The 537952-nt window shown below is 40.0% G+C and overlaps 2 protein-coding genes, 1 non-coding gene and 1 pseudogene across 3 annotated transcripts; all 4 read left to right on the top strand.

Moving 5' to 3' along the window:
* The first annotated feature begins 106882 nt into the window (after nt 1-106882).
* Nucleotides 106883-410718, top strand: GPR158 (G protein-coupled receptor 158). Its single transcript, XM_040248562.1, has 11 exons — nt 106883-108414; nt 139483-139588; nt 250957-251059; nt 272941-273164; nt 321318-321386; nt 367942-368051; nt 383627-383865; nt 395626-395764; nt 399751-399856; nt 405356-405502; nt 406259-410718. The coding sequence occupies exons 1-11, from the start codon at nt 107513-107515 to the stop codon at nt 407735-407737; spliced, it is 3624 nt and encodes a 1207-aa protein (XP_040104496.1). The 5' UTR covers nt 106883-107512; the 3' UTR covers nt 407738-410718.
* TRNAY-AUA lies at nt 233250-233321 on the top strand. Its single transcript has one exon. It is a non-coding gene; the product is annotated as a tRNA-Tyr (tRNA).
* LOC120868614 (protein argonaute-1-like) lies at nt 407842-426712 on the top strand. The gene is given in 5 exon segments (XM_040247327.1): nt 407842-408078; nt 409076-409205; nt 410470-410493; nt 425566-426063; nt 426066-426712. Coding segments are annotated over 5 exon segments (1536 nt in total).
* Nucleotides 426713-426909: 197 nt separating this feature from the next.
* On the top strand, nt 426910-427936 carry LOC120869299 (annotated as a pseudogene).
* Nucleotides 427937-537952: the final 110016 nt, after the last annotated feature.

Genomic DNA, 537952 nt, shown 5'->3' with positions numbered 1-537952 from the left:
AATATCCTTTGAAATATGCAGGTCATTCTTGTCAAAGAGGGAAAAATCACATGTAGGTGATTTGTAATTTGTAAAATGATTACAAATTGTTTGATTTTTCCCAAGGCCTCAGAAAGGGAGAGAGTGCCTGATGGTGGTCTCCAGAGTGAGAGGTCCAGAAGCTAAATTTTGTTCATGTACACAAAGTTGCACAGATTTAGAGATTTTATCTTCTACTAATCACACATATAAGAGTTAATATAAACTAAAATGTACATTTATTGATTTATAATTGTTGATGCGTTTTTCCAGTGACCACAGATTTGGTCTTTTCTACCCAAGATTCTTCATCCCTTACATGAAGATATCTAGGAGACTGTAGTTCATTTGGCAAATATGAAGTCAAACCACAGAGAGAAGGATAGTTTTCAGGGATATTTCACTCACAATTATCTGATTTATCCAACAACATAGAATACCTCTTGAGTAAACAATATTCTTCCCTGTTTGACTCAAGGTGATTCTTCTCTGAACAGTGCTAATATATACTGCCAACTTTTGATCTTTGGATCATTACTCTGCAAGATCACACACTTTGGGTGAATATGCACCTTTTTCAGATTTGTTACAAAGCAAAAAATTCAGAGTCTCAATCCCTGAGAAGCTTACGGAGAACTTAGGTAAGTAATTCAACTTACTACCAGAGCATACAGTAAATACAATCATCAGGACCAGACAGAAACATGGTGTACCCTGAGAAGGCTAAGATATTTGGTTAGATATTTGGTTCCCATTCAAATTGATGTTCTCTAAGTATGTGTTGCTGAAGCTGAAACTCCAGTACTTTGGCCACCTCATGCGAAGAGTTGACTCATTGGAAAAGACTCTGATGCTGGGAGGGATTGGTGGCAGGAGGAGAAGGGGACAACAGAGGATGAGATGGCTGGATGGCATCTCTGACTCAATGGACATGAGTCTCAGTGAACTCCAAGAGTTGGTGATGGACAGGGAGGCCTGGCACACTGTGATTCATGGGGTCGCAAAGAGTCGGACACGACTGAGTGACTGAACTGAACTGAACTGAAGTATGTGTTGCACTTTTCTTTTGTAATATGACTACATTTTCTCACCCCCCCACACAAGCACACTGTGGGGAAGGACAGAGGGACACCTTCTGGCAGAGGTCTCCTGTGCTGTCCTAAGCAGCTCAGCTCTGGCAAAGAGAAGTGAGTGAAAGCTGTTCAGTTGTGTCCAACTCTTTGCAACCCCATGGACAAACCTTACTAGCAAAACAAAAACATGGAAAATAACCAAACTCATCCTCTTTGAAAGGCAGTTTAGAAACCCTTTATTGCTATTCAAGCATATTCTTGGGTCTTCTCACCTAATTCCTAGAAGCTTGTTGCAGTAATCCTAAGCGCCAATGGTACTGAGAAACACTATCTTCTCTACCTGCAATATTCCTGTGTGTGTATGTGCTCAGTCATGTCTAACTCCTTGCAACCCCAGGGACTGTAGCCCACCAGGCTCCTCTGCCCATGAGATTTCTCAGGCAAGAATACTAGGGTGGGTTGCCGTTTCCTTCTCCAGGGATCTTCCAATCCAGGAATTGAACCCTTGTCTCTTGTGTCTCCTGCATTGCACGTGGACTCTTTACTGCTGAGTCACCGAGGAAGCCCTGCAGTGTTCCTAACAACAGGTAAATCTTTTTGAAGACTGTTGCCCTGGACCACTGGCTGGCTCCTCCCTAATCCATTTCAGGCCTTGGTCATGTTTTAGACCTGGGGCTATGGGATGGAAGCGAAAAAGACATAGAGATCAGACTGAGGGATCAAAGAAGGCATTCTAGAGGAGAGGCTCACATGTGAGTCCAAGTTTAAAGGTTAGGTGGAGGCTCAAACATGAGTCAAAGTTTAAAGTTTAGGTGACAGTTGACATAGGTGGATTGGGTGGGGAGTGCTGGATGTATCACTCAACTTTCCTGGAACAAAATGTATGTATGGGTTTGTGAAGATGAAGCTAGAAAATCAGGCATGATCCATGAGTTTTCATGTATCTGAAAGCTAAGAGATATCACTATGGTAACATAAGTTTATGTGCCATAAACTTACGGTAAGTAGAATACCATAATCAACACTTGATTTAGAAACATGGTGCTGGCAATTGCATGGGGTGAATAGAAGGGATTAGACTCACAGACCTAAGACTCATTAGGAGGCCCGAGCATGGACTGCAGTGGTGGAACCTAAAGAAGTGAGCAGTTTCCAGAAATACTTAGGACATTGCTTCATAGGATTTGATGACAGATTAAAGGAGGGGGTATGGAGAAGGATTAGGGTTTATAAGCTAGTTGGATGGTTTTAGTATTCACAGAAATCAAGAATTTCTGTGCAGAATTGGTGATGAATAGAGTGGAGAGTAGCTGGTATGGTTTTCCTCATCTCACTGGACATTTAATTTTCACTCTATTATTCCATCACATCTTAGTCTCCAAATCCTCATTAAAGAAGAGAAAATAAGCTAACTCACTTACTAATGGAAGCATGTGGAGATTTGAAGTTTACCTCCAAACAAATGCATCTCTATTTCTCCCCTGACTCCCAAACCTGTCTTGCTCTTCTTTCCTCCTATCTTTTCTTTTCATGTTCTACTAAAAACATTCCTAAATCCTACCCATCTGTTTGTTAGCATTTTCAACTTGCAAATCAGAATTTATTTCATTTAAATTATCCCCTGAGCAACCACCATTCTTGTTCATTTTAGCCTTAGCATTTATATGTTCTGTAGTTAACTCACTAAAATACTGTCTTGCTTTATTATAAACATTTATCATTTGAAAATTTAATTATAAATTTCTTTACAAGTTTAAATTCTTTGATATCTGATAGAGTATCAGTACATTACTGTCTAAAGGATGAAGTCTTAGTTAATTGAATTCTTGGTATACTTCATTCACCTCATTCTGATAATGGACAATGAAACAGATACCACAATAAATGATTGAATTCTAAGCTTGTTGGGCAGCCTTTTTCATGTAATGTAACATTTTGTCTTGTAGTCATTTCCTAAGGTACATAGCATTATAGGATATTTCAGTTTCTTTGTGGGTACCATTTTTTTAAATCTCTAATTTTATTTTATTATTATTATTATTATTTTTTTTTTTTGGTGGCACCATGTGGCATGCAGGATCTTAGCTCCCAGACCAGGGATCAAACTCATGCCCTGGCACTGGAAGTGCTGAGTCCTAACCACTGGACCACCAGGGAAGTCCCTGAGGGTACCATTTTTGTTTAATATCTACTCACAAATTTTTTGTTTGTTTCCTAGGGTAGAGTGTCACAGGAAATGATTTCCCTTTAAAAGGAGTTATCTTAGCGTTTTGGTTATCACAAAAGATGACAGAAATCTAATAGATAGCTGAAAGGTTCCCATGAAATTTGTACTCTAAATGGACACAGGACAGAGCCGTGCCTCTACTTCCCGGTGTCTTAGTGCTGCCTATGCTCACATGTCGTGACCTCCACTTCCAGTAGTAAGAGAACTAGGCATTAGACATTTGTTTACCTCTTAGGGTACTTAAGCTTACATTTGAAAGATATTCTTACTAGAATATCAGTGAGTACTTTTCTCATCTGTACAGGCATCTCTTTTTAAATCTATTTCTTAATCTCTTAATCTTAAAATTGGTATATATTTGTTACAGCGATCTAATAAAATGATGTGTGAGATTTTTTTAAGGTATACATTATTCTTAGAGTGCCATTTTTTAAAAAAAGATATCAAAAATAGGAACTTCCCTGGTGGTCCAGGGTTAGGACTCTGAGCTTTCATTGCCGTGGGCCTGGCTTCAATCCCTGGTCCAAGAACTAGGACCCCAGAAGCTGTGTGGTGTGCTTATAAAAACCAAAAACAACTCTTAGGGTGCTATTACTGATACTGTCTTAAAGTTTGAGATAACTAAGAAAAATACTGATTTTTTTTTCAGTAGTAGTTTTCTTTCCTGAGAATGATTTAATGTATTCATGAAGAATCCCTGCAATCCTTTTAGGTTGATTTCTGAAATGAATGCCAGTTTTTGACACTGAATTAGAAAAGGACAAGATGATCTTAATGCACACTTTTGTTTCAAACTGTTTGTTTGTTTGTTGTCCCAAATAGTTCCTGAATGGTATCTGTGTCTCATGATATCAGTGATGTGGTATGACCTGGACATTAGATCCAGAAATTGTTTCAATCAATCTTTGGTTTGATTTAGCACTGATTAAGACTTAAAAGATGCTTGCTCCTTGGAAGAAAAGCTATGACAAACCTAGACAGCATATTAAAAAGCAGAGACATTACTTTGCTGACAAAGGTCCAGCTAGTCAAAGCTATGGTTTTTCCAGTAGTCATGTCTGGATGTGAGAGTTGGACCATAATGAAAGCTGAGCACCAAAGAATTGATGCTTTTGAACTGTGGTATTGGAGAAGACTCTTGAGAGTCCCTTGGTCTGCAAGGAAATCAAACCAGTCCATCCTAAGGGAAATCAGTCCTGAATATTCATTGGAAGGACTGATGCTAAAGCTGAAGCTCCAATACTTTGGCCACCTGATGTGAAGAACTGACTTATTGGAAAAGACCCTGATGCTGGGAAAGATTGAAGGCAGAAGAAGGGGACAACAGAGGATGAGATGGTTGGAGGGCATCACCGACTCAATGGACACTAGTTTGAGCAAGCTCTGAGAGTTGGTGATGGACAAGGAAGCCTGGCGTACAGAAGTCCATGGGGTTGCAAAGAGTCAGACATGACTGAGCAACTTAACTGAACTGAACATCTCAAATGGGCTTCCCAGGTGGCTTAGTGGTGAAGAATCCACCTGCCCATGCCGGAGATGCAGGAGACATGGGTTCAGTCTCTGGGTCGGGAAGATCCCCTGGAGAAGGAAATGGCAACTCACTCCAGTACTCTTGCCTGGAAAATCCCACGGACAGAGGAGCCTGATGGGCTAGAGTCCAGTGGGTTGCAAAGAGTTGGGCACAACTGAACAACATGCATCTTCTCGGCTTCCTTTTTGTTAAGAGTTAAAGAAATGAAAAAAAAAAAAAATTGCAAGAGGACGTGGAGAAGTGCTTTACCAATGCTATGGAGGGGGATTTATTAATTATAATGATTTGATTCATCTCTTTTCTCTCCTTCAATGGGGAAATGAGAGATCTCCTGGTGGGACGACCAGAATGATACACTTTGCTATTTCTTTGCAAAGCCAAAATGATCTATTAAAAGCCGAGGTATGTTGTATCAAGTCCAGAATTAACCTCACTGACAAAAAAAGGGGAATCCACAATCAATAGAATCATAGGCTTTTGATGAGAGCGTTATGTCAATCATTAGAACTATCACCTCCATTTTCTTGTGTGGCTGCTGCTGCTGCTAAGTCACTTCAGTCGTGTCCGACTCTGTGCGACCCCATAGACGGCAGCCCACCAGGCTCTCCCATCCCTGGGATTCTCCAGGCAAGAACACTGGAGTGGGTTGCCATTTCCTTCTCCAATGCATGAAAGTGAAAAGTGAAAGTGAAGTCGCTCAGTCGTATCTGACTCTCAGCGACCCCACGGACTGCAGCCTACCAGGCTCCTCCGTCCATAGGATTTTCCAGGCAAGAGTACTGGAGTGGGGCGCCATTGCCTTCTCCTCTTGTGTGGCTGGTAAGCTCTAATTCCATAATTTAAAGGTTTACTTACATCTTACCATCTTTATAATATCCCAGAGGTGGAAAACCTTTCCATACGTTTTATAGAGGCGGTTCTGGAACTAGATCACCTGTATCCAGGCCCTGGTTCCAATACCAGCTATAAGATCCTGGGAAAGTTACTCTATATTTCTGTGCCTTGGCTTCTTATCTGGAACATATGGATTAAATACCTGTCTGGTTGGGTTGTGAAAACAATACGCAACAGTCTTACAAAAGTGAAAAGTTGCTCAGTAGTGTCTGACTTTTTGCAACCCCATGGACTATGCAGTCCATGGAATTCTCCAGGCCATAATACTGGAGTGAGTAGCCTTTCGCTTCTCCAGGGATCTCTCCAATGTTTAAGTAGAAGCTTTTATTTAGGTGGGGGGAAAAAATGACAATTTGTCATTTGCAAGTCTGGGCCAAAACAGTAGACTCTCACTTTCCTTTTCACCAACTAAAATTAGTTTTTGGCAACGAGATTCAGGGTTATTGACTCTGAAGCTGCTGGCATTTAAGTTTTTAATCTATCCAAATTCTTACAGTTCAGAGAACAGAAAAACCCAGTTTCTCCTCTTATAAACTTAATCCAATGTGAACACAAGCTTTCAAGGTTCGTTCAGGGATGCTAATTATTTTTGTGTTCAGTTTTTCCATTATGAGGCCCTTCTTGGATGTCAGTGAGCAGGATTAAACCCCAGGAGCATGTGAGGCCACCCTAAAACGCCTCATTGTCTTTCAGCCTTTCTGGGTCACTCAGTATTTGATTATCCAGACTAACTGTGGGCAAGGAAAGCGTGAATAATCAAATTGTACAGACAAGCATTTGTACTTTATTTTGGCTGACGACTTCATCTTTCTTCTCAAAACTTTTTTTCCAAAAGAGCTAAGAAGGAAAGTAGAAGCTTTGTTTCCTGTCTTTGCTCTATTTCCTCTGCCCTTTCAAAGAAGTATTGACAAATGACAAGTTGTCTTCCTCCCAAAAGTCCCCTTCCTTTTGCCGTAAAGAAGTGGTATCAACAATCTATCTAGGTAGTCATTCCCTGAGAAGGTAAACTTGCCTGTTTCTAGAACTTTCTGGTATAAAAAAGGAAGACAGAACTTGAGCCTGAACTCAGCTTCTGGCTTTTTCTTGATCATTTTCCAATAATCTTAAAGGCTATTTTCTTTTTTCCATTACAGGATTTTTGGTACCTCAGAAGTAATAATGGAAACAAACATTTAACAGATGGTCCCAGCAGCTTCCCTGACATACACGCATAGCACAAAAGGGAAGCATGTATAATAGAGTTGATTAGATCTTATTTTAATTTATTTTATTTCTTATAGGATATTCTCCTGGTCACATTTTCCTCTTTTTTTGGATATGCCTTTTATTACTGTGGTCCCTTACACACAATTTCTGAATTGTTTCTCAAGGTCAAGACCCTGTACCTCCCTCAGCCGCCTTCTGCACCACAGAGAAATGTCTACCTTAGTGTCAGCACAAATGGCTTCCCCCCAGCAACTCTGCAGAGGTTCTGCAGGAAAACTTAGGAAGTACTCCCTAAACTGCATCAGGTTCATAACCCCTGGTTATGAAACCAGGGGTAACAGGGTGGAAGTAAGCCAAGGAAATATTAGCAACAAGGGGAAGAAAAAAAAAGAATTGAAAGACTATATTAAGTATTTTCCACTGATAAGTGAGGTGGGGAACCCCTAGGGTAAAAATGTCAGCCTCAGGTTAGAGGGATGGCAAATAGTCCTGGTTGAACCCATCTGTGTTTTCATATTCACACAAAACTCTGTGGGGCCCTTTCCTGAAAGTTGGGGAGAGATCACTAATCTGTTTAATGAACAGAGCAGAAGCAGGGGTCTTGAGGGGCTGAGAACAAACCCAGCTCACTTTTCTGCTTAAAGATCTGTCCTGGCAACCCTCTGAGTGAAATGAAGTCGCTCAGTCGTGTCCGACTTTTTGCGACCCATGGACTGTAGCCTACCAGGCTCCTCCATCCCTGGGATTTTCCAGGCAAGAATACTGGAGTGGGTTGCCATTTCCTTCTCCAGGAGATCTTCCCGATCCAGGGATTGAACCCAATCTCCCGCCTTGTAGGCAGACGCTTTACCGTCTGAGCCACCAAGGAAGTCCCTCTGAGAGGAGTCTGTAATTCACCATTGCGACACCTAGTGGCTGGCAACATGTCTGCATCAGCAACATACACATTTATAAAATGTTATTTTTGATGTTTTAAAATGGAAAAAACTTACCTTGAGCTGCAAGATCACAGTTTAACCACTGGAGAACAGAGCAAAAAGCCAGTTGTATTTAATCATTGACTTGAAAGTTACATTCCTTAGGATTCTTATATAAGATGTGCAGAAGCAGGTAAACAGAAATATCAAATCCTTGGCAAGGTCCATTACAATATAATATCAGTCATATGGGCTAGTGAAATAAGTGAGAAACTGTCCCCTTACTTTCACAACTTGATAAGAGGAAGGAAACAGAAAGTCAACCCAAATCAAACCTTCTCATCTGGAAAGTAAAGAGGCAAGTGTGCTAAAGAAAGGCTAAGTTTTGTAGATCTTGATAGTGGTGACCTTGCTTGGGCCTTTCAGATTTTTCCTTCAACTCTCTTTGTTTAAGTGTTAAATATTCTTACATGTTATGGGATGATGTGCAATACTGACTGAACATTTCTAACTCACTCATCTAGTGAATACATTTAGACCTATCATAGGCTTAATACAATACTGGAGAAAATGAAGAGGAATCAAATTTTCAATCAGGTGCGAGTTTTCTATCATCTTCCACTCTCAACGGTAGAGGCAGCGGCTCGTTCAGTGAAACGAGGTAATTTAGCATTCATAGGATGCTCACAACAATATTAATATTATCCTCCCTTTTTTACTGTGCCATAATTTATTAAACCAATTTTCTTTTGTTGGACATTTAGTATGCATATTTGGCCACAGCTAGCAGCATGTGGGATCTTAGTTCCCTGCCCAGGTTCGCACCCATGCCCCTGTAGTAGAAGCACAAAGTGTTAGCCACTGGACTACTGGGGAAGTGCCCCAGTTTAAAATATTCTGACTATTGCAAATAACCCTTTAATAAGCTTCTTTGTGCATAATCCTTTGTACCCAGCACTGATACTTTGTTTAAAAAATTATAATGAAATATTTAAAGCATATAAAATGCACAGATCATTTTAAAAAATACCTGTGTACCCACAATTTGATCTTTACCAATACAGGTGGAGCCTCCATGCATTCCTCTCCATCCTGTCTCTTTTCTTAGCCCAATGTAACCTTGTCTTGATGTCAATGTGTAACACTCTTCCATATTCTTTTATGCTTTCCCTACATAGTATGTATCTCTAAGCTACACATATATTAACTAGTTAATATAACCTTCTCTGATTGCAAATTTAATATACTCTCAGTGTGGAAAGGTTGGCAAGATAATGAGGTGTAAAGAGAAGTATAAATAAGAATTCAAGCAAAATTGTTGCCCTAAACACAACATTATAAATACCATTGTTAGTATTCTGATCCATTTTGCTCCTCTTATTACATACTTCACAAAATCAACTGGGTCCAAAACAATTGCTTTAAAATGAATGGAGCTTCCCTGGTGGTCCAGTGGTTAAGACCGCTCTTCTACTACAGTGGGTACAGGCTCAATTCCTGGTCAGGGAACTAAGATTCTCCTTGCCGTTCAGTGTGGCATAAATAAAAATAAAATAAAATAAAATTGATGTGGCTGTTTCATTTACAAGGTGCTTTTGTTTCCCATGGGCTTCCCTTGCGGCTCAGCTGGTAAAGAATCCGCCTGCCATGCGGGAGATCTGGGCTGATCCCTGGGTTGGGAAGATCCCCTGGAGAAGGGAAAGGCTACCCATTCAGTATTCTGGCCTGGAGAATTCCGTGGACTGCATAGTCCATGGGGTCGCCAAGAGTCGGACACGACGGAGCGACTTTCACTTTCACTTTGTTTCCCATCTCACTCATTGACTTCCCTGTGAGGTCAGTGATGTATTTTCATCTCCATTTTTGAGATGAGGAACAGAGGTCCTGAGAGATGAGTCAGTATTTCAAGATCTCTCAGCTCTCAAGTGAAGGAATCAGGACTCATATCTGGATCTGGATTCAGAGTCCAGTGGCTTTTCTGTTGAAATATCCTAGGGTCACCACCATTCTCCCTAACTGAAGTCCCCAAAAGTACGTGGTGGCCCTTCCTTCTCATTCTGTCTCCTTGCCTTCTCACTACCTCTTTTCAATTTAAGTGCCAGCTGGCATCTTTATTTTAAATCGATTTTGCCTGTGTGTAAAAGTTGACTGGGGAGAAGAAACACAGTGTCATTTACCTTAGAGGCCACATTTTTAAAAAAAATTATTTTTAACTGAAGAACAATTGCTTTACAATATTGCATTGGCTTCTGCCACACATCAACATGAGTCAGCCATAGGTATACCTAAGTCCTCTCCCTCTTGAACCTCCCTTCCACCTCCCACCCCTCTAGGTTGTTACAGAGCCCTGGTTTGAGTCACACAGCAAATTAGAGGTGACATCTTTAAGAAATGGCCCTGGTTTTCAGCTGTTGCTGCTCTGACTCACCTTTCTTCCAAGCTAAAGCCTGTATCCTGAGTAGAGGCATGGCTTTAACTTGATGTTGTCACAAAGGTCCACGCTTCCAAATGTGCTTAAACTGTTCCTGTGTAGCAGAATCTCTCTCCATGGACATGAGCTTCTGGGAGCAAATAAATTGGCAAAAAAAGTAGGGGGGTGGGGAGGGAGGTGGCAATTTCCATTAAGATGACTCTAGATTTGGCCTAAGTTGGAATGTTAATTTTGTCAGAAGTTTCCACAGAAATACTGATGATCAAAACATTATCTTTTTTTTTTTTGCTGTGTGGTGGTTTAGTCATTAAGTTGTGTCCAATCCTTGCAACTCCATGGACTAGACTGCCAGACTCCTCTGTCCCTGGGATTCTCAAGGCAAGAATACTAGAGTGGATTGCCATTTCCTTCTCCAGCGAATCTTCCCGACCCAGGAATCAAACCTGGATCTCCTGCATTGCAGGCAGATTCTTTACTGACTGAACTATATTCTTTTTGAGTGGTTAACAAAAGGACGCAGTGAAGCTCTTTTATGTATCTTTTCAGCTGCTCTTCTTTTTACTTTCATTGAGGATGTCTGCAAACATTATGATTCATCTGTCTATTCCTGCAGCACTGCCAACCTTCTCTTTTACTAGAGAAATTCTAGCCACCAACTAGAGCATCTCTAGCATGGGTGGTGTGAGGAAGACTTTGGAAATTCTTAACTGTTTTCTGGTGGTGTCTGTTTTATTACATTGCTCATGCACAGAAGCTGAAGATGTTACATCATCACCCATCATCGTCATTATAACACGGTCAGACAGTACAGTGTAACTACCATATTCCTGGTACTGTCTTTTGCAGGTGAGGAAACTGAGGCTCAGGGTGGTTAATCAAGTAGCTTGAGTTCACCTTGTTAGTAAGAGACAGAATCAGATTTTGAATGCAGGTCTGTCTGAAATCAAAGTCTGAGTTCTTTAAGAGCGGTTTGCTTGTGGAACTTCTCTAGTAGTCCACTGGTTAAGACTCTGCAATTCCAATGCAGGGTCTTGGGTTCAGTCCCTGGTCAGGGAACTAAGATCCCGCATGCCACACAGCACAGCCAAAAAAAAAAAAAGTGGTCCATTCATGGAGAGCTTCTGTCACTTATGTACTATGTACTCTTAAGTTATGCAGAGGTGACAACACCCGCCTGTTACCCCAGGAGTTTCCAGTTCAATGGAAAGGAAAAAGACTCACACAGAAACAATTGTAGTGCAAACCCAGCATGTGAACTGCTATTAAGAAGGAATAGCAATACATCGTGTGAGCCTAGGGGAAGATTAACTCATATTGAAGGAAAGATGAACTCATTTGGGGGAAATGAGGGATTAGAGGAGGGTCTTGAAAAGATATAACTTCATCAGGTGTCACTACAGAGTAGTTCCCATGAAGACAACGTTACAAATGTAAGTCTAATGTTGTAAGAGTGTGTCATTGGGATTTGCTAATTATTAAGTGGCTACTGCTAGCCCCTTGGTCTGTCCTATATCATTCAGCTTTAAATACAGCAGGGATTGGTTCTCACCTTCGATCAAATCCTACTGTGATTAGAAACAAGAGAGCCGACTAAGGACATCGAAGGCAGCCAGCAGGAAAGCTGTGTCTGGCAGCTTGAGGGAGGTGGGGGCACATGGCGGGACTACTGAGGCTTATCGCACCCCAGCTGCTCTGAGAAGCCCCTGCCACTCCCTCCCCACAGCCAGGCTTCCATTGCTGGCTTCCTCTTTGTCACTTATTTTTCTATTTAAAAGGACACTTGATTGACGTTCATGTTATCCTGGTTTAACTGTAGAAAATATAAAAGAAAATGTATATAGCAAATATCATCTTCACTGTATCACCTCCACAGTCTGGACCAGAGCCTGGCACACAATGCTTGGTGAAAAAAATGTCAAGGGACACTTACTGCATGAAGGTCCGTTTGGTGGGAATGGAAGGATGTGCTGGCCAGTGTTGACATAAGGAGAGATGGAAAAGTCTTGGATGAATTGGATGTGTTTCACCGTCTTGCCTAGGGCAGCCTGGTGTGAGTTATTTGTAGGGATGGAAATGTCAGACCCTGTATCAATACCTAGCTGTCCCAGGGGAGTGGGCATCTCATATACAGAACCCTTTCATCTGCCCAGGCCTCTCTGCTTCAGAAGGTTAGGCATCCGGAAGGCCTACCTGTCTGTCCAAGGAGAAACCAAGGTTCTAGAATGCTGCTGAGTTTAATGCAAAATGATACCAAGAAGAGAACTTAAGGTGACTCAGAGTCTAAAATTGTATTGTGCAATCAGCCAGGGTGCCAGGCTCCCAGGTAAGCTGGCTGGACTGGGAAAGACTAGGGTTGAGGAATGCTGGCCTCTACTCTCCACACACTCTCCAACCGAAGGCCAGAGTAAACCTCCACCAGAAATGGGCCCAGGCTGCTCTCATTTCCAAACAGATCGTCGGCAGAAACACAGTGCTCATCTTCAACGAGGTCTACCGAGGAGACATAACACTGAAAGCCTCTGTGTACTGAAGGAACTGAAGAACTATCTCCTCCCCATGAACGCACTCACCACACTGAAACCATGGGCCATCTTCCCAGAAGGAGCTCCTCCAATTTTTGTGGTCCTAAGTCACGAAGCTTGGGTGGCAGCTGAACCTGAACTGAATGGTAGGCAGTTCACCATGTTGGCTCAGGAGACAGCATCCCCGGGGTATGAGGATGTGATGCAATGATTATGTCAAATGCCACCCACCCCCCCACCATCTCCATGTTTCTTTCAATGAGGCAAGGGGTCTCTTGGGTCTCCTGATGGGCTTGCCTGCCCAGATGCAAAATCTTTGAGCCCAGGACTTTTGAGCCCCGTCTGTCCCGGGGCACCACCTCCAGCCACCTGCTCCATGGTGACTGGGTGCCCCGGGGAAGCTCACGGGTGCCTGAGCCTGTTTGTGACTGTGTGGTGGACACTGCCAGACACTCCCAGCTGAGGAACATAAGGCACAGCCCTGAGAACCAGGTCAGGGCTCCTCATCCTCCAGCCACCTTCCCTGTCGCCGGCGGCGCCTTCTCTGTACCTGGACTCTGGCAGAAGGAACACGGTCACTCCTAGCAGGAGCAGGCGCCCCGTTTCTCCTTCTGTTCCTCCCTGTCAGGCTAGTCTCGCGTTTCCCATTCGTTTCTGGCTTCACACAGGAGAGGAAAAAGCTCTGGGCAAGCTCTCCTTCGGCCTTTTTACTCTTTCCTCACATTCCCGTGAGGGTCCTTGGTGAAGGGACAAGACAGGTAATCAAGCCAGTTTTTTTAATAGCTGTTCTGGGATCATTTGAGGAAAACCTTGGGCTTTGCATGGCTGCTCCCTGTCTGGGAAGTCTCAGGTCAGAGTCTCTTGAAGATTTTTCTCCTTCTATTTTTGTTTTCTATTTCCTTTTCTATTTTTTTCCTCCTATTTTTCCTCCCGTGGCGCCCAGCCCGGCCAATCCCCGCCCCCGAGGGCACTGTCCTGTTTTAGGAGGCAGGAATCTGTCTGCAGGCAAGGTCGGGGAGGTGACAGCGCCTCTGGCAGGTGGTGGCACAGCGGGCCTGGCCTCGTCTGTTACTGTTGACCCTTGGTCCAGAGGCGCACGTTAGGAACAGCACTCCCCTCCAGCAGGCTGCTCTTGGGCGTGGGCAGAGATGACAGGCAGTGACTCACAATGCGGCGGGAGAGACCCAGTCACTGGGGCTGCAGGGAAGCAACATGGAAGGACAGGCCGGGAAAGGAGGGCGTCTCTCGCCTCATCCCCCAGGTCCCCACCACCCCCAACCTCCACCCCACCCCAGTCTGTCCCTGAAACAGGCTCGCAATTCCCACCTCCTCATAGGCTCTGGCCTGTGGGAGATGTGTCTTTCTCTTTATTTATTTTATTTCTTTGTCCTGTGAATGTCCTCACAAATTTATTGTTTGTCTAAAAAGTATAAAGACTGTCTGCTTTGGTCAATTCTTTGATCCCACTTCTATGAGAGACTGCCATGTACAAGAATTAAAGTGGCTTCCTTTTTCTTTGTTAACCTGTCTTGTGTCGATTTTACTATGAGCCCAGACACAAGCACTCAAGGAGTGGAGGGGGAAATTTCCTCCTCCCCAGCAGATGCTTCAAAATGGAAGCTCTCAGACTCTTAAGGGTTGAAAGGCCCATGTGTAGGGCATCTTGCCCGATCACCCATCTGGTACAGGAATCCCCTCTTTAGCATCCTTGCCAGGAAGCACCCAGCCGTGGCCAAACATTACCAAGAATATGGAAATCAGGGTGCTTGATGTCACTGTCGGGCACCCCAAAGACCAGACAATTTCTGTCTTCATTTTGAATCTGATTTGAAATGAGATGAAATTAGAGAAAAGTTCTTTACTTTATGGTGATATTTTTGCCCTCCAAAACAAGTCTATCTTAGGCGGCCCTTACTCTAGGAAAGGGGGAGGGCCATATTCCTCTTGAAATTACACCCCAAATCATGTGTCTATATGCTCTTTTACTGTTTTTCTGGGAATGGGAACCAGAGGTATTATGGGATTCTGTCAGGCCAAGAGTCTCACAAGGCTCTGTGCCATTTGTGAAGTGCTGTGTTGAGTTGATTTTTTCGTATACCCGAGGAAGACAGACGGGTTCTTGCTCTGATCTCACACACCAATATCCCAGCCTGGCTGGCTTGTTGCAGGGGTGCCAGAGCCCAGAGACCATGCCGCTACCTCAAGGCCAACCACGCAGAGACACAATGCCATTGGAGCCTTCGTTTCAGCTCATGCTTTCAGTTTTCAGGTGTGTCAGCCTCTCTGCCTTGACTTCACATCTACAAGGCCCAATTCTGGAAAAGGCGTGAGGAATATGGGTCATGTTTGCAGAGCTGGAGGGCGTCATGAGGGTTTTCAGACAAAGGGGTACAGAGGCTCATGTGTTCCTAAGTCACCATCCGCACACCTGATCAGGAAAAGGAAATGACTGGGAGCCTCGTCACTCAGAGCATGTCTCTGCTTGTCCTCAATGCACACACGCACACACACATACAAAGGGACCCTTTTCTCTACTGTTTTTAGCAGCAAGCCCTCTCTAGGGGTTATGTTGTCTCTATTTTGATTATTTTATAAAAACATTCTGGTGTAATCTACATCCTAAGAGTAGTGAGGAAATAGCTGAAGTGTCTTAATCAGGCATCCACATTCCAAAGGTGGTTAGTTAGCATCTGAAATGTACTAATTAGAGATTGACACTTCAGAGTGTGGGGAGTGACTTGGCATCAAATATAATTACTGACGTCTACACCACACAGAGTGTGTTCATGAGCAGAATGCATGTTAGGAGTAAAATTTTCAGTGGTGGAATGGATGGTATTTAAGTCATGCAAATTGGCAGTACAAGGTTTCAAATAAAAATAAACAAACTAAAGCCTCCACATGTAAATATTCTCTTTTTTCCCCCTGTCCAGTGTGGATCCTTCAAGAGGTTTCATAGCTACGGGATTAAATCCAAAATATTTAATTTAGCATCTTTGCATGGCTTGGCTGCAGATTCAGACACACAGTCCCACCTACGAGGCTCACACAGGCAGCTTGTTTCCCTTCTTAAGACCTTCTCATATGCTGTTTTCTTGGTGGGAAGCTCTCTGCTACTTGCTGTGTGAACTTGCTTAAGACACTTATATTTCTAAGCTTCCACTTCTCCGGAGAAGGCAATGGCACCCCACTCCAGTACTCTTGCCTGGAAAATCCCATGGACGGAGGAGCCTGGTAGGCTGCAGTCCATGGGGTCACTAAAAGTTGGACACGACTGAGCGACTTCACGTTCAATTTTCACTTTCATGCACTGGAGAAGGAAATGGCAACCCACTCCAGTGTTCTTGCCTGGAGAATCCCAGGGACAGGGGAGCCTGGTGGGCTGCCGTCTATGGGGTTGCATAGAGTCGGACATGACTAAAGTGACTTAGCAGCTTAGCAGCCACTTTCTCATCTATAAGATGGGAGAGAAAAACCACTCTCTACAATATTACCAAGGATGAGATTACATCTATAAGAAGTTCAGCTCAGGGCCTGGCATACGGAAAATGGTTTTTTATTAGTTACCTAGCTAACTCCAACCTGATGAAAACTCATCTCAGGTGAGTTCTTTTCTAAGGGTTTTTCTGGTCAGTTCAGTTCAGTTCAGTCGCTCAGTCGCATCCGACTCTTTGCGACCCCATGAATCGCAGCACGCCAGGCCTCCCTGTCCATCACCATCTCCCGGAGTTCACTCAGACTCACGTCCATCGAGTCCATGATGCCATCCAGCCATCTCATCCTGGGTCGTCCCCTTCTCCTCCTGCCCCCAATCTCTCCCAGCAACAGAGTCTTTTCCAATGAGGTGGAATGAGTCTTTTTGCATGAGGTGGCCAAAGTACTGGAGCTTCAGCTTTAGCATCATTCCTTCCAAAGAAATCCCAGGGTTGATCTCCTTCAGAATGGACTGGTTGGATCTCCTTGCAGTCCAAGGGACTCTCAAGAGTCTTCTCCAACACCACAGTTCAAACGCATCAATTCTTCGGCGCTCAGCCTTCTTCACAGTCCAACTCTCACATCCATACATGACCACAGGAAAAACCATAGCCTTAACTAGACGGACCTTAGTCGGCAAAGTAATGTCTCTGCTTTTGAATATGCTACCTAGGTTGGTCATAACTTTTCTTCCAAGGAGTAAGCGTCTTTTAATTTCATGGCTGCAGTCACCATCTGCAGTGATTTTGGAGCCCCCCCAAATAAAGTCTGACACTGTTTTCACTGTTTCCCCATCTATTTCCCATGAAGTGATGGGACCAGATGCCATGATCTTTGTTTTCTGAATGTTGAGCTTTAAGCCAACTTTTTCACTCTCCTCTTTCACTTTCATCAAGAGGCTTTTTAGCTTCTCTTCACTTTCTGCCATAAGGGTGGTGTCATCTGCATATCTGAGGTTATTGATATTTCTCCCGGCAATCTGGATTCCAGCTTGTGCTTCTTCCAGCCCAGCATTTCTCATGATGTACTCTGCATATAGGTTAAATAAGCAGAGTGACAATATACAGTCTGGACGTACTCCTTTTCCTATTTGGAATCAGTCTGTTGTTCCATGTCCAGTTCTAACTGTTGCTTCCTGACCTGCATACAGATTTCTCAAGAGGCAGGTTAGGTGGTCTGGTATTCCCATCTCTTTCAGAATTTTCCACAGTTTATTGCGTCACCCACCCATAAATCAAGATAATATATCTCTGCTCTAGGCTTTCACAAAGCCTGGTTGACATCTGTGTGTGTACACACCATACTTGATAGTAAATTTCTTTGTATGTGTCTATCTCTACGTAAAAACCATTGGCTCTGTTAGGGCTTTTTTTTTTTAGTGTCTCCAGTACCTGGTATCTAATAGATACTCAATAAATATTCAATCAACGAATGAACAAGGGCATGAGCTAATTAGAGATGTGTGACTCTCCTAGAGACATCTGGGAGAGAGCTGTGAGGATTAGCATTCAATGGTGGGACGGGAGTCATGTGGAATGAAGAGGAGTAAACCAAGCTTGACTTGGACACTGTAGTAGAATTTAGCTCAATATATGGAAGTACTCCTGTGACTTGAAAAAATGGAAGGAGCTGCCTTAGTGGTAGTTCTTTTCCAAAGTGATTTCAACAGAGGCTAATAAAAAGGCAAACTAAATTTACCTACGGGATAAAGATTTGCCTGTAAGGTGCTGCCTAACATTTACCTGATATTCTACGACAATTCCATGTGAGAAATAAAACATTTTTTTTATTTTGTGAAACATTCCCAAAGGAATATTTAGGCTTTATTGCATGTTGATCCTATATCTTAATATCCTTAAATTTTCTCCTAAGTAAACTTTTTAGTTTTCAAATGATCTGTATTTCTGCTTGATCAGTTCGATTATTATAGACTTCCCAGGTGGCACTAGTGGTAAAGAACCCAACTGCCAGTGAAGAGACGTAAGAGTTTAATCTTATTTTAATAAATGCGGGTTCAGTCCCTGGGACGATGAAGATCTCCCGGAGGAAGACATGGCAACCCACTCCAGTATTCTTGCCTATAGAATCTCATGGATAGAGGAGCCTGGTATGGTCCATAGGGTCACAAAGAGTTCAGCACGACTAAAGAGACTTAGCACATTATTATAGAATATAATGCTTATACATGTACTTATCCTATATATAGCTAATATCAAAGCCAGTCTTATTGATAGGATGATATATTCTGTGAGACTTTTGCTCGATTTGGGGGAAAACCAGGTAGAATTGTAAATTATTAGTATCAAATTGTTGGGTTTTAGGTCCACTTACTGAAAGCACAGGAGCGGCTGAAAGAGGCCATTTTGGCTTTAAAACCAGAATGACTTTAAACCAACAAGGGCTGTAAAGCCAAAAATCAAGTAAATCTCGAGCTGAACTAAACCTCTAAATTCATAGTATTATTAAATGTCAAATTTTTTTTTAATTTCCAGAGAATAATCAAATTTCAGATAAATCCAAAGCCTGAGCTACTTTATTCAATTTGCAGTAACCAATCAATCCTTGAATGGGGAATATTCAAGCTATAGCTTGTGTACAGACTTCACGTAACCAGGAAATTCCCATGTTGCCTCTGGAGCAGGTCTTTCTTTAGAAGGTATCCACTAAGTAGACACTTTGTGAATAGGTTAAAAAAAAAAAAAGATCTAATCTAGCCATCTAGAATGAGCTTTTTTTTTTTGGCAACACGGGCTAAATATTTGTCAATTTTTTCTGGGCTTTTTTGGAAAAGCAGAGACATTCATATCACTTTATGAAAGAACCAGATTACTTCAACTATTTATGCTTTGTGATTGTGCTTAGTCACTCAGTTGTGTCCGAGTCTTTTGCAACCCTATGGACTGTAGCCCTCCAGGCTCTTCTGCTGTTGGGATTTCCCAGGTAAGAATACTGGAGTGAGTTGCCATTTCCCTCTCCAGGGAATCTTCCCAACCCAGGGATTGAACCTGTGTCTCCTCCATCTCTTGCACTGGCAGGTGGATTCTTTACCACTGAGCCACCTGGAAACCCATTTGTATCTTAGAAGCATTTTTTCTTCATTATTTAACACTTTTTTCTCTGCATCCATTGGGCAAGTGTCTAGAATAGGATAAAAGCTATGCCTTTAAGACTAAGATGGTTCTTTTCACCACCAAGTAGAATAAAGACCACAGCAAGCAGCTAAAATGTGATGCTTCCTGTAAAATAGGTTTGAATAGATTTGAGAATTATTTGGCTCCCTATTTTGGTCAGAGGAACAGAACATTGGTTATATATTGACTCTACTTGTGGTCATGTTGAGGGGGTTTATTTACGTTTATTCTAAAGAATTTTCCTTGACTTTAGCAAAATGAAAGTATGCTGTGGGCTTTCCTGGTGGTCCAGTGGTTAAGACTTCCTATGCAGGGGGCATGGGTTTGACCCCTGGTTGGGGAACTAAGATCCCAAATGCATGGTGCAGCCAAAAAACAAAAACAAAAACAACTCACTGAAAACAAAATGCAAATATGCTATCGTTCCTTTGATGAATGTGACAGTTGGTCATGCCTTTTAAGAAGACTAAACTTCCTGGCAAAAGCCCATGAATTACTAAGCGGCATCACAGCCACAGACAAAAATAAGTCATTACAAGTTTTCTGCAGGTATTTCATTATTTGAGAATATGCACCATACAGTGCTTAGTTCACTGTATTTCCTAAAAGATTTCATGTTGTATAAAGCTGGTAAGATAATAACAGTCTCAATCTCATTATATTGAGATTTCATAATATGCCATTTCAAGAATAAAGTGAATAAAATGGTAGCAAACATCTCAACAGCTGGATGGTGAAATTAATTTTATAAGGGTGCCTCACTAACAACTATATGTCATTATGATTGTTTCATAAAATAATTTTAAGGAATCCCAAAGGATTGTCAGGCTCACAATGTTTTTAATCAAGGAAACAGTATGGACTTCAGAAAATTCCCACTGTATTTTATCAATTCTCTCCTTTTTGGCATTGGAAACAGAATTTCATTTCTTGTTTAAAAGATTCCATGCTTATAAAGCAGGAGGAGGAGAATTGCCAACAGTCAAAGTCTGGCTGAAAATTAACCTTAAAATCCTATAATTCTATATGAGTCATAATGTTTTGTTTCTGAATTTATAACAACTTCCCTAGAGGTAATGTTTAAGAGGCTAGAATTTTCTTAGATTAAGCAATCTTGGGAGAATTCTAAAATACTGGCAGCTGTGAGAAAGTCAAGTCTCTCAATTACTTACCATGTCCCCTAAATACTGAAATCAAAATAGCCTTGAGCTTAAAGAAGATATTCAGAAACCATGCCCCATAGGATTAACAGAGGCTGATGACTAGCAGAAATACTTGAGCCTGTTTTACAGAACAACAGATAAATGAACAGCTTGTTAAAAACCCTTCTACTTGTAAACTCCCTTCACTAATTAAGCTTGCTTTAGTTCTTTATTTTTTTCCCCCTCTCTTTACTTGCATATCCTCCAAGCTTCACACAGCCTACCTAATGCATCACAAGACTCCTTAACCATTCCTATAGGTAATACCTCTAACATATGGGTTTCTGTGGTAACAAGAGCTTACACTGCTTTTTAGTAACCTGGATTCAGCTCTTATCCAGTGCAGGCTGGCTAAGACTGGTTGGAACCACCAGCTTTAAAATAGGACATGTCAATAAATGACCTTCTGACATCAAAAGGCCAAAAACTCCACTGTCAGGTCACATTGAGGGCTTCCATTTTTGAATATGCATACCATGAAGAAGCGTGTAACCCAAGTACACTTGCATGGAACGCTGATGACCTCACCTTTTCCCTACCTCCAAGGACCTTTCTCCACACCCAAGACCACCCTGCTTCTTTATTCCATATACCTCCAGCCCCTTACCTTCAGGGAGGCAGATCTGAGACTTGTTCTCCCATATCCTTGTTTGGTTGCTTTGTGAATAAACTCCTTCTTTGCTGCAAACCTCAGTATTTTAGTGTCTGGCTTGCTGTGCAACTAACAAATGAGTCTGGTTCAGTAATAGTTCTTTTTTAAAAATTATTTTACTTTATTTTACTTTACAATACTGTATTGGTTTTGCCATACATCGACATGAATCCGCCAAGGGTGTACACGTGTTCCCAATCCTGAACCCCACTCCCTCCTCCCTCCCTGTACCATCCTTCTGGGTCATCCCAGTGCCCCAGCCCCAAGCATCCTGTATCCTGCATCGAACCTAGCCTGGCCATTCATTTCTTATGTGATATTATACATGTTTCAATGCCATTCTCCCAAATCATCCCACCCTCTCCCTCTCCCACAGAGTCCAAAAGACTGTTCTATACATCTGTGTCTCTTTTGCTGTCTCGCATACAGGGTTATCGTTATCATCTTTCTAAATTCCATATATATGCATTAGTATACTGTATTGGTGTTTTTCTTTCCGGCTTACTTCACTCTGTATAATTGGCTCCAGTTTCATCCACCTCATTAGAACTGATTCAAATGTATTCATTTTAATGGCTGAGTAATACTCCATTGTGTATATGTACCACAGCTTTCTTAGCCATTCATCTGCTGATGGACATCTAGGTTGCTTCCACGTCCTGGCTATTATAAACAGTGTGGTGATGAACATTGGGGTACACGTGTCTCTTTCAATTCTGGTTTCCTCGGTGTGTATGCCCAGCAGTGGGATTGCTGGGTCATTAGGCAGTTCTATTTCCAGTTTTTAAAGGAATCTCCACACTGTTCTCCATAGTGGTTGTACTAGTTTGCATTCCCACCAGCAGTGTAAGAGGGTTCCCTTTTCTCCACACCTTCTCCAGCATTTATTGCTTGTAGACTTTTGGATCACAGCCATTCTGACTGGTGTGAAATGGTACCTCATTGTGGTCTTGATTTGCATTTCTCTGATAATGAGTGATGTTGAGCATCTTTTCATGTGCTTGTTAGCCATCTGTCTGTCTTCTTTGAAGAAATGCCTATTTAGTTCTTTGGCCCATTTTTTGATTGGGTCGTTTATTTTTCTGGAATTGAGCTACAGGAGTTGCTTGTATATTTTTGAGATTAGTTGTTCATCAGTTGCTTCATTTGCTATTATTTTCTCCCATTTCGAAGGCTGTCTTTTCACCTTGCTTATAGTTTCCTTTGTTGTGCAGAAGCTTTTAATTTTAATTAGATCCCATTTGTTTATTTTCACTTTTATTTCCAGTATTCTGGGAGGTGGGTCATAGAGGATCCTGCTGTGATTTATGTCGGAGAGTGTTTTGCCTATGTCCTCCTCTAGGAGTTTTATAGTTTCTGGTCTTACGTTTAGATCTTTAATCCATTTTGAGTTTATTTTTGTGTATGGTGTTAGAAAGTGTTCTAGTTTCATTCTTTTATAAGCAATTGACCAGTTTTCCCAGCACCACTTGTTAAAGGGATTGTCTTTAATCCGTTGTATATTCTTGCCTCCTAGTAATAGTTCTATATAGTGCAACATTTGGGGAAAAATATATCAGTGTATCTATAAGCAGAGACATATGCAAAATGAATCAGCTCTGGGCACCATTCTATAAGGTATGATTTAAATACTCTGCCCACTCAGGACACTCTGAGGGTCATTACATATGCCCTCTAGGCCCTACCCCAGTTATTTACTGTTCCTCATAAATACCTTCAGGTGAATCCTGGAACCTCACCCCACTGCTGAGAAGCCTCTGTGGTGATTCTCTGTGTTCTACTGCCATGTCCATGGGCTTCCCAGCTAGCTCTAGTGGTAAAGAACCTGGGTTCGATCCCTGGGTTGGGAAGATCCCCTGAAGGCGAGCATGGCAACCCACTGCATTATTCTTCTCTGGAGAATCTCATGGACAGAGGAGCCTGGCAGGCTACAGTCCATAGGGTTGCAAAGAGTCAGACACGACTGAAGGGACTTAGCATGCAAGCTTGTACCATGTCTATAGTCCCTTTACTTTTCATTGTTTCTCAAATATATTTATTTATCTTGAGGTAGTGTCATAATATTTAAAGTAGAAATCTCATTAATTTCTTTCCATGGAATCATTTCCTCCCTAAAACTAGAAACATTTGTCAAGCTAAGGAAAGTATAAGTTAACATGTCTCTGTAGTTGAAGAAAACCATAATGGCCTCTTATGTTTCTTGCACGGCTTTATGCTTTAAATAGAGTTGGGAAGAAGAAGGTTGGAATGGGGAATCTTTGAAAATGGCATGGCAACTTCCACTTGTTATAGCCACGCATTCTGGGAAACAAACTCACTCAGAAGGACAATGCAGATAGTGGAGTGCAGTTTATTACACCGGTGGGTCCAAGGCAGAGTCTCCTCTTACCCCAGGACCCCGGCCAGCATTTGTGAAAATCTTTTATACCCCATGTGCATGTGTCTGAACCCACCACCCCAAATTCCTTGAGACTTACATAAACCAAGGAAAATACAATCCCAATAACCCCATCATTCACGTGCTATGTGCTCATGTGCTCAAACAGTCAAACAATTAGCCAATAATCAATAAGCCCGAGGTTACACTCTGATAGATACCGAAAAATTTATGGCCTATCTGGAGGAAAGGGTGATTAGTGTATGTTTTCTCTTAGGCGATGAGTAACCTAGATACAATCTTCAAGGTTCCCCTGTCTGGATGGGGTCTTATCCTTCCGTGGTTGTTTTTCACAGGCATTAAACACAGAGTTCAGAGTCCACTGGAAAAGTGGCCAAGCACAAAAAGCATGAACAGGCCTAAGAGGGAGTCCAGGCCCTGTGAATTCCTTCTTCACACTGACTCTGGGACCTCTGGGTACACACAAGCAAGCTACTGTTCCATATAAGACACAATGCCTAGAAAGTTAGCTTAGAATGGCAATATTCAGTGCATTTTATTGAATTTTTTTACCCCAAATATCTGAGTGATTTTTCAGTTTTTCTGGGTAAGAAAGCAAAAAAATATGAGGGGAAATCACTTTAGGCTGAGATTTTTTAAATGCTTTTTTACAATGGTACCCACAGTGATTAAGTGCAAGGTAATTTTTTTCATTTTAATGAAAGAACTGGAGGTATTTCCTTTGGCAGAAAAATGAAGATCTGAAAGATGCTATGACCTGAATCAAATCCCTTATGATTATACAGTGGAAGTGACAAATAGATTCAAGGGATTAGATCTGATAGAGTGCCTGAAGAACTATGGACAGAGGTTCATGACATTGTACAGGAGGCAGTGATCAAAACCATCCCCAAGAAAAATAAATACAAAAAGGCAAAATGATTGTCTCAGGAGGCCTTACAAATAGCTGAGAAAAGAAGAGAAGCGAAAGGCAAAGGAGAAAAGGAAAGATACACCCATTTGAATGCAGAGTTCCAAAGAATAGCAAGGAGAGATAAGAAAGCCACCTTCAGCGATCAATGCAAAGAAATAGAAGAAAACAATAGGACAGGAAAGACTAGAGATCTCTTCAAGAAAATTAGAGATACCAAGGGAATATTTCATGCAGAGATGGGCACAATAAAGGACAGAAATGGTATGGACCTAACAGAAGCAGAAGATATTAAGAAGAGGTGGCAAGAATACACAGAAGAACTATACAAAAAAAGTTATTCATGACTCAGATAATCATGATGGTGTGATCACTCACCTAGAGCCAGACATCTTGGAATGCAAACTCAAGTGGGCCTTAGGAAGCATCACTACGAACAAAGCTAGTGGAGGTGATGGAATTCCAGTTGAGCTCTTTCAAATGCTAAAAGATGATGCTGTGAAAGTGCTGCACTCAATGTGCCAGCAAATCTGGAAAACTCAGCAGTGGCCACAGGACTGGAAAAGGTCAGTTTTCATTCCAATCCCAAAGAAAGGCAATGCCAAAGAATATTCAAACTACCACACAATTGTACTCATCTCACATGCTAGTAAAGTAATGCTCAAAATTCTCCAAGCCAGGCTTCAACAGTATGTGAACTGTGAACTTCCAGATGTTCAAGATGGATTTAGAAAAGGCAGAGGAACCAAAGATCAAATTGCCAACATCCGCTGGATCATGGAAAGAGCAAGAGAGTTCCAGAAAAACATCTACTTCTGCTTTATTGACTATGCCAAAGCCTTTGACTGTGTGGATCACAACAAATTCTGAAATTCGGAAAATTCTGAAAGAGCTGGAAATACCAGACCACTTAACCTGTCTCCTGAGAAATCTGTATGCAGGTCAGGAAGCAACTGGACATGGACATGGAGCAAAAGACTGGTTCCAAATAGGAAAAGGAGTATGTCAAGGCTGTATATTGTCACCCTGCTTATTTATTATGTGCAGAGTACATCATGAGAAACGCTGGGCTGGATGAAGCACAAGCTGGAATCAAGATTGCCAGGAGAAATATCAATAACCTCAGATATGCAGATGACACCACCCTTATGACAGAAAGTGAAGAACTAAAGAGCCTCTTGATGAAAGTGAAAGAGGAGAGTTAAAAAGTTGGCTTAAAACTCAACATTCATAAAAAATAAGATCATGGTATCCAGTCACATCACTTCATGGCAAATAGATGGGGAAACAATGGAAACAGTGACAGACTGTTTTTTTGGGCTCCAAAATCACTGCAGATGGTGGCTGCAGCCATGAAATTAAAAGACACTTGCTCCTTGGAAGAAAAGTTACGACCAATCGAGACGGCATATTAAAAAAGCAGAGACATCATTTTGCCAACAAAGGTCCATCTAGTCAAAGCTATGGTTTTTCCAGTGGTCATGTATGATGTGAGAGTTGGACCATAAAGAAAGCTGAGCACCAAAAAAATGATGCTTTTGAACTGTGGTGTTGAAGACTCTTGAGAGTCCCTTGGAGTGCAAGGAGATCCAACCAGTCAATCCTAAAGGAAATCAGTCCTGAATATTCATTGGAAGGACTGATGCTGAAGCTGAAACTCCAATTCTTGGGGCCCCTGCTGTGAAGAACTGACACATTTGAAAAGACCCTGATACTGGGAAAGATTGAAGGCAGGAGGAGAAGGGGACGACAGAGGATGAGATGGTTGGATGCCATCACAACTCGTTGGACATGAGTTTGAGTAAGCTCAGGAGTTGGGATGGACAGGGAAGCCTGTCGTGCCGCAGTCCATGGGGTCACAACTGAGCAACTGAACTGAAGTGAAGGATGGTGAGGAGAGTATAGAAGGGACCCTGATGGATGTGTTAAATAGGAAATGTCTGTCCCATGACAGAGATTTGACACCCCTTCAAGGATATAGGGATGTTAAGGGCAGAGTGAGAACCAATGAGTAGACGTCATCATAGTGGGAAATATTTTAGCTCAAAATATGGACAAACTTTCTACCAACTTTCTACCATTCAATCTGAAGTTGATGGAATGGTTACTTTATAAGAACTCTGAAAGGAGAATTTATGCATGGAGCTGACCGCTAAGATTTCTTCCAACCATGATGTTGGAGGATCCTATTATTCTAGATAACACTTGCTCTCTGCTGAATTTCCCTCTGAACTAATTTCTTTGGAAACCTGGGCCAGAGACCAATTACATGGCTCTTAGAAGAGTAGCTTCCTAGAAGAGTTGCTTTTTCTTCAGCACAAAAAATAGAAAAAAACTATGGACTAATTTGTGTTTTGACTACAGGAGTGACTACAGGATACTTAAAAACATTCACTAGGGGGAAAAAAGTCAGCTAAATTGTTGTTTGTTATCATATAGTCTTAAAAAGAGAAAATATAGAATTGTTTTCTCGCTTTTTCCAAATGACTGTGCTGTGAATGATATCAGTGGTACACTACAGACAGGGCATGTTCACATTTTAGGTCTTGGCACTTTGGTTGGCCAATTTCTGAGTTGGAAGACTAAATAGAGGTTATTTGGGTTGAGTCTCCTGTTGCCTTTCACGCTTTTGGCTTATGGATCCTGGTGCTCAGATTAAAGGTACAATTCTCTCCAGTCTGTGTGCTAAGCCTGTGTGAGAAAGGATCAGCAATGTGGCTGGCTCTGCCAACAACGCAGATAAATCAACACTTGGCCTCTGGGAAGTCCTAATGTCCCCTCATTGATTCAATGATTCTTTCATTCCAGGATGGATAGAAATGTACTTTCCAACATGAAATTTGAATATCACCCAGTCCCTGGGAAAAGCTGACACATCTATCCTTGGAGGGTTGGTAAAACTTTGTTAACAAAAAGCGAGATCTACAGGGGACTTGCAGCTTGTGGAAGTGTGTCCAGAGCCTTTTTCTGGTGTGCTCTCTTGAGCTGAGTCTTTGTTTCTCTTCCTATAAAACAGGGTCAATGAGACTCCACCTATGAAAGCTCCTGATAAGTTCAAGAGACATACTATGTTAGGTGTTGGTACAATTACTGGATTTTCCATGGATGGGCATCATTTGACAATTCTCATCAGATACATATTGTTGAAAAATTATCTTCTAAATCAGTAATAATCCCCAATTATCAAGCCTTTACTATGTATTTTAATGAGCTTAGCCAGGTTCAGTTCAGTTCAGTTCACTTGCTCAGTCGTGTCTGACTCTTTGTGACCCCATGGACTGCAGAGCTTGTTCAAACTCATGTCCATCAAGTCGGTGATGCCATCCAACCATCTCATCCTCTGTCGTCCCCTTCTCCACCTGCCTTCAATCTTTGCCAGCATTGGGGTTTTTTCAAATGAGTCAGTTCTTCGCATCAGGTGGCCAAAGTATTGGAACTTCAGCTTCAGCATCAGTCCTTTCAATGAATATTCAGAACTGATTTCATTTAGGATGGACTGGCTGGATCTCCTTGCAGTCCAAGGGACTCTCGAGTCTTCTCCAACACCACAGTTCAAAAGCATCAATTTTTTGGCTCTCAGCTTTCTTTATGGTCCAACTCTCACATCCATACATGACTACTGGAAAAACCATAGCTTTAACTAGACAGACCTTTGTCATTAAAGTAATGTCTCTACTTTTTTAATATGCTGTCTAGGTTGGTCATAGCTTTTCTTCCAATAAGCAAGTGTCTCTTAATTTCATGGCTATTACTGAGTATTAAAATACAAGGTCTTGTTTAATAATTACCCCACCACTAAGGTAGTATTATTATCTCTAATAGCAAATGTATTTATATTTATTATTAATTTTTAAATGAGAAAACTGAGGTTTAGACAAAATGAATAATCTGCTCCATGCTTGAAAGTGTTAGTAGGCATTTGGTCCATATTTGTCTGATTCATGACATGAGAATTCTACTATTGATTAATCTCCTGCACTTCCAAAAAAGAGGGACTTTCATTCTGGTGAGGTGGGAATGGATGTGAGTGAATGTCCATAGAACTTCCTATCACATTCAGCCACTGCTCTGTCCAGCTGAGGTCCAGCTCTGATGCTCACTTGGTATAGTGGATGCTGTGGGTGCCCCATTCGTGCCCTCATTACCAGCCAGGGCAGCCACACTGAAGCTGGTCTCCAGCTAAGACGAGATTCTTGCTTAGCTTCCCCCTCCACTCCCAGGCCCACTCTTTCCCCTTATCCCCCCTGTCCTGAGAGCATAAACCAAGAAGTCACTAGAGCAAAAAGTCCCCATTTTAGGCTCTGTTTCTATGAAACCTGAGCTAAGACAGTTGGGCACGGTTGAGTTTTTTCTAAGCTATTTCCTCTAAGTCACAGAATTCCATGATTTTAAAGCCTACATTTAAATACATTTTCTCCCTGAGCTTATTTAGGTGATTATTATTGTTGTTTGGAACTAATCCTGATTCCTTCATTTTCATCTGGGCCGATAAGGGAGTGGACCGTCTTACAGTGAGGGTGTGACATCATGAATGATTGAGATGAAGGGGTCCCTGGGGAGTAGTTGTTTCTGAGATCTAATTACTGACATAGCAAATCACTTAATACCATTTATTCGGGCCCCTGATTCTTGTCATATGTTTACAAGATTGTTGAGATTCTCTTCTCAGACAAGCTGTCAGACAGTGCCTGTTTGGTGCACATGACCACTACAGCACCAAGTCCCTGGGGTTGCCAGACTTGTAAAGGACAGTTGTCTTTTTCTCTCTCACAGTGTCCGAAATGTCTTTTTCTTCCCTCTGGGAAAGTATCTTCTCATGACTATCTCTCTGCCTTCACTGTGTGCTGATTCCTCAGTCAGACTCCAAAGGAGACTGGTGACTACGCTGAGACAGGAGGACTAGGCTCTTATGTGTTTCCCTAAAACAACAGCACAACACTTCTTTGAGCTGAAGAAACAAGTAAATACAATAAAAATGCAATTTTCAGAGGGACCAATCTTATAAGGAGAAGGAAAAGATTTTCTGATAAAAAGGCATGGTATTGGCTATAGAGGGAAAGTATCTGGGGAAACTGCCAAAAGGATTAGACATTTCTACCAGTTAATGATTGGCAATGATAAGACTAGGCAGATCAATAAGATTCACTGCAAAGAGATAAGAAAGCTGGAGAACAGCAGAGGACCATTTATTACAAGTTCAAAGTCTACAGGGTAGTCTATGCGGCCAGTGTGATCAATTTCATGGTTCCATTTCCCCTCCACGCCCAATGTGGGCGATGGACTGAAGGCAGAATGAGGACCACAGGAAGACGATTTCAGACTCATCAGTGGATGGCACCAAGTTCTCACTACACAGCCCGGCCTTCTGACAGTTGGGACACAACTCTGTCTGCTTTAACTTTCTCTGTGTTTTTTTCACTCATTACTTACAATCTTTGATTACTTAGCTTGTTTAATTTCACAAGTCTTTCCATTGGTAAAGCCTTTATTTTTCTTTACTGGCTGCCCCACAAAGAGTGTGGGATCTTAGTTTCCCAATTAGGGATGGAACTCAGGCCGCTGGCAGTAGAAGCACAGAGTCTGATGTATGCAGAGTACATCATGAGAAATGCTGGGCTGGATGAAGCACAAGCTGGAATCAAGATTACCAGGAGAAATATCAATAACCTCAGCTATGCAGATGACACCACCCTTATGGCAGGGAGTGAAGAAGAACTAAAGAGCCTCTTGATGAAAGTGAAAGAGGAGAGTTAAAAAGTTGGCTTAAAACTCAACATTCAGAAAACGAAGATCATGACATCTGCCCCCATCATTTCATGGCAAATAGATGGGGAAATGGTGGAAACAGTGACAGACTATTTTTGGTGGCTCCAAAATCACTGCAGATGGTGACTACAGCCATGAAATTAAAGACGCTTGCTCCTTGGAAGAAAAGCTATGACCAACTGAGACAGCATATTAAAAAACAGAGACATTACTTTGCCAACAAAGGTCCGTCTAGTCACGGCTATGGTTTTTCCAGTGGTCATGTATGGATGTGAGAGTTGGACTATAAGGAAAGCTGAGCACCGAAGAATTGATGCTTTTGAGCTGTGGTGTTGAAGAGGACTCTTGAGAGTCCCTTGCACTGCAAGAAGATCCAACCAGTCCATCCTGAAGGAAATCAGTCTGGAATATTCATTGGAAGGACTGATGCTGAAGCTAAAACTCCATTATTTTGGCCACCTGATGCGAAGAACTGGCTCATTTGAAAAGACCCTGATGCTGGGAACGACTGAAGGCAGGAGGAGAAGGCGACAACAGAGGATGAGATGGTTGGATGGCATCACTGACTCAATGAACATGACTTTGAGTAAACTATGTGAGTTGGTGATAGACAGGCAGGTGTGGCATGCTGCAGTCCATGGGATCGCAAAGAGTCGGACACGTCTCAGTGACTGAAATGAACTGAACTGAACTGAATCATAGACACCTGCAAATGACCAGATGAATTCCATGAAGGACAGAACGTCATTTAGAGCTTATTAAATATTATTTGGGTCATTCATAATCAATGTGAATTGAGCTGAGCAGAGCAAAAATAAAACTTTAAATGGTAACTGATTTTTCTGTTCTCTCTGCCTTGCGAAGCCACCAAAATAAAGATCTCAAAGTCTATGTATTCATCTGTCTGCTATTGAGAGGTTTTGTTTTCCTTAGGCAACGTTTTCAACAATGTCTTTGTGTTTTGCCTGATTTTTGACTCTGGATAACAGTGATTAGCTGGGCCCGGTGCTGCTCTCCTATTACAGAGGCAGGTGAAATGAGGCCTTAATGACACAAGGTGGTAGTCGGAAAAAAAATTGTTTCTCAATCTTCCCTTCCTGCCCTTTACCCACTCTCTACCACCTCCCCACAGGTGTAATCCTGTCAATTATCCCTAGCTCTTGTTAGCTGTTAAAGCTCCCTTTTTCTTTTGACAAAAATTTAGCTATCACCTTTCTCAGGAATAATGGCATACAAAAAACTCTTTCTGATTATAAAATTAATATTCACTTTTACAGGTTTGGTGGGAAAATATAAAAGTAAAACAAAATGTAAGTCCATTTGTAATTCTACCTTTTAGAGATATTAGTCTCAGGATTTTGGTGTCTTTGGTTTTTTAATTAAAAAATAGAGATAATTTTTTATATTAGACCTCCAGCATGCTGTTTTTCAACTAACACTATTTGGTGATCATTTCTCATCTTATTAAAATTATAATATGATTTTAAAGTTGTCTTCACTCTTGCCTGGAAAATCCCATGGATGGAGGAGCCTGGTGGGCTGCAGTCCATGAAGTCGCTAGGAATCAGACACGACTGAGCGACTTCACGTTCACTTTTCACTTTCATGCATTGGAGAAGGAAATGGCAACCCACTCCAGTATTCTTGCCTAGAGAAACCCAGGGACGGGGAGGCCTGGTGGGCTGCTGCCTATGGGGTCGCACAGAGTCGGACACGACTGGGGCAACTTAGCAGCAGCAGCAGCATATTACATCCTGTGGCTTCATCATAGTTTATTCTATAAATACTGTTCCCCTGGTTCAGAGCATCTAGTCTCTTTCCCATTTTGCTAATTGTTTTTGGCTGTGCCACGCAGCAATGTAGGATCTAGTTCCCTGACCAGGGATTGAACCTGTACCCTCTGCACTGGAAGTGCAGAGTGAGCCACTGGACCTCCAGGGAAGTCCCCAGCTTTGCTACTGTTTTTAACAAATAATATTATACCATACTCTCCCTGCACATGTCATTGATGTTTTAATAGGGGATTCCTGAAGACTCCAAGTGAACCAGTGAAGTTGCTTAGTCGTGTCCCTCTGTGATCCCATGGACTGTAGCTTACCAGGCTCCTTCATCCATGGAATTTTCCAGACAAGAGTACTGTAGTGGGTTGCCATTTCCTTCTCCAGAGAATCTTTCCGACCCAGGGATCGAGCCCAGGTCTCCCTTATTGCAGGCAGACGCTTTACCGTCTGAGCCATCAGGGAAGCCCAAAGACTCCAAGAGATGTGTCTTTAACATAAAACTACAGAAATAGGTTAGAGGAAGGAGTTATCATTTTGAAGGAAAAAAGGGGCTTTTGCTTAATTTTCTTGCTAAAAGGATTAACTATCTTTGCATGTGGCTGAAGTCAGAGAGAGATGAAGCAACTGCTATTGACTCCTTAGGAAGGATGAAAGTGGGGTGAAAGTTGACCGGTTTTCAACTAGTAAACTGAGATCACAGGCTTCCCAGCTTCTGCTTTCCATGTTAGTTAGCTAGTTGCTCAGTCGTGTCCTGAATCTTTGCAACCTCATGGGCCATAGCCCTCCAGGCTCCTCTGTTTATGGAATTCTCCAGGCAAGAATACTGGAGTGGGTTGCCATTTCCTCCTTCAGGGGATTTTCCCGACCCAAGGATCGAACATGTGTCTCCTATATTACAGGCAGATTCTTTACCACCTGAGCCACTAGGAAAGCCCAATACATGATTCCAAAATGGAAGACAGGCTGGTGCTTCCATGTGTGGTGATGTCCACTGTTCCCATGGCCTACTTTAGACACGTATCATCAGTTCAGTTCAGTCACTCAGTCGTGTCCGACTCTTTGCGACCCCATGAATCGCAGCACGCCAGGCCTCCCTGTCCATCACCATCTCCCAGAGTTCACTCAGACTCACGTCCATCGAGTCGGTGATACCATCCAGCCATCTCATCCTCTGTCGTTCCCTTCTCCTCCTTCCCCCAATTCCTCCCAGCATCTGAGTCTTTTCCAATGAGTCAACTCTTTGCATGAGGTGGCCAAAGTACTGGAGCTTCAGCTTTAGCATCATTCCTTCCAAAGAACACCCAGGGCTGATCTCCCTCAGAATGGACTGGTTGGATCTCCTTGCAGTCCAAGGGACTCTCAAGAGTCTTCTCTAACACCACAGTTCAAAACTATCAATTCTTTGGCACTCAGCTTTCTTCGCAGTCCAACTCTTGCATCCATACATGACCACAGGAAAAACCATAGCCTTGACTAGATGGACCTTTGTTGGCAAAGTAATGTCTCTGCTTTTGAATATGCTATCTAGGTTGGTCATAACTTTTCTTCCAAGGAGTAAGTGTCTTTTAATTTCATGGCTGCAGTCACCATCTGCAGTGATTTTGGAGCCCCCAAAAATAAAGTCTGACACTGTTTCCACTGTTTCCCCATCTATTTCCCATGAAGTGATGGGACCAGACACCATGATCTTTGTTTTCTGAATGCTGAGCTTTAAGCCAACTTTTTAACTCTCCTCTTTCACTTTCATCAAGAGGCTCTTTAGTTCTTTGCTTTCTGCCATAAGGGTGGTGTCATCTGCATATCTGAGGTTATTAATATTTCTCCCGGCAATCTTGATTCCAGCTTGTGTTTCTTCCAGTCCAGCATTTCTCATGATGTACTCTGCATATAAATTAAATAAGCACGGTGACAATAAACAGCCTTGACGTACTCCTTGTCCTATTTGGAACCAGTCTGTTGTTCCATGTCCAGTTCTAACTGTTGCTTCCTGACCTGAATATAGGTTTCTCAAGAGGCAGGTTAGGTGGTTTGGTATTCCCATCTCTTTCAGAATTTTCCACAGTTTGTTGTGATCCACACAGTCAAAGGCTTTGGCATAGTCAATAAAGCAGAAATAGATGTTTTTCTGGAACTCTCTTGCTTTTTCCATGATCCAGCAGATGTTGGCAATTTGATCTCTGGTTCCTTTGCCTTTTCTAAAACCAGCTTGAATATCTGGAAGTTCACGGTTCAGGTATTGCTGAAGCCTGGCTTGGAGAATTTTGAGCATTACTTTACTAGCATGTGAGATGAGTACAATTGTGCAGTAGTTTGAGCATTCTTTGGCATTGCCTTTCTTTGGCATTGGAATGAAAAGTGACCTTTTCCAGTTCTGGAGTGACCTTTTCTCAGCCACTGCTGAGTTTTCCAAATTTGCTGGCATATTGAGTGCAGCACTTTCACAGCATCATCTTTCAGGATTTGAAATAGCTCAACTGGAATTCCATCACCTCCGCTAGCTTTGTTCGTAGTGATGCTTTCTAAGGCCCACTTGACTTCACATTCCAGGATGTCTGGCTCTAGGTGAGTGATCACACCATCGTGATTATCTTGGTTGTGAAGATCTTTTTTGTACAGTTCTTCTGTGTATTCTTGCCACCTCTTCTTATTATCTTCTGCTTCTGTTAGGTCCATACCATTTCTGTCCTTCATCGAGCCCATCTTTGCATGAAATGTTCCCTTGGTATCTCTAGTTTTCTTGAAGAGATCTCTAGTCTTTCCCATTCTATTGTTTTCCTCGATTTCTTTGCATTGATTGCTGAGGAAGGCTTTCTTATCTCGCCTTGCTATTCTTTGGAACTCTGTATTCAGATGTTTATATCTTTCCTTTTCTCTTTTGCTTTTCACTTCTCTTCTTTTCACAGCTATTTGTAAGGCCTCCCCAGACAGCCATTTTGCTTTTTTGCATTTCTTTTCAATGGGATGGTCTTGATCCCTGTCTCCTGTACAATGTCACGAACCTCAGTCCATAGTTCATCAGGCACTCTGTCAGATCTAGTCCCTTAAATCTATTTCTCACTTCCACTGTATAATCATAAGGGATTTGATTTATGTCATACCTGAATGGTCAAGTGGTTTTCCCTACTTTCTTCAATTTAAGTCTGAATTTGGTAATAAGGAGCTCATGATCTGAGCCACAGTCAGCTCCTGGTCTTGTTTTTGCTGACTGTGTAGAGCTTCTCCATCTTTGGCTACAAAGAATATAATCAATTTGATTTTGGTATTGGCCATGTGGTGATGTCCATGTGTAGAGTCTTCTCTTGTGTTGTTGAAAGAGGGTGTTTGCTATGACCGATGTGTTCTCTTGGCAAAACTCTGTTAGCCTTTGCCCTGCTTCATTCCGTATTCCAAGGCCAAATTTGCCTGTTACTCCAGGTGTTTCTTGCCTTGCTACTTTTGCATTCCAGTCCCCTATAATGAAAAGGACATCTTTTTGGGGTGTTAGTTCTAAAAGGTCTTGTAGGTCTTCATAAAACCGTTCAACTTCAATTTCTTCAGCGTTACTGGTTGGGGCATAGACTTGGATTACTGTGATATTGAATGGTTTGCCTTGGAAATGAACAGAGATCATTCTGTCGTTTTTGAGATTGCATCCAAGTACTGCATTTAGGACTCTTTTGTTGACCATGATGGCTACTCCATTTCTTCTAAGGGATTCCTGCCTGCAATAGTAATGGTCATCTGAATTAAATTCACCCATTCCAGTCCATTTTAGTTCGCTGATTCCTAGAATGTCAACGTTACTCTTGCCATCTCCTGTTTGACCACTTCCAATTTGCCTTGATTCATGGACCTAACATTCCAGGTTCCTATGCAATATTGCTCTTTACAACATTGGACCTTGTTTCTATCACCAGTCACATCACAACTGGGTATTGTTTTTGCTTTGGCTCCATCCCTTCATTCTTTCTGGAGTTATTTCTCCACTGATCTCCAGTAGCATATTGGTCACCTAATGACCTGGGGAGTTCCTCTTTCAGTATCCTATCATTTTGCCTTTTCATACTGTTCATACTGACACGTATCGTATAGCCCCTCAATGACTGTTGAGAGAAGAGCTAAATCCTTGAATTGAGCTTTCTTCAAACTGAGGTATGTCCATGGCGAAAGAGACACCCTCCTCCTTTCCCAGCTTCCATCATTCTGTTTGTATTTCAGGTGATCGCCTTTTGGGGAGTTCCTTCCTGTAGAAATCCACAGAAGGCTGCTGCCTCCCCCTAGTGGATGTCAGCACTAGGCAAACAGGCTGATTCTTTCCTGCAAGGTCCAGAAGCCAAGAACTGGTGTCCTTAAATGCCCTCCTTAAATAATGGAAGCTGTGTTTCTGAAGGAGACTCTTCCCACTGCATGGAAGCTTTTGTCTTTAACAGGCCATCTGTGTCTACTGCTGCCACAAGACAAGACATCAGGGGAGGTTTTTTTTTTTCTTCAGGGCAGTATCCTGGCCTCTTTTTTTTTCTTTTAATTAATTCAACAATCTACTGGGTTGTGCTTCTTTCTCACCAGTTATTACATCCAGATCCACTTTATGCTGTGCTAGAGGTGTTGCTAATATGAACAGAACCCAAAATAAAGCAGCCAGGAACCTGAGAATATTCAGACAAACTACTGGAAAAATGTCATAAAAGCACTTCCTTTTGCCTTCTTGTAAATGTAAAAATTTAGGAACATTGAGAAAAACAGAAGAGAATATTACAAGAGCTACTGGCAAATCACTTATTTTTATGAGGGTTATGTCTGAAGACTCTGTGATGTTCTTTTTCAGAGTTTAGCCAATCACCTTAGATAGGCATGCTGCTATTTTAAGAGTGAATTGAGAAGCTTTCACACATAAATTGTCTAAATCCCTTATTGATCTCTTCATGAGCTTATAAAGAAATCTAGCTATGGCCAGAGGAGGTGGACTGGTGCCTCCTGTTTGCCTGGTAAACAGCCTACCTACCTACTCATCACCTCTCTCCCTCCTTGCCTGCTACCTATACTGCCTTTCTTTCTGCCTGCCTACCTACAGCAAGCTGCCTGAAAGCTCTGGATCTATATTTTCTTATTTGTAAAATTAGAGGATGGAATTAGATGAGATGTGAGCAGCTCTTCCAGTTATAACCAGCATGAAAAACCAGCACTTAGCCTCTTCTTAGACAGCAATCTACGAGAAGGTTTCTTCCCTCTGTCCACCGCCATTATTTTTGGCTGATGATCTAAGGCGAGTTCCAACAACAAAGCAGGAACTATTTCCTTTTTCTAATTCCCGGCTCAAGTGTCCCCTTGACACTTGAGTCTGTAGCTGCTCTGAGCAGGGCTTCTGAGCATCTGCATCCATTGATGAGCAGGCAGTCTCTAGGACACCACGTGCAGTTGTGGTGGGTGAAGAAAACCTTCCTCGATGCTGTACTCGAATTCTTTCCTGCTTATTTAAACTGAGATCAGAATGAACACTACAGCCCTGACCTGTGCAAATACAATAAACACTTCAGCCCAGAAACAGTTTTACCTCTTTTATTAGATTGGGCTTTCAGTTTGTGTTTGAAGAGGAGCTATTTATGGGCTTGCAAACAAAGTGCTGGAGGAAAGGAATTTAAAGGATGTCCTTGAGTGAGTTCTGGGGGTTTTATTTCACAAGGCTAAGCTGCATATTAATCCTTCATCTCCTGGTGCACATGACCCCCACGCTGCTCCCCATGTCTGGGAGGGATGAGTGGTCAGGCGGCCTTGAGAAAGTCATTTCCTCAGTGTGCTGGAGGGCTGACGGTGACCTCCTGACCACAGGGAAGGAAGAGAACCTCAAGATGCACATGTCCGCTGAGGGGAAGGTAGGTCCTGGGAATGGTGATTTGTTTATTTGGCTCCTTCGTGACTTGGTGTTTCCAAACTTTAGTCATGGCTGCTGCTGCTGCTGCTGCTGCTAAGTCGATTCAGTCGTGTCTGACTCTGTTGAAAGAATGCACGAACTTAAAAAAAAATAAAGTAGCCTACTACTGCTTTGGTGTGCCCAAAGTAAAGTAAGATTATAGCTGCAAATTTTATAAAATCAACCTGTTGTTGGACAAAAGATTTCCCAACAGGGTAGCGTTAACTTGAACCCTTGCAGACCACTCCTCTGCCTCTTTCAGTTCAGTTCAGTCGCTCAGTCGTGTCCCACTCTTTGCCACCCCATGGACTGCAGCACGCCAGGCCTCCCTGTCCATCACCAACTCCCGGAGTTTACTCAAACTCATGTCCATTGAGTCAGTGATGCCATCCAACCATCTCATCCTCTGTTGTCCCCTTCTCCTCCTGCCTTCAATCTTTCCCAGCATCAGGGTCTTTTCATAGACAATGGACACTGTGATTTCACCATGTCATTTTGTTTTCAGTCTTTTCTTCTGTGACCATAGCTTGTCATTTGACATCTCTTACATCTTAGTCAGAGAAACTAAGAAAATAAATTTTTTTTTTAATTACTTGGTTATCTTTTTAAAAGTGATGGGGGAGGCAGTTGAATCTCCTGTTAGAACAGGGCAGTACTGCGATTCCGAAAATACTTGCATGTGACGTTAATAGAGGAGACTCCAGAAAAAGGATTTGTGCTCAGATGAATTGAGTTAGCATTTCTCAGAGTGAACAAAGCAGTTCCTGTTCTCACTGGAACCTCGGTTGACCCTGCTGCTGTGTCATCCCATGACTAGTGAGAGAAGGAATGAGAGCATCCTTATACCCCTTGGCACTTGGACTTGGTTGAAGTAAAGTGGTTGGTCAGTTGCTAGGGAGTATGTGTTTTCTGGTCAAATGACTAGACCCCAGTGCTGAAAGAAAAATGGCTGCATTCAGAATTGCAGGCACCCCATTAAACATCATCCCCTGCATCTCCCAGGCTGCCTGGTATACCTTCTGCTGCTGCCAAGTAGCACCGGATAAGACAGCCCTGTCCTGGGCCCCGTGTTTAAGAAGACCCTGCCCTGGCTCTCTTCCAAAGGGCCAAAGAAGCTACACCCACCCAGAGCCCACGGCCCATCTTCCTTCTGGACCTGTGGCTCTCAGATCTCAGTCTCCAAAAGGGCAGCATCACATCATCTAGGAATTTGTTAGAAATGCAGATTTTCAGATCCTAATCAGAGCCATTGCATCAGAAACTCTGAAGGATGGGACTAGCAGTCAGTCCCACCTTTTAACAGCCCTCTTGGTGATTCTGCCTGTTCTAATCTAAACCAGACTCTGGGATCTCATACCCAGAGATTCCCCGATCAGATGGCTCTGGGCCCCCTCCAGGGCCTGCAGAGGGGTTTTGAGGACAGATGTGGCTCCAGTGGCCAAAAGCAGATTTTGGAGGAAGACTGGGAGACAGAATCTGAATTCTGTGGGTTGGGTTGTTCACAGTCATACCAAGTGTCTAAGTGATTATGAAAGTACATTTTTCAAAGTATAAGGATAACACACACTTTATTTAATGGTCAGTTTGATTTGTAACTTTTAAATATTTAGATATATGGTAGATAGGGCTCCATTTTTTTACTCTTATCCTAGACTGTGCAAATGCCAGGGTTAATCCTGCTGCTAAAAGTCTGTTCTTTCATTTACCTGTTCATTGATTCATTTATATATGAACTCATTTAATAACTCTATTGATGCTCTTTGATGTGACAGTTATCATCATACCTTTCTTAACTTCTTTAGTCATAGTTTCCTTTCCTTCATTGAAGGATTTATAACGGCTACTTTGAAGTCTTTTTCTGTTAATTCTACCATCTGCTTGCTCTCACAGGCTGTCACTGTCGCCTGCCCAGGATCTGGGTCATACTTTCCTTTGTCTTTGCATGTCTTGGAATTTTTTGTTGGAAACTGGACATATTGTTGCAACTCTGGTACTTTCCTCATCCCACTTCCCAGGGCTTGTTATTTGCCAATTTAGTTTTTTAGTGATTGGCCAGATTGTTTTAATGAAGTTTCCTGCCCCCCCCCCACCCCGCGCCACCCCCCACCCAACACACACACAGTGTTGAACCTCAGATTTTGCTCCTTAAGGACCTACAGCTTTGGGTGGGGGGCAGTCACACTGGGAAGAAGTGGGTTGGATAGAGCTTTAGTCTTCTCTTTTCCTGACCACACCCAGCTGTTAGGCTCCACTATTGCTGGCTGATTAATCGCTCTATTATTTTCCAAAATACCCCAGAGGCATAAATTGCTCTGAAGACAAATCCAATCACATTCAGTTTTCTTAAAGGAAAAGTTCCCTGATCACTGGTATTTGTTCTGACCCTAGAAGGGAGTCCACCCCGGTCACCTCTGACTTGAGCTCTTCTGAAAAGTAGCCAGCCTCTTCCCTATCCTGCCCCGCCCTGATCCCACTGCAATATTTACTGTCCATGAGAGCTCCTAGGCTTGAACTTCTCTATAAATTTGTTGCAAAAAGAAGCGAATTCCTCCCAAAAGAGTTGAGGATCTATCAGTTGCAGGATCTTTTGCTCCCTCCAGGCACAATTTCTGAGGCAGGGCTCTGGGGCTAGGAGCAGGGGCAATGGCACCCCTTCCTCTGCATGACTCCCCATCCTAGGAGTTGACCTTTGCCACTTCTAACAGGAACCACTGCCTGCCAAGCTGGACCAGTAGTGATGGGGGCCCCAGGATTTTCATCAGTACTGCACCCAGGGTAAAGCCTACCTTCCATCAGTGGGCCTTAAAGGAACCCCTACCTCTCCAAGACACTTGCCCACAACTTAACCTCAGCAACAGGGAGCTGAAGCTGGATGAAAATGCTGATGTCCCGCTCCTCCTGGGAAGACAGTCCTCTAACAGGAGCTGGGGGGAGGTGGGGGGGTTGGGGGGTGGGGGAGGGGGTTGGAAGGAGGAGGCGCTGTGATCTTGGCTCCACCAGCTTAGAGGGGCGTCTCTGCCTCACGGTACCCAGAAGGCCAGGAAGCGAATGGCTCAAATACCAGTGATTCCTTTTTCTTACTGAATTTTCATAAATCTTCTTTCTCTTTCTTTTGGCTGCACTACATGTGGGATCTTAGTTCCCTGACCAGGTCCTCAAACCTGAGCCCCGCTGCAGTGGAAGCACAGTCTTAACCATTGGACCACCAGGGAAGTCCCTAGATTTTCTTGAATAGATTCCCCCCCGCTTTACCGTATGCCCTTCAAACCATTTCTAGGGGTTTTAAATGGGTGATTTAAAAAATAATTTTCAGCAATTTCACTGGGAAACAAGTCTGCAGAGCCCCTCATGCTGTCATGTTAGAAAATGATCTTTGTTAAAATTTATTTGGACATTTCGTATTTTAAATCTTTTGGAGCACATTTTTGAGTCTGTTTTTGAGTCAGATTTACGAATGATAAAATAACTAGCTCATTGTTAGATTTCACATATAGTGGAAGTGTAGTTGAAGTCATACTCATATTTTTAGTCAAAACAGTACTCTTTGTATATTAGTCTGGCAACCTTGGGCTTTGTATCAGTTTGAATGAGGAGAATGTCCAACACTAAAAAAAGAAAAGGGAAAAATGTTTCATTTCATAGACTGAATTAATTTTCCCATCAAATAAAAATAATTTAAAAAAAAATTTATTTGGACATTCTATTGAGCACCTACAGTGTGCCACGTACTATATCATGTATTGGGAGTACAGTAGTGAACAAAAAGGACACAGTCTTTTAGTTCATGATCCAGTCAAGTGCTTGGCATATGGAGGGATGTCAATAAATATTTGTCAAATAAATGTATGGCTGACAGAAGTGTTTCTTTGTTGAGGCAGTCTGAACTCAGGTTGGAAAAGAATTTCCAGACACAGAGCATTTCAGAGGGAGTGAGTTTACTAAGAATGAAAAGCAGAGATAACGTGGGCACTGCAAGCGTAGCGGGCTGACCTCCTGACAGGCCAAGGAGAGCTGACGCTTTTCGTGGGTTAGTAGCCAATTTTTTATGGCCTCCAGACAAAGAAAATTCCTGCTGGAAGGTTGGCATTAGGTGATTGCTTAGGGCACTATAGCAACTACCGGGGTGGGCGAAAGTGAAAGTTGCTCAGTGGTGTCCAGCTCTTTGCAACCCCATGGACTATACAGTCCATGGAATTCTCCAGGCCAGAATACTGGAGTGGGTAGCCTATCCCTTCTCCAGGGACTCTTCTGGACCCAGGAATCGAACCAGGGTCTCTGGCATTGCAGGCAGATTCTTTACCAACTAAGATATTTGCCTAACTGGGAGTCAGGAAGCCTGCTGGTGATGATCAGGGGGACTTTTGGCAACAGTTACAAAAGGGTTCAGTCAGTTTCAGAGGTGATCTTGGTTCTGGGCTCCGCTTCTGTGGCCTTGATGCTAAGCCTTGCACCTGTGGCCTTGGGGCCAGATTCCATGTTTTTCTCTGATTTTGTTTTGTTTGCTATTTATAGGAGATCTGGGAAATTTCTGGAACATCTTGCTACCTGGGTTTCTGGACATTTAGAGGCACTGGGAGTGTAATGAGGACAAGAACCTTGTTATGTCATGGAGTTTGCACAATCTTCTAGTCCCAACTTGATGAAAGAACGTCATCTGGCAGTTACTGTTATTATTCTTTGCTACTTTCTTCCCTCTGTCTTTGGGGACATTCACTGAGGGTTTAATGTGTGCCCTTACCACATGGCCTGGCATCTTCTTGGCATGGTCCTGCCAGGAAAAGCCCTATGTGGGGTTGTGCAATCTCGGAAGACCAGCCTGTACTCATGTCCTCAGAATCCTCCAATTCACATTTTCTTCCAGTACCTGATTACGTGCTTTCCAATGACCCGCGATGCTGCGTCTTCCTAATTCTTAAAGACCACTCAGGGAAACATGACAGAAATACAGAGGCTGAGCTGTAGTAAGAGGAAAAGTGGAGTGTCCAGTCCCAGAAAACACTTGCTGTCATGCTCTGACCCTCGTACTTCATGAGTAGAGGGGACAGTCTGATCAGCTGTCCAGGTGGGTTCTGTTTAGAAGGGTGAAGCTGAGCACATATTAGAGAAACTGGGAAGCTTCATCAGAATATCTGTAGGTCTTGTGTAGGCTGAAAAAGCTCTTCCCAGAAACAGAGATGTATCATCATGGACAGTTATGCTGTCCCTAGAAGCTTGCAGATCAAGACTGTTTTCAGCAAATTCCCAAATGATCAGGTCCTGTCTCCAGCTCATTGTGTTTCTACTTCTGCTTTGAACCGAGGTGCAACTAGACCCAGTGATAAGTAAGTTATTTTAGAGCCTGTAAGTAGTGCTAACTAAGCAACTCCCCAGAATAAAATCCTCCACGCACAAAATGGGGCAATGCGTACCTTCCAGGGATTTGAGAAAGCAAGGCTTGCAAACTTTTCCCAGGATGACCAGGGTGATCACATGTTCATATGACTTTGTTTTTACAAAGAAGCAGTTCTTTGGATGTGGATATGTCCATAAATGGATGATATGTAATTTTACTTTGACATTTCTAAGAATATATACTTAAATTATAACAACTTCTTTCTGGGACTTTCCTGGTGGTCAATAGTTGGGACTCTGCTTCTACTACAGGGGGCATGGGTTTGATCCCTGGTGGGAGAACTGAGATCCTGCATGCCTTGTGTCATAGTCATAAATAAAATAAAAATTCAGTGGAAATATATTCAAATAATTCAGTTCAGAAAAGGATGACTTAAAAAAAAATCTGCTCTGTCATTCAGATACTTAATTCACTCAGCAAGCACTCATTAAGGGTTAACCATGTGCCAGATACTGTTCTAAGCACTAATGAAGATCCAGTCTCTGACCTCAGGAATTCCCATCTAAAAGGTTAATGGAGCCACAGGCATATTACTATTTGAGAACATACAAGGAATGATAAAAAAAAAAAAAAAAAAAAAAAACAACACAACATCTTTGGGAATATAGAAGGGGTGGATCTACTTCTGACTGGGTGAAATGTTTTCAAGGAGGCTTCCTAGGGGAGGTGAAATAGATTGAGTCTTTAAAGATGAGTAGGAATCAACCAGAGAATAGAGGGTTGGGTAAAGGGTTAGGGGCATAAGGTCAACCTATACACAGACACAGGTGAGTAGCCTCAGAAGGGGTTCAAAGAACTACAAGAGCTGGGTTTCTTAGATCAGTAAGAGCAAGAGGAAGAAAAAGAAATGCATGTGCCAACATGGAGATTCTAGGTATGGCTCGTTAAGGAGCTTGAACCTTTCTTTCTAGGCAAAAAGAAGCTACTGGAGCATCTTATACAGTGAGAGGCATGATTTGATTGTTGGCCTTGGGTAGAATGGATGGGGGATTTGACGATGGAGAAACCAGAAGGCAGTTATTAATAAATGGATAGTAAGGGTTTGATTTGAGAAACAGTTTGGAGTTAAAGTCTAGGAGAACTGGAGACTGCACGTGGGGTTGTGGGAAAGGGAAGAATCAGTGCTGGTCAGATCAAGGGTCCCACTGTCAGCCTCACCCCTCATCACAGCCTCAGCACTGTGATGAGCTAGCTATCCGTGTTCCTTCCTCCTGCCCCATATAACTTAGACTACAAACTATGGTGCCTGGAAACTTATCTTTTTGCATCTTCATGTCTTAAAGTTTCTTCTTCTCCAAAAACTCCCAAACAAAATGTAAAAATGAATAAGAAGCAAATACCTTTAAAACCTGCTAATGTAGTAGCTAAAAAAAATTGTTCAAGTTGATGAACTGAGACTTTATAATTATGATTAGACTACATAAGAGTATAGTTTGGGGACATTTTTCTTCCCTTGGGGACTTTTCACACCTGAACTTCTAAAAGATCTTTTTTTTGTACCTTTTTTGAGGGGAGTAGATGAAGATGGAAAAGCAAAGGTATGTTGCCCTTAGCAATGTGACTTGAGCTATCATAGCATCACTGAGTAAAAAGAGTGACTTAATTAAAGAATTTGGACCTGTAGCCGAAGGCCCACCCACTCTGGCATCAAGGCCCATCCATTGGTCAAAAGACCGGAATAGAAATTGGCCTTAAGTGTAGGTTATCTAATTAATTGATTGATCCAATGAATGTTGTTTAAGCACCTTCTGTATACAGTACAAAGACAAATACAGTGTCGGTTCTCCTGAGAACATATTCTAGTTGGAGGCCTGAGAGAGAGAAAGAGAAGAGAATGGGGAGGAGGGGGGGAAGGGAGGATTTCAGATCGTGCAAAATGCTATAAAGAAAGGAAAACAAGACAAATGAGCAGAGAAGGACTAGCAAGTGAATGGTATGGACAGAGCTGGTCTGCAGTGGGTGCATCACTTATATAATATGATTTTAGTGGCCTGGATTTTCCCAATAGCATTATTGGCTTGACATCTGAAATGGATCCTATTTTAACAACCACCTCTTCTATACAACAAAACTATTTTCAGTAATAATTGTAAAATTAGAAGAATAGCATCCAGAAAAGAAATCTAGTAGAATTTTTCTTTTCTTGTTACCAATGCTACTGCTGCTGCTGCTAAGTCACTTCAGTCGTGTCTGACTCTGTGCGACCCCAGAGACGACAGCCCACCAGGCTCCCCAGTCCCTGGGATTCTCCAGGCAGAAACACTTGTTACCAGTACTCAACAATAAACTGCAACGCTTGCTTACAGCTTAGACCAGGTAAAGATTTTGGGGAGAGTGGGAGAGGTATTTTATCAATGACATTGTTTAAACTTGCTGGAGAAAATGGTAATAAAAAGTAAACCAATTTTGGTCAAATTTCTTATTGCTTTTAAATTCTCTACCACCTTATTAGGCTTCTCTGGTGGCTCAGATGGTAAAGAATCTGCCAGCAATGTGGGAGACCTGGATTCAGTCCCTGGGTTAGGAAGATCCGCTGGAAAAGGGATGGCTACCCACTCCACTCCAGTATTCTTGCCTGGAGATTTCCAAGGACAGACGAGCCTGGTGGACTACAGTTCATGGGGTCGCAAGAGATTTGGACATGACTCAGCAACTAACACACACACACACACACACACACACACACACACACACTACCTTATTGTTGCACCCTGAGCTTGAAGAGTTCCCTAACTGGTCATTGAGTTTTCCTCAAACCCTCCTTGCTCCCATTGACCTGGTGTTAAAATTCTCCAATACCTTTCACTAGGTTGGTGAAAGATTTTCAGAATGCAAATATTCTGGAGTAGTACTGCTTGATATAGTACTCATGTAATTTTCACTTTAATTTGGGTTTACCAGAGCCAGTCCTGGGAGTTTAGTCAATCATTCATTTATTCAACATGTTTAATCATCCCACAATATGCACCAATGACTGTGGTGGGGCTGTGTCCTCAGGGCGCGCAGGGCCTTGTGGGAGAGACAGATGCCTGGAGCAATAATTGACATGCAGCACGATCAGGGTTGGGTATCTGCTAGGCTCTGCACAGAGAAGCCACAGCTTTGCGAGGGGCTGATGGAAGCGGGTGTTAGTAGATGAGAAACACCCCCAGGGAGGCGAGGAGTTGAGGCTGCCTAGCAGCATCCTCAGAGCCCACGTTTGCAGCCAGAGGCACTGTGTGACTGTCGGCTGGGCCTCCCTGCAGAGCTGGGTTCTGCAGGCGCTGACTGTTCTGAAAAGACTCATTTCCGCTGCCGTGGGAGACAACGGGGAGGAAAGTGTCTCATTAGTGTGGGGAGGAGGGACAGAGAGATTGTACGATGCTCTGGAGGAAAGGCAGGGCCACTTTTTCCTTCACAAACACCCCCAACCTGCTCAACACCATGACTCTCGAGAGACTTGGGCTTCCTGAGGAGTGCTTTGAACTGATAAGTGGCATGAACCTCCTTCACACGAATTTCCCATTAATTAACACACTACTTCCTCTGCAGAGACAGCTGGCAAGAGTAGCCATGAACTGAGGTAACTGAACTCCTGCCAAACTGCCCATCCTGTGCCTGCTTTGCATAAAGTGTGCCTTGTCTGAGGCTGGAAGTCATCGGTAGAGAAATGCGTTCTGGGACGCCCTCCCCCAGGAGGGAGCCTGAGCAAACTCCTGTGGGGTGAGGGGAAGCCTGGAGCTGGAGGGAGGCTAGCCTGCCTGGTTTTATGAATTCTTTGGGGGATGGTCAGGGGTGATGCAGAGGAAACGGTTTAAATCAGAAAAGCCTAGAGAAGTTATGCGACCAGTCATTCAAGGCCAGTGCTGCGCTGGACTCCGTGACCAGAAAGTGGCCAGGAGGGAGTGGGCCAGGTCCACTAGCATCTGAAAGCAGGGGTGGGGGACTTGTCAAAAGCCAGGCTCCCCACAGCTTCCAGAGTCTGGACGAAGAAGCAGAGAAAGACGGTCAGACCTGCCCCCTCCTCCTCACCATCATAAACCAAAAGGGAGCCGCCTACTTGATAGGGGCCAGTGGAGAGGGATGAGGTGGGTGACGTGGAGAGGGGGACATTTTTCTGGGCCTTGGTTTCCTCCTCTGAAATACGCGTTGGTCTTTTGGATCCCTAAGGTCTCTCCTGTTCTGCCCCAGGGTGGGTGGAGGGCAGAGGGGCTTGTGGGCGAAAGAAGAGGTTGCTCAAGTCCAGAGCCGTCTCATCTCCTCGAGTTCTGATGAGCAGAGAAGCACTGCACTCAGGGAGCCGGGGAAATGACTTGATTGTCATTTTGCTCACAGACGTCTTCTTCTTACACAGAGGTGATCACATATTGGGGCTTTAAAAAGGACAATGCATAGCCCTGGCTCTCCAGGAGTTCTAACTGTGGAAACAAGACAGGTTCCTATGACAAATGGAAAATTGGTCCAGACTGCAACGCAGCTTCCAAGCACTCGTCGGAAGCATCGAGTGCCAGCTGAGTGTTCAGAGGAACAGGCTCTCTCAGAACGCACAGAGGAACTGATTACAGCGCACTGATTCACGACTCAGGAAGCAGCCACCAGGTAACGTTAACAGAGCTTTTTGAGGGAAAACAGAAGAAGCAGAAGCTGGAAACTAAACAAATGAGGTCAAGGTCATGGAAGCCATATCTTCTAACAAGGATTTTAAAAATGTTCCTCAGCCACACAGTGGGCCCTCTGTTGGGCCCAAGGCAGGGTAAGAGAGGGTAGGGGAACATGCCAGGACCTGCTCCTCTATGAATGGAATGAAACTGCAAAGGTTGCCAGTTCAGTGCCAACCTCCTGGCCCTACAGGCCTGCTCACAGGATCGGCTTCCACCCCCCACAGCAGTGTCTGCACTGGCTCCTTAAAGGGCCCTGGTCCATATCAAAGGACATTCAATCCAGTCCATATCAAAGGACCCTGTGGGGGGAAGTACAGCCAGGTTCCGCTGGGGCTGAACAAATCAGGACCTGAAGTGGTCCTCTCATCTCTGCACGACACTTGGACAATCTCTTATTTCTGCTTCCCTCTTGGAATCTGATTTCTTCTGCCCTTTTCCCATAGCCAGACATTCTCTGTTTGTCAAGGTGCACCTAGTTGGAAACCAGGTCTTTTCGTTTCTCAGCCACACTGTCTGGGATGATGGTCTTTGGGTTACGATTCTAATTCTCAGGGCAAAACATCTCTTAGCTCATCTTGGGTCCTGTATCTAGGTCTGACCCCATCAGCTGTGGTCAGAGGACACCCTATCCCTTCACCAGGGCCTGTGGGGAGCAGCTGGTTTCCAGAGAAGGGAGTGTTGACAGGGCCTTTTCTCTAAGAAGCAAGATCAGGGCTGGACTCCTCTTCATAATTACCCACAGGCAGAACAGCCTCCTCTTTGGCTAAGCTGTCATAGATAAATTTCTAAAGCCAAAAACCCCATCTGAGAGTCTTATGTGCAGTCCCAATGCCTACAACCAGGCCTGAGATGTGAAACATGGAACATATGAGATATTCTACAAATTGTGTAAATGGCGGCAGGGAATGAATGGTCACTCAGTCACCTGGCTAATGAAGATGACAAGGAAGTCAGCACAGAGGGTGATGTGCCTCTGGGCTTTATTCCTAATCCTCCTAATCCAATGTCCCCCACCCAACCCTGGAGAAGATCAAAATCCTCTGGCTTTAGAGCTGAGAGGCATTTGCTGTGATGTTTGTTTTCTTTATGCACATTTCCTATTAATCAACACAATTCCTCCTCAGCACAGAAGCTGGCAGGGACCTGCCTGATCAGAGCACTCTGAATACAGCCAGACTGTATCCTGTGGCGCCCTGGCGTGACGGTCCACGTGTGAGCGCCTGCCATTCAGCCCGGCTGCCGACGAAGGGACTCTTGGTTTCTGCTTTGAGGGGAATCTCTTCACCTTTACTATTCTTTCGCCATCACTGAGTTTACTCTCGGCCCTTCCCAAAGTTCAGGACCAATTTGCACTCAGGACTGAGCTTGTCATATGGGGAAGGGGTTATCTTTTGAAGCTGGATCCTGTCACCTTCGCCCCCTGCTATGGGTGGGTGAGGGAAGTGTTAACCACTAATCATTTAAGAGAAACTCCATTTCTGTTGATTTCTGTTCCAAGAAACACCCAACCCCAAATTCACTGGAGCCTCCATTTACAGAAGGTCATCTTGTCCTTGTCATGGAGTAGACGTTGGGGCCTAACCTCAGACCAGTCTGAATAACTGGAGTCTTCCTTCTCACCCTTTTGGCGAGTTGGGCTTTCCAATTGCACAGATCTGTTTTGCTCTGAGGGAAAACTCATTGTCTTGGGCATAATGCTGAATGTAGTTCATATGATTGAAGTCTGGGTTACATGAAGGGAGAAGGTGGTGACTGGGTAGATTGCAAACCCAATGTTCCTCTTCTCTTAAAAAAAATCAAAGAAGTCCAAACTTAAAGACATTGTCCTCAGTCCCATTCCTTTTGAAATAAAGCCTCTCGAGGAGGGTTCACATGGGACACTCAGTTCATCCTCCTGGAGAATGTCCTGGTTTGTGGCATTTAAGGGAGGCGAGGTCATGGTGAGGTGCAGAGATTTGCAGGGGCTGTAGGGGAGGCATATGGTGACTTTTGAGTGTATTTGGCTCTGATTGCAAACGCATTTTAAAATCTCCATTTAAAAAACACAACTTTTCATATTTATAATCAATCGGAGAAGGCAATGGCACCCCACTCCAGTACTCTTGCCTGGAAAATCCCGACTGAGCGACTTCACTTTCCCTTTTCACTTTCATGCATTGGAGAAGGAAATGGCAACCCACTCCAGTGTTCTTGCCTGGAGAATCCCAGGGACGGGGGAGCCTGGTGGGCTGCCGTCTATGGGGTCGCACAGAGTCGCACACGACTGAAGCAACTTAGCAGCAGCAGCATGAAACACAAGATAGTGCTTTTATGGATGTGTCGTGGATGTTTTGAAATTGTCAGAGTTCTCATAATTGTTGGCTGTAAAAATGTGCACGGACATGTGTTCTTTATTAAGACATAACCTCACACATCATTCATTCATAACACATTACTGACTCCGCTCCCTCTATTAGCAGCCGGGAAAAGAAACGGAAAGTTGAATTGGAAATGAATTTATATGCTCATTTAGCTTGGTTAATTACCTGCTGAAATAATGTCCCCAATTCTTAATGGGTGCTCCTCTTGTTAGATAAGGCAGCTGCCTGAGATGAGGTGACGGCTCCAAAAGGCACCTGGCTCATGATAATATTTGTCAAAAACATGACAGGAAAAAGCAGGTTGGAATGTTCTATCTGCCAACAGCCTAGATACTGCCAAGCCTGGAGGCAGTTGACTGACAGCCTGTTGAAACTGAGGCTGCTTACATAATAATAGGACCATTTTGTGTTCTTGATAATGCTAATGTATGCAAATTTACAGTAATATATTCCCGGAGAGTACCCTGGATGGACAGTATAGGAGGGAAGCTGAGAGCTTTGCAATGATGGACTCAAGTTCTCTGAGGGACTGGGCAGGATGCTTACATGCAATTAAAAAAAATTTAAGTTATCCACATGTGCTTTCAGTTCTATTGATTGACATCCCCACTGTCACCTCTAGTATGCATTGGTCTTTTTTTTTCTTTTTAATGAAGAGCTTATCAAAATGGTATAGTATGCATTTCTGGTCTTTAAAAGCCTGCCCCAAATTGGTTCAGAGCATCTCCATTGTCATTTTCTCAAACAGTCCAAAGTTCCTGAAGTTCATTTTACTAAGCTGAAATCATTTACCTTCAAGATTGCTGGGAAGTTTGCTGAAGGGAGACAGTGTCCTCCCTATTTTGAAGAGGGAATGGATTTGGGGTGCAGAAAAGTTATGACTTCTACCCAGTTGGTAAAGGAGCAACAGGAAGAAGCTGCTTCTCTGATTTCTGGTTAATGTACTTTTTAGAACCCCCTCATTCATTGCTGTTGTTCAGTTGCAAAGTCCCGTCCAACCCCATGGACTGCGGCACTCCAGGCTTCCCTGTCCTTCAACATCTCCTGGAGTTTGATCAGATTCATGTTCATTGAGTCCGTGAAGCCATCCAGCCATCTTATCCTCTGCTGCCCGCTTCTCCTGTGCTCCATCTTTCCCAGCATCACTGTCTTTTCCAATGAGTTGGCTTTTTGCATCAGGTAGCCAAAGAATTGGAGCTTCAGCTTCAGCACCAGTCCTTCCAATGAATATTCCGGGTTGATTTCCCTCAGGATTGACTGGTTTGATCTCCTTGCTGTCCAAGGGGTTCTCAAGAATCTTCTCCAGCACCAAAATTCAAGCATCAGTTCTTTGGCGCTCAGCCTTCTTTTTTCACATCTGTATGTGACTACTGGAAAGACGATAGCCTTGACTATATGGACCTTTGTAGGCAAAGTGATGTCTCTGCTTTTTAACACATTGTTTAGGTTTGTCATAGCTTTTCTTCCAAGGAGCAAGAGTCTTTTAATTTCATGGTTGCAGTTACCATCTGCAACGATTTTGGAGCCCAAGAAAAGAAAATCTCTCACTGTTCTCACTTCTCCATCTATTTGCCATGAAGTGATGGGATTGGATACCATGATCTTACCAGTTTTTTGAATGGTGAGTTTTAAGCCAGTTTTTCACTCTCCTCTTTCAACCTCATCAGGAGGCTCTTTAGTTCTTCTTTGCTTCCTGCCATAAGCGTGGTGTCATCTGCATATCCCCTCACTAGTAATGCCTAATCAGACCATGTGAACTGGGAACCCAGAAATGGAGTCAGCCATAGGAGCTGAAGGAGGGATGTAGACGGCTGCTTCAGATGAGGTCCAGGAAGGGCTGACTCAGCTCCACCACGCCACGCAATGCTATCTGCTCCCCTTTCTTCCCATTCTTTCTTTTCATCAGTCACCAGACAACTGTGTTTGCTAAGCTCCTGATGAGAGTTCCACCTTACCCGGCCAGCTGCTATTCTCTGAACACAACAGAATGTTAGAGTTGACAATTACCTCGAAGAACAGCCAGCTCTAAACTTTTTAGTATGAGGAACTGGACCCAGAGCGTTTAAGTAATTTGCCTGGAGAGGCTGCAATTCTCATATCTAGTTAGTACCCGTACCTAGGCCGCGACCCATCTTGAATTTTCATCTCTCCTTGTTTCCTAGTGATGGTTACTGTTACTGCTGGCTTTGGTTGAGCACCTACTATGTGACATGCACTACACATGCTTTTAGACCCCACTATGATCCTTTAAATGGGACACATTATCTATCCTTAGGGCCAGTGTAGTCCAAAAAGGAATGAAAAACTACTGGTCCACATCGAGGTTTTTATAAATTATCATAAAAGAGAGCAGACAAATAATCACAATAATTTATGTGCCTAGCACACAATTACAACAGCAAGAACAACAATAATAATAACACCCAGCGCTTATGATGTGTCCGGTTCTATTCTAAGGGCTTTATACATGTTAAGTCATTCAGTCATCTGGGTCACGCTATTTGGTAGTTACTATATATTACCCCTGATTTACAAATTAGAAAACAAAAGCACAGAGAGGTGAAGTCATTTTCCAAAGGTCCCAGAGCTGGTAATGGATGAAGATGGGATTTGATTCTGGGCTGTCTGGCACCTGAGCCCATGTGTCCTAACAACTATATTTCTTCAAGTGATCATTATATGTTAACTATAAATAATGAGTAACAACTCTGACTCAGTCTCGGCTCGGAAACTGAGGGCCAGTGAGTCAATCCACAAGGTCAGCCCTAGGGTCTGAGCCAGCCCTGCAGCTTGACCTCCAGTCCCCTTACCAGCCTGTGGACCAGGAGATGGGAAGAAAACCTCATTCTGTTTTCAGAGAGGTTCCAGTGTTTCCTCTGGAAACCAGCAAGAAACCCAATGCTCAGTGTCCATACAAGTTGTGCCTGTTATCCTACTCCAGAAACTAATTAGGGAGAACATTTGACAATGGATAGTGACTTTTCTTGAAAATTCAGTGTGGCCTCTGCCTGGCAAGCATTCCATCCTTCCCCCCTATTGTCTGGCAGAGGTGAGGCACGTGGCCTCTGGTCCAACCAATTTGGTGCGCCCATTCGCACTGGGGAAGGGAGAAGGAACTTTTTTCTACAGTCTTCCCATCACCTTTCAGGACTTTGCTTTCCAGGTGGCGAGGGCTCTCTGCAGCTCATGGCACAAACCTTTACCACTAGGGGGCGCCTAGACATCTCAGAGAGCGCCCGGGCAAGGGGCCCTTTCAGGACACGAGCAGACTCTCTGACAGAGTGGATTCCTGGTTATGAACTCGACGTTATGGCTGTAGCTATGCTAAGCATAAGCATGGGGGAAATGTTTCTGTAGGATTAAATGAGGTCAGCTTGAGTCATTCCAAGAGACTCAGCAACTCCGGGAGCAACCTCATACTCTCTCCCTGCTCCTGATCCAGCCGTCCCTCCCAACCCACAATCACAGCTCCCTTCTACAGGGTCTGCTCTCTAAGCAGGGAGTGGGGTGGGTGGTGCTGGGGGTCCTGACACCACCCCTTGCACCGTTGACTGGACCGCCCCTGGGGGCAGCCATGTTAGGGCATCACACTTGGGATCACTCACTGCAGGTGGCTTGACAGATGTCTGGTGACTAATTAGTTGACTGACTAACTTTTTTATTTCTCTCACCTATTTGGCCATGTCCTTTCCTGTTCCTGCAGAAACGATGACAGTAAACCCAAGGAGCCAGCCTTAGGAGGAAACCAGCAGGACCATTTGGCAGGGCTGAAACTATGGTGAGGCAAGCGAGGCACCCAGGCAGCCCTTTGCTTGCCTGAGACAGAGAGAAAATGCCTCCTTTCGTTTTATGCCCCAGCAACTCTCCTGCCTTCCTGGTCCCAGTCCAGAACTGCCACTGTGGGAGATACCCAGCTGCACAGAAAACCAGCCAGCTCTTTGCTTTTGGCTGCTCTTCTCGCCCCTTACCCCACTTCTCCTCACCTCCAGCCTCCTAAACCTATGGCTCTTCCTGCTCTGGTTCGGATGTTGGCTGATAAGGATTAGTGAGAACTTCCCAGGCAAGGGACTCTACAAGAAAAGTTGCTAAGTTATTCAGTGCTTTCTGTGTCCCAGAAATGCTTCTAAATGCTTTACAGATGTTGGGTCACTTAATTCTCTCAACAGTATTGTGATGAAGGTGTCCATTTTACAGATAAACTAACTGAGGCACAGAGAGGGGAAGATATTTCCTCAAAGACACAGTAGATGACACAGGGCTTCCCTGGTGGCTCAGAGGGTAAAGTGTCTGCCTGCAATGTGGGAGACCTGGTTTTGATCCCTGGGTTGAGAAGATCCACTAGAGAAGGAAATGGCAACCTACTCCAGGACTCTTGCCTGGAAAATTCTATGGACGGAGGATCCTGGTAGGTTGCAGTCCATCAGGTTGCAAAGAGTCGCACACGACTGAGTAACTTCACTTCTTCATGGTAGATGATGGTGGAGCCATATTTTGAATCCAGAGAATCTTTACCCCAGAGCCTGTACTCAGACGTTATACCTGCTCCAGATACTGAAAACCTTCAAAGATGCAAAATGCTGGATTTTTAATTTCCCGGGGAGTTCCAAGGGGAGGGGTTGTGGTTTGCCATTTTAGACTGGGAACCCCTAAAATCACAAGTGAGGTCTCCTTGGCAGACTGGCCAAGCCTGAGACCTCCTGCCTTTGGCTTATGTTTGAACAGATTGCTGTTTTTCTGAACAAAAGGTTTGGCTTCTTTGATGGTGGTTTGTTACAACTCTAAAGACTGACTTCACTTATATCTTTCTTACTTCTATTCTCATCTGTTTCCCAATAGATGGCTGTGAACTTGAGAAGGGAAGAATCTTTTTACTTATCTTTGTGTTTCCATCGTCTCCAGTCCTTGGGCTTAGTAGGTGTTCACTAAATGTTGGTCCATTGCAATTAAATCCCTGTAGTGTGTATTAACCACCTTGAATCCTGGGCCATGGTAAAGGTGCCCCTCTGGGACTGGCAGATACACCTGTCCTGCCTGTCACTGATCTTTTACTCCCTACCTTTGCACAGAAGCATTAATTTTTTTCTTTATTCAGATTTAATGTGTGTTGGGGGGTTGGTTCTCTATGATAACTGTGACACAGAACATCATGCATTCTTGATTACTCTACATCTTTTGAATGTATATGAGTAGAAAGGACTAGAAAATCTACCCTCTATTGCTAACTGCTTGCTTTCAGTTTAAACCCTATTATTTTAGCTCAACCTATCTTATCTATCATTTCAGATGCTTTCCTCTGCCATATCCTTCATTTTTTCCCCTGTTTTTTTCTATGAGTGTTGAAGCTCATTCATTTTGTTTCTCAATTTCTGGTCTCCACCTTTTTGAGAAACTTAATATGCACCCAAATCTGAATTTAAAGGTTGAGACACATTGACCAAACTCTAATCCCAGGCATCTTCAGAAGGCTATCTCCTGAACAAACTTATCTTTGAGAGACCCTGGAATGGGGCAGATCCTGTTTACAGAAAGGAGATTCAGTGGTACTCAGAAGAGTAGGCTGACCTGGAGAAGACAGGGACCTCAATCCCAAGGTTGATTCTGAGCAGATCTGAGCCTTTGCAGATTTGTGGATAAAGTGGACTCACCTGCTGCCTGTGGCCATTCCAGCCCTTGCCTGCTATGGACAGCCTCACTGTCTTCAGACCTCTCTGCCAACAGGTTTCTAACACTTTCAAAAGAAAATTCCTAAATCTGATGTGACCATATCTAATCAACCTCAAAGATCACTGAGTCTTCCTTTATTCTGTATCCCTTCATCATCTAAATCCTAAAAATTAATTAAGGGTTTTTCAGACCTCTTCCAAAGAACTGGAATATCTTTAGAGTCTTTTCTGAAAGATGGATTTGTGAGGATCTAGAAGTCATATATAAGCTTTCCTACAGTGACAGACTTCCCTCGTGGCTCAGACGGTAAAGCGTCTGCATACAATGCAGAAGACCCGGATTCAATCCCTGGGTCGGGAAGGTTCTCTGGAGAAGGAAATGGCAATCCACTCCAGTACTCTTGCCTCGAAAATCCCATGGATGGAGGAGCATGGTAGGCTACAGTCCATGGGGTCGCAAAGAGTCAGACACGACTGAGCAACTTCACTCACAGTTGGCTTCTATATTTGTATTGATACCTGTGAATCTGTTGCTTACTAAAAGCCCTCCAGACTCTCTGAGTGCGATGCTTTTCTTTCCAAAGGCACGGACCTAGGCTTCTTCATGTCGTCCTTCTGTGTATGACTGTGCTCAGCTGATGATGATCAGCAGCCTGCCCAGGGCAACAGTCTCCCCAAAAGGGACCCTGAAAGTTTATCCACCTTTTAAGAGGCTCCTACAGTGAAAGGGATCAGTCCTGCAGCTCTGCAAATTAACCTTCTCCAGGCCTCATTCTGGGGGCGTGGGACCTGAAAGTCTTTCTGTGCTGGATTTCCGTAGCCTTTCTTGTGCACACACACTGTAGCCTCTGCAACTTCCCTTTCCCCCGTGCTAGGATTTTAGGACCTAGGAATTTTCCATGCTGTCCTTTCACAGGCTTTTCATCAGCAGATCTGTGCTGGCGTGTCACACAAGACTGGCTCCTACAGCCGGCCCTGTCTCTGCCTCTTAAAGGTATTGTTTGTGCTGCTCTGCAAATGTTGCCATTGACTAAACTGAATCTGGCCAGCACAAATGCTAGAGGGCTGATTCAATGCCTGGGAGTATTTCATAAATACTGCATCTGAAAGTGATAGTTTTTCTGATCTTCTCATGACAATGAATAACTTCTCTGAATGTTTCTTCATGCCTGTGATTAGCTTACTGAAATGGATTGAACATATTTATATCCATGTTCTCAGTTCTCATGTTAGAGTTCTTTTTAGTTTGTTATGGAACAAACTAAACTTGTTATGGAAACTAAAATACGGTAACTGAAATTGGGAAAGGTAGCTTTAAAAAAATTTCCAATAATCAAAGCATAATCAATTGGGAAATTTTTTTGAATTATTTTTCTTGTGAGAAGCATGAGAAATAATAGGAAAGGGAAAGTGGGGAGTGCCACTCATCCAAAAAAAAAATGTTTTAAGAAATGTGCTGGCTTCTATTTCAGGAAGGTCTGCATCGACACTGCTAACACAGACAAATGAAGGAAAAGGAAATGTGGCTCATTAGTTGGTATTTTTCAGAAAGGCTGATTGATAATATTTTCTTGTATTTGAGATAATCAAGGACAGAAAGCAATGTCACCGGATGTGAGTGACTGGCCATGACGGTCGGGAATGCAGCTGGTATATGGGTGTCTATTTTCCGTCTGCAGTAGAATGTCTGTGAGTCCCTCCCACCCTGTATCCTTGGTCTTTCTTCCTCTGGCCCTTTCCCATGACTTTGACTCCTTATTGGTAGGGCCTTTTCCTAGGATTCCTTTGCAGATAATCCAGTTCATGCTGTTGTCACACAAAGGCGAGTGCTGGAAATAGGCACGTCAGGCTATGACGCAGCCCTCCTCCTCCTTTGTGGGGGTAATGACCTTATTCAAGACGCTTTTGTTAGGTCTTAGTACTTCCATGCAAGTCACCAGGGGTCAGTCTTCCTTTTACAGATTCTAGAGGACGAGTGGAAAAGTCGTTTCATTTCACACAACAATGCTGCCACTTCCAATCTGGGTGGCTCTCCCAAGCCTTGTCAACCCTGTTTTATATGGAAGTGGCAAGGGAGGAAGTTGGGCAATGAACTGTCATAGCCTGGCTGATATATCATTTTGCTTTAAAAAAAAAAAAAAAACAACAAACCCTAAATATTATTATCTTTTGTCTGGCTATAAAAGTAGTCATTCTGACTGTAGAAAATACAGGGAAAACATAAAGAATAAAATTAAAACCCCACACAATATCACTGTATTTGGTATTTTTCCAACTATAGCTTATTTTCTGAAAACCAAAAATATAAATACTTGATGAAGTTTTACTGTATGTATATATGTGATTTCTATTACAAGACTGGAACCATATTCTACATATAATTTTGTATCCTGCTTCTTTTCACTTGGCATTACAAGGTGGCAGAGGCTGCTGTCTTTAAATATGCCTCAGTGATGTAATTTTTAATAGATGTACAATAGTCCACCATATATGACTGGACCAAGGTTTATTTTTTATTTTTTTATTTTTTTTGGACCAAGGTTTATTTAAGTGCTCTCCTACTGTCAACAATTTAGTGGTTTTATCGTTTCTACTGTGACAAAGCAATGATAAATAGCCTTTAGGTAAATCTTAGGTAATGAACCTCATTCCCTGGGGTAGATTTTTAGAAGGATAAATCCCAGGTCAAGTGGTAGGAGCGCTTTTGGATATACATACTGGGTAGGCCAAAAAGTTCATTTAGGTTTTCCATAAGATGGTACCAAAATACTGAAGAGACTTTTTGGCCAATCCAGTATAACCCTGCCCAGTTTCCTTTGAGAACAGCAGTTGCAATTTAAAAATCCCACTGGCTGTGCATGAAAGGTCCAGGGCCATGACAACTTCATTAGCATTGTTAGTTTGTGTGTGTGTATGTGTGTGTGTGCGTGTAAACATACCTCTGCAAATACATAAAATGATATAGATAATAAGATATGGTCTGTTTTTGAAATTAACGGAATTTTAAACTTGGCTTTATTGAGATATAGCTGACATATAACTGATAGTGCCTGACTTTAACTTGCATTAAAAAAAATTATCCCTTATCATTTTATTTTTTTCAAATTTTATATTATTTATTTATTTAATTTTTGGCCACAGAGCATGTGGGATCTTGGTTCCCTGACCAGGATCAAACCTGTGCCTCCTGCAGTGAAACCTCAGAGTCCTAATCACTGAACATCCAGAGAAGTCCCTTAATTTGCATATTTTTAAACTAGTAAGGTTGAGTATTTTTATTTTGATATTTACATACATTAAATGATCAGCTATGAACCTGAATTATATTCATTTTCCTAGCAGATTTGTAAGGATGTTAAAATAAGATTTGTATATATATATATATATATCATTTTTCTTTAGGTTCCTTTTTATAGCAGCAGATAGTAACATAAAACTTGCTTTGCCCATTCAGGAGTGGGTACTCTATATGTATGTTGAGATGAAATGAAACCACAGAATTATTGTGGTATTTAGGAACTAATCAGGCCATACAAGCAAAGCACACAGTGGCATGGGAGGGAGGGCCTAAAACTGATAAGGAAATAATGAAATTGTTCAAAGACTTGATACTAAATGACAAATGTGAGAAGAAAATTAATAATTTTTCCCTCAATTTCATTTTTATTATCCTGTCCCAAAGGATCCAGGTGCCATCATGAGGCAGATCACTTCTCTATTCATAACCACCTGGGCAGCTCAAAGAAGAGTAATTAAAGGTATCAGCTTTGCATTGGGGTTGGCTTTGGACCAGGTATTTTCTACTTATTTCCAGGATGCCCAACTGCTCTTTGCCTCAATTCCATCAACGGCCAAATGGGCACAATAATGCCTACTTTACTATGTTGTTGGGGAGATAAAAGAATTTATGTCAGCCCTTAGCATAGGGTCTGATACATAGTAAGAACCTGATAAATAGTAGCTGTCACTGTGATCACTGACAAGTATAAAATGTCATCTGCCCCCAACATCTTGTACTAAGGTCATTGCACAGTATCTGTAATTATTTGACAGCAAAATTATGGTGAAATAAGTCTAATTTCTTCTGATTAATGCAAATTTAGGCATGTGGCCTGTTAACTGGTTTGATTCACCACCCACCCCCATCATGTTTCATGTGATGTTGCTTTTCTGAAACCAGAAGGCAATGAAAATGATCCAATGAGAGAAAATGCAATAAAAATCAATCACCCAGAAAAATACCAGTATACACCTATTAGAATGGCTAAAATCTGAAAAGACTGACTGTACCAAGTGTTGGGAAGGAGGTGGAAAAAATGGAACTCACATATACTCTTTAAAAAAATTAATTTATTTTTTATTGAAGGATAATTGCTTTACAGAATTTTGCTGTTTTTGGTCAAAGTTCAACATGAATCAGCCATAGGTATACATATAACTCGCTCCCACATCCCTCCCCATCCCACCCCTCTAGGTTGATTCAGAGCCCCTGTTTGAGTTTCCTGAGCCATACAGCAAATTCTCCTTGGCTATCTATTTTATATATGGTAATCTAAGTTTTCTTCAGCGATCAATGCAAAGAAATAGAGGAAAAGAACAGAATGGGAAAGACTAGAGATCTCTTCAAGAAAATTAAAGATACCAAGGGAACATTTCATGCAAAGATGGGCTCAATAAAGGACAGAAATGGTCTGGACCTAACAGAAGCAGAAGATATTAAGAAGAGGTGGCAAGAATACACGGAAGAACAGTACAAAAAATATCTTCACGACCCGGATAATCATGATGATGTGATCACTCATCTAGAGCCAGACATCCTGGAATGTGAAGTCAAGTGGGCCTTAGAAAGCATTACTACAAACAAAGCTAGTGGAGGTGATGGAATTCCAGTTGAGCTATTTCAAATCCTGAAAGATGATGCTGTGAAAGTGCTGCACTCAATATGCCAGCAAATTTGGAAAATTCAGCAGTGGCTACAGGACTGGAAAAGGTCAGTTTTCATGCCAATGCCAAAGAAAGGCAATGCCAAAGAATGCTCAAACTACCACACAATTGCATTCATCTCACATGCTAGTAAAGTAATGCTCAAAATTCTCCAAGCCAGGCTTCAGCAATACGTGAACCGTGAACTCCCTGATGTTCAAGTTGGTTTTAGAAAAGGCAGAGGAACCAGAGATCCAATTGCAAACATCCGCTGGATCATGGGAAAAGCAAGAGAGTTCCAGAAAAGCATCTATTTCTGCTTTATTGACTATGCCAAAGCCTTTGACTGTGTGGATCACAATAAACTGTGGAAAATTCTGAAAGAGATGGGAATACCAGACCATCTGACCTGCCTCTTGAGAAATCTGTATGCAGGTCAGGATGCAACAGTTAGAACTGGACATGGAACAACAGACTGGTTCCAAATAGGACAAGGAGTATGTCAAGGCTGTATACTGTCACCCTGCTTATTTAACTTCTATGCAGAGTACATCATGAGAAACGCTGGGCTGGAAGAAGCACAAGCTGGAGTCAAGATTGCCGGGAGAAATATCAATAACCTCAGATATGCAGATGACACCACCCTTATGGCAGAAAGTGAAGAGGAGCTTAAAAGCCTCTTGATGAAAGTGAAAGAGGAGAGTGAAAAAGTTGGCTTAAAGCTCAACATTCAGAAAATGAAGATCATGGCATCTGGTCCCATCACTTCATGGGAAATAGATGGGGAAACAGTGGAAACAGTGTCAGACTTTATTTTGGGGGGCTCCAAAATCACTGCAGATGGTGACTGCAGCCAAGAAATTAAAAGACGCTTACTCCCTGGAAGAAAAGTTATGACCAACCTAGATAGCATATTCAAAAGCAGAGACATTACTTTGCTGACTAAGGTCCGTCTAGTCAAGGCTATGGTTTTTCCTGTGGTCATGTATGGATGTGAGAGTTGGCTGTGAAGAAGCCTGAGCGCCGAAGAATTGATGGTTTTGAACTGTGGTGTTGGAAAAGACTCTTGAGGGTCCCTTGGACTGCAAGGAGATCCAACCGGTCCATTCTGAAGGAGATCAGTCCTGGGTGTTCTTTGGAAGGAATGATGCTAAAGCTGAAGCTCCAGTACTTTGGCCACCTCGTGCGAAGAGTTGACTCATTGGAAAAGTCTCTGATGCTGGGAGGGATTGGGAGCAGGAGAAGAAGGGGATGACCCAGGATGAGATGGCTGGATGGCATCATGGACTTGATGGACGTGAGTCTGAGTGAACTCCGGGAGATGGTGATAAACAGAGAGGGCTGGCGTGCTGCGATTCATGGGGTCGCGAAGAGTCGGACACGGCTGAGCGACTGAACTGAACTGAATGTAAGTTTCCATGTTACATTTTCCATACATCTCACCCCCTCCTCCCCTCTCCCCATGTCCATAAGTCTATTCTCTATGTCTGTTTCTCCACTGTTGCCTGGTAAATAAATTCATCAGTACCATTTTTCTAGATTCCATTTATATGCATTAGAATATGATATTTATCTTTCTCTTTCTGACTGACTTCACTTTGTATAATAGGTTCTAGGTTCATCCACCTCATTAGAACTGAATCAAATGCATTCATTTTTATGGCTGAGTAATATTCCATTGTGTATATATACCACAACTTCTTTATCCCTTCATCTGTTGATGGACATCTTGGTTGCTTCCATGTTCTAGCTATTGTAAATAGTGCTGCAGTGAACAATGGGATACATGTCTCTCTTTCACTTTTGGTTTCCTCAGGATATATGCCTAGGAGTGAGATTGCTGGGTCATATTACTTTGCCGACTAAGGTCCGTCTAGTCAAGGCTATGGTTTTTCCAGTAGTCATGTATGGATGTGAGAGTTGGACTGTGAAGGAGGCTGAGCATCAAAGAATTGATGCTTTTGAACTGTGTTGTTGGAGAGGACTCTTGAGAGTCCCTTGGACTGCAAGGAGATCCAACCAGTCCATTCTGAAGGAGATCAACCCTGGGATTTCTTTGGAAGGAATGATGCTAAAGCTGAAACTCTAGTACTTTGGCCACCTAATGCAAAGAGTTGACTCATTGGAAAAGACTCTGATGCTGGGAGGGATTGGGGGCAGGAGGAGAAGGGGACGACAGAGGATGAGATGGCTGGATGGCATCACTGACTCGATGGACATGAGTCTGAGTGAACTCCGGGAGTTGGTGACGGACAGGGAGGCCTGGCGTGCTGCGATTCATGGGGTCGCAAAGAGTCGGACACAACTGAGCGACTGAACTGAACTGAACTGATGGTGGTTTTATTCCTAGTTTTAAAAAATCTCCATACTGTCTTCCATAGTGGCTGTATCAATTTACATCCCCACCAACAGTGCAAGAGTGTTCCTTTTCCTCTATACCCTTTCCAGCATTTATAGTTTGTAGACCTCTTGATGAGCGCCATTCTGACCAGTGTGAGGTGATTTCTCATTGTACTTTTGATTTGCATTTCTCTAGTAATGAAAGATGTTGAGCATCTTTTCATGTGTTTGTTAGCCATCTGCATGTCTTCTTTGGAGAAATGTCTACTTTGGTCTTTTTCCTACTTTTTGATTGGGTTGTTTGTTTTTCTGGTATTGAATTGTATTAGCTGCTTGTATATTTTGGAAATTAATCCTTCGTTGGTTGTTTCATTTGCTATTATTTTCTCCCACTCTAAGGGTTGTCTTTTCACCTTGCTTATAGTTTCCTTTGCTGTGCAAAAACTATTAAGTTTAATCAGGTCCCACTTGTTTACTTTTGCTTTTCTTTCCATTACTCTAGGAGGTGGGTCATAGAGGATCTTGCTTTGATTTATGTCATCAAGTGTTCTGCCTATGTTTTCCTCTAAGAGTTTTATAGTTTCTGATCTTACATTTAGGTCTTTAATCCATTTTGAGTTTATCTTTGTGTATGGTGTTAGGAAGTGTTCTAATTTCATTCTTTTCCATGTAGGTCTCCAGTTTTCCCAGCACCATTTATTGAAGAAGCTGTCTTTGCCCCATTATATATTCTTGCCTCCTTTGTCAAAAATAAGGTACTCATAGGGGCATGGGTTTATTTCTGGGCTTTCTATCTTGTTCCATTGGTCTATATTTCTGTTTTTGTGCCCTACTGTAGGGTACTGACAGTACCCTACTGTCTTGATGTCTGTAGCTTTGTAGTATAACCTGAAGTCAAGAAGCTTGATTCCTCCAGCTCCATTTTTCTTTCTCAAGACTGCTTTGGCTTTCAGGTTCTTTTGTGTTTCCATATGAATTGTGAAATTTTTTGTTCTAGTTATGTGAAAAATGCCATTGGTAATTTGATAGGGATTGTGTTAAATCTGTAGATTGCATTTGGTAGTATAGTCATTTTCACAATACTGATTCTTCCTACTCAGGAACATGGAATATCTCTCCATCTGTTTCTGTTATCTTTGATTTCTTTTATTAGTGTCTTATAATCTTCTATATACAGTTCTTTTGTCTCCATAAGTAAGTTTATTCCTAGATATTTGATTCTTTTTGTTGCAATGGTGAATGAGATTGATTCCTTAATTGCTCTTTCTGATTTTTCATTGTTAGGAACTCACATATGCTCTTGATGGTATAATCATTTTGGGAAGCAATTTCTGAAAAAGTTAAACACACATGTACCATAGGGTTACCTCCTCCCCTCAAAGAAAGGAAATATATGTTCACACAAAGACTTGTACACAAATGTTTGGCAGCTCTATGAGTAAGAATCCCAAACTAGACATTGAAAAAAAGTATGAAAGTGTTAGTTGCTCAGTTGTGTCCAACTCTTTACAACCCCATGGACTGTAGCCTGCCAGGCTCCTTTATCCATGGAACTCTCCAGATAAGAACACTGGAGTGGGTAGCCATTCCTTCTCCGTGGGATCATTCCAACCTGGGGGAGAGGGGTTGAACCTGAGTCTCTCATATTGCAGGCAGATTCTTTACTGTCTGAGCCACTAGGGAACAATGTAAATGTCCACCAACAGATGTGTGGATAAACAAATTTCAGCATATCCACACAACGGAATATACTCAGCATTAAAATGGAATGAAGTATTGGTACACAAAACAACATGGATGAATGTTAACATCATTATACTGAACAAAGTAAATCGGACTGAAAAAAGTACATACTGTCTGATTCCATTTATATAAAACTTTAGAAAATCCAAATTAATCTATACTGACAAATGCTAAATCAGGGATTGCTTAGGTATAGAATGGGGTGGGGGGACAGGAAAAGATAGGAAGAAGAAATTACAAAGAGGTATGAGGAGACTTGAACATATTGATTTGATTGCACTGATGGTTTCAAGAGGGTATACACATGTCAGAACTTATCAAATGATACACTTTAAATTGTATGTCAATTATACCTCAATACAGCTATCTTTAAAAAGGCCAGTCAATTATACACTGGTGTGATTTATTCACCTTTCACTCTTTAGTCTCTGGATTTGACTAGTAGTTATGATAATAAACAGGCATGCAGACCCTCACCTCTCTGACTTCAACAAAGGTCATGCTTTAATTGGGTCACATATTTCTTGTTTTCAATAGCATTTTGACTCTTGAACTCATGCCTTTTGGCTCCTAAAACAGTACAGTTTTATTATTTCTATTAATTTTTCATTTCTTTCATAGTTCTGGTGAATTTTAAATCATGTAAATCACACACACGTGTAAATTGAATTTTAATATGTGAACCTACTAGAACCTGTTCTTGTTGTTCAGTTGCTAAGTAGTGTCTGATTCCTTGTGACCTCCTTGCAGTACACCAGTCTTCCCTGTCCTTCACTATCTCCTGGAATTTGCTCAAACTCATGTCCATTGAGTCAGTGATGCTCTCCAACCATCTCATCCTCTGTTGCCCCTTCTCCTCCTGCTCTCAACCTTTCCCAGCATCAGGGTCTTTTCCAGGATCTGTTCTATTCTACAACAACTCCCAGTTCCCAAGAAGCAAACCCCACCTATTTGAATATTAGGTTTTAATTAGTTGATGGGTATACCCAAGGAAACTCAAGCACTGAGATCAAAATAAGGAAATTCAATTCAAACTGCAATTCAGATGCTTCTCAAAAACAAAGTCACTGCTGAGATGGAGAGCAACCATCCACCTGTTTTCTTTAGCTGTTCCTTTCGGCCCTTCTACTTCATCAGTACTGTCCTGTCATGGAAGAGAGCCAGTACCTGGTTCATCCTTACAGATGCTCTGGAAAGGGCTGGGCTCCCAAGGATGCCTCTGATCTAAGACAGACGCTACCCACACAGCCCGAGAGGAGTCCAGAGCTGCACTGGCAAGAGCAGGCTCCTCTGCAGCTCTCTGGCTTTGCCACTCTCCTTCCTTCATGGTTTGGTGGGCAAGGAATCCGGTTGCCACAGCAACTAACCAGCATCCATTTCAGGCTGGAGGGAACATTCCCTAAGGCTCCTCTCCATCTGTGTTCCTTGGTGATCTCTCTGCCTTGGTGAAGTAGGTGGGGAACCCCTTCCTCCAGGGATCTCCCCCAGCACAGGGATGGTCTAAATGGGCAGGGGAACTGCGTTGCCATGGCAGCAACTCCTCTACTTCTTCCATTCAAAGATAGTCTGGCTCAAGGGATCTGCCTGGTGCTCCCAGTGGCAAAGTCAGCAAGGAAGGAACTGCATTATCTTAATGGTTTCCACGCAGCCTTTCCAAGAGAGGGGTTGGCTTTGTGGGTTGGATCCTGGGGGATGATGGGCAGGAAGTTTGGCTGAAGATGCCTGGTCCCAGGGCCCTCGATGCCATGGTTACATCCCCAGCAGCAGAGACTGGGCAGGTCTATCACCAGTGAAGCCCTGATAGCACCTTTCAGATCTGTTCTTGCTCTTCTCTGCTCTGTTTTCTCTTTTTCATATACCCTCTCCCCTCCAAGGATTCTGCTGGCTTCTCCTCTCTGGATTCTTGAGATCACTATGATTATGCCTTTCTTCTGCCCAAGACTAGTTTCAAGGTAGGCTGCAGTCTTCGTGTACTGTTACCTTCTCTGCTGTACATCAGGATTACACACACACACACACACACACACAGATCTTTTGAAAAAAGGCAGTTTTGTATGCAAGATAATGGGGATAGAGGAAATCACAAAAATAATAGTCATGGGAAAGCTGAACCAATTCTGTTAGTTGTAACTGTGTTCATTCGGGTGAGGGCAGCTTTTCTCCCAGAAGACTATCTTCCTTCTCTTAGTCTTGGAGCCCTTGGTGGGAACAAAAATAGCTTTGGTGCCCAAACATTTGGGTTGGAATCTTGTTTCAAGCGATTCTGACCAGTTGAGAAGTCACAGGTGAGTCATATACCCTTTCTGGTTGTCCATTTTCTTATCTGCTGAAGAAGAAAGCAAAATGTCTTACTTGGAGAATTGTGGTGAGAACCAGGAGAGGTCATCTATGTATATCAGTACTTTGTCCATACTCAGACATTTTACAAATCTTCATAATTTTGGTAATTTCTGTTCTCATGGAGCATTCTTTTCTGGTCACCTACGGAGGCTTGTGCTCATCATCGGGACCTGTGGGGAGCCAGACCTATGGTAGGGGTTGAGATGTCTGGAGCACTTGGATGTCCATGGGCAAGTTGGAAGTGTCTGCAGGCATAGTACTGCAAGCTGCTGGTGTGCAAGCCTCCTGATGGAGTCTGAGAGCAATTTGTAGGGTCTGCAGCCCTTTGTTGTATTTCTAAGCCCTGGCTGGTGTGAGTCCTTATGACTTCCAGTGTCATCCTGCCAGCCATCAGCCATGCTGACTCCCTGGTCATTCTCAGTGAAATGGGAATGCAGTGAGCCTCTTGGGCAATGTCCTCCACCTCTGGGGTTATGGAGCATTCTTGATTGATTGTTCAATCAATTATTCCTTCAATGAATGGATTAGGGAGCGCATTCTAATACCTCGTTTAAGGCAGGTTATGTAACCTCCAGGAGGGTTACTGTCTTCATCTGTACAATGGGATAAGCACAGTCTCAAAGTATGATTTTTGAAGATTAACTGAAGTACTGACTAGTAACTGTGTTCAGCAGTGCCGGGCAGGATACCTGCTCAGTTCATAATTACTCTTATCGATTGCCACCACGCACTCTTCTGGTTTCTCCTTGGAAGTACTGAGTCATGCTGCTGTGACTCAGGTCTGCTTGTGATGCTCTCCAGCACTTGGAAAGACTGAGAATTGGCAAAGAAGGGTGGGGCTGTGAAGTTCCACCTGCAGACGATGCCAGGACCAGGGATTTTTGAAATAACAAGAGAAGCTATAAAACTCCTTGATGCCCTTTCTATTCAGTGGAGGGGCAGCACATTTGGCCCTGAACCATGTTGCAGGCAGACCGCTTTGAGAGAACTTCTCTTCGGTTGCCTCCTCTTCCGTTCTTTGAGGCTTTCTGTCCACGTGGCTCAACAGTCAAAACCATCATGCTCATCCCCCAGGGACTCTCATGCACTCTGACCTTCCTCACGTGGCGCCTCCAGCTTGCAACCTTCTCTAGGTCCTTCCTCCCTCCAAGCTCACCTGACTCACTGTCGGCTAGTCCTCTCAAGTATTAATACACCTCAGTGTTCAGTGGTCTAATCAATAATTTACGGATAAGACATTAAAAAGTAATGAACACTTAAAACACTGCCCCTCCCAGAAAGCAGTTTTTGTAGTTTGACTAGGGCTTTCAAACGCTTCACTCCTAACCCCTTCGTGAAAGCTTTCATAGCTACATCAGCCTGCGGTGACTGGGTTCTCCCCTCCCTGAACTACCACTCAACTCAGGGTATTTCAGATTCCATTGCGCTTTAACGATCTCATGTGCTAGTCTGTTCTCCCCAGTGAGATTATAATTTCTTGAGGGCAGGACATTTTTAAAAACACTTCTTGGTACATTCTTCTCTGACCAATAGCGTGGAGCATAATGTAGACTTTCAGTGGAAAAAAAAAAAAAAAGAGAGCAATTAGGGACTTCCCTAGTGGTCAAGTGGTAAAGAGTTCACTTTGCAGTGCAGGGGATGTGCGTTCAACCTCTGGTTGGGGAACTAAGATCCCATAGGCTGAGTACCTAGGCCCGTGTGCCACAACTAAACAGTCTGTGCTCTGCAACAAAAGATCTCGCATAACACAACTAAGATGAATGAGGATTCCATGTGCTGCAACTAAGACCCTACACACCAAATAAATATATAAATTTCCTATTTTTAAACAAAAGTGCAATTGATTTATAACAGTGAGAATTTCCTCAGCCAAGAATATGTCTTCTCACACACTGGAGTTACATTTGGAAAGCTGAATTCACTTAAACTTCTGACAGATTCTAGACCATTTTGGGGTTCTGTCTTTACATCCTTTCCCCTGAACAATCTTGATAGGATAATTCTATTTAAGTGAGAATGTCATTTCAAGTGGAGTGATTTTACCAGCATTCTTTTGATGGCTTTGTATGAATTTATATCCCAAGAGGCAGTTGTGGACCTGCAAATATACTTTATTCAAATTGTCTAATTATTTCTGATAAATCACTGGCTATCCTAGTTCCAGGAAGTCCAGGTTTAAAATAGGACCTATTAAAGGAAGTGATGCATAATGGAATTGCATCTTCTTTATTGATTAGATATTTTTAAGATGTGCCTTTCACTCAAAACCAAAGGACAGAAATAGAAGAAAAGTATACTCTAAAACAGTTAAATGAGAGAAAAACAGTGGAGTAAAGGAAAATAAATGAATGTTAAAATTAGCTACATTGCTTCAGTTTGTAAGGAAAGCTTTTTTTCTTTTACTTTCAGCCAAAGGCAAGTAAGAGTTCCTCAGACATAGGGTCCCTCTAGAAAAAGGCTGTGGGCTTCTGGTTCCCCTAGGTATAAATTAAGGAAATGTTAATAATATCACACAAGGGGACTGTTGCAAGAATAAACACGGGTAGAGCTTATCTCAAAGGTAACACTGAACACATCAAATTCTTTTTTTTTCTGGGGGGATAAATTAAAATGCCCTTTATTTATTTTTATTTTTTATTTTTTTTTATTATTTTTTTTCTTTTTCCTTTATTATTTTTTTAAATTTATTTATTTATTTTTAATTTTTACTTTACAATTCTGTATTGGTTTTGCCATACATTGACATGAATCCACCACAGGTGTACACGCGTTCCCAAACATGAACCCCCCTCCCACCCCCCTCCCCACAACATCTCTCTGGAGTGCTCACAGGGTTAGAGTAATATCCTCTGTACTATTAAGGAGCCTGATTGCCTCTGAGGGCTGTTTGCATAATTGAGTTATGGTCAGTCATACCATCCATGAAAGCTAGGCAAGGGGGACTCCAGCATTAGTTTTCCCTTCAGGAAATCACTAGATGGAAAGTAGGAGGCATCCATCCTATAGGGCCAGAGACTGGGAAGGGAAAGGTGTTCCCTTTCCCTGGCAGGGAAAGACTCGCTGCCCTGGTCCCCATACTTAGAGGATGTGGGTACAGGGCATGCAGTGGGTATCACTGCTGCTACTCAGACCCCTGAGTCCTGCTTCAGGATGGAGGCATTCTGTCCCTGGTTTCCAGGGGTGTTGGCTGTTTGGAAGTTGAGTGCTGTGTCCTTATCAGGCAACTGCCAACAGCTTGAGAGCACTGTCTTACCTAGGTCAGGCCCTCTTTCTGAGGGAAGCTGCACCTCGTGCCTTGCTCAAACCCAGACCCTCCCCACCTCAGCACAGGCCCTGGAGGTCCATCCATCTCCACTGTTCCCTGCCTGATGACAGTGAGGCCTGTATCAACTTTGTGAAGCAGGACCTTCCCTGGTGGTCCAGTGATAACGACTCAGCGCTTTAACCGGCAAAGGCCCAGGTTCAATACCTGGTTGAGGAACTAAGATCCCACATGCCCTGCAATGCAGCCAAAAAAAAAAAATTACTAAAAAAACTGCCTCCCAGTTCAATCCGTCCATCTCCCAAACCTACTTCTTGTCTCCCCTCAGGAGTGTTGATCTTGCAAGGGGTCCCCACAAAATCCCTACTCGGATCTCTGTATATCGGGGTGCTAGAACTACAGTAGAGCACCTTTTTCAATCTTGAACTAGAATGGAGACTCTTCTACCAGGGAAGTTTATCGTAAAAACCTAGGCTCTTAAAACGTGATAGGGCAATGTTAGTTAATTTTACAGGAGGAGCTGAGACCCAGAAAGATAAAAGGACTGAGGTCCCACAAGAGATATCACACTGTGGCCAGGCCCTGACCCCAGCTTCGAAGACTCCCAAACCAGGGTTTTTATCCATGTCGTGTGGCCGCTGTGGAATCTCCCCCATGCAGGTGGCAACTGAAACTGACTTGCTCCCTTCAGAGAAGAGAGCCACATGAGATACTGAACCAGGAAGGGCCCTGTGCCCATGCCTGGTAAGGTGTTTAGATTTGTGTTGAGAAGGGGCCAGAAGGAGGTATATTGGTTCCATTGCCACTGATCTTCCCCCAGTTGATTTTTTTTCCTTTTGATGTTGAGGGGGCTATGTTATGATGTAGGTAATAAACGTCGCTGAGATGAAGGAGGCACTAAAGTACCCTCCAGGCTTCTATAGCTCAGCTGGTCCCATAATAACCATTTTGACAAGGAGGGCTTGCTGCCAGAGTAACAGCAGTAAAGTCATCCTGAGCTCAGGCAATCTGCAGAGTTACTGTGTGTACAGAGCAGCCCCGTGATTACACTCGTCTTGTTTAGTGGCTCATTCTCACTAAATGCTTTACAGGGACTGATTCATTTCCCCAGATATCACTTACCATATTACTGCCTTCTTTTAGTGAATGAGTCTGAATTTTTCCAGTTTTGGAGGGTCTACCTGTTGTGTGAGCTGATGCTCTCCTTTCTGGCAAAATGTCCCCCTTCCTGCTTCCTAACACATCGTTAGGGGGTAGGTAGGCAGGACTGACTCTTGACCGCCCCAACCCTCAACCAAAGCAGGGAGATCCTGACTAACCTGAACCAGTCAACATACTCATCCTTATTGCCATGGTTGCCTAGAGATTACTTTATTTCTAAACCTATGCCAGTCAGCCCCTGACACTGCTCTATTCTTAGTGATTAGTTCCAAGGGGTATAAGAACTAAGATGGACCCAGGAGAGAGGAAGACTTTGGTGGCTGGAGAAATAAAAGCTCCCTTTTCCTCCAAAGTGGTGCCATGTGGAAACTGGAGGCCTGGGACTGATGTATCCATTGATCCATCCTGTCTTAAAGGAGTCCAGCCTAAGACTGAAGATAACACACAGAGGAAGATAGAGTGGAGACCGCTACCAAGGCTGTGCTGGAGTCCTGATTAAACAGCCTCTGAATTTCACTCTATCTTTGAACTTTTCAACAGCACATGCAATTTATTTCTTCATTTCCTGTACAGTTTGAGTTGGGTTCTCTGTTTCTTGCAACCAAACACATGCCACTTGTCATGCTTTCTGCAGAGGCTGCTTTTTCTACATGGGTCCCTCTTCTATGCAGTCCTAATCTGGACCTTCTTGGGGAAGAGCAGTTTCAGATGGGAAATAAAACTCTTGCCAAGAGGAAGTTGAAGGAGCTCAACAAGCATCCATCAGTGGATTTTATCCCAATAGTTTTGGTTCAATTTAACCTGGTGCTCAAGGCCTCAAGCTGTGGGTCATGTATTTTGACCTGTCCAAATATTGGTCTTTCCTAAGTAGTCTGTAGTATCTGTGAGGACAGGGCCAATGTATTATATGACCTGAATGTAATCCTGCCATACTGAAAAAATATTTTGACCATATAGGTGCTTAGAAAATGAGAGTTGAACACAAGCAAATTCAGCTCCTGTCACTGCCATCAGTACATCTTCTGGAAGTTTGGGGATAAAGGACACTCCCCACAATACCATCAACTTTTGGGATATAAAGTAAGCTCCCTTGGCCAGACTCCTCCCTGTTACATCAGCAGTAACTAGCACAGGGTATGACCCAGAGAAGGTAGTCAAATATTTGTTGAATAAATCCACTTTGACTTTGTAACCACAAAACTTGTGTGGTCACTTAACAGTTTTGAACTACTTCGAGATGTCATGAATTAGGTCTCTTTAAAGTCCAATGCAAAGAAATAGAGGAAAAGAACAGAATGGGAAAGACTAGAGATATCTTCAAGAAAATTAGATACCAAGGGAACATTTCATGCAAAGATGGGCTCAATAAAGGACAGAAATGGTCTGGACCTAACAGAAGAAGAAGATATTAAGAAGAGGTGGCAAGAATACACAGAAGAACTGTACAAAAAATATCTTCATGACCAGGATAATCATGATGGTGATTATCTAGAGCCAGACATCCTGGAATGTGAAGTCAAGTGGGCCTTAGAAAGCATCACTATGAACAAAGCTAGTGGAGGTGATGGCATTCCAGTGGAGCTCTTTCAAACCCTGAAAGATGATGCTGTGAAAGTGCTGCACTCAATATGCCAGCAAATTTGGAAAACTCAGCAGTGGCTACAGGACTGGAAAAGGTCAGTTTTCATTCCAATTCCAAAGAAAGGCAATGCAAAAGAATGCTCAAACTACCGCACAATTGCACTCATCTCACATGCTAGTAAAGTGATGCTCAAAATTCTCCAAGCCAAGCTTCAGCAATACGTGAACCGTGAACTCCCTGATGTTCAAGCTGGTTTTAGAAAAGGCAAAGGAACCAGAGATCAAATTGCCAACATCCGCTGGATCATGGGAAAAGCAAGAGAGTTCCAGAAAAACATCTATTTCTGCTTTATTGACTATGCCAAAGCCTTTGACTGTGTGGATCACAATAAACTGTGGAAAATTCTGAAAGAGATGGGAATACCAGATCATCTGACCTGCCTCTTGATAAATCTGTATGCAGGTCAGGAAGCAACAGTTAGAACTGGACATGGAACAACAGACTGGTTCCAAATAGGAAAAGGAGTGCGTCAAGGCTGTATATTGTCACCCTGCTTATTTAACTTGTATGCAGAGTACATCATGAGAAACACTGGACTGGAAGAAACACAAGCTGGAATCAAGATTGCCAGGAGAAATATCAATAACCTCAGATATGCAGATGACACCACCCTTATGGCAGAAACTGAAGAGGAACTAAAAAGCCTCTTGATGAAAGTGAAAGAGGAGAGTGAAAAAGTTGGCTTTTTAAAGCTCAACATTCAGAAAATGAAGATTATGGCATCCGGTCCCATCACTTCATGGGAAATAGATGGGGAAACAGTGGAAACAGTGTCAGACTTTATTTTTTGGTGACTGCAGCCATGAAATTAAAAGACGCTTACTCCTTGGAAGAAAAGTTATGACCAACCTAGATAGTATATTCAAAAGCAGAGATGTTACTTTGCCGACTAAGGTCCATCTAGTCAAGGCTATGGTTTTTCCTTTGGTCATGTATGGATGTGAGGGTTGGACTGTGAAGAAGGCTGAGCGCCAAAGAATTGATGCTTTTGAACTGTGGTGTTGGAGAAGACTCTTGAGAGTCCCTTGGACTGCAAGGAGATCCAACCAGTCCATTCTGAAGGAGATCAACCCTGGGATTTCTTTGGAAGGAATGATGCTAAAGCTGAAACTCTAGTACTTTGGCCACCTCATGCGAAGAGTTGACTCATTGGAAAAGACTCTGATGCTGGGAGGGACTAAGGGCAGGAGGAGAAGGGGACGACAGAGGATGAGATGGCTGGATGGCATCACTGACTCGATGGACCTGAGTCTGAGTGAAGTCCGGGAGTTGGTGATGGACAGGGAGGCCTGGCGTGCTGCAATTTATGGGGTTGCAAAGAGTTGTACACGACTGAGCAACTGAACTGAACTGAACTGAAGTGAAAGTCCAAGTTGGTTTGTGTTTGGATTTGACTGACCTTGCTTTCTGTCCACCAGCTGTGTTACTCTGTCATTGCACTCCAAAGACCAAGTGTAATACATTTATGTAAAGTGAAAGTGAAAGTCATTCAGTTGTGTCCAACTCTTTGCAACCCCAGTCCATGGAATTCTGTAGGCCAGAATACTGGAGTGGGTAGCCTATCCCTTCTCCAGGGGATCTTCCCTATCCAGGAATTGAACTTGGGTCTCCAGAATTGCAGATGGATCCTTTACCAACTGAGCTATCAGGGAAGCCCTCATACAGGCCATGGAATTCTCCAGGCCAGAATACTGGAGTGGGTAGCCTTTCCTTTCTCCAGGGGATCTTCCCAATCCAGGGATCAAACCCAGATCTCCCACACTGCAGGTGAATTCTTTATGGCGGTGGCGGGGGGTTGATAAATAAACCTTTCTTGAAGGAAGGAAGGATTTGTGAGAAGTATCGGTGATCGTGATGGGGATAGTGGGGAGTTTTGGTGGGGCTATCTGCCTGCAAGCAATATTCCACAGAAATGCCCTTTATTGATTGTTATGCAGAAAGGGAAAATGTATACAAGAAATGCCTAGTGGGCTGTAGGAGGTGATATTTCTCTAAGAAGTTCATAAAATAACTGTCATGATTAATAGTGAGTTGGGCAAGCTGTTTTATTAAGTAATAATCCTCTTCTCTGGTATAATCTTATCTTGGCAGAGAACTGCCATAGCTAAGCAAGAAGAAGAGTAGTTTCTCATCTTCACCAGGCTGAATAGCAGAATAACAAGGTTTCAGGGAAGGTTCCTTACCCAAGTGTACGTGTGTGCTAAGTTGCTTCAGTCATGTTCAACTCTGCGAATCTATGGACTGTAGCCCACCAGGCTCCTCTGTCCATGGGATTTTTCAAATTTTTTTCAAAAACAAGAAGAGAATTGTCTGTAGAAAAGTGCACCATGATTGGCCAGCTAGGAGCGTTCTGAGTCTGATGTTGATGTGCACTGGCCAGCTTGTCTTCAGGAGATTGGGCATGGAGATGTCTTTGTGTGAATCCTTTCAAAACATGCACAAAGCTGTGGCTGCCCCTTGTTGGGACTACATCCCCAATAAGCTAGAGCGGCTAACCAGGTTGGGGCAGAGTTTGTCTAATTTGGTTAAGAGTATCTATCTGAATTCATTAAAATGTAAACAGGATATATCTTCCTGTTTAAACAACATCAGAGTTTGTCTTTGATCTGATGCCCAGAAAAGAATCTACCTTGGATGCACCTTGGATTCTCTGAGCTCTCCTCTTTCATCTGTGCATTCCATGATTACATTCTTCATCTTGTCTGCTTAACTGCTAGCTCTCGTAGGGCACGTCTTGCCTAATTTATCATTGCATCCTCCATAGCTCATAGTGCAAGGGTTTTTGGATACAAAAATTAATAGTAATGCTAATAATACTTAACATTTATTGATCCCATACACTGTGGTCATGTGCCAGTTTCTATGAGTTATTTCTATTAACTTATTTCTCCCAACAACTTCTTGAGATATGTACTATTAAAATTCCTGTTATATGATGAATTAGCTAAGGCATAGAACTGCTCAATAACTTTCCAGGGTTCATACAGCAAGCATTTGACTAGGCCATTGACCCTAGAACCTGTGATCTTAACCTCTATACTGTATAATAGATGAATAAATGTATGTTGGGAATTTGGTACCTATGCTCTTGAGTGAAGAAGGCTATTTGACTTGAGATCACAACAAACTTGGAGGATTCCTCTGGGTTTCTTACCAATTTTGAGCATTATTTAATCTGGAAGATTTCTAGGAGATCAAGTTAGGATGAACCTTGATGCTTATTCATTCATTCATTGAAATATGAATATTCAGGTAGTCATCCATTTATTCAGTAGGTATTTATTGAACATAAAATATGGGCCAGGCACTGGCTAGGTATGGGAATATGATAGTGAATAAAAAGAAATGTTGTCTTGGTGCTGGTACAGCTTACCTTCAAGTGGGAATGATGGTGACAAGATGGTTATATTAACAGATATGTGAATTGTTACAAATTGGGAGCATCTCTGAAAGAAGAAGATACGAAGACTGCACACAACAGAGGAACCAGACCAGGGCTGGGTATCAGGAAAGGCTTCTAGAAAAGAAGGCATCTTTTAACTGTCTTCTGAAGAATGATCAGAGGGAGAGGAAGACAGAATGGGTGGGGAAAGCATTCTAGGTAACTAGTCAGAGAAAGCAGCATGAGGGCCGGGAGTTCTGGGCCAAGAGACATATTGTCACATCAGGACCTGTACAGTAACCCTGGCCAAAGTGAGTGAGCTCACTCTTTAAAATAACATTAACTGCAAATCTACGTGTATATATAAACCGTCTTACTTTTGAATATGGGCTTCTCAGGTGGCTCAGTGATGAAGAATTCACCTGCCAGTGTAGGAGATGTGAGCTCGATCCCTGAGTCGGAAAGATCCCCTGGAGAAGGAAATGGCTACCCACTCCAGTATCTTGCCTGGAGAATCCCATGGACAGAGGGGTCTGGTGGGCTATAGTCCATGGGGTCACAAAAGAATCAGACATGACTTAGCGACTAAACAACAACTTTTTAATATGCATGTATAATATGACAAGAGTTGGAATCACATGTAATATTGTTCTATAAAGTGCTTTATAAATTTAAGTTAGAATGTGAACATTCTTCATGTATATATTTCTTATGATTTTTAATTGCCCCCATAATTTATTTAAAAAACCCTTTAGGTATATAACCAACAGTGGAATTGCTAGATCATATGACCAATCTATTTTTAATTCTTTGAGGAACCTCCATAGTGTTTTCCATAGTGGCTGAAGGCAATTGACATATCCACCAACAGAAAACAAGGGCCCCCTTTTCTCCACATGCTTGTCAACACTTGTTATCTTCTGTCTTCTTGATGCTAGTCATTCTAACAGGTGAGAGGGGACATCTCACAGTGGTTTTGACTTAATTATTGCTACAGTTGCAGTCATATTGCAATATAGAAATGGATCAAATGAACATGTTTTCACTTTAAATTTACACAGTGTTATATGCCAAATATTCTTCTATAATAAATAAATAAAATCCTAGATAAAAAATAATTTTTTAATGTTGCATATTTTCTATATTTTTTCACTATTAAAAAACACTGAATAAATACCTTTGTATAAAATTACTCTGGCATATTTGTGATTTCTTTCTTTATGTAAGCTTTTGTGGGCTTTGGATATACATTGTCCAGTCTCCCAAAAATGGTTATACCAATTTATAATTCCATAAATAGTATATGATTATCTATTTTACTCCATCATCACAAATCTTGGTACTTTTCTCTTTTTGATTTTAAGTTTTCAGTAATACAAAATTTTTTTTAAAAGCATGTATTTTTGTTGTTTTTTTTCTCTCTTGATTACAAATGAGATTGACTTTTTATTCCACAGAATTATCAGTCATGTGTGAATTAGCATTTCAATATTTTGAGAATAGTCTTTCCAGGCTGACAAAGCCCAACCTCCCAGGGCCTTCTATACAGATGATGAATCAGGTTTTGACCAATTTTTATATGACCCTGAAAAGATATAATATCAAAACTTTTCTATTAAAAGAGGAATATGGCCATATTTGGTATTGAGCTTCTGCTTGTAACAATTTCCTCCATCATCTCTCTCCCTTGTCCTGAGACAGTTTGACCTTGCTAAAGGTCACTGCCTCGAGTATGGTGAGTCCCATGGGGGTTGGCAGAGTAAGGCACCCCAGTCAAAGGTCCACGTCTAAGCTGAAGACAGTAAAGGAAGTGAAGGAGGTGGGGGAGGAGATTAGGAAGGACATGGGAAAGGAGGAAGGAAAGCAGTGAGCAAAGAAAGAAACAAATTGCTGAAAATACAACCCTGTTTGCCTCCAGTGTCTACTTCTCCTGCCCTGCTGGTGGAAGGGCTCCCATTCTACGTAATTCCTTCCTAGACACAGCCTATTGCCCCATTTAGGGTTATCCTTCTCAGCCTAGACTCCAAAATGCCTTTCTTTTGCCTTGACTTCGTAAAGTGTTCCTCACACAGGATCTATTCTCTCTTCCCATTTCCCTTTCTGACACCTTTTAAATACTCTCTTGCCTAAAGTCAGCTCTTTAGTTTTCCACTTGAGAAAGTTTCTTTTCATCTATTTTTCCTGAACGGCATTGTTCAGAAAGCTCACGCTTGAGCAACCCTCAGTGTTAAGCAAAGCAAAGCTTGCGGGGAGGTGGGGTGGGGTTGAGGGGGATGGGGAGGGAGTCCCTCCAGAAAACAGGATCCTCCTATGCACACTGCGTGGCTGGCTGACTTGGTTTGGCTGGAATGCTGCTGGTTCTTTGTAATGGCTTGTGTATCCTCTACTTCTGACAATTTTTTTTCTCATGTTCAATTTCCAAATACATGCTCAGGGAGTCCCCAGCAGTGATTTCCCTGAGTCGTTTCCTTCTTTAATTGTCACGTTTCTCTTTGTTCACGAGATCATCCATTACTATGTGCTCCCCACGCACCCTCTATCCATCCTTGCCCATCTCTTTCTCCTCATTCTGTCGGTCAGGGGTGTGAGCAATGGCTCACGTCATCCCTGGTCCCTCCGGTCCCTCATGCCATCGTGGCCTCTGATGCATCGCTTTAATGACACTGCTGACACCTACACAGTTCTAAAATTCCTCCATTAGTCATTCCTTTGGTCAGGGTTCTTAAGGTCTTTTCAAAATTCATAAATGCTCCCTGGGAAAGTGGCACATTTAGCCACATTTTAGTTATTAGTTTTCTCATAGAGTAGGTTCAGAGAATGGGGCCATAAGGTGATCTTTAATAAAGAGGTTTGGGAGGTACTAAGCAGTACTTGGGAAGAGATGCTTCAGCAGAGGACTGAGCAGCCCCGAGGTGGTTCCAGAAGGAAATAGGAGGTGCTGACAGAAGGGAAGAGAGACTCCAAAGCCAAAGGCCAAAGAAGATGCATGTGTGGGAACAATCACTTCATGGTTGTCCTTCATTTCTTCAGACTGACTTCTTTTGGCAAGGTAGGTTCTAGGTGACCACATAACCTGTTGTCCAAACTAGGACACACTGGGGGCTTCCCAGGTGGCTCAGTGGTAAAAAATCCTCCTGCCAGTTCAGGAGACACAAGAGATGTGGGTTTGCTTCCTGGGTCAGGAAAATCCCTGGAGGAGGAAATGGCAACCCACACCAGTACTCTTTCCTGGGAAATCCTATGGACAGAGGACCCTGGCAGGCTACAGTCCATGGGGTTGCAAAGAGTCGAACATGACTTAGGGACTAAACAAAGAACGCTTTTGTGGGTGAAATGGGGGGAGGTTGCTCCTAAAGATTATACAGAATCAACAGTTGTAAACAAGATTATCCTGGGCAAATGAGGACACACAATCCCTCTAATTACAGAAAGTACTGGTAAGGAACCTCTTTGCAAGGTTTAATAGGGATTTTTGCATTTTTCCCAGAAGTCAAATTAAGAAAAAAAAAAAACAACATGACAAGCCCAAACCTGCTTCCTCCTCCCAGGTCCACACAGAGTCACAAGACAAATATTCATTTGAATTTTTAAAATGCACTGATTCTTATTTAATGTATTCTTGGTTCAAAGTAAAAGGTGAAATATGAAAACAGAGGTAGGTTGGGGGCAAGCTGTGAAGGGCCTTGAATGCTGAGCTGAGGAATCTCAACCCTGTCTGCAAAAAGGAACTATTAGGGGAAGGGAGCAAAATGACAGAGGGTTTACAAATCCCACCCTGGTGTAGAGAATGGATGGGTACAGTAAACACATCAGAGAAGAGACGCTTTGGACAGGGCATGCAGGTGTGAGTGAGAACAGGAGAGGTGGGCACACAGAGAGGAGGCTTCTCTGAGAGCCTATGGGGCCAAGAATCAGTAGCACTTGGTGAGTCACTGGATGTGTGGAATGGCAAAGAAGAAGGAGACAAAGATGACTCAGGTTTCCAGAAAGACCGACTAGATGAAGGGCGAGGTTATATTAGCCCAGATCAGGGATGCAGGAAGAGGAATAAGGTTGAGGACAAAACAAGTTTCATTTTTTTATCTAATGTATAAATAACATGGGGAACTCCCTGGAGGTCCAGTGGGTAGGACTCTGTGCTTTCACTGCCTATAGTGTGGGTTTGATCCCTGGTTGGGGAACTAAGATCCCGCATCTGTGCCACATACCCAAAGACCAAAATAGAAAAAAGAGAGAGTGAAAAAGCAAGCTATGGATGGAGCAGGCAAAGGTATTTGCAATACATATAACCAACAAAAGTTGCACGCCAAATTACACAAATGACTTCAACAAATTAGTATAAAAAAGATAATTAAAAAATAGATAAAGAAAAAAAAAAAAAAACACCAACCCATCAACAGCAAAAGAAAATGTACTATGTGCCAGGGCTTTGCAGGTACGTTACATACCATCTTGCTTAATCTTCTCAATAGCCTTCAGAAGGAAGTCTTAGCATTATTCCTCTACATGAGTGTGTGCTAAGTTGCTTCAGTCATGTCTGACTCTTTGTGATCCTGACTGTACCCTGCCAGGGTCCTCTGTCCATGGGATTCTCCAGGAAAGAATATTGGAGTGGGTTGCCATGCTCTCCTCCAGGGGATGTTTCGGACCCAGGGATCAAACCCGCATCTCCTGTGGCTACTGTCTTGCAGATGGATTCTTTACCGCTGAGCCACCAGGGAAGCCCCCGTTAATCCCATGCAAAGGAAGGAAAGAAGGCACACCAGAGGTTGAGAGGCTTGCTGTGGACAGCCAGCTAATGTGTAGCGGAGATGCAGGTGCAAGAGCTCTCTCTTTAAAACTGTGATCACCTCTATGAGATAAACTTGCAGTATGTTAGGTGGTGGTGATCTGGGGCTATTGTTGGTATACATTTGGCAGATAAAAATCTATTTCCTCTTATCATTTTTCTTTTCCTTCTATTTAGGTATGAGTATTATCAAGGCTTGGCACGGAGTCCCATACACTTTCCTTTCTAGCTTATATCTGCTTTCATGTCACATCCACGGAATGACACCAAAGCACTGATCTCAATCTTTGACAAACATTTGTGTATCTGCAGCCATCTGCTAACCTTTCTAATTGTGTGACTATTGCCATATAAATATTTAAGCCCTGACTGAGGATCTGTAACTAACTAGCTGCATTAACCTGAAACAGTCTTACATCTTTTCAGAGCTTCCGATTTTCCATGGCTGACAAGAGGCAGTTTGAAGTGAATACTTATAGTACAAGACTTTAAGGCTAGGAGAAGCCTTAACTATCTAATTGCTGATAAAACCTCTGCTTCTGCATAGCATTCCTATAACTTGTACTGTCCAGTATAGTTAAACTTAGAATATATACATAGCAATTCCCTGATCTCACTAGCCACTTTAAATGCTCAGTTGTCACATGTGACTAGTGGCTACCATAATGGACAATGCTGATAGAGAACATTTTTATCACTGCAGACTGTTATACTGGATGGCACTATAGATTTACCAACCATCATGTCTAAAGCCAAAATTATTTTCCTCTCCACTAGCTCAAACGTCATAGTTCCTTTGTATGACAGTAGCGCATAACACTGTTGTTATGGACTGAAGTGCGTCCCCTCCCCACCCTGTGCCCCCGGTTCACCTGATGAAGCTCTAAACCCCCTGCCCCCATGGGAAACCCGTAGGGTGATAATTACGGTTAAATGAGATCATAGTGTGACCCTAATCCAATAGGCCTGGTGACCTTGTAAGAAGAGGAAAAGATCTCTCTCTTAGCACGTGCACAGTTGAAGGACCATGTGAGGACTCAGTGAGAAGGCAGCTGCCCTTCAGCCAGGGACAAAGGCCTCACCATATGCTTCCTGGGTTGCCACCTTGATTATGAACTTTTGGATTTCAGAACTGTGAGAAAATAAGTGTCTGTTGCTTAAGCCAACCAGTCTGGTTTTCTTTCTGTTCATTTGTCCATGCAGTTTGGCTTGCAGGAGCTGACTTCCCTGAGCAGAGATTGAACCCATGCCCCCTCCAGTGGGCAGAGTCTTAACCACTGGGCTGCCATGGAATTACCTGGTTTTCTCTTATGGAAGCTCAAGCAGACTAGTAGAGACATTCTCTAAGAAACTTGACCTTGAGATCCAAATATGAAGAAAAGAGATGCCTACTTCCATCCACGACTTTATATCTTAACCTAACACCCTTTTCCTCTTTTTTGAATTGATTCTTCTCTTTTGAATATTTCCTTAATGTTCTCCTTCCTTTCAATTTCCACTACTAACCTTGTATCATCTCATATCTGAGGTACTAGGCTACCCAGCATCATTTTTCCTACTACTGCTCTCAATTTGTAAATTAGTCTTACTAAAAGATTGTTTCCATTTATGTTATTTTTTTTGTCACAAATTTTCAGAAATTCTGGATAACACTGAGCAAAACCCAAACTTTCTATCCCAAGATTCACAGTGTGGCCACTATTTACTCTTTAAAAAAAATTTAGATATAATTGACATATAACATTATATTGGTTTCAAGTACACAACATAATGACTTAATATGTGTGAGAGGGTAACAGGCAGGAAGGCCAGGGTTCTCCAAATGGAGAAAATAGCCTGCAAATGTCGACATTTTTATCTCTCTTAAGCGGCAAGCGGCAGGAGGAAACAAACTAGCGATATTTTTTCCTTCTCTACACAAATTTAAAAGGAGGTTTCTCTTAAAATTCTGTGTTGCCATAATGACACCTGGTTTCACTTGAAGTTAACCATTGCCTTTTTCTTATGGAAATATTTATCTTAAGCTATGCTAACGTACTATGCATTTACCCTGAACTCTGTCTTCAAGTCGGTTCGCCTTTTGGGCTCAGAACCTACTTGATGAACCAGTATGTTATACTCCGATATTGTTCCTCTAATCTATGTAAATGGAACTACTTGTGTGGTGCTCTGCCCTTCTTCAAGATTCAAGTTAATCCTTTTATGGCCCAAGATGAACCATTTGGAGCCAAGATTATCCCAAAATACATCCTATGGGTGAGGGGCCTGGTGCCATTCTAAGTTTTGAGACATTCCTTTCTTTCATTAACAGACTGCTGGTGACTATATAACATCCAGCTAAAGACTAGCAGGGGGGTACTCTTTCTGCCCCCTTCTGATGCCTATGTCAGAAGCTTTCTCTATCTCCTTTATACTTTAATAAAACTTTATTACACAAAAGCTCTGAGCGATCAAGCCTCGTCTCTGGCCCCGGATTGAATTCTTCTCCTCCGGGGGCCAAGAATCCCGGCGTCGTAATTCAACAACAACCTTTCATGTGTATACATTATAAAATGATTGTCATTATAAGTCTAGTTAGTATCTTTTCTTTCATCATACCTGGTTACGAAAAACATTTTTTTTTACTGTCCACTCTTAATGTCTCCCCCTGAAGCTGTACACACTCTAAACAAACTGATCTTCTGACTCACTTCCACACTTTAACAATCACCAACCTTGCTCCTTGTACCTGTACCCTGGCCCAGGATGAAGGTGAATCCTGCTCTATATTTTGACCCTTCCAGCTGCTCAATGTCTATCATCCATCATCTCCAACACAACCCACAACTCCTTTTTCTCTTCTAAACTTCATTCATTATCAGCAACAAAATTACAACAGACATTACAATAACAACACTTTACTGAGTGGTTACCACGAGCCAGCAACTGTGCTTAGGAGTTTAGACTATTTTATACAAGTTTCATAAAACACTATGCAACTAATATCACTGTCACCATTTATAAGTGGAAAAACTGAGGGTCATATTGCTCAGGTTAAGGCAAACCTTAGCTTATCCCTCTTCATTACACTCTCCTGAACACTGATTTGGTGCTGAGTGCCAGAATATTTCTCTCTTCAAGCTTGGATCTTGTTTTCACTCTTAGCCTGGAAACTTTCCAAAGGCAAGTCCCATGTCTAACACACTCTATTTAGGCATCAAAGCAGATCTCAAACTGTACTGATTTTCATTCTGCTTACCTTTCTGAATTGCATCCATTGAATGCTGGCATTCCTCAAATATCAGCCTGAGGCCCTCTGCTCTTCTTGCTCTAAATGCCCTGCATTGTAATTTCAAGAGCCTTGGCTCCATCTCCAGCTGTGTTTGTGGCAGACCGTCTGGCTGACTCTTGTGGTTAGAGAATACCTGTATGGAGAGAAAGGCTGAATCCATCAAGAACACTGGAACACTTGTGATGTCTGGTAGGGCCAAGGCTAGGAGGACACCCCAGGAGAACCCTAGGGTGCAAAATCTAAGGAGATGCTCACTCCTTAGCAAGGATGGTGGACTTGCTGACCCTACACTTTCATGACTCTGAGAACAAGTCCTGGCGTGACCTCTGGGGTTGGCTTAAGTGAACATACTTAGGACACCAACAGTGTTGGGTAGCCCCAGAGCCCTTTAACATTTATTATTATATAATATGGGCCTCCCTGGTGGTTCAGACAGTAAACAATCTGCCTGTAATGCAGGAGACCCAGGTTTGATCCATGGGTCAGGAAGATCTCCTAGAGAAGGGAATGGTTACCCACTCCAGTATGCTTGCCTAGCGTATTCCATGGACAGAGGAGCCTGGTGGGCTCCAGTCCATGGGGTCGCCAGAGTCGGACAGGACTAAGCGACTAAGTGTGCGCACACACACACACACACACACACACGCACGCACACATTTTCCCTTGTAGTATTGTTAGTACTATGTCAGATATTCCCTTTATTAGATATTAAGTTTCTTGAGAACAGAGACTTATTTCCCTCTCTAATTCCTCCCCATCAGTGCTTCATAACACCCCAGCCATTCAAAAAAATGGCTGTGATGTTTAACTGTATCTCCAATTTTTGGCCAGTCCCCACTGTGGAACCTTGAGTGAGCACTCCCATTCCCCACCCCACCCCCCACATGCCCTCCGAGTTTCATCCTGGACCAGCAGAGATAAAATCTATAAGATATGTAGGGACTAAAGAGAGTCAGTAGAGGAACAGGAAGAGGAGGTAGCCATCAAGGGACCAGAGCCAGAGCAGTGGTTCTCCAAGTGTGGTCCCTGGATCCACAACCTTATCTGGGAACCTGTTAGAAATGCACATTCCCAGGTCCCACTCCAGACTTACTGAGTCAAAAACTCTGGGAGTGGGGCCTAGAGGGCTATGCTTTTTATAAGCCCTGGGGTGATTCTAAGCTGCAGAATAATCAAGCAGTGAGTCAACCTTAGGGCAGGAAAGGATTTATTGGAGCTAGCCAGAGGGAAGAAACTGTAACCTTAGAATATCAGTCTTGTTCAGTAGCAGAGCTGAGTAAGCCTGACCTTGGGGAATGCGGTTCTATTAAAGAAAAAAATTGAAATCTGTGATGCTTTTGACATTAGAGATGAGGGTTGAGTTTATAGAGAGTTTCAATCTGTTAAATAAAAACTTAAAGAACGAAAAGGATCCTGAAGAGACTGGAGTATCAGGGGACACTCAAGATGAGACAACCCTGCTCAGAGAAGTGAAGTGAAGTGAAGTGAAGTCGCTCAGTCGTGTCCGACTCTTTGCGACCCTGTGGACTGTAGCCTGCCAGGCTCCTCTGTCCATGAGATTCTCCAGGCAAGAATACTGGAGTGGGTTACCATTTCCTCCTCCAGGGGATCTTCCCGACCCAGGGACTGAACCCAGGTCTCCCGCATTGGAGGCAGACGCTTTAACCTCTGAGCCACCAGGGAAGCTTGTGAGTTTCAGAAAGAAAAGAGAAATTTACATGGCAGGCTTCACTTAGGACCAGGAGTGCAGTGAAGCCAGCGACATTCATGCTAGGCTCATCCAGGTGGGAGAACCGACTTCTCCCAGATATTAGACCTTGTATTAGTCAGGCTATTTCAGAAAATAAAAAGGAATGTTGGGGGTGGGGATTGGGGGAGGTGCAGGGGGGATGAGAGAGACAGAGGTAGAGATTTTAAGGAACTGGTTCACATGATTGCAAGGGGCTTTATGAGCCCAAAATCTGATGGAGTAGGTTGGCAGGCTGGAGACTCGGGGAAGAGTTGCACTTCTAGTCTAAAGGCAGTATCCTGGCAGAATTCCTTCTTGCTGAGGGAGGGAGACATGGGGTGGTGGTGGGGTTGTCTGTTGTGGTTCTACCAAGACCTTTAACTGATTAGATGAGGCCCACCCACATTGTGGAGAGCAATCTGCTTTGCTCAAGGCCCATCAGTTAAATACTAATCTTATTCAAAAAACACCCTCACGGGAACCTCCAGAACAATATTTGACCAAATATCTGGACTCCATGGCCTAGCCAAGCTGACAAAGAAGACTAAATGATGGTAGGGGTGCCAATGGTATGGTATACTGCTACTGAGCATTGATAAGTCAGAAAAGCAGAGATCTGACAGGGAGCTACTAACTAAAGGTCTACCCTACTTTATTTGTGTTCAACTAATTTCCATTTATCAGCTATATGTGTATAATATTCTACTTAGAGAAAAGGAGTGAATTTATAAATTTCCACAAATAAATCAAGTAAAAATAATTCGTTAACAGTTTGAGACACCATATCTGAAATCAAATTTATCTTCCCTACCATTCTCTTACTCAAGGCTGTCCTAATTTCTAGATCCTCTGCTTTAGCATAATTTGATTGATTGCTTTTCAGGCACTTCCTGATTACTCTTCATCTGTTTTGACCCTATTTTCCTTTCCTTATTTATCTCTTTATTGTCTAACAAGTGTTTGGACTATTCTAATTTTTTGTTATTATGAATGATATCACTATGAACATTTATGTATAAATGTTTTGATGTGCATTTCCACTCATTTCTTCGGGGACATTCCCAAGTGACATACCTGCGCATGCTCAATTTTATTAGACTACATAATGTAAGTCTCCTTAGGCTGTGTCTGAGAATTCCAGGTGCTCCACATTTTCAACAACATTTGGTAATATCATTCTCACTCTGATAAGTTTGAGATGACTATTTTACAGTGGTTTTATTTTGCATTTTCCTGAGTACTAATAAGTTTGAGTTCCTTTCTATATGTTTGCTGACCATTTTGATATTTTGCAGGGGAGAGGGGAAGTACCTATTCAAATCTCTTGCCTATTTGCTATTGGGTTGTCCAGCTTCTTATTGATTTTTTGGTCTTTATTCATATATTTTGTGTATAAGCCCTTTGTAGCTTATAGGTATTGTGTATATCTTCTCCTATGCTATGGCTTGTCATTTTTACTCTAAGTGGTATCCTTTGATAAACAGAAGGTCTTAATTTTAATGTGATCCAGTTTATCAGTCTTTTTCTTCATGGTTAGTGCTTTTGTGTCCTATTTAAGAATCTTAACTCCAAAGTAGTATAGGGTCTGTTATGTTAGAAACTCAAAAAAGCTTTATGCTTTACTTTTCATGTTTAGATATATACAATCAACTGGAATTAATTGTATGTAAAGTATGTGTCAAGGATAATTTTTTTTTCCAATGTGCTCCAAGTTGAGTTCCCTGGGAAACAGAATCTGGTACATTGAGATTTGTGTGCAGGAGTTTTATTGGGGTAAACCCTATCAAGTACAACCTGAGAGGAAGCAGAAGAAGCAGGATTGAGTGGAAGGAGACTCAAGCTGTGGGAATACAGGTGCATTAGTGACCTAAGCGAGGGTTCCCAACTTTTGGCACTAGGGACTGGCTTCATGGAGATGAGTTTTCCTTCGACAGGGAGTTGGGGGGGGTGGTTTTGGGATTCAAGTGCATTACATTTACTGTGTACTTTTATCTACTGCCACTGCTGATCTGATCTGATGACCCAGAGGTTGGGGACATCTGGGATGCTCTCGAACTGCAGTGATGCTTCAGAGACCACTCTAAGCACCAGGACTTTGCATCCTTATATCAACCAGTCATTGGGTGTGTGTACCCTCAGGGAGAGATAAATATTGGGTGAAGCAGCTTTCTTTGGCTAAGGAAACTTTTCAGAGAGATGCAGCTCTGAATAGTGAGTAGCCACCTAAGTTTCCCAGGAACTGGGAGAAGTTGAGTGCCTCTATCCTAAAGGTGCATCTGAGTAAGCCAGATGATACAGGACCATTTATTGCCAAGATCTCCCTATACCCACTGTTCTGCAGTGCCACCTTTGCCATAGATCAAGTGACCAAGTGTGTGGGTCTGGTTTTGAAATCTATTCTGTTCTATTGGTCTCTTTGCCAATCCTTGAGGCAATATATACAACACTTTTAATTACTGCAGCTTTATCTTAAGTTTGATACCTGGGATATTTTGCTTCTCAAGGTTGTCTTGGCTATTCTTGGTCCTTTGCTTTTATATTGAAGCCCTCAAAATAGTTCAGTTATCACACATACAAAATGTCTGCTGGGTTTTTGATTTGGTTTACACTGAATCTACTAGGTTCAATAGAAGAATTGGCATTTAAAAAATACTGATTCTTGTAATTCACTAATGTGATCTCCCTCTTTCCTTATTTTGGTCTTTAATTTCGTTAAGTATTTTATAATTTTCTGTGTGGTTCAGTTCAGTTGCTCAGTTGTGTCTGACTCTTTGCGACCCCATGGACTGCAGCATGCCAGGCTTCCCTGTCTGTCACCAACTCCCAGAGCTTACTCAGACTCATGTCCATTGAGTGGCCATCCAACCATCTCATCCTCTGTCGTCCCCTTCTCCTCCTGCCTTCAATCTTTTCCAGCATCAGGCTCTTTTCAAATGAGTCAGTTCTTCACATTAGGTGGCCAAAGTATTAGAGCTTTGGCATCACTCTTACTGATTTCCTTTAGGCTTGACCAATTTGATTTCCTTGCAGTTAAGGGACACTCAAGAGTCTTCTCCAACACCTAGAGTCCTTGAAAATATTTTCCCTTCCTTTTTTTTTTTGATGCTGCTATAAATTAAGAAATTCTTTTCATTTTAAAACTGTTCATTTTGGTATAAAAAGTACAACAGACTCTTTTATATTCCCTTGTATCTGGCAATTTTGTTAAATTTATTGACTAATTCAAATAATTTATAGATGATCTTGGATTTTATAATGCATAATTATGTTGTCATTGGAAAATGACAGTTTTATATCTTCTTTTCCACAACTTATACCTTTTAACTTCTCTTCCTTACTTTAGGAACTCTGAAATAATGAGGATTAGAATATCAGGTTTAATAGTCATAGCAGATAATTATAGCACAACTTACTTAATCAATATTTGATTGAAGGACATTTAAATCAGTCCTCTTTCTCATAAATAATGTTGTAATGAGCATCTTTTTACACACATTTTGTGCAGTTGTCTCATTCATTCCTTAGAATGTATTCTAGATTTCTTGGAATAGTATAATATATATAAATATATTTTAAATATTTTTAAAACAAGTATATGTGGTTATCAGACAACCATGCATTTTCTTAGTAACGTCTGTTTTGAGTTACAATGGGATCACACTTTTCTGGAAAAAAGTCTAGGGTCTTGAAACGTAAATTTAGAATAAGGATTTTTGTGAGATGTGAGCATACCTGCTCTTTTGTATCTGTGTTTTAAGGTCCTCTGACTTCCTGGGCTTCATAGTCTTACTGTATTTTCATAAATCTCTTTCAGACTGTAAGAACTGCCTGATCCCTTGACCTAAATAAAAATGCATTTTCCCAACATTTTCCTTTGATATTGTAAAAAGAAAGAGAGAGGAGGAAGAAAAAGAGAAAGAACAAAGGAGATAAACAATGTGAGACCTTAATTCCTGCCTTGCCCCCAGCCTTCTGCTTCAAGGTAGCACACTAATTCACTGCCTCAGGGCAGGTATGTGGCAGGTGGAAAGCAGAACCATCTGGAGGATGTTCCCATCTTTGTTTCCAAAAGTTTAATCACTTTGAGAACAATAATTCCCCAGAGAAACAGTCCCCCCTGGTCTAGTATTAAAAGAGGTTCAGGCCCTGTTTATAGAAGATGCTTCAGGGAGGTGGGAAGATCTCAGAGAAGAATACTGGCCAGGGGATCATAGTAGAATTCTCAGATAAAATACAAGACCTCCAGTTAAACTTGAAATTCACATAGACAGCAATTTTTTTTTTTTTTTGGTATAAATATGTTCCAAATATTGCATGGAACACACTTACACTAAGGATTAATTTGTTGTTTACCTGAAATTCAAATTTAACTGGATGTTCTCTTTTTTTGTTGTTTATATGTTTCTTCCTGTGGATATGGCAACCTCAGATCACAGGTGCTTCAGAGCTCAGCTGTGCTTGGCACAGAGATTTCTGAGGTCCATGTATGGTCTGGAATGCATCAGAGGGTGGCCAAGTCTGGATTTATACAACTAGGGATAGAGGCCATTTTGGTAGTAAGTGGTGATTAAACAGATGACTGAGGACCCGGCCCCTGCCTCCTGTCACTGCATGAAATCTTGGGACCCAGTCTGGTATGGGAGAGGTAGATCTTTTCAGAGTTTTTGATGCTGAGTTTTTTTCTGATTTTGCTTACTGAGATGAAATATTCAAGTGACAATTAATTTGTTGCCCAGAATATTAAAAAGCCATGTTCCATGCACACCTGTGTCTGTAAACCATGAATCTTTCTTTGGGATGATACAAAAACAAGGAACAGAGAAGTCTGGAGTTTCAGAATCTGGGTGATTAGTATCTTGACCCTTGTTTCCCAATGGTCAGAGATCAAGAAAAGGCTTTGAGAAGGTCAGGAGTGGAGTAAAGGATTCTGGGTGACTTGTGGTGACTGCTGCCTATTCCTGTATCTGAATACGTCCTCGTATGGTGCCTCTGTTTTTCCTGAGCTGCCTCTGAATTGCAGAGTACAGGGTACGAGGCAGAGGTCCATCCAGCTCGGGCCGCAGGGCCTGCCTCTGGCTCACCCTGCTTAGTCATAGGCAGTGCTTCCACTCATCACTGCAGAGCTGCATGATGGTGGTGGGAGGTATTAGTCAGTGTTGGTCACAGAGAATGTGACCAGGATCTGCAAACTCAGCCCAAATGCATGAGATACCTCAAGGAGCTCTGTGTGGAGGGAGAACCACCCCCAGGTCATATGTGTTGTTTATTACTACAGAACTTTGGCTCCAACTTGCATGGGGCTCTTCTGATCCTGGTGAGTTCAGCTGAACCTGAGCTATTGTGAAGAGTCCTTCTGTCCTCATGACTTAGAAGCCCAGTCTGAAGGCAGCCAGGCTGTTTTTCTTGGCCCTTTTTCTCTTGGCTCACTCCCTACATTTTAATGCTTTGCCACTTCCATGGTAAGGAAAAAAAAAAAAAAGGAAAACAAAACATAGAAGTCAAACATAACTAGGAAAAGATAGCTTATGAGAAATAACGTAGAGGTCTGAGAAAGTTCTCTCGTGGCCACGCTCATCTGCCCGCTCACTGCTACTTCCTACCTCCCCTCTGATTTCCTCTTGACCTTTGACTGGAGGCTATTTTCATTGATTTCTTCTGGCAAGGATGTGTGGGGAGAGGAAGTGCTTCTCTCACTCGGGGGATTCTGGGCCCATATTTTCACTTCAGCTGCTCACATGACAAGTTTAAATAAAGCTAAAGAATCCAAAAGAGGAATTTGGGTGGTACATTATGCAGATGAGATTTTTTTTAATATCCAATTCACTCTTCACGCCTCAAATATCTACCCATTAGCACTTTGGCTCAGTATTCTCCTGGTCCTGTCCCAAACCTGTCCCCATTTTAGGAAGGAGTGGTGCGAGGGTGGGGCAAACCCACTTTCCTCAATAGACTTTATAACACAAAGCCAGTAAACTGGAGGCGAAAACCACTTCATCATAATTTGCAGGAAGCTCTGTCCCGGTTTTTAGGAATTCACCAATTCTAAACTCATTTAGCAGCATAGAGACCTATATCTGGGTTTTGTTTTTGTTTTTTTTGAGAGCTACTCTTTCCATAATGTCCAGGTCAATTTTAGAGACAAATTTATTGATGATCAAGGAACTGAGTATGAAGTCTAAAAATCCTCTGCCTGTATTTAAGAGGTATCCTGACCTTTCTCATCTCCATTCCTAATGTGCTTGGAATGAGTTAAATAGTAAAAAGCTTAACTTTATGAAAATACCTGGAGTTGAAGGTTGTTATGTTGCACTGAAAAATATGACTATTCTTCTAGCTCGCTTATATATCTAGCTGCCCTTTCCAGCAACTTTCACTAAATAGCAGCTTGTTTCTAACTTCCTGATGTTTGAAAAAAGCCCCACCCTCTCCACCCACCTTCCCAGGTAGGGCTTCTCTCTGAGGTTATCAGAGAGAGATCTGACCTGATACCTTTGACTTCTGAATGAACACTGAAATTGACCTCTCCGGGGATACTTTGCTGTTTTCTTCTTTCAGGTACTGTGGGACACCCTGAAACCTTTTCAGATGAGGAGGACTGGAGCCTGTGCCTTGCTGGCAGGAGAGAAGCTCATACACTTTGTCTTTCCTCTTTCCCATCTTTTGTCTGAGGGAATCTCAGATATAGCTATGATGGTAAAATATGTGAATGGCTTACTATTTATATCTGGTGTTTTAGATGCCATAATGATCATAATATGCATCATCAAATATGTCCAATTAAATTGGTGGTAAATCTTACTTCGATGTTACTGCTTGTATTTAAAAACCCAGGAGTTTCATCTGGAACCAGGCTGTTCTGTCACTGATCAGAATTGGTTTTCTGGAGAATTATGTTGTGCCTCTGTGTGATCGTGCTGTGCACCCCATGCTGGAAGCTTCGCTCCCCTCCCAGTAGGAGTGCAGCTTCTCATTTCCTCAGCCTTCTGTTCATGATTTATGGATCAGATAGAGGATAATGTTGGCTCCATCTGAAAAGTGGGTCAGCCAGTCTTTGAGGAGACTCACTGGAGGCCTTGAAATAGTGCTCTGGATACAGACTCCAAGAGGAGAGAGACTGATAGGGAAGAGAAGAAAGGGCTGGACACCCAGGAAGTGAAATCAAATTTCTCCTCAAGTGGATTTCGTCAAAGATGGAGGCTAAGCACAGTGTTATTCCCACAAAGATCTAGTTGAAGACAGGCACTGAAAACCCTTCCTGATCTCTAATGCCTCTCCAGGAGGGTTATCTAAGCACTGAGCTTTCCACAGGTAGACTTCTGGCCATTGGGCTAAATCAGTTGGAAAAGCTGACTCTGTTACCCAGGAAAAGTATTATGTTGGCACCCACTGGAACAGTTATATCCTTTCTTTGCCAAATTTGTCAGCCCAGTGAATTGCAAAATGTGAGGGATACCCTATCCCATTCTCACACCTCTCCCAACCCATGAAGGTCAGCCACCTCCCTGAACCCTGTGTTCAAAATTTCCTTGCTTTCATTTTCTTCCGTGTGAGAATAAACACAGTTCATCCATCTGTTCTCCTGTGGATAGGAATTTAGATCTTTCCAGGTTTGTGCTTTTTAAACAGTTGATATGGTTCACATTCTTACACATATCATGGGGTATACATGTGCCAGAGTTGTTTTTTTTTTTTTTTTTTTTGGTGCATCTATCAAGAGTGAAAGTGCTAGATCAGACAGTAGGTGAATATTGGACATTACTACATAATCCAAAATTATTTTCTGAAATGATCATAATAATTTACATTTCTACTAGCAGAGCACAAGAGATTTTGTAAATCCACATCTTCTCTGTCTTCTCCCCATCCAGTACCAACAACTTGGCATTATTAGACTTTTTAATTTTTGCTAATCATATAGATTTAGTTTGTTTGTCTCATGTTTTAATTTGTATTTCCACACTCACTAATGAGGTTGAACATTTATGTATTTACTGGCCATGTATATTTCTTCTGTTTTGAAATTTTTGCTCATGTCTTCTGCTCATTTTTCAATTGGGATATAAGTACTTTAAACTGATACATAGGAACAGTGGTTTTTCTAAAGAATAAAAATAATTTTATTCTAAACTCAGGATTCTACTCCCAAATGGAGTTGGCATACATTATGTTATATATTAAAATTATTCTTACTCTCAGAAAATCTTATTTGCATCTGCAATTCAATGGGTATGTATGGGCAGCCACATTCCCAATCTTTGGAAAATGACAATCTTGAATTCAACAATTTTCAACCATCTCAACCATCATCATCCTGGTTTCCCCATCCACTTGGAGTCCAAACCACCTTCATCTCTCACTTTGACTAATGCAACTGCTTTCTAACTAGTCTCTGCTTCTACCCTCGCTCTCTTCTGTCCATCTACACAGCAGCTGACATGATTTTGTTACTGCTGCCCAAAGCCTCCCATGACTTTCAATTGCCCTTGTAGTAAAACCAAAACTCATTGCCACAGAGCAAAAAACTCTATGTGATTTGATTGTTACCTTCTCTCTCCTTCCATCATTCCTTGACCCCAGTTCACATAGAAATGTTTGCTGCTTCTGGGACAGACCAAGTCTGATACTCTTTCAGGGGTTTTATGATCATTATTTTCTGTGGGGAAAGCTGTCTCCTGTGTCTCCCATGTATCCCTCTTTCCCACCATTCACTTGTCTGCTCAATGCCACTGAACTGGAGGTACTTTCCATGACCTCCGATCTCTGCATATCTTTTTTTCTCACTATTTACTTCTTTGGCTGTGCCAGGTCTTAGTTGTGACGCAGGAAATCTTCCATCTTTGTTGCACCATGCGAACTTTGGTTGTGGCACGTGGGATCTAGTTCCCTGACTAGGTGTTGAACTCAGGCCCGTGCCTTGGGAGCATGGAGTATTACCCACTGGACCACCACGGAAGTCCTTTCTATATATCTTCTTATCTCACTTTATTTTTCCTCACAGTACTTATTACACCTGAATGTAAGCACCATGATGGCAGAAACTTGACTTGTTTACTGCTGTATCACTTTTATCGAGAACAGTGTCTTGCAAATAGTGGACCCCCATAGGTATTTATTTGTTAAATAAGGTAATAACAGTATATATGAGAATGCAACCCAACACTTCTTCAATTGTCTACCTAGCAGTTCACAGATAGCATTAAATCAGCATATGTGAATCATACCGTGTAGAATGGAATCTAGGATGGCTCTGAAAGTTGTGAAAAAGTGAAAGCATTAGTTGCTCAGGTGCGACCGACTCTTTTTGACCTCATGGACTGTAGCCTGCCAGGCTCCTCTGTCCATGGAATTCTCTAGGCAAGAATACTGGAATGGATTCCCATTGCTTTCTCTGGGGGATCTTCTGGACCCAGGGATCAAACCCAGGCCTCCTGCATTGCAGGCAGATTCTTCACTGTCTGAGCCACCAGAGAAGCCCCTAGACAGAGTCAAAGGCTAATTCTAGAAATCAAGTCAATTGTGGAGAATGCCTAGAGTTGGTAGATTTTTTTTTTTAATTTAAACAAACTTTATTGAAGTACATTTTACATAGCACCCATTTCTAGTGCAAAATTCAATGATTTTAAATAACTTAATGAGTGGTACAGCTACCATCATCAGCTTTAGAACATTCTCATCCCCTTTCAGTAAGATCCCTCAAGCCTTTTTAAAGCTGATTCTTATTCCCGTTTCCAGCCTCAGGCAACCACTAATCTCCCTTTTGTCTTCATACATTTGCCTTCTCTGGACATTTCATCTAAATACAATATGTGGTCTCTGTGTCCAGCTTCTTCTACTTAGCATAATGTTTTATCTGTGACATATCACAAGTGTTGGCAATTTGTTTATTGTTTTGGTTGAACAGGATTCTACTACCTGGCTGTACCACACTGTGTCTATCCATTCTCCAGTTGGTGGATCTTTCAGTGCTTTCTGGACTTCGGCTATTATGAGTAATGCAGCTGTGAACAATGTGCATGTCTTTGTATGAACATAATGCTTTCACTTTTCTTGGGCAAATGCCTAGGAGTAGAATTGCTGGGTCACATGACAGTTTATACTCGACTCATCTGAGAAACTGCTAATCTGTTTTCCAAAGTGACTGTGCACTTTACACTCTCACCAGAAGTATACAAAGGCTCTTAGATTTCTACATCCTCACCAACATATGTTATTGTCTGTCTTATGTATTATAGTCCTTCTAGTGGGTGGGCTTCCCTGGTAGCTCAGATGGTAAAGAATCTGCCTGCAATGCAGGAGAGACCTGGGTTTGGTGCCTGGGTTGGGAAGATCCCTGGAGAAGTGAATGGCAACCTACTCCAGTATTCTTGCCTGGAGAATCCCATGGACAGAGGAGCCTGGGGGGCTACAGTCCATGGGGTCACAAACAGTCAGACACAACTAAGAGACTGAGCACTCTTTGTCTGCCTAGGCAGAATGAAACAGAACTCATTTCTAATACATGGATACAATTTCTACTGGAGATCACTAATTATTCTTCAAGAAAAGATATTTGCTTCTGCTTTTGGTTAATTCATTTTAATGAAAAACAACCTTGACATTCAGAAAAGCTTTCTTATTTCTTTCTTGACTTTTAATTACATTTTAAGTTTTTATTCTAAAATATCTGATTTGAGATATAAAAATGAACAGTTGAGACAGCTACTTTTCATCACTCAGGATACTGCAGAGCCTTGAAAACTGTTTCTCTTTTTAGCCTCTGTTCCCTAGTCTACTTTTTCTATGCTCACCAAGAGCCCATTCCTCCCTTGACGCTATGATAAATGATGGCCATATAGACTGGAAGTCAGCCCCAATCACCCAAGAACATTCACTAACACAGTGAACGAAAGGAATTGAAAGCTTCTTGTGCCAAAACTTCTCTAGAATTCTTCTGTGTCTGAATAGGGAGCTGTTGGTAAAGACTAGGCAGAAATTTCCCTGAAACTATTGATTCCCAAGAGTCCCTCCAAAGGACAAGTTGAAATGATTCATATATGGCACAGGTCTCGGGCTTCTGCCTTAGACCTGCTTAATGCTAGCACTGAACGTAATCAAAAGAAGATGCTTCTAAGTAAACCTCAATAAGGTATGGACGTTCTTTCTTCCCTTATCCTGGGACAATCCAGACTTTCAGTTACTTTTTCATAGAGCACTTGATGTCTGTAAAGGGAGGAGAAAGAAAAGGAAGGGGAGGAGAGACCAGCTGACCAGAGATTAGATAGGAATTCTTAAATTTCTTTGCCTTCATTTTTTTTTTTTTCCCCTTTAGGGATAGCAGAGGTCTGGAGAAAACTTTTTTTTTTAACTAGGCATATATAAATTACTGTTAAAATAAAACCACAGCTTTGTAAAACTGTTTTGTACCTGGACTCATACTTAGATTTGTCATTTTCTCAGCCTGAAGGTATTTCTGAAACATGTGCAGTGACCATATTCTTTTCCTACATTTTGTTGGCATGTATTTCCATGCTATGTTTCTTTGTTTTCCTTTCCATTTAATCCCGGCATGAAGATGATGTCTGAAATTTCAACAATATCAATGTTACTGGATTGATTGCCCTTAAGTTTTTAAAAGCTGCAGCAAAAATTTTACTAGCAGTTTACTACTCTAAACTGTTCTTTATAAGTTTCTCTGGATTTACAATGTCTGCTCTTTCAGTTCAGTTCAGTTGCTCAGTCGTGTCCGACTCTTTGCGACCCCATGAATTGCAGCACGCCAGGCCTCTCTGTTCATCACCATCTCCCGGAGTTCACTCAGACTCATGTCCATCGAGTCAGTGATGCCATCCAGCCATCTCATCCTCTGTCGTCCCCTTCTCCTCCTGCCCTTAGTCCCTCCCAGCATCAGAGTCTTTTCCAATGAGTCAACTCTTCGCATGAGGTGGCCAAAGTACTGGAGTTTCAGCTTTAGCATCATTCTTTCCAAAGAAATCCCAGGGTTGATCTCCTTCAGAATGGACTGGTTGGATCTCCTTGCAGTCCAAGGGACTCTCAAGAGTCTTCTCCAACACCACAGTTCAAAAGCATCAATTCTTCGGCAGTCAGCCTTTGTCACAGTCCAACTCTCACATCCATACATGACCACAGGAAAAACCATAGCCTTGACTAGATGGACCTTTGTTGGCAAAGTTATGTCTCTACTTTTGAATATGCTATCTAGGTTGGTCATCACTTTTCTTCCAAGGAGTAAGCGTCTTTTAATTTCATGGCTGCAGTCACCATCTGCAGTGATTCTGAAGCCCCCCAAAATAAAGTCTGACACTGTTTCCACTGTTTCCCCATCTATTTCCCATGAAGTGACGGGACTGGATGCCATGATCTTCGTTTTCTGAATGTTGAGCTTTAGGCCAACTTTTTCTCTCTCCTCTTTCACTTTCATCAAGAGGCTTTTTAGCTCCTTTTCACTTTCTGCCATAAGGGTGGTGTCATCTGCATATCTGAGGTTATTGATATTTCTCCTGGCAATCTTGATTCCAGCTTGTGTTTCTTCCAGTCCAGCGTTTCTCATGATGTACTCTGCATATAAGTTAAATAAGCAGGGTGACAATATACAGCCTTGAAAGTGAAAGTGAAAGTGAAGTCGCTCAGTCATGTCCGACTCTTTGTGACCCCATGGGCTGTAGCCTACCAGGCTCCTCTGTCCATGGGATTTTCTAGGCAATAGTCCTGGAGTGGATTGCCATTTCCTTCTCCAGGGGATCTTCCCAACCCAGGGATCGAACCCGGGTGTCCTGCATTGTAGACAGACGCTTTACTGTCTGAGCCACTAGGGAAGTATTTGGAACCAGTCTGTTGTTCCATGTCCAGTTCTAACTGTTGCTTCCTGACCTGCATACAGATTTCTCAAGAGGGAGGTCAGATGGTCTGGTATTCCCATCTCTTTCAGAATTTTCCACAGTTTATTGTGAGCCACACAGTCAAAGGCTTTGGCATAGTCAATAAAGCAGAAATAGATGTTTTTCTGGAACTCTCTTGCTTTTTCCATGATCCAGGGGATGTTGGCAATTTGATCTCTGGTTCCTCTGCCTTTTCTAAAACCAGCTTGAACATCAAGGAGTTCACAGTTCATGTATTGCTGAAGCCTGGCTTGGAGAATTTTGAGCATTACTTTACTAGCATGTGAGATGAGTGCAATTGTGCGGTAGTTTGAATATTCTTTGGCATTGCCTTTCTTTGGAATTGGAATGAAAACTGACCTTTTCCAGTCCTGTCTGCTCTTTATCAATGAGAAATTGTCATTAATTAGTGTCTCCTATTTCTGCGTGATTCTGGGCATTTGAAGATCCCAGCTTTTAAAAGCTCCTGCATTCAGACTGAGAGTCAAGTCCTAAACTGATCATAAAGTAAACCCCCATTATGCACAAAGTAATATGCTGATGAAGGCTACATCATGAATTATAACAACATACAGGTATATATGGTGTGAGGGGCTTGCCTCCAGCAAGGGAAGCAGACAAAGTTGAGCAAAGACAAAATAATCAATTTCCCATCTTTTGCTATCCACAAAATCCATTTATCAGTAAACCTGGCTTCAAGTTTTTGTTCTTATTCCTTAGTAAGAAAGAGAGCTGATCCTTGTGTTGAGTGGAGTTGGACTTTGAATAATTTGGATGATTTTTTTTTTTGGGTGAAGGTAATATATTAATCCTTTCCTGCACTGCTGCATATAGGGTCAGCATCATGGGAAGTTGTTTGAGGGAAATACTTGGCCTCAGCACACTTAGGATTTTCCTTCATAAATGCAATTTCCTGGTATTCTCTTCCCTTGTGGTCAGGAAGTTCATCAGGTGTGTTTACTTTGCAGAACCATTTTGTGTGCATAGCGGCAGGAGGATTAAGGGAAACTAGCAACGTGGATCAAAGCCCTAGTGACTCTAGATGGTACTATGCTTAGTGGTATTAAAAATGCACTTCACTGGGAATGCAAGAACAGTCCAAGTCATGACTTCTCAGTGAAAAACAGAGATGACTCTGGAAAGGGAAGGAGTGTTAGAAGTGATGCTGACAGGCAGTAAGAGTTTTAAGGGTAAACCGGAGGCAGATGAGAATAAACTGCTAAGTAAAAAACATAAACATCTTGAGTAAGCTTTCTAAGTTAGAAATAGAAAACTGCTGAGTTTTTTTTTTTTTTTTTCTGAGTAGATTTCAGGCATCTTTTCATCCCTTGATGTTGACTTTCTCCTTTTTCCATATAAAATGGATGGGAAAGTGTTACCAAAAAGCAAGATTATAATGGTGAAAAGCACTGCTCAGAGCAGTGGTTCTCAAAGTGTGATCCTCGTGAGGCAGGAGATAGATGAGCCCCAGGCAAATCAAAACCCTGACAAACAGTCAGAGTTTGTTCTCTGTGGACCGATACTCCAAGATGAAAATGGCAGGACAATTGAAAGAGAGAAGGCTAAGCCCTCCCCAGATAAATGAAAAGAGACCACGTATTACTCATTCTCAAAGTCAGGAGACTTTGCTGACTACACATGCACAGAAAGACTCCTTGGAGATCAAAAGGGGAGTGATGCTGCTGCTGCTAAATTGCCTCAGTCGTGTCGGACTCTGTGCAACCCCGTAGAAGGCAGCCCACCAGGCTCCGCCATCCCTGGGATTTTCCAGGCAAGAACACTGGAGTGGGTTGCCATTTCCTTTGCCAATGGATGAAAGTGAAAAGTGAAAGTGAAGTTGCTCAGTCGCGACCGACTCTTAGCGACTCCATGGACTGCAGCCTACCAGGCTCCTCCGGCCACGGGATTTTCCAGGCAAGAGTACCGGAGTGGGTTGCCATTGCCTTCTCTGGGAGTGACGCTAAGTGACAGTAAATACTCATAGGCCTCTTCAGTAGAATTCATCTTGGCCAAGACATGTGTGCAGATATATGGAAGGATCCTGGGATATACCAAATATAGACTCTGAACCAGGCAAACCAAAATGATTGGCCAAAGGAAACCTGAAGAAACATCTCATAAAGGCAACTGAAACTACCACGAGAGTGTGACTCTCTGAGTCTGCCTTTGTGTCTATCACAAGGTACTGTTCTCTTTTTTCCTCCTAATACTTTACTAGTTTCACTGCTTTCCATCTTTGTGGAATTCTTTTTCTGCAAAACTGAAGAGCCAGGGCCTTGTCACTGACCAGTCATTGAGTGGCTAGGATTTGGTGCTCTCATTGCCATGATCTGACCTCAATCTCTGACTGGGAGCTGAAGTACTGCTTCAAGCCACTGTAGGCCAAGGCTACCTGGGATCACTTGAACCAGCAGTATCAGCAGCACCTGCGAATTTTTTCTCAGGCCCTATTCTAGACCTACTGAGTCAGCAGTTTGGGGGCTTAGGGCACTAATTTGTGCTTTGATGAAAGCTCTCCAGGTAAACCTAGTGGGTATCAACATTTGAGAACCACTGGTATAGTGATTAAGGGTATGACATCTGGAGCCAGATGGCTGTATTTCTTAGGGCAATTCATTTGCTTGTTTCACATCTGTAAAATGGTAGCTGTACCAGACTCCCAGTGTGGTAATGAAGACTACATGAGCTAAAACCTTAGAATAATGCTTGGCCACTCTAAGTGCTGTGTAAACATTTAGTTGATCATGACGATGATGATGATCCTCTTTATAGGTATTATTTTCATTTTTTCCACCCACAGGCTATGTTTCACAATTTATACCATGGCTTTGTGTTTATCAGGAGATGTCTTCTAATATATTAGAGTTATTTTCCATGGCTCAAGGCAGTATTTCTCAGCATGTGCTCCATGGACCATTTGCATCAAGATCACCTATGGTGCTTATTAAAATGCAGATTTTTAACTTCTCCCCAAACTTAGAGCGATGATCAGAATTCTCTAGTGACAATTCTGCATCCAGAAATTTCAAAACCACTGCTCTTGGATAACAAAGACTATGATCTTCATTTTGCAAATGGGCACAGGAGGCACAGGGGTAGCATATGCTCAGGGAAATCCAGAACCTCAGGAAGACTGGGAATAAGAACTGGATTTCTGATTTTGTGTTATATTGACATATTATGCTGCTTCTTTGTGGCTTTATTTGCTTTATTAAGAATTTTATTTGGGTTATGTAATTTTGTTTACTGAGACCTAGCATTATTGAACCTAAAAATAACATTTACCTTATAAAGCTAGAACTATCAAGGATGATGAGTTCCTGGAAAATATACCTGGACTATTATCCATGACTCAGCTAAAACTGTTTCAGTTGTGGCTGTATCTAATACATCGCTCTTGTGTTACAGATGAAGCAAAAGGGCTCAAAGAGGTTGAGAAAAATTGTCAAAAATCATATGACCAGATATCAGCAAAGTGGAAAGTAGAGCCAACTGCCAGTCCAGTGTCCTCTCACCAAATCACACTGTCCTAGTTCTTGCTGATTTAAATGATTTAAAGCAGCACTTAAAATTTTAAGACTGCTCACATAAAATATGGTCTCAGCAGGTTTTTTTTTTTTACTTTTATTTCATTTAAACATACGCTAATATCACATCTTCCTTTTAATTACAGTGATAAATTGATAATATCCTGACAACTAATAACTCAAAGCTCCATTGTATATTGCTTTTTCATCAGTTCGAAATGGACTGTTCTAAAGCAATTAGATTGACTTTTCAAACTGTGATGAAATGGCTTTTTCACACAGGGCATACAGGTCATGCATACATTCTCTGTTTATAGTCAAGTTCCCACACAGTATTAATATGTATTTAGATAACTTAGCTCTTAATTTGAGGCCATGCATGGATATTTATCTTCTCTACAAATCATGTTCATGTAATTGGTGGTAGGACAGAAGTGCTATTCATGCCAGGATCACTTGATTAACTTACCAAACAACTTTCTCTTTGTCTCCATTATTTGAACTTTTTATATTATATATGAACTTCATCTTAATGTAGTCATCTTTTCCCATTTCTCTTTCCTGCTAAGTTTCTTTTCATCATACCCTCAGCTGGTTCACTACTATCTACTACCTAGTTAATTACTCCTCATTTGTTATATCTCAGCTCAATTGTTACCTCCTCATAGAAGTCTTTTTTTCCTTTATCTCTTTATATAAGAATATCCTTAACCCCATATCCTTCACTCTTTATAAATTTACAGTATTTATTTCTTCATGGCACTTAACGACAGTATGTAATTTAAAATTTTGCTTATTATCTCTCTTTAAACACACCTGACTGTGAGGTCCATGTGTCTCTCATGCAGATGTTTGCCCCAGTACTAAGCACAATGTCTGATACATAGTGGAGACTCAATCAACATTTGTTGAATGAGTATGTCTTTGAGTTGGTGTGGCATTCCATAGTCTGCTTAGAGGGCCTACGAGCTTGTGTTGTAGCTTACTGAAGTGAAGTGAACTCGCTCAGTCGTGTCTGACTCTTTGCGACCCCATGGACTGTAGGCTACCAGGCTCCTCCCTTCAAGGGATTCTCCCTCCATGGGATTTTCCAGGCAAGAGTACTGGAGTGGGTTGCCATTTCCTTCTCCAGGGCATCTTCCTGACCCAGGGGTTGAACCCGGATCTCCCACATTCCAGGCAAACGCTTAACCTCTGAGCCACCAGGGAAGCCCTTGGTCCTTATAAAAAACTTCTTTTGGCTGATCTCCTTCAGTGATGGATAATAACACAGACATAGGGTGGTCTACCTAGTTAGTTAGCCACTTTCACTCTAGACTTGTAAATGGACCAGATCTCCTAGACCATTTGGACCATAGCACCTTATTGTGAGTGAACCTAGGTTTTCTAGATCATTCTAGACCATAATGTGCTATCTTCCAGAGCCTGCATTCTGTGGTAGCCTCTGGCCACACGTGGCTATTGAGCACTTGACATGTAGCTAGTATGAAGGGCCATATGCTGAGAGTATAAAATACACATTGTATTTTGAGGATTTAGTACAAAAATGTAGACTACCTCATTAATAACTGCTATATTGTTTACTTATTGAAATAAAATTTGGATATACTGGAATAAACAAAATATATTATTACATGTTATTTCACCCTTTTCTTTTAAAATGTGCTATTGGAACATTTCAGATGATATATGTTGATCTGTGACAGGCATTATATTTCTATTGGACGGTGCTATTCTAAACCTAACTAGTTCACCTCTGTTGTTTGGCAGTGTAGATGGAAAGTGATCCCCTAAAGGTTATGACAAAATTGCAGGCACCTCTCATAGCTTGCTCCAATCTTGTTAGACATGCACTGAGAGAAGGACTAGCACTCCTGGAGAGGGGCTCAGGTGCAATTTTGGTACTCTTTCAATGTCCAAGCATGAGGCTCACATACAACTTATGTTCCAAGACACAGGAACTTTAAATATCTTGCTAGTTGCCATATATATTGCTTAAAATAATACTGGGATCAGAACCCAGCTCTTTCGATTACACCGAGTCACTGAATTACTTATAGAGGGACCTATTAATAAAATTATACCTTCCTTTTCAAATGTAATACTAGCAAATTTTAAAGAATTGTTAATAAATTATATAGGTTCTATAAAAAATCAATTAATGAGGAAATGACACTGCAGTCTTCAAATAGAAAATCATATTGTATATTCTAATAAATTAAACAGAAAATCACATTATTATTGCCATATGCCCTATATCAGAGGATTAAGCTGGATGACCTTTATTTAGCAAAGGAATATACTTTGCAAAGCAAAATCAAAACAAGTCAGATATGAACATGAACTCTACTTGTGAATGAACACAAATCTCATAACCATTCTCTGCAAAGCTACAAAAGCTCTCTTGGAGACCCAACACTGCAGTTTCAAAAACTGGTTGCTATGTCTTATTCCAAAAGCCACCAGCACTGACATATCAGGCACACATCTCTTCTTAGAGAAGGAGACAGATTTAAAAATAATTAGCTTCCTCATCATGATCTTATGGTTCATTCATTAGTTTACCAATTAGCACCAGGTATCTGTGTATTCTAGGTGGTCAAGATACTACAGTGACCAATGCAGGCAAACTTTTGCTCTTTGGAACTTAAATTTGCATCCTTCAATATTTTCTCAATAAGGAGAATGAAATGATAAAGGAAGTCTAAGCCATGCTATCTTAGAATGCCATAGGTTGCTTTTTTAAAAGTTGGGAATTGAAATAATTTTGAGACTTTCTATATTGTGTCTTTCTTGGGAAATTTGAAAATGGAGGTGTATATGGAAGATGGAGGTGCCATAAGACACTACACATCCAGTACTAAATAGTATTTTTGAATGAAAATGTCAGAAGACCTGGTTAAAGCTGTAAATAAAACCATTCGACTGTGTTAAGGGAATTTCCAATATGTATATTTTGGGGGGGTGGGGGTGGGGTCCTAGCATAGTTATTCTGCTCTTCTTTCTTCAGCTGGGACATCCCAATCTACGGTGAATCAGATGTCTTAGTTCTTCCCTTCATTAATTTCAAGAACTCCCAGTCAGAATGGCTCTCCTTCCCACTCACCACAGACTGACTCATCCTCATTCTCTCACAGTCTGCGTCCTGCCCCTATCTTCGCCCTTTGGCACATTCTCTGTTTACATTTCCACAGGTTCCCCTTCATCCCTTTCAAGCAAACGTTCCTTAGATGGCATTTTTTCCCTTAAAGTTCAGCCAGTAGATGTCTCCATTACTCCCTTATAGCCAAGACCTTGGCAAGTAGGGTTTAATAATTTCTTTAACCGACAACAAGGAGGCGGATTTGATCATTTGCCTAAAATGAGCAGATGCTCGGGAGGACACGTCTTCATCCTACATCCCTCCCTCCGATATATGTCACAAATGAAAACTTTTCCCCTCTTTTCCAGGCAAAAGAAAAGACTGATTTAACGAAGCATGCAAGACGCCAACACCCTCCTCCTCAGTACGTCCAAGTTTCCTTCTCTCTGAGCCACCCAAGCTCTGCTTCTCCCTTTACTCCAGGCCACCCACCCCCAACCCTTCACGCTCTCGAGTCATCATCAGGGAACGCGAGTGGGTGAAAGGACTGCTGCATCCCGCGCCGCTGCCTCCTCCGTGCCGCCTCGGGTTCAGCACTGGACAGCTCCCGCCCCAGCCGAACAAATGGTACTCGGCTGATTGACAGAGGAGCCGACCAAACAGAGAACAAGACGAATTGAAGCCGCCCTACAAGAGCTGGTTGCAGCCAAGCTGCCTCTTTAAACCGGCTTTCCTCCCGAGAGCAGGGAGAGGCAGGAGTGTGGTTTGTGGCCAAACCTAAAGACTCCAATTAACCAGCTGCCTAACCCTCTTGCGTCTGGAGAGACAAACGTCTTAAACCCTAGCTCTCTGGGACTCGCCCCTGCGCTCGCGGTGCCGGTCTGTGCGCGCGCGCTCCGCGTCTCCGGGCGAAGCGAACGAGGAGGAGCCAGAGCCAGGAGGCGGGAACGACCTGCCACGGGTGAGATGATGGAGCAGCGTCTTCGGCGGCCGCCGCGGCAGCAGCAGCAGCTCTTGAACACACCTCAATGAGAGCGGCGGTGGAAGGAAAGACGTAAGCAGGCTAACTATAGCTGCCGGCTGCAAAAGGGGATGTAACCTGTTCGGTTCAAGGCTGCGAGGTGCGTAATCCTGAGCCGACCCATTGTGGAGCGGGAGCAGCCGGCGTTGCCACAGGTGATTTGATTTCCTGTGACGGTAGCTTAGTCAGCCGGGCATATTTCGGAACATCCCTATTTTAAAGTCATTTTGGACTGGACGCCTGCTGGAGAAGGGGGAAGACCCCCAGCAAAAGTCTTACTGCTGACAGACTGACGACTACAATTTAAAAAGTGACTCCTCCCGTTACCTCCTCTCCGCTCTGCGAGGCAGATGGGAGTCATGGCTTACCCCTTCCTTTTCTGCCTTCTGCTTGTTCATTTCGGATTGGGAGCTATTGGCGCCAGCCGCGAAGCTCCAAGTCGGCCGGATTCCCCTCGAGAGAGGACCCTGAGGGCGAAGCAGCACGCCCAGCAGCCGGCTCGAGCCTCTGCCTCAGACCCCTCTGCTCCCTGGAGCCGCTCCACCGACGGCACCATCTTGGCGCAGAAACTCGCCGAGGAGGTGCCCATGGACGTGGCCTCTTACCTCTACACCGGGGACTCCCACAAGCTGAAGCGAGCCAACTGCTCCAGCCGCTACGAGTTGGCGGGCCTGCCGGGGAAGTCGCCTGCCCTAGCCAGTTCCCATCCCTCACTGCACGGGGCGCTGGACACGCTGACACACGCCACCAACTTCCTCAACATGATGCTGCAGAGCAATAAGTCGCGGGAGCAGAACTTGCAGGACGACTTGGAGTGGTATCAAGCGCTAGTGCGGAGCCTCCTGGAGGGTGAACCCAGCATCTCCCGGGCGGCCATCACCTTCAGCACCGAGTCGCTGTCCGCCCCGGCCCCGCAGGTCTTCCTCCAGGCCACGCGCGAGGAGAGCCGCATCCTGCTCCAGGATCTGTCCTCCTCAGCACACCACCTGGCCAACGCCACGCTGGAGACCGAGTGGTTCCACGGCCTCCGGCGCAAGTGGAGGACTCCCTTACACCGTCGCGGCTCCAATCAGGGGCTACGGGGCCTGGGCCATAGCTGGCGGCGCAGGGACGGGCTGAGCGGGGACAAGAGCCATGTCAAGTGGTCTCCGCCTTATCTGGAGTGCGAGAATGGCAGTTACAAGCCTGGGTGGTTGGTCACTCTCTCCGCTGCTTTCTACGGGTTGCAGCCTAACCTGGTCCCGGAATTCAGGTAGGGCGGGGTAAAAAGATAAAAGGCAAAACCTTCCTTCCGGTTTCGCGGGTGGCTGTGAGTGTGGAGAAGGAACACTTGGCTGTGAGCCTTACGCCTCCCACCCTCAAAGCCCAGACCTGGGCTGAGGGACACCCCAGCAGCCGCAAATGCTTAGGGACAAGAAGCGCCCCGCGTTTGTCAGCTTCAGACGCTCAACGAAAGCTTTTCTCTCAAATCAGTTTCCCTGCAAGGAGAGATGCCCTGTTTCTCTCTAACCCCCGGGAGAGCAGGGAGGGGGGCTCCCCTTTAGGGGTGATGCACAGAAACCTGGCGAGCTCAGGGCATGCTAGCCAGGCACAGACTGGTGAACGTCTAATGAGACTAGAGAAGGGAGCAGGAAGAGAGTTCGTTTTTTCTGCAACTTCGGGATAGCCTCCGCCTGCTTCCTCCTACGTGTGCAGTTTGGGGCGTCAGTCTGTTGTTAGTCAGTTACCAGAGCGCATGATGAAAACAGTCAATCCCGCCGGCAGTTCTGTACCCTCAGCAGTGAGTCAGTTTCAGCAGCATAGCTGTCTCCCAGATCCAGACTTTGCGATTTGCTCTGTGTGCTCCTTCTACTCATCTCCCTCCTTCCCCCAATCCATCTCCGATTCCCTGGTCCGCTCTTCCTCTTGTTTAGGCACAACTAAGGGTTCTCTTGGAGAAGGAAATGGCAACCCACTCCAGTATTCTTGCCTGGAAAATCCCATGGACGGAGAAGCCTGGTAGGCTACAGTCCATGGGATCGCAAAGAGTCGGACACGACTGAGCAACTTCAAGGGTTCTCTGGCTCTTCAGGTGCTCACCCTTTATAAATGAACCTGATTGAATTAGCCTAGGAAGGGAGGGATCAGTTCTCATTGAATTCAGTCAGGGAACTCAGAGGAGACTTAATAGTTCTGTAGTTCTGCATTTGTGGGAAAATGAGAATGTGCAAATTAGCAGGGGGTAATTTGTGCCCTGGGATGTGCCTGATCTTTGGGGTGAAGAACTTTTAGAAGTAGCCCTTAAGAGTGAACGTGAGGATTCCAAAGAGGGGCTGGGAGAGGGCCATAGATTAACTGGGACCCTTCCCCATTCCCAATGGGAAGAAGGTTTTGGGGGTAAAGGTTGCTTCTGTACTTTTTGGGAAACTGGGCAAAAGTGAGGCACTTGTATGTATTTTAATGCCCTGCTGGCACATAAAAGAATGATAACCTGGTGAAAGATACCAGGGGAAGTACTGGGTGGGTGAATGGGAGGAGTCAGAACACTTACTTGTCTTGGCATTGTCATTTACTGCTGAATGACCTCAAGAAATCTGCTTGATCTCTTTGGCCCTCAGCTACTTATTGATTAAGTAAGGGAGGTAAACTAGCGATAGATAGTCTCTAGGGAGACACCCAGTTATAAAATTCTGTAGCTGTTAATGCTGGCAACACTTGAGATGACATGGATGAAAAATAACCCCTTTTTCTCTGACATTGTATGACCACATTAAATGTTTTTTTGTGTTTCTCTCTTTCAAGGATCTTGTCTTAAACCAGCATAACTCTTTCCTACTTTAAGGATAATCTTATTTCCTCCTAATTTCTGCAGGATCCTATTAGTCAGAGCTGATACCAGGTTTGAGTATTTGCTATATTGCTTGCTCAGAAGAGGAAAGATCAGTAGATGCCATTCACTGCCAAAAAATTGCTTTTGGCCTTCACATAAGCCTTTTCAGGGAGTTCTAGCTCCCAGGATTGAAAGATCCATCTATGTATTCATGTATCTATCTATATTATCCATCTATCCACCTATCTTACTAATATATACTTTATACTAGGCTCTGTGCTCTGCTTTGTATTATCTTGATTAATCCTCACAACAACCCTAAGAGTTAGGTTTTATTAGTTTCCCAATTTTACAAAAACAGAACCTGAAGCTTCTTTCCCAAGATCATGCAGCAGTTAAATAGTAGCAGAGGCAGGATGTGAGCTCATTTCATACTTTTAATCACTATGCTAAACTCTGTCTCATGAAGGTGTCCTAGGAGTGCCATGTATATTGTAGCTGATGCAGAAAAATACATGTATTTTCAAGGATCAGATGTGGGACTGGGGATGAGTCCATTTATTCTCAGAACTGTTTCTCATAAGGCTCAGAAAGCATACATTGTCTAAATGAACTCAGGCCTTTCTGCCAGTCAAGATAAAAGGCTGAGGACACAAGGGGTCTGAGGTCGTCAGGGTTCACATGACCCTACCGAGTTTTTGGACTATGTTCAGAAAATAGTTTGTTTCCTCTGGCTGAGTCTCTTTAAGTGCCTTCATAGTCACTGATGGTGTTCTTCAGCCAAGGCACAAAGCCAGGCCATTTAGTGTCTGGCTCTCTACAGAATCTGGCTCCTCCTAGCAGCATGCATGAAGAACAGAGTAAGTGCTCTCCTGTGAGTACTTTTGCCACATGTCCTGTGCCACTCAGGTACCATATCGAGGATTCACACAGCTTATAGAAACTGGAAGAAATCTTGGAGAGATCAGATGGTCCCTCCTGTTTCATAAAGAAACAGATAAGAAAGGTGAAGTAACTTGTCCAAAAATCACACATCAAGTTTTTTACAACAGCAGAAACAGGATCTAGGCCTTCTTGCCTCTGGTTCACACTATGCTTGCTACATATGTATATGTATGCCTAATGTACAAGCCACTCCAGTGTTTTTGCCTGGAGAATCCCAGGGATGGGGGAGCCTGGTGGGCTGCCATCTATGGGGTTGCACAGAGTCGGACACGACTGAAGTGACTTAGCAGCAGCAGCAGCAGCATGCCTAAAGTATATGGACCTCTCTGGACTTCTGCACACAACTTATATTGAGGAACATAGTTTATTCTCTGTCACCTTTTAGAACCAAAAATTTAGCCCATATAACACAGCTCTTGATTAAAAAAAAAATCACAGTATTTTGCACATTTCAGAAAATTTCAATGGGCCTTTTCTGTCTCTTCTTACTAATAAAAGGCAAAAGTTTTTGATGCTATTGATGTTTTATCATCTAAGATGTGTATTCTAAAATTTTATAAGTGAATAATATTGTACAGGTATGGTAACAGGATAAACACCAAATGAATTTTTGGGAAACCATGACTGGGAGCTCTAATCATTATTTTAAATATATTTTGAACCTATAGAGTGTTATTGGGTTGGCCAAACTGTTTGTTTGGGGTTTTCCATACAATGTTAATGAACTTTTTGGCCAACCCAATATGTGCAAAATGCCTTCTCTATAACCACCACAACAAAAAGATCTACTGATAACGCTTTCCTCATGGAAGAGAAGAGGAGAAACTTTGCAGTTAAGGTTTTCATTTAATTTCAGTTAATATTTCCCCAGGTCTTGCTTTTAAGACTCAAGCATTTAAATTATACATTATTTATAGAGAATGTAAATCTGAAACATGAAATTCAAAAGCACTGTGGAGAACATGGTCAACTATCTTCTTATATTAATGCCTATCACTGTAAAACACCTCTCAGAATAAATTTTATTCCCCTCTGCTTCAGAATGACACAAATTTCTTAAATTTTAAGGTCTAGCATAAGACTCACATGGGAAGAGAATTTTATTGCTCTTCCTTTTCTCTTGCCCCCAAAATGACATTAGTTGCTTTACCTAAATGGGTCCTGAGTCTATCATTATAGGCTTATAGTATCAACGCTTAAGTTCTCATCTTCTATCCCAGCAAAGAAAAAAAAGAAAAAAAAAGAGTAACAACTTAAGATATACCCTAAATTGTATTTATTTATCACATAGGTTTGTGATGTCCTTGTAGAATTTTCTTTAAAGATAAGTCCTTTGGTTCTGTGTAGTAATTTTTCCATATGGAACTTAAAAGTACTATGGAGTTGGATCCCAAATCTTTGAGATCACAGAAACATTGCCAAGGATGAATATAAGGTACCTAGTGTTGGCTGAATTTAAATTAAGGTAAAGGAAGCTTTGGGAATTAATTCATACTTGATGAGTTGTAAGGGATTTTGGAATTCATTTGCTTTTTCCCCCCTCTTCTCATTGTACAATGGAGGAAACTGAGACCCAAAGGGATAAAGGAATTTGTTAAGAGTGGTACAGCTCTTTTAGGGTGAGTTAGAATGACTGGGAACCAATATATCGAGCATCTACTATGGATCAGATGCTTTATAAATATCCTACTGCACTTAATTCTTAATATTCTCAGGTAGGCTTCTCTGATGGCTCAGAGGTAAAGAGCCTGCCTACCAATGCAGGAGATGCAGGTTCAGTCTCTGGCTCGGGAAGATCCCCTGGAGAAGGAGATGGTATTCTTGCCTGGGAAATCCCATGGAGAGAGCCACCCTGCTGGGCTACAGTCCATGGAATTACAGAGCTGGACATGACTTAGTGACTAAACAACAATATTCTTGTAGTTACAACTTCAGAAAAGCTGAGCAACTTACCAAGGCAGCCAGTTAGTAAATTAAAGAGGTTAAGTCAAACTTGGATCTATCTAGCTATGAGGCTTGTATTGTCTTTCTACTACCCTAGGCTCTTGATCACCAATTTTGCTTTCAACTTGCTGTTAATAATATGATATTGGCTTGAAATAATTAATATATTTGGTCAAAGACACGACAGACACTTGTTCTTTTGGCCAACTGTATAGTCAAGTATGTTGCATAGGGAGAAGAGGATTAGACTTGAGTGAGAACTTTGCCTCAAGTCCCAGCTTTGTCTCAGACTGGCTGTATTACCTGTCTGGAAGTCAGTTTCTGCACAGCTAAATGCGGAAACAGACTTGATAACATCCGTATACCTTTGTAACTCCTTGTCCTGTGAATTCTGAAACCACCTATCCAACGCGTAATGAGGCTTTGGAAACAGGGTTCATACATGTAAATGCAGTACCCTGTGGAAATGATGACTGATGGGGGGAGTGGTATGCAGAAGAGGACACCAAGTGAATGTTAGATCTGAATTTTTCCACAGTAGTGTGGAAATGCCATTTGAACATTGTTGTCACTGAGTCACTGACTCCTGAGGGGTTACTTTACTTTCTCTCCTTCACAAACATATGCCCACACAGCTCCATGAGAGATTTGGGTACAGATCTCTGCTTGGAACAAAAGAGAGCAAGAGAAATGACCATCTTGCTCTAGGCCACACATATCCTGTCTCCTTTCTGGGTCCTGATAGTGGTGAAAAGAATAACCTACAGGAACAGCATAGAGCTGTCTACCTCAGCAGTAGATCAAAGAGTTTTTAGATGGACTTCTGTTATTGAGGCTTTTGTGTTTCAATCTTTAAACTGTGAATAGTGAAGTGTATCTCCTTTGGGATTCTGTAAAGACTAAATGAAGAACTGTTATCCCACAGGAAGTTCAGTAAACATTTTGTATCATAGCTTCTGTATTCCTAAATACTGTCCTCAGCTGAACACTTTCTTATTTTAGGTGTATTAAACTCACATGATTTACAGTAATATATAATTATATAATGGTTTAGTTTTATTCCTAATTATTGTGAAGGCTTGTAATTACAGTGGATCATGGTGGAAATACTGACCTTGGAGACAGGAGATATTGGCCCTAGGAAAGGACCACATCCCTGACTATTGTATTACTATGGGCAGGGGTTGTCTTTTCTTTTTAAAAATTTTATTGTAGTGGATTTACAATGTTATGTTAGTTTCAGGTGTACAGCAAAGTGAACCAGTTATACATATACATACATCCAGTCTCTCTTCGATTCCCTTCCCATATATACCATTACTGAGTACTGAGTGAGCTCCCTGTGCTATACTGTAGGTCCTTATTAGTTATCAGCAGTTGCCTTTCTAATTGATTCTTCTTCTGTAAATTAAACGGGGCTGTACTAGCTGACTTGTTGGGTTCCTTATAATCTAGAGATCTGCGACTGTATATAGATTAAATATGTCACTTTAACTCTTGAAGTTTTGATTGTAATACTGAAACCAGTTATTGTATGCTCATTTAAATGCAGATCATGTTCAAATATGTTCAGTGTTTGACTTTATCATGGTGATTTGCTAATAGGATATTTAAAGAAAGCCCTCTCATTGTACACTGAATTAAATATATATATATGTTAAGGGAAATGAAAATTCCATTCAAAATAAGAATAAATATGATCTGAGTTTCTAGATGTTGAAAGATCCCCTGAAATTTACTTAAAGTCAACAAGAAGCTGTTGCACAGATTTCTAAACCAAGGGGCTCAGTATACGTGGGTAATTTCTCTCCAAGTAATCAATGTTGAGGCATCCTGAAGCTCCTTACTTACTTTAAAAAACAACCTGTCTTTGATTTTCCCTTTGTAGTTGGTGTTAAAACTTCAAAGAAGGCTATTTAGATTTGTTCAGCATTATCGTGCCATTATAATGCCTTCAGCATTTGGTAGCAGAAGTGGGATTTCCAAGACTTAAATAAATGACAAGAGTTTAGGCCTACCTTCTGGGGAGAGAACTAATGCTCTCACAAGACTGATTTTATGGCCTCAAATGCTAGATAGGTCAAATTTTACTTTCAACTTCATGAAAGCATCAGTTTGTTGATCACCATTCAGGGTTTTAAGCCTACCCTTTTCTGACACACACTGTTTTATGATTATACTGTAATGCACTGGGATGTCAAGAAGTATATTGTTGGTGTTATTTCGTACTTGGTTGGTACAGAAGCACTAGGGCCTTGTTTGTTTTCTCTATTCAGTTCTGGATTGATGTTCAGAGTTATTTAAACAGAATTACTAAAATCAGTTCAGTTCAGTACAGTTGCTCAGTCGTGTCTGACTCTTTTTGACCCCATGGACTGTAGCATACCAGGCTTCCCTGTCCATCACCAACTCCCAGATCTTGTTCAAACTCATGTCCATCAGGTTGGTGATGCCATCCAACCATCTCATCCTCTGTCATCCCCTTCTCCCCTCTCCTTCAATCTTTCCCAGCACCAGGGCCTTTTCCAATGAGTCAGTTCTTTGCATCAGGTAGTATTGGAGAAACTCCAAAGTACTGGAGTTTCTGCTGCAGCATCAGTCCTTCTAATGAATATTCAGGACTGATTTCCTTTAGGATGGAATGGTTGGATCTCCTTGCAGACCAAGGGACTCTCAAGAGTCTTCTTCAACACCACAGTTCAAAAGCATCAATTCTTCGGTGGTCAGCTTTCTTTATAGTCCAACTCTCACATCCATACATGACTACTGGAAAAACCATAGCCTTGACTAGACGGACCTTTGTTGGCAAAGTGATATCTCTGCTTTTTAATATGCTGTCTAGGTTGGTCATGGCTTTTCTTCCAACGAGCAAGCATCTTTTAATTTCATGGCTGCATTCACCATCTGCAGTGATTTTGGAGCCCCCCAAAATAAAGTCTCTCACTGTTTCCATTGTTTCCCCATTTATCTGCCATGAAGTGATGGGACCAGATGCCATGATTTTAGTTTTCTGAATGCTGAGTATTAAGCCAACTTTTTCCACTCTCCTCTTTGAACTGTGGTGTTGGAGAAGACTCTTGAGAGTCCCTTGGACCGCAAGGAGATCCAACCAATCCATTCTAAAGGAGATCAGTCCTGGGCGTTCATTGGAAGGACTGATGCTAAAGCTAAAACTCCAATACTTTGGCCACCTCATGTGAAGAGGTGACTCATTGGAAAAGACTCTGATGCTGGGAGGGGTTGGGGGCAGGAGGAGAAGGGGATGACAGAGGATGAGATGGCTGGATGGCATCACCAACTCGATGGACGTGAGTATGAGTGAAGTCTGGGAGTTGGTGATGGACAGGGAGGCCTGGTGTGCTCCAATTCATGGGGTCGCAAAGAGTCAGACACGACTGAGTGACTGAACTGAACTGAACTTTTACTTTCATCAAGAGGCTCTTTAGTTCTTTGCTTTCTGCCATAAGGGTGGTGTCCTCTACGTATCTGAGCTTATTGGTATTTCTCATGACAATCTTGATTCCAGCTTGTGCTTTATCCAGCCCAGCATTTCTCATGATGTACTCTGCATATACGTTAAATAAGCAAGGTGACAATATACAGCCTTGATGTACTCCTTTCCTGATTTGGAACCAGTCTGTTGTTCCATGTCCAGTTCTAACTGTTACTTCTTGGCTGGCATACAGATTTCTCAGAAGGTAGGTCAGGTGATCTGGTATTCCCATCTCTTGAAGAATTTTCCACAGTTTGTTGTGATCCAAACAGTGAAAGGCTTTGGTGTAGTCCATAAAGCAAAAGTAGATGTTTTTCTGGACCTCTCTTGCTTTTTCAATGATCCAGCAGATGTTGGCAATGTGATATCTGGTTCCTCTGCCTTTTCTAAATCCATCTTGAACATCTGGAAGTTCGCGGTTTACATACTGTTGAAGTCTGGCTTGGAGAATTTTGAGCATTACTTTGCTAGCGTGAGACGAGTGCAATTGTGTGGTAGTTTGAACATTGTTTAGCATTGCCTTTCTTTGGGATTGGAATGAAAACTGACCTTTTCCAGTCCTGTGGCCAGTGCTGAGTTTTCCAGATTTGCTGACATATTGAGTGCAGCACTTTCACAGCATCATCTTTTAGGGTTTGAAACAGCTCAACTGGAATTCCATTACCTCCACTAGCTTTGTTTGTAGTGATGCTTCCTAAGGCCCACTTGAGTTTGCATTCCAGGATGTCTGGCTCTAGGTGAGTGATCACACAATCATGGTTATCTGGGTCATGAAGATCTTTTTTGTATAGTTCTTCTGTGTATTCTTGCCATCTCATCTTAACATCTTCTGCTTCTGTTAGGTCCATACCATTTCTGCCCTTTATTGTGCTCCTCTTTGTATGAAGTGTTCCCTTGGTATCTCTAATTTTCTTGAAGAGATCTCTAGTCTTTCCCATTCTATTGTTTTCCTCTATTTCTCTGCATTGATCACTGACAAAGGTTTTCTTACCTCTCCCTGTGTTCTTTGGAACTCTGCATTCAAAGAGGTATATCTTTCCTTTTCTCCTTTGCCTTTTGCTTCTCTTCTTTTCTCAGCTATTTGTAAAGCTTTGTCAAACAACCATTTTTCCTTTTTGCATTTCTTTTTCTTGGGGATGGTCTTGATCACTGCCACCTGTACGATGTCACGGACCTCCGCCATAGTTCTTCAGGCACTCTATCTATCAGATCTAATCCCTTCAATCTATTTGTCACTGCCACTGTATAATCATAAGGGATTTGATTTAGGTCATACCTGAATGGTCTAGTGGTTTTCCCTACTTTCTTCATTTTAAGTCTGAATTTGGCAATAAGGAGTTCATGATCTGAGCCACAGTCAGCTCCTGGTCTTGTTTTTGTTGACTGTATAGAGCTTCTCCGTCTTTGGCTGCAGAGAATATAACCAATCTGATTTCAATGTTGGCCATCTGGTGATGTCCCTCTGTACAGTCTTCTCTTGTGTTTTTGGAAGCGGGTGTTTGCTATGACCAGTGCATTCCCTTGTCAAAACTCTGTTAGCCTTTGACCTGCTTCGTTTTGTACTCCAAGGCCAAATTTGCCTGGTACTACAGGTATGTCTTGTCTTCCTTCCTACTTTTGCATCCCAGTCCCTTATAATGAAGAGGGCATCTTTTTTTTTGGGTGTTAGTTCTAGAAGGTCTTGTAGGTCTTCATAGAACTATTCAACTTCAGCTTCTTTAGCATTACTGGTCAGGACATAGACTTGGATTACTGTGACATTGAATGGTTTGCCTTGGAAACGAACAGAGATCATTCTATTGTTTTTGAGATTGCATCCAAGTACTGCATTTCGGACTCTTTTGTTAATTATGATAGTTACTCCATTTCTTCTAAGGGATTCCTGCCCACAATAGTAGAAATAATGGTCATCTGAGTTAAATTCACCTATTGTAGTCCATTTTAGTTCACTGATTCCTAAGATGTTGATGTTCACTCTTGCTATCTCCTGTTTGACCTGCCTTGATTCATGGACCTAACATTCCAGGTTCCTATGCAAATTGCTCTTTATAGCATTGGACTTTACTTCCATCACCTGTCACATCCACAACTGGGTGTTGGTTTTGCTTTGGCTCCATCTCTTCATTCTTTCTGGAGTTATTTCTCCACTGGTCTCCAGTAGCATATTGGGCACCTACTGTCCTGGGGAGTTCATCTTTAAGTGTCATACTTTTTTGCCTTTTCATACTGTTCATGTTCATGGGGTTCTCAAGGCAAGAATATTGGGGTGGTTTGCCATTCCCTTCTCCAGTGGACCACATTTTGTCAGAAATCTCCACCATGACCATCCATCTTGGGAGGCTCTACACGGCATGGCTCATAGTTTCACTGAACTAGGCAAGGCTGTGGTCCTATTCCTCCGCCATCTTAAGTAATTGCAATTACTAAAATAATACATTGGAATTTTGATAGCTTTGGCAGCTTGATGGCCACTACATGCAAACAGGTAGTTCACCGGTCTTGGGGCTATTCTTGGGAGACTGTGCAGCTAATAGCATCATTAGGCCCTTGCCCAGCACAGCTATGGCATATACATTGGCTTGTTTTGCTGGTCTTTTAGCCTTAAATCTTATTTTTCAGCTTTTAGCAAGGATCCTTTTCTAGGTATTTCTATTTTGACTGGGCAGTTACTCATCTGGTCAGTCATTCTTCCTAACACTTGACCTATGAAAAGATTTAGGTGGATAGGCTGTTCTATAAAATACTTCCTTAGTTTAGGAAAAATTAATGTTCTTGACCAAAAGTCTTTCTCAGGCACCCCCTTGCTCAGCCCACCCCATTTTCTACAACACTAAACTTAATATAGGAACCATGACTGACCAAAGAAGGTTACACTGCCTCAAAGCAATCACAGGGTTCATTTAGTTTTATTACCTTCATTATAGGTAGAATTTAGAGAAAACAGAGATTAGCTTAAATGTGATCTGACCCCAAGATCATTTTTCCCAAAAATCCCTATTTCCTTTTAATTAAAGAAGGCAGTCTCTATTACAGTTAATTGATAGTTACAATTAACTGACATCCAGTTAATTTTTATTGTAAAATGTTATAACTTTACCCCATTTATATCTAGAAATCTTATTCAATTAGCAAAGTTCCCAGTTTGCTTATAACCTAAAAGGGAACTTAGAATTATGTAAGATTTTACTTTCTTACCCTAGTTTTCTCACCATTTATGTGTTTTATCCATTGTGTATATGCCTTATTGCATTACTGTGGAAAGATTTCTTAAGCTAACACAACACATGGCTTTTCTCTCAGAAAGAGGAAAAGGTACTGTAGCATAATGTATTTTCGTCAAGTCTAAGATGTACCTTTTCTACATTCTGATGTCACACAAATTGTGATGTGTCTTATGATTGAGGGCATGGGCATGTTATTTTCCATTGACAGAAACTTTCTTTTTAGTGGTACAGAATTTAATAATGCATCTTATGATCAATGGCATCTTATATTTGATGAACTGGGATATTAGAAAATGGGAAATGAAACTCCATTGTCTCTCCAACTACAAAGTTCTATTATCATCTATAAGTTATCAAGATGCAGCAAAATATGCCTATGAAGAAACAAAAAAAATCTAAACCTTACTTCTGCATATCAATTAGATTGCTATTTGTCTTCATAATAATTTTGTTAAACAAGACAAGCTATACTAAAACATGTAATATATGTGAAATATACAAAACAAGGGGCCAGAAGCTGCAGAAACTTTTATTTTCAGAATAGGTGTGGTAAGGATTATCAAAATCTTTCCTACACCATCTGGCAAAGTATTTCACTCATACTGTGGGGAAATGCCTAGGACAGCGAGAATAAAAAGCCACTTATAAACTGAGAATAGATCTGTCTTTCCATTCTAAAGTGCTTAGAGGTTTCAGGGTGGAAAGAAAAACTTTGTGGTGTAGCCATATAACCAGTTTGGTTAAAGAGATTTAAATGGAATTATGGAGCTGTGTTTTTTCTCTTCCTGTTCTAATCAGTTGCATAGAATGGAATGAAGAATTTGGCTTTCCCCTTCTTTGAAGCATTAGACCACTATATAGAGCAGGGTTTCTCAGCCTCAGAACTATTGACACCTGGGGCCAGATAATCCTTCATTGTAGGGGCTGTCTTGTTCAGCAGTATCCTGACTCTACCCACAAGATGCCAGTAGCAACCTCCCTGCCCAGTGTGACAATCAAAAATGCCTACAAACATTGCCAAGTATTACATTAAGGGGTAAAAATGCCTCTGGCTGAAAGTTGCTGGTGTAGAGAGAACACATATAAAAATGCTATTTTGTGGCTATCCTTATTTCAGGAGTTCTATATGTATTTGTGTGTGTGCGTGCATGTATGAGTTTGTCAGATCACATTTCTATTTGTTTGGAACATAAGATCATTGCATATATAGAAAATGGTATGACTAAGAAATGGAAAATTTTGATGAATCAATGGAATATTAATTTATATTTAAATGTCATTAAGGCTCAAAAAGAACGTCTGGCCAAATTATCTGCAGATTTTGTTGCTACGCATAGTTTTGCTACTTATATAGTTAAATGTCTTATGTTTGAGATCTCTCATTAAAGGATGCATTTTGAAAAGAAAATATGTGTGTGTGTGTGTATGTGTATGAATCTGGGGGGACCAAGAGAAGAGAGAGAGAAAAAGTAGGGGATGGAGAGGAGTGGGGACATGGAACAAATGGAGATGAAAGAAATGATGAAAAACAATTAACAATCTATGATGCTGTGGAAGTGTTTTACTTTATCATGAAGCTGTTTATTACGGAGCACTTTCACAGTTCTGATAAAACTGAATTATTCTTTTCTAGCAAGTAGTGAGAAATCAAATACCAGAAGATTTAATCATTATAAAAAAGGTTGATTGTGATTGCATTTTAGAGCTTTATCTCAAGAAGTCAAAGCTATAATTGGGCTGATGCAGAGCTTATCCCATTAAAGGAATATGAATAGCTTACAATATATATATTTTAAATGCTCTGTTTTTTCTTTTTTAATGATTTTTTGGTTTGGTTTTTGGCTACATTGCATGGTTTGCAGAATCTTAGTGCTCCGATCAGGGAGTGAACCCAGGCACTCTGCAGTGGAAGCTTGGAGCCCTAAAACTGGATCCCCAAGGAATTCTCTAAAATGCTCTTTTCTGCTTTAACTTTATTGATTCAACTAGAGTTGAATTTGAAATTATTATAAATGAAATTTCCTAGAATAATAAGTGACATATAGACATTATATAAGATGGTAACATGTTTAAAGATGCAGTTTTTAACATTATTAATGTCTAGACCTGATGCTGGGAAACACTGAGGACAGGAGAAAGGGTGACAGAGGATGAAGTGTGGATGACATCACATCCATGATTCAAAGGACATGTGTTTGAGCAAACTCCGAGAGATAGCGAAGGACAGGGAAGTCTGACCTGCTGCAGTCCATGGGGTCGCAAAGAATCGGACACAACTTAGTGACTGAACACCACCACGACCTAGAATCTTATCAAAAGAGACCTTAAAAAATAACAACGACCACATGATAGAAAAGAATGTTGAGGCTTTACCGTGCAAAGTACCGTAGCACAAACTGATGCCTGACTACTTCCTCCTGTGCTATCAATAAACATGTAATACATGTGAGCTGCAAGGGCAAGGAATGAGCAGATGGCAGCTGTATATCATGCTGATTACAGAGAAATGACAATGAATGATGTGAATGTTCAGAGATGAGTCCAAGGCTCATGAAAAGAAAGACGAATATTATTATTTTTCTGGATGAGGCAAACTTTTGAGAAAGCTGTTTCAGGCACTGACTTAATAATTAGTTTTGTGGGAAGGCTCTCATAATGCTGCCCTCTGAAAGTTATTTAGAAATCTGTCTTTCCACTTTTTTGAGAAAGAGGCAAATAACAATTGGAGCATTCTTTAAGGAAACAATGTTTTAGTAAATATCTTGGGAAAGCTCCTTTTTGAATAATTAGACTTGTAGAAGTAAAAAGGATTTTGTTGTTTAGTTGTTAAGTCGTGTCTAACTCTTTTGAGACCCTATGGACTGGAGCCCACCAGACTCCTCTGTCCATGGGATTTCCCAGGCAAGAATACTGGAGTGGGTTGCCATTCCCTTCTCCAAGGGATATTCCTGACTCAGGGATGGAACCAGTGTCTCCTGCATTGCAGGCGGATTCTTTACCACTGAGTCATCTGAAAAGTCCCAAAAAGGATTTTAGAGATCACGTAATCTGACTTATTTTTACTTTTACACATGAGGATATTGAAACCCAAGAAAGTGGTGACAATCACTTGTGTTAGCTGTGGCTACAGTAAACTTGTAGTTTAGATAACAGGCACAGACAAAAAGGCCCTGAGTCCTCAAGTAAATGCTAACTTCCATCCATTATTCACTGATTCCAAACTTGGCTGGGTATCATGATCACTTGAAAAGACTGATAATACCTTCCCACTGCTACTGCTAAGTCACTTCAGTCGTGTCCGACTCTGTTCGACCCCATAGACAGCAGCCCACCAGGCTCCCCTGTCCCTGGGATTCTCCAGGCAAGAACACTGGAGTGGGTTGTCATTTCATTCTCCAATGCATGAAAGTGAAAAGTGAAAGTGAAGTCACTCGGTGGTGTCTGACTCTTAGCAACCCCATGGGCTGCAGCCTACCAGGCTCCTCCACCCATGGGATTTTCCAGGCAAGAGTACTGGAGTGGGGTGCCATTGCCTTCTCCAGGCCCTCCCCAAACCCTGTGCAGGAGATAAATCTATATCAAAAACAAAATCCTCACAATTCAGAATCAGATGGTACTTAAACACAAACTTGGGAAAACGTAAACAGAATTTGATAAGGTTGAAGCATATAATTCCTTTTATAAGATTTTAAGAATAAGAACTGAAAGTTGTAAATGCTTGGCAACTTTAGTTTTAGTGGTTCACAAAACCTGGCTGCTGGCTATGCTGGGTACCTGAAGCTTTCCAATATTGTGGATGACCCTCCTGGGAGGGGTAGGATGACTAGCAGGTCATGAAGGCAGGGAAATTACAGGTACTGAGCACTAGGCTGTATCCTGGTTCTCTGTCCCTTTATTGTGAGTTATTCTTTGTTTTCTCACCTTTAAAACAGGGACTATCATGAGAGCAGCTGCCTTTTGTTGTAATTGGTCTCTTTATGTAAACATTCTATTTCCTCAAACAGTTCTACTGGTCTTTCAAATGTAAGGACCATAATTCATAACTTCCCATATTCACTACCATTTGAAAGTGCCTTGCATATTTCAGGAAGTATGGAATAGTTGGGCTTTCCAACTTCTCTGATAGGATTTCAACCAAAGAATAAGCTATCTATAGTTGTTCCATTCTTGGCTGTGAATGAATAAACTGAAATAACTGACCAGTAATGGAGGCTGAAGAATGAAAATCTAGAACTTCTTGTAAAAACCAGCTGGGTGCTTTTCTTGCTCCCTGGCTTAAAATTGTACAGTGAGACCCTCTGTAAACACAGACAGCAGAAGAACTCAGGGGCAAAGCATTTTTTTTTTTCCTTCAACAGCATGCCTGGGAAGATATCCTGTGGGTCTCCCCCTCTCTCAAGCTCGTGGCTGGCAGGTCTTGTCATTTGGTGTTTCCTGACTTACTTTGTTATCTTTTATTTTTTTTTGTTGTGTTTAGTCCCTAAGTTGTGTCCAACTCCTTGCAACCCCATGGACTGCAGCATGTCAGGCTCTTCTGTCCTTCATTATCTCCTAGAGTTTGCTCGGATTCATGTCCATTGAGTCGGTGTTGCTATCTAACCATTTCACCCTCTGCTACCCGCCTTCTCCTTTTGCCTTCAATCTTTTTCAGCATCAGGGTCTTTTCCAATGAGCTGGCTCTTTGCATCAGGTGGCCAAAGTAATGGAGCTTCTCTATCAGTCCTTCCAATGAATATTCAGGGTTGATTTCCTTTAGGATTGACTGGGTTTATCTCCTTGCAGTCCAAGGAGCTCTCAAAAGTCTTCTCCAGAAACACGACTTGAAAGCATCAATTCTTCTGTGCTTAGCCTTCTTTATGGTCCAACTTTCATATTCGTACATGACTACTGGAAAAACCATAGCTTTGATTATATGGACCTTTGTCAGCAAAGTGATGTCTCTGCTTTTTAATACACTGTCTAGGTTTGTCATAGTTTTCCTTCTAAGGAGCAGGTGACTTTTAATTTCATCACTGCAGTAACCATCCACAGTGATTTTGGAGCCCAAGAAAATAAAATTTGTCACTTCTTCCACTTTTCCCCTTCTATTTGCCATGAAGTGATGGGACCAGATGCCATGACCTTCATTTTTTTAATGTTGAGCTTTTAAGCCAGTTTTTTCACTCTTCTTTCACCATCATCAAGAGGCTCTTTAGTTCCTCTGCACTTTCTGCCATTTGAGTAGTTATCATCTGTATATCTGAGGCTGTTGCTACTTCTCCTGGCAATCTTGATTCCAGCTTGTGATTCATCAAGCCTGGCATTTCACATGATGCACTCTGCATATAAGTTAAAAAAGCAGGGTGACAATATTGTCTTTTACGTCAGTACTGCCTTTCATGGTGAGGGTTAAGATGTCAGGTCAGGGGCTGCCTCAGAAACTGCCAGTGAGAGGCACAACATACAGAAGTAGGATTGGAAAAGCCAGAGGAGACAGCATAAACATTTGGACACAAATTTGAAGGAGGAAGGATTTGCATCATAGGTAAGGACGTAGAGGTAGAAGTGCATCTCTAATGAAGAGCACTATCAGTGGAAAACTGGGGTTATGAATTTTGGGAAATAAAATCATCATTAGCTTTTCTGATATGACAAATGTGGGATTCAGCTTCTTTGTATTGCATTTTCTTCTTACTGTACTCTATTGTATTATTAATTATATTTAAAAATTTTCCCTTGGTTATTTTGATTTTTCTATCCATAAATTTTAAATAGTATTTTCTATTGTTTTCTTTTTTACCCTCTTGATCCTATTGCAACATTTTTAGATAATTCAAGATGATCACATTTTCAGTCTGTCACAGCAGTAAAAACAAACAAACAAAAAAACAAAACATGCTTTGTCCATTAATGGCTTCTAAGAGTTGAAATGTGAATATACGAATCTATGCCATTTTTAGAATGTTCCAATTTCAAGGAACAATGGATTTTCTCTCCCTTTTTTAGATCAGTTGTGCAAAATCATGTTATCTTTAGTTTGGGCACATATGCATGGAAACTTTTCATCTATTTTCTTTCCATGCAGTTGCCAATGCTCTCCTTTTCATGTTAAAGAAACAAAAAGGAGTCCTATGCTTTCTGCTTCTAAAATCATCCAACTTCTTAATCAATCATTGTTTGTTAAAGAAAATTTACATTGCTTTTGTTACAATGTTGAAGACATTCTTCTTGGAGACCCATTCAGTTCAGTTCAGTTCAGTCGCTCAGTCGTGTCTGACTCTTTGCGACCCCATGAATCGCAGCACGCCAGGCCTCCCTGTCCATCACCAACTCCCGGAGTTCACTCAGATTCACGTCCATTGAGTCACTGATGCCATCCAGCCATCTCATCCTCTGTCGTCCCCTTCTCCTCCTGCCCCCAATCCCTCCCAGCATCAGAGTCTTTTCCAATGAGTCAACTCTTTGCATGAGGTGGCCAAAGTACTGGAGTTTCAGCTTTAGCATCATTCCTTCCAAAGAAATCCCAGGGCTGATCTCCTTCGGAATGGACTGGTTGGATCTCCTTGCAGTCCAAGGGACTCTCAAGAGTCTTCTCCAACACCACAGTTCAAATGCATCAATTCTTCGGCACTCAGCCTTCTTCACAGTCCAACCCTCACATCCATACATGACTACTGGAAAAACCATAGCCTTGACTAGACAGACCTTCGTCGGCAAAGTAATGTCTCTGCTTTTGAATATGGTATCTAGGTTGGTCATAACTTTTCTTCCAAGGAGTAAGAATTTGTACCAATTGTTCTAGGCCTTCTACAGAATAACTATCATGGAAATATTTTCAAATTATTGAAATTTTGGATTCAACTATGTGTTGGATGCTAGTCCTCTTATTTCAATAATTCTTTTCTTCCCACCCCTTAATGCCCAATTTCAAATACTTTTTCAGAAAGAATCTGTGTAAGATAAAATTTCTAAGCCTTCCCATGTCTGAAAGTGTCTTTGTCTTCATGCATGATTGATAGTCTGAATACAGAATTATAGGTTCAAAGTCATTTTGCTCTCAGAATTTTAAAGATCTGGTTATATTTTTTTAGCATTCATTGTTGCTGGTGAAAAACTTGATGTTAACCTGATTTATTATATCTTTGTAAGTAATCTTTTTTTCTCTTCATGGAAACTTTTAAGATCTTCTCTTTTTTCTTGGGGTTCTGAATATTCATGATGATGTGTTTAGATGTGATTCTTTTTATTCATCAACCTCACCACTTAGTTGGCCATTCTAGACTTTTCCACTCAGTAATTTTCTTTTATAATGGCTTAAAACTACTTTTTGCTATCCATTTTCTCTTTCTGGAACTTCTATAGTTAGGTATTCATCTTTCTTTTACTTTCACTTTCATTCATCTTTCTGGATTGATCCCTGTATTTCTTTACTTTTCTCTCATCTTCCATCTCTTTTTAACTTTATAGTCTAGAAGATTTTTTTTTTAACCTTTTGGAAAAATTAGTTTTCATTTGGCAGTCTCTTACTTTCTATGAACTCTTTCTTGCTCTGATTGTTTCTTTTTTCATAATTGTATGTTTATTTTCTTAACTCTCTTTGAGAATATTAATTAAAATATCTATTGATTATATTCTGTTCTGTGAACTATTGATATTTGTTATAGGTTCAGTTATTTTGCTTGTTCATACCAGTTCTTCTCCTTTATACTACCAATTCATCTCAAATATGATCCTTGTCAGTCATAGTTTTATGACCAAGGGACTAGGTTAACATACATAGGTATATGGCATGGATTCCTGTGGCAGGTGTATAGGACAGGTTCCTCAGTATACCTCCCCTTGACTGTCAGTCTTTCAACATTTACTTTTGGATGCCTGAGAAGGAAGCGCACAGTCTCTGGGTCACTGCAGATCTTTACTCTGGGAGAACTAATAACCATTTAGAAGTTTTAGTTCTTTCTAGGCATTTCTTTCAAGCTCTTTATAGAACAGATCTTTGTTTTTAGCTTGAGAATAAGTGTCATTACCGCACATAAGGAGAGGATATGCCAACTTGAAATCCTTCATCACCTTGATATCTGCTTCATTTTCTACTTTCACTCTTGAAACCTATTGACTTTGAGCTTAAAACCTTTCTGGAAGTTCCACTTAAAGAGCAGTTTCCGCCTCTGTTCCAGCCTTCTCCTGAGCATATCCTGGGCTTGGCTGCCACCACTCCAGCTGATCATCAGTAGGATCCCAGAGAATATTGTCAAATCTTTGGTTTACTACTTCTCATTCCATCTTGTATTTATTTACTGCCATTACAGTTGGATGTGGAGGGATGAGGTAGAGAAACATGCTCAATTCACCAACTTGAATGAGAACTCAAACTTAGGTCTTCTGATTGGTTTTATTACCTTTATACCTAAAGATATGGACATCATATTCAGTTCTTTTGCTTATTTGGTTTGTGTCTTAGATATACTATTTCACCTCTTTGTGTCCCAAATTTCTCAACCATTATTTAGGGAGAATGATAGTGACCATATATAGTTGTAATAAAATTAGGGAGAATAGTATCAGTCATATAACAAGTTCAATGAGGATGTTTTGAGTGTGTATAGATAATATATAATACACAATAAGCACCCAATAAATAATAACTAAAAACACATGATTCAAAGCATATAAGTAAGTCCTATATTTAGTTCATAGTTGGGCATCTAACCACCAAAGTACTTTATTTAAATTCCAACGGGAATATTTTAAATGTACTTTATAGGCTTACTTAGTTATTATTTCTAAATCAAACGAATTGGCACATGCTATCTTTTTCTGAAAAATTACTATCAATGACTGGCTTGTACCTTTTGTATAACATTATAAATTATAAAATAGTAGGATCTTGAAAAAAGTCATTCAGAATAAAAAACTGCACATTATTAGATGGACAATTTGACTTGAGCTATATGAGTAAGAACTAAGAGAAAAAAGAAATTTAATGACTTAAAAAATTACTAACAGAAAAGAACATTTTCACTTAGATAGTGTAGCCAAGCACTAACATAAATGACTTGTTTAATGAAGGCACCAGGAAACTCAAGGTATAACATTATTATTATATATTTTAAGGTAGATTAGTGTTCACATTTATTTTCTCTGACAGAATACACTTTGTTCTTAATTTTTCCTCCCTAGCAATTAAAAAAAGTGTCTTTGGACATATTATATAACTTTTCTGAACTCTATTTTCCTCATCTATAAATGAATAAAAATATTTGTTCTTTTATAGAATTGTTATTTGAATAATGGGTCAATACAGGTGATCTCTTTGTACTGGTTTTCTTGACAAGGGAGTTTCTTCCCCATTTAGAATGGCCATATTCAAAGAGGTCATATAAGGAAGACTGGATGTGTTTGAAAAATAAACTGTCCTCTTGTCATTTAAAATTGAAACAATGTATCTCAAAATTATTCCAGTAAAGGAAAACTGTAAAAGAAGACATTAGTCAGCTACTTTTGGGAAAGCAGCAAACTCAAAATATATTTTTCAGGAGGACAATCATCTATTATCAAACTCTTAAACCCTAGCACTTTTAAGATGTGTGCTGGACTTAACTTTGAAAAAGGATCATCTTCAAGAGCCCCAAAATACAAAGACTGTATACTTGTGGGTGAAGAACTCACATTCTGATTGACCTTACTTCATTTTATATTTATTGGTTCTTTCTCTTTTTTTTAAAACAAAACTTATTTTCTCCACAAAAAATATACAGATCTTCTCAAGGAAGGTGTGACCTGATTACCAAAAAGCCTTCCAAGAACAAGAAGCCAGACAGATGGAAGACATTTGTCACTATATAAGTTTTGGCAAGCTTCTCTGGACATGTCAGCTGCAAAGTAGTGTGGGGGAGGAGAACATTTTCTTGCTTTGAGACAGACTGTCGTCAAGTTCTTCAAGATACTCTAGAGGTGATCAGACTGTGTTCTTGATTCTCTTGTACTTCTTGTAATGGTGGGTTTGAGCTAAAGGATTAGAGATCATTGGGTGGGCATTTCTGAGGACAAGAAGCCCCAGATGAGGAAGTTACCCAAAGATGATTGAAAGATGAATCTAAAGTCTTCTACAGTTATATGGAAACAGAAAGGAAATTGCTCTTTGTCCCCTTTAAAAGTCTCTTTTCCTTGATCCTACCCCATTAGCAATGAACCTGTGACATGTGCTCTTCCTTTCATGTACTATTTATGCATAAGTCATTTTAGTTAAATGATTTCTATATTTCTCATTATTTTGCTTTTTATTTATACAATTCTGTTTTAAAAATCTCTTCCTGCTGCTATGTATACAACCAGTTTATTTCCCTACTGCTGCCTAGTACTCTATTGCTGCATAGTGACAGTGAAGTCGCTCAGTCGTGTCCAACTCTTTGCAACCCCATGGGCTGTAGCCTACCAGACTCCTCTGTCCATGGGATTTTCCAGGCAATACTCCTGGAGTGGATTGCTATTTCCTTCTCCAGGGGATCTTCCCAACCCAGGGATCGAACCTGGGTCTCCCATTGTAGACAGACGCTTTACCGTCTGAGCCACCAGGGAACTGGTATATTGCTGTATAGTATGTAGAAATTGTCCAGTTCCAGGGATGGACAGATTGTCTTCGGTTCCTTGCCATTACAGTGACATTGTGGTAAGCTTATATGCCCCATTAGGGACCTGTGTGAGAATTTCCTTGAGAGATAAACTGAAGTGCAGGATTTCTGGGTCACAAGGAGGGGTAAATGTAATTTTACAAAATATTGCAAGATTGCTCACTAGACAAGCTGCATCAGTCTACATATCCAATAGCAAGGCATAAGGGCTCCTATAGCCTAATATTCCTGCCAATATTTGGCATTATACAGCTTTCTAAGTTTTTGTTAGTTTAATGAATGTAAAGTGACAGCTTACTATTGTTTTAGTTTGCATTTCTCTGATTACTGATTAGCTTAAGTATCATTTCATGTACTTGTAAACTTGCTGGGCTTGCTCTTTATTGAACTGCTTGCTTATAGCCTTTGCCTGTTTCCTACTGTGATTTCTATATTTTTGTTGTATTTCAAGAGGTTCTAGATATTATTTCCTTGCCAACTTTAGACAGTTCAATATAGCCCAATCTGTTATCTTTCAGGTAACTTTGACCATAATATTTCCCCTTGAGGGGAATTTTTTAACATTTTTGATGTTATTTACTTAATCAAAATTTTACCTTACAGTTTATAGTTCTTGGTTTTATTTATGAGGTCTTTCAAAGCCTTGCCTCAAAATTATTCTCTTATAATCAACTAATACGCTAAAGTTTTACCTTTTACAACTGGATCTTTAACACTGGGAGTTCACCTTTGCACATGGTATTTGCTAGGGATCCAGTTATTTTTATCTATTTAGTGATCCAGGTTTCTACTCCTATCAGCCTTTATCATACATACAAGTGTCTTATGTGCATATGTATGTCTCTGAGTTCTCTATTTTGTTTTTTCACTGCTTCCCCTGTGTTTTGTCTGTCCCTAGTCAGTACTATTATGTTTTATTTCCATGGTTAGGTAGTACGTCTCAATATTTGCTTTGGCAAAGCCTAAAGCCTCCCTCTTTCCCCTTTTCACAGCTTCTATTTTTCTACTTAAAGAAAGCTGTCAAGTTTCTAAAAAAAAAAATCTATATGGAATTTTGATTGGTTCTGCATAAAATTTATAGCTCCATTTGATGGGAATTGACATTTTTAATACAGTAACTTATTCCCTGAGAGCATGTGATATCTTTCCATTACTCAGATCATCTATTTTGTCCTTCATTAGAGTTTCAAATTTTCTCCATAAAAGTTTTGTGTATTCTTGATTAAGTTAACTACTAACATAATGGGTTCTGTCCTATTTTAAATGGAATATCTTTAGTTATAACTTTTTGCTGGAAATTGTTGGTGTATATACAGATTTTTGAACACTGATCTGGTATCTACCAACTTTACTGAACTTTCTTATTGTTCTCATATTTGTCTGTTGATTTTACTGCTAACTAAAGGATCATATTATCTACAAATAATGACAGTTTACTCTTTCCTCTTCAGATCTTTACATCTCATTTTTTGCCTAGAATTCTTGAATTGGTTGTGACTTTCACTAACTATGTTAAACAGCATCAGTGATAACAAACATTTTTGATTTCAAGAGAACATCTTAAAAGAAAAAGTTTTTCCTTCAAAGTATAGAGTTGATTGAAGTAAATTTTACTAAGTTAAGCATTTCCTTCAATTTCTAGTATACCACTAAAAAAATATAGGGTGTTAGAACTTTTAACTGTCATCTTTCAGGTAACTTTTAGAAAATAATTAATGTTGTTGTTTAGTCACTCAGTTGTGTCCGACTCTTTGTGGCCCCATGGACTGCAGCACACCAGGCTTCCCTGTCCTTCACCATCTCCTGGAGTTTGCTCAAACTTATGTCCACTGAGTTGGTGATGCCATCCAATTATCTCATTCTCTGTCGTCCCCTTCTCCTGCCTTCGTTCTTTCCCAGCATCAAGGTATTTTCCAATGAGTAGGCTTTTTGCATCAGATGGCCAAAGTACTGAACTTCAGCTTCAGCATCAGTCCGTCCAGTGAATATTCTAGGTTGATTTTCTTTAGGATTGACTGGTTTGGTCTTGCAATCCAAGGGATGCAAGAGTTTTCCCCAACACCACAGTTTGAAAGCATCAGTTCTTTAGCACTTCTTTAAGATCCAACTCTCACATCCATACGTGACTACTGGAAAAACCATAGTTTTGACTAGATGGACCTCTGTTGGCAAAGAAATGTCTTTGCTTTTCAATATGTTGGCTACGTTTGTCATAGCTTTTCTTCCAAGGAGCAAGCGTCTTTTAATTTCATGGCTGCAGTCACCATCTGCAGTGATTTTGGAGCCCCCCAAAGTCTGTCAGTGTTTCCATTGTTTTCCTATTTGCCATGAAGTGATGGGACCAGATGCCATGATCTTTGTTTTTTGAATGTTGAGTTTTAAGCCAGCTTTTCTACTCTCCTCTTTTACCTTCATCAAGAGGCTCATTAGTTCCTCTTCGCTTTCAGCCATAAAGGTGGTTTCATCTGCATATCTAAGGTTATTGATATTTCTTCCGCCAATCTTGATTCCAGCTTGTATTTCATCCAGGCTGGCATTTTGCATGATGTTCTCTGCATATAAGTTAAATAAGCAGGGTGATAATGTACAGCTTTGATGTATTCCTTTCCCAATTTTGAACCAGTCCATTGTTCCATGTCCAGTTCTAACTGTTGCTTCTTGATCTGCATACTGGTTTCTCAGGAGGCAAGTAAGGTGGTCTGGTATTTCCATCTATTAAAGAATTTTTCTCAGTTTGTTGTGATCCACACAAAGTCTTTAAGGTAGTTTTTTTTTTTTTTTTTAATTCCTTTGTATCCATTCTGCATTTATTTGCATATTTCCTGTTTGCATATTTTTTCTTTAATTCTTGAGTCTTCATTTATTTTCTCAAAGAAATTTAGTTTTTTATAACTAAAATTTTTTACTATTTTGAAATATTTTTAGACTTTCAGAAGATTAGCAAAGATAATAAAGTTTCCACTACCTTACCTAGGTGAATACGCTTCACCAAACTTCTTATAACATTAACATCTTCCATGAAATGATCAAAATTAAGAAACTCATATTAGTACAACACTATTACCTAAGTTACAGATTCTATTTGATTTCCTCAGTTTTTCCACTAATGTTCTATTTCTCTTCCAGGATCCAAATAGGTTATCATATCTTATAAACTGAATTATGTTTCCCCAAAATTCACACATGGAAATCCTAACCCTCAGCACCTCAGAATGTGACTGTATTTTGAGACAAGATCTTAAAAGAGATAATTAGGTTAAAATGAGCTTGTTAGGATGGGCCCTAATCCAAGGTGTCTGTGTCTTCATAAGAAGAAATTAGGACACAAGAACACACAAAGATCATATGAAGACACAGAGAGATGACAGCCATCTACAAGTCAAGGAGAGAGGCCTCAAAAGAAACCAACTGACCCCTTGCTCCTGGACTTTTAGATTCCAGAATTATAAAAAATAAATTTCTGTTGTTTAAGCCATCCAGTCTGGGTACTTTGTTATGGCAGCCCTTGCAAACTAATGTATCACTTGCTTTTCATATTTCCTTAATCTTCTCCAATCTGTGAATTTCTCAGTCATTTCTTGCCTTTAAACCATATTCTCTTACGTTATCAACTACCAATTGACACTTCTGAAGTGTGCTGGTAAAGTATTTTGTTGAATATCCCTTAATTTGAACTTGTCTAATGGTTTCTCTTAAGACTGAGGTTAGGGGCATTTGGGAAGAAAACTACAGAGGGAAAATGCCCTTCTCACTGCATTATACCACAGAGTACATAGTATCAATATGTCTTTTTACTGGTGATGTTAACCTTGGTCACTTAGATAGTGTGGTGTTTCTCAGGTTTGTCCATTCTAAAGTTACTATTTTTTGTTTTGCATACTTTATTCTAAATGAATCACTAAGTTAAGCTCACACTGAAGGGGAGGTGAATTCCCTTGTTTAATGGATTCAGAATTGCAGTTCTGCAAGATGAAAAGAGTTCTGGAGATTGTCTGCAGAACAATATGACATACTTAATACTTCTAAACTGTGGGCTTCCCTGGTGGCTCAGAATCTGTGGCAAATGAATCTTTACTGGTAAAGAATCTGTCTACAATGTGGGAAGCCTGGGTTTGATTCCTGGTTTGGGAAGATCCTCTGGAGGAGGGAACAGTTACCCAGTCCAGTATTCTTGCCTGGAGAATTCCACGAACAGAGAAGCCTGGTAGGCTGCAGTCCATGGGGTCACAAAGAATTGGACATGACTGAGTGACTGACAGTTTCACTACTAAACTACATTTATACATGGTTATGATGGTATGTTTTATTATATTTATTTCACCACAATTAAAAAAAATTAAAAAGCAAAAAACAAAAACAAAAAACAAGCAGCCCTTCTTTAGCTCATGCGTTTCTCCTTGCATTCCATCACAGTCAGCTGGAAAAAGCCAGATAGTACTCTCTGCATTTTACTTATAACATTCCTTGGCCATATCTACAAGTTCATTTGCTCACAGGTAACAGCTTTGCCAAACTGCCAACTGTTATACAACAAAGGTTGCTTTTTTTTCCCCTGTCTCCAGTATCACTTCTACATTGTCCTTTAAGACTCACCATGTTCTGGCTTTTATTAACCATTTCTTTTAAGGCCTTTCCAGCTTCTGCCTCTGCCTGGACCCAAAGCCAGTGCCATAAGTTTTAAGTTTTTGTCAACCCTTATTCTGATCATCTATTGTTTGGAGAAAACCACTGAGGCAGCTGGTCTACCAGCATCTGTTTTTTTTTTAATCAACTCTTTAATTTTGACTGAACTTCTGCCCTGATTCCCCTTCAATGTTGACTAATGGGATGTTACTGTCAATTTTTGTAGTGATGGAAAAGGAAAAATATTGCCCAAGGTGACATGGTGAAGAAACAAAAGCAGAATTTCAAAACTTTCTGTCAACCTCTCCAGTTTTTCTTTCCATTCATTAGCCCATAGCAGTACATGATGGTTTTCTGTTTGCTTGGGTTTTCACTCTCTCTCTCCCTTTTTGGTCATGGTTTTTTAAGCTACTAGTTGCATCTCTCTAGCATCTGCCATTTTCCAGGGTTAAGTTTTGGGGTGGGCTGATTTAGGGGCTGAGGGAAAATATTAAAAAGACACAGACAATGGAAATTTTGCCCATGGGAAAAACAATCATTAAAAACCAAATATTATAATAGAGAGTACTAATGGTATGAAAAAGGTAAGCATAGTATATCATGCGGAGAATAGAGAAGTAGTTTCTAAATGAGACTTGTAGTTTATGAAAGGTTTTAGAAAAGAGCCAGATAGAGGCTACAATAAGAGCACAGCTTAGGCAAAAGGACTTCAGGTATAAAGGTATCTATAAAAGAATGATTTTCTGAGATAACATGAATTATTTAGGACCTCTCAGACTAATTCTGAATTGTCTAGAACAAAGAATGTATGTGAGTGAGTGAATGGAGAAGTCAGAAACAAGAGGGGCCTGGATATAATGTTATACCAAGGAACTTGGATTTCATTCTTCAGGAGAGTGGGAAATACTGATTTTAAGCAGGTAACTGTGAGGATCATATTTACATATTTTAAAGATTAAATAGCAGCATTTGATGCTTAAGCTTTAGGGCCCCCTGCTTGCATGGGGAACTTTCTAAGGTCTTGGATCAAGCACTAACAATGAATTTTGTGGTCAACTTTTTTTTTTTTGTAAAATTTGCAAAAGGAAGATATAACTAAATGGTCTCTTTCTACTATAATTTTCCCTCCATTACATTTTCCCTGGGCTGTGGGCATTTTTGGAAATTGGTTAAGCAGAAGTTCTGAATTATTTAACAATACATACTAAATTAGTTTGTAGTCACGTCTAAGTTATCGCTAGCCATCCTGGTATAGAAAAGCCTTCTAGTAATGAAATTACTACCCATTCAGCAGTAGTCACACAAACAGGTAAGGCCAAAGGGTCATATTGTGATAAAAGTAAATATTAATGATTTTGTACTTGGTTCTTAAAGAAGGACGCTAAACCTTTCTTAAAGAAGGGCCTACAAATCGAGACCTTCATTGGAGCAATGCCACTCAGGACCAAATAAGTAAACTATTACATAAATTTTTTAGCTCCATGAGAGATGAAGAAGGTCTGAATGAGGCAGGATTAGCAGAAATGGAGGGGAAGGGTCAAGGTACCTGAAGGGAGTAGAATTTAAGGAACTTGACAAATTGTTTTGATTTGGGGGACGAGTTTCATAACAAACAAGTTATCTACCAGGTAACTGTAAGGACGGAAGCCCATACACAGATAGAGAACGTTAGGCAAATTCCAAACCTGGTTGGCGGATGAATCTTGTTTTAGCCTTGAGGCCTTTTAGAAGTCAAAGAAACAAGGAGAGAAAAATGCTAGTCTGCAGGTCAGCTAAGCACCCAAAGATTTGGGAACGTTATCTGCTATATTTTCCATTCTCTGGAGACCACTTACCAGTCTCTTTTTGGCCCTCGTCTTCCAGTCTTCAACCCACCAAACACCAGCCACTTCCGGGCCCTCAGCGCCTCCCAGTGGTGCCGGCTCACCGGATGTGGTAGCGGCACTTCCACCTCAGGAGAGAGTGCTCAGGAGAGCGGCGTGGGCTTGGTGTGGGTCTTCCCAGGCCCAAGCCCTGCCAGTGTGCATGCGTGAGGCTTTTAGTTTTTGAGCGTCTGCTTTGCACTTGGCTGCACGATTTTCGCCACTTGGAGAGCTTTCTCTTCCAACTCAGTCTCGCAGACTTCCACTTCCCCTGCAGGAAGTGTCGGTGCCTTCCCCAGGGCTTTGTAGCTCCCCAGGCGCCAAGGCCCAGGTACTAATGAAGATGAGTCAGCATTGATTTCCCAGCTGGTAAGCGCATGGCTCATTACCTTTGGTGGTTTTGCACTGAGCCCTGGGAGCATTGTGAACTTGGTTCCAAGTCTGCGGTGACTTTTTGGTTGTCGTGTAGGAATGTGGAATTAAAAAAAAGAAAAGGCGGAAAACTCTAGCCCTTAAGATACCAGTTTCTTAAACCAGATTTCTCAGGGAAGGGACCAGAGGTAATTGCATCCTTCTGGAATCCCTAATTAGCCCTTGTTCCTAAGCCAGCTCTGGAGGGTTTTGAGATCTTCACTATCTTGCGACTAAAGTGTAGCGGTTAGTGGAAGAAAACTTGTGGAGTAGAAATGTATATTTTTATTGGTTTGCTACTTACATTCCTAAGCTGTTCAAGAATATAAAAATGTAGCGGACACAGTTCAGTGGGAAATTTTATGTCATAGAAGAAGATGACTGGTAACTTAGTATGTGGATTCAAAACTGCCCGTAATTGTACCTTAACCAGCGAATTAGAAATCTTACTTCAGTGAGGCCTATCCTGACCACCCTTTGAAAAAATCTTAACCTTCTCTGTACTCCCATTCATCCCCCTTACCTACTTGAAGGTGGTTTTTTCCCTCCATCTCACTTTTTAGTTTGTATTACTAAGTGTAATTTACTTGTTTATTATGTGTGTGCTCATTTATGCTCTTTGCCACCCCATGTACTGCAGCCCATCCGGCTCCTCTATTCATGAAATTTTCTGAGGAAGAATACTTATTTATTATAGCCATGGTTTATTATTTGTCTGACTAGAGTTAAACTTTGTGAAGGCAGGAACTTTTTTTTTTCAGTTTAGTAATGTCAGAGGCCAAGAATAATTTTGGCCCATAGTAGATGCTTGATAAGTAATTTATTAAATGAATGAAAAGCTGAATATATTATTTTCAAAAGACCTAAGTAGAGCCTGGAGTGGGCTTGCCTGATTGGCATGAATATGTGGAATACAATTTTATGTGAAGTCCTGATTGGTGAAGACAGCAAGTCAACCAGTGTTTATAGAATGCCTGTTGTACCCCAAGTGTTAACTTTCCACATTCCCCAGAATTTAGCATCCATTCTCTATGAAATATTCCAATAGTTTTAAAGACATTTTAAACCTTTGGGGTTTCTTGGGAGATACCGTGGCTTCTCTTATCTTGATATGTATATATACCAGACAATAAATATGTGTTGAAAGAGCAAATGGTTTTAAGGTGTTAGGAGAAGAGAAAGTCTACCCACTCCAGTATTCTGGCCTGGAGAATTCCATGGACTGTACAGTCCATGGGTCTCAAGGAGTCGGACACAACTGAGTGACTCACTTTTACTACTTGGAAATTTAGCTTTTTATTGCATGAATAGTATTTGTTTTATGGGATTATAGTCCACAGCGGTAGTATTTTGCAAACTGGAGCTATTGCTCTTAAGTTTTTTATGATAAATTTTTGCATCTTCCTTTGAGTGATCCTCTGAAAACTGAACTTACACATATTCTGGGTTGTCTGGATAACTAAATGTTGATATCAGGTTTTGCTGTGCCTCTGTTTTTAAGCATGGTAGTACTAGGTAGTGTAGTATATACTTTGTCACAGGTTAATATGAAAAGAATGGAAACAGCCTTAAAAAGTAAATGATTTCTTCACTCTAGATGAAGCCCAAAAGACATTAACCAACTCTGTCGGAAAATTTCACAGTAGTTTAAAAGGAGAAAACAGATGAGAAAAATGAGTCGTAACGTGGTATTAGGCTTCCTGAATTAGCTGTTGTACCATATTCCTTTTCTGAGAGGTGATTTAGTTTGGCATAATGTAATCACTGATGTTTTTGAATTAATATTTTAGATGTAAAAATTGTTGGCTGTATAGCTTTTACATTTGTTTTGTTATTTTATGTGTGTGTGTTTTGTAGCTAGAAGAACTATAATACAAGGAATTTGAGGAAAGAGATGCTTTTTTTTCTGACCCTATCTTCCCCTCTTAACTTATTCCCTCCTGCTCCCTTGCCCCAAACTTCCCATTCCTGGCCCTGCACTGGGGAGTAGGGGTAGAAAGAAATGAGATAAGGGCTTTACAAAAATTTTATTTTGCCAAAAGAGGTATTGGGAGCAAGTATTATTTCAGAGTCAACTTTGCTCCAGAGTAATTCTGTCTGGAGGTCAGCCAATCAACAAATACTTATTGAACAGCTACTGTGTGCCAGGCATTATACAGAGAGCTGAAACAGAGAACAGTACAGAGCCCGCCTTTGGTGCTTACACAGAACTAATAACTTGCTGTTTCTGTTCTATTGTCTCTACCTACACTGGCACACTTTAGATGAGTATGAGTGGGCAATTTGGAGAATTTTAGTGCATTCTTGTGCTGATTTGTCTGATTTTTAGGTTAGAACACAGAATTAGAAATTGTAAAGACTCAGATTAATTTGTTCTTCTTGTCTTTCTCTGTTTTAAGGGGTGTCATGAAAGTAGACATAAATCTTCAGAAGGTGGACATTGACCAATGTTCAAGTGACGGCTGGTTTTCAGGAACTCACAAATGTCACCTTAATAATTCAGAGGTAAGAAAATGGAGATACAGTTCTCAAATCAGAAGCTAAGAAACATATTACTTCTGAGTAGATTGTATTTGTGTGTGTAAGTGAACAAGAAATATCTTACTGGGGAAAAAAAAATCTGTTATGCAGGCCTGACTGTTGCCAAATGAACTGAAAAAGTAGTAGACAATGAAATTTGTGCAGAATAACTATTCACTTGGGGACTAAGAGAAGGCTGAAACTAAAATTATGTCTGAAGTTTGGCTTTAGCCAAAGTCACCCTATTGTTCAAAATGAGCTGGAAATTAAAATAGCCATGAAGTGAGAAACTATCCCAATAGGGGTCAACCAAATTATGCACATTTTATGGAATATGATGGTTTTTGAAACATTGATGTTATTTGTTCAGACACCCTGCCATCTGTCAGAAAAGCAATAGAGAAAGTATAGCCAGGAGATACTGAGAAGAAGGAGAAAACTGTTCACAGGAAACTGGAAAGGAGATGTGTGTATTTGGTGTGTTTTTTGCAATGTTCAATTCCTGTCCATACTTAATTTCATGGAATTCCAGTTGGCAAGGGACAGGCAGAGAAATCATACGTCTGGAAATAAGACTGTCACTTGTCTTTAAAAAAAATTTTTTTTTAATTTGAAAGAGTCTTTAAATTCTGTAGTGCATTACAATGGTCAAATAACACAGATGATTTCATATAATCCCATAATAACCCTTTTATCCTCTGCCCCCATATATGCCTCTTCCCTCATTCCCTCTCCTCACTGATAATCACTAGTTTGTTCTCTGAATCTGTGAGTTTGCTTCTTTTTTTTTTATTTTTACTATAATCACTAGTTTGTTGCATTTTTTAGATTCTACATTTAAATAATATAGAGTATTTGTCTTTCTCTGACTTACTACACTTAGCATAATGCCCTCCAAGTCCATCCATGTTGCTGCAGATGGCAACGGTTCATTCTTTTTATGGCTGAGTAGTCCATTGTGTGCTTGGGTGTGCTCAGTCACTTCAGTTATTTCCTACTTTTTGCAACCCTGTGGACTATAGCCCACCAGGCTCCTCTGTCCATGGGATCCTCCAGGCGGGAATACTGGAGTGGGATGCTGTGCCCTCCTCCAGGGGATTCTTTACTGTTTGAACCATCGAGGAAGCCTGTATATACATGTATATAATATATGCCACGCCTTCTTTGTCCATTCATTTGTGGATGGACACTTAGGTTGTTTCCATATCTTGGCTATTGTAAATAATGCTGCTATGAGTATTTGGGTGCTTGTGTCCTTTTTAGTTAGCATCAACTGATATTCTGTAATTTCAGAGGTGACGTGATAACATCCTCATTTTATTTTTAGTAATATTATTTCTCAAGTCCCCAAATGCTCTAAAACAAATGTACACTAAAACTCCTGACCTTAAATACTTCAGCTGTCTCTATTTTGAGTCCATGAATTTATGAGGAAAGTCAGCATGATTTATTGAAAATAGGGGATATTCCTATAAATGTAGTAATCTACATCTTCAATTTGAATTTTTGCCACATTTCCCTGTAGCCCACCATGACCCAAATAATCTTCCACAGTTCCATCCCCACATCCCCCCTACATTCCACACACCTTCATCTGCCCTCCGTTCTTCCCGCCGCAATATCCCTCAACCCTCTCACCCCCTAATCTCCCTAGGAACCCGAATAGTCCCTTATATCTCTCTAAGCCCATCACATAGTCCCACCATGTCCCCACGACCCCCACTTCATCAGTAACCCACACACCCTGACTCCCACATCTCAATATACTTCCGAATAGCCCACCCTCCACCCCACCCTCATTGCCTTCGTTGTTCCCTTCTTCCCAATTGGGACCTTATTATGTAAATGAAGTATTTCTGTCTTGTCAAGTCACAGAGATCAAGATGCTCTTTTCACCTCCGCTCACTATTTTTCTTATGGATTTGAACTTTTCTGAGTTCCCACTTCCTTTGGATGGTTCTGGCATTTCTAAACATATGAATTTCAGTCAGTGATTTGGTAAATATCTTTAGCCTGATTATTGTCTCCATGCCAGTGGCATAGAGCTTCCTAGCTTTGTCTTTTAGCCAGGGTGGAATTTTTTTCTGCATGAGCGTCAGATTGTGGATATTGATCTGTGTGTGCTCACTTCTGTATAGCCTTGTTTCAGTGGTGTTCCTGGGTGGTTCAATCAGCAGTCTGTCCAGAAACAAGGAGATATTTGCTTATCAGTCTGTTATAGTTGTTGCTTGCCTCTAATAATCTTGGTGTAGTTTTCTTTTTCCTTATAGCACATCTGTTTATTTGACTAGGTGGTCTTATTGGATGGCTTTTTAGAAGATTGATTTATTTTCATTACATCAGGCTTATCAATTTTCTGTGGGTTGTGTCTTTTTAAAGCTGTCAAATAAACTAAACTACTTCAAGATAAAATATTATCCTCTGTTCTGGTAAACAGAGATTAGGGTGAAATGTGTAACTTTTGGCTTTATATATGGCAGCATTGTATTTATTCAATTCCTATAGGAAAAAAAATGAAAAACTCACCCTGTAAGACAACCAACAGTTCAGTGAATCTCATTTGACAATGTTGTACAAAGGTTCAGTGATCAAAAAATAACATCAACAAACACTAAATCTACAAAGTGCCTGTTTGACTTAAACTCCGGATCCCTTGAGCCCCTCACTTGCCGAGGTCCTGGTGTTGGGAGTAGGAGATCTTGGTGTCCTAGGTTTGCAGCCTCTGGTGCATAGTCTGATGGACACAGGGCTGGACTGGAACTCTTCACGTCTTTCTGTGGGGCTTCTGTCAGGTTCTGGAGTTGGTGCTGGTCACTGTAGGCACTGCTGCTGGTCTACACCGCATTCTCGGACTCAGGAGTAACGATAGTCTTTTAGGTCCTTCTCTGTAGTGATGTGAATTGGAGACTAGGAACTGGCTTCTACTGATGTTTTTACTGCTTGGTAAAACCGAAACAAAGCTCGTGTTCAGGGTGTTTTTCATCTGCACTGGCTCTCTTTCGTTCCATGTCACAAATCTGTTACAGACCCCAAGGAGCATTGTGTAAACTGACTTGTTTTGGGACGTACTTGACATGATTGGTATTTGTAAGAGGTATGGGTCCATCTGGGCTGCCCAGATGACTCAGTGGTAAAGAACTTGCCTGCAGTGCAGGAGACATAAGAGATGTGGGTTTGATTCCTGGGTCAGGAGGATCCCCTGCAGAAGGAAATGGTAACCATTCCAGTATTTTTGCCTGGGAAATCCCATGGACAGAGGAGCCTGGTGGGCTACAGTCATGGGGTCACAAAGAGTTGGACGTGATTTTAATGACTAAACAACAAAACAGGGGCCTGTTTATGAAAATCCACATCATTAGAAACAGAGACTTGCCTCATGTTTACTGTGGGTTTTATTTTTACCAATGTTTAACATTCTTCTCTTGTAAATACCACAGGGAGTAACAAACTTCTAAGTTTTAATGGAGGCAAGCTTTTCACTTAAAAAAAATTTTTTTTTCCACTGTGTTGACTTTTCAGCCTCTGAGGTATCTTAAACTAAATACAGAGTCTGATATTGGAAACAAATAAGTAGTAAGTAACCAGTGACAGAAGCTTCAAGAGCATTTTAGAAAGGCATGGGATGGTTTGTGAGGAAAATAATTTCTCAACAAGTTTGGGTTGTTACTGAGTTTAGGAGGCCAATAAGTGCTTTTTGAAGGGCATAGTAAAATGAGATCTCAGTTGACACTGGGAGTTAAACCAGATTCCAGGATTATTTTGGCCATTTTTATAACTCATCCAGATCACTGCTACCTGGACTCGATCATGTTTCCCATGGCCATTTAAATAATTCTTGACCTATTTCATATCATTGTTTTATTTGGGTACACAGAATCCTCTCTTACAGAATAGTTTATTAAAAACATTCACATAAATTGCTATTTTTGTTTTAAAGGTTTTCTTTTGCTTGTTTCCTTTAGAGGATTATTTGAAGTATGGAACAGTGACCTTGAAACTTTTTGATTATATTCTATTAGTAAAAATGCTTTAAGCATTCACAAATAGTATTTGTATGTTTTTTAATCTGTAAAGTATATGCATCTTTTGTAATATATTTTGTATAAGAAAACTTAATTGGGTTGAGATAAAAATGAAACATTGTTTTAATGTAGATTATATTTTATAATAATAAATATTGTTGTTAGTCACAGTTGTGTCCAACTCTTTGTGACCCCATGAACTGTAGCCCACCAGGCTCCTCTGTCCATGGGGATTCTCTGGGCAAGAAGACTGGAGTGGGTTACCATTTCCTTCTCCAAATATATCTGGTTACAATTTTTGAAAAATTTTCAGTGATAGTGTTGTGATTTATTATGCTTCACCATTTAAAATTTTAAAAAGTCTTAGTTTAATACTTAGCAGTGCAATGATTCAGAGGTCTCTAAGTTCAGTTTATTTTTATACTTAGTTTTAATGTCTGTCATAGTTGAAAATATGCCTCAGAAGGATATGTCAGTCCACATTGAAGAAGTAAATTGTTGACTGTATTTGCTAAATAACAGTGTTCATTTTTCAGTTTCCAAGCTAGCAGTTTTTCATTTTACCTGATGTCAATCAGTTCCTGAGAAACTAATTGGAAATCTGGGCATTTTAAGTATTTTAAAAGAATAGGTTAAGGATCCACTCAGACTTTCATGGGGAATATTTTCAAACAGATTAGGAAATTTTATTTCCAAGTTTAAACTGTATGGCTATGTGAGTATTTATAGTTTTTGACAACAAAAACCACATAACACTGAAAACATTTCCAAATCCATTTTCAAAATGCTCACTTCAAAAGGCTTTCTCACGGATTATTAAAATGTCACATTTACTTTGAAGGAAGAGCTTATATATTTAAAAAATACCTGCTGCATAACACACTACTGACATCCACTTGTCATCATTGAGCAGGACAGCAAATTTAGAACACTTGCCTTTTTTTGTGAAGAGTGATGAATAACTAATCTTTGAGTTCAGAAATAAGTAGTTCACTTTGAGACAATCAGAAAATCTTTGTGAGGGAAAAGTTTTTCCAGGTCGCACACCATCTTACTGATATTATGAAGAATTGTAAATATTTTGCAATTTAAAATAATATACTCTGTAAATCCCCCTGGATGGTCAAATACAAAAGGTAATACTTTCTTTAGAAAAGTTCTGTGTTATGAGTTATAATGACACTCATTATCATTCACCTGTCTCTAGAATTGTCCTGTTCAATATGATAGCCACGAGCTTCATATGCCTATATTGAAAATCACTAAATAAAATTAAGAATTCAGGTGCTTGGCCTCATTATCCTGATTTGAAAGATAAAATAGCCACATGCAACTACTGGACACTGGACAGTGTAGTGGACAAGCCAGGCTTTTGACTATGGCCTAGCTTACAGTGTAGTCAAACCACACAAATCGTTGAAACCTTTCAAATCCCTGAATTTCATTATGTGGGTGAATCATTTTCCTTAAATTCACTAAGGGACATTTAAGGACAAATTTGAAATGAATTTTGGCCAATGTAATCAGCCATATAATCTGCTGTATTAACTTAATTGAAAATTAATAATGAGAAATCAGCCAACTATTTTTAATGCCATTATTTTACACTGAAAACTGTAAAAAGTCTTCCAGGAAATGGAAAAAAGTAAATGCTGATAATCTTCTAGATATTTATATTTCCATTGTGTTTGTAATACCAATTCTGTTTTTTTTGATTACCAATACAAAATGTGATGACGTGAAATCCTACTCTTCTCCTTGGATGTAGGGTAGTGATCAGCTGCTCACTGGTGCCCAGCACAGTGCCTGGCACATTTATTGAGTTAATAGAGGCTGCCCACTCTGTGTGTAGATGGCCTCCTTATAGAGTTACTGCTTTTGGTTTCTCCCCATGGAATTGCTCAAAATAAAGTTAAACTTTTTTTTCTTCATAACAAACACACAAATATTTGAAGACTGCTGTCAGTGTGCTTCTAAGTCTTTCTTTTAGGCTAGATGTCTTCTGATTCAGGCAAGTATGGTTGTTTTACTAGGTTTAATCAAAAGAGGCCATACCACTACTGTATAACACTCCATTTCTTTTTTGAAGTTGTTTGAAGACCTAACTTGTTTGATTTCGTTATATAGTCTTTTCTAAAATTAATAGGAAACTGATTATATTTTCAGAGTTTTCACTATGTTCCTGAGAGTTATTTGGACTAGATATTCTGTATTGTTCCAAAACTAGGGGTAGGAAATATTATTTCAAAATATCTGTACTGAGATGCTTAACAAGTCAGTTAAAGGAAAACCGGGTCTGTCTTTTTTTATTTTATTTTTTAACTTTTTACTTTATCTTGGAGTATAGTTGATTAACAATATTGTGCTAGTTTCAGGTGTACAGTACAGTGATTCAGTTATACATATACATGTATCTATCCTTTTTCAAATTCTTGTTCAGAGCTGGTTCTCTTGTTCAGAGAAAGATGTTTCCAACAACAGAGCAAGGGGTCACCAGTGGCTGTTGCCATCTTGTGGCTAGTGGGAAGAGGGGGTAGAGAGAGGGAAGGAGGGAGGAATTTTGCAGGGCTCATAAAAATTTCATGCACCATTAGCTATATAGTAGAAGTAGGTGCCTCTTAAGTATCCTTGCAGCCCTAAGATTTTATACTGTAAAGGAAACCACTAAAAGATATTTCCATCCAAAAGCAAAGCTCTGCCTACCCTTGCATTGGAAATACCTTGAATTCTCACACCACATGTGATCGTGCATGCCAAACTCCAGATTTTCTTATTTTGCTCTGTGATAATAATAAAGCAAATGGTTGTTCATTATTGTCACCTTCATTCAAGCTAGCTTATGGGATTTGATTTCTACTTACTCATTAAGCACTTTGGTAATGGTTATGCCCGACTAATACATTCTGATTGAAGTGAGACGGAAAAGCCAAATCATGTTTAGTTGACTTTAGATTGTGAATCTGGCATAATGTGAGCCAGAAAGGAGGCATAAGAGGAGTATTATTTTTTCCTCTAAATTGCTTCTTTTTCTTATGAAGGAATCAGATACTAGATACCATAGACTAGAAGATAAATCCATTTTTCCACAATGATAAGGTCATGATATTCAATATCTGCTTCTGAATAACGCTCTTTTTATATATTCCGTGTCACTGGATTGCATTACCAATCTTTTTGAACTTGATCTAATGTTGGGACCTTTGAAGTATCTGCTTTAGAATTTACAAAGAGGGAGCACATCCTGTCTGTTTTAAGGTGAACAGACTCTTTCTCTCGATATATCTCTTTATCTGTCTACTTGAGCTATAAAAACATTAAATCTTGATCTATAGCTTTCTACTTTATCAACTTTATGGACTACCTAAAATTAAAAAAAAACTGTTAACAAGATCTTATTCGTAAGATCTCTTATGAGTAATAGTGTAGGTAAAGGCACTTTTCATAATATTTGCTGGTAATTAAATTTTCTTCAGCTCAAGTCTGAAGAGTTTATTAGACACCAGAAGTGAAGCATTCCTTTGATACAAGTTTGTTTTTCAATCTCTGTGTAAGAAGATAATTATTTAAAAATAAAAAATAAGACATCCATTTCATACTTACTTTTTATGTGAGTTGCCTATTACTGTTATTTCTGTTTTCTTTTTTTTTAATTCCTGTTTTCTAGATGAGAAAATTAAGACTTAGAGTGGGTTAAGTAACTTGACTAGGGTCATAAAACTAGTAAGTGTTATTTTAGAAAGTTAAACTCTAGGAAGGTACTGTGGGTGACATATGGTTGTTTGGAAAGAGAATCACTGAGTGGTAATGGCCCATGGGCTGATACTGTTAGTCTTGTGGTGTTACCCATGGGGGTTCAGCCAAGAGGCATGATAGAATTTGCATAACTAATTGGTTAGAAGTATTTCAATCAAGAGGAAGTGATCTAGCTCTCAGGTAGCCAAAACAGATTTCTGAGAGGGTATGGCAGGCTCACATGGAAATTTGGATTGGGATCCATACACAAGGCTTTCCATCTTGTGAGTGGCAGTAGCATAAGTTTCTTTCCGGGGTGGTATTGTTTCAGTGTATGGCAGTGACTTGCAGTGGTAGGAATGTCCAATTTGAAATTGAACTCAAGGGATAAGATCCATCTCCATAGATATAGATATAAAGGGTTTACCTGGTGGCTCAGATGGTAAAGAGTCTGCCTGCAATGTGGGAGACCTGGGTTCAATCCCTGGGTTGGGAAGATCCCCTGGAAAAGGAAATGGCAACCGACTCCAGTATTCTAACCTGGAAAATTCCATGGACAGAGGAGCCTGGCAGGCTACAGTCCATGGGGTTGTAAAGAGTTGGACATGACTGAGTGACTTCATTTTCTTCTTTCCTTTGATATTAAGTTGGTAAAGACTGTACACATTGTCTGGACATCAATTAAGAGGGCAGATGTGAAGGAAAGGGACCCTCTTCTTCCTAGCAGGGAATCAGAATACCAATCAGAATGTAGAAATGAAACAAGTGTGAATATGAAGGATTGCAACTCACTGGGTACTGGGATGCCAAAGAGATCATTATATATAAGTAAACTCTATTGCTGAAGATAAACACTTAAAATACTCCCAGAGTTCTCTGTGATCAGAGGTTAGAGTGGGACTGAACTTAAAGGTAGGCACATATATATGCAGCATATGCAACTTGGCTAGAATAGGCTGGGGCAAGGAGATTGTCTTACATACAGCAATAGATATGAGCTCAAAGGACTAGATTTCTTGATCTTTTCAATGTGGTGAGAGAACATCTGATGAAATATGAACAGATTTGGAGTATGTAGCTAAATTTATAATGAGTCAATCAGAGAAAAAAATATCTCAACCTATTAAACCTTTGCTTTTGTCATTTCCAGTAGCAGAAAAATTGCTACTTGTCCAATTCTAGATATGAGAGGCAATCAGAATATACAGTGAGTGCCTGGGGGGTGTGTGTGTGACTTTTTAGGGGTTAAATATAGCTTTGCATCATTAGCTTATGAGGAAAAAAATCCCATCATGACAGCAAATCAGATCTAATCTGGCACTCCCTGTGCTACAATTATATAAAATATGGTGGAAACTTGTCAAAGCTTTCAGTGAGAAATGAGGCTACTGATGCTTGGCAGCCCCCTTTTTTGAGCACAGTGAAGAATCATGTTGCTTAGCTACAATCCTTGGTTGATTTAGAAAGCTTTAACTGACTATATTATTATACAAGAGTTAAACTCTCTTCCTTGATTTTTTTTCTAAAAGAGAAAACCCTCTTTATCATCTTTTTATTTTGGGGTGTCTTTACCAAGTCACTTATATTTATTCACCCAGGACGAGTTTCGATTTAGCATTGTTTTCCCAAACCCAGGGTTTATAGATTGCAAGAGAACAAGTGGGTGGTTGATGATACAAGCAGAACATAAAGTATTGAAATAGCTTAAATGCTTTTTCCGGCAAAGTAATGTGCAAGTGTCTATTTCAGTTTTTTTTTTTTTTTTGGGTCATTTGAAACTATTGTGTTTCCCTTCTTTTTCAGTTTATTCATAGTTTGAGTTCAGTTATCTTTATAATGCACAATAATGTACAACATTTAATTATATTTTTGAATTTCAAAATGTAAACTGACTTACAGGTGTATGGAAAAATACAGGGAACAGTGAATGAAACTGATGAAGCAATAGGTGTAGGGGCTGGAATTGGAACCAAAACACTGTGAAAACAGAAGGATTAAGGAAAAAACAAAGAAGAACTGTCAGTGGAGAGGTTTACATCAGTTATTTGTTCATGAAGTAGAAAAGTGTGTAAAGGGGGAAATGTCAGATGTGTCAGAGACCATTTCAATGGGATAAAAATACTCAAGGACTCTTAAGTCTAGAAAGGAATATTTTTTTATACTGTCCTAAATATGTAGATATCCACTTTATTTTTATAGCTCTTCAGGAAAGAGAGCTGACCCTTAGCAATGCTTTCTAGCATCTTACCATAATTATTGTAATGAAGTAGAGCTGTGTCCTAATTTCAATTATGTAACTATTCAACAGATTTTACTATTGACTTGTCTGTATAATCTGTTTTACAGTTGCAGAGGTACTTGTTTCCATCCTTATAGTTCCATGATCCCTGGAGAAAAGTCTAAATAGAGTTGATTCTGTATTTACATTCAATAATAGGATGTTGGTTAATTGTCTCTGTAAGTCTTGAAAGTGAAAGTGCTAGTTGCTCAGTCATATCTGACTCTTTGCAATCCCATTGACTGTAGCCCGCCAGACTCCTCTGTCCATGGAATTTTCCAGGCAAGAATACTGGAGTGGGTAGCCATTCCCTTCTCCAGGGGATCTTCCCCACCCAGGAATAGAACTCAGGTCTCCTTCACTGCAGGCAGATTCTTTACTGTCTGAGCCACCAGGGAAGCCCATTTTAATTCTAATTCTATTGAAGCCCAGATTTCATAGACTTAGAAGCTAAACCACTTGGTTTATGGACTTTGTTTTTATGGTTGTCTGCAAATCACCTTCATTTGCCACCTTTTAAAATATGTTTGTGTAATATCATCATTTTCAAAGTGTGGTTCTGGAACCCCTCAAAGTGGGGAGCCGTTGGGATCCTGAAGACCCTGTTAAGGAAGTCTGTGAAGTTAAACCTTTACATAATAATTTTCATAATAACATGATTTGCCTTTTGAACTCTTATTTGTGTTGTGGGTGTACAGAGGATTCATAAGGTATGATATAGAAACAGATTAAATGCAGAAAGAAATATGACAATCTAGTTGTCTTCTAATAAGCCTTTTAAGGAGACTTTCAAGGAGATTTGCAGAAATACAAAACAATGATACTCTTCTTGCTAAGTTCTTTTTTTAATTTTTGGAAGACTGCTTTTTTCATAAACACATTATGTTAGCATGTTATGAAATTATTTTAAAAATGAATTTATACATATTTAAATTTTTTCTTCATTTAATATTCAAGATGGTAAATATCAGTTAATAAAACCAGTATAAATAAAAGCTTTTTGATATTCTCAACAATTTTCAGGAGTGAAAAGGGTCCCAAGATCGAAAAGTTTGAAGGATCTAATTTAGCACATTTTTCAGCTCCTGCATGATTCTGACCTTGACCTTCTCTTACTTCCTTCGATGATTCTACCTACTATTTCTCACTTTGGCCACGGGACAGTTTCTGCATATTCTCGGAGTCCTAGGTTTTGCTCCTTTGTGCCCCCTTGGGAACTTGTTCCCACTTCAGGCAGAGCAAGTTGTCTTCTGTATGTCACTATAAGGTTTCCTTGGTGGCTCAGATAGTAAAGAATCTGCCTGCAATGTGGGAGATCTTAGTTTGATCCCTGAGTTGGGAAGATTCCCTGGAGAAGGGAATGGCAACGCATTCCCGTATTCTTGTCTGGAGGATTCCATGGACTGAAGAGCCTGGCAGGTTCCTGGCTATGGGGTCACCATGGGTCACAAGCAGTCAGACAAGATTGAGCAACTAACATTGATAGTATATTGTACATATTGTTTTAATACCTACAATGCTATGTTAAAATGACTTGGTTACTCTTGAATTAAAATTGCTACTTTTATCAGATGCCTGCCCTATTATTGTGTCCTGTATATATGTGTATATATATGTATATATAAAGGTGAATGTAATCCTCAAAACAGTCTTAGAAAATACCTATTATTGCAGTTTTACAGATGAGGAAACTGAGGCTTAGCTACTTAAAAAACAATATAGATTACATCTTAATTAAGAATTTGAACTAATCAGTTGCTGATGAAATTTATGAGCCTTTGAGACAACGGCTGTGGCCTTCTCATACATCTTATTGGTATGGCTGCTCCTGTAGTTTAAGTTCATGTATAATATTATTTACCATTTGAGCCACCAGGGATATTTATTTTTTTAGAGTATCTCTTACGGTAACTGTTTTCATCACTGTGTTACACCCATAAGATTTACATTAATTCTATCATGACTTGGCAGGTAGTCCATCTTCTTTAGGAATGGAAGATTCTATGTACAGCCTGATTACTCAGGATATTCTTCCTGGTATCTGAAAACCTTTTTGGGTATTTAGATTGTAGGTCTAACTTTAATTTGTTTTACATTTTACTTCATTTATTTCATTTACTCATTGCAAGCAGTTCTAATTAAAAATGAATAAGGGTTCAATTAAAATGGATGGTTTTAGTTCTTAATAGAGAACATCTATTTTCACAAATACTATAATTAGCTACTATTATTTTTAGAATCAAAGACTCTGTACATGTCACAATGACTTAGTTATGTGCTTTAGTTTCTATTGTTTTTCATTTATGATAGATGCATTTTATAAAAAGGGTATACAGAATTCAGAGTAGGTGGTTCAACAAATTGACTAGTGATTATTCTCAATTCACCATTGTCAAGTATTTTTGTAGCTTATCTAGATTTGACAGAATGAATGAATACATGATGCTTTTAAAAACTACATTGCTTTCTTTTTGACATAAAAATAGAGAGCTCTACAAATACTATTCAGCTGCTGCTGCTGCTGCTAAGTCGCTTCAGTCGTGTCCGACTCTATGCAGCCCCATAGATGGCAGCCCACCAGGCTCCGCCGTCCCTGGGATTCTCCAGGCAAGAACACTGGAGTGGGTTGCCATTTCCTTCTCCAATGCATGAAAGGAAAAAGTGAAAGTGAAGTCTCTCAGTCGTGTCCGACTCTTTGTGACCCCATGGACTGTAGCCTACCAGGCTCCTCTGTCCATGGGATTTTCCAGGCAAGAGTACTGGAGTGGGGTGCCATTGCCTTCTCCGACTAAATCCATATAAATCCTCCTTCACAATAAAAGTTAGATTGTTTTCTTGGTAGGTTTTTCAGTCTGTGTAAATGTATAATTGGAACTCTGTCAAATTTTAGCCTTCCTTCTTATCTCTCCCACCGTTTCTGTCTTTTATTTGCCTGGCTTTCCTTAGTTTCTTTATCTCTTCTGTGCTTTCCTTTTTCCTGTCCTATACTGTCTTCCTTTCCCCCTTTCCTATATCTTGTCTTTCTTTTTCTTTAAAAAAAACAACACACCTTAACTCCTAGAAAGAGAAATTAAAGCTAGAAGTTTTAATTTCCAGTAAACGTTGGGCTAAGAAATAGCACAACTTTGTCTGAAGCATTCCTAGAACCATGACCACATATCTTTCAAAATACGCTCATACTTTTAGTGTCTGTTAATTGAGAAAAGCACAAACAATTCAGATAAACATAAATAAGATATTCTAATCACTTATTAAAATAGCCTTGTATACATTTGAAAAATAAGATACAGATGGTTAAACTATGTTTTTAATTTAAATTAGAATGACTACTTGTTATGGTCTCTTGAGTTTTTGAGCCTCTTGAGATGATTTTATGACTCCACAGAGGTATATGAGTTGCAGATTCTATAGTACTTTGATTTGAAAATCAGCCTATTAATAGTATTGCCACACTTGATTGCATAATTGAATATTTTATTTTTATAAAATTCTTCCAAAATTATAAAACAAAATACCTATTTGTTATAATCATGCAAACAATACAAAGGCTCAAAAAAAGAAAACAATTACCTCCTGCATTTCTTCCTTTCACCAGTTTCGAATTTCACCCTTTTACATACCCTTTCTATTATTAGACAATAGTTTTTTGTCAATTAAGTAAAAAATATGTACTTATTGTTGCTTCATTTATATTTCCTTAGTAACTAATAAGGTTAAATGTATGTATGTGTATATACATACATTTAAAGAAGCAATTATGTGAATATAATGAAAATATTACAACATATGTATATTTCATATATATCATATATCATATCATATCTGGGGAGTTGGGCCATAATAAATATTTTTTGAATATTTCCCAATTATGCTATAAGACTAAAAATTAATCTGGAAAAGGAGAGTTAAAAATGTGACATTTCACTAGTAAAATATTAACTGAGTTGTGCTTCTGTTCATTAGTCATATTTTCATTGTCCTTTTATCTGAAGCTAAGAGAGACTTGTGTTTTTTATTGGTGAGCCCCCCAAGTTGACTCTTTTCTGTCAGAGGTGGAAGTCAAGAGATTTAAATGTTTTATATATTCTTTGTACCAGTTATCAATTTATTTTCTCACTCCAAATCCATCCTTTTTTGCCCCACTTTTGTGATACTGAATCTTAGCCCTATAACCATTTCCCTTTGGCCATCTGGGATAATATTAAGCTTTTCAGTAGTTGGTGTTGGAGAGACACTGTGTGAAGACACTTTCTGGTTCCAGATGCTTTTTCCCTGCTCTCATGGTGAGCTGCAGCCAGTGGCATGCAAGGTACCCAGGGTCACATGCATGTTCTCCTGTGAGTTTTAATGGTACTACAGGCAGCCAGAGGGACTTGCTCCCTCAAGTGTGTAGATATCCATGCAAGGTCGCCAGAAACACACAAAAAAACGAAGAAACATGACAACACTAAAGAAACACAGTCACTTTCAGTGAGAAACTCCAAAGAAATGGAGAGCTACAAGTTACTTGAAAAAGAATTCATAATAATTATTTTAAGGAAGTTCAGTGAGATTCAAGGGAATACAGATAATTTGATGAGCTCAGGAAAACAATGTGTGAACAAAGAGAGAAGTTCATCAGAGGGGTAGGAATCATAATAAAAGGACTAAACAGAAGTTCTGGAGCTGATAAATACAACAAATTAAAGAAGAATGCAATAGAGAGCTTCAACATTGGGCTCAATCATGCAGAACAAAGAAGCTGTGAACTTGAAGACAAATCTCTGGATAATCTCCAGTCATAAGAGAAAAAGGAAAAGGAAGAAAAGGCATGAAGAAAACCTGTGTGAATTGTGGGATACCATAAAGCAAAGCAATGTTCGCATTACTGATATCCCAGAAAGAGAAGAGAGAGAAAGGGATTGAAAAGTTATTTAACGAAACAGTGGCTGAAAACATCCCAAATCTGGGGAGGATGGCTGTCCAAGGATATGAAGCTCAAATGTGACCAGACAGTTTCGACCCAAGGATATCTTCACTGAGACACATCACAATCCAACTCTTCAAAACTAAAGACAGAATTTTGAAAGCAGCAAGAGAAAAATGAGCCATTACATAAAAGGGAACTCAGCAGATTTCTCAGCAGAAACGTTGTAGGCCAGGAGAGAGGGGATGATATATTCAAAATGGTCAAAGAAAAAAACCAACCTGCCAAACAAGAATACTTAACCCAGAAAAGTTGTCCCTCAGAAATTAAGGAGAGAGAGATTTTTCCAAACAAACAAAAGCTGAGGAAATTTATTACCACTAGACTTGCCTTACAAGAGATGCTAGAGGGATTTTTCAAGCTGAAGTGAAAGGGTGCTCATTAGTAACATGAAAACATGAAAGTAGAAAAGTTACTAGTAAAGGCAAATATATAGTCAGATTCAAAGTACTCTAATGGTATAAATCACTAAATTCTGGCATAAATTAGAAGACAAAAGAGTTTTAAAAATAACTATAGCTATAATATTTTGTTAACTAGTAAACAGTATGAAATGAGTAAATTGAAACATCAACAAAAAAAATGTGGAATCAGGTAACTACAACTTTTTTATGCAGTTGAATTTAACTTGTTATAAGCCTAAAACAGACTATTATAGCTTCTGTAAGATAATACAAAGTCTCATGGTAATCACAAAGTAAAGGTCTAAAACAGATAAACAAATGATAAAGAAGAATTAAAGCATATCAATACAAAAAAGTCATCAGTTTATAAGAAAAACAGCAAGAGAGGAAAGTGGAGTTTAGTTCTATGTGCATCCTCAGTCGTGTCCAACTCTTTGCTGCTGTTTGGACTGCAGCCCGCCAGGCTCTTCTGTCCGTGGGTTTTTCCAGGCAAGAATACTGGAGTGGGTGGTCAGTTCCTCCTCCGGGCAGGTTCTTTACGGTCTGAGCCACCAGGGAAACCCAAGAAAACTGTTGAGTTTAGTAGTTATAAAACCATACATTTGCACGATAAGATTGTAGAAAGCATAAAGATTCCATTCTTGATATTTCCAAATAGTTGTCTCAAGCTAACTTAATTAGCACTTAGTTTGCTTTCCAATGGAAGGATAATGTATGCCTGAATTTAAGAGCTTTGGCTATCATGTGTCATTCACTTACAGATCATTATAAAGAACTTTGGTGGCTAAGAACTAAGGAACAAAGGGTTTTTGAAAAGTTTATATTACCAACTGTCCTTTGGGCTTTTTGTTTGTAGTATTTATAAAATATTTAATGAAACCAAAGCTGCCTATCCATTTTTTTTTTCTTTTTTCCATAGAACCATCCACAGAGATGCCTTGAAAAATGTGTTTTTCTTCATGGTAAAACAAGACAAATTGATTTACAAAACCATCTGAGCCTATATGGCTTCTAAAAATGGATTTATAACAAAACACTGTACGATGTAGCAGATCCTGAAGATAAGCTTCTTAACTGCTTTAGTTTAAAATTATATTGTTATTGAAGAATTCTGGTTTGCCTATTTAAAAAATGGCTTAAGATTTTCTTTAAATTTTTTAGCAAAGTCACTGAATCAGGAGGTTCTGAAAAGCTCGTAAAAGAAGGAATTCACTAAATTATAAAATAATAAATAATTCAGAAGTGAAAAAATAAATTCTGCTTCCAGTACTCTTACTGCATTGATATAATCATGTTGAATTATATACGAGAAAACAAAGAATGTAAAGAATGGTTACAGAAAGGGAAACAGATTTTAAAGATTCTGTTTCAGAATACCTTGGTATTCTTGTTAGAGCAAAGTTGAGTATGTGATTGTTTGGGGACTAAAAATGGATTTGAAAGGTTATTGGTATAATGTGTTTGTTTACTGGTTGTTTCTAAAGCTGTTGGCAAATTAACTTTCTCCCTTTAAAAATATCCATCTACTAGATACATTGAAAACAGCTTTTTCAAGAGAACTGGCTAATCTGGACACTCAGCTACTTGAATACTTAGCCTTGGAATCAACATAGAAGGTCTTAGGTCTAGTCCTGTTGCATCTGATTGTTGCTGTTTAGTTGCTCAGTTGTGTCTGACACGTTTGTGACTCTATGGACTATAGCCAGTCAGGCTCCTCTGTCTGTGGGATTTTACAGGCAAGAATATTGGAGTGAGTTCCTATTCCCTTCTCCAGGGGATCTTCCTGACCCAGGAATCAAACCCACATCTCCTGCATTGGCAGGCAGGTTCTTTACCACGGAGCCACCAGCCTTGGAGGGAACTGGAAATCATTCAGCACAGGAAGCACAGAGAGGTCACAGATGAGTAGGAGAAGGTGGGCTAGAAGTCCTCTAAGACTGTTCTCAGGAGTCTGAGCCTTCTTCCAAAGGCAGTGGGAAGCCAGAAAACTGTTTTAGGTCAGGGAATGCAGCAATCAGCTTTCTATTTCAGTAGGATCCCTCTGCTATGGAGGCAGGTCAGAGCTGGAAGCGGGCAGGCAGGGAGCCTGGGACACTGGTTAGGAAGCCTGGTCTGTGATTCATCACCACAGTGCCACTCACCTGAGCTCAGGGAGTAGCAGCGGGACCTAGAATGTAGATGCAATAGAACTTTGACAGGAGGGAGCAAGAGAGAGAGGGGTCAAGATGGAAGGCTGGGTTTTGACTGGGTGGTTGTTGTTGTTTAGTGGCTAAGTCATGTCCAACTCTTTTGTGACCCCATGGATTGTAGCCTTCTAGGCTCCTCTGTCCATGGGATTTCCTAGGTGAGAATACTGGAGTGGATTGCCATTTCCTTCTCCAGGGGATCTTCCTGACCTGGGAATTGAACCTGTCTCTCCTGCATTATAGTGAGATTTTTACAACTGAGCCACCTGGGAAGACTGCTGTGTCTGATACTTCCTGGAAATTCTTGCTTTATAATGACATCAAGTGTTCGATCGATCTGGAATCCCTGCTTTTCCTGGATACTGTTTTTGTCAGCTTGTCTAGTTATATAAATTATTTGTATTCATTCTGTCCCCTGCCCCCAGTCTCTTTCTGTCCCTCTCTCAGTGTCTTTCTCTTGTTTCTGTCTCTTTCTGCAAATAGCTCTTTTATTGAGAGCAAAACTAACAGTACTGCTCCCAGTAGATAATTTTAGCAATGATAGTTGAGTTTTGTTTTTCTCTGAGTTCATTACAGCTTTCAATATATTTCAGTTCAGCTTTATACATCAAGTCACCAGGTACCTTGTTTGATGGCAGTACTAGAATGACTGTCTTATTTCCTATATTCTGTATTAATTTTTTATTGCTGTATAACAGATTACTGAACAAAGTTAAAACAAAAATCTGTTATCTCACAGATTTTATAGGTTAAAACTCTAGGTACAGTCTTACTGGGTCCTCTGCTCAGGGTTTCGCCAGGTCTCTAGGTGTCATCTGGGACTGTTCTTATTGAGAGCATGGGATCTTCTAAGCTCACTCAAGTTAGCAGAATTTACTTGCATGTGTTGTAGGACTGATATTCCTATTTTCTTGCTGGTTGTAAGCCGGAGGTCACTCTCAGCTCTTAGAGGAGTGGAGTGGCTCTCTCACAACACAAAGGCTTACTTCTCCAAACCCAGCAGGATAATCTCTTTTACTTCAAACCTCAGTCCCTTTTGGTAACTCTTGCTTGATTAAGTCAGGCTCTTCCAGGAGAGTCTCCCTTTTGACTCTCTCATTCTGTGTCAGCAAAATTCTTTTGTTTCTGTCATGTAAAGTAACTTAATTATAGAAATAAAATCTGTCATATTTACAGACCTATCCATTCTCAAGGGCATTGGATTATAAATAATGTGAGCAAAAGGGGATGGGAATTTTGAGGACCATCTTAGTACAATGACTACTGCATATGCCATTGGTTCAGGATCAAAGTGTGCTGAGGTCTTAGGATATCAGTAAGTGCTGTGACTAACGGCCTTTTGAGTCCACAGCTGCAATAGCCTTGTGTTTACCATCTGCGTTCATTACCAGTAGCCCTTACTTTGAGTACCTCTTGTGTGTGCTCCGTCACTTCAGTCATCTCCGACTGTTTTCAACCCTGCAGACTGTAGGCCACCAGGCTCCTCTGTCCATGGAATTCTCCAGGCAAGAATACTGGAGTGGATTAGCATGCCCTCCTCCGGGGGATCTTTCTAACCTAGGGATCGAATCTGTGTGTCCTGTGTCTCCTGCATTGCAGGCAGATTCTTTACTGCTGAGCCTTCATGGGAGCCTAATGAGTACCTTAGGTTTTTTTTTAATACCCTATTTTTAGCAGCTAAGTGTTAAATACCTTCTTTAATTACCATTGTAACCTGAAAATATTACGAAGTTGTTTAGAAGAAGAAGATGGGTTTTTATTTAGAGATGACATTCAAGAATCTGTCGGAATTCAGTGTACCTTATGTGTTCCACATGAAGAATCTGATCTTTAAAAGTAGTGTGCTTTAATTGTCATCCTCGGTTGTCCTATTTCATGCCCCAGTTAAACATAGAGATATGCTCAGCAAATCTGCAGATGAAACAAAGCTAATAGCATTAGTAAATGTCTTACAGTTACAGAACTGAGATCCAAAAATATTCTAACAGAATAAAAACAATTGGCTGAAATTAGCAAGATAAATTTTGAAAGAGATAAATATAAAGCCCTGTATTGCTGTTTTCTCTAAATAAAAAAACATTGTCTCAGGTATGATGGTGAATAGATGGCTTAGCCTACCTCTTAAGTGTGAAGAAAACTTGTGGATTTTGGTTAACACTGGCATTCCATGTGAGCCAATAGTAATATATGGCTGCCAGAGAAAGCCGATAATTCTATTTCGAAATAAGGGAGGTAATAATAATGCTCTATCTTCTAGTCAACAGAGTAAGTAAACTACATCTGCTGCCTTCTTTTTTCCTGTTTATTTATCCAAAATAATTTCTCAAGGTTTAAAAACATTTTGACACCTATTTGTATATTCTCATTTTGTTTATTCTGCTTATTAAATATAAATTACTTTGTATTCATATTGTATCATTTGTATTAATGGTTATTTTTGAATGACCTTTGATTTTTGGCAAAATATGGAAGTTATTTAGGTCCACTTTGACAAGAGTATATCTTCTTACACAGTTAAGCTTGTTCTACAAGTTTCTTGTCCTTGGATCAGCATCATTTCCTTTCTTATATGCTTTCTTATTCTTTGGTATGTTAACGCTTTTCTTCTACAAAATAAGAATAAAATGTAGCTTTACCAGCTGATTCCAAGGCTATGTATTATTAAGAAATAAAAATAGCCCCTTGGAAAGTGTTTCTGTGAGATATTTTTAACTACTAGAGAATTTCACCTGGTGCCTGGAGCCAAATGCCTAGCTTAAATGTTCTAAGGCATTTAAGATAAAAGACTTCAAGTAGGTTTTTAAACTAGGCGTAAGGAACTGCTCATTCAGGGTTCTAGATCACCCCTGCATAAAGCAGGCATCCCTGGTGTCTCAGACAGTAAAGAGTCTGCTTGTAATTCAGGAGACCTGGGTTAGATCCCTGGGTTGGGAAGATCCCCTGGAGAAGAGAATGGCAACCCACTCCCGTATTCTTGCTTGGAGAATTCCATGGACAGAGGAGCCTGGTGGGCTATAGTCTATGGGGTTGCAAAGAGTTGGACACAACTGAGTGACTCGAACTTTCACATAAAGTAGGCATGCATACATGTGCTTATTCATTTTATTCCTTTATGCATTCAAAATAGACTTAATTGCATTATAGGTACTGTAATAATTCCTGTATCTTAATTTTTCTATCTTTAAAATGCTTTAGTAGAGTTTGTGTCCATTGAACCAGAGGCTTCTTTTAGCCTTTAAAAATGGCTGCTAGACTGGCTGACTCCTTCCCTGCTTCCCTCTCTTTTTCTCTCCTTTCTTGCCTTTCTTCTTGTTTTATTATGAAATATATGAGGCGTACAAGGCTTCCTTGATGGCTCGGTGGGAAGATATCCCTTGGAGAAAGAAATGGCAACCAATTCCAGTGTTTTGGCCTGCAAAATCCCATGGACAGAAGAGCCTGACAGACTACAGTCCATGGGATCTGAAAGTTGGATGTTGACTCTCATGAGTCGGACATGACTTCAGGACTAAACAACAACAATACCATGCATACAAATGAATGTATATAATGCATATTGATAGGGTTGTTAATAACAGTAATAATTATACTAGGATTCATGTAAATACTGTTCCGTTTCTAAAATAAATGTTGGAAGCCTCCTGGGAGTTTCTCTCCAAATGCATCTTCCTGCTGCTATCTACCAATGAAAGAACTCTTTTTTTTTTTCGAGAGTTTAAAAATTTTAAAAAATACCTTTCTTTGCTATTTTTCATAGTTTTACTTTATACATATGTATCTCCAAACAGTAACATTTTTATTTTTACTTTTTAGTTTTTTAAAAATTTATTTATTTTTTATTGAAGGATTTAAGGATTCTATTGTTTTCTGTCAAACCTCAACATGAATCAACCATAGGTACATACATAGCCCCTCCCTTCTGAACTTCCCTGCCACCTCCCTTTGTATCACCCCTCCAGGCTTATACAGCCCCTGTTTGAGTTTCCTGAGCCATACAGCAAATTCCCATTGGCTATCTATTTTATATATGGTAATGTAAGTTTCCATGTTACTCTTACCATGCATCTCACCCTCTCCTCTCCCTCCCCATGTCCGTAAGTCTATTCTGTATATCTGTTTATCCATTGCTGCCTTGTAAGTAAAATTCTTCAGTACCATTTTTCTAAATTCTGTACATATGCATTAAAATATATTTTATCTTTCTCTTTCTGACTCACTTCACTCTGTATAATAGGTTCTAGGTTCATCCACCTCATCAGAACTGACTCAAAGGCATTCCTTTTTATGGCTGAGTAATATTCCATTATGTATGTGTACCACAACTTCTTCATCCATTCATCTGTCAATGGACATCTAAGTGGCTTCCATGTTCTAGCTATTGTAAATAGTGCTGCAATGAACAATGGGATACATGTGTCTCTTTCACTTTTGGTTTCCTCAGGGTATATGCTTAGGAGTGGGATTGCTGGGTCATATGGTGGTTTTATTCCTAGTTTTTTACGGAATCTCCATACTGTCTTCCATAGTGGCTGTATCAATTTACCTCCCCACCAACAGTGCAAGAGTGTTCCTTTTCCTCTATACCCTTTCCAGCATTTATAGTTTGTAGACCTTTTGATGATGGCCATTCTGACCAATGTAAAGTGATATCTCACTGTGGTTTTGATTTGCATTTCTCTAATAATGAGTGATGTTGAGCATCTTTTCATGTGTTTGTTAGCCATCTGTATGTCTTCTTTGGAGAAATGTCTGCTTAGCTCTTTTTTCCCACTTTTTTTGATTGGGTTTGTTTTTCTGGTATTGAATTGTATGAACTGCTTGTATATTTTGGAAATTAATCCTTTGTCAGTTGTTTCATTTGCTATTATTTTCTCCCATTCTAAGGGTTATCTTTCCACCTTGCTTATAGTTTCCTTAGCTGTGCAGAAGCTTTTTAAGTTTAATCAGGTCCCACTTGTTTACTTTTGTTTTTCTTTCCATTACTCTAGGAGGTGGGTCACAGAGGATCTTGCTTTGATTAATGTCATCAAGTGTTCTACCTATGTTTTCCTCTAAGGATTTTACAGTTTCTGGTCTTAAATTTACATTTTACATTTTCTTACATTCCTTTTCATTTTGAGTTTGTCTTTGTCCACGGTGTTAGGAAGTGTTCTAATTTCATTCTTTGCCATGTAGCTATCCAGTTTTCCCAGCACCATTTATTAAAGAGGCTATCTTTGCCCCATTATGTATTCTTGACTCTTTTGTCAAAAATAAGGTACTCATAGGTGCATGGGTTTATTTCTGGGCTTTCTATCTTGTTCCATTGGTCTATATTTCTGTTTTTGTGCCAGTACCATACTGTCTTGATGATTGTAGCTTTGTAGTATAATCTGAAATCAGGAAGGTTGATTCTTCTTTCTCAAGACTGCTTTGGCTAATTTGGGGTCTTTTGTGTTTCCATATGAATTGTGAACTTTTTTGTCCTAGTTCTGTGAAAAATGTCATTGGTGATTTGATAGGGATCACATTGAATCTGTAGATTGCATTTGGTAGGATAGCCATTTTCATAATATTGATTTTTCCTACCCAGGAACATGGAATATCTCTTCCATCTGTTTATGTTATCTTCGATTTCTTTCATTAGTGCCTTATAATTTTCTGTGTACAGTTCTTCTGTCCTCTTAGGTAAGTTTATTCATAGATATTTAATTCTTTTTGTTGTGATGGTGAATGGGATTGATTCCTTAATTTCTCTTTCTGATTATAGAAATGCAAATGATTTCTTTGTATTGATTTTATATCCTGAAACTTTGCTAAATTCACTACTTAGCTCTAGTAATTTTCTGATACTATCTTTAGGGTTTTCTGTGTACAGTATCATGTCATCTACAAACAATGAGAGCTTAACTTCTTTTCCAATCTGGATTCCTTTTATTTATTCTTCTTCTCTGATTGCTGTAGCTAGGACTTCCAGAAGTATGTTGAAAAATAGTGGTGAAAGTGGACACCCTTGTCTTGTTCCTGATCTTAGGGAGAATGCTTTCAGTTTTTCACCATTGAGAATAATGTTTGCTGTAGGCTTATCATATGTGGCCTTTACTATGTTGAGGTAGGTTCCTTCTATGCCCATTTTTTGAAAAGTTTTAATCATAAATTGGTGCTGAATTTTGTGAAAGCCTTTTTTTTTTTGCATCTATTGAGATGATCGCATGTTTTTTATCTTTCAGTTTGTTAGTATGGTATATGACACTGATTGATTTGTATATATTGAAGACTCCTTGCATCCCTGGAATAAACCCAACTTGATCATGGTATATGTGCTTTTTGATGTGTTGCTGAATTCTGCTTGCTAAAATTTTGTTGAGAACTTTTCCATCTATGTTCATCAGTGATACTGATTGGCCTGTAGTTTTGTTTTTTTGTATTGCCTTTGTCTGGTTTTGGTATCAGGGTGATGGTGGCCTCATAGAATGAGTTTGGAAGTGTTCCTTCCTCTGCAATTTTTTGAAAGAGTTTTAGAAAGATAGGCATTAGCTCCTCTCTAAATGTTTGATAAAATTCTCCTGTGAAGTCATCTGCTCCTGAGCTTTTGTTTTTTGGGAGATTTTTGATCACAGCTTCAGTTTCAGTGCTTGTAATTGGGTTGTTCATAATTTCTACTTCTTCCTGGTTCAGTCTTGGAAGATTGAGCTTTTCTAAGAATCTGTCCATTTCTTCCAGGTTATCCAGTTTATTGCCTTATAGTTGTTCATAATTGTCTCTTATAATACTTTGTATTTCTGCATTGTCTGATGTAACCTGTCCTTTTTCATTTCTAATTGTATTGATTTGATTCTTCTCTTTTTTTCCTTGATGAGTCTGGCTAAAGGTTTGTCAATTTTGTTTATCTTCTGAAAGAACTAGCTTTTAGTTTTATTAATCTTTACTGTTATTTCTTTCATTTCTTTTTCATTTCTGCTTGGATCTTTATGATTTCTTTCCTTCTACTAATTTTTTTTTGTTGTTGTTGTTCTTTTCCCAGTTGTTTTAGCTGTAAAGTTAGGTTGTCTATTCGATGTTTTTCTTTTTTCTTGAGGTAGGATTTTATTGCTATAAACTTCCCTCTTAGAACTGCTTTTGCCACATCCCATAGGTTTTGAGTTGTTGTGTGTTCATTGTCATTTTTTTCTAGAAATTTTTTGATTTCCCTTTTGATTTCTTCAGTAACCTGTTGGTTATTTAGAAACATATTGTTTAGTCTCCATGTGTTTGTGTTTCTTACAGTTTTTTCCTTGTAATTGATATCTAATCTCATTGTGGTCGAAGATGATGTTTGATGCAATTTCAGTTTTCTTAAATTTACTGAGGTTTGATTTGTGACCCAAGATGTGGTCTATCCTAGAGAATGTTCCACAGTAACATTTTTATTTTTGATATTTGAAATAATTTATAAATGCAATTTATCCTTATTTTGCATCATATAAAGTTTTTTCTTGTTGTATGGGGTTTTTTTGCCCTACTGCACAGCATGTGGGATCTTACTTCCCCACCTAGGGATTGACGCCATACTCCCTGCATTGGAAGCACAGTCTTAACCACTGGACTACCAGGGAAGTTCCAATAAAAAGTTTTTGATATTATTCTTACAGATGTGTGTAGCTCTGTTCCTTCATTCAGTTTTAATATTTTGTACTATTGCTACTGTATGAATATACCATACTTTATTCATCCATTCTGTGGTTCAGTGAACATTTATGTTTTCAGTTGTTTCTTTTTCTAACAGAACAGTGCTTAAGTTAGCATTCTTAGTCACATCTCCTGGTGCATGCATTCAAGAATTCCTCTAAGGAATGGAATTGCTGGGTCACAGACATGTGACCATGTATATAATTGCACCTTATCTGTAATGCTGAATTGTTTCCTGAAGTGGCTGTTGCTGGTTTGTATTCCATCAGTATCACTAAAGCGTTCCATTGTTCTGCCAGATCCCTGGCCCTTGGTATTGTCTGATTCTTTAATTTTGGTTTATCTGGAGGATTTGACATGACATCTCATTGTAGTTTCAGTTTTCATTTCTCTGCCTACTGTTGAAGTAAACTTTTTATTTTGTTATGTTAATTATATTAATGTGTGTGTATGTGTCAGTCTCTCTACTGTGTCCAACTGTTTGCAACCTCATGGACTGTAGCCTGCCAGACTCCTCTGTCCATGGAATTCTATAGGCAAGAATAATGAAGTGGGTTGCCATTTCCTTCTCCAGGAGATCTTCCCTACTCAGGGATCAAACCTGGGTCTTCTGCATTGCAGGCAGATTCTTTACCATCTGAGCTACTGCTGCTGCTGCTAAGTTGCTTCAGTCGTGTCCAACTCTGTGCGACCCCATAGACGGCAGCCCACCAGGCTCCCCCGTCCTTGGGATTCTCCAGGCAAGAACACTGGAGTGGGTTGCCATTTCCTTCTCCAATGCATGAAAGTGAAAAGTGAAAGTGAAGTTGCTCAGTCGTATCTGACTCTCAGCGACCCCATGGACTGCAGCCTACCAGGCTCCTCTGTCCATGGGATTTTCCAGGCAAGAGTACTGGAGTGGGTTGCCACTGCCTTCTCCTAGGGAAGCCCAATTATAATAATAGATTATGTTAATCAGTCCTTCATGTGTCAACTACCTAGTGAAATGACTCTTGTTTTCTTAATATTTCTATCTGACTTTTACATTGCTAATATTACAGAATTGTAGGATTTGATTATGTATTGTATATATTAATCCTTTTGTGACTTAATGTGATTCAGTATCTTATCTCTGGTTGTGGGTTTTTGTTGCCTCTTTGAGAAACCAAAGTTAATTTTTAAAAATCCTTTAAAATTTTTGCTTTTCATATATTTTAAAATCTTCCCTTATCCCTTAATCATAGAAATATTTTTCTATAATTTTTACTATGAGTCTTAAAGTTTTTCCTTTCCCATTTACATTCTTTTTGTAGTTGGACTTGATTTCTGTTTGGTAGAAGGTAGGAATTCATTCTAATTTTTTAATACTAGCAATCACTGATCAGCACACTTTCCTGTAAAGGACAGAAGAGTAGATATTTTAGGCTTCTCATCTATATGGTCCCTATTGTAATACATAACTTTGTCATTGTATCACAGAAGCAGCCAAAGACAAGTTGTAAATGGATGAGCATGCTTGTGTCCCCATAAATTTTTATTTACAAAAAGCAGGAGGCTTGTTGGATTTGGCCTGTGAACTGTAGTTGCCACCACCTGATATGGATAACTAATTGTCTGAGAAAATTTTTTGTCTTCCTTTTTCCACTGATGTCCAGTGTCTTCTCTGTTGTATCATGTTTCCATATATGTGTGAGTCTGTTTCTGGGCTTTCCATTTTTAAAAAATAGAAAAAGTACTTAAAAAAATCATTTTACTAGGCCATCCCTGTGCTTATATCCCACTTTCTAATTGCTACAGCTTTATTGTAAGGTTTGGTATTTGGTAGGAGAAATCTCTCCTGATTCTTTTCTAGATGTGCTTTGACCTTTCTTGGCTTTCCCTCTTTTCCGTAAATCTTAAAAATCAACTTGTCAAGTTCCACAAAATCTCTATTTAGAATTTGATTGAATCATATTACATCCATTTGGGGAGAACTGAGATTAGAATATTGTATGCCTGTTTTTGAGCACATTATCTCTCTCTTTTTATTTGAGTCACCTTTAATGTCTTAAAGTAAATTTTGTAATATTCTCTAAGCCTTTCTTGCATAGGACTTTTTAGATTTATTCCTAGCTTCCTTGTTTTTGTGTCACTGTAGTAAATGGCCTCTCTTTAAAAATTGCATTTTCCAATTCCTTATTGTTGATGTGTAGAATTTAAGTAAAAAGTTATATGCTTATCTTACATACATTTACCTGGCTAAACTTTCTTAATAATTTTAGTATTTTCTTTGGGATTTATTGTCTATATACAATAATAGTCCCCCCCCGCCGCCCTTTTCCACTGCTCATATTTTTTTATCTTGTTTTATTCCACTGACTGCAACCTCTAGTAAAATGTTGAATAGAAGTAACGAGAGTGTGAATCCTTGTGTTTTCCCTGCTTTTTAAGAATTGTTTAACTACATAGTGATACCTTCTGACAGATTTCTTAAGTTCAGTTAATTTTTGGCTGTGCTAGGTCCTCACTGCCGTGTGGGCTTTTCTCTGGTGCAGTGCACAGGCTTCTCGTTGCAGTGGCTGCCAGTGTTGTGGAGCTTGGGCTCTAGGACTCTACGGCTTCTGTGGTTGCAGCACGTGGGTTCAGTAGCTGCAGCTCCCAGACTCTACAGCACAGGCACAGACTCTACAGATGGGCTTAGTGGCCCTGAGGCCTGTGGGCTCTTCTGAGACCAGGGTCAGAACCCACGTCTCCTGTGTTAGCAGCCAGGTTCTTTATCACTGAGCCACCAGGGAAGCCCCTGTGGTAGAGTTTTTGTTTATTTGCAAGACATATTTTATTAGATGAAGGAATTTGCTTTATTTTCCCGTTTATACCTGATCATTACAGTTTTGGATTTGATTCTTGACCTTTTTTTTCTTCCTTATGGCTCCTCTTCCTTATGGCTCTCAGAGGGACTTATATTTTCACATATTGCAAGGCCTTATTTCTCAGGACATCATGTGAAGACATTTTGCAGGCCAGGATTGAAGTGTGTTCTTCCAGACAGACATGAAGTCTGTTTCTGCTAGTGTGGTCACCACTATCTCAGGACCTATTTAACTAAATTTTTGGCTTGTGACTTTTTAGGCCACACAATTAACATGAATTCCTATGCAGGGCAGACTTCTTCCTTTTCTTCTGAAGAATCTAGAATTAAGGCTAAGAATCACTTGTATTATTATTTTGGTGGGATTGGTGTTTTTGGCTTTGTCCCCCATCTTTCATGTTCTGAGGATGTCACCCTTTGAAGGCATCAGGTTTAAGGGAGCATCTGTAATCGGACCACTCTAAAAGGGCCCTTGGCTTGGTCTTCTGTTATCCACATATAGCTTATTAAATCTCAGGATCTCGATTAACAAGAATTGCCATAGTCTCCAAAACAGCTGCCAGTCCCTGTCCTACTGATTTGTGAGGATTTATGCGTTCTTTTCATTCTGGCCTTTGAAAATTTCTCTTAATTTCTTGTCAGGTGGACAATACGTTAGAAAAAATGTCTTAAAACATTTTATCTAGGATTTTCGTAGTGCTATACCATGAGAGGGTTCTGTGAAAATGTCTTCTACTATATTGCCAAAGCCAGGATTTGCTCTTAGCCCCGACCTATGATGGCAGCCTTCTGTCCTGAACCATATCCCTTCTGACCATGACTGACATCTAAATCAGTGGTCCTCCAGTCTCAGTGCTGCACATTGAGAAGCTTGTGAAAATCCTGATGATCAGGCCACACTCCAGATAAATTACATTAGAATACCTGAGACATTAGTGACTTTTAAATCTCCCACAGGGTTCCATGGTGTAGTCAAGGTTAAGAACAGCTCTTGAAAATCTAGCTGCTCATTTTGATTCATGTCTGTCTCTTCCTCTTCACCTGCCTTTTTCCTTTCCTCAGGCAAATAGTTTACTTTGGAGGCCAGGTGACCACATTCACATAAAACACCAGCTTTCTAACACTCCTAATCCTCTTCAAATCAATATGTTTTTGGTATAACTAAATCTACTCTACCTGTGGTCAACTGAATAGGAAGCTGTTCAGCTTGTTTTATTTTTCTTTACAACATTCTATTTTTTTTTAACCTCTTTCACAAGATGCTGATGCCATTTTGTTTTCCTCTGCTGAGAAATTTTTAGTGCAAAGTCTCTTAATTTGCTAATTAATTCTGATAGACTAGTTTCACAGCCTCAGCAAATCGGTGTGTGATATGCTTGGATTATGAATAGCTTAGCACAGAAAATGATGTAATTTCAATGGAATAAATTAGAGTCAATTAACAAGACAGACTCAGTTATCTTTTTTAATAATGCAGATTTGTTCAGAAAAGCACTCTGCTTTATTTGTAAAATGATCCATGCTTTTAACCATTTTGACTGCCATAGTCCTTTTCCCTTTGAAGCTAATAAAAAAAAAAAATGGAGACGATAAATGACAGGAATAGCAAGGCCAGATGTAGCCAAACAGAGAAGTAGTGTTGTCACTATACTTTGTTCTAGGTCAAAGTATGTTAATTGACCATAGCTTGTTATTAAAATGCTGTGTTTTATGGCTGTCTTTAATATAATACTAGGACATGTAAAAATGTGATACAGGTATAAGTTTATAATTATTTCTTCTGGAGAAGTAATAATGACGTTTCCTGCAAGTCAAGCAAGTTGGAGCTTTCTTATATAGCTTTATTTACATATCTTTAGAGTTAGGGCTTGGGACCAAGTAGAGTAAATAGAGATTCAGCAACAGTATTAGCAAATGATTAGTTTAGCACATTAATTTTAGCATCTGCAAGATAAAAGATATCTTCCCAAGTGAACAGATGGCTTCACCAGGAATGGCAGACTTCTTACGATTTAATGGTGAGAGCTGAGGTCTGGAAAGCTTTAGAGAAAAATCACATTCTTTGGGTATGCACTTGGGCAAGTTGGTCTTTAGAAGCCTGCTATTGCTTTCCATAATACTGGATAATTATCATTATTTTCCTCGGGGGAACATTGTGTGGAATAACTAATTAATGATTGCAATGCACTTTGGAAGACATTCTGAGTAACTTTTAAAGTATTTTGCATTTGAGTATCAGGAGAAAACGAGCATGAACAAAGAAAACCTGGAAGTAAGGTTTTATTTCTAGATTGTGAAATGCTTTTTCTGACATTTTACTATGTTAATAGTTTCAATTTCTTTTCAAAAATGCTGTTATAATTTTGTTTCATTCTACAGCTTTTTTTGGGTGGGGAGGGGCATACAAACTTGTGGGATTTCAGTTCCCTCACCAGGGATTAAACTTGGGCCATGGTATTGAAAACATGAAATCCTAATCACTAGGCCACCAGAGAACTCCTTTATTTCATGTTTAAAGATGCTACTTGTTAGTGTTTTTAAAGATTCTGGTGCTGTGTGATATTTGTATGTGCCTAGAAGTGGCTGTAAGGTCCAATACACAAGAAATTTTATACAATGTATTCTGTTAGTTAATGCCATCTTTTAGTATATGGAGACCTGAATTTTCACCTTATTGGATATATCACAGGTTTGTTTTCAAGAAATAGAATATTACTTAGCTATTAAAAAGAACACATTTGAATCAATTCTAATGAGGTGGATGAAACTGGAGCCTATTATACAGAGTGAAGTAAGTCAGAAAGAAAAACATCAATACAGTATGAAAGTGAAAGTGAAAGTTGCTCAGTGGTATCCGACTCTTTGCAACCCCATGGACTGTATAGGGTCAGAATACTGGAGTGTATAGCTGTTCCCTTTTCCAGGGGATCTTCCCAACCTAGGGATAGAACCCAGGTCTCCCACATTGCAGGTGGATTCTTTACCAGCTGAACCACAAAGGAAGACCAAGAATACTGGAGTGGGTAGCCTGTTCCTTCTTCAGGGGGTCTTCCTGACCCAGGAATCAAAATGGGGTCTCCTGCATTGCAGGCAGATTCTTTACCAACTGAGCTATTGGGGAAGCCCCCATATATATGGAATTTAGAAAGATGGAAGCAATGACCCTATATGCAAGACAGCAAAAGGGACACAGATATAAATATCAGACTTTTGGACTCTGTGGAAGAAGGCAAGGATGGGATGATTTGAGAGAATAGCATTGAAATATATATACTACCATATGTGAAATAGATGACCAGTCCGAGTTTGATGCATGAAACAGGGCACCCAAAGCCAGTGCACTGGGACCACTAGAGGGATGGGATGGGGAGGGACGTGGGAGGGGGGTTTGGGATGGGGGACACATGTACACCCATGGCTGATTCATGTCAATGTATGGCAAAAACCACCACAATATTGTAATGGAATTAGCTTCTAATTAAAATAAATAAATTAGTATATAAAAAAAAGAAAGTCAGTCCTAAGTGTCACCTGTTAGGTATTTTTGACTCTGGCTCTTATTTCTCAAGCCAGTATTGTGGCAGCTAGTTTCCAAAGTTCCCTGACCCCCAGTAAACACCCCTTGTGTCTATGTCTTTGTCTATCGTTCACACACTGAAACTGAGCTGGCTCTTTGTAACCAAATTGATGCTGCATGTATTCCAAAGACAGGTCACAAAAAGCCCTGTAGCTTCCACCTGGATTTCCTGGAATGCATGCTGTAGGGGAAGCCAGCTGCCATGGAAGAATTGCAATTAACTTTGAGATTTCCATGCTACAAGGTTACTCAAGTGAAGCATTTGAAAAGGTCATGTGGAAATATATATATATACGTGTGTGTATTATATATATATATATGCACATTTGGCCATTCCACAGCTATTGTATCCATCCTATTTGAAATGCCAGATATGTGACTGTAAAAGTATTTTAGGTGTCCAGACCAGCCTTCATATGACTATAGGATCAGTTGTCATCGATTGCAGCTGCAATAGCCAAAAAAAAAAAAAAAAAAAGAAAGAGAGAAATAATCCAAATTAGAAATGGGCAAATGATCTGAACAGACACTTTTTCAAAGAAGAATATGAATAGCCAGCCGGTACATGAAAAGTTGTTCAACATCAGTGATCATTAGGGAATGCAAATTAAAATCCCAAGAGATATCACCTCATACCTGTCTTAATGACCATCATCAAAAAGATAAGCGATAACAAATGCAGGTGAAGATGTGGAAGAAAGGGAACCATATGTGTTGGTGGGATTGTAAATTGATAAAACTACTGTGAAAAGCAATATGGAGAATCCTCAAAAAATTAAACATAGAACTACCATATGATCCAGATTTCACTCCTGGGTGTATATCCAAAGGAAATGAAGACACTGTGTTGAAGAGAGATCTGTGCCCCTCTTACTTGCGGCAGCATTATTTACAGTAGCCAAGACATGGAAGCAACCTGTGTGTCCATCAACAGATGAATGGATCAAGAATATGTGGTGTGTGTATGTGTCTTTCTGTATATGAGTTTGTGTGTGTGCATACACAACGGAATGTTCAGTTCATTCAGTCACTCAGTCGTGTCCGACTCTTTGCGACCCCATGAATCGCAGCATTCCAGGCCTCCCTGTCCATCACCAACTCCTGGAGTTCACTCAGACTCACGTCCATCGAGTCCGTGATGCCATCCAGCCATCTCATCCTTTGTCGTCCCCTTCTCCTCCTGCCCCCAATCCCTCCCAGCATCAGAGTCTTTTCCAGTGAGTCAACTCTTCACATGAGGTGGCCAAAGTACTGGAGTTTCAGCTTTAGCATCATTCCTTCCAAAGAAATTCCAGGGCTGATCTCCTTCAAAATGGACTGGTTGGATCTCCTTGCAGTCCAAGGGACTCTCAGGAGTCTTCTCCAACACCACACTTCAAAAGCATCAGTTCTTTGGTGCTCAGCCTTCTTCACAGTCCAACTCTCACATCCATACACGACCACAGGAAAAACCATAGCCTTGACTAGACGGACCTTAGTTGGCAAAGTAATGTCTCTGCTTTTGAATATACTATCTAGGTTGGTCATAACTTTTCTTCCAAGGAGTAAGTATCTTTTAATTTCATGGCTGCAATCACCACCTGCAGTGATTTTGTGTTATTCAGCCTTAAAAATGAGGATATCCTGCTATTGGAGGCAACATGGATGGACCTTGAGTGCTTTACTGCTAAGTGAAATAAGTCAGGCAGAAAGACAAACACTTTATGATTTCAATTGTGTGTAATCTAAAAAGAAGAAAAGGGCAGACTCCAAACTCAGATAAACAGAGCACACTGTGGTTACCAGAGGCTGGAGGTGGGAAGGGGAGGGGGAATTGGGGGAAGGTGAGCAGCCCAGCTCACATACTTCTTGTCATCAAAGAACTTGGAGGGTAGCTGACTGAAATTTATATGAACAGTAATGAGTGAGGGCTTCTGACACTCAGAGGGCAAAAGAAGCATTTCTGAACTACAGAATAATACAGCCACTTAGTTCAATGATACTAATTAATTTAGTGTTATTGCTAAACAATTTGTTAAATATGCTTGACTTTTCTAAATTCTTGCTAAACTTCTGAAGTAGTATTTTTATTAATATATTAATATTATTTGATTTTTTGATTCTCTTGTCACATTTTCTTAACAGGAAAATTTTGAATTGGTGCTTACTCAGATAATACAGATGGCATTAATGTGTCACTGCTGTGGCAGGTGATTTATTTCCCAATTTTCTGCTTCCTTTCTTTTGCTTTTCTTTCCTCCTTCACTCTCCTCTCTCTAACCCTTTTCTCTTTATCCTGTTTCAAGACCCAATCTCTTATTTACGTGTTTTCATACTCAAATCAGTCCATAAATACAGACAGAAATATGTACAAATGTCAGCTTTCTGTCTTGAGTGGAAATCACCTTCCCAGAATGTTTATAAAAATGGATTACTTCCCTCAGGAGATTCATTCATCAAGACTGAAGTTGGTCCTCCTGTACAAAATGGAGTGGAAATAGAAACAGTCAAAATACACTAGGATAAACACAGCAATCAGAGATAGGATGAGGAGGGGAAGCCTCATTTGGAGGAAAAATGTTGGCTGCTTGTGAGGCTGAGAAATAGAACAGCAAATGTTCCTTCAAATTGCAGCATGAGAGGAAGGTTATCCAGGGATGTACTAGACTAAAAATTTTATCCAGGACTGTTTTGAACCAAGGCTGAGCTCCTAGAATTATGGGTAAGATCAACGCATATGTCAATATCATAATTTCATAGGATTCTAGGACAGAAAAGCTGGAGGACTCTGTAAGACAAGAAAGGTGTGTCTTAGCCAAAGTCACACAACAGGTCATAACTGGGACTGAGATTCACATATTCTGATTTCCAGGTCATTTTAAAATTTCACTGCTTATAAGCACTGTTACTGTTTTTTGGTTCCTGGAGATATACTCCTTACATCACCTGGCTTCTTCTGTATCCTCTCTGGTTTGCTCTATGTGATGTAATCATCAGGCACCATTTCAAACACACTTCCTACACTGGCAGGATATTGTCAATAGCAGTATCTCTTAACTTCAAGGGAAGTGACAGTCCAGCTAGAGAATCCTCCCTTTCACACAGAGAGAAGTAGTTTGACAAATGGGCTATGGTTGAGAATCTGTTCTATGACTATTCAAAGTCTATTAAAAAATTTTTTATTGGGGTATAGTTGATTTACAAGGTTGTGTTAGTTTCAGGTGTACAGCAAAGTGAATCTGTTATACATATATCCACTCTTTTTATATTGTTTTCCCATATAGGCTATTACAGATTATTAAGTAGAGTTCCTTGTACTAACAGTAGGTCCTTATTAGGTATCTGTTTTATACGTCATGTTGTATATGTGTCAATCCCAATCTCCAAGGCCATCCCACCCACCTTGGTGTCCATACGTTTGTTCTCTACATCTGTGTCTCTCTTTCTGTTTTGCAAATAAGTTAATCTGTACTGTTTTTCTAGATTCCACATATATGTTAGTATATGATATGTATTTTTCTCTTTCACTCAGTGTGGTAGTCTTTAGGTCCATCCACATCTCTACAAATGACCCAGTTTCATATTCAAGGACTTTCTTAAGGGAATCTTAACTTTTTTGGTACTAACATAAAGATTTCCATTATGTGTAGAAAATAGCACTCCCTTTGCTTGAAACATATTTTGCAGGTAAAAAGGTGAGTTATTCATTCCTACTATGACTAAAGTATTTGAAGAAGTCTAGCTTGGCAAGTCTAGCATGAAAGTGAAAGTGAAAGTCGTTCAGTCGTGTCTGACTCTTTGTGGCCCCATGGACTGTGTCCATGGAATTCTCCACACCAGAATACTGGAGTGGATAGCCTTTCCCTTCTCCAGGGGATCTTCCCAAACCAGGGATCGAACCCAGGTCTTCCACATTGCAGGCAGATTCTTTACCAGCTGAGCCACAAGGGAAGCAGTCTAGCATGGGCTTTAGCTAATTAGAGGGAAAGCATTTCTTAGCTTCCAATTAATTCTCTCTTCTGTACCTTCTTTATGCGTCGGAGAAAGTGGTTTTTTCCTCAACATGAGTCTTCTCTGGTTTATGTGGTTTAGAAAAAGATGCAAGTTGGTAGTGCACCCCTTCCTCTGTAAGTGTCCTTTTACAGTTGGCGTATTTTTCTCTCCACTGAGCCCATTTATTATTCTGCCTTTGAAGTCAACATTTTTATGAAAGTTATTTACACAACATTCAAGATTGTTTTGATTTCATTATTGAACTATTTCTAAACCTTTTTTTTCTTTAGGAGATACTTATTTTCCTCCTGTCTTCAAAAAAACATATGTACATGTTCACACTTCATGTGGTCACGTGCATGCGTGTATGCTCAGTCGTGTCTGACTTTTGCAACCTCATGGACTGTAGCCTGCCAGTCTCCTCTCTCCATGGGTTTATCCCAGCATCAGTTCAGTTCAGGTCAGTCACTCAGTTGTGTCCGATTCTTTGGGACCCCATGAATCACAGCGCACCAGGCCTCCCTGTCCATCACCAACTCCCGGAGTTTACCTAAATTCATGTCCATCAACTCGGTGATGCCATCCAGCCATCTCATCCTCTGTCGTCCCCTTCTCCTCCTGCCCCCAATCCCTCCCAGCATCAGGGTCTTTTCCAATGAGTCAACTCTTTGCATAAGATGGCCAAAGTACTGGAGTTTCAGCCTCTGCATCAGTCCTTCCAATGAACACCCAGGACTGATCTCCTTTAGGATGGACTGGTTGGATCTCCTTTCAGTCCAAGGGACTCTCAAGAGTCTTCTCCAACACCACAGTTCAAAAGCATCAATTCTTCGGTGCTCAGCCTTCTTCACAGTCCAACTCTCACATCCATACATGACCACAGGAAAAACCATAGCCTTGACTAGATGGACCTTAGTTGGCAAAGTAATGTCTCTGCTTTTGAATATGCTATCTAGGTTGGTCATAACTTTTCTTCCAAGGAGTAAGTGTCTTTTAATTTCATGGCTGCAGTCACCATCTGCAGTGATTTTGGAGCCCCCCAAAATAAAGTCTGACACTGTTTCTACTGTTTCCCCATCTATTTCCCATGAAGTGATGGGACCGGATGCCATGAGCTTCGTTTTCTGAATGTTGAGCTTTAAGCCAACTTTTTAACTCTCCACTTCCACTTTCATCAAGAGGCTTTTTAGCTCCTCTTCACTTTCTGCCATAAGGGTGGTGTCATCTGCATATCTGAGGTTATTGATATTTCTCCCGGCAATCTTGATTCCAGCCTGTGTTTCTCCCAGTCCAGCGTTTCTCATGATGTACTCTGCATAGAAGTTAAATAAGCAGGGTGACAATATACAGCCTTGACGTACTCCTTGTCCTATTTGGAACCAGTCTGTTGTTCCATGTCCAGTTCTAACTGTTGCTTCCTGACCTGCATACAGATTTCTCAAGAGGTAGATTAGGTGGTCTGGTATTCCCATCTCTTTCAGAATTTTCCACAGTTTATTGTGATCCACACAGTCAAAGGCTTTGGCATAGTCAATAAAGCAGAAATAGATGTTTTTCTGGAACTCTCTTGCTTTTTCCATGATCCAGCAGATGTTGGCAATTTGATCTCTGGTTCCTCTGCCTTTTCTAAAAAACATCTTGAACATCAGGGAGTTCACGGTTCATGTATTGCTGAAGCCTGGCTTGGAGAATTTTGAGGATTACTTTACCAGCATGTGAGATGAGTGCAGTTGTGCAGTAGTTTGAGCATTCTTTTGCATTGCCTTTCTTTGTAATTAGAATGAAAACTGACCTTTTCCAGTCCTGTGGCCACTGCTGAGTTTTCCAAATTTGCTGGCATATTGAGTGCAGCAGTTTGACAGCATCATCTTTCAGGATTTGAAAGAGCTCAACTGGAATGCCATCACCTCCACTAGCTTTGTTCGTAGTGATGCTTCCTAAGGCCCACTTGACTTCACATTCCAAGGTGTCTGGCTCTAGATTAGTGATCACATCATCATGATTATCTGGGTTGTGAAGATCTTTTTTGTACAGTTCTTCTGTGTATTCTTGCCATCTCTTCTTAATATCTTCTGCTTCTGTTAGGTCCAGACCATTTCTGTCCTTTATCGAGCCCATCTTTGCATGAAATGTTCCTTGGTATCTCTAATTTTCTTGAAGAGATCTCTAGTCTTTCCCATTCTATTCTTTTCCTCTATTTCTTTGCATTGATCGCCGAAGAAGGCTTTCTTATCTCTTCTTGCTATTCTTTGGAACTCTGCATTCAGATGCTTATATCTTTCCTTTTCTCCTTTGCTTTTTGCCTCTTTTCTTTTCACAGCTATTTGGAAGGCCTCCCCAGACAACCATTTTGCTTTTTTGCATTTCTTTTCCATGGGGATGGTCTTGATCCCTGTCTTCTATACAATGTCACGAACCTCATTCCATAGTTCATCAGGCACTCTATCTATCAGATCTAGGCCCTTAAATCTATTTCTCACTTCCACTGTATAATCATAAGGGATTTGATTTAGGTCATACCTGAATGGTCTAGCGGTTTTCCCTACTTTCTTCAATTTGAGTCTGAATTTGGTAATAAGGAGTTCATGATCTGAGCCACAGTCAGCTCCTGGTCTTGTTTTTGCTGACTGTATAGAGCTTCTCCATCTTTGGCTGCAAAGAATATAATCAGTCTGATTTTGGTGTTGACCATCTGGTGATGTTCATGTGTAGAGTCTTCTCTTGTGTTTTTGGAAGAGGGTGTTTGCTATGGCCAGTGCATTTTCTTGGCAAAACTCTATTAGTCTTTGCCCTGCTTCATTCCGCATTCCACGGCCAAATTTGCCTGTTACTTCAGATGTTTCTTGCCTTCCTACTTTTGCATTCCAGTCCCCTGTAATGAAAAGGACATCTTTTTTGGGTGTTAGTTCTAAAAGGTCTTGTAGGTCTTCATAAATCCGTTCAAATTCAGCTTCTTCAGTGTTACTGGTTGGGGCATAGACTTGGATAACTGTGACATTGAATGGTTTGCCTTGAAAACGAACAGAGATCATTCTGTCATTTTTGAGATTGCATCCAAGTACTGCATTTTGGACTCTTTTATTGACCATGATGGCTACTCCATTTCTTCTAAGGGATTCCTGTCTGCAGTAGTAGATATAATGGTCATCTGAGTTAAATTCACCCATTCCAGTCCATTTTAGTTCACTGATTCCTAGAATGTCGACGTTCACCCTTGCCATCTCTTGTTTGACCACTTCCAATTTTCCTTGATTCATGGACCTGACATTCCAGGTTCCTATGCAATGTTGCTTTTTACAGCATCAGATTTTGCTTCTGTCACCAGTGACATCCACAACTGGGTATTGTTTTTGCTTTGGCTCCATCCCTTCATTCTTTCTGGAGTTATTTCTCCACTGATCTCCAGTAGCATATTGTGCACCTAATGACTTGGGGAGTTCCTCTTTTGGTATCCTATCATTTTGCCTTTTCATACTGTTCATGGGGTTCTCAAGGCAGGAATACTGAAGTGGCTTGCCATTCCCTTCTCCAGTAGACCACATTCTGTCATCCCACAATAGGTATGCACCAGTTAACAACGCCGGTGATTGTCTCTGACTTTGTAAAACGACTTACTCCTCAGTGTTTACTGCATATAGACCAGCATAAGAAATTGGTGACAGCTGAAAAGCAAATTATCAAATTCCAGGCTAGATGAATATATATTTCTGGGGTCAGAATGTAACCCACTCTTCTGATATATCTAAAAGCCCATTAATGCAGATGTTTTAAAAATTAATTTTGCTCTGTGCCACGAAACCGTCAAAGTCATATTACCATTTAGATAGGCACTGCAGAGAGATTATGAAGTATTTTTAATCTACCAGGTGTTAAAGAAATGAAATAAATTACCTTTATTATGTTTTTCAGTGTAATATAATCAATTAAATAAATTCCTCATTGTAAATATAGAGTCTTCATTTTCTGTATCCTAAATTCTGATGTTTGTTATGCTAAGTGAAACTTTATAAAAGCAGAGTTATGCTGACAAAGAAAAAGGAATTAAATTATCAGGAAAACAATATTGCTAGAATTATAGAAATTTATTCTTGTTTGAAAAAATGGTTGGGAACCATTTGTTTAGGAAAAATTATATTAGAATATGCTAATTTAATCACAGTGTTGTTCTAGAATCCTGCTTATAGCCTCTTGGTATTAAAGGATTATGTATTTGGATTTTGTTTAAATCATCTTAAAGTTTCCATAAAGTTAAGCTCTGTTTCACACATAAAGTTAGGCACTGTTTCACAGTTCCGTAACAAATTTTACAATTTGAGCTTTGTTGAGAGAAGTGTTTTTAAAATATAGCCCAAGACTGTCTTCTTTGGAATCATCAGGGCTGCCTGTCAGAAACACAGATTTTTGAGGCCCTTCTCAAGCTCACCATATTCTTGACTTAAGAATCCCAGGTGATTTTATTATATACTAAACATTGAGAACCATCACTTTATTAAGTAGTAAGCCTTTTATAGACCTCCTCACCCTGAATTCCCTCTGTCTCTTTTTTCTTTTTTGCCACGCTACACTGCATGTGGGATCTCTTAGGTCCTCACCAAGGGATCGAACCTGCATCCCCTGCATTGGAAGTGGAGTCAACCACTGGACTACTAGGGAAGTCACCACCCTGAACTCTTGAAACATCTCTGGTCCTCTATCTTACACCCTCAGTAACAACTAAAACAATATCAGAAGAGATAAATGACTTTCATTCCAATAATACTGTTTAACACCCTTCCTTCACATGTTTCCAGAAAGAGAGAAACTAGGGCAGTTTTCAAAAGGAAAACTAAGAAGTCGATGCTTGCTACTTAAATGCTTCCAGGCCTCTTTATCCATCTTTTATTGCCCCAGTTCAGACTTGCTACCAAAGAACTGTCATGACAGTGACCTTCATTTATATAGACCTTCTTCTTGTGAAAAAGAAGGTACACATTAAAAAATTCATATGGCTTGCATCTAGAAGGAAACTTAGATCATTTTGCTCAGTTCTGTCATTTTACTGGTGAAGAAAATGATATCCAGAGAAGTTGTGTGATTTTTTTTCAAGGTCATACTCCTAATTGTTGGCAGAACTAGCATAGAGATCTAGGTATCTTGACTCCCAGACCATTGATATTTTTAGGGCATGTTTTTATAAAAATACTGTAGGGACTTCTCTGGTCATCCAGTGGTTAAGACTTCTTGCTGCTAATGCAGGGGGTGTGTGTTTGATCCCTGGTAAGGGAACTAGATCCCATGTGCTGCAACCAAGACCCAGTGCAACCAAATAAATATTGTATTTTTTTTTAAGTTAAAAAATATTGTATATTGCCCTTGTTTACTTAAATATTGTATTTTTTTTAAGTTAAAAAATATTGTATATTGCCCTTGTTTACTTGAAGAGGAGCTTGTTTTGTGGCTAGAACAATCATTACTTACTGTTTGTTTTTTTTTTTTTTTTACACTTACTGTTTTTAATAGTCTCACTGCTTCCCCAGGTCTGTTTCTATTTATTGTATGTTGTGGGAAAACAGCTAAAAACACATTTCTTATTGAGTGAGCTTTGGTGCAAATTGTGGCTTTCAAAGGAATTAGATTCCTTTTGCTTGAGGTTGAATTTGTTAACACTTTATTTTTGGTGTCAAGGCATGATATGTTTAATTAGCATTCACTGTAATAACACTGATCAGTGTGAATTCTGTTGATTAAAACCTGGATGGTTGTATTACAGTACTTTGAGCAGAATCCACCCACATGCTGTTATATTCACTGGACTCTTCTCTCTCTTGCTCTGTTTTAATTTAGAAAAAACAAAACAAAACAAAACCCGAACACACAAGAAATCAAAAAATAAAATAGCTTCTGTTTCATCATTTAATTGATGGTTGTTGGATATATTCAAAGTATCTAGTTGGCAGGGACACAGTAACGAGGTCTTTTGCACTTTCTGATTATGTGACAACTCAATTGGGTTATTATTTAAATTTGGATATGGGGCATTTTACTTATTATAGTGATAAAATTATTCTGCTCTGAAAATCTAGACAAAGAGCTAAGAAACAGAACATTAGTCCAAACCTATCAGTAGGAATTCTTGTAATTGGACCTTGTCTGTAAAGATAAGGCAAGAGGAATACTTTAACTTGAGTGAGAGAAGAGTCGCTTTTTTTTTGCATGAGAAATGGTAGTTCTGAGGAATAGAATCTGCTGAGCCCAAAGGCCATTTTGAGTCAAGAAAAATGTTTTTTCCTATTACAAACATAAGCAGGAAACTCGCCTGAATTAATTTCAGATTTTGAATCAAGAAAGGTGAAGGCAAGTTGAGTGATTAGGGAACAGAAGCAGTAAAAGCATCAAAATCTATATCCTAGAGCTTTTGCCCCCACACCCAGGGTATTAAAAGCATCCATCTATTAATTTGATTTTAATTGAAGCTTCTCAAAGAAAACTAAAAGTAACAGTGGTTTCTGAGCAGAGTTATAATAAGTAGGATTTTACTGTCAGCTCTGACAGAGAGAAAAGTCAATAAAAGACTACTACTTCTGACAGAGTGATAAATACGATATTTAAAACATCTGGATAAAATAAAGTAAATGTAATTTTAACTGAATATCTAACTTAGTAAAAAAGTAAGGGGAAATCTCCAAATGCCAAAAATGAAATTTTAGAAGCAAAATCAAAGTAAAATTCAAACCTCAAGCAATTATGGAGTTGAAACCAGACAGATAAGCAAGTTTGGGAACTTGGGTTGCAGAGGAAACAAATGCTGGTATGAAGAAACTTGTCTTGGGAATTAATAGCTTCTGGTGGAGACTTGTATGGAAACCTGAATTGAGGCCATCAAAAAGTGGCTAAACCTGGGCCCTCAAAGGGATAGCAGTCTTCAGGGAAAGGAGCCTACAAGAAGCCTATTTGGCTGGCACATTGAACAAAATGATCTGATACCTTGATGACTCTGGTTTGGAGATGTGGAATTGCTTTCCTGAGAATTTACAACTATAGATCTCAAGCCTATCCTCATCTGGATCTGAAGCTTGAATTTAAGTTATATGCATAGTAGGACAAATCTTAGCCAAGATGTTATTTTAAAGTAATCCTTGTTTGGAATCTTTCCAGTGATACCCAGCAGAAGCAAATACAAAGCTTCCCTGAAGATCCACCTGCCACCGTAGACTCAGAATTACCAGATATGGCATTTAGTCAAATCTTATGTGATTAAAAAGGGATAGCCACATTAGGAAACCATGAAAAATTTAATGAAAATGACAGACTGCAGATTTAGATTTCTAAATACTTGAGATATTGGCATTATCAGCAAAGTAATATATTTAACACATAAAATAGAAAGATACCAAAAAAAGAGCTGTACATGAGAGAGTATCAAATGTGGCATACAGATTTAAAGACATTCTTCTAGAAATAAAAATATATTTAATAACTTTGAAGTTAATAACTTAAACTTATTAGACTTAGGTGAAGAGAGAATTGGTGAACTGAAAGTTTGATATAAAATTAGCCAGAAAGCAAAATATAGAGAAACACGTGGAAAATATGAAAGTTAAATGGAGAATTAAATGAGTACTAATATATGGCTATCCAGATGAATAGATTTAGAAAAGTAGAATAAGGAAGAAATAATGCCTTAGAAGTTTCCAGAACTGATGAAAGATAAAAATTCTTAGATTTGGAAAAGCCCAGTATCTCTCAGCAACAGTAAATAAAAAGGAAAGCCATATTGAGACATATCATAGTAGAACTGTAAAATAATTTCAAAACATGTAAGAAACGAATCACTAGTCTAGGTTCGATACAGGATACAGGATGCTTGGGGGCTGCTGCACTGGGATGACCCAGAGAGATGATATGGGGAGGGTGGTGGAGGGGGGTTCAGGGTTGGGAACTCATGTACACCTGTGGTGGATTCATGTCAATGTATGGCAAAACCAATACAGTATTGTAAAGTAAAAAAAAAAAAAAAGTATTAGTGAAAAGTAGCTAGTACAAAGGAATAATAGAAATTTAATATCTTCAAAATGCTAAAGAAAAAACAGTCTATCTAAAACTGAATGCCCACCAAGTCTATATTTCAAGAATGAGGACTAACTGAATATCCAGCTGAGAGCACTTACCATTAGCAGGCCAAAGGAGTGTCTAAAGTGTGTACTTAAGGAAAAAAATCCCAGAAAGATTAAAAAAAGAAGAATGGTAAGCAAACAAAATAGTATATATGTGGGAAATAAACTTTATGTTGAAAATAATAATGCATGATATTAGGAAGTATTATATAATTAAAATGCTGAACACAAATATGTAAGCTAGGAGGGAGTTATGTCTAAGCTCATTGTGCTTTGGAAGAGAGTGATTGGTAATAGAATACCCCTACTAGCTTCTGTGAATTTAGGGCTTGTGATATACCAGCCATCTTCTGATTGCTATATGTATATTTACCCATCTTAGGGTGCACAATAACCCTATGGGGTTAGTGATTATTATTTGCATTTTATGGATGGTAAAATTGACAACCTGAAGCCACAGAAGTGAGACAGGATTTGAAATCCAGATGATCTGACTTGAGTCCATGGTCCTAACCACCAGGTTTTCCTACTACTGATTAATTTGAAACTTTTATGAATGGTAACAATTTAAAGTTAAGCCACTAAAAGAAAAACTAGTGTACAGTTACTTATGCACTAGAGAACAAAAATGGAATAAGTGGGAAAAATTGTTAGCAATCCCACATAAGCTTAGAAAAATCAGGCCAGATAAAAAAGCACAAAATAACATGGTATAATCAAATCAAAAGATTTCAGTAATACATAAATGTACACAGAAGTTTCTTATTAAAGGAGGTTGAGATGGAATTAAAAATAGAAAATCCAGCTATATTCTGTTTAGACAAAACAGTCAGAACACAAGGATGCAAATAGTTTGACAGAATAAGGATGAAAAAAGATATGCCAGACAAATACTAACTGAAAGAAAGGTGAGCTAGCTGTCTTAATGTCGGGTAAAATAGACTTGAAAGCAAAAAACATTTGGTTATAAAGATAGTCACTATATAGTAAGCAAAGATTCACCACACCAAGAAAGAGATAAAGAACATTTTAAAATTATATGCCCATAATAAAATAGTTTTAAATTGTATTTAAAATTGATAGAACTGCTTGGAGAAATTGACAAAGCTACTGTAAGGGTGGGAGATATCAGAAACTTCTGGGTGAAGCAGTTAGTAAGGAAATAGAAGGTTAACCACACAGTCAGAAACTTTCATTTAATGCACATACACCAGACTTTTAACTTCCAAACTAAGGACTGTATTATTTTTCTCAGTCATTTACAAAAAGAAAACATTTACAAAAATTGACTAGGAAACCATAAGTCACCTTCATCAACTTTAAAGAGCAGTATTATACTGACCATATCACATGCATTGCCCTATGGTAAAATTAGTCATCAGTTAAAAAATAAAGCCAATCCCCTCTCTGTCTTTTTATTTAAATTGTTTAAAATAACTCATGGATAAAAGAAATTAAAATGGAAATAAAAAATACTTAAAATTGAACAATAGTGAAAATAATATATATCAAAATTGGGGGATTAAGTAAAAGTGGCACTTGGAAATGACTGTATAGTCTTAAGTGCTTGTAGAAGAGAAAAAAAAAAGACAATATTAACGAGGTAAGTGTCTAACACAAGAAGTTAGGAAAAAGAATAATAATCTCAAAGAAAGTAGAAGGAAGAAAATAAAGAGCAGAAATTAATGAAATAGAAGGCAATATAGAGGATCAGTACTACCTAAAGTTAAATGAATAGACATAAACAGTTGGACAGTCCTGTCCAACTCTTTGGGACCCCATGAGCTGTAGTCCATGGAATTCTCCAGGCCAGAATACTGGAGGGGGTAGCCTTTCCCTTCTCCAGGGAATCTTCCCAACCTAGGGATTGAACCTAGGTCTCCTACATTGTAGGCAGATTCTTTGCAAGCTGAGCCACAAGGGACGCCATAGAGTACTGGAGTGGGTAGTCTATCCCTTCTCCAGGGGATCTTCCCGACCCAGGAATTGAACCGGGGTCACCTGCATTGCCAAAGAATGCTCAAACGACTGCACAATTGCACTCATCTCACACGCTAGTAAACTAATGCTCAAAATTCTCCAAGCCAGGCTTCAACAATATGTGAACTGTGAACTTCTAGATCTTCAACTGGTTTTAGAAAAGGCAGAGGAACCAGAGATCAAATTGCCAATATCCACTGGATCATGGAAAAAGCAAGAGAGTTCCAGAAAAACATCTGTTTCTACTTTATTGACTATGCCAAAGCCTTTGACTGTGTGGATCACAATAAACTGTGGAAAATTCTGCAAGAAATGGGAATACCAGACCACCTGACTGCCTCTTGAGAAACCTGTATGCAGGTCAGGAAGCAACAGTTAGAACTAGACATGGAACAACAGACTGGTTCCAAATAGGACAAGGAGTACATCAAGGCTGTATATTGTTACCCTGCTTATTTAACATATGCAGAGTACATCATGAGAAATGCTGGGCTGGAAGAAGCACAAGCTGGAATCAAGATTGCCAGGAGAAATATCAATAACCTCAGATATGCAGATGACATCACCCTTATGGCAGAAAGTGAAGAGGAGCTAAAAAGCCTCTTGATGAAAGTGAAAGAGGGGAGCAAAAAAGTTGGCTTAAAGCTCAACATTCAGAAAACGAAGATCATGGCATCTGTTCCCATCACTTCATGGGAAATAGATGGGGAAACAGTAGAAACAGTGTCAGACTTTATTTTTGGGGGCTCCAAAATGACTGCAGATGGTGATTGCAGCCATGAAATTAAAAGACACTTACTCTGTGGAAAGAAAGTTATGACCAACCTAGATAGCATATTCAAAAGCAGAGACATTACTTTGCCAACAAAGTCTAGTCAAGGCTATGGTTTTTCCAGTGGTCATGTATGGATGTGAGAGTTGGACTGTGAAGAAAGCTGAGTGCCAAAGAATTGATGTTTTTGAACTGTGGTGTTGGAGAAGACTCTTGAGAGTCCCTTGGACTGAAAGGTGTTTCAACCAGTCCATCCTAAAGGAAACCAGTCCTGGGTGTTCGTTGGAAGGACTGGTGCTGAGGCTGAAACTCCAATACTTTGGCCACTTGATGTGAAGAGCTGACTCACTGGAAAAGACCCTGATGCTGGGAGGGATTGAGGGCAGGAGGAAAAGGGGACGACAGAGGATGAGATGGCTGGATGGCATCACTGACTCGATGGACGTGAGTTTGGGTGAACTCCAGGAGTTGGTGATGGACAGGGAGGCCTGCCGTGCTGAGATTCATGGGGTCGCAAAGAGTCGGACACGACTGAGTAACTGAACTGAACTGAACTCCTGCATTGCAGGCAGATTCTTTACCAACTGAGCCATCAAGAAAGCTCAAAAGTTAAATGAATAAAATTGCCAAATTTCTGGTGACATTTCTCAACTAAATTTAAAATGTGAAGAGACCCATCACAAGGATACCAGTGTAGATATAGAAATACAGTCCAGATAAGAACAACTTTACTTTTTTTCTTCTATAAATTTAAACTTTATTTTTAAATTTACATAAATGACAATTATTTTTTAGTATATATGAGTTTGATAAATTTATAGAATATCTACTATCATAATCAAGTTATAGAACAGATCACTCTCCCCAAATTTCTTTCTCTTGTGTCTTTTTCGACAACTACTCAGTCACCCAAAACTTCTGGCAATTGGTGATTCTGTTATTGTTCAGTTGCTAAGTTGTGTCCAACTCTGCAACCCTATGGACTGCAAAATGCCAGGCTTCCTTGTCTTTGATTATCTCCCAGACTTTGCTCAAACTCATGTCCATCGAGTCAGTGATGCCATCCAACCATCTCATCCTCTGTTGCCCCCTTCTCCTCCTGCCCTCAGTCTTTCCCAACATCAGGGTCTTTTCCAGTGAGTTGGCTATCTACATCAGGTGACCAACATATTGGAGCTCCAGCTTCAGCATCAGTCCTTCCAATGAATATTCAGAGTTGATTTCCTTTAGGATTGATTTCCTTTAGGTGATTCTGATACCTGTCCCTAAAATTTTGTTTCTGCCAGAAAGTCATGTAAATGGAATTGTGCAGTATTTAACCCTTTGTGTTTGGTTTCTCTCATTCAACATATTTGATAAATGTTCATTAGTCAGTTCAGTCGCTCAGTCATGTCAGACTCTTTGCGACCCCATGAATCGCAGCATTCCAGGCCTCCCTGTCCATCACCAACTCCTGGAGTTCACTCAGACTCACGTCCATCGAGTCCGTGATGCCATCCAGCCATCTCATCCTCTGTCATCCCCTTCTCCTCCTGCCCCCAATCCCTCCCAGCATCTGAGTCTTTTCCAGTGAGTCAACTCTTCACATGTGGCCAAAGTACTAGAGTTTCAGCTTTAGCATCATTCTTTCCAAAGAAATCCCAGGGCTGATCTCCTTCGGAATGGACTGGTTGGATCTCCTTGCAGTCCAAGGGACTCTCAAGAGTCTTCTCCAATACCACAGTTCAAAAGCATCAATTCTTCAGTGCTCAGCTTTCTTCACAGTCCAACTCTCATATCCATACATGACTACTGGAAAAAAATGTAGCCTTGACTAGATGGACCTTTGTTGGCAAAGTAATGTCTCTGCTTTTGAATATGCTATCTAGGTTGGTCATAACTTTCCTTCCAAGGAGTAAGCGTCTTTTAATTTCATGGCTGCAGTCACCATCTGCAGTGGTTTTGGAGCTCCCCAAAAGAAAGTCTGACACTGTTTCCACTGTTTCCCCATGTATTTCCTATGAAATGATGGGACCAGATGCCATGGTTTTCGTTTTCTGAATGTTGAGCTTTAAGCCAACTTTTTCGTTCTCCACTTTCACTTTCATCAAGAGGCTTTTTAGTTCCTCTTCACTTTCTGCCATAAGGGTGGTGTCATCTGCATATCTGAAGTTATTGATATTTCTCCTGGCAATCTTGATTCCAGCTTGTGCTTCTTCTAGCCCAGCGTTTCTCATGATGTACTCTGCATAGAAGTTAAATAAGCAGGGTGACAATATACAGCCTTGATGTACTCCTTGTCCTATTTGGAGCCAGTCTGTTGTTCCATGTCCAGTTCTAACTGTTGCTTCCTGACCTGCATACAGATTTCTCAAGACGTTCATAAGTGTCAGTAGTTTTTTTTTTTTTTTAAGGAATGTTCCCTTGTATGATTATACCACAGTTTGTGCATTCTTGGTTGAATGCTTTAGTTTTCAGCCCATTCACTAGTTGAAAAACGTTTGAGAAGTTTCCAGTTTTTAACAATTATGTATAAAGCTGCTATAAATATTCATGTACAGGTTTTTTTTATTCACAGAAGTTTTTACTTCTCTTGGTAAGTCCTAGGAGTGAGATTGGCATATGGTAAATGCATTTCAAGCCTTATTTTTCAAAAAAGACATATTGTTTTCTAAAGTAGCTCTATCATTTTGCTTTCACACCAGGAATATCTGAGGATTCCATTTGTTTTGCTTCTTCACCAGCACTTGCAATTTGCAGTTTTTTAAAAAATGTTTGGTAGTCTTAATAAGTATATATTGGTGTATACTTGTGGTTTTAATTTGCGTTTCCCTACTTGGAAGGAAAGTTATGACCTACCTAGATAGCATATTCAAAAGCAGAGACATTACTTTGCCAACAAAGGTCCATCTATTCAAGGCTGTGGTTTTTTCCAGTTGTCATGTATGGATGTGAGAGTTGGACTGTGAAGAAAGCTGAGGGCCAAAACTGATGCTTTTGAACTGTGGTGTTGGAGAAGACTCTTGAGAGTCCCTTGGACTGCAAGGAGATCCAACCAGTCCATTCTAAAGGAGATCAGTCCTGGGTGTTCTTTGGAAGGACTGATGCTAAAGCTGCAGCTCCAGTACTTTGGCCACCTCATGTGACCAGTTGACTCATTGGAAAGGACTCTGAAGCTGGCAGGGATTGAGGGTAGGAAGAGAAGGGGATGACAGAGGATGAGATGGCTGGATGGCATCACCAACTTGATGGACATGGGTTTGAGTGAACTCTGGCAGTTGGTAATGGACAGGGAGGCCTGGAGTACTGTGATTCATGGGGTTGAAAGGAGTTGAACACAACTGAGCGACTGAACTGAACTGAACTGAATGACTAATGATGTTGAACTTATTTACCATCTATTAACATATGTCTTCTTGATGAAGTTTCTGATTATTTTTTGTTGTTGGCTCATTTTCTAATTGGGTGGTTTATTTTCTTCATTTGAATTTTCAGAGTTCTTAATATTATATATTCTGGATATCCTTGTTTGTGATGTATTATCCTTCTTTTATATTGCAAAATTTTATTTTCTAATACTCTGTTGAGAATTTTTCTGTCTATGATAACAAGAGGTATCCATCTCTAGTTTTGTTGTTATGTTTGGTTTTAGCATCAGAGCAGTACTGGCTTCTTAGTATGATCTGGGATGTATTTCATTATCTTGTGTTTTCTGGGAGAGTTACTGTAGAGTTGATATTGTTTTCTTCCTTAAATGTTTCATAGAATTCACCAGTAAAGGCATCTTTATCTAAAGTCTGCCTCTCTCCCTAACTTCCTCTCTTTCTTTGCAATGATTTTTGGTAAAAATTAATATATTTTTAATGTATGACATCATGCATATTTAAAGTGTGCAGTGTGTTACCTTGATACATTTATATATTTTTATTCTTTAATTTCTGAAGGAACCTCCATATTATTTTCCATAGTGGTTGTACCAATTTAAAATTTCACCAACAGTATGTAAGAGTTCCCTTTTCTCCACGTTCTCACTGACACGTGTTTTTGATATCTTGTATTCTTGATGATAGCTGTTCTAATAAGTGTGAGGTGATATCTAATTGTGGTTTTGATTTGCATTTCTCTGATGATTAGTGATATTGGGTATCTCTTCATGTATATGCTGGTCTTTTGGGTGTTTTCTTTGGAAAAAATGTCTATTCAGTTTGTCTGCCCATTAAAAAATCTGATTGTTTTCTTGTTATTGAGTTGTATGAATTTTATATACTTTAGATGTTAATCCCTTATCCAGTACATGGTTTGTAAAATTTTTTTCCCATTCTGTGGGTTTCCTTTTCACTTTGATGGTTGTTTCTTTTGCCGTGTGGAAGCTTTAAGCTCGGTTTGGTTCTGTTTATTGAGTTTTGGCTTTTCTTGCTTGTGTGTTTGGTGTTATATCTAGAATATCATTGCTAAGAGCAGTGTTGAGGAGCTCTTCGTTAAGCTGACTGCTGTGACTTATGGTATTGGGGCTTAGTTTTAAGGATTCATCTATTTAGAGTTAATTTTTGTAAGACATTGGGGTCCCATTTCATTATTGTGCATGTGCTTATATAGCTTTTCCAACACCATTTGTTGAAGAGTGGTTTTCTTTTGGAAGACTTATCTAAAATTGAATTTCTTTAGTAGATACAGCATTCTTCAGGTTATTTATTTCTTCTTGAATGGTTTGTGTCTCTTGTCTAAGCTGTCCCCTCTTGCTTCCCCCTAGTTTTAGTGGATTTTGATTAGTGCCTTCTCCCCATATTGGAAGGCGTTTGTTACATAGGGGGGAAAAGTAGAGATCTGAGTGGGCGCTTGTGTGTTCTTTTTTTGTGTGTGTTCTTTCTTTTTTTTGAAGTGGCTGTTGTTACCTTCCTCCATGCCTACATCACGAAGAATGCTTTCTCAAGACTCTCACTAATCATTTTTTAATTAAGCAGTAGGTCAGGGCAGTGGAGAAGAGCCTGAAATTCTCTGGCTTCCTCTTACGTGTATGTTTCCCCAAGACTTTTACTTATGTGCTAGTCCACGTTTACCGATTTATTAGATATTTTGACTGAATTCTTACTTGCCTCTGATAATGTGTGTGCCAGCTAAGCAAGTGCTCACATTCCTGTTTCTTCTTGCGGGTACCTGTTTTCCCCTAGGTTTTAGGTTAGAGTCTGCTGCCCTACCACTTCAGCTTTCTAATGAGTTGACAAAAAGTTGAGAGTTTTCAAATTATCCAGAGTTTTCTTGGTTATTTTTATTGTGTTAAGGTGGGAACAATGTTCTTTCCAACGTTTTATGTCTCAAAATCTGGCAGTACCCATCCATTATGTTTTAATGAGAAAATATGAAAATATGGAGTTTATTGATATATATTCATGGAATGTATTCGCAAATTACCAAGGCCTTGTGTTTAGATAGATCAAGTATAAAACCCATTATAACATACTTTGTGCATTCTTATATTTACCTTTTCACCATTGATAAAAGTTGGCATGATAATATAATAATGGCTAAAGTATACATCAGCTCAGTTCATTTCAGTCGCTCAATCATGTTCGAGTTTTTGTGACTGCATGAACCGCAGCACACCAGGCCTCCTTGTCCATCACCAACTCCCAGAGTCCACCCAAACCCATGTCCACTGAGCCGGTGATGCCATCCAACCATCTCATCTTCTGTTGTCCCCTTTTCCTCCTGCCCTCAATCTTTCCCAGCGTCAGGGTCTTTTCAAATGAGTCAGTTCTTCACATCAGGTGGCCAAAATATTGGAGTTTCAGCTTCAACATCAGTCCTACCAATGGACACCCAGGACTGATCTCCTTTAGGATGGACTGGTTGGATCTCCTTGCAGTCCAAGGGACTCTCAAGAGTCTTCTCCAACACCACAGTTCAAAAGCATTAATTCTTGGGCACTCAGCTTTCTTTATAGTCCAACTCTCACATCCATACATGACCACAGGAAAAACCATAGCCTTGACTAAATGGACCTTTATTGACATAGTAATGTCTCTGCTTTTCAATATGCTGTCTAGGTTGGTCATAACTTTTCTTCCAAGGAGTAAGTGTCTTTTAATTTCATGGCTGCAGTCACCATCTGTAGTAATTTTGGAGCCCAGAAAAATAAAGTCAGCCACTGTTTCTACTGTTTCCACATCTATTTGCCATGAAGTGATGGGACCGGATGCCATGATCTTAGTCTTCTGAATGTTGAGCCTTAAGCCAACTCTTTCACTCTCCTCTTTCACTTTCATCAAGAGGCTTTTTAGTTCCTCTTCACTTTCTGCCATAAGGGTGGTGTCATCTGCATATCTGAGGTTATTGATATTTCTCCTGGCAATCTTGATTCCAACTTGTGCTTCTTCCAGCCCAGCATTTCTCATGATGTACCCTGCATATAAGTTAAATAAGCAGGATGACAATATACAGCCTTGATGTACTCCTTGTCCTATTTGGAACCAGTTTGTTGTTCCATGTCCAGTTCTAACTGTTGCTTCCTGACCTGTATACAGGTTTCTCAAGAGACAGGTCAGGTGGTCTGGTATTCGCATCTCTTTCAGAATTTCCACAGTTTATTCTGATCCACATAGTCAAAGGCTTTGGCATAGTGAATAAAGCAGACATAGATGTTTTTTCTGGAACTCTCTTGCTTTTTTGATGATCCATTGGATGTTGGCAATTTGATCTCTGGTTCCTCTGGCAACCCACTGCAGTATTCTTGCCTAGAGAATCCCATGGATGGAGAGGCTTGGTGGGCTACAGTCCATGGGTTGCAAACAGTTGGACACGACTGAGCGATTTCACTTTCTTTCACTTTCACTGTCCTCTGCCTTTCCTAAAACCAGCTTGAACATCTGGAAGTTCACGATTCACATATTGCTGAAATACATACATAGTGCATACTATATGCCAAACACTATTTTAATCATGTTCCACATATTTATTTACTTAATCTTCACAACAGCTTTTATTTTGCTGATAAATTGAGGCACAGTGAAATTAAGTTACTTGCTTAAGATAGCATGCCTTCTTAGTAGTAAATTTGGGGTTTGTACCTATGTTTTCAATCATTAAGCTCTATTTCTTCTCAAGAAAAAAGTATAAAATTATGGATGACAGATCAGGGTAATTTAGAATTTTGAAGAGCATTTAGTCCTGCTCTTTCATTTTACAAATGAAATCATAAACAGATGAATTAAAGAACTTATCAAGGGCTAGATACACAGTTTGTGGCTGATTTAATATAGAGTCAGGATCTTCCATTTCTCATCCTATTTTTATTTAATAACATTTAAATACAAATGGCAATACAGTTCCAGTGTTCCTGGAACTTATTTAAATATACCAATTTGATTTCCTTTCAATTTATTTTATTGGGAAGAAATGCAGTCATTTGATTTTCTTTTATTTTGCTGGGAGGAAATGTACTCAAATATAGAAACTTAACCCTTCTAGATTTTCTAGACTTACAGATTGTTTTTTTTTTAGTTATTTTTCATTTAGATTCATTTATTTATAGGTTCAGCACAAAAGATGGAGGTGAAGGTAATTTTCAGATTGTCTTTTAATTATATCACATCCACTTATATGTGCCAAGAACAGAACACATACAAAGTTAAAATAGCCATCTTGTTCAGACAGGAAAAAGTAAATACTCATAGATGGGTGTCTTCTGTCAGAAGTTCTTTCCCTCTTGATGTTTGTTAACTAATATATTTGATGCATAGAAGCCATTTATTCCACTCAAGCTTTTTTCATAGTAACTATCTCTTATTAGTCTTCTGAATGAATGAATCTTAGTATTTTTGAGCTTCTGTTTTCTCACCTTCACCTCATGGTACATGAGGATCAAATTAGACACCTGTGTTTATTCACCCATAAGCACTTAGTGAACTTCTGTTATATGCAAGATACAGTGATGGGCACTGGGGCCACAAAGCTTTATAGGACGTAGCTGCTGCTTCCTAGTGAGTTTATGTTCCAATCTGGCGACTGACATGCAAATAATTATGAAATGAAACCAGATATATGAGTTTAATATAGAAAAGTCATGTATGAGAGTCAAAAGATTCACAGGGGTTGAATTTAAAATGTGAATAAAAGTCCACCAACCAGATGAGGAGAGAGCGTTCCAGGCAAAGGGAAGAACAATTAAGTGTTTCTTTTTTTTAAAAAAAAGTATTATTTATTTATTTATTTTTGGTTTACTGAGTCAGTTGCAGCAAGTCGAGGGCTCTTCTCTAGTTGCGCTGTGTGGGTTTCTCACTTGTGGTGGAGCACAGGTTCTAGGGTGCGCAGCCTTATAGTTGTGACATATGGGCTCAGTAGTTGCGACTCCCAGGCTCTAGAGCACAGGCTCAGTAGTTGTGGTGCATGGAGTTGGTTGCTCTGCACCATGTGGGATCTTCTCCACCTAGAGATCAAACCTGTGTCTCCTGCATTGGCAGGTGGATCCTTTGCCACCGAGCCACCAGGGAAGCTCTAAATGTTTTCTAACTGTGCATCAGGAAAAGGTACAGGCCCACAAATGTCATTATTTTAAAGAGCTATATGTCAAAGAATTAGGAAAATTGTAATTTGAATTTTGAAAACCATCCTTTTATGGTGTTTATAGTAAGCTTAGAGAAATGCTAGTTTTAAATTCATGAATAGGATATGGAGATGAAATGACAAATCAAGACTGTAATTAGTTATAAGAAATTGGATCCTCTAAGTCTTCATCATCATAAGCCATGTTAATTAACATTTCATTAATTACCCTGACAATGAAATAATCACACAACTAGAGACCCTGTGAGCTCATAAAACATAGCAAACACAAGGTACATTCTTAGAATGTCAAGGTTAAGTAACTGAATTTTGGGATTGGCTGGCATTAAGGTCAAAACCCACACAACGCAGAAAAGAGCAAGAAATAGAAAACCTAACTCAGATTCAGTATGGCTCTTTTTATCCAATATGTCAAAGACATTTCATAACATTGACTTCTAGAGAATATTCCATATACTACCTCTCAGATTTTCTAACATAACTGAATTCCTATTACTACTACCCTCTTGAATAATATAATTTGTCATACTCTGGGCAAATTTTGTCTTCAGAGGTTAGAATTTAAGAAGAAAAGTACAAGGCAAGATAGTTAATAATGTATATAGTCCAGTTTTTAAAGATTTAGTAACAGTCTACAAAATCCCTTGGTAAAGCTTAAAAGCAAAAGAGGATAATTCATATGATGATAAAACCTTAAATTGTCAGTGCAGGGAAAAAGAAAACGTGATTTCAAAAGAAAAGGGAAAGACAGTAGAAAGCATTCAAGGGAGAAATAGATCAATAGATAAAATGATAGAGAATTTTTTTGTCTATAGCAACAGAAATATGCTAGATAATCAACTGGCAATGACTTCGTAGCAGAGAGGTGTTCATTTGTATAAGGCAAGGCAATTCATGGAGTATTTTCTTCTATTTGTCTTACTATGTATGTCTCTCACTTTGAACCTAAGTAGGATAATTTTTATTTAGTTCTTCAATATAACTATTATACAAATAAAATTTCCTTTTGAAATGTTTAAATAAAGCTCAGTCTTAATTGAACAAAAATACTACATTTCTTTGGTTCTTTAGGGGCACCAAAGTACTGCATATTACAGATAAAATTCTACTGTAATAAAAATTTAACCAAAATATGTGAAAATTTAACAGATTATGTCATAATTAGAAAAAATAAAAATGCTTGCAATACTAACACCATCACACAGTTATCTCACTATTTGTGCATTGTCTTCTCCATGTGGCCATGTCTTTAATATAATTGCAGTCATAATATGTATCATTATATTATAATTTTTGTATTGTGAATTGCCACCTCTCTCACTTTGTGTAAAAAAAGTTCAAGTTAGCTTACGAAGATATGCACAGCAGAACAAGATAACATTAAATATAAAACAGTAGGCAAAGAAAAATTCAAGAGAATTACAGAGAAAGGTGGGAGAAATAAGAAATGTGCGAAGTAGAGTACAAAACATATGCCATTAGATTTTAAGTTTAGGCCACAAATTTATCTTTGAGCAGCCTCTCTAACACAGAGAGGGAAGTGGGATCAATTCCTGATTTATAGTGAACTGAAGGTCAGGCTACGACGGTGCAGGAGTGGCCGAGAGGGAACTTCCAGATGTTCAAGCTGGTTTTAGAAAAGGCAGAGGAACCAGAGATCAAATTGTCAACATGGATCATTGAAAAAGCAAGAGAGTTCCAGAACAACATCTATGTCTGTTTTATTGACTATCCCAAAGCCTTTGACTGTGTGGATCACAATAAACTGTGGATAATTCTGAAAGAGATGGGAATATCAGACCACCTGACCTGCCTCTTGAGAAACCTATATGCAGGTCAGGAAGCAACAGTTGGAACTGGACAAAGTGGTTCCAAATAGGACAAGGAGTACATTAAGGCTGTATATTGTCACCCTGCTTATTTAACTTCTGTGCAGAGTACATCATGAGAAACGCTGGGGCGGAAGAAGCACAAGCTGGAATCAAGATTGCCAGGAGAAATATCAATAACCTCAGATATGCATATGACACCACCCTCATGGCAGAAAGTGAAGAGGAACTAAAAAACCTCTTGATGAAAGTGAAAGAGGAGAGTTAAAAAGTTGGCTTAAGGTTCAACATTCAGAAAATGAAGATCATGGCATCTGGTCCCATTACTTCATGGGAAATACATGGGGAAACAGTGGAAACAATGTCAGACTTTATTTTTCTGGGCTCCAAAATGACTGCAGATGGTGATTGCAGCCATGAAATTAAAAGATGCTTACTCCTTGGAAGGAAAGTTATGACTAACCTAGATAGCATATTCAAAAGCAGAGACATTACTTTGCCAACAAATGTCCATCTAGTCAAGGTTGTGTTTTTTCCAGTGGTCATGTATGTATGTGAGAGTTGGACTGTGAAGAAAGCTGAGTGCCAAAGAATTGATGCTTTTGAACTGTGGTGTTGGAGAAGACTCTTGAGAGTCCCTTGGACTGCAAGGAGATCCAACCAGTCCATTCTAAAAGAGATCAGTCCTGGATGTTCGTTGGATGGACTGATGCTGAAGCTGAAACTCCAATACTTCAGCCACCTCATGCGAAAAGTTGACTCATTGGAAAAGATCCTGATGCTGGGAGGGATTGGGGGCAGGAGGAGAAGGGGACGACAGAAGATGAGATGGCTGGATGGCATCACTGACTCAATGGACATGAGTTTGGGTAAACTCCAGGAGTTGGTGATAGACAGGGAGGCCTGGTGTGCTGAGATTCATGGGGTCACAAAGAGTCGGACGTGACTGAGCGACTGAACTGAACTGAACTGAGTGAACTGAAGATTTAAAAAGACAGGTTGTTTAGGAGAAGTAAGACATATTCTTAATCCTGAAGCCATATAGAAATATTTTTGTTTGTCATAAAAATGATACAGTGACTTCAGTATCACTCTGGTATCAAATATGCAACTCATATGTTGCACGGGGCTGTTTATAATAATACATTTTAGAGTTCGGAAATACTATAGAACCAAAGTTACCATACAATAAGGCATTTTAAGGAGCCATTTAAATTAATGATTCTGTTTGCTTTGAGAATTTAAAAAGTATGTTTGGAATAACCTGGCTGTTGCTTTTCTCTTAAAAAATCTTTCAAGGTTACTTTGAATGGACATTTTGTTTTCTTTTGGATAATCTCTCCCATGATAAGCCTACAATTTAAAGCATTTCCTTGACTTATGATCTATTTGTGCTTTTCAGTGTAACCTTCCTACATTTCCTTTTCATGGCTAGTTTATTAGCACTATATAACAGCATCATTGAATGAGGGAGTAAAAGATTCAACAATGAGAAATAGAGTGAGTTCAGTATAATGACCTATAAAAATGAGAACAAAATTTGAGGCCAGTAAATGAAATAATGGATTCGCAAGATGTTAACCTAATGCATGCAAATTTGAGCCAAATTCTACAGAGTTGTTTTTCTCCCTCTTGCCACACATATGTATGGCAAGAAGAAGAAATTTATTTTCTGTACAAAATTCAGTGTTTTCCTGGTTATACTGATTTATTTTCTCCAAAAATTACTGTCTTTTGCTATATAAGACACTTCTCTGTCTAGAATTATGTGGTTCATTAAGAAAGTAAACAATGATGAATGATGAAAAATAACAAAAGAGTTTTAAGGAGAAATCAGTCACAGTGAGTTGTATGTGATTTTCCCATTAGGAAATGTTTGAGAGATATGATAAATTCGAAAGACAGTATGCAAAAGTTATCTTTTGCTATTAGTGGAAAATAATGTCTTTTACCATTTCTGACAAAGGATATAAGCTCACTGATTTCTAAATGACCCTTTGAGGTTCAACTATGAAAGATGCATCCTTCATAGTTACACTACAGCTTCATGAGTGTTCTTTTTCTAATAGAGAACCATGGGATTTGCTCAGTTATTCATTCTCTACTTTTATCTTTTTTTTAATGAAGAAAAATCTATATTATAACATGGGCTTCTGTATGAAGTCAGGGAAGATATCTGACCATGAAACTAAGCCTCCCACTTTAAGTAGTATGTAAAATCTTCCAAGGATGAGTAAATTTATTTTTACTTTTTTATTGGAGAGTAAATTTTAAATAAAGGGGGATAATCTTCAGAATGTCTTAGTGCTTATTTAGAAGTCACAATAAGACACTGTATACCCAGCACAGTAACTAGTAAATACTAGTCTCTCAAAAAGTTGGTAGCCATATTATTATTGCCACTGGTATAATTTTTTTGATGCAGATTGGCAAGAGTAGTGACCAAATTTCTTGCAAGGTCCCTGTAGGCACCATGCTTCTCTAGATAAGTGTTTAGGTTTAGAGGGAGAATATTAGACATAAGTTCTTCATAGTATAATTTCTTCTTGCTTCTATGGATCATCTGGTTTCCTTGGTTCTGGTTTGGGGATTAAAAATTTTCTTTAAACTTATAACTTCTCATATTTTAAATATGTAGGTTTACTAACAGATCAATTAATTTTCTTTTATCCTGTCTTCTTTGCATTGACTACGTTTATATTGCTGTTGTGTGATCAATCAGCTAATGAAAAATGAATGGAATTCTAGTTATATGAACCAAGGGGAGGATAGCTGACTATAAGTAAGCAAACAAAACATCTTTAGTGGGAGGACTGTGGGAGAAACTTTGTGAGTTATTAGACTTTAATGAAATTTTTAATCAATATTAAAATCGTGTTTTAATCTTAATACTCTCATAATTAAAAACAGGAGTGGAAATCCCTCTTTCAAGCAGCTTAGTTTGCTCAGCAAGATAATCTCAGTTAATGTTCTTGCTGAATTTTCTGAGCTGTGCTTGTGAGTCACTGGGCTAGCTTTGAGGATGGTGAGTCATTTCAGATTTTCTGTAATAAGGCTACCTGACTATCATTGCTTTATCTTTGGTTTGCAATGAGTTGAGAAAGTGCCCCATCACAGGTGACAGAGGAGATAAAAAGAGGAATATGGAAAGAAAAGCCAGCCCCTGTGATTTGGGTATAATCTCATCTATCAGCTAAAGGACCAGTGATTTGTGTATTAAAAGAGAGTCTAAGCCAGCAGGTTATCTAATATGGCCAAGAATTTTCCTCTTTGCATCCTAACTAGGAACATGGAAGCAAAATTTTTCATAGGCAACAACATTCTTCCTGCCTTTTGATTTTAATTTATTTTTTCAAATTAATTTTTCTTGGAGTAGAGTTGATCTACAGTGTTGTTAGTTTCCCTTGTACAGCAAAATGAATCAGTCGTACATATATATATATATCCCCTCCTTTTTTAGACTTCCATCCCATTCAGGTCACTGCAGGAGCAAAGTGAAATTGCATAAGACCAAATAAATGAAGAGGAAATAGGTAATTACCTGAAAAAGATGCAGTCCCTGCCTTTTTAAAACATAAGTTTGCACTGGGGCAAGATGCCCTGAGAGTCATAGAATGTCTAGCTTGTCAGGTGAGCCTCTAGGTGTATAAAATGCATAGAAGTTGAAAGTAAAAATGAGAAGACATTAACTTCTGATAAAATTATAACCTCTGTTGATTTAATATTTTAAAAAGAGGGAATAGACGTTGACTGTTTGTCAGTATTTCATTTGGAGATTTTTTTTTTTTTACTATCTTTTTTTCAATCTACTTCTTTCCCATCTTCCCCATGTCAGTACCTCCCGAGGTCACCCACCTGTGGTCAAAATCCTAAGAATCATGCTCAACTCTTGCTTCTGATTACCTTAATCAGTTCTTTTATCAACTTCTCTGTCTTCAAAATACATCCTAAATCTGTGTACCTTTCATTATTTTCACTGTTAAGTCCATAGTCCAAACCTTGTGATATATAATGTAGGTCTTCTCTAGTGGTTTCCTGACTGAAAGACCTACTTACACTCTTGCCCTCTCTAAAGTCTATTCACCCAGCAGCCAATAACTAATTTAAAAAACAAAACAGCTCTTCTCTTTCAGCGTAAAATCTCCCAATGGTTTTGCTTTCCTTCCCTTTGCCGTTCAGCCTTCAAATAAAACTTGGAAATACTCCTCACGATCTTACTGTACCCATGAGCCTGACCTTGCTTGGTTCCTTCCAGACTGAGGTGCTTGCTTTGCCAAGCAAACTCATCTTCCTTGTAATATACTCTTTTCAAAGCTCTGCTCTTTTGGTCTCTGCTCCAATATCAGAAGAGCCTTCCCTGACCCTGTTTTAAAGAATAACATATTTTTTAAGGTCAGTGATGTTAGAAGCAGAGCCTATAATAGGGATTCTTGAGAAAGTCATTTGTTGACGGAATGCCCTCAGGAGAGAGGGCATGAGAGGAATATTATAGGGCAGGGAAAAAGCTAAACAAACATGATGGGGACTTGCTTTAGTTTGGTTGCATTGGGAGTATTGGAGCACAAATCTTATCAAAGCCTCAGTCCCAGCTGGAGGCAAAGAGGCTGGCCAGTTGTCAAACTTGTCAGTCAGTCATTGGCTGCTCCTGGGATGATGGTGTTGGGATGCTGTTGCCTGGATGAGGCAACTCCCATTCAGTGGAGGGCAGTTCTCCAGGGAAGGAGGAAGCCATGAACCCTTAGCATCCAGAACCGACTGAAGCTGAGGATGGGTACATCCCCTGCTGAGAGGGGATCTGAGTGAGTCACCAACAGCATGCCCTCCGGGTAACCTCCCCAATTATGTACCCCGCTTAATTTTATATTATCTAAATATGTGTGTGTGTGTCTGCTGTCTATCAATCTTTTTTTTTTTTTTGAGAATTAAAATGAAAGATTCATGAGGAAAGGGATTTTGTCTTGCTGCTGTATTTCTATTACCGAAATAAGTACTCAATTCATTGTTGTTTAGTCACTAAGTTGTGTCGGGCTCTTTTGAACCTGTGGACTGTAGCCCACCAGGCTCCTCTGTCCATGGGATTTCCCAGGCAAGGATACTGGAGTGGGTTGCCATTTCCTCCTCCAAAGGATCTTCCTGACCCAGAGATTGAACCCGTGTCTACTGCTTGGCAGGTAGATTCTTTACCACTGAGTCACCAGGGAAGCCCACCCAGTACATTAGAAATATAAAATAAAATAATCATGACGAACATGTATTGAGTACTTACAGCATGCTAGGTATTAATTTAATTATCATAACAATCTTGTAAGAAATTTACTATTACTGTCTCCATTTTACAGGTGAGGAAGGTGACACAGAGACAGAGTGACTTGCTCACAGTTACATATTTAGGAAGTGCTGTGTTTAGGATTCAACTCCATGCTATTTTCTATAAATATTTGTTGAGTATTAAAACAGTTGAGTTCAAATCATTGAACATTTTCTAGGTAGTTTCTATCTTTCTACCTGAGCACACACTCAGATAGCAAAAGGCTGGCACTTGACCCACTCTACTCATTGCTGATGGCCTGTGTTTTAATTAACTCTTTGTGACTCAACTTGCTTATTGTATGTTGTACTCCATAGTGTAAGAACTTTGCCAGAAGTTTAAAAATAGGATTCTACTTCTAGATCTGACATTGCTATCTTTGTGAACCGGGGCAGCTTTGTCAATCTCTGTGGCCTGTTTCTGTTTGTAAAGTGATATCTTTTTTTTTAATTTCTAAAATTTTTATTGGAGTCTGTGTTGGCATTTCAGATACAATAAACTGTGAAAAATGAGTCCTGTCTGACTCTTAACTTCACCACTTTAACAATATCAGGGGGAAAAGAGAAATCCAGTGCATTGATCATCAAAATACCAAAGTGATATGTTTTTTGCCAGATAAATCCATTTATCTGAGGCATAGTAAAGCTTCATACTGGTCTTCAGTGGGTATTGTTTGAATGAATAAGTAGATGAGTAAATGAACATGGTAAGCATCATTTGAGATTCCAGAGAATTGTTTTGTGTTGTTTTAACTGATTAGGCCAGAAGGCATAGGAAGATACGGACTTCACCAGAAGCACAAGCATTTCTCATCTGTTCTCCTTAGCACATGCTACCTATTTCAGTCCTATCACCTGGGTATCATCATTTCAGAAAACAGGAAATATATTCTGTTTTACCTCTTAACTCCCACCTTCCTTTAGATTAATATTATCAAATCTCAGACGAAGGTACAAAATTCTCAGCGTCTGTCAATATAATGATCAGACAACATAGGTATCAGTGGTGTATAGACCATAATCTTAGCAAGAATACTAGATTCAGGGGCAAGAGACGTAGATTTAAATTTCTGTTTCTGTCAGTAGCTGTGTATTTGTGACCCTTCCTGTTGAGCTGGAATGTGAACTGTAAGAACAAAGAAATCTGAGGTTTTAATATAATATTTGCTGTGTTGTACATTGGGAAGAGCACGCATAGACTTGGGAACCAGTCTTGTGAGGTTAAAATTCCAAGTCTGTTCCTTAATAGCCAAGCATCTTGGCCATTCCTGAATCTCAGGTTCCATCTGTAGAAAATAAGTTAATGAGGGTAAGGATTATGGCTAGCAGAGTTGCCTGTTGAGATTCATGGATACTCCATAAATTCAAGCTTTAATTATCATTGTTATGAAAACTTTATTTTTATTATTGTTATAAAGAAGGTTGAGTGCCAAAGAATTGATGCTTTCAAACTGTGTTGCTGGAGAAGACTCTTGAGAGTCCCTTGAACAGCAAGGAGATCAAACCAGTCATTCCTAAAGGAAATCAACCCTGAATATTCAGTGTTCACTGGAAGGACTGATGTAAAGCTGAAACTCCAGTACTTTGGCCACCTGATGTGAAGAGCTGACTCATTGGAAAATACGCTGATGCTGGGAAGGATTGAGGTCAACAGAGGATGAGATGGTTGTAAAGCATCACTGACTCAATGGACATGAGTTTGAGCAAACTTCAGAAGATAGTGAAGGACAGGGAGGCCTGGCATGCTGTAGTGCCTGTGTCGCAAAGAGTCAGACACGACTGAGCGACTGGACAATTATTATTTAGATTCAGTTCAGTTTAGTCACTTAGTCATGTCCGACTCTTTGCGACCCCATGAACTACAGCACATTATTTAGATTATGTTCTGTAATATTAATAGGTTCCTTCTTCTTGTACACTGTTCTTATACTTTGGCTATGCTCTATAGTAAGGCTAACTCCAAGGTTCCACATAATAGAATTTAGCTGCTTTAATTCTAATTTTCCTATCTTGTTTTATTATAAATATTTGTTTAACTTAGCAAACTTTTGACCTTATAAAGTATTACCCAACAAAATAAATAATTCTCAGAGCATGATTTTGAAACAGGTTATTCTTTGTTAAAAATCTTTGAATTGATATTATTATTCTATAAACAATGGATTTTGCCATTAAATTAATGAAATGCCTGTTTTTAAATCTGTTTCATTAAAAGAGGATAATTGCAAATTAATATATCAATATGTATTTTAAGTTTAACAATGTACCGTCTAATTCTCTTAAGGGTGCAATACAAGTTTGTTCTCAATTTTAAGCCGTGTAAGGTACATTTTTATCTTTCTCATTAATTTTTTACTTTTTCCTTTATCAGCTTAGCCAGAATCTTGGCTTTGACTTAAAAGGTGGGTTGTTGAAATCTTTGAATGAATCATAATCTCAAACATCCTTGCCTGTGTATTTCACAGCAGTTTTGCTTCTTTTTATTTTTTCTTAAAAAAAGTTTTTTAAAAAGAAAAAATAAAAGAAAGAGAAAAATTTTTTTTTTCTTTCTTAGTAACAAGTCTTCCATTTTTTCCTGCCTGGACTTTTGAGCTAATTTAAAAAATATTTTAGTTTGTTTCCATTGCTCTGCTTTTAGAGAGCTTAGTAAGATTGCCAGCAAGATAAAATCTCCATGTTTGTTTATTTATTTAAATCAGAAGAAGAAGAAGGTTTTCACTTTACCTTTATGGTTCATTTTTCAACTTAGTTTCTTTAGCTGAAGCTAAATATAACTTGATGTATATAGAGTACTTGTTTATTTTCTAAACTGTTCAGTCAGCAATGATTTGAGATTGTGGTTAGCATAATTAAAATGGTTTCTTTCAGATTTAGTTTGTAAAAGAGCTATATCCTTCACTTGGGAATAGTTTGAACATGTTTTCAGTGCAAATTTTGAATGAAGAGTTTAATTCATATTATGACATGTTATAAGCATTTTGTATCAGTTTTCAATAGAAAACTTCTGTAACAGTGTACCCACATTCATTGGCTTAAAAATAATAACATAAATATATTATTCTACACTTTTTACACTTTTAGTAGATTTTGGCCCAGTGATTTAGTCTCACTGGGCTAAAATCAAGGTTCCAACCCCTTTGTGGAAGCTGGAAGGGAGAACCTGTTCACTGGAACTTGTTCCCTGTTCCTATTATTGTAACACTGTATTGGGCATGAAATTGGACTGATCACTTGACACTTGGACTACAGTTTTGCCTTCCAGATTTTATCATTCTCTGTTTTTCTTCTTGTTAGTCTGTAATATCCCTACCATTTCCCTAAAATGCCATTTTTAGGAGGTCATTTCCCTGATCAAGGATGTACAATGAATCCTATTGTCCACTCCATATATTACTTCCATTTGATTTCTTAGTTGGCTTTTAAGAACCTCCATAATTTGGTTCTATTGGACTCCTCAAAGCTTATTTTTTGCTTGGTACTACATATTGCTTATTGAGTTTCAGCTGTAGTCAGATTGGCTTTTACTATTATTTTTATTATTATATTATCATTCATTGTTCCCTAAATGCTTGTTGAGGCCACAGGGATACAACTGAAAGCAAAAGAGATGTGGTATCTGTTGTCATGATGCAGAGAGTCCAGAGGAAAAGACAAGTATTGATAGAAATTAAAAAATATGAAAACATAAATTAGTCTTTTCCTACTTTTTTGCAGTAAGTATGCACGCATGCATGTGCACACACATACACACACACACACTTTTGTTTTTATATCCTATCTTTACTGTTTGCTGTATCTGTTAGCACCCAGAATTATTTTCTTCGTTTCCTGCATTTGTACATATACTGTAAGTCTTTTAGAACTATACTAAATTGTACATCCATAGTTAAGTTCATGTTGAGTTGAAGGTACTGCATTGGTCTGCAAAATCCAGTTTTGAAAAACTGTTCACTAGGGATTTAGACTTATCAATACTTTCCAAAAAGCTGAAATTTAAGACTTTAAATTGACTCTCAAATAGCAGTGCTCCATGAACACAACCACCTCTGATAATGATGGGCAAGTTAGAGGCACTCTGGACCATCTTTTATTTATGAAAGTAACATGGAGGCACATTATATAAAATTTTCATCACTGCCTACTTGGGAAAGGTTTCAATTATGTATTTTGGAATGGTACCAGTTGAAGTTGAACAAAAAGGATTTATACTCTTTTTGACAGTTTCACTTTGAAACCACAGGAAGGCATTTTGTCATTTGAAGAAGACAGTATTTGAAAAAAAAATAATGTGAAGAATGTGTATCTAATCCAGGGTGGCCGATATCAGAGGAAGCAATGGGAAGTTGGAGCATTGTTTTTCTTGAAGTGGCATTTAGGATGAATCCCATGGCATTTAAAATGGTGGTTAGCTATTTTTCATTTTATAGTGGAAATGAGCAACCAGTGCATGTCTGAAATATATGTAAAACTCTTCCTTCTCTCCTTCATTCCCTCCGCCATCCTCTTGCATGCTTATGTTAGTCTACTCACCACTTTTCTGTCTAGGTAATCACCATTTTCTGTCTAGGTTCCTCTTGGCCTTAGTTCCTGGATCCATTTTCTGGAAACTTCTGTTTTCTCCTATTATTATTTAACTTTTCTATGCTCTTACTCCCCTACACAGACTGATTGATCTATAGAACTGATACGAACTTTATTTTCATGAGTACCTTCATCTTTCTTACCCTGTGGACCTTTGAGTGAACCCACAGAACTTCCTTACACCAGTCACAGAAGTACTTCAGCCTCCACACAATGGAAGTTTCATGCTGCTAGAGCAGCTAATCTAATAATAGAAATGTCCATTTATGATATCTCTGAAGTCTCAAACATCCATTTCAAACTTTTTCCTTTCTTCTCCAACCATTAACCCAGCCTCCACTTTCCTCACTCTCAGAGGGTGACTTATCTTCTATCCATGTTCTCAAATGTAAGCCATTTATATAGATATACATGCTTGTCATCTTTCCATAGGAAATTGCACAGGATCAGATATTTTGCTTAGTAAAGGATAAATCTACTTCTGCTTTATTGACTACACCAAAGCCTTTGAGTGTGTGGATCACAACAAACTGTGGAAAATTCTTCAAGAGATGGGAATACCAGACCACCTGACCTACTTCCTGAGAAATCTGTATGCAGGTCAAGAAGCAACAGATGGAACTGGACATGGAACAATAGACTGGTTCCAAATAGAGAAAGGAGTATATTTGTATATTGTCACCCTGTTTATTTAATTTATATGCAGAGTACATCATGAGAAATGCTGGGCTGGATGAAGCACAAGCTGGAATCAAGATTGCCAGGAGAAATATCAATAACCTCAGATATGCAGATGACACCACCCTCATGGCAGAAAGTGAAGAGGAACTAAAAAGCCTCTTGATGAAAGTGAAAGAGGAGAGTGAAAAAGTTGGCTTAAAGCTCAACATTCAGAAAACGAAGATCATAGCATCTGGTCCCATCACTTCATGGCAAATAGATGTGGAAACAATGGAAACAGTGACAGACTATTTTTTTGGGCTCCGAAATCACTGCAGATGGTGATTGCAGCCATGAAATTAAAAGACGCTTGCTCCTTGGAAGTAAAGCTATGACAAACTTAGCATATAAAAAAACAGAGACATTACTTTACCAACAAATGTCCATCTAGTCAAAGCTATAGTTTTTCCATTAGTTGTGTATGGATGTGAGAGTTGGACTATAAAGAAAGCTGAACACCAAAGAATTGATGCTTTTGAACTGTGGTGTTGGAGAAGACTCTTGAGAGTCCCTTGGACAGCAAGGAGATCAAACCAGTCCATCCTAAAGGAAATCAGTCCTGAATATTCATTGGAAGGACTGATGCTGAAGCTGAAACTCCAATACTTTGGCTACCTGATGTGAAGAACCGACTCATTGGAAAAGACCCTGATGCTGGGAAAGATTGAAGGTGGGAGGGGAAGGGGATGACAGAGGATGAGATGGTTGGATGGCATTACCTATGCAATGGACATGAGTTTGAGTAGGCTCTGGGAGTTGGTGATGGGCAGGGAAGCCTGGTGTGCTGCAGTCGAAGGGCTTGCAAGTAGTCAGACACGACTGATCAACTGAACTGAACTGAAAGGATAAATCTGCCCATCTCTGACCAGCCCTTGCTCTTTTGGATATCACCTCTCTTCAGCTTATGCTTCTCCACTGCTACTTCTACTTAGTCTAGAAATATGACCAGTCCTAAAACCAACCAAACATCATTGCCTACCTGCAAGTTCTTTTCTAACTGTCTTCCTATTTGTCCCCTATCCCTACCCCCATCCAGGCAACTTAAAAGAGTAGTTTGCACTCTTCCTCTGTTACACTTTCTAATTTACTCAATAAAGATTAAAATTGAAAAATCATTGCCAATTCCAGTGGATGTGGTTCAGGTCTTATGTTAAGGTGTCTGGCATTGTTGCTCTGCCTTGAAACTTGAGAGACTCCTGGTTCTTTCTCTGTGTCAGGCTGTTCCTTTTAACAGAGAGTTTGAATATCTCAAACTCTCTTAAGTTAAAACTTAGCTCTTTATTTTCCACACCCATGTTAACACTGGAGCTTCTCCTGAACTACCTTTATCATCTGGTCATGGGTCATGCAGGCCTGAATACTGAGCCATCCTCAAGTTTTTCTTCTTTATCCTTCAGATCCAATCAAGCATAAAACTCTCCTTTTTATCTTTATTTCCTTAAACCTACATCCTTTCCCACAAAATTTTCATTAACCATTCAATACCTCATCTTGTTTTATGTGTGTTTCTGTTTAAAGACACCTTATTTAGCATATTTGTAGTAACTCACTAACATTGAACTCATGGCCAACAGCACTATGCCTCATGCCTGAACTAAGGTTATCTGACACACACATTTCCTCCATAAGGCACATTATATCATAACCTTCTTGAGCTTAGGAACACTAGAAGGCACTTCAGCACTATGCTTGGGACATAAAATCACCAACAGAAAGCTCAAAAATGTGAAAAACATGGCACTTCATAAGCCACAAAAAGGACACTTGTCTATAATACGAGAACTGAAGAAGTTAGAGTGAATATTTATATCTGTTTCTGTGTTCAGTCTGTTGCACTGTTTTTTCTGGTTGAGCTGCATGAAGATTATCTGACTTCATACAGGTATATAGTTGGAAAACAAAGAAAATCTTAGTAACATTTTCAGAGAATCGTAGATAGTCTCCTTTATACTCCAAAACATGATTGTGGTAACTGCTTAATGCTATTTCTAACATGGAGTCTAAAACCGTTTCAGTGTACTTTTATGATATATTACATTAAAAACCCATTACTGTGTCTTGCAGTTTGAATGAATCTTATAGCCATGCAAACTTCCCTGGTAGCTCAGATGGTAAAACATCTGCCTACAATGTGGGAGACCTGGGTTTGATCCCTGGGTTGGGAAGATCTCCTGGAGAAGGAAATGGCAGCCCACTCCAGTACTCTTGCCTGGAAAATCCCATGGATGGAGGAGCCTGGTAGGCTACAGTCCATGGGATCTCAAAGAGTCAGACATGACTGAGCAACTTCACTTTCACTTTTATAGCCATGCATGACCTTGTTACATATGTAGTAGAGATATTGTTTCATTAATTTATGCAAATATTCTAAATGTTAATGCTTTTCATTAGAAAATATTAAAGTATCACATTTGTTAAAATTACCAACTGTCTCATCAGAAAAGGCTTTAATTATTGGGAAGCTGTTAAACTCATGGTGGTAAATATAAGATTTCTAAAACTTAAATTTTGTCATTGGCAGCAAATCTTGCCAGTTGTTTTCCTTGAAGTTCACTGTATGCACTTTTCTAAAAAATGTCAGCCAGATATCCAATCTGAATAACTATAATTTATCTGTCAGTTTTTCTTTCAAGGGAAATGGTGTTCCATGAAATAAGTGCTAATTCAGCTCACAACTGAAACAATTGTACAACTGATTTTACTTGAGACAAATGTTATAATTTGGTGTGCAGCATAAATACTTCATGCATACTTTCCTCATCACACTGAATATTAAAAAGAAGTGTACTCAAGGATTGAGACTTAATAATATTAATATTTCTTATCACTTGATTAAGGACATTCTTAAGTGAAATTGAAATTTTTTTTCTTCTAGTGCCTGACAGTAAAGAAAACAGTAACTAGTAGTAAAGTTTGGTGCCTTTACCTTGATTCATGCTAAGATGCCAGCAGTTTTAACATCTGTGCTTTTGCACCATCAGTTCCAGTATCAGTACAGTAGAAAAAGCTAGTAACGTCTTACGATTATTGGAGGAAAAGCTTTGTCATCGCCAGCCCTCTTGAAAGAGTCCTGGGAATCACCTATGGTTTTTAGACCACACTGTAAGAACCACTGATCTAATAGATTTTTCTTTTCTAATTGCTTTTATTATTGCTTCCACTACAGTATTAAATAGTAGCAGAGAAAGTGAGTGCCTGTATCTTGCTCCTAATCTTTAAGAGAAATATCTTTTGTGTTTTTCTGTTAAGATACTGGTTTTAAGACCAAGATTTATATGTTTTATTATGTTGAAAAGTATGTATCAGTTCCTGTTTTCCTGGGTGTTTTTAAAATCAGAACCAGACATTAAATTTTGCCAAAATATTTTATTTTTTCTTTTGTGATCTAAAGCAGTAAGTCAGTAATTTTCTCCTCAGATGCTTTATTATGTAGTATTATATTAATGGACTCTTTAATTCATTAATATATTTCTTGGAATAAATCTCCCTTGATCATGATGTGTAATATCTTAATGTAGCATTAGATTGTTGGATTTAGTTTGTTAGTATTTTATTTTTATAATGATACTGATGTGATATTGATCTGTAATTTTTTGTACTTGTATTTATAGATTTAGATTGTAATGTTATACTTGCTTTACATAAAGAATTTGAAAGATTCATTTCATATTTTGTGCTTTGGAATAACTTATGTGGCATGGGGATGATCTGGTCTTTTAAAGTTTGATAGAATTCTCCAATGAAACCATCAGGGCCTGGAGCTATTTAGTTGGGAATTTTCTTAAAATTTTCTTTATTTATGAGTTATAACTGTCTTTTAAAACATTGTAGTACTAATTGGATAAAACTTTTGAACTGTGTTTTCTTTGGAAATTATTCATTTCATGTAAGTTTTCAAATTTATCATAATAAAAATTTGCATCTATGTGTTTTATTTTTCAATTTTGAATGCTGTTTTCTTCTTCTTCTTTGTTGTGTTTCATGTTTGCCTTCTCCTCCCACTTTTTAAAAGTATTTTTTTCACTTGTTCAAGGAACCAGTGTTTTGATTTATTATTTAGATCAATGTTTTTCTTTTTTCCACCTCATTGATTTTTGTGCTTATCTGTATTATTTCCCTCACTTTGCTTCTGGTTTAGTTGTTTGTTTTCTGGCATTTATAGCACATTTATTTGTATTCTTTTGTTCTCATTAACAAAAGTGCTTAAAACTGTAAGTTTTCCACTCAGTATTTTAAGTGTATTTGATAATGCATAGTATTTTTATTAACATTATCTTTAGAAATTCTCAAATTGCTATTTTTTTCTCTTCCATCCAAGAGTTATTTAGTAAAGGATTTTTTTTTCTCCTTAATATTCAGAAGGTAGGGCTTTTTATATTTTATTATTAATGTCTATTTTACTGTGTTTTTCCCAGAAAATGAAAACATTTGTTTTTAATACTTCTATTTTATGAAATGTACTCAAGCTTTCAGTATGACTCATATATGGTAAACGTGATCATTTCACATAATCTTAAGATAAAGGATTTGTGTTTATTTCTTAGTGCTATTATAACAAAGTGTCATAAACTGCATGGCTTAAAACAACACAAATTTATTCTGTCACAGTTCTGGAAGCTGAAAGTTCATAATCAAGGTGATGGAAAGGCAGTGATCCCTCTGAAATCTATAGTGATGCTTCCTTCCTTGCCTCTTCCTAGTTTCTTATGGTTTTATAGCAGTCTTTGATGTTTCTTGGATGGTGGCTACCACACTTCAATCTTTGCCTCTGTCTTCACATACTGTTCTTCTTCCTGTGTCTCTGTTTCCTCTCCTCCTCTTATAAGGATACCAGTTATATTGGATAAGTTCTACCTTGACTCTGTATGACCTCATCTTAACTTGATAACACCACAAAGACCCTTTTTCCAAATAGGGATATATTCATAAGTACTGATGATGAGGATTTCCATATATCTTTCTTGGGGACACAGTTCAACCCCTAACAGTTTATCTTATGGCCACCCTAAATTCATATACTTTCTATATGTATAATATGTTCACCTAATCACACTGTCCCCCAAAGTCATAGCTCATTTTAGCCTTAACTTGAAGTCCAAAATGTCATCTTAAGTATCATCAATGCAAAGAGTCTCAAATATCATCACCTAAATCATCTGAATCAGTTATGAGGAGACTCAGAGTATGAATTCCTTTTTATGGAAAATGAGTTTTCTACTTCCAGAATGCAGTGGTAGAACATCCGTAAGATAAACACTTCTATTCCAAAAAGAGGGCAATTAGAAAGAATAAAAGAATAGCAGGTTCCAAGCAAGAGGATAACTCAGTAGGGCAAGTTGAGTTTCAGGGCCATAAAATAATCACATGTGACTGGATTCCCTGTCCTCTGGGATGGCTGGAATGGTAGGCTTGCTCTGGACCCATCCGTGTAGGGGTCTTATTCCCTTGGGTCTACCATTGACTCCAGGCCTCTGCATCCGTGGCTCTACCCTCAAAGTCATTCTTCTTCACCAAGATAGGGCTAATTTCTATATACTTTTTATATATTTTCTTCCACTCTTCTCTACATTTTCCATAGATAAGCTCATACAATAGAGAAAAAAAGCAGAAAGAAAGGAGAATAGGAAAAAGGAGAAAGAATTAGGGAATAAAACCTGTGATTGGAATTCAGCATGTATTATTCATTCAAAGGTGTGGAAAGAAGAAAACCTTGACTGAAGTACATGCAGAACCATTCTACTTTATGTCTGTGGGTGCATACCATATATACACACAATATGTATAAAAGAGGTAACTAATGAGAGCCTGCTGTACAGCACAAGTAAGTCTGTTAATGTTCTGTGTGAAATCCAAAAAAGAGGGTCTATATGTATCAGTAGAGTTGATTCACTTCGTTGTACAGAAGAATGCAACTGTACCCCAATTTAAGAAAAAGATCTTAAGAACCACCCCCCCCAACAAAAGCCCAGTATCCTGAAGCCTTGATTCAGAGTCACCCAGATAACCTGATTTTATTGACTTCTTCAGTTTTTCTATAGCCTTAAGTATTTGCTAGCATAATGCCACACAAACAGCTAATATATTGCTGTGCTAGGCAGCATTTCTGCTGTCAGCAGTGTACCAACAAATGAAGTGCCTCATGAGGGAACTGTTGAATTAAATGGTACACACTGGACTGGCTTGGTTCTCTCTCATTTTGGAATGACTTCACCTTCTCCATTCCCAAGCGAGAAAAAAACTCTTTTCCATCTGTGCTAGACTTGCATTCTGAAGGGATTTGGGGATTTATGATTCTTAGACGTGGAGGACAGGAGCACTGAGGCACTAGCTGAATGTAAATTACCACACTGACTTTTAGAAGTTACTATTGACTGGGGAGTTAATTGCCTGTGTACTTCATTTTTAACTATTGGGCTTAACTGGAAACTGAAAAGTTGACAAAACTACACTAAAGCTAGAAGAGAATAAAAGAAAAGGGTGAAGAAAAGAGATTGTAATTCAGAATGCATTTTCAGAATTTCTTGAACCAAAGATTTAAAAAATGACAGTGTTGGTAGTGTGTCGTATCGGTAATGCTAAAGTGTATATAATTTTTCCTTATAATTTGGTTAGGGTATTGGGTCTGAGAGTTAATTCATTTGAAATGTTCCTAAATGAGAAGGCACTGGTTCTTGTCTTGATAATAAAGGAAGAGAAATACATGCAGACAGATGTTGGATACCAGGGAATCGTCACAATTTTTATTCTAAAACCAACCTGTGGCAACATTTGGAACTATGGTTCTAATCTCAGATTTAGAGAGACTAGGGCCTGTTGATAATCTTTATTTATTTTAGTAGGAAATTGTTGGGATATATCAATAATAGTACCTTATTAAATATATGTTCCACTTTGTAAATATTTGCTACCTAATGTTTGTTGGAATATTTCCTTAGTCTCTGGAAACCTTGACAAATATATTGATAGCATTACATAATCTTTAATGACTTATAAGCTAGTATGTCTAGTAAACCAATAAAAGCTATTATATTTTTTCAGAAATGAAGCAATTAATGTAGCATACTAAAGAAAAGTGTAAATGATATTTCATTCATCTTAATTTAGTAATAATTGCATACATGACTTCTTTCTCTTTGCTATTCCCTAGCTCACTGGAAATGTTAGGATCATTCTACTTTGCACTTGGTTGGAAATGCTTATGAATTAGTTTTGCTTTGTCGTAATAATATGGCTACTAAGGTGCATTCTATTTCCTTTACTCAGCCTGCTGTGCAGATATTCAGTGGTTTTCAAACTTTAAGATTTGAACTTGTTAATCCAGCTCCTGGGTCCCACTGTGTCTCTTACTGTGTGTCTCTTCTAAAGTACAGCCCTAGAGGACGGGCATCATCCAGCCTGCTCTTTTCTCACAGATACAGAATGGTCTAGCATCTGTGTTTATTCCCTTTAACTTTTAAAAACCTTTCTCTTCTTGCTGAGCTATTCTTTCACTTCTCATTTCTATTCCAGACACTTCCCCTCTTTTTATAGTTGTCCCCTATAGTACTGACTCACATTTATTAAAACTAGAGTTTTTATGGTTGCTAAAAAAGCACAGAAGCAAAGCTATGTATCCTGGAATTTAGCATAAGACAAGTCATGTTTGGGAGGGCATCTCAATGTTTCTTTCTGCTCCTTGGACAGTACTGATGGCTATATAAGAGAGATGGATCAAAATCAAAGAGCACCAGCCTGCCTGAGGGATATCATACGGGATTTTTAGTCTAGTGAGAGTGATCCTACTGTATCTCTGATAAGATGATGCTTAGAAATTAGATCCTGGGAATGTTCAGAAAACAGTTAATGGCCTGTGCTGTTGGGGTTGAGTTTTACTTTCTGATGTCCTTCTTTCCTTCATAGATGAAGCCAGGTTGACTCAATGCTAAGTTGTTGAGTTTGACTAATTGATGTCTGAATAGTTAAGACCTTAACCTAGCTTTTGGGAAAACATCATTCTTTTAATTACCAAAGATAATCAAGTAGAGTAGAATGGTGTCAAGCATTCTACATCATACTGGAAGGACATCATACAGTCACATTCCCTGTTTGGTCCTTTACTGAATGCCCAAATTATGATAAATAATAATATAATAATAACTTAAAAAATTTTTACAACAGGACCTTCTCTCTACTGGGCAAAGACTGCTTCCAGGTCTGCCACAGAAAAGAAGACCCTCTTTTCTTAGGGTTTAGCATGACACATTTAGCTATATTTTCAGTAACTTTTTTTCTTTACTGACTTATTTCTTGTTCAAATTAATTAGACAAATATCACACATTTCTACCAACTAGTGTTGTTTGGTGTGATCTACTGGCTTGGATCTTAATTACAGGTGAAGATGAACAAGAGAATTCCATTTATGAATCCATTGCAGAAAAGCAGACTGATTTAAACAGTAATACAAGAGGTGCGATAGCACATTAAAACATGTAGGAAATAGCATGAACCCTGTTGTTGATTAGTTGCTCAATTGTGTCCCACTCTTTTGAGACCTCATGGACTATAGCCTATCAGGTTCCTCTGTCCATGGGGATTTCCCAGGCAAAATTAATTGAGTGAGTTGCCATTTCTTTCTTCAGGGGATCTTCCCAACCCAGGGAATTAACCTTCATCTCCTGCATTGGCAGGTGGATTCTTTACCACTGAGCCACCAGGGAAGCAACATGAACCTTAAGAAAGACTAAAAGCAATGATTGAAGAGAAATTGCCATCACTGTCTATGGTTTTTGTTAGTATTTCTAGCCTGTTTCATTCCAGGCTCTGCACTCCACGTTAGAGATGTGGGTCATACAGGCTGCGTGTTCTCCATAGTTTAGAATGTGACATGATTTTGAGAAGAACCCGTTTTTATCAAGGTTCAAAAAAGATCATTTGCTCTCTCTGGGATTTGGTTCAAGATAATGTGTGGAAGTGGCAGAATAGAAAAAATGACTGGCAATAAATTGAATTTTGAAAGTTACATGCTGCTGCTACGTTGCTTCAGTTGAAATACTCTCTATTAAAAAAGTAATATGAAAACAAAATATAGAATCTAAAAAATTATTAAAAAAAGGAAAAAGTCTTTTGTTTGTCTTTTTTGGCCGTGTCACTTGGCTTGTGGGATCTTAGTTCCCTGACCAGGGATTAAACTCAGGCACTTGGTAGTGAAAGTGCCGAGTCCTAACCACTGGATCACCGGGGAACTCCCCGAAAAAGTCCTTTGTTAACATAGGTGTCCAAGGATAAGAAGTATGTATTAATACATATAGTTCTGTGGTTTTAAACTGAAAGAGATTCATAGATTGCCTCTATCAGAATCATCTGGGGCTCCTCTCTAGAGATTCTGATTCAATAGACCTGGGAAGGGAAACAATTTTCTGGGATTCTGATCTGCTGACGTGTTTGGGAACCGCTGCCATTGTTAACTGGCTAGATTATGCCATGAAACTCATTTGGAAAAAAAACAGAGTTTGATGAAGATATAAAAAATATAGAAAATGGTAACATTGGTGAAGTTGACACAGCACTTTTTCAGAGTTGACAGTCTCTGGTGCTGGTTTCTTTGGAATGAGATCTAGTGAGAATTCATAGAACATTAGAGCTGAAATCTTACTTAGATATCTCTTGTCCAGTCTCTTTACTTTATAGACCAAAATTATTGTCATTCAGTTCATTTTATTTTTTTTTTATGAGTAAACAGTGTGGGCAAGAAGGAACACATTAGAATTTTTACCTTTCCTTATTAGGGATTTAGTCATTGTCTTAATGCAGAATGGTTTGAATGCTCAAACTTGTGTATATAGTCTTTCTCTAGGTTGGTTTTTTCAGGTGTATCAGTGTTTCTCAAGTTTAATATGTAAAACTCATGTACACCCGTGGATGATTCATGTCAATGTATGGCAAAACCAATACAGTATTGTAAAGCAAAATAAATTAAAAATTAAAATTAAAAAAAGAATAAAAAGAATTATTATACAAAGTAATATATACATACCTATATAATGTATTTAAGGCAGATTTAAAGAGTTTTCTTAATTTTAATTATGTAACATTTGACTACAGGTCATTATAGAGCTCATCCCCAAGCTCTCTGTAAGATGTGAGTGCTATAGAAAAATACCTGTCTCAATATAACTAGGGCTTCCCAGGTGGCTCAGTATTAAAGAACCCACCTGTCAAGGTAGGAGATGTAGGTTTGATCCCTAGGTTGGGAGGCTCATCTGGAGAAGGAAATGGCAACCCACTCCAGTATTCTTGTCTAGGAAATCCTACAGGTGGAAGGAACTTGATGGGCTGCAGTCCATGGGGTCACAAAAGAGTCGGACGTGGCTTACCAATTAAACAATAACACTATAATTAAGAGATTGGTCATGATACAGTGGGGTAAGGAGAGTAACTGAAAATTAATAGTCCTTCAAGAAGAAAAGGATAATTACTTCCTAGTTTCTAAATTCCTTCTAAAATGAAAAGAGTCCAAAGACATATTAACTCAGCATAGAAGCAGAAGTTATATATTTTGCTCTCAAAGGACATGGTGGTGGTTCTATTTTGCTAAGAGAGGGTAGTGCTAACCATCTAATTGTAGGGCAGTTTCCTGGAACTTTGACAGAAAGAAAATGACTGGACAGAGCTGCTGCTTCTGCTGCTGCTGCTGCTGCATCGCTTCAGTCGTGTCCGACTCTGTACGACTCCAGAGATGGCAGCCCACCAGGCTCCCCCATCCCTGGGATTCTCCAGGCAAGAACACTGGAGTGGGTTGCCATTTCCTTCTCCAATGCATGAAAGTGAAAAGTGAAAGGGAAGTCGCTCAGCTGTGTCCAACTCTTCATGACCCCATGGACTGCAGCCTACCAGGCTCCTCCGTAGGGATTTTCCAGGCAAGAGTACTGGAGTGGGTTGCCATTGCCTTCTCTGGGACAGAGCTTCTTACTTGACATCATTTGGGTTTAGTGTTACCCTGATCCAAGTGCAGACAGCCCATACACAGCCTCCTCCCTGTATGCCTGACAGTGTTGCTCAGGTGTTGCTTTACTTTTTAAACCTCTACATTACAGTTCAAATACAATATGATTCCTATGGAGGAAATGTGTTAGTTTCACTTATAAAAACATTTCAAGAGAGTGATTTCCTACTAGAAATCCAAGGGAGTAATTTACCTCTAAAAAGCTAAAATGGCAATTACTGAAAGGACGGTAGGCAACTTGTATAAAATGACAACTAGAAGTGACAGTGGATTTATGTCAAGTTTTGGCAAATAAAAATAATACCCCTGAAGTTTAGGTATTCAACTAGTCACTTTGTAGCTAGCTAAATGTTTCTATAAATTTAAACAGAGTATATTATGAGTAGAATTTGGAAGAAGAATTAGAATAAGAACCAAAAATTAAATTCACTGTGAACTTGTTCTGTTATTGCCATTTACCCCAAATCTATAATGATCAATTTTCACCTACTAGAAACACAGCCTCTTCTACTTTGTTCTGTCTCCTATCATGGTGAAGCTCCAGTGCATCTGACAAAAGAATTGGCAGCTGGATATACAAAAACTGCCATAACAGGTCAGTTTCAGTTTTAGATAAACAGTGCGGTTTCTTTTGTACTGTGTAACCAGAGCCAGAATGTACAGTATCTGAAAGAAGCAAGATCTGTATGAGAAGAACTTGAGCCTTGAGTCAGGCCTGGGTTCCAGTTCTGTAGAGCTGGGTTACCTCAGGCCTTTGGCTTCTGTGAGACCAGTTCTTCTTACAAAGTGATGTGACTCTTTCAATTCTAGTTTCCTCGGTGTGTATGTCCAGCAGTGCAATTGCTGGGTCATAAGGCAGTTCTATTTCCAGTTTTTTAAGGAATCTCCACACTGTTCTCCATAGTGGCTGTACTAGTTTGCATTCCCACCAACAGTGTAAGAGGGTTCCCTTTTCTCCACACCCTCTCCAGCATTTCTTGCTTGTAGACTTTTGGATAGCAGCCATTCTGACTGGCGTGAAATGGTACCTCATTGTGGTTTTGATTTGCATTTCTCTGATAATGAGTGATGTTGAGCATCTTTTCATGTGTTTGTTAGCCATCTGTATGTCTTCTTTGGAGAAATGTCTGTTTAGTTCTTTGGCCCATTTTTTGATTGGGTCGTTTATTTTTCTGGAATTGAGCTACAGGAGTTGCTTGTATATTTTTGAGATTAGTTCTTTGTCAGTTGCTTCATTTGCTATTATTTTCTTCCATTCTGAAGGCTGTCTTTTCACCTTGCTTATAGTTTCCTTTGTTGTGCAGAAGCTTTTAATTTTAATTAGATCCCATTTGTTTATTTTTGCTTTTATTTCCAGAATTCTGGGAGGTGGGTCATAGAGGATCCTGCTGTGATTTATATTTATTTATGAGAGTGTTTTGCCTATGTTCTCCTCTAAGAGTTTTATAGTTTCTGGTCTTAGGTTTAGATCTTTCATCCATTTTGAGTTTATTTTTGTGTATGGTGTTAGAAAGTGTTTTAGTTTCATTCTTTTACAAGTGGTTGACCAGTTTTCCCAGCACCACTTGTTAAAGAGATTGTCTTTTCTCCATTGTGTATTCTTGCCTCCTTTGTCAAAGATAAGGTGTCCATAGGTGCATGGATTTATCTCTGGGCTTTCTATTTTGTTCCATTGATCTATATTTCTGTCTTTGTGCCAGTACCATACTGTCTTGATGACTGTGGCTTTGTAGTAGAACCTGAAGTCAGGCAGGTTTATTCCTCCAGTTCCATTCTTCTTTCTCAAGGTTGCTTTGGTTATTTGAGGTTTTTTGTATTTCCATACAAATTGTGAAATTATTTATTCTAGCTCTGTGAAAAATACCGTTAGTAGCTTGATAGGGATTGCATTGAATCTATAGATTGCTTTGGGTAGTATACTCATTTTCACTATATTGATTCTTCTGATCCAAGCACATGGTATATTTCTCCATCTATTAGTGTCCTCTTTGATTGCTTTCATCAGTGTTTTATAGTTTTCTATATATAGGTCTTTAATTTCTTTAGGTAGATATATTCACTGAGGAAACCAGAATTGAAAGAGACACGTGTACCCCAATGTTCATCTTAGCACTGTTTATAATAGCCAGGACATGGAAGCAACCTAGATGTCCATCAGCAGATGAATGGATAAGAAAGCTGTGGTACATATACACAATGGAGTATTACTCAACCATTAAAAAGAATACATTTGAATCAGTTCTAATGAGGTGGATGAAACTGGAGCCTATTATACAGAGTGAAGTAAGCCAGAAAGAAAAACACCAATACAGTATACTAATGCATATATATGGAATTTAGAAAGATGATAACGATAACCCTGTATGCAAGACAGCAAAAGAGACACAGATGTATAGAAGTCTTTTGGACTCTGTGGGAGAGGGAGAGGGTGGGATGATTTGGGGGAATGTCATGGAAACATGTATAATATCATATAAGGAATGAATTGCCAGTCCAGGCTTGATACAGGATCTCTGGGGCTGGTGCACTGGGATGACCCAGAGGGATGGTATGGGGAGGGAGGTGGGAGGGGGGTTCAGGATGGAGAACATGTGTACACCCGTGGTGGATTCATGTTGATATATGGCAGAATCAATACAATATTGTAAAGTAATTAGCCTCCAATTAAAATAAATAAATTTAAATTAAAAAAACCCAAAGTGATGTGAATATTACCTTCTTTACTACCACATAAAGCTCTTGTGAGTTCCCCTGTGCTATACAGTAGAACTCTATTCAGTGCACTGTGGTGATCTAAATGGGAAAGAAATCCAACAAAAAGGGGACACACATACACACACAGAGCTGATTCACCTTGCTATACAGTAGAAACACAATATTGTAAAGCAATTATACTCCAATAAAAATTAAAAAATAAATTCAAGGGGGCTTCCCTGGTGGTCCAGTGGTTAAGAATCCACCTGCCATTGCAGGGGGCACGGTATTGCTCCCAGCAAGATCCCACAAGAGCAAGAGCCCCTGAGTCACAACTGCTGAGCCTGCACACCTAGATCCCATGCTCCGACTGCATCAAGAGAAGCCACTGAAATGAGAAACCAGTGCACTGAAATGAAGAGTAGCCCCCACTTGCCACAACTAGAGAAAGCCCACCTGAAGCAAAACAACAACAACAACAACAACAAAACCAGTGCAACATTAATTTAAAATTAAAAAAATAAATTCAAGCAGAAAAAAAAGTTCTTGTGAGGATAACATGGGATACTGGATACAAAATGGAAAGTACAAGAGTAATATGAAACGAGATTTTTGACTCACTGCTTTTATGTATTTGACTTTTCCATCCTCAGCATCTTTTTTTTTTTTTTCAAAAAATTTAAAAAGTTAAAATCCTGTCATATGTATCTTCTTCCCAGATATGCAAGTTGGGGAATGGGCAGGAATTGGTGTGAAGTGGAGGAAAGGCCAGCCTTGGAAGAGCTGTCCCGTGGTGAACAGCTGGCTAGATAGAAAAGGCAAATCTTTTATTTTTAAAATAATCTTTCTTCATATTATTTTTAGAGGGAATTCTGGACAAATATCTAGGAATACTGGGAAATTTGTTCAAGTAATACAGGTAATTTGCTTATTCAGGATATAAGTGCAGTCTACAGATTTTGGCAATCTTTTGTTTCTAGAATAATCCAACATACACTTTTGAGTTAGTACCTAACAGAGAGAAGAAACTAGTGCTATACTTGGTTTTTTTTTGGCATAAATATGTGATTTACTAATGGCTGAAACTTGGTTAGATGCCAAAGAAGGAACTACATTCTTACTATTAATATTTCATTAGTCACTAATAGATATTTTGCATAGAAATAGCAGTTCCTAGTGTTATGAGATGACGTAATAACAGTTCCTTTTGTTAATGTTATAAATGATGGAATATTATTTTTATAAATAGCTTAACTTTTAAATTTTATTCATGAATCTGACCTGAAGCATCCCAATATGGTAACTAAACTATTTCCTAGCCCATATATTATATTAAATGTTCCACTAATACTGCTTTATGGTCCTGTGGAATTTTTCTAAACACAGGAGTATGTTTCTAAACACAGAAGTGTAGCCTGGTTATGGTGTTTTGTCCAGTAGCTAAGACCTTCTCTCTAGATAATCCTTTGCCTCCCTGTTGGGGAGTTGCAGAGTCTGAAGAAAGGCTATTCTATTAAGCTCTTCTCTTGAAGCTTCTAGAGCCATATTATCATTTTCTTTAAAGTCTACTGATAACTCAATACCTTGGTTGTATCAAGTTTGCTTCTCTGAGACTAAGTCATTGTAGTGTTTAAAAAATCTTGATATGCATCAAGAATTAATTTACTATATTGAGTGCCTTTAATATTTTAAAATTTCCAGTCACAAATAAGGCTAAATGACTCCACCATTTACTAGTTATGTGACCTTGGGAAGTTTAAAGAACTTTTCTGTGATTCTATTCCATTGTTGGTAAAAAAAAAGAAAAAAGGAAATAACAGTACTACCTAAAAGATTTGTTGGGAAGATTTAATGAGTTCCTTACATTTAAGTGCTGAGCACAGCACAGATTAAGCACTTGATAAAAATTAGCTGTCATTGTTACTATTATCATATGTGAAGATCAGTTATCATGGTACTGTTATTATAAAAGATATGGATATTGGAGCTATATTTATATTTCCTCAAATATTGAATGGGCATATGTTTTGAAAAGTGAATCATTGTATTTATCTTGTTTACCCATCTCATAAAAATAAGATTCAAAATGTGGATAAGCCATCTCTACTTGAATTTTTATATTTGAACTCTATAATTCTGTATACTTTGTTTTGTAAGACAAAAAAAATCCACAGATAATGCAATCAGAGAGAACATTTTAAAATTAGTAGCACTGCAGACACTTCAAATGACGCCAAAGAACCGTTTATGTTGTTCTTCCTTAATTGTGACGCAGTCAGCTATTATAGTAGATGATTTTGGTTGCCACCCCAACAACCATCCATCTTCCCCTCTTCCTCTTCCTTGTTAGCACAGTTCTAATGCTCTTCAGGTATCTGCTTGTCTCTGAGTGACTCAGAGTTAGATACTGATAGAACTTATCCAATTTAGTGTACCCTCCTAGTCCCCTTGCCGGTAATTGATTTAAGCAACAGAGTGTTGTAAGGCTGTAACTAATGAAAGGGAGAAAAAGTCTGCTGGAGGGATTCTGAGAAATGTTTTATTTGCTCTAAAAGGAGAAAGCTCTCCTCTCCTGTTTCTGGGCACTGTGATGCTTGGAACTGTCGTAGGCATCCTGTGATCATGAGGTCATAAGCTTCAAGACAAAATTGATACGTGAAGATGGCAAGGCAGTAAGATGAAGCTAAACTTGGGTCCTTGAAGATGATTTTAAAGTATTGAATTAACCAACATTGGAATTGCCAACCTCTTGAGTTCTTTGGTAAGGTAATAAATTCCCTCTTGGTGTCATTTAGTTGACTCAGGGTTTTCCGATAAAAGCTAAAAGCATCCTAAATAATAAAAGCATCCTAAATAACATTAGCTAAAAGCTTCCTAAATAATATTACTCATTGTATATTTTTATTTTTTTGTAATGCCATGTAAAAATTATGTAAATGGAAAATATAAGTAATTTATAACTATGTGGAATTCTGTGGATGCTAAAATTCTCATACAGAATATTTTCTGAAAATATAGCAGCATATGACATCTTTCTCAAATATAAGTAGAAACACTTCCTATAGTGCTTATCAGTAACAATGCTTGACAATATTTTTTAACTTAAAAATTTATGTTAAATTTTTTAACTTTGAAATTTTATTCTCTTATTTTTTAAAATTGTTATTTATTTGTTTTTGGCTGTTCTAGGTTTTCATTGCTGAGTATGGGCTTTCTCTAGTTGCCATGTGTGGGCTTCTCATTGAGATGGCTTCTCTGGCTGCAGAGCATGGGCTCTAGTGTACACGGACTTCAGTAGCAGCGGCTCGTGGGCTCAGTAGTTGCAGCTCCCAGGCTCTAGAACACAGGCTCAGTAATTGTGGCGTACGGGTCCAGGTGCTCTGTGGAGGATCCGTGGGATCCTCTTAGACCAGGGATCAAACCCCTATGTCTTGCATTGGCAAGCAGATTCTTTTCCACTGAGCCACCAGGGAAACCCCCAAATTCATTTTTTAAGTTTAAAGGTTCTTTTACTATATATGCTATATGTACAGTGAACTGCATAAATCTTAGTTGGCACTCAGTTTTTATGAAATTTTTAAAAATGTTTTTGTAAAGTGAACATACCCTTGTAAACCATCACCCAGATCAAGATATAGACTGTTACTGGCTCCCCAGAAATCTTCCCTGTGCTCTCCTAAGTCAGCATTGACCCTCATTCCAGGGGTAACCACTTTTCTAACACCATAGAAAAAATTTGCCTGTTTTGAGAGGTATATTTGTCAGATGATATGAACCCTGACTTTTTTTGCTTAACAATTTGGAATGAGATTTATTTACACTAAGCACAGCAATAGCAGTTTATTTTAGTTTCTACTTAGTATCCTGTTGTATGAATATACCATAATCTATCCATTTTGTATTATGATATACGGTGGTTTTTTGGCTACTACGAATGATGAAGCAATGAATACTCTAATACATGTTTTTCATTGTATGTATATCCATACATTCCTATTGTATGTATAATTAGGGGTGGGTTTGCTGAGTCATAGGATAGGCAAATGTCCTTCTTTAGTAGGTGTTGTCAAAGGTATTTTCTAAAGTGATTATATCAACATGCACTTCTACCAGCCTTATATGAATGTAAATTTGCTCTACATGCTTGCCAGCATATTATATTGTAAATTTTAATTTAGCTTGTCTGGTGTTGTATCATGCTATCTCATGGTTTTAATTTTCATTTTAATTACCATTTTCCTGATAAATAGTGAGGTTGAGTGCCTCAGTCTTTTAGAGTTCCTTTGATTCTTTCGAGTTCCTATGTAAACAGTTTTGTGATCTCTGAATAATATGTTTATTTCTTCCTTTCTGATTCTCACCCCTTCAATTTATTTTTCTTCCTCACTACACTGGTTAGGAGCTCAAGTACAATATTGAATAAAAGTAGTCATTTAAAGGTAGCAAACATTCTTGTTCTCATTTTAGTGGGAAAGCCTTCAATATTTCATCTTTAAATATTACATTTGCTCAAGGTTTTGTGCAGATAAACTTATCATGTTAAGGAAGTTTCCTTCTCTTTGCTAAGCTTTTTTTCAGAAAGTAGTTGAATTTTATCAAATACTTTTCTGGATTTGGTGCACTACTGGAATTATCATATATGTTTTATAGTAGCTTCTGTTAACACGGTGAACTATACTGAATGACTCTTAATATTAACTGATCTTGTATCTCTAGAATAAACTCAGTGTTCTGTTTGCTTCACATGGGTACAGCTTAAAAATCAGAAGTGCCTTTGGGAAAAGTGTGATCTTACTTTGTTTTATTTCTTCTACTCCTGTGTCTTAGGTCCTTAAGTTCTGCCTGCTTTAGTGGCATGGAACTCGGAACTCCAATTTTTGTCACCCTAGGTTTAGTAAGACAGGATTTTTGTTTGTTTGTTTTTATTTAGGTCTTAGAGTTGGCCTGAGCAAGAGGGTTCTTTTGAAACAAGTTGCAATTTAATGGCTAGAAGTAGGATTTCCACAGTATCTTTTAAAAGGCTCTGTGCCTATCTTTTGCAGTGTTTATCTAAAGTTCAGTCCATACTTAATATTGGGTTGGCCAAAAAGTTCATTTGAGTTTTTTCATACGATATGCTGGAAAACCTCAACAAACTTTTCAGCCAATGAAATATATATTCTGAAAAAAAAAGAAAAAGAAAAAGTCCCACCCAAACAAATTAAAACCTAAACATATGAAGGACCCACTTTCAGATCCCCCTTCCTCTTAGATGCCTCCACTTCTCTCTCCATAACCAGGTATAATTGTATTAACAAAGTTCCTGATACTTAGTTGTTCTTGAATTATTTCTCTCCTCACATCTTTGATGGTAAAAATATACGATACCTCCATGTCTTATTGAAAATTGATAAAATATAGCATACCTATCTGTCCAAGTATAATTTATTTTATTTCTTGGGTAATAATAGCCCTCTAAAATAGGGTGGTAAATTACTTATGAAGTTCGTGTTTCTTCCACTTTATTTTCTTTGTTAAGCCTTGAGGTATGTACCATCTCTGGTCCTTTAAGAGTACTTTAAGAGTATTTATTTAAAGAAACATTTAAAAATATAGAGGCCTGCAATGACCCTCTGTGTTTGTTATTAGTCTTTCCTGTTTCTTTTTCCTTTTTTCAAAGATTTTTTAAAAATGTGGACCATTTTTAAAGTCTTTATTGAATTAGTTATAATATTGCTTCTGTTTTATGTTTTGGTTTTTTGATGAGGCCTGTGGGATCTTAGCTCCCCTTGCAGGGATCAAACCCACACCCCTTCATTTGGAAGGCAAAGTCTTAACCACTGGACCACCAGGGAAGTCCCTCATCACTCCTGTTTCTTATTGTTGTTTTTTCAGATCTATAGTCTCTGGTCTTCTCTGGATCCTAATACCTGATATTCTTTTCCTCTATTCAGTCACAGAGATGTAGATGTGATTTTCTAAATAACTATCTTTGCAAGTTTTACATTTTACAACTTCTTTTGTAAGTAATTTAACTTTGTTGTAAAATTTTGGAAGGCCTAGAAAATTGCAACAAAGAAAACAAAAAGCATCTGAATCTTACCATCCTAAGTGAATCTCTGTTAAAATCTGGATATCTCTTCTTCAAGGAAGAGTGTAATACTTTCTGTTGTTTCAGACAATTATTCTGTCTCTGAAATCTATCCTTTTTTTTTTTCCCCACTGATGGTTGTTCATGATAGTCGCTCATTTGTGTCCAATTCTTTGCAACCCCTTAGACTGTAGCCCATCCTGCTCTTTCATCCATGAATTCTCTAGACAAGAATACTGGAGTGGGTAGCCATTCGCTTCTCCAGGGGAATCTTCCAGACTCAAGGATTGAACCTCAGTCTCTTGCTTTGCAGATAGATTCTTTATCATCTGAGTCACCAGGACAGATAGAGATTACTACCCTTTTGCCCTGCCAAGATTTGTTGTGTATAAATTGTAGTGTACGAATGAGGTCTGCATTCTTAATTTTCTCAAATAACATATTATCTTCCACAGGGCTCATGATTTTTCATACTTGTATTAATGTGATCACAGAAACTCAATATCTCTAGTTAAGTTTCTATTGCCAGCCTCAACCTCATGGAATAGGAGAGTCTCTAGCTCTCTTCACCTAAGGAAAGAATTGCATCTTGTCAGGTCTGCTGCTAGATGGATAAAATACTCATCAAGTCAAGTAAAGCATCAATGAAAGTCTCTGTTTGAGCAAAATGGAATTTGTTCAGACAACTAGCAAACTTCCTGATTTCTGGGAGAATGATGTTTAGATGTTGGTCTTGTGGAGGTAAGTTTAGGAGGCCCAAGTATGGGCTGGAAGAAGCACAAGCTGGAATCAAGATTGCCAGGAGAAACATCAATAACCTCAGATATGCAATGAAGAGGAACTAAAAAGCCTCTTGATGAAAGTGAAAGAGGAGAGTGAAAAAGATGGCTTAAAGCTCAACATTCAGAAAACGAAGATCATGGCATCCGGTCCCATCACTTCATGGCAAATAGATGGGGAAACAGTGGAAACAGTGTCAGACTTTATTTTTGGGGGCTCCAAAATCACTGCAGAGAGTGATTGCAGCCATGAAATTTAAAGACGCTTACTCCTTGGAAGGAAAGTTATGACCAACCTAGATAGTATATTCAAAAGCAGAGACATTACTTTGCCAACAGAGGTCTGTCTAGTCAAGGCTATGGTTTTTCCAGTGGTCATGTATGGATGTGAGAGTTGGACTGTGAAGAAAGCTGAACACTGAAGAATTGATGCTTTTGAAGTGTGGTGTTGGAGAAGACTCTTGAGAGTCCCTTGGACTGCAAGGAGATCCAACCAGTCCATCCTAAAGAAGATCAGTCCTGGGTGTTCATTGGAAGGACTGATACTGAAGCTGAAACTCCAATACTTTGGCCACCTCATGTGAAGAGTTGACTCATTGGAAAAGACTCTGATGCTGGGAGGGATTGGGGGCAGGAGGAGAAGGGGACGACCGAGGATGAAATGGCTGGATGGCATCACTGACTCGATGGATGTGAGTTTGAGTGAATTCCGGGAGTCAGTGATGGACAGGGAGGCCTGGTGAGCTGTGATTCATGGGGTCGCAAAGAGTCGGACACGACTGAGTGACTGAACTGGACTGAACTGAGCTGGGTAGCCCCTTTTAATCTGCTCAGGTATTAGAAATGAACATTGCTTGCCTCTAAGCAATCATTGAATATCTAGAGTTTCTGAAATGTGATGTTCAGGCATCTTAAGAGGTAAAAGAAATCATGACTCATGTTTCTAAATTTTGACTTAATTGGAAGAGAAAAGAGTAAGCAGATGAATAAGACCTGATAAGGTTCTTGATTCATATAATTTTGTTCAACCCTCTTAAAATTGAATATAAGAAACCTGTTTTTTAAGTTTATCTGTTACTATCTATATGTTCTTATGAAGATATTAAATTGCCTGAATCTACTAGCATAAGCCACTTATTCTGCTTACAGAGATAATACTAATTTCACATGACATGACTCATTTAGTGTATGGCTCTATGTCTAGTTTGGTCATAAAATCCTAGAGTTGGAATGTTTACAAGTCATCTTTGATTTAGCAAAATCTTTTTCTGTAGTTTCTAAACTTTAGAATACATAAAGATCACGTGTGGTGTTTTTGAATAGTTCAGATTCCTGGATTTGGTTCACAAAATATTTTGAACAAATAGATCTGTTTTTTATTGGAGTATAATTGGTTTACAATGTTGTGTTAGTTTCTACTGTACAAAGAATGAATCAGCTATATGTATACATATACCCCCTCCTTCTTGGACCTCCCTTCTACTGCCTCCCCCATCCCACCCATCTAGATCTAAATGAGTCTCAGAAAGTTTGATAAGCACTCCTGACAATTATTAGGCTGGTGGTCCATAGACCATTTTTTGAAATCATTTTTTGTATAACTTATGTGACTCCTGCTACTGCTGCTGCTAAGTCGCTTCAGTCCTGTCCGACTCTGCGCGACTCCATAGACGGCAGCCCACCAGGCTCCCCCGTCCCTGAGATTCTCCAGGCAAGAACACTGGAGTGGGTTGCCATTTCCTTCTCCAATGCATGAAAGTGAAAAGTGAAAGTGAAGTCACTTAGTCGTGTCCAACTCTTCATGACCCTGTGGACTGTAGCCCACCAGGCTCCTCCATCCATGGGATTTTCCAGGCAAGAGTACTGGAGTGGGGTGCCGTCGGCTTCTCCTTGTGTGACTCCTAGCAGGTAGTTATTTATCTTGATAGATGATACACACTGTGGATCCTGGGTTTTTGAAAACTGTTAGTACATTTCCAAGAAACAAAAACAATGCCATCATTTCACAAGAGGGAGTAACTATTAAATTAGATATTTACTTAAGATCATTATCCATATCAAAGATAATGGGTATAGAGTGTCTAGAGTATAACTCAGAAATCTTACACCCATCTGAAGGTACTGGGTCACCTTTGTTATCATTGGTATCTGAGATTTTGTTATTGCTTTGTGCTTGACATTCTTCTCAGAAGAGACATTCATCAAGATTCGCTGCCTTAAAGGTTCAACCAGCCAGAAACATGCTTTATATTGTGCAGCATTAAATTCAAAATAGATCTCAAAATATAAAGATGTGGAGAATTCACTGGTGGTATTTTTTGTGTTACTTTGTTTGGGGCTGGAGATCAAATTAAGATTAATTACCTTGATTTTTTTAAAGAAGAGTTGCAGAATCTCAGACCCCACCCTGCTTTATGGTTTGATTCATTCATGGACAAAACATTCCAAATGCTTTATATTAAAAAATTAAATGTCTAAACATGAAGCATATATACCATGATTAAGGATAGGAATGCTGGTTTTATGCATAGTTATTATATTTGAGTAATGTAACTGCTTTCTTAAATGAATGCCATTTGCTATGCTTGACCTTGTCTTGAGACAGAAGCTGGTACCCATGTGACAGGTAACTGAGGATAGACCCCATTTGTCCTGTGTTGCCAGAGCATGACATACTGTCTCTCAGTGGTCCCATCAAGTAATATTTTGCAGACAGAGATAAAAAGGACCCTCCTGCTGGCTGACCAGTGGGAGTTCTGCTAAGCTTCTTTCAGATGAAGGTCTTTCTCTTGCCCATTTTACTGTGTGGCAAGGCTCTTGACAAGATTTCTGACTTCTGTCATAGAACAAAAGTTAAAGACATCTTTGTAGTACTTTGATCTCTTCTGAAATCAGGCAGCAGGAATACCCCATGTGATTTGTCTGGAAAATATCCTTCCTTATTTCTAATACTCCTGCAGTGTAGTGATGTGTATTTTTTTTAATATAAATAAAGCATTTAAACATAAGCCAGATTTAAATATTACAAAGGAAGTAAAAGATTTGTCTATTAAACCTGGAGAGATATCAACTCTATTTTCATAACCCTTATAATTTATAGTCATTAATCAGATATACAATGATGATATAAGCCTGCTTATTCACGTTATCTAAATTCCTTTTGTGAAAGTTGAAGTTGGTTGCCTCATGTTGGTTTTTTCACCATAGTGTGTATTTCAATTACATAAAGTGTCTTGAGAGGCTTTAAATTTTTTTAAAAAATTGTTTTAATTGGAGTATAATTGTTTTACAATGTTCTGTTAGATTCTGCTGCACAATGAAGTGAATCAGCTCTAAGTATGCATATATCATACCTCCCTCTTGATCCTCCCTTCCACTCCCCCCTGCCCCCCGCCCAGTCTCACCACTCTAGGTCATCACAGAGCATTGAGCTAAGTTCCTGGTGTTATACAGCAGGTTCCCACTGACTAGTTGTTTTACACATGGTAATGTATATATGTCAGTGCTACGAGGAGAAACTTGTCTTACTCTATGCATAGGGAAATCAAAGCAGAGATAGCCTGGATAACTCATGGTATCCCAGAAAGCCCTCGGATGAGGTATTGGGTATTAAAATTCATTTTGGCAGTGCTAAGGCATTTGGCAGCAAGATCTTAGTATGGAGGTATGTGTAGGGGGAAGGCACGTGATATGATTCCTAGAAAAGTGTCCTTTGCTTCACCTTTTCTAGGACTCATCTGCCTTTCTTTCCTTGTCCTCCTATACAAAATAAGTATAAATGTTTTTATATACACATGCTCATCATAGTATTTTTGTTTCCTGAACTTCAGTTTCTTTTATTTATTCATTTGTTCATTCATTCGTTAATTCACACAACAAATATTTGATTTCCAGGTACTGCCAGCCAGAAGACTGTAGATAAATGATTTAAAATGAGTATCATGACATTTACAAAAATTGACTAGGAAGCCATAAGTCATCTTCAATCAGCTTTAAAGAGCAGCATTCTACGGACTGGGCTTCCCTGGTTGCTCAGTGGTAAAGAATCTGCCTGCCAATGCAGGAGATGTGGGTTCGAGCCCTGGGTTCAGAAGATTTCCTGGAGAAGGAAATGGCAACACACTCTAGTATTCTTACCTGGGAAATCCCATGGATAGAGGAGCCTGGCAGGCTACAGTCCATGGGGTCACAAAGAGTGGACACAATTTAGTGACTAAACAACGTTATAAGATTTATAATAGAAATGCAATCAAAATACTAAGAGAAAATAGTCACCCCCTGATGAGATGGGCACTCTTTCACAGAAGAGTCTAGGAGCCTGAGCAGGTGTTTGCTTGCAGAGAAAGCGGGCATCCTGCCTGTGTTCTCACTCTTAATCTCTCCTAGGTAAATGATATTTCTGTGAAGAGAATGTATTCTTGGCATTCTGTTTAAAGCTTTCTTTTCTTTGTTGCAAGTATGGTATCTAGCATTTGAAATTAAAATGTGACCCCTTTAAAAAGTCTCCCCCTGAGACCGAGTGAGGAAAGGAGGGTTAATCCAGTCTGTGTGCAGCTTCAGCAGAAGGCAGTGGGTGGCAGCGCTAGCAAGTAAACAACTTTATTTTCAGGTTAAACTATCCCGGGGCTCCAGGGTATCAATAACTGTCCTGGTGGATGATCAGTTCTTCAGTCATGTCTGACTTTTTGAGACCCCATGGAATGTAGTCTGCCAGGCTCTTCTGTCCATGGGATTTCCCAGGCAAGAATACTGGAGTGGGTTGCCATTTCCTTCTCCAGGGTCTCTACCCAACCCAGGGATCAAACCCACATCTCTTGAGTCTTCTGCATTAGTGGGTGGATTCTTCACAACTAGCACTGCCTGAAAATCCTGACTGGCCTGGTGCAAATGGTAAAACCTCAATGTCAGGCAATATAGGATTATGAAGACTTGGGAGAGGCAGGAGTTGGGGTAGGTTCAGGCTTCTAGAATTGGATTAAATGGTGTCAGATAATAAAAGGACATGGAACACAGGAATAAAGGTAGCTACTTCTCCTTTTATTTGAATTTCCATTTTTCTTTTGAATCAGGTGGGGACTTGCTTCAGTTTAGGCTGACACCCTGGCCTGAGAGAGGAAAGCTGACGTAACAGTAGTTTTTTTGTTTCTTTGCTTTGTTTGTTGTTGTTGTATTTAAATAGTGGGTAAATAGCCGTTTTTCCGAACCACGCAGATACCTACTTCACCCCACGCCCAGTCCTGGCTCCCTGGTCTGAAACCTCTGGACGTCTCTAACTAAAAGAGAAGCCCTGGATCTGCAGGGACCTCCAGAGCCATGCTCTAGTCCCATGGCCAGGAACTGTTCTGATTGTTTTGTCTGCCATCCTGTCATTAAATATTTTGCATATCTGTACAGGGAGATCCACAGTGATAAAGTTAAGGCTGTCAGTTTAGTAAATGAAAAATAAACACTGCCAGCTTCACAGAAAGCTCAGCCTGTATCCTACAAAACTGTGTATGGCAGTCCTTGAATTGAGTCTGATTTTTTTTTTAAAGGAATATTAGAGATAGCAATTAAAATTAAACAGAAATTCCTGCAAAACTTTAGACTGTTTCTTGGCATTCATTTTTGCTTTAAAAATGGTATCTCAATTTTTAGAACCTTTCTAAAGTGCATAAACTTTTTCTATATGTTTATGTTAATATAGGACTTCCCTGGTGGCTCAGATGGTAAAGCGTCTGCCTATAATGCAGGAGACCCTGGTTCAATCCCTGGGTCGGGAAGATCTCTTGGAACAGGAAATGGCACCCACTCCAGTATTCTTGCCTAGAAAATCCTGTGGATGGAGGAACGTGGTAGTCCATGGATGTGGTAGTCCATGGGATTGCAAAGAGTTAGAGTCAATGGAGCGAATAAGTGAACGTCACTCAGTCATGTCTGACTCTTTGCAACCCCATGGACTATACAGTCTGTGGAATTCTCCAGGTCAGAATACTAGAGTGGATAGACTTTCCCTTCTCTAGGGGAATCTTCCCAACCCAGGGATAGAACCCAGGTCTCCCACATTGCAGGCGGATTCTTTACCAGCTGAGCCACAAGGGAAGCCCAGGAATACTGGAGTGGGTAGCCTATCCCTTCTCCAGCAGATCTTCTCGACCCAGGAATTGAACCAAGTTCTTCTGCATTGCAGGCAGATTCTTTACTAACTGAGCTATCATGGAAGCCAATAGCTAATATAATTTTATATATAATTTTAAGAAGCATATAATATTAAGAAATAAAAGACAAGTATGGCTTTGCTGATTGGTTGCTTCTGGCTTTCCAACTTTCAGAGCCTACCTGAATATCAAAACCTCAGATGATACATCCTTATAATCCTTCCCACCTTTAGACAAGTAAAAAATGTTTGTCCCAGGTTAATGGCACCGGTTCTAGAGATTGCTTTCATTTCTAAAAGAATAAAGCTGCCTAATGAGATGATTTCACAGTGTGTTACAAGCCACTGAATTTTGTTTATTGGTATCTGATGTATCTGACACATGTTTTAGATATCTAAGGAAACAGAATATGCATTGAATGGCTGTTTTGTATGTTACTTTCCTGATTTTTCCTGAAGTTTCTTAGTTTTGAACATGGCCGTTGTAATGATCTCAGATGGCCTCGTCCTGTGCAACTTGAAGCAGGGCTTCATCCAGCCAGAGATGAGGTTGGGTCCTGGCGGTGAGAGCAGCAAATCCTAGCCACTCGACCAGTGGTCAGTGACAAGGCCCTGGCCCTGCAGAAGACAATTCCCATGAAGATGAAAAGTAGTGAAACAAGTAAAGTATTTATTAGGAAGAAAAGGAATACCGTACTAGTGGATAGACACATGGGTAGGCTCCGAGAGAAAGACAGAGAGAAAGACTGAGTCACACCCTCAAGGCAATTTGAATTACTTTTATGGGTCAATTCTTCTAGTTTTCCTTTGGCCGATCATTTTGATTTGCCTGGATCAAAGTCCATATTTGGTGTAATATCTCAGAATTCTCCCATTTGTATACATGCATCTCTCAGCCAAGATGGATACTACCACAAAGACCTAGGGGTAGTCTGGCTTTAAGTTAGCATCACTCTCATTTGACTTCCAGGGAACTTTTCTGTACATATGTTTTAGGGGAGGTCTCCAGACTTCGAGAATGAGAAATACATGGTTTGGGCTAGGCCCAGCCTCCTCTGTTAATTGTCCTGCTATTCTTGTTTTGGAGGTCTGTCCATAGTAAATGAACCTCCTATCTCTTCACCCTGGAAGGGCCTATCTACCTCCTGCCTCAGATAAGAATGTAAGAGAATTCAATATATGCTCAAAGAAATAGATGAAAATATAAACCAGATGACATATACTGTGCTAGAAAGAAATCTGGGCTAGTCGTTTCTAAACTGATACTCTGCAGCTTCGTTCATATTTCTTCCTGTCCTGAGTATTACAATACTGCTGTGATAGTATCTATTACATCTTCAGTTAAACAGCCTTGTTAAACTTCTGCAAGAGCAGTTAATGACTACAACTATCTGCAACTTAGGGGAAATAGATTTCTACTGTTGATTACATCATTCTTCAGGAAAATCTATTTTTTTTAACTTAACAGTTAATTTTTGTAGTACTTAAATTTATTATTTAACACTTTTGTAGCGCTTGCTGTTTAAAAAGTCCTTTACCGTGATTAATTATTACCTGTTCCTCACTTGTCTAAGGTAGATTCCACCTAATTAGAGCTGTTGAATCTAGTATGAAACTGAAGCCAAGTTTTATGCTTTAAATCATTAAAGGTTTCCATTACTGATTTTTTAATAATAAAAGTTGGGCCCATAGCCTAAAAAATGAAGCAAAATTTAGAGCTTTGAATGTCTGCCTCCTTGGGCACATTTATGCTCGCTGTATCTTATTGTAAGATTGGAAGTGGATCTTCCCCTCACTACCAAATCACAGACTTTTCTTATGCAGGAAGGGTCCAAAGTATTACAGTGGTGGTTTACCAGTGTTGAGTCGATCTTTTCAGGTCTACGAGATAGATTTTAATTCAATAATGAAGTGGTCTCATTTGTGAAATCCTTGAATATCTTGCTTCAGTTACCATGGTGACTTAGGCTCTGTCTAGGAAACATGGTATATGTTTTCATGTAAATAGCTATTTTATTCCGGAGAAGGCAATGGCACCCCACTCCAGTACTCTTGCCTGGAAAATCCCATGGACGGAGGAGCCTGGTAGGCTGCAGTCCATGGGGTCGCTAAGAGTCAGACACGACTGAGTGACTTCACTTTCACTTTCATGCATTGGAGAAGGAAATGGCAACCCACTCCAGTGTTCTTGCCTGGAGAATCCCAGGGACAGGGGAGCCTGGTGAGCTGCCGTCTATGGGGTCACACAGAGTCGGACACGACTGAAGTGGCTTAGCAGCAGCAGCTGTTTTATTCATCTTGCTATTCCCATCTTAAATATATAGAGAATACTTAATTATTTTATTAAAAAGTGATAATCATGATCAGCTTTGCTTCCTATTCCTAAACCTAATCAGAAATGTTCTTATCTATGAAAAAAATGATTTAACTAGCATTTGTGGGTGATCATTTATTTAATAGGTTCACAGAACTTCTTTACTGTTACCAAATGTAATTCTTACCTGTTACCACTGAAACCCCAATACTAGTTTTGTGTTAACATATTGTTAGAAATCACCAATACATTTTCTTCTTGAAATTTAGCATTATTTATAGCAACTTGTAATAAAAAATGATGAATTATACATTTTTTTCTGGGATAAGACTCAGGAAATCCTTATTTTTCAGATATTAAATTTTCCTCATTTTCCAATAAGAAATCAAAATGTTGACTACAGTTAAATTGAATTACTTGAATGTATTAGGGAAATAACCAATCCATACTTGTAAAATATTTTGGTCATGAATTATTTTCTACAATTTGCAAATCAGATTGAGGCTATACCAATGTTCTATGGACGTTTGGAACGTTTCCAACGTTTGGAATGTTCTATACCAACGTTCCAAACCATTTATCTAGTTTCTGTTTGGCTTTTTTTTTTAGAGAGTCTTTGGTAAATGCTTACCCTCCAAAGTGTATTTCTAAGGGACAGAGAACTGACTGCATATTTGTATCTGACCATCTTTTACTATTAGCTTTTTAAAAATTTGAGCCAAAATATGGTTTTAATCAAGAGAAATAACCCCTTTGTGGTGAGTTGAAGGATTTGGGGACAGATCAAAGAAGAAAACATGATGTGATGTGGCAGGAACACAGAATGACTTTTTAGGGTGAATCTTGAACAGTTACCTGAGAGGGGAAGTTCCATGTGGCAGACATCTCAGAGTCAGTGGGACAGAGTCCTCTTTTTAAAAGGGAAAGAAGTCAAAAGAACTCCTGGGAGAGCAGGGAATTGGAGAGAGGCCTTATGTGTCCAGGTAAGGTGTAACTTCATTCTTTTGCATGTCAGCATCCAGTTATCACCAAGCTATTTATTTTTTCCACCATTAAATTATATTGACAGACTAATAAAAAATCAAAAAAAGAAAAAAAAAGAAAGTGAAGTCGCTCAGTTGTGTCAGACTCTTTGCGATCCCATGGACTGTAGCCCACCAGGCTCCTCCGTCCATGGAATTTTCCAGGCCAGAATACTGGAGTGGGTTGCCATTTCCTTCTCCAGGGGATCTTCCTGACCCAGGGATCAAACCCCAGTCTCCCACGTTGCGGGCAGATGCTTTACCTTCTGAGCTGCCGGGGAAGCTCATATTAAAAAAAAGAAATCAGTTGACTGCAAATGTAATGCTTTATTTTTTGACTCTTCAGTGCTATTCCATTGTTCTATTTGTCTACATCTTGTACCGCAAGAAAGTACCATACTATTCTTGATTACTTTAGCTTTGTAGTAAGTTTGAAATCAGGTAGTGTGAGTCTTCCAGCTTTGTTCTTTTCCAAAATTGTTTTGGCTATTCTGAGTCCCTTTCATTTCCCTGTGAATTTGGGGATTAGCTTGTCTAGTTTCTTCTCTTTTCTTTGTCTTGGTCTGTCTAGCTAATGATTTGTCAACTTTGTTGATCTTCCAAAAGAACGAACTTTTTAGTTTTAATTTTTAAAAATTAAAATAAAATTGTTTTATGTATTTTTCAGTCTGATATTTATTTCATCCGTTTCATTTGTTTTTCATAGGATTTCTTCTTTTCTAGTTTCTTAAGTTAGAAGTCTAGGTTAACTTAAAATCTTCATTTTTAACATGGGCATTTACAACTATAAATGTTCCTTTATTACACTGCTCTAGATATATCCATTTATTTTGGTGTGCTGTATTTTCACTTTTATTCATCTAAAAGTGTCTATCTGTTATACTTTATTTGACTCATTAGTGAACTGCGTTATTTCCACATATTTGTGAATTTCCAAATTACCTTGTATTATTGATTTTTAAATTTCATTCCATTTTGGTCAAAGAACATGTTTTGTATAATATAAGTCCTCTTAAATTTACTGAGACTTGTTTTTGGTCCAGCATATGGTTATGCTGGACATTGTTCCATGTGTACTTGAAAAGAGTGTATATTCTGCTATTGTTGGGTTGAGTGTTTCCTGATAGATGTCCATTAAAACTGGTTGATTTATAATGTTCAAGTCCTTTACTTTCCTATTGATTTTCTACCTAGTATTCTTTACTGAAGGTAGGGTACTGAAGTGTCCTATTCTTGTTGAAACTTCTATTTCTTCCTTCAGTTTTGTCAGTTTTTTGTTTCATGTGTTTTAGGGATCTGTTTTTAGATGCATGCTGCTGCTACTGCTAGTCACTCAGTTGAGTCCGACTGCTTGTGACCCCATGGACTGTAGCCTGCCAGGCTCCTCTGTCCATGGGGATTCTCCAGGCAGGAATACTGGAGTGGGTTGCCATGCCCTCCTCTGGTCAGGATCGAACCTGTATCTCTTACATCTCTTGCATTGACAGGCAGGTTTTTTTGTTTTACCCCTAGCACCACCTGGGAAGCCCTTTTAGGTACATACATATTGACAATTGTTATGTCTTCTTAATGAATTGACCTGTTTATCCTTAAAGATTGTCCTTCTTTGTCTCTAGTATCAACTTTTATTTTAAATTGTATGGTATCTGATATTAATACAGCCATACCAGTTCTCTTTTCTTGCTGATTTCATGGTATACTTTTTTTCTGTCCTTTTGCTTTCAGTCTATTTGTGTTTGAATATGAAGTGTGCCTCTGGTATACCACAGATAGTGAGTCATGGGTTTTTTGTAGGGAGAGGACCATTCCTGTTTAGAGCTCTTCAATTTGGCTATAGTCTCTTTAAACTGAGGTTCTAAATGTTGAAATCAATAATCTATCTGTGAATGGTTGTTTATTCTAGATTACTTTATTGCCATTAATGCAAAGACTGTTTTAGTGTTTTGGGGGCAGTCATGTCATAATTTGGCAATTTATGTGGCTGATTTTTGTGAATTCAGTTACAGTACCCTGTATTTTTTATTAAATTTTATTTTGTTCCAGTTAACCTATTGTCCTTTCAGTTTCTGCTTTTATCAGCTTATATGTTCAATGTCATACCAGTGACAGTGATTGGGATAAGTGCTAACATTTAGTGAGTATGACTGGGCATCCTCTTTATCTGATATAAACTCCACTCTTGTCACTTGTTAGATGTGTGACCTGAGAGAGGTTGCTTAGTCTCTTCATCTATAAAATTGGGATGCTGATAATCATTCATATCTAGCTCACTGAGTTGCTATGAGGATGAAATGTATTAAAGTGTTTTAAAAACATCGACTGCTGCTGCTGAGTCGCTTCAGTTGTGTCCAACTCTGTGCGCTCCTATAGACAGCAGCCCACCAGGCTCCGCCGACCCAGGATTCTCCCAGCAAGAGTACTGGAGTAGGTTGCCATTTCCTTCTCCAATGCATGAAAGTGAAAAGTGAAAGTGAAGTCACTCAGTTGTGTCCCACTCTTCGACACCCCATGGACCGCAGCCTACCAGGCTCCTCCATCCATGGGATTTTCCAAGCAAGAGTACTGGAGTGGGTTGCCATTGCCCTCTCCAAAAACATTTATTTTACAAGTGCTTGTATAGTATTTACTCCATCTAGCATATAGTAAATACTATACAAGCACTTGTAAAATAAAATTATCAACTCTACAACATAAGAAGTATTGTTACTCTCGTAGGTAAGGAAGATAGGATTTCATGAGACTGAATAATTTGCCATCTTCCATTGCAAGTTTCCATTGCTATTAAGCGGTTAATCTGGAACTTGAACTAGAGTGTGTCACACTCCAAAGTCCATGTTCTTGACCACTTACTCTTAAATATCATCCTCTCAATGCTTCAGTGAAGCTATCATTAAACACGTTAAGGAGCGTCAAGAGCAGATGCCTGGGAATTCACGGCCACAAATTTCCCTCTATTAATCAGAGCCCTTTTATGATTATTCAGTAATGTTTTCAAATCTTTTATCCATTTCTCCATGAGAATAAGAAACTTTAAGAAAAAGTCATGAGAAATGCTTTGATGAAGTCTGTGTATATGCCTTGTATGTACATGTATTTTATTGGCATTGCAGACACCCTCAAAAAGGAAATGAGTGTATTAAAAAATTTTTAAGCTTAGTGCAAATGCTTATTCAGTTCAGTTCAGTCGCTTTCTTGAATATGTTTCTTTTCTGAATTTTTATGTATGTTTTATTGGAAAAATTTTTCTTCTGTTTTAAAAAATCTGTTTTCCTAAAATCTAGGATGCATGTCAGTTTTAGATGACATTCCTAGTCATAGGTATCAGGAATGCTAAAATTACGTAGCTACTTTATATTTTCATCCCAATTTTTTGTTGGTCAGATTAGAATCTCAGGTAAGGCAAAGCATACTAAAGTTCTATGACTAGAAAGAGCGTGTGCAAGTTTTTTAATGTTATGGCATAGAGATTATTTAGAGGGGGTTGTTTTGATGATAAAGTTTATAACCAGTATTTTTACTGTTTATTTAAAAATGTATATTCCTAAAATACTTGGAAACATTTTTGATGTTAAATATTTACTTAAAATGTGTCCAGTTTTTAAAAAACTTTTTTGTGGTTCAGTGATGAGCTAAGGACATTTGTGCATCTTGAATTTTTTTCTAGAATTAGATATATTGTTATATTTTGCATGTTTTTTCAGCTGAGAATGATAGCAATTATACCAATTAAAATGATTTTCTTTGTGAATGATAAATAATATTTTATTTTTCTCCATAATAAAAGAAAAGCTCAGTGCCATTTGAGAATATAACATTTAGTTTTGATTTAGCATTTAATAGGCGGTATAGTTCCTGGCTTTTGGTTTAGCCCTGTGCCCTTTATTCTTTAGCTGATTTGCTAATTACTATTGAAAAACCCTCTAAAATTTCACTGGGGAAATGCAGATGTACATTCAGATTCTAAATACTTGAGAGGCAGCCAAGAACTGAGTGCATGCAAACACATTCAGAGTTTTACATAATTTTTTATATAATTACTTTTAATTTCCAGAAACTTCCTCCTTCAATATCAGTACATAGATCCCTTCTCGATCAGCAAAAATGGAATGGATAAAATGTTATGATTCTTTCAAATAAATCAGAATAATGAAATACAGAATTTATATGATAGGTGAATGAGAAGGGGACATAAAAGATGGAGGGGAAAATGGGATAATATTTACTGTACAATTTTTATTGAAATGAAAAACATTGCATAGAGGTACAGAATCATAAGTATACAGCACAACAAATCATCGCAAAGGGAACACACCCGTATAAGTACCTGTATAAGTACAACTCAGGTCAAGAGAACAAGAATCACCAGACTCTGGAATGTCTTCACATGCCTCAACGCATCACCTTCTCCCAACTGTTCTCCTAAACTAACAGATACCCTGATTTCTAACACTTCATATGTCACTTTCTTGTTGTAAACATTATAAAGTAGAGTGATGCAGTGCACATGACTTATTTTTTCACTATTGTTTGAGAGATTGAGAAATTCATCCATGTTGTTGTACATATGGTGGTTCAGTCACTAAGTTGTGTCCCTCTCTTTTGACCCCGGGGACTGTAGCCTGCCAAGCTCCTCTGTCCATGGGATTCTCCAGGCAAGAATACTGGAGTGGGTTGCCATTTCCTTCTCCAGTTGTTATATAGAGCATTGGTTTATTTTCTTTGTTGTACAGTATTCTGTTGTATGAGCTTCCCTGGTGGCTCAGATGGTAATGAATTCACCTGCAATGTGGGGTCCTGGGTTCTATCCCCGGTTTGGGAAGATCCCCTGGAGAACAGAATGGCTACCCATGCCAGTAGAATTGCCTGGAGAATAATATTAGATAAATACAATTTATTTCTCCATTCCACTTTAGATAAACATTTGGCTTCTTAACAGTTTGGGATTAGTGCAAACAGTTCAGCTGTTTTTGCGTGTCTATTAGAGCATGTTTGCGTATTTTTCAATTGAGTATACACCTAGGATTGAAATATCTAGGTAACAGGATATATTTATTATGTTCAAATTTAGTAGGTAGTGCCAAGTTCATTTACAAAGAGATTGTATTAATCTGTGCGTCTGTCAGCACTATATGAGGATTCTACTTATTCCATATCCTCACTAACACTAAAATTGTCAGTTGTTAAAATTTTAGCCATCTTGATAGGTATGTATTCGTTATCTTAAATTTGCTTTTCTCTGATAACTAATAAAGTTGGAAACTTTTCTTATATTTATTAACTGCTCTGACATTCTTTTCATACCTTTGCTCAGTTTTAAATTGGAATGCTTATCGTTTTATTATTGAGGTATAAAAGTTTTTTATATTTGGTATTTGAACTCTTTTATTATTTCTATTAATAATTGTCTGAACATTCTTTGGCATTGCCTTTCTTTCATATTGAAATGAAAACTGACCTTTTCCAGTCCTATGGCCATTGCTGAGTTCCCCAAATTTGCTGGCATACTGAGGACAGCACTTTAACCACATCATCTTTTAAGATTTGAAATAGCTCAGCTGGAATTCCATCATCTCCACTAACTTTGTTCGTAGGATGCTTCCTAAGGCCCACTTGACTTCACTCTGCAGGATGTCCAGCTCTAGGTCACACCATCATGGTTACCCCAATCATTAAGACCTTTTTTGTACAATTCTGCTGTGTATTCTTGTCACCTCTTCTTAATCTCTTCTGCTTCTGTTAGGTCCATACTGTTTCTGTCCTTTATTGTGCTCACCTTTGCATGAAATGTTCCCTTGGTATCTCTAATTTTCTTGAAGAGATCTCTAGTCTTTCCCATTCTATGGTTTTCCTCTGTTTCTTTGCATTGTTCACTTAAGAAGGCTTTCTTACCTCTCCTTCTTATTCTTTGGAACTCTGCATTCAGATGGGTATATCTTTCATTTTATCCTTTGCCTTTTTCTTCCCTTCTTTCCTCAGCTATTTGTAAGTTCTCCTCAGACAACCATGTTGCCTTGCTGCATTTCTTTTTCTTGGGGTTGGTTTTGATCACCACCTTCTGTACAATGTTACGAACCTCTGTCCCTAGCTCTGTCCATAGCACCATAGAGCAACTTCGAGTTTGCTTTTCTGCTTGTGGATTGTATCTTCTCTGTGAACTAGACCATGATTTTGTCCCTCTTTGTTGTTGTAGCAAAGTGCATACAATGGGGCTCAGTAAGCAAGAGGTAAATAAAGTCAACAATGAGAAGAAAGTTACCACTGCTTATGATCTGTGACCACAGGAAACACAGAGAGTCAAAAGTAGTAGTGAGTTTGTGGTTTAGTGAAGCTTGTATTTATCAAGCCTTTGGGTCTTTTTTTTCTGTAAAAAGATCTAAAAAAAAAACTGGCTTGCTTACTCAGTGAGATAAAATCCTAACATTTTTCTGAGTCACTTTCAACCCCCACAACCCCCACTAAAGCATCTTGCCATGTGTCAGTGTGAAGTCTGTAGACTTTTAAGGTGTCTGCTCCAGACGCTGCATTGGAAACCTTTAGCCCCCGTGTAGTGGGAGTGGGCTCCACTGACTATAACAAGAATGTTTCAAAAATTAATAATAGAAAATAGTTTCTTTTAAAATTTTAACTGTATCGTAAAAGAAAACATCCCTCCACCACTCACCCCAACCCCCTCCTCTAGTCCATCAAGCTTTTTAAACTAGGTTCTCTGGCAGCTAATGAATAATAGAGACAAAATGTAGTTCTTTTCCTCCCTGGTGGAATACTGCATTATTTGTTATTCATGAGTTCCTGATTTCCTGGAAGATTGTTTGATGAAATAGGTGGGTGATGTACTCTGTCATTGCCTGGAGGCCTTTTAGATTTCCCGTTTGAGTATTTTCCTTTTGTTTTAATAAACTGCTGATAGTTGTAGAGATGAATCACTGGATGTTAGGATAATTAGTGTGTTTTAGTACCAAGTCCCCTCAATCCCAGTTGCAAATGACCAGATTCAACATTTTACAGTATTTCTTCACAAGTTTCATAGAAGGAGTGAAATACAAATAAATGTTGCTGGCTTTTTGAAATAATCTAGAAAACCCAGGTGGCGCTAGTGGTAAAGAACCCACCTGCCAATGAAAGAGATTTAAGAGATTCAGGTTCCATCCCTGGGTTGGGAAGATCCCCTGGAGGAGGGCATGGCAACCCACTCCGGTATTCTTGCCTGGAGAATCCCCACGGACAGAGGAGCCTGGGGGACAACAGTCCACAGGGTCACACAGAGTCGGACACGACTGAAGCAACTTAGCACACATACATAGAAAACCCAGTTACTATATCGCCTTGCCAGGGTCAAGCCTTTCATCTTTCTTTATGCTTCTCTGGTCTTGCCCTCTACTTTTTCAGTAAGGCTCAGGTGGAGCTAGTGGTAAAGAATCTGCCTGCCAGTCCAAGAGACATAGGTTTGATCCCTGGGTTGGAAAGAGCCACTGAAGTAGGAAATGCAGCCCACTCCAGTATTCTTGCCTAGAAAAGCCTATGCCCATGGAGCATGGAAGGCTACAATCCATCGGGCTGCAGAGAGCTGGACATGGCTGAGTACAGTAAATTCGTTATAGCAGGAACCCTTTTGGGAATTAGACGTCTTCTGTCAAAGCAGAGTAGAACCATGTTTTTATCACTAAAGAGAAAGAAGTGACAATCTGGACTTTTGTAAACTCCCTGGCTTCCATTGCTTGGCTTGCTGGGTTTAGTTTGGGACAAAGCACCTGTGAACTGATCTGATGATTCTCTTTAGACCCAGACCTATTTTCAGGAATTTGAGTAGAGAAGAGTTACGCTACTTATATGCCCTGAGATGAAGATTTGTTTTCTAAGATCTGAGCTTTGGGGACTCTGCTTTGGGAAGGGAAAGGCGTATTTTTTTTTTTTTTTGGTAACAGGTGTAGGAATTAACCAAATTTCTTAAGATACATTTAGTATAAGCATTTAAAAATTAATAATTTTCACAGACTTGAAACTTAATGATTCAGCAAACTGATCCATTTTGAATGTTGCTTGAAACCAAGAAGAATGGAAAAATAAAGTTATTGAAGTGAATTCCAAAGTGTTTGGACACTAGCATCCATTCCTGTTCATGGGAGAGTAGTTATTATTTTCTTTGGAGCCAAGCTTCTGGGGTTGAATCCTGGCTGTGCCGGTTAAAGCTTTGGGCATTACCTTAGCAGTCATTGCCTTAATTTTCTCATTGTTAAAATGGAGATAATGATGTAGGGTTAAATGTGTTAATACTTATACATTGCTTAGAACAGGACCTGGAGTAAATATAAAGTATTTACTATTATTTACTCTCACTTTGTTATGTGTTATCTCCTGTACTCTTGGCTTTCTGTGTTTGATCTAGTTTCCAGGTATACAGGCAATTAAAACATAATATAGGAGGGAAAAGACACTTCTAGAAGTATCTCTGTATTTTACAATTAAAATATGATAACAAAATTAAGAAGGAAAAAGAAAATATAAAAACTAAGCAAAAGAACTCAAATAGTACAGCAATCTGGGCTATTTAGTATATGAGAAAATAGCCATAAACCTTTAATAGCTCCAGAGGGCATTAGTGTATTTCAGCATAGTTCAGTACCTATTGTTCAAAGTTATGATTCTGACTCATGAAGGAAATGTTAAATTCTGTTCATGATGTTCAGTTCAGAGAAGCCAGAAAGTGTTTCACATTTTAGGAAGGTTCTAAAACAAAACAAATTAAAAGGTATTTAAAGATTTCTAGAGGATTTTGAATTATATAAATTTTATTGTATTTGCATTTTTTGCCTCCTTCTTTCAGTCCAAATTAATCTTCAGAATGATATGTAAATGGGATCCTTAGGCACAAGCATTGTTTCCATTAAATGCCAAACAGTACTTCCCCTGTATACATCTAATTTTAGCCTTCATTTTAGCCATTTCCCTGCTCGTTGGTACCTCCATACAAAATCTTCATGACTGTCAAGCTGGCCAGGTTTTGCTCTGCAATTATGTTTAACCAGGTGTTTAGGTGAATTATATTGTTTGTTTGGTCGCTAAGTTGTGTCCACCTCTTTTGAAACACTGTGGACTGAGGCCTGCAAGGCTCTGGAGTGGGTTTCCATTTCTTTCTCCATAGATGGATTATATGTCATGGCAATTATGGGTTGTAGTATGCCCTGCAGTCTTTACATACTTGTTGTTGAGGGAGAAAAGACTGTTTTGCTCTAAACGCCTAAAAAACATTTTTTTTAATTGTGGTAAAAATACATAGGGGCTTCCCTGGTATCTCAGCTGGTAAAGAATCTGCCTGCAGTGCAGGAGACCCCAGTTCGATTCCTGAATCTGGCAGATCTCCTAGAGAAGGGATAGACTACCCACTCCAGTATTCCTGGGCTTCCCTGGAGGCTCAGATGGTAAAGAAGCCACCTGCAATGCCCATTCAATAGCTTCTTATTTTTCTCTTCCTTTAGTCCCTGGAAACCACCGTTCCACTTTATTTTTCTGTTAATTTAATTACTTTAGGTACCACATAGAAGCATATAGTATTTGTGTTTTCTGTGACTGGAATAAAGTACTCAAGTTTCATTCATGTTGTAGCACGTGACAGGATTTTCTTTATTTTAAAGACTAAATAATAATTCCGTTGCCTGTATACCCACATTTTATTTACTTATCCATTAATGAACATTTGAGTTGCTTCCACCTCTTGACAGCAGTGAATAATGCTCCAGTGAATATAGGTGTTTGAATATCTTTTCAAGACTCTGCTTTCAGTCTTTTAGATATATACCAAGAAGTGGGATTATTGAGTCATATGGCAATTTGTTGTTTTTTTTCTTTTTTGGTTATTGAGTTTTCTATATCAACCCCTCATTGGATAAATGATTTATAGATATCATCTCCCATTTAGTAGGTTGCATTTTAATTTTGATGAGTTTCCTTTTCTGTACAGAAACCTTTTAATTTGATGTAGATTCATTTGTTTATTTTTACTTTTTTTTCCCTTGCTTTTGGAGTCAGATCCACAAAAATGTTATAGATGTCCAGGAGATTGCCACATATGTTTTGTTTTATGAGTTTCTGATTTCAGATATTACATTCAATTCTTTAAACCATTTGAATTAATTTTTGTAAAAGTGGTGTAGGATAGTGGTCTAGTTTCATTCTTTTGTGTGGTAGCAGTCTAGCTTTCCTGATACCATTTACTCATTGTATCTTCTGATTTCTTTGTCATAAATTAGTTGACCAAAATATGTGTGGGTTTATGTCTGTGCTTTCTATTTTGTTTCATTGATTTTTGTGTCTGTTTTTATGTCAATACCATACTATTTTGATTACTATAGTTTTGTGGTATAGTATCATGTTATCTGCAGGTAGTTTTATAATTTCCCTTACAATTTTGATGCATCTTATTTATTTTTCTCAGCTAATTGCTGTGGCTGGAAATTCTAATACTATGTTGATTAAAGTGGGGAGAGTGGATATCCTGCCTTGTTCATGATCTGAAAGGAAATTTTTCCTATTCACCATTGAGTGTGATATTAGCTGTGTATTTGTTGTTTGTCATATGTGACCTTTATTATGTTGAGATATATTCCTTCTACACCTATTTTGTTGAGTCTTTTTTTATCATAAGTGGATGTTGAATTTTGTCAAATGCATTTTCTGCATTTATTGAGATGATCATATGATTTTATTTTTTTTGTTAATGTGAATCATGCTGATTGATTTGCAGATGTTGAATCACTCTTGCATTTGTGGAATCAGTTCCACTGATCATGATGTGTGATCCTTTTAATGTATTATTGAATTTAGTTTGCTAATATTTTTTTTGAGAATTTTTGGATATGTATTCATGAGATATTGGCCTATATTTTCTTTTGTTGTATTATCCCTGTCTGGTTTTGGTATCAGTGTAATTCTGGCTTCATAAAAAGAGTTTTGGAGTGTTCCTTTCTCTCCAGTTTTTTGCATAGATTATTAGATCTTCTTTAAAACTTTGGTAGAATTCACCAGTGAAGCTGTCTTGTCCTATACTTTTGCTTGTGGGGAGGTTTTTGATTATTGATTAAGTGTCCTTGCTGGTAGTAAGTGTGTGCCACCATCTTAGACCCCCTTTCCACTGGATATCATTTCCTTTTTGTTTTTTTTTTGTCTTTTTCTATTTCTTTCAGCAGTATTTTTCAGTTTATAGATTTTTTACCTCTTTGGTTATTTAAAGTGCATTTAAAGTACACTAAATATATTCAGTTATTTTGTTGTTTTTCAGTTGCTCAATTGTTCCCTATTCTTTGCTACCCCATAGACTGTAGCATGCCAGGCTTCTCTGTCTTTTACCAACTCCTGGAGTTTGCTCAAACTCAGGTCCACTGAGTTGGTGATGCCATTCCATCATCTTGTCCTCTGTTGCCCGCTTCTCCTCCTGCCCTCAATCTTTCCCAGCATCAGGGTCTTTTCCAATGAGTCGGCTCTTCGCATCAGGTGGCCAAAGTATTGGAGCTTCAGCTTCAGCATCAGTCCTTTCAATGAATATTCAAGGTTGATTTCCTTTAGGATTGACGGGTTTGACCTCCTTGCAGTCCAAGGGACTCTCAAAAGTCTTCTCCGAAACCACAGTTCAAAAGCATCAATTTTTCAGCACTCAGCCTTCTTTATGGTCCAACTCTCACATCTATACATGAATACTGGAAAAGCCATAGCTTTGACTATACAGACCTTTGTTGGCAAAGAATATATATATGCACCACTATATTCTTGGTATCTAAGGCTTTGTTTACCTGGATATATCTTGGTTGGATGAATGTTTAATAAATGTAACTCACAAATTCCATGTTAGTTACACACTTAGTTTCACAATCTACTTAGCTAAATAATGATACCTCACCAAATTGGTTTTCTTGGTGTCCTTTGCTTTTTCCTTTCTGCCTAACATTGTAACCTTAGAATGTCCTGAGTCTCATTTCTTTGAATCCACTTCCTTCACTGCCCATAGGACCTCATGGCTTTGTCTATCATCTTTATGCAAATGATCATAAATTATACAGCCCAGACATCTCTCTTAAACTCCATACTACTTCATCAGACTGCTTATTTGATACGGAGAATTAAATTTCAAGTAGACATTTCACACTTGACATTTGCAAAAGTGAGCTTTGTGCTCTCTTCTCCATATTGATTCTACCTGTAGCCTTTCCTAGCTCCTTGATGACAGCCCCATTCTTCAGGTTGCTCAAGACCCAAACCTGGGAGTCATTCATTGTTCTCTTCCTCTTTCCCCATATTTCAGCTATTAAGACATCTTGGTAGTTCTGCCTTCTTAAAACTGTACCTGAATTTGACTCAGTGATTGTTCTTACAAGTTAAAAAAATAAGGCTCAGAGAAATTAAGAGAACAGCTCCAAATTCACATAACTAGTAAGTCAGAATTCAAATATATATTTTCTGGCTGACCACAAATAATAGATTCTCTTCTTCTACTGTACTTCTCCTAAGTAAATGTTATAATAAAATTCAAAACTAGGGTCTGATCTGCTCTATCACTGGATCTGTATAAGTAAGATGTATTATTTCACTTAGGTCCTGGAGGAATCCTCTACACACAGGATAGTTCTTTCATAAATACTTGCCAAAACAGTTGAATTGACTGATGCTTACCTGTCCTTGTATTTTGCTCTGGGTTAAGAACTGTGTTTTCAGTTATAAGCTATAATTGGATCTAAGTATGTGTTGGATGAAAAAGAAAGGGTAATAATGAGATAAAACAGTCAAGTTATTTTAGAAAGCTGTTTTCCCAAAGATTTTTCTTGCTATAACCTGTGAATTTAGAGCATATATTAGCTCTTGCTACCTTACTGACTGTTCGTTAAGAGTTTTCAAGATATGCAGTATTGATTTTGTTACTAACTATTAGGGCTTAGACTGAGGGATTATAATTTTGATAATTTGAAATTTTCTCTCAAGGACCTCTGTATTAGAGGGACACTTTATAATTTTAAAATTTACTAAATTCTGAGCTCCTCTAATAGATTATGATTGGCAGGAAGGCAAAGGGTTGGGATATAGGTAGAGAGATACCAGAGAAGAAATTTCAGTGTTGATAAAATTCTAGAAACACCTGTTTTACTGGTAAATTGTATTTTAATAGAGGCGATTCTCTCCTTATGTACTTGAATGTAGCATAAGTGAAATGTATTAAACTGAATTTTGGTAGGGTTCAGTGATGCCTTTGAAAGAAGCCAATATTAAGCTTTTGGGAGATATCTGTTATGTCCCCTGGTGTGACATATTTGGAAAGCCAATCATTATTTTTTGTCACGTTTAGTACACGTTGAACGTTTGTCTGTGAAATAGATTTTAGGTAAAGAGTGCTTCAGATTATTAATTTATCCTTTTTTCCTCTTCTAAATTGCACTTTAAAGTTTATTGATTTGTTAGTCCATCAGTTTGTACTTTTTTTCCCAAGGAAGAAGTTTGATGAATATTTAATTCATAAAGGCAGCTTCCACATCTTAAATTCTGTATATCTGTCTGTCCATCTACCTACCTTTGCGTTGGTGGAAATATGTGGCATGGAATCGCTTAAAAAATATTCTTACAGGCTTAGGAAATATCTCTTAAAGCAATAAAATGAGATGTGAGGTATTAAAAAAATTATGTGTATATTACTTCCTCTGGCAACCGAATGAGTTAAAGATATATGGCAACTGCAGCTGTAATGGCATATATTCAGAAAGAAAACTCAGTTTGCTACTTCTAAAAAAATGCCTGTTGGCAAACAAACCTAAAATAAAAGTTCAAAAGTGAGATTTTATTTCAGGAAAATGTGATCATTTTGTTACCATTTGCAATGATGGATATCTGTGGGTCTTTATACAGTTAAATAACCTATGATCAACGGTACTGCTGTCTTTTCTTCTTCATAGTGTATGCCGATTAAAGGCCTAGGATTCGTGCTTGGAGCTTATCAGTGTATTTGCAAAGCAGGATTCTATCATCCTCGAGACTTCTCATTCAACAACTTTCAGAGTAAGTGCTCTTTGGTCCTATTCATATATGTACATACACATAATATCTGTCATTATTAATTACTCTAATTTTCTTTTAACCTTGTTGAAGTTAGATGATTAAATTCCCACTTGTTTGGCCTTCTTTCATCACTTAAGGAGTTTTTGCTTTAGTTTGTCATCTCTAATCCTCTGGCATATCACCAAAAATGTGTTTGTTTTAGGTGTATTTTCAATACATTTTAAATGCCTGAAAACACTGTTGCTGCTCGGTGAGACCAGTTAGAATTCAGTTATTGTGAGCTGTTGCTGCAGAAAGTTCCTAAAACTAATTTTGCTAGTTTGCTTAATTTATTTATCAATTTGTTTATATGTTAGGTCTCTCTGCCACATGAAGAATTACCACAGAGTTAATAACTTAAGGCAACACAATCTTATTATCACACAGTTTTAATTGGGTAGCTTTTCATTCAGGGATTAAGTGGTTCCTCTGCCCAGGGAATCACTGAGCCAAAATCAAGGTGTCACCTGTAATGTGATCTGATCTGAGGCTCAGAGACTTCTTCCAGTTTCATTCAGTTCACTGGCAGAATTCGGTTCCTAGCACCTGTGTGTATGAGGTCCCTATTTCATTGCTAAATGCCAGTCTGGGCTTACTCTCAGCTTCTAGAAGCCTCCTCAAGGTCATCATGTGGCCCTTACTTTTCAAAGCTACTAAGAAAACCTCCCCAGTTCCTAGTCCTGTTCATATGGAATCTCATACAGTGTAATCATTCTGTAAGTCCTGGGAGTGTTATCCTGTCTATCTGCCATGTAATGTAAACCTGATCAAAGGAAAGACTATCCCATCATATTTACAGGTCCACCTGCATTCAAGGGGAGGTGATGATACAGGGCATATACAGGCAGACCTCATTTTATTGTGCTTTGCTGTATCACACATCTAGGATACTGTGCCTTTTTTTTTTTTTTTTTACCAGTTAAGATTTGTGGCAACCCTGTGTTGTCAGGTGATGGTTAGCACTTTTTAAGCAATAAAGCATTTTTTTTTTAATTAAAGGGTGTATTTGTAGGCATAATGCTATTGTATACTTAATAGACTGCAAAATGGTCTAAACATGACTTTTACATGTACTGGGAAACCAAAAAGATTGGTGCAACCCCCTTTGTTGTGATTTTACTGTGTTGCAGTGGTCTAGAACCAAACTCATAATATCTTTGAGGTATGCAGGTACTTTAGAATCAAAATTCGCTTACCTGGTTGTTTTCATCTTACTCTAGAAGATGTCAAAGTTGCTATTTGAACATTGATTTTTTTTTTTTTACATTGGCATGTAGCCAGCTATTGGGTATAATAATTAACAAAGAGTGTATGGAAAAATGAGGTGGTTTTATGGGAAGTTAGGATTTGGAGTTACTAGAACCGAGATATAGGAATAGTTTAGATAGTCATCCATAAATCTTTGTCAGCCTCATTATTGGTCTGAATAGGAATTTGTATCTCTACTGGGCATAGTTCAAAGGATACATGAGATTCAAACCTGAGTGTCTTCCTCTCTGAAACTTGGCAGACGTTTATAGATTTTTTTTTTCTTGGTTTTTCTCTTGGAAAGTATTGTTCTTCATCTTGAGACAGCTTCCACTAAACTTCTAGGTTCTGGAAGTGAGTAACATTTTGCTCTCTCCTAATTCATATGATTTACATGGTTCAGCCTGTGTTCTGAGTAATGGTTGCTGTAGGCATAATTCTAAGATGGCCTCCAAAATTCTGTTCCCACACGTGTTGTACAGTCCCCTCCCCTTAAGTGTGGGTGGCACCTGTGAATATAAAATGGACTCACCCCCTTGCTAGGCAGTGTTATGTAGTAAAAGTCATGGTACAGTTGCTCAAGTGTCTGCTGCTGCTGCTGCTAAGTCACTTCAGTTGTGTCCAACTCTGTGTGACCCCATAGACAGCAGCCCAACAGGCTCCACTGTCCCTGAGATTCTCCAGGCAAGAACACTGGAGTGGGTTGCCATTTCCTTATCCAATGCATGAAAGGGAAAAGTGAAAGTGAAAGTGAAGTTGTATCTGACTCTTAGCGACCCCATGGACTGCAGCCTATCAGGCACCTCCACCCATGGAATTTTCCAGGCAAGAGTACTGGAGTGGGGTGCCATTGCCTTCTCCGGCTCAGGTGTCTACATTGCATTAAATAAGACTCCTTCCCATAGGAGCAGACTAGAGAGAGAGTCTAGTGCCAGCTTTGAAGAAGTAAACTGGCTTGTGAGAGGACCATGTGGCTAGCACCCTAGGGTGACTGCTAAGAGCTCAGGCAGCCAGCAAGAATACAAGGACATCAGTTCTATAAATGCAAGGATCTGTAAATTCTTCCAACAGCCTGGATACTTTTGAAAAGAGGACCTGGAGCTACACATGAGAATATAGCCTGGCTCAAACCTTGATTTCAGTCTAGTGAGACCCCAAGCAGAGAGCCCAGCTTCACTGGGTCAGACTTCTGATCAACGGAAACGGGTAAGTGATTGAATAGGTGTTCTCAGCTGTAGATTTCCAGTAAGTCATTACACAACAATAGAAAACTAATACAGTAATAGTGATGATAATATATTTTCAGCATGAATGTGCTTTTCCTCGTGTGTGTGTGTGTGCGCGCGCATGTGTGTGTACAAGACCATGGCAATAGCCCAGATACTTTGGCATTCTTCACATTTATGGTCCAGACAGAACATATGATTCAACACTGAAGGATTAAGGGAATAGGTTTTAGCTTATGTTCTGTGAAGGTATTTTGTATCTGGTTTACCCACATTTGTTCTCAGCTCCCACTATGTGACTGAAATAAAACATCTAAATATTGTAGAACTAGAGAAATGACTGTGCCATTTGCTTATAACACCACCAGGAGAAACTAGTTAACCTTTAACAACTTATCTTTATTTAATTTGCACACTCCTACTTTCTTCCTTATTTTAAAAGCCAGTGTTTTTTACTGACCTACTCTAAGAGGAGGCTGCTTCTCTTCATAAGCCTAAATAACTCCAATGTTGTACACACAACAGCCAGGAAAAGAGGCCACAGTTTTCAGAAAGATGAGCTATATTTGGGTATAGCTGTGATTCAGCTTTGACCTCAGCACATATTTAACTAGAACTGGCCTGCCTCAGTGACAGAACAGAAAGATATCTACAAGTTATAATTTGAGGTCAGTAAAGTGCTCTTTGACCAAAAATATCTTTCCTGATGGCCTTGCCATCAAGTTGCATGAAAATCTAACATTATTCATTCCTTGGCCCAAGGAATGCAAGTTATAACTCACTAAGGTATCTACCAAGGACTATCCAAACTTCTAAAAAATATTTTTGATTTTTTATTATAATTCTACTACATCTCTTTATTTTAATATGTTAAGTTTTTAAGTATAACATCCAAGCAGTTCGTATGGTTAGTTTTCATATAGTCTTAAGGAGGTTACAATGAAGTAAGGAATGACCAGATGAATCCCTTGGGCCAAAGGTAAAGAAGATATTGAAGACCCTCAAAATGAGATAATGTATGTAAAACAGCTAGCACAGGACATGACATATAATAAGGGTTCTTAATAAGTACGTGGCATATAATAAGTGTGCATGCTCAGTTGTTCAGTCTTGTCTGACTCTTTGCAACCCCATGGACTGTAGCCCACTAGGCCCCTCTGTCCATGGAATTTTAGATGTTCATAAATGTAGTTAAATAAGTGAATAAGCAAACAAACAAATATACGGACATATATAAACACACATCAGTGATCCATGTAAATAGAGAATCCTTAAGTATCCTTGGTATTTAGTACTTTGTCTCTTTATATTTCAATAGTTCAGTTCAAGTTCAGTTCAGTCGCTCAGTCGTGTCCGACTCTTTGCTACTCCATGAATCACTGCACACCAGGCCTCCCTGTCCATCACCAACTCCCAGAGTTCACTCAAACTCATGTCCATTGAGTTGGTTATTTGGATAACCAATTTTAAAATCTAGAATTCTTGGAAAATGAATTCTACATGGATCAGAAGGAAGATGGCACAGCAAAAATCTGTAACACCCAGTGCTCCATTGAGAAGGGCAATAGGAAGGAGATTTAGAAATTAAAGGTAACAGGAGGAAATCAGTTGCTTGATAGGGGAAATGGGATGTAGGAAACAGAGAGGCCCCTGAAAGATAAAATTGATTTAATTTATAGCTGTGAATCTAGGGAAAAGATCTGAAATTCCCACCTATAGTCTTGTATCCCATTTAGAGAGCGGAACTAAGATGTGGTTTTGATCTGTGAGAAAATGTCAGTGTGGCTGTTAAAAATCCTGTTAAAATATGAAGTGATTTAAAAATCTTCATTTAGACATAGGGCCACAGTAAACAAAGGGCTTATAAAGACCAACAAAGGTATGTTCAGATGACTTGATTTAAAACTGTGCTGACAGCCCAGAGACTGTGTTCCTAGCATCTCTGTTTAGATTGGTGGTCATAGGAGAGCTAATATGGTCTGACATCTGGATAGTAGCAGGATTTCAGAATCGACAAATACTGATGTGTAACTGTCTCTTCAAATCCAGGCTGTTCACTTCCAGGTTGATGAGATACAAGCTTATGACAAGCTCATCTTCCTGAAATCCATCTGTCACAGTATGAACTGTCTTCAGTACAATCTCATTTCTCTTTCTTGTGGACACATTACTAGCCTCTCAGTTTTAACTTCTCTTGCCTTTTGGATTGACTTCAGCTCACATACATTTCCAGATAAACCCAACTTACAAATGACCCACATCTGAAAGTGACAGCCCCTTCTTTGCACATGCTGGCGGCTGATGGCTGTTGACTCCCCCAAATCAGAGATTTTAAAAATACATAGTCTTGGAAGAAAAAACATGGGAAACTCTTTGAAAGCAGGTACAATATAGAGATGCTGAGCTCTCAGCAAACTGCTAAGCAAGGCTAAGCTGTCTGTGGGGTGTGAATCTTTTTGCTGCACTTGGGTCTCACATTCCCTGTCCGTCTTCTGTTTCATGACTGGGGAAGCTGGAGATATTTGGCTTTTCGCAGACTAAGTCCAGCAGCAGTCTCTAGTCCAGTCCCAAACGTGAAACAGTTGAAGAGAGCCTGAACATCGTATTCTCACAATCAGCATCGTTACTTTCGCTGTTGGTCTTACTTAACCTTGTGATCTGGTTCTAATCACTTTACTCCAGTCGTAGTGGCAAAATTCTCTAACTGCCTTGGCTTATGCTTTTGTCAGTCATTTGCCGAATTTTCAGTTTTTAATATCTTCTTTCATGAATCAATCCTCTTTATAGGGATTGAAATCTAGTCACTAAATGTCTGGCAGATAAGGTTATTTGTTAGTGGGAGAGTTCCAGTGCCACCAATCTTCTTAGACTATTAACTGTCACATTTACCTTGTTGGTCTTTGATTCTTCTCAATTATTAGAGCATACCGTGTTGGATTTCCCTCATTTCAGAGCTGAATTTCTATCATAGTTTAATACAGTAATTAAGAGCATGGTCTTTGGGATAAGTCTAATTTAGGTGTGAATCCTAGTTCTATTACTTATTTGTACTGTGCTTAATTATTTAAGTAGCCTAAACTTCACCTATGCCATATATAAACTTGTGATAGTGCTATCTGCTTTATAGATTAAATAAGGAATTAAATGATGTAATGAATGTAAAATTCTGATGATAGCAGTTGACACATATTAAATGCTAAAAATGTTACTCTGTTTATGATTATTATTTGAAAGCTTGGGTTTATTCTACTTACCCCTTTCCTCAGACATTTTGCCCATTTTCATCCCTTCCAACTGATATCTGCTTTACTTCCCAGCAGAATAACATATTTTCATGTCCCAGATATTTTTCAGTTTTTATCCTTAAAATGGGCCCTGCTAAGATATATAATACTCAGTCCTCCAGAAAACTTCCTTCTCCCCTACTAGATAAAATTTTTATTACATGTCTTAATTTATTTTACTATTTTTGTTTATATGATTTTACATTTTTAGACTGCTAATGGAAATTCACTTATGTTAACAATCAGCTACCCTCAAATTAAAAAAAAAAAAACCTCTGGTCAGTCATTCATACATTAGCTCATTGTCGTGAGTAGAATAGCACCCCCCAAACCTCCAAAGATGTGCATGTTCAAGCTTTCACAATCTGTGAAAATGCTGCTTCACATGGCAAAAAAGGGACTTTTCAGATGTGATTAAATTGCAGATATTGAGATGGGAGATTATCCAGGTAGATCCAGTCTAATCACATGAGTCCTGAAAAGCAGAGAACCGTTCCCAGGTATGGTCAGAAAGAGAAGTGAGAACACAGAAAGTGGCGGAGGAATGATACATTGCCGTTGTTGATGATGGAAAAAAGGGGTCTGCAAGCCAAGGAATGGAGTGGCTTCAGGAAGAGGAAGAGGCAAGGAAATGGAATGTCTCCTGGACCCTCCAGAAGAAAATGTAGCCCTGCTCACCGATCAATTATATAGCCCTGTGAGATCCATATCAGACTTCCAAGCTACAGAAATAAAAGAATTGATATAACTATAGGTGACTCTTTAACTACAAAGAGTTAGGGGCACTGGCCCCTGTGAAGCTGAAAAATCCATGTATAATTGTACAGTCAGCCCTCCTTCTCACACATGGATTTAGCCAACTATTGGTCATGCAGTACTATCGGGCATTTCCCAGAGTTTCTGTGTGGAAAAATCCACATGTACGTGAACCTGCACAGTTCAAACCTGTGTTGTTCAAGGGTCAACTGTATATTTCATATGATAGGCAATGTAAATTTGTTGTTTTAAGATACCAAGTTTTTGATGATTTGTTATAGCAGTTATAGAAAGCTAGTACACTTAGTAAACAGGTTTCTTAAGGGCTCAGTGGTAAAGAATCCGCCTGCCAATGCAGGAGACACAGGTTCAATCCCTGGATTGGGAAGATTCCCTGGAGTAGGAAGTGGCAACCCACTCCAGTATTCTTGCCTGGAAAATTCCATGGACAGAGGAGCTTGACAGGCTCCAGTCCATGTGGTCCCAGAGTCAGACACGACTGAATGACTGAGCATGCATGCACACTTTGTGTGTTTCCCATTGAGCATTCATCCCAGTATTCATGGTACCCCATGGTGTTCTTTCTAGAGGAAACTGTTCACAATTCCAAATAATTGCCAATTTAGGCAATTCATAATCTAGTGGGATCTTTGTATGAGGATACCCTTTGAGTCAGGCAGATGGATTTGACTTTTATCTCTATTTACTCACAGGAGACTTGGGAAGTTTCTCATATATTCTGAGATTCTCCTCTTATTCATACATATATCAGGAATAGTAAAGTCTATTCTTGGCAGTTATGAGGAATAATTGGGATAACATGATATCCTCTGATTATAGTTATTATTATATTAAAATGAATATGAAGAATTTAATCTTTTTATTATGTATTAGGTGTTCTGGGGATTGAATGAATAAATTGTCTAGAGGCAAAATAATCCACTCATGTTTAATGATTTTATAATTCAGATCAGAATTATTCCAAGATCTATCTAAGGTGGTGTTTTTATCCAAAGAAAAAGATCACTAAAGTCATTTACAAGAAATAAAAATCCAGGAGACAATAGAAAAGTGAATATAAGATATATATGTAACCTTATAGGGACAGATGTGACTATATTCATAGTGAGGAAATAATAAATTTTTGCACTGGGCTTCATTTTGAGCTTATTGTTACAGCTAGCCATTCTTGATATAAGTACATGAATATATAGTACCTAATCCTGATTTTAGGATATGCAAATATGTATTCATGTCCCAACAGTAGCAGTCTTTATGGATGGCAGTGTAAGCATCACGACGGTTGGGCAACTGTTCTCTCCTTGTGAATGTTATAAATATTGAACCAAATATACACAGACAACTTCTGAATTTGCTACTCATGTGCATGTACCTATTTCCACTTAATTTTTTGATTTTATCAAGCTGGAGACTAGAGGCAGATTACTGCATCATCCTAAACATATGAAATAACGAACAACAAATATATCTTCCCATGTGAGCTCATGGCAGCATGTTAACTCCAAACATTGATTGATGAATATGTTCCCTCCAGTTCTAATGAAAAATCAAATATGTGTATGGAAAGGAAGATGTTTACCCTAATAATGATTTCAGATGAGCATTATTTGTAGGAGAGCTAATGCTGAACCCTTAATGTCTAGCTTGATTCTTTGTTACTACCAGCTGGGTTCTGTTCATTATCTGTGACTCATCTTTTTAACTGGTGCCTGTGGAATGGAAAGAAGAAGGGGTCTGTGACATATAGCACATGTAGCTGGTCTTGCAAAGGTCCCAACTATAATCTTCTGCTATGACCAGTTCCTAGCACTGAGGACCACAACACCTCTGAGAAGTGAGGTCTGATCAATTCATTTGTTGATTGATTTAAGTGTCTGAAAATCCATCTGTCAAAAAATATTACTGGACACTGACCCTGTGCCAGATATTGTTTAGAACTGGACAAAAGAAGAAATGAGTGAAAAAGTGAGGTATCTAAGTTTTTAGGATAGACCCACATCTTCCCAGAACATATTGCAGTACCCACAAGCAACAAATGAGGGCCATCTTGAATAGCATACGCTCACTGTCCAGTATTAGAGAAACAATTCAAAGTGTTAGTTGCTCAGTCGTGTCCAGCTCTTTGCGACCCCATGGACTGAAGCCCGCCAAGCTTCTCTATCCATGGAATTCTCCAGGCAAGAATACTGGAGTGGGTAGCCATTCCCTTCCCTGAGGGGATCTTCCCAACCTAGGGGAGCTCCCCAGTATTGGTAAACTAAGGTCAAAGGTAAGAGCTTTAAGATTTAACAGGACTTCGTGGGTAGGCATGATTTCTATCCAGATAATCAAATGTCCGAAAGTTGTGTTTTTGCTCTTGAGAAAACACAGTTTTATACTACTGGCACTTAAGAGTCCTAATCAGCAGAACCTTAGTGACGTTTCTTTTTAGTGTTTATACTGTGAAAACCTGAAATTTTTAACTGCTGCTTCAATCCACCCTCCTCCCTTGAACTCATGCCTCATTCTTTTCTAAATCAGAAACTAAGTGCTTTTCTTTTATAGGAAGAAAACTTTCTGGGGTACATTTTGTGTATGTGTTAGTCACTCAGTCATGTCTGACTCTTTGTGACCCCATGGACTGTAGCCTGCCTGGCTCCTCTATCCATGGAATTCTCCAGGCAAAATACTGGAGTGGGTAGCAGTTGCCTTCTCAAGGGGATCTTCCCAACCCAGGGATCAAAGTTGGATCTCCTGCATTGGAGGCAGATGCTTTACTCTCTTAACTACAAGGGATGCCCTGGGGTATATTTTGAAATATATCAAAATTAAAAGCTATGAAAATAGAATACCTTCAGAATTTCAGAAGTTTAGAAGTTTTCAGTAATTGTAGCATTGGCGGGCTAATTAGTTCTTTGGGATTTGGAGCAAAAATCCTCTTTGTTGCTCATTGCTATCCAGAGGATCCTTGTTTTGAATATTTATGTTTTATCACCAGTATTGCACACACAGTAAAAAGAAGCTTTGGAATGTATGGAAAAGTAGAATTTAAAAAGTTGTTTGAAAATCTATTGTTAATTCTTTAAGTTTATAGTTTTTATACAAATGTCTCTCTATATATGATCTTTTAAAAACTTGGTATATTATATTCATTTGAAATAGTATATACAGTTTTCTTGAACACAGTTTGTTACAGAGAATTCCATTGAGTAAATGTACTATGGTTTACTTACCCATCTGAAGTTTATATTTTTACTAGTTTATGTAAATATAAATTTTACTGATATAAACAAAAATGTCTACCGTTTTGTGTTGTTCTGATGTCAGTGTAAAAGAATTAAGTAAGCAGATAGATTAACACAGTGTTTGCCAATTGTCACAATTTCTCTAAATGGGCCCATGTTTACAGGTGAATATTTTAGACTCACCAGTGTTCCTTGGTGCTACTGTAACCTTATCTTAGTATCCTCTGTACTTTTGCTCAAGGCAGCCTATTTGATCACCCATCTGCTGCTGCTGCTGCTGCTGCTGCTGCTACTGCTGCTGCTGCTGCTGCTGCTGCTACTGCTGCTGCTGCTAAGTTGATTCAGTCGTGTCCAACTCTGTGCGACCCCAGAGACGGCAGCTCACCAGGCAAGAACACTGGAGTGGGTTGCCATTTCCTTCTCCAATGCATGAAAGTGAAAAGTGAAAGTGAAGTTGCTCAGTCATGTCCAACTCCTAGTGACCCCATAGACTGCAGCCTTCCAGGCTCCTCCATCCATGGGATTTTCCAGGCAAGAGTACTGGAGTGGGGTGCGATCACACATCTAATGAATTGAAAAGCCGCTATTGCCAAAGCTCTTCATAATTGCTGTTTGTCTTCAGTTAGTATTTCTTTCATCTGAAAGTTCTGAGTATCATCTTTGTTTTTAAGCTTTAGCAAAGCAGAATGGGATTCTGCTTTCCTGAAGATATCCGCAAGAAAAAGAAATGCAAAAAGGCAAATTGGTTGTCCAAGGAGGCCTTACAAATAGCTGTGAAAAGAAGACAAGCGAAAGGCAAAGGAAAAAAGGAAAGATATACCCATTTGAACGAAGAGTTCCAAAGTTTAGCAAGGAGAGGTAAGAAAGGCTTCCTCAGTGACCAGTGCAAAGAAGCAGAGGAAAACAATAGAATGGGAAAGACTAAAGATCTCTTCAAGAAAATTAGAGATACCAAGGGAACATTTCATGCAAAGATGGGCTCAATAAAGGATGGAAATGGTATGGACCTAACAGAAGCAGAAGATATTAAGAAGAGGTGGCAAGAATACACAGAAGAACTATACAAAAAAGATCTTCACAACGCAGAGAACCACGATGGTGTGATCACTCACCTAGAGCAGACATCTTGGAATATGAAGTCAAGTGGGCCTTAAGAAGCATCACTACGAACAAAGCTAGTGGAGGTGATGGAATTCCAGTTGAGCTATTTCAAATCCTCAAACGTGATGCATGAAAGTGCCTCACTCAATATGCCAGCAAATTTGGAAAGCTCAGCAGTCACCACAGAACTGGAAAAGGTCAGTTTTTATTCCAATCCCAAAGAACGGCAATGCCAAAGAATGCTCAAGCTACTGCACAATTGCACTCATCTCACACACTAGTACGGAGAAGGCAATGGCACCCCACTCCACTACTCTCGCCTGGAATATCCCATGGTAGAGGAGCCTGGTAGGCTGCAGTCCATGGGGTCACAAAGAGTCAGACAGGACTGAGCGACTTCACTTTCACTTTTCACTTTCATACATTGGAGAAGGAAATGGCAACCCACTCCAGTGTTCTTGCCTGGAGAATCCCAGGGACGGGGGAGCCTGGTAGGCTGCTGTCTATGGGGTTGCACAGAGTCGGACATGACTGAAGCGACTTAGCAGCAGCAGCAGCAGCAGCAGCATACGCTAGTAAAGTAATGCTCAAAATTCTCCAAGCCAGGTTTCAACAGTACGTGAACTGTGAAATTCCAGATGTTCAAGCTGGTTTTAGGAAAGACAGAGGAACCAGAGATCAAATTGCCAACATCCGTTGGATCATCGAAAAAGCAAGAGAGTTCCAGAAAAACATCTATTTCTGCTTAATGACTATGCCAAAGCTTTTGACTGTGTGGATCACATCAAACTGTGGAAAATTCTTAAAGAGATAGAAATACCAGACCACCTGACCTCCCTCCTGAGAAATCTGTATGCAGGTCAAGAAGCAGCAGTTAGAACTGGACATGGAACAACAGACTGGTTCCAAATCAAGAAAGGAATATGTAAAGGTTGTATATAGTCACCATGCTTATTTAGCTTATATGCAGAGTACATCATGAGAAACGCTGGGCTGGATGAAGCATAAGCTGAAATCAAGATTGCTGAGGGAAATACCAGTAACCTCAGATATGCAGATGACACCAACCTTAGGACAGAAAACAAAGAAGAACTAAAGAGCCTCTTAATGAAAGTGAAAGAGGAGAGTGGAAAAAGTTGGCTTAAAACTCAACATTCAGAAAATGAAGATCATGGCATCTGGTCCCATCACTTCATGGGAAATAGATGGGGAAACAGTGGAAACAGTGACAGACTTTATTTCTCTGGGCTCCAAAATCACTGCAGATGGTGATTGCAGCCATGAAATTAAAAGACGCTTGCTTCTTGGAAGAAAAGTTATGATCAACCTAGACAACATATTAAAAAGCAGAGACATTACTTTGCCAACAAAAGTCCATCTAGTCAAAGCTATGGTTTTTCCAGTAGTCATGTATGAATGTGAGAGTTGGACTATAAAGAAAGCTGAGTGCTGAATGAAGAATTGATGCGTATGAACTGTGGTGTTGGAGAAGACTCTTGAGAGTTCCTTGGACAGCAAGGGGATCAAACTAGTCCATCCTAAAGGAAATCAGTCCTGAATATGCATTGGAAGGACTGATGCTGAAGCTGAAACTCCAGTCCTTCGGCCACCTGATGCAAAGCACTGACTCCTTGGAAAAGACCCTAATGCTGGGAAAGATTGAAGGCGGGAGGAGAAGGGGACGACAGAGGATTAGATGGTTGGATGGCATCACCAACTCAATGGACATGAGTTTGAGTAAACTCCAGGAGTTGGTAACGGACAGGGAAGCCTAATGTACTGCAGTCCATGGGGTCGCAAATGTTGGACAGGACTGAAGGACTGACGTCGTCATCATTGAGATTCTATGCATGGAGAATATTTCAAGTTGCTCAGAATCAAGTTATCATCCAAGTGGATTTCTAAAAGTCAATAAGTAATAGCTTATATTCTTAACATATCTTTCTAGTTTATGTCTGCTGCTGCTGCTAAGTCGCTTCAGTCATGTCCAACTCTGTGCGACCCCATAGAGGGCAGCCTACCAGGCTCCCCTGTCCCTGGGATTCTCCTGGCAAAAACACTGGAGGAGGTTGCCATTGCCTTCTCCAATGCATGAAAATGAAAAGTGAAAATGAAGTCGCTCATTCGTGTCTGACTCTTTGCAACCGCATGGACTGCAGCCCACCAGGCTCCTCCGTCCATGGGACTTTCCAGGCAAGAGTACTGGAGTAGGGTGCCATTGCCTTCTCCGAGTTTATGTCTAGCATCTTGAAAAATATAATTTTGAATACATTTTTATGCATAAATGAGTTGAGAACACGAAGATTTATTGAGTTGAATGTATTTTCAACTAAACATTTGTATTACAGATCAGTTAATTTATTCTTTTGAGAGATCACTTTGATCATTGCCATTTATTTCCTAACTATCCAGTATGTGTAAATTACTGTGTTTGGTGCTGAGTATATAAAGAGGTATATAATTCATGTTCCTGTTCTCTAGGAACTTAACATTTTAAACCATCATAAACTTAAGGTGCCATTCAGTAGATGAACAATAAGCCCATTATTATTATCTATAGTAGTATGATTTCTACTAGCTGCATATATTCTCTTGTCCTAGATAGAGAACTTCAACATAAATTAATGAAATATTTTTGGAACCAGGTTACTTAATCATGCTTTGCATCCTACAAGAAACACTTAAAAGTAAAAAGCTGTATTCTTAATTTTAGTTTTTTTTGAGCTTCAGAAATCAAGGATCTTACTTTCAATTTTGCTTTCTCTCCATTTTAACACTTTGTGCCCCTTATGGCATGTCATGATTTCATAGTCCATATGTAAAGTGAAGGCAATTATTAAAAAGAAGTTTCTCATGACAGCACTTCACCGTTTGGCATTTGTGAGTTGATCTTGTGATTATTTTGAGTACAAATAATAAAATGATATCATAATTTATCTTCAAAGAAATTTCTTTTTCTCCATGAATACTGAAACACTCATTTAACCAATGTAGTATTACCTTATATCAGGAAATATAGAATTATTTGGAGTTATGTCAATTTCCAACCCTGTATCTAACTGCTATTATTTTAGTAGGCATAATACCTGCTAGCTATTATTTTAGTCCTACTTGGCTTCCCTAGTGGTTCAGTTGGTAAAGAATCTGCCTGCAATGCAGGAGTGTCTGATTTGATCTGTGGGTAGGGGAGATCTCCCGGAGAAGGAAATGGCAACCCACTCCAGTATTCTGGCCTGCAGAATCCCATGGACAGAGGAGCTGGGCAGGCTACAGTCCATGGGATCACAAAGAATCAGACACAACTGAGCAACTTAACTTTCACTTTGATTATTTTAGTCCTACTTGAGGAAAGAATCCTACTTGAGGAAAGAATCCTACTTAATGGATTGTATGGGCTTCTCTGTGATGTTTCCTGTACTCATGATGATATTTTATAGCCCAGTATACACTGGGTGTTTTGTCATTTTAATCTAGGTTTGAAAATAATATAAAACCATAGTCTTATTTTACAGAGTTTTCAGTTTATTTGGGAGCATATGGATCTCCAAAACTCTAGCAGTGAACACGGCAGAGGAACACAGGCAATTAAAGAGAGTCATAAGGGCTTGGGGCATGAGGGAGAGACGCAAACAGAGGCAGGGTGGGTCTGGATGAACCATTCTCTGTGTTCCTATGGGTCTCGAGGTAATAGGTTGGTAAAGACAATAATGGGGCAGGGTAATTGACATTTGGACACCAGAAATGGACTTTGTGATAGGACCATCTGAGATTCTTGTTTTCCTGAATTCTCCCTCATGTTCTCTGTTTCAACACGGTGAATCTAAACAAGTAGCAGTCTCTCTGGTAAACTAGGAGTGGAGGACATTGTGATCACTGTGAAAGAACCTTGATTTATGAGCAACAAAATAGATGAATGTAAAGGGGACCATAATTAGGAAAAAGATGTGCAACAAAATTGGGTCAGTGAAAGAAATGTCTGTCTTTCTCTCATATGCAGATGGTATGTAAGTCTGATTTAGAAATAAGATTTTCTAGTAAAAGAAAGAATGAAAGAAGAAAGCCTACTTTATATACATAGATATAATATAATTTAATTATGAGCATTTTTGTTGTGGTGGTTCAGTTTCTCAGTCATCTCCGACTCTTTGTGACCGCACGGACTGCAGCATGCCAGGCTTCCCTGTCCTTCACCATCTCCTGGAGCTTGCTCAAACTTATGTCCATTGAGTTGGTCATGGCATCTAATGAAAGTGAAAGTTGCTCAGTTGTGTTCAACTCTTTGTGATCCCATGGGCTGTAGCCTGCCAGGCTCCTCTGTCCATGGAATTCTCCAGGCCAGAATATTGGAGTGGGTAGCCTTTCCCTTCTCCAGGGGATCTTCCCAACCTGGGGATCGAACCCAGGTCTCCCTCATTGCGTGTGGATTCTTAACTGTCTGAATCACTAGGGAACCCCAAAAGTAGTGGAGTGGGTAGCCTATCCCTTCTCCAGGGGATCTTCCCGACTCAGGAATTGAACCAGGGTCTTCTGTATTGCAGGCGGATTCTTCACCAGCTGAAGTACCAGGGAATCCTGGCATCTAAGACACACAAAAATAAATTTCACAGAGAACATACTCCATTTTTAATTGCTGGAAAAATATTTTTTCTTAACCTTTGGGTATGTCTTACCAAAAGGAAACAAATAACTGATTTAAACCCAAAAGTTTAGAGTGTTGCAGAATGCCTTATGTGTCTTTTGACAATACACTAAAAATATCAGTGGTTGAATTTAGGAAAATGTGAAAAGAAAAACTGTTCTGCCTTTTATTTTTCCTTAACATGAAATTAAGGTTTTTTCCCTTTGGTGATGGTTTAAGCTCATTGAGCCTCCGATTTGGGTAGTTTGATCAACCCAGATTATTAGAGTGTCTCGCTATAGTGTGATTCGGCTTCAGTCTGCATAATCAAATGCGAGCTGGAGAGGGTTCCACTCTTTAAATGCTATAGTTTAAACTGGGAGAAATTCATTGTATTATCTTTAATAAATGGATTGAGATGCAGTATTATAAAGGAAAAGACCACAGGCAAGAATAAACTGCTTCTGCAAAGTAATTCACGTTGTAAACATCTAGGAACGTGTTTAACAACGTAATTAGAGTTGTCTGTGAGGCCTACCAGTCCTAGGCTTGCTTTTCTCTCTCAGTCCAGCTTCTGGTCAGCATGGTCTTCAAATAGAGGGGACACCATTCAAATTGTATTCTATTTGAGTTTGTAACTTAGAAGCCATTTTGTGTGTGCGTGCATGCAGACACGTGTACACACCCTTACAACCCTGTATTACATACCCTTGATGTACCTCAGATGTTAGCTACTATGATAATTAGGGGGCGTGCTGCCAGGATCTCACTGCCAAGTGTGTCCAGAATTTCTTTTCTGCCTCAGGGCTTCCACTGAAGCCCTCTAAGCTTGCCCAGCACTTGTCTAAGAGTGTGTGCATACTGAAGTCCTCTGGGAACAGCTGTCAACCAGTGGGACTGGGATTGGTAGTTGCTGCCTAAATGCTCCCGCCTCCATCCTTTGCAGAGACAAATCTGAGGAGCATTATATGCACTTTTTAGAGCACTCCTGCAAAGATGGAGCCCACAATACCTACACTGACATCCAACTTAATAATGACTTTTTAAAAAATCAATTTTTAAAAACTTTTTATTTTTTGTTGGAGTATAGGTGATTAACAGTGTCTGGTTTCATGCGTACAGCAAAGTGATTCAGTTATACATATCCATGTTTCTGTTCTTTTTCAAATTATTTTCCCTTTTAGGTTATTGCAATATACTGAGCAGAGTTCCCTGTGCTCTACAGTTGGTCCTTGTCGGTTATCCATTTTAAATATGGCAGTGTGTACATGCTGCTGCTGCTGCTCCTGCTGCTGCTGCCGCCGCCGCCGCTGCTCCCAAGTCGCTTCAGTCGTGTCCGACTCTGTGCGACCCCATAGACGGCAGCCCACCGGGCTCCCCCATCCCTGGGATTCTCCAGGCAAGAACACTGGAGTGGGTTGCCGTTTCCTTCTCCAATGCATGAAAGTGAAAAGTGAAAGTGAAGTCACTCAGTCCTGTCCAACTCTTTGCAGCCCCATGGACTGCAGCCTACCAGGCTCCTCATCCATGGGATTTTCCAGGCAAGAGTGCTGGAGTGGGGTGCCATTGCCTTCTCCAAGTATGTACATGTCAGTCCCAAATTCTCTAACTATGCCTTCCTCCACCCTCCCCTCCATAAGCAAGTAGCCATAAGTTTGTTTTCTAAGTCTGTGAGTCCGTTTTCTGTCTTGTAAATAAGTTCATTTGTATCATTGTTTAGATTGTGCTTATGAGTGATATCATACAATATTTGTATTTCTCTGTCTGACTTACTTCACTCAGTATGACAATATCTGGGTCCATCTATGTTGCTGCAAACGGCATTATTTCATTATTTTTAATGGCTGAGTAACATTCTATTGTATATATATACCACATCTTTATTTGTTAATGGACACTTAGGTTGCTTCCATGTCTTGGCTATTGTAAACAGTGCTGCTATGAACATTGGGGTGCATGTATCCTTTTGGACCATGTTTTCTTCAGGGTATATGCCCAGGAGTGGGATTGCAGGGTCATATGGTAAATCACCTCCCAAATAAGTTATCTGTATCCAGATCATTGTTTCAGGCTCAGCTTTAGGAAGACCCAAACCAGGACCGCAGCTTTAGCTCTTTTGGCAGTGGAAGGTCATATTTAAATCCAGAGAAAATATTTATTGGTTGGTTGGTTGCTTGCTTTTCTGTTGAAGCTTTTTATGTTTGCAGTTGTGGAGAGAAATAATACAGTGCCCTTTAAAAATATGAGTCACAACCCAGGACAGTTTTCTGTGATTAAGGATTTTGTGTGGCAATAACACTGGCATGTCCTGGGAGACTTCCCTGTCTGCATTCCTTCTCTTGGCTCTAAACACTGTCTAAATTCCCATGACCTTTGTATCTTTATCTTCCTTCTAGACCTTTCTTCCAAATTCCAAACCCAATATAGCAAGATATGTACTTACCATTATCACTTGGGTCTCTAGTAGATATTTTCATGCTGAAATGTCAAGTTTGAATTTGCAGTCTTCTCCAAAGACTGGCCCACAACCATTCTTCTCCATGTTGGTTGGTAGCAACTTCCTCCATCCACTGGTTCATACCAGACCCCTGGGAATCACTCCAGATTCTTTTCTTTCCCCTTCATTCCATAGCCAGCTCATCAGAAAATTTTGTTGATTCCACCTTCAAAATGCATTTGAATCCAGCTAGCTGCAGTCCATGGGGTCGCTAAGAGTTGGACACTAATGAGCGACTTCACTTTCACTTTTCACTTTTATGCATTGGAGAAGGAAATGCCAACCCACTCCAGTGTTCTTGCCTGGAGAATCCCAGAGACGGGGGAGCCTGGTGGGCTGCCGTCTGTGGGGTCGCACAGAGTCGGACATGACTGAAGCGACTTAGCAGCAGCAGCAGCAGCTTTTACTGTTGCACTGTGGCCCCAGCAGCTGTCAAATTTCACCTGGATTATTCTCAACTGCTGCTGCTAAGTCGCTATAAAAGTGAAAAGTGAAAGTGAAGTCACTCATTCGTGTCTGACTCTTAGCGACCCCATGGACTGCAGCCTACCAGGCTCCTCCATCCATGGGATTTGCCAGGCAAGAGTACTGGAGTGAGTTGCCATTGCCTTCTCTGGGATTATTCTCAACAGCTTCTTACAAATCTCCCTACTTCTACCCTTACCTGCTGCAGTATATTCTTCTTAATCAAAGTAATCCTTTAATAATACAAGGCATATCATGTCACTTACCCACTCAGAACCCTGCCGTGGCTCTCTCTTTTACTGAGGGAAGAATCCGGGCCTTTACAGTGGCCCAGGGAGCCATGTATGATCTGGACCTGCTACTTCTCTGACTTTGCCTTCCACAACTCTGCCCTGCACTCAATCTACTTCAGTGACACTAGACTGTTTGTACTTCCTTCTATGTGCCAAGTATGTACCCCCTCAGGATCTTTGTACTAGCTACAGGTCAGAGTAGCTAACTCCCTTACCTCTTTCACATCTTTGCTCAGATATCACCAATAGAATGAGGTCTATCCTAACCACTTAATTTAAAATTGTAATTCTCACTCTGGCATGTCTGATTGCCCTGACCTTGTTCTACTCATTTTTTCTTTCTGTACTTCTCACTTGGTGTGGGTGTGTGTGTTTTAATATTATTCAAACTGTATTTATTTATTTAAATAGAAGTATAGTTGCTGTCCAATATTATATATTACAGGTGTATAAAATAGTGATTTGCAATTTTTTAAGATTATGTTCTGTTTATAGTTATTATAAAATATTGGCTCTATCGGCACCACTCAGTTTTAACAGACTAAATTACTTACTTGTTTTGTTGATTGCTTGTGTCTGTTTGCTCTGCAAGACCAAGTTATTATTTTTTATTCAATGGAACATTTATTGAAACTATATTCTATTTTTATCATATATTTATCCTTTCGGCTCTGACAACCTAATTTCAATCTCTGCCACTGTCTGGAAACTACTGTCTTAAAGGTCAGTGAAGGATGCAGTAATCATTAAACTTCATAGTCTTTCCTCAGGTGTCCTCTCTGATCACATTCCAGCATTTTCCAGTAAGTCCATTTTCTTCTATGACATTGTGAAAACTTCTAGATGTTTAGATTCTTCCTCTTTGAAATCCTTAATAAATAGTTTGTCTACTCCCAGAGCTCTCTGTGGGTTCTTTCACTGATATTGATTCTTCTCCCAGACTCTAGTCTTGCATTATTTCTCACTTCTTGTTGTATATTTCTCCTGAACAATGAGTTGGGCATCAAATTTAACTTTTCTGCAATGGGACTTATTCCCACTGACTCCCTCCATATCTCAGTTCTTTCTTGTAACCTGCTTGTTTTTGAGCAGTAATGCCTTTCTTTAAAATACCAATGGATTCCTAATTTCTCTTTGCATCTCCCAGATTTGGAGAAGAAGAGAAAGCCAGGCATTGTGATTTACATACATTATTGCATTTAATCCCACTGAGCAATTCATATTTCATACAGAAATAAGTTAAGACCCAAAGTGGTCAGCTGAGTTGCCTAATGTCTCAGAGCTGTCTAGGAACGGGAGCCTTATCTGCTGGACACTGAAATTCATACACTTTTCACTGTGTAACAGAATGAAGAGTTTTAAGCAGTAATATATCCTGCACCAACAAAAAAAAATATTCACTTATGTCTGCTATTGTGTTTATTAAGGAAGAAATGAAGATAAAAATATATTTTATAAAGAATGTGAACCTTCAGCAGGAGTCCAGTGGTCATGTATGGATGTGAGAGTTGGACCATAAAGAAAGCTAAGCCCCGAAAAATTGATCCTTTTGAACTGTGTTATTGGAGAAGACTCTTGAGAGTCCCTTGGACTACAAGGAGATCAAACCAGTCCATCCTAAAGGAAATCAGTCCTGAATATTCATTGGAAGGACTGATGCTAAAGCTCTAATACTTTGACCACCCTACGTGAAGAACTGATTCATTTGAAAAGACCTTGATTGTGGGAATGATTGATGGCAGGAGGAGAAGAGGACAACAGAGGATGAGATGGTTGGATGGCATCACTGACTTGATGGACATGAGTTTGAGCAAGCTCCAGGAGTTGGTAATGGACAGGGAAGCCTGGTCTGCTTCAGTCCATGGGGTTGCAAAGAGACACAACTGAGTGACTGATCTGAACTGAACAGGAGTTGAAAGTAATAAAGATTTTCTGTTAAACTTTGTGTTTTTTAAATACTGTTAACCAGAACAAATTTTGCAAATTCCTCCATCAGTCAAAGTCGTGTTAGATACTGAGCTGTGTGGTTGTGTTATATACTAAACTGAATACATATTCATGTCTTTCATGTTGAAGTCAAGATTGGAAACAGGTTTGAGAATTTTTAAGTCTATATTATTAACTGCATATTTGTCAGTGCTAAATGGTGGCTCAGTGGGTAAAGAATCCACCTGCAGCACAGGAGACCCAAGAGACATGGGTTCATTCCCTGAGTTGGGAAGACCCCCTGGAGGAGGGCATGGAAATCCATTTCAGTATTCTTGCCTGGAGAATCCCATGGACAGAGGAACCTGGAGGACTATAGTCTATGGGGTCACAAAGAGTTGGCCATGACTGAAGTGATGGAGCATGCAAACTCAACATTTAAAGAGAATTCTTACTTTGGGGCTTCAGGGCTAAGTTAAGTTTGATAACCAAGACACAAGAATCCAAAATTAAAGGCAGATCAGTAACAGCAGTTAGTTAATAGTGTGGAAATGTCCTATGGGTATGCAGAGTGGGAAATTACATGATAGCCTGTAAGTATGGATTGTCCTCTGGGCAGAGGATGCACCATCATTAGGCAATTGCACACTGAACAACTGTTGATTAAGTACCATTTTATCCAATTTAGACCTAATGAACTTGGTGGATGAAATCCCTGCTGGATTAAAGAGCAATCAAAGCCTCATTTCAGATTCTGTGCCATCTAGGTCAAGAGGTTCCAAAAGTGTTGTGTATATTTACTTGGTACAGGAATGACACAACTTTCTCATCCTTTTTTTTTTAGCAAATATTTATAGAATATGCTTTGTGACCGTAGGGAATTTCCATTAGGGAGTGGAAGATAGTGAAATAAAAGACAGAAAACTGTTCCCTCCCTCTGAGGAGTTTAATTCCATTTTTGCTAATTTTCCTCAATTGCTCTAAATGACATTTCTTTTTTTAATCAAAAGGATGAAAAGAATTCTGTTTGAGTCTAAAGGCAAAGTAACTCTCTCTCTGAGCAAGAAGGTTGAAGAAAGGTTTTTAGTTAGAGGGAAAATGAATGAAGAAGTGAGGATGTGTTTTGACTCTGTCTCACCTACCTCCAAGGTGCAGTGACACTGGTTTTATTTGGAATTTTCAGGAAGGGGTCCGGATCACCATTTTATAGAAAGTGCCAAGGATGTGTCAGAAGAAGTCCACATCTGCCTGCCATGCAGCGAGGGCTGCCCCTACTGTGCTGATGACAGCCCCTGCTTTGTCCAGGAAGATAAGTACTTGCGACTGGCTATCATCTCCTTTCAAGCCCTGTGTATGCTGCTGGACTTCGTGAGCATGCTGGTGGTCTACCGTTTTCGCAAAGCCAAGGTAAACCCAGGTACCCTGGTTATGATCTTCCTTTTTACTATGAACCAACCTCATCTTAGGCAAATAGAATTGTTCCAAATCCTAATTGCTTCTCTATTAAGCCGAAGTCTTTCTATAATATGACTAGAGTATGAAAGTTATATTCCTTAGCTTCTCAGGAGAAACAGGAATTGAAAATATGAAACTTTGTTATAACAATTTCTTCTGCAGAATGTTTCTCCCTGTTTAGCCTGAAGCTCAAAAACCTCAAAAGATCTTTTTATATCATCTCTTTGGCTTCTTGAAGAATATCTTTAGCCAGTTCCCAACATCGCATTAATTTTTTTGTGTGTATAGAAAGCTTTGTGATATTTATTGCTTTTCACGTATAAGTGTGCAGGCTCTAAAACTAGATTATTTAGTCTCGTTATGAGTATCTTAAGTTCAATGAGGTTTGCTCATGCCTAACATATCAATTCTATAGTTGGTAGGTACCAGCAATCATTGGTCAAAGGTTATTTAACATTGTATCATTTTAAACACAAACTAGATTCTGCTATGTTTTTGGTTGAGGCTGATGATACAATACCACAGAATAAATTAAATTTCTGTGGACAAACATTTAAGGAAATAATTACATGCATTTGTTCTGGGTTAAAGAATAAATCTGTCAATAAACTGTGAGTGATTTTGAGCTCAGCAAGTTCTTCTAAAGCAGTGGCAATTTTTAACATAGTATTTTAAATATCCTGAATATTAAATATTTAGAAATTATCTTTTCTTTTATTACCAAATATTATGACAAGTCACATCTTTTCCTATTAGCTATTCTGAAGAGAGAGCATAGCTTCTTACAGCTTAATAATGTGAAGTGTTAGTACAATTTATTTTTGAGTGAAAATTTCTAAGAAAGAAGGTATACCGGAAGGTACAACAGCTTATTCCACTTCTGAAAATAATGTTTTGCTTGATTTATTCTTAGTACTATTTTAACATGTTTTGTTTGAGCTCAGTGGTTTGGAAAAAATAGTGATAGTCATTTTTTAAAGGGAACATACTACAGTTTATATTTTCCCTTCCAGTCCTGTAATAATTTCTTTTTTTAAATTAGAAATTAATTGACAAGTGATTTTATAAGTGCTCATTTTTGGTTTGGAAAATTAGATGTTTTAATGCAGATTGTGGCTGAATTTCTGCTAGGCTAATTATGATGTTCTAATGCCTATTTTGGTGAGAAAAGGAGAGCTATATTATTTTTTATTGTAAAATACACATAACATAAAATTTACCATCTTTAACTGTACAATTAAGTGGCATTAAATACATTTACATCACTGTGCAGTCATCACCACTATTCACTTCCAGAACCTTTGCATCATCCCAAACCAAACTCTGTAACCATTAAAAAACTCCCTGTTCTCCTAATCCCTGGTAACCTTTGTTCTACTTTCTGTCTCTATAAATGTCTTTTCAAAGTACCTCATATAAGTGGACTTTTACACCATTGGTCTTTTTGTATTTGGCTTATATCACCTACCATATTTATCTATGTTGTAGCGTGTATCAGAACTTCATTTCTTTTGGTGGTTCAGTTGCTAAGTCATGTCCGACTCTTGTGACCCCATCGACTGTAGCCCACCAGGCTCCTCTGTCCATGGAATTTTCCAGTCAAGAATACTGGAGTGGGTTGCCATTTCTTTCTCCAGGGGATCTTCCCTGACCCAGGGATTGAACCCACATCTCCTGCATTGCAGGCAGATTCTTTACTGACTGAGCCACCTGGTGCTCATTTCTTTTCACTGATGAGTAATATTCGGAAACACCCTGATGCTGGGAAAGATTGAGGGCAAAAGGAGAAGGGGGCAGCAGAGGATGAGATGGTTAGTTAGCATCATTGACTCAATGGACATGAATTTGAGCAAACTCCAGTAGATAGTGGAGGACAGAGGAGCCTGGTGTGTTACAGTCCACACCAGGGGTTGGAACTATTTTCCACAGAGGCCAGACAACTTGATATTTTCACCAACATTTCATGAGGGTTCCAGTTCCTTTGCATCCTCACCAGCACTCACTATTTTCTGGGTTTTTTTCCTGTTTGTTTGTTTTATAAGAACCATCCTAATCAATTTGAAGTGAATTCTCATTGTAGTTTCGATTTGCATTTTCCTACAGGTTACTGGCAGTCTAGCATTTTTTCATGTGCTTTTTGGTATATCTTCTTGGCAGAAATGTCTATTCGAGTCTTCTGTTCACTTTTGAATTGGTTGGTTGTTCATTGCTGAGTTGTAGGAGTTCTTCATGTATTCTGAATATTACACTTATCACATAGGTGCCTTGCAAACATTTTCTTCCATCCCATGGGTTATCTTTTAACTCTCCTTTGATGCCTTAAAGTTTTAAGCTCTAATGGACTGCAATTACCTATGTTTTCTTTGATTGCCTGTACTTTTGGTGTCATATCTGAGAAATCATTCCCAAAGCTAATGTCATGAGGCTTACCTGCTGTGTTTTCTTGGAATTTTATCACTTTAGGCCTTACATTTAGATTTCAATCCAGATTTAGTTAATTTTTGTACTTGTTGTAAGTTAAGGGCCCAACTTCCTTCTTTTGCATTTGAATACCTAATTTTCTCAGCACTGTTTGTTGAAGAGAATATCTTTTCCTCATTGTGCAGTCCTGGCACTTTGATGAAAGATCACTTGACCATACACATGTGAGTTTATTTCTGGACTCGAGTCTGTTCCATTTGATCTATGCCTTTATGTAAGGACTATACTATTTTGATTACTGTAACTTTGTAGTAAGTTTTGAAATTAAGATCTATAAAGCCTCCAAATTTGTTCTTTTCAAGGTCATTTTTGAGTCTCATGAGATTCCATCTGAATTTTAGGATATGTTTTTCTGTTAAAATGTTACTGAAATCTTTTAATAGGGAGTGCATTGAATCTGTAAATTCCTTTGGCTAGGTTGTCATCTTAACTGTATTAAGTCTTTCAATCCATGAGCACAGGATGTCTTTATACTTATTGATGTATTCTTTCATTTCTTTCAGCAGTGTTTTGTAGTTTTCAAACTTTCGTCTCCCTTATGATATATCACCTTTTACAAATTGATTTTATGATTCATATTGTCTTTCAATTATATGGATACTCTCATATATTATCTTTTATAATCTGAATTAATAACAAGTCTGTGGTTTTCCTTTTATGCTTAGCTCTTTCATGTATTTCATTTTCCCTGACATCTATGGAAGGGAGGTGTAGCATAATACATGAAAAAGAATAGAATGGTTCAAAATTAAGAACTAGTATCTTCAGTGCAGCTGTCTATAGGGGTTTTATAGAAGTTCCACAGTTTTCTGAAAACTTCTATAAATTTTTCAGAAAAAAATTTATAAAAATTTACAAAATTTTCTTCTGAAACTTTGTTCTAATACTGGCCAACTGTTACACTGAACATAAGATGATGTTATGTATTTTCGTTGGTTTATGATAGGTAATATTTCCTTCCGTTTCTGTTTTCCTGAGGTCTACAATGTTGAGCTTGACTCTTACCAGACATTTTAATTCTGTTGAACTCTTAAAATATCACACAATATCACAACATTTATTTTCACTCTCCTTTATTGAATATAAATGAGAAATTTGGTTCTTTTATTTTTCACTCCACTTTTCTGAATGTAAATGAGAAATTTGGCACTTTTATTTTTCCTCATTTCCCCCATCCCATTTTACTACATCTAATCTATAATTCATTTCAGTCAATTTTCAATAAAAGCCATCATTAATTTCAAAGGGAAAGCAGTTCTTTAATATAGTTTGGCTCTCACTGCATTTAGATTTATGATTTAGACTTCTTCCAAGTGTCTATTTTGTTTAGTAGCTCATCATAAGACCTTTCAAAACGTGATTTTTTTGCTGTTGAGTTCTAACTTTGACTCATCTTTTATCATTATTAAATATCTGTATCTTCAAGTTTATCAGAAAAGGGTAACTTTGTACCTATGTTATATCTGACCCACCCACAAACTGTGGCTTTTACATGACAACACCTTGGTTAGGGGAAGAACTTGGGGATTATATATTTTTCAGAGTTCCATTATTGCTGCTTCATGTATCTTTTAGAACTGAATATTTTTGACAGTTTCTAGGATTGCCCACTTTTTGTCTTTTATGGAACAAAATCTCCCATCTGAATGCTTGTTGACTTCTTTCTTTACTTTTACCATCATAATATGGTTCTTCTTCACTGAGTTTGCAAAAAATATGATCCTTACTCTCAGATTTCATACTGAGCTTTCTTCTGATATTGGGAAATCTCTTCTATGTTAATTCTTATATTATCTCTGCTGCTCTAGTTCTTCTAGGCTTCTCTTTTAGGACTTCCTGTTAAGTATAAGTTGGGTCTCCAGGCTTTTTTTTCTTTTTCACATTCTCACTGTATTATCTTTTAAATATTTCCTTGTGTTTTAAGAAGCTTCTAAGTTTGTCTTCTGCTTCACTCTTTCAGATTTCAGCACTGTCAAAGCTGCTGCCCTTACCTTCATGTTGTTCTAAAATCCAGCAACTGTTTTTAATCTCTGTAAAGTTGTTCCTTATGTTTTATCTCCCTTTTTATATTGCAAAGGTTTTGAGTCCAAAAGTTTGAGTTAAAATCCTAGTGCTTTCATTTTCTAGTTGTGTAACCCTAAGGTTACATGTTATGTACCTAATCAGCAATCATTCTCTCTAAATGGCTTTTATCTCATGTAAAATGGGGACACTCAAAGAGTTTGGAAAACAACAGCAATAATGTATATACTCTAAAATCTAGCCTGATTCATGTAGTAAGCCATTTGTGGGTGGGGGGGTTACTGAATCTACAGATAGGAACCTTATCACACTAGCTACTGTGAGATGAATTTTTTAATGTCTTACGTGTATATGAGGACTCATTCATTGAAAGGATTTCTCAACCATTCCAAGAGTTACCAAAAGGCAAAAGTATCACAACGTTTAATTTCACAGTTTTGTTCTTATAGGAGGTGAAAATACAAGAAATAAACATTTGTACTGAAATGTTTGATTTTATAATATGATGCCTGATATTATTTACATATTTTTTTCTTTCCATGGAATATATTTAAGTACATATATGAAAAAACTTGAAGCACTAGCTGTGAAAGTTAGAGAAGTATAATCATGCTTTCTTTCTTTCTTTTTTGACAGGAACCATTTTTAAAGCCTTTATTGAATTTGTTACGATATTGCTTCTGTTTTATGTTTTGGATTTTTGGCCACCGAGGTATGCGGGACCTTAACTCCCCAACCAGGGGTCAAACCCACACCCCCTGCATGGGAAGGTGAAGTCTTAACCATTGGAATGCCTAATCATGGTTTCTGAATTAACTTTCAAATGATCTTCCTTAGGACATAAGAAGCCTGAAGGCCCAGCCCCAGCCTTATAATTAGGTGCAGGGCAGAGTGTGATCGAGGAAGCATGCCCTAAGCCTCCCTATTCCAAACATCAGAGCCACTGTGCCCAAAGTGCTAGTGCTTCACATGTTTTAGTCTTGAAAATTTTCCAGCTTTCCAGGAAGCTTCAAAGCCTTCCTATTTAAAATACAGATACTATTTAAGTAGGATTAGTCATCATTCTAATGATCAGTGGGACTTGAGCTAAAACACGATTGCCACCTTCCAACAGTTTATTGGAGAACTGTTAAAAAGGGTTCAGAGGCAGCAAATGGATTTATTCTGCAAACTGATTGCTTTATTGGATAACTTTAGCAGCCATAGGTATTATCAGGGAAACTAGTGACATAAGTAGCACATATCTTCTCCCCTTGCCTAGGAGTTTCAGGCTCAGGGGACAAGTAAAGGAAGAAAACCTACTGATGTTGGAGGGCCTTTGTGGGAAGCATGGCTATAAAACTGTTTTGTCTAAGGATTTGTCTAAGGATTTTGTCTCACTTCTTAAAGAATTCTATCAAAGTTCAGGATTTCTACAGATGATGAACTATTCTATCTATCCAAAATATAATGAGTTTACTAGGAGTTATCCCATTCCATAATTTACTAGCCAGTCCTCCAGTAGTTTGAACTTGACACAATCTAAAATGTATTTTGACAGATTATTTTCCCTAAATATTTTAAGGCAAGTGTATTTCAAATAAAATATAATGCTTTCAACTCTTATTCGTTTTTACTTTTCTTCTGACAAGTATGTGTGGTGTATATTAATAAAAGTGCCAGAAGAAATTTGATCTTAAAAAATTATGGCCTTCATCTCAGCATACAGCATGCATCCCCTAGTGTACCTTGTTAACAAGAAAATGTTTTATGAGCTCTAAGTAGAGCTTAGTCTCCCTGCTTGAGTTTAGAGATTCAAATCTTTTCTTCCTCTTGTTACTATGGAAATTATTTAACTCACTTATAGATTACCTTTCCTTAAAGCTACTTTAATTAGCAGTAAAGAATGTCTACTTTTTCTGGTCACTAGGATTTTGAATTGTAAAGGGTGAGCTTTAGGACTAAATAATTAAACAATTAAAACAAAATTAAAAAAACAAACTGGAGAAAAATGTTTTGGTATGATATAATGGTAAAGGATTAATGTTCTCACTCTAAGAACAGATAAAAACTCTCTTAAGAATCAATATGAAATAGAAAAATATCCAATAGAAAAGTTGGCAAAGAATGTCCATCAGCAATTTATAAAACAACATAAAAATATATTGTCTATAACCATGAGTAATAAGGAAATGCAAATTCAAACAATGACATATACTTTTATAACAATAATTCTCTATTTTGGTAAAGATGTTAGAAATTAGGTGTTCCAATACATTGCTGATGGTTGTGTAAATTGGTAGAAACTTTGGATGAGATTTGGGGTATTGTTTAGTAAACATAAAATGCACAGTTTCAATTCGAGAACTCTGTATTGAAGAAATCATGTAGGTGCATCAGTTCAGTTCAGTTCAGTTGCTCAGTCGTGTCCGACTGCAAACCCATGAATCACAGCACGCCAGGTCTCCCTGTTCATCACCAACTCCCGAAATTCACTCAAACTCATGTTCATCGAGTCGTTGATGCCATTCAGCCATCTCATCCTCTGTCGTCCCCTTCTCCTCCTGCCCCCAATCCCTCCCAGCATCAGTCTTATCCAATGAGTCAACTCTTTGCATGAGGTGGCCAAAGTACTGGAGTTTCAACTTTAGCATCATTCCTTCCAAAGAAATCCCAGGGCTGATCTCCTTCAGAATGGACTGGTTGTATCTCCTTGCAGTCCAAGGGACTCTCGAGAGTCTTCTCCAACACCACAGTTCAAAAGCATCAATTCTTCAGCGCTCAGCTTTCTTCACAGTCCAACTCTCATATCCATACATGACTACTGGAAAAACCATAGCCTTGACTAGACGGACCTTTGTTGGCAAAGTAATGTCTCTGCTTTTGAATATGCTATCTAGGTTGGTCATAACTTTTCTTCCAAGGAGTAAGTGTCTTTTAAATTTATGGCTATAATCACCATCTGCAGTGATTTTGGAGCCCAAAAAAAGAAATTCTGACACTGTTTCCACTGTTTCCCCATCTATTTCCCATGAAGTGATGGGGCCAGATGCCATGATTTTCGTTTTCTGAATGTTGAGCTTTAAGCCAACTTTTTCACTCTCCTCTTTCACTGTCATCAAGAGGCTTTTTAGTTCCCCTTCACTTTCTGCCATAAGGGTGGTGTCATCTGCATATCTGAGGTTATTGATATTTCTCCTGGCAATCTTGATTCCAGCTTGTGCTTCATCCAGCCCAGTGTTTCTCATGATGTACTCTGCATATAAGTTAAATAAGCAAGGTTTCAGTATACAGCCTTGATGTACTCCTTTTCCTATTTGGAGCCAGTCTATTGTTCCATGTCCAGTTCTAACTCTTGCTTCCTGACCTGCAAATACGTTTCTCAAGAGGCAGGTCAAGTGGTCTGGTATTCCCATCTCTTTCAGAATTTTCCACAGTTGATTGTGATCCACACAGTCAAAGGCTTTGGTAGAGTTAAGAAAGCAGAAATAGATGTTTTTCTGGAACTCTCTTGTTTTTCCATGATCCAGCAGATGTTGGCAATTTGATCTCTGGTTCCTCTGCCTTTTCTAAAACCAGCTTGAACATCAGGGAGTTCATGGTTCACATATTGCTGAAGCCTGGCTTGGAGAATTTTGAGCATTACTTTACTAGCGTGTGAAATGAGTGCAACTGTACAGTAATTTGAGCATTCTTTGGCATTGCCTTTCTTTGGGACTGGAATGAAAACGGACCATTTCCAGTCCTATGGCCACTGCTGAGTTTTCCCAATTTGCTGGCATATTGAGTGAAGCACTTTCACAGCATCATCTTTCAGGATTTGAAATAGCTCCACTGGAATTTCATCACCTCCACTAGCTTTGTTCGTAGTGATGCTTTCTAATGCCCACTTGACTTCACATTCCAGGATGTCTGGCTTTAGATGAGTGATCACACCATCGTGATAGAAGCAAGGTCCGATTCTGTAAAGAGCAATATTGCATAGGAACCTGGAATGTCATGTCCATGAATCAAGGCAAATTGGAAATGGTCAAACAGGAAATGGCAAGAGTGAACATGTACATTCTAGGAATCAGTGAACTAAAATGGACTGGAATGGGTGAGTTTAACTCAGTTGACCATTATATATACTACTGTGGACAGGAATCCCTTAGAAGAAATGGAGTAGCCATCATGGTCAACAAAAGAGTCTGAAATGCAGTACTTGGATACAGTCTCAAAAATGACAGAATGAACTCTGTTCATTTCCAAGGCAAACCATTCAATATCATGGTAATCCAAGCCTGTGCCCCAGCCAGTAATGCTGAAGAAGTAGAAATTGAACGGTTCTATGAAGACCTACAAGACCTTCTAGAACTAACATCCAAAAAGAGATGTCCTTTTCATTATAGGGGACTGGAATGCAAAAGTAGGAAGTCTAGAAACTCCTGGAGTAACAGACAAATTTGGCCTTGGAGTATGGAATGAAGCAGGGCAAAGGCTAATAGAGTTTTTGCCCAGAGAACGCACTGACCATATAGGTATATGGGGACTTAAAAATATAGTTAGGGTGTATGTGTGTGTATCATAGCACTAATTATAGTACAGACAAACTGGGGACAATGAAATGTTCGAAATTAGGTTAGGCCATCCATGCATTTAAATATAGAGCCCATAAAAAGATCATGTAGAATATGCTAAATGATGGGAGAAACTTTAATGTAATCATTTTAATCAGCTTTCACTAGCACATTTCCACCATTTAAAAAGTTTTACTTTAGCCCTCTCCATTTTTTCACCTCTCCCTCTCACCTTTTCTTCTCATTCCCTCCCTCTCTGCCTGCCTCCCTTCGTTCCTTCTTTTCATTCATCATCCACCTGCTGAGCATCTGTTGAGTGCTTGAACCAGACTGAGAATGCAGTGATGAAGAAGACAAATAAGATCGGTGCCCTTAAGGAGTATATATTCCAGTGTGGGGCTGGAAGAGATAGACAGTAAAAGAAAAAGAAGACTGTATCATGTGGCTAGTAAGTGTCGTGATCAAAATGAAGTAATATGACATGATAGGCTGTGACTTTAGAGTTGTAAAATTCTTACAGCCAACATGCACATTGGTATTATCCTTGTTTTATATTTGAATAAACAAAAGCATAGAGGATTTAAGAAACCCATTCACTGTTATTTGGGGAATCTAGGATCAACAATTCAGATCTGTTTGACTTTGTAACTCATTTTAACTCTTAACTATCGCGCTGTACTGTCACAGAGTCGGACACGACTAAGCAACTAAGCATATCCGTCATATGGTTACCATGCAGTTTTTTTTTCTTAAATTTAAAAAAGTAGACGTCACCAACTCTGGTCCCAAGAGTGGTAATCCAAGTTCTAGGTTAGCGTGCGTTCTTCATTTTTCCTCATTTCTTTGTGCCTCATCACAACTTTACATGTCCTATACATCATTATTGCTTAGTGCCTGCTAGTTAACTGAATAAACTAAGTGATTGCATGGTAACCATTTTGGTTTTGTCTTTTGGGCTACACTGCACAGTATGCATGTGGGGTCTTAGTTTCCTCACCAGGGATCAAACCTTGGCCCCCTGCAATGGAAGTACCAGAGTCTTAACCACTGGACCACCAGGGAAGTCCTCATGTGGTACCATTTAAATGGATTTATGTCTTATTCATCTCTGCTCATTTGTATCACTACATGGTTTTGCATTTTAACAGCGTTCCTTAGTGCCTTGACCCAAGGAGCAACTTGTGTGTAATGGTTTAGGGGTATGTGTGTGCATGTAAATGTATAAATGTAAATGTCAGAGTGGTGGTCAGGGTACGTATGGGAAGAAAAATAGTTCAGCTGAAGAGAAGTCTTCTTTTCTGTGCTTCTTAAGAAATATCATTTAAATAGCCTCCTACTCCATCTGGTGGCAGCAGAACTAGTTATGACAAACAGCTAGGGAGATTATAACATATTTGTGTATGCCTTAAGAGACATAAAATGCTTAATGAATACCACGGCACCATTCCTCTTTTGAGGCACTTACATTTATTTATGCTTATTTGAGTGGTAAAGCCAGTTACATATTAAGTATGCTAAAAATAACTTTAAAAAATTAGTGTACTCATATACTAAATTCCTTGCCAGTTGAAACATATTCTGAGAGACCAATCTATCTTTTCTAAATTCCCTGGATCTTCATTTTTAAAGCCCATTCCAATATCATGGAAGCAAAGTGCTTTGCACAATTATAAATTAATGCCTTCATTATTTATTCATGAATACTTAGCTAGATTTTAAAAGATGATTTTGATACTGCCTTGCCCATGAGAGGCTCCCAATCTAATGAGGAAATGAATATAAAGAAATAAAAAGTATATGAAACATGTCCTGAAGTTTGTTGAGTGCTTGGCAAGGCAGGAAATAGTGCTTACGATCATAGGCTCTAGAGTCCATTTATGTAGGCACCTCTCCTGGCTTCACACTAAAGAGCTCCTGAACCTTAGGTTCAGCTTCCAGTTCTCTTTGTCTCAGTTTTCTTTTCTGTAAAATGGGGATAATAATAATAAATCTCAGAATAATGAGTTGCATAATAATAAATCTTATAGGATTGTGGTAAAGATTACAGTGTATGCAGTGCTTATAAACTTATTACAATTAATGATCCATGGAAAATACTCAATAAATATTAGCTATTAATATGGATATGTACAGAAAGTGACAGTATAAAATAAGAGTGGGTAAGGGTGGTCTGCGGCTTCCCTGGTGGCTTAGATGGTAAAGAATCTTCCTGCAGTGTAGGAGACCCAGGTTCAATCCCTGGGTGGGGAAGACCCTACTGGAGAAGGGAATGGCAACCCACTCCAGTATTCTTGCCTAGAGAATTCCATGGACAGAGGAGCCTGGCGGGCTACAGTCCATGGGGTCACAAAGAGTTGGACACAACTGAGCAACTCTCTCTCTCTCTCTCTCACACACACACGCACACACACAAAGTGTGGTCTAGGAAGACTGGTCTGAGAAGACTTCAGAGAAGAAGTGATACATGAGAAGAATCTTGAAAAATGAATTTCACTGGTCAGAGGCATAGGAAGTGAGAGGGACAAGCTGGCAGAGAGACAAACATATGTGCAAAGATATTACAGAGCCCATGACACATTTGGGGAAATTGAAATATTTCAGTATCAATCCTGAAAAGCCTGACTGAACATTTTGGACTTTATCCTATAGGCACTTGAGATAAATTGCTGAGCTGGGAAAGGATGTTAGACATATGGTTCTGGCACTATGGAAGCAAACTTGTAAGTTACTCACTTGTATTCAGGATTTCTTGAGGATACACTAAGTTCCCAGGCATTGTTTATGGATAATGAACAAAGCAAGATGGTCTGTGTTCCTATGATCGGAGTTCAAAATCTTGTGGGGTAAAGATCAGTGAGTAAATATGTTACTAAATGCTGGTAAGTGCTATGAAGGAAAGTAACAGTAAAATGAGGAAAGATAATGGGGTTGGGAAGACTGTATGTTTAAGACGACTTCCCTGAGGCAGGGTCATTTGATCTGAGGTCTCAAGGATAACCAGAAAGTGTAGAACAGGTGGGTATTCCAGGAAGAGAATATCACATCTTTAAGGTAGCAATGTGTGAAGAAGCTTGGAGTGTTCTAGGAGCTGAGGCCAGCATAGCGAGCGAGTTGTACCAGAGTGGAGAGAGGTGAACTCAGGGAGACTTTAGGGAGAGTCGGGTGCCAGCCATTCAGAGTAGACTGTAGAGTTTTGTAGAGTTCTGAAGAGTTTTGTTTATTTTTTTTGAAATGCAGTCAGAAGCCACTGAGGGATTTGAAGCAGAGGGTTAAATTACCTCATTTAGGTATGAAACTAATTTCTCTAGCTGCTCTGCAGAGTAGATCAGTAAGGAACAATATAAAAGTGGGGGAAGTGATAAGAGATCTGCTGAGTTAGTCTAGGTAAAAGACAGCAGGGGCTTCAGGATGGAGACTAGTGGTTTCATTTGAGATACATTTGGACACAGAATCCATGGGGCCTCCTGATGATTTTGATGTGAGAGGCGAAGAAAAAAGACAAATTAAATTCAGTCCCCTCAGGTTTGTATCTTGAGAAACTGGGTGAAGAGGGGTGTTATCTACTAAAATTAAGAAAATGTGAAACACTGGTGGTTTGAAGGGTGGAGGAAGGAAAAATCAAAAGTTCCACCTCAGACGAAAGTTCAACTATGGTTGCCAATTTAGCACATAAAGAACAGGATGCCCAATTAAATTGGAATTTTATTTATTTTTTGCAAATGTTTTATAATAGCTTTATTTTGTTTTATTATTATTTTAATGGAATGTAATTGCTTTGCCAAGTTGTTAGTTTCTGCTCTACAATGAAGTGAATCAGCTCTAAGTATACATATATTGCCTCTCCCTAGAGCCTCCCTCCCACCTCAACCCCATGCCACCCCGCTCAGTTCAGTCCAGTCGCTCAGTCGTGTCCGACTCTTTCCAACCCCATGAATCACAGCACGCCAGGCCTCCTTGTCCATCACCAACTCCCGGACTTCACTCAGACTCACATCCATCGACAGTGATGCCATCCAGCCATCTCGTCCTCTGTCGTCCCCTTCTCCTCCTGCCCCCAATCCCTCCCAGCATCAGAGTCTTTTCCAATGAGTCAACTCTTCGCATGAGGTGGCCAAAGTACTGGAGTTTCAGCTTTAGCATCATTCCTTCCAAAGAAATCCCAGGGCTGATCTCCTTCAGAATGGACTGGTTGGATCTCCTTGCAGTCCAAGGCACTCTCGAGAGTCTTCTCCAACACCACAGTTCAAAAGCATCAATTCTTCGGCGCTCAGCCTTCTTCACAGTCCAACTCTCACATCCATACATGACCACTGGAAAAACCATAGCCTTAACTAAACGGACCTTAGTCGGCAAAGTAATGTCTCTGCTTTTGAATATGCTATCTAGGTTGGTCATAACTTTTCTTCCAAGGAGTAAGCGTCTTTTAATTTCATGGCTGCAGTCACCATCTGCAGTGATTTTGGAGCCCCCAAAACTAAAGTCTGACACTGTTTCCACTATTCCCCATCTATTTCCGATGAAGTGATGGGACCAGATGCCATGATCTTCATTTTCTGAACGTTGAGCTTTAAGCCAACTTTTTCACTCTCCTCTTTCACTTTCATCAAGAGGCTTTTTAGTTCCTCTTCACTTTCTTCCATAAGGGTGGTGTCATCTGCACATCTGAGGTACTGATATTTCTCCCGGCAATCTTGATTCCAGCTTGTGTTTCTTCCAGTCCAGCATTTCTCATGATGTACTCTGCATAGAAGTTAAATAAGCAGGGTGACAATATACAGCCTTGACGCATTCCTTTTCCTGTTTGGAACCAGTCTGTTGTTCCATGTCCAGTTCTAACTCTTGCTTCCTGACCTGCAAATAGGTTTCTCAAGAGGCAGGTCAAGTGGTCTGGTATTCCCATCTCTCTCAGAATTTTCCACAGTTGATTGTGATCCACACAGTCAAAGGCTTTGGCATAGTTAAGAAAGCAGAAATAGATGTTTTTCTGGAACTCTCTTGCTTTTTCCATGATCCAGCAGATGTTGGCAATTTGATCTCTGGTTCCTCTGCCTTTTCTAAAACCGGCTTGAACATCAGGAAGTTCATGGTTCACATATTGTTGAAGCCTGGCTTGGAGAATTTTGAGGATTACTTTACTAGCGTGTGAGATGAATGCAATTGTGCAGTAGTTTGAGCATTCTTTGGCGTTGCCTTTCTTTGGGATTGGAATGAAAACTGACATTTTCCAGTCCTGTGGCCACTGCTGAGTTTTCCAAATTTGCTGGCATATTGAGTGAAGCACTTTCACAGCATCATCTTTCAGGGTTTGAAACAGCTCCACTGGAATTCCATCACCTCCACTAACTTTGTTCATAGTGATGCTTTCTAAGGCCCACTTGACTTCACATTCCAGGATGTCTGGCTCTAGATGAGTGATCACACCATCATGATTATCCAGGTCATGAAGATATTTTTTTGTACAGTTCTTCTGTGTATTCTTGCCACCTCTTCTTAATATCTTCTGCTTCTGTCAGGTCCAGACCATTTCTGTCCTTTATCGAGCCCATCTTTGCATGAAGATGGTATCTCTAATTTTCTTGAAGAGATCTCTAGTCTTTCCATTCTGTTGTTTTCCTCTATTTCTTTGCATTGATCGCTGAAGAACGCTTTCTTGTCTCTTCTTGCTGTTCTTTGGAACTCTGCATTCAGATGCTTGTATCTCTCCTTTCCTCCTTTGCTTTTGCCTCTCTTCTTTTCACAGCTATTTGGAAGGCCTCCCCAGACAGCCATTTTGCTTTTTGCATTTCTTTTCCATGGGGATGGTCTTGATCCCTGTCTCCTGTACAATGTCACGAACCTCATTCCATAGTTCATCAGGCACTCTATCTATCAGATCTAGGCCTTTAAATCTATTTCTCACTTCCACTGTATAATCATAAGGGATTTGATTTAGGTCATACCTGAATGGTCTAGCAGTTTTCCCTACTTTCTTCAATTTCAGTCTGAATTTGGCAATAAGGAGTTCATGATCTGAGCCACAGTCAGCTCCTGTTCTTGTTTTTGCTGACTGTATAGAGCTTCTCCATCTTTGGCTGCAAAGAATATAATCAGTCTGATTTGGGTGTTGGCCATCTGGTGATGTCCATGTGTAGAGTCTTCTCTTGTGTTGTTGTAAGAGTGTGTTTGCTATGACCAGTGCACCCCGCTAGGTCATCATAAAGCACCAAGCTGAGCTCCCTGCACTATACTGCAGCTCCCTGCTAGCTATCTGTTTTACCCATGGTAGTGTATATATGTCAGTCTTAATTTCCCAGTTCGTCCCACCTTCCCTTTCACCCTTGTCCACATGTCGGTTCTCTATATCTGCATCTCTATTCCTGCCCTGGAAATAGGTTCATCAACATGAATAATGTCTTAGTATAAGTCTGTGACAAATATTGCACAGTAATACTAAAACATTCTTTTTTGCTTCCATGCATTATTTTTCTGGCAGCCCTGATGGTTAAGCCACCTATGAGAAGTCAAAGTGGAGGAGATGTCAGGTAGGCAATTAGGTATATGGGTTGGAAGCTGTGTGCAGGAGTTTGGGCTAGAGTTCAGGAGTTACAAGGAATGAGACATAGGATTTCAAAGCTGTGACACTGAGATTACCTGCTTAGGAAATGTACAAAGAAGAAAAAGAATAGAAGGCTCATGCCTGAACCCTTCAACATTTTGAAGAAAATTAAAATGCAGGAACCTTTTCTGAAAAATTAAGGAGTGGCCAAAGAGAGTAGAGGATGCCAGGTAAGAGTCACATGGTAGAATCCAAAGGAGGACAGTAGTTAAAAGGAAGAGAGAGTGACCAGCCAGAGGGGAGACTACAGTGCGATGGAATAATATGAGTGGAAAAAGCACGCAGTGAATTTGGCAACATAGAAGTCATTGGCAACCTTGGTGGTATACTTTTCTGTGATGATTGAGGAAGTAGAGAAAACATGTATAACTGGAACTTCCAACAGCCTTTTCTGGGAGGGGAGCAGAGAAGTAGTGTTGACTAGATAGTGATAATTAAAAAGCATGACAAATTCTGAGCTTTCCCAGGAGAATGTTTACAATAAGTAAGGAAGACATTAGAGCCAGCATCTTTGGGATAGATAGAAGAAAAGGGAGGGGTAAAGGGAACAGAGGAATGAGAGGTTTGAGCCAATGCCAGTAGAGAAATTTTACAGAAACAGAGAGGGACTGAAAGAGAGTGAATTGTTAACAGCAGCAGACAATACAGAGCCATGAAGGAAAACGAAGCCTAAAGCCTAAAATAGTTTACTGCTATACCCATGTCATGCTGTTTTAATTATTATAGTTTTACTGGGACTTAAGTGGTAGTTGCTGTTTTTTTTTTTTTTTTACAATTGACTGATTAATTTGGCTGCATCGGGTCTTAATTACAGCACATGGAATCTTCAATCTTCGTTATGGCATGTGGGATCTTGTACCCTGACCAGGGATCGAACGTGGGTCCCCTACGTTGGTAACATGGAGTCTTGGCCACTGGACCAACCAGGGAAGTCCCCTGGTAGTCTTAATTTTTAAAATCTTTTAGATATTTTTAGTCTTTACTCTTCCATATTTAACATTGAGAGAAAGCTTGTCAAACTCAATGCAAAATCCTGTTGGGATTTTGAGCTCACATTTAATAGTATAAGAATAATTGTCTAGTCATATAGAAAAAGACAGTACTAGGTCATGTTCTAAGAGCATTTGCGATAAATCTGAGATGAATATATCCCTATGGATTTGGTTATTATGAAGTTACTGAAAACTTTTCCCAAGGCAGTTTCTGAGAAGTCAGATTATGGTGGACTCAGAGATGGATTGGACATAGCAAAGTAGAGAATATAAATATACCACTTTCTTCCAAGAAGCTTAGCTGTAAGGTAAGTAGAAAGAGGCTATGACTAAATGGACAAAGAGGAGACTCAGGATTGAGGGCGTTTTGTCTGAGATGATGGCAACGTATTTATAAACTGCTGGAGAAAGGAGAGAGGTGCAGGTTGAAAAGACAGAGAAACGTGGGACAGGGTCCCATGAGAACGGAAAGGAGGAGCACCCTGAGCACAGGTGGAAATACTGACTTTGGGTAGAAGATCTTCATTGTATCTCAGACTAGAGGAGTGGTGATGCTGATGACGCGGATGTCAATAATTTGGGGTTGAGGTAACAAAGTTGAAGAACTTCTAGCTTGAACTTTCTGTCTGAGGTTTGCAGTAAGGTCATTTACTGAGTGTTCCCAAATAGAGCAGGACAGAGAGCTGAGAAAACTATGCTAGTTTGGCAATAGCCACCGCTGGGGAAGGACAGGGGACATCCAAGTACACACAGGAAAAGACTGCTGAGAACCCAGCTCAAAGAGGACAGCACAGACATTTCCCTTAAGTTCTGCTGGAAGGAGGAAAATACAGAAAGTTGAAAAGACAGAAAATAGTAGCATAGGTTGTTATGTTACATGAAGGGTTATCATTCAAGGAACTACAAATACTTTGCAAGTGGCATCTTGCTTTATGTCCATTTGATTTTCTTTAAATAGATTTACAACATGTTCACTCTCCAAGTCTCAGTACACTTACAGCATTAATATGTGTGACCATTAATTAATTTTAGAGAAATCCCCAGGAGGGAGAGAAATAGCAGTAATCAGCATCTTCAGTCACAAATGGAGAAAATAATGCCAAAGATACTCCCAAGGTCATAATGCAAACCACTATTTACCCATAATTAAATGAGCAGCATCTTACAAATTCAATGAAAGAGCACATTTTATAAGACATTAGTGGGAGTATTGTAGTCACATGGTGTCTTGAGCCATTTCTGTCTCAGGAGCACAGTATCAAGTTGTAATTGATATATCCCAGTTAGAAGTCATGGAAATTTATTTTGTGAGTTTTATTTCCTAATACAACAGAGATCAGCAAAGTGTGACCTGCTGACTGTTTGGGGGAAAACAAATCAGAAGGAGGTTTCCTGACATGTGGAAATCACTTGAAAGTCACATTTCAGTGTCCCTAAATTAAGTTTTATTGCAATAGGCCACACTTGCTTATCTACATGTTGCCTCTGGCTGATTTTGCACTGTGGTGACAGAGTTGAGTAGCTGTGATGGACATGGTTCAGGCTGGAAAGCCTAAAATAGTTGCTCTCTGGCCCTTTACTGAAAAAGTTGGCTGTCACTTAAAATGCAGCACCTGTCTGGTCCAGTTTCCATCCCCACCTCTCCCATCTCTCAGTGCCTTGCATCTTGCGTTCCAGGGTGTTTGTCTTTTCGTAAGGAACTCTTAAACACTAAAAATGAGTGAATATACAGCTGGAATTACAGGTACGGGTCAGGAGCCTGGATACATTTTGGCTAAAAGGTCCCCTTGGCATCCTTTAATTTCACCATCCCGTCACTTCTGGCAGCTACAAACATGACTCTAATTTGGAGCATTTGCTAGTTTCTTGACCATTGTTCTCCTTGTAATATACCAGGGCCTTTTAGATCCTGAACTTCCCATTTTGAAACAGCGTGGTTGAGCAGGGAGGCAGAACAGCTAGGCTTCAATCTGTGTTTCACACATAGTTACAAGGAGCTCAAGTCCACTGCCTGGTTCTAAGGTCTGCGGGCCTGAGAAGTGTGGCTTGGCTGCCTTGGATCTTAACGTTCAATTTTATGTGTTTTTATTTTACTGAAACAGAATTTCATTTGGGCCGTGAGCTCTTGTGCATGTGTGCCAAGTCGATTTGACTGTGTAATAACCCTGTGGACTGTAGCCCTCCAGGCTCCCCTGTGGGATTCTCTAGGCAAGAATACTGGAGTGAGTTGCCATGCCTTCCTTCCGCCAGGATGAGCTCTTGGGCCACTGCTAATTCATATTCAGTTTAGCTCTGTTAGCGCATTTGGAGGCAGATCTTGCTCAGCTGGAGTTCCATGTGTGTCTACTGAACGTTTGGAAACAATATTATCTCCCCTATCTGTGTTCCTCAAGCTTGAGGTCCTGAGCCATCCTTTGAGGGGCTTCAGAGCTCATTTGCCCCTCTTCCTCATATTTCTGTCTCAAGTACCTTGTGTCGTTTGATTTTCTCTGTTCACCCAGATAGAATCAGAGGGCTCTCAGGGGCAGGGCAGGCAACAGGATGAATGCATTTCTTCTTTTCATCAGAGATTTTTTAGAGATGAGCCCTCATGAGACCAAGGTTCTCACCTGTCTTCCTTTTCCACATCCATAAAGATCATGCTCTTCTTTACGCACCTGTAAATATGTAACGTGGCTTCCATGGGGGCAGAAGGTGCACCTGTTCTTGGTAGGGTTTCCTGTCTGAAATATTGCAATATTGATAAATTTTTCTGAGGCTTCCCTTCAGCATTGGATCTGAGCGTCTCCTCCAGACTTGCCCTCTTGTCTCTGCACAGATCAGAGATGAGAAATGAACTGAACGCTAGCTGAGCTGAGCTGAGCCTTGGCCACCACCTTTAGGCTGGGCCCATCTCTGTAAAACCCTGAGAAGCAGGGTAAGGCTATTTTAAGAAAAGACACTCTGGACTGTGCCTTGAGCGGGGTTCTTTTGCCACAGCCAGGAAGAGAGAAAGCAGGACCTCTCAAGCAACACCTTTGTTAATGACTTGTTAGACTTGGGTTTGATCCCTGGGTCAAGAAGATCCCCTGGAGAAGGAAATAGCAATGCATTCCAGTATTCTTGCCTGGAGAATTCCATGGACAGAGGAGCCTGGGCAGGCTACAGTCCATGGGGTCACAAAGAGTCAGACATGACTGAAGTGACTTTCACTTCACTAGGTGATGTTTGTAGAAGAAAAGCATGGGTTTCCATTTCCCATTTAATTATTCATTTTAGTACCCTCCCAACCATGCCTAGGAAATACATCTGACAGGAGACATTTGTTTCATTTGGAAGAAAGCCAGATTGACGTGAGAAAAAGTTCAAGTTGAGAAGTGGGCTTCTCATTGACCATTTTTTTCTTTCTTCTCTTGGTTTGCAAACTGTGAGACTTAAATTGTCTTTATAATGCTAATTAGCAAAGTGACAATTTCCTACTTATCACAGACTCTAGAAATGTGCAGGATTTTTGAGAAATAAAATGTTCTCTGAAGCTCATTTACCCATTCTAATGACTTGCCAGTTTATTATTGTTCTATAAAATATTACTAAATTTAAGTAAAATAATTTTTATAATACTGCCAAGGCTCTTAAGGGTATATGTTATTTTCTGTTTCAGAATATAATATTCAGATAGGATCATTTTTGACATTTCAGTAATGCAGTCAATTTTTAGCTCTAGGATACAAATTTAAAATAGATTAGAGGTAGGACTCTTAGTCTCATTTCTAAAACATTTGGCCTCATTTTCCTTATGAAAACTAGAAAAGATAGGGATGCAAGGTGAATAATAATAGCTGAGAAGCTTAAAACAAATAAAAAGGCCATACTTTTATTGGCCTCTGGCAGTAGAAATTTAATACATAATTATTATTGGCGCTCTTATCATGTATATTTACTATTTACCCAGCTTCTTTCTTTGAGCTTCTGCACACCTTTGTTTCTAGAATTTTTTTCTTCTTACTCAACTCTACCCACTCCACTCAGCATACCCAGCTGCTTACTAAAGACATGGTGTTACTGCTTGGCCCTGTCAACACGATTCTGTGTAAGGGTGTCTGTGCACCTGATTCAGCCAGTGCTCAGAAAACTGTGTTCTGGCGATGCCATCATAACCAGTTTTCCTACTCCAGGCTCTGATGACTTGAAGTTTGCCCTTTCTGCTGTGTACTTCCCTGGTGCTTCAAATAGTAAAGAATCTTCCTGCAATGCAGGAGACCCAGGTTTGATCCCTGGGTCAGGAAGATCCCCTGGAAAAGGAAATGGCAACCCACTTCAGTATTCTTGCCTAGAGAATTCCGTGGATGGATGAGCCTGGTTGGCCCCAGTCCATGGGATTGCAAAGTTTCAGACGTGATTGAGCAACTAACACTTACTTTCACTTTTTGCTGTGGGATTTGTTCCATGAATCTCCTTTTCCTGACTGCTACCTCCTGGCTATTTTATTCAGACACTATTACTACATGCTTACTGCTGGTGGGTGAATGCTATTTCCGATGAAGTCTCGTGTGCATGGATGGGGTGGAGTGGGTGTCCCTTCAATCTGTTAGACTATCAGTTTCAAAATCCCCTGTACAGTTTTTTAAACTTTGGATGAGCATACCCCTTCTCCAGTCTTAGGAATACGTTTCTTGGAATGGGGCCTCTACACACATATCATTTTTTAAATTGTCATAGTTGTTTCTAGTATACCTCTAGGGTTGGGAAACATGACATAACCTTGAAAACTATCTTTCATATCCTCTTCTATGGCTGGAGGTAAAAGCTCAAAATAATTCTTCTCATCTGGCAAAGCAGAAATGAGACTTTTCCTTATTAATCTAGTATTTTTCACAATCACAAGACAGTAAAACTTTTAGAAACCTTAGTTAATCTATCTTTTTGGCTTTCATGGGTCAGGGAGAAATAAAACCAAGGAGAGATGTATTCCTTGATGCAGTGACTTTCAGAAACAGTGGAGCCTGGTGGAGAGTGAATGAGCCATTCATAACTATTGTAGATTCACTCACAGAAAGGAAATTCTTGAGCTGTTTACCCCAGATCATGAAATAGCTAAAAAGAAAGTTTATTTTTAAATGTCTATGAAAGATGATTCTAAAAGAAATCAAACATGGAGGAATGCCCTTGATTCATCTACTCTGGGTATTAGCAGCATGAAGGGAGTAAGAGAGACAATAAAAGCTATACAAACTAAAATGGAGGTTTAGGGGTTTTTTTTCTTTGACACAAATAAGCAAACAGAGAAATGCTCGCCTGAAAGTAAATGAGCAGTTAGGCACAACAGCAAATGAAGCAACAATGCAGAATGCAAACACTGGTGGCTCACCAGTGAGATAAATATGGGAAATAAGCTGAAAGACATGACTGCGTGAGGCAGATGTAACAGAAACAGACAGCCGAGGAACATCACATATAAATAATACAGGCAGCTGGAGTTCAGCTGAACCCACGACCTGCCGTTTTCCTATTAACTCTTCCTAAACAAGCTCAAACATTTCCTCTGCACTCCGGACCCAGCGTCCCAACTGCCTGATTGATATTTCTGCTTGTGTCTCTCTGCATCAGTATGTTTAAAACCAACTCTGCGTCTTCCTTGGCCAAAGCTAACCCTCTCCCACTCTTTTCCTGTCACCACCATCCGTCAAAGACAGAGGGTGTATTAGAACCACAGCATCATCCCTGACACCTCACTCTCCTTCACCCTCCAGAGCCACCCCATCACAGATCCCTGTCAAGTTTGAGCCTCCAGTGCACTAACTCGTGTCTGTCTCTGTTGCCTCCATCTTGGTCCAGGGTACCATCATCTCTTCCCCAGATTGTTACACTGCCCTCCTGTACTTTTCCAACTTTTCCAATATCTTCTCTACGCTGCAGCCAGAGAGAGCTTTTCTAAATTCAGTGTAATCATTGTATAACCTTATAAACCTTAAACCCTCTTTCCTTAGAAACCCTTTGATGACCTTTTAGCTATAGGATAGAGAAGAAAATTCTAAACCATAGTTAGAAGTACTGGCATGATTGACATTAGCTGTCTTTACAACTTCAACACTTAACTTCTCTGCCCTTCTTTTGACACTTCAGCCATACCCTTCTGTCAGTTGATGAGACACACAGCCCAGGAACTTAGCATCTGGGCTGCACTGCTTGGAACACCATCGTCGTCTCCATCACCACCTACCTATACAGCTCCTTTTTCTCCTTCTAATCTCTCATATCGCAAGCATATATCACTCAAGAAAGCCTCTCCCAAGCTGTCATTCCTGGTCAGATTTCTTTTCTATATCCTACTGCAGTTCTGAGTAGTCTTTCTATAGCACAGTGTCTCCCAGCCTTGGCACTATTCATGTTCTGGACTAGATACCCCTCTATTGTGGGAAGCTGTCCTGTGCATTGTAAGTACATTGCTGACCTCTACCCACTGGATGTAAGTTGTAACAATTAAAAAGGTCTCCAGACATAATCAATACTTCCTGGGGGGAAAAGTTATTCCCTTTGAGAACCACAGCTTTAGAGCAATCACTTCTACTTCAGTCTGTGATGTATAGCTTTCCTAAAAAATTGAATACTCCATGAGAGCAGGAAGTCTGTGGTTTATGTGTGCGTATATGTGTGTGTGTGTGTTGAATGAAAGAATGGGGGGGAAAAACCCCAAAACACCGTATGGGATTAATGTCACTATGTGATTCTAATCTCCAAAGTTCATTTTTTGGTTTTAGTCCAGAAGGAAACTTGAGAACTCCATCCATAGTATTATTGAATTTCAGATCAGCATAGTCTTGAGGTAGAGTTCACTAGAGAACATTAGTTCTCTATTATATATGCCATATATGCTTCTGCTCTATTGTTGGAAACCTCCAGATCATCAGGCTTTTGAGGAAGAGACTCAACTTCTCTAAATCTAAATAAGCATCCTAAAAGTTGTACATATTCTTCACGTAGTTGTGTGGCAACTTGGTATTATTAATACTTGGGAGAAAACTATACCTACAACATAGCTAAAATTTAAGCTCAAAATGGAATACAAAGTCTTTCTTACTAGTGGAATGTATACGGAGGAATGTACTCTCTGCCTTCTGTGAGGTTTTCTAGCAGATCCAAGTAGCTGATGGAAAAAGTAGATATAAACACACTAGTAATAAGTGGAAAAGTAGATAGGAGTGGGTATACAGAGCAAGTAACACTTGATTCTCAATGGAAAGAAACATCAGGAATGTCTTTCCAGAAAAGGTGACATTTGAACTGCTGTGAAAGATGAGTAGGCATTTTCTCAATAAAAGAACAAAACCTGCAAAGTTCTTGGGATTAAAAAGAGCACAGTGGGACACAGCATGTGGTTTGTAGAGTGTTTGAAATGAAGCTGGAAATGTTGGAAGAGGCTAGGACATGAGGAGCTTTAAATGCTGAGATAAGGAGTTTGGATTTATTTATAACAAACTATCCCAAGGATTTAAAAAAGGAAATGATACAGTTGCATTTGTATTTTATAGAAATCTCTTTGGCAGAATGTAGAAGACAACCTAGAATGTGTAAGAGTGCAGGTTTAGAGACCAGTTGTTGTTGTCGTTTAGTTGCTAAGTCATGTCTGACTCTTTGTGACCCTGTGCTAAGTCATGTCTGACTCCTTTTGACCCCATGGACTGTAGCTCACCAGGCGCCTCTGCCCACAGGATTTCCCAGGCAAGAATCCTGGAGTGGGTTGCCATTGCCTCCTCCTGGGGACCAGTTAGGGATCTGTTCTACTTCATTTCCAGGAGAAATGAAGACCAACATGGCTTAAGACAGTGACACAATGGGTGGGAGAAAAGGAATGACTTCCAAAGATGATGAGGAAGTGGAAATAAGAAGAGTCTAGAATGTTCCTCAAGATTCACACATCAGTGTGATTTCCTGCATGCATCATGAAGCCGTTAACAATGGGGATTTCAAAGGAATGGGTTTGAATGGACAGACATGACTTTGGTTTTGGACACGCTGAGATTACGTCATTCATGAATTCTAGTTATAGAGGAGCCAGGTCTAGTCCTCAGAAGAGAGGTCAGAACTAGAGATAGATTTGCACTGCCATGATGGGGTCGTCACTGATGCTGTGAGAATGAACAGGAACCCCAGAGAAAAGGTGAGAACAGGGGCAGGCTGATTGTGTATCACTGAAGAAAACTTTCGATAAGAAAGCCCTAGTTCTCAGTCTTTATCCAAAACTTGAATCACCTGAAAGATTTATATTTTAAGATTCAGGAAGGCAATGTAATCAAATTATTTTCATGTCCATTTGCTCTGATTTATTTACTCTGCTGGTATCAAGAGAACTAATGTTTGAGATGCCTTAAAATAATTTCTGTTTACAGCTCTCTGTGAGCTAGGAAGTCACAAAATCTTTGTAAATTTTGCAAGTCTTTGAGAAAAGCCTTCATGAGATGCTCTTTCAGACCACAGGCATATGGTGAGAGTGCCTGCCTTCCAAAGCAGAGACTGAGAAATAGAAAGGTTTGGTTATAGTTCAGATAGTTTTTGAACTGGTTTGGCAGTAATGAGTCAATTCTGTTTTAATGACTACATTTTATTTTCTTGATGGCATACTTTGTCTATGGATTTCCATATATGTCTATTATAGAGCTTTTAATATTTTATCTGGCATATGGTCTTTTCATATTAATGAGTGTGAGGTTAAAAAAAATTCACAACCTATAAGTTGAGTTATGTTTTATTCAGCAAGAATTTTTAGGACTTCAAGCCCAAGAGGCAGCATCTTAAGTAGCCCTGAGAGAACTGCTCCGAGGAGGCGGAGGCGAGGAGGGATCTAGGTTAAATAGGAGTTTTACAGCAAAGGGCAGGTAGTTTGAACATCAGAAGATTATTGTAAATTAAGGAAAGCCAGATATCCCGAGTTAAGGGATTGAGCGCTTTTCTATCAGTGAGAAGACGCAGGAGTCTGGGCTCACTGAAGTCATTCCTTTGATATGTACCTCAGCTGTTTGGGGCCAGTATCCTGTGTTTTCACATTCTGAGTTTCCTCAGGACTCACTGGCCCCACGCTGGAGGGCTGCAGTTGCTGATGACTGTGACATCCTTACTTACTGATATGGCAGGAAATACTCCGTTTCTCATGGGAGGTGTGAATATGGCCATTTTAATGACATAACCCAATAGTACTGCATGTAGTTATTTCATAATTGATGAGCTCAAATTAAGTTCTAGTCTGTTTTTTAATTGAAATACATTTGACATATAACATATAAAGTTAAGGTGTGCATATTAATTAATACATTTGTATATTTTAGTGATTGCCATTGTAGTGATAATTAGCACCTCTGTTACGTTAATGAATTATCTTTTTCTAACTGGTTAGAATAATTAAGTTCTAGTCGCTTGGCAAATTTGATAGTTGCAGTACAATGTTGTCATCTATATTCTAGCCTATTTTCTTCCTATATTGGGCTTCTATTAAAATATGTCTGCCAAAACCAGTTGTAAACAACCAGGTAATGTGAACAGATGCTCATATAAATTGATCTGAATGTTTATCAGCAAATAGATTCATTTTTTTCCTATAAGACAAATAAGCAACTTTTTTGTATCTGTAGTGATATTTTAAATTGGTAGATACAATAGGGATGATAATACAACAAAATCTTCTGTCAGTTTTAATAATAGCAAATGAGATTTTTGTTGCTCTATTTGTTTCATGATGCCCTTTTAGAAAAAGGCATTTTCCAAGGCCAGAAGAAAAAGTGATTTCTTTCTTTCAATTGAAAGGCCATACAAAATGTTATTTCAAATTTATGTGATTGGAATATATTAGCAAAAACTCGCTCATATCAGAACTGAATTCACAAACTTAATGAATGACAAAATTGTTTATACCTAAGAACAGAATCATAATTTAGCAATAAATCTCTAGACACTATTTTCAAAATAATTTTTTGAGTGTACTGAGAAATGACCAGGCATGTATGTTTTATACAGTAATGATACATTTTCCCGTAAATAGTGTATTCTTGAAGAATTGGATTTAACTTGAAATTTTAATAGATTTTAGGAAAACTAATAGCTCAGCTGTTAAAGAATCCACCTGCAATGCAGGAGACCCCGGTTCAATTCCTGGGTCGGTAAATTCCCCTGGAGAAGGGATAGAGCATCCCCTCCAGTATTCATGGGCTTCCCTGTTGGCTCAGACAGTAAAGAACCACCTTCACTGCCGGAGACCTGGGTTAGATCCCTGGGTTGGGAAGATTCCCTGAAGGAGGGCATGGCAACCCACGCCAATATGCTTGCCTAGAGAATCCCCATAGACAGAGGAGCCTGGTGGGCTACATACAGTCCATGGGGTCGCAAAGAGTCAGACATGACTGAGCAACTAAGCCCAGCACAATACTAGTAAAGTTTACCCAAAGGCACAGAGCCAGTAAGCAAAACTCAGATCATAAAGACTACAGAGCTTACAAATTTAAAAAATTTTTATTTTATATTGGAGTATAGTTGATTTACAACGTTGTATTAGTTTCAGGTATACAGCAAAGTGATTTAGTTATACATACATCTATTCTTTTTCAGATTCTTTTCCAATATAGGTTATTACAGAGTATTGAGTATAGTTCCCTGTGCTATACAGTAGGTCCTTGTTAATTATCTATTTTATATGTAGTAGTCTGTCTGTGTTAATCGCAACCTAATTTATCCCTCCCCTATCTTTCCCCTGTGTAACTATGTCTGTTTTCTATGTTGTAAGTCTGTTTCTGTTTTGTAAATACCTTCATTTGTATCACTTTTTTAGATTCCACATATACATGACATCATATGGTATTTGTCTTTCTCTACGTAGCCTCACTTAGTATGATAATCTCTACATCCATGTTGCTGTAAATGGAATTATTCATTTTTTTATGGTTGAGTCATATTCCATTGTATATATGTACCACATCTTCTTTAAGAGCTTCCATAGTTTAATTAGCACATTGTGTGTGATGGAACTCTGAGCTTCTTCCTGTCAGTTTCTTGCTCCCTTTCTTGTAGGGCTCTCTTCCATCTTTGCAAAGTAATCAGACAGAAGTAAATGAATGGAAAGTATGGAAATGTCCTTGGATAAATGTAAATTAATACAATATACAAATTGAAGGTACACATGGTAGAAATACCAGAAAGTTATGTACTATTGCTTTCTTTGTAGGTTTACCCCTTGGGTGATAGGTCTTGCAAATTGGTGGCACCAATTTCATGAGATCTGAGGTGTAATAAAAGGTCTATTGATTTTTATCTTTAACACTTTAGTGCAGGTTTCAGATCCTGTGTTATTTATTTATTTTTAGGAAGGTACAATTTTGTTGTTGTTGTTTTTCAGTCTCTAAGTTGTGTCCAATTCTTTGTGACTCCACGGACTGTAGCATGCCAGGCTCCTGTGTCCTCTATCTCCTGGAGTTTGCTCAAATTCAGGTACAACTTACACGGAGTGAAATTCATTTACTTCTGCAGGGCAGTGAGTTGGACAAATGCATACACCCATGTCATCTACACCTTTATCAAGATGTAGAAGTCTCCGTTAGCCCCAGAGAGTTCTCTCCTGCCCTCTCCCAGTCAATCCCCACTCCTTCCTCTCAGATTTCTATCACTGTAGTTTAGTTTTACCTGTTTTGGAACTCCATATAAATGGAGTCATGCAGTGTGTTCTTTTTTGCATCTGACTTCTTTAATAAATACTGTATAGTCTTTGAGGCTGATCTTGTCTGTGTGAATCAACACTATCCCCCTTCTATTTTAGTGGTATTTCATTGTAAGAATATTGTTATAATTTATATATTCATTTTCCTGTTGGATGGATATTTGGGTTGTTCTGCTTTTTGATTATTATAATAACATTGCTGTGAATATTCTTTTATATATATATAGCAATCAAATGTTTTTCTTTTACCTGTGAGTAGAATTGCTTGGTCACACAGCAGATGTATTTTTAACTTTTATAAGATGTGGCCAAACCATTTTCCAAAGTGGTTGTATGGTTTTAAGTTCTCATTTCATATTCCCATCAGCAATGTATGGAAATTCCCCTTGTTCCAAATCCACTCCACATTTGGTATTGTCAGTCTCTTTAATTTTAGCAGCTTTAGAAGGTATCTTTTTATAGCTTTAATCTTTTCAATCTTTTTGTAAGATTAGAGTTTAATTTCTTTTAGTTTTTTAAAAAAAATCAGGTATGTTCCTTCTATTCCTGCTTTCTGGAGAGTTTTTATCATAAATGGATGTTGAATTTTGTCAAAGGCCTTCTCTGCATCTATTGAGATAATCATATGGTTTTTATTTTTCAATTTGTTAATGTGGTGAATTACATTGATTGATTTGCGGATGTTGAAGAATCCTTGCATCCCTGGGATAAAGCCCACTTGGTCATGGTGTATGATCTTTTTAATGTGTTGTTGGATTCTGATTGCTAGAATTTTGTTGAGGATTTTTGCATCTATGTTCATCAGTGATATTGGCCTGTAGTTTTCCTTTTTTGTAGTATCTTTGTCAGGTTTTGGTATTAGGGTGATGGTGGCCTCATAGAATGAGTTTGGAAGTTTCCCTTCCTCTGCAATTTTCTGGAAGAGTTTGAGTAGGATAGGTGTTAACTCTTCTCGAAATTTTTGGTAGAATTCAGCTGTGAAGCCGTCTGGACCTGGGCTTTTGTTTGCTGGAAGATTTCTGATTACAGTTTCAATTTCCGTGCTTGTGATGGGTCTGTTAAGATTGTCTATTTCTTCCTGGTTTAGTTTTGGAAAATTGTATTTTTCTAAGAATTTGTCCATTTCTTCCAGGTTGTCCATTTTATTGGCATATAATTGCTGATAGTAGTCTCTTATGATCCTTTGTATTTCTGAGTTGTCTGTTGTGATCTCTCCATTTTCATTTCTAATTTTATTGATTTGATTTTTCTCTCTTTGCTTCTTGATGAGTCTGGCTAATGGTCTGTCAATTTTATTTATCCTTTCAAAGAACCAGCTTTTGGCTTTGTTGATTTTTGCTATGGTCTCTTTTGTTTCTTTTGCATTTATTTCTGCCCTAATTTTTAAGATTTCTTTCCTTCTGCTAACTCTGGGGTTCTCTAATTCTTCCTTTTCTAGTTGCTTTAGGTGTAGAGTTAGGTTATTTATTTGACTTTTTTCTTGTTTCTTGAGGTATGCCTGTATTGCTATGAACTTTCCTCTTAGCACTGCTTTTATAGTGTCCCACAGGTTTTGGGTTGTTGTGTTTTCATTTTCATTCGTTTCTATGCATATTTTGATTTCTTTTTTGATTTCTTCTGTGATTTGTTGGTTATTCAGAAGCGTGTTGTTCAGCCTTCTTATGTTGGAATTTTTAATAGTTTTCCTCCTGTAATTGAGATCTAATCTTAATGCATTATGGTCAGAAAAGATGCTTGGAATGATTTCGATTTTTTTGAATTTATCAAGGTTATATTTATGGCCCAGGATGTGATCTATCCTCGAGAAGGTTCCATGGGCACTTGAGAAAAAGGTGAAATTCATTGTTTTGGGGTGAAATGTCCTATAGATATCAATTAGGTCAAACTGGTCTAATGTATCATTTAAAGTTTGCGTTTCTTTGTTAATTTTCTGTTTAGTTGATCTGTCCATATGTGTGAGTGGGGTATTAAAGTCTCCCACTATTATTGTGTTGTTGTTAATTTCCCCTTTCATACTTGTTAGCATTTGTCCTACATATTGCGGTGCTCCTATATTGGGTGCATATATATTTATAATTGTTATATCTTCTTCTTGGATTGATCCTTTGATCATTATGTAGTGGCCTTCTTTGTCTCTTTTCACAGCCTTTGTTTTAAAGTCTATTTTATCGGATATGAGTATTGCCACTCCTGCTTTCTTTTGGTCTCTATTTGCATGGAATATCTTTTTCCAACCCTTCACTTTCAGTCTGTATGTGTCCCTTGTTTTGAGGTGGGTCTCTTGTAAGCAGCATATAGAGGGTTCTTGTTTTTGTATCCAATCGGCCAGTCTTTGCCTTTTGGTTGGGGCATTCAATCCATTTACGTTTAAGGTGATTATTGATAAGTATGATCCCGTTGCCATTTGTTTTATTATTTTGGGTTCGGGTTTATACTCCCTTTTTGTGTTTCCTGTCTAGAGAATATCCTTTAGAATTTGTTGGAGAGCTGGTTTGGTGGTGCTGAATTCTCTCAGCTTTTGCTTGTCTGTAAAGCTTTTGATTTCTTCTTCGTATTTGAATGAGATCCTTGCTGGGTATAGTAATCTGGGCTGTAGGTTATTTTCTTTCATCACTTTAAGTATGTCTTGCCATTCCCTCCTGGCCTGAAGAGTTTCTATTGAGAGATCAGCTGTTATCCTTATGGGAATCCCCTTGTGTGTTATTTGTTGTTTTTCCCTTGCTGCTTTTAATAGTTGTTCTTTGTGTTTGATCTTTGTTAATTTGATTAATATGTGTCTTGGGGTGTTTCGCCTTGGGTTTATCCTATTTGGGACTCTCTGGGTTTCTTGGACTTGGGTGATTATTTCCTTCCCCATTTTAGGGAAGTTTTCAACTATTATCTCCTCAAGGATTTTCTCATGGTCTTTCTTTTTGTCTTCTTCTTCTGGGACTCCTATAATTCGAATGTTGGAGCGTTTCATATTGTCCTGGAGGTCTCTGAGATTGTCCTCATTTCTTTTAATTCGTTTTTCTTTTTTCCTCTCTGATTCATTTATTTCTACCATTCTGTCTTCTATTTCACTAATCCTATCTTCTGCCTCCGTTTACCTCAACATAATAAAAGCTATATATGACAAACCCACAGCAAACATTATCCTCAATGGTGAAAAATTGAAAGCATTTCCCCTAAAGTCAGGAACAAGACAAGGGTGCCCACTTTCACCACTACTATTCAACATAGTTCTGGAAGTTTTAGCCACAGCAATCAGAGCAGAAAAAGAAATAAAAGGAATCCAAATTGGAAAAGAAGAAGTAAAACTCTCACTGTTTGCAGATGACATGATCCTCTACATAGAAAACACTAAAGACTCTACCAGAAAATTACTAGAGCTAATTAATGAATATAGTAAAGTTGCAGGATATAAAATCAACACACAGAAATCCCTTGCATTCGTATACACTAATAATGAGAAAGTAGAAGAAGAAATTAAGGAAACAATTCCATTCACCATTGCAACAAAAAGAATAAAATACTTAGGAATATATCTACCTAAAGAAACTAAAGACCTATATACAGAAAACTTCAAAACACTGATGAAAGAAATCAAAGAGGACACTAATAGATGGAGAAATATACCATGCTCATGGATCGGAAGAATCAATATAGTGAAAATGAGTATATTACCCAAAGCAATCTACAAATTCAATGCAATCCCTATCAAGATACCGGCGATATTTTTCACAGAACTAGAACAAATAATTTCAAGATTTGTATGGAAATACAAAAAACCACGAATAGCCAAAGCAATCTTGAGAAAGAAGGATGGAACTGGAGGAATCAATTTGCCTGACTTCAGGCTCTACTACAAAGCCACAGTCATCAAGACAGTATGGTATTGGCACAAAGACAGACATATAGATCAATGGAACAAAATAGAAAGCCCAGAGATAAATCCACATACATATGGACACCTTATCTTTGACAAAGGAGGCAAGAATATACAATGGAGTAAAGACAATCTCTTTAACAAGTGGTGCTGGGAAAACTGGTCAACCACTTGTAAAAGAATGAAGCTAGATCACTTTCTAACACCGCACACAAAGATAAACTCAAAATGGATTAAAGATCTAAATGTAAGACCAGAAACTATAAAACTCTTAGAGGAGAACATAGGCAAAACACTCTCTGACATAAACCACAGCAGGATCCTCTATGATCCACCTCCCAGAATTCTGGAAATAAAAGCAAAAATAAACAAATGGGATCTAATTAAAATTAAAAGCTTCTGCACAACAAAGGAAAACATAAGCAAAGTGAAAAGACAGCCTTCCGAATGGGAGAAAATAATAGCAAATGAAGCAACTGACAAACAACTAATCTCAAAAATATACAAGCAACTCCTGCAGCTCAATTCCAGAAAAATAAACGACCCAATAAAAAAATGGGCCAAAGAACTAAATAGACATTTCTCCAAAGAAGACATACGGATGGCTAACAAACACATGAAAAGATGCTCAACATCACTCATTATAAGAGAAATGCAAATCAAAACCACAATGAGGTACCACTTCACACCAGTCAGAATGTCTGCGATCCAAAAATCTGCAAGCAATAAATGCTGGAGAGGGTGTGGAGAGAAGGGAACCCTCCTACACTGTTGGTGGGAGTGCAAACTAGTACAGCCACTATGGAGAACAGTGTGGAGATTCCTTAAAAAATTGCAAATAGAAATGCCTTATGACCCAGCAATCCCACTGTTGGGCATACACACAGAGGAAACCAGAATTGAAAGAAACACATGTACCCCAATGTTCATCGCAGCACTGTTTATAATAGCCAGGACATGGAAACAACCTAGATGTCCATCAGTAGATGAATGGATAAGAAAGCTGTGGTACATATACACAATGGAGTATTACTCAGCCATTAAAAAGAATACATTTGAATCAGTTCTGCTGAGATGGATGAAACTGGAGCCGATTATACAGAGTGAAGTGAGCCAGAAAGAAAAACACCAATACAGTATACTAACACATATATATGGAATTTAGGAAGATGGCAATGATGACCCTGTATGCAGGACAGCAAAAGAGACACAGATGTGTATAGCGGACTTTTGGACTCAGAGGGAGAGGGAGAGGGTGTGATGATTTGGGAGAATGGCATTGAAACATGTATAATAACATGTAAGAATCGAAATGCCAGTCTATGTCTGATGCAGGATATGACACGCTTGGGGCTGACGCGCGGGGATGACCCAGAGAGATGTTGTGGGGAGGGGGGTGGGAGGGGGGTTCATGTTTGGGAACGCATGTACACCTGTGGTGGATTCATGTCAATCTATGCCAAAACCAATACAGAATTGTAAAGTAAAAATTAAAAATAAATAAAAAAAAAAATAAAAAAAAATAAAAATAAAAAAAAATAAAAAAAAATCAGAAACATTCCTGGGCAAGCAGAGACTAGAGTTTTAAACTGTTCTGTACTGTAAAAATCAGTGTATTTTATAGTTTGGAAAAGACTGAAAATTTTAAGTAATAATGTAAAAATTTCCTGTAAGTCCACAATTTAGTTTTTTAAACATTTAGTTTCATATACATAAATTATAATCTTAAACTCTTACATCATTTCCTGTAAGTCCACAATTTAGTTTTTTAAACATTTAATTTCATATACATAAATTATAATCTTAAACTCTTACATCATTAAATGTTTAATCTTTAAACGTTTAATTTCATATACATAAATTATAATCTTAAACTCTTACATCATTAAGTGTGCCCCCAAACTTTGAATTTTATGACATAATAAAATTCAGTATATCATAGAGTATATCATGATTTATTTTACCATTTGCCAACTTTCTGGGATTTGGATTACCCCTAATTTCGTCCCGACATGAATAATTCTGTGTGTGGAACGAATATTCTTATAACTAAATCTTCTGTATGATGCCGATTACTTCTTTGAGACAACTTCCTGGCAGATCACAATGTTGCCTCATTGTCCTGCTTCCAGTCTTTATACCTCATTGTCTTTAATAGAAATCCCACTGCTACTATCGGATGTCCTTATTGTGTGGCTACTTAATTCCTGCCTCACCACTAAGATTTGGGCAGTGTATTTATGGTGGATGTTCTTTCTTTTAGAAAGTAATGCTTCTGGAAGTTGCTTTCCTCATTAATTTTAGTTGTGATAAGTGTGCCATTCATGGAGGTACTCTGTGCAGTTAGTGTAAAATGTTGAAACTTACACAGTCTGATTAGTTCTCTGAAACTCCTGTGTCTACTGCGTTGTGTGTTACAGTGAGTGAAAAGTGAAAGTGTTTGTCGCTCAGTCATGTTTAACTCTTTGCGACCCCATGGACTGTAGCCTGCCAGGCTCCTATGTCCATGGAATTTTCCAGGCAGGAGTACTGGAGTGGGTTGCCATTCCTTTCTCCAGGGGATCTTCCCAACCTAGGGATCGAATCTGGATCTCCTGCATCGCAGGCAGATTCTTTACCGTCTGAGCCACCAGGGAAGCCCTATATTGTGTGAAAAGTCAGTGAAACTAACACCTGAGGAATGAGTTGATGCGAGCCAGGTGAGGGTTAGGGAGCCTGGTAGAAACAAGCAAGGGTGAGGGAAGAGGATGTGCTCTGACAGCCAGAAGGCAGGAGCAGCTGCATCTGTGGACTGAAGAGTGGCCAGGTTGGCTGGAGCATCGTAATCTTACGGGACAGGGTGCTGGACAGGGCTGAGGGGAAGCAGGGCTCTGAGGTCCAGGCCTCTCACTTGGTTCAAGGTTTTGACTGTTGCAGTTTGCTAGAATGTGGTAACAGTGACTGATATTAAATGTCCTTTTCCTCCTTTTCTTTTTTTTTCATGCTTTTTCACCTTAAATTTCACTCTGGTAGATATTGGAATTGTGAATTTTCTTTTACATGAAAAATTTTTGTTTATTGCCTTTTTCTCTAGGCTTTACTGTTTCCATTTCTTTCTTTCCATCTTCACTTTCTTCCCCCATAAATATAAATGTGTACTAAAGGTCAGACCCTTGAGGTGATTTTTGAATAGTTCTCCTCTTGAAGCTTGTGGTTAAGTACCTTTAAGTAGACTCGAAACTCCAGTACTTTGGCCACCTCATGCAAAGAGTTGACTCATTGGAAAAGACTCTGATGCTGGGAGGGATTGGGGGCAGGAGGAGAAGGGGACGACAGGATGAGACGGCTGGATGGCATCACAGACTAGATGGACGTGAGTCTGAGTGAACTCCAGGAGATGGTGATGGACAGGGAGGCCTGGCGTGCTGTGATTCATGGGGTTGCAAAGAGTCGGACACGAGTGAGCGACTGAACTGAAACTGAGTATCTGTCCATCTCTCTCCTTTCATCCTTCTTCTTCTTTCTTCTTTCCTTCCTCTTTTGGCATAAGGATTTTCAGTTGATCTTTACTTGAATAATAAGTGAATACAGTGTTGTACAAAATTAACATAAAGAAAAATATAAAAGCAGTAAGTAAAAGGCCCTCCATTTCCTCTCGCTTCTACTTCTCTTCCCAGAAAATTTGTAGAATCAAGGGTTTGATCCATGCACATACACTCATACTATGCCTCTCACTAATAAAGATTTTTTATTTAAAAATTAATTCTAAAAATCTTTGAACCTTTTTTTTCTGCCTGTATATATGTATTTTTCTCATATTTTAAAGAGCTTCATTATATCATGTCATATGGCTGAACCAGTAAAACTACTGGTATATTCTCTGTTATTGATATTTCATTTGTTTCAATTTATTTACTAGATATTATACCACTAATGCTTTGGTAAACTTTCTTGTGCATATATTTTTGTGCAAACATGCAAGTAATCCTTAAAGACAAACCCCTTTGTGTGGCTGGTGTAATCAAGTACAGACACTTAAGATGTTGATACTTCAAAACTGCGTTATCAAGGGCTTCATCTATTTCTGTTTCTATGAGCATGAAAGTGCCCATCTCCTAGAATTCTAACCAGTAACTGATATTATCATTCTTTTTAACTTTTTTAGTCTAACAGATTAAAAATGAGATATTTTAAATTTCTATTTCCCAATTGCTTGTGAGAGTAAGTACTTTTTCTCATTTTTATTTCTGTTTGTATTTCTGCTTTTAATTTCCTATTCACAGCAGACTTGTGATTTTCTATTTCACATGCGTCTTTACATTTCAGTGGGAGGTTAGTAAAGGTTGCTTCAGGAGCTGCTATCCAATGCTATTTTAAACGATAGCTTTAAAAGTTGGATTTTCAAAGTGATAGGGACAAGGCTGAGCGATACCATTATGTAATGTCAGTTTCCTTGGACAAGTTTCTCAGCCCCATTAAACCTCAGCTGCCTCATTTATAAAGTGGGGATAGCAATAGTACCTACTACAAATAGTTCCTACTATTTGTCATGAGGGTTCAATATTTTTGTGAGGGTTAATTAATATTATATAAAGTGCCTAGAATAACATCTGGCACAGAAATTCAACTGACATCATTGTTATTGTTGTCACTGTTGTTACTACCACTTTTATTATCAACATCTTGTGAAAGTGAGATGTGCCTTTGGGGAAAATGCCATGGAACGAGTGACTCAGCACTGCTGGATATACTTTCAGGTCTCTGTTCTACCCAGTACAGTGGTTCATGATTTATTCCCCATTCTCCTCAGTTGGTATTTTCATTCCCAGAGTTTATGCATTTATATCTCTTTCATGATTTGAAAAATGTGGTCCAAAAAGAAACAAGGAGAAAACTATAGTAATCGGGGCGTATTTATGGGGGTGGAAGGGAGCTGCTGTTCAGGACCTTGAAGTTGCACACACACAGTATGTTGTGAATCCTGTCACATGATGAAAGCTGGATTTCAGAGGCACCTGCCTTATCATCCAACTTCTGCTTCAAAGACAGAAAGAAGAAAGGGAAGCAAACCTCTTCGTTTAGCCTGCATTCAACAAAGGCTTAGGGGATTTTCTGAGGCACAGATATGTGGAAGTTATGGTTATTTAGACTGACTCCTGATGGAATTTATGTGCACAACTGGGAAGAAAAGACTTTTTTGAAATCTGAACTACTTCTTTAAAAAATCTTCAACAGAAGATAAAGGTGATGGGTCCCTTTTATTCCTGAAAGGAACCTCTGCATTCCAGTTTCTGATTGAATGAATGTAGGTACCTTGGTCTGCTTCCTTATCAGAACAGTCTCAGAGGAAACAGTCACCGCCAGTGAGGTTTGGAGCCACCACTGAGGCCCAGTGTGCTAACAGCTTCACTCTTAACTTTCAGAGTTCAAGGTCTTTGCCTTCAGGCATTAAGTGTTGACCATATACTTGGTCTTCCAAGTCCTACTTGGAGGAGCAACCATTAAATTATTACTCTAGCACTCTAATTGGCATTTAAGATATCCCTAAGAATGGGTAAGATTTAAGACATGGAAGATATTACCAGTTGGGGATTAGGAGGAATAAGGGAATTTCTTTGAAATATATGCCTGCCTTGAAGAGGGCAGGCCTGGAGAAATGACAGAAAAGGTGACATGAAGGTGTTTGTTTTCTGATGCAATGAGATGAAGGCAAGAGTGAATACAGAGGAAGGCAGCTCTGAGAAAGCCCAGAGCATAGTGACCTCACCTACTCCTGAGTGCTCTTCTATCTCCATCCATCCCATCAGCCCCACCCATTTTACCCTGGACTTAGAACTGGTAGACTATTGAACTAAACGTAAAGAGATGGTTTCTTCTGCTTCTCTTCTCTCTCCTTTTTCTTCCTCCTACCTACTCTAGTTAAGATTTTGACTGCTTAATAATTTCTCTACATTATAGAGGAGACTGTGGATTAAAAGTGAAAAATTTCCTCTTCACTTGAAAGTGGATCAACCTGCATGTTGCTTTTCAGATTAACCATTTATTTGGTTACCTGCAGCTCAACTGGTAAAGAATCTGTCTGCAGTACAGGAGACCTTGGTTCCATTCCTAGGTCGGGAAGATCCCCTGGAGAAGTAATAGGCTACCCACTCCAGTATTCTTGGGCTTCCCTAGTTGGCTAAAACAATAAAGAATCTGGCTGCAATGTGGGAGACCTGGGTTTGATCCCTGGGTGGGGAAGATCCCCTGTAGGAGGGCATGGAAACTCACTCTGGTATTCTTACCTGGAGAATCCTGATGGACAGAGGAGCCTGATGGGCTGCAGTCCATGGGGTCACAAAGAGTTGGACAGACTGAGTGATTTAGCACACACAGCACACTTCTTGCTCATTACTTAGTGAGATGGTTGGTCAACAGAATTTGGAGGGGATTCTGGAAAATACCAAATGTAAAAGCCTGGTAGCTCAAATGATAAAGAGTCTGCAATGCAGGAGACCTGGGTTCGAACCCTGGGTCAGGAAGATCCTCTGGAGAAGGAAATGGCAACCCACTCCAGTGTTCTTGCCTGGAAAATCCCATGGATGGAGGAGCCTGGCAGGCTACAGTCCATGGGGTCACAAAAAGTTAGACATGACTGAGTGACTTCACAAAACCAATATTTCATAAAAACCACTTCTATTTCTACTTTGTATATTTTGTATGGTTTGACTATAAAATAGATTAATCAGTTACCATTAACCAGGATGGAAAACATGAAGAGAAAAACAGATTGGAGAATGGAAGAATTTAGTTTTGGAAATCTTGAGTTTGAGACGCCTATCAGTCATTCAAGTAGAACTGTTTTACAGCCAACTGAAAATAGGGGGCTGGAGCTCCTAAAAGAGGTTTAAGCTGAAGGTTTGCAGTCATTACTTTTAAAAGCTTCAAATATCAATTGCTTATAGAAAACTGCTTTAGTAATAGTTTAACCTTCAATGAGGTTAAACACAATTGCTTTTTAAAAAATCTATTATGTTGTAAAACTTTTTCTAATTTTTGGTTTTATAACATTGTTTTAATTTTTCAGTAATTATCCACTGTCAAGTTTCTGCTTGTTCTTAATTATTTCTCTTGTATCTTTTTCAGTTGATAATCTAATCCTAATGCATTTATATAATACATTTTAGAGCAAAGCATAAATAAGTGGGATCCAACAGAGAGAAGATAGAAGAATAATGAAAGGAAACCTCAGTTAGCGTGACCTTTTTGAATTCTGTATTGAAGGGTTAGCATTTATTTCTAATTAAAACTTACGAACTTATTATTGAAAATCTTTCATGAACCATATTCAAAAATAGAAAACTCTAAAATATCAAGTAGTTATTATACATGTTATGATTTGCTAGTAAACATTAAGACTAACTGAAACAGCAGATTTTAGTGAAACAAATGGTTAGAATTGACAATCAGAATGTAAGCAGGATGTTAGTTAATTAATATGACTCCCATTTCCTTTCACTTTGTCTTTTGCTAAACAAGTTTGGGTGATACACTGTATGTGGACTGAATTTCCTACTACCCATTTCATCGTTCTTCTCAGTGCTTCCAAGTTTGGTGAAAGTAAGATCCAATTTACTTCGTCTACTCTTCAAATATTTATACTATTTTAGCGATTGAGTTTTGAATTCCTTTCTACATCACCTTTGCATCTAAATAGCACTTGTTTTCCCACGACACTTTTATAACCTGCCTGTTTTTGCCTGTCAGATATAATACTGCTATTTTTTTTTTTTAGGTTTTTTTTTAAGTTTGGACCATTTTTAAGGTTTTTATTAAATTTGTTACAATATTGCTTCTGTTTTATGTTTTAGATTTTTGACCAAGAGGCATGTAGTATCTTAGCTCCCTGACCAGGGATCAAATCCATACCCCTTGCATTGGAAGGTGAAGTCTTAACCACTGGACTGCCAGGAAGTCCCTTATACTGCTATTTTAAACTTCTGAACTGCTTACTTTTCTTACAAATAGGGAGCATCTCTTGCAAATGTATTAAGTCATCTATTGGTTTGTTCACTGAAATGTTCATCATTCTTTGTATATTTGTAAATGTCTTGTCAGATGGAAACTTTTGGAGTATAAAGTAAGGAACATAAACAAGTTTTAGAATGTTTAGACTATTTCCAAATATTAGATACAGTATGAAATATTTCTTTGTTTTACACTCTGTCTAGTTATTCTGTGCATTTCCAAACATGCTTTGGAAGATAGACAGTGTGTTAAAGATAAGCTTAACAGTTCTAAGCAATTCTGTTCCCATTCTCACAATTTTTTTCCTGTTTAAGAAGCCCAGGAAGAGCTGATGTTGTCCAGCTAATATCTGATGAACTCTATTGCCTATGTGTGAGCAGTAGTATTTTAAAGTAGTCACCTTACAGATCACAGTGTTCAAAATACAAAATTAAAATAGAAATCTGAGATTAGAAGTTTTAAATGATAAAGAAAGATTGCTTAGCTCTGTTGATACTTAGCAATCAAGTGAAACTGAGCAATAATTTGTCAAGTTTCTTCAATTTCTCTGAGTATAAAATACTCTTAAGTTTAAAAAAATGACTTGTGTCACACTAGATGATATTTGAGCTAACCTCAGTGTAACAAAGATTGATATTTAAAAAAGTAAAGTATTTTGTCTCGTTACTGTGAAATTTTAAAGCACTTTATTATTTTATGTTTTAATTATCATTCCATTCCACTTTCATGAGGAGGAATTTCTTTCAATGATCTACTTTTTATTTGAAAATACATCCATTAATCTCAATGGCTTTTAATCAATAATGGAAAGCTGAGCAAATGACATATTTTGCTTTATTAATTTATTGCCACTTAAGCAATCCTTTTCAAGGCAAGAGTCTTTGTAATATTTCGGTCTACACCACTCACTTCTGTGTGCTTTTTTGACACTTAGAGAATTCATCTCCATTTTGTGATATATGAGTTATTCTATTTTTTAGTATTGAAGAAAGGAAATTGGAGGTTGCAGATCGATTACAGAGAAGTAGCTGCTATTTTTGCAAAGAAGCTATGGGAAAAATGAGGCCAAATCAGGACATGATGGCCCACAGTTTGGGACTGCGTTCCAGTGGCCTTTTGTTGGGGGAGGGGCTGACTTGGGGGGATGATGGAGTCTGGTAGGAAGTGCTTTGGACATAAGCACAGACGGATGAGCTTGACTGAGTAGAAGTGATCCAGAATCTTTCTTCTTATGCATCTAACTTATTCTGCATCTCTGCAATAGCAGTTTAGTGTCAACAACTTTAAGTGAAAAATCAGGCACTGAACTCCCTAAAGATGAGACACTGGCGGGGCGGGGCGGGGGGGACACTTCTAACTGTCTGCATTATGTGAAACAAAGCAAAGAGAATGGGTAACTGTTTCAAATCCTGCAAGAGCAACCAGAGATGTTTGTGCCCCTCAATAAATGGTGAACCATAACTAATAATGAACTACTGGTTATTTCTTTTTTCACATTTATAAAATATCATTGACTTTTTCTTTATTTAGTGTGCTATACTATTTTAAACAGTATGAAACTATATATATTCATTACTCTGAATTTTATTTTGGGTAAACTTATTTTTCTAAAAGGTCTTAAACAGCACCACTGCATATTACTATAACATACAAAAATGGACTTTCTTGTGAATCTTAGAAATTAAAATAATTAAAGCCATGTCATAGTTTGTTTTAATGTTTTCATAAAACTGTCAGAAATTTTACATTGACTAGCCTCTTTTAGAAATAATATCAACCAAATTCCTTAGTTGTAGCTCATGTTTAAATATTCTAATAGTGCTGCATATTTTTGTTAGTATACTATAACATTCAGTCCTGTTCCTTTGGGTAAGAGGATCAGATTGGATACACAGAGGACATCACCCTGACGTGGGACCAGCAGCTTTGGATGACAGGACCCTGTATGTCACTCATCGGCTAGAGTGGGCTTAGATGTGTTGACCCCACTTATATCTGTCCATGAAAGGCTGATGAACTTTCATTGACTGAGAACCTGCTCTGTGTTGGGCAGCATGATTACAAATCTTTACAGCAGTCCTTCACAGTTGGCATCACTATATCCATTTATAAATGAAGAAGATGAGGCTCAAGCAACTTGCCCATGGTCACATAGCGAGTGAGCAGCAGATGCTGAGATTTCAAACCATCTGGATATAAGCCCATGTGTTTTATTCCACAGATTTATAATCATCTGAGTTACTTATATTTCAGTTTTGGAAATCACTATCCTGACCATTTTCTTCTGCTTTTCTAAACCTTTTTTTTTTTTTTTTACTGTTGTGAATTCTTCTGAAAAACTACTATTGATTTTTAACTAACCACATTTTGAGCAGTTGTTCCTTGACATAGTTTTCTAAATCTGATTGGTTTTTCAGTGTTTCATCACAGATCTTCTTAAGACAAACTAATTGCAATAGTCTGTCAAACTGGATGTGTTTGTTCTCATCCATTGATATAACTGTAAGTAAAATTATTGAAAATAGCATTCGTATACCTCTCAGTGTGAGGATTCTTTTCAGGTTTGCTTTTCACATCGTGTCTCCAATTTATTGTGGTCTACTTATTTCATCAGGTGGCTATTGGGTTTCATTTGTAATCTCCGTCTGTGGTTTTCTCTACAGAAATAGATGAATCAAAAGAAAAAGTGCAGCTTGTGAGACTATTCTCCTGTCCGAATGGCTAATTCTTTCTGTAAATGATATACAATTATAGAGTCTTGGTTTATGATCCAGAGCTGTGCTAGTTCGTTCTTTGCAGAATTGAATTCTCTTGCTTTCTTATATTTTCATCTTACATCCTGAAACCCAGCTGTATAAAAAATGTCTTCATGCTCAGAGGTTCCTTTTGTAATGGAAAGAAACTTTAATTGCTGCAAGGCTGAAGGTATCAGCTATGATCAAAAATAGCTGCACTGTTTTAGCAAGATATACATTAATTGCCCCAGTGGTTGAAAAATGTTTAACAATTATAAATGAAGGAGTTAGCCCCTATAGGATCAAGAAAATAATTTCAAGCTATTTTAGTTATTTTTAAAAGTTCTGACTTGAGCATTTTTATCATCTTATTACTTCCAGTAACTCAGCTTCCTTGGGTGCTTACATCCTCAGCAAATCCTGTAACAAGCTATGCTTCATCTTATGCCTCTGTACTTTTGTCATCTGGAGATTATGGAATTGAGAAATTGACTTTGACATATTTTTATAAAATTAGTGTGGTAAGATTAGCCTTTCTCTTTTGTCTACAGATCTGATATCTGACTGCTGTAAACCTTCTTAGGTCAGTTCTGAAAGTTTAAGAAATGGGGAAAGTGGAATGGAGTGGAGTGAGGTAGAATCTGCCCTCATCTGTTGTAAACTCTGGAGTGATATTTATTAAGCTGTCTGAAGTCTAAGCCAGAGTTAGGCTCAGTAGCTCCCCCAGGTTTATATTCACCTAAAGCATCATATTGTTTGGTCATTTTATGCATGTTGTCAGTACTGAATAAAATTTATTAAGTAGATATTAATTAGGAAGGGCTTTGTTTAGAATTCTTTGCATATTGCAATACCCAGTGGTAGAATTTTCTACTAGTTGAGTTGACACATTTTAGATGTTTTTTCATTATATTTAATTATTAAAATACATATAGCAATACATGACTATATCTCAAGAAAGTAAAATATTTCCAGATAAATTGATCTATCCTCAAGTATACTTCTCCAGGGGAAGAAAGTACATTCTTGTCAGTTTGGCATGTATCCTCCAGACCTGAATTTGATATTTTTATATATTATATATATGTATATACATATAGAACACATACAGTTTTCATTTGTATGTATGTTTTATATAAATATTATACTGTATAAATATACATATATTTATAATAATATTTATATAAATCAGTACTGTATTATACTGTTCAACATATTGTATATTGTTTATCATTTTTCAAGAAAATTTTTCAGAGTTTTCCACTTAGCAACTCTGGTTAAAAAGAGTTCCATACCACCATTTCTTTTTTCTTAAAAATTTTTTAACATGAACCATTTTATCAAAAAGTATTGAATTTGTTACAATATTGCTTCTGTTTCATGTTTTGATATTTTGGCAGTAAGGCATGTGGGATCTAAGTTCCCCACCAGGGATTAAACCCACACCCCCTGCATTGGAAGGCGAAGTCTTAACCGCTGCGCCACCAGGGGAGTCCCCCATACCACCATTTCAATCTCAGGGAAAACTGTGAAAGATATCAAATTTTTTCTTGGCCTCTGTTATTTTGTTCATTATCATTTTTATCCATTCTTGTTTTTCAATCCCTCCTCTCTCCTTCCTTATCCTATCACTGAGACATTAAGGAAAAGATTCCTGCCCTTGACTTTGAACTTAAGTCAGTGTATTACTTACAACATGTATTAATCATTAGCACCAAATACAAAATACAGTACTTTGTTTCAGTTAAAAGAACTTCCACTTAACAGGAAGTCAATGTGGAAAGGTTTCAGGGAGCATGAGATTGCTTCTTTGTCCCTGAAGTTCCACCTATTATGTACCCACTTTTTCAGTGAGGCCATAAAACCAACTTAGCCCAAGTGTTTGGGGAAAAAAAAACCAAAGCACATATTTTGTACAGGCCTTACATCTGATTATGGAATCATTTGTTGAGTTCCAGTTTATAATTTGAAATCATGGTCTCCTCTACCCAAGCAGAAGGAAGGTAATGAAGTATTAAGATTGTTTAATACATCCAGATATAAAGGAGACAGATTATTTGTTCTGAGAATATGTAAACGCGTGCACCACTACAACTGTTATGAGATAGTGATAGTTGCAATATAGCTAACAACCCACTGGCCCTAAAAAAAAAAAAAGAACTTTTATGTTTTCTACCATCAGGCTTTTGGCTCCTCTGGGGTCATTTTGGATTCCAAGCTTTAAAACAATTTTTACGGCTACTTACATATACCTCTGGTTTTCAAATTCACAATCCTGCTGGTGTTTTCTACCTTGAGGAATGCATACCTACTTATTATATGTCAGCCATGATGCTAGCCATTTTTGTGTACTTCATATTTTATTAAAGATGTCAGATTTAATATGACAAAGATTAGGATACCCATTTTACACAGAGGCCATTGAAGTTCAAGATCACTTAACTAAAGTGGTTGTTTCATAATTCAAACTTAGACAATGTTAACCGCAATGTCTGTTTTTTCCACTAAGCTTTACAGCTTCTTTTTATATCCTTCATTTTCAAACAATATTGCGTAGATTTTTTTATAAGCAGTCTTGCATTGTATTTTGGACTCTCACTCTAAATTAGTGTCATTTTGGAGCAAGTTTTAAAACTACACTATGGAGTATTCATAATTAGGTATGAATGTAATTTGTTGTGTTGGAAATTCTGTCAGCCAAAACCCATTTAAAGTCTTGCTGATAGAAGTTTTCTTTTCACTAAGAGCATCTGCTAGCTAAAATAATGACCAAGAGAGAGAAGCCACTCAAATAATCAAGTCTGTTCACTGACTAAACTGATTTCCCTGTTCCCAAATTCTTAGATTAATGAAGACCCTGAGTTGTTTTGAGGGATTACATAAAGAATTCTTCTATGCCTAGTAATGTCTTCCCAGTGTTTTGAAGAGGAATTAGAATTTTATTTCTCTGCCCTGTCTAGTTATCTAACACTTTTTTTAAAAACTAATTTATTTTTGATTAAAGAATAATTGCTTTACAGTATTGTGCTGGCTTCTGCCATACATCAGCATGAATCAGGCACAGGTACATATATGTCTCCTCCCTCTCAAACCTCTCTCCTACCCAATCCCACTCCTCTAGGTTGTCCCAGAGCCCCAGGTTGAGTTCCCTGAGTCATACAGCAAATTCCCAGCAGCTGTCCATTTTACCTATGGTAGTGTATATGTTTCCATGCTGCTCTCTCCTGACACTTATTTTTTAATGTAATGGATTTGTAGTTTAGCATTTCACCCTCTTTTTGTTGTTGCAAAATTAGTTTAACTACTTAAAAGTATTTCCCTGTTAAAATATCATACTTACACCTAGTGTAATTTGTCTATATATTTTACTTTGCACTAAGTGAAAACACCGGAGAAGGCAGTGGCACCCCACTCCAGTACTCTTGCCTGGCAAATCCCATGGACAGAAGAGCCTGGTAGGCTGCAGTCCATGGGGTGAGCGACTTCACTTTCACTTTTCACTTTCATGCGTTGGAGAAGAAAATGACAACCCACTCCAGTGTTCTTGCCTGGAGAATCCCAGGGACAGGGGAGCCTGGTGGGCTGCCGTCTATGGGGTCGCGCAGAGTCGGACACAACTGAAGCGACTTAGTAGCAGCAGCAGCAGCAGAGTGAAAACACGAGTGCTCTAGAATGACCTATTTTTGTATTCTTAACTGATATCTTTACTCTGCATTGGTATTTGAACTCATCAAAACAAACTTTATTATTCTAAATGAGATTGGTTTTTTTGTCTTGTATTTCTTGCCACAATTCTAAGCATTTTGCTTTGTGAAGATAATGCTGTTTTGAGTCTAACAAAATATCTCAAGATTATTGAGTATGTTCATGATTAGCAACAGAGAAGGAAATGGCAACCTACTCCAATATTCTTGCCTGGAAAATCCCATGGACAGAGAGGCCTGGTGGGCTACAGTACGTGGGGTCACAAGAGTCGGACACAACTTAGCTACTAAACCACCAAACCACCACCACCATGCTTCAGTTCAGTTCAGTTCAGTTCAGTCGCTCAGTCATGTCCGACTCTTTGCGACCCCATGAATCGCAGCATGCCAGGCCTCCCTGTCCATCACCAACTCCCGGAGGTCACTCAGACTCACGTCCATCGAGTCAGTGATGCCATCCAGCCATCTCATCCTCTGTCGTCCCTTTCTCCTCCTGCCCCCAATCCCTCCCAGCATCAAAGTCTTTTCCAATGAGTCAACTCTTTGCATGAGGTGGCCAAAGTACTGGAGTTTCAGCTTTAGCATCATTCCCTCCAAAGAAATCCCAGGGCTGATCTCCTGCAGAATGGACTGGTTGGATCTCCTTGCAGTCCAAGGGACTCTCAAGAGTCTTCTCCAACACCACAGTTCAAAAGCATCAATTCTTCGGCGCTCAGCCTTCTTCACAGTCCAACTCTCACATCCATATATGACTACTGGAAAAACCGTAGCCTTGACTAGACGGACCTTAGTTGGCAAAGTAATGTCTCTGCTTTTGAATATGCTATCTAGGTTGCTCATAACTTTTCTTCCAAGGAGTAAGCGTCTTTTAATTCAATGGCTGCAGTCACCATCTGCTTAGCAAACTTTAAATAATCAGGAAGTATATTTGAAAAATCAACTTATTCTTTTGAATTTTGAGTGAATAATTTAACTATTTCACAAGGTGAGATACCTCTGGTTTTAAATGTGATTTATGTTATTTCAATAGTGACGTTGTTACTGAGTTTTGGGGACCATGTTGTGACATGCTGGGAGATGTACCATTGAGACACCAAAGTTGTACCTATGTTTGCTTTATCCACTGGAACCATTGCTGAGGATTTGTGAAATGGTTTAGTAATAGCATTCAGAAATGCATTTGTCGCCAATGTTTCAGAAACACAGGCAAGATATTCTTTGTCTGGGCATTTCTTAGATTGGCAGGATCTTCTAAATAGTGTTTAAAATTTTAGAGAACAAAATTCCATGAAGCCACTGGCAATATCATTAAGTCTACCCCCACCTTTACGGTCAGTCTTACTGCATGTTTCAGTTAAGTTTGGCTGTCTGAAATATAAGCCAGTTTCTAATTATCCACCCCCACCAAAGAATGCTGTTCTGCTTGAGGCATTGTCACAAGAGTGTAAATTGTTCCATGCCTAGAAATGTCAGTTAACATTGACATTTTTATTTTTGTTATTTTTTTCAGAGCATCAGGGCATCGGGCCTTATCCTGTTGGAAACAATCCTTTTTGGGTCTCTGCTTCTATACTTTCCAGTAAGTAATGTATTTTTATAATTGCATTTTAAAAATAACCATTTTATTTTGCTGTATACATATATGTGCTTGTATATACTATATTGTTTATATGTTTATATCTGTGTACAAATTTATATATCTGTAATTATATTGTTTACTGTATAAATGTAGATGTAAATGGCTTTACAGATATTCAAATCCTGGCTCTTACCTATTGGGTGACCTTAGACAAGTTGGTTAGCATTTCTAAACTAACCTTGTTTCTCCTCCTGTAAAATGGTGCTAATTATACTTTTCTTCCCAAATTTGTGAGAAGCAGTTAAGTGCTTAAGTGAACTCACATGAAAGGCATGCATGCTTTGTATATACATATACTGGTTTCCTTCTTCTTCCTCCCTACTTGAATCAGAACCAGGAGACAAACCAAGTAGTTAATGCTGAAAATTTCCAAGTGGTTATATAGAAAAATAAACAGAATAAATGTGTGGGGTACTAGTGGTATAGATAATCATAATCTAGACCTTCCTATCACACTAGTTATTTATCTGTAACCAGAAAATAGTACTGATGCTACTGATTCAATTCAACCAACTTCTGTTCAGCAGTTCTTTGGTTAGTGTCATTTCTCCTGCACAAACTTGAGTTCTATGAGAGTGATGGCCTGTCTCCTTGTGGCTCACTGTTGTGTCTGCAGCACGGACCTAGTGCCTGTCTCCTTAGTGGAAGCACAGTAAATATGCAGTGAGTGAATGAATGAGGTTATGCGTGCATGCGTTTAAGAAATATACCCTAAAGTAGGGACTGTTGTCCTATTGAAATAGCCTCCAAAGAATCTGCTTGATTGTAGAAGACCAAGAATGATAGTCCTTATTCATACTACTTTATTTAGTGCCTACTAGTTTTTAGCTAGGCATTAAAACACTTCTTCACATTATTTTTAGGTGTTAGTAAATTTGGGTTTATTTTTTACTTATAAGATTCATAGTTATTCAAATCCAGTGGCCATAATAAAGGATATGGGCCTAAAATCTATAGAAGAATTTTAAAGCCTTTTAAACAGAAGAAGTATTCTAGAAAAGAAGGATGTTGGAAAGAATAGTAAATGTTAGGCTGCTAAATATTCAAAGCAGTCATTAGAGACACTTTCATTGACTGGAATCCAGTTTTGAAAACCATTTAATGGACCTATACCTGTGACATCAACTACAGAGATAAAGAGGAGAAAGAAATGGAAACTTAAGGAGAACAAAAGATAACACCGATTCTACTTGACAGTTCTGTTATGCCTAGGAGGAAAAAGGGAAGAGAAGACTTACCAAATCAGTCCTGTCCAGCAGGAACCTTAGGATACCTCACTGTGTTGACTTCATCTTTAACTGTCTGTTTCATCTTTTATAACATAAATTCTTTCTTCAAATTCTTGAAGTATTAATGAGTAGCTCTCCAGTTCATGCTGTGTACCTTGGTTTTAAATAAGTTAGTAAATAGTGTTCATGCTCTGATGGCAGAAAGGGCCAAATTATTTAATGAAGACTTGGATATAGCATGAAATACAGAAGGAGAAAGATATAATATACTACTGATTGAATATAGAAAAGAAAGTAATTTTGTTTTAGGTGAGAAAATGGGGATGATGTCTCAGAAATTGATTATAAAGCCTCTGGCTACCTAGGGAATGTTTATGTACGTGGGTGTACATGCATAGAAATTTTTGACAAGAGTAAGTTGGTCATTAGCCCAAAGCTCATTAGCTTTCATAGGTTTTGCAGAAATGAAGTTTATGACTTGGAGCTTGAGTTTTTCCTATAAGAAGGACCTCTGTAATAAGTGAAAAAGGTGATTGAGTAAATATAGCCAAAGGATCTAATTATTTGATGGTGTAAATGTGACCTCTACGTATCTGTTAAATAGCTTACTACTTTCTCTGTTCCTTGTGTGGCCTGTACCAGAATTACTCATAAAATTTTTACTGGGGGTTACAGTTTTTTTTTTTTTTTTTTTTAAGTGTTCTTGAGTAAATTAGAATTGTTTTTCAAGCTAGGTAACTCCTTGGAAGGACACTTTGAGGATATTCACTGTTCTAGTGAGTTGTTATGCAATGAGCCTTTTCTTCTTTTTATGCTGCATATTGTTGTACAGATTTGCAAGAATTAAGGTTATTTTTGCCTTTTCTAAGCAATCTTAGACTACAGACGATTTCATAACAATGCTTATATTGGAAAGTCCAAATTAGAGATTGTCATCATTCTGTAGATAAGGACAAACCAAAATCTGACTAAATTTAGCATTGTTATAATTGGGTAGCAGAGAGCTGAAGCATTTAAAACATTTTCTTACAGATTCTCAAAAGAGACTCATGATTTGAAGCCCATAGATTTGTGAACAAATGATTAGTCTTCATAATCACCTAAATAAAACTTGCAATTTATAAAAGAAAGAAAAAAACAGCTAAAGTATGTTTTTCTTGCTAAATCACGTAAAATGACATATTATGGATTAGTAAAGCATATTAAATAACATGGAATCTAGAGGTTTGTCTTCGGCTTGGCTCAGCCACCAGTTTCAGCTAATAAAGTACATTTTTTCCCCTCTGACCTTGGTGATCTGTTTGATTGGTGGATGTGCCTTTCTATAAAGGACACCAATACATGTATAAATATGGTACTTACTCTCAGGTTGTTCCCCCTACACTCACACCCCCCAAGTCCTATTAAGAAAAGAGCTGCAAACTATTAGAACTGGAAGGGATATCAGACACAACTTAGTCTTGATTCAGCCTCTGTTTTGCAGTGAAGGAAAGCAGCTGAGAGAAGTTGTAGCTCCTCCAGCTTCCCTCCGCTAGGTGATGAGAAAGCCAGGAAAAGACTCATCTCTGGTCCCCGGCCCAGCGCTGCCTTCAGTCTGTGACGTTGCTTCTGAGGGAGGGGATGGGTGTGAGATACAGGTGGTGTTACGCAATGTCATCAGGGAGGCCCGTGTTCTGCCCGTGGATCAATCACCTTTCCTCTTCAGGCCTCCAAGGCAATAAAAGGCTCAGAGAATAAAACAGGGAACCAATTTAAAACAGCTTGAGGTTTGGCACTAAGGAGTTTGATGTAAAACTCCCATGAGCTTGGATGGACTGTGTTGTTGAACCACATGGAGTTTCTGGTATTCAACTGTTTTACCTACAAAAGCAGAAATGTGATCTTTCAAACCTAATCAGTCATCCTATTAGACCATGCTAGGTTGGTTTCAGTGGCAGAGAACCTAACTCAGTTAACAGACTGCTTTCTCTATGACCACCCCAAAGCCTAAAACTAAAACTTGGACTTCTACATGTTAGAGCACATGTATCTCCAGAAGAGGAGAAAAACTGGGAGCACGTTGCTTCCTTGCATAGAGTTCAAAGGTCAGGAAATAAAGGAGAGAGAGGTGAAAGTGGGGAGAAAGGGTGAGAATGAGACCATGAGAATACAGTTGAAGCAGCTAAGGTTTTAATCTGTTACTGTTATTATTTATTTTGATGCTCAAATTAATGCAGAATTGCCAGTGGGACACCCTTCAAGCTCCTCTTGCTTTCTTTTGATATGTGACTTCACCATTCTTTAAACACCTCCCTACCTTCTAGTGCAACAGAAAGTTCTTTGCATGCCCCAGCCCTAGACTCAACCTCTTTCTTCTCCAAGGAGCTCTGGTGCTTTTTAGGGGGAAATGGTAGTAATTAGATTCTGGGACAGAGTCACTTCTATTGTAACAAACGCAGGGCAGAAAGTTCCCAGTTTTACAACTCAGCCACTGTTTCTCAAACTTCAGTTATCTAGGACATTTTGTAAGGAGATTTCTCCTCAACCCTAAGATTCTATCCTTAAGATAGTTCTTAGACTGATCTAAAACTACATCTTAACTTGGGGTCATTTAGATCCATTTGGCTTGATACCAAAGCAAAAGAGAGAAAGGAAATAGAAAGGAAAGTTACTACCCAGGAGCACAGCAGCACTACGGAGAAGACAATAATGTGGGGATGCGGTTTCATGCTGACATAGCTCCGAGGGTACTGGAATTACAGAGCTTCCCCAGGGGCTCAGTGGTAAAGAATCCGCTTGCCAATGCAGGAGACAGGGCTTTGATTCCTGGGTCAGGACGATCCCCTGGAGAAGGAAATGGCAATCCACTCCAGTATTCTTGCCTGGAGAATCCCATGGATAGAGGAGTCTGGCGAGCTACAATCCATAGGGTCACAAGAGAGTCAGACATGACTGAGTGACCGAACACAACTCAGTAACAACAACCCACAAACATCTAGAGGATTTCAGGAATATTGGCTTAAATATTGAAATCAAAAGACCTCAGAGAACTAGACCACCTCCTCAAGGGAGTTTGACTTGTGGGATGCCAGGTCACTTTGTTCTCTCCTCTGGGGTACGTTAGAGGAATACAAGAAATGGTTGTGGGACTTCCTTGCGGTCCAGTGGCTAAAACTCAGTGCTCCCAGTGCAGGGTGCCCAGGTTCAATCCCTGGTCAGGGAGCTAGATCCCACATGCCACAAGTAAGACTCAGTGCAGCCAAACAAATTTAAAAAAAAAACAAGAAACGGTTATAAATACCCTGGGGTTCTGTGCAGTTCCATTTGTCCCCTCCTTCCTGAGCTCCTCTTCCCTAGCAGCCTTCAGACAGAAGTCTGTTCTGATGAGTAGGGGGAACAATAGTTTACAAGCAAAGGCATGGAGGTTATCCACTGTGTCTATTCCAGGGTGTCTGGTAAAGAGCCTTGGGTTAGCAATGTGTCAGGACTTTATTAATAATCTTCCTTCAACTGAAAGAGTTTTAATAAACCAAGCCTTAAAGAGTTAAGAACTGGACTTCTAGTTTGGAGCAGTTTTCATCTTTAAGCAAATAAATACCAATTAGACTATATGTCTCAAAAATACTTTGTTGCTTTTATGAAATATAATAATTTGTTATTTACAGACTATGTAAAATGGAAAAATACAAGGAAAAGATCAACAAAAGTTGGTATTATCCAGAGATAACCATTGTATACATTTGATCATTTGAGACATCTGTATATGCACATATATAAATTGAAACAGAAAATGGATGGATGGTGGAAATTGAGATACAGATAACTTTTTAAACAGAAGTTAATTGTAATCATTATTATTTTAATCAAAACACTGAAGTGGAACAAACTATTACCAATTTTTAGATAAATGAATCTTCATAATAAACATTATTAGTTCTAAAAGATCTAAAGTTAAAAAATATAAAATGTTTTAAAGTTAATTATTTTTTTCTTAGCTATGTTTCAACTTTAGATAATATCAGTAGAATTCAGCTGACAGCTAAAAAATTGAACTCAAATACATTTCTTTTGCCCCTTCCTCCCACTCTCTGAATTTTCTTAGTTAATAATTTTTGAGTTGTTAATGTTTATAATATACAATTTTGAAGCTACAATTCACACAGTCATTCAACCTTAGGTCTGTATTTAACGTCTTCCACTAATCTTTGTGATCCAACTCCTTCAATACTCACTTATTTTTATTGTTGCTTGGTTTTCATAAACAGTTTTTCATGAAGAAGTTGTGAGTTCTATAGTTCTTGGGTTCTTACATGTTTGAGAATCTCTGCCCATTGTCCTTATACATGAAGAGTAACTTCTTGGGGTATAAAAAAATCAAGACCCACTTTCTATTGCTCAGAATTTGTGTCTGTTTTCTATTTCCAGATCTTAAGATAACCTGATTTTTCCCATGGGTGACTTGGTATTTTTGCCTCAGTGCCAATAAGTCATTCTTTTTAGTCTTGCAGTTAAATAATCAAAAGTGCTGCTGTACCCAAAAAACTGAAACTCCCTTTGCCTGGAACACACTTCTTTCTATTATCTATGTGACAGCTTCCTCACTTCCTTCACAACTTTGCTGAAGTATCTTTAAGGTGAAGTTCACCCTGTTGACCCTACTTTAAATTGCAGACAATGCTATTCTTCAGAGTACTTTTGATCACTCTCACCCTGGTAATTTCTTTTGCATGAAATTTATCACTTTATATATGAATTTTATTAATGTTATTTCTTATATATGTATATATATATATATATTTTAATTTTCTGTCTCCCTTCACTGGAATTTAAGTCCACTCCTGTATTTCAGCATCTGGAATAGTGCCTGGCTCAACAAATATATTTTGAATGAATATTTTTCAGACATTCTTCATTGATTAACATACGCAGTGCAGCTCTTGCCTTGTATGATTAATGATGGATTTTCATACCTTTTAAAAGTTATGTTTTACATTTTTATATCTAATCATAATTTAAATTATAAATCTCAAGATCGGGACCATGTCTGTTATGTTGATTTCCAACACAGCACATGAAAAAGTCATGGAATTTCAATATAATTCTAACTAAATCTGCTACACATATGCATATACATATATTTGAATGTATAGCTGTATACTTCTGTCTTTATCTTTGTGTCTCTCTGTTTCTAGACCACTGTCTTTATCTCTGATTTCACTATGGGGAGGTGGAAAGGAATGTGGACCAATAACAAAGAATCTTTACTTCATGCCCACAAAGTCTTCCATGACCCAGTTCCTCTTTGCCTCTTTGACCTCATACTGCACTCCTCTCTGCCTCTCTCCCTGCCACAAGAATCCTGGCCTCCTTGCTCTTCCTTGAGTGAGCCTGTCATGCACCCACCCTACAGCCTTGGCATTAGTTGTTTCTTCTTCCTGGAGCACTTTTAACCCCCATGATCTCTCTGGTGAACTCCCTCATCATCTCTAAATCTTCACTCAAATGTCAATTCTTCCATGAAAGGGGTCTTAAAGAACTCATTATTTTGGAATAAACAGGAAGAGATTAAATAAAAAATTATGACATTAAAGTGAGAATAAACCACCCCAGTTGCAGAGAATTTCTAATGGAACTGAATGAAAACTGACTCAGCAATGATGTAGAGGCAGAAATGTCACAATTTAGTTGTAGACTAGGGGCATAATGAATGATCCTGAGAATGCCTTCATAGCAACAAATGAGGAGACGCCGGGTCTAGCAGTGATGGAGAATTTGTCAGTCAGATGGGGTTTGAGTCAAGAGAGAAGAAATTGTACCTCGGCAGCTATGTCATGACTAAAGCGTGTTTTAGCTTTCTAGTGAAAAAAAGTATGGAAAGGATGACATATCTGTTCATTTCGAATTCCCTTGCCAGACTTTGTGGATTAAGTCTTCGCCCTATGGGAAAAATATGGCAGAAACTCTTTTTTTTTTTTTTCTTTAAATATTTATTTATTTAGCTGTGCTGGGTCTTAGTTGTGGCATGCAGGATCTTTGTTGTATCATGCAGAATCTTAAGTTGCAATACATGGTACATGGAATTAGTTGCTCTGCGGCATATGGGATCTTTGTTCCCCAACCAGGGATTGAACCCACATCCCCTACGTTGCAAGGCAGACTTTTAACCACTAGACCACTAAGGATAGTCCCTCTCTTTTTCAATTGTTACTGTTTTTCCATACAGAAATGCACCTGAATTTTCCTTTGCAGGCTCAAGACACGTAAGTAATTAGCTATTTCTGAAGTTTGGTAAGTTTCAGTTAGTAAAAAGGCTAACAAATTTACACTTGAGGTTTTAGGTAATATATGTGAACATGTGGTTTTAGAGAATTTAAGTCTGTGAGAAACATTCTCAGATTTGTCAGACACATATATCAGCAGATTACCACTACTCTGAGATCTTATTCTTGAGCAGTTGACATAAGAAACAATGAAGATACTTAGACAGGTTTGAGAGATAATTAAGAAAATAGCTACAAACAGAATAAAAGTTATTAATGTTAGAATTAGCAACATGTCCTGAAAAATAGTTCCTCTTCAAAGTTAGTTCTTTGGGAAAAAAGTGTAGAAGACTTAAAAACACTATAAAGTGCTAGCAAAGTATTCTTTTAAAAATGACAAGAAGATGACATTTTGACAAAGCAAATCACACCTTGAATGCGAGGGACTACACAATGTTGCTGAAGAGTCACAATTCAATGAAGTGTTAATAGATATATTACTTAAACCAGCAAAAGAGGAAAAATATAAAGAAATAATGCTATCATGGAATTATAGTAATAAAATCTCTATATCAAAATATCCAGATCCTAGTATAAGTGTGATTGATAGAAGAATTTGGACCTCTTGTTTAGAGAGGTCAATATGAACTTTTAGGAGAAAAATTACTTTCCTAGAATCTATCAGAGAAGTATGTCAACTTACATGTTTATTTTAGTTATACGTTATCTAAAAGCTGTGATTATGGTATATGACTATCTCTTCATGTTATAATTTCTATAATATGAGGAAATAGACCATATGTTCTGAGAATTTAATCACTATAGGTGTATCTTCATAAATACTGAATGTACATTATTTATGGGAGATGTCATTGATTATTAGAGGTCTGTGGTTGCTACGATTTGTTTATCCTTAAGTTTTACACATTGAGATTTATTTTGAATGTCTTCTCTAGGCTTTGGAGATAATATGATTAATTCAAATAAAGACACATTCAGATGACATCCTAATCCAAACATTACTTTCCGTTCCACTTTGACTTTTTTCGTTCTTCAACTTTGATTTCTGTAACCAGCTTTCATGCTTACAGAAATGTGAGAAAAAAAATTACTTGTTCTGCTCCATGGTCTTGTCCACTTCACATAGTCAGTCGTGCTGTTGGGGTCTGGATGTGACTTCACCACAGCCCCCATACAAGTGCTCTTGTTCTCTGTGAGGAGGGATAAGAGGCTTTGCTCCTGGTACGGATTTTCTCAAAGCCATTGCACATTTCACCTTCTGATGTAAAGCATAGCATCTCATCAGATGTTCTGAAATAAAAGACGCTCTATAAAAGAAGAGGTCAAGTATACACAGCCAGTACTTCTACCTGGGAAGTCACAGCGAAGATTACTTATTAAAGGCTTTGAGATCTACAGTAAAAGAATGCATTTAAAACTGAGTGTTTCCCAACTTGCTTGATTTTATTATACTCTTTTCTGTATAACACCTATTAAAATATTTGTAATTAATAATGCAAGTTCCATAACGTTTGCCATAAGGCATACATAGTAAAAATCCTATAACATTACAGAAGTGTTATTCCATTTATATGGAGTGAAATCGTGTGTTTGTGTGTGTGTCTGTGAGACATGAGCATATGAGATAAACTATAAGAAAGCAGGAGAATGACAAACAAGGATGCTGGTGACCTTGGATAGCAAAGTAAAGAGGCCATGATCACAGAGGAAGAGGGGAATAAAGGGAATTTTAAGGTAATGGTAATCTTCTTTTTCTTAAACTGAGTGGGTGGATGTATGGGTATTGTATTTATATATGAAATTATATATATGTATGTGTATATGTATATATCAGGATGAGAAATAGTACATGTTTTCATGGCTATGGATGGCCCCATAGAGATGGAAAATGATGTTGAAGAAGTGAAGTGAATAGTGTCATTAAGGAAGCCCTTAAGTAGACAAAAGCATATGGGCTTCACTGAGTAAGTGGAGAGGTTGAACTTAGGTTAAAACACATCCATTTCATTCATTGTGATAGGAAGGAAGGAGGTACCAAGCCTTCTCTTCCATAAATATCAGATGGAAATCAGGGGTCAGGGCAAAAATAAGAACTTGGGACATTTCTGACAATGTGCAATTTTTAGCTACTTCTCTCATTATCCTGTCATTCAGGACTTCACACTAGAGTCAGGTAGTATTTCAAGGCAGTTGAAGTCTGGAGCCGTGATAAGTAAACTGCAATATTCTATATATTTATTTTACCTTTTAGCCTCACTGAGTGGCATATGGGATCTTAGTTCCCTGACCAGGGATTGAACCCATGTCCCCTGCAGTGCCAGTGTGGAGTCTTAACCCCTGGACTGCTAGAGAAGTCCCTAAACTACAATATTCTAAATTGGTAGTGACTTCCAAGACTTGGTGAGAACTATTGCATGGTTACAGTGTCTGGTGTCGTGTCTGCCCTCCAGACAGTCGTGCATGACTGCGTGCCGTCATGTCAGCCATGTCTGACCCTTCACAACCCCATGGACTGTAGCCCGCCAGGCTCCTCTGTCCACAGGATTCTCCAGGCAAGAATACTGGAGTGGGTAGCCATGCCCTCCTCCCAGGGTTCTTCCTGACACAGGGATCAAACCTGGGTCTCCTGCACTGCAGGCAGATTCTTTACCATCTGAGCCACCTGGGAAGCTGAAGAATACTGGCGTGGATCTTCCCAATCCAGGGATTGAACCCCTGTTTCTTATATATCTCCTACACTGGCAGGTGGGTTCTTTACCACTCACCACCTGGGAAGCCCCAGTTGTACATACCAAAACAAAATGACTGTCTTTGGTAGGACAGTGACTCCAGATGAAGGTACTGCCCTTCAAGTCCTATTTAGTTCAGTTATGTTTGTACTCTTTGGGGTTGTCATATCAGCTATTCAGTTACTTAGGCTATTTCTGCTATCATAAAGCAAATTGAGAATTTGACTATTGTCTAGTTATTCTAATCTATGTGGACAGATAGTATAGATCTTCAGGACTAAAACTGAATTATCTGTCACATGAGCTCAGATAGAGTTTTAATTAAAGATTTTAAGCTGCAAAAATGGATTAAACACTTAATAACCCAGGATTTTGGCCAGCTCTTAAAAACGTTGAGTAGTGCTGAAATTTTTTCCCCTTCACTTGGTCGACCTCTTGCCATTTTATTCCACCTTTTTCTGTCTTGCTTTAATAGAATGTTGAAGATAAAAGTTGAATGTGGAACATGGGCAAATTATGCAAGTTTTAGGTAATGTTTAAATGGCATTATTTTCACCTTGGAAATCCTAGCTTTTTATGAAATGGCATATTTGTTTACCATTAGATATCTTCTCAGTTTTCCTTAGGAAAATATAATTATTTCTGTCCCTTTGTATTTGAGAAAAATGAATTCATGATTCAGTTCTAGAAAAAGCCTCATTATGATGACATGCTACAAAGGTTAAGAAACGGAGTCCTGCATTCAGAGTGCTGAATGTCAGGGAGGAAAAAAAGGAAAAAGGAGGGAGGAAGGAGATTATCTCTCTTTAATACTGTTAATGCATTTAGCATAAAAGCATTAGTGTATTAGTATCTAGGCTTCCCTGCTGGCTCAGCAGTAAAGAATCCCCCTACCAATGCAGGAGACGTGGGTTCAATACCTGGGTTGGGAAGATCTCCTGGAGAAGGAAATGGCAACCCACTCCAGTGTTTTTGACTGGGAAATCTCATGGACAAAGAGGAGCCTGGCAGCCTGGTCCATGGGGTCGCTAAAGAGTCAGACACAACTGAGCAACTAAACAGTGATAACAGCAATTAGTATCACAGAATAACTAAGTATTATGACTCTCATTTTTCCTTAAGTATTACTGTATTCTGTTTGAGTTTATAGCTGAGTTCCTGTGTTTCACTATTATAAGCAACAGTGGAAGCATCAGTTTAATGATAATGAGAGCTAACATTTATTGTGTGATTTTCCATCTACTCTCCCATATTATATATCCTAAATCTTTTTATGTGTATGTCTTCACACACCCCACAGTGTAACATAGTGCCTGGCAGATAATAAGAATCCAATAAATATTTTTCCAGTTGCCTGTAAACAAGGAGTTAAATGAGCCAACAGTGCAGAGCTTTGGCATGACAAAAAGATTCCTACCCTATAATATGATATGAAAGGCTCTGACAGATCATCTTACCAAATATGTGTCTGTGTTTGACACGCTCATAAAATTAGAATTGTTCCTTAACTTTCTGGAGACACATGATCGGATTGTGTTAAAGCAGTTGTTTCCGGCAAAGTTTAATACACCAGCTAGTGAACATCTTGGGCTTCCCTGATGGCTCAGAGGTTAAAGCGTCTGCCTGCAATGTGGGAGACCTGGGTTCGATCCCTGGGTCAGGAAGATCCTCTGGAGAAGGAAATGGCAACCCACTCCAGGATTCTTGCCTGGAGAGTCCCATGGACGGAGGAGTCTGGTGGGCTACAGTCCATGGGGTCGCAAAGAGTCGGACACAACTGAGTGACTTCACTGGTGAACATCTCAATTCTTAGAATTTACTTATGTGATCAGTTTTAGGCTTTATTGTGAAATGGTTAAGACCCTGGACTGTGTAGCTATTGAAACTGACACATTGGCCCTTTGACCTTCAGTTCAGTTCAGTTGCTCAGTCATGTCCGACTCTGCGACCCCATGGACTGCAGCATGCCAGGCTTCCCTGTCCATCACCAACTCCTGGAGCTTACTCAAACTCATGTCCAATGAGTTGGTGATGCCATCCAACCATCTAATCCTCTGTTGTCCCCTTCTCCTCCTGCCTTCAATCTTTCCCAGCTTCAGAGTCTTTTCAAAAGAGTCAGTTCTTTGCATCAGGTGGCCAAAGTATTGGAGTTTCAGCTTCAGCATCAGTCCTTCCAATGAATATTCAGGACTGATTTCCTTTAGGATTGACTGGTTTGGTCTCCTTGCTGTCCAAGGGACTCTCAAGAGTCTTCTCCAACACCACAGTTCAAAAGCATCAATTCTTCAGTGCTCAGCTTTCTTTATAGTCCAACTCTCACATCCATATATGACTACTGGAAAAACAAAAACTAGATGGACCTTTGTTGGCAAAGTTCCATGTCCAGTTCTAACTGTTGCTTCTTGACCCACGTATAGATTTCTCAGGAGGCAGTTCAGGTGGTCTGGTATTCCCATCTCTTGAAGAAGTTTCCACAGTTTGTTGTGATTTACACAGTCAAAGGCTTTAGCATAGTCAATAAAGCAAAAGTAGATGTTTTTCTGGAACCCTCTTGCTTTTTTGATGACCCAATGGATGTTGGCATTTGATCTCTGGTTCCTCTGCCTTTTCTAAATCCAGCTTGACCATCTGGAAGTTTATGGTTCATATACTGTTGAAGCCTTGCTTGGAAAATTTTAAGCATTACTTTACTAGTGTGTCAGATTACTTTACTAGTGTGTCAGATGAATGCAATTGTGCGGTAGTTTGAACATTCTTTGGCCTTGCCCTTCTTTGGGATGGGAATGAAAACTGACCTTTTCTGTCCTGTGGCCACTGCTGAGTTTTCCACATTTGCTGGCACTTTCACAGCATCATCTTTTAGGATCTGAAATAGCTCAACTGGAATTCCATCACCTCCACTAGGTTTATTTGTTGCGATGCTTTCTAAGGCCCACTTGACTTCACATTCCAGGATGTCTGGCTCTAGGTGAGGGATTACACCATCATGATTATCTAGGTCATGAAGATCTTTTTTGTTCTTCTGTGTATTCTTGCCACTTCTTCTTAATATCTTCTGCTTCTGTTAGGTCCATACCATTTCTGTCCTTTATTGAGCTCATCTTTGCATGAAATGTTCCCTTGGTATCTCTCATTTTCTTAAAGAGATCTCTAGTCTTTCCCATTCTATTGTTTGCCTCTATTTCTTTGCACTGATCACTGAGGAAGGCTTTCTCATCTCTCCTTGTTATTCCTTGTGAGACCTTAGGTGATCAATGTAACCTCTCTGGACCTCCATTGCCTCATCCTTAAAACGAGGATAATGAAAGTATATTTGGATGCTTTTATCCATGCAGAACACTTAGAATATTGCCTGACACATATTATATATGTTAGTTGACAGTCCTTGTGTGCTCAGTGCTGTTCGACCATATAGACTGTAACCCGCCAAGCTTCTATGTCCATGGGATTTTTCCAGGCAAGAATACTGGAGTGGGCTGCCTTTTCTTCCGACAGGGAATCTTCCCAACCTAAGGATCGAACCCATGTATCCTGTGTTTCCTGCGTTGGCAGGCGGATTCTTTACTATTCAGCCACTTGGGAAGCCCCAGTTAACAGTGTAACATATCCTAAAACAGTGGTTCTCCAACCTCGCAAGCATCAGAATCACCTCAGAGGCCTTAAATCCCCCATTTTGAGTTTCTGATTCCCTAAATCTGGGGTTGGGTCGGAGAATTTGCATTGCAGATAAGTTACGAAGGGAGCTGATGCTGCTGGTCCTTGAGCCACATTTTGTAACCATTCGGCCTAGAGGAGGGTTTTTCAAACTGTGTTTGGTGAAGGAATAGATTTGTTTGTACTTGTTCCTTTTGTTTATTCTAATCTGTGGTAAACAAATTCTTGGTAAAATACAATAAATATGAATTTCTAAGAAAGCGAAATTTAAAAAAAAGATATTTCAGTTTCCCAGTTAATTTTGTTTTCAGATAAATGTGAACTTTTTGTTCATACCTACTTTCAAAAAGGGAGAGATTTCATAGTAAATGAAGTGAATATGTGTACATTAATGTTTCATGTTAGGCTAGTGCCTTCTGGTATTTTAGCAGTCCTTTCTTTTACCCTATTTTAAATGGAGATTGGGGCTTCCCTGGTAGCTTAGATGGTAAAGAATCCGCCTGCAATGCAGGAAACCCAGGTTCACTTCCTGGGTCGGGAACATCCCTTGGAGAAGGGAATGGCAACCCACTCCAATATTCTTCCCTTGAAAATTCCATGGATAGAGGAGCCTGTAGGGCAAGAGTCCATGGGGTCACAAAGAGTCTGACATGACTGAGTGACACATATGTTTGCTTTCTGCGTAGGGATTAATTTATTTTTCCATAATTTCTTTCCATCATTTGAAAATTAAAAGACCGTTTACTTCCTTGATTGTAAACACTGGGGTTTTACTCCCTCAACACCCACCATCTGTTGGACTTGCACAGTGGATTCCAACTAGGAAAGTGCCTGTTTTCTCATTTTGCAGTCTCACCCGGTCCATTTTACTCATACAAGATAAGTTACTGCTTGGCTTTCAGTACAGTGTTTGATTTTGCTGAAAGTTTTGACAAAAAGGAAAAACAGACTTTCTTCTGACACCTACTTAAAACTCCAATTCAAAAGAATAAAACTGTATTTAAATTAATTAAAATAAGGAAGCTTCCCATATGCCACATGAGTTCTCAATGTAAAATAAACTAAAAATAAAAATTTAAAGAGGTAGTACATAATTGTGAATATGTGAAAACTCAAAAGGTAGGTATAAAAAAACATGGTGCTATTAGGATTAGATAGGTGCCAGAGTCAGGTCTAGCTGCAAGTACCCAAGGAACATACGTAAGAGGAGAACCTTTAGAAAGCTCTAATTTCTTTCTCCCATAAGGAGAAGTATGGAAGTGACTCATTCAAAGTTGCATTTCACAATTACAGGGATCCTGGTTGATTTATTCCCTCTATTCCTTCCAACCATTACATCTTTTCCAAGGAAGCAGGCAAGAAGAATGGGGACAGAGGAGGGAATACTATACCTCTCTTCCATTTAATGTGATTCAGCAGAATTTAATGACATGGTGTTGACTTTAAAAAAAGTGCACATGAGAGTTGTGGGTCAAATTTTATTTGGGGCAAAATGAGGACTATAGCCCAGGAGACAGCACCTCAGATAGCTCTGAGAAACTGTTGCAAAGAATAGAGGGGGAAGGTCAGTATATGTGTGATTTTCATGAAGGGGAGTACATGCAATCAAGCACATATTTTTGCAGAAGGTTTCTGCTGGTCGCAAGGAACAGTTGTCAGTATGAGGGATTTTAGTGCTTTTCTAGGTATGAGGAGACACAAGAACTGGGCTCATAAAATCGGCTCCTGAAAATGTCTATCTAAAGACCTGTTCTGCCCAGTTTTTCCCTGAGCACAGAGTGCCTCATTTCTGCTCTCCACCCTGAACCTCTTTTAGGTTCTATTCATGTACAGCAGCACATGACTGAATCCTTGTAGAGTTTTGTAGCTGACAGTGGTCACCCTTAGCTTCAAAGAAGTCTGGGAAATGTCTTCCATCTAAGCAGTCGTGTGCTCAACTGAAGAACTGGGAGAAGGAAATCTGCCCATTGTGAGATCTCATCTCTGCCATGCATGTTTTTTTATCTTCTTTTAGTTGCTGATTCATATTTTCTGCATTTTAATGCATATATATAATATCTTTATAAAAATAAGTGAAAGCACTTTTATCTCTGACTCTGCCTAACTCTGCATGACTTTTGGAGTGAGAACTAAGGTTGCTGAGGTACCGATTATATAACTCACAATACGGACTTCACCTGGTGAAAAACTGCCTGTCACTATTAATTGTAATCTTTATATAGCTCTTCCTTCTTGTTTCTTTCACTTGCCTGGAAAGAAAGTAATTATGTAAGAGATGTGATTCAGACAGGAAAAAAAGTCCTTATTTAATCCATGAGGCTATTAGATAACTAAAAGAGGGATTTGGGCTTCCCTGGTGGGTCAGGGGTAAAGAATCCACATGCCAAGGCAAGAGATTCAATCCCTAAGTTGGGAAGATCCCCTAGAGAAGGAAGTGGCAACCCTTTCCAATGTTCTTGCCTGGGAAGTCCCATGGACAGAGGAGCCTGGCTCAACTGTCTGTGTGATCACAAAAGAGTTGGATACAACTTAGTGAACTAAACAATGAAGAGGGACTTGCCTAAGATGGATTTTCTAATAAGACTTTTCTGTTGATAGCTCAATTCCTTTTAGGGTGCACTCATTTCAATGGCTCAGAAACCTTTGAAAGTTATTTTAAGCTATAGTGTAGGCACAGTAAGTATAGTGTGCTAAATCTGGGAGGGAAAGAACTGTAGTTTTACTCTAAGCTTTGTTCCCTTTGCTATGGAATTTTTTTTTTTTTAAGGAAAGATAATGTTGCCACAAATCGTTAATTTCTATGTATAACAAAGTGCTTAAAATTTATTGGAAGTCAGAGGAGAAAAGAAGACAGGAACTTTTGTTGGCCAGATAGCCTAGCTATAATGAAACAAAGAAAAATTTTTCTTCCAAGTGATTTTTTTCAAAATGGTATAAATACCTACTGAAATTTGTGCCTGTCTTGGGATTAGAGTTATCTCAAACTGGGAGAGTTGCTCAAGAAGTTTGTTTAAGGAAGCTTCTGATTTTAAACTGGAAATTTTATCTGGATTAGGGGTAGGACTGACTTTTAGCAACTGGTGGTTATCATAGTATACATTGAGCCTTAGCCTGTATTTCTGTTCACATTCCACACTTCTAATTTTTCTTCAGTCACTATGTAATTGGCAATGATAAGGCTCCATACTGTGTAGGGTGACAGTAGGAATTTCAAAAATATTAAGAGGACGTATTTTGAGAAGCTATTTGCAGACAGTTCATAGATACCAAGGAACACTGATGAGGTCCTGCATTTTTAAAGAATATAACAGTTACAGGCTGCAATGCTACTTTGAATAATGATCCATCCCTGTTAACTCCCTACTTCTCACCTCTACCTGCCCCCTCTTCTCTTCACCTGTTTAAGTTTTCATTATCCTTCCACCTGTCCTCAACTTAGACTTCAGTTCCCGGGGGGAGACTTCTTTGAACTGCTTTCTTCAGTCACCTTCTCTTTCTTCACCTCCCCCCATCTGAATTCTGTATGCAATCAAAGCAGCATTTAAAAATAGTGGAGAGAGAAGTCCTCAGTACATGCTGTTAAGACAAGGACTTCTATGTGGAGAAAATGAGATCGGATCCTTACCTCACACCACAGACACACACACACACACACACACACACACACAATATCCAGATAAACTAGAGATAAAAATATGAAAATTTTAAAAATTAGGCTGGTAGGATAAAATATAGAAGACTATCTTTGTGACCTTGAAAAGATTTCTTGACTAATATACAAAAAGGAAAAACCATTAAAACAGACTTTTTTATCATCAAAATTCAGAACTTCTGTGTGAAGAAATACATAGAGACAAGATAAAGTAAATCCAAAGAAAATTTATAGATGAAGAAACCCAGTTGGGCAATATACATATAAAGCGATGTCTAACCTCAGGGGCAATTCAGGAAGTGCAAATGTGGGTAGAGATACAATGTCACATCCATCCGCTTTGGGGATATGTGGAGACCAAACCGAACTTCTCACTTGCTGTATTTGTATACACAGCCACTTTAGAATGCAAATTGTCAGCATTTATACAAATTTTTAAAATATACACATTTTTGCATATATACATGTAAATTATATATGGTGTGCATGTGTGTGTACTAAGTTGCTTCAGCCATGTCCAACTCTTTGCAACTCCATGGACTGGAGTGGGTTGCCGTGCGCTGCACCAGGGGATCTTCTGGATCAGGGATCAAACCTGAGTCTCTTATGTCTCCTGTATTGGCAGGTTCTTTACCACTAGGGCCACCTGGGAAGCCTGTATATGATATACAAGTCCCAAATACCCTTTCTAAATATATACTTTAGAGAAAGACACTTGCTTATAAGTAGACTTGCTCAAGGATGTGCCTAGTGAAAAATCCGTCAGGGGGTACACTATAATGTTCACCAATTTGGAAAAGAAAATAGATACATTTTCATTTTAGAAACTTTGGAAACCAAAGAAAAGCAAGGAGAATTGAGCTTTGTGAGATTCAAGGTGTATTTTCAATGTAGATATATATGTTGGGGCTTCCTAAGTGGCATTAGTGGTAAACAGCCTGCCTGCCAATTCGGGAGACTTAAGAGACGCAGGTTCGATCCCTGGGTCGGGAAGATTCCCTGGAGGAGGGCATGGCAACCCACTCCAGTATTCTTGCCTGGAGCATCCCATGGACAGAGGAGCCTGGTAGACTAGTTTATGGGGTTGCAAAGAGTTTGGCACAACTGAAGTGACTTAGCACTCACACATGGATGTATTTGTGCATGTGTGTGTGAAAATGATCATGACAACCAGTTGTATTTTATTTCTCTGTATACCCTTGTGTGTGCCTTAGTCACTCAGTCCTGTCTGATTCTTTGTGAACCCCTGGACTTTAGCCCACCAGGCTCCTCTATCCATGAGATTCTCCAGGCAAGAATACTGGAATGGGTTGCCATTTCCTTGTCCAGGGCATCTTCCTGACCCAGGGATTGAACCCAGGTCTCCTGTATTGCAGGCAGACTCTTTACTGACTGAGCCACAGGGAAGACGTCATATACTCTTGTAACAGAGACTTTATCGTTCACCAAATATCCATGTGTTTCTTCACACTTCCCCATTCTCCTTTGCAGTAAGTGTGAGAGTCACATGAGTAGACTGGACAATGAAACTGTAAAATTTCACAGTGATTTGTAAAGTTGATTGAGCCAGTGTGTCTCCTTTGTATTTCTCTTTCTCTGCTGTGATCCCTTGAGGACATGTTTTCTACATGGGGTGACTGCAGGATAGAGGAGGACTGCCTGAGACAAACTGGACTTTATAAGAGTGAGAATAGATTTTTTTTAAGTAACTGGAGTTTCTGAATTCATTTCTTTCTGCAGCTTAGCCTTGTTGAACATTGACTAATATCTCTCTCTGAATAAATATGCATTTCACGGGCCAGCCTGGCACTTGATAATGACCTAAAAGAGCAGGGTGGGTGGTGGGATGGGATGGAGGCACAAGAGGGAGGGACCATACACATATATATAGTGATGACCGAGGTGTGATGTTGTATGGCGGAAACCAACACGACATTTTAAAGCAGTTATCCTCCAGTTAAAAATAATAATCATAAAAATTTTTTAAAAGAAAAAATGTTCCAAAAATTGAGATAAATTATCATTTATCACTCACTATAACCCACCTTCCCTGGTATCTTAGATGGTAAAGAATCCACCTGCAATGCGGGAGACCTGGATTTGATCCCTGGGTCAGGAAGATACCTTGGAGGAGGAAATGGCAACCCACTCCAGTATTCTTGTCTGGGAAACTCTATGGACAGAAGAGCCTGGCAGCCCATGGGGTCACAGTGAGACACAACTGAAGCAACTAAACACACAGTACACGTAGCCCACCTAGACTCTCCCCTACATTCCTAAAAGTACTCAGGTTTATTCTGTGAATGTTAAATGTAATTCAAATGCTTTTATTATAAAGGTGTTTTTTTTCCAAAAAGTTAGTAATCAAAGTATAAAGATAATAAAAGTTACCCATAATTCTACAATAAGAATAGAATGTTGATAGTTTCATTATTATCATGTCTTCCTGAATGTATCTTTGTTCTTTCCATGACTGAAAAAATTTCTATTTGATAACTAGATTTCCATTATGTGAAGGGACCAAAATGCATTTTACAGATCCCTATACTTTAGACGTGTGTGTGGTTTCCTATATTTAATCATCACAATTAGTGCTATGAAAAGCATCGTTGAATCAAAACACTTCAAATAGTAGAGAGGGTGGTGAATTTCTTCCATGAAATACTATCCCTTGCTTACAGACTTTCCTCCACCACCTCTAGCTTCTTCAGTGGCACTGTTTATTCTGTCACAAGTGGTTTAGGACATATAACTATTAAAACACATTGCTTATTATCTCCCAAGAGTGCGTTATAAGTAACAAAAGAGTTACTCTTTCTAGCCCTCTCTTTTTTCATCCTTTGGTCTCAGATTAAATACTACCTTGAAAAGAAAAATGGTTTCATATTTGGACTCTTTAAGTTCTTTCTCAGTGCTCAAATCCAGGGATCCTGAATCTCCAGGATCTAATTAATGTCTGATGATCTGAAGTGGAGATGATATAATAATAATAATAGAAATAAAGTGCACAGTAAGTGTAGTGTGCTTGAATAATCTAGAAAGCCATCCTCCACCCCCTGGTTCATGGAGAAATTGTCTTCTGCAAAACTGGTCCCTGGTACCAAAAAGGCTGGGGACTGCTGCCCTAATCCAGAACACTACAGACTTTTGGACTGGGCTTTATCTGATAGCTCAGTTGGTAAAGAATCCGCCTGCAGTGCAGGAGACCCCCGGTTCAATTCCTGGGTCAGGAAGATCCACTAAAAAGGGATAGGCTACCCACTCCAGTATTCTTGAGCTTCCTTCATGGTTCACCTGGTAAAGAAGCTGCCTGCAATGTGGGAGACCTGGATTTGATCCCTGGAATGGGAAGATCCCCTGGAGAAGGGAAAGGCTACTCACTCCAATACTCTGGTCTAGAGAATTTCATAGACTGTATATGTATAGTCCACGGGGTCGCAAGAGTCAGACATGACTGAGCGACTTTCATTTTCACTGTATCTGCATATGGCCGGGGTCTTTGAACTTTTAGTACAAAGAAGAGATAAAGGCAACAGACTGAGGCATTTCACATGAAAGGCTGAAAATTAAATTCATCATAATGTACTTCTCTTAATGACCTTATAACATGATAAATGATTCAACCTATCCAAACAATTAAAATATTAGCTTTTTCTGTTTTGATACTAAATATTCATTACCCAATATAGTACATTTGTCTTTAGAAGAATTGTTTTCCTTAATTTTTCTTTCTGTTTTTTTAAAAATATTTGAAAGTGATTTTTTAGATTTGAGTAAAAATTAGCATTTACCAAGAGTGAAATTACAATAACTACAAAAACCATCACATACAGAATTGCAACTGAAGAGAAAACCATATTCCTAGTATATTTTTGAAAAAGCTTACAACCCTTTTACAAAGAGAGAAGTTTGGGGTGTGTTCATTGTTGAATCAGAGGTGCCTTTGTTGAGGTCTCATTGAAGAGCTGGACTTTGAGAGGTCCCCTAGTGTGGGGCCTACTTGAATACAATGGCAGTTCTCTGCCTTTGTCCCCTGGGGTCTGACTTCAGCATTACTCACTCAATCCCTCTTCGTTTTCTGTAGCCCAGTGCCATTCTATTCAAAGTTTTTCTCTGTGCTCAGATAAGCCCCTTGCTGCTGTTTGTAAATGTCACTCCTACAAGATCATCTTCAGGTGTTTTCTGAAAGAATTGTTCTTTTGTTTTTTTTAAAAGAGTTTACTGACACAAAGGCACTCGAAGGGTAGTTTGGGTAGGGGGCTATTGTTTTTTAATCTCTCAGGAGACCATGTGAAGACAGAGCAGGTCTCAGGAAACTGACTAGACTTGTTGGATGGATAAACCTGGAGTGGAAGAACCGCTCCTCCACTGACAGAGGCTCGGGCACTGTCTAATGCAGGCAGCTGGCTTTACGAAACCTTTCTGTCATGGACTTTTCAGCATCTGAATTGGGAAATTATTTAAGTAGCAGTAACCATTTAGGCTAGTAATCATCTGTAATCTAACCAATAATTTGAATCTCAAGGCTGTGAAAACATATTTTTGTGACAGTTTGGGCAGCTTGAGATTGTTTAGTCAGAGTTGATGATATAGATGACTTTTGACTGCTTTCTTCTTTATTTACAAGAAAGTATATGGAATGATTTTGTAGTTACTTGTTTATTGTATATTCAAAGGGAATGCCCTTTGAATAAGTGTTGCATGGTGAAATAAAGTTGGAAAGTGTTGCGTGCTGAATGTCAGTCTCTTCCTAGTGACTTTAAATGCATATTGGTATTTAAAGGCTTAAGTCAGCATTTATAGATGCATTTGATCACAGAGTAAGGTATGAAGAATAAAAACAAAAGTTTTTATTAACATAAACGTAGCAAAAACTATTAACAGTCAGTAGGACCTCTTAGAGAGAACTTGCAATTTGATGAAAGGGAAGTTCTAACCATGTTTCTGAAACAGGAGGTAATATTATTAGAGAAGTATTTCAGTATTAGTTTGTAGATAGATTAGAAATATTAGACTGTTGGGATTGGCCAATATTGCCAATTCCATTAAGTATCTCTTTGGGTGGAATCTAGATGTGAGTAATTGAAACAAATACATTTATTTGACTGCCCTGGGTCTTAGTTGTGGCCTGCAGGATCTTTAGTTGTGGCATAAGGTTGGGCCTGAGCAGCAGCATTTTAAACACTCTCCAGGTGATTCTACTGTGCACCAGAGGTCGAGAATCTGTGAAACGAGAATTTACATGTCATGTATTGACAGTAAAACTACAGATGTTTACACAATATTGGCACCAGCTTGAAGCCCAGCGATCTGACTAATATTTGTAAACCTGGACTCTGTGTTGAAATTTTAGGTTGCAATTTAGCAGAAGAAGTATTTTATTACATGTGACTAATAACCCTCCCACGATCTGTCACCTGGGCAGCAAACCATTTTTGAATTTGGGATTGTGTGGGAGGTAAATAGGGTCGCCTTGCTTTAGTACAGTCAGTACTTATAAGATGTTGGAATGTCATCAGGCACCAGATTGCAGAACTGTCAGATTTGTGTCAAAAGGCATTACCTCCTGGCATGCAGACTGGAGAGCAGCCAAACATTTGCTCCAGAGCTTTAGGGACCCCGGAAGCCTTCAAGGTCTGGGGATGACCTTCCTCTTGGGGCCTAAGGAAGCCCTCAGGGGTGACTGAGATATTTCAGGTTTGGAGGAACACAGAGTTGAGCTCTCAGGAATTTGGGTAAGTGGGAAGTGCAGAAACATCTGAATTCTATGGAATTATTTTCATTGTAGCCTGAAAATGGACTCAGCAGCAAGCTGATAAAACTGACTAGGTTTCATTTCTTTTCCTTCATCTTTTCCTGAAAGTTTTTTGATGTTATTAAAATTGTGGAAGACTTTTATTTTACAAATGAGAACTTGCAATTCAAGAGTCTGGAAGAGGTTCATTTATGATTCAGTGAAAGGACTGTTTACCTGCCCTGAAATACAGTGGGATCTGCCCTTGTGCACCCAGAAGCTCCAGTCCATCTTGCACAGTCTCCTTAATGAATGCTCTGCCCCACCCTTTAGAGGGTGATCGGTCAGGACTTCCCTGGTGGCCCAGTGGTTGAGACTTCACCTTCCCATACAGGGGTATGGGTTTGATCCCTGGTCAGGGAGCTAAGATCTCACATGCCTCATGGCCAAAGCAAAACATAAAACAGAAGCAATACTGAAACAAATTCAATAAAGATTTTTTAAAAATTGTCCACCTTAAAAAAAAAAAAGGTTGAACGTCAAACCTCAGCCATTCAAGAGCCCGGGATGTTGCCCCCTTTTCTCTGAAGATCACATGTTGTTTGTTTCTTCCTCTTGTGTATTTCCTTTGGTGTGAATTAGTTCTCTGTCTGCTTTTGAGGATGTGGCAATTAACAAGAGACTGGACCCTGTTCTCAAGAAGCTTATTATCTAGTTCAGGAGACAAGAAATAAGATTGACTAATAAATAAATGAGGATTTGGGAGAATGATGGATGCTGTGGAGAGTATGAAATAGAGAACATGAGACGATCTGGGAGGTGGCATGTGAGGTGAGACTCAGATGAAGAGAAGGGATCCTTTTAGTGAACAGCCACAGCACCCCAGGGAATGAGAGGACCTGGAAGCAGGAACAGGCTTTGACATGTTTGAGGATCAAAAAGAAGCCCAGAGTGGCCTGAACACAGGAAGTAGGGGCAGAGCTCAGGAGCTGAGCTCAGGAGGCAGCAGGGGCTGAGTTATGCAGGGCTTTGCTGGCAGAAGGAGACTGAGTGGTTTCCTAGTTCAGTGGGAAGCCTTCAAAGCCAGTAGGCTGGTTGCCTGCACTTGATTTGATTTGAGCCTCCAATTACCCAAATTTTTTTTTAAGCTGAATGAATCCATTTTTCTGAGATCAGACATCTGAATTTTCTTTCAGCTCCATATTAATCTCAGGAGGATTAGTACTGTTTTCTCAAAGGAAGATGTGCGAGAGACATGTGGCTGGATTCTTGCCCTTTACCTGGGGGAATGATTGAGCTTGTGGTCTGCAGGAATCATTACTTCAATTGCATCTGATTTACTGAGAGCTGGATATTTCTTTGAAAACCTGTATTTGATAAAATTGTGTTCCCTATGTACTGCAAATAAATATGGAAGGAAATACTGGTGTGGGACCTTCTTCGGGTTTTAGATGCTATTTGCTCTTAATTTGATGATCTGCTTTGACTTTTTCAAAACACCTGGGGATCACCCCATGCCTTCTGGCCAAAAAAAAAAAAAAACAAAGTGAAAGCATAGATTAGATTCCTATCACTTTTACTAAAAATCAGACAGGACTGTTACAAAGTCACTGTAGAATGCACACATAATAACCTTTACACAATTATTTATATGAGATGATCAGTCTTAACTAAATGATCAGATACTTATTTGTTCAGTTTTAAAGCATAAATGCTGGTGGATTTTTTTCTGGATGTTTCCTTTGTCAACACACAGAACTGGTTAGGCTCACACTGAAGCAGATGCATGCCTTTAAATCTTGAAGCAGTATAAACTGTGTGAAGTGACTGATAAATGAACAGACCTTACAACTGCAAAGTTATTGCACATGGCAGCTTATTGGCATATAAATTAAACTGCTGCAAGGTAGGAGAATGGAAGAAAAAATGAGGTTGCTGTGTGAGATCAAATTAATTCTGGAATCATTTGGACATTTTATTTCTCTGAAAACAGTTTGCTTGGAGATCTCCAGCTGTGTCTGGCATCAGTTCACATTCACATTGAAGGAAAACGTGCTTTAAGACTTGACGTTATCCAGCACACAGGGGTTTCAGTCTGTCATGCTTTACGGAAATCACTTCTGGTAACAAGCAGCAAGCCTGAAAGGGGCAGAGGGAAGAGTGGGAACTTAGACTTGCCCTAGGCAAACTGGGCAGCGAAAATGTCCCTGGTCACAGCTCAAGACAGAGAAAGTCGGGGTTGCTTTGGGGAGAGGATAACCGAGGAGAGAGAAGGATATTGTTGTCACAAAGTCATGTCTGATTCTCAGTGACGCCATGGACTGCAGCGCGCCAGGCTCCTCTGTCCTCCACCATCACCCGGAATTTGCTCAGATTCATATACACTGAGTCAGTGATGCTATCCGACTGCCTCATCTTCTGTCACCCCCTTTTCCTCCTGCCCTCAATCTTTCCCAGCATCAGGGCCTTTTCTAAGGAGTCAGTTCTTCGTATCAGGTCACCGGAGTATTGGAGCTTCAGCATCAGTCCTTCCAATGAATATTCAGGGTTGATTTCCTGTAGGATTGACAGGTTTGAGGAGAGGTTAAAACCAGGCAGTACTGGGGTTCCTAGCAGTGAGCCTGCGCAGCCACACGATTCCACAAGGGGGCGCACAGCATCATTCCTGCTTATCCTCTGAATCTCTGCTCAGATGTCTCTCTTCGAGCTACCTTTCCTGACCATCTTACCAAAACCCTCTCCTTTCATTATTTTCTCTCAATGACCCTAGTTTGTTTTCCTTCATGATCTTTTAAAATCATTTGTCTATTTATCTGTGCTTATGTGTATATGGTCTCTCTCCCTCTCTAAATTAAACACAATTTGCAGGAGGGCCGAATCCTGTTTTGTCAGTATATCCCCAGCAGTGCACTCAGTACTTAAGTCTGCCTGGCAGACAGTAGGTGGGGAAGACGTTTGTTGAATGAATCTATAGAGCCTGGAGGAAAACCATCCAGAAATGGCTGTGGACTTGGGTGTAGCTCCTGTCTGATAGAAAGATGAACATTCCACACTCAAGCGGGCTTAAACCTGTGGGAGGTCAGGTTGGAGAGGATGCCTGACACAACCTCATCAATCGTCCTAATATTCTGTGACTGAGACTGAGGAAATCTTAGCTTTCATTTTAGTGTTGAGAGAACAGGACCCACTGTAAAAGGAGCTGTCCAACCTGCCTGACACATATGGAGCAGAGCCAGGGTCTGAACGGTAAGACCAGGTGCTGTGTTTCCTTCCATCTTATCTTCTGACCCTGCCCTCCATGTACTGGGCTCTCCCAACAGCTGCAAGCTATTATCTTCCCTGCACTAAGTACCAGGGACCCGTCCCTAAGTTCTGGAAAGCTTCAGCCTCCATAACTAATTTGCCGACATTGCACCCCACCGGGAGCTGCTGTATCACACACCCTTTGCCCTGGAAGGTTTCCAGCTCTGATTACTTCTTCTTGCAGTGAGACAGTATAACCCAGGGAGAGTCCCAGAGAGGGAATGCCTGTGTCTAAGAGTATTTTCAGCTTCCCCTAAGACAGAGAGGTAGGCTTATATAACCTCAGAACAGTCATGATTTTAAAAACTAACTTCAGAACAGATTCAAGTTTATATAGCCAATGTGTTTCCACAATAAACTACCCTACCCAGGACTCTAGGCAGGGGAGAATGCTACCAGGTATCAAGCACCTACCATGGGTCAGACATGCTATGTATTAATAGATTGTCCCATATACGTTGAACCAGGGTAAGTGTGGGATCCAGCCAAAGCTCTGAGTGATGCTCTCATTTAGAACCACATTTATAAAGTTGCCCTAGTGCTAGTCTTGTGACTGAGGGTTAGGGTGGGACCACTTGGCAGCCTGGTAGTTCTCCAAACACTGAACATAAGCTGGCTTGTTTCCCTGCCCCCAGAAGGCAATGATCTCCCTTTCTGTTGGCAGTCTTCCAATGTTGGAGGACTAACGTGCAAAATTTAGTACCACATGCAGGACTTCCCTGATGGTCCAGTGGTCAAGAACTCAACTGGCAGTGCAGGGGACATGGGTTCAATCCCTGGTCTGGGAAGATGCCACGTGCCACAGAGCAACTACTGACGCCTGCATGCCCTAGACCCTGTGCCCTGCAACAAGAGAAGCCGCAGCAAAGAGAAGCCTCTGCACCACAACTAGAGAGAAACCCCTGCTTGCCCCAACCAGAGAAAAGCCTGCATGCAGCAACAAAGACCCATCACAGCCAATAACTAATAAATAAAGTTGAAAAACAATAAAATTTTATAGAGATATGTACAGAATAACAAAATAATGAAAATTGTTCAGAAATTAAAATGTAGCATTTATTATAGGAATCAAGAGAAAAAGAAAATTTGGTAGGAAAAAAAAGGGTAACTCATTAGTTCTGTAGATATATCCCATATGGTTTTGTAGTTTCATGAACTGACTAGAAATGGATCAAAAATTTGACTTGGAACTTGCTAACAGCTAACACAAAGTGGGAAACACAGTTATACAATTAGGAGTTTCTCTGCGATAAGAAGGCAAACTGATCATATAGTGAGTCCCAAAGATTCTCATGAAGACTGCTATTGTTCTTTTATATTCCACTGACAAATGTAATAACGAATTTCTTAGAGGTATTTCTGAAACAGTCATCAATTAAGGCTAAGAGCATGACAGCTAAAATGCAATTCAGCAAGATCTGTAAGGCCTCAGCCAATGTACAAAATGTACAAAACTATGAGTGTTTGGGCTCTGATCAGAGCCTTATTTCAGATACTTAAGAGTTTCATCAGTTCAGTTCAGTTCAGTCGTTCAGTCGTGTCCGACTCTTTGCGACCCCATGAATCGCAGCATGCCAGGCCTCCCTGTCCATCACCAACTCCCAGACTTCACGCAGACTCACGTCCATCGAGTCCGTGATGCCATCCAGCCATCTCATCCTCTGTCGTCCCCTGCTCCTCTTGCCCCCAATCCCTCCCAGCATCAGAGTCTTTTCCAATGAGTCAGCTTTTCACATGAGGTGGCCAAAGTACTCGAGTTTCAGCTTTAGCATCATTCCCTCCAAAGAAATCCCAGGACTGATCTCCTTCAGAATGGACTGGTTGGATCTCCTTGCAGTCCAAGGGACTCTCAAGAGTCTTCTAAACACCACAGTTCAAAAGCATCAATTCTTCGGCGCTCAGCCTTCTTCACAGTCCAAATCTCACATCCATACATGACCACAGGAAAAACCATAGCCTTGACTAGATGGACCTTTGTTGGCAAAGTAAGGTCTCTGCTTTTGAATATGCTATCTATGTTGGTCATAACTTTTCTTCCAAGGAGTAAGCGTCTTTTAAATTCATGGCTGCCATCACCATCTGCAGTGACTTTGGAGCCCCCCAAAATAAAGTCTGACACTGTTTCCCCATCTATTTCCCATGAAGTGATGGGACCAGATGCCATGATCTTCGTTTTCTGAATGTTGAGCTTTAAGCCAACTTTTTCACTCTCCTCTTTCACTTTCATCAAGAGGCTTTTTAGTTCCCCTTCACTTTCTGCCATAAGGGTGGTGTCATCTGCATATCTGAGGTTATTGATATTTCCCCTGGCAATCTTGATTCCAGCTTGTGTTTCTTCCAGCCCAGTGTTTCTCATGATGTACTCTGCATATAAGTTAAAGAAGCAGGGTGACAATATACAGCCTTGACATACTCCTTTTCCTATTTGGAACCAGTCTGTTGTTCCATGTCCAGTTCTAACTGTTGCTTCCTGACCTGCATATAGGTTTTTCAAGAGGCAGGCCAAGTGGTCTGGTATTCCCATCTCTCTCAGAATTTTCCGCAGTTTATTGTGATGCACACAGTCAAAGGCTTTGGCATAGTCAATAAAGCAGAAATAGATGTTTTTCTGGAACTCTCTTGCTTTTTCCATGATCCAGCAGATGTTGGCAATTTGATCTCTGGTTCCTCTGCCTTTTCTAAAACCAGCTTGAACATCAGGAAGTTCACAGTTCACGTATTACTGGAGAATTTTGAGCATTACTTTACTAGCATGTGCTGCTGCTACTGCTAAGTCACTAGCGTGTGAGATGAGTGCAATTGTGTGGTAGTTTGAGCATTCTTTGTCATTGCCTTTCTTTGGAATTGGAATGAAAACTGACCTTTTCCAGTCCTGTGGCCACTGCTGAGTTTTCCCAATTTGCTGGCATATTGAGTGCAGCACTTTCACAGCATCATCTTTCAGGATTTGAAAGAGCTCAACTGGAATTCCATCACCTCCACTAGCTTTGTTCATAGTGATGCTTTCTAAGGCCCACTTGACTTCACATTCCAGGATGTCTGGCTCTAGATGAGTGATCACACCATCGTGATTATCTTGATCGTGAAGATCTTTTTTGTACAGTTCTTTGTATTCTTGCCCCCTCTTCTTAATATCTTCTGCTTCTGTTAGGTCCAGACCATTTCTGTCCTTTGTCGAGCCCATCTTTGATTGAAATGTTCCCTTGGTATCTCTAATTTTCTTGAAGAGATCTCTAGTCTTTCCCATTCTATTCTTTTCCTCTATTTATTTGCATTGATCGCTGAAGAAGGCTTTCTTGTCTCTTCTTGCTATTCTTTGGAACTCTGCATTCAGATGCTTATATCTTTCCTTTTCTCCTTTGCTTTTGCCTCTCTTCTTTTCACAGCTATTTGTAAGGCCTCCTCACAGAGCCATTTTGCTTTTTTGGATTTCTTTTCCATGGGGATGGTCTTGATCCCTGTCTCCTGTACAATGTCATGAACCTCATTCCATAGTTCATCAGGCACTCTATCTATCAGATCTAGGCCCTTAAATCTATTTCTAATTTCCACTGTCTAATCATAAGGGATTTGATTTAGGTCATACTTGAATGGTCTAGTGGTTTCCCCTACTTTCTTCAATTTGAGTCTGAATTTGGTAATAAGGAGTTCATGATCTGAGCCACAGTCAGCTCCTGGTCTTGTTTTTGTTGACTGTATAGAGCTTCTCCATCTTTGGCTGCAAAGAATATAATCAGTCTGATTTTGGTGTTGACATCTGGTGATGTTCATGTGTAGAATCTTCCCTTGTGTTGTTGGAAGAGGGTGTTGGCTATGACCAGTGTATTTTCTTGGCAGAACTCTATTAGTCTTTGCCCTGCTTCATTCCGCATTCCAAGGCCAAATTTGCCTGTTACTCCAGGTGTTTCTTGACTTCCTACTTTTGCATTCCAGTCCCCTATAATGAAAAGGACATCTTTTTTGGGTGTTAGTTCTAAAAGGTCTTGTAGGTCTTCATAGAACCATTCAACTTCAGCTTTTTCAGCGTTACTGGTTGGGGCATAGACTTGGATTACTGTGATATTGAATGGTTTGCCTTGGAAATGAACAGAGATCATTCTGTCATTTTTGAGATTGCATCCAAGTACTGCATTTCGGACTCTTTTGTTGACCATGATGGCTACTCTATTTCTTCTGAGGGATTCCTGCCCACAGTAGTAGATATAATGGTCATCTGAGTTAAATTTACCCAGTCCAGTCCATTTTAGTTCACTGATTCCTAGAATGTCGCTGTTCACCCTTGCCATCTCTTGTTTGACCACTTCCAATTTGCCTTGATTCATGGACCTGACATTCCAGGTTCCTATGCAATATTGCTCTTTATAGCATCGGACCTTGCTTCTATCACCAGTCACATCCACAGCTGGATATTGTTTTGCTTTGGTTCCATCCCTTTTCTTTCTTTCTGGAGTTGTTTCTCCACTGATCTCCAGTAGCATATTGGACACCTACTGACCTGGGGAGTTCCTCGTTCAGTATCCTATCATTTTGCCTTTTCATACTGTTTATGAGGTTCTCAAGGGAAGAATACTGAAGTGGTTTGGCATTCCTTTCTCCAGTGGACCACATTCTGTCAGACCTCTCCATCATGACCCACCTGTCTTGGGTTGCCCCGTGGGCATGGCTTGGTTTCATTGAGTTAGACAAGGCTGTGGTCCTAGTGTGATTAGATTGACTAGTTTTCTGTGATTATGGTTTCAGTGTGTCTGCCCATGATGCCCTGTTACAACACCTACCATCTTACTTGGGTTTCTCTTACCTTGGGTCCTCCCAGCTTCTGCCCCGACCTCGGACGTGGGGTAGCTCCTCTCCGCCGTGCTTAGTGCTCCGGCTCGCAGCCGCCCGCGCTTAGTGTTTCATACTTTAAGGCAATTTCATAAAGTAAGGCAGCATAAGTGATCTCAGAAACCCTTATCACTCCTGTAATTCATCGTCAGCTTTAGAGAAATGTCTGAAAAACACTCAAGTGAGCATTTTCAACTAGATTCTGTTAATATTGTTACTCCCCAACTGGGAGGCCAGAGCTTGGCATGGCTATGACATGTAACAGATACCCTGCTTTTAAGTGAAAGTCATTCAGTCGTGTCCAACTCTTTGTGACCCCATGGACTGTAGCCCACCAGGCTCCTCTGTCCGTGGGGATCCTCCAGGGAAAAGAATATTGGAGTGGGTTGCCATTTCCTTCTCCAGGGGATCTTCCTGACACAGGGCTCGAACCCATGTCTCCTGCACTGCAAGTAGATTCTTTACTGTCTGAGCCACCAGAGAAGCTTTGAAAACCTAGCGGGGTTCTGTTTTCAAGGAAGTTCTATGCTTACTTTTTCATTAAGAAAGATGTCCCAACAGAGATACAACATCCTTATTTCTGAAACCCTATGAAGATAAGGCCAACTCTCATCTAATTCTCTTTGGCTTTAGTAATGAGATATGGGAGTTGGAGGGAAATGAACGATTAGAAAAGAGACCTGGCTTTAGCTTTGTCTTGATGGAAATTGAATCAGTTTAATTCTACAGAGACAGACCTATAAATTTCAAAAGACTAATACACAATTTACCACTTATATACTCACAATTTGAAAACTCACAAAATAAAGTTATATATTATTGATGGATGCACATAAATGGAACACAAGTAGAAAAACATGTCCTGGGTATATATACATCAAATTCACTTTAGTGCTTGCCTCTGGAGAAGCTAGGAGACAGGGGGACTGTGGAGTGGAATTAAGAAGCTTCCACTTGATATGGGTAAAGTCTTAAGTTATTTAAAGTCCCAAGGCAATTAGTAGCAAAACTATACTTGGTTATTAATTTGTGTGGTGTGCAAATGCCAAGGTATTTTATTATTGTCAATTTTTGTATTTTTAAAAACTATTCACATAATTAAAATATTAAATAATGCTGTCAAGAGCTGAGCTGAGCTGGAGAGAGATGAGCTACCAGGTGTCAGAATAACTGATTAAGGTAAGAAGCCAAAAATGAAAGTAACAGTCAAGGCTTTAGTCACTTAACTGCAGTAGTGTTAGCAAGGGGCTAACCTAGAGGAAATGCTGGCTTCCGCACAGTGGCATTTTCTCCCATGGAGAAACTGTTTCAGATAATAAAAGAAGAGGGAACACTTCCCAAGATAATAAAAGAAGAAGGAACACTTTGATACCAAAACCTGACTAAGATATTATAAGTATGTATGAAAACAACTTTCATGAATGTATATCCAAAAATTCCCTAAAAAATATTAACAAATCAGATAGGTAAAAGTAATAATACTTTGTGGCCAACTGGTGTTTATCTCAAAAATTTAAGATTGGGTTAATATGTTTTAAAAATATAAAATACTATAATTCACCACACTACTAGGATAAAGGAGAAAATTGATATATCTTCCCAAATGATGTAGAAAAAATATCTGACAAAATTCAATACCTATGTATAATTAAAAGTCTCAGAAGAAAAATCGAAGAGCCCTTTCTCAGTATGATAAAATGCATCTATCTAAAACCATACTTAATAGTGAAATACATGCTTTTGCTTAAGATCAGAAACAGCACATAGATATTTGTTCAAGCTAATACCATTCAACCTCATACTGCAAGTCTTGGCTAGTTGTAGTGAGGCAAGATAAAGAAAGGAAAAGGGTACAAACTAAAAAGGAAGCAGCAATATATTTTAATTCATCAACAACACATTTACAATAGACAATCTGAAGAAATGTACAAAACTATAATGAATAAGTGAATCTGACAAAGTTGTAGGACACGAAGTCAACATACAACAATCAAGTTTCTTATAGATAGTAGGAAACAATTTAAAAAATGAAAAAAATTTAATTATACTTACTGTAGCATCTAAAAGCACTAACCATCTAGAAAGATGCAAGATATCTAACTGAAAAGCCATAAAATATTCATAAAAATAAAGATAACCTAATAAATGGAGGAACATGTAATGTTCAGGAATTAAATAATGTTGACTTTCTTCCATTTGTTCTGTAGAAACATTCCAATTATAAGCAAAACTCCAACAGGCTTTTCTTGTCGAAATTAACAAGTTAATTCTAAATTTTATATAGATAAGCAAAGGATCTAGACTAACCAAACCAATATGTGGAAAGAGCAAAGCTGGAGGGGTTATACTGTCAGATATTAAGAGTTACTTTAAGGCTCTGTACACAGTACAGTGACACAATGCAGCGTTAATTGGTGTAAGGACAGGTAAATAGATCAATCAGACAAAATGAAGTAGCCAGAGATCGATCCTCTCATAGAAGGTCAATTGGTTTTTTTACAAAGGCGTCAAGGTAATTCAACATGGAAAGTTAAGTCTTTTCAACCAATGGTGCCAAAACAACTGGATAAATATGTCGGGGGCAATGGGGAGAAGGACCAGGAAAAGCCACACAAATCACTGAAAATGGAAGAAAAAGTGGATACTTTGGAATTCCTTAGAGTTAAAAAGTTTTGCTCATCAAAAGACATCTTTGAGAAGCCTTGGGTTTCAGGGAGGGGAATGTGGCTGGCTGCACTGGAAGAGGTTGCCATGGCTACTCAAGCATTGCCTTCACTTGTAATATGTTATTATACTAGCTCACACTAGTAGAAAGGAAAAGTATAAAGGAAGGTTACTAACACAAGATGATGCCAAGAAATTGTCATGAAACACATTAACACCTCAATACCTGTGTTGTGAAGGTTGAGATGGGGTTAAAGGGAATATAGGAATCTTATCAGTTGGCCTGGTGACTGCACCAGTGAAGAGCCACTGTTAAAACATTCTTCAGAAACGTTGTATGGATGAACCTATTTGCAGGGCAGGAGTAGAGACACAGACATACCGAGTGGACTTGCGGACACAGTGAGGGAAGGGGAGGGTGGGACGAGTTGAGAGAGTAGCATCGGCCTGTATACGCCACCATGCGTCAAGTCAGTAGCTGGCGAGAAGCCGCCGTACAGCCCGGGGAGCTGAGCTTGTTGCTCTGTGATGACCTAGAGGGGTGGGATGGGGCTGAGGGGTGAGGCTCAAGAGGGAGGGGGGATACACGTATACCTGTAGCTGATTCACACTGTACAGCAGAAACTAACAAAACACTGTAAAGCAATTATACCTCAATGAAAAATATATTACAAAAAAAAAAGAATTAAAAAGAAAAATCCTCCGTGCCTGCCAATGGAGCTACAGGGGGACCTGATCTATTGTGTTAGAGCCCTTGGTCCTACATCCATATCTGCCCTGTTCCACTCATTGGCTTTTGTTGTTGTTGTTGTTCCTCTCTCTAATTACTGCCAAGCCAACAACAGTAGTTTGCATATAGTCTTACTTTCTCATCAGTTTGAGTTAAACAAACAAAAAACCCCACTGGCCCTTCTGACCTAATTGCCTTAGTATGACACCACAAACAAATTATAGTTTCATTCCATTTCCACAGAATAGTGTCTTTTTCTCCTCAACCCTTCATATATTTAGGTCATAGGGGGAAGAGGCAGGAGGTTGGATGACAACTAGAGGTCTGTGTGGACATCCCCTTTGTGCTTCTGGCGGGGGGCTGGGGGGGGGTGTCTCCCTCTCCTGAGCCAAAGTGGAACTGTAACCGTGTAGCATCTAAAATGACAGAATTTTAGAAATTCTTGAAAATTTCTTGAAAATTCAAAAGGCTTTCCCAATACTTGGGCAATTTCTCTATTTTATATAAAACATATTTTAGAGTTCTAATTTAATCCATAGTTTATTTCAGAGAGCAACCAGTTAACCTTTTCCCTTGATTTTGAGTTCCTATAAATCAAAGTGGAGGTGCTCACACCCCTGCTAACACCGCCAGACTTCCCTGGTGGTCCAGTAGTTAAGACTCTGCACTTCCGATGGAGGGGGCACAGATTCTATCCCTGGTCAGGGAATTCAGATCCTGCATGCCACCTGGCACAGCAGAAAAGCAAAAACAAAATCGGAGGGGTGCTTGTTAAGAAAAAAATACCAGTTAATTCCGGTGCACATGCCCCCACCATGGGACGGGTGGGGGTTGGTGGTGGTATGTCCATGGTGTAAGAAATTGAACTGTGTCCTCCGAAAAAGACAGAAGGTAAGCTCAAAACAGGGAAGACATGTGCCTCAGACAAATTTTAAAAGTCAGAAGCAACAGGCATACCGTACATAAGAGAAAGGGCCTTTCCTTTATTTATTTATTTTTCTCACAAATTTTGTCAAAGGCTAAGAACCCTCTCATGCCAACTCAAAGCTGGCTTCTGCATCAAGCATGTGAGTCATTCAGTCTCACAGCAGAACACGCACTCAGTGATTCCATTTCTGTGAAGTTTAAGAACAGCCCAAACTGACCTGTGGTCATGAAATGTGCTTGCAGATGAGAATCCACAGAACTTAGGACCTGTCTAGACACCGCTGCTGGGGAAGGCAATGGCAACCCACTCCAGTGTTCTTGCCTGGAGAATCCCAGGGATGGGGGAGCCTGGTGGGCTGCCATCTACGGGGTCGCACAGAGTCAGACACGACTGAAGCGACTTAGCAGCAGCAGCAGACACCGCTGATGGGCAGGAGGCCCACCTGACAGCCTCTGAGGCCTTTGCAGCTGTGTGCCTTTGCCCCGCTCCCACCTCACCACCATAGGCAAGAGGCTACAGCCAGGGCAGCCAGTGAGTCAGCATCAGGCAGGAAAGGTTAAAAATATATCCAGTGAACAGTGCTCCTCAGCTTCCCAGACAAATAAGCACACACGTGAGAAAATAGATGCAGACGAAAGGTCTGTTTGAGGTCTTGCATAAATTAAGGGATTTTGATGTGACAAAACTCTTGGAGCGAGAAAACATCTTTACAGGAAGCAGCAGGAAACAGACCCAGGGTCTGTTCCTCTCCTTTTAGCATCTCTTCTTCTTCTGAAAAACTTTTTGGCCTTGCCACATGCATGTGGGATCTTAGATCCCTGAGCAGGGATTGAACCCACACCCCCTGCATTGGAAGTGTGGGGTCATAACCACTGGACCACAAGGAAGTCAGTCCCTCAGCACCTCTTCTTGCATCAGTACCAAACACTGTCCAACTTGGGTACCGGCTGTCTTCTAGCATCTTGGAGCCTGCCTCACTGGGCTCCCCTGCTCTGACCAGTAGGCTATGTCCTGAAGAGTTTCTTTCCTTCTTCTTGTTGCTGTTTAGTCGCTTAGTCATGTCCAACTCTTATTCAGCTCCATGGACTGTCGCCCACCAGGCTTCCTCTGTCCATGGTATTTCCCAGGCAAGAATACTGGAGTGGGTTGCCATTTCCTTCTCCAGGGAATCTTCCCAACCCAGGGATAAAACCTGTGTCTCCTGCATTGACAGGTGGATTCCCTAACACTGAGCCACCAGGGAAGCCCTCTTTCCTTCTGAAAGTGAAAGTTGCCCAGTCATGTCAAACTCTTTAGGACCCCATGGATATATAGTCCATGGAATTCTCCAGGCCAGTACACTGGAGTGGGTAGCCTTTCCTTTCTTCAGGAGATCTTCCCAACCCAGGGATCGAACCCAGGTCTCCTGCATTGTAGGCAGATTCTTTATCAGCTGAGCCACGAGGGAAGCCCTAGAATACTGGAGTGGGTAGCCTATCCCTTCTCCAGCAGATCTTCCCAACCCAGGAATCAAACCGGGGTCTATTGCCCATCAAAACTTCCTTATCCTATACCTCTGCTTTCTAGAACTTATTCTATTCTAAGTGCTTTCAGTTAGTTGTCATCACTCTAATCCTTTCAGATAAATTTCATTAGGAATTTTTTATAGATAAAAAAGATGATTCTAAAGGAATCATTGACTGTGACAACCGGGAAGAAAAATACTTTAAAATTACCCTTTTATTAAGTGCCTTTAAAATTGAACTGTTGTGACGTCTGACAGTCCAGTGGTCGGGACTCTGCACTTCCACTGCAGGGGGCACAGGTTTGATTCCTGGTCAGGGAACTAAGAGCCCACATGCCACTTGGTGCAGCCAAAAGTTTAAAGAAAAAATTGAACTATTTGTGACACTTCCTAGTTGTACTTGTCTTATGAGAATATAGTGGCACATCTTATTCCATGACCCTTACCAAAGGTTATTCCAAGAGGTCCTCCTTTCTCTGTGACTTGGACATGTTATCTTGCTTCTCAGTTTATCTTGGTGCATTTAGTTTGTTAAACCTTCTGAATTTGGAGCTGATGATTCCTAGATGAAAACCACTTCCGTTCATTCATACCATTGGCATAAATTGAACACACTGCCCAGTGGAGCAGAGATCTAGCGTACAAATGGTATTGCAATGCCATGTAATATGTTCCATAATAAAGGATAAAAGGACTCTGAGCACAGAGAAGAAGTGGTATTGCGAGAGACAAGCAATAAAGGATGATGGGGACACATAAGAAGGGACTTTGTAAACCATTTTGAGCAATGTAAACTTTACTTAAATGTAAAACAGGAAGCCAAGAGTGGTTCTAGGCAAGGGTAAGATTTTATCAGATTTGTATTTTGGCTGGAAAACCTGTGGCAAAATACATCATATAACTTCTGTTCACCAAGATAAAGTTGTCCTTAAGGTAGCAAGCAAGTCATATTCCTCGAAACAGCTTTATTCCCATGGCCTTGGGACTGTGGTGTATGCTCCTAGACAGCTTTTCCAGGAGATACCCAGCTTCCTCATGGGCCACGTAGATTTCCCCTCACCCGAGAAAGACAGAGGAGCAGAGGAGGCCAAGGAATTGCGAAGTTAGCGTGTGTGGCTGTGCAGAGCATATTGAATAGCAGGACGTGACAAAAGAAGGTTCTGTGCATGGGAAAGACCTTTGAGTTCAGTTCTTGTAGAGATGAGGGTGGAGGGGAGCAGGAAATTGCAAGAATTTCAAAAGGCAAAGGCTTCTGTCTACATGCGGAAAAATAATTATCTGAAGAACATTGACTTTGAACTACTTCCGTTGGAGAGCAATTAGTAACTTGATTTTTACCAATAAGAAAATGCGACCTTTGGATAAACAGCTTTTCATTAAAAAGAAACATGAAAATGTTGACAATTTAGAATAATGCCACTTTCAGTGTGTTTCAACTACATCATCTTGGGCAAGTCACTGAACCTTCTGAGTATCTCCGTTCCAGGAACTAGATAATAGAGTATGCAATAAGCAGTAACACTTCCATGTACAGACTGATTTTATTATCAGCAGTGATTACATGTTAAGCAGAGCACTACAGAACAGGAAAGTGAATAGGAGGAGGATTAAAAATATATTGAGAAATCCATTTGTTAATGCTTAGTGACACATTCTTAAAGAGCTTTTATGGTAACCCACAGTTAAACTTAGATCTTTATTTTCAGCCCTTTATTTGGAACTGAGTAATAAGAATGTGTCCTCTCCTGAAGGAGTGAGGCAGTGAATGACTCAGACTGAACCAGGCTGCCAGAACAGTTCCCTCATCACGGCAATTTGATGTTTATGTTAATTTGCCATCGAGAGAGCATTTATAAAGATCAGGTAGAATCACCTAATGCTTATTTTAAACAAAAGAAAAAAGGATTTTGCATCAGTCCTGAAGGAATATGTGTAGGAGAAATAACTACACCACTCTAGATAATCAGTGCTTTCACATACATTTCTTCCCCATCCTGGGGAGCAGGGAGGGGAGAGGTTATTAACTCAGCTTCCCAGATGAAGGAGGAGATAAAACGAGCTGCTCAAGGTCACATAGTTAGTAAGTGGCAGAGAAGTCCCTTATGTCTCCAAATACTAAAGTCTTTCCCTGTATTCCTGGGCTTCTCAAGGGATCCAGGCTTCTTTCTGCTCAGGGCGTTGAGGGTGGGTCCTGGCACTGCCTGCTTCCCCACGGAGGGTGGAATGACTTGTGACTGTAGCTTGAATCATTCCTTTTTTAGACTTTTAGCGTAGTTTATAGAACCTGTTGTTTTCTGGGTTCTGCACACTTTCTTCAACAAATTGGGAAGAGTCTTCAGACTCTGAACAGAGAGATGGTTTTTCTGCGTGAATGGTGGATGCAAGAGTCTCAGGGGGAAAGGATGACCCACAAAGCTCAGGTAAACAGATGGCCAAGGACCAGGGGCCGCCTGAGACCAGGAAATGGCTCGGTGAACAAGCATCTTGTGTATTCTCTTCTGGGCAGTTAAAAAAAAAAAAAGCTTTTACTTTTAATCATCTTATTAGATATTGTGAATCGTTATCATTTTTTATCCTTTCTTCTCAAAATGCTATACTTCTACTCTCTTTCTGTGAGTTCTGTGGCGCCTTTTGTTTCTTTACTGAGGTCCGGGGTTCTGAAGATCCTCCAATTTCTCTGAGGTCATTTTTCTGTATCTTGCCACCTCCATATAATGTCAGTTCATAGATATCACATACGGTACCTTTTCCATTTCACTCTCAGATCCCTAGTACTTAGAAACAACTCTCCAGAAACTTCTCTGGTGATCCAGTGGTTAAGACTTTGCCTTCCAAAGCAAGGAGTGGGAGTTTGGTCCCTGGTTAAGGAATTAAGAATCCACGTGCCCCTCAGCCAAAAACAGAACATAAACAACAGAAGCAATATTGTAATAAAATACAATAAAGACTTTAAAAATGGTCCACTTCCCAAAAAAAAGTCAAAAAAAGAAACAACTCTCCAGACCCTATTAAGAGTCAAGTATTTATATTTATAATTATTACATAAATTTTTTATTACAAAGTAATGCATTCTCATTATAAAAAAAAAAACCAGCTAGTCCCAAAAGATATAAGTTAAAAAGTAAAAATCCCTTCTCTCCTTCCCCACCCTCTAAATCCCCAAGCCATCCACCCCAGAGGTAAATAGTCTTAATCGTCCATTGAGTGAGCAGCCAGACATTCCTTTTTTACATATATACAAACAGAATCATATCTTAATAGTCTTATGCAACTTTCTTTTCATTTACAATTTCTCTTAAAGATGTTTCTACAGCAACAGAGTCAGATCCATTTATTATTTTGAAGTTCATGGTTTTGTATTTTGTATGGCTATAACATGAATTATAGGTTTAAGGCATCCCCCTTGGGTGGGAGAATGTTTTCATTGTTTTTCTATTGCACAGGATGCTTTAGTGAATATTCCTGGATATACATCTTTGCTTATTTTGTATGCATGTATATGTGGAACATTTTTCTAAAAGTAGAATTCTTAGTGCATTTTATTAGGTCTTAGAAACTTTCCTCACCCTCCCTGGAAGGATATGGGTAAAACTGATGTTTCTTCATTTATCTGTGGTTTAGTCAATGCTTCTATTAATGCTATAGGAGTTTTCATTATTTTCATTAAGCTTCGGAGGAAACACGTCGACAGAACTTAAGGAATTTGTGTCCTTAAGTTCTGTGTCATATGTCGCAGGTCAAATGTCCAATTAGTGGTGCAGCCCAGACTGCCACTTAGGGCGGTTCAGTTCAGTTCAGTCCCTCAGTCATGTCTGACTCTTTGCGACCCCATGGACTGTAGCACGCCAGGCCTCCCTGTCCATCACCAACTCCTGGAGTTTACTCAAATTCATGTCCATTGAGTTGGTGATGCCATCCAACCATCTCATCCTCTGTTGTCCCCTTCTCCTCCTGCCTTCAATCTTTCCCAGCATCAGGGTCTTTTCAAATGAGTCAGTTCTTCACATCCGGTGGCCAAAGTGCTGGCTTCAACATCAGGTCTTCAGCTTCAACATCAGTCCTTCCAATAAATATTCAGGACTGGTTTCCTTTAGGATGGATTGGGTTGGATCTCTTTGCAGTCCAAGGGACTCTCAAGAGTCTTCTCCAATACCGCAGTTCAAAAGCATCAGTTCTTCGGCACTCAGCTTTCTTTATAGTTCAACTCTCACATCCATACATGCCTACTGGAAAAACCATAGCATTGGATAGATGAATGTTTATTGGCAAAATAATGTCTCTGCTTTTTAAAATGCTGTATATGTTGGTCTTAACTTTTCTTCCAAGGAGCAAGTGTCTTAATTTCATGGCTGCAGTCATCATCTGCAGTGATTTTGGAGTCCAAAAAAGTAAAATCTGTTACTGTTTCCATTGTTTGCCCATCTATTTGCCATGAAGTGATGAGAACAGATGCCATGATCTTCGTTTTCTGAATGTTGAGGTTTAAGCCAACTTTTTCACTCTCCTCTTTCACTTTCATCAAGAGGCTCTTATCTTCTTCACTTTCTGCCATAAGGGTGGTATCATCTGCATATCTGAGGTTATTGATATTTCTGCTGGCAATCTTGATTCCAGCTTGTTCTTCATCCAGCCTGGTACTTCACATGATGTACTCTGCATATAAGATAATTAAGTAGGGTGACAATATACACCCTTGACATATTCCTTTCCTGATTTGGTACCAGTCTGTTGTTCCATGTCCAGTTCTGACTGTTGCTTCTTGACCTGCATACAGATTTCTCAGGAGGCAGGTAAAGTGGTCTGGTATTTCATTCTCTTTAAGCATTTTCCACAGTTTGTTGTGATCCACACAGCCAAAGACTTTGGTGTAGGTAATAAAGCAGAAGTAGATGTTTCTGTTAAACTGAGGGTATAAAAGTTTAAAACAAAAATAGTCCTTTGTTTTTATTACATTTTTTAAGATGGGATATTTCTGCAAAGTGCCTTTCCTTGTGGCATGTTGGGAAGACACACGAGGGAGGCTCCCTTGTGCTTTCTAGGCATATCCTCTCTGTGCTCTTCTCTCCACCTTGCCACGCTTTGCCTGGGGAGCTAAGCATCATTTTTCTGAATGCTGCATCCTGGGAGGTCTAACTGTGAATGGATGGAGATGAGAGGAGCTGATGGACGAGGGGTGGTGATGGACTGCAAGGCTCCAGGACTGACTGATGTAGAAAGAGTTCCTGCACAGTGAGGGCATGACCAAAACTTGTTAAATATGTTTGTTTGTTTAGTAGAAGCCTGTGGGTCTCAGTGTTAGACCTTGACAAGGAGTGTGAATGAAAATCTTTCTCTGTTATCTTTGGGTCTTCAGATCTTACTGTGGTTTAGAGAATGAGGCAAGTGGTATTTTATTTAAAAGATGCTTGTTAGTTCTACTAAGCAGTGAGCAGAATTGTAACTGGGACTGTGGAATCTTGTCATCTTTGTCTTTAGTTTTTAGACCTGTCACCCTTTCATTTCTTGTTATTTCTTTGGGAGTATTACATAGGAAATTTTAGAGGAGCTGTGGCTGTTATCATAACCCCTGAATGTTACTTGTATATATTATAAAAATTTTAAGTTATGTATTTTATATTTTTAGGCTATTATCCCTTTTTTTTGTTGTTTTGGAATAGTAGGAGCCAAGTGCAAAGTGGCAAGTTTTAGACCATGGTTATATAAAGACATAATCGCAGCCATAGATCCCTTCATGTATGTAGTGATTTTATTTTTTGTAGTTTAAATCCAACTTTAGATAATTAAATATTTACAGAACATGCATCTTCACCCTAAATATTTCCTATGTATGGAACCATATGTCTTGCCCAATGTAGAAAAAATAATTTACAACACATTCAAGGACTTTGAATCTACTTATTTTTAAAGTAAATCATGTATAAAAGTGTTTTGATATATATAGTCATGCCTAAATGATACATTTCCATTCTCTTAGTTCAAAATATAGCATACCTGGATAGATTAAGTACTAGGTTTTAGCAGTAGGTATTTTCAAGCATGACTTTTGTGGACTGGTCTCCATGAGGAAAAGATATGTGCCATTTTTTGCTTGTTCAATAATGATTGTTGGGAGCACAGTAAACTTGAGAGAGATGAGTGAGCCTGGAAAAATATTTGACTAGCAAGACTTTCCCTTGTATGAAACTGAAGGAAATTGTTTTGGGTTGGCCAAAAAGTTTCTTCAGCTTTTTCCATAAAATGTTATGGAAAACCCAAATGAACTTTTTGGCCAAACAGATGGCACAGTGGTGAAGAATCTGCCTGACAGTGCAGGAGACACAAGAGATTCAGGTTCAGTCCCTGGGTTGGGAAGATTTCCTCGAGAAGAAAATGGCAACTCACTCCAGTATTCTTGCCTGGGAAATCCCAGAGAGAGAGCCTGGCAGGCTACAGTCCATGGGGTCACAAAGAGTGGGACAGGACTGCACACAAAGGCACACCACAATAGATGTTTAGAGAAAGTCCTTAAACCTCAGAAGTCCTTCAAATCCTTATTAGATGGCAGCTTCATCAATACCGGTCTCACCACCAGCACCTGTCATTCTTCTTCTTTTTTAATAAATGAACCTACTAATAGAAACCCCAATGTAACACCTTCTTCACCTATAAAAGTGGTTTAATTCACAGCCAGTTTCACTGACCTGGAGCAAGTAACACTTGACAAGTCAATTAGGGAAGTAGAATTGCTGTGTCTGACGCTACTAGGAAACTTGCTCAGATCCTTAAAATACCAGGCATGAAACAGGAGCGGCACACCTTTCAGTGTCAGAGCTTTGGACAGAGCACTGGACTGTGCTGGCCACTGAGTGGTCTATCTTTAAGCATTATTCTTCCTGAGAAGCACCCGGCCTTATACCCACTGAACAAACACAGCAGAGGTCAATTTTCTATCTCTGGTGTTGTATCTATATTTGCAAAAGAAAATGATTTTAAAGGATTCTTCTATTTGGTACATATTTTTAAAATGTATATTCTTTTCTCTGTGCTTCTTTTTTCTTCCTGAATTTGTTGTGTTTGGTATCCAAAAAGTATAAGCAATCAAGCTGACTTTAAAGCTAGCTAAAAAAAATCATGTTTGATCAAATGGGTGGATAATCTGTGCAGATTTGTTTGAAATGGGGGACTGCTCTGAAGTTTATCACAATGCCTAGCACATCCCACCACTTTAATCAGCTGATTGACTTTTGTAAGCCTCTGAAGAAACTTCCAGGGACTTCACCGGTGGTCTGGTGGCTCAGAGTCCACACTCCCAGTGCAGGAGGTCCAGGTTGGATCCTTGGTCAGGGAACTAGATCCCACATACCACAACTAAAAGAGTTCTCATGCCACAACTAAGACCCAGTGCAGCCAAATAAATGAATAGATTTTTTTTTTTTTTAAGGAAGAAACTTGCAGTGTTGAAGAACCAGTTCCTTAAAATTCCCCGCCTTAGACCTTAACGCAGAATTCCTCTCAACAAATTGGGGGAAACAAACCTCTAGGCAAAGCATAGTGAGTTCCCAAGAGGCAATGTTAAAGGTAAAAGGAAACTGGTGGTTCGGGGGTGACACACTTTCTCTCTTGCTGGCCCTAAATGTGTCTCTCTTTCTCTCATCCTGCCCTCCTACACCTCTGCGAACAGTTTATATCCTGTGGTCATGCACCCAGCAGTTCTACGTGTTCTTTAGTCCTTAGGTTACTTAGTGCCAAAAGCAGCTCATTTCTATCCTGCTTCACACACTTCAAATAAAATATCTTTATGTCTAGCGGTAGCTGCTAGTATTGGAAAGAAAAATGGGAAAAGTTCTTGAAAATATGCCTTAGGTAGTTCTTCCAGTAGTGAGATTTTTTATGGGTTTCCTATTTTTGGTAGATTGATGGGGTGTTGGGGTGCAGTACAGATAATCCTCTCAGGGGTATTTCGTATGGGGGCGGAAGATGTTACCAAAAGTGTGGATACAGGAAAAGGCAAGGCTCCAGGTGAGAAAGGCAGGCAGTGAAAGCACATTTGGCTGTCCCATCTGGGGAAATAAAGACATTTAAGCTTGGACAACAGATTGGTTCCAAATAGGAAAAGGAGTATGTCAAGACTGTATATTGTCACCCTGCTTATTTAACTTATATGCAGAGTACATCATGAGAAACGCTGGGCTGGAAAAAGCACAAGCTGGAATTAAGATTGCTGGGAGAAATATCAATAACCTCAGATATGCAGATGACACCACTCTTATGGCAGAAAGTGAAGAGGAACTACAGAGCCTCTTGATGAAAGTGAAAGAGGAGAGTGAAAAAATTGGCTTAAAGCTCAACATTCAGAAAACGAAGATCATGGCATCTGGTGCCAGTACTTCATAGGAAATGATGGGGAAACAGTGGAAACAGTGTCAGACTTTCTTTTGGGGGGCTCCAAAATCACTGCAGATGGTGATTGTAGCCGTGAAATTAAAAGACGCTTACTCCTTGGAAGGAAAGTTATGGCCAACCTAGATAGTATATTCAAAAGCAGAGACATTACTTTGCCAACAAAGGTCTGTCTAGTCAAGGCTATGGTTTTTCCTGTGGTCATGTATGGATGTGAGAGTTGGACTGTGAAGAAGGCTGAGCGCCGAAGAATTGATGCTTTTGAACTGTGGTGTTGGAGAAGACTGTTGAGAGTCCCTTGGACTGCAAGGAGATCCAACCAGTCCATTCTGAAGGAGATCAGCCGTGGGATTTCTTTGGAAGGACTGATGCTAAAGCTGAAACTCCAGTACTTTGGCCACCTCATGTGAAGAGTTGACTCACTGGAAAAGACTCTGATGCTGGGAGGGATTGGGGGCAGGAGGAGAAGGGGACGACAGAGGATGAGATGGCTGGATGGCATCACTGACTCAGTGGATGTGAGTCTGAGTGAAGTCCGGGAGTTGGTGATGGACAGGGAGGCCTGGCATGCTGCGATTCATGGGGTCGCAAAGAGTCAGACATGACTGAGCAACTGAACTGAACTGAACTGAACTGAAGCTTGGACATAATAGAAATTTAGAGACAATTGCTAGAAACGCCTGAGAGTTAGAATTAAATACTTTAAATCTGACTTGAAAGCCATAAGGAGACTTTTTGATTTGGACAGTGAATGATCAAGATCATATTTTAGTGTTTTACTCACATGAATATATGCTCATGTCAAAACACACATGTATTAAACATCAGATTATGAAATACTGATTTCAGTCTGTGGGTCATCAGCTGATCCTGAAGGTCTCTTTCTCTCTCTTCTCATCCCACAGGTTGTTATTTTGTACTTTGAGCCAAGCACATTTCGCTGTATTCTCCTAAGATGGGTCCGCCTTCTCGGTTTTGCTACTGTTTATGGAACTGTCACTCTCAAGCTTCACAGGTATATTTTATTAGTTCTCATTCCCATGGGAGGATCAAAGTGTTTCGCTTAGCATATAATTGCAAGCTCAGTCAGGAATTTACTACCTAAATTCCTGAAATTTTATTTCAGGAATTTAGGTAGTAAAATAATACATGTTTTTCATTTTCAAGGCAATATCTTTAGGATTCTCTGGGAAAACCTTTAATACAATTGAATTTGAGCAACGTGCTTTAGTAGAATGTGCCATTGGTTATGGAAAGGTTAATTCTGAACAAATAATAAGTTTACAATGAATGTGAAATAGTATTTACTCACTAAGAACAGGAAGAAAGACAATACAGCTGAAATATTCAAGCCCAGAGCTACCAAAGAATCCTATATAGTAGAATTCAGCAATATGCTTACCAGACAAAAAGCTGCTGTCCTCCATTCCTGAGTGCTACTCGCCAGGGCAATCCTGCTTTTATTCCTTGGGTGAATTTCCAAAAAATGGTGTTCTTGGTTTCCTTCCTTATCCAATATTCTCCAGTGCTTATCAGCCTTATAAATTGGAGAACATGGTAAATTCCCTTATATTTTAGTTTCAAAATCAACTACTTTTAAAAATGTAGGGACTTCCCTGGCAGTCCAGTGGTTAAGACTTGGCCTTCCAATGCAGAGGGGATACAGGTTTGATCCCTGGTGGAGGAGCTAAGATCCCACATCCATTATGGCCAAAAAACCAAGACATAAAACAGAAGCAAAATTGTAACAAATTCAATAAAGATGTTAAGAATGCTCCATATCAAAAAAATCTTAAACAAAAATCTTTTCAGTGTATATGATAAATATTAAGAAGAAAGAGGTGATAAAATAAATTACCAGTCCACAAAGAGTAGGGATAGCTGGAAATGATTCCAGGGCTTTCCTTTGCCTCCGCTTCCCAAATGGTAGTGGTGCCAAAGAACATAGGAGGTAAAATAGAAATTTCTCCTGCAGGATAACACTGTAGTTCAGTAGAAGAAACCCTTTACGTTGATCAGGTTTAAAGCTGCTTTAATAATCACAGTAGGCCATTCATATGTTCATGCTAATTTGACTGTAAATGTTTCTCAATAAATATATCTTGATATGGCCCATGCATGTGATAGTTTATCTTAGATGACATAAATATGTCTTTAAATATTTGTCTTTAAATGCCACCCCTTCAACATTTATTAAAATGTGATCACTGCATACTTTCTATTATGCAATAATCCCACTTAAAATTGGAGTATAATTGCTTTACAGTGCTGTGTTAGTCTCTACTGTACGTCGGCGCGATTCAGCTATAGGTGTACTTACATCCTCCCCTCACTCTTGAGCCTCCCTCCCACCTCCCCTCCACCACCCCACCCTCTAAGGTCATCACAGAGCACCGAGCTGAGTTCCCTGTGCAGCACTGTAGCTTCTCACTAGTAGTGAATTCATGTCAGTGCCACTCTGCCAATTCATTCCACTCTATTTCTCTTATTATTTTTTGTACTTACTTTAATAACTAGGAATACTCCTGATTATCTTTTTGGAACAAATGTAGATATCCTTAACTCTCTCAAGATTCCTTTCTTGTGTATGTTGTATAGTAACTTCAGGAGGTCCAGTTTAAATCTCAGTTTAGCATCTAGGAAATTATAGTCCTGTATTTCCTACAAAAGAAAGCATTAGATGAGTCTCTTGCAGAAGGAAGTGGCAACCCACTCCAGTATTCTCGCCTGGAGAATCCCATGGACTGAGGAGCCTGGCAGGCTACAGTCCATGGGGGCGCAAGAGTCGGACATGACTTTAGACTAAACCACCACCAGATGAGTCTCTAGTGTTCTTCCTGATGCTGACTTTATTATTTCCATATCACAGCACACTTTGCTCTCATGTGCATTTCAATCTCTATTCCTTATATGATAACTGTTTTTCAACTGGTGCTCACTAAAGGAAATTGACAGTCTATTGACACTGACAGCCTATCATGGACAGTAAGACTTCTGGAATTCCCAAAAGAATAGATGGCCTCTTGAGAATGACCTCTCTCCCTGTGAGTCTTAAGGTCCTCTGTTATATGCTACAGTTTGCTTATGTAATTATTTTTTTGATTTTTAACTAATTATCTTCTTGAAGTGAGGGTCTTACATTGAATCCCCAGCTCTGAGCACAATGACTGACACATGGTGGGTGCTTAATGCTTAGTAGTTGATAAATGAATGAATGAAAATGTCAGCTGCGGAATTGGAAACAGCTTCCCACAGTTCCCTCCACATCTAACACATTCCTATTCCCCTGACTTATTGCATGTCCTCAAGTGTCTGAAACACGTGACACCATGGTCTGCAAGAGGCTGATCGTGGGAGAAAAACACAACATTATTGGGTTGGCCAAAAAGTTCATTCTAGTTTTTCCATAAGATGTTACAAAACTTTTTGCCAATCCAATAAATAACACAGAATCATAAAGCAAGAAAATTCCTTCCATTCAGGTTCTCTTTCTATCCTTCTGATTATTTCCAGGAGAAAAATTAGTTTGGAAATAATAGGTCTTTAACACCTGCCCAGCAATTGCTAATTTTCCTTTACAACAAAGAGCAGACCAAACTTCAGGCTTAGAGCCTCCCATTGTAATACGATCTAGATGAAATCTATTCTCTTTATTTCACTGTATTCATTTTCATCATTACATTCTATGTGTGGATTATCTATCAGTTCTTCCTTTAAAGTGGCAATGTAAAATTTTCTTTAAAATATTTTAAATAGAAGAAATTTAAAGAAAATATTAACTGGTACACAGATACAGGCAGGAATCTTGAGAGTGGTATGCAAATGAATGGGATTTGGTAAACTAGATCACTTCATCCTTCTTTTGTTTATTTTAAAGACTATAATTCAAACTGTTTTCTCTCTGTGTCTCTAGAAGGCATTGCTGTGAAGGATTACCTACTGAAGGCTTAAATCGAGTGGAAACTATTTCTAATTTAATGAGCTGAATTATTCTTATCCTGTCTGAACCAAATGGGTTTATATTATATTGTTTTTTCCATATTGTTTAAATGGAACTGATTCCAATATTGTTTAAGGCTGTCAACTGAAGAATCAGCATCCGAGAGGAATGAGAGCAACCCGAGGGAAGTGACTGACTGAGCCAGCTTTCTGTCCCCCATCCTTAGTGCTGTATCTTGCCCATGTTATATGCATTCACACATTTGTTAAGTGAATGAATGGGCGGATGGTTATAAGAATGGAGCTGCAGGGGTGTCTCTGGTAGATATCTCTTATAGGCAAGCAACACATGGTCCTCAAGAAAGGGCTTCAAAGATTTTATATTAATAGTAACATGATCGAGAGCAAAGACATAAATCTTTACAAATCCAAATTTGAATTTCAGTTCTGCCATTAATTATTTATACAGCCAAGAATAAATGACTTTAACATCTGAAAATCACTTCTCAGCCCGCCTGTAGAGTTGTTGTACATCTTAAACATGAGAGAAATATATGTAAATATGTCATGTAGGGGGTTTTGGTTGCAAACCACAGACACTGACTATAGCTAAATTAAGCAAAAAGGGAATTCATTGGAACCATATGGGGAAGGCCACAGACTGAAGGGAAAGCTGAGGATCCAGGTTTTGGCAAACCCGACCCAAGGTGGCTTGAGGGATCAAGGTAGCCTGAGCTAAGGGATAACATCCCTTGAACGCCATATTCTCATTTTCGTAAGAACTTCATTTTTTATTTCAAATTTTTGAAAAGTAAATCTCACCTCTCTAAGGCTGAAAGTTCCAAGGCAATTATCAGTACTGATAAATAAAATGATTATTCTAGTCTCTTGAGAATAGGATAAACAGGAAAGACCTGAGTTCTTGTTTTATTTTAGCCGTTTCCCTCAGGGCTTAGTAAAATTGTTGAACATTTCTTTTTCTATATCCTGATCTCTCACTGATCCATTGTAGTGTTTACAGAATTCCAGTAGCTCCGAAAACTTGAAGAAAATATAAAAAAGGAATAGGATCTCATCTGTCACTAGAAATGATACTATTATCCTGGAACTTAAGGATCTCATCACTTTTATTAAATTTCCCACCTTTTGCTTTAGGGGTCTCTCCCCACATTTGAGAGCTATACAGACAAAGACTACCATGCCAATGCAAAGGAAAGTCACAAGTCTTTTATTTCTGAACAATGCAGTACAGAAGTGGAGCAAGTTAGAAGGAGGTGAAAGGAGGTGAACAACTCCTTCAGGGAGGAGTTGTTTTATCACTGACATTGTTTAGAATCACCAGCATAAGGTGGTGATAAAAAGCAGAACAGCTTTGACTTATTATTATTGCCTAAAAGTCTATACAGAAACTGTTACCTGTGCCCAGGACAGACAGTCCCACCACCTCACCTCACTGGCAGGCTGTTCTTGCAATGCACTTTATTTGAACCTGAAACTGTTTCTCTTCAGAAAAAGAAAGGAGAAAGGGACAGATTTTATCTGGCTCAGTAGGGATCATAAGGAAACACAGAGCTGAAGTAGACAAAAATGAGAAGGTTCATTTATGACAAGGAGTTTCCTTCAGTAACCATAGATTTGTTTGACTTAGGACATTAATGATGTAGGACAGATCTAAAAGAACCTCTCATAGAATACTTGCTAGGCTAGGTTTGCTGGTTGGTTGGTTTTAAGAAACCTCGAAAGGCAATATCTCTAGGCTCAGGAAAGCCAAGTATATTTTCAAGAGGAAAAATGAGGAACTATTTTAAATGAAAGGGAACGGAGAGAGATGAAGAAACTTAATGCCAGAAGAACATTTTCCTATTTCCTACAGTATGGTTTCTGAAAACAAATTGCCTTTTCCTTTTTCTAAGGCTAATCAAGAAAAAATAAAACTTTTTTTTTGTTTGTAGTATATTTAAAACGAACATTTAAGCAAGCTGCAAGAAAACCTTCTGGCTCTGACATGGAGATTTTCATTTCATGTATTATTCAGGACTACCCATTCTGGATCAGTGCAATTCATAGCAGTTTTCTCTACTATGCTCATTAGCACCAAATATTTACGCTTTGTGGGAAAGGATACATAGATAAGATAGATAGATAGCTACTTTTGTTTCCTATTAAACATTTTTACTGAAGTGTAGTTGATTTAGAGTGTTGTTCTCATTTCTGCTGTACAGGAAAGTGATTCAGTTATACATCCATGCATTCTTTTTTATATTCTTTTTCCATTATGGTTTATCACAGGATGTTGAATATAGTTCTCTGTGTTACACAGTAGGACTTTGTTGTTTTATCTGTTCCGTATGTATAGCTTATATCTGCAAACCCCAACCTCCCATTCCATCCCTTCCCATAGTAAATTTTGAAAAGTGACTGGAAGATATTTATTTATTTTAGGTATTCTTACAGGGAAACTTTAAATTTTTTAAAGCGCAAAAGGAAGAAAATCTTTTTATACATTTCCTAGGTGACTGATGATATTGAGTTTATTTTTGGGTGTTTATTGGTCATTTATTTATCTCTTTAGAAATATGTCCATTTTTTAATTGGGCTTTTGCGTTTTGGAGTTGTATGAGTTTTTATAAATTCTAGATCTGAGGCCCTTATCAGATAAATTATTTGAAAATATTTTCTACATATCTGTGGGTTTTCTTTTTTTACTTTCTTGATAGTGTGCTTTGGTGCACAGATTTTTTTTTAATTTCTATGAAGCTCAGTTTATCTGTTTTTTCTTTTGTACATATGCCTTGGTATGATATTTAAGAAACCATTGCCTAACCTCAGATCAGAAGGATCTATACCTCTGGTTCCTTCTAAACATTTTATAGTTTTAGTTCTTACATTTGAGTCTTTGATTCATTTGGAATTAAGTTTTGTATATTATGTGAGATAGAGGTCTAAATTAATTCTTTTGCACTTGGATATATACTTGTCCTTAGGACCATTTGTTAAAAAGATTTCTTTTTTCTTTTCTTTTTTTTTTTTTTTGGTGGCAGTGAGAAGCTAGTGGGATCTAGTTCAATCCAGAGATTGAACCCAGGATCATGGCAGTAAAAACACCAAGTCCTAACCTCTGGACAGCTAGGGAGCTCCCTTTTTTATATTTTTGTTTTTAAAGATTTTTTTTTTCTTTATTGAAAAATATTGGCACTGTGTAAAAAAACCAGTTGACTAAAGATGTAGAGATTTATTTCTGGATGATCAGCTTTATTCTGTTGTTCTATATGTCTATCATTATGCTTGTATCACACTGTTTTGTTAAATTGACTTAAACCTGTAGATCAATTTAGGGACTATTGCCATCTTAGCAGTATTAGATCTTCCAGCCCATGAACACATTTTCCATCTCTTTAGATCTTTTAAAATTTCTTTCAATGATATTGTATAGATTACATCTTTTACCTTCTTGGTTAAATTTACTCCTAGGTGTTTTTTGATGCTATAGTAAATGAAACCCTTTAGTCAGTTTCATTTTCAAGTTGCTTATTGCTTATATATAAAAATAAAACTGATTTTTAAATGTTGAATTTACATCTTACAACTTTGCTGAATTTGGTGTTTAGTTCAGATTATGTGTGTGTGTTCTTTAGAGTTTTCTATATATGAGATTGTGTCATCTACTAATAGATACAGAGTAGATAGAGAGTTCCAGAAAAACATCTATTTCTGCTTTCTTGACTATGCCAAAGCCTTTGACTGTGTGGATCACAATAAACTGTGGAAAATTCTTCAAGAGATAGCAATAACAGACCACCTGACCTGCCTCTTGAGAAACCTATATGCAGGTCAGGAAGCAACAGTTAAAACTGGACATGGAACAACAGACTGGTTCCAAATAGGAAAAGGAGTATGTCAAGACTGTATATTGTCACCCTGCTTTAACTTCTATGCAGAGTACATCATGAGAAACGCTGGGCTGGAAGAAGCACAAGCTGGAATCAAGATTGCCAGGAGAAATATCAATAACCTCAGATATGCAGATGACACCACCCTTATGGCAGAAAGTGAAGAGGAACTACAGAACCTACTGATGAAAGTGAAAGAGGAGAGTGAAAAAATTGGCTTAAAGCTCAGCATTCAGAAAACGAAGATCATGGCATCTGGTCCCAGCACTTCATGGGAAATAGATGAGGAAACAGTGGAAACAGTGTCAGACTTTATTTTGGGGGGCTCCAAAATCACTGCAGATGGTGATTGCAGCCATGAAATTAAAAGACGCTTACTCCTTGGAAGGACAGTTATGACCAACCTAGATAGCATATTCAAAAGCAGAGACATTGCTTTGCCAACAAAGGTCCGTCTAGTCAAGGCTATGGTTTTCCCAGTGGTCATGTATGGATGTGAGAGTTGGACTGGGAAGAAAGCTGAGCGCCGAAGAATTGATGCTTTTGAAATGTGGTGTTGGAGAAGACTGTTGAGAGTCCCTTGGACTGCAAGGAGATCCAACCAGTCCATTCTGAAGGAGATCAGCCCTGGGATTTCTGTGGAAGGAATAATGCTAAAGCTGAAACTCCAGTACTTTAGCCACCTCATGTGAAGAGTTGACTCATTGGAAAAGACTCTGATGCTGGGAGGGATTGTGGGGCAGGAGGAGAAGGGGACGACAGAGGATGAGATGGCTGGATGGCATCACGGACTCGATGGACGTGAGTCTGAGTGAAGTCCGGGAGTTGGTGATGGACAGGGAGGCCTGGCGTGCTGTGATTCATGGGGTCACAAAGAGTCAGACACGACTGAGCGACTGAACTGAACTGAACTGAATAGTTACAGCTTTTCTTTTCCCATCCCAATATGGATTCATTTTCTTTCTTTCTTTCTTTCTTTTTTTTTTTTTTTTACAAATTACTCATACTAGAACTTCTGGTACAGTGATGAATAGAAGTGATAAAAACAGACATTCTTGCCTTTTTCCTGAGAGCAGAAGAAATAATCTGCAGATTCCTTCTAGCTCTATCAAATATTTGACTTGTAACAGTCTTATAACTTTCTTCTCCCTTATCTACTTACAATCAGGTCAAAAGAAAGGAAGGTTACTATGAGATACGAGAGCTAAAGCAGGTAATTGGAACTGATAAAATTACCTATATTGGGGAAGCTGAGTTGTGGGTTTCCTTCTTATAATAGCAGTAACTTAAAATAGTCACCACAGTCTTCCTGAACTTCATGTCTCATAAATGTTAAAATCTATTTTTGCCCAGGTGATACTGATCCTTTTAAATATATCCAGTGATTAAAAAGTAGCGTTATGTTACTTCTGAAAATGAAATTTTGAGAAATGGATGAAAAGCTTGATAAACATGAGGGCTTATGACCACTTAAAGCAAACTGAGAAGTAGTGACTTCAGCCTTTTTTGTGTTGTTTACTATCAAGGCTCTTTTGCCAAAAATTGAGTGGCTTTATATTTATAAAAGCAAATAATCACCTTCTATCTTTCATCAGAAGCATTTATTTTCTGGAATTTCTAAGAAAGCAGTAAAATTAATAGAAATTCAAATCTAATGGAGAACTTTAAGCCTTCAGGATTATTCCAATTAAATTAGTAGAAGCCTGTATGGCTTGATTATGTACATATTCATTTTCTTGTAGTAAACAAAAAAGATGCGGTTGAATCACAAAGGCAAATATTCTGAAAATGGAAAACTTTCTGATACTAGAGGTTTTAAATTTTGTTGTCAGTGTAACAAAAACCCAAAATTGTATCTGACAGGTTAGAGCAGTCAGCCCATTGGAAAGTCAGGTGCACCAGTCTTAAGCCTTTGGGGAAAAAATTATTTAGAGCAGCAGCTCTCAAACTATAGCCATCAGAATTTATTTAAAGGGCTTGTTAAAATACAGGTTTCTGGGCCATAACCCCCAGTGTTTCTGACACAGTAGATCTGGAAGGGACCCCAGAATTTGCATTTTTAACAAGTTTTGGGATGGTGTTAATGCTACTAGTTTGGGAACCACTGGCCTAGAGCAAGTGGCATCTCAATTGAACCTTGAAGGAATATGTACACATTGGCTAAATTAGGTGTTTGTATTGATGAGGGGAGAGGGAGGGGCAGTACAGGAAAAGGAGGGTAAAAGTTCAGATAGAGGACACCGCATGTTGTTCAGAGACCTGTAGGAAGGCAAGAATCGTGAGCGATGAGCCTGCTGAAGCAAGCAGGGACCAATTTTTAAAGGCCTTTACCATCCTAAGGCAGCTGGATTTGGGTGGAGAAGCATAGGACTGTAAACAGGAGAGAAACAGGATCAGAAGTGCAGTTAGGAACGTCACTGTGGCTTTAACGTACAGTGTGGCCTGATGGTGGGAGAGAACAGTAAGGTTACTGGTTAGGAAGCTACTAGAGGAAATAGGTTGATGACCAGGAGCTGTACAGTGGCAGTGAAAATGGAGACAAATAGAAAGATTTGAAAGATATTCTAAGTGTTTAAGAGGTAAAAATTAAATTATTTTGAAAAATATTTTTTTATGGCTGTGGCAGTTCTCAGTTGTGGCAAATGGACTCTTCATTGCTGTGCACTCAGTTCAGTTCAATTCAGTCACTCAGTCGTGTCTGACTCTTTGTGGCCCCATGAATAGCAGCACACCAGGCCTCCCTGTCCATCACCAACTCCCGGACTTCACTCAGACTCAGGTCCATCCAGTCAGTGATGCCATCCAGCCATCTCATCCTCTGTCGTCCCCTTCTCCTCCTGTCCCCAATCCCTCCCAGCATCAGAGTCTTTTCCAATGAGTCAACTCTTCACATGAGGTGGCCAAAGTACTGGAGTTTCAGCTTTAGCATCATTCCCTCCAAAGAAATCCCAGGGCCGATCTCCTTCAGAATGGACTGGTTGGATCTCCTTGCAGTCCAAGGGACTCTCAACAGTCTTCTCCAACACCACATTTCAAAAGCATCAATTCTTCACTGCTCAGCTTTCTTCCCAGTCCAACTCTCACATCCATACATGACCACTGGGAAAACCATAGGCTTGACTAAATGGACCTTTGTTGGCAAAGTAATGTCTCTGCTTTTGAATATGCTATCTAGGTTGGTCATAACTGTCCTTTCAAGGAGTAAGCGTCTTTTAATTTCATGGCTGCAATCTCCATCTGCAGTGATTTTGGAGCCCAAGAAAAAGAAAGTCTGACACTGTTTCCACTGTTTCCCCATCTATTTGCCATGAAGTGCTGGGACCAGATGCCATGATCTTCATTTTCTGAATGTTGAGCTTTAAGCCAATTTTTTCACTCTCCTCTTTCACTTTCATCAAGAGGCTTTTTAGTTCTTCTTCACTTTCTGCCAGACTCTGATGCTGGGAGGGATTGGGGGCAGGAGGAGAAGGGGACAACAGAGGATTAGATGCCTGGATGGAATCACCGACTCGATGGATACTAATTGTGCACAACTAGGCTTCTCTCTAGTTGTGGCGCCCTAGTTCAGTATTGGAGGCATGTGGGTTTAGTTGCCTGGCCAGAGATTGAACCCAAGTCTCCTGCATTGCCTGGCGGATTCTTAATCATTGGACCTCTAGGGAAGTACCCAGATATTCTTAATTATGCATTTGGCATTTGGAACATAGATGAGGGGAAAGTATCAAAGTTCCTTCCTAGGTTTCTGCTTTGAATAATTAACTGGTACTGGTCATTCAGACAGGTAACACATGAGCAGTGGGTTAGAGGAGACAGGAATTGAGAAAGTGATGATTTTATTTTGGAACCTTTTGATGTCCAGTGGATCACTGAGTTTACAGATCTTGAGCTCTGGAGAGTGATCTCAATAAACCAAAGTTACAGATTTGGGACTCACCAACAGGTACATAACTGAAGCAGAGTCGTGGTTGGAATTTCCCAGGGATAACAGGTAGAGCAAAAACAGAAGGTGACAACATTTAGGAGATCCTTGAGGAGCAGTCTTATTTAAAAGGAAGACTGAATCAGAGAACTCTGTGCTGGAAACTAAAAACTTGCTGACATAGGAGTATAATGAAAACCAAGAGAATATTACATAATGGAAGCAATCAATTAGAGGGTCTTCCTTCATGGTCCAGTGGTTAAGACTCCACCTTCCAATGCAGGGAGTGACGGGTTGAATCCCTGGTTGGGGAGCTAAGATTCCACCTACCTTGCTGCCAAAAAACAAAAAAACCATAGAAGCAATATTGTAACAAATTTTATGAAGACTTCAAAAATTGTCCACATTTAAAAAAAGAAGACCAAACTAGCAATTAGATATTTGAAGAAGATAATCATATAACCTAAATAAATATAAGCCCTTATAGTAATTTTATGGGCCCAGACAAGAAGTGTGTGGAAAGTGAAAAAGTAGGGGTAGACATATAGTGACAGCCAATTCCTGGATTCCCATAGTTTTTTATCGTTTCAACATGATTTCTTTATTTATTATGTACATAAATTCTTATTTATGAATTTATCTACTGTTAATGAGAACTGAATATATACTTTAAATATGCTATTTTGTATTAAATTCTGGAGATTTTTTTTGTAGTCCTCATATATATTACTGTGTTCATTGAGAATAGTGAAACCTTCACAGCAGATGATAGCTTAAAGATTTATCTATGAAAAAGTAGTAGGAAAAGTAATCTGTATAAGTTTAATGGTTACACTTTTTCTATAGCTGTATTTCATATAAGCGCATGTCTAAGGATTTCACTTTCAGAACTTGGTTTCTAGGCAGTGAACCCATATAGACTAACAAGAGCTCATTTTTTTTTTAAGATGTAGCAGAATTTTCTCATTTTAAGGCAATCCTAGAAAAATGCATCTTATTCCATTTTACAAAAACCAATATCCTGAAATGCTTAGACTGCAGTGCAGAGTTCTGTTACTGTATTTTCTAGTGTTTGAAAGTCAGTAAAATTGATAACAGGAGGCTCATGAGGGCTTGGCTTTGGTTTTTCCCTCTCTGGAAATGAGATCTGGGGACCTGACAGTCTTGAATTCTCAGACTCAATGATAAATACCCATGGAAAATATGAAAGTGTCTGATAATTTGGAAGCTGGTTTCTTGACTAAAAATTTACTCTACTGGGATCATATAGATTTCCTCTGCAAATAACAAGCTCATCTGGTTAAGAAGTACTATATTTTAAAGGTAGTTATTTTAAAAATTCACTATTTCAAGTAACAGAAAAGTTAATGACTTTCCACATCTTGGCCATAGAAAGAAAATATAAATCATAACTATTTTTCTCTGAAGCAGTGGTTCTCAACCCAGGGAAAACCCCTCGAAATAACTTGAAAAATCCCTAAGAGTTCTTCTGGGTTAAAGAAAACTTCCCCTCTTGCCAAACATTTCCACCCACTGTTCCTCAAAGCATTTCTCGTTTGGACTTTGTTATGTTTTTCCCTTCAGTTAGAATATCCCCTTATATCTTTTCTACTTTCTTCCATTTCTGTCAATTGATATTCATCAAGGCCCAAACCAACTACCACTGCCCCTCTTTATCTAACTTTAAATGGAGTAAAATCTATAAAATACTGAATCACTGTGAAACGGTTAGTTTCACACTTGAGACTAGTATCGCAAATCAACTATACTTCAAAAAAGGATGATAACAGTGGGTTTAATTTGGAAACAAGTACAAGTGATTCTTAACAGGCAGCAATTCAACTACCTGGAGCAGAAGTGTTTGAAGCCTGCTAGAGGGAGGCAGGGAGAAGGCAATGGCACCCCAAAATCCCCTGGACGGAGGAGCCTGGTGGGCTATAGTCCATGGGGTCACTAAGAGTCGCACATGACTGAGCAACTTCACTTTCACTTTTCACTTTCATGCATTGGAGAAGGCAATGGCACCCCACTCCAGCACTCTTGCCTGGAAAATCCCATGGACGGAGGAGCCTGGTAGGCTGCAGTCCATGGGGTCGCTTAGAGTCGGACACGACTGAGCAACTTCACTTTCATGCATTGGAGAAAGAAATGGCAACCCACTCCAGTGTTCTTGCCTGGAGAATCCCAGGGATGGAGGAGCCTGGTGAGCTGACGTCTCTGGGGTCGCAGAGAGTCGGACACAACTGAAGCGACTTAGCAGCAGCGGCAGCAGCAGCAGAGGGAGGCAATGCATTCGCTACCAGTGCTAGTGTGTTTCACCCAGGGAATGGAGAATAACTAATCTGGTAAACTTCAGCTCTTCCTTGACTTACAGTAGAATTATATCCAGATAAATCCATTGTAGATTGAGATTATTGTTAACTTGTGAGAGCATCTTACATACCTAACATCATAGTTTAGCCCAGTATATTCAAAAGCAGAGACATTACTTTGCTGACTAAGGTCCGTCTAATCAAGGCTATGGTTTTTCCTGTGGTCATGTATGGATGTGAGAGTTGGACTGGGAAGAAGGCTGAGCGCCGAAGAATTGATGCTTTTGAACTATGGTGTTGGAGAAGACTCTTGAGAGTCCCTTGGACTGCAAGGAGATCCAACCAGTCCATTCTGAAGGAGATCAACCCTGGGATTTCTTTGGAGGGAATGATGCTAAAGCTGAAACTCCAGTACTTTGGCCACCTCATGCGAAGGGTTGACTCATTGGAAAAGACCCTGATGCTGGGAGGGATTGGGGGCAGGAGGAGAAGGGGATGACAGAGGATGAGATGGCTGGATGGCATCACTGACTGGATGGACGTGAGTCTGAGTGAACTCTGGGAGTTGGTGATGGACAGGGAGGCCTGGCGTGCTGCGATTCATGGGGTCACAAAGAGTCAGACATGACTGAGCAACTGAACTGAACCTTAACTGTGCTCAGAACACTTGCAGTAGCCTCCACTTTGGCCACATCATCTAACACAAGGTCTGTTTTATAATAAAATGTTGAATATCTCATATCATTTATTGAATACTGTACTGAAAGTGAAAAACAAAATGATTGAATGAGTACAGAATGGTTGTAAGTAGTTCAGTTGTTTAACCTTGTGATCCCGTGGCTGTCTGAGAGCTGAGGCATCAGGAGAAAGTATTGTACCACATACCCTTAGCCCAGTAAAAGATCCAAATTCACGTTTGAAGTACATTTTCTCCTGAATGCTTATCACTTTGTGCCATCATAAAATCAAAATATCACTAAGTCGAACTGTTTTAAATTGGGGATTGTCTGTAGTTAAATGATGAGTAATTAAAGTAATCTTTTGTATTCTTATTTTATACTAAAACCTTTCTGATGTTGTTCCACATTAAAATTGAGGATAAGTATTTTATTCAGAATTAAATAAATTCACACTGTGTGTTAGCTGAAGGACAATGGAGTTAAAGATATGGGTTAAAGTGAAAGTTGCTCAGTCATGTCTGATTGTTTGTGACCCACTGTGCTATAGCCCACCAGGCTCCTCTGTCCATGAATTCCCCAGGCAAGAATACTGGAGTGGGTTGCCACTTCCTTCTCCAGGGGATCTTCCCGATGACCCAGGGATCAAACCCAGGTCTTCTGCATTGCAGACAGACTCTTTACTGTCTAGCCAGCAGAGAAGCCAAGAAATATGGATAGGGGGAGGATAAATATGAACATGCTAGAAAATAACTTTCTTTACTGGATATTAGGGGGAAGAGCTATCAAAGCCCTGCATTGAGAGAAAAGGTAGTTAAAAAACGTCTAGATTATTTCAGGTTTGTAAGTTTCATTTTCTGGATTTATAATGATTTTTATGAATAATTCATAGGAACATTTCATTTAATATGTTGAAAGAATGAGATGGGAGAGGAAACAGAAAAATTGAAAAGATGAATTCATTTAGAAATTGATTATGGATACCCTTATAGTACCATAAACCATTATGGTAGTTTATGTCAAGTCACAACTTTGTGACCTAAAATATCAGAATGGGAGTGGGGAGTTAAAATCAGCTGAGAATATTCTGGAGATGATATTAAAGAAAGGATAACTGGAAAGATCCCTGTAGAAAGATTGGATTTTGTCTTCACATCGTTTTCAGAGATGAAACAGTTCTTAGATATCATGTAATCCGGTAGTTCTCAACCCTGGCTATGCATTTGAGTCATATATACGCCAAAAAAATGAATGTAGTTCTTGTAGGTCATATCCCAGTCTTCTTCTTTAATGCAATAGTCTGATTGAGGGGTATTTAAATAGTCCTCTTATTGTTTTTGCTTTTGTACTCATAATTATTTTTCATTTTGTGAGATGATGACAAAGGGAGGCTACAAAAAATTATTTTCAAAAAATACCTTTTATAACATTATACTATAAAGAATAACTCATTTAAGGAAGTTTTTGACTTGTATAATGTAAAACCCAACTACCAACTTTCAGGACTATCTTTTGATCCCTTAGAAACCCAGTTTGAGCAGTGTTTGCCTGTGGATCTTTCTAAGGTCCTGAGACTTTTCCTTGAAATATTAAGACATCCTCAAAAGAATTCCATCCTACACAAATCTACTGACTCACTGACCTCTAACACAGGATATTTGTTCTGCTACTGGAAGATAAAATAGAAAGAAATACAGTAAAAATAACAAGTGACACTTTTTTTTTTTAGTGTTAAAATTCTGCCTAAGTAAGTTTGGGTAGATTTAGATTTCACCAAGAAAGATCAGATATTTTAGAGATTTACTTCCTGGGTGTTAGGTTTGCCTTCACATTTTGATGTCTTGCTCTCCCAGGGTTTTGAAGGTGTTTCTTTCACGAACAGCCCAGCGGATTCCATACATGACTGGTGGACGTGTCATGAGGATGCTGGCGGTCATTCTCCTGGTAGTGTTCTGGTTTCTCGTTGGCTGGACATCATCTGTTTGCCAGAATTTGGAGAGGCAGATTTCGCTCATTGGCCAAGGGCGAACGTCAGATCGCCTCATCTTCAGTATGTGCCTCGTCGAGCGCTGGGATTACATGACAGCAGCCGGTACGTGGTCACTCAGCTTGTGCAGTTGTCTTGTGTTTGCCCACTAGTATGACAACGGACTTCCTTAGAAGCCTTGCCAAACCCTTTCACAAACTCTAGAGGAATTTTACCCATTTGGTTTTGGTGAAACAATATTACAAAACGGATAATAATGATATGTGGAATGCAAACTTTTTCTGGGAGTTCCCATTATTTTTCAGAGGTGTGCAGCTTTGTTCAGAAAATGTCCTTCTTTGTGCAAGAAGGAGAAACACAGTAAGTAAAGCCAGCTTCTTTATACAGACTTTTTGCTTTCCATACTATCAATGTGTCCCCATTTGGCTAACAGTATCGATTCTTTTGACTTCTTTCTTTATTTTGGGAGAAAAAAGGAAATGTGCTGGTATTTTTAATATCATTTGGGTCCTATGATATATCAGACTTGCTCTCTATAGAGTGCTTTGGGAAAAATTTCTAATTTATCTTTCCTCTAAAGATAATTTATTGGGAACTCTCTGCAGTTCTGGTATTACACAAACACAGAACCTTGCTACTTGTGGGGAGTAAGTTATGTGACTGAGAAACTGGAGAACTTAGAAGAAGTCCATGATGAGTTGGGCCAAAAACACAGATTATTTTTCTGGTACCTCAGTTTTTTGAAAAATGAGAAAGAGAAAATTCCATAGGAATTTTTCTGTTGTTAATATTGGGCTAGTTTTAAACTAAGCCTGCAAAGATACAAAAACATTTTATTATTTTGTTATCATTCCCGTCAGTCAACCAGGGACAATTCTTAACTTTCTTTGGCAGATGTCAAAAATAAAAACATGAATTTAATTCCCATTATCTATCTCCCCCATATTGGCAGTTGTTTGTGGAATGTTCACATTTAGTATTTTGCTAGAAGCTCATAAAATGTGTACATTGTTTACAATTTGAATGGAATAATATTTTTCTGGAGGGGGTATTTTAGGACTCATATAAGCCTGATATCTGTAGTAGTAAAGCTATGTGGGTACATAAAGGGAATGGTTATAGCACTATAATAATATATAAAGTCAGTCATCATTATTTTGATCAATAGCAATGAAAATATCTGTAGTTCCATATCAGTAGATATCAATATCAGTATTAGAAGATAAAGCATGGAACCAAGGTGTAGGAAGCAGTTCTGATTCTGACTTTCATCTGAATGTGAAAATTAAACAAATTGTGTAGATAAAAAATTTCTACTTAATTAGATACCTGTAACATTAGTTTACATTCTTCAATCCAAGTTGACCAAACTAGGAAAAATCATTTCCCAATATTACTATGAAGAAAAGCACATTACATTTCTTTTATGTTTTACAAAGAATACAATATTCAAAATACATAATGAGGCGTCATTAGGTTGGCAATGAGGAAGCAGAATGAAGCCCAAGAATTTGCTCTGTAACAGGTTCCCAGGTGATGCTTCTGCTTTTGGGTGTGAGACCACACTTTGAGAAGTATTGCTGTATGTCTTTCTCCATTCTAATGATGCCAACTCCAAAATCCCTGAATTGGGGTTGGGGCGGGGGGTGAGTGTGGGTGTGTGTGTCTTCTAAAAGCAACCTGGATGAGTTTACTGATTGATCACATCACTTTCTGATTCTCCAAATTCCTTTAACAGATTTTCAAGACTCACAGTAAACTTAAGCAGCATTGTTAATCCAGCATTATTTACAGTGTATTTTAACATTACCCTCTTTTCCAGTTAGGCATTTCCTTCATGTTTCACACAGTTGCTACCCACCTCCACCACTCTTCCTATCAAAGGAAATATTCTTTATACCTCTTTATAATATTCTAAATATTACTCATGCCTCAAAGAACTTCTCTTTTATAAAATTCCTAGGTTCTAGTCCAAATGGTTGTCTTCCTTCATTGAACTACCACTGTACCAAGAGACTTTACCACCTAATTTTGCTTTTGATTCTCACTTATCTTTATAACCCAATAGTAAACTACCTGATGAGAGGAATAAGTCTCTTATATATTTTATATGTACCATAAAGTCTTCAGTACTAGAGACATTATAGGTACATAGTAGATCTTGTTTATTATAGAAAATTCTTATATATAAAGAAAGTTTATGTAAAATGAACTACAGGTTACTGTCAGTCCTGTATTCATATTTATTTCCACATAGAGATCACAAATGTGACCTTCTTTAGGGTGCAAAATACTTTAAAGTAAAAGACTAATGATAAGGTATAGAGATCAGTAGGTAAGAGGACGTTAAATGTTTGGTGATAATATTTTTATCTTTTAGTGATTATTTTTGTCCTACTGAATAATTTACTGAACTACTAATAAACTACTGAAACACCTTAATTTCAAAATTACACTTTTCTTGCAGTGACACAGTTCTCTGAAGAAAACTCAAGACATGTGATTTAACAACAGGAACAAATATTTTAAATTAAGACTATCTTGAAAACTCAAGAGACATGTGGTTGCTGTAAAATTTTTTTTCCACACCACCCTACAATGGTTGCATTTATTTCTCTTTTGGCGTGTAGCATTAGATATTCTATATTTAACCGCTCTTAATGTTTGCTAATGTGTACCTCTTTGCAGTTCTCTTTATATATTTCTGTAAGTAGCATATTTGCCATTAGATTTTTTATATCCAAGCTGTTATTCAAGAATAAATTAATGTATCTTCAGTCTGCCAGAAAGAAGCATGTACTGAAAGCTAACTTATTCCCCATTTCCTAAACAGAAATAATTGTGTGCAGGGAAAGGATAGAGATAGGCTTTAGCTTGAAGCTGTTGTGAGAAATCTGTGTCAAGAAGCTGTGTATACTTATATTAATGTCAGGAGTCAATTTCAAAAAAACAAAAAAGTGATGTTAATATATTGATAAACAGATCAGTTTTACCTGTCTGAAACTGTTTTTTTTAATACAAATTAAAGAATCGTTTGAGTGTGATACTAGTTTTTCCACTGAAGTAGAACTCTAGTTAGAAATATGAGTCATAAATTTAAGGAATGGGTCCTTTCTACTTTTTGCTCACTCCAGAACTGCCCATGTAGGTGATTTTCCTATCACAAGTGTTTCAGAGGAGGAATCAGGTATAGAAAACTACTGGGAAGAAACCTGATTCTTCTCTTGCCTCATATATTTTAAACACAAAGGCAGACAATGTGTTCAGTAATTCAATTTGTTGTACGCCAGTGTTTAGAAGGGACTGAGAAGAATACAGTAACACTTGCTGAGTTACATAGGGAAATTCTAGAATAGCAATTGTTTCTCAGGATTTAAATACTTAATTCTCCTAGAAGATTAAGCTATATTGTGACAGGTGAAATGTGGTACAGCACCCTTTAATGAGTACTGGGGAAAATAGATTAGACGTCCTTTCCATCTGACTTGGATTAATGTTCATGATTTAGGTTCATTTACATGCATCTTTTTTTGTTCTAATGTACCATATGCCTTAATCCTGCTGCATCATTTGTTACCATTTTTTAAATGTATTTTTAATTTTCAAAGAAATGAAAGCTTGACTGCATTGATAGGCTTGAGCTATGTCATGAGAAACTTCATACATACTTTTTTTTGGGGGGGGAGGGTTGTTTTTTTATGTTGTTTTATTTATTTATTTTAAGTTTTTTAATTTTATACTGTACCTTATTGAATCATAATCTGTGAACTTGTAATATATTTAAACATAATGACTTGATATATGATACACTGTGAAATGATTCCCCTAGTCAAGTTAATTAACATATTCATCAACTCACATAGTTTTCTGGGAGAGGTTTGTGTATATGTGTAAGAATGCTTAAAATCCATTCTCTTAGCAAATTTCAAGTATAGTTACTGTGCTGTACATTAGATCCTCAAAATGTATCCATCTTTTAACAACATCTGTAGCCTTTAACCAATCTCTCCTTATCCCCACAACTTCAGCCCCTGTCAATCACCTTTGTACTGTTTCTATGTGTTCAATGTGGTTTTGTTGTGTTGTGTTGTGTTTAGATTCTATATATGATATAGACATACTTTTTGAAGGCCTTTTCCATAGCTTCTTGAATGAATAAAGTGAGATTATTTTCCTTGTTTATCTACATACTACCTCTTCTGAACAATGTTTTATTTCTTTGAGGAGTAGTTATGATGCTGAAGGGCTGAGAGAAAGGATAAATTAATTTTGTTCCTTCATTTTATCCTTACAATTCCATTTTTCTTTTTAGAAGTGAAGAAATTTTGGGATGGGGTCTTGGGGCAGTACCTAAAAGACAAGGAGCAGTAGTGATCATAGCTTCTAAGGAGTTTCAGCTCCCCCGTGGAACCACTGGATGGGGAAAAAAGGTTTTGTTGCTTCAGTAGATAGCCTATAGATTAACTCTGTTGTCAAAAGATTTCGGCAGCTCTTTTACTCATACTAAGATGCCTGCTGCTAAATCACTTCAGTCGCGTCCGACTCTGTGCGACCCCATAGACGGCAGCCCACCAGGCTCCCCCATCCCTGGGATTCTCCAGGCAAGAACACTGGAGTGGGCTGCCATTTCCTTCTCCAGTGCATGAACGTGAAAAGTGAAAGTGAAGTCACTCAGTCATGTCTGACCCTTAGCGACCCCATGGACTGCAGCCTTCCAGGCTCCTCTGTCCAGGGGATTTTCCAGGCAAGAGCGCTGGAGTGGGGTGCCATCGCCTTCTTGCTGTGGTCCAGCCCTGGTGGATCCAGGGTAATTTGAAGCGGGGACGGCATGGCGAGAGAGATATATAGATTTAGAGAGAGATAAGGAAAGAGTTTGGAGTTAAGAGAATAAAGGAGAGAAAGAGGCTGTATTCCTTGGTTTACATAGAAAGCCAAAAAAGCCCTGAGGCAAGGGACTTGAACTGTCTACGTAGGGCCACAGGCACCTGCTTGAATAGTGGAGGGTGCCCCTCCTTGGGCTCCCTCTTGCGTGGGTCTTAGAAGCCCGGGCAAATAAGTAGACAAGGCTAACCTCTATGCCCCAGATGGGAATCAGCCAGAAAATAGAGTAAGAAAGAAAAGAAGACACGGAGGAACCAGTCTTTCCAGGAACTGGCCCATCCTTTATTGTCCGGGAAAGCCTTTTATACTTTTGGTTGTGCATAGAGATCAATGGATAATACAAAGTTATGCAGCATCAGCAGCCCTGACTCTTATCGAGACCAGGCTTTCTCTCTGCATACCTAGCTGTATACACAAGTCTTAGGTGATTTACATCATCTTCTGGCCAGGAGGCCTATTAGCATTTTATGGCCCTTTTCTGATAAGGGTCTGTCAACCCGAAAACTTATTTTCCTTAAAAGTGTTGTTCTTACTAAAGTCTGGTGCCACTCTCAGAAAGCACTAATTAAGGTTACATTCTTATATAGCAAGGACACAACAATTTATAACAAGGAAAGAGGAGTACAGTGATTTATAACAAAGAGAAAGTTCACTAACTCAAAAGTCTAGTGTTGCTAACATCAAAACTACTATATTCCTTTTTCTATATCCAATTACATTGATTAATATCCTCCAGGTGCCTAAAGGATAAAGAATATGGAGGCCTGGCAGCAGTCATTGACTCAACAGTGAAAGCCATCACCAACATAATTTTTAGCTCTTTAGAAAAGGCTCTATATCTTTAAGATGTTTTAAGCTTCGTGCCTCTCGAGGTTGGGGGGCTGTAAACAATCACAAGTTGTAAAAGTGTCTAACTGTCAGGCAAATTAGAGAGCCATCAGAGGGATTTGAGCTGAGACACTCCTTTCATATGCAGGAGACCAGTTAGAGCTCTAAGTTAACTTTTTCCAGAGAAAGGTGGTTGGGGATAGCCCCCTGTAATGTCAGAAGAGTATAGTATAGCAGACAGTAAACAGACAGATTTTGGTTTCAGGGTAGATGCTCAGGCAGAGGACCCCTTGAGACCTGACTCGCCTTGCCCCGTCAGGTCTCTCCGCATGACCTTGTCATGGGTGGGATCTCCCGTGCTGGCTCCCGGCACCTTCTCCGACTGAGATGACTATCATAGTTTAAAAACAAGCTGCTAACCCATATGGACTGCAAATTCCAGCCTGTTATACCCCCATCCCACTCCGATGTCTGCAGTAACTGTGGCAAGCAGAGGCCAAACCTTCTTGTGAGGTTTAAGTATGGAGGAACAGGAAGGTTTGTGAGTTTTCCTATTTCAGCTCACTGAGACCCATTCCCCACAGTAGTCAAAACCAATACCAATGTCTATGCCTCTAGTAATAAAGCAAAAGGAAGTCTCCATTGAAGGATATAATTTAGAGAACATAGGTCAGGAGAACCAGGAGACCTGGGATCCAAACTCTTCATGGTGAATCAGCAGGGGTAGAACCAGCCTCTCAGTGGGCGTGTCCATGGGCATGTCCTACGGCCCAGCTCTGCCCATCCCTTCCTTACTGCTCCCAGGAGCTGAGAAGGGGGCAGGCATTCCCGGCCCGCAGAGTCCTAGTTGTGAACTCTGGCAACATCCATCTTTTCCATGCTTCTCAGATGAATACACTGATTTTACGACAAACAGAATTCCTGCAACTCACCAACCACCCCCTTCACGGCCACATCCACACACTCAAAAAATGTACCCCCAAGACCACGTGGTCTCACAAAGTCAATCCTCCCTTTAAAATTCTACCAGAAGTATGCTTTTCATTGTTTCCACCACTGTAAATCTCACACCTATCTTTATTTAAATCAAAGAAAATACAAATAATCCTCCAGAATATCAAGGTTTCTGTCTGCAGCCAAACCCTGGAATGCTTGAATTTGAGCTGTTTTCAAGCATTATTTAGTTGTTTGATCTAATGATAACTTCTGTGCAGTCCACCATATTATTAGAATAAAATGGAGTAAGTTTACTTTGTAAAGTTTCTAAGTGGATAGGATTTAGAGAAAAACAGAAGACGACATTAAAAGAAACACTTGGAAAAAGAAAGCTAAATGTTTCATTTAGTTGTGAATGTAAAATATTTAGTTGTGCCATGTAAAAATAATTTTTAAATGTGCTAAGAAGCAGAAGGGCTCCCCAGTGGCTTAGAGGGTAAAGAATCCGTCTGCAGTGTGGGAGACCTGGGTTCAATCCCTGGGTTGGGGATATCTGCTAGAGGAGGGCATGAACCCACTTCAGTATTCTTGCCTGGAGAATCCCCATGGACACAGGAACATGGTGAGCTACAATCCTGGGGTCACAAAGAGTCAGACACAACTGAGTAAGAAGCACACAAGAAGCATAAAACATTATTAATACAAAATGCCTTTGCAGCATGGCAAAGCAGAGGATCACAACTTGAGAGTCGTTTGTACTTTGAGGTTGCTTTTCTCCAGCCCTTGTGGGTGTTCTAAGATCACCAACCTGGGACATCTTCAGTGTCAAAAAACTAATATTATTTCTCACTCCTTTGTTTGACCCAGGCCTTTGGAAAGATAACTTGAAATTACTTTCATTATGGTATATTAATTTTTTAAAGGCTATGGTAGTTAACTTTTAAATGAAATGTTATTCCTTATAGATTAAAAATGGAATACCTCAGTTTTCTGAAAGCCTTATTTGAATCTTTAAATATAAACATAATTACCTTTTTAACTATACCCATGCCTCCCATCAGTTGTTTGCCACCAGAAATTATTTTCTAAAGCAGAAGCACAACATATATTTCAACCCCCATGAAACAGCACTGCAAAATTTGGTAACATCTGCATATTTTCTTTACTGATTGCAGTGTTAGTCTGAAGTTAATTATATGAAACTGACTTTTATTCCTCAGCACAACTTTTATAAATCACATTTAGTTTAATTGGTACTTTGAATAATAAATTGTTTTTCTGCTGGAGCATATTGTTTGATATTGCTAATGAAATGATTTTAATGTTCAGCTTAGCTGTTTGGAGCTTATTTTGTCTTATATTTTTAAATGTAATTCTCCATTGAAGCACACTAATTAACTTGATAACTACTTTCCTTTTTTTTTTTTAAAAAAAAGTGTCCAGTATAAAATTATATAAAAACACTGCTGTAAGTGGCCAGGAGATAATGTTTTCATAATTCAGCTTTATGTGGATCCTTCAACTACAGCACATTTTTGAGCTAGTGTTATTTAATAATATTCTGTATTCATCATTCTTGAGTCTCAAGTACCACACACTTAGTGGCCCATCAATAAGTATCATTTGCCTTTATTAATCATAATGCCAGTATGATCTTTAAATTGTGTATATAAATGTTAGATGGATCTAGACATCCATCAGTGTTAAGTGGAGTGGCAAGGTAACAGAAAGCCTGTATCTCTTAAATATATGAAACTGATATCATTTATATTCATTCAATTCAACAAATATTTATTAAATCTTATCCATGTGTGATCAGTATCCTTGCTATCATCTTTGTGGGCAAAGGTAGAAAAAAATAATTGAAAGACTTAGTTTTTGTCCTGATAAATATCATCACAGTCAGGGCTCAAGACTCCATGAACAGTTTTCTCCTAGTTATATATTGTGTGGCATATTATTCTCTGCATTGTGTGGTATAGATAGTTAAAAACTGTAAAAGATTAGAGGAAGGAAAATTCAATGTAAGTTAGAATCATGGCTGGGGACCTAGGGATGGAGGTGGGACCTGAATCGAACATCAAAAGATTGGTTAATATTTGGAATTGTGGATGAGAGGAGATTTTGTATGCTAGTAATAGCATAAACTCCTTGGAAGAAAAGTTATGACCACGTAGATAGCATATTCAAAAGCAGGGACATTACTTTGCCGACTAAGGTCCATCTAGTCAAGGCTATGGTTTTTCCTGTGGTCATGTATAGATGTGAGAGTTGGACTGTGAAGAAGGCTGAGCGCCAAAGAATTGATGCTTTTGAAGTGCGGTGTTGGAGAAGACTCTTGAGAGTCCCTTGGACTGCAAGGAGATCCAACCAGTCCATTCTGAAGGAGGTCAGCCCTGAGATTTCTTTGGAGGGAATGATGCTAAAGCTGAAACTCCAGTACTTTGGCCACCTCATGAAAAGAGTTGACTCATTGGAAAAGACTCTGATGCTGGGAGGGATTGTGGGGCAGGAGGAGAAGGGGACGACAGGGGATGAGATGGCGGGATGGTATCACTGACTGGATGGACATGAATCTGAGTGAACTCTGGGAGTTGGTGATGGACAGGGAGGCCTGGCGTGCTGCGATTCATGGGGTCACAAATAGTCGGACACGACTGAGCAACTGAACTGAACTGAACTGAATAGCATAAACAAAGACTCAGAAGCAAGAATCTTTGGAGTGTTCAGAAGACAGTGAGTCTTCCTGGTTCAGCTCAGAGTTCACATTGGGGAACTCTGGGAGTTCATGTTGGTTGTATGACACGAGGTCATAGAGGGCCAAGCACTTATAAAATAATAGTGAACTGCTGAAGATTTCTAAATGAAGATACAAGCAGTTCCTCACAAGAGCTCACCCGAAGGTCAGAGACGAGACAGGAAATCACGGTCTAAGAACTACACGAGCACGGAAGAATAAGGCCAAGCAAGGGGGCAGCTGACAGGATGCCCTGGGGGTAAGAAAGTCTTGAAGCTTTCTGACAAGAAAGTTACCAAAGTCTTGAAACATGTCTGCCCTGGCAGGAACCCCTGTAGTCTTCCTTTGGGAACAGAAATTAATTCCAGTGTCCTAAGTGGGTATGAATGAATCTTCTAAGGGAAATATTAATACGAATCAGTGAACCGAAATGGAGATCTGGACAAATCCTGCTATGATCAAAGTGGAGTTTTAGAAAAATGAACTTGTCACTGTTATAAAGAATGAATTAATATAGGGTGAATCCAGGTTTAGATGGGCAGTTGATAAATAAGGAGTAAACTTACAGGAACTTAGGCAAAGATTGTAATTGTGGGCATTGAGAGAAGTGATACATATGAAAAATAAGTCTAGGTAGAAATGTATCAGTGAAAGGTGCTCTGAGATTTCAAACCTGAGTGAAGAGGCAATAGTAATATCATGGACAAGCCTTAGGAAAGGAAAGGAAGCCTTAGGAAAGGAAAGGAAGCCTTAGGAAAGGAAACTTTCCATGAAGACCTTTTCCCAATCCAGTAAGCTTGGCTAGGAAGAACATTCACAGACATGGCCAGTGGCCAACATACAGAATAATCAAGACCTCCACTCTCATATCATGGAGATCTTTGAGTGAGGTTCATTTTCTCTTTGGCTTTTGACCATATCAGGGTTTTTGAGTAACTCTTGAAAAATGTGTTTACTTAGGGCTTATTGTTTAAATACTGGTAGAAATATGCTCAAACTTTAGCAGGTAAAACACCTGGGCATATGGAACTGGAAATCAGTATTTCAGTATGCAACTAGATTACCTCTAGGTAATGCATTTTGTGAAATGTTTTTGCTAATTAGAGCTTTCTTTTTGTTAATCAGTATTACTGTCCCATGAGGTCACGCCACTAAGACAGAGAAAATGCATCGTAACAGTTACCTGGTCAGAATAGGTTAAAGTAACAATGTTCAGTTTGAAAAAAATAGTCAAAAGAGGGACTTCCCTAATGGGTCACTGGTGGAGAGTCCTGCCCTTGCCTGGCAGTGCTAGAGACATGGGTTCAATCCCTGGTCTGGGAAGATCCCACATGCCATGGAGCAGCTAAGCTCCTGTGCCATAGCTACTGAACCTGTGCTCTAGATCCCACGTACCTCAACTACTGAAGCCCACACACCCTGGAGCCTGTGCTCCACAACTAGAGAAGCTACCAAATGAGAAGTCCATGCATCACAATGAAGAGTAGCCCCTGCTCACCACAAGCAGAGAAAGTCTGAGCATAGCAACAAAGACCCAGCACAGCCAAAATTTTTTTTTTTTAATTTCAAAAAGTCAAAGGAGATGTTTAACAAAAAGAACTAATTATTTAACATTTGTTTTTATTTATCTGATGTCATCCCTATCAGAAACTGTTAAGTGCTTTCTGTCCATTATTTCATGTCATTAGCAAATAGCCCTATGAAATATGTACTTTTATTATCCTCATTTTCCAGAGAAGGAAACTGTGACCAGAAGGTTAACTTGCATCAGATAATGCAAAGTTAATTAGGGATCCAGCCAGAATTCCCCATCAGGTCTAGCATGACTCTGAATCCCTATCCTTAACTGCCACAATATATTGTCTCTTCTGCCTTGAGCAAGCGAAAAAAGTAATGGTGAATTTCACTAAAACTTTGGCATATACTCACCAAAGATTAGATATCTGTCAGGTGTGAAAACCATGATGGCTCACTTATAAAATATGCCACTGCATGTTTAGCAACCAGTTTTCTCACAGTTCAGGCAATGGAGGTCTTTGAACCAGACTCAGTGCATTAAGAACTTAAATGTCTCGAAGCTGCATGTAAATACATTATAAGCCTTTTGCTACCTTGATGACTTTATTGTGATTCAGAGGCTCTGTGAACAGCTTAAACTTACTTTCGGGATGTGGAAAATTATTTTGCACATTTTAGGAAAAAGCTATTGATTCTCAAAAAAAAAAATCTGAGATACCAAACACTGTTTAAAAAACATTTAATTAAAAAAAATAAAATATACCTATGAAAAATCCTCTATACACCGAATAAAAATTAAAAATAAGCATGGCCTATGTATTCATATGTGAATTACATTTTTGTATGCATCTATTTCTGTGTGTTTCTATCATAGCCACAAAATGCCTGCTAAAGTGCTTAAATTTTACTTCTTCCTTCACCTATAAAACTAACAGCGAATTGTGTGTTTTCTGTTCTTCTCACAGCTGAATTTTTATTCCTCCTGTGGGGTGTTTATCTCTGCTATGCAGTGCGGACGGTCCCTTCAGCATTTCATGAACCGCGCTATATGGCCGTTGCAGTTCATAATGAGCTCATTATCTCTGCTATATTCCATACAATTAGGCAAGTGATCTGTAGAGTCACAAAATAACTGTTTTATTTTTCTGATGTGTTGCAGTTTAATTTAAAACTGGGTAAGATACATAATGGAAAGATTTAGGAAGGATAGTGTTTTGTACATTGACTAATTTCTTTGTCACAGAAATGACAAATGAATATAGATTTGGTTTTTTTTTTTAACTCTGCTGTTCTTAGTTCCTTCTGATGAGCTGTTTATTGCCTTCATTTATTTGAAAGGGAACTCACTGTTATTGTATTATGTTGAACCACTTCTGGGGTTGTCATTGGGTATTGTTTATTGTATGTCATACTTTTTGTTCTGAAGCTATAAAGCAATACATACATATATTATAAAATAGATACAGATAAATCATCTATGATTTCACTCATGTTTTTTATGTTAGTTTATACTTTCAAAATCCTAACACTCAGATAACTTACATATGTGAAATCGGTTGAATTCAAAAGCAAAATCCATTCCAAGTTGATGGTTGGATTTTTGTGTGCAGTTGGATTGTTTTCATCCTCACACTGTAGGGATGACTTTCTATGGTAAGAATATATGGCCTGGCCCTCCGTTTCTTGTTATTCTGTATGGTTCCATACCAAAGAGTACAAAGAAGAAAGAAAGTGGCTTATGAAAAATGAAGAAAATGAAAGATGCATGACTTATCTTTTGAGAATTTTCACCTGATTCATAATTGAAAATAAATCTCAGCAAGAAAATAAAAGGAATCCATTAGTTTGAAAAACAACAAAGAGATGCCATTCAATTACTTGATATACATTAAAAGTTAAGACACACTTAAAGTAATTAGAAATTTTGAGTATTAGTCTTGGCCCTCAGTGGAAAGATAGAGATTAATGAAAGGATGAAAAAGTGATGATCTGTGGAAGTTTTATTGTAGTCAGTAATCATAAAATGATGTCTTGCATTCAGTTGATATCTGAATGCACAGCCACACTTCAGAAAACACTGTTTTAACAGAGCTAAAAAGTGATAGGAAACATGTTAAATACTTGTTAAAAATAACTTTCCTATTTTGCTTAGACCTTTCCTACAGAGTCCCGAACAGCCCACCAGCTCAACCAGAAGAATCATACAAACCATGAGCTTATATTTAGACACAAGCTCTATTCAAGGATAAGAAGCAATAACAATTTAAATCAGCTGGATCTATCTTGGCAAATTTTTCCTGGAGTGAAATAATATTAAATAAGGCACCCAACATCAGCAAAGATATTTTATATCAATAGGATATATATGTTCTTCTTATCTGCTTAAAATATGAAATTATGTATACATATATGTATTTGTACATGCATATATATAAATTAAAAACTATTACTACAGATTATGTACAGATTTGCTATCTTTCTTACCAAACTATCAGACTGAACAAAAAGAACCTAAAATAACCTAAAATGGTTAAGTCTAAAAGGATGAATAATGAGAAAGCATTTTGCTCAGTAAGTTCTAATTCTTTACTTATTTTTAGTACTGAGCAGAAATCTAACTTTTGGGAAAGTGCAGAACTTTAAAAAAGTCTGCCTTTATTCTTAACCTCAATTTTCAAATATTTCTATGCACCTGACTTTTAGACCTATTTAGTTGAAATACTATTTTTTTTAATGTAGCTTTAATACTACTGCAAAATCCAGTTGTTCTTAAGATATTTCTAATCAAAAGTACAACCTAAAAAAAGTCTGTCAGTAATTAAAAGCTGATTAAGGACAACTGATGTTAGTATATTTCAAAATTATTTTTTGGAAGAGTCACTGGTTTAATTCAAAACATACATATCCATTCTTTTCTCTAGATATTGTCAGGCTAGTTTCAACTTCTGTTGGCATTTGAGATAGGAATTCCCTTTACATAGGATGCTTTTAGACTGTAAATCCATCTCCTCTGATATACCTGTCTACTCCAGGACTGGCTATGGCCCCAGAAGATTGGCATTGTATTATTTTCAGGGGTACATTTTATATTGCTTCAGTGCTTCAATACTCTTGTCTCAAAGACTGTAACTTTTTATTGAGTAAGATAATCCTATTTTAGCTCTTAAAAAGAAATCTTACCTGACCTAGCACAGATAGGATTCCAAAGTATTCCATCCCTGAACACAGTGAATATTCAGTCATGTTCAAAGCAGGTATGAAGCTACCCTTATCACAAAGGAATTCAGAAAGATGTTAATCCAGAGAATCTCTTTTAGTTGTCTGTGAAAGACCATAGTCGTTTTGCACTTCTGTCTATGTTGCTTATGTCTTCAGACACAGGGAAAAGACTCTCTCTGCATTTTGATAACCCCTGAGCTTCCATTTGACCTTGATTTTGGAGGAGTAGGGAGATGGGGGTAAAAATGAGGAAGAAATAGCCTTGATGGAAATTTTATCTTAAATATTAATAATATGTATTTAGTAAATTTGTCTTAAATATGGTATAATGCAGAAATAAAATTAGTCTCCTGTATTTTTAGATTCATATATGTTTATTTCGGGCTTCCCAGGTTGTGCTAGTGGTAAAGAAAGTATGTGTGTTAGTCTTTCAGTCCTGTCCAACTCTTTGTGACCGCATGGACTGTAGCCCGCCAGGCTCCTCTCTGCATAGGATTTCCCAGGCAAGAAGACGGAGTGGATTGGCATTTTCTTCTCCAGGGGGTCTTCCGAACCCAGGGTAAAGAACCTGCCTGCAATGCAGGAGACCCGAGTTCAGTCCCTAGGTCAGGAAGATCCCCTTGAATAGGAAGTGACAACCCACTCTTGTATTCTTGCCTGGAGAATCTCATGGACAGAGGACAGAGGAGCCTGGCAGGCTACAGTCCATAACATTGCAAAGAGCCAGACATGACTGAAGTGACTTAGGACACATGCACACATGTTTATTTCATGATTATATAATAAGCATTCGCTTAGGATTTAGCTTTTCAAATTTGATGATGTGTATCACTGAAACAAAATGCTAATTCTCTAATTCCAAAATCTCATAGTTAGCTTTCATGGATAAACAATAGATGGAAAACATTAAAAGAATATGAGTGCAAAATGCACCTTAATAAAAGCAATACCTGGTTTTTGCATAAAGATGAATCCTTAAAACATGAGTTTTAGTTTGTACATGTACCTACTGATTTGTCAAAATATTCCAAAATTGCGAGGACAGATATCAATAATGAATTTTTCCTACACATGTTACTTGCAGGGCTGTCCTGGAACAGAGCATTATAAATTCCTCTACAAGATTTTAAATATGACATTTCAAATTATTTTAAAATAATTTGATGCTCTATAAAAACTAAAATTTGTATTTTAAAAGATGTACTTTATACATCCACTATATTTCAGTGTTTAAAAATAGTTTAAAATAGATGTACTTTATAACCCATTAGTACATTCATTTTTCCCATTACATTGTTTACCATATCAGTCTCGGGGATCTTTCACTAAAACACATATTTACCCATTTTTTTTCCTTAGTTCTGATTAATGTTTTTAAATGAAGACTGTTATGATCAAGAGTTATTTGACTGTGTCTTATAATCCAAATTTCCCTGAAACAATAAATTTTTACCCTACTCTTCTTTTGAAGAATTCACGTGTTCACTGCTTACGCGTTGCACATTCAACTTACGTACAAAATAAGAAAATGTTTAGTACTTTATATAAGTATATTCTATCTTTCTTACTGTTGATAATTTAAGGAAGTAAAGAGTTTATATCTTATGCATCTAGTTAGGGTTCCTTAGACCCTTATTCTTCTGTGATGAAAATAGTGGGTTGACCAAAAAGTTCATTTGCATTTTAGTCTTTCCGTAAGATCTTACAGAAAAACCTGGAGGAACTTTTTGGCCAATGCAATATATGTTGTAGAAACAGCAGTATGATTTCTTACCTCCTTGCTTTTACTGATACATTGAGGAAAAGCAAGTATCATAGTGTTTTAAGTAGAAATCTTGTTGGGTTGCTAATATGGTGAATTCTCATTTCAGATTTGTTCTTGCCTCAAGACTTCAGTCTGATTGGATGTTGATGCTGTATTTTGCACATACTCATTTGACTGTGACAGTCACCATTGGGTTGCTTTTGATTCCAAAGGTATTTCTCCAACATTCCTTTTCTCTTGCAAGACAGTTATTTTAAATGAGAATGAAATTGGTTCTTCTTTGAAAAATATCTGGCAATATAGGCAAAAGGTGGTGTGAAGATTTGTTTAACATGCTACAGTATTTTTAAAACTCAGGAAACTATTAATAGGCATCTCTTTTCTTTGGAGATTCATTAAACATCTCACATAATATTTAACTACCTTAGTCTGTACAAAACCGTCATCATCCAATTCAGTCCTTTTCCAAACGTTCTGCTATCTATTTATGTTTTAATTATTAGGGGTTCAAGGTGGCCTTTCATTGTAGCTGTAACCTCAAGTTCATTTTTAAACAGAATTATCTTTTTCTATGAATACTCTTATTTGGATTCATATTCAAGAAAGTGTTGTGTTTTAATCATTCAGAGAATTTTTATGTAAATAGAAATAATTATAGCATTGTATAAAAAGGATCTTCCTTAACAATGAAAGATTCTGACAAAGACTTTCTAGGCCGCAATCTGAAGTGGAGGAAAGTGGGCCAGGACTCAGAATACAGAGATTCTGAACTCATGCCCACCCCAACCTGATTCTGTAACATAGTGTCAGCCAAGACTTTTCACCTCTCTGAATTTCAGTTTCCTAATCTATGACATGATAGCAATAAGTCTGCTTGGAATAAAATGATATCAAAGCTTGGAGAGGAAAACATACATATTATCATCATTTTCCTTTCCTACATGTAGAAAAACAAAATATTAGAATATTATATAGCTTTAGAGTGTCCGATAATATCAATTCAGTTCAGTTCAGTCGCTCAGTTGTGTCTGACTCTGCGATCCCATGAATCGCAGCACGCCAGGCCTCCCTGTCCATCACCAACTCCCGGAGTTCACTCAGACTCACATCCATCAAGTCAGTGATGCCATCCAGCCATCTCATCCTCTGTCGTCCCCTTCTCCTCCTGCCCCCAATCCCTCCCAGCATCAGAGTCTTTTCCAGTGAGTCAACTCTTCGCATGAGGTGGCCAAAGTATTGGAGTTTCAGCTTTAGCATCAGTCCTTCCAATGAACACCCAGGGCTGATCTCCTTCAGAATGGACTGGTTGGATCCCCTTGAGGTGCAAGGGACTCTTAAGAGTCTTCTCCAACACCACAGTTCAAAAGCATCAATTCTTTGGTGCTCAGCTTTCTTCACAGTCCAACTCTCACATCCATACATGACCACTGGAAAAACCATAGCCTTGACTAGACGGACCTTTGTTGGCAAAGCAATGTCTCTGCTTTTGAATATGCTATCTAGGTTGGTCATAACTTTTCTTCCAAGGAGTAAGCGTCTTTTAATTTCATGGCTGCAATTACCATGTGCAGTGTTTTGGAGCCCAAAAAAATAAACTCTGACACTGTTTCTACTGTTTCCCCATCTATTTCCCATGAAGTGATGGGACCGGATGCCATGATCTTCGTTTTCTGAATGTTGAGCTTTAAGCCAATTTTTTCACTCTCCTCTTTCACTTTTATCAGACGCTTTTTAGCTTCTCTTCACTTTCTGCCATAAGGGTGGTGTTATCTGCATATCTGAGGTTATTGAGATTTCTCCCGGCAGTCTTGATTCCAGCTTGTGCTTCTTCCAGCCCAGCGTTTCTCATGATGTACTCTGCATAGAAGTTAAATAAGAAGGGTGACAATATACAGCTTTGACACACTCCTTTTCCTATTTGGAACAAGTCTGTTGTTCCATGTCCAGTTCTAACTGTTGCTTCCTGACCTGCATATAGGTTTCTCAAGAGGCAGGTAAGGTGGTCTGGTATTGCCATCTCTTTCAGAATTTTCCAGAGTTTATTGTGATCTACACAGTCAAAGGCTTTGGCATAGTCAAGAAAGCAGAAATAGATGTTTTTCTGGAACTGTCTTGCTTTTTCCATGATCCAGCAGATGTTGGCAATTTGATCTCTGGTTCCTCTGTCTTTTCTAAAACCAGCTTGAACATCTGGAAGTTCACGGTTCATGTATTGCTGAAGCCTGGCTGGAGAATTTTGAGCATTACTTTACTAGCGTGTGAGATGAGTGCAGTTGTGAGGTAGTTTGAGCAGTCTTTGGCATTGCCTTTCTTTGGGATTGGAATGAAAACGGACCTTTTCCAGTCTTAGGGCCACTGCTGAGTTTTCCAAATTTGCTGGCATATTGAGTGCAGCACTTTGACAGCATCATCTTCCAGGATTTGAAACAGCTCAACTGGAATGCCATCACCTCCACTAGCTTTGTTTGTAGTGATGCTTTCTAAGGCCCACTTGACTTCACATTCCAGAATGTCTGACTTTAGGTGAGTAATCACACCATTGTGGTTATCTTGGTCGTGAAGATCTTTTTTGTACAGTTCTTCTGTGTATTCTTGCCACCTCTTAATATCTTCTGCTTCTGTTAGGTCCATACCATTTCTCTCCTTTATCAAGCCCATCTTTGCATGAACTGTTCCCTTGGTATCTCTAATTTTCTTGAAGAGATCTCTAGTCTTTCCCATTCTGTTGTTTTCCTCTATTTCTTTGCATTGATCGCTGAGGAACTCTCCTTGCTATTCTTTGGAACTCTGCATTCAGATGCTTATATCTTTCCTTTTCTCCTTTGCTTTTCACTTCTCCTCTTTTCACAGCTGTTTGTAGGGCTTCCTCAGACAGCCATTTTGCTTTTTTGCATTTCTTTTTCTTGGGGATGGTCTTGATCCCTGTCTCTTGTTCAGTGTCACGAACCTCCATCCATAGTTCATCCAGCACTCTGTCTATCAGATCTAGGCCCTTAAATCTATTTCTCACTTCCACTGTATAATCATAAGGGATTTGATTTAGTTCATACCTGAATGGTCTAGTGGTTTTCCCTACTCTCTTCAATTTAAGTCTGAATTTGGCAATAAGGAGTTCATGATCTGAGCCACACTCAGCTCCTGGTCTTGTTTTTGACATTAGCCAAAATCAGAATTATGATTTCTTTCTCTACCTCAGCTCTCACAATTAACCAAAGCACTGAAATTCAACCTGATTGGAAAAGCCAAGCAATTTTAAACAGAGAGACATGCCTAATTTCTTCCTTACTTGAATGACACCAATTAGTCATAATTTTTGTGGATTAGTCTGTTACTGCAGCTTATCTTAACCATTTTTATACTTTGTATAATATGATTATATTTTTATTAGATGAGTGTATACTCAGACTGTTTATTGATTGATTCAATAAGTTGTTGTTGAGCTCCAGAAAGAATTGAAAGAACATGTTCATATAGAAATTTGTTTATGCTGTCTCTTACCTTGATTGTAGTGAGGCATCATCGGTGTTTGCATATGTCCAGACTCATCAAATTGTAGACATTTAATATGTGTAGTTCTCTGCATATGAATTATATCTCAATAAAGCTGGCTTAAATTTTTTTCTTTAATTTTTACATGAATGTTCATAGCAGCATTATCCACAGTAGCCCAAAAGTGGAAAGAACCCAAATGTCCATCAACTGATAATGTGCAACAAAATGTCAAATACTCACACAATGAAATATTATTTATCAGTTAAAAGAAATAAAGCACTGATACATGCTACAATTTGTACAGTCCTTTAAAACACTATGCTAAGTGAAGGAAGCCAGATAAAAGAGGCCACATATTATATGATTCCATTTATATGAAATGAACTAGACAGCTCTAAAGTGACAGATAGTGGATGAGTAGTGCCATGGGCTGGAGAAAAGAGGGGCTTGGAGTGACTGCTTAATTGGTTTAAAAAGTTTTCTTTTGAGGGTGATGAAAACATTCTGGAATTAGATGGTGGTGATGATTGTACAACATTGGAATATACTAAAAAATACTGGTTTCTATAGTTTAAAATTGAAAATGTTATGATATATGAATTATATCTCAATAAATAAGTAATTTAAAACAGTATTGAGGAGCTTTGTTCAATATCCTAGAATAAGAGTAAGGAACAGACCTAAGTCTGTGCTCTCATGGTACTTATATTCTGGAGGAGAAGAGAAGGAAATGGAAAAGACATACAAAATAAATGTTCAAAATAGTATTTTAGATAGAGATACACGTTAAGGAAAAATCAGAAAGCAGGAAATGGACAATACCTGACAAATTACTGTTTCTTAAGCTCACGATAATCTCTAAGACTTTGCTCAAGAAAAATAATTCCACTCTTATAAGTAATCTCCAGCTGGTTTAACTAATAGCATGTGAGATTTTGGAGGACTGGGGTCTATTTTCTTCATCTTTGTGGCCTCAAGTTTATGGCACATGTGGTTCCCACAAACATACATAGAAGAGTGAGTGGAAAAGCTCATCAGGTTCTGTGGTTTCTCAGCCAGTACCAAATACAAAATATTCATTATTACTTAAAGAATTGCCATTTTACCTATTATCTCCAATTTATGTTCACCTGCCTAGCTGAATATGTGAACAGCCACTGACATTAAAGCATCTCTGTGTTTCTGTGTCAAAGGGTGGTCTATTCATTTTTTAAAGGAATATTTCACCTGATGGCCAGTTGAGAAAAGAGAACCCATGTCCAATTTTCACAGGACAGTCACTTGGTTTATTCATTGGGTAAAGTGTGGCTGGATGCTTTAGATTCTCTCTGTTTCCATCATTTACCCACTTCCCTCATTCTTACTTCTGCACTTGAAGAAGAGTAGAGACAGCAAGACTACACGAAACTGAAAAATGTCCAAAGATTCCATGAAGATAATTAGAATATACCAAAAGGTGATGAAGGAGGAACTTGAGAATACTGATGAGCTAGAGGGGAAAAAAATCTGCTATTTCAGTGATTCTTTGCACTTTTAAACTTAGATACCATCCAGCCCAAGCCCTGTAAGCTAAAAGGATCACCATGCTCCCCAGAGGTTCCATGGCCCAGTTAAGATCTCACTGACAACACAGTCAAGGCTGGAATTCAGAGCTCCTATCCCCTCAGTTTTGAAAGTAGTTTGTTTGAAACTCTGTGATGGACTGAAAGTCACAGTCCTGTGATCATTCCAGTTTGTGCCCATAGATGAAATACAGCCTCCTTTGTGTGAAGTGAGATGACACCAGATAGACCCCACTGCTGGAAAAAAATATTTCCGCTCAGTTGTCAATGGGTCCAAATCGCTGCTTTGAGAGTACAGTGTACTCAGAGTACCCTCAGAGAATCTTTCTTTGGGTTCTTCTACTTATTTTCATTTTCAAAATGCAAATATCATCGAAGAGAAATAATGTGAGTTAACCTTGGGAACCTGAAAAAAATACAAGAATGAAAATAGAAGTCAAAGAGTGAACCAAGTATTATTAATACCTCATTCTAAGAACTCTATCGTGCAACAAGGACAACAGAACAAAATATGGCAGCAAATCTTTTGTAAAGAGTTCAGTGAATGAATTCATCCTAGCTGAGGTAATGATGTAACATTAGAACCTTTAGAAAAATTGTTATGTCTTGTCCTCCAGTGGATTAATGTCTACAGCTCGTATTGAATCTCTGTTGCAGTTTTCACATTCAAGCAATAACCCACGGGATGACATTGCAACGGAAGCATACGAAGATGAGCTAGACATGGGCCGATCTGGATCCTACCTGAACAGCAGTATCAATTCAGCCTGGAGTGAGCACAGCTTGGATCCAGAAGACATTCGGGTAACGCCAGCATTTCTACTTTTCTGTTTTAGATTAGGCCCATTCATATGTCATACACGTGTGGGCAGGTGTTCATGTGTTCTTCTTTGTGTTATAGAACTTGTGTGATTATATAAGGACTGAAGGCATCACATGCCGAGTTTATCCAGTTCTGAAACATAGAATCACAGTATAAGTTAGACCACACAGGCCAGTCTTGATCATCTTAACTGACTTAAGCTGCCATGATGATAAACTGGTTATATGTCCCATGATAATGGTTTATGAGATCTTGCTGATGGGAAGGTAAATAGACCTGTGAGCAGAGAGAGTGGATTATTTAAAATAATCTGTGACAATATGTCAGCATTTGGAGGAAGAAGATGCTTTTAGTATTTGATGGTCAGTTGTACAGTAAAAACCTAATCTAACATTAGGTGTAATTTTATCAATGGCTCCGTGATGCTTCCAGTATTATTCAGGAATAAGTTTTTATCAGTAGATAACAGGCTGTGTTTTGTCATGGTCTAGGCTCAGCCTGGTCCATGCAGTTCACAAGTTCAAAACACCCATTTCGTGAAGCAAGTGCAGAATGCAGGGGTTCAGGCCCTAAAGTTCAGACGCTCTGTGAAACAAGATACAGAGGAGTCAGGAGAAAGTAGAGGCGCAGACATGTTAGCAAGAGCTCCGTGTATGGACTTCACATTACAGTAGGGGTTATTAGCTGGCTGAAATGCTACATCCCCCATCACTTTGAATCTGCTCTTATTCTGGCAGGATGAGCTGAAGAAACTCTACGCCCAGTTGGAAATCTATAAGAGGAAGAAGATGATCACGAATAATCCCCACCTTCAGAAAAAGCGGTGCTCCAAGAAGGGCTTAGGCCGTTCCATCATGAGGCGAATCACCGAGATCCCAGAGACTGTCAGCCGGCAGTGCTCCAAGGAGGACAAGGATGCTGGGGAGCATGGCTCGGCTAAGGGGTCCAGCGCAGGCAGGAAGAACCCCCAGGAGGCTGCGGGTGGTGCTGGGAAGCCCAAGGAGGAGTCCCTGCGGAACCGGGTCTTCTCGCTCAAGAAATCGCACAGCACCTATGAGCATGTGCGGGAGCAATCAGGTGGCCCGGGCAGCCCGCCCGCCCAGAGCCGGGAGGAGGAGGAGGCTACAGACAACTCTGTGCTGGGATCTCCGGCGGGAGCGAACCGACCCCGACCCCTGCAAGAGGACAGCCAGGCCGTGTCTACTGAGTCTGTGCCTCTGGTGTGTAAGTCGGCCAGTGCCCACAACCTCAGCTCGGAGAAGAAGCCCGGGCCCACCCGAACGTCAGTATTACAGAAGTCCCTCAGCGTCATTGCCAGTGCCAAGGAGAAAACGCTTGGATTGGCTGGGAAAACCCAGGCAGCCTGCATGGAGGAGCGGGCCAAAGCCCAGAAAGCTCTGCCCAGAGAGAAGGAGACAAACAGAAAATACTCCAATTCAGATAATGCAGAGACTCAAGACTCTGCCCCGCCAAACTCCAGTCATTCTGAGGAGCCAAGAAAACCCCAGAAATTGGGGATTATGAAGCAACAAAGGGCCAACCCCTCCACTGCCAATTCAGACCTGAGCCCAGGCACCACCCAGATGAAGGACAACTTTGACATTGGGGAAGTGTGCCCCTGGGAGATCTATGACCTGGCCCCTGGTCCTGGGCCTTTGGATTCGAAAGTTCAAAAGCATGTGTCGATTGCAGCTTTGGAAATGGAAAAAAACCCAACTTTTTCCTTAAAGGAGAAATCTCATCCCAAGCCTAAGGCAGCTGACCTGTGTCAGCAGTCCAATCTGAAGAGCGTAGACAAGGCTGAGGTGTGTCCTTGGGAGAGCCAAGGTCAGTCCCTCTTTGAAGAGGAGAAGTATTTGATGTCTAAGACTCAGGTTCCCCTGGGAAGAGCTCAAGGTGAGAACAGTGGCCAGCATTGTGCAACCAGTGTGTGTGCTGGGCAGTGTGAAGAACTGCCTCCCAAAGCTGTAGCATCAAAAGTGGAAAATGAAAACCTCAACCAACTAGGAGAGCAGGAGAAAAAGACATCTTCCTCTGAGCGAAATGTGCCTGACTCCCATAACTCAAGTAATAACTTTCAGCCACCTTTAATGTCACGAGCTGAGGTGTGTCCCTGGGAGTTTGAGACCCCAGATAAACCAAATGCTGAAAGAAGTGTAGCTTTCCCTGCCTCTTCTGCTTTAAGTGCAAATAAGATAGCAGGGCCTCGAAAGTAAGAGGTCTGGGGTACTTTTAAAGTGTAGCATCCCCAGAAAGAAAAGGAGAAGGAAGAAATGCTGAATTTGATATAAGACAGAAGATACGAGGATCAGAAATACCCATGGAGTATTGGTCAGTCAGGGGAAATGGGAAAGACAGGGATGAAAGAGGGTGTAGGGAGACTGGCTTCAGTGAAGAAGTTAGACTAGCCAGGAAGGTCTTTCCCCGGGGTACACTGGGAAAATCCTTATACTTTAGCGTGTTTGGGGGAAGTAGACCTCAATGTCTGCCCCTGATCAATACGTATCCTTGGGACTTGGAAGATCCCAAGCAAAGCAAACCAGAAGACACAGAAGAGGTACAAGATTTTCAAAGGAGAAGAAGGTATCGATGTCTTTGCCCCAAATTCTAAGTAGCTGACTAAAAAGAACTTACTTTACCTATTTAACCTTGATAGCACTGCTAACTTAATGCATCCAAAAATCCCTTTTATATTAATGATGCTCTCATTTTCTTATCAATGTCTGTTTCAGTACCTTGTTGTGTCTCATATTCAAGCATTCCAGATTGTATAATTTTTGCAAATAACTTTGATATTATGTGACACAACACATTTATGCAATCAGCCGCTACTCAATTGTTATTGCAACTTACAGAAATACATGCTATCTATCAACTTTAGTTGATTCTTGAAGTACAGTAAGCTTTCTTTGGCTTGGAAGCCATAATTGTTATGATAAAAAACCTTTTAGTTTGGGCTGCGATTTATATATTGTGAATTTGGATTTGACTCTATGATTTCACATCATGGTTTGTTATACTGTCTTCATCAGGGTCTTTTTTTTAAATACAAGTTGAGTGAGTTGTTTTGCACTTTTCCTGTGAGGACGCAGAAGCTTTATTAATATTGGAGATCAAGTGGTCCTTCTTAGTCACATGTCTTAATAAGTTAAGGACAACTTATCTATTGTTTGTTCAAAGTCAGAGATAGATAATGCCTTCATTCCAATTAATTGTCCCTCTTAACAGTATTTCATACTTGGCAGCATTTCATAAGGAAGGAAGAAGCTAAGAGTGAGAAAAATATACTGTGCATTGTTATTACCATTGGAAAGGGAAGACTCTAGGAATGACAAGAGAATTCCTGGACTGCAGAGCCAGGGAATTTGCCTTGAAAACAAAGAAAGAAAGGGAGCTCCCATTAGCACTTTCAAGGGATTATATTTTTAAAGAGAGAAAATTATTATAGCATCAAGATCATAATATGGATATATTTTTATTATGCATACTAAATATATAATATTTTAAATTACCTTAAACTACTTATTCTCATAAACTCTTATTCATTACTTCAGGCAGGGGTAGAACTTGCTGGCTCGAATCCCAAAGAAGTTTATAACCAGAGCTACTCAAAGCCTATGAGGCAGTGTGGGTACTTCATTCTTCCAAGCCCTGGAAAACTTCCAAGTCCTGCAAATGGCCTAGGTGAGCTACCAGGCTCAACATTTCATATGTCAGGTTTATTTGCAAGGTGAAACAGCCCCAACTCCCTAAAGCGTACTTCATAAAATGCATTGCATTCCACACTGATCCCCTGGCATGGAAATCCGAAGCTGCTGATTTAGCCCTACTGGTGTGATCATGCAAAGAGATTGCATTTCAAAGCTCAGTCTCGTTTTCTTTTAAGATGAATCACTTGAAAATAGAACCCTGACTTCCTTTCTCTCACACTAAGCACTAAAGTACTATGGCTTGTTTGGCTAGGACATTCACAGCCTAAGTACCTGTTTTTTTATTTTTCTGAGCAGCAAGGAGAAACATGCTAGGGGGATAGAAGATGAGAAAAGGGAATCCAGAAGTGGATACAGGGCTGTTCTTAGGAGTACTACACTCAGTGGAAGAAAAAAACCAGAAATTCTTCTTATCCATCATCAGAATTTTCTCAGTGATTTTTCTTCAGGGTTAACAGGCATTTCCCCATTTTGCAAAGCTGTGCATAGATCTTCCTCACCCATTTGCTTGCTTTGTGCATTACTCAGGATGGTGGGGAAGGTTTGAAGAGATATAGAAATTTTGTTTGTTCGTGGTTTCTTCATGCATTTCCTTCTCCCCTCCCTTTTCAATCAAAGCCTATCTACTGAGTGACCTTGAAATATGACTTCAAGGTACCAAGTTGTGAATTTGGTTCAGAGCATCCAGACCCACCTACTTTTTTCATTTATGTCCAAGATCTGTTAGCACTTTATTGACTTTTTCAGAAATAAGCAGTCAGGCATCAGTGACTTTTCATTGCACTTCAGGATGACCCTGCTAGAGATGTGGCCTAAAGAAGACTTGCCAGGTTCTACCTTAGTACAGCCCATAGATTCTCCTCCACCAGCATCAATCAACGAGAGCACCTGGGGCATTCCCCTAGCCTTTCATTGCTATCACTTATGACCAAGAGAAGCTTAAACCTGCAACCCTTAAGGTTATTTTCCCAGATTGATAACAGTAAGCAAGTGAAGAAACTCTATGAAGTTCACAAACATTTGCTAGGTTGTCCTTCTCAGTGCATGTTCAGGCTGCATCCTGTCCTTGTTTTTAAGCCAGGGTTTATAAATAAGTAGATTTATACCAATCTTAATAGAACTGTATATTTTATGCAAGAGTTCAACGCTTTACGACTTGAATTATAACCCAGCCCACTGTAAACTTTGGTGGCCATATGGATTTGACACTTGACAGTTCTCTTGTATTTGCTTCCTAGGTTTCTGCATGCAAATGATGACAGGTAGGACTGAAAAAACACTGCCTTTTGACTTCTAGCATTTAGCAACCCAGAGTTGTAGAGTCAATAAAACTGTCAGTCTCTTCACTTAATCTGTGGTTCTTCTGAAACTCTTATATGAAACCTGCAGCATCTCATCAAAATATTTGGTAAATTTATGTTGTGATGTGTTACAGCATGTAAATACTTATAACTTCTCTGCAATAAAACATATTTATATGAAAGCGATTTGGGATGATTTGTGTGTTCATCTATCAAAAGTTGAATGTATTTCACCTCACTGACTTTAGGAGGAATTTTGTATATCTTGGGCTTTGGTACACTTGTGCACACGTATCCCCACCTTAACTACCTGTAGGAATGTGTGATTAGCCAAATGTGGCCTCAGACCTGCGGGTAATCATCTGGAGCCAATAATACCTGTTAGGACTAATGCTTTTGACTTAAGAACACTCTTGCCAAATGGAAACTAATTCAGATAACTTTTAAAATGTTTTTAAAGATTTTTTTGATGTGGCCCATTTTTAAAGTTTTTATTGAATTTGTTATATTTAATATTGCTTCCATTTTTATGTTTTGGTTTTTTGGCCACGAGGCAGTTGGGATCTTAACTCCTCACGTGTAGGATCTTGGCTTCCCACCCAGGGATCAAACCTGCACCCACTGCAGTGGAAGTACAGAATTTTAACCACAGGACCACCAAAAGTCCCTCAGCTGCCTTTTTTTAAATTGAGGTATCAGTTCAGTTCAGTTCAGTCACTCAGTTGTGTCCGACTCTTTGTGACCCCATGAATCGCAGCACACCAGGCCTCCCTGTCTATCACCAACTCCCAGAGTTCACTCAGATTCATGTCCATTGAGTCAGTGATGCCATCCAGCCATCTCATCCTCGGTCGTCCCCTTCTCCTCCTGCCCCCAATCCCTCCCAGCATCAGGGTCTTTTCCAATGAGTCAACTCTTCGCATAAGGTGGCCAAAGTACTGGAGTTTCAGCTTTAGCATTATTCCTTCCAAAGAAATCCCAGGGCTGATCTCCTTCAGAATGGACTGGTTGGATCTCCTTGCAGTCCAAGGGACTCTCAAGAGTCTTCTCCAACACCACAGTTCAAAAGCATGAATTCTTCGGCACTCAGCTTTCTTCCCAGTCCAACTCTCACATCTATACATGACTACTGGAAAAACAATAGCCTTGACTAGATGGACCTTAGTCGGCCAAGTAATGTCTCTGCTTTTGAATATGCTATCTAGTTTGGTCATAAAAATTGAGGTATAGTTGATTCATAATGTTGTGTTAGTTTCTGGTATACGGCAAAGTGATATATCTATATCTACATATAGATACATATGGGCTTCCCTGGTAGCTCAGTGATGAAGAATCTGCCTGTATTGCAGGAGACACAGGAGTCCTGGGTTCGATCCCTGGGTCAGGAAGATCCCCTGGAGAAGGGAATTGTAACCAACTCCAATATTCTTGCCTGGAGAATCCCGTGGAGAGAAGAGCCTGGCGGGCTACAGTCCATGGGGTCGCAAGAGTCGGATATGACTGAGCACGTGTGCAGGGCCAGAAATAGATCAGTTCATTTCAGTCGCTCAGTCGTGTCCGACTCTTTGCAACCCCATGGACTGCAGCACGCCAGGCTTTCCTGTCCATCACCAACTGCCAGAGCCTACTCAAACTCAGGTCTATCACGTCAGTGATGCCATCCAACCATCTCATCCTCTGTTGTCCCCCTACCCAGCCCCTCAATCTTTCCCAGCATCAGGATCTTTTCCAGTGAGTCAGTTCTTTGCATCAGGTGGCCAAAGTATTGGAGTTTCAGCTTCAGATCAGTCCTTCCAATGAATATTCAGGACTGATCTCCTTTAGGATTGACTGGTTGGATCGCCTTACAGTCCAAGGGACTCTCAAGAGTCTTCTCCAACACCACAGTTCAAGAGCATCAGTCTTCAGCCCTCAGCTTTCTTTATGGTCCAACTCTCACATCCACATATTACTACTGGAAAAAACCATAGCTTTGACTAGACGGACCTTTGTTGGCAAAGCAATGTCTCTGCTTTTTAACATGCTGTCTAGGTTGGTCATAACTTTGCTTCCAAGGAGCAAGTATCTTTTAATTTCATGGCTGCAGTCACCATCTGCAGTGATTTTGGAGCCCTCCAAATACTCTCACTGTTTCCATTGTTTCCCTATCTATTTGCCATGAAGTGATGGGACTGGATGCCATGATCTTAGTTTTCTGAATGTTGAGGTTTAAGCCAACTTTTTCACTCTCCTCTTTCACTTTCATCACAAAGCTTTTAGTTCTTCTCTTTCTGTCATAAGGATGGTGTCATCTGTGTATCTGAGCTTATTGATATTGCTTCCAGCAATCTTGATTCTAGCTTGTGCTTCATCCACTCCAGCATTTCGCACGATGTACTCTGCATATATGTTAAATTCAGCATGATAATATATAGCCCTGACGTACTCCTTTCCTGATTTGGAACCAGTCTGTTGTTCCCTGTCCTATTCTAACTGTTACTTCTTGACCTGAATACAGATTTCTCAGGAGGCAGTTCAGGTGGTCTGGTATTCCTATCTCTTTAAGAATTTTCCACAGTTTGTTGTGATCCACACAGTCAAAGGCTTTGGCATAGTCAATAAAGCAAAAGTAGATGTTTTTCTGGAATTCTCTCACTTTTTCAATGATCCAGTATATGTTGGCAATTTGATCTCTGGTTCCTCTTCCTTTTCTAAATCCAGCTTGAACATCTGGAAGTTCATGGTTCATGTACTGTTGAAGCCTGGCTTGGAGAATTTTGAGCATTACTTTGCTAGCATGTGAGATGAGTGCAATTGTGTGGTACAGAAATAGATAGATAGATAATATACATATTATAATATTCTTTTTCCTATTCTTTTCCACTATGGTTTATTACAGGATACTGAATATATTTCCCTGTTCAGCTACCTTTTAAAATTTACTCAACAAACCTACCAGGCCATTTGCTAAGTAATGATGATGATCTTCAAATGAACAAGAGCTCTAATAACACTCAGATCCATAAGAATATCCCAGTCCCTGCTATGCTAATACACAGGAGAGTGTGTCTAAGTCTTGGAGCCAAGACTGGTTTAATAGGGAGGCAATATTCACCAGGCTGAAATTTCGCAAAGTCATCAGGTATATAAGGAAAGAAGGCTAGAAAAATAATGGTGCACAACCTGCTCACCTTGCTTCAGATTAACTACAATTGTATCCTTTAGTACTGGGAACTCTCAAAAAGCTTTAAATGGGGTGTAATCAAGTCACATATTAGAAGGGATAGTTAGGGAGTCTGGGATTGACATGGACACACTGCTATATTTAAAATGGATAATCGACAAGGACCTACTGTATAGCACAGGGAACTCTGCTCAATGTTATGTGGCAGCCTGGATGGGAGGGGAATTTAGGGGAGAATGCATGTATATGTATGTTTGAGTCCCTTCGCTGTTACCTGAAACTGTCACAACATTGTTAATTGGCTATATTTGAATACAAAATGTTTTTAAAAAATTTAAAAGAGGAGGCAGTCGTAAGATGGTGGAGGAATAGGATGGGAAGACCACTTTCTCCTCCACAGATTCATCAAAAGAACATTTGAACACTGAGTAAATTCCACAAAACAACTTCTGAATGCCAGCAGAGGACATCAGGCACCCAGAAAAGCAGGCCATGGTCTTCGAAAGGAGGTAGGAAAAAATATAAAACAAAAAGAGAGACAAAAGAGGTAGGGATGGAGCTCCATCCAGGGAAGGGAGTCTTAAAAAAGAGAGAAGTTTCCAAACACCAGGAAACCCTCTCACTGCTGAGTCTGTGGAGAGCCTTGGAACCACAGAGGGCAACATAACCAGGAGGAAAAATAAATAAATAATTAAAACGCACAGATTATGTGCCCAACAGTAACTTCCCCAGTGGAGAAGCAGCGCAGATGCCTGCACCCGCCACTAGCAAGCGGGGCCTGGGCAGGGAGGCGCGGGCTGCATTGCTTATAGTAAGGACCGGGCCTGAGTGCCCTGAGGGCAATCAGGGAACTAACTTGAGCTGGCAAACCAGACTGTGGGATAGCTACCACGCAAAAAGCCCTAACCTAAGACACCATCAGGCCCGCTCACAGAACAAAGGACTGAACAGAGCTAGCCGGCTGCAGACCATCACCCTCTGGTGACAGGCAGCCAGAGCCTGAAGGGGGCAATCGCAGCCCCAGAGAGGCATTATCTACCAAACTGCAAGCAGGCTTCATTGCTAACTAAGACTTCTTGGGGTTCTGGACAGTCAACATCCGCCTCAGATGGTGCGCCGGTTGTACACCCAGAAAACCGAGCGGCAGGGACAGGGGAGGCGAATAAATCGCAGCGACCACGCTCGCCAAACACTTGGTCACCTGAGCTGCTCAGACCTGGGAAGGGCCCAAAACGCAGGCCCAACTGAGTCTGGGTCTCTGAGGACTACCAGAGTGCCTGAACCTGAGCGGCTTAGACCTGGGAGGTGCATACACCCAGGGCCAGCCTCAGACAGTTCATGGCAGAGCAACCTAGAGCCTAAGCAGTGTGGACAGGGAAAGCACACACGCCGTGAGCGGGGGCAAATCCAGTGTAGCCGAGACACTGCGAGGACATGCCAGTGTTATCTGTTTGCAGCGTCCCTCCCTCCCCACAGCACGACTGAACAAGTGAGCATAAAAAGCACCGCACCCTGTGTCAGGGTGGAATCAGACACTGAAGAGACCAGCAAACAGAAGAAGCTGAAACAGACGGAACCGCCTTGGAAGTGACAGGTGCAATAGAATAAAACCCTTTAGTTAGTACCAACTACATAGGAAGGGGCCTATAGATCTTGAGAAATATAAGCCGAATCAAGGAACTATCCTAAAAATAACTGACCCCACACTGCCCACAAAAACACCAGAGAAAGTCCTAGATATATTTTTACTATCATTCTTTATTTTTTTTAATTTTTTTAAAAAATTTTAAGTCCTCTATTACTCCTTTAATTTTCATTTTTGTAACCTACTATTACTTTGCAAAAAAAAAAAAAGAGAGAGAGAGAGAGGGAGAGACCCTATTTCTTAAAGAAAACTTCATATATATATATATTTTATAATTTTTGTGATTTTTTTCCCCTTTAATATTGTATTTTTGAAAATCCAACCTCTACTCTAGATTTTTAATCTTTGCTTTTGGGTTATTTGTTATCAATTTTGTACCTTTAAGAACCCAATCTTCAATACCCATTTTTACTTGGGAGCGACATTACTGGCTTGACTGCTCTCTCCCCCTTTGGACTCTCCTTTTTTACCACCAGGTCGCCTCTATCTCCTCCCTCCCCCTTCTCTTCTCTACCCAACTCTGTGAATCTCTTTGTGTGTTCCAGACTGTGGAGAACACTTAAGGAACTGATTACTGGCTGGATCTGTCTCTCTCCTTTTGATTCCCCCCTTTATACTCCTGGTCACCTCTGTCTCCTTCATCCCTCTTCTCTTCTCTGTATAACTCTGTGAACATCTCTGAGCAGTCCAGACTGTGGAGTACACATAAGGAAGTGATTACTGGCTAGCTTGCTCTCTCCTCTTTTGATTCCACCTCATCTCATTCAGGTCACCTCTATCTCCCTCCTCCCTCTTCTCTTCTCCATGTAACTCTGTGAACCTCTCTGGGTATCCCTCACTGTGGAGAAACTTTTCATCTTTAACCTAGATGTTTTATCAACGGTGCTGTATAGATGGAGAAGTCTTGAGCCTACTGTAAAAATAAGACTGAAAACCAGAAGCAGGAGGCTTAAGTCCAAATCCTGAGAACACTATAGAACTCCTGACTCCAGGGAACTTTAATCGACAGGAGCTCATCAAATGTCTACATACCTACACTGAAACCAAGCACCACCCAAGGGCCAACAAGTTCCAGAGCAAGACATACCACTCAAATTCTTCAGCAACACAGGAATACAGCCCTAAGCTTCAACATACACGCTGCCCAAAGTCACTCCAAACCCATTTACATCTCATAACTCATTACTGGACACTTCATTGCACTCCAGAGAGAAGAAATCCAGCCCCACCCACCAGAACACCAACACAAGCTTCCCTAACCAGGAAACCTTGACAAGCCACCCGTACAACCCCACCCACAGCAAGGAAACTCCGCAATAAAGAGAACTCCACAAACTGCCAGAATACGGAAAGGCCCAAACACAGCAATATAAACGATGAAGAGACAGAGGAATACCCAGCAGGTAAAGGAACAGGATAAATGCCCACCAAACCAAACAAAAGAGGAAGAGATAGGGAATCTACCTGATAAATAATTCTGAATAATGATAGTGAAAATGATCCAAAATCTTGAAAACAAAATGGAATCACAGATAAATAGCCTGGAGACAAGGATTGAGAAGATGCAAGAAAGGTTTAACAAGGACCTAGAAGAAATAAAAAAGAGTCAATATATAATGAATAATGCAATAAATGAGATCAAAAACACTCTGGAGGGAACAAATAGTAGAATAACGGAGGCACAAGATAGGATTAGTGAGGTAGAAGATAGAATGGTAGAAATAAATGAATCAGAGAGGAAAAAAGAAAAATGAGTTAAAAGAAATGAGGAGAATCTCAGAGACCTCTGGGACAATGTGAAATGCCCCAACATTCGAATCATAGGAGTCCCAGAAGAAGAAGACAAAAAGAAAGACCATGAGAAAATACTTGAGGAAATAATAGTTGAAAACTTCCCTAAAATGGGGAAGGAAATAATCACCCAAGTCCAAGAAACCCAGAGAGTCCCACACAGGATAAACCCAAGGCAAAACACCCCAGGACACATATTAATCAAATTAACAAAGATCAAATGCAAAGAACAAATATTAAAAGCAGCAAGGGAAAAACAACAAAGAACACACAAAGGGATTCCCATAAGATAACAGCTGATCTTTCAGTAGAAACTCCTCAGGCCAGGAGGGAATGGCAGGACATACTTAAAGTGATGAAAGAAAATAACCTACAGCTCAGATTACTGTACCCAGCAAGGATCTCATTCAAATATGAAGGAGAAATCAAAACTTTTGCAGACAAGCAGAAGCTGAGAGAATTCAGCACCACCAAACCAGCTCTCCAACAAATGCTAAAGGATCTTCTCTAGACAGGAAACACAAAAAGGGTGTAAAAACTCGAACCCAAAACAATAAAGTAAATGGCAACGGGATCATACTTATCAATAATTGAGTGAGTGAAGTCGCTCAGTCGTGTCTGACTCTTTGCGAGCCCGTGGACTGTAGCCCACCAGGCTCCTCTGTCCATGGGATTCTCCAGGCAAGAATACTGGAGTGGGTTGCCATTTCCTTCTCCAGGGGAAACTTCCCGACCCAGGGATTGAACCCAGGTCTCCCGCATTGCAGGCAGATGCTTTAACCTCTGAGCCACCAGGGAAGCCTTAAACATAAATGGGTTGAATGCCCCAACCAAAAGACAAAGACTGCCTGAATGGATACAAAAACAAGACCCCTATATACGTTGTCTACAAGCGACCCACCTCAAAACAAGGGACACATACAGACTGAAAGTGAAGGGCTGGAAAAAGATATCCCATGCAAATAGAGACCAAAAGAAAGCAGGAGTAGCAATACTATCAGATAGCAATACTATCAATACTATCAGATAAAATAGACTTTAAAACAAAGGCTGTGAAAAGAGACAAAGAAGGACACTACATAATGATCAAAGGATCAATCCAAGAAGAAGATATAACAATTATAAATATATATGCACCCAACATAGCAGCACTACAATATGTAAGACAAATGCTAACAAGTATGAAAGGGGAAATTAACAATAACACAATAAGAGTGGAAGACTTTAATACCCCACTCACACCTATGGATAGATCAACTAAACAGAAAATTAACAAGGAAACACAAACTTTAAATGATACAATAGACCGGTTAGACCTAATTGATATCTATAGGACACTTCACCCCAAAACAATGAATTTCACCTTTTTCTCAAGTGCACACGGGAACTTCTCCAGGATAGATCACATCCTGCACCATAAATCTAGCCTTGGTAAATTCAAAAAAAAATTGAAATCATTCCAAGCATCTTTCCTGACCACTATGCAGTAAGATTAGATCTCAATTACAGGAGAAAAACAATTAAAAATTCCAACATATGGAGGCTGAACAACACACTGCTGAATAACCAACAAATCACAGAAGAAATAAAAAAAGAAATCAAAATATGCATAGAAATGAATGAAAATGAAAACACAACAACCCAAAACCTGTGGGACACTATAAAAGCCGTGCTAAGGGGAAGGTTCATAGCAATACAGGCATACCTCAAGAAACAAGAAAAAAGTCAAATAAATAACCTAACTCTACACCTAAAGCAACTAAATAAGGAAGAAATGAAGAGCCCCAGGGTTAGTAAAAGGAAAGAAATCTTTAAAAATTAGGGCAGAAATAAATGCAAAAGAAACAAAAGAGACCACAGCAAAAATCAACAAAGCCAAAAGCTCATTCTTTGAGAGAATAAATAAAACTGACAAACCATTAGCCAGACTCATCAATAAACAAAGGGAGAAAAATCAAATCAATAAAATTAGAAATGAAAATGGAGAGATCACAACAGACAACACAGAAATACAAAGGATCATAAGAGACTACTATCAGCAATTACATGCCAATAAAATGGACAACTTGGAGGAAATGGACAAATTCTTAGAAAAGTACAACTTTCCAAAACTAAACCAGGAAGAAATAGAAAATCTTAACAGACCCATCACAAGCATGGAAATTGAAACTGTAATCTGAAATCTTCTAGCAAACAAAAGCCCAGGTCCAGACAGCTTCACATCTGAATTCTACCAAAACTTTCGAGAAGAGCTAACACCTATCCTACTCAAACTCTTCCAGAAAATTGCAGAGGAAGGTAAACTTCCAAACTCATTCTATGAGGTCACCGTCACCCTAATACCAAAACCTGACAAAGATGCCACAAAAAAAGAAAACTACAGGCCAATATCACTGATGAACATAGATGCAAAAATCCTTAACAAAATTCTAGCAATCAGAATCCAAAAACACATACATCATGACCAAGTGGGCTTTATCCCAGGGATGCAAGGATTCTTCAATATCTGCAAATCAATCAGTGTAATACACCACATTAACAAATTGAAAAATAAAAGCCATAGGATTATCTCAATAGATGCAGGGAAAGCATTTGACAAAATTCAACATCCATTTATGATAAAAACCCTCCAGAAAGCAGGGATAGAAGGAACATACCTCAATATAATAAAAGTTATATATGACAAAACCACAGCAAACATTATCCTCAATGGTGAAAAATTGAAAGCATTTCCCCTAAAGTCAGGAACAAGACAAGGGTGCCCACTCTCACGACTACTATTCAACATAGTTTTGGAAGTTTTGGCCACAGCAATCAGAGCAGAAAAAGAAATAAAGGAATCCAAATTGGAAAAGAAAAAGTAAAACTCTCACTCTTTGCAGATGACATGATCCTCTACATAGAAAACCCTAAAGACTCCACCAGAAAATTACTAGAGCTAATCAATGAATATAGTAAAGTTTCAGGATATAAAATCAACACACAGAAATCCCTTGCATTCCTGTACACTAAAAATGAGAAAATAGAGAAATTAAGGAAACAATTCCATTCACCATTGCAACAAAAAGAATAAAATACTTAGGAATATATCTACCTAAAGAAACAAAAGACCTATATATAGAAAACTATAAAACACTGCTGAAAGAAATGAAAGAGAGCACTAATAGATGGAGAAATATACGCTGTTCATGGATCGGAAGAATCAATATAGTGAAAATGAGTATATTACCCAAAGCAATCTAGAGATTCAATGCAATCCTTACAAACAGCTGTGAAAAGAAGAGAGGCAAAAAACAAAGGAGAAAAGGAAAGGTATAAGCATCTGAATGCAGAGTTCCAAAGAACAGCAAGAAGAGATAAGAAAGCCTTCTTCAGCGATCAATGCAAAGAAATAGAGGAAAACAACAGAATGGGAAAGACTAGAGATCTCTTCAAGAAAATTAGAGATATCAAGGGAACAGTTCATGCAAAGATGGGCTCGATAAAGGACAGAAATTGTATGGACTTAACAGAAGCAGAAGATATTAAGAAGAGGTGGCAAGAATACACAGAAGAACTGTACAAAAAAGATCTTCACGACCCAGATAATCATGATGGCGTGATCACTCATCTAGAGCCAGACATCCTGGAATGCGAAGTCAAGTGGGCCTTAGAAAGCATCACTATGAACAAAGCTAGTGGAGGTGATGGCATTCCAGTTGAGCTGTTTCAAATCCTGAAAGATGATGTTGTCAAAGTGCTGCACTCAATATGCCAGCAAATTTGGAAAACTCAACAGTGGCCACAGGACTGGAAAAGATGAGTTTTCATTCCAATCCCAAAGAAAGGCAATGCCAAAGACTGCTGAAACTACCGCACAATTGCACTCATCTCACATGCTAGTAAAATAATGCTCAAAATTCTCCAAGCCAGGCTTCAGCAATACATGAACCGTGAACTTCCAGATGTTCAAGCTGGTTTTAGAAAAGGCAGAGGAACCAGAGATCAAATTGCCAACATCCGCTGGATCATGGAAAAAGCAAGAGAGTTCCAGAAAAACATCTATTTCTGCTTTATTGACTATGCCAAAGCCTTTGACTGTGTAGATCACAATAAACTCTGGAAAATTCTTCAAGAGATGGCAATACCAGACCACCTGACGTGCCTCTTGAGAAATCTGTATGCAGGTCAGGAAGCAACAGTGCGAACTGGACATGGAACAACAGACTGGTTTCAAATAGGAAAAGGAGTACATCAAGGCTGTATATTGTCACCCTGCTTATTTAACTTCTATGCAGAGTACATCATGAGAAACGCTGGACTGGAAGAAACACAAGCTGGAATCAAGATTGCCAGGAGAAATGTCAATAACCTCAGATATGCAGATGACACCACCCTTATGGCAGAAAGTGAAGAGGAGCTAAAAAGCCTCTTGATGACAGTGAAAGAGGAGAGTGAAAAAGTTGGCTTAAAGCTCAACATTCAGAAAATGAAGATCATGGCATCCGGTCCCATCACTTCTTGGGAAATAGATGGGGAAACAGTGGAAATAGTGTCAGACTTTATTTTGGGGAGCTCCAAAATCACTGCAGATGGTGACTGCAACCATGAATTTAAAAGACGCTTACTCCTTGGAAGAAAAGTTATAACCAACCTAGATAGTATATTCAAAAGCAGAGATATTACTTTGCCTACTAAGGTCTGTCTAGTCAAGGCTATCGTTTTTCCAGTGGTCATGTATGGATGTGAGAGTTGGAATATGAAGAAATCTGAGTGCCGAAGAATTGATGCTTTTGAACTGTGGTGTTGGAGAAGACTCTCGAGAGTCCCTTGGACTGGAAGGAGATCCAACCAGTCCATTCTGAAGGAGATCAGCCCTGGGATTTCTTTGGAGGGAATGATGCTAAAGCTGAAACTCCAGTACTTTGGCCACTTTATGCCAAGAGTTGACTCACTGGAAAAAAACCCTGATGCTGGGAGGGATTGGGGGCAGGAGGAGAAGGGGACGACAGAGGATGAGATGGCTGGGTGGCATCACTGACTGGATGGACGTGAGTCTGAGTGAAGTCCGGGAGTTGGTGATGGACAGGGAGGCCTGGCGTGCTGTGATTCATGGGGTCGCAAAGAGTTGGACACGACTGAGTGACTGAACTGAACTGAAGCAAGCTACCAATGGTATTTCTCACATAGCTAGAACAAATAATTTCACAATTTGTGTGGAAATACAAAAAACCTAGAATAGCCAAAGCATCTTGAGAAAGAAGAATGGAACTGGAGGAATCAACCTGCCTGACTTCAGGCTCTACTACAAAGCCACAGTCATCAAGACAGTATGGTACTGGCACAAAGACAGAAATATAGATCAATGGAACAAAATAGAAAGCCCAGAGATAAATCCATGCACCTATGGACACCTTATCTTTGACAAAGGAGGCAAGAATATACAAGGTAGAAAGACAATCTCTTTAACAAGTGATGCTGGGAAAACAGGTCAACCACTTGTAAAAGAATGAAACTAGAACACTTTCTAACACCATACACAAAAATAAACTCAAAATGGATTAAAGATCTAAATGTAAGACCAGAAACTATAAAACTCCTAGAGGAGAACATAGGCAAAACACTCTCCAACATAAATCACAGCAGGATCCTCTTTGACCCACCTCCCAGAATATTGGAAATAAAAGCAAAAATAAACAAATGGGACTTAATTAAAATTAAAAGCTTCTCCACAACAAAGGAAACAATAAGCAAGGTGAAAAGACAGCCTGCAGAATGGGAGAAAATAATAGCAAAGGAAGCAACTGACAAAGAATTAATCTCAAAAATATACAAGCAACTCCTGTAGCTCAATTCCAGAAAAATAAACAACCCAATCAAAAATAGGGCCAAAGAACTAAACAGACATTTCTCCAAAGAAGACATACAGATGGCTAACAAACACACGAAAAGATGCTCAACATCACTCACTATCAGAGAAATGCAAATCAAAACCACAATGAGGTACCATTTCACACCAGTCAGAATGGCTGCTATCCAAAAGTCTACAAGCAAGAAATGCTGGAGAGAGTGTGGAGAAAAGGGAATCCTCTTACACTGTTGGCGGGAATGCAAACTAGTATAGCCATTATGGAGAACAGTGTGGCGATTCCTTAAAAAACTGGAAATAGAACTGCCATATGACCCAGCAATCCCACTGCTGGGCATACACACCAAGGAAACCAGAATTGAAAGAGACACGTGTACCCCAATGTTCATTGCCACACTGTTTATAATAGCCAGGACATGGAAGCAACCTAGATGTCCATCAGCAGATGAATGGATAAGAAAGCTGTGGTACATATACACAATGGAATATTACTCAGCCATTAAAAAGAATACATTTGAGTCAGTTCTAATGAGATGGATGAAACTCGAGCCTATTATACAGAGTGAAGTAAGCCAGAAAGAAAAACACCAATACAGTATACTAATGAATATATATGGAATTTAGAAAGATGGTAATGATAATTCTGTATGCGAGACAGCAAAAGAGACACAGATGTATAGAACAGTCTTTTGGACTCTGTGGGAGAGGGCGAGGGTGGGATGATTTGGGAGAATGACATTGAAACTTATATAATATAATATGTGGAACGAATTGCCAGTCCAGGTTCAATGCATGATACAGGATGCTCAGGGCTGCTGCACTGTGGTGACCCAGAGGGATGGGATGGGGAGGGAGGTGGGAGGGGGGTTCAGGATGGGAAACTCATGTGCACCCATGGCGGATTCATGTTGATGTATGGCAAAGCCAATACAATATTGTAAAGTAATTAGCCTCCAATTAAAATAAATAAATTTATATTAAAAAAAATTTTTAGTAAAAAATTTAAAAGAAAGAAATGTGTCCCCCATTGATAGGGAGCAGCCCAGAAATGTCCTGAAGTGGGATGAGACTAGAGGCAGATGGATCAGTTAGACTGTTACAAGAGTTGAGGGCCTAAGGGGGGGGGGAAGGTTATTTCATCAAAACAGCATCTTCCAGTGAGTTTGGTGGTGGTGGTTTAGTCATTAAGTCATGTCTGACTCTTTGCGACCCCATGGACTGTAGCCTGTCAGGCTTCTCTGTCCATGGGATTTTCTAGGCAAGAACACTGGAGTGGGTTGCCATTTCCTTCTCCAGGGGATCTGCCCCATCTGGGATCAAACCTGGATTTCCTGCATTGCAGGTGGATTCTTTACCAACTGAGCTACCAGGGAAGCCATTCCAACGGATTTATGGTTATGTTATAGGAAGCTCAAAAAATTAGAGTAATTAGATATGTCAAGTATAAATGTTCCTTCTAAGTTTGTTGACATTTTGGATAATTTCAAATGTTTTCAAAGCCCTCTTTGAAGATCAGTGAACCTCAGTATCCTCTGCTCATGAGAAAATCTAGATGCCAGGTTCATGCTACAGGAAACCTTGATACTGAACTGGGCTGGGAAAGGAGCAAAGGGCTTGCCTAGACGGAGACAAATTCCTGCCTGGACGTTGCAGACTCTGAAGCAGCTCCAGAAAGAAGCAGGTGTGGCAGGCAGTCAGGAGAGGAAGCTGGATCCACCCTCTGCCTGGATCACCTTTCCTTTAAATGGCTCCTGTGTGGCCTTTTCCTATCTCCGTATACCATTTTGTGTATTCTGTATACTCTGGGTAGTTACATGTAGGATCAGTGGTTTCAGGTCTTCATATGTTATATATTGTACAGTATATATTATATACTATATACATATGCTGGCTGTGCTGGGTTTTCGTTGCTGCATGTGGGCTTTCCCTAGTTGCAGCGATCATGGGCTACTCTCTAGTTGCAGTGTGTGGGCTTCTCATTGAGTTGTTTTCTCTTGTTGCAGAACATGGGCTCTAGGGTACTCAGGTTTCAAAAGATGTGGCTCGCAGGCCCCAGAGCATAGACTCAGTAGTTGTGCTTGGGCTTAGTTGCTCCGCAGCAAGTGAAATCTTCCCAGAACAGGGATCAAATCCGTGTCCTCTGCATTGGTAGGTGGCTTCTTAACCACTGGGCCACCAGGGAAGTCCAGGTTTCAGGTCTTTGGATGATTCTAAAGAGCTTAAGACAAAAGCCATTGGGGATTAACAAGTCATGGATGTCAAGTCTACTTATGTGATAAGGAAGAAAGAGCCTTTGCTCTTTATTGGGAGTGCTTAGTTGACGGCTGTATTATTTTTCTTATACACCATGATAGTCTTGACTTTTTTGTGTTCTAAATTTAGAAACTTTTTGTTTAAAAAACTTATCCAAGAGGACTATTCCTATCACAGACGAACTTTGTCAGTAAAGAGCAACCATGTCAAACTCTCGTTCTAAAGCAATGCAAGGGGGGGAGCTGCTGCAGGCTCCGCGGTGGCGGCCGCAACGGAGGCTGCGGGGGCGGCGCGAGCGGCCGGGCTTGTGGGGGCAGCCGAGCCCGGCCTGAGAGCCCAGGCAGCAAACGTGCGGGGTACCTAGGCCCCTCACGCTGGACTCCACAGTCTCCGGGCCGCCTGATCTCCGCACAGGTATATGGGATGGAAGCGGGACCCTCAGGAGCAGCTGCTGGCGCCTACCTGCCCCCCTGCAGCAGGTGTTCCAGGCATCTCGCTGGCCTGGCATTGGCACTGTGGGAAAACCAATCAAGCTCCTGGCCAATTACTTTGAAGTGGACATCCCTAAGATTGACGTCTATCACTACGAAGTGGATATCAAGCCATATGAGTGTCCTCGCAGAGTCAACCAGGAAGTGGTGGAATACATGGTCCAGCATTTCAAGCCTCAGATATTTGGTGACCGCAAGCCCGTGTGTGATGGAAAGAAGAACATTTACACTGTCACAGCACTGCCCATTGGCAATGAACGGGTTGACTTTGAGGTGACGATCCCTGGGGAAGGGAAGGATCGAATCTTCAAGGTCTCCATCAAGTGGCTGGCCATTGTGAGCTGGCTCGTGAAGCCTTGGTCAGTGGCCAGATCCCTGTTCCCCTGGAGTCTGTGCAAGCCCTGGATGTAGCCATGAGGCACCTGGCATCCATGAGGTACACCCCTGTGGGCCGCTCCTTGTTCTCACCGCCTGGGGGCCACTACCACCCGCTGCGGGGTGGGCGCGAGGTCTGGTTCGGCTTTCACCAGTCTGTGCGCCCTGCCATGTGGAACATGATGCTCAACATTGATGTCTCAGCCACTGCCTTCTACAAGGCACAGCCAGTGATTGAGTTCATGTGTGAGGTGCTCAACATCAGGAACATAGACGAGCAGCCCAAAGCCCTCATGGATTCTGAGCGTGTGCACTTCACCAAGATCAAGGGCCTGAAGGTGGAAGTGACCCACTGGGGACAAATGAAGAGGAAATACCGCGTGTGTAATGTTACCCGCCGCCCTGCCAGCCATCAGACGTTTCCTCTGCAGCTGGAGAGTGGACAGACTGTGGAGTGCACAGTGGCCCAGTATTTCAAGCAGAAATATAACCTGCAGCTCAAGTATCCCCACCTGCCGCTCAAGTATCCCCACCTGCCTTGCCTGCAAGTTGGCCAGGAACAAAAAGCATACCTACCTGCCCCTAGAGGAACATTGAAAGATGCTCAAGACTGATTCGAGGGCTCCAGAGGCAGCGGCTCTGGAGGTGTGAGCCGCATCACCGACTCCCTGTGGGGGTTCCTAGACCTGACGCCCCTGGAGCAGTAGAGGGCCTCACCCCGCAGTAGAGACCTGCTGGGTCTCTGTTCATCCCGCGAGATCTCGCGTTAACCTCGGCTACTGGAAATATGGCTGCAGCGAGTGAACCCACGATGGAGAAAACTGTGAAATCTGTTCCTGTGAAGAGGGAAAAGAAAGAAAACGAACAAATCCGTAAACTCTTCATTGGTGGCTTGAGCTCTGAAACCACAGAAGAAAGTCTGAAGAACTACTACCAGCAGTGGGGAGAACTCACAGACTGTGTGGTCATAAGGGGCCTTGCCAGTCAAAAATCAAGAGGGTTTGGTTTTGTTACTTTCTCCTCCGTGGCTGAGGTGGATGCAGCCATGGCGGCCAGACCTCATTCCAATGGTGGGAGAGTGGTTGACCCCAAACGTGCTGTTGCGAGAGAGAAATCTGAAAAACAGGGGTCGGCTTGTCACTGTGAAGAAGCTGTTCGTTGGTGGAATTAAGGAAGATACCGAGGAGCATCATCTTAGAGAGTACTTTGAGAAATATGGAAAAATCGATGCCATTGAGATCATCACTGCTACGCAGTCAGGCAAGAAGAGAGGCTTTGGATTTGTGACTTTTGATGACTATGATCCCGTGGATAAGATAGTGTTGCAGAAATACCATACCATCAATGGTCATCGTGCAGAAGTCGGGAGGGCTTTGTCGAGACAGGAAATGCAGGAAATTCAAGGTTCTAGAAATAGAAAAGGAGGTCCTTTTGGTTTTAGTGTTTCTTCTAGTGGGGGTGGAAATTTTGGACGAGGGCCAGGAACTAAATTTAGAGGAGAAGCTGATGGATATGGAAATGGTCCCGGATCTAGGGATGGCTGTCATGGGTACTGAGGAGGACCTGGAGGTGGGAATTTTGGAGGTTACCCTTGTTATGGAGGAGGAGGTGGAGAATATGGTGGTCGAGGTCCTGGGTATGGCAACCAGTGGGAATTCTCTGGAGGTGGTTATGGCAATAATTTTGGAAATTACGACCAGCAATCTTCTAATTATGACCCAATGAGGAATGGAATCTTTGGTGTTGGCAGGAACATAGCAGCCCCATACGGTGGAGAAAATTATGGCCCAAGAGGCAATGGAGGAAGTGGGGGCTATGGAGGGGGAAATGGATATTGAGCTTCTTCCTTTTTGCCCTGGGCTTCACTGTCTGAATAGCAGAGGATGAGAGCCCAGACATAACAGAACGGTTTCCGGTTATTGAAATAAAGACATTAAGAAAACTCTTATCTCAGCCATGAATAAATATTTAGTGATGTATCAGAAGACCTCAGAGCAGGTTCAAAGAGTCATTTTTGTGAATGGACTGGATTATTTAAGAACATTACCTTCTTATGGAGGAAAAATTGTGAAAAAAACTGACTTTGAGACAGTTTCCTAGCTTCTTAATTGTTTCTTTCTAGTGAGTGTAGAAGTATTCCTTCTTTGATAATGTTAAATGTGTAAGTTTCAGGTGACATGTGAAACCTTTTAAATGGTTTTATCTCAAAGTTTTGAAACTATTAGCCAGAATCAGCACAATAGACAGACTGTTGTTCCTTTAAAACTTTGTGTCTATAGAGTTAAGAAGCAGTTGTACTTTTATGATTTAATAAAATAATTCTAAAAGAAAAAAAAACAATATAAGTTAGTTAAGATTTTCTTTATTAGCATAATCCGTCCTTCCCCCCTTGAATAGTTATCAGGACAGAAATAATGTCTTTCTAATTTTGTTTATTTTCTCTTTAAACATTTGTTTCTTGGAAAGTACAAGGGAACACTTAGAATGTGTTGTATGTTTTAATTCAGTATTAACTGGTCAGAAGGCAGATAATGGAGAATCTGAATTGGTTTTCAGTTTCTCTTTCTTCCTCTGCAATGCAAATATAATACTTTGCCAGAAATAAAACTCTGTGATGGTATGAAAATGGAAAAGGAGGGATAAATATAGGAATAGTCTGTGTTACACAACCATCATATTCCTAGAAAGAAAAATAAGTTAAATATGAAAATAGCAAGTTCATGACAGATTTTATAGAACATACTTCCATTTCCATTCAAACAGCAATAGAAACGGGGAAAAATACCCTCTTTAAGAGCAGGATTGTAAGCCCAGTTTTCCATCTAGTATACCATGGCATTTTATTCCTTCATGCATTTTTAGTCTTACTGTTTCAGTTCAGTTCAGTTCAGTTCAGTTGCCCAGTCATGTCTGACTCTTTGCAACCCCATGGACTGCAGCACACCAGGCTTCCCTGTCCATCACCAACTCCTGGAGCTTACTCAAACTCATGTCCATTGAGTCGGTGATGCCGACTCATCCTCTGTCATCCCCTTCTCCTCCCTCCCTCAGTCTTTCCCAGCATCAGGCTCTTTGCCAATGAGTCAGTTCTTCACATCAGCGGCCAAAGTATTGGAGTTTCAGCTTCAGCATCAGTCCTTCCAATGAATATTCAGGACTGATTTCCTTTAAGGTTGACTGGTTGGATCTCCTTACAGTCCAAGGGACTCTCAAGATCTTCTCCAACACCACAGTTCAAGAGCATCAATTCTTTAGCCCTCAGCTTTCTTTAAGGTCCAACTCTCATATCCATATATTACTACTGGAAAAAACCATAGCTTTGGCTAGACGGACCTTTGTTGGCAAAGCAGTGTCTCTGCTTTTTTTTTTTTTTTTAAATTTTTATTTTTGTTTTATTTTGCTTTACAATACTGTATTGGTTTTGCCATACATTGACATGAATCAGCCACGGGTGTACATGAGTTCCCAATCCTGAACACCCCTCCCACCTCCCACCCCATATCATCTCTCTGGATCATCCCCTTACACCAGCCCCAAGATCCTGTATCCTGTATCGAACATAGACTGGCAATTCGTTTCTTACATGATAGTATACATGTTTCAATGCCATTCTCCCAAATAATCCCACCCTCTCCCTCTCCCACAGAGTCCAAAAGTCTGTTCTAAACATCTGTGTCTCTTTTGTTGTCTTGCATACAGGGTTATCATTACCATCTTTCTAAATTCCATATATATGTGTTAGTATACTGTATTGGTGTTTTTCTTTCTGGCTTACTTCACTCTGTGTAATAGGCTCCAGTTTCATCCACCTCATTAGAACTGACTCAAATGTATTCTTTTTAATGGCTGAGTAATATTCCATTGTGTATATGTACCACAGCTTTCTTATCCATTCATCTGCTGATGGACATCTAGGTTGTTTCCATGTCCTGGCTATTATAAACAGTGCTGCGATGAAGATTGGGGTACACATGTCTCTTTCATTTCTGGTTTCCTCGGTGTGTATGCCCAGAAGTGGGATTGCTGGGTCATAAGGCAGGGTCTCTGCTTTTGAACATGCTGTCTAGGTTGGTCATAGATTTTCTTCCAAGGAGCAAGCATCTTTTAATTTCATAGTTTCAGTCACCATCTGCAGTGATTTTTGGAAACCTCAAAAATAAAGTCTGTCACTGTTTCCATTGTTTCCCTATCTATTTGCAATGAAGTGATGGGACTGGATTCCATGATCTTAGTTTTCTGATATTTAGTTTTAAGCCAGATTTTTCACACTCCTCATTCACTTTCATTAAGAGGCTCTTTAGTTCTTCTTCCCTTTCTGCCATAAGGGTGGTGTCATATGCATGTCTGTGCTTATTGATATTTCACCCGGCATTCTTGCTTCCAGCTTGGGCTTATCCAGTCAGCATTTCGCATGATGTACTCTGCATATATGTTAAATAAGTAAGGTGACAATATACAGCTTTGAAGTATTCCTTTCCCAAATTGGAACCAGTCCGTTGTTTCATGTTCAGTTCTAACTGTTGCTTCTTGATCTGCATTTCTCAGGAGGCAGGTAAGGTGGTCTGGTATTATCTCTTTAAGAATTTTAGACAGGAATTTGTTGTGATCCACACAGTCAAAGTCATCCATAAAGCAGAAGTAGATATTTTTCTGGAACTCTTGCTTTTCCAATGATCCAACAGTTGTTGGCAATTTGATCTCTGGTTCCTCTACCTTTTCTAAATCCAGCTTAAACATCTGGGAGTTCATGGTTCAGTTCAGTTCAGTTCAGTTCAGTCGCTCAGTCATGTCCGACTCTTTGCGACCCCATGAATCGCAGCATGCCAGGCCTCCCTGTCCATCACCAACTCCCGGAGTTCACTCAGACTCATGTCCATCGAGTCAGTGATACCATGCAGCCATCTCATCCTCTGTCGTCCCCTGCTCCTCCTGCCCCCAATCCCTCCCAGCATCAGAGTCTTTTCCAATGAGTCAACTCTTCGCATGAGGTGGCCAAAGTACTGGAGCTTCAGCCTTGGCATTATTCCTTCCAAAGAAGTCCCAGAGCTGATCTACTTCAGAATGGACTGGTTGGATCTCCTTGCAGTCCAAGGGACTCTCAAGAGTCTTCTCCAACAGCACAGTTCAAAAGCATCAATTCTTTGGCGCTCAACCTTCTTCAGAGTCCAACTCTCACATCCATACATGACCACAGGAAAAACCATAGCCTTGACTAGATGGACCTTAGTCAGCAAAGTAATGTCTCTGCTTTTGAATATACTATCTAGGTTGGTTATAACTTTTCTTCCAAGGAGTAAGTGTCTTTTAATTTCATGGCTGCAATCACCATCTGCAGTGATTTTGGAGCCCCCCAAAATACAGTCTGACACTGTTTCTACTGTTTCCCCATCTATTTGCCATGAACTGATGGGACTGGATGCGATGATCTTCGTTTTCTGAATGTTGAGCTTTTAGGCCAACTTTTTCACTCTCCACTTTCACTTTCATCAAGAGGCTTTTTAGTTCCTCTTCACTTTCTGCCATAAGGGTGGTGTCATCTGCATATCTGAGGTTATTGATATTTCTCCTGGCAATCTTGATTCCAGGTTGTGTTTCTTCCAGTCCAGATTTCTCATGATGTACTCTGTATAGAAGTTAAATAAGCAGGGTGACAATATACAGCCTTGATGTACTCCTTTTCCTATTTGGAACTAGGCCTTTGTTCCATGTCTAGTTCTAACTGCTGCTTCCTGACCTGCATACAGATTTCTCAAGAGGCACGTCAGGTGGTCTGGTATTCCCATCTCTTTCAGAATTTTCCATGGTTTATTGTGATCCACACAGTCAAAGGCTTTGGCATAGTCAATAAAGCAGAAATAGATGTTTTTCTGGAATTCTCTTGCTTTCTCCATGATCCAGCGGATGTTGGCAATTTGATCTCTGGTTCCTCTGCCTTTTCTAAAACCAGCTTGAGCATCAAGAAGTTCACAGTTCATGTATGCCTGAAGCCTGGCTTGGAGAATTTTGAGCATTACTTTAGTAGCATGTGAGATGAGTACAATTGTACGGTAGTTTGAGCATTCTTTGGCATTGTCTTTCTTTGGGATTGGAACGAAAACTGACCTTTTCCAGTCCTGTGGCCACTGCTGAGTTTTCCAAATTTGCTGGCATATTGAGTGAAGCACTTTCACAGCATCATCTTTTAGGATTTGACATAGCTCCGATGGAATTCCATCACCTCCACTAGCTTTGTTTGTAGTTATGCTTTCTAAGGCCCACTTGACTTTGCATTCCAGGATGCCTGGCTCTAGGTATGTGATCACACCATCGTGGTTATCTGGGTCATGAAGATCTTTGTTGTATAGTTCTTCTGTGTATTCTTCTTAATATCTTCTGCTTCCCTTAGGTCCATACCGTTTCTGTCCTTTATTGTGCCCATATTTGCATGAAATGTTCCCTTGGTATCTCTAATTTTCTTGAAGAGATCTCTAGTCTTTCCCATTCTGTTGTTTTCCTCTATTTCTTTGCATTGATTGCTGAGGAAAGCTTTCTTATCTCTCCTTGCTATTCTTTGGAACTCTGCATTCAAATGGGTATAGCTTTCCTTTTCTCCTTTGCCTTTCGCTACTCTTCTTTTCTCGGTTATTTGTAAGGCCTCTTCAGAGAGCCATTTGCCTTTTTGCATTTCTTTTTCTTTGGGATGGTCTTGATCACTGCCACCTGTACAATGTCACGAACCTCCATCCATAGTCCTTCAGGTGCTCTATCAGATCTAATCCCTTGAAAATCTTTGTTACTTCCACCTGGAGTAACAGGCAAATTCGGCCTTGAAGTACAGAATGAAGCAGGCAAAGGCTAATAGAGTTTTGCCAAGAAAATGCACTGGTCATAGCAAACTCCCTCTTCCAGCAGCACAAGAGAAGACTCTACACATGGACATCACCAGATGGTCAACACCAAAATCAGATTGATTATATTCTTTGCAGCCAAAGATGGAGAAGCTCTATAGAGTCAGCAAAAACAAGACCAGGAGCTGACTGTGGCTCAGATCATGAACTCCTTATTGCCAAATTCAGACTTACATTGAAGAAAGTAGGGAAAACCACTAGACCATTCAGGTATGACCTAAATCAAATCCCTTTTGATTATACAGTGGAAGTGAGAAATAGATTTAAGGGACTAGATCTGATAGACAGAGTGCCTGATGACTATGGATGGAAATTCATGACATTGTACAGGAGACAGGCATCAAGACCATCCCCAAGAAAAAGAAATGCAAAAAAGCAAAATGGCTGTCTGAGGAGGCCTTACAAATAGCTGTGAAAAGAGGAGAAGTGAAAAGCAAAGGAGAAAAGGAAAGATATAAGCATCTGAATGCAGAGTTCCAAAGAATAGCAAGGAGAGATAAGAAAGCTTTCCTCAGCGATCAATGCAAAGAAATAGAGGAAAACAACAGAATGGGAAAGACTAGAGATCTCTTCAAGAAAATTAGAGATACCAAGGGAACATTTCATGCAAAGATGGGCTCGATAAAGGACAGAAATAGTAGGGACCTAACAGAAGCAGAAGATATTAAGAAGTGGCAAGAATACACAAAAGAACTGTACAAAAAAAGACCTTCATGACCCAGATAATCATGATGGTGTGATCATTCACCTAGAGCCAGACATCATGGAATGTGAAGTCAAGTGGGCCTTAGGAAGCATCACTACAAACAAAGCTAGAGGAGGTGGTGGAATTCCAGTTGTGCTATGTCAAATCCTAAAAGATGATGCTGTGAAAGTGCTGCACTCAATATGCCAGCAAATTTGGAAAACTCAGCAGTGGCCACAGGACTGGAAAAGGTCAGTTTTCGTTCCAATCCCAAAGAAAGGAAATGCCAAAGAATGCTGAAACTACCGCACAATTGTACTCATCTCACATGCTACTAAAGTAATGCTAAAAATTCTCCAAGCCAGGCTTCAGCAATACGTGACCTGTAAACGTCCAGATGTTCAAGCTGGTTTTCGAAAAGGCAGGAGAACCAGAGACCAAATTGCCAACATCCGCTGGATCATGGAAAAAGCAAGAGAATTCCAGAAAAACATCTATTTCTGCTTTCTTGACTATGTCAAACCCTTTGACTGTGTGGATCACAATAAACTGTGGAAAATTCTGAAAGAGATGGCAATACCAGACCACCTGACCTCCCTCTTGAGAAACCTATATGCAGGTCAGGAAGCAACAGTTAGAACTGGACATGAAACAACAGCCTGGTTCCAAATAGAAAAGGAGTATGTCAAGACTATATATTGTCACCCTGCTTATTTAACTTATATGCAGGGTACATCATGAGAAACGCTGGGCTGAAAGAAGCACAAGCTGGAATCAAGATTGCTGGGAGAAATATCAATTACCTCAGATATGCAGATGACACCACTCTTATGGCAGAAAGTGAAGAGGAACTAAAAAGCCTCTGGTTGAAAGTGAAAGAGGAGAGTGAAAACACTGGCTTAAAGCTCAACTTTCAGAAAACAAAGATCATGACATCTGGTCCCATCACTTCATGGGAATTAGATGGGAAAACAGTGGAAACAGTTGCTGACTATTTCTGGGGGCTCCAAGATCACTGCAGATGGTAATTGCAGCCATGAAATTAAAAGACACGTACTCCCTAGAAGGAAAGTTATGACCAAACTAGACAGAATATTCAAAAGCAGAGACATTGCTTTGCCAACAAAGGTCCGTCTAGTCAAGGCTATGGTTTTTCCAGTGGTCATGTATGGATGTGAGAGTTGGACTGTGAAGAAAGAAGAACACTGAAGAATTGATGTTTTGAACTGTGGTGTTGGAGAAGACTCTTGAGACTCCCTTGCACTGCAAGGAGATCCAACCAGTCCATCTTAAACGAGATCAGTCCTGGGTGTTCTTTGGAAGGAATGATGCTAAAGCTGAAACTCCAGTACTTTGGCCACCTCATGTGAAGAGTTGACTCATTGGAAAAGACCCTGATGCTGGGAGGGATGGGGCGCAGGAGGAGAAGGGGACGACAGAGGATGAGATGGCTGGATAGCATCACTGACTCGATGGACGTGAGTTTGAGTAAACTCTGGGAGTTGGTGATGGACAGGGAAGCCTGGCGTGCTGCGATTCATGGGGTTGTGAAGAGTCGGACACGACTGAGCAACTGAACTGAACTGAACTGTATGATCATTAGGGATTTTATTTAGGTCATACCTGAATGGTCAATGGTTTTCCCTACTTTCTTCAGTTTAAGTCTGAATTTGGCAATAAGGAGTTCATGATCTGAGCCACAGTCAGTTCCGGGTCTTGTTTTTGCTGACTGTATAGAGCTTCTACATCTTTGGCTACAAAGAATATAATCAGTCTGATTTTGGTATTGATATCTGGTGATGTCCTTGTGTAGAGTCTTCTCTTGTGTTGTTGGAAGAGGGAGTTTTCTATGACCAGTGCGTTCTCTTGACAAAACTCTATTAGCCTTTGCCCTGCTTCATTTTGTACTCCAGAGCCAAATTTGCATGTTATTCCAGGTATCTCTTGTCATCCTACTTTTGCATTCCAGTCCCCTATATTGAAAAGGACGTCTGTTTTTGGGTGTTAGTTCTAGAAGGTCTTATAGGTCTTCATAGAACCATTCAACTTCAGCTTCTTCTGTGTTACTGATTGATACATAGACTTGGATTACTGTGATATTGAATGGTTTGGCTTAGAAACGAATAGAGATCATTCTGTTGTTTTTGAGATTGCATCCAAGTACTGCATTTCGGTCTGTTTTGTTGACTATGAGGGCTACTCCATTTCTTCTAAGGGATTCTTGTCCACAGCAGTATATATCGTGGTCATCTGAGTTAAATTCTAGTCCATTTTAGTTCCTGAAATGTCAGTGTTCACTCTTGCCATCTCCTGTTTAACTACTCCCAATTTACATTGATCCATGGACCTAACATTCCAGGTTCCTATGCAATATTGTTCTTTACAGCATCAGAGCTTACTGCCATCAGCAGTCACACTCACAACTGGGTGTTGTTTTTGCTTTGGTTCTGTTTCTTCATTCTTCCTGGAGTTATTTATCCATTCTTCTCCAGTAGCATATTGGGTTCATGATTTCATTGCATTAGACAAGGCTGTGGTCCATTTGATCAGTTTGATTAGTTTTTTGTGATTGTGGTTTTCATTCTATCTGCCGTCTGATGGATAAGGATAAGAGGCTTATGGAAGCTTCCTGATGACTGACTGAGGGGGAAACTGAGTCCTGTTCTGATGGGCATGGCCATGCTCAGTAAATCTTTAATCCAATTTTCTGTTGATGGGTGAGGCTGTGTTCCCTTCCTGTTGTTTGACCTAAGGCCAAACTTTGGTGGAGGTAAAGAAGATAATGGCACCTGACTCCAGTCCTCTTGCCTGGAAAATCCCATGGATGGAGGAGCCTGGTGGGCTGCAGTCCGTGGGGTCACAGAGGGTCGGACACGACTGAGAGACTTCACTTTCACTTTTCACGTTCATACATTGGAGAAGGACATGGCAACCCACTCCAGTGTTCTTGCCTGGAGAATCCCAGGGATGGGGGAGCCTGGTGGGCTGCCATCTATGGGGTCGCACAGAGTCGGACACGACTGAAGCGACTTAGCAGCAACTTAGCAGCAGCAATGAAGATAATGGCGACCTCCTTCAAAAGGTCCTATGCAGGCACTGTGGCACTCATTGCGCCCTACCCTGCAGCAGGCCACTGCTGACCCCCGCCTCCACCAGAGACTCTTGCGATATAGTCCGTCTGAAATTCTCACCCTCCTTTTTTGCATCAATATCTTATGTGTGCTGTAGTACTAGCGCGATCATAGAATTTATTGTCCAAAGAAAGCCTTTAAGAGTGATAGTGCAGCACTAATTATAATTATGCTTGGTGTATGACATCCCTTATATGCGGAATCTGAAATGACATGATACAAATGAACTTATATACAGAACAGACTTAGAGAACAAAGTTATGGTTGCATGGCATTCCCCCCCCATGAGGGGTATGAGGGGAAGGGATAGTTAGGGAGTTTGGGATGGGCATGGACACACTGCTATGTTTAAAGTGGATAACCAGCAAGAACCTACTGTATATCACAGGGAACTCTGCTCAATGTCATGTGACAGCCTGGTGGAGAATGGATACATGTATATGTATGAGTCCCTTTGCTGCCCACCTGAGACTGTCATAACATTGTTAATCAGCTATAGTAGTAGTAGTGTTAATTACTTAGTTGTGTCCAACTCTTGTTGACTGCAGCCTACCAGGTTCCTCTGTCCATGGGATTCTCCAGGCAAGAATACTGGAGTGGATTGCCATTCAGCTATATTCCAATATAAAATAAAAAGTTTAGTTAAAAAAAATAATGACTAAGTTTGGAAAACACTGTAAACTGGGACTATCCCAAGCAACCTAGGATGTTGGTTTGTTTAGCCTGTTCAAAAAAAATGTTGGTCCCACTGACTCTTTGTAGACTGTAGCCCACCACGCTGCTCTGTTCATGGGGTTCTCCAGGCAAGAATACTGGACTGAGTAGCCATTCCCTTCTCTAGAGGTTCTTCCTGACCCAGGAATTGAACCTGGGTCTCCTGCATTGCAGGCAGATTCTTTACCATCTGAGCTACCAGGGGGGAACAGTACTCTTCCATGCTCACTCCATGAAGCATTTCCTGATGCCAGGAATCAGAATGACTTTCTCTTAACTCTGGCCTTAGGAATTTGCTTAAGTCTGTGACTGCACTGACTCATGGTTTATTTAGTTGCATACTGCTCGGAATCGTCTACTAAAATAAGAGCCCTGTGAGGGCAAGGAACTTTTTTGCTTCCCTCTCTGTTCCCAGTTTCTAACAGTGTGCTTTGTTCTGAGTTCAATAAATATTGGCCGCATTGAAATGTTTGATTCCTAATCATCTTCTAAAATACACTTGAAGAGAAACGGAAACTCAGGAGTTGACTGAAGTCTTGCTTCAGTTTCTAAAGAGTTGAATACTAACCAGTTTTTCATATCCTGGCAGTGTTTAGGAGGTTCACATTATGACTGAACCCCATTAACTCTCTTGCATTGTTGTTCAGTCACTAAGTCATGTCCGACTCTTGTGCCCCCTTGGACTGCAGCACACCAGGCTTCCCTGTCCTTCACCCTGTCCGTCACCATCTCCCAGAACTTGCTCAAACTCATGTCCATTGAGTTGATGATGCCATTCAACCATCTCATCCTCTGTCAGCCCCTTCTCCTCTTTCCCTCAATCTTTCCCAGTATCAGGGTCTTTCCCAATGAGTCACCTCTTTGCATCAGGTGGCTAAAGTATTGGAGCTTTGGCTTTAGCATCAGTCCTTCCAATGAATATTCAGTGTTGATTTCCTTTGGGGTTGACTAGTTTGATCACCTTACAGTCCAAGGGACTCTTGGAATTGATTTGTCACCATAAGGAGGGAGAAACCTAAGGTTTGGGACATGGCCCAGTTTGTTAGAGTTATAGAAACACTTCCATATGGCATAAAAAGTCAGAAATATTTAATTTGGCTATAAGAACTTGCTTTTAGTTATTTGAACTCTTTCTGGAAAATAAAAATTGGTGAGGTCTATATAAAATATTCACATAAAAATAAATACTGCTGTTAGGCTTTCAGATGTTTCTAAGACATGAGATCGTTTGAACAAACTGGATGTTTTACTGACCTGAGAATTTCTTATCCATATATTTTATGTTACATAGACGTAGTCATGATTTGCATGCGTATAACTCTAAAGTTTCCATATGTCAACAGAAAAATTGTGGATTGACTCAGATCCTCTCAAGATGAATGTTTAAGTGTTTAAAAAACCTGGTTAAGGTATTAATATTTTGGTAGAAATTTATGACCTTGTTTATCCACCTTGTCTGCGAGCCTCCTGGTAAGCTTCCTTCAAATGAATGGGTCCCGTCCATTAAAAGCTGAAAACATTCTGTTCCCTTTGGCCAATGCTTGACCTTTTTGGAGCATCTTAAGTATCAAAGATATAAAAATAACCTGACATTTACATTTACAGAACCTCTCTCTGCAGCTCAGAGAGCTCATTGGTTCTGGGAATTCTCAGTGGCATCTTACTCATTCCTCCTAAAGGCACATCCCATTCTAACACCTAATCTTATTTATTCCCCACCACCACCACCACGACCCCACGCTTTTTTTCAGTTTGTTATGAGAGTACTTATATGCTTATTTACAGATACACTTAACATAACACAATCCTAGTAATCAAGTTGCTTCATCTGTATCCCAAACATAAATTCAATAGAAATAAGTTATTCCATATCTATTACTATTTAGCAGATACAAATTTTTTAATTTTTTTAAAACTCTTCTTTTAAGCTTCCTCTGGCAGCTATTTTGGTTTAATCATCTTGTTTTTGTTTTGTAGTACAGAAGAGTGCTGGGTGACCCTTTATTTGTTACCTTAGAATGTTTTTTTTTATCAAACTAACGAGTATAAAGAGGTTGACTTCTTGCTCCTAACTGCTCTGGGCAATATGGGAAAACAAAAGGATGAGTTCAGGGATTCAAATTCCCACCTCTAACACCACATAAATCACCCAAAAGTTTCTATGTCTGTCTTAAAAAAGATCCTTACCTCCTGCAGACACAGAGTGAACCAGACACAGAATCTCTGCAGTTAGCTGCTGAGTTGCAATGCAAATTAAATTTCCAACTTTACAGTGTGTTGAAATCAAGGCATTGATTGGGAAGGAATGGAGTCCTGAAAATTCAAATGGGGTGTGTGGCTGGATCCTGATGAAGCTGGGGACATTGGGTCTTCTTCACCAGTACAACCAGCCCTTACAGCTCCACCTGGGGAGATTAACCCTGCTTTGCTGGATAAAGTTGTAATGACCTCTGCTGAAGAAATTGCCTTGAAAAACATGGCTGATTCTCCTCAAGACATGTCCCCATCACTCCTCTTTAGTTCTGGACCCATAACTAGTTCCAGGGAGCCCCAGAAGATGAGGTACAAAGAGTGACTTTCAAGGAGATGTGTCACACCCTTAAAGACCAAATAATTTTTCCAATATATCCAGACAGAAATATGGGTGATATTTATGGGAATTAAGTAGTGCATGATGATGGTGGAATGAATGTAAAATTGGATCAGGCTGTATTTATTGGGCCCACCAAACAAAGATTCTGGCTTCACTGTTGTAACTTGAAGAGTTAGAAAAGCTCTGTTGTTTCGTTTGTTTGTTGGTTGGTGTTTTTGTTTGGTTTTGGTCGTGGTCAGTTGAAACAGATCAGGACGGCTTACACTAAATCAAGCTGAAATGCCTCAGTATCCTTGAAGAACTCTGAGGTCACTCTTCTCTGTGGGTCAGGAATCATAGTGAGAACAACTGCCACTGAACTGTGATCCTTCAATGTCATGGGGATAGTTGGATCCCAAGGTGGCAAAGGCCATTGGTGGCACTTAATTACCAAGAACAAGGCAGGAATGGTTACTGTAATGGATAGCAGCTTTAAGGCAGCTATCAGAATAGTCTGACCCACAGAGACCTATGCATTGGTCAATTGAACAGTTTCCCTAAAAGAGAAATATTAATAGCTGGACAGTCTCCTAATTTCTGGCTTGATTTGCATGTGTGGCAGAGTTCTAGGTCAAATGACAGAAGTCTGACTTGAAGCACCAAAACTAAAAGTCATGGCCCTTGAGTCAGTTCCCACTCTAGGGCCAATTTACAGCCCCAGGACCCCTTGAATGAAGAGGAAACTGAGTCCCCTGGAGAAGGACCTCATCACACTGCCCCAGACTTATGCTATTAATCTTCCTCCCAGCCTTCTCCAGAGATGCCTACTGTCTTTGATAAGAGTGACTCTGCATTGAGGGAAAAGAAAAAATCAGACTTTTCAGGGATGACTGGACTTTAGTTTTGACCTGACATGCAGGTCAACACAGTTGAGGCTCTTGGAGGTCAGGTGATCAGTGGAGTCTTAGCTCAAGTTTATCCCACACCCATCCTGTGGTTTTCTTCTCAGTTCCAAATGCATAATTAGAAATACTCAGCAACCAGCAGAATTTCCATGTGGTTTCCCTGATCTATGGAGCATGGCAGAAACAGCCAAGTGGAAGCCACTAGAGCTGCCTAAGTAATATTAAAGTAAACTATTAATAAAATCAGTGTGAATTCCTGGAAGTATGGCAGAGATTAGTGGCATCATGAAGGACTTAAGGATGCAGGGGAAGGGGGAGTGGTTTCCACCACATCCCGATACAACTGACTTGTTTGACTTGCAGAGAAAACAGATAGTTCTTAGAGAACGACAGTGGATTATCATAAATGTAACCAGGTGGTGACTCCATTCACATCTGCTGTTCCAAATGCGTTTTCTTGCTTGAGTAAATCAACACATCCCCTGGTATCTGCTGTGTAGCTGAGCTATTAATCCAGAAAAAGCTTTTTGCTCCGTGTGTTTGTGTGTGTGTGTGTGTGCTCAATTGCTCAGTCATGTCCAACTCTTTGTGACCCCTTGGACTGTAGCCTATCAGGTTCCTCTGTCCATGGAATTTTCCAGGCAAGAATACTACAGTGGTTTGCCATTTCCTACTCCAGAGGATCTTCCTGACACAAGGATCAAACCTGCAGCCCTTGTGTCTCCTGCATTGGCAGAAGGTTTCTTTACCACTAGTGCTACCTAGGAAGCCCCTACCTGTTTGTAAAGACCACTGGAAGCAGTTTGCTTTGCTGGCAAGATTAGAAATACACTGTCACCATCCTACTTCAGGGATTCATCAATTCTCCAGCCCAATGTCATGATTTAGTCTGCAGGGACCTTGACTGCACAAGACCTCTTTTCTACAAGACATCACATGGGTCCTTCACCTTGATGATAGGCTAATTGGAACATCTGAGCAAGAAGCAGCAACTACTCTAGACCATTGGCAACAGATGATGACATGTCACAGGGGGAGAAATAAATCTGAACTATAACTCAGGGATCTTCCACCTCATGAAATGTCTGGGGGTCCAGTAATGTGGGGCATGTTGAGATATCCCTTCTAAAAGATGAACGACAAGTTGTTACATCTGGCCCCAACTGTAAGCGAAAAACAAGCACAGCAATTTAGTGGGTTTCAGGAATTGTGAAGGAACATATTTGAGTTGGCCAAAAAGCTCTTTTAGGTTTTCCCATAAGAGCTTATGAACTTTTTGGCTGACCCAGTATTACTCCCTTACATTCCATGTACTGAGTGACTAGAAAAGCTGCTAATATTGAGTGAAACCCAGAACAAGAAAAGGCTCTCTGGCAGATCCATACTGCTTGCCAGCTGCCCTTGGACCAATAGGTCCAGCAGATCCAGCGGTGCTTCCGTTGTCAGTGGCTGATAGAGATACAGGGTACTCTACATCTGCGGCAGACAGGCCTGATTGGTGAATCACAGCTGAGACTCTTGGGGTTTTGGAGCAAAATCTATCCTCTGCAGAAAGCTACTGTCCTTTGAGAAACAGCTTTTGACTTGCTACTGGGCCTTACTAGAGACTGAACACTCAACCAAGGTCCACCAAGCTATAGTATGACCTAAGCAATCCATTAAGAAATGGGTGTTGTTTAGCTGGATGGTCAGGACTTGGAGGGCTTCCTCGGGGACTCAGTGGTAAAGAACCTGCCTACAATGCAGGAGACCCAGGTTTGATCCCTGGGTTGAAAGGATGCCCTGGAGAAGGAAATGGCAACCCCCTGCAGTAAAAATTCCATGAACAGAGGAGCCTGGTGGGCTATAGTCCAAGGAGTTGCAAAGAGTCAGACACTTCGTGACTAAACAACAACAACAAGGGCTTGGAAGTAATATGATTGCAATATTGGTGACAAAAGGGTCTGGGGAAGACGTCTATAGAGAGAATGCCCTGAATGGACAAAGGAAAATGAGTTTGGACTCCAGTGCTTACCCAGGGTAACCTCAGCAGAGAAGGATTTTAATAATCAAGCAGGTAAGATGATCTGTTCCGGATACTAGTCAGTCTCTTGGTATCCCATGCACCCCTGTTATTGGCCAGTGGGCTTATGAACAAAGTGGCTATTGTTTCAGGTATGGAGGTCAGGCCTGGGCTCAACAATGTATACTTCTATCCACCAAGGCTTAGGTGGCTAAAGCCACTGCTGTATGCCCTATTTGAGACCAACCCTTAAATCCTCAATGTTCCATTGTTCCCCAGAGGCGTCAACCTGGTGACAGGTTGATCACACTGACCGTGGTCACCAACTGCTTGGTCAAACACTAATCTAGGTTTTGCTGTTAGATCAGTTAACAGCAAAGTTAGTTAACTTGAACAGTCAGTTGACTTTCAGTAAAGAAGATTATTCTCATTAATATGGCTTGGATTTATCTAGTGGGTTAAAGGACTTTAGAGCAAAAACTAAGGTTTCCATTCTCAAGACTGTAGCATAGATCTTGCCTGAGTTTCCAGTGTGCTGGCCTGTACACATTTAAGACTTGCCAGCCTCCACAATGATGTGAGCCAATTCCTTAAAATAAGTTATTCTCTTTCCCCATCCCCTCTCTCCTTCTTTCTCTCTCTCTCTCTGTGTGTGTATCTCTCTATGTATATATATATACATATAGTTCTGATTTTCTAGAGAGCCCTGACTCATACAAATGAGGAACTAATAGCTCTTACATTATTGACTTACTATAAGTGAAGTGAAGTTGCTCAGTCGTGTCCGACTCTTTGCGACCCCATGGACTACAGGCAGCCTACCAGGCTCCTCGTCCATGGGATTTTCCAGGCAATAGTACTGGAGTGGATTGCCATTTCCTTCTCCAGGGGATCTTCCCGACCCAGGGATTGAACCTGGGTCTCCTGCACTGTAGACAGATGCTTAACTGTCTGAGCTACCAGGGAAGTCCATTGACTTACTATAATGATTAAATAAAATAGGGACTTCTCTGGTGATCCAGTGATTAAGACTCCTTGCTTCCAATGCAGGGGGGTGTGGGTTCCATCCTGGGTCAGAGAGCTAAGACCCCACATACCTCAGGGCCAAAAAACTAAACCATAAAACAGAAGCAATATTGTAACAAATTCAATAAAGACTTTTAAAATGGTCCACATCAAAAAAAATTTTTTTAAAGAATTAATGTGTGTTAGTAACTTAATATGTTGCTGGCACACAGTAAGCCTTCAGCCAATCACTGTTGATAGCAGTGGTGGCAATTACTGTTATATTACCTCAGACACACTTCTAGGAGTTCTTTAGCTCATTTAGCTGGTATTTGCCAAAGCAGCAACAGGGTGGTTCCAATTTCAATTTCTTCTCTTCAAACAGCAGTGAAGAATCAATGGATACTTTCTGTTTCTGCAGGTCACACCGTCTTGCAGGCAGATCACATTCTCTGGGCTTTTGGAACATGATTCATCATTCTTCCTGGACAAGCAGAGGTGAGGGATGAGGAGGGTGGGGGAGAACCACTCAACTTGGTTCATGGCACCTGGCAGAAGTTGTAGGAACAATGTAACGTGAAGTCTTGCTGTCAGTACCAAGAAGCAAGTTTCAAAGCCGTTCTTATATAGGATGAGACCACGGAGGGGATCAACAGTTGAAGCCACATGGATTCGAAGCTAAAGGATGATCTGTTCTTTTTTTTTTTTTTTTTTAGGATGATCTATTCTGGAAGGAGTCTATTCAGTAATAGGGTCCAGTCAGAAAACAGAAACCAAACTGGTTATTTGGGAAATTTTAACATAAAATTATTAGCCAGTAACAAGGAATTGACTTCCAAGAGTGAGAAGGAGAATTCTTCATAATGCAAACATAGCCAATCCAGAGTACAGCCCATGCCTTTAGGGCTGACAGAGGAGGGGACCCACAGAAGGAACAAGTGTGGAAATTCCCCCCTGCCATGGCTGAGACCCCTCCTCCCCCTTACAGAAGATGTGCCTGTGCATATATAGCCCACTGGATGGAGAATTTCCCAAGATGCCACAAGGCAATGCTGGTTGCCAGGAATCTGCCCATGGAATTCCCTGGGAAGCAATGGAAATCACTCGAGAGTGTGCACCTTCAGCTCTCCTATAATACCTTGCAGAAAAGCCACCTGCTATGCCATGAGAGCAAGAAAAATACAGGGCCAGAAAGAACAAGGGAAACCTCTTCCTCTTGCAGTGTCCACCCTGCACGCTCGAATATCAAACTAACACTGTACCAACTAACAAAGGAGACGTATTCCAGGGTCCATCTCCGGAGCACAAAGCAGGGCAAAGAAGGGGGAACTGACAACTGTTCAGTTCAGTTCAGTTGCTCAGTCCTGTCCGACTCTTTGAGATCCTGTGGACTACAGCATGCCAGGCTTCCCTGTCCATCACCAACTCCTGAAGTATGTTCAAACTCATGTCCATCGAGTCGGTCATGCCATCTCACCATCTCGTCCTCTGTTGTCCCCTTCTCCTCCCGCCTTCGATCTTTCCCAGCATCAGGGTCTTTTCAAATGAGTCAGTTCTTCGCATCAGGTGGCCAAACTATTGGAGTTTCAGCCTCAGCATCAGTTCTACCAATGAATGTTCAGGACTGATTTCTTTTAGGATTAATAGGTTGGATATCCTTGCAGTCCAAGGGATTCTCAGGAGTCTTCTCCAACACCACAGTTCAAAAGCATCAATTCTTCGGTGCTCAGCTCTCTTTATAATCCAATTCTCACATCCATACATGACTATTTGAAAAACTGTAGCTTTGACTAGACAGACTTTTGTTGGCAAAGTAATGTCTCTGCTTTTTAATATGCCATATAGGTTGGTCATAGCTTTTTTTCCAAGGAGCAAGTGTCTTCTAATTTCATGGCTACAGTCACCATCTGCAGTGATTTTGGAGCCCAAGAAAATAAAGTCTGTCACTGTTTCCGTTGTTTCTCCATCTATTTGTCATGGAGTGATGGGACCGGATGCCATGATCTTCAGTTTAGTTCAGTTCAGTTCAGTCGCTCAGTGGTGTCCAACTCTTTGTGACCCCATGAATTGCAGCACACCAGGCCTCCCTGTCCATCACCAACTCCCGGAGTTCACTCAGACTCAGGTCCAGCGAGTCAATGATGCCATCCACCCATCTCATCCTCTGTCATCCCCTTCTCCTCCTGCCCCCAATCCCTCCCAGCATCAGAGTCTTTTCCAATGAGTCAACTCTTCGCATGAGGTGGCCAAAGTATTGGAGTTTCAGCTTTAGCATCATTCCCTCCAAAGAAATCCCAGGGCTGATCTCCTTCAGAATGGACTGGTTGGATCTCCTTGCAGTCCAAGGGACTCTCAAGAGTCTTCTAAACACCACAATTCAAAAGCATCAATATTCTTTGGCGCTCAGCCTTCTTCACAGTCCAACTCTCACATCCATACATGACCACAGGAAAAACCATAGCCTTGACTAGATGGATCTTTATTGGCAAAGTAATGTCTCTGCTTTTGAATATACTATCTAGGTTGGTCATAACTTTTCTTCCAAGAAGTAAGCGTCTTTTAATTTCATGGCTGCAGTCACCATCTGCAGTGATTTTGGAGCCCCCCAAAATAAAGTCTGACACTATTTCCACTGTTTCCACTCTTTCCCCATCTGTTTGCCATGAAGTGATGGGACCGGATGCCATGATCTTCATTTTCTGAATGTTGAGCTTTAAGCCAACTTTTTCACTCTCCTCTTTCACTTTCCTCAAGAGGCTTTTCAGTTGCTCTTCACTTTCTGTAATAAGGGTGGTGTCATCGGCGTATCTGAGCTTATTGATATTTCTCCCAGCAATCTTGATTCCAACTTGTGCTTCACCCACTCCAGCATTTCCCATGATGTACTCTGCATATAAGTTAAATAAGGAGGGGGACAATATACAACCTTGACATATTCCTTTCCCAATTTGGAACCAGTTTGTTGTTCCATGTCTGGTTAAACTGTTGCTTCTTGATCTGCTTCTCAAGAGGCAAGTAAGGTGGTCTGGTATTCCCATCTCTTGAAGAATTTTCCACAGTCTGTTGTGATCTATACAGTCAAAGGCTTTGGTGTAATCAATAAAGCAGAAGTAGATGTTTTTCTGGAACTCTCTTGCTTTTTCGATGATCCTATGGATCTAGGTAATGTGATCTCTGGTTCCTGTGCCTTTTCTAAATCCAGATTGAACATCTGGAAGTTCACAGAAGCCTCGCTTGGAGATTTTTGAGCATTACTTTGCTAGCATGTGAGATGAGTGTAATTGTGCAGTAGTTTGAACATTCTTTGGCCTTGCCCTTCTTTGGGATTGGAATGAAAATTGACCTTTTCCAGTCCTGTGGCCACTGCTGAGTTTTCCAAATTTGCTGGCATATTGAGTGAAGCACTTTCACAGCATCATCTTTCAGGATTTGAAAGAGCTCAACTGGAATTCCATCACCTCCACTAGCTTTGTTCATAGTGATGCTTTCTAAGGCCCACTTGACTTCACATTCCAGGATGTCAGGCTCTAGGTGAGTGATCACACCATTATGGTTATCTGGGTCATGAAGATCTTTTTTGTATAGTTTTTCTGTGTATTCTTGCCACCTCCTCTTAATATTTTCTGCTTCTGTTAGGTCCAGACCATTTCCATCCTTTATTGTGCCCATCTTTGCATGAAATGTTCCCTTGGTATCTCTAATTTTCTTGAAGAGATCTCTAGTCTTTCCCATTCTGTTGTTTTCCTCTGTTTCTTTGCATTGATCACTGAGGAAGGCTTTCTTATCTCTCCTTGTATTCTTTGAAACTCTACATTCAAATAGGTATACCTTTCCTTTCTCCTTTGTCTTTCACTTCTCTTCTTTCCTCAGCTTTTGTAAGGCCTCCTCAAACAAACATTTTGCCTTTTTGGATTTCTTTTTCTTGGGGGTGGTCTTGATCCCTACCTCCTGTACAATGTCATGAACCTCCATCCATAGTTCTTCAGGCACTGTCTATCAGATCTAATCCCTTGAATCTATTTGTCACTTCCACTCTATAATCATTAGAGATTTGATTTAGGTCATCCCCGAATGGTCTAGTGGTTTCCCCTACTTTATTCAGTTTAAGTCTGAATTTGTCAATAAGGAGTTCATGATCTGAGCCACAGTCAGCTCCCGGTCTTGTTTTTGCTGACTGTATAGACTGTATAGAGCTGACTGTATAGAGCTTCTCCATCTTTGGCTGCAAAGAATATAATCAATCTGATTTTGGTATTGACCATCTGGTGATGTCCATGTGTAGAGTCTTCTCTTGTGTTGTTGGAAGAAGGAGTTTGCTATGACCGGTGTGTTCTCTTGGCAAAACTCTATTAGCCTTTGGCCTGCTTCATTTCATACTCCAAGGCCAGTTTGCATGTTATTCCAGGTATCTCTTGCCATCCTACTTTTGCATTCCAGTCCACTATAATGAAAAGAACATCTTTTTTGGGTGTTAGTTCTAGAAGGTCTTGTAGGTCTTCATAGAACCATTCAACTTCAGCTTCTTTTGCATTACTGGTTGGGGCATAGACATGGATTACTGTGATATTGAATGGTTTGGCTTGGAAATGAATAGAGATCATTCTGTCATTTTTGAGATTGCATCCAAGTACTGCATTTCGGACTCTTTTGTTGACTATGAGGGCTACTCCTTTTCTTCTAAGGGATTCTTGCCCACAATAGTACATATAATGGTCATCTGAGTTAAATTCACCCATTCCAATCCATTTTAGTTCCCTGATTCCTAAAATGTCAATGTTCACTCTTGCCAGCTCCTGTTTGACCACTTCTAATTTACCTTGATTCATGGACCTTTCATTCCAGGTTCCTATGCAATATTGTTCTTTACAGCATCAGACTTTACTTCCATCATCAGTCACATCCACAACTTGGCATTGTTTTATCTTTGGCTCCATTCTGCATTCTTTCTGGAGTTATTTCTCCACTCTTCTCCAGTAGAGACACTGGTAATCAGACTTCCCAGGTGGCACTAGTGGTAAAGAACCTGGCTGCTGATACAGAAGACATGAGATGTGGGTTTGATCCCTGAGTTGGGAAGATCCCCTGGAGGAGGGCATGGCAACCCACTCCAGTATTCTTGCCTGGAGAATCCCCATGAACAAAGGAGCCTGGTGGGCTACAGTCTATAGGGTTGCAAAGAGTGAGATGTGTCTGAAACAACTTAGCATGCAGGCATGCATGCAACATAGGTAAAATGAAGACACAGGTTTGGAGAAATGTCCTGATGTCACACTCATGACCTCTGATGAGGGAGTATGGAGACCAACTAGCAGAGGATTGTGGACATCATGGCTCTTGAATTGATCTGCTCCTAAACATGTAACTGTGTGTTCTCTAAGCCTCTCCTCCCCAAGTCAGTGTTGAAAAGAAATGAAATACACCAGCTCCCTATTCCTCTTGGCAGGCTGGCCTGAGTCCTAATGAGATGTCTACAGCGTACTTTGTGTTAGGGCTTTCTGTTATAACTAGTAACTTCCCAGAGCATAAGCTGGAACGAAACAAAGGGAGATTTGGAGTTGACATTCACTACAGGAGCATATTTGAATGTTTTAAAATTTAATTAAACACTACTATGAATTATATGATGGAATTCACCAACTCAGAGTTAAACCAGTTCTTACAGCCATTTGATTGAATGTCTTAAGCATACAACCATGTAACAGATTTGTTGAGAGACACTGAAAATCTTTCCCAGTGAAATGTTTAAGGGAATTTTATCAACCACAATCTCAAAGGACTTAATTTAGGTATAAATGACTCCTCTTTCTCTTTCTGCTGCTGAAACATGGAGCCTGTGAATAATTGGAGATGCACACTGCAGTCGACCCGCAGGACCAGAACAAACCTTGCAGTGGACTAACACCCTGGAGGCATGCCATCTGTTAACTCCAGGTTTGGGAGAGTCTTCTTTTCTGGGCTTTAAGCTTTTTTCCCTTGAACTAAACTAATTGGCCTGCTGTGAACCCAGCTTGGTGCCCAGAGTTGAGAGGGGTGTTTATAGAAGAAACCACCCAGCCAGGATATAGAACTATGAGAAAGCCACAAAGAACTAAAGAAGGGGCCTCAACTTTGTGTCACCAACAGTAAAGACAAGAGATATTCAGACACAAGACAACCCATGTGTGTGACTGCCCGTGGGCAGGACTCATGAAGAAGCCACATAGACTTTGCCTGGTTTTTTGGCTATGCCAAGGCTTAGTTGTGGCATGTGGGATCTTTATCTGTGGCAATGTGGAATCTAGTTCCCTGACCAGGAATCAAACCTGGGACCCCTGCACTGGGAGTCTTAACCACTGGACCACCAAGGAAGCCCCTGCCTATAATGTTTTGATGTATTTCCTTTGGTGGTGAAGTGGGTTCCAGTAGAAGAAAGACTTGAAGTGGCTGATTATTTAAATCCTGGGGTCCAATTCTACTTCTTTGACTCATTATTTCTGTGATGTGAGGCAAAGGACTCATTAAACCTCAACCTGTTCTATTCTCGAAGTGAGCATGATAACATGCTTTGTCCACCCAAAAGGAGACTGTAAACAGTCAATTCCATCAGCATGTATTATTATTCAGAAGGTATAGTTAACAAGATGTGATGACTCAGAATACTTCTTTTCTTGGCCATACCTCCTGTAGTCACCTTTGAAAAGAATTGCACTTAAATAAATTGGAAAGAAAAACCACCTTCGGCTGTATAATTCACCCCGAATAAAGACAACAGGAAGCAAAACAACATTCCAGGCTCATACATGTATGTATATTTGTTTGTTTCTTATTTTAATCCAAAGAAGGCAGCAATACTTTCAAAGAAGCAAGCAAGCAAGCCAAGAGCCCAGGTTTTGACAGCACATGACAGCTGAGAGTCCAGGACAAGTCGAAGGCTCTATTTTTAGTTTTTAGTCGAAGAATAAAAAACCAGACCTTCCTGTGGGAATCATCTACACTGAGTCATGCCAACACCATAAGACTGGAATAAAATAGCTCTATAACCCAAAGTGTTCATTACCTGAAATCAAGAAACAGAAGTAGATTTTGAGATTCTATTCTCCTTAAGCTTAGACTTTGAGGGCATTTACCGAAATAAGTGTTTTGCCCTTAATCATTCAGTGCCAATGAACCCAGCAGCTGAGCTGGCTCTTCGATGGCAAAAGAGGGGGAAAGGGGCTTTACAAAAATCAGCTAAATTAGAAATTAAAATTATTTAAATCCAAAGCAAGGGATAAAGAACCAGCCACTCTAAATATTATTCAATCAGTTGTTCAAATGATAATGTCTAAGTTTTCTGCTCAACCTGAATTGACAAGTCTGTTTTCATTTCATCCATTTCATTTCCTGGGGCCAAACATATGGTAGAGTTACTCTGAGAATGTACAGAATGTGAACACAAAAACAATATTCAATATCATCTAGATATGACTTGCACTCAGAAATGTAGATGTCATCTGATTTAACGTCTTTCATTTTTTTTTCAATTTTTTTTTAAATTGGGCGTACTCACTTTACAATGTTGTGTTAGTTTCTGCTGTACAGTAAACAGTGTGAATCAGCTACATGTATGCATATATCCCCTCCTTCTGGAGCTCCCTCCCACCCCACCTCACCCCTATCCCACCCCTCTAGGTCAAAACAGAGCACCAAGCTGAGCTCCCTGTGTTATACAGCATCTTCCCACTAGCTATCTGTTTTATACATGGTAGGGTATATACACCAATCCCTTTCTCCCAATTCACCTGACTTCTTCCACCCCGCAGTAACTGAGACCCAAGGAATTACAACTTTCCTCAGTCAAGTAATAGGTTAGTAACAGAGCAGAAATATTCAAAGACTATAATGGTTAAAGTCTTGATTTTCAACAAGAGAAAGAAGAGGTTTCAAGAAGATAATGGAAGAATGCTAGATTTATAGCTGGAAGCAGTCACTGAAATCATCTATCCTGACCCTGTCATTTTTAGAGGTGAAACAGAACTAGACAGTAAAGATGCTGTCCCAGCGACGTTCGGCCAGCTGACAACAGAGCCTGGGCTAGAACCTGCATCTACCGATCTTTGCCTGGGGATCTTTCCACTTCATTAGCATTGAGATTCTTCTCAGGCAAAATTCTAGAATAGATTATTAAACAGATGGCTGGGGAGCATTTAAAAAAGAAAGCAATCATTAGCAGCCAGCATGAGTTCAGTTAGAACAAGTCAGTCATGCCAGGCTAACCTCATTTCCTTTTTGATACAAATGCACCCATTATTGAAGTATGCAAAATGGGGGTGGGGGAGGTGCGGGGGGGCTCTGGTCTTTTGAGGGGGGGAAGATACTCTAACAGAATTGAGGAGACCCTGCCCACTCCAGTATTCTTGGGCTTCCCTTGTGGTTCAGCTGATAAAGAATATGCCTGCAATGTGGGAGACCTGGGTTCGATCCCTGGGTTGGGAAGATCCCCTGGAGAAAGGAAAGGCTACCCACTCCAGTATTCTGGCCTGGAGAATTCCATGGACTACATAGTCCATGGGTCGCAAAGAGTTGGACACAACTGAGCAACTTTCACTTTTCACTGATGCTTGGAAATACTGAGGGCAGGAGAAGAAGCAGGTGACAGAGAATGGGATGGTTGGATGCCTTCATCGACTCAATGGACATAAGTTTGAGAAAACTCTGGGAGACAGTGAAGAACATGGAAGCCGGACATGCTACAGTCCGTGGGGTTACAAAGAGTCAGACACAACTGAGCGACTGAACAAGGATGGTCGTAGCTAACCTACCTTGGTCTATATTTCCCCTCTCCTTGTTTCCCTGGCCCATGCTGTTTTCAAAACTCCATAATTCTCCATTTTCCCACCTAAGACTGGAACCAGTGAGAATCTATATTCTTTTCTTTTTAATTTTTTATTTTAATTTTTAATTTTTAACTTTTTATATTGGAGGTCAGCTGATTAACAATGTGATAGTTTCAGTTGGACAGCAAAGGGACTGGGTCATACATATACATGTATTCATTCTCCCCCAAATATTCTTTCTCTTAGCAACTTTGTGTGGCTTGGATCCTTTAACCTTCTCCAAATAAAAAATATAGGACTTACATATTTGCAGAATTTGTTTTGCTTGTGAATACTAAACATTGAGGAGAAGGCTCATAAATATCATATCCTGAGTCAAGGAAAATGTAGGGAATTTTGGATTCACCCGATTTTCCTACTGCTATTGAGTAAATACCATGCATTCTTAAATGCCAAGAGCCCCAGGAAAGGAAGGAAGATATTTTTACCAAGTGATACATGCAGAGATAAACATCTCTTAGTTTGATGAAATCAAAGTATCAGACTTTCCCATGGATGATCATAGTGTGTATTAATATGGAGATGAGCTATAAATGAACTTTGAGAGGATTTTAAAAAATTTGTGAAGGGAGAAGGGGTATTAATCTATATAAATCTTTGTCAAATTTTTGCCTTGGACTTAATTTATTTAATAACATTGCCCACCACTGGGATGTCAGAGGGAAATCTGAGGTCACCAAAGTTTTCTAGATTAGGGAAGATAACACAGAAATGTTAGTAGAATATATAGAATACCTTGATTGCCCAAGACTTCCATGGTCTCCTCATTAAATATTGTGACCAGATTTTAGGGCAGAGTTGGTGTTGATGAATGGTTCTAGAGTTCTCTAGAAGCTGACCACTGTTCTGTTCTTGGCTCTGTATTATTACTGATGTTCTGGATGAAAGCATTTATTCCTTGTTGACAAAATCAGTAGTGAAAAATGCAGGCTCAACTTAACTTCCTACCAATTAAATCCATGAAAACATGGTGCAGCCCCAGGAGATAGTAGTCAATAGCCACTGCTGAAGGTGGTAAATAGGGGTTGGATGAAGTCTAGTGGAGACACATCCCAGGAAATTCAATGCATCTATGAGGCTATGCAGCCAAATAGTCTTTTAGATTTCTATATTGTCATTGAATTGTTCTAAACTAAAGGTACATTAAACTATCTGAGATGCAAATACATTCCATTTATTATTGGTTAGGAAAATTAATGTTTGTGTCTTTTTTATGATCTGCTATTTGTTTCACCTGTTCAAGGTGACACGGGCCACATGTGTTCAATATGCTCCAGACCTGGATGAATAACTCAGAGGAGGCCAGCCGACACCAGGGAGTCTCTAGGTTAAAAAGGTGAGAGTGAGTCACAAATGGATGTAAAAAATTATATTTGCAAGACAACGTTTGAGTGAGAAAAATATCCCAGAGGAAGAGATCGGTGTATTCTATGACACCCTAGTTTAGAGGAAATATTACTTCAGAGTAGAAACCATTCCTAAAATACAGTTCCATTTTAAATCAGAGAACTCATAATGAGATGTTTTCTCATCATTTTTCAAATGGAAGTCATCAGGGTACTTTCAAACAGCTATGTAGCAAGAGGAGCTCTCTCTCTATAAAAGGGAACTCTCTCCCTTTTTAAAGAGAACCCAGGGGTGCCTAGGTCCATGGGGGCTGATGAGCATGCATCTTTGTTAGTTCTCAAAGTCCTCCCTGCCAGAATCAATCTCAACTGCTAGGGAATTGCTTCACTTCAGCAATACCTTCCCCATTTTCCTAAACACAGTAGTCAAAAGAATGAAAACAAAACAAAACTAGAAAGACAATTATTGGTACTATATATAAAGTAGATAACTAACAAGCATGTACTATATAGCAGAGGAAACTGTACTCAATGCTCTGTAGTAACTTAAACAGGAAGGAAATCCAAAAAGGAGGGGATATGTCTAATCATATAGCTGATTCACTTTGCTGTACAGCAGAAACTAACATAATATCATAAAACAACTATCCTCCAGTAAAAATTTATTTAAGAAAACAAAACTAGAAGATAGGATAGCTATAATCTAGGGTCTCCCTAGAGAGTGGCAGAGAAATGCCCCTAAGTCACAGGTTGGCATCAGTTACAGCAGGAGTGCTGTATGAGGAACCAGGAGAATGAGATTCCTTCCAGTTTTCATGCTTCTTCCATCACTTTGGGGTCTTCATCTGAGTCTCACATTCTCTATGAGCCCCCACTTTGGGGGGAAGGATTCTTAGAGATGGGGATATTTGAGCTAAAACCTCCAAAAATGAGAAGAATTCAGCCATAGGAACAGGTTTTCAGGCAGATGTATCAGCTGGTGTCAGTGTTTGCAGGGGAAGGCAGTTTGGGCTTGTGCTTGAGGAACTTAGAGGGGCTGGAGGGGCTGGAATAGAAGGAAGGCAGGTGAGCTGTGGAGGCTGGAAGGAACTGGATGATGCAGGGCCTCTGTGCCCTAGTCAGGGCTTCGGATCTTTATCAGCACTCTGAAAACAATAAAGGTGGTTAAGCGACATAGAGACATGAATTATGATGTCTAAAGCTTCCTCAAGCTGTTCTGTGGAGCATAGGTTGCCAACAGCCTCAGGAGGGTAAGGAAGACCAACTTGGTGGCAACTCAAGTAGTGAGCAAGATACAATTTCAGCTAGAAGGGCAGAAGGGGGAAAGTGAGAAACTGAGATGTAGTTAAGGAGGAGAACTGACAAGACCTGCAGCACGTGGCTGAGATGTTATTGTGCGGGTAATCCAAGGACGCCTAAGTGGGTTTTTAAAAAGTCTGAATATTTGTGTACAAATGCAAGACAGGGCTATCCCTACAACATCACAGACCAAAATGTGTGGTTCAGCCTATAAAATGCTACTCTTGGTAAACGTGCTTGCCAAATTTATTCTTGAACACAGTGAGGAAAGAGTCCCATATATACATTGACCCACCAGCTGCTTCAGTAGACAGGCTGGAATATTGTGGACAATGATTACTGTGTCAGTCACTACCCACTGTAACTCCCCCCATGGACAGGCCAGAATGGCTCCTTTCGAGACAGATCTGTCCTTGTAGAGCTGGGAGCATCTTGAAATGGCCAGTGCCATGCTGCTCCCATGCCTCATTCCATGACTGGTTTCCAAGAGCAACCTTCCCATTCCTACTCAGGGAGTCATCTAGGACATCCTTGACAGTCTTCCTTCTGCAGGGCCCTGGGAATAGTTGCAAAAGATGCATCCATAAAGCCAAAATACCAGGCAATTATGGCAGCCCCAAATCAAACCATCTACATGATATTATATAGAAAGATGAAGTGATTTATCAGCTGGATTTTTTTTTTTTTGCCTTTGACTCTAAGGATGAGCTTTATTTAGACATAACTAAAATCACTGTTCCATAGAGAGCTTAGGGCTACCCTGATTCTGGAAGATGCTATATAAAACTCGGTTCTATTTCCAATACTGCTATAGAACAAAAATAAACCATCAGCAGCCTGTACGTTCATTTATACATACATACTGTACCTTCTCTAGCTGAAAATATTCACACAACAGATTGAATTCAATATGCTTTCCCTGAAGATGTTATTTCTGAATAAGAGAAGTGCTATTACCTAAAATTAAAAAGATAACATTAATTGCACCGTGATTCCATTGCCTCCACACAATCTCCACTGATGAGTCTCTTAATTGCTCCAGTCACAAAGTGATCCAAACAAGAATCTCAGTTTGAGGAGGAAGTATATGGTTGGATCCTTACATTTTGCACAGGCTGAACTCAGAAATCAGAAATCAACAGCTGTGTTTCTGGGAAAGTGTCTCTAGAATATTTCTGATCCACTTGAGATCAGTATTTGCTTTCTAGATATTGCAAAACAGGAAATAGATACCAATATAAATGGGCCATGAGGAGTCCCTTTGAAATTGCACTGGTACATTTTTTTTCTGTTAAATAAAAAGAGACTATTTTAAATGATATGACCCTAAGTTAGTAAGAATATTATCAATTGCTGACAGCATTAGAAACTGTTCTAGGCCTTTTTGAAAGCAGTTAACCCACTCCAATGTTCTTGCCTGGAGAATCCCAGGGACGGGAGAGCCTGGTGGGCTGCCGTCTATGGGGTTGCACAGAGTCGGACACGACTGAAGCGACTTAGCAGCAGCAGCAGCAAGCAATAAGAATCAAAAGCAATAAAAAATGTACACCTTTTAAACACTTTCTCCTCAACTAGTGAAATTATAGCCTAATAAAATATTCCAAAATGTGGGGGTTGGGGAGGAATCATTTGCTTAAAGAAGTATTTCAGATCATTCATAATAGTAAAAACTGGGAAGAAACCTATATATCTAACAGTAGAGAAATTATTAAATTATGGAGTGAGACTATATGGGTATCTATCCCTGTTTTGCAATATTCAGGAAGCTGGGGTGACACACTGTGAAGTCAGCCAAGGCTAAGTGTTGACCATCAAGGGGTACCTACTACTGTGCCCATACCTCTAATTTACAATTGTATGCAAATACCTAGATATAGAAACCAAAAAAAGCCAAGATCAAGTGTCTATAATGCCTTCATGTCCACTTGAACAATGTTAATAAGCAGTGCTTTGTGGGCTAATAAACAATTCCACATGACTAATTTTTTTCTCTGCCAAGTTCACCAGTTAATAATAATGACCTTTTGCTCTATGTAGATAGTGAAGGCAATCTTGTAACCATTTCCCTCTAAAATGGAATTCCTCCCCTTCCACTACCCTCCCCAGTGTGTCTATGTCCCTCAAGACTCTTAATAGGATGTGTGTGTGCGCTCAGTCACTGAGTCATGTCCAGCTCTTTTGTGACCTCATGGACTGCAGTTTGCCAGGCTCCTCTGTCCATGGAGTTTCCCAGGCAAGAATACTGGAATGGGTTGCCATTTCCTTCCACGGGATCTTCCCCACCCAGAGATCTAACCTGTGTCTGCTGTGTAAGCAGGTAGATTCTTTACCACTGAACCACCTGGGAAGCAAATAGAATATTCTGCTGCAAAAAAACCATTGTCTGGAGAGGGAAGATTTAGCCCTAAACCTCTCTGACTCCTGGGCTTGTGTCTCTCCAGCCTTCTGAGAAGTAAACATGATTTATAAGTACAAGTCACCCTGGGGCTCACCTAGACTCACAATATATCTCTATCTGGTTATCTGGGAGTTGCCTCAAGGCCCTTGAAAATAACACTTAAAAAGTTTCACATTTCTCACGTCTAAAGGGAGTGTGTTATTCCTTTTTTCACACCCAACCATGTTGGAAAAGGAGTGGTGGAAGCTTGTTATAACACAGCTGAGTAAAGAAAGAAATGAATGCATCAGAATTTAAAAAAAGTAATTTGGGAAAAAAGTAAGAAAGTAAGTTACCGCGAAGGGTGAGGATAGAAACCACAGTGCATTTCTAACAGCCCAAGAAACCGAGCTGTATCTTTGACTCACAGTCACCCCCCACATCCTTGCCTGGCTTCCAGGGCAAGCATGGAGAAGTGGCTATTATCACTAACATTTATTTTTAAGATCTCATGTTAAGTGTTCTAAAAAAAGCTATGAGGAAGCAAACAAACAAAAAAACACAAAGGAACACAAGGAAACTATGAGAGGTGTAGATATGTCTATTATCTTGATTGTGATGATAGTATTACAGATTCTTACCTGTGTCCGAACTCATCAAACTGCACACACTAAATGCAAGCAGTTTTTTGTCTATAGATTGTATTTCAACAAGGCTGTATTAAAAAAAAAAAACATATCCACATTTTAGCCATTTTCTAGTATTTTCAAACAATGGGTTTGCTGAACAGAAGTCCATAATGTGCCATAATCAGAACAAATCATGATCACGGACTATTAAAGGAGTATTGAGTCCAGCATATAGAATGTGGACAATCTGTGATAACGTAGGAATAAGGACTCTGGGGCTTGGGGTGGATAGCATCTCAGTGGCATTCAAAATTCTGGGAACAGTAGACTTAAAACAATTGTAATTGCAGCAGTGAACATGATCAGAAGATATTATCACCGTTTATGCTGATCCAAGAACCATATAATGTTTATTTGGTGTGTACTCACACCTTAGTTTTCTAAGGTATAATGAAATTTTAATGTAAAAAAATTGCAACTGGTTAATAATGAAGCTACGATTCCATGTAAACTATGTGTAAACTACGTTTCATGTAGTCTACGTGTAAGGATAGCCTGGCTGGTTATTCCTAAGACACACACACACACACACACGTATATATATATATAAAACTGTTGGTTTGTTTTGCTTTATGACTTTATTGAGGTATAATTGATGTAAATAAATTGTCCCTATTTAAAATGTATTATCTGATGAATTTTGATATAATAAACTCCCAGGAAACCATCACTACAGTCAAGTTAATGAGCCTTTTTATCACCCTTAAAAGTTTTGCTCATCTTTTTCATACTCTATCTTTCATTACCCCTTGTTTTTTTATCTGTCTGTTCCCACTCTAGAGCAAATAATTTAGTTTTTAGCATCACGTTCATTGTGACACAATGGGTTTATCAACCTTTTAAACTGGGATTGATAATTCTGTCATTTTTATAGTTATCGTGAATGGGATTTCCTGTTGGACAGAAGACATAGACTCTGCAGGTAAATTAGTCTCTTTGTGCATTTAAGGTGGGCTACGATGAGCGAGAGAGCTGCCCCCTCATCTCTCATTGTTGGAGTAAAACGTTCTAAACTAAGAAAAGAGGTGAGGTGACCAGGTCGGGGCATGTATCCCACTCCTGGGCATGCGTCTGGAGAAACTCATAATTCGAAAAGAGACATGCACTTCTGTGCTCATTGCAGCATGTTCGTTGTATGCTCTGGCTGAACTGTGGGCACTTTTAGCATACAAAGTCCACTGTTGCTGTTGCTCAGTTGCTCAGTCGCTCAGTCGTGTCTGACTCTTTGTGACCCCATGGACTGCAGCATGCCAGGCTTCCCTGTCCTTCACCATCTCCCGGAGCTTGCTCAAACTCATGTGCATCGAGTCAGTGATGCCATCCAGCCATCTAGTCCTCTGTTGTCCCCTCTCCTGACTTCAATCTTTCTTTTTCTCAGCCTTGGAGACTTTTATCCTCTTGCATGACCCATTTAGTGCTCCATAATACTAAGGTTATCTCATGTGTGTCTCAGGGACTCTTTTTCTGTGTAAGTACCTTTCTGCCTCTTGGAACTTTGTGCTATAAATGCCACTCAACTCAATCCCGACAGACTCTGATGTCTGTTTCCTCAATTCAGTGAGCCTATGGTCTTCTCAAGTTTCTCCTGCCTGAATGCTGCCCCCCAAAATGCCTCCAGGCAGAAAACCAGAGTGACTTGTAGAGCTTACTGCTTTGTTTTTCTTTTCACTAGCTTATTATTCCTATATTGATTTTCATCCAAGGTCTCAGAGTGGTTTTCTAGTTTATGACAGCAAGCCTGGTGCTGGTTATTTCTAGCACGTCTCGAGTGAAACGTCCCTTTTAAAAAGATACAGTGCTCAGTGGTGACCAAAATGGGAAGGAAATCCAAAAGAGAAGAGCCATATGTATATGTATAACTGACTTACCTTGCTGTACAGTAGAAACTAACACAACATTGTAAAGCAACTAGACTCCAATAAAATTTTTTAAAAAACGAAAAGATAAGTCGTAGGGTTGCCTAACTAAGAATACAGCAGATATAGTCAAACTGTAACTGCTTGTGCCTTTTCCAGTTGTGCCATAGAATTAGAGTTGATTTTATCCTACAATTTTCTGTAAGCACAAATAGAACCACAATAAATCCTCTTTTCCATTAAAAATTCCCTGAATTGTGGAGAGAGAAGCTAGGTCTAGATACTTTAATGAAAATTAAAGATATTTCATCTATTGGAAATTTGCATTTAGAGTATGCTTTTTACACTATTAAGCAATTCTATTCTGTCAAAATGTGAAATTCTCACTAAGAATAGATTTACTTGCTTTCTTTTATAATGGACAAAGGAGTATCTGATCACTAACATACAATGATAAATAACAGTCTTTCTTCTCTGTCTTTGCCTTTTCTCTTTGCATTTGATTAATCTTTTATAAATATTTTGAGGTACCTCTCAAGTCCGTTTCTCCAGGGAGTCTTTCCCCAGTTATTTCATCCCTATTTAAGTTATGATAAAACTGAACAGCTGCCAGAAAACAGACCATGGGACACAGTGCCTTGAAGGATTTGGAGGTTTCTCTCTCAGCTGCCAGTTTCAAGGTAAGCAAAGCAGATCCTTCCAGGGTACCTTTCCAGTTGTGATGCTGTCAGTCACCCACATAGAGACCTACCCTCTACGGTCAGAGCTGGATTTCTGCCACTTTCTGTCCCAGAACAGTGAGTTGTAGGGGAGAGCAGATGGTAGAAGAGAGCACATCCATATGGCTTACATCCAAAACTCACACATCACTGATGAGAATTTAGTCTTATGGCCACACCTAATCACATGGAATCACAGGCTAACACAGTCTAGCTGGAGAGCTGTGGCCGAAGTCTATTAACATATAAGAAGGGGAGAGTGTCGTTGGTAGACATTTAGCAGTTATCTCATTTCATTCTTCATTTCAGACCTTCAGAGCAGCATCACTGTGAATCAGATGAATCAGAGCAGATGTTCAAAGTAGGAGGGTCCATTTAACAAGGTTTTTAGTCAAACAAAGATTAGTAATTCTGACTCTTGCTTGGTGGTTTTCATCACTCCTTTATGTGAAACTGCATGTTCTTTGTCTACCGAGGAGACTCCCTCCAGCCCAGTTTCCATTTGGACAATATAGGCATGCAATGCTATTCATGCACAGATAGGTTTGGGGGACAGACAGACCTCACTTTGAGTGAATTATTTCTCTTAGCCTCAGTTTTTTAGAGTAGAACAATAACTGTGTTTCAGATTATGGTAACAATAAAATGAGATATCATTTGTAAATACTTAACAGAGTACTTGAGGATAGAGTTGGACTGTAATAAATCACACTTTAAAAATATATATAATTTCTTTATTTCTTCCCTTATTTATTTTTTGGCCATGTTGGGTCTCATTGCTGCACATGGGCTCTCTGTAGTTGCAGAGAGGAGGGACTGCTCTCTAGCTGTGGTGTGCAGGCTTCTCACTGTGGTGGCTTCTCTTGTTGAGGAGCACAGGCTCCATGTGAGTGGGCTCAATACTTTCAGCTCACTGGCTCAGTTCCCCCTGCATGTGGGATCTTCCCTGGGCAAGGGATCGAACTGGTGTCCCTTTCATTGCAAGGAGAATTCTTAACTACTGGACCACCAGGGAAGCCCTAAATTGCATTTTTGATAAGTTTCTTTTTTTTTTTTTGACAAGAAATTTAAAAACTTTTTTTAAATTATGAAAATATGATAACAGATTTACAGGAGACTTGGAAAATACAGAACAAGGTTACATATGGTCCCACTAAATATTACAATTACTTTTTAAGTAGATAAATTATGATTTTTAGTTTGAGTTTCAATATCAAACTGGAAAAGTAAATATTGTTTGGGAAGGACACACAAACTAATGTCATATAGTAGTAAGAGCACCTGCCTAGAAAACTCCTTATTAATCTGAATTCTTCCTCACCTTGCTGAATGGCCTTGAACAAGTCACTTAGTCTACCTGGGACTGAAAAAAATAATAATCATGAATTACTTATGAGAGATTACTGCACCAAGCACTGTACATTCATTTTGATATAAATTCATTTCAGTTATGCCATCAAGGCTAAAAGAATTTAAGCAAACTGTCTAAGGTTCCTCAGCAATGGAGCAGTAGTTTTAACCCAAATCTACTTTACTCAAAACAATTTTTCACTCTTCGTCAAATCGATAAGTCAGACAAGATTCTCTTTCAGGTTACATAAAGCTCTAAAATTCAATGACTTTATGAATCTGAGTCAAGGAAAGATGAAAACAGAAGATGGTTGCCTGGAAAACACCACAATGGAAGCGCTTTTTTTGAATAAGGCAATACACTGGCATCTCCACTGTGCCTTTTAGAGCTTTTGAAGACATACAAGGTCTAAAATGACATATTCGAAAAGATCTGCTTCTCTTACACTCATGAGTCAGGACACTGGAAGGCAAGGAAAAATTCATGGAAGGTCTATGATTGGGGAATTTCCCCTAACAGAATGCATCCATGTATCATCTCCCCAGCCTCCTAGGGCGGAACCCCTTACATCTATTATTCACTACATCTCATTGTTTACTTGCCCATCATCTGTCTCCTTTATTATATTCCTTTCCCCCTGGGAAAGGTCCAAGATTTCTTTTTTTATTAAAAAAAAAATCTATTTATTTCTTTAATGACTGCATCAGGTCTTAGTCCTGGCACACGGACTCTCTAGTTCTGGCACAAGGGCTCAGGAGTCATGGTCCGCAGGCTTAGTATCCCCACGCCATGTGTGATCTTAGATCCCTGACAAGGAATCAAACCCAACTTCCTTGCATTGCAAGGCAGATTCTTAAGCACTGGACCACCAGGGAAATTCCAAGGCTAATGTTTTAAAACATCTTCCCCAAGCCCCGGGTTGCTGTTTCCCCCTGTGAGTTGATGTTTTCAAGCATTTTCCGATGCTGTGGTCCACTTTGGAAAACCTTGCTGTCCACTGACTTTCTTGGCATTGCCACTCATTTCTGAGTTATAGCCTTTGGTTTTATTTTAAGGTGCAATTTAGTAAACATTTCACTATAGAAGCTTGCAGCAGGTCCTCAACAGTGCTAACTTTGCTCCAAATTCACTCGTTTTGTGTGTGTGCTTAGTTGCTCAGTCATGTCCAACTCTTTGCAACCTCATGGACTGTAGCTCGCCAGGCTCCTTTAGTCCGTGGAATTCTTTAGGCAAGAATACTGGAGGGGATAGCCATTTCCTTCTCTAGGGGATCTTCCCAACCCAGAGATCAAACCCGAGTCTCCTGCATTGCAGGCAGATTACCATCTGAGCCATCAGGAAGCCCACTTGTTTTATAAGGAGCAAACTGAAGCTCAGTTCATGCTTGTTGGAGACAGCCTACTGTGCTATCATTTATTTCACGCCCGTATTTCCATGTACCAGAATGGGCTTTACCTCCTTCCCTTGTTTCATCCTCGTCAGATGTTATCTAATTATCTGATCTCTGAGTTTGCCTTCTTTATCTCCATTATGAATCTACTTACTATCTTTAAATTCTTATTTCTAAGCTACAAGGTTTTGGATTTCATTATTGTAAACCCAGCTGGAGCAAACCCAGATTGGTTTAAACCCCATAGCAGCCGCATTAAGGAAAACAACAGAAAACACGCAACAAGCTAGAGTTGTCATTCAATCAGAATCCAAAGCATAAAATAAAGACAGAGCTGACATGGGGCTCCGGCTCTAAAGTAACTCATTTATTTAGTTGTTCAATATTTCTTTTTTGGAAGGAGGGGGGCTGGGCTGGGGCTTGTGTTGAGGCACGTAGGCTTCTCTAGTTGTGGCACGAAGGCTTAGTTACCCTACGGCATTTGGGGTCTTAGTTTCCCCTTTAGGAATCGAACCTAAGTCTCCTGCTTTGGGAGGCAATTCTTAATCCCTGGGACCACCAGGCAAGTCCCTTAATTTCAATGTTTCTGATCCAGCCCCAGAGCCATGATGGTGGATGGGCTTGTGTTGGCATGAACACCCAAGTGAATGTGTTCTATTTGAGAGCCACCATGCAGGAATCAGTGTGTAAGATCTTCAACATCTCAAAATTCACATGGCTCTCCCTTCACACCTCCCGAACTGTGTCTGTGTGTGTTTGATGTTACCACTAAATAGACCCCCCAAGGAGAAAGGGTACTCTTGCCCCGTGTGCATTCAGTAAAGCCACCATTCGGAGAGCCTCCTGATCAAGAACCTTCAACTCAAAGTTGAGTCTCAGGAGGGTGCACGTGGTGGGTGTGGAACACCACACATCAAGGGGACAACTCCGCTCTTCTGCTGTAACACTAGAGCTTGACGTCTACCCTTAAGCCCTTCTGTTGAACAATGCTGCAAATTTCCATGGTGAAGAAATATGCACAGTGTCTTCTTGTCTGTGAAATAGATTTACTTCTAGTACCTAAGGACGGGGGCTCCTACTCATGGTCACCTCTGAGCCAAAGATTAAAATAATGGAGCAGCCATTTAAACACTGAGTGGTAAAAACTGTGTGTGAATGAAAGAAGTCAACAGGTAGGGAAACACAGCAAATATGAGCAGTGTTGCACCACAGGTAACTTTACTATACTAGCACAGCCTGGATTTTCCTTCCCAGCCTGGCGTTTTCAGGTAGGGAGCAAACGATGAGGAAGAAACCTACCTGACGCCAGTTTCAATGTGTGCATGCGGTTTCTCTTTCCATACCACCCAGCAACCCTGACTCAGCTAGGGGTCCTAGTATCCAACCCAACTCTGACACTACCTACCTGGAGAGAGCATCAAAGCCCACTGATAAGGGCTTAGTCCCACAAGGCTGCCCTCCTCCCCTTAAGACATCAATCAGAAGCCCAGGTGACCACTCGGCTATAGATTAGAGGTTCCCACAAACCGCTTTGTTTGGGTTGGATTAATTTGCTAGAGCAGCTCACAAACTTAGAGAAGCATTTGCCTTACTAGATTATTGATTTATCATAAAAGGCTCAGGGACATCCAGATGGAAGGGATGCACAGAGCAAGTGATGTGTGTGGTGGTGGTGGGGGCGGAATGTGAAGCTTCCATGCCCTCTGGGCTCACCAGTCTCTCTGAATCTCCAAGTGTTCACCAACCTGGAAGTGCTCCAAACCCAGTCCTTCAGAATTTTTATAGAGGCTTCACACATAGGCACGGTTGATTGAATCATTGGCAGTTGACTGAACTCCATCTCCAGACCCTCTTTCCTCCCTGAAGGTCTAGGATTGGGACTGGAAGTACCCACCTCTAATCACCTGGCTGGTTCCCCTGGCAACCTAAGGCTCCGTTCTTAGTCACTGGAGAGGCTTTCCAAAAGTCACTTCATTAACATAACAAAAGACACCTTTATTGTTCTCAGAGCTTAGGAAGTTCCAAGGATTTTAGAAGCTCTGTGCCAGGAACAGAATAAAGACCAGGCCCACATTTCTTTACCAACTGAGCTGTCAGAGAAGCCCTAATCACAATATTACAAATATGTGCCACCTTGACCTCTGAAGTTGGGAGAGACTCAAACAGCCTAGCAGCAGTTTCTTTCTCTGCTTTGCTCTAGTGGATAAGACCCACTCGCCAAACAGCTCTGCTTATCAAGAGGACCAGGACAGTCCACGAGTAACAGGTATCAGTCTCCTGCCAGCCCATTAGTCAAACAATCCAGTCATGTCCTCCTGCAGGAACCAGATGGTGCCGGGATAGGCCACCCTTGGCTCCTGCTTGATCCTGTTGATTCTCAGCCCAACCTCTGTGTGGCCCCACATGGTGATCAAAAGATGGCGCCCACATGGCCACCTTCTTTGGCCGTCAGACGTCGTGCAGACCCGGGGTGATATACAACGGCTCTTTTGTCCTTGTTCTCAGCCAAAGAAAGAGGCAGCCGAGGAAGGACCTTTGAGAGTTAGCGTCATTCTTTCCTTGCCGGCTGCATTCATCATTTTCCGTGGTCTTTTGAGGTGCAAAGACGAAAAAACAAAATTTTGAGGTCCGTCTCTGTGCTGCTCTATGTGATTGATAGTTTTCATTATTCAAAGTGTTATCTTCTGTTCCAGTTATAGCCATTCTAGTGGCAACTCTTTTCTTCATCATTTTTTTCTCAGTGTGGTAATCAAACCACCTTCACTGAACTCACCTGGGATCTCTCATAAAATGTGAGTCCTGGAGACCTCACTGGACAGAACCTCTAAAAGTGAGTCCCAAGGGTTTGTATTTTTTTTAAAGATATATTGTAAGTATTATTATCATTTTTGCTGTGGGCCATTTTTTAAGTCTTTATTGAATTGGTCATGATATTGTTTCTGTAGTTTATGTTTTGGTTTTATGGCCAAGGGGCCATGTGCAAACTTAGCTCCCTGACCAGGGATCTAACCCACACTGGCTGCATTGGAAGGTGAAGTCTTAACCATTGGATTGCCAGAGAAGTCTCGGGTTTGTATTTTTAACACGCTCCCTTGGTGATGTTGCAGCACTTTACCATGGCTACTGACCTTAGCAGTTACATGAGTGACACAGATCACTCGTACACCCAACACCTTAGAGTGAAACCCAGTCAGAGATCCTGGCTGCACTGAGACCCCAAGAGCAACAGCTCTGTGCCTTCGGTGCGGCCACTGTTTTAATGGGGTCTTTGAAGAAAAGTTATAACCAACCTAGATAGCATATTCAAAAGCAGAGACATTACTTTGCCGACTAAGGTCCGTCTAGTCAAGGCTATGGTTTTTCCAGCGGTCATGTATGGATGTGAGAGTTGGACTGTGAAGAAGGCTGAGCACCAAAGAATTCATGCTTTTGAACTGTGGTGTTGGAGAAGACTCTTGAGAGTCCCTTGGACTGCAAGGAGATCCAACCAGTCCATTCTGAAGGAGATCAGCCCTGAGATTTCTTTGGAGGGAATGATGCTAAAGCTGAAACTCCAGTACTTTGGCCACCTCATGCGAAGAGTTGACTCATTGGAAAAGACTCTGATGCTGGGAGGGATTGTGGGGCAGGAGGAGAAGGGGATGACAGAGGATGAGATGACGGGATGGTATCACTGACTCGATGGCCGTGAATCTGAGTGAACTCCGGGAGTTGGTGATGGACAGGGAGGCCTGGCGTGCTGCGATTCATGGGGTCGCAAAGAGTCGGACACGACTAAGCGACTAAACTGAACTTGTCTTTGAGCACTGGTCAAGAGATGGATCATCTGCTATCCTCCACTTCACAGATATAGCTGGAGAGACTAAAAATAGACCCCACCTGCACAGAACATCCAAATGGAGCTGCTTCTTTTATTCTCATGACAGGGACATTGCTCTAGAAACATTTGTTATCAGTTACTCTTGCTAAGAAGTGGCATGTGGGTTCAGACAGCAGCATGACCTCTTTCATTTTGTAAATTAAGGAAGTTATCAAATACTGTGTACATTTTGGCATATTTAATTTTCTATTTTCCTGGGACATATTATTTACCAATCTAATGAGGTTAATGTTTATCAATAAAAATTAACTCCTGTCGATCTTACAAATAACTTGACACAGAAACAGCTAAGTATGATCTTCACATATGTCCAGTTTCAAGTGTTCAGAAAATCATGTAAATCAGAGATTCTAAACCACATGTGTATTAGAATCATCTAGAGAAGTAACATCACAGTGCTTAAGAGTATTTTTAATTTCAGTTCTGGTTTTGAATCCAGATTCTGCCAGTTATTAGCAGGGACCCTTGGGAAAGTTATTTAACCTCTCTGTGCCTCAACTTCTCCACTTGTAAAATGGGCATAAGAAGAATATATACCCCATAGTGTTGGTCTAAGGATTAAATTGTTTAATACACATATAAAGTTTTGGAGAACTATCTAACAATACATATTCAATATTTATTATTATTCAAATAAAGATTATCAGACTGCACTTTTAAAAATATGAAAAATTTCATCCAAAATAGACTTTGGAAATCTACATTTTAAATAATTATTTCTCACAATTCTGGTGTCAGTGACTCACAGTTTAAGAGACGGCAATCTTTTTTTTAATTAATTAATTAATTTATTTATTTTTTAACTTTACAATATTGTATTGGTTTTGCCATACCTTGACATGGATCCACCATGGGTGTACATGTGTTCCCCATCCTGAACCCCTCTCCCATCTCCCTTCTCATCCCATCCTCTGGGTCATCCCAGTGCACCAGCCCCAAGCATCCTGTATCATGCATCGAACCTGGACTGAGGATTTATTTCACATATGATAATTTACACGTTTCAATGCCATTCTCCCAAATCATCCCACCCTCAACCTCTCCCACAGAGTCCAAAAGACTATTCTATACATTTGTGTCCCTTTTGCTGTCTCACATACAGGTTTATTGTTACCATCTTTCTAAATTCCATATATATGCGTTAGTATACTGTATTGGTGTTTTTCTTTCTGGCTTACGTCACTCTGTATATTAGGCTCCAGTTTCATCCACCTCATTAGAACTGATTCAAATGTATTCTTTTTAATGGCTGAGTAATACTCCATTGTGTATATGTACCACAGCTTTCTTACCCATTCGTCTGCTGATGGACATCTAGGTTGCTTCCATGTCCTGGCTATTATAAACAGTGCTGCAATGAACATTGGGGTACATGGGAAGAGATAGCAATCTTAAACCAATGGTCTTCAGATGGGTGAGTGAGCAAGTACATAAGGTGATTTATTGGGGCTTAGGGGGAAATGTTTGTATTCTGTTTCCACTTGCCTTCTTTAAAAATAAATTGTTTTGAATACTATTTAAAATACCAGTTAAGACTAAGGCCCTCATTGGTCTTATATGGTTTAGATGCCACATAGGTGGCAGGAGGAGTCTCTTATCATAAGGAATGGTGTGTCTTCAGTGATGGTTTGATTTCAGTGTTTTGTGATGCATTGCAGTTTAGGTTCACATTGGATGAAGTAACTTCATAGATGACATTTCTTAATTTTAAAATAGATATATCCTGGGACTTCCTTGGAAGTCCAGTGGTCAAGGCTCAAGCTTCCACTGCAGGGGGAGCTAGGTTGATCCCTAGCTGGGGGGCTAAGATCCCACATGCCAGACTGCACATCCAAAAAAATAAAAATAAAATAAAATAGATGTATCCTTATAAAAGGAACAACTGACTTTAAAAGAATTTTGCTGAGAAGTTATACATCAATGATAATGCTAACCATTTTAGCAAAGGTGAACAGCAAGAAAATTGCAGTCTTTATTCACCTTAGTTTTTATCCAAATCCCTCTGCCAACCAAATTTACAATAAAAGTAATCTCCATGCCATCCATTTCACAAAAAAGAGGCTCCCGAAGGTGCATTTATCAAAATGACTACTTGAAATATAAATTACTTCTCTTCTCATTACTGATTATTTCACCCCCAAGTATATAGAAGGCCTTGATTTATTAGAGAATGTTACCATTGTATTTTAAAAGTTTGGAGATCATGAGAATAAATTTTAAGATAAAAGAGTTTTTTTGTCTGTGGGTAATTTCACATGTATGGAGTTCAACAACAGAAGTACAAAGCTGTCTTTTTAAGTTGTGGAAAAACTGATCATTGCACTAGAAGACAAGTGTAGAAGCGTAGCATGCATTCTAAAAGATTCTATGTGTTTTTAGATTCAGTTGTTTCCTTGAAGCATAAAATAAGATGAAAAATCCAACTACTCAGTCTGAGCCCAGTGACAACTGGCTTCTCCCTCTGGTTTGTCCTTGTAACGCTTTTTAAATAAAGCTGCTTAACGAGCGATCTGAATATATCGGGTTGTCCAAAAGAGTTCGTTCAGGTTTTCCCATAACATCTTACGGAAAAACCCAAATGAAATCTTTTGGTCAACTGCAATATTTTCTGTGGGTAGAAGTTAGCTTCCGTTTAGCCTTAGGAGGTGACCTGACAAAAGAAATTGTGTGGGGTACAGAAGAGTAAAATAAACAACGGGTAAACACTGGTGTGACTGGTGGCTCAGTGCAGGTTGAATTGAATTTTTGCAGACCAAATGGTTTTGAAAGGCATTTACCATTCTGTGTGTAACTCTCTGTAATTACATCAAGGAGTCACCCTTCTGCTTTGTACCTAATAGAAGCTCTCTCTCAATTCATCATCAGCTCTCAGTCTACAACTGTGTTGCAGAATAGTCAGAGTGAATAACTCTTTTCAGGCTTTGTGCGGTCGAAAAAGTATTGGGTACCCAAGATGCTTGGACCTTGTGGGAACATGTAGGCTACTTTAGATCCAAACTTTGGTGTTTGTATTTTATGACACGTACTTAAAACTCAAAAGCATGGCTATGCGCCTGCACTCATAGATGGTTTTGCCGTCGCCCAGTCATGTCTGACTCTTTGCGACCCTATGAACTCTAGCCTGCCAGACTCCTCTGTCCATGGGATTTTCCAGGCAAGAATACTGGAGTCGGTTGCCATTTCCTTCTCTATATAAACGGTTACCTAACTTTTGTTCTATAGTACTACCATAACTACACTAACCCACCCATGGAAATTAAATCTGGTTTGTGTTTATGATTACAGGCCCAAGCCTAAGGCAGCAGAGCTTACAACTGAATGGAATCAAATGAAATGGCCATTTTTGGAAACTAGAAAGGGTGAAAAATCAGCTCTGGAGCCAAGGAATTCTGAATTCAGGTGGGGTCTGCCAGCATTGGTATGTGGCTCGGCTCTCACCCTGGGCTACCTGGCCCCAGAGTCAGCCTCTTAACTCTTGAGTGTTTTACTTGCATTTATCACCCTTGTCAATATCATCTCTCTAAAACCCTGGGCTAGGAATCTGCTGGGCTGAATGTAGTTACTTGGGAAACCTCTGCAAAGAGAAGTCGACGGCTGACTATCTGAAGTCTTTCAAATGGAATATATTCACTTTCCAAAAGTGATTTATGCCCATCAAGGTCCAGAAATGAGTCAATTTTGAGAAATGAAATTGACATATGAATGCACAAAGTGCAGTTTGACCAATGCATGCTTTTCCCTTCAAGATAGTCTTTGCAGGAGCCTATGCACTCATTCCCAAGATGAGGTCATTCTTTAAAATAGAGTCGGCACCACTGTTAGTGTTACCCTGAGAAGGTGTTTATAAAAAACGTCCCCCTCATCTGATAGTCACATCTCATAAATCTGTTTACCTTGAAGCTCTTGAATGAGAGGCCAGTACAAGAGACAGCACAGGCTCAGAATATTTTAATAATGATGAATCCGCTGAGAGGTATGACCACCTATCATAGTTTAAAGGAAGCCTTTCTGGAGCTGAACAATTCAGGACTGGATCGTGGGGTGTGTACACATGAGTTGAGCAGGACAACTGTGACTGTTATTTGCTTGTGAATGGAAAGAAGATAAGCATGAAAAAACTCATCATGAATGTGATTGGATGTTGGTATATGGTGTCTATTCTGTACTAATTTCTAAGAAATTCTTCAAATTTCCTCTATAGGGAAATTCTCTAAAATGTGAACCTGGAAGGATGAAAGTGCCTTTGAATCTGTCAGATCACTTACAGGAACTTGTTGGGTTTCTGGGATTTTTTCCTAGCCCCAGAGGTACCCCTCCTCAGGACCTATCAAGTAGTGTATCTGGATACTTCACCCAGCTTTCTGACAAAGAGGAGCCAGAGCTGAGAACTAGAAGGTGGACCCTTCTCTTTTTCTTTCCTTTCTGGAAGTTGCAGCACCCCGTTCAGCCTGCAGCCTTCCATCCACTGCAGCTCTGGTTGTCATGGCACCCAGATGCTTCCCATGAAGCTGGCGTTTGGTCTAGGGAGTACAAAGTCCTGGACAGGAGCTGCCTCTTTTTTTTTTTTTAAATCATGATGACATCTTCCAGAGACTCCCAAATGAAGCCCAAGCATATTAGACTTTTTATGGCAGTTTTTACTGATTTGCAGTAGAGATGCTGATAAATAAATGCACCTGTGAAAATCGTGTTCCCTTAGATTCTCTTTTGTTCTCCGTCTTATAGACCAGCAGGCCCTCAAATGCCTCCTTCCAGGCCACGGGGTCGTCTGATGATTGGAAACAAGAAAGGCAGAATAAGAATTAGTAGGACATGAAATGTGCCTAAGCCATCCTCCGGTTTAATTGTATAGCAAGCAGCACTGTGCCAAGCTGACTGACAGAGTGTCCACCATGGAGATGCCATTTGTTGGATGTGTTAGAGAAGAAAGGTTCAGGACAATTGACACCAAAACCCAATGAGTTTAGGGAAAGTGCAGTGATGCAAGGGGTCCTGGGTGGTGTGATCAATGCAGGCTCCATATTCTAAGAGTTCAGGAACCAGCAGCCCCAGATTGGATCAGGGCTGCCCACCAGCTTTGCCTGTGTGTATTCAGGATCGCTTGGCTCCAGAGCCACCTGATTCTGCCCCCCACTCCCCCAAAAAAGAGCCATTTCACATGGTCCAACATCAGGCTGAGTTCTGCTGCCTCGGGCCCTGTTTTCAGCGCCCCTTGGGGATCCAGGCATCCTCCTCTTATACCCACAGTCTCCATGTGCCTGGTGGCTGGGTGACCTCTTTCTGTATCCTCTATTTAGCATTGCCCTTGGACTCTGTTTCCTTCCCCTGAATCCAAATCCATTGTTCTCCATGTAGAAATCACACTTCGGTCAGGCTGCAGCTTCAGGCAGTATCCACCTTCTACCCTCAGATCGCAATTTATCACAAAGGGATTCACAGTAGAATTGCAATTCGAGTAGGAAAGCAGAGGATGCCTTTGGATACATCTAGGGTGAGAGGTGGACCATAAAGAAGGCTGAGCACCGAAATATTGATGCTTTCGAACTGCGGGGCTGGAGAAGACTCTTGAGGGTCTCTTGGACAGCAAGGAGATCAAACCTTAAATCTTCATAATCTGTATACTGTCCATCCTAAAGGAAATTAACCCTGAATATTGACCGGAAGGACTGATGTTGAAGCTCCAATACTTTGGCCACTTGATGTGAAGAGTCGACTCATTGGAAAAGATCCTGATGCTGGGAAAGATTGAAGGCAGGAAGAGAAGGGGACGACAGAGAATGAGATGATTGGATGGCATCATCGACTCAATGGACATGAGTTTGAGCACACTCTGGGAGATAGTGAAGGACGAGGAAGCCTGGCATGCTGCAGTCCATGGGGTCACAAAGGATCAGACACGACTGAGCGAGTGACTGAACAACAGCAACAAGGGTGATGTGGACCCCTTTCTTGGACCCCAGTTGTAATCACAACCAGCGGGCCATCTATGTTATCTAGACTCAGGCAGGCCTTCTTTGGGTGATTATGCAACTGGAGAAGATATGATACTATTTTCTAGGTCACCTTCAAGATGTATATATTTTTGTCACCTGTTTTGCAATGGGTTTAAATAAAGTGCCCGGAGAGCATTTTGAGATCCCAGAATTTACCTTCAAGATAATCCCTCCTAAACTTTGTCAGCTTGGAAGCCATTCTTTGGCACAAGGTATATGCTGTTATGATACTGCAATCTCCTGGCATAAAAATAACAAGATGTCAAACCCTGGGCCCAGGAGTGCTGCCCCGATGAGATTATCTGCTGAGAGCAGAAGCAGGGTAGGCCCCCAGCCCAGACTTTTTTGGCAACAAAAATAGAGTGTTAATGGCCTGCGGTGACATGCAAGAGAGTGGGAAGTGGACAGAGATATTTATAAAGAAAAACGGCTCTGAGCATCTGCTAAGTCCCCATTCTCTTATTTTTCCCAGGTCTATTTGTGGCCTCTCTTTCCATGGCGCAGGCAGCTCCTTAAAATAAAGAGCCTTGGTCCTGCCGGCCCTTGCCTCCAACCGAGCTCTGAAAGAGGCAGGCCATGAATGATGATTGTGTGTGTCTGGCGTTTTAATTGAAAAACATTTCCCGAAGTGGAAAGACGCGCGGAGGAAATGATCTCACCCTCATTGATTTTTTTTCCCCTCAACTTTGTTTGGTATCTCTGCGGTGGAACTCGAGACAGCAGCGCCCCTTAGTGGTGAATCTCAGAACTGCATGAGAAAGGGAGCTGCCTGACGCCGATGATTCCTGAGTGAGCAAACAGCGGTCCCTGAGGCCACGTTTCAAACCTGCAGCAAAAAATGTTAAGTCTTCTCTCATTAGGGAAGCTCAGGGTAGCTTCTTCCTTCTGTGCTTCTCTCTCCACCCACTGTTTACAGTTTATAATCCAGAGCGGCCCCACCCGGGCTTCAGGTTTGTACCACATGCACTGGAGGAAGCCGAGGGAATTAAATATGAATTTGGAACTTCTGTCCAGAAAAAGAAAAACTCAATTAATTGTATTACTCTCCACTCAAATAAGAGTCTTACGAAGTGAAGGTTATTTAGGAAAATATATTAATGTGGTTATTTTGTGCTCACGTTACGTGACTCAACATACAAACACAATCATCATTATTGTTAACACTCTGCTGCGGCTGCTGCTAAGTCGCTTCAGTCGTGTCCGACTCTGTGCGACCCCATAGACGGCAGCCCACCAGGCTCCCCCGTCCCTGGGATTCTCCAGGCAAGAACACTGGAGTGGGTTGCCATTTCCTTCTCCAATCATGAAAGTGAAAAGTGAAAGTGAAGTCGCTCAGTCGTGTCCGACTCTTAGCGACCCCATGGACTGCAGCCCACCAGGCTCCTCCGTCCATGGGATTTTCCAGGCAAGAGTTCTGGACTGGGGTGCCATTGCCTTCTCCTGTTAACACTCTAAAGATCTTAAATTCATTATTCAAGCTTCCTTTTTTAGAAAAGAGCTTCGTATGTACAAATACATATGTAATCATAGAAGAGTAGATTGCACCGCAACTAGAGACTAGCCCTCCCCACCCTTTTCCTAATGCACAGATTTTTCTACCTGGTAAACCAACCCCCATTCGATCTCTGCTTCAACTCCTTACTTGAGGTTGATTTCGATTACAGGGAATCGAAATTACAGGTTGATTTAGTTGCAGGGAGATTTCTTTTTTCCCTAACAAATTTAAAGTGAACAAGCTGATGTTTCTGATAAAAGGACAGAAATCTTTCTCAATCCAGATATTTCTAATACTCTTCCAAGCGGGCCGAATGCGGAAGATATTGAAATCAGCCATCAGTGAATTTGTATCCAGCTTTTTGGACACAGAGGACAGAGCAGCAACTTGAGCTGCTTGTCATAAGATCCACCGCAGGCCTTATGTGGTGTTCCAGTGGTTAGAGCTTGGCCTTCCAGTGCAAGGGGTCTGGGTTCGATCCCTAGTCAGGGAGCTAAGATCTCACATACCTTGTGACCCAGATTAAAAAAAAAAAAAAGAAACAATATTGTAATAAATTCAATACAGACTTAAAAAATGGTCCACATTAAAAAAAAAAAAACAAAACACCTACCGTGTTTTGCTTCAGATGGAAGATGAGGTGAAGACAGGAAACAGCGCAGTGAGCAACAGGAAGTTCTTAGTCTTGACGATGGATGATGGAAATAATGCCAGAAGAGGACGGCCTTTCAGGCTGCAGCCCTGCTGAGCAGCAGCGAGGCTTCAGAGAAGAAGACGGGAGGCCTGGCCCACGACATGCAGCTCCAAGCTCTGTACTCGGAGCCAGGAGCTGAGACACAGACCCCACTGCTAGGTTCAGCACAAGAAAGGCAGGGGCCTGTGAGCAAGCATCACACAAAAGCAGGGTGAGTCTCCCTACTCGCCTGCCTCACTGCGATGGCCTTGGGGCTAAGGAAATCACCGAATATGTGAGAGCGCCCCCTGGTGCTATCCAGGAGCAGACAGTGAAAGTGCTCCGTATTCAAGATTTATAAGTCACGGTGGGGCTCATTCTAGGTCTTGATTTTCATAATTTGTTGCAAGCCAAAAGAAAAAAAAAAAAAAAAAAACTCTTTGACAAAGATCTCACTCCCATACTTTGTGGTCTGCCTCCTGGCAATTTTCAGTGAGCCAGGTGAACTGACTTGAAGAGCCCGAGTCAGAGTTCAAGGTAAGGCCTCAAGTCCAGCAATATGTGACATCCGTCGAAATCCTCAACCTGACTGGGCATGGGCCCTTCCAACACAGGCGCCCAGATGCCAAGCTAGGCATGACTTAAACGCTGAGGATTTTTCTGCCTGCGATGACTTCACGTCCTGCCCCTCTTCCCATTCTTCTCCACACCCCATCTCTGAGTCTATAATTCCTTTAAGAAATATACTATCCAATGCAAATGTTCATACCTCCCTGATTCCTTTGTCACAGACACTAAAAAAAAAAAAAAAAAAAACCACACCCTTAGACCTGTAACAGGTTGAAATGATCTTCTATAGAATTTGTTATTTTCTATTATGTAAGTGCCTTGACATAATTTTATGTATTACCTCAACACCTACCATTCTGTGTTTTATTTCCTTCATCTACTGGGGAAAACATATCAGTATCTAGCTCATGGGTTGCCATGATGATTAAATGAGTTCACCTATATGAGGTCCTAGAACCAGATACATACTAAATGTTCACAGAATTAGCAATTATGATGATAATGTTCATTGCTATCCTAATATCTTTATATAGTCTCATAAATATTTTGGATTGAGTAAGTAGCACAAATAATTATTATTACCAAGAATCATGGGTGCCTTGAAAATGCAGTTAGTCCTGCATCCCAGACTCCTCTAAGAATTGTTCTGCCATCACCAGGCTCATCTGCAGAATCTGGATTGTGTCTTGTTTGGTCTGTGTAATGACCTCCAAAGTGTCCCATGCTGTTAGATAAAACCATAGATAAAGTTGAATCAGTTCAGTTCAGTTCAGTTCAGTCGCTCAGTCGTGTCTGACTCTTTGTGACCCATGAATCGCAGCACACCAGGCCTCCCTATCACCAACTCCCGGACTTCACTCAGACTCACGTCCATTGAGTCAGTGATGCCATCCCGCCATCTCATCCTCTGTCGTCCCCTTCTCCTCCTGCCCCCAATCCCTCCCAGCATCAGTCTTTTCCAATGAGTCAACTCTTCGCATGAGGTGGCCAAAGTATTGGAGTTTCAGCTTCAGCATCATTCCCTCCAAAGAAATCCCAGGGCTGATCTCCTTCAGAATGGACCAGTTGGATCTCCTTGCAGTCCAAGGGACTCTCAAGAGTCTTCTCCAACACCACAGTTCAAAAGCATCAATTCTTCGGTGCTCAGCTTTCTTCACAGTCCAACTCTCACATCCATACATGACCACTGGAAAAACCATAGCCTTGACTAGACAGACCTTTGTTGGCAAAGTAATGTCTCTGCTTTTGAATATGCTATCTAGGTTGGTCATAACTTTTCTTCCAAGGAGTAAGTGTCTTTTAATTTCATGGCTGCAATCACCATCTGCAGTGATTTTGGACCCCCCAAAAAATAAAGTCTGACACTGTTTCCACTGTTTCCAAATTTATCTGCCATGAAGTGATGGGACCAGATGCCATGATCTTTGTTTTCTGAATGTTGAGCTTTAAGCCAACTTTTTCACTCTCCTCTTTCACTTTCATCAAGAGGCTTTTTAGTTCCTCTTCACTTTCTGCCATAAGGGTGGTGTCATCTGCATAGCTGAGGTGATTGATATTTCTCCCAGCAATCTTGATTCCAGCTTGTGCTTCTTCCAGCCCAACGTTTCTCATGATGTAATCTGCATAGAAGTTAAATAAGCAGGGTGACAATATACAGCTTTGACGTCCTCCTTTTCCTATGTGGAACCAGTCTGTTGTTCCATGTCCGGTTCTAACTGTTGCTTCCTGACCTGTATACAGGTTTCTCAAGAGGCAGGTCAGGTGGTCTGGTATTGCCATCTCTTTCAGAATTTTCCACAGTTGATTGTGATCCACAGTCAAAGGCTTTGGCATAGTCAATAAAGCAGAAATGGAGGCCTAAAGATATTACGTTCTTCTGAGAAGGAAAAGAAGTTGCCATTAGTCATATTACTACTGGTGGCTCAGAATTATAGTGGTCTCTGATGTCATGGATATTCCTTAAATTATCTAAATTTGAGAACTTGGGAAATGACAAGGAACCTTATTACTGAATTATAATATAGGCTGTATAGACCCAGGAGAATTAGAATCACTTAACATTATTTTAAATAAGAGCTGACTGTAATCATTGTATCCAGTCACCACTGATGCGTTTAGTTTGCATGATACTGTTTGCTTCTACCTTTTTTTTTTTTTTTACATTATTCTTTCAATCTTCTTTGGAAGGAATGATACTGAGGCTGGAGCTCCAATACTTTGGCCACCTGATGCGAAGAGCAGATTGAGGATAGGGAAAGATTGAGGGCAGGAGAAGGGGACGACAGAGGATGAGATGGCTGGGTGTCATCACAGTCTCCATGGACAGCAGTTTGAGCAAACTCAGGGAGATAGTGAAGGACAGGGAAGCCTGGAGTGCTGCACTCCATGGGGTCTACACATTTATACTGTGTAGTAAAGATAGTCATTATAGAGAAGAAAGTCTCTGATCTGCTGGAGCTTAGACGCTTGTGGATAGACACAAGAAAGAAAGGATGAATAGGTAGATAGATAATTGATAGATAGATGGAAAAAAAATATTATGACAGTTGCAGAGTCAGACACGGCTTAGCGACTGAACAACAACTCCTTCAAAAAAAAAGGCAATTGACTGCCTTGCATTGAGAAGGAACTCGGTTGTCTGCATTGTCTCCATTCTCTCTGGTGTTTGTTCTTTCATACAATGGGACAGCCCCAAGGATTTCAAGCTTTGGTGAGAGAATCACTTGAGGACTTTGCTATGAACACAGATGTTAGAGCTCACCCTGCCCCCACCCAAGCTTTCAGACTCAGTGGCTCAGTCTGAAAGCTTGGGTGGGGGCGGGGTGAGCTCTAACAAAACAGCCATCCTCTGGTCCTCAAGTTTAGAAACCCTGTTCTCTATAGACACACACTAGTAAAGTAATGCTCAAAATTCTCCAAGCCAGGCTTCAGCAATACGTGCACCATGAACTTACAGATGTTCAAGCTGGTTTTAGAAAAGGCAGAGGAACCAGAGATCAAATTGTCAACATCTGCTGGATCGTAGAAAAAGCAAGAGAGTTTCAGAAAAACATCTACTTCTGCTTTATTGACTATGCCAAAGCCTTTAACTGTGTGGATCACAATCAACTGTGGAAAATTCTGAAAGAGATGGGAATACCAGACCACCTGACCTGCCTCTTGAGAAACCTGTATGCAGGTCAGGAAGCAACAGTTAGAACTGGACATGGAACAACAGACTGGTTCCACATAGGAAAAGGAGTATGTCAAGGCTGTATATTGTCACCCTGCTTCTTTAACTTCTATGCAGATTACATCATGAGAAACGTTGGGCTGGAAGAAGCACAAGCTGGAATCAAGATTGCTGGGAGAAATATCAATAACCTCAGATATGCGGATGACACCACCCTTATGGCAGAAAGTGAAGAGGAACTGAAAAGCCTCTTGATGAAAGTGAAAGAGGAGAGTGAAAAAGTTGGCTTAAAGCTCAACATTCAGAAAACGAAGATCATGGCATCCGGTCCCATCACTTCATGGCAGATAAATTTGGAAACAGTGGAAACAGTGTCAGACTTTATTTTTTGGGGGGTCCAAAATCACTGCAGATGGTGATTGCAGCCATGAAATTAAAAGACGCTTACTCCTTGGAAGGAAAGCTATGACCAACCTAGATAGCATATTCAAAAGCAGAGACATTACTTTGCCAACTAAGGTCTGTCTAGTCAAGGCTATGGTTTTTCCAGTGGTCATGTATGGATGTGAGAGTTGGACTGTGAAGAAGGCTGAGCACTGAAAAATTGATGCTTTTGAACTGTGGTGTTGGAGAAGACTCTTGAGAGTCCCTTGGACTACAAAGAGATCCAACCAGTCCAGTCTGAAGGAGATCAGTCCTGGGTGTTCTTTGGAATGACTGATGCTAAAGCTAAAACCCCAATACTTTGGCTACCTCATGCGAAGTGTTGACTCATTGGAAAAGACTCTGATGCTGGGAGGGATTGGGGGCAGGAGGAGAAGGGGACGACAGAGGATGAGATGGCTCGATGGCATCACCAACTAGATGGACGTGAGTTTGGGTGAACCCCGGGAGTTGGTGATGGATGGGGAGGCCTGGTGTGCTGCAATTCATGGGGTTGCAAAGAGTCGGACACAACTGAGCGACTGAACTGAACTGATAGACACATAGGAATAGAGAGGATGCTTTTATTAATAACTGGAATATCATTAAGTCTGTCATCCATGTATTAATTCATTCACTAAAGATTTATTGAGCATTTATTCAGTTCAGTTCAGTCGCTCAGTTGTGTCCCACTCTGCGACCCCATGGACTTATACTGTGTAGTAAAGATATAGTGGTTAAAAAAAAGAAAGTCTCTGATCTCCTTAAGCTTAGATTCTAGTGGCACGACACAAAACAGAAAGATGGATAGGTAGATAGGTAATTGATGATAAATGGAAAAAGATATTATGACAGTTGGAGATAAGGTCTTCAAAGAAAAATAAAGGCGATAGAGCGTGACAGTTTGGAAAGTTTATGTAGGGCAGTTGGAAGATCTTTCAGGAAGTGGGCATCTGAGGAGAGATCTGAAGAGGCAAGGGTGTAAAGCCCCAGAGCTTTATGAAGGGAGCACAACCCCGGCAGTGGTAAGAACAAGTGTCATGGGCCAGAAGCAGATATGTCATTCAAGGGATGACGGACCTCAAGGTGGGGCTAATGGGGCTGGAGCTGCATAAAACAGACAGGAAGGCAGTGCCTACAGACTCGGGGGGTGTCCAGGACAGAGCCTGGTGGACCTCATAGACAACAGGGAGGACTTCTCAGGTTTCTTCTGAGGAAGCTGGGAAGCCACGGGGAGCTTTGAGCAGAAAAGCGATGTGCTGGGCGTGTTAGTTAAAAAGGATCACTAAGCCTTCTGGCAGGAAAGTGCGGATTCACACCAAGGAGCTGATGGCGAGTTCCTGCTGCTCAGAAAAGCCACAGAGCATTCTGGTCTCCTTCTCAGAAATAAGTCAAGGAAGGAAAATGTAATATAAGGGAAACCAAGAGTCTGGAAAACACACAGCAAAGGTCACTGAGTGAGGATTCATAACATCGAAAGCAATTTAAAAGATCACGGTGGTTTTTTTTTTTTTTTTTTCAAGCCAAAAAATAACATTGAAACCCCTTCAACTCCATGCCAGGCTTTCCCTCCTTTTTTTTTTTGGTTGAAATTTTTGTTTTGGATGTGAACCTTTTTTTGGAAACCTTTTTTTGGAAATCTTTATTAAATTTGTTACAGTATTGATTCTGGTTTTTTTTTTTTTTTTTTTTTTTTTCGGATCACAAGGCATGCTTATCTCCCTGACCAGGTACCAAACCTGCATCCCCTGCATTGGAAAGTGAAGTCTTAACCACCGGACCACCAGGAAAGTCTCCAGGCTTCCTGTTGAGTGGGGCAGATTCTGAGTTCACCATTCGGCAGCTACCAACAAGCACCAGGAGTAGACAGACACCGCCTCTAGTAGGCTCTTCTGACTGAGGCTGGCTTTGTTGGGTCGATCAGTGCTTAGTGGGCTGTGAAATCTGAACAGAAACGGGTACCAGAATCTCTATTTGCTTTTCCTTTTTTTTTTTTTTGTGGCCTCACTTTTCTTTTTTCTTCTTCTCATAAACTCCTTTATTGTTTTGGGGGAAAAAATGGACATGCTCCTTTTAAAGAATCTAAGCAACACTTAAAAGCACAAAAAAGAGAGAGGGAGAGAAAGTTAAAAAAAAAAAAAAGTTGCCCCAACACCTCTGTCACAGAGCAGCGAGGAGGACCAACAAGGAGAGCATGGAGGAAGCCGAAAAGAATCTTTTGAAATAGCAGCCTGTCACACAAATGACAAGAGGTCAGGGAAGAACAAGGCCTGTCTGTGCTGCCCAGAAGGCCCCTGGTCTCCCCAGCAGTCCCTCCCACCAGCAGCCCCCCAAACTGCAGGCAGGGCTGGTGCTCTCTGCATTATCTGAACACTGGGTCATATCGTGAGAACCTTCTCTCTCTCCATCATGCCCTGCACTGAACCACCCTTCACCATCACGACGGCAAATGCTCTGACCACCTCCATCTCCTTTCTGACTCAGTTTACCATCCTGCCGTCAAGAATTCTTTGATCCTGTCTTGATATTTTATTTTGCCCTTGGCTTCAAGGGCCCTAGACTGCTGGATAGAATTTGGATAGGTCCCAAGCCCTGGGGAGGTTTTGGAGTGTAAGTGCAGGGTTGGGGTTGAGGTTGAGGGGAGGGGTGGTTGGAGATGGTGCTGATGTAGCAAAGAGCTTCAAGAAAGGGTCACGAAGGGTGTGTTCACCTTGCCATGAGGTCAGGATCCACTTGACCACAATTAATGGGGAAGAATCACTTCTAATCTTGAAAAAGTCCGATGCACTTAGAGAAAACACACGCCCAGCTCAAGCTGTAATTCATGCATGAGCCCAGCTCAAGCTGTAATTCATGCATGAGTCCAGCTAAAGCTGTAATTCATGCATGAAGCATTCGCTGACTTTCCCAGTCTCCAGGGCATTTTTGGTGCACTCAACTTCATGCATTTATGAATTACCTACTCGTGCTGTGCTAGGCATTGGACAAAGCAAAATGGGATGTGGTTCCTCTACCCAGGTGACTAAACGTCCATCGGAAATAATAGATCAAGGTCATTAACGTTACCATAGAAGAATGTCTTGCAGTCACAAAAGGAAAGAGGTCATCTAAATCGGACAGGGAGGTTCCTGGGAGAAGGGAGTCTTCCGCTTAGTGTGGAGGGAAATAGGCATGTAATTCACAGGTCAAGGCTTGGAACCCTCACACACTTGCTCCTCCCTCAGGGCAACTGCCCCCTCATCCACGGCCCTGTGGCTGCGAAGATTTGTGTCACGGCACCTACCTTACCCCAAGACCCTCCTCAACCCAAACCAGCCACAGGAAGTCAGCATCCTTCCATAGAGACAGCTGAATGGAGTTCTCAGGAGCCAGGTGGATGGGGACGTCCCTGGCGGTCCTGTGGTTAAGACTCTGTGCTTCCAGTGCTGGGGGTCCAGGTTTGATCCCTGGTCTGGGATCTAACATCCCACATGCCACTGGGACGCAGTAAAAAAAAAAAAGGCGGGGGTGGGGGGGAAGCTAGAGGTGATCAGACAAAGGGTTTGTGGGGCAGGTGATGGGAAGGTCTCCAGGCTTTCTCCAAAAGTACACGAGGCAGTGAGAGAAAGGATGAACAGGGCCCCAGGAGATCAAGCACTTTAAAGAAGGGTGCAACCAGCAGAGAAGTTTGATGCTATCATACCAGGAGATTGCAAAGAGGTTTTGACACAAATAACTTTCAATAATGGGTATAATTTCAGGAGAGTCAGGAAAGGGATCCGTGCAGGTGATGTGGGGGAATGACCGGCAGCGGACTTCCCCAGTCTCTGCTCCTGGCCAGGCCTTCCTACGTCTTACCTCCTGTCACATTAGCAGTGCCCGGAAATGGGGCCAAGAAGACCCTCAGCCCCAGTGCCGAACTTTAGAAGGACTGCTCTTCCTCCCCCCAGCCAGGCTCCTCACCACCCGGCAAGAGCCCAAGGGGCCAAGGGGCCAAGGGGCCATGTTCCCCTTTTGGATCACGCACATGGGGACCCGGGACCCTTGAATTATCTACCCTAATCAAGTCAGCATCTCCATCTTTCTCTCCCCAGAAAGTCCTCTAGAGGACCAGTGGGATTCCAGCGTGTGTACCTGAGGCCACGTGACGCTGGATGTGATGCTGGGATAACCACACCCCACAGCCACCATATCGCACGGGAGGGACCCAAGGGTGAGGACAGAAGGCCTCTGAGTCCAAACCCAGGGGCATGGAGGCTGGGTGTCTTTTCAGGTTGTCATTCTGGCGCTTTAGATTGAAGAATTCCGAGGGCTGAATTCTAATTCGACACTCCATGTCATTATGAAGCCATATTCCTCAAGGGAAAAGTGAAAGTTGCTCAGTTGAGTCCGACTCTTTGTGACCCTTTGGCCTATGCAGTCCATGGAATTCTCCAGGCCAGAATACTGGAGTGGGCAGCCTTTCCTTTCTCCAGGGGATCTTCCGAAGCCAAGGATCGAACCAGGGTCTCCTGCATTGCAGGGGAATTCTTTACCAACTGAGCTAAGAGGGAAGCCCTCCGCAAGGGAGGAGGATAGGATATATTTTCTATAACAGATTATAGCTAGGTTTCTCATTTTAAATATTGGACACACACGGACCTGCGTCTGTACAGGTGGGGGCAGCCTGGTCTCGTCCCTGCCTCTGTCCTTAGTCATTGACCCCTCAGCCTAGGCCCTGAGAGGATCAGTCCTAACAACTCATGTGTTTATTCACTTCCCCTTTATTTTATATCATGTCTGCATTTATCATTTCCTCCTGAAAGCATGACAGGGTGATATTCTCAACTAACTTTGATAAAGAAATATCAGGATGCTTGCCCTTTGTTTACATATCTGAAGAGCTCAATGGTGACGTCATTTTGTCATGAACTCACTGATTTGGCATCTGTGTTCTTCTTTCCTGTTTTTTCAATCTCCTTTCAAGGCAACCTGGAATACCGTTGCTTCTTGGTCCTCCAACCGCCAGGATCCTGTCTAAACAGGGGCATCAGCCTTTGTTTCATTAACTCCAAAGCCCTGGGACACAGGGACACAGGGAGCTGCCGTCACCTCTTGCCTGGGTATCAGCTTTGCAGTTTTATTTGCAGTGACGGAGTCTGGTCAGCAGATGGCAACGAACATCTTGCAAGGAAAAGAAATTATTTAGGTTGAGTTAAAAATAAAGAGAAGGGAGAGAAAGAAAACAGGACATGTGTGGAAGCAGACAGCACAGAGTTGCGCCTGTCTTGTAGGACAGGGAAGCACACTCATTGCAGGACCTGGGCGGGGTTCCAGTCCCACCCACCTGGATTCCTGAGCCCCTGCCCCTCTTTCTAGCCCACGCCTCTTATTCATTGTTCAGGAGAAGTTGTTTGCCGGAGATGTTAGATTCACAGCACTTGCAGACTGGAGGTTTCTGAGAAAGGGAGATGGAGCCTGGGGTGGTAGGGAAGAGCGCCCCCGATTCTCAGCACCAGGAAGGGCTGGGCTCCGCCGGATGAGTATCCCCTCTGGCCAACCTGCATCTTGGCCTGCCTTTCTGGTCCTTCCCCGCTGTTCTGTATGCATCCAGCATCTCAGTCTGGCTCCCGGCTGCAGAAACAGCCCTCTGCCTTCCCGCCCCAACCCCGGGCCTCTCCGGGTGACAGGAGACAGCTAATTTAACCTGTGTGTCATCTCCCTTCTTCTCTGGCGGTTGCCATGGCAACCCCCAAGGCTCCTCAGGCTTTCTCATTGACTGACCAGGCCTGGAAAAACCATTCTGAAATTGACAGTGCTATATTTGAGGAAAATTTAATGAAAGAGCAGGCTGACCTAGTTTTAATACCTCACAATGAAATGGCGGGGACATGAGGTGTTACTGAAAGGAAGAGATAGTTGGTACCAGAGGGATGCATAAGGTATTCATCTGGTACCAGATGGAAGCAAAAATGTCATCCTGCTTTATTTATTGCCTCATCTTACAAAGAGACAGTGCTGAACTCGATCATTCAAGGCACAAGTCTCCCAAAGAGTGGAGATGTTTCAGAAAAGGCAGAAGGGTAGAATTCCTTTTCCACACTTGAAGAAAAATAGGAACTAAATCTTCCTTCCTGAAAGAGGAAAACAAAGCTGTATTCCCCTGTATTGGAAACTGTAATGAAAAAATAGGGGGAAAACATCTCTGGCAATTGAGCTTCACATTTACCTGCTCTGCTCATATTGATCTGCCCAATTTCCGGAGGCTTTTGTGGCAGGGGTCCCTGGTCAGCCTTGCCTTCTGGTACTCCGGTCACCCCTTCCCATCTGTGTGGCCAGCCTTGTCGATTTGCTTCTCATGACTGGAATGTGGTAAATGATGGTCTGCACTTCTGAGATGAGGATAAGAAGCTGTGGGTTCTGCTTAGGTGCTCTGTGGCTGGGGTCGCTAAGTGGCCATCATCAGGACACATGGGCAGGGTACAGAGATGCCACATGGCAAGGAACTGCGGTCTGCCAGCGGCCATAACAGTGGATATGCTAGACACAGTGGAGCCTGGAGGTAGAGCAGCCCCAGCCTCACTGCAGCCTCGTGAGAGGCATCAAGAAGAGGCTCTAGATAAGCCTCCCAGAGCCCTGCCCCACAGAAACTCTGAGAGAATGAATGTCTCTTGTTTCCAGCAGTGAAGTTGCGGGGGAGGGATTTTGTTACACAGCTATCGATAACAAATACAGCCATTCGTTTGCTCCCTTGCTTCCATGGTTGGAACTGTGATTATGATACAGTTGGCTCTTGAACAACTCAGGGGTTAGGGGTGCTGACCCTCTGAGCAGTCAAAAACCAGTGTATAACTTTGTAGTCGATCCTCCGAATCTACAGTTCTGCATCCCTGAACCCAGGCAGCTGTGGATCGTGTAATACTGTAGTTTAGTGAAGAAAATCCACGTATAAGTGGACCTGCTCAGTTCAAACCCTTGTTGTTCAAGGGTCAACTGTATATGCCTTTAGAGTTTTATCCCAGGTGTCTCCACTTACAACTGGATAATCTTGGGAAGTTTCCTTGACCTCGCTAGGCTTTAGTTTTCTTATTTGTAAAATGGCTTAATATTTATAAAGGACTTAGAATGTACCCAGCTCACAGAAATGCTTAATAAACTATTATCATTACTGACATTTCTATATAACTATTTTTTCCCCAAGGTTGTCTTCAGGGCTGATTTCCTCCAAAATATAATTTTTAAAATTAGCAATTTTAGAGCATTGAGGGTCTATTATGAAGCTGCAGCTGTAACTACTGGGTTGGCCAAAAAGTTTGTTCAGGTTTTTCTATACTCTGGTGCAGAACAACCAGAACGAACTTTTTGGCTAACCCAATACATGGCATGCAAAGGGATTGTGAACCAGCAGCCCCGAAACTCTGAATTCTGTTCTACAGACTCATTTAGAAGATCTAAGCATCACTACCTCTGGCTGGAGAAGTGCAAGAGCTAGATGGCCAGGAAGACCTCTGAATATCAGGTTGAGATTTCATGAATAGTCCATAATTTTTGAAATGAGGCTAATTCATATGTTGGGTGGATTAGAAGTGAAAAGGAGTAGGGGTTGAAAGACTTTTCAGTTTTTATTTTCTTTTTTCTCCAGAAGTCTGTGGGTGCTCTGGAGATTTTTTAACTTGAAGTACTTTGAAAGACATTGGGTTGCTTGAAGAAAAATAAGAAAGTTATGAAAAGATGGATAAAGGAGAGAGAAAGAAGGAAAAAATAATGGGAGGGTAAGCACTTTACCTCTCCAGCACTGTTGCCGTTACCAACCATCACCATCACCTGCATCACAGTCAGGAACTGCCTGTCTCTTCTGTGTGACTGGCACTGCGTTATGAGACTTGCACGTGTTATCTCTAAACACATGCTCAGAGATCACAGGCTGGAGGCGAGGGGCTGGATACCCTTCCGCAGGAGGCTTCCCCTCCTGGCTCAGGGTTTGAGCACCTGGCAGGATGTATAGGCCCTGAAAGACACTATCTGTTCTGCGGCTGTCAGATACCTCTTGTATTAAAGCCTCTTCATCACTTCACACACACACACACACACACACACACGCATTTTGCTGCTGTATTCAGTTTAGTTCAGTTCAGCTCAATCACTTAGTCGTGTCTGACATTTTGCAACCCCATGTATCGCAGCATGCCAGGCCTCCCTGTCCATCACCAACTCCTGAATTCACCCAGATTCACGTCCATCGAGTCAGTGATGCCATCCAGCCATCTCATCCTCTGTCGTCCCCTTCTCCTCCTGCCCCCAATCCCTCCCAGCATCAGAGTCTTTTCCAGTGAGTCAACTCTTCGCATGAGGTGGCCAAAGTACTAGAGTTTCAGCTTTAGCTTCATTTCTTCCAAAGAAACCCCAGGGCTGATCTCCTACAGAATGGACTGCTGGATCTCCAAGGGACTCTCAAGAGTCTTCTCCAACACCACAGTTCAAAAGCATCAATTCTTCGGCGCTCAACTTTCTTCACAGTCCAACTCTCATATCCATACGTGACTACAGGAAAAACCATAGCCTTGACTAGATGGACCTTTGTTGGCAAAGTAATGTCTCTGCTTTTGAATATGCTATCTAGGTTGGTCATAACTTTCCTTCCAAAGAGTAAGCATCTTTTAATTTCATGGCTGCAGTCATCATCTGCAGTGATTTTGGAGCCCCCCAAAATAAAGTCTGACACTGTTTCCACTGTTTCCCCATCTATTTCCCATGAAGTGATGGGACCAGATGCCATGATCTTCGTTTTTTGAATGTTGAGGTTTAAGTCAACTTTTTCACTCTCCTCTTTCACTTTCATCAAGAGGCTTTTCAGTTCCTCTTCACTTTCTGCCATAAGGGTGGTGTCATCCGCATATCTGAGGTTATTGATATTTCTCCCAGCAATCTTGATTCCAGCTTGTGCTTCTTCCAGCCCAGTGTTTCTCATGATGTACTCTGCAAAGAAGTTAAATAAGCAGGGTGACAATATACAGCCTTGACATACTCCTTTTCCTATTTGGAACCAGTCTGTTGTTCCATATCCAGTTCTAACTGTTGCTTCCTGACCTGCATACAGATTTCTCAAGAGGCAGGTCAGGTGGTCTGGTATTCCCATCTCTTTCAGAATTTTCCATGGTTTTTTGTGATCCACACAGTCAAAGGCTTTGGTATAGTCAATAAAGCAGAAGTAGATGTTTTTCTGGAACTCTCTTGCTTTCTCCATGATCCAACGGATGTTGGCAATTTGATCTTTGGTTCCTCTGCCTTTTCTAAAACCAGCTTGAAAATCAGGAAGTCCATGGTTCACATATTGCTGAAGCCTGGCTTGGAGAATTTTGAGCATTACTTTACTAGCATGTGAGATGAGTGCAATTGTGTGGTAGTTTCAGCATTCTTTGGCATTGCCTTTCTTTGGGATTGGAATGAAAACTGACCTTTTCCAGTCCTGTGGCCACTGCTGAGTTTTCCCAATTTGCTGGCATATTGAGTGCAGCACTTTCACAGCATCATCTTTCCAGATTTGAAAGAGCTCCACTGGAATTCCATCACTTCCACTAGCTTTATTTGTAGTGATGCTTTCTAAGGCCCACTTGACTTCACATTCCAGGATGTCTGGCTCTAGATGAGTGATCACACCATCGTGATTATCTGGGTCATGAAGATCATTTTTTGTACAGTTCTTCTGTGTATTCTTGCCACCTCTTCTTAATATCTTCTGCTTCTGTTAGGTCCATACCATTTCTGTCCTTTATTGAGCTCATCTTTGCATGAAATGTTCCCTTGATATCTCTAATTTTCTTGAAGAGATCTCTAGTCTTTCCCATTCTGTTCTTTTCCTCTATTTCTTTGCATTGATCACTGAAGAAGGCTTTCTTATCTCTTCTTGCTATTCTTTGGAACTCTGCATTCAGATGCTTATATCTTTCCTTTTCTCCTTTGCTTTTCACCTCTCTTCTTTTCACAGCTATTTGTAAGGCCTCCCCAGACAGCCATTTTGCTTTTCTGCCTTTCTTTTCCACGGGGATGGTCTTGATCCCTGTCTCCTGTACCATGTCACAAACCTCATTCCATAGTTCATCAGGCACTCTATCTATCAGATCTAGGCCTTAAATCTATTTCTCACTCCCACTGTATAATCATAAGGGATTTGATTTAGGTCATACCTGAATGGTCTAGTGGTTTTTCCTACTTTCTTCAATTTGAGTCTGAATTTGGCAATAAGGAGTTCATGATCTGAGCCACAGTCAGCTCCTGGTCTTGTTTTTGTTGACTGTATAGAGCTTCTCCATCTTGGCTGCAAAGAATATAATCAGTCTGATTTTGATGTTGACCATTGGTGATGTCCATGTGTAGAGTCTTCTCTTGTGTTGTTGGAAGAGGGTGTTTGCTATGACCAGTGCATTTTCTTGGCAAAACTCTATTAGTCTTTGCCCTGCTTTATTCGGCATTCCAAGGCCAAATTTGCCTATTACTCCAGGTGTTTCTTGACTTCCTACTTTTGCATTCCAGTCCCCTAGGTAGGCCAAATAGAGGGCTCACTTGATATCTGCAGTATGTCCACCACACACACATAGCTCAAATGCATCTCTACCCAGAGTGAGGCTTTCTTTTATTTTTTGAATATTTATTTCTTTGGCTGCCCCAGGTCTTAGTTGCAGCATGTGGGATCTAGTTCCCTGCTTAGGGATCGAACCCAGGTCCTCTGCATTGAGAGTGAGGAATCTTAGCCACTGGACCACCGGGAAATCTCCAGACTGGTGTTTTAAAACTTTATGGCAACAGAGGAAATCCAGGCTCTTTGGGCTTATCGCTCTGGGTCTCAGAATGTCCCTCCCCCATGGACTGGTCTTTATGATGAGTTGGGGACCTGGTCTTCCTTTCACCCCTCCCCAACACTGAGCCTGTTTCCAGCAGAGGCTGCCGTGATGTATGGCTCTCCCCCAATCCTCATCTTCTCAGAGAAAACAACCACAAAGTCCTCTGCCAGTCTGGTGCCTGACACTTCATCCTTTAAGAAAAAAAACCCAACAAACCTGAAACAAAATATAAATGCAGTAATTTATTTAGGCATTGACAGACATGAATGTGTCTTTATGAATTAATTTGCTAAATTAATCAATCAATTTAGCTGAAAAATCAGATCAAGCAGATAACAAGCCAGTTGGATCTGACCTGATTAAATTAGGTGACTAGAAATGTCATCTGATTAGATTAGATCACTCAAGTTGCTATTTCGAAGCAGTCACAGTCAGGAAATAAGAGGTCTTCCCAGGGCTCCAGGTCCTGCCTGCAGAGTGTATCTGGGGTTGGGGCTGGTGCAAAGGACTTCCGAGGTCCCCAGGGCTGTCTGAACTCAGCTTTTTTAGGAGCCCTGCAATTTCAGACACCAGGCTGCGTGACCAGGTTACCAGATGGCTGCGAGCTTCCTGTTGCTGCTGGAACACATGATCACAACCTTAAGTAGCCTAAAACAACATAAATTCATGACCTTGCGATTCTGGAGATCAGAGTCTGAAATGGGTCTCTAGGAGATAAAAGCAAAGAGTTGGCAGGATGGTGCTTTTTCTGAAAGAATGAGGAAGAATCTATCCTCGCCTTTTCCAGCTCCCATGAACCATATGCTCTCTTTGGCTCATGACCTCCTCATTCTGATGTCATCAGTCACATGACCCTCCTGCCTCTCTCTTTCACATATAAGAATCCTTGAGACTACTTTGGGTGAACATAGATAATTCAGGATAACCTCTCCATCTCAAGATCCTTAACTTAATCCTCTCTGCCATGTCCCTTTTGCCACTTCATAGGTTCTAGGATAGCATATTTGAGGGGTCATTACTATGCTTCCCACAACAACTAAGGCTACTACCAGATTTTTGGAATTCAGGATGACACATTGGTCCCTTACAGACAACTCCACGATTAGAGATACTGAAGAGCCTTATGGGATAAAACCATACACCCCTGATTCTGCCATAGCAACCGAAGTTCTTGAGATTAAAGTAATTCTTCTGCATTAATGCTTGGCTTCCAGAAAACTCCTACTCCCTAGAAATATATAATGTGGGAGGATGAATAGCATGTTTCTGTAAAATCCATCACCTATCATCAAAGATGATGGATTGGTTTATCAAACTCCCTATGATTTAGAGGTGCTATAATTAGGTGGTCCAGTGATAAAAAATCCACCTGCCAATGCATTTCTATCTCTGGGTCAGGAAGATCCCTTGGAGTAGAAAATGGCCACTCCCTCCAGTATTCTTGCCTGGAAAATCCTATGGACAGAGGAGCCTAGAGGTCTATAGTCCATGAGATCACAAAGAGTTGGACATGACTGTGCGTGCACACACATACACAAGATAATTAATACATGTTGGAAGGAATTCAGCTAATAATATTCAGAACTTGGGACTCTAAGCCCAGGTCCAGACTGTGGAAAAGACCAAAATAAATAAATAAAGAAATAAATTTACATCAATTACTTCTGCATAGGAATTCCCTGGTGGCCCAGCGGTTGGGAGTCTGCCAGCTAATTCAGTAGACATGGGTTCAATCCCTGGTCCAGGAAGATTCCACATGTTGTGGGGCAACAACTGAGCATGTGGGCCACAGTGACTGAGCTCTGGCTCTGGGGTCCATGCTTTGTACCGGGAGAGGCCACCTCAGTGAGAAGCTGTGCCCCACAGCCAGGGAATGACCCTGCTTGCCGCCACCAGGGAGGGCCCAGGTATAGTGGCAAGTACCCAGATCAGCCAAAAAGAAATAAAAATTTTTTAAAGTTACTTCTGCTTAAAATATGGAAAGAGTGCAATAACAGACTCAGCTATGCTGAAATCCTTAGAGGTCTACTTGTACATAATCTCATACTGAATATTTCTTTCATGATTTACTTCTTTTGACAACACGGCACTTAGTAGGTTCTATGTTTGGAACTGGGGAGAAACTCTATAAGGTTAAGGAGAAAAACAGTTTAATATATGCCCTGCCCTAAGTGAGTAGAAGCGATGTGGTAGTTAAAAGTGGTCTGAGTCTTCAAGGAAGTTGTATTAATTTGCCAGGGCTGCCATGCCAAGGATCACAGATGGGGTCTTAAATAACATGAATGTATTTCTTCGTGGTTTGGGAAGGCAGGCTGGATGTCTAAAATCAAGATGTTTTCTGAGGCCACCCTCCTTGGCTCGTGGGTGACCCTCGTCTCCCTGCGTCTACACCTGCTCTTCTCCTGAGTGATATCTGTGTCCTGACCACCTCCTGTTACAAGGACACAGCCTTATCAGGTCCGGGCCCACCCTAATGACTTCATTTAAGTAACTTCTTTGAACACCCTGTCTCCAGATAGTCATATTCTGAGGTCCTAGGGGTTAAGACTTCAACATGAAAATTTTGGAGGGACAAATTCAGCCCATAACAGAAATGTAGGACTAAGCCAAGCAAAGAGAAGGAAACAATGGAGGTGGAGGAGAGAATGCATATATCTGTGCAGGGAAAGGCTCAAGAGATGAAGTGTAACTTGGGCAAAAGAGAGTTTAACTTGCCTTTAATTAGAGGGAAAAACACCAGCTATAGAGAGACAAGGTAAGCTCCCAGATGCCTCTGGAAGGTTCACTAATGAGAGCTCAGTTTCAAGGTTTTCAGGTCCTCTTTGATCTATGCTCTGCTTGCCATAGCACTAACAGTACATCCGCATTTCAAGAGTATCCAGAATACACCTGTGCACCTTCATGCCTGGAAAATTCTACCTTTAACTTTCTGTTATGAGGCAGTCAGTTAACACGGAAGAGATCTGCAGGTTCTCTTTGGGGACAGAAAGTACTGCCATAGTTTAGCTTTGTCAGTAACCTTTCTACCTTAATTTCCTCATGTGTAATAAGGAAAGATATGATGATTCTAAAATTGTATTATTTAGTGGCGTTGGTCTCAAATCTACCTATGACTCTAGAGAAAATTATATACTGTATGCTTCCCAAGGAAATATTTAAATTCAAATCATGACTGCATAATGGCTAAATATTGAAAGAGGGTTAATACCAATAAATAGAAAAACAATTAGCAGAGTAATTAGTTGGTATTTTGTGTATAGTTTTATTAACATTGATCACCTCCTTGTGGCAATTACTACCTGTGTTAGCTTGCCAGGAGGGCCATAACAAAGTGATACCAATTGGGCCATTTAAAGAAGAGAAATCTGTTGTCTTACAGTTCTGGAGCCTGGAAGTCGGAGATCAAGTGTCATCAGGACTGACTCTTTCCCAGGACAGATTCTGTTGCAGGTCTCTCTCCAGTTTCTGATAGCTCCTTGACTTGTGGCCGCATCCCTCCAGTTTTCACCTGGCATTCTCCCTACATGCCTGTCTGTGTCCAGATTTCCCCCTTTTATAAGAACACCAGTCATATTGGCGTAGGGGCCACCCTACTCCAATATAACCCAGCCTACTCCATTATAACCCACCTTGCTGCTGCTGCTGCTGCTAAGTCGCTTCAGTCGTGTCCGACTCTGTGCGACCCCATAGACGGTAGCCCACCAGGCTCCCCTGTCCCTGGGATTCTCTAGGCAAGAACACTGGAGTGGGTTGCCATTTCCTTCTCCAATGCATGAAAGTGAAAAGTGAAAGTGAAGTCGCTTAGTCGTGTCTGACCTTTAGCGACCCCATGGACTGCAGCCCACCAGGCTCCTCTATCCATGGGATTTTCCAGGCAAGAGTACTGGAGTGGGTTGCCATTTCCTTCTCCGATAACCCATCTTACTCCAATATATAACATCACCAACGGAATGGACATGAGTTTGAGGAGACTCCGGGAGATACTGAAGGACAGGGAAGCCTGGCGAGTTGCAGTCCATGTGATCACATAGAGTCAGACACAACTTAGAGACTGAACACCTACAGCAACTCCAATATAACTTCATCTTAACTAATTACATTTGTCACCAACCTATTTCCAAATAAGGTCAACTTCTGGGATACTGGGAGTTAGGGCTTTGACATATGCGTTTTGGGGGAGACATAATTCAACCCATGACCCTGCTCATCAGTGGGTTAAAAAGTATTGAAACCTTCCACTTCTTCCATTTCAAAAGAGAAACTCAGGCTTAATCAACATGTGTGTAGATTTCTGTAATGACACTTTTAATCAATAATCTACTCAAACACAATTAAGAAAAAATTCATAAGTTGACTAAAAAGATAGTCTTGATTATAAAAGGGATCCTACTTCAGGGATGCATAAAGTCTGTTTGCCTCTAGAATTTTCCCAATCCTTTTAGAAAATATATTTTTCTCCTCCAATTCATGTATGCATTAGGTTTAGAAGTTATTTTTCAGAACATTCCACTTCAGGAATTCTGGAAGCAACAAAATATTTATTTTAGACCACCTGTTTTGATCCAGGGGTTTGTAAGTGGCCTGTAAAGAAGAGAATAGATCCTTGCTTATAGTCTGGAATAACCACGATTTAGACTTGGTTGGTAAAACTAAGCCAAGTCTCCCTATTTCCTATGTAGCCTCAGTATTCCTCAGAGCTCATATTTATAAATAAAACAAATGCAACATTTGTATTTCTTTTGTATCTTACAAGAAAACATTAATAGGACATATCTTAATTCTTTACTTTTTATTAGCTTTTACAGACAGTAATATTGCTGTAAATTCCATATTACAGTAATAACATTTTCTGATAATTTAAGAATTCAAAATGGCCACAAAGGACTAACACAATTTAAGAAAAACTACAGTTTAACATAGACCTTTTAGAGATAAATGTATGACTGCCATTTGGGAATATTCCTTTAACCCTGGTTGGAAGATGTCTACCACTCCGAACATTTAATGCCTGATTTCTTAGGGGTACAATATTTTAGAATGAGATTTAGAAAGAAGTGAAAGTGAAGTCGCTCAGTCGTGTCCGACTCTTTGTGACCCCATAGACTGTAGCCTACCAGGCTCCTCTGTCCATGGGATTTTCCAGGCAATAGTACTGGAATGGATTGCCATTTCCTTCTCCAGGGGATCTTCCCAACCCAGGGCTCGAACCCAGGGCTCGAAGCCGGGTCTCCCGCATTGTAGACAGACGCTTTACAGTCTGAGCCACCACGAAACTCTCATTAAATAGCACCTGGCTAACATTCTCCAGGTAAATCAGTTGAAATGAATAAGCCTGCCTAGGGCTGCATGGAATGGATATTTTAGAGCAGTAGGGACATCTTGTGGCCAATTTTATTAAGGATTTTTTATTTTTTTTTTTTTATTTTTGGGGGAGATGTTTTATTTTTAATAAGATACTTTGATTCTAATACAGTGAACTGTTACAGTGTCAGTAATTGTGCTCTACGCTGGGAGTCAAAGGATGAATGAAACATAAATTGTGTTTTGAAAAGTCTACCAGAATAGAAAGAGATTGAAGATTTCGATATTACTTATTTACATACAAGAAATCCAGGTCATCTTGAAAAGCATTGTAAGTGCGACTGTATCATATGTCTGTGGTTTTTGCCTGGCCTCCCTTCATCCTGCATCTGTCAGTCTCTTAGCTCAGTGTTGATTTGGGAGCAGCCCAGCTTCACTCATCGTCCATGTGTTGGTCTAGGACTGCAGGTCATTCCCTCTGGCTCCAGGGCCCTCCATTCCAAATATTCTATCAGGAGCACAGGATCCAAACAAGGTGAAAAATCAAGGGAGTTCACTTCTACACTTTTGTTTGATCAAGGGCAAGGATCCAGTCTCTTTCTGCTGGTGGCTTGTCAGCGTGGAGCTTCTGGTAACTGACGGCCATGATGTGGGGCGGGTACAGCTGGGAGTGAAGGAGCCCAGAGGAAACCAAGGCAAGACACGAAGACGAGTCTGAGGTCTGATCATGGGATTGGAGTACCTGGACCCAGTTATACTACCACAGAGTGTTCAGTCAAAAGGATAGATCTTGGAACAAATGTGATGGAAAAAATTGTGAAATAAATGCAGAGACACACAAATACGTTAGCCTATGCACAAATGAACATATACACAAATATATAATAAAATATATTGAGATACGGTTCTAAAACTTAGCTTTAATGAATTGAGTACATTGTGAAAAATTTTCCACACAAATAAATGTTGCACCACGTTATTCTTAAGAGTTGCTCAGTTTTGTATGCAATAATGGCATCATAATTTACAAAATCATTTGTCATCTACTGGACACTTTGAGCATTTAGTCTGTTTGCAAATTTTTTAACTTCAATCATGCTGCTATTTTCATGCTTTCCTGAAAAATTGTTAGAAAACTTCTTTAGGATTAGAGAGGATTTTATTAATAGTTAAATCTATCATTATCTAATTGTATTTGAGATAAAGCAAGTATAAGTTGGGTGTATTAAGATGGTTTTACTACTATATCTATTTTAAAAAATTATTTGTTACTGCCTTTACCATTATATGGAGAAGGCTATGACACCCCACTCCAGTACTCTTGCCTGGAAAATCCCATGGACAGAGAAGCCTGGTGGGCTGCAGTCCATGGGGTCGCTAAGAGTTGGATACGACTGAGCGACTTCACTTCCACTTTTTACTTTCATGCATTGGAGAAGGAAACTCCAGTGTTCTTGCCTGGAGAATCCTGAGACAGCAGATAATGTCATTAAATTTACCTCTATCAGTGACTCAATGGACGTGAATCTGAGCAAACTCTGGAAGATAGTGAAGGACAGGGAAACCTGGTGTGCTGTAGTCCATGGGGTCACAAAGAGTTGGACATGACTTAGCAACTGAACAACAGCAACCATAATTTCTAAATTTGGCCCTTTGGAAAAAAATAATTTTCATTTTTAATGAGAATTTGCACAACTACAGTTGCAGATGTCTCCCAAAGTGAATCAAGAGGAAACTGAGATGGAAACTGCCAAGGCCTCTCTGTTCAGTACTTTTTGTCTGGCCAGTTTTTACTCTTCATTCCAAGGTGACTGATTTTAATATACAAGCACATCCATCCCTGGCCACTAGGTGGCTGTCTATGGAGAAACACTGGCTTTGCATTTTTTTTTCCTTCCTAATACTAAGTAATTACATGAGAATTTGACCTCTTCTCTCCCTTCCAACCTATGTGTGTTGAGATTTCCTCTTTTCGGGTTTGTGAAAAACAAAAGTTAGTAACCCTGAGTGCCTAAATACTTGGACGAAACATTTATTATTTTAAACAAAGGGAATATTTGTTACAGCAGAAATATTTTACAGGGTTAAACAGGAAAAGGGTACTGCCAGCCATGAGTTCAGTGAAAGGTCCTCCCTTCCTTCCTCTTTGTTTCTGTCTGTCTCTCTCCCTTTCTGGCTCTCCCTCTCCATCTCTTTCTTCCTTTTGATCCTCTCCTTTACTCAGCGCTTCGTACCTTGTGTCTTCATTTCCTTGGTGCTGTGGGATTCTGCCTCCAGAGTGTGGCAAGCAAGGGAAACTCGAGGCCTGCAGGCTGGGGGGAAACTGCCCTGAGTGCAGCTTCGGTTCCAGCCACTCTCACCGTCCTCTTGGGCTGAGCCTGACAGCGCCTTTCAGAACTGCAAGGCTCCTCTTTTACCTGGACCACATGGTCCTTGATATTGTCCAGCAGCTGAAACAGTAACTCCTGAGTCACTTACACACAAGGAGGTCAGGGGCCGGGTGTGGTTCAGGCAGAGGGAAATCTAGATTGAGTGCTCCAGCCCCATCTTTATCAGCATCACCCCCTGGCTCCATGCTCATAAGCAGGTTACCTAACCTCTCTGAGTCCCAGTCTCTTTATCCTTAAAGGAAAGATAATCCTTTTACCCATTTCATCTGACTTTTGTGAGTAGTAATTGATTAAAGCACTTAGAACTACACCTAAGACATAGTATATGGTCAATAAATGTTAGCATTGCTAATCCTAATGACTAAGATTATTAACACAGCCTGGTATAACTGTTAAAAGAAAGCTGAGACTAGCAAATAGCAGATGGAATAACTTAAAGCTCTTTATCGTCACTTTGTCTTAAGATCTCTTTAGACTGAGGACCAGAGTCTTTTTGTAAGATTTTTTTTATTTTAAGTTCAGTTCAGTCGCTCAGTCGTGTCCCTCTTTGCGACCCCATGAATCGCAGCATGCCAGCCTCCCTGTCCATCACCAACTCCTGGAGTCTACCCAAACCCATGTCCATTGAGTCAGTGATGCCATCTAACCACCTCATCCTCTGTCATCCCCTTCTCCTCCTGCCTTCAATCTTTCCCAGCATCAGGGTCTTTTCCAATGAGTCAGCTTTTCTCATCAGTTGGCCAAAGTATTGGAGTTTCAGCTTTAACATCAGTCCCTCCAATGAACACCCAGGACTGATCTCCTTTAGGGTGGACTGGTTGGATCTCCTTGCAGTCCAAGGGACTCTCAAGTGTTTTCTCTAACACCACAGTTCAAAAGCATCAATTATTTGGCACTCAGCTTTCTTAATAGTCCAACTCTCACATCCATACATGACCACTGGAAAAACCATAGCCTTGACTAAATGTACCTTTGTTGGCAAAGTAATATCTCTGCTTTTTAATATGCTGTGGTTTTTTTTTTTTTAATGTGGACTAAAATCTTTATTGGCTTCCTTCATAGCTCAGTTGGTAAAGAATCCGCCTGCAATACAGGAGACCCCAGTTTGATTCCTGGGTTGGGAAGATCCGCTGGAGAAGAGATAGGCAACCCACCCCAGTACTGTTGGGCTTCCCTGTGGCTCAGCTGGTAAAGAATCTGCCTGCAATGTGGGAGACCTGGGTTCAATCCCTGGGTTGGGAAGATCCCCTGGAGAAGGGAAAGGCTGTCCACTCCAGTATTCTGGCCTGGAGAATTCCATGGACCGTCCATGGGGTTGCAAAGAGTCAGACAGGACTGAGTGACTTTCACTTTCAAAGTCTTTATTGGGCTTTCCCGGTGGCTCAAACGGTAAAGAATCCGCCTGTGATGAGGGAGACCTGGGTTCAATCCTGGGTTGGGAAGATACATGATTGCTTCTGTTTTATGTTTTGGTTTTTGGCCATGAGGCATGCTGAATCTTAGCTCCCTGGCTAGGAATCCAATCCGCAGCCCCTGAATTGGAAGGTGGAGTCTTACCATTGGACCCAGGGCCCATGGTTAAAAAGGCCTGCTTACCAGGGAAAAGCATAGGGTGACGGTGGGAAGGACACTGCTATCCTGCTTCCAGCCATTTCATTTCTTCTGGAGCTGTCAGTAACTGCCCTCTGCTCTTTCCCAGTAGCATATTGGACATCCTCTAACCGGAGGGTCTCCTTTTCCGGTGTCATATCTTTTGGCTTTTTCATATTACTCTACGGGTTCTCCAGGCAAGAATATTGGAGTGGGTTGCCATTTCCTCTCCAGTGGACCACGTTTTGTCAGAACTCTTCACTATGACCCGTCCATCTTGGGTGGCCCTGCACGGGATGGCTCATAGCCTCACTGAGTTATGCAAAACCCTTTACCATGACAAGGCTGTGATCCATGAAGGGGGTGGGCTAAAGCAGAAACAGTGCTCAGCTGTGGTTGTGTCTGGTGGTGAATGTAAAGTCCGATACTGTAAAGAACAATATTGCATAGGAACCTGGAACGTTAGGCCCATGAATCAAGGTAAATGGGACGTGGTCAAAGAGGCAAACTCAGGGAGACAGTGGAGGACAGAGGAGCCGGGCATACTATAATCCACGGGGTCGCAAAGAGTCAGACGTGACTTAGACTTAGTGGCTGAAGTACAGCCACCACCCTGCTTCCCATTGGCATGTCATTGTCTTAAAATTTGAAGAGTTTCTTGTTTTTTCATCCTAGAATAACATCTTTTACATGTAGAGAAATGGCTGTTCTTTCCTGCAGGGGGAGTTACAGAAAATGAAACCTACTCTGGTCCTGAAACTGGCCTTGTGATTCCATTTCCAGAATAAGAAGACAGGTAAACTTAATATGTTTCAAGGACATGACACCATACTTTGTCATGAACTGTGATTATACATAAGGCTTCTTAAACATTCTCTGTTCTTATGAGAGATTTCTGGTATGTTGTGGAAATAATCTGAATAGAACAGGAAACAGGATTGGGTTGTTTTCAACAGAAGGAACCATGTTCAGAAATCAAAACTACTATTCTCAGCAGTCACACTGTATTATTTCTGATAATTACTTTCATTGCTTCAGGCTTTCTTGTCAGATTTTCAGAAATCACAGGTTTACATTTGCATAAGACATGCTGCTTTGTTCCTGAACCCTGAGGGCATTTAAGCTGTTTACACAAGGTTTACAATGACCTTATTGTTAAACCTGAGGAGAGTGGAGAGTTGTTCAGTTCTGAACTCAAACAAAACAGATCTGGACACCATGAACTACCCACTTTCTTTTTTAAAAAATTTTATTTATTTATTTTAATTGGAGGATAATTACTTTACAATATTGTGGTGTTTTTTTTTTTTTTTTTTTTTTTTTTGCCATACATCAACATGAATCAGCCAGGGTGCACATGCGTCCCTCCATCCTGAACCTCCCCTCCCACCTCTCTGCCCACCCCATGCCTCTGGATTGTCCATGGGCCACCCACTTTCAAAGCAATTTCTTGTCTTGACTTTATGAAGCCACATTCCTTTAGGTTTCTTGTCACATTTCTGTTACTGCTTCCATTTTCCATTGATATATGACTTCTCTCTCTCAATTTAGGATGTAGAGTTGGGGAAAGGAAAGATTCTGTTACAGACTTCCCTTTTACCATTCAACCTCCAGTCAATCTGTGCCTTATACCATTGGAGGCGACCACTGTTCTCATCTTTTTCTCTCATAGATTGGTTTTGCCTATTGCTGAACTTCATACAAACAGAATCATAAAGTATGCATGTTTCTTTTGCAAGGTGGTTGGGTAGCCTGCAGGTTGCAGAATGCTCTGTTCCTATCATCTTATCAAAGCAAAAGGAAATTAATGACTGAGAAGAACTTGGGGTACAAGATTGAAGAAGAACAAAATGGCTGGACTCATTCTTCCTGGTTTCAAGACATACTTTAAAGCTACTGTCATCAGGACAGTGTGATATTTTTGAAAAAACAAGCACATAGATCAGTGGAACAGAAAAGAGATTCCAAAAATAAACCTACACAAATACTGTCAATGAATTTTTTTGTAATTGTGACAAAACACATGTAGTGACCAATTTACCATTTTAACTGTGTTTAAGTGTACAGTTCCAAACTGGGAAAGGAGTACGTCAAAGCTGTGTATTGTCACTCTGCTTATTTAACTTATATGCAAAGTACATCATGCGAAATGCTGAGCTGGATGAAGCACAAGCTGGAATCAAGATTACTGGGAGAAATATCAATAACCTCAGATACGCAGATGATACCACCCTTATGGCAGAAAGTGAAGAGGGACTAAAGAGCCTCTTGATGAAAGTGAAAGAGGAGAGTGAAAAATCAACACTCAAAAAACTAAGATCATGGCATCTGGTACCATCACTCCTTAGCAAATAGATGGGGAAACAATGGAAACAGTGACAGACATTATTTTCTTGGACTCCAAAATCACTGCAGATGGTGACTGCAGCCATGAAATTAAAAGACGATTACTCCTTGGAAGAAAAGCTATGACCAACCTAGACAGCATATTAAAAAGCAGAGACATTACTTTGCCAACAAAGTTCTGCCTAGCTGAAGCTATGGTTTTTCCAGTAGTCATGTATGCATGTGAGAGTTAGGCCATAAAGAAAGCTGAGCATTGAAGAATTGATGCTTTTGAAGTGTGGTGTTGGAGAAGACTCTTGAGAGTCCCTTGGACTGCAAGGAGATCAAACAAGTCAATCCTAAAGTAAATCAGCCCTGAATATTCATTGGAAGGACTAATGCTGAAGCTGAAGCTCCAATACTTTGGCCACCTGATAGGAAGAACTGACTCTTTGGAAAAGAGATGGACAGACAAGCCCGGTGTGCTGCAGTCCATGGGGCTGCAAAGAGTCAGACACGACTGAGCAACTGAATTGAACTCGAGTGTACAGCTCAGTGATGTTAAGTACATTCACAATGTTGTTACAACCGTCATCACTATTCATTTCCAGAATTTTTTCATTATCCTGATAGAAAGTCTATACCCATTAAGCAACAATTCCTCTCTCCCAGCCCCTGGTAACCTCTATTCTGCTTTCTGTCTCTATGAATCTGTCGATTCTAGGTACCTCATGTAAGTGGATTCATACAATATATGACCTTTGTGTCTGGCTTGTTTCACTTAGCACAATATTTTCAAGGTTCATCTCAGTTGTGGCATGTACCAGAATTTCTTTCCCTTAAAATAATATTCCATTGTGCGTATATACCACATTTTGTTTATCTGTTCATCAGTTGATGGTTATTTGAGGCATTTGTACCTTTGGGCTATTATAAAGGATGCTGCTATGAATATTGGTGTATGATATCCATTTGAGTCCTGCTTTCAATTCTGTTGTACACATAACTAGGAGTGATTGTGGGGTCATATGTTAATTATACATTTTACTTTTTTTTAACTTAAAAAAATATTTCGTTTACTTATTTGGCGCATTGGGTTTTAGGTGTGTCATGTGGGATCTTTCCTGTGGCTCAGAGACTCCATGGTTGTGTTGCATGAGCTCCAGAGCACAGGGGTTTCCATCACTGAGGCACACAGGATTAATTGTTTGGTGGCATGTGGAATCTTAGTTCCCTGAACAGGGATTGAACCCACATCCCCTGCATTGCAAGGCAGATTCTTAATCACTGGACCACCAAAGGAAGTCCCTACATTTGACTTTTTTCCAGACTGTCAGATTGTTTTCCACAGTGGCTGCACCACTTTTACACTTTCACCAGCAATACAGAAGGGTTCCAATTTCTCCTGGTATTCTATATCGCTATATATATATATATATATATATATATATATATATATATATATGTTACACTAATAGTGAAGTGGTACGTCATTGTGGTTTTAATTTGCACTTGCATTTTCGTAGTGATGAGTGATGTTGAGCATCTTTTTATGTACATATTGGACATCATTCTTGGAAGAATGTCTATTCAAGTCCTTTGTGCATCTTTGAATTGGGCTGTTTGGTTTTTGTTGTTGTTGAGTTGTTGGACTTCTTCATATACAGGGAATATTAATCTGTCATCAAATATATGATTTGCAAATATCTTCTCACATTCCATTGGTTGTCTTTCACTCTCTCAATAGTATCCTTTGGTTCACAAATTTTTTAATTTTGATGATGTCCAATTTATCATTTTTTCTGTTGTTGCCTATGCTTTTGATGTTATTGCACTAAAGAATCACTGCCATATTTAATGTGATGAGGATTTTCTCTTATCTTTATTCTAAGAGTTTTATAATTTCAGGCATTTGGATGCTCTCTTAAATGGAATTTTTTTAATGTGAGAAAGTTTAATTCTGAAGGAAGTGGAAGATGAGTCTCTATCCCTTATATGTAAACTGCACACAGTGACTTCCCTATTAATGGTAAGAGGGGGAAAATGCATCTTTATTGTGGAGAAACCTGACAAATTCAGGCATGTTGTCAAGGTAAACATCAAGCATAAGTCACGTTGACAGAAGGGCACTTTATCTCCAAAATCTTCCTCCAGAAAACCCACAACTCATTTAACCACAAAAATAACATCAGACAAACTCACACTGAAGAACAGTCTACAAAGACCGAGCCATAACACATTCCTCAAAATTACTAATGTCATTAAAAATTAAAATGAAAGAAAGTGAAAGTTGCTCAGTTGTGTCTGAGTCTTTGTGACGCCCATGGACTATACAGTCCATGGAATTCTCCAGGCCAGAATCCTGGAGTGGGTAGCCAATCCCTTCTCCAGCAGCTTTTCCTCACCCAGGAATCGAACCAGGGTCTCCCACACTGCAGACAAGTTCTTTACCAACTGAGCTACCAGGGAAGTCTAAAAAACCCATCACAGTCCAGAGGAGTCTAAGGGAGGACTAAATGTGATGCTTTGTCCTGGATGGAATCCTAGAACAGAGAAGACCATTAGGTAGACACTAACAGCATCCAGTCATCAGGACAAATAGAGGAGGATAAAGTGGGAACAGGGACAGATTTTATTTCCTTGGGCTCCAAAATTACTGTGGATGGTGACTACAGTGATGAAATTAAAAGACACTTGCTCCTTGGAAAGAAACCTGTGGCAAACTAGACAGCTTATTAAAGAACAGAGACATCACTTTGCCAACAAAAGTCCGCATAGTCAAAGCTATGGTTTTTCCAGTAGTCATATGTGGATGTGAGAGGATCCTTTTGAACTGCGGTGCTGGAGAAGACTCTCGAGAGTCCCTTAGACCACAAGGAGATCAAACCAGTCAATCCTAAAGGAAATCAACTCTGAATATTCATTGGAAGGACTGATGCTGAAGATGAAGCTCCAATACTTTGGCCATCTGATGCGAAGAACTGACTCATTGGGAAAGACCCTGATTCTGGGAGAGATTGAAGGCAGGAGGAGAAGGCGACAACAGAGGGTGAGATGGTTAGACAGCACCACCAACTCAATGGACATGAGTTTGAGCAAACTTTGGAAGGTAGTGAAGGATGGGGCAGCCTGGTATGCTGCAGTCCATGGGATCACAAAGAGTTAGATATGACTGAACAACACAGCACAAATGCTTCAGTATTGGTTCCTTAACTCTGGTGAATATACTGTAGTGATATAAGATGTTAATAATAGGCAAAGCTGAGTGTGGCAGGTATAGGGGAACTCTGTACCATCTTCACATTTTTTTCTATAAATCTAAAACTATTCTAAAATGGAAAGTTTATTAAAAAGGAAAAAGCACATGGAACTTGGACCATACCCTTTAGCAATGTTGCCAGACTGGTTGATTTTCCACTCAATTGATTTGATTGAAATGTGAAATTGTGGGGAAACTGATGATTTCATGGCTTTTTGGAGTTCATAAAAGGCAGGTTTATAATATGGAGCTAACTCTTCATAGCCATTGAGACGCAATTGTTATCATGAGGTGAAAATTAATAAAAGTTTCAGGTTGGAGAATTATAAGAGAGAATCATCTCAAAATTTCACTCTAGAAAAATCTTGGACAACTGGTGATTTATCATGAACCTTGTTTTCAGGAGGAACAAATCTGTAAAAAGAAGCTCATAGGCAATGTTCCTTCAACTCTCCCCCACAGTGACTTCCATACATTTCTAGAGTGAAAACTTTGCTATTTGGTGAGTTTGTACATTCTCACAGTAGGATTTTCATTGTTCTGCCAGGAAGGAGAACATCAAAGGCAAGAGAAAAATTTTCAAAGGTGAGACATTTTGAATAAACACATCCATACTAAGCCACGGGTTTGTTTAGTTTGCATGTCCTGCGAACTCCACTCATTTCACGAGTTACTACCCAGTGTTTAATTTCCAAGTCAAATCCCAGGCGCTACTTTCTTCCTGACGTTTCTCCTTAGGAACAACTTAAATTCTTCTATGTAAATTTTAATAACTTTTGTATAGTTGAAAATGGTGTGATAGCTGATTTAATTATTTTTAACACCGTGGTAAGTAATCATTCAAAGTGTATCCATTATGCAAGCCACCATATTAGAAACAAATGTTTAATTTTCTTCCTCCCCACTCCTCAGGCACCAAAAATTGACATTTTAGTTATTTTATAGGATAGCATTCAGCCTAGAGTTTTTCTGTTTTTCAGTTAATCCCCACATAGAATTGAGATGATGATGTTAAAGTCAAATTGATGAAGTCATGAAAATTCAAACATCCTTATTTATATGGATGAGCATATTGAATTATGAAAAGTGACTTAATTTCAAATCATTCCTGCTACTTCAGATCATATAGGATTTATATTTTATGAGCATTAGGATTCTGTACTAAAATCCTATTTCAGAACTATAAGTACATTCTTTCCATCTGAATTTGATTTGAACTGTCTCAATAAGTAGATGTTATTTACATTTCTCTAAGGAGTCTATCAGAATTTGATGACTTGCCTTTCCATAATATTTAAGCAAATACAACTTCTTAAAGCTGAGTAACCTTATTCACAAAGAGTTTAAGGCAGATCTTTAAGATAAACTGTCTTCTTAACATAAAATTCACATTCCCACTCCGCTGAAGATCACGGATAAGGAAGATGTATTCTCCTAGCCAACAGGTGGTAGCATAGTCACCAAACACATGTAATGTGAGGAAGGTCATCTAAATTATTATCTTTTGGTTCCATATTTATTTCGAAAAAGTGTATTGGATGTCAAGCACCTTCTTCTATAGTAATACCAAAAGTGACTTGTGTACTTGAGACCCCAAACGTATTTATGGAAAGCACCATGTCAAGGAACTGGGGAATTAGCCCAAAGGTGTTAAAGAAGAATTGTTTGGTTTATTATCAGTGACTGAGGTCCAGGGAAGCCAATTTGCTTCCTGACATATTGTTTGATTTAGCCACTGAGTGACTCACACCAAATTGAAGACTGGAGGCTAAGGCTGCCTGCTTAATTCCAAAGATAAGCTAGGCTCTTAGTTCACAGACAGCCTGGAGAAGTGGCTGACAAATCAAGGAGACTATTAGTGAAGCTTAAATTATAAAGTCTGAGTTGAGAGCTTCGATTAAATATGGACTGTTCCAATTAATCATTAAGGGAGCTCATTTTTCCCTGTGTTCCCTTCACTCACTCTGACAGTCGTTATCTAATAAAGATGTAGAAAGGATTTGAGGAGAAACCTGAACACTTAGCATCTTAGGTTAGAAAGTTATGTCAATACAGGGAGACATTCAGATTTGGAGGGGTTGATCAAAGCAGAACCTAACTATGAACTCATTCCCTCCAAGAAGATGCTGCTATGGGCCCTCCCACCTCCATCCCCACTTCACCACCTAGTACTGCTGCCAGTCGTGATGACCACCAAATGTTTACATATTTCAGAAGGAAAGGAGAGGATGGAACGAAAACAGACAGAAATAGCATAGGCAATATAGACCTCCAAGGCTTCTTTTCTCGTTTTGCTTGGAGAAAATCTGATGTTCCACACATTTAGAAATGCATTTAGAAAAAACTGGGGCTATTTCTGGGATGTTGAAAGAGCTATTACTGTAAAGTTAACTAGTTGAATCAATTTGCAAGTCTCCTGATGCCTTAATGGAGACAAAATGTGCCCAGGGAATGATCATTTGGATAAGTATGGGAGGGGAGGGTGCAGGAAATAATTTTGGAGCCTGAGTCCCTTTTGGGGGGTTTCCGTGGTGCCTCAGTGGTAAAGAATCCTGCCTACAATGAAGGAGACATGGGTTTGATCCCTGGATTAGGAAGATCCCCTAGAGAAGGAAATGGCAACCCATTCCAATATTCTTGAATGGGGAATTCCCTTGGACAGAGGAGCCTGACTGGCTACAGTCTATGGGGTTGCAAAGAGTCAGACATGACTGAGTGACTGAGCAGTGACAGTCCCTTTGGAAGAAAGAGGAAGAACAACAGTGAAGTGCTCAGGACAGCACGGAGAAGGGGTCAGAAAAGGAGGTGGGGAAAACCATCGCCAAGCGCCACGTGTTTTATCTTTTTTTAAATTTAGGCTGGTCTTGGACTCAAGAAAATATGAAATTCCCTCTCTGCCTCACTGCTCCCTCCTCCTCCTTTCTCTCTCTTTCTCCTTTCAACTTCAGCCTTTGTTCTCTGAGGTCAGTGCCACCAATCAACTCAACTGACATTTTTATGGGTGAAATAAACGGCTCTTCCCTCACCTAGGACCATAAATAACGGGACATTTTGGGGGAAAAGTCTTTGAATTCCAGGAAATCAATTTATATGTGACCCTAGGCATACATTTCTTGAGTAAGGTGAGGGTTGCGTTACCTACACATAGCTTTCCACAGGGAACTCCTTCAGAGATAATCATTTCCCCTGTTTTGACTTGGATTTTTCTCTTACTGACTCACAGAATCAAAGCAGGTCAGCTCTTCTGCATTCTGGCCATGTTCTGAGCTGGCATTTCGTGATTAGAAATGATGGAGTGGCTCAAATCACGAGAACCCATCTCTTTCCTGAACCTGAAACTGGAGAAGGAAAAAAAAAAAGGAGGCCTGGGCAGTGAGATGCTCTTCTCAGGCTTCTGAGGGAAATGCTGAAGGAGATACTGGCAAACCAAGGGGAAGGTGCTTCTTGCCACCTGAATTGGATGTTTCTGTATTCGGGACCTGCTCACAAATGATTTATTTTTACTGAATTTCCATTTTACTGATGACTATTTACTGAAAAAAAAAATCTTCACGACCCAGATAATCACGATGGTGTGATCACTCACCTAGAGCCAGACATCCTGGAATGTGAAGTCAGGTGGGCCTTAGAAAGCATCTCTACAAACAAAGCTAGTGGAGGTGATGGAATTCCAGTGGAGCTATTTCAAATCTGGAAAGATGATGCTGTGAAAGTGCTGCACTCAATATGCCAGCAAATTTGGAAAACTCAGCAGTGGCCACAGGACTGGAAAAGGTCAGTTTTCATTCCAATCCCAAAGAAAGGCAATGCCAAAGAATGCTGAAACTACCACACAATTGCACTCATCTCACATGCTAGTAAAGTAATGCTCAAAATTTTCCAAGCCAGGCTTCAGCAATATGTGAACCATGAACTTCCAGATGTTCAAGCTGGTTTTAGAAAAGGCAGAGGAACCAGAGATCAAATTGCCAACATCTGCTGGATCATGGAGAAAGCAAGAGAGTTCCAGAAAAACATCTATTTCTGCTTTACTGACTATGCCAAAGCCTTTGACTGTGTGGATCACAATAAACTATGGAAAATTCTGAAAGAGATGGCAATACCAGACCATCTGACCTGCCTCTTAAGAAATCTGTATGCAGGTCAGGAAGCAAGAGTTAGAACTGGACATGGAACAACAGACTTGTTCCAAATAGGAAAAAGAGTACGTCAAAGCTGTATGTTGTCACCCTGCTTATTTAACTTGTATGCAGAGTACATCATGAGAAACGCTGGACTGAAAGAAGCACAAGCTGGAATCAAGATTGCTGGGAGAAATATCAAGAACCTCAGATATGGAGATGACACCACCCTTATGGCAGAAAGTGAAGAGGAACTGAAAAGCCTCTTGATGAAAGTGAAAGAGGAGAGTGAAAAAGTTGGCTTAAAGCTCAACATTCAGAAAACAAAGATCATGGCATCTCGTCCCATCACTTCATGGGAAATAGATGGGGAAACAGTGGAAACAGTGTCAGACTTTATTTTTTGGGGCTCCAAAATCACTGCAGATGCTGATTGCAGCCATGAAATTAAAAGACACTTATTCCTTGGAAGGAAAGTTATGACCAACCTAGATAGTATATTCAAAAGCAGAGACATTACTATGCCGACTAAGGTCTGTCTAGTCAAGGCTATGGTTTTTCCTGTGGTCATGTATGGATGTGAGAGTTGGACTGTGAAGAAAGCTGAGCACCAAAGAATTGATGCTTTTGAACTGTGGTGTTGGAGAAGACTCTTGAGAGTCCCTTAGACTGCAAAGAGATCCAACCAGTCCATTCTGAAGGAGGTCAGCCCTGGGATTTCTTTGGAAGGAATGATACTAAAGCTGAAACTCCAGTACTTTGGCCACCTCATGCGAAGAGTTGACTCATTGGAAAAGACTCTGATGCTGGGAGGGATGGTGGGGCAGGAGGAGAAGGGGACGACAGAGGATGAGACGGCTGGATGCCATCACTGACTTGATGGACGTGAGTCTGAGTGAACTCTGGGAGACGGTGATGGACAGGGAGGCCTGGAATGCTGCGATTCATGGGGTCGCAAAGAGTCGGACACAACTGAGCGACTGAACTGAACTGAACTGAACTGATTTACTGAATAGTCATCAGTCTAGAGATGCTAGGGATCTTGATACTTCGATTTCCTTCTTTAAAATTATAATTTTTAACTAATAAAGAAAATCACAATTAATAGCAATGAAGATAGCAATACACAAAACAGTTTCTTAAAACTAACATTTATTTTAAAAATTTTATATTGGAGTACAGTTGATTAACAACATTGTGATAGAAAATTAACATTTCTTAAAATTCAAAAAAAAATAGAGAAAAATATGTATGACAGAATAGTCAGGTTTTCTGCTGTTGGTGCTGCTGCTGCTGCTAAGTTGCTTCAGTTGTGTCCGACTCTGTGCAACCCCATAGACAGCAGCCCAGTAGGCTCCGCCGTCCCTGGGGTTCTCCAGGCCAGAACACTGGAGTGGGTTGCCATTTCCTTTTCCAATGCATGAAAGTGAAAAGTGAAAGTGAAGTCACTGAGTCATGTCCAACTCTCAGCGACCCCATGGACTGCAGCCTACCAGGCTCCTCCGTCCCTGGGATTTTCCAGGCAAGAGTACTGGAGTAGGGTGCCATTGCCTTCTCTGAGTCAGGTTCTCTAGAGTGAGCAAAACTTCAGGTGTTTCCTACAGCAAAATGGGCAATTACATGAAATTTGATTACTAATGTTAAAAAAAAGGAGATTAGCCTTGAAAATCCCCTGAGCAGAGAAAACCAGCTTCATCATATAAGCAAACCATGATGCTGTTTCTTTTGAAAGACTAATTTGACCTGGTTGCTTCTTGCTTCTGCCTTTGGAAATTATAAGCAAAGCTTAAACTACTTCCTCAAATCTATAGGAGATAAGCACTAATCAGTTCCTTATCTTTAAAGGAAAGTAATACTATAACTAATCACTGTGTCACTACCTTTCCTCTATATAAGCTACTTTATAACATTTCGTGTTTGGGTTTAAATGCTCCTGGTTTGCAAACTGGGTTTTGGTGTCTGCACAATAACCTTCCAACTAGCTACTACTTTCCTGATTCACTGGTTTTACCTAGGCTATTTCTGAACTTTTGACACTAATGAGGTTAGTAAGTAATACTCAGTGAGTAAAGTACTCTTTTTTTTTTTTTTTTTTTTTTTTTGGGCACTACTCCACAGCATGTGAGATCTTAGTTTCCCAACCGGGGATCAAACACCTGCCTCTAGCAATGGCAGCGTGGAGTCTAAACCACTGGGTCACCAGGGAAGTCCCTCATTAGAATACTCTCAGACCCAAATCTTGAATTGGTAAGCTTAAGATCTCTAAATGAGAGTTCGATATATGGTTGATAGACAAAGACCATCTTCAAAGCCATCGATCAAATGACGACTATAGATGGAATCCTGCAGAACATCTCGGTAGAGGAGCTTTGTATCGATAGAGCGAAAGGATACGTTCCCAGTGCTTGCCAAGTCATTCATTCATGAGATCTAGGGAGTCTCCATGTTTATGCATTGTGCCGAATGAGCCCGAGAAGCCAAGGAAGGTCAGGGCCAAGAACTCAGTACTGGCTCTGTGCCTCAGGAGTCCTTGAGACCCAGATGAGAATTATTTCTTTGTGAGATGGAGTTGAAAATGGTCAGAGTGTATTTAAGGGAACATGGGAAGAAAAATTGGAGAAGGCAATGGCACCCCACTCCAGTACTCTTGCCTGGAAAATCCCATGGATAGAGGAGCCTAGTGGGCTGCAGTCCATGGGGTCATTAAGAGTCAGACACGACTGAGTGACTTCACTTTCACTTTTCACTTTCATGCATTAGAGAAGGAAATGGCAACCCACTCCAGTGTTCTTGCCTGGAGAATCCCAGGGACAGGGGAGCCTGGTGGGCTGCCGTCTATGGGGTCACACAGAGTCGGACAGGACTGAAGCGACTTAGCAGCAGCAGAAGCAGGGAAGAAAAACATTAAGAGCAAGTAGAGACAAACCGTCTAGGGAATTTCACTATAAAAGAAACAAAGAAATGAAACAGTAGCTTGACAAGGAGATAAGGAGAAAGGAAACTTTCATTTCTTTGTAGGGCATCATCCATCCTTGAGGAGGAGAAAGGAGATGGGAGTCAATGCAGAGTGGAGGGGCTGACTTCAGACAAACCTGTGGGCAGTTTATCCATCTCATGAGAGGGAAGAGAGGGTTATGGGCAGAGATGTACATAGTGAGTAAAGCTGAAGACAGGAAGAAGTGAAACATTTTTTTCTTTTTTAAAAAGATTTATTTATTTTAGGCTGCATTTGGTCTTTGTTGATGCACGAGGGCTTTCTCTAGTTGCAGGGCACAGACTCTAGAGCACAAGCTCGATAGAATAGTTGTGGCACGTGGGCTTAGTTGCTCCACCGCACGTGGGCTCTTCCTGAACCAAGGATCAAATCTGTGTGTCCTGCATTGGCAGGCGGATTAACCACTGGACCACCAGCAAAGTCCGAAAGTTCTCTCCTGATCATTTCTGTCATCAGGAAATAATCAGCTGAGAGTGAGAAGGAAAAGATTTGCTAGATAAGAGGTGTGAATAGCCCTCTGGGAGAGTAGCTGAGGGAATCCAGGAGGTAGTGAACAATGCTGAGAGCTCCTGGAAGTTTGGGTTCATAAATTCACAGCCACTCAGCCAGCTTGGTTGTGTTTTTCTCCACGTGTATTCTGCTCCTTGGATACAAGAGTGAAATAGACAGAGAAGTGGGTTGAATCCGTATAGTGGTTTGGCCAGGTAAGTAGGTTGAAGGGAAAAAGAAGCAGGAGGATTTGGTAACGTATGCAAGAGATAATAATGGGCCATGGAATCGTGGTGAAGAAGAGAAATGAGCCCTGAAGGAAGATTAAAAACTGGAAGAATAAAGTGAGTGGATTAGGAATCTCCTATGGGAATTTCCCAGATTACACAAGAAATTCCAGTGCAATAGGGACCAAAATTCCACCTTCCTTTGGAATCAAAGTACAACGTCAGAGAATTCCTCTACCCACCCTCCTCCTTCTCATCTAGAAAGTTCATATAAGCTAAACAAATTATTCACCAATGAAAAAGCAGGATTCCTATGAACTGAACGCCCCTAGTAAACAGACATAAACACTGACTCTCTCTGCTAGGTTGTGTAAAACTGTAGATTGGATTATTTTCAAATTAAAAAATTATTTTAAAAGAGGAACTCTAAATTCAAGTAAATCTCACTTGAATGATGTGGGGCCTGTTGGTTTACTGTAGTTTTCAGCAAAAGGGAAGTTTCACTCAGGCAGAAAGAGCCCCGTGAAGTCAAGAGCAGATGAAGAAACAGCTAAGATCATTTTCAGCTCCGCATGCAGGCACAGCCTGAGTCAGAGCTCAAGCCCAAATTGGGTACTTAAAAAAGCACATTAACTATTTCAAGTCAGCAGGGAGATCACACAGCTAGCAAAAGCAATTTTGAAAGTGCTAAAGTTGTCGAGCACTGACAATATACTTTCCAAGAGAAGGACTTCACTGCGTTGCAGAACAACACCCAGGGGCCCGCCACACTGTGTTATGTCTATAACATCTTAGCAAAATATTTGAGCTCTACAGAGTGATGTAATAATTTGAATTTCCCTGGATATGATCTAATTTTACATATGGTAATGAATGGCTTAGAGAGACTCATAAATAAAAGGTGTAAATCTGATTTAGAAAGACCTTCGTGATTCCATCTTTTATACTTATTGTGTGTGTTTTTCTCAGCTACATCCCCAGGAGTTTGTAGGGATTAGACCAGAGACATTTATAGAAAGAAATCAATACATTCTAGGCTGTGGTTTGAAAGTATAAACTTGTAAAAGCGTAACCTATAAAATTGTGACATCTCCAGTAGCTTGCATGTGTTGTAAAAATTCCCCTAGAGGGACTTCCCTGGTGATCCAGTGGTTAAGACTCTGTGTTTTCACTGTAGGAGGCACGGGTTCAGTCCCTGGTTGGAGAACTAGGATCCTGCATGCTGTGAGGCTCACACCAAAAAAAAAAAATTCCCTAGAAAGAGAACATGTTCTGAACTCACATCTTTGGCCCTTGTGGCCTTGAGCCATTGGTTCCAAGACTTGTTTTCTCTGAGCAAGAAGAAGGGAACTGAAATTAGGAGCTGCCCGCCAATGAATCAAACTCATTTCACACACATTTGAAACATAAGGACTATTTTATTCTTTTAAAATTTATTTTCTTGGCCTCATTAACTTAGTTCCCCAACCAGGGATCGAACCCATGCCCCCTGCATTGGAAAGTCCTAACCACTGGACAACCTGGAAATCCCAGGGATAGGGATTACTGTATCCTCATGGGACAGGAGAGGAAGCTGGGCTGATGAAGTTGGCCCAAGTCACAAATTAAGTGGCTGAGCTGGGATTCAAATTGAGGCTCATAGGTCTGCTTGGTTAAAAGCGTCTTGTTCCTTTGAACAACCAAACAGTGCTGCAGCTTCATTTTAAAAGCTGGTGCCTCCCTGATTCACTTCATTTTTTCAAAGCTTTCCAAGTTTTATGGGAGCTTAAAGAGCTGAGGAAATTCCACGCCCATGGGAAACCCCATGGGGCCACCTCTGCTTGAGTGACGCCACCCTACCCTAGCATCTGAGACCCTCACAGCATCTCAGGAAAGAGCGAAGGCTTTTGGTCCAGCCAGACCTATTATTGTCTCAGCTCTGCTATATTATCGCTGGGTGACCTTGCTATAAGCCTTAGTTTAATTCAGGAAAAATAAAATTAAAAGGTACACTATTACCATCATCACAGGGTTACTGTGTGGATTCAATGAGATGATGAATGCAAAATATTTAGCACATTGCCTAGGAAAATGGCACTGTACTTTATATTTTTAAAAATCAGCTACACTGGTTAGATCGTTCTGCATTATTTTTAAGTTTGTGTAATAGATGTGGTGACATCTATTAGTCGTTTTCATTTAATCTTTTTATCCATTGTTGTCTCTTTAATTTGTTTAAAAGCTTTTAAAAGCTTGAATTGTCTTCTATTTCTTTGTACCCACTACACAGAGCCCAGGGCTTTGCAGAGAGAAGCCTCTCCAAAGATGTTTGCAGTTTATTTCATTGCATAAGATATTCTCTTTAAATAGGAACAGGACAACTAATTCAAGATACACCATGAATTCTGATAATGTGTTTCATTTTTATGTTCTTTGTTTGCTTTTTCCTTTCTGGGCCCATGTTCTGAAATGCCACTTGGGGGCAGCAGTCAGTCAACTTGGCCTTAACTGTTGGGCACCAGAAGGAAAGATTAAACTGAAAGGTAGGGGCTGACAGATAGGAAATGAATAACTCTCAAAATACATCACGAGCTTTAAAATGACTGCGCACTTTGCTACAGAAATCTATTTAAAAGTAGCACACCCTCTTTCAGGCCTCATGGGGGCTTTTGAGGATAAATGACTTGTTTTCTTTCTAACCCTGGGTGGCAAAGCAAACTGCAAGATGCTTAACTGTTTGCTCACCCAGCAGAATGGAGCAAATGTATGAGCCTCGTCACAAAGGAAGACAAATTCAGCAGGAGTTGATGATGTGAAAAGGCGCATCTATGGCTCGGGTTAAATATGACTTATGTAATTGGAATCAATTAAATCCGTTCAGTGAAACACTGAAATAAAATGCTCCATTAGCCAGATCTTGGCCCTGCCACATGAAAGAGAAGAAAGGTAAGGGTTGAGAAAAAGTGAATAGCAGTCGTTTAATTGGCCAAGGAACTTCCCAAAATGCTCTACACCCAGTGCAGATTCTAACTGATTCTCCCCTGTCACGGTTTTGCTTATTTATGTTCAGAGTGTCCATCTCTAGGTATTGCAAGGTCAAAACCAACATGCTAATTGTTTGAAAAACAAGTAAACTCAGACACTTCAGAACTGTTTTTAAAGATTTGACAAAAGGCATAAATAAAGCTCTTAGAAAAATATCTTTGCTCAGCACCTTTCCCCAGAATTTGAGGAAACAGTTTACGTTTTTTTATACCAATGAAAAATGAAAACTAAATGGAAAAGTACAAGAGGACTGTCCAGTTTCTCCATAGATCCACAGCCTCATTTATGTTATACCTGTTCCCTGACTTATCATAGCGGTATTTCTTCTTTATTTATTCATTTAACATTCACTGAACATCCAATACGTGTCCAGTACTGGGACTCAATGGGGACTATATAGATGAAAGACACATTATCTGTATTTTTTAAAAAGTTCACAGTTTGGGGAGAAATAAACATACACGCATGCACGTGCACACACACACACACACACACACACCTGTAAATAATTGTAATCATTCTGCATATTTTTAGGCTTGGAATCTATGATTCTTTTCGTAGCGATTTGAAATTATTCTTCAGGGTGTAATCTCAGAGAGGACGCATGCATGTTCAATCATGTACGATTCTTTGTGATCCCATGGACTGTAGCCCACCAGGCTCTTCTGTTCAAGGGACTTTCCAGGCAAGAATACTGGAGCGGGTTGCCATTTCTTACTCCAGGGAAATCTTCCTGACCCAGGGATCGAACTTGCATCTCTTGCCTCTCCTGCTTGGCACGTGGATTCTTTACCACCGAGCCACCTGGGGAGCACTTCAGAGAGCATGGATCTCACTTAACAGATGAGAAAAATGAAGCCCAGAGATGTTAAAAGATATGACCAAGGTCACAGCCAGTGAGTGCAAAGCCACAGAAAGAACCAGCACGCTCCCAACTGATACGTTTCTAGCACATATAGTAGCATCCTCTCCTAAACCAGAAAACAAAAACAAGAACCTTCATTTGTTTCCTTTCCTGACTCCTCCCATGTTCCCACCTGCTTGGGGGAAGTTTTTTTTTTTTTTTTTTTTTTTTTTTTACAGTGTTACAGTGTCATCTACCTGGGGACTGCATCAGGCCTGACCTTTCAGGACCTTTCCTATTTAACAGTTTTTTTTTTTTAATTGGAGGATAATTGCTTTACAGTGTTGTGGTGGTTTCTGCCATACATCAGTGCAAAGCAGTCATAACTACACACACACACACACACACACACACACACACATATATACACCCCCTTCCTCTTGAGCCTACCTCCCTCCTGGAATTCCACCCCTCTAGGTCATCACAGAGTGCCAGGCTGGGCTCCCTGCTTCACGGGGTTTTTGCGTATTCCCAGTATCATGTATGGTAGTAATCCTGAACAGGCTGCTTTCCCAAATGTGAGCAAATTGTAAGTGCACTGCCTTCAGAGATATGTAATGACTCATATGTTTACTTGTCATTATACATTTATAAAAATCTACCTTTAAACTATATATATCCCAGATGAGCCTGGTTTCTTTAGTGTCCTTGTATTTTTAATTTGATTTTTGGAATTTAGATTCTAAACTGCACAAATTGCCTCAAATACTAATATCTTGGATTGGCCAAAAAGTTTGCTTGGGTTTTTCTGAACTTTTTGGCCAACCCAATATTTTATTCTCACATGAGACCTCAGACTTTTAATTCTTAACATATATTAACAACTTTGTACAAACAGCTTCGTATTGTGAGATAACATGGGAAAGTATTCTTCTTCCTGCTTGTCTGGATTAGGTGGACACCCCACCCTGACCCCAACTGGCAGTTAAACCAAAGAACACCCATGATATTGTAGAGGCCGTTCCATGCTCTTGAGCTCTGTAAGGTGACACTTTGGGAATGAGACAATAAAGCCTGAAGCAAGAGAGGGAGATTTTACGGTAAAAGAAAATTCCTCTTCCAGTCAACCCCTTCAAATTCTCGTGGGGACAAGAGATGGAAAGGAAACTTGCTGTAGACATTGAGAAAGCTAGTGAGAACCCTAGCATCTGTTCAGTTGCTTCTCCAGTAGGTGGCATCTCACAGAGAAGGTGATGAGGGAGTTAGGGGACAGTGCTGTGCCCCTTGTAACCCCGAGTTTCCCCTGGGCTCAGAGGTGAGGATGGGGCAGAGTCTCAGCCAGAGAAATACCATCTGTTGTGAAAGACTTGTGACTATGGACCGCCCCTATGCACTGATACATTCATTTCCCCTGAACCCTGATGCCTCCCTCTCTCTACCCTCCAGGAAAAGGTAGGGAAAGGGCAGAACTTTCACTTGACTGTGTTTGAGAATTGTGGATGTCAAACCTGGGATTGGAATGTAGGATAGAAAACAAAATAAGGTGTAGAGATGTGTTGACAGAGAAGCTGGATAGAAAAACAACCCAGAAAGAAGTGACCAGATTATATTTTTTTGCCAAGAACAGAACTGGACACAAGAAGCAAAAAATCAACGTGAATCATAGAGATTTTTTAATAAGCAGTATTTACAGACACCTGAGTCTTGTCAATTATCAGGACTATGAAAATGTATACCTACCCCGCAAATAATCCATTGTAAATGCAAATTAGTTACTTAGTTGTCATATCACCCAAAATACCTGTCTCCCCGCCATCCTGCTCCCTAGTATGGAGGTAGCTGATTGCGTCTTGAATCTGTTGGAGGTGGATGATTGCATCTTGGATCTGTTTTCACACTTAAAGTCCACAAGCGTAGCGCTGTTTAGACAAATGGTCCCTTACTTTTGCTTCACCTGAGATTCTTTCCAGGAGATGATGCGAGTTCTTTCTAAGTCAAGGAGTAGAAAAGAAAGGCTTATTGAAATATATTCAGCTTCTAACCATCAGCTGTGCAAGAGGTTAAGGAGTCATTTTATATGATTATTAGCAAATATGCTAATTCAAATTCCCTACCCATTAGGGATTCTCAAATCTCCATATAGATTGTCTTCTGAAGTAGACAAAGCACCAAGAGAGGAATTAGGATGCATGTCAGTGGGTCCAATAGACAGTCTGTGTGTGTGACCATCAGGACAGACTGCTATTCAGAATCTTGTGTTCAAAAAGGTCCCAGATGTGCTTGAATCTTAGAAGAGCATTTTAGAAGGGAGGTGGGGCAGGAAGAAAATACATAAAGAAAAGGGGGGGGGGAATCCTACGTAACACATTGAACACTGCTTCTCTTTAAAACATCAACTTCATATATCAAAGTAGATTAGCTTTACATCATTGCTTCTTTTCGCAAGGGTGGGATAGTACATTCAGATGAGGCTAAATTGTCCAGGAAACAAAAGTGAAAGTGAAAGTTGCTCAGCTGTGTCCCACTCTTTACCAGCTAAGCCACAAGGGAAGCCCAAGAATACTGGAGTGGGTGGCCTATCCCTTCTCCAGCAGATCTTCCTGACCCAGGAATGTGACCAGGGTCTCCTGCATCACAGGCGGATTCTTTACCAACTGAGCTATCAGGGAAACCGTGGGGAAACAAACAAGACAAGAAAGGCACAAAACTTTTGCTTCTTAAGGCTTCAAATACTCCTTAAGGCAAATACGGTTTGCCTAAATCTGAAATATTTGCTAATTATAAATAATTTAAGAATGTATGGCAAAACCAATACAGAATTGTAAAGTAAAATTTAAATAAATAAATAAATAAATAAAACGGATTATAAATATCAAAAAAAAAAGAAAGAAAAAGTTTAAAATCTTTCTGATTTGAAAATCTTTGCTCCCAATCCTCCATAGCCTATGAAATGTCTGTTTCATAGTTAAAGTAAATTAAAGGTTTTCATTTTTTCCTCCAGCCTGCCCACCCTAAACACATGCCTAACTCACCTTCCTGCAGAAGTGGGGGGTCACCCACATTTGGGTGCCCCTCAAAGAACATCTAATGTGGCTATTTATGTTGCAAGAAAAACTCACCAGTCCAGGCAAATCTCTCCAGAGGCTCTGATGCCAGCCCGGCCAATCTGTGTTTGTGTATTTTGTTATTTAGTTGCTAAGTCCTCCAACCCTTTTGAGACCCATGGACTGTAGCCTGTCAGGCTCTTCTGTCCATGGAATTGTCCAGGCAAGAATACTGGAGTGGTTGCCATTTTCTTCTCCAAGGCATCTTCCCGATCCAGGGATCAAACCCAGGTCTCCTGCTTGGCAGGCAGATTCTTTACCACTGTGTCACCTCAGAAGCCCATCACAACGAATAATTGTTGTTATATTAACTACCCACCTCCCTCATCTTTCTCTTTTAAAGTGTGACGCCAAGGAGAGTCAGGAATTCAAGTTCTCCCCCTAGAACTGTCACAAAACCCTGTTTCTCCATCCAGTCTTTTTTACCCCCGTCCCCGCTAAAGAGGAAAAAACACCGTGGACTTTGGAGGAACCATCACTCACTCTTTGTGGGACCATTGCCCCCTCCCTGACCCGCACGCCTCCCCACTGTCCCCCTAAACGTGTAACCAGTTGTTCCTGTTGAATAACTGCGTGAGCTGCCAGGCTTTTTCCGCCCGCCTGCAGATAGATGGGGAAGCTGCCTGCTTCTCTCAGGGTGGAGACCCCACCCAGGAGCCCCCAGGAGGCTCCGACAGACGGAACCCATCAGCGAACTGCCAGCCTCCACACCTGTGGATCGCGCGCCCAAGCCAAAAAATTAATTGCTTAGAAATTGAAAAAAAAAAAAAAAATCGGTGGACTCAGGTCATCGGAAAGGATTAAGAAAGAGAAGGTTAAGCCAGGGAAAGAGGAAGCCGTGTTCTGCGGGGGCTCCTGATCCACGTCAGCAGATCCGAGTGATTTGTTCAGCGTCTGATTTGGTTTTCAAATACAAGAAAGACGCAGGATTAGAACTGAAGGGGGGAGGGGGAGGGGGGAGGGGAAGGCGACTTAGAGCAAAATGCCCATTGATTTACACTGGGTCGTTCACAGGCGTTCCGAAGCGGGGAGTGGGGCGGAATGCACACACAAAATTTCCTTTTGTATGTTTATGCTTTGCTCTGGAACTGTACGTTTAAACTTATTCATTGTCCTTTTATTCATCGTCCTTGTTTTTCATTTTTTTTCTTCTTGCTCTGCTGCTTCTACGATTCCAAATCAGCAGAGACATTTTTGGCTTTGTTTTGTTTTCTGTAATGGACTATTTTTATAACGCACATTTTCTTGTTTCCCGAAATAGTTTTTTTTTTTTTCTTTTTTTTTTCAAACAACGTTAAAAACCATTCAACTGAATACATTGTAAAGATCTTATTGGCTTTATTTGATTCACAAATCCAGCAGCATCCCCGCCAGCAGCTAAAAAGGCAATTTAAGGTGCTGTACAAAATGGAAGACTTTTATAAGCAGAAGGAGAGGAGGATCAAAGAGTTCCAGGAAGTTATACCAGCAGAAACCTGTTTGTGTCAAGGTCAGCTTCCTTTAGGACATTAAGGGTTCAACACACATGTTAGCTCATTAGTGCTTACTGGGTCCTTTCCAGGTTTAAGATTCCATTCCTGGGAGAGGCTGAAACCAAGTAAGGTAGTAGTAAGTCTCAGTGTGGTGACTTGGGGCTTAGCCCCAGTGGCTTCCTTTGGTGCCGGTTGTCTTAACAACAGAAAAATTAGTTTTGATTCCATTGCAAAAATCATCTCTCACTGTGTGACCTTTAGTCCTTCATTTTTTTGATCTCAGTGACCTGCAAAATGAAGCATGATTGCTAAGATCCCATCAGCTCTTAAATCGTATGACTCGGTAAATCAATTTCCTGCAGTATTTAGAAATGGCTTTTAGACAAAATATCTGGAATAAGGAAATAAAGGGACATAGGAGAAAAGGAATCCCTAAGAGAATTATTTGCTGCATTACCTAACACAGCCTCTTCTCTAAAAACTTCTCCAATGAAAGAACATGTCATTATTACCAGGGTCATCAAGAGGAAGCATCAACAGTCTCAGTAATTAGGATGTAGGAGTAAGGGCTACCTTTACTTAGTTGTAGATTTAAGCACAGTTCTTATTTGTCAATATCATGCTTCATTTTAGTTTTAAACCAAAGTATCTTTGATTCTGGCACAGAAAGCAGTGTATATTCTGTATCTGAATCGAAACAACCAGTTGTTTTTTCTTTTAATTTTCTGCAAATAGACATTTAGGGGCAATTTGGTCTTCCGTGGTGGCTCAGCGGTAAAGAATCCGCCTGCCAGTGCAGGAGACAAGGGTTTGATCCTGGGTTGGGAAGATTCCCTGGAGTAGGAAATGGCAGCCCCTTTCAGCATTCTTGCCTGGAGAACTCCATGGACAGAGGAGCCTGGCAGGCTACAGTCCATGGGGTTGCAAAAGAGTCACACCCAACTGAGTGACTAAACAATAAGAACAAATCTGATTAAGAATGAATTGTTCTGGGACATCCCAGGAGGTCCAGTGGTTAAGAGTCCACCCTGAAAAGCAGGGGACTTGAGTTTGATCCCAGTCAGGGAACTAAGATCCCATTCCTAGGGACAACTACTGAGCCTGGGTGCTCTGGAACCATGGGGCACAACTAGAGAGAATCCCTCAGGGTGCAACTAAGGCCCGACACAGCCAAATAAATAAATGTATTTTTTAATGAATTATTGCAGCAAACTTTTTATCATTTATCACATGTCAACTTCCAGCACACGTTGGCAATAAAACATAGTGCCTTTCCTCAAGGAACTTAAAATCTAGCAGCTGGAATAAAAACAGTTGCATAAATAGAAATAATGATAAAATAATCGCCATCGCCTGAGCATTCAGGCTCTCCTGGTGGCTCAGAGGGTAAAGAATTTGCCTGTAATGCAGGAGACCCCAGTTCAATCCCTGGGTCTAGAAGATCCACCGGAGAAGGACATGGCAACCTGCTTCAATATTCTTGCCTGGAGAATTCCAGGGACAGAGAAACCTGGTCGGCTACAGACCATGGGGTCGCAAACAATGGGATGTGACTGAGTGACAATCACTTCACTTCATTGAGCACTTACTTATTGAATATACTTTGTCACTTGACCTACAGCCCACATATCTAATCATCAAGACATCAAAGACTGCAAAGTATCTTGCTTAACCTGTTCTTTAAAAGACAATTTTTAAGAGCAGTTTTAGGTTCACAGCAAAATTAAGAGAAGACACAGCAATTTTCCATGTTTCACCTGCTCCCACACATGCATAATCCCCATTATCAACCTCCCCCACCAGAGTGGTATATTTGCTACAGTTGATGAGCCTACATTGACACATCATAATAACTCAAAGGTTACAGTTTATGTTAAAGTGAAAGTGCAAGTTGCTCAGTTGTGCCCAACTCTTCACAACGCTATGGACCGTATAGTCCATGGAATTCTACAGGCCAGAATACTGGAGTGGGTAGCCTTTCCCTTCTGCAGGGGATCTTCCCAACCCAGAATCAAACCCAGGTCTTCTGCATTGCAGGTGGATTCTTTACCAGCTGAGCCACAAGGGAAGCCAAAGAATACTGGAGTGGGTAGCCTATCCCTTCTCCAGGGGGTCTTCCCGACCCAGGAATTGAACCAGGGTCTCCTGCATTGCAGGCGGATTCTTTACCAACTAAAAAACAGTTTATGTTAGGGTTTACTCTTTTTTAAAAAGCCTTTATTGACTTTGTTACAATATTGCTTCTGTTTTCTCTTTTTGTTTTTCTGGACCAAAGACATGAGGGATTTTAGTTCCCTGACCAGGAATGGAACCCTTACTCCCTACATTGGAAGGCAAAGCCTTAACCACTGGACAGCTCCAGAAATCTCTTGAGTTCACTCTTGGTGTATTTTTCTTTGGTCAAATGTATAATGACATGCATCCATCATTATGGTATCATATGTAGTATTTTTACATCCCTAAAAATCCTCTGTTCTCTGCCTATTCATTCATCACCCACATATCACCCCTGAAACAGCTGATCTTTTATTGTTTCCATAGTTTTGCCTTTTCCAGGATGTCATACAGTATGTATGAATCATACAGTATGTAACCTTTTCAGACTGGCTTATTTCACTTAGTAAAATGAGCTTAAGTTTCCTCCATGTCTTTTCATGGCTTGGTAGCTATTTCTTTTTAGCACTGAATAATATTCCATTCTGGACAGCAAGGAGATCAAACCAGTCAATCTTAAGGGAGATCAACCCTGAATATTCACTGGAAGGACTGATGCTGAAGCTGAAGCTCCAGTATTTTGGCCATCTGATGCAAACAGACAACTCATTGAAAAAGTCCCTGATGCTGGGAACGATCGAGGGCAGAAGGAAAAGATGGTGTCAGAGGATGAGATGGCTGAACAGCATCACTGATGCAATGGACAAGAACTTGGGCAAACTCTGGGAGATGGTGAGGGACAGGGAAGCCTGGTGTGCTGCAGTCCCTGGGATCACAAAGATTCGGATGCGACTGGGCAACTGAATTGCAGCAATATTCCGTTGTCTGGATCTGTTACAGTTTGTTTATCCTTTCACCTAATGAAGAGCACCTTCATTGCTTCCACATTTTGGCAGTTGTGATTAAGATTACTATAAACATTTGTTTGCAGGATTTTGTGTGGATGTAAGTTTTCAAATCTTGTGGGGAAGTACTAAAACCCACGATGGTTGGATTCTATAAGAGAATGTTTTGTTTTGTAAGAAAACACAAAACTGTCTTCCAAAGTGACTGCACCATTTTGCATTCCCGGCATTAATGAATGAGTTCCTGTTGCTCCACATCTTCACCAGCTTTTGGTATTGTCAGTGTTTTGCATTTTGGCCACCCTAAATGTGTGTTTTGGTATCTCATTGTTTTAATTTGCATTTCCTCAATGACATATGATTTGAGGCATCTTTTCATATGTTCATTTGCCATCTGTGTAACTTCTTTCATGAGACATCTGTTAAGACTTTTAGTCCAATTTTTAATTAGGTTGTTTTCTTGTTGTTGTCTTGAGAGTTCTTTGTATATTTTGGATAACAGTACTTCATCAGATGTATCTTTTGCAAGTCAGTGTGCGGCTTGTCTTCTCATCCTCTTGATATTACCTTTAGAAGAGCAGAAGTTTTGAATGTTAATGAAATCTAGCGTATCAGTTATTTCTTTCATGGATTGTACCTTTGGTATTGTATCTAAAAGGTCATTGTCATACCCAAGGTCATCTACATTTTCTCCTGTGATATCTTTTTTGAATTGTATATTTTGAATTTTTACCTTTAGGTCTGTGATCTATTTTGGTATAAACTCAATAAACATTAAGGTGTAAGCTCAATAAACATTCTTATATATAAGAATTCTTATAGTTTATGCTTATATCTGCCTTAAAAATATTCCTAGATTTTTTTGAGATATGGTTGATTTACTACCTGTCTGTGTCTTAGCTTTTACAACCTAGATGTGTCTGACCTTTCATGCCAGGCTGTAAAAATCCCATTTTGGGGATTTCATACCTGTGAAAAGACTTTCAGCTGGAAAAATCATTACCCTTCTATAAGATATTACTTTAAATATATGGATCAGGATTTTCGGGACATAGGTCTTGCTGGAAAATGGTAAACTGTAAAGATTTTTTTTTCTGTCTTTAGAATTAATTCTAAGAGATGTTTTATAATGCGTAAAGTGAAAATGACCTGTCAGAGTGGATAAAAAAGCCTTGCACAGAAAGATGACATGTTTAGAAAACATGTTATTTATTGCAATTGGCACCCAATCTCATTTGCTATGGTCAGTGGGGACATTCCATGAGTAGATACATAAATGAAACCAATGAAATGAGATATTTCTCACTGAAAAACAGTGTGTGGCAGTGGAATGAGGGTGTCCTGGAGCCAGAGACCAGAGTTCTTGTGTTGATTGCTATTAAATTGTTGTGTGATCTTGTACAAACCTCTTCACCTTTCCAGGGACTTATTTCTTCATCTGTGAAAGATTGTGATTGGGTAAGACAATCTGTGAAGTCCTAGAGTCTATAGTTTATACCTATTCAGCATCATCAGCTTTAGAGATACCTAGATTTAATGAAACTGGGAAGGGAGGACAACCTGATCTTTGATGATCTGATGGTGTACTTGGGGTTTATTTGCATCTCTCTCTTTCTTTCTCTAGTTGACTTACCTGGTGTAAGCAAAAACACTCTGTGGTGCCTTCTTGGACAGTGTCATGAAATCAAGACCTGATGAATTAGGATAAGCAAGTAGAAGATGAGTGAACATTTTTTTTTTTACATAATTCAAATTGATATTTTGAAGTCCATCTCCTGGTTCTGCAACATATAGATCATACAAAAGAGAGGACTCTAGTTTTCTGGTGCCACAGATTTCAGTTTTTCAGGTGTAATGAAGCATTATCATTCTGTGATAAACATTCATTCATTATTTCTTTATTTACATCTCTAAATAACATCAACTTTTGATAAAGTTTCAGGGATCCAAGAAGCAAACTTCCCAACCAGTTCCACACAAGTTGCCAAAGTATTGGCTGTTCTTGCCTGCACTCTTCTCCTGTCTGATGTAGAGAATTTCCTTCTGTGGGCTCCACGGGGAGGAGCTCTTAGGACATTTCTCTGCTGCCCCTGAAGAGGATCCTCTTCCTAGACACTATTTTAATCCCCTCAAACGTGTTGCCAGTCAGTGTGTCTGACTCTATGCGACCCCATGTACTATAGTGCTCGCCAAGCTTCTCTGTGCATGGAATCTTTCAGGCAAGAATATGGGAGTGGGTTGCCTTTAAACCTAATACCCACTTATATGAAATTAGTATTGCCATTTCTCCTGAATCATCTTCCACTTTTTTTCTTTTTAGTTATTTACTATGCTTATCAAGACGTTTTATTTCACTCTACTTTTATTGCTTTATTTTATTGTTACTTATTTAGACTAAGTTACAGGGCCTCCCTTGTGGCTCAGCTGGTAAAGAATCCACCTGCAATGTGGGAGACCTGGGTTCAATCCCTGGGTTGGGAAGATCCCCTGGAGAAGGGAAAGGCTGCCCACTCCAGTATTCTGGCCTAGAGAATTAGTCCGTGGTGTCACAAAGAGTCAGATATGACTGAGCAAATTTCATTTTCCTTTCACACTCCAAAGCAAGGAAGACATCATTATCCACTAGTCACTCCTCCTTATAAGATGAAAATATCCTGTGAGTCTGAGTCTCATGTAGTCTTTCCTCTTTTATTTTTTATTTTATTTTCTTGTTTTCACCAAGAACTTTGCTGAACAACGTATTCACCATTTTGTTCCACTATCTTCTGCCATTTTTCAAGCAACTTCATAATTCTGTCTTCCCCAAACCTTTTATCTTTCTGAATGAACAAAGCATTCTTCCAAGTGTCTTTTACAGTCTTCCGGGGGTTGAAATTTTTTTTTCCATTAACAGAATTTTGTAAAGACTCAAATAAATGGACATCCAAAGGTGCGATGTCTGGTGAATATGATAGATGACTCAGAACTTCCCAGTCAAGCTGTGACAGTTTTTGCTTGGTCATCTAAGAAACATACGATCTTGCATTATCTTGATGAAAGAGTATGCATTTTCTGTTCAGTGATTCGGGTCGCTTTTCATCAAGAGCTGCTTTCAGTTGGTTTAATTGGGAACAGTACTTGTTGGAGTTAATCATTTGTTTAAAGAGTAATTCATATTCTGAATATCTGGAAGATTAGTGTCATAAGAAAATCTCCCCTTACTCATTAGCCTGTGTATTTTTGCTCTACTATATGTCATCATTCCAAGTTCCATGATCCATCTTGATTATTATTATGATTACACATCTCTTCCTTTCCTATTTTGGTTATTCCCATTCTCTGTTCAGGCCACATGCTCCCTTCACTCCCTAGCCACCAGGGAAGTCCTTCACTCAGCTCCCTTCACTCCCTAGATGTACTTCCTTCCTTCTAATGTTCCCAAAACCTGCTACTTTAACTGACAATTCTTAGGCAAGAAAGGGAGGCCTGAACTGGAGATTGGGTGACTGGCCTGATGCAAGAGGAGCGCAAACTTATGCTGTTTCCACAGTTTCATTTTAGTCAACTGCTTGTATAGAGTGCTTTGTCTCATGACAGATTTGTTGTTTTGTAATGTTCTATTCGTGGTTATATGTATGCATTCCTAATATTTAGTCTGAAGGAAGCCATTTCTGATTCTGTGGGGCTGCGCCCTTAATATCTGCATAATAAGGGATGATTACATTTGCCTGTGAGAGAATATGGATTAACAATCAACATCAATGCCATGAAAGGCCAGCAGCTGGGTGTGAATGGGATGTTTTCAGCACCACTGTCATTTATGATACAATGGATAAAAACAATTGGATTAATGAATCAAGCAGGCATTCTACTTGCATGGCTCACATTAAAGAGTAGTAAGCCCGTTTATAGAACGCTTACTCGACAGCCATCTGTTTATCCTTTGATGCATTTCATCTTAAAGGAAGATTTATACTAATGAAACAGTTTAAACTATCCATAAAAGTTACACTAGTATATCCCCATAAGCTCTGCAGAGCTCCTGTGCGTGGTTTTTAAAGTCTATTTAAGCTACTTGGATTGGCTTAATTTTAACAAACTGTTCCTCCTGCTTTCTGTTTCAGCCTCTGACTTTTTGTGAGCTGCTTACTGTTTAATCTCAAGTCTCCTTCTCTCTGATGATGGCAAGGGTGATATCAGTGTAACTCCAGAAACACCTGGATATTTCCCACCTGTTCAGTTCTTTTCCATTTGGTTTCAGATCAAGTCTTGGTGCCAGATATTGTGAGGCTGTGTCTATTACGGAGCAAATCCAGGCAAACAGTCCATGAAAAATAGACAGCAGCTGCCTTGGCTGGGAAAGGAGCTCTGTCTCACTGCCAGTTGCTATACACATCACATCTACAAGTATTCACTAAGTGTCTACTGACAGCTTGAAATTGGGGCATTTAAAATGTGATCCTTACCTAGAGGGGTGGGCCGGTGGTGTGGGAGGGAGGCTCAAAAGGGAGGGAACATCCATATTTATATAGCTCATTCACATTGTTTTAGAGCAGAAAATAACACAACATGGTAAAGCAATTATACTCTAATAAAAAATAATAATAAATTGGCTTAGGATTCTGTGTCGTTTTCATGGCCAGTGGGCTTGCCAAGTTGCTGGTCATTCCAGCCTCGAGAGGTGGCCTCCAGTGACCAGTGGCCGAACATGAAATGTTCTTGTTCCCAGTCCTTTTGCTCCCTGTTAAGGAGCTCTGTGAATGAGTTTTATTTCCCAATCTGTGGATTAAACTCTAAAATCCTATAAACCTGAACCATATGAATTCATGTGTGGTTTGTAGGATAAGAAACACTTCTTTGCATTTTTTTTTTTTTTTTAAAGAAAGACAAGCATGGTTCCTTTCTTCCTTGGAGCTCTACTAGGGGGTGGCTGGCAGTGAATTCTGACCCTTCTCTTTGCTTCTGCTTCTTCTAGATGTTTCTCAAGCTAAGGGCCAGCTCCTGAGACATTGGGGGTTTTCCTTAGTGAGAGGAGGAATCTGCAGTTTAGAGTGTGATCTCTGCCTGGCTGTGTGTGCGAAGTCACTGCAGTTGTTTCCAATTCTTTGTGACCCTGTGGACTGTGGTCCACCAGGCTCTTCTGTCCATGGGATTCTCCAGGCAAAAATATTGGAGTGGGGTCCCATGCCCTCCTCCAGGGCATCTTCCGAGACCAGGAATCAAATCTGCATCTCTTAATGTCTCCTGCAGTGACAGGCAGATTCTTTACCACCTGGGAAGCCTTTCTGCCTGACTAAGGGGACTAAATTCGTGGTCTTGAATTACTTCCCTAAGCCATGGTCTACCGCTTCTCTATCAAGTTGGCCTTCCTCTTTTATTTGTTTTTCTTTTAATATTTATGTATTTAGTTGGCTGCACTGGGTCGCAGTTGCAGCATGTGGGATCTAGTTCTCCCACCAGGGATCGAACCCAGGCCCCCAGCAATGGGAGCTCCGAGCCCTAGCCAAAGACCACCAGGGAAGTCCCAAGTTGGCCTTCTTAAAGCAACATTACCTTGACCTGTCTTTTGACTGAACTAATACTTGAAGCCTTCCTAGAGAACGCCCTCAAGTCACCCTCAGTCAAACTAAATCCTTTGGTCCAAGATGATACTAAGCCATGAAAAGCAGACTCTCACTCCTCTGTGAAACAGTGGCACTCTCTGGAGCAGGAGATTGTAGGCTATTAACACAGCAAATGATGGGAGCAGGAGCCCCTTTTCTGGCATCTCTTGCCATGAGTCAGCTGTCTGGGCCACCACGGTCCTCAAGGAGCCAGGAGCTGTCATTTCCATGCATTCTTCTTTAAAGAAGACAGGCTGGGACTTCCCTGGAGGTCCATGCTCCCAGTGCAGGAGGTTCAGGGTCCATCCATGGTCCACGAGCTAAGATCCCACATGCCATAAGGTGTGCCCCCCGCCCCCACCAAAGACTATCTTGTTATGCCTCCTATATTGCTTATTTAAAAAAAAGCAATTTATTGAGAGGGGAGATGTCTTTCAAAAACACACTGAGAACACATGAATAAGTAAAATCTGATGAAAATGCAGATTCTCCAATACCATCCCGGTGATTCTGGTTCATTGAGCTGGGCTGGGGCTCTGGCAGCTGCATTTCATGCAGTAAGCTGGTGGCATGGATGCGAGCAGTCCCCACACTTCCTCTGAGAAACACCAATAAAGCTGAAACTTCTGTGTGGTATCCTAGAAACATACTTTACATAAATTTTTAAAAAATTTGTTTCACTAACATTTATTTTTGGCTGTGCTGGGTCTTCATTGCTGCTCGAGGGCTTTCTCTAGTTGCAGCAAGTGGGGGCTACTTTTTAGCTGGGCTGAGCAGGCTCCTTCTCTTGTTGCAGAGCCCAGGCCCAGGGTGCACAGGCTTCGGTAGTTGTGGCACACGCACTGTGGCACATAGCAGTAGTTGCCCTGAGGCACATGGAATCTTCCCCGACCAGGGATCAAATCCATGTGTCTTCTGCATTGGCTGGCAGGTTCTTAATCACTGGACCACCGGGGAAGTCCTATAGCCTACATTTTAAGAAAAGAAAAATTCCTCCTTGGTAGAATTCAGTTATACTAAGGCAGAGGCTTCACTGGGGCTTCTCCGACGGCTCATTGGTAAGGAATCTGCCTGCCAATGCAGGAGACTCAGGTTCCATCACTAGGTCAGGAAGATCTCCTGGAGAAGGAAATAGCAATATGCTCCAGTATTCTCACCTAGGAAATCCCATGGACAGAGGAGCCTGGTAGGCTACCATCCATGGGGTCACAAAGAGTTGAACATGACTGAGCGACTAAACAACAGGGGCCTCACAGACTCAAGACAACAGAAATAAGGGAGAAATAGATTTACTTGCTTCACTTTCGTTGCTTCACAAAACCATTTTTTCCAGCCCACATCTTTCCTCCTAATTAATGACCACCTTCTACCTACTCCAATATTCTTGGGCTTCCCTGGTAGCTCAGACAGTAAAGAATTCACCTGCAACATGGGAGACCTGGGTTCCATCCCTGGGTTAGGAAGATCCCCTGGAGGAGGGCATGGCAAACCACTCCAGTTCTCTTGCCTGGAGAATCCCCATGGACAGAGGAGCCTGGCAGGCTACAGTCCACAGGGTCACAGAGTCAGACACGATTGAGCAACTAAGCACACTATACCTGGGAGACTGGAGATGATGGACTTAGCTGGCCTTCTCACTGCTCCTCTGACATCAACCAGTTCTCTCACTCTGGCCAAGGAGAAGTGGCTACTTGCAAAGTTGACCCAAACAACCCAGCAAAGCAAATACCACCCTGACCCGTCTACTAGGAGGGGAGTCTGAGCTTGTACTCAATAGTGCCTCAGTTCTGAGAACGCTTCTCCCTGTTTCTTTTTGTGACTCCTGTGTAACCCTGGCGATACTCTCTAAAAGCACATGGCAGGCTTTCAGAAAAGACAAATTCCCCAGGTCTGCCCGAGATTCTGAATTAAAGGATTAACTGGGTCGCTGAAGGAAATGATGTCTGGGCTGCTTTAAAAGGTGGGGGCTGATGCTGACAGATGGGACATCAGAAGTCTGAGAGCCAGAGGGGCAAGGAGGCTGAGCAGAGAACATTCCAGACAGACAGACCGAGAGCAGGGAGATAGAACATCCTGATACATCTTGCTAAATTAGAGTTAGACTAATCCATCGACCTCAGCAAGAGGTTTCTAAGGACCTTCAGCATTAGACAGATACAAGCACAGCTAGAGAGTCTCTCTGAGGTCTCACTTAAGATGTCTTGGCCTCAGTTGAAATTTATTTCCTTTGGTCTGGCCTTGAAAATAATGGAGTTTTCTCTGAGAATGAGCTGTGTGCTTCTGTGATTTGGGAAAGGGCTCAGTGTAGCCATGCAGAAGTGCCAGACAGACACTCGAGATTACTGGAAATTTATGTTAATCTACACGCTTTGGGGGATAACTGGAAAATTGGGCTAATTTTATGCTGAGGTAATCCTTGCACTTTTTTCTTCTTCAGGGATTAAAAGAATCAACTAGTGCATATATTTATGATTTCACTATGCTGGACATTAGGAGCTTTAAAATGAGACGACTAAAAAAAGTGAAACAGACAGTAATCTCCAACTGTGTTTTAACAGCACTGTGATGGGAGTGGAATGAGGTGGGGCACAGTTGGAATTTCCCTCAAATCCAAAACTGCTTTGCTCAGAAACTTTGTGGGCAATAATAAAGTCTCATACCATTGCATATATGGAATATCTACATTATTACCCTCTTACATGGACCCTCTGTGAGGTGTGCACAATAGATATCATTTGTCCCCATTTGAGATGAGAAAACCCAAGTGTATTTAATTGACTTGCCTGCATCTACATGTTTAATTCATGAAGGGTTTACCTAGGGTCAAGGTCTGATTTCCTTAAATTCCAAGTGTCTTCTAATACAGTTTAGATCAGGCCTAATGACAAAGAAGCATACTTAGGTTGAAAAAATGCATTTCAAAAATGTAATTATTTTCTTTGGTTTCTTTCATTTGGCATTAAAAGATGACTTCATATGTCAGAATCAAAATATTATCTCTGATTGAGGGATGAGGAAGATAAAAATTTTACCCCCATAGTACAGTGTCCACCTCACAGCAGATCTTCAGTAAATATAATGAAAATCAATAAATATGAGAGGACAAAAGTTAGGAGGAAGGCTGAACTCAATACACAGTTTTCTTTTCTGAGGCACATGACTTCTGAGACTTGTGGTCATTGTTGTATGTGGTCGGCAGAGCTGGAAGGGATCAGCCATGCCACGTTCTCTCTCTGCCCCCACACTCCAGCCCAGCCCAGGCAAAAGGGCCCATAGTTTATCTTATGTTTTAACCAGTTAAGCCAGGGATGGTGACTGAGCTCAAAAAATGCCAAGTCATTTGAACAGCCAGAGACTGTCTTACTATCTCTAACTATTTGAACTCAGAGGCCAGAAGCAGTCATTAGAAATGAAAGGTCACCGTAACAAGCTACAACTACCCCAGGAAAAAGGGAGTCATTTAAGAGGAAACAGGTCAAGTTAACACGCAGAGATGAAATTGTGGGGAGGGGCGAGGCCGTGTGGCCAGAGAGACCCAAACATACAGAAGAGGGAGGGAAGGGGGAAGGGAGAGACAGACAGACAGAACTTGGTTCCTAACTTCCCAGATTTTAAGTACTGTTTCCACAAAGCCCAACTTCATTTCCTTGAGACATACTTATTGTATTTCATTCTACCCTTTTCTGTTTTGTGTTTGTTTTTGGAAGCAAAAAGCTTTCATTAGAACATCATATTTCAAAGCCAAAAAATAAAGGTTTTTAATAAAGCTGAAAAGGAAAGTAATATATTTATCAATTTTGTTTTTGGGGGATTATTTTAATGAGGAGTCTGTGCCAGGGCCTCCAGGGCCATTGTGAGCTGACAATTGGTATCGAGGGCATTTGAGCAAGTAAACGTGCTCCGTCACCTTGCTCATAAGGGTTACGGTTAGGGAGTCTTACCTTATCCATTAGAACATACACCCCTAGAGAAAAATGAACCTGGGAGACAGGCACAGTGGATGACGGATGATTAAAGCGATGTCTCAGGCCTATTCTAGAAAGACAAAGACTTAGTTCATGGGAGAATGGCAGGCAGGCCTGTTGGCTCTGACAGATCTGGGGGTGCTAATGTGATGCTGATTTCTACATTCCACGTCAACTATAGACCATTCCATGATAACGGAGTGGCAGTCTTCCTACACACTGCCTGTTCTTCCGCTCTGAAGAACAGTGAATAGATAGATAATTTCTGAACATCTAGATTCATGAGGTTTATTTACCAGCTAATGGCTTCTGACCTCCAAATCTTTAAACGACCAGGAAAAGAATGTCCTTGTTTCATAGAAGCCTATAGGCTAGGAACAAGCAGTCTGGGGGCAGATTATGGTTATATCACAAGATATATAGCTATATTCCCACAATAGGCCTGGTGACTCTGTATGGAAATAGGTCGTCATTTTCTCCGAGGTTCGATGCCCCTAGAATTTCAGGACTGTCTCATAAGGGAAACTCCTAGCCCATACCAAACTGATTGCATTACTAATTTCCAAACCATGATTTATGGTCCAGGAGCAATCCATCACACGTGCTGCACTCATTCTCCAAGCTGGTGAAATCACTCTGGAGTTCAACTCCTTGAGAATGTTTCTCTGCACAGTAAACAGATTTTTAAACCAAGCTGCTTGCCTCATAACAGATGCAGACAGCAATGCAGCGGACTCCGGAAGCACAGGCGGGCAGCACAGAGTGGGGTGGGAATCTGTGAGTTTGAGGACCGCATCGTGTCCCCTGGGTTTAAATGAGTTTGTGTGAGTGTGTAGAGCAGCCTGCCAGGATCCTCTGCAGCGATTGCTGAAAACAAACAGCAGACATGTGTCCGTGGCGTAGCCCAGAAGCCTGCTGCCGTTTGATGGAAGGACATCCAAGGAGACCTATTGTCTGGGTGCTGCCACTGGGGTTTTTTTTTTTTTTTTTTAAGAAGTTGGGGGTTGAATAGCTGTGACAACAAAAAGTAGCTGTTAAGATTCCGTTTGGAGCTGAGTCTTTATTTCTGCCAATCATTCGTTCCTTTCTGAGCCAAATTAGCATCCAGACAAGGAATCATGGAACTGGGAGTTGGGAAGGACATTAAATGTCAACTAGTGTGATATTTTACTAATGGGAAGAATCGCTTTTATAAATTACCCCGCCCCCCCCACACAGAAAACCTGAAAATAGGACTATCTTTCTCTCTCTCATCTCTTTCTATCTTCCTGTCTCTGCAGCTGCTTTCTTTGTCTCTCTTTTTTTCCCATCTCTGTTTCTCCCTCTCTCACGCACACAGACACACACACACGCACTCATACATGCATTTCTCTGCTAGTCTGTGATGTCGCTCACTTATTGATTCTACTTTTCACCAGCTTCAATTAAAAAAGAGAAGCAATTTTTCTCTCTTTCTTTTGCATGATGTTTCTTCAAATATCGTAGCGTCTGGATTTACTTTCTTTTTGCTAAATAAACTTTCCCCTAGGGCTTGATTTCACGCTCTCATCATCTTCATCTCAGTCAATCCTCTCTGTATATGCGCTAGTGAGAGAAGGAAAACTTCTCTAGTTGATGTTATTTCAAGATACTCAGAGGTTTAGATTACAATTAATTGTGGTACCAAAAGTGGCTATCACTTACATTCTATTTTAACATAAGCTTAGACTCTGCAAGTATTTGGCCATGTTTTAACCACAGTTACTTCCTCCTCCTCTATTTCATGAAGCATTAAGGACGAATCTTATGGCACTTTGTGCTCAGATAAGAGATAAACCTTGTTCTTAAATTTAGGAGCTGATGTGATGACCAGGGTAGAGTTCCCTGTTAGTGGTCCCTTATTGCTAGGAACGCTGAGAATGTTAATAGTGTCAGCCATGTCCTTCAGGTGCTGCCCAAGATACGAAGAGTTACACACAGTCCAGCTTCAAATAGCTTTCCCTCTAGTTTGACAGGAAGGCAAAGACGTAAACAGAGTCCATAATTTATAATAAGGCAAAACAAAGCTGACTTGTGGAATTAGCTTAAATGCTTTGCATTTTTTCCGAGTTCATTTTTCCACATAGATGGTGGTCCATAGATGGATTTCTCACAAGGATAAATAATCTTCAGAACCATTTACACCTAAAAATGAATCTCAAGATTGTTTCCAGCTTGCAGCTAGTATACTGATATGATAAAGACCTCAGTTGATTTTGAATGAATAGAGAAAGAGCTAACAGATCCAAAGTAAATTACTAAGCAACGGCAGTTCCCTCCTTTACCCATAAAGTTCTCAGAATGATACCATGTTGAGAGTACTTCCTCCAAAATTGTTCCATACTCATCTGGTTTCTTTAATAGATGGACAGAACATAATTTAACCTTTCATCGATGGCTCACTGTCAACATTGTGGACATCAGTCCTGGTACTGGTGATAATACAGCCATGCTGTCTGGGCCCACTGAGTTGATAAGGCTGTTTCTGTTATAATCAGGGCTTATTCTCGTCAAGAGTTCAGCTTTTGTTGGCTTTCTATTGGGATCTTGAGTGTATGATTCAGCGCAATTTAATGTATGATGTTCTCAACCCTTTCCTCTGAAATGAGGTCACCAGGTGCCTCTTCTCAGAGCAAAGTTCATGGGTATTGGCATGGCCAAGAGCCCTTCTAATCAGGAGAGGAATAATATGAAGAGCTCTTAGCAAATCGCCTCCAATTTTACATCACTTTCGACTAACAAGGGACTCTTGGTTCAAGGGAAAATATCAGATTAGGGAAAAAAAGTTTTGAAAGGGCAGCGTAGTGTCTGAGCTCACACTGGTCAGGGGCCACTGGCTTTCTGCACAGCCCCACAAACCCTGAGTCTAGTCCATTTCCTTATTCTTGATTCTGTTCTTCAGAGACTCTTATTCGGGATTCTTGCTGAGGGACTGAACTAGCCAATACCCGACTACTAAACAAAAGATAGGTTATTATCATTAAGTTAGAAAATACCATCGGAGTTGAAAAACTAACATATGAGAAAAGTAGTATCTTTTTTTTAAAAAAATGGATTAATGCCTTGTTTTAAGAGAAAAATATAAGCTCAAGTCAAAATATCAAATATAACCATCTGTATTCATTCAATTTAACATGCATTGTGGCTCTGTGATCTGCCAGGTATTGAGATACACAGATGAGTTACAATAGTTTCTGCCCTTAAGGGGCTGACAGACTAGAAGGAAGCAGAGACATGAGCCAACAGCTACAATCTAATGTGCTGAGTGCTGTAACAGGCATGGAAATTGAGCTAGGAAAGCAGG

The sequence above is a fragment of the Oryx dammah genome, unplaced genomic scaffold (genome assembly GCF_014754425.2).
Source record: "Oryx dammah isolate SB20612 unplaced genomic scaffold, SCBI_Odam_1.1 HiC_scaffold_10, whole genome shotgun sequence".
NCBI classification, from domain to species: Eukaryota; Metazoa; Chordata; class Mammalia; order Artiodactyla; family Bovidae; genus Oryx; species Oryx dammah.
Note: the sequence above shows the minus strand (reverse complement) of the source record. Positions and strands in the feature narration are given on the sequence as shown.

Coding starts and splice junctions, on each gene's coding strand:
- GPR158 (XM_040248562.1), top strand. CDS start 107,513: ATGGGAGTCATGGCTTACCCCTTCCTTTTCTGCCTTCTGCTTGTTCAT. Junction 139,589..250,956: donor GTCACCTTAATAATTCAGAG/GTAAGAAAATGG, acceptor TCTTCTTCATAG/TGTATGCCGATTAAAGGCCT. Junction 251,060..272,940: donor CTCATTCAACAACTTTCAGA/GTAAGTGCTCTT, acceptor TGGAATTTTCAG/GAAGGGGTCCGGATCACCAT.